General features: G+C 42.8%; 1 protein-coding gene, 6 non-coding genes and 1 pseudogene across 7 annotated transcripts; 6 read left to right on the plus strand and 2 right to left on the minus strand.

The window, feature by feature from the left end:
* Positions 1-114,055: 114,055 nt before the first annotated feature.
* Positions 114,056-416,819, minus strand: LOC124556488 (galactosylgalactosylxylosylprotein 3-beta-glucuronosyltransferase P-like). Its single transcript, XM_047130445.1, has 7 exons — positions 416,703-416,819; positions 320,584-320,790; positions 135,506-135,821; positions 130,490-130,647; positions 122,013-122,189; positions 121,645-121,758; positions 114,056-115,226 (listed from the first exon to the last, which is right to left on the minus strand). Exons 1-7 carry the CDS (start codon positions 416,736-416,738, stop codon positions 115,119-115,121), a joined length of 1,116 nt encoding a protein of 371 aa, XP_046986401.1. The 5' UTR covers positions 416,739-416,819; the 3' UTR covers positions 114,056-115,118.
* Trnas-cga lies at positions 200,104-200,178 on the minus strand. The gene has a single exon. It is a non-coding gene; the product is annotated as a tRNA-Ser (tRNA).
* Positions 202,052-202,126, plus strand: Trnas-cga. Its single transcript has one exon. It is a non-coding gene; the product is annotated as a tRNA-Ser (tRNA).
* Trnas-cga lies at positions 204,460-204,534 on the plus strand. Its single transcript has one exon. It is a non-coding gene; the product is annotated as a tRNA-Ser (tRNA).
* Positions 205,966-206,040, plus strand: Trnas-cga. Its single transcript has one exon. It is a non-coding gene; the product is annotated as a tRNA-Ser (tRNA).
* On the plus strand, positions 207,171-207,245 carry Trnas-cga. Its single transcript has one exon. It is a non-coding gene; the product is annotated as a tRNA-Ser (tRNA).
* Trnas-cga lies at positions 208,374-208,448 on the plus strand. The gene has a single exon. It is a non-coding gene; the product is annotated as a tRNA-Ser (tRNA).
* Positions 416,820-558,851: 142,032 nt separating the features above from the next.
* On the plus strand, positions 558,852-558,969 carry LOC124557609 (annotated as a pseudogene).
* The last annotated feature ends 17,747 nt before the right edge of the window (positions 558,970-576,716 follow it).

Here is a 576,716-nt window from a genome sequence, read left to right on the forward strand (position 1 = left end):
ATTTTTAAACTGCAGAAAAGGTTCGTAAGAATAATAATTACAAATAGTAAGCGGGCTCATTGTAAAGAACTGTTTAAAAAACTGGGTATGCTCTCTGCACAATGTGATTACAGCTACAAATCCGCTATGAATATCAGGGAAAACATTACTAAGTATTTCACTAGTAATTCTATACACTATAATGGAAGAAGAGCCAATTTGGAGTTGCATTTAACAAAGAAAGCCAAGCAAAAATCTCAAATCAACATTTTCTATCGGGGAATATAATTGTATAGTAAATTGCCAAAGGAGATAAAAACTGTTACTAAAATACATCTGCTTAAAAAGGCAGCTAGAAATGTTCCTCACAAATAATGCACAGTGCACAATCAAAGATTACTTAGATGATTCAGAGTACTGGTTAATAATAAAAGGAAATAACTACAACACCTTGTTATGTTTCAGTACTATAATGTTTCCATAATAAAATCGTGTATCAGGATATATAGTGCTTGATAGTAATGTGTTGTAAGTCTCCTGAGTTCAACATTTTCCTCATCATGGGGGGTTGCTGACTTAGTTTTTCTGGAGAACTGAGGGTGGACATAAATACGTGCTTGGGAAATGGGATCATGTTTACGGGCCTGGAGTCTGTTTTCCGAGCAGACAGTAGTTAGTGCAGTGGGCACAGCAGCAGATCACTGATCTGAAAGCACCAGCGGAAATCCTTGACGTGTGCAGTGATGAAGAGAAAAACTATGTTTATACCGAGCAACATTCTAAAACAGGGACCAGTCGAATGATGTATTGCAGTTCTTGGGCCACATAACCCATATTCGAGAGGATGGAATTTGCTCTATCCGGCCATCCTGATTTACATTTTCTGTAGTTTTCCTAAATCATTTCAGGCAAACGCCATAGCGTTTCCTTCATCAAGACCATGGCTGGCCGCCTGTTCTACCCTCATAAAGCATGCTTATATACTGTATGAGCTATTTATTTTCATTGTATTACAATGACAAACCCAGTATCGTTGTACGGTGAGTTCCGGCTCATGAAAATCAGTAAAACTAACCAACACATAAACCGACGGGTTTATTTCGTCAGTATCAGCATACCGTAGACTAACTAAATGCTTACTATGATCGAACCCAAAATTTGCCTCCAGGAGGAAAGTACCCAGAGAATTAAATCTGGATGAGCTATTTAAGGGAAATGAAAATCTGTACTGGTGGGAGCAGAAGGAGGAGTAAGAGGAAGAGGAGGAGGAGGAGGAGACAAGGGAGCGAATCGATGATACTAAAGCAACTGCATGAAAAACGGAGGAGACTTCCGTTCAGTCACTCGCTATTACCCGCAGCTGCGCTCGCATACCAATAGTTTGTTACGATGACTGATGGTGAGAAAGTAACCTGTTGTACGTGCAATAATGCCGGCTGCTCTAGCGCCTGTGGCTATTACAGTTGGCATAGCTAGATCACTACCCTCCCTGATCCCCGTTCCTCGCGCCGCTTGCAATGCCCCCAAGGCACGATGCGGTGGCATGCGCAGCATTGCTGCCAAGGGGTGCGTGCGGAGGAGCGTGGGCAGGAGCCCGCATCTAAGCCTTGTGCTACGGAAATAACTATACATCATATAATGTAGAGATTATCCAATAATTTTGTAGCGTAGTTCATGTTCACTCATGTAAAAATGATGTTCCATTCCCTCTTTCACACTCCTAGGCATCGATTTCTTTTTTAACTTTCGAAAGTAGATTATGTTCTTCCTCAAGGTCCAAGCTATCTCCATACCAAATTTTATTTAAATCGGTTTGGCAGTTTATTCGTGAAAATGTAACAGACAGAGTTACTTTTACACTTAATAGCATTAGCGTAGAAGTATGGATTAAACACATCGAGTATTGTATAAGCTGTATTGCATAGAATCTATCAATCATTAAAATCATTTTCAGAAGTATAATCCAATTAAAACGTCTTACAGTTAGCAGCTTTTTTAGTGAGTAAATACATTTCCCTGCGTTACGATAGCTTTTTTTCCGCAATGAGATCTTGACGAAATAAATCCTGTATGTTACCCTAAGCTACGCTTAAGTTACCTGTGAAAACCCCATGAAAATTCGTCTAGCACGTGTAGTTCTAGAGATTGGCGTGTTCAAACAGATAAACAGACAGACGCGACGATTTCAAATAAAACTTTAAATCGTGGTATTTTTTGTTTCCATGATCCGATTTTGATGAAAAAAAATCTATATATTGCCCCAACCTACGCTCAAGTTACTGTGGAAACCCCTTGAAAATTCGTCTAGTAGTTTTGGAGATTAGCGTGATCAGAGCAGACTAACAGACAAGATAGTTTTACAGTTTTATTATTACTGTATAGACGAGACTCTAGGGTAAATGGTAATTGGCTCTGAGCATCATGGGACTTAACATCTGAGGTCATCAGTCCCCTAGAACTTAGAACTACGTAAGCCTAACTAACCTAAGGACATCACACACATCCATGCCCGGGTCAGGATTCGGACCTGTGACCGTAGCGGTCGCGCGGTTCTTGACTGAAGCGCCTAGAACCACTCGGCCACAGCGACCGGCAGACTCTAGGGAAAGCGTCGTATAGAATATACACTACAATACCGGTACGTGTTTCATTCAGATACTGCACTGGTTAATCCCTTTACTGTGAGCTGGCATGGCGATTTCCAACTACGACACTATGGTAACTAAGCGAGAATAAACGCAGTTTATGACCTGTCATCCCCTATTCTTCCCAATCCTTTGAATTATGACCCTCTCCCCTCCATCTCTACCACGTCTCTAGGTCACTAGGGCTGCTATCTAGTGATTATTTAGGATCCAATTTATTATTCTTATCGCTATAATTTTTGACCCAATTAGGGCAGGCTGTTACCCCAATGATTACGAAAGGTATCTGTTGATGATCCAATTTGTTACACAATTTTTTATCCTCATCCCTACAATTTATGGCCCAATTTGGGTGGGCTGTTGTCCTAATGGTTGGGTAACCTGCATGGAGTGTGTTTACATAGGAGCGTTATCAGATAATTGATTACTCAGTTAGTATAATTTATTATGTGTGATTAATACTATCAGAACTACAGACTGTTTGTTTTAATAAGGGTAAACAAGACGTCGGATCTAGAGCACTTATATGCATAATTTTTTAAAAGTACACTCTTTCTACGTGACAATTACACTGCGGAAGTGTTGGGGTTCATTTTTTTTAACAAGGTGCACCTTGTTACATAACGTTACACTGTGGAGGTGTTGTGGTTCATAATTTTAAACAAAGTATACTAATGTTATGTAAAAATTACGCTGTGGAAGAGTTAGGGTTGATTTATTAAAAAAATCACTGTGGAGGTACTGCAATTCATATTTTCTTTAACAAACTACACACTTCCTACATAACAATTATACCATAGAGGTGTTGGAACTATTTTTTTTAACAAAGTTCACACTCTCTATGTAAAAATTACAATGTAGAGCTGTACACTTCATTTTTTTATTAAACAAATTACTATTGTAGCTCCTGGTTCTATGTTTAACAGTTACCGCGGAGTTTTTTTTATGCAGTGCAGTAGGAAGTATCCATTTGCTGTAATCAGTTACATATTACCTGGTTTATTTATTTTAACATTTATGAATGTTTGTAACACATCACAAGCCATGTGTGTATCGGTATTTAACTACAAACATGCTGCAGAGGCGGGCTCAGTTGCACAATACGTCACTGGCTGCAGGATGGAATGCATGTTGCAGTTCTCCGCATTCAGCCCGGTCACTACGGGCATTGTCATGCTGTTGTGACGCCCAGACCGCACCAAGGACAGACCCATCATATCTCCAAACTCCCACTACCCACCCCCCCAATCTCTCCTCAAGGAAAACCTCAGATGCCATTGGCCAGCACAGCCCACAAACAATGAATATTTATAAATGTTTCTATCGACCAACAAAATGTTTATAAAATTTCAATTTTCCGAATCTTCATTAAAGCTAGAGCTCAGTTCACGTTTGATGCGTTTTTATGTTACGCACTGGCTCATGTGGATTGTGGGAACCATGCGGGAACCACTTGTGATTGTGAGCTATCGCGATGTAAACCTGAGGCGATCGCGTGTTGCGTTGTGTCTGCCACTGCGCCATTCTGAATGTCGTCATGCATGTAGTGCACTTGCACATGAAGAGGGTGGGCGTTTTGTTTAAACCACAGTAAGGTCTATAGAATTTTCCGCACAAGTGTAGAGGTTACACCTAGCTGTCGCAAGGCATCAATTTTGCCTCTCGTTTTATGCACAGATGCAGACGGTTTTACAGCTGTACTAATATTATAATTTTTTCCATCCTCTGGTAAGCACTGGCGGCAAGATACCAAATGGGATCAGATGAACAACACAGATTTCTTACGTTCTCTGATGATTATGTACTGTAGCCGACTGTGAATTGTGTAGTAATTACCATCGTTTTAAGTTAGTTATAATTGTACATTGCTCTGTATCACATCCGCAGGCCAGAATTACTTCGGACAACAACATCTTCCTGTGAGGTGACAGCACAGTGCTGAATTACTTCAAGTGTACAGAACGATTTAGGTGTTTACTACACACATTGTCTATTTTTCCTACAGGGTGTTTCAAAAATGACCGGTATATTTGAAACGGCAATAAAAACTAAACGAGCAGCGATAGAAATACACCGTTTGTTGCAATATGCTTGGGACAACAGTACATTTTCAGGCGGACAAACTTTCGAAATTACAATAGTTACAATTTTCAACAACAGATGGCGCTGCAAGTGATGTGAAAGATATAGAAGACAACGCAGTCTGTGGGTGCGCCATTCTGTACGTCGTCTTTCTGCTGTAAGTGTGTGCTGTTCACAATGTGCAAGTGTGCTGTGGACAACATGGTTTATTCCTTAGAACAGAGGATTTTTCTGGTGTTCGAATTCCACCGCCTAGAACACAGTGTTGTTGCAACAAGACGATGTTTTCAACGGAGGTTTAATGTAACCAAAGGACCGAAAAGCGATACAATAAAGGATCTGTTTGAAAAATTTCAACGGACTGGGAACGTGACAGATGAACGTGCTGGAAAGGTAGGGCGACCGCGTACGGCAACTACAGAGGGCAACGCGCAGCTAGTGCAGCAGGTGATCCAACAGCGGCCTCGGGTTTCCGTTCGCCGTGTTGCAGCTGCGGTCCAAATGACGCCAACGTCCACGTATCGTCTCATGCGCCAGAGTTTACACCTCTATCCATACAAAATTCAAACGCGGCAACCCCTCAGCGCCGCTACCATTGCTGCACGAGAGACATTCGCTAACGATATAGTGCACAGGATTGATGACGGCGATATGCATGTGGGCAGCATTTGGTTTACTGACGAAGCTTATTTTTACCTGGACGGCTTCGTCAATAAACAGAACTGGCGCATATGGGGAACCGAAAAGCCCCATGTTGCAGTCCCATCGTCCCTGCATCCTCAAAAAGTACTGGTCTGGGCCGCCATTTCTTCCAAAGGAATCATTGGCCCATTTTTCAGATCCGAAACGATTACTGCATCTCGCTATCTGGACATTCTTCGTGAATTTGTGGCGGTGCAAACTGCCATAGACGACACTGCGAACACCTCGTGGTTTATGCAAGATGGTGCCCGGCCATATCGCACGGCCGACGTCTTTAATTTCCTGAATGAATATTTCGATGATCGTGTGATTGCTTTGGGCTATCCGAAACATACAGGAGGCGGCGTGGATTGGCCTCCCTATTCGCCAGACATGAACCCCTGTGACTTCTTTCTGTGGGGACACGTGAAAGACCAGGTGTACCGCCAGAATCCAGAAACAATTGAACAGCTGAAGCAGTACATCTCATCTGCATGTGAAGCCATTCCGCCAGACACGTTGTCAAAGGTTTCCGGTAATTTCATTCAGAGACTACGCCATATTATTGCTACGCATGGTGGATATGTGGAAAATATCATACTATAGAGTTCCCAGACCGCAGTGCCATCTGTTGTTGACAATTGTAACTACTGTAATTTCGAAAGTTTGTCTGCCTGAAAATGTACTGTTGTCCCAAGCATATTGCAACAAACGGTGTATTTCTGTCGCTGCTCGTTTAGTTTGTATTGCCGTTTCAAATATACCGGTCATTTTTGAAACACCCTGTACATGCTATTAGAAAGGGGCTCACTTTGATATCTACGTATGCATCTACATCCATACTCTGCAAACCACCGTGAAATGCATGGCAGAGGGCACGTCACGTCCTCTTGTACCAGTTATTAGGGTCTTATGCCGTTCCATTCTCGTATGGAGCGCAGGAAGAATGATTATCTGAATGTCTCTGTACTTGTTGTAATTATTCTTATCGTCTGGTCATGATCCCTATGTGTGCGATATGTAGGGGCTGTAGTATGGGGCTCACTCCAAAAGAAATGCACACTATTTTTTTTTTACATCCATCTTTTATTCTACATGTTTGAAAGTTTTACAGTGTGTAGATACATTCTTTAGGAACAATATTTTAATTTCTCCACATAATTTCCATCCCTTTCAACTGGCTTACGCCATCTTGGCACCAGCACCTGTATACCCGCATGGTAAAATTCTGGACCAACCTGTTGGAACCACTGTTTGGCGGTGTGCACAAGGGAGTGATCATCTTCAAGCCTTTTTCCACGAAGAGAGTCTTTCAGTTTCCCAAAGAGATGGTAGTCACATGGAGCCAGGTAGGGCTGTAAGGCGGATGTTTCAGTGTTGTCCATCCGAGTTTTGTGACCGCTTCCATGGTTTTTTGACTGACATGTGGGCATGCATTATCGTGCAACAGCAAAAGATCCTTCTTTTGCCGATGTGGTCGAACACGACTCAGTCGAACTTGAAGTTTCTTCAGTGTCGTCATATATGCATCAGAATTTATGGTGGCTCCACTTGGCATGATGTCCACAAGCAAGAGTCCTTCGGAGTCTAAAAACACCACAGCCATAACTTTTCCAGCAGAAGGTGTGGTTTTCAACTTTTTTTTTCTTGGTTGACTTTGCATGATGCCACTCCATTGATTGCCTCTTCGTCTCTGGTGAAAAATGATGGAGTCATGTTTCATCACCTGTCACAATTCTTCCAAGAAATTCATCCCCACCATTCTCGTACTGCTCCAAAAGTTCGCTGCATACCATTTTTCTTGTTTCTTTGTGAGCCACTATCAACATCCTGGGAACCCACCTAGCACAAACCTTTTTTAACGCCAACACTTTCAGTATTCTCCAAACACTTGCTTCCCCTATCCCAACGTAGCGTGACAATTCGTTCACTGTGATGCGTCTGTCAACAGTCACCAATTCGTTAACTCTCTGCACATTGTCTGGAGTGTGTGCAGTACGAGGTCTGCCGCTGCGAGGACAATCCTCAATATTGCCGTGCCCACTTTCATCACGTAACCTGCTTGCCCACCAACTAACTGTACTGCGATCGACAGCAGCATCTCAATACACCTTTTTCAACCTCTTGTGGATGTTTCCCACTGTCTGATTTTCACAGCGCAGGAATTCTATACAGCACGTTGCTTCTGACAAACGTCAAGTGTAGCAGCCATCTTGAAGACATGCTGTGACGGCGCCACTCAACGGGAACAGGTTGAACTAAGTTTGAAAACAAGTGGGAAGGATGTATCTACACACTGTAAAACTTTCACACATGCAGAATGAAAACTGTATTTTTACAAAAATAGTGTTTATTCCTTTTGGAGTGACACTCGTATATTTCGAGAGTAAGCATTTAAAGCTGATTTTTGAAACTTTGTTAACAGACTTTCTCGGGATGATAACAATAAATTTTTACTAGTATAACCATTTATTACGCAACAAGCACAGAGGACTACAAATTTCTCGTTATAGTTGACGTCTCTTACTCTTTAAGAGTCGAGCTAGTTCAGTTTCTTCAGCATCACTGCAACACTCTCCCATGGGTCAAACAAACATGTGACCATTAGCGCTGCCCTTCTCTCTATACGTTCAGTATCCCCTGCTAGTTCTGTTTGGTATGGGTCCCACAAACTTGAGCAATATTCTAGAATGGGTCGCACAAGTGCTTTGTAAGTAATTTTCTTTATAGCCTGATTGCACTTCCCCAGTATTCTACCAATATACCGAAGACTGTCACCTGCTTCGCCCACAACTGAGCCTACGTGATCATTCCATTTCATATCGCTACGAAGTGTTACATTAGGGTATTTGTATGGATTGGTCGATTCCATCTGTGACTCATTGACATTATATTTTTTTCGTTTTGTTTAGTGCACAGTCTTACAATTCTGAACATTTAAGGCAAATTACCAATCCTTCCACCACTTCTAAATCTTATTAAGTTCTGACTGAATATTCTTCTTCTTTCAAACATCACTTCATTATAGATAACTACATCATCTGCAAAAAGTCTGAGGTTACTGTTAATGTTGGCCGCAAGGTCATTAATAAGGGTCCCAATTCACTTCCATGGGGTACGCCAGAAGTTACTTCTACATCTAACTATGACTCTCCATCCAAGATAACATGCTGTGTCCTCTCTACCAAAAAGTTCTTAATCCACCCACAAATTTCACTTGATACCACGTATGATTCAACTTTCGAGAACAAGTGTAGGTGTGGTACTGAGTCAAATGCTTTTCGGAAATCAAGAACAACATGATCGATGTTTTCGGAATCCATGCTTGTTGGCATGAACTACGTCATTCTGTTCAAGACACCTCGTTATGGTTGAGCTCAGAATATGTTATAAGATTCTACAAAAAATCGATATCGCAGATATTGGACGGTAGTTTTGTGGATCACTTCTACTACCATTCCTGCAGACGGGTGTTGCCTCTGGTTTCTTCCAACTACTGGGCACGGTTTTTGTTCGAGGGATCTACAATACATATAGTTATAAGAGGGGCTGACTGAGCTGCAAATTCAGTTTTAACGATTTCAGCTGTTTCTCAACACCGTTGAAGATAACGGGGGTAGGATTGACAATAGAAAATTAGAGGTTCTGGGTGCAGCCAAATTCTGATGAAAACATCATACCGTAACTTGTATTTGTATGGAGTGTAGCCATGTATGGAAGTGAAACATGGACGATAAATAGTTTGGACAAGAAGAGAATAGAAGCTTTCGAAATGTGATGCTACAGAAAAATGCTGAAGATTAGTTGGGTAGATCACATAACTAATGAGGAGGTATTGAATAGAATTGGGGAGAAGAGGAGTTTGTGGCACAGCTTGACAAGAAGAAGGGAACGGTTGGTAGGACATGTTCTGAGGCATCAAGGGATCACAAATTTAGCATTGGAGGGCAGCGTGGAGGGTAAAAATCGTAGAGGGAGACCAAGAGATGAATACACTAAGCAGATTCAGAAGGATGTAGGTTGCAGTAAGTACTGGGAGATGAAGAAGCTTGCACAGGATAGAGTAGCATGGAGAGCTGCATCAAACCAGTCTCAGGACTGAAGACCACAACAACAACAACCGTAACTTCCTGAGAAGAGGTACCGCAGAACATAGATTGTCATGTTTCAGTGATTAGCTCTAGGACCAAGGCAACCGCATGTAGAAGAAACTGAAAAGATGTGAACGTGTGGCAAGTGGTATGTGCACGATTTTTCTTTTTTAGCCCCTTTTTTATCTGATCGTATAGCTTAATGTCCAGAACACCATATTTTGAGCCTGGAAGAGTGGGTTCGACAAGGCTGAGATGTGTGCATATTATTTGCGACCGTTTCTCTGGTGCACAGATTAGCCTGAAAGTTGTTCAGAGTGGTTTTTGACTTCCGCATATGTAAATTCGGGGTTGATCTCTACATTATAAAAGGAATTGTGTACGTTTTAAATATTTCGTTTCTCTTGGAGTCCTATCACGATGCAACAGTATCATTCCATTAGCCACAAAGTATAAGGGTAAATGGTGTGATTTATTTCCTATTCAGTGGATGTACTTATTTAATTGGATACCTTAGTTTAATAAATGAATTTGGCCCTGCAGTATCTATGTGAGATATGTAAATTATCACTTATCAAATTAAAAATCAAGGAGCGCGTGTGACTACGAAATCAAATAGTGATCACTATAAACGTACTTTATTACTGTCTTTATCTACTTGCATGTAATTAATGACATCTCACAAGAAAATGTATTTAGTGTTTGCTGAAACTAATAAACTAATATCTTGGTAAATCTGAGTAAAGAGTCTGGAATGGTAATTCAAAGGTGACGCATAACTGAACAAAACATTCACATCTGAGGAAGTCGTACCGTGATTGCCGTTTATTAGTACATAGAGACAGAAAATAAGACAGAAGTCGGAAATGAAGAAATGTTGAAATTCTAACTCAAAATAAGTTCTTGAAATGAAAATTGGAGTTACTTAACACCGCTACATAAACTACCCCTTACCCTTAGATGGAAGACAACCTCTCGTCCTGCTACAGTCTAGGTGAAGTCATGGTGAGGAAGCTCTTTTGGTGTTCAATAATTTTGATTGGAGCCGCGCGGCGTGGCCGCGTGGTTTGAGGCGCCATGTCACGGATTGCGCGGCCCTTCCCGCGGGAGGTTCGAGTCCTCCCTCGGGCATGGGTGTGTGTGTGTGTTGTTCTTAGCATAAGTTAGTTTAAGTAGTGTGTAAGTCTAGCGACCGATGACCTCAGCAGTTTGGTCACTTAGAAATTCACACACATTTTAACATTTTGATTGGAGGAATACTGACTCTTGTCAGTACCGACCACTAAGATCTTGTCTTATAATATGTTGACCTCTCTTTATTATTTGAATTTCAGAGGGTTAACCAGTTAAAAAACTTGTTAGACTTCAGGTTCCAAAATGTGTACGAGTTACTCACTCTCTCTGCCTTCCTTCATGCACTAACCAATATGGTTAGATGTATGTAAGTACATTCACTCTCTTCTTCCACTCCTAGATTGTTTATATGAACCAGTAGGAGCTGTGTTTACGTTGTTTTAACACACTATATTAGCTTGGCGTCACCTGGCCACTCTCTAAGATATTATCTTAATAGCCCGTGTTTCTCAGTGAAATTTGACTTCCTGCTAAGTTGTTCTACAAAAGTAGTTCTTCTGGGTCTTTGGCCGTTAGGCAGCAAGCATCTCGTGGACATGGCCTATGAGAACGAATTCTGTTGTCCTGCAGTTGGCCGGCCGGTGTGGCTGAGCGGTTCTAGGCGCTTCAGTCTGGAACCGCACGACCGCTACGGTCGCAGGTTCGAATTCTGCCTCGGGCATGGATGTGTGTGATGTCCTTAGGTTAGTTAGGTTTAAGTAGTTCTCAGTTATAGGGGACTGATGACCTCAGATGTTAAGTCCCATAGTGCTCAGAGCCATTGAACCAATTTGAATCCTGCAGTTGCAGTTTCCTCCCACTTTCCTACGATGTACTCTGCATTGTCTGTAGGTAGGTATACGGCGCCAAATGCGCCCTGGGCAGCTTTCTCTCTCTCTCTCTCTCTCTCTCTCCCAATCAACAAAACACTTTTCAGACTGGCCTCGCATTTTCCTTCACACAAGGAGACGAGTGGACGACTCTACGAGAGGCGCTCGGGTGGAATTCCAGAGGTTTTACGACTTACACCACATCGCGAGACTTTATCGACGTTCAGTTTGCTTTCTGAGTGGCCTCCCATTTAGCTACATTTGCAATTTAACATAGGAAATCAAAATTTAAGTAGTTATAGGTTGGCAATCACTAGTAATAATTAATATTTCATTATCTGGCAGGCATTAGTATATTTCAAGTTAATTTGGCTATCTCGTATGGGTTTTACACATTATACAGGAGGGTTTGGTTAAAACGGTCAGGTAACATTACTTTTCCTCCACTTTATAAATTCGTGCAGATGCAGATGCGCTGAAAACTTCTTAGAGAGTAATTGCATCAAAGAAATTTGTCCTAACGTGGATTTGGGATTGTGTGCTCATCATTGGCGCTGCTTGTTTGGTGAAGTATAGAATTTTTTTTGCCAACACGCACTCGCAAGCATAACTGCGGACTCGCATCATTTCCGCTACATACGCAACCGGTTTGAAAGAAATTTCCATTATTAAACTGTAAATTATTATTAATTTATCTCACAAAATCATGATTTCGGCTTTATAAACATTCTCAAGTGCAAGCTGAAAGGTCACAAAATGTTCAACATGCCTAAATGACAGAAGCAAGTTATATAACAATATAAAGACTGATCGGTTAGCTGCAAACATTGTTATTTTTATACAAATGTACATTTATACAGATAAAACGTTTTCGAAGACTGGTGCAATTTTATTTTAGTATTTAATATTTATTCAGAGAACGTCTAACAATTACGTTGACACATATACACTTTCGAGGCTTAATCGAGTCTGTAACGGCAGTACTAGAAAACGTGACATGAGAATGATGTGCAATCTCTAAATGGTGATTAATTATTAAAACAAATTACAGAAATGAATGATAAGCTACACAGATCGCTGTTAGCCCATAAACGCAAGTTCCCATGACGAAGTGAATACAGAAATAAAGCACTTTTTTGTCGCAGGGATATAACAGTGACGTTGCTTTGCGCCCAGTTTTCATCTGTCTCAGCACATATGTTTCTTATGGTGGAGGTGGAATATACAAGAATAGAGCCACTTGGTTTGCATTGGCCGAAATTTGTCTTTCGTCTGAAGTGTGAACTATAGCGCGAAACTTATTCCAGATATCACTCCTCCTCTAATGGAAAGCATTTGCAGTTGTGTACTTGGCACCAATTAATTTTCGTCTTACACCCTTCAGTCTCACAAAACACTGATCCCGACAACCGGTCATTTAGCCTTGTCTGTGATACTTTACAGCAGCAAGATCGTGTACTTATCTTCCTTCCGTATTACCATTAAGTCACGACTAGCCCACAAGTTTCAGTAAGAGGCAACGAGTCGACGAGCATGTCGCGACTGCAGCGCCACAGTACTGATTCGTTCTACTCGCAGCATTAAGCAGGAACGAAGGATTTGTGGAGTACGCAGTGTGAACATTAGACTCGAAGGGCTTCATTTCTGATCTCTAATTCATATGAACATGCACTACTGGCTATCCCAGGGAAGTTTACTAATAATTTGTAGGCAACGCACTATTACCTCCACATTTGCGATTGTTTATTTCTATAAATCTATATCTACTGTGACCATCCTGTACGTTCCACAACCTTACCATCTTACCCTTCTTCTTTCATCCTCATTTTCTATCTTTCATCTGGCTTGTTTGATTTTCGATTCACTTCCATCTCATAATTTTCTTTTCTAATACTTTTACTGTAGGTTCTCTATATTGTGTCGACCGTTTTTCGAAAACATAATCACATGTGTAATATGGTTCTCTTCTCGCACCTGAAAAATACAACCCAGAGCTGTCTTATCTGACACGTTATTTTCGTCAGTGGTTCACACTTACTTTTACTTTTCTGTTATTACTACAGCTGTTTTTGTTGTTTCTCATTTTGAAATGGTTCATGGTTTGCTCTGGACCTTTGTTCCGCTATCTATTCTCCTGCCTTGGTGTGTCAAGTTCCCTCTTTTATCGTCTTTTTTATCGTCTTTTATTACATTTTTCTTTTTGCCGTGCTCTTACCCCAAAAGCTCAGCTACCTGTCTTGTCAACAGTACTTGGAGATACAATAAAAATAGGAAATACTCATGTAAGCCAGCCGATGTGGCCGAGCGGTTCTAGGCGCTACAGTTTGGAAGCGCGTGACCGCTACGGTCGTAGGTTCGAATCCTGCCTCGGGCATGGATGTGTGTGATGTCCTTAGGTTAGTTAGGTTTAAGTAGGTCTAAGTTCTAGGGGACTGATGACCTCAGAAGTTAAGTCCCATAGTGCTCAGAGCCATTTGAACCATTTTTTTACTCACGTAAATTGTCATATTATTTTACTCATCAACTATATCCTTTCAGCACAGCATTCCTTCACGTCTGAAATCCTCACACGCACCTTAGCACGGCGTTCCTTCATGTCTCGTTCCCCAAAACCTCATTATTTCAGTGATACTTTGCGTTTTGCTTACATAAATCAGTAATTATCTAGCTCTCTGGCTTCTTTCTCAGTACTCATCACATCAGGAAAAAACATAAATAAAAAAAATCTTCAACAAATACGCACATCTTCATCAATCCCTACTACAGTCAACGATTTGTTCTGTGTTTCTTTCCTCGACATCTCTTTCCACCCTCTTCCCGACTTCTCCTGACGACTATTGGACTTGTTCCATGCGAAAAACTCCGTTAAATGAACTCATGACTCTCTTTTGTTTCCATGAGTGGATACGATTGGACATGAATACATGGATATAACCACACCCCATGACACGCATATCTGAACGTAGTGCGGGCTGTGTCAGTGTGATTGGAGGAGCGCAAAGGGGACGATGGTACTCACATTGAGCAGCTGGTGTTCGTTGTGCAAAGTCCCGTGACAACAGCGTCGTGAAAACGGTGTGATAAGTTGTTTGCTGAGAATTTTAATGGTGTCAAAGTGCGAGCAAAGAGCATCATGCAACGTTTAGTCGGAAAACGGCGTCAGACAGGATCTGTTTTGAACAAGTAAAAAAAAAAAAAAAAAAAATCCGAAACCAGCCCGCACACCAGAAAATGTGACTGCAGTTCACCAGAAAATGCTTTAGAGTCCTGCCGAATCAATAAGACGCCTGTCGCAAGGGATCAGCATATACGTCGGTCTTGCAGACGAATACTCCATCTGGACCTGCTCATGCATCCTTACGGAGTGTCTCTTGTTCATGTATCAAAACTACCAGATGCTCCTTAGCGCCTCCAGTTTTGTGAGTTGCTGTTTACTGAGATAACAGTGAATGCCTTGGACATGGATTTGATATGTCTGATGAAGCCTGGTTTCACCTGAGCGATTATGTCAACTCACAGATTCACAGGGTCTGGGCACAGGAGAATCCGCTTAACTTCCACGAAACACCATTGCATGATCCGAAGGTTGGAGCTTGGTGTGCAGTCTCTGCATCCCGCATTATTGATCCCATCTACTTTCATCAGATCCTGACTTCGGTGCGCTACGTTCGCTAGCATTTTGAAACCATTTGTGGCAGCAATAACGGAGGAGGAAAAGACCTACAGTTACTTACAAAGGGATGAAACAACTGCTCATACAGCAGAACGAACCTTGCAGCACATTTACACAATCTCCACGCGTGACACAGTTGGTAGCGGAGGTCAGTCTTGTCGCAGCCCTAGCTGGTCACCCAGGTCACCTGATCTGACACTGTGCGATTGCTTTGTGTGGGGAGCCCTCAAGTCTAAGCTGTATCGCAACAACCCTCATAGGCTTCAAGAACTGCAGCAGAACCTTTCGGATGAGATTTCAGCAATTCCAGTAGTCTAACTTCGATCCGCCTTCAGCAACTTGCTAACCAGGGCCCAAAAGTGTCAAGAGCTGCATGGTGACCACTTTCAACTTCTGCTACAGCCAGATTAATACTGTGTTTCCTTTTGTCTGTTGTGTTTCTCTGTACCCTGGGACTCTGTTCTCCGGGCCGCTTTTATTTGCCCCATCCTGTATCTTCTTATAACAGACCTGAGAATTGGTGCCTAGCCATTCCTTCAAAACATATTAATGCTCAGAATTTTGCATTTTCCATGTTATTTGCAGCTTCATAACGTTTCTAATTCTATGCCGTTGTGATGAAGTATTTTCGGTACACAGTATAGTCCGCAACATACTTAATAGAACTTTGTTGCTCAGATATGTGCTCTCTTGAATTGTCTTCGCAATCGTAGTAATACTTTATCACTTACAGTGAGCTTAATATGTTTTATTACTCCCATTTGATTTTCTTTCCTTGCTTTTTCGCCTATCCTCTCTAATGCTAATTTTACAGTTTCTTGGAGAAGCTTACATCCAACATATTGGTAATCTATAATCTTTCTTATTAAATCTACAGTTTATTAATTTGTCAAAACTAATCTTTGTGCCATCCCAGTAGCCTCATACTGTAAATTGTTGATCACGTCTTGAAAATTTACTTGATATATGCCTCATGACCTATGTTGGTGGCAGTACAAACGACGCATCTTTGAAATCTCTCTCATTATCTTCCGATGAGGGGTTCAAAGCTGGATGATACTGGGATATACAGACTGTCTTCATCTTCTTTTGTCTCATAAAGTACTCCCAATACTTTGATCGTCATTGTGGTCCGCTATCTGATAGGATCCTCCTTGCTGGTTCTACATCTACATCTACATGATTACTCTGCAATTCACATTTAAGTGCTTGGCAGAGGGTTCATCGAACCACAATCATACTATCTCTCTACCATTCCACTCCCGAACAGCGCGCGGGAAAAACGAACACCTAAACCTTTCTGTTCGAGCTCTGATTTCTCTTATTTTATTTTGATGATCATTCCTACCTATGTAGGTTGGGCTCAACAAAATATTTTCGCATTCGGAAGAGAAAGTTGGTGACTGAAATTTCGTTAATAGATCTCGCCGCGATGAAAAACGTCTTTGCTTTAATGACTTCCATCCCAACTCGCGTATCATATCTGCCACACTCTCTCCCCTATTACGTGATAATACAAAACGAGCTGCCCTTTTTTGCACCCTTTCGATGTTCTCTGTCAATCCCACCTGGTAAGGATCCCACACCGCGCAGCAATATTCTAACAGACGACGAACGAGTGTAGTGTAAGTTGTCTCTTTAGTGGACTTGTTGCATCTTCTAAGTGTCCTGCCAATGAAACGCAACCTTTGGCTCGCCTTCCCCACAATATTATCTATGTGGTCTTTCCAACTGATGTTATTCGTAATTTTTACATCCAGGTACTTAGTTGAATTGACAGCCTTGAGAATTGTACTATTTATCGAGTAATCGAATTCCAACGGATTTCTTTTGGAACTCATGTGGATCACCTCACACTTTTCGTTATTTAGCGACAACTGCCACCTGCCACACCATACAGCAATCTTTTCTAAATCGCTTTGCAACTGAAACTGGTCTTCGGATGACTTTACTAGACGGTAAATTACAGCATTATCTGCGAACAACCTAAGAGAACTGCTCAGATTGTCACCCAGGTCATTTATATAGATCAGGAAGAGCATAGGTCCCAGGACGCTTCCCTGGGGAACACCTGATATCACTTCAGTTTTACTCGATGATCTGCCGTCTATTATTACGAACTGCGACCTTCCTGACAGGAAATCACGAATCCAGTCGCACAACTGAGACGATACCCCATAGGCCCGCAGCTTGATTAAAAGTCGCTTGTGAGGAACGGTGTCAAAAGCTTTCCGGAAATATAGAAATACGGAATCAACTTGAGATCCCCTGTCGATAGCGGCCATTACTTCGTGCGAATAAAGAGCTAGCTGTGTTGCACAAGAACAATGTTTTCTGAAACCATGCTGATTACATATCAATAGATCGTTCCCTTCGAGGTGATTCATAATGTTTGAATACAGTATATGCTCCAAAACCCTACTGCAAACCGACGTCAATGATATAGGTCGGCAGTTCGATGGATTACTCCAACTACCCTTCTTAAACACTGGTGCGACCTGCGCAATTTTCCAATCTGTAGGTACAGATCTATCGGTGAGCGAGCGGTTGTATATGATTGCTGAGTAGGGAGCTATTGTATCAGCGTAATCTGAAAGGAACCTAATCCGTATACAATCTGGACCTGAAGACTTGCCCGTATCAAGCGAGTTGAGTTGCTTCGCAACACCTAAGGTATCTACTTCTAAGAAACTCATGCTAGCAACTGTTCGTGTTTCAAATTCTGGAATATTCCATTCGTCTTCCCTGGTGAAGGAATTTCGGAAAACTGCGTTCAATAACTCTGCTTTAGCGGCACAGTCGTCGTAACAGTACCATCGGCACTGCGCAGCGAAGGTATTGACTGCGTCTTGCCGCTTGTGTACTTTACATACGACCAGAATTTCTTCGGATTTTCTACCAAATTTCGAGACAATGTTTCGTTGTGGAACCTATTAAAGGTATCTCGCATGGAAGTCCGTGCCAAATTTCGCGCGTCGATGAAAGCTTTTTTCAGGGATCTACCAGTGATTTCTTCAGTGGCGTATATGTTACAAATTTGGAAGTGAGTTCAATAGTCACTAATAAGTACTGATACCCTCTACATGGTATCAACATTGACCCAAAAATATCTGTGGCCATAATGTCTCCTATTCCATTGGTATGATTACGAACATGGGAGCTTGGTGTGTAACAGTTGTATGTTTAGCCTTTTGACATGGTGCACAGTTGTTCAGTACCTTCCTCACGCGTCTCTCGATATTATTAAAAGTGCACTGACTCTCAACTTGCCACAGAGCTTGTAGAGTCAAAAATGAGTGGGACTTAGATGCATGTACCAAATTAGTTTATTAATAAATTCTTCCAGGTTACACAGTAACTAAATGCTCTCAGCTGGATTGGTACATCAGAACAAAATCCCATTCCAAATCAAGTAATATTGCCATTCGTTAGGCGCTGTGTGATCTCACCATCTCTCTTTAACCTCCCTTAAGATTGGTTCCTTATCCTTCTCCCTGCCAATATCGACAAGTGTTGCACCCATAAAATTTTCAAATGTTATTAGGTCTATAACTTTGCTTCCACCGTTTTTTCTCGAAGTTCAAGGCTTGTTGTGATAAACTTACAAAAAATTTAGGATTCAAAGTACTGACCATCGCTGGTCACTAATTTCTTCTTTTATGCAGCATGCGTCTTTTGAGGAGATCCATGAATCGAAAAAGGTGGTAGTCAGGTGAGGCAAAGTCTGGAAAACATGGGGGTGGGGTAGGACTTCCCATGTCAACGTTTCCAAGTATGTTTTGAAGGGTTTTGCTACATTGGCACGAATATTGTCATGCTGCAAAATCACATTTTCATGTCTATCGCTGCATTGTAGTTTTTCGTCTTAGTGTTCGGCCCAAACACATCAATTTCTTTGGATTATCTGCACTTTATTCCACTAATAGGTGTCTCAGCATATGTCTTACCCAGAATTTTATGAGCCACAGCCTCAGATTGCTTCATATTAAAGCAGAAAATCAAAACTTCCCGCAAACGATGAGAACTGGGCTTTTACGTTGACTACCCCTTCGAGAATAATTGTATCTTGCAATCATAAATTGACTAATATTTTGATGGTGTTATGTTTACAAATGCCTAAGCTTTTTGTTGACACTTACAATCTACCACCTTCACTATCACTTGCCACTACTCCCATCTGTTGCAAAACGGAGAAAGCAAAGTTTTAGACCTAATACTTTCTTCAAGTATAAAAGATGAAAATTTTTCTCTTTGATTTCATCGACATTCTCTTGCATCAATCCCGTAGGTGCCCATGATAATGCAACTGTGACAATGTTTTCCTTTCCTGGGATGTGGACCAAATAAAATTTTAACTCTTGAAGATAGATGGCCCAGCATGAAAGGCGACCATATATTAATTTTGACATCGACAAGAACTCCAATACTTTATGATTCCTGTATACTTTCGTTACTCATGCTGTCAAGAAGTATCTAAATTTTTCTGAATTCACATACAACAGCTAATGTTTTTAATTCCATCACCGAATAATTTTTTTCTGCTTTGCTCAAAACACGACTACCAAAGGTAATAGTTTCTTCATTATTTCTCCATCCTGTTCAACGTCTTTGGATAACTGAATGCTGAGAGCAGTCCTCAATGCTTCCATGGAAGTGCAGAATTCTTTGTTTAAGTCTCAATGAAACAGAAGTGACAACTTTAGTAATGCTTCTTTCTAACCTTGAAACTCGCATTATTCTGTCTCAGTCCACTTCCATGTTATATTTTCACTTGTCAAACCACACAGGGAAATATGACTGTTTCATTTATAAAATACTTATAAAAATTCGTGAATTCTAAAAATGTATATAGCCGTCACTTATTTCTTGGTTGTTAGTTCCTTCTATGGCTTCTAAGAGCCCTGTGCCTGGCTGCATTCCATTGTCAGACACCACGTACCCTAAGGAATGTACTTCTTTTCACCCAAACTCTGATTTTTGCAAATTAAAAGTAACTCCTTGGTCCTTAAGAGCTCTGAGTAACTGATATCAGATGACAATGTGTACTTCCATATATTTCCTGCTATAAATATATTGTCAATATACAATGTTACTTTATCCTTTAATGCTCCAGAGATCATGGATCCTTCTCCTCTACTGAAAGCAGCTGATGAAACATTTAATCCAACTGGTGATCTCTTGAACTGAAAACGTTGTCCATAACACAAAAATGCTGCGTACTATCGAAAAACCGGGTGCAGTTTTACTTGTCAATAGCTTGTACATCAGTGTATTGATGTGAGAATATGTACTCCCTGAAACCACTGCAACAATTCTTCAAGTGTCTCCCACCTGTCCATCTCCATCTCAGTTATGATTTTCATTTGTGATAAGTTAAGTACCAGCCTGATAGATCCATCTTTCTTTGTGATATATCACAATGGGTTATTGTGCAAACTAACTGATTGTTCTATCACGCCTTATCTCAACATTGCCTTAATTTCGTTCTACATCTTTTTCTTGAAGATGAGCAGCGGTTAGAGAGGCTTAACAAAGAATTTGCGGTGTTTTCCGGTGTTCCTTCACTTTAAATTGGTATACAAAGTCATGTACAGATTGTCCCTGATGAATGAAAAAATATTCATGCATTTGACTTCAGTACTTCCTCTTGCGTCTGCCGATTGGATGTGTCGTAGTTTGCCTCTGTCTCACTGTGGAGTGCTTCTGCCTCACCTTTATCTGTCTCCACGAGTCTTAATGTTATAAAACATGGTCCACCATCTCCATGTACATAACTGTCGATGCATAGGTTCACTTGTCTGTTTGAAACTTTTGCTATAACAAATCCTTCTAGCAGGTGTATGACCCTCTTGTTCATTTGCTACTGCCTTTGTCCCGCATTTTGTGCAGGGTCGGCATGGTTCAGTTCGGATTTGGCATGGTTAATTTCAAGGGTTGGCCGGATGCCCTTCTAGTCGTTATCCCAAACCAACGACAGAATTAGTGTACCCCAGCTGTCTGCATCTAGTGTAAACCATGAAATAGTGCGAACGTTTTTCAAATGTCTGTGAGGTGTGAAACTGAAGTGGGACGTGGGGACCAGTCCAGTATTCAGCTAATGGGATGTGGAAAACCGCCTAAAAACCACATCCAGGCTGGCTGGCACACCGACACTCGTCGTTAATCCGCCGGGCGGATTCTATCCAGGGCTGGCGCGCCTACCCGAGTCCAGGAAGCAGCGGATTAGCGCTCTCGGCTAACCTGGCGGGTCGAGCAGGTGTATGACCTTATCATACATATTTAGAAAGTTGAGTCCCCATATTGCATCTACTGTTTGTCCATGTACAGCCATAAAGTTCACATAGGAACTATGTGTTTGGTATGTAAAATAGTTGCCTAACACACACTGAGATGTTTTACCATACTAATCTAATTAAAATTGGGATACCCACAATGCTCAGTTTAATCGTCCTCTCTGAATAATATGCTCCTGAGTTCTTGGAAATCCATTCACAGCGCTCCAACTGTCGTTACACCTTAGAAAGTCCCCCCAGGAGTGGGTCTAATTTGTCAGTTCCGTGAATCATTTCTTTACCCTTCGTTCCATTTGTTATGTCTTGGGTTTTGGCTCATGTATTTTTCACTATTCCATCTCTCTCTTCTCACTGATTGTCTAAGTGTTTCTTCTATCTATTGTTCGATAGTGTGATCCCATGATCTGTGATCATTCCGCGCCGGCCGCTGGTGGCCGAACGGTTCTAGGCGCTTCAGTCAGTAACCGCGCGATCGCTACGGTCACAGGTTCGAATCCTGCCTCGGGCATGGATGTGTGTGATGTCCTTAGGTTAGTTAGGTTTAAGTAGTTCTAAGTTCTAGGGGACTGATGACCTGAGATGTTAAGTCCCATAGTGCTCAGAGCCATTTGAACCATTGATCATTCCGCCTTCTGAATCCGTTTTAATTTCTTCTTGCCTTGCTCTCCAATTTTGATTATCCTGTAACTGGTTCTCTGGTGGAGAGTGTTTGTATGGAGTGAACAAGTTCCCTCGCTTCTTCTCTACCATTATATCATAATTCTTGAAATAAGTAATGAAATCCTTGTGGATCTTGTATATTTCCTCCTTCTATCATGATCTCCCTCTGCATCGGATCTGGTAGCTTCATCAAAAAAATTCGAAGTAATTCTGCTGGTTCATGTGGCACATCGAAGAATCGATTTCTGTCGACCAACTCATGAAATATTGTAGTGTGTGCAGCCACCTCCATTCTGCGTAACTTTTGACCGTTGCTATTCACAATCTGACTTGATCCTGCTTCGCTTTAGATCAGTAGTCACTCCCCTGCAGTTAGTCTCATTCTTGTGGCTACATATTCCCTGAAGAGTGCGCAGACAAAATTTATGTCTAAAATATGTGGCCACAATCTTGGTAATGCGTTTCGGAACTGCTCGATCCAAATATTTGGATGTAATCGGTTCGATGCATCCGGAAACTGCGAACATTTCTGTACAGGCACAAACCGCTTCCTAATCTCTTCTTGAACTGCACCGTGCAGTAAAGTTCGACGGTTGTAGTTGAGCTTACTGGTAGTGATGAATGTGTCGGTACTACCCTAATGTGACATACCTTGTCCGTTAATTCTCTTAATTCTTCCTCTTCTTTATTTTCTCTGCTAAACTTCTGTTCATCTTGTTTTCTCTTCCATTACTGCCCCAGTCTCCATTGCTCTCTTTTTCTTTTATCAACGCGCCTAATGTTTCGCTGATTCTTCGGTTGATGCAAGTGTGTGTCTCTTTGAACTGCACTAATTCTCTACATCCTTCAATGTCACACAGCTTTAGTGGTACAGTCCTATCAGATGTTGATTCGTTGCTTGTTAATAACTGCTCGTCGATGGGGATTAACCCTAGGACTTACTTCACGACTTTGCCTAAGGTTTTCTTCTGTGAGTCGATGTTCTGTGTGTTGGTGTCAATTTCTTTCCTTAAATCGTTCACGGTTCCTTTTGTATTTTGGATCAATGTATCGTATTGAAATCTTGCACCTGCTCATTGACATTCTTCGTGAACTGTTACTGTACTTCAGTAACATGATAATCGATGTTTTTATTTAACTATTTAATCTGTTCCTCGCTTTTCTTCACGTGCACATTAGTTTTCTTTATTTACTGTTCCAGTTTGGTTTCTATCTTTTTATTTAGGCCCTTAAACTGCTGAGCAGTGGCCGCGGCCGCGCGGGTAGCTGCGTGGTGAGACGCCTTGCTACGGTTCGCGCGGCTTCTTCCCCCCCCCCCCCCCCCTCCCCTCGTTAACCTCCCCCCCCCCTCCCCTCGCCGTAGGAGGTTCGAGTCCACCCTCGGGCATGGATGTGTGTGTTGTCCATCGTAAGTTAGTGTAAGTTAGATTGATCCCCCTAGGAGCTTACCACTAATTTCCAAATTTGCTGAGCATACTCTTCGAATTGTCCAATTAAGAAACTTGACAGGTCGGATGCTGCCGATTGATGAGGTGAGGGCTCACAAGCTATATCATTGTGGGCTGTCACCTTAGATATTTCAGATATCTCTGCTACTCGTTCAATTTATACATTGTCTTCGCTTCTAAACTCGACTTCCGAAATTTCGTCGTTATTATGTCTGATTTGGTTTACTCTCTACATTCGCTACATTTTGTGACATCTCACCCTGTGACTGAATTTTACATATTTCACATCCCCTTGCTGTACCTCCATATCTCATTCACTGTCTACACTAACACCTATTAATCTCTTACTGGAAGGACAGCTCCCAGCCAGATGTGTGTGTTCCACTAACCCCGAAACACCGCCATTTGCGTCTTCAGTGGTGTCAAGTGAGAAGTCATTGGAGGGCAGGATGGAGGTCTGTAATGTCTTATGATGAAAACTGGTTCTGCCTCGGTGCCAATGATGGTCGTATGTTGGTCACACTGACTCAAAAATTGTACGTCAATCTGGTGAATCGACCTGTTGTACTACCATTCACAAACAGCGTTCTGGGGGTATTTATAACGGGATAACGCTCGCTAATGTATCACTGCCGCAACCCACCATGATCTACAGAGTGTCGACATATTGCCTTGGGCTGCTTAATCACCAGACCTGTCTCCAGTCGAGCGAATATGAGACATCATCGGACGACAACTCCAGCGTCATCCAAAAACAGCATTAACGGTCCTTGTACCCACTGAGGAAGTGCAACAGGTATGGAACTCCATCCTACAAGCTGACATCCGTCAATTGCACAACTCATTGGATGCACATTTCCGTGTTTGCATTCAACCTTCTCTGCGTTGTACCGGTTACAAATGTGCCATCATTTCATATTTACAATGTCTTATCTCGTGCTTACGTTAACCTGTGATCTTGCAATGGCAATCATTTAAAGAAGCTACCTAGACAAATGTATTCCTGAAATGTCATTACTCTACATTAATTGTTTTTCTGTGTCGCAATTTTTTCCGTTAGTATATTTAAACACCTAAACAAAGTGAATAATAAACGATTCTCTCTCTCTCTCTCTCTCTCTAGACCGTATTTCAAGACACCAAACCTCCAGCATGTTGAATGAAGTATGTAAAAACTGTTATTTGAAAAAAAAATCCAAAGTTATGATAAGGACTGAAGTGGAAAAGAAGGTTGACATTGTTGTTTCTCAATAGTAGCTTACTTTTCACAGTTAACAAAGTAAAAAACGCGTATTAACACTAGATAAAAAACCGTATGCCTTTTGTGACGCATACAACCAATTTAACTAATACAGCAAATTACTTTATTATTAACTGTGTAGTTCTCACCTTATTCATATATACAAATATTTGCTATGAATGAAAATAATGCGGTTTGTTATGTCAAAACTATTCTCTGATACTGAATTTATTACGCCACAATTACTATGACACTGGTTTTAAACACACAGCACGTAAGGAAAGAGCAGGTGTGCATTCAACACAAGCACCTATGTGTCTACGTAGAGGAATAGCATACCCATGTCATCCTGCAAGCAAATTTTACACAGGCGAGCATTTTGAAAGGCCTCATACTCACATGCTGTTCTGATGCTGCTGTTGAGGTAATAACTTCGTTATCCTTCTGAGGTTTTTAATGTATGTTTAATATAATCGGTATCATTTGCAGTAATTATTGCATCTTTGTTCTGACAAATATTGTCTACAAAATCCTTACGCTTCAGAAGGATCACAAACAAACATTTTGGAAACCACACAACTTCCTGAAACCATGGACTGTGCATTTCTTCCCAAAATTTCGAGCCTCCACCAAACGGAAATACATGGTTCTGTCCTCATTACTGGTATAAAAGAATCCAGCGTCACTTAGTATCTCTAGACGTTGCTTAACAGCAACGGTCAAGCACTCAATGATATTAGCTTCGTCTCATATCTTCAATTTTCATAGAGAACTAAACCAGTGTAAGTGATGCTGCACAATGCAGTTAGTTCAGGAGATGAATGGAGATGTGTGTTTACAAATATGATAGAAAAAAATTGAGGCATAACATTTATCTTATTACAGTCCGATTTTCATGGGTTCACCCACCCCTCCCTCCCCACGTTGCAGATCCAAGATTGTGACGCTTCCAGGCACATGATCTTGTCATCACTTCTGGTCATGCCTCCTATGTTCCTTCTACATGCAATACAGTTGTAAATCCATAGCCTAAATGCACTATTTGGTGTGTGTGTACACGTCACGGCTACTCCTGACATTATCTCGTACCTAAACCAGACGGACCCACCTCCGACCCCTATCCCAGACCAAATTCAGATGGAACTGACATGGACGGATCCACTCTGGACCATATCCCAGATTGCAATTAACTGAGATCTGTTCCTAACACTGTCACTCATTTGATGTCCAAACAACAACTGACAAGTGGTCTTAGGCTTTCCTGGCGAATCAACAGTTTCTACTGTTGTTGGGTATCCAGCCAGGTGCAGTCGTTTTCCTAACACGATATCGTGTTACGAAACTGACTGCACCACCTGGACACCCGACAACAGTACAAACAACAAATGACAAAATAGCTATTGGGTTAGGTGTTTACAAATGGATTGCATGTACGAGCAAATGTAGAAGGCGTGACGAGAGGGGACAGCAAGTCAGGTAACCTTCGTGAGCAGAGGTGGCACCAAGGGCAGGTGATCGAAAATGTCGCCATTTTGGATCTTTAAACTAAAAGGTGATCCAACGTCCGTTAACATTTGAAAATGCACTAATTCAGGGAATAGTGTAGGTAGAGGGATAAAAGCTGACACACGTACCTGAAATGACATGGTGTACTATTCAAACCAAAGAAGAGTGCAAAAGCAGGCCAACTGACCGCTCTGGACAGCAACATGTCAGTGATGCCGCATGTGAACCACGTACATAATGAGCTGTAGTGAGAGAGGAAGTCAGAGGTGCCAGAAATTGCAGCATGTTGACTTAACCAGAAAGGTAACTAGCCGGCCGCGGTGACCGAGCGGTTCTAGGCGCTTCAGTCCGGAACCGCGCGACTGCTACGGTCGCAGGTTCGAATCCTGCCTCGGGCATGGATGTGTGTGATGTCCTTAGGTTAGTTAGGTTTAAGTAGTTCTAAGTTCTAGGGGACTGATGACCTTAGAAGTTAAGACCCATCGTGCTCATAGCCATTTGAACCATTTTGATAAATACCTACCGAAATATAGGACTTTTATACAGGATCGAGCTCCAGCGCATGTTGCTGCACATGTGAAAGATGTCGTAAGTTTACTGCGACTGTTCAGCTTCATTAGGCATGCTAAAAGACAACATCAGGCGGCAGTTTCTCACCATACGTGCTAATATGCTTTACAGTACTGTTCACAACACTGTCCCTCGACTATAGGTATTGTTGATTAGTAACCGCCGACATCCTGAGTATTTGTTATGAAGAACATCATCTTTGGTGAAAATCTATTTTTATGCTAATTATTGCTTTTGTATCACATGATGAGCCATCTTTTGGTCATTTTGTACATTCTTTTGGTTTCAATAAAGCACCGTGTCATTTCAAGCACGTGTGTCAATTTTTAGCTCTCTATCCACATTATTCCGTTAAGCACTGAATTTTCAAATGTTAACGGACTTTTGGGTCACCCTCTATATAAGAAGCTTTGAAAGCAAGTCTCTCTAAAATAGTCGCTGTGTGCGTGTGGGGAGGTAAAGCCATGAAAGTAGGTCTGTGCTGAGGCAAACGTTATACAAGGAACTGTTAGTTTTGTACGATACTTGTGGCCTGTGCAAAATGGAAATATGACTGCATTCATCTGCTGACCTAACACCACTGTGCATTTCAACACATGCTATGCAAGACATCAGCACCTACAATGAGTTAGCTTTCCATAAATATAGAATATATGAGGCGAGACTAGAATCCTTCAATGGCAGATTATCTGCTATTATGTAATGTCCAGACGAACAAAGTGAAGCTGGATTCTTTTATACTGCTAACACGGATCAAAGCACGTGTTTTCATTGTGGTGGGGGCTTAAAAGATTGGAAAGAAATGCATAATCGATGGACTGAACAAGCTGTATGATTTTTCAAGCATTTCTTTTCTATTCTTGTGGAAGATAAGGATTTTGTAAATAATATTTGTCAGAAAAAAGTTGCAGTCATTAGTGAAAGTGGAAGGCTGATATTAAACTTCCTTCAAAACTCGAGAAATCTGACAAAATTGATTTCCCAAAGGCAGCATCAGAACAGCATGTGACTGTGAGAGTCTTGACAATGCTCGCTTGTGCAAGATTTGCTTGCAGGAAGATATGGGAATGCTACTTCTTCTTTTGATGAATGTTGAACGTGTGTGTCTGTGTGTGTTTTGTAAACTTATTTCAGCTGTAGTGAGAGCATTTCTGGCGTAATAAATTCAGTGTCGAAAAGCAGTTTTAACATTTAAGACAACATTATTTTCATTCATAGTGAATAATGTTTGTGTAGATGTATAAATTGGGAACTCCACAGTTAATAATATAACAATTTGCTGTATTGATTAAATCAGTTGCGTGCGTAAGACAGAAGATATCGAGTGACTACATACTTTCATACAACTTTTTGATACAGTATTAGTATACAGTTTTGACTTTGTTAAATGTTAAAAATAAGTTACTGTTGTGAAATAATATCCTCAGTCTTCTTTTTTTTTCAATCTCTATCATGACTTTACAATTTCCTCTAATAACTGTTTTTATGCGGTTTATTTAACATGCTGGAGGTTTGGTGCTATGAAATACAGTTTGGAGAGAGACAATCGCTTATTATACACTCTATTATAGAGCGTCATCTCCTCCTCATACACACATCAAAAAAAGTTTTGCGTCACCCCGGTTCCCAGAACTCCAGAGGACAGACGATGACTGTGGACATTGTATCACAGACACAGTCCCTTTGACTGTTCAGAGACGTCACTCAACCCGTTCAAAGATGTAAACTACCATGCATGAGCAACGCCTATTACACGGAGGGCGTCCGACAGCCGATCAGTTCCAGTCATTCCACCAGGAAGGAGATACACGGCTCGTGTTGTCTGTAGTTCAACAATGCCTAGCCGGCCAATACCGCAGTACGATCGCGTCCGCATTGTTACTTGGTTCCAGGAAGGGCTCTAAACAAGGGAAGTGTCCAGGCGTCTTGGAGTGAACCAAAGCGACGTTGTTCGGAAATGGAGGAGATACAGAGACAGGAACTGTCGATGCATGCCTCGCTCAGGCCGCCCAAGGGCTACTACTGCGGTGTATGACCGCTACCTACGGATTATGGCTCGGAGGAACCCTGCCAGCAACGCCACCATGTCAAATAATGCTTTTCGCGCAGCCACGGGACGTGGTGTTACGACTCAAGACTGTGCACACCATGCAGCGCTGTTCAGATGGGCCCAACGACATGCCGAATTGACCGCTGAGGATTTGCGTCATGTACGATATGTGAGTGCCATCCTCCGACCAATAGTGCAACCATATCGGCACCATAATGGGGAGGCATTCGTCTTCATGGACGACAATTCGCGCCCCCATCGTGCACATCTTGTGAATGACTTCCTTCAGGATAACAACATGGCTCGACAAGAGTGGCCAGCATGTTCTCCAGACATGAACCCTATCGCACATGCCAGGGATAGATTGAAAACGGCTGTTTATGGACGATGTGACCACCAACCACTTTGAGGAATCTACGCCGAATCGTCGTTGAGGAGTGGGGCAGTCTGAACCAACAGTGCCTATGCCACGACGAATACAGGCATGCATTAATGCAAGAGGACGTGCTACTGGGTATTAGAGGTACCCGTGTGTACAGCAATCTGGACCACCACCTCTGAAGGTCTCGCTGTATAGTAGTACAACATGCAATGTGTGGCTTTCATGAGCAATAAATAGGGCGGGAATGACGTTTATGTTGATCTCTATTCAGGTTTTATGTACAGGTTCCGGAACTCTCGGAACCGAGGTGATGCAAAACATTTTTTTGATGTGTGTATTATAACTTGACATCAAGTGTTGCTTGTGTTGTAAATTCCGTTTACTTCCTATGTATGCTGTTTCTTTCTTCGTAAGTGCACCTTTCATATGTATAAAAAAGGTCTCACAAATGTAGGAATTGCTAAGACTCTCCAAGAAATAAATTCTTAAGTCATATGGAAATTATCTACTATGGAATAAAACATTTCGTAACTCGTAAAACTGTTACATATTATTATATATATTTTGATACAGTACTTATACATTGATAATGTACGTTTTTCGGCTTTATTACCTGTTTGAGGATAAAACACCATCATAGGAAAACTGTCATTATTTTTTTCTACATCAACCCTATTGCAATATTTTCCGAATAACTGTTTTCTATCTGACTTAAATGCACCCTATACTGCGTTTAAATCAATAGGACTGACAATATACTTAGGTATTCCATCCGTTAATTCGGCTTGTATGGATTTAATGCTAATGGGAATAATAGTCACAGACTTCGTTACTGCACAAAGACGGGCACTTATACAATGATATAACTCTTCCTGATGTCCACCATGTTCATACAAATATCACACAACATTACTGAATAGTGCCTTGACATAAGATCACCACCAATTAAGATCTCTAAGACAAACCATAATTGTTGGGATAGACTGTGCACGTTCACAACACTTGAACGGTATAACTAATGCACTGCAGATAGTCTCTTTACATTAACTTTAATATTGGAGCACTGTAAATGTCAGTAATGGGTGCTTTCTTACTATAAATGGAGATGTCTGGAGGGTGGTGAGATGGGTCATACTCAGTGGTCATCAAACCCTCGATATATTTCATCATGCTATATAGATGGTCCCAGTCCATCCCAGCAAGGTGCAGTTGAGTACTACATTGAATGATCTCAGTTTCTATTGTTACTTCATAATCACCCTCTGTGTTTTTCCCATATTTACAGATAGCATTGAGACGCAGAGGTGAGCAGTAGCATTCTGAAACGACTTATCTGTGGCTCAATGTGTGGTGGTGACATTGGACATAATGGAAACTCAAAGTCTGGAAACAATTCTGCTTGCAAAGTTGATTTCACCTCCAATGTATCAGCTACAATATGCTATGCTGGTGTCTCCATGATTGACGTAGATGTTGGACATTGTAGAAACTCTAAGTCTGGAAACAATTCTGTGGTCTGCTCCAATACACCAGATAGTATATCTGCTGATTTCTCCTCCAATGCATCAGTGAGCCGTTGCACTGAGAGAGAAATAATAAATGTAAACCAAGAAAACACTTACACTCATATGCAATGAATAATAATTAACAATGAGAGAGGGGGGAATTGTTTGTACTTACATTCGACTGTGTGAAACAATTTATTTCCGTCTGTAAGCTGTAAATCTCTAAAGACGCTTCATGATGGTTAACCTTTCACTACTGTATGCTGAACACTAATGCTGAGTCCATTTGAATGTTAGTATAGCCCGGCGTATGGATGAGTGTTTGGGGTGTACAACTGGAGAACCACTGAAATTGGAACAACTATTTTGGACTGACAGTGTTCCAGGCTGCACCAATATTCCAAGATCTAGTATCATGGACGGCCATCTAGAGGTTGTGACTTCATAGCAGCAGCCATGTTGGTCTTCCATTTCGGATTGGGACGTCAGATGACAATGCTGCGGTTTGCCATCTTGGATTTTAAACTTAGTGACGACCTTGCACTTTGAAAAGTGTCAATCTTGGGTTCTACATACTTTGACTATGATGTCAGCAAAAACCCTTTTGAATGCAGAATGCCTAACAGCTGATGGGTTGGAAAGGGGGGGGGGGGGGAGGAGAATATGCTTGATAACAGCCATCTGCTGGATGAGCGAGACATCGTCACTTACTCTGAGCTAGATGCTCCTCAATATACAGTTTAACTGACGAAAAGCAAAATACGAATACGCAGTAATGACGCAGGCGAAAGGAAACACAAACGTCTAAAAAATGTGGGGTTGACAGGAAGAGCAAAATAGCTAAGAAAGAGTTACTAGAGAACAAATGTACACTCCTGGAAATTAAAATAAGAACACCGTGAATTCATTGTCCCAGGAAGGGGAAACTTTATTTACACATTCCTGGGGTCAGATACATCACATGATCACACTGACAGAACCACAGGCACATAGACACAGGCAACAGAGCATGCACAATGTCGGCACTAGTACAGTGTATATCCACCTTTCGCAGCAATGCAGGCTGCTATTCTCCCATGGAGACGATCGTACAGATGCTGGATGTAGTCCTGTGGAACGGCTTGCCATGCCATTTCCACCTGGCGCCTCAGTTGGACCAGCGTTCGTGCTGGACGTGCAGACCGCGTGAGACGACGCTTCATCCAGTCCCAAACATGCTCAATGGGGGACAGATCCGGAGATCTTGCTGGCCAGGGTAGTTGACTTACACCTTCTAGAGCACGTTGGGTGGCACGGGATACATGCGGACGTGCATTGACCTGTTGGAACAGCAAGTTCCCTTGCCGGTCTAGGAATGGTAGAACGATGGGTTCGATGACGGTTTGGATGTGCCGTGCACTATTCAGTGTCCCCTCGACGATCACCAGTGGTGTACGGCCAGTGTAGGAGATCGCTCCCCACACCATGATGCCGGGTGTTGGCCCTGTGTGCCTCGGTCGTATGCAGTCCTGATTGTGGCGCTCACCTGCACGGCGCCAAACACGCATACGACCATCATTGGCACCAAGGCAGAAGCGACTCTCATCGCTGAAGACGACACGTCTCCATTCGTCCCTCCATTCACGCCTGTCGCGACACCACTGGAGGCGGGCTGCACGATGTTGGTGCGTGAGAGGAAGACGGCCTAACGGTGTGCGGGACCGTAGCCCAGCTTCATGGAGACGGTTGCGAATGGTCCTCGCCGATACCCCAGGAGCAACAGTGTCCCTAATTTGCTGGGAAGTGGCGGTGCGGTCCCCTACGGCACTGCGTAGGATCCTACGGTCTTGGCGTGCATCCGTGCGTCGCTGCGGTCCGGTCCCAGGTCGACGGGCACGTGCACCTTCCGCCGACCACTGGCGACAACATCGATGTACTGTGGAGACCTCACGCCCCACGTGTTGAGCAATTCGGCGGTACGTCCACCCGGCCTCCCGCATGCCCACTATACGCCCTCGCTCAAAGTCCGTCAACTGCACATATGGTTCACGTCCACGCTGTCGCGGCATGCTACCAGTGTTAAAGACTGCGATGGAGCTCCGTATGCCACGTCAAACTGGCTGACACTGACGGCGGCGGTGCACAAATGCTGCGCAGCTAGCGCCATTCGACGGCCAACACCGCGGTTCCTGGTGTGTCCGCAGTGCCGTGCGTGTGATCATTGCTTGTACAGCCCTCTCGCAGTGTCCGGAGCAAGTATGGTGGGTCTGACACACCGGTGTCAATGTGTTCTTTTTTCCATTTCCAGGAGTGTAGTTTATAGAAGCATGTACGCGGAGGTACCCAAAAAAACAGGAATTATTTTTTAAAAACTATATATTTTCGAACTGTTTACAGAAGAGCCTTATCCTCTTCCAAATACTCTCCATTACAACTAACACGTTTGTTCCACCGGTGTTTCCACTGTTCCTAGCATTTTTTGTAGTCACCTTTAGAAATGGCTGACAGCTCCTCCCTCGTTTCTTTCTTGACTTCTTCAGTGTTGTCAAATCGGTGTCCTTTCATGCCCCTTTTCATGTGTGGAAATAAGAAAAAGTTGCATGGAGCCAGGTGAGGCGAGCATGGCCCGTGGGCCAGCGGAACCATGCCATTTTTAGCCAAAAACTATCTAACAGAGATGACTGTGTGTGCACGTGTGCTGTCATGGTAGAAGAACCAATCTCCTGTCTGCCACAAATGGGGTCATTTGTGACGAACACTGATGCAAAATCTTCTTAAAACTTCCAAATAAAAGGCCTGATTGACAGTCTGACCTGGCAGAACAAACTCTGAATATTTTCATCTACCCGGGAAGTTGATGGACGTCCAGAACGAATTTTGTCATCAATCGACATGTCACCATTTTCAAATCGAGCAAACCACTCGTACACTTGAGATTTTCCCATAGTGTCATCTTGGTAAGTTGTTTTCGACATTAAAACATTTTCAGCAGCGTTTTTACCGAGTATAAAAAAAAATTTCACACCTGCACGTTGTTCACTCAAACGAGCCATCGCAAACAACGAAACAAGAGCAAAACAGCGTTATTAAAAACAATCGCAGCAGATGAACAGAACAAACCAGGTCGACAACGTAAGCGGCACTGAATTGGCAATGAGTTGCGCTATACACGCCTATCGGCAGAAATGCGTACTATACAAGCTCCACCAAGAACAATGTTATTCCGATTTTTTTTGGAACCCCGTCGTATAAGTAGAGGAAAACTACATACCGCCTACAGGAAAATTAAAGACACCTTCGGAGAAATGAGAAGCAGTTGTATGAGTAGCAAGAGCTCAGACAGAAGGGCAGTACCAAGCAAAGAAGGAAAACTAGGACTAGGAATAGTAGGCCTATGTAAAAGGGCTATACAAGAGAAATGTGCTTGAAAGCAATATTGTAGCAAAGGAAGAGGAAGTAGATGAAGAACAGAGGGAGATGTGATACCGCGAAATGAATTTGACAAAGCACTGAAAGACCTAAGCCGAAACAGCGTAGACGACATTCCCTCAGGACTGCTGACATTCTTGGGAGAGCCAGGTATGACAAAACTATTCCACCTGGTGAGAAAACTGTATGAGACAGGCGAAATACACTTAGACTTCAAGAAGAATGAAATAATTCCATTTCTAAAGTAAGCAGTTGCAGACTGATGTGAATATTACCGACCTATTATGGGTGCAAAATACTGACATGCATTATTTACAGAATAATGGAAAAACTGGCAGAAGCTGACCTCGGCTAAAGATCATTTTGGGTTTCAGAGAAGTGTGGGAAAATGCGAGGCAATACTGATCCGAAAAAAATGGTTCAAATGGCTCTGAGCACTATGATGCGACTTAACTTCTGAGGTCATCAGTGCTGTATTTCTTAAATTGGTCTTGTGTGTTATAAATCAAGGGTGCCCGAATTAAACATATAAGAATATAAAATGTAATAAAATGAAAGGTAATGGAGACATTTATTGGCGGTTTGCTTGTACAAGTACGGTAACTCGAAATTTTTTTGTGTTTACTTGCAGCAGTTGGTACCGGGTATGCATTCACGTAACTGCTTAGTCCACGTAAACGCGTGTTAGTAGCCTTGCGTACGCCACAGCAGAAGGTGTTCTGTATGCTTCCTCTTGCGGAGCTAAAGTCTGTTACACTGGTTTCACGTCGTTTTCGGCGTGAGTATGGACTGACGAAGTTCCTACTTATGTGGCAATCAAGAAATGGCTTCAGGGGAACTGGAAGCTTGCTTTCACTGTAGGGCTACGACTCCATGCACTCAGTTCCGCAGGCTACTGTTGAATTAATCGGTACGTCTTTTTCTCTGTGTGGGTTTATCAAGAATCAAGTGTAACAAACACCAGTTCGTGACCTACAAGAGCTGCGTCTTCGCATTCGTGCATCTAACGCAAATGTACTTGCGATGTTGGAAAACACTTGGAGAGAAGTGTAATACAGATTATATGTCTGTCGCACTACTAATGGTGCGCATGCCGAGGTTTAAGAGGTGTGCAAAAAAACATTTTGAGTTACCTTACTTGTCGAAACATATCGTCAATAAATAACTGAATTACTTTTCATGTTAACACATTTTGTATTATTATATGTTTAAACAAGACAATATATATGTAATCCGGGTTAAACATATAATAATACAAAATGTATATATAGTGTTAATTTACATTTTGGACTTTGTAAACTGTGAAAAATAAGTCACTATTATAAATTAAGAATGTCTTTTTTTTCTACTTCAATTCATATCAACACTTTACAGCTTTTCGAAATAAGTTTTTATTCTTTATTCTACATGCTGGAGGTTTGGTGCAATGAAAAACAGTTAGAGAGAGGCAGTCGTTTATTATCCACTCTATTATACGGTGTCATCTCCCTCTTATATTCTAGCTTTGCATCTGACGTCTACATTAAAGCCCTGCAGCTACTGTTCAAAATTCCCATTACTTCCTCTCTATACTATATTCTTTTCTGAGTACGTCTGTTGTATGCATAAATCATTGCCTGTAAATGTATAAACTGCTATGACCCTCCAACAAATGAACTTTGCAGTCTCATGGGAAACCTCTATGATGAAATAAAACAGCTCGAAACATGTAAAAATATTACTCAATATTATATCGTATGTACTGTGTTTTGATAAATTGTTTATATAATTTTTTTCTGCTTTGTTAACTGTTAGAAAATAAAACATCACCATAAAATGACTGTCATTCTTATTTGTGCATGCATCCAACTGCAATATTTCTGAAAAATTATTTTATATAAAAATTTTTGAAACATTGTTCATGGAAACAGTGACATTCGAAAGGCACTATTAAAAATTTTAATTTAAAAACAGCCTTTTAATTAATAAACTCTGGACCACATAAAACAATTAATTTCTTCTAAAAGGTAACCAGTGTCGATCTGTTTGAGAACATCTTCTGACCAGTTACTCGCTGATGATTCTTGGAGATAGTGTCACAGAGTGGGAATCACTCCAGGAAGGTCTGAAGACGATCTCACACAGATGGAAACTGGTTACCTTTTAAAAGAAATTAACTGTTTTATGTAGTCAAGAATTTTTAATAAAAAATTTTAATTAATTTTTATGTGGATTAATGCACTCTGTACTGCATTCAGACCAATAGGTGTGACAATATGCTTAGGTATTCCGTCTGTAAATTCTGCTTGTATGGATTTAATAGCCATGGGAGAAATAGCAGCAGACTTCACTACTGCATGAATACGTGGATTTCTGCAATGGACTACCTCCTCCCCATGCATGCCATGCTCATGTACAAACTCAAAACATCATCTAATACTACCTTGACATACGATCACTAAAAAACCTGGTATTTTACCGTCCAGTTTGTACAAACGAGAAAGCGTTATAATATATCGTTAAGCTGATGAATTTAACGTGTGTTTGCAGCTTTTTTATTTATTTCAGTTGTGTTCTGTACGGGTATTTCTTTACTTACGTTACATGCCGAGAACGAGAGAGCTGCAATACCCCTACGGCAGCGTTTTCGTCACTACCGCCGGAAATGATGTGTTGGGCACTACTACAACCACAGCGCAGCCATCGGCAAGAAAAACATACTGCTAACGACTCCTGTGTACCTCTCAATCTCGTTATAAATTGGATACAATAATTGCATTTTAATGAAGGTTGAATGATAAATGTAATTTCAGATGCTCAAAAGTATCACGAATATCAAAATTGCGTTCCTCCTGATTCCGATGCAGCCCACACAATGTAAATTGCAGGTTCTGTAATTTCCTTTCGGTACAGTCATCTGATTATGCAACATGGTTATCACAACTGAGCAACCAGAATACTGCCCTGCATGGCAATAACTTGTAACACCAGAGCTCCGTAGATCTACTGAAATAAATTTTTCTGTTTTGTCTGTTCTACCTTCTATCGTTAAGGTGATGTAAATATTGTTTGATTGCATTAATAGCACAAAAGTGTTCTCTCTTTCCTTTGTAAAAACTTTGATCTATGGTTTGATTCTATGCAATGTAGTGTATCTATCATTTAAATTCGTTGTCTCATTTGGAGGGAGACAAAGCTTATTGTATATATATTTGGAATTTGGGTGAATAATTTTTTGTAGAAATGTCAGTATGTGCAAATGTTCTGTTTTATTTAATATATTTGGTTACTGTTATGTAAACTGCTGGCCTTCACTTAGGGTTCTTAGTTATTTCATATATAAAAGGTGTTGTGTTCCCCTCGGGAATGGAACTGAGTAGCGCGTGCAAATTGTGGTTGGCATAGGAAGAAGAGGTGGATGAAGAGTCAGTCGGGGACGAGCTACCAAACTGTCAACTACTCATGTAAAAGTTGTATATTGTGCTGGTGCCGAGAGAGGCTTTCCGTGCCGCTTTCCAATGCCTCGGATGGATGGATAAAGAACTGGAACTATTCTGGAATTGATATCTATCATTGCCACCAAGAAATGACAGTGTCCAGCAATTCTACCTGCAAATCCATCTACCAACATGCAATCGCCACCACACTGCGCAATCACTGAAAAGGAACCAAGGAATAGTAGAAATGTATGGCAAAGGATCAGCTCATTGGATGATTACCGAGTGCCCTTATCGAAAGAACATTAAAGCTCAGTGTTTTAGCAGAACTGAGTAACATAGTAAATAATGCTTGCTGAAAATAATTTTTCTATTAAAACTGCTTATTAAAATTTTGTTGCCAACTTCTAAAGTGAAAGTTCTCAAAACTGGGGCTTACAAAGTTTTGCTTAGTAAATGATCACAGTGCATTCTGTTGAAAATCAACTAAAGGTGAGCTATTGTCTTATATCCACATCAAGTTGTGTTCTACCGCAGTAAGAGTTGAGAACTAATACTGTTGAATGTTACATGATCATACTTGTTAAGGGCTTGTTTCTTTAGTGTATTGAAAGTGTGTTTAGTATGCTCTGCTACAGTGGTCAAAATTAAGGGGCCCCCTCCACAGAAAGTAGTTCAAATGCACCAAGTTACTTAATTATAGCAAGTTTCAATTACTCTTGCTATTCAAGTGAAATTCTGTACAATATTGGCCTCCTCTTGTGTATTAAAAGTGCATATTAATGGTGTAACAGGAGCAACAGTTTGCCTATTGTGCTCATGGTAGATAACGATTAATAGAAAGACCACTATCTATGAAAACAATAATTTCTTTTTTCAAAAGACAGTGAGAAGTAATCTGTTAGTGAATTGCATTTAATTTTCATTCTAAGCAGAAAGATGTTTAGTAGTGAAAGACTTAATCTGAGCACAGTAACTAAATTTGCTGTGAACCATATCCATATTTCATGTCAGATAGGAATATGTTTGAAAAGTAATATTGAACCTATGTCCAATTTACGATTCTACAGTTTATTGAGAACATTCAGTTTTACTAAGTCCTGAAGGTAATAGTGTGTTTCATTATCTGTTGTCCGTATGCAAATAGTTTTATTCTCCTATAACTATTAGCACTTTCTTTAATGTCAACATCTGCTAGTGACATAGTTCATTGCGCTCTCATAAGATAAAGTATAGGTTGTGTCTGTGCATTAAAGTTACTCACATCTATTTTTTTGAACAAGAATATTACTCATTCTTATGCCTAATTAGGCTGGCGACCGTTTTCTTTATTATCATTTGGACGCTGTGGATAAGTAAATTATTGTTTGTTACTGTTTGAATATTTACATAATTCTGACTTTCACATCCGATAAGCCACCTCCGTTAGGTACAACACGGTCAACATAACAAAATTTCTCTGAGGGTAACACTGCTCTGTTGCTTTATACCATAATTACTTTAACAAGATAGGTTTTTTTTTTCACGACCTGCCTCCAACTTTAAGGTTATGGTATAGTTGTAGCAGACGGAAGTGTTATAAACTCCAGATGTAAATCAATATCACGCTGCTACAAATATCTGAGAAAATCTTAGTAGAGATATGGCAGTCCTTAATACATGTAAACTCAAATTTGGCACAATAAGTGTCATTTATAAAAGTTTACCAGTCTCATTAGCATCAGAGACAACTAATGCCAATAACTCAACCACATAAATCATTCGGTAATCTTCTCAAAACTTTTTATTATTACTCGAAGTATTCTTGCTGTCTAAAACGTTTTCTAACCACCAATTAAGCGTAGTTTCCATTAATTGGTTAATGAACTAACCAGTTAGAAAACAAGGATTAACAGTTAAATTGTGTGACGAAAAGTTCTGCGTCTTTCTGGGAATTGAAGCCGTACCATATCGTTACTGTTGACATCGAATGAAGGGGCGTTCACATACCAAAATTACATTCCACTAGCACTTAGGTGTGCTCATGCTAAAGCTTGAAAAGACATAATGAAAATTTTTGTGCAGGATCAGGATTCTAATGGAGACACGCACCTTACTTGGAGACATTGACGAGTTTGGAATCTTGAGCAGCCTAGGAATTGATGGAACTGCATCATCGTGAGGGGATCACAGCCTGCGAAAGGGAAGAATTGAGTTCTAATCCCAATCCAGAACCAAAATACTCAACATCTCAAACTCAAATAAAAGATGAAATAAATGTCTTGTGACATTACATGGCGTCTGATTCATTAACTAAAATGAAGTTACAACTGAAAGAAAGGCTAGTGTTGACAAACTTAGCGTCTAGTCGGCAGCAAAGGGATACCACGTTTAATTTGAATTTGGAACGATGGTGCAATCTTACATTGTTCGCTTGGCTTAACCAGAGGTGAGTAGGATCAGTTTGTGCCTATTAAAAACAGTCGTTGAAGTGGGAATTGATCCCAGACCCTAAAACTTAAACCTACGAGTGATCCACCAGACCACCAAACTCCATATGTGGTTTCCTCATGATTTTGTCGTAACGTAGGCGGACCACACTGGCTGAGAATGGTGACTGTCTCAATTCCTGGAGTGGATTACAGACTGTTCAATACATTTATTTCCTTGTTCGACGAGTAGCCATTGATCAGCTGTCATAGCTACTCAAAGCATACATTCAATTCGATTTTGAAATCACTGAAATAAGATGATATAGTGGTCATCCACACAAACTGCCAACACTATGTGATGCAGAGGTTTCCACAGCTAGTGTTGCTTTCAACTTGAACTACCCTTCTACGCAGTCTGTTCTTGTGTCGACAGAACGAAAGAAAGTCTGAGTTATTGAACCAGAGTCTTCCGTAATTTAATAAAGCACACCTCCTCTGTCTGTTAACTGTATCTAACTGTCGGAAGCTCAGAGGTAACGTACTTCATTCTGTAACACGCCAGTTACAGCAAAACCTCGGAGAAAAGTTTCTGAGAAAGAGCTCTTGGCTTCCTGTCCTGATCAGTACAATTTCTGCTCCACCGTCATACAATAGCCGACGTTAGCCCATCGTTACGAATGGCGTCTTGACCCTATGACCTACAGCGGACGTTTCTGCAGTCACGATGGGAAGCATAAGATTATATAATACTGCAGTTCGTTTTTCAGCGTGAAATATTTTCGTTAAACAGAGTGTATACCATGCTGTAACAACGCCGTTGTAACCAGTGCTCACAGATTATGACGTGAGGAATACTAAGTATGTAATCTACAATGGTGGGAAAAACTGGTGCAGGAAAAGGAGGTAGGTGGTTCAAATGGTTCAAATGGCTTTAAGCACTATGGGACTTAATATCTGAGGTCATCAGTCCCCTATAACTTAGAACTACTTAAACCTAACTAATCTAAGGACATCACACACATCCATGCCCGAGGCAGGATTCGAACCTGCGACCGTATCGGTCGCGCGGTTCCAGACTGAAGCGCCTAGAACCGCTCGGTCACAAGGCCGGCGGAGGTAGGTGGGTTTGTGGCAATTTTGTTTGGTGTGCTGGTACGCAAGTTGCTATAAGTGTTTTTATCAACCTGTCCTTTTTTTGTATATTTGAGTTTCTAGTATTGTTCTTCCACTGACATCTTCAACGTTGCACATTTGAAGGTTATGAGTGGAATTTTTTATGGCAGGGCCAGCCACGGCGTGCCAAACTTTACGTATGCAGCGTGTGCTTGCTGTGCGCGGGCCAAGGGCTGGCCTTTTACTCAGCGTTGCTCAATCCTACTCGGAAGTACCCGGAACACCACATTTCATTTCGCATTGCGGCGCGGCATTTTTAGGTCGACACAACTCTCTAAGTTCGGCAGAATCGTGATGGCAGCGCTCGTTACCCTAAGCTATTTGTTCGTTGTATGAAGGACGTTCACAGGTCCAGTGGCTATTTCAACAAAAAGGGACAGACTAGCGATCTCTTGACACAATTCTTTGAAATGAATGGGAATGAAAGAAGAGAGGGATGAGAATTCTCAGTTCGCATAAGCGACGGTTACTGCACGTTTGCTGTGAAACGACATTACAGTAAAATGAAGAAAGAATTTAAAGATCTAGTTGAGAGTGGAAGACCAAGAAGCTTACAATGTTCGACAGACGGGATACACTGTTTTGTACATCAAGAAGCACTTTGTGCTAAATTTGCGGGCATGGAGCACGTGAAGAAATTGGTTTTACGAACCATTTCTGAAGTCGCACGCATTATTCCAATGTTCACTGCAATAGTTTTCAGTGAAACTGAACGAAGTGTATGAAGACTCCATGTATTACTGCAGGAGACATGCCTGGGACTATTTCACGAATTAAAACTCTCTACTGTTGAATTCATGACGGAAAAAGGAGTGCAGGAATGAAAATTAGAACATCTAGAATGGATTTCAGACTTCGAATTTTAAGTGGACTTGACTGCACGCTGCCGAAAGTAAGACATTGCAAGGTAACTTCTTTCTAATTTGATGAGGATTCATTTTTAAAAAATCGTGTTGCAATAGGGAAACAGTCTAACAAAGACAGTACAGTTCTCTAAGCTCGCATGGCGTTAAAGAAAACAGGAGGTTTGGAGAATTCATTACGGCCACAATGAATCACAAAAATAGTTTTATAAAAGTTTTGAGAATACTGTCAACCTTGAATCTGTTTTCGAACTGTTTTCGAGACCGTTTGCCAATTCAGTTGAAAGCGCACCTGTGCGTGTGCAGATGAAACTGATTAACGTGCAAGGTAATTCCGGTTTTAACGACAAACCTTTTTGCGGTGGAACGAAAAACCAGCCAAAGTTGCAAATTTCACTATTTGCATTCACTCGATGACCAGTTTCAGACTGGCACCCATTTTCAAATCATCGTAACGTAATCAAAAGTTGTATTTACGAGAATGCTAAAACCATGTGCAAGAGAACAGTTACAGCGCATACAGATGATTTGAAAATGGGTCCCGGCTCGAAACTGGTCATCGAGTGAATGGAAATAGTGAAATTTCCAACTTTGGTCGGTTTTTCGTTGCACTGATTAACAAAAGTTGCTGACCTGCTATTATTCCGGCATTCTGGAGGACCGTAAATCTTTTTACATTAAAACTACCCAGGATGTCTACATTGATTTCCTAAGGTACAGCTTCCAAGTCTCCATAGTACACTACTGGCCATTAAATTTGCTACACCAAGAAGAAATGCAGATGATAAACGGGTATTCATTGGACAAATATATTATACTAGAACTGACATGTGATTACATTTTCACGCAATTTGGGAACATAGATCCTGAGAAATCAGTACCCAGAACAACCACCTCTGGCCGTAATAACGGCCTTGATGCACCTGGGCAACGAGTCAAACAGAGATTGGATGGCGTGTACAGGTACAACTGCCCATGCAGCTTCAACACGATACCACAGTTCATCAAGTATAGTGACTGGCGTGTTGTGACGAGCCAGTTGCTCGGCCACCATTGACCAGACGTTTTCAATTGGTGAGAGATCTGGAGAATGTGCTGGCCAGGGCAGCAGTCGAACATTTTCTGCATCCAGAAAAGCCCGTACAGGACCTGCAACATGCGGTCGTGCATTATCCGGCTGAAATGTAGGGTTTCGCAGGGATCGAATGAATGGCAGAGCCACGAGTCGTAACACCTCTGAAATGTAACGTCCACTGTTCAAAGTGCCGTCAATGCGAACAAGAGGTGACCGAGACATGTAACCAATGGCACCCCATACCATCACGCCGGGTGATACGCCAGTATGGCGATGACGAATACACGCTTCCAATGTGCGTTCACCGCGGTGTCGCCAAACACGGATGCGACCATCATGATGCTGTAAGCAGAACCTGGATTCATCTACAAAAATTACGTTTCGCCATTCGTACACCCAGGTTTGTCGTTGAGTACACCATCGCAGGCGCTCCTGTCTGTGATGCAGCGTCAAGGGTAACCGCAGCCATGGTCTCCGAGCCGATAGTCCATGCTGCTGTAAACGTCATCGAACTGTTCGTGCAGATGGTTGTTGTCTTGCAGACGTCCCCATCTGTTGACTCAGGGACCGAGACGTGGCTGCACGATCCATTACAGGCATACGGATAAGATGCCTGTCATCTTGACTGCTAGTGATACGAGGCCGTTGGGATCCAGCACGGTGTGCCGTATTGCCCTCCTGAATCCATCTATTCCATTTCCTGCTAACGGTCATTGGATCTCGACCAACGCCAGCAGCAATGTCGCGATACGATAAACCGCAATCACGATAGGCTACAATCCGACCTTTATCAAAGTCGGAAACGTGATGGTACGCATTTCTCCTCCTTGGACGAGGCACCACAACAACGTTTCACCAGACAATGCCGGTCAACTGCTGTTTGTGTATGAGAAATCGGTTGGAAACTTTCCTCATGTCAGCACGTTGTAGGTGACGCCACCGGGGCCAACCTTGTGTGAATGCTCTGAAAAGCTAATGATTTGCATATCACAGCATCTTCTTCCTGTCGCTTAAATTTCGCGTCTGTAGCACGTCATCTTCGTGGTGTAGCAATTTTAATGGCCAGTAGTGTAAGTTTGCAAAAGTGCCAGAAGATTTCGATCGCCGTACTTGTGTGAAACTAAATAAGTCACGGAAACGTGGCAACATGAGTGCGAAACTATGTGAAATTCTCTGTGTCTGTCGTATGCTGACAGTTTGTACAAGATATTTTCAGCGCGCCAAAAATAATTAAATACTCCTGAAAATTTGTTTTGTTTGTGTTTTATATTGTTGAAAAATGTGAAATATAAAACCCAGCAGTATGCAGTGCGTCTGAACTGCCATTTAAATGCGGTGCGTTCGCTGTTTTCCCCTCTTCCACCTCCACGCGCTCAGCAGCGTAGCGTGGCAATGTGCACGGGCAAGGCGCTTTGTGCCTCCTACCCGGGTACGGCCCGCGAGCCGAAATTTAGGCCACCCCTGGTTTATGGCTTATATTGTTGTTTGTTGTTGTGTGTGAAATCTTATGGGACTCAACTGCTAAGGTTATCAGTCCCTAAGCTTACACACTACTTAACCTAAATTATCCTAAGGACAAACACATACACCCATGTCCGAGGGAGGACACGAACCTCCGCCGGGACCAGCCGCACAGTCCATGACTGCAGCGCTTATGGCTTATGAAACAGAGCGTTAAACAGAAATGAGTTTTATGACATTTTGTTCTCTTTGGACGCAACGGAGATGTGAGAGCAGTGGAGACAGCTCGAAAAATTTTGCAAGGTCTCGTTTCAAAATGGCTCTGAGCACTATGGGACTCAACTGCTATGGTCATAAGTCCCCTAGAACTTAGAACTACTTAAACCTACCTAACCTAAGGACAGCACACAACACCCAGCCATCACGAGGCAGAGAAAATCCCTGACCCCGCCGGGAATCGAACCCGGGAACCCGGGCGTGGGAAGCGAGAACGCTACCGCACGACCACGAGACGCGGGCAAGGTCTCGTTTATTTTGCCACAAAACTGTATAAACAGGCAACAGTAAAGTAGAAACAATGTAAAGAATACAGAATGTAAACAACTGCAATATGCATAACGGTAGATAAAAAATGTTCTTCGTCGTTTACAACTTAACGGATTCGCAGACACATTCCGATAAAGTGGTTAATGTGCTCAATATGTTGTGTGACCACTTCTGGCAGCAATACGGACCCAACAGCGACATGGCGTGCTGTGAGTGATTTCATCAATCTCATGTTGAGGCAATAACGCCCATTCATCCTGCAGAACTGCTCACAAGTCTTGAAGAGCGGTTGGTGGCTGCTGATGTGATGCAGTCTGTCTCCCTAGTGCACCCCAGATATGCTCTATGGGACTCAAATGGGGAGAGCGAGCAGGTCACGCCATGCGTGCAATACCTTCCGTTTCCAAGAAAACATTAACCATCCGTGCCCCATGATATCGAGCATTATCGTTCATCAGTACGAAGTCTAGTCTCACAGCATCTCGCAACAATGAGGTGCCAAGGTCTCTTCACGATACCTGACAGCACTTACAACTAGCCGATTCACCCGTAGAATTTCATGAAGAGGTGTTCTAGTGGTCAACATAATTTCTGTCCACACCATTAACGATCCTCCTCAATATCGGTCTCTTTCCACAATGTTTGTGTCCAGAAGTCGTGTTCCACGTTCCCTCCACATGCGAATCCGCCGATAATCACTCTTCAGGCCAAATTGGGACTGATTTGTAAAGAGAACATTGGTCTAATATTCGACCGTCCAGGTGGCTTGGCCGGCCGTTGTGAGCGAACTGTTCTAGGCGCTTCAGTCTGGAACCGCGCGGCCGCTACGGTCGCAGGTTCGAATCCTGCCTCGGGCATGGATGTGTGCGACGTCCTTAGGTTAGTCAGGCTTAAGTTTTTCTAAGTTCTAGGGGACTGATGACCTCAGATGTTAAGTTCAGAGTTGGTTCAAATGGCTCTGAGCACTATGGGACTTAACTTCTGTTGTCATCAGTGCCCTAGAACTTAGAACTACTTAAACCTAACTAACCTAAGGACATCACACATATCCATGCCCGAGGCAGGATTCGAACCTGCGACCGTAGCGGTCATATGGTTCCAGACTGTAGCGCCTAGAACCGCTCGGCCACTCCGGCCGGCAGATGTTAAGTCCCATAGTGCTCAGAGCCATTTGGATCCAGATGGCGTGTTGACGACACCACTCTAAACGTTTCCTTCTGTGAAGGAGGGTCAGAGGTATGCATACAGCATGTCTCCGACAATAAAGGCCACTCTACCGAAGCCTTCTGTACACCGTTTGCCTCGATACAACACGTCCAGTGTATGCTGCGAGGTCGGATGCCAGTTGCTGTGCTGTACTAAGGCGGTACCGTCGTGCCCTTACAGCCAAATAACGGTCCTATCTTTCTGACGTCATACGTGGTCGGCCATGCCCTGGTCTTCCTAATAAATTTTCGGTCACTATAAACTGTCTCCACATCCGCAAAACAACAAAACGATTCACATTAAGCTGTCGGGCTACATCAGTTTGCGCGACTGTCCTACTTTACATTCACCCTATGGTCCTCCACCGCAGAGAGTCTTCTCTCTGCCATACTGCACCGTCTGTGACTGTGTACACCGCGATTTTGGATGTGTGACAACCCGGTAAACACTACACCGTTTGATAGGTGCCCTGACATCATCGTTGGCGTGGTTGTCCGTTGACCGGACCGCCATTTTCAGTGCAGAACACTATTGTACGGACATCTGTTGACAGTTTGTATGATCATATCGTGAATTAGACACAGGACGGGGAAATAGCGGTTTGTTGCTTTAATTCTGGACAGCAGCGTATATACACTCTAGATTGTCAGCATATTCATATGGGAATTATCTAGGTGTAATTGTTGTAAGAAAGATAATAACTATTCATTCTAACGAAGTCTTCAGTGACAGCAATCCTTAAATGAAGAGTGTTGTTTCAGGCAGCGACACATAGCAACATCTGGGGATACGAATGCGACTGTATAGACGGGCAGATGGTGTTGGAATGTGAGGAGACTATCCGGCTGCTTCTGATTTATTAGGTCAAACTACTAAGATTCTCGAACAGCGCTCCTTGTCAGCCATATTGTAACTGGAACTTAATTTCTACCTTTGAAAATAACTGCTCAGTAGTGTGTGGACAGCGTCAACACCTTTCTGTCTCATGCACAACACAGCTCCATCAAATTCCACGTAATCACAGCAATACACACTGCGCTTAGATTTTTCTTTAGACGATTTAATTTCTTGGTAGCAGACAGTCACCTCATTTTCGACTATCACACCATCATATGCCTCACAGTCTGAAGTGACAAAAGTCATGGAATAGCGATTAGGGCATATACACATGGCAGTAGAATCGCGCACGCAAAGTATACAAGGGCAGGGCATAGGCGGAGCTGTCATTTGTACTCAGGTGATTCATGTGTCAAGTTTTCCGACGTGATTGTGGCAGCACGACGAGAATTAACAGATTTTGGACGCTGTATGTTAGTTGGAGCTAAACGCATGAGACGTTCCATTTCGAAAATCGTTAGGGAATTAAATATTCCGAGATCCACAGCGTAAGTGTTTACCGAGAATACCAAATTTCAATAATTACCTCTCACGACGGACAACGCAGTGGCCGACGCCCTTCACTTAACGGCCGAGGGCAGCGGCGTTTGATTTTTGCGGTTATTTCAAGCGTGTATGTACCCGTGGTCTAGGGGTAGCGTCTTCGATTCATAATCAAAACGTCTTCGATCCTGGGTTCGATCCCCGCCACTGCCTAAATTTTGATAAATAATCAGCATTGGCGGCCAAAGACTTCCGGCATAAGAAGTCAGCCTCATTCTGCCAACGGCTTTGTCAAAGAGGGCGGAGGAGCGGATAGAGGTTCAGGGCACTCTCTTGTCCTAGGGGTGGGAAATTGCCCCTAAAGGCGGAAGAATCAGCAATGATCAACGACATGAGGATGCAGAAGGCAATGGAAACCACTGCATTAAAAAGACACGTAACGTGTATCCACAGGACATGTGGGCTGTAATTGAAGAAGTGTCATGATGATCTCTCCATTGGCAAAAGATTCCGGAATAGTCCCCCATTCGGATCTCTGGGAGGGGACTGCCAAGGGGGAGGTTACCATGAGAAAAAGATTGAATAATCTACGAAAGGATAACGTTCTACGAGTCGGGGCGTGGAATGTCGGAAGCTTGAACGTGGTAGGGAAACTAGAAAATCTGAAAAGGGAAATGCAAAGGCTCAATCGAGACATAGTAGGGGTCAGTGAAGTGAAGTGGAAGGAAGACAAGGATTTCTGGCCAGATGAGTTTCGGGTAATATCAACAGCAGCAGAAAATGGTATAACAGGTCTAGGATTCGTTATAAATAGGAAGGTAGGGCAGAGGGTGTGTTACTGTGAACAGTTCAGTGACCGGGTTGTTCTAATCAGAATCGACAGCAGACCAACACCGACAACGATAGTTCAGGTATACATGCCGACGTCGCAAGCTGAAGATGAACAGATAGAGAAAGTGTATGAGGATATTGAAAGGGTAATGCAGTATGTAAAGGGGGGCGAAAATCTAATAGTCATGGGCGACTGGAATGCAGTTGTAGGGGAAGGAGTAGAAGAAAAGGTTACAGGAGAACATGGGCTTGGGACAAGGAATGAAAGAGGAGAAAGACTAATTGAGTTCTGTAAAGGGTTTCAGCTAGTAATAGCGAATACCCTGTTCAAGAATCACAAGAGGAGGAGATATACTTGGGAACGGCCGGGAGATACGGGAAGATTTCAATTAGATTAAATCATGGTCAGACTGAGATTCCGATATCAGATACTGGATTGTAAGGCGTACCCAGGAGCAGATATAGACTCAGATCACAATATAGTAGTGATGAAGAGTAGGCTGAAGTTCAAGACATTAGTCAGGAAGAATCAATACGCAAAGAAGTGGGATACGGAAGTACTAAGGAATGACGAGATACGTTTGAAGTTCTCTAACGCTATAGATACAGCAATAAGGAATAGCGCAGTAGGCAGTACAGTTGAAGAGGAATGGACATCTCTAAAAAGGGCCATCACAGAAGTTGGGAAGGAAAACATAGGTACAAAGAAGGTAGCTGCGAAGAAACCATGGGTAACAGAAGAAATACTTCAGTTGATTGATGAAAGGAGGAAGTACAAAAATGTTCCAGGAAAATCAGGAATACAGAAATACAAGTCGCTGAGGAATGAAATAAACAGGAAGTGCAGGGAAGCTAAGACGAAATGGCTGCAGGAAGAATGTGAAGAAATCGAAAAAGATACACTCCTGGAAATGGAAAAAAGAACACATTGACACCGGTGTGTCAGACCCACCATACTCGCTCCGGACACTGCGAGAGGGCTGTACAAGCAATGATCACACGCACGGCACAGCGGACACACCAGGGACCGCGGTGTTGGCCGTCGAATGGCGCTAGCTGCGCAGCATTTGTGCACCGCCGCCGTCAGTGTCAGCCAGTTTGCCGTGGCATACGGAGCTCCATCGCAGTCTTTAACACTGGTAGCATGCCGCGACAGCGTGGTCGTGAACCGTATGAGCAGTTGACGGACTTTGAGCGAGGGCGTATAGTGGGCATGCGGGAGGCCGGGTGGACGTACCGCCGAATTGCTCAACACGTGGGGCGTGAGGTCTCCACAGTACATCGATGTTGTCGCCAGTGGTCGGCGGAAGGTGCACATGCCCGTCGACCTGGGACCGGACCGCAGCGACGCACGGATGCACGCCAAGACCGTAGGATCCTACGCAGTGCCGTAGGGGACCGCACCGCCACTTCCCAGCAAATTAGGGACACTGTTGCTCCTGGGGTATCGACGAGGACCATTCGCAACCGTCTCCATGAAGCTGGGCTACGGTCCCGCACACCGTTAGGCCGTCTTCCGCTCACGCCCCAACATCGTGCAGCCCGCCTCCAGTGGTGTCGCGACAGGCGTGAACGGAGGGACGAATGGAGACGTGTCGTCTTCAGCGATGAGAGTCGCTTCTGCCTTCGTGCCAATGATGGTCGTATGCGTGTTTGGCGCCGTGCAGGTGAGCGCCACAATCAGGACTGCATACGACCGAGGCACACAGGGCCAACACCCGGCATCATGGTGTGGGGAGCGATCTCCTACACTGGCCGTACACCACTGGTGATCGTCGAGGGGACACTGAATAGTGCACAGTACATCCAAACCGTCATCGAACCCATCGTTCTACCATTCCTAGACCGGCAAGGGAACTTGCTGTTCCAACAGGACAATGCATGTCCGCATGTATCCCGTGCCACCCAACGTGCTCTAGAAGGTGTAAGTCAACTACCCTGGCCAGCAAGATCTCCGGATCTGTCCTCCATTGAGCATGTTTGGGACTGGATGAAGCGTCGTCTCACGCGGTCTGCACGTCCAGCACGAACGCTGGTCCAACTGAGGCGGCAGGTGGAAATGGCATGGCAAGCCGTTCCGCAGGACTACATCCAGCATCTCTACGATCGTCTCCATGGGAGAATAGCAGCCTGCATTGCTGCGAAAGGTGGATATACACCGTATTAGTGCCGACATTGTGCATGCTCTGTTGCCTGTGTCTATGTGCCTGTGGTTCTGTCAGTGTGATCATGTAATGTATCTGACCCCAGGAATGTGTCAATAAAGTTTCCCCTTCCTGGGACAATGTATTCACGGTGTTCTTATTTCAATTTCCAGGAGTGTATGATTGTCGGAAGGACAGTCTCAGCATACAGGAAAGTCAAAACAACCTTTGGTGACATTAAAAGCAACGGTGGTAACATTAAGAGTGCAACGGGAATTCCACTGTTAAATGCAGAGGAGAGAGGAGATAGGTGGAAAGAATACACTGAAAGCCTCTATGAGGGTGAAGATTTTTCTGATGTGATAGAAGAAGAAACAGGAGTAGATTTAGAAGAGATAGGGGATCCAGTATTAGAATCGGAATTTAAAAGAGCTTTGGAGGACTTACGGTAAAATAAGGCAGAAGGGATAGATCACATTCCATCAGAATTTCTAAAATCATTGGGGGAAGTGGCAACAAAACGACTTTTCACGTTGGTGTGTAGAATATATGAGTCTGGCGATATACCATCTGACTTTCGGAAAAGCATCATCCACACAATTCCGAAGACGGCAAGAGCTGACAAGTGCGAGAATTATCGCACAATCAGCTTAACAGCTCATGCATCGAAGCTGCTTACAAGAATAATATACAGAAGAATGGAAAAGAAAATTGAGAATGCGCTAGGTGACGATCAGTTTGGCTTTAGGAAAAGTAAAGGGACGAGAGAGGCAATTCTGACGTTACGGCTAATAATGGAAGCAAGGCTAAAGAAAAATCAAGACACTTTCATAGGATTTGTCGACCTGGAAAAAGCGTTCGACAATATAAAATGGTGCAAGCTGTTCGAGATTCTGAAAAAAGTAGGGGTAAGCTATAGGGAGAGACGGGTCATATACAATATGTACAACAACCAAGAGGGAATAATAAGAGTGGACGATCAAGAACGAAGTGCTCGTATTAATAAGGGTGTAAGACAAGGCTGTAGCCTTTCGCCCCTACTCTTCAATCTGTACATCGAGGAAGCAATGATGGAAATAAAAGAAAGGTTCAGGAGTGGAATTAAAATACAAGGTGAAAGGATATCAATGATACGATTCGCTGATGACATTGCTATCCTGAGTGAAAGTGAAGAAGAATTAAATGATCTGCTGAACGGAATGAACAGTCTAATGAGTACACAGTATGGTTTGAGAGTAAATCGGAGAAAGACGAAGGTAATGAGAAGTAGTAGAAATGAGAACAGCGAGAAACTTCACATCAGGATTGATGGTCACGAAGTCAATGAAGTTAAGGAATTCTGCTACCTAGGCAGTAAAATAACCAATGACGGACGGAGCAAGGAGGACATCAAAAGCAGACTCGCTATGGCAAAAAAGGCATTTCTGGCCGAGAGAAGTCTACTAATATCAAATACCGGCCTTAATTTGAGGAAGAAATTTCTGAGGATGTACGTCTGGAGTACAGCATTGTATGGTAGTGAAACATGGACTGTGGGAAAACCGGAACAGAAGAGAATCGAAGCATTTGATATGTGGTGCTATAGACGAATGTTGAAAATTAGGTGGACTGATAAGGTAAGGAATGAGGAGGTTCTACGCAGAATCGGAGAGGAAAGGAATATGTGGAAAAGACTGATAAGGAGAAGGGACAGGATGACAGGACATCTGCTAAGACATGAGGGAATGACTTCCATGGTACTAGAGGGAGCTGTAGAGGGCAAAAACTGTAGAGTAAGACAGAGATTGGAATACGTCAAGCAAATAATTGAGGACGTAGGTTGCAAGTGCTACTCTGAGATGAAGAGGTTAGCACAGGAAAGGAATTCGTGGCGGGCCGCATCAAACCAGTCAGTAGACTAATGACAAAAAAAAAAAAAAAAAAAAAAAAAAAACAAAAAAAAAAAAAAAGTTAGTACTGACAATTCTACGTTCTTCGTACGTCCCACATTGATTTTTTCGATTATTTCACGACTGTCTGTTAGCACTGACAATTCTACGCAATATGGGACATACGAAGAACGTATCAGTTAGGACAGTACGGCGAAATTTGGCGTTAATGTGCTTTGGCAGTAGAAGGCCGACACGGGTGCCTTTGTTAACATCACCTGCAGCGCCTCTCCTGAGCTCGTGGCCATATCTGTTAGACACTAGGCGACTGGAAAACCGTGGCCTGGCCAGATGAGTCCGATTTCAGTTGCGAAGAGCTGATGGTAAGGTTGGAATGTGAGGCAGGCCCCACCAAGCCATGGACCCAAATTATCAACAAGCCGCTGTGGAAGCTGGTGGTGCCTCCATAATGGTGTGGGCCGTATTTACATGGAATGGACGGGGTGCTGGTTGTAATCATCCACTTGGAGACCATTTGCAGCTATTCGTGGACTTCATGTTCCCAAATAACGATGGAGTTTTTATGACTGACAATGCGCCGTGTCACTGGGCCATAATCGTTCGTTGTTTGTTTGAAGAACTCTCAGGACATTCTGAGCGAATGAGCTGGCCTCCCAGATCGTCCAACATGAATCTGACCGAAAAGTTATGGGACATAATCGAGAGGTCAGTTCGTGCACAAAATCTAGCACTGGCAACACTTTCGCCATTATGGACGGCAATAGAAGCAGCATGGCTCAACATTTCTGCAGGGAACCTCGAACGACGTGTTGAGTCCATGCCACGTTAAGTTTCTGCACTAGGCCTGGCAAAAGAAGCTCCGACAAGATGTTATGAAGCATCCCATGATTTTTGTAAACTCAGTGTATTCCCCACTACACCGCCAATCCACAACATCCATAGCACATTTCTCGTGAATTAAGATCTCGTACAAAGAAACATAACTTTAAGCCTTGTTGTCTTTTCGCCATCGAAACAGACTTGACAATTCCGTATGGATCACAAATGTCTGTCTTACGAAACTGGCATACTACCGAAAATAATGAAGATGTAGTGAATCTCTGCACTCTTACCTTAAACGGAAACTTCTAGATCCTACGAGTCCAAAACGGTCCCTGTATTTATTTGTGGTCTACGTGTTTTCGACCCTCAGCGAAATAGGTACAATTTTACTGGCTTCGTGTAACACCCGTGGGTCTTTGTCCTTAAAAGCACTACTCTATAAAGGTCAAGTATCTCCCTCATTGTGAATATTAGAATAGTTCACTTGACATCACGGGAAACCCTCATATCAATTAGAGGCGACCGATGTAGCATCTTATCATTAATTGCTGTGTACAAATGCATGCTGCATGCGTGCGTTTAATTCACTGAAGTCCTTCCAGCTCGTTTCGTTGTTAAGTGAAATTAGTTTTCAAACACCAATAATAAACCGATCGGGAAGAATTCCTCCTCCAGAAAGTCGTTCCTATAGGCTTTTAGACGAAATTTTAAAAAGTAACTGGGTATTTCCAAAGCAATCAACTATGGCTACTCACACAGTAGTCTGAATCATGGTTGAATTGTTTTCTGTGGTATACGTCATCTGAGTAACTATTAGCCGAAAAATCTAGGATTATAACACGAAAGCATAAGTACTCAGTATTTTAATCTTTTCACTCTTCGTTATAAATGCATCAGAATCCCAATGTCATGACATTTTCTGCTATTTTCAGTTAATTCAATGGAGTCAACAGATGAAACAACAGAAAAAGATTCTAGACTAATCAGGACCGTGCATTACTGACTATCTGGTAGTTTTAGCGCATTTACTAACTCTATAATTGGGTAACATGCTCCGACGTGAATAGCTTTGTCCTCACAGTGATAAATCACCAGAAATGGCTCTAGATTTTTACCTAGAGCACCAGCTGCCGGTTATCAGCTTTTCTGACTGAGTGTACTCCTCTTACTCTGAAAATTACGTAAATTGCGAAGGTATTTCGTGTGCCGAACATCCAATGCTATATTCTTGCCAACTCATCATTCAAAAAATATTGAAAGTAAGTGACGTATAAATTTATAAGAACGAAAAATAATAAGAACAATGTAAAAAGTTTGGCACATTCCATCATTCAGCTAATGATTATCAATAGGTGTTTGTTCAGACTACAAGGTGAATAAAAAATGTCACATTTGGCGGTCGGAATACGATTCCTCATCCCATTTCAAGGAAAAAGTGTATCTAACAAAAGTTGTCCTGCCAATAGTTTTAACATAAAATGTGGTTTAAAAAACGAGGCTGTGACAACGCTGTAACTGGATGCACCGTGGCGAGGCATGGCAATGTTCGAATCGCATTCACGCCAAACTTTCTTTTTCAGTTATAGCATCGAATTGTATCCCATTTCAACCTCCCCAGTGCGGTCTCTTGTTTATTTCTTTCTGTTACAGTTACCTTTATTTCAACATTAACACATTACGTTAACTTCTTACGGACTTAAACGAACACTTTGCTTCGTCTATGACACAAATAAAGCCAACAGAAAATATTACTAGTACAGTTCAAGTGGTTCCAATGGCTGTAAGCACTATGGGACTTAACATCTGAGGTCATCAGTCCCATAGACTTAGAACTATTTAAACCTAACTAACGTAAGGACATCACACACATCAATCCCCGAGGCAGGATTCGAACCTGCGACCGTAGCAGCAGCGTGGTTCCGGACTGAAGCGCCTAGAACTGCTCGGCCACAGCGGCAGTGGTACAGTAACATCGTCTGTATCCAATGAGGTACAAAAAATACGATCTGTAGGCTACACTAGATTGCACATTATGCTAAACATAGTGGTTCCATTCTGTACGTTTGACGGCCAGGCTTATCTTCAAAGAGCCGGTACGTTCATGTACGAGTAACGTTCAATTTAGAGAAGACATTCAAAGCAACTACCTAGCATTTGCAAACACTTCGTCACTCGCTCGATCATATTTTGCTGAACACTACACACAAACTTTGCAAACATATAGCGTCGTAAGAGTGGAACTGTCAAACTGCTGTCGCGTTGTAATTAACATTTTATTTTCAACATCTTGACATCATTTACAATCTTATTAAAGTAGTGGCAGTTATAAAACAGTCCACTAACGACGTAATATGGACGTCACATCAATCTAGACGTGAATACAATACAGCTACTTTAACATTAATGACATTGACATCCATACCTGTTCTCACCAAAATTGTAATTTCAGGTACTTGAAAATGCTGATAAAGCCGAAATAAATAAAGATTACTTATGATAATCAGGTACTTGGTGCATCTGCTCTAATAATTATGTCGTTATCAGAGAATTATCTTAATTGTCTAAGCAGTGGCTGAATCTCTCAGGACGATTATGTCGACTATAGTGACCAATGTGTCAGTTGCTACAGACAGGCGGTACTCGTGAATTGTTTTCATTTTAGCAGAAGTGGATAGATTTGTAATTCACCAAATGGCACTTTTTTGAGATAATACAATCCATTTGCAAACATTAGTTTTGACATCTGTTTAGTAGGACCTTAACTTTGTTCTATCCTCAGACATTGTTTTGTGATGACGCTACCCCATGTAAAAAAGAACTTGAATCACAACCGGTTCACTGAAATTCAAAAGAATAAAAGAAATATTAAAGTGGACTGCCTATTTATTCAAAAAACTACTGGTCAGTAAAATTCAGAACAGTGAAATGAATATTGCAATGAACTGATAGTTAAACTGATTGCAACACATACGAGGGGCGCTGAATAAGTATTGCAACACAGTTTGTTTCTCTGCCAGTTTCGGTTGAAATCATACGAAATTTGCTGTGGGACACCGTAGACTATTCCTGTTTGAGCCCGTGTAGTTTCATGAAATTCCGATAGATGGCGGCGCTATACGTAGCCTTCGAAACGACGCCTGTATCGGAGGTGCGTTCCAAGCAGACAGCTGTGAGTCGCTGAGAGAGGCGTTTGGTATCATCGCAACAAGGTAGTGCAAACCTGCCCGGCCAGCCGCACACAGCTGTGACCCCTTCAGTGTTGGAGTGTGCGGACACTCTCATTCGAAGTGATCGGCAGATCACAATCAAACACCTCGTTACACGACTGGATATTTCTGTCGATAGTGCTGACACACTCGTCCGACAGTTGGGATACTCGGAGAAGTCTGCCCACTGGGTTCCTCACCACATAGTTCAAGACCATAAAGAGCAACAAAGGATCATCGGTGCGGAATTGCTTTCGCATCGCGACCATTTTTTGTCAAACATCGTCACAGGCGTTGAAACATGGGTGCATCCCTTCTAACCGGAAGCAAAACGGTAGCGCATGGAGTGGGGCCACATCACCTCTCCTCCGAAGAAAATGTTCGAAGTCGCACCCTCAGCAGGTAAAGTCATGGCGACCATCTTCTGGAACTCTGAAGGAGTTATTCCGTTTGCTGTCCTCCATCATGGTGCAACGATCAACTCTGAAGTGTATAGTGCAGCCCTCACTAAACTGAAGAAACGACTTCACCATGTTCGTCGTCACAAAAATGCAAACGAACTTCTTCTTCTCCGTGACATCGCAAGGCGCACACAAGTCTGCGCACCCGAGAGGAGCTCACAAAACGTCATTGGACTGTTCTTCCTCATCTACACTTCAGCCCGGACCTCACACCTCTCGACTTTCGTATGTTTAGCCCAATGAAGGATGCACTCCGCGGAAAGCAGTACGTGGATGATAGAGAGCAAGACATTGGCTCCGGCGTCGACCTGAAGAGTGATACAATGTGGCCATACAGGCCTTCCCAGTAATGTGCCTTAACGTCATCGCATTGATCGGAAAATATGTTGAGAAATAGGGTTATGTAGCCAAAAGAGTTGGGAATAACATAGTGCATTGGAATTCTGAATAAAACCAACCCACTTTCACAAAGAAACCAGTGTATCACATTATCTGTTGAACGCCCCTCGTAGAGCCTGAATAGTGCTTCCTATTTCAGTCAATAGCAGAGGCTACGATTTATTTGGGAAACATCTACTTACCACAACACTGATTTCTGCTGATCGAACAGTCCACAGGTGTACTGCCGGTTCACAGTGACCAGCGGGCACAATATTTCGGCGATCAGACATGTCGCCATCGTCAGGTGCGCAGACGAACTGAGCTCCTGAGGTCGCGTGGCCGGCTAACTCCTGCCTCCGCGAGCCGCTCCGTCCGCGGTCCGCGCCCGCGGCCACACGTCGGCGTCGGCGGACGCGGAGACGCTAGTGTCGGCGTCTGTGATGGCGTTGATGGAAGTTCTCTGTCCGCCCTGGTCGCCAGATCGTTTTGTCTGCTGAGAGCCTTCTTAATTAAACTCTGTGCTGGTTGATTTCTGTTGTCAGTTTAATACCATTTACAGCACAGTAATTGTTTTTTACGTCCGGCAAGGCAGATTATTTCAATCTGATGCTAACTTCAAGAGACATTCTTTGAAATTAAATTTGTGTGGTGTTTTACAAACAGTGGTAAAAGACTTAAATGATGTGGGAACCATATTTAATTGTGTCATTAATTATGCAAAATTCTTATTCGTGATGTAAAGTGTATTTAATGAAAAATCATGCTTATGAGGTAAAGGTTGTCTCAATGGAGGCATTGTTGAGCAGCATAAATTACAGTAATCACTTGTTTCAAATTGAACGGCATCTAAGATCTATCAGGATGCACCACTGTTAAAAAATTGTGGAAGTTTGTCAACAATGCTGGCCAGCATCTGGATAGCTTCCACTGTGAGGTTAGATAGGCGCAGTTAGCGAATTCATGTTCTTTCCCATTCTTATTTTACTTAGTGTTGTTACATCAATTTTCGGTATTTCATGATTTTATTTTTCAGTAGTTTTTAACGACTATTTTCGTTTGGAACCACGTGTGGCCAGGTGGGCCTTGTTATACCTGGTACTTTCCGATAAGCTTTTGAAGTACCGGTACTTGACACTCGATACTTTCGTTTGACTAACGTTTGCATGATGGTTCTGACATTCCATTATCTAAATTTTTGTATTAAAACAGAGTTTTACTTGTTCTATGAGTACACTTGGAGATACAGTCTCACGTAATTTCAAGTCAGTTTAATTATCAATCTATCTTCTTCCACCACTTTAAATCATTTCAGCGGTGCTTTCTAGCTGTCACAGTGGTTTTCGTTTGTAAATTTTCGTAATTAGTTGTGCCTCCTTTGTAATGAGTAGCATGTGGCAGCGGATGTTATTTTAGGTCGCTCATGGTGCCATGTAGCTTCTCCATTGGTCCTTTGTCAGCTTAAAGTTATTCAAATTCTAATTTAAATTGATTGCTAGAGAACTTTTCGCGTATTAGTATAAATTTAGCAATGATTTCTTTGTCACCCAGTACATGTGGTTGTAAGACCGATTTACATGCCGTGTGGCTAATAGATACTGAGTCGTAGCGTTTTATCCTTTTCTAATCTTTGTAGCTATTGTGAGAGATCGATTTCGAGAAATTTCTGTTGAATTTTGATGCGCTTTTTGTGGTATTTTCTTTGTGTAGCTGCCCATGTGGGACATATGTAGGCTACTACCCAATTGTGTGCCAGTACTGCGCAATTAGACCATTCTGCAGGTCAACCCATTTATTATAGAATGACTAGAGTTGTCATCTCCATTAAAATTTTTTAGGTAATCAAGCCACATAACGATCCTTTTCGTTATCTGCGATCGTGTGTCATCCCCATAAATGATGGGTAGCTGTATTGTACTAGATACGATGTATTCTTGTGCAGTGGATACAGAATGTGGAAACTGAAATGAAATGAAATGGTCGCATGCCATTGATGGCAGCGAGTTCCCACGCGGGGAAGTTCGGCCGCCGAGTTAACAATGTCTCCAGTGGGCGACTTGCGTGTCGATGATGACAACACAAAACCAGTCCCCGAGCGGAGAAAATCTCCGTCAGACTTACTGACCACGCAAAAGTGTGGAGACTATAACATTACGAATGAAACCAAATATGTGTAACCTACACTCGAATACATGAGAATTAATGAGGTTTCCTTTTTTACTTCAGAATTGCGATCGTGTTCCCATTTCCCGTAATTTATGGCTCGAATTGATTTAAGCCTAGAGACCACCCGTTGTTCTTATGAGATAAGGCCTATTAATCCGAACAGTTCGTTTGTAATTATGTACTGGAATAGCGGGAAGCAGTCTGGTATTTGCACAGTCCAACCAGTACGATGCACAAGATGGCGATATTGCCACAGAGCTCACATAGCCTCTTGCAGTTTGAAAACTGTCAAGTAGCACAATTGTCCATGTTAAACTCAATAAGTTACTTCTAACTTTGGAAGAAGGAGGCAAAGGCGTACCGGAGATAACAGGACTAATCCAGTGACAGTAGTATTAATTGATTACAGTGCCCTCTGTAAGTACATCCTTAGTCTATTAACCACTGTGAAATGCATGGCAGATTCTACTTCTCGTTGCACCTCATGCTCTTCCATTTAATTCGCGTCTGGAGGTCAGGAGTGTGTGAAGAATGACTGTTTACATCCTCTTGTGCGTGTGATAATTGGTCAAATCTTGTCTTTGCTGTCTCTGTGGGAGAAGACTGAAGAATACCTCTAGAGTCCTCACTTCTTATAGATTCTCGGAAAGTTGTAAGCACGAGGTAGTGCTGAAAAGCAATGCCTTCGAATTTTTTTATTCTGTTTTCAATATTGGTTGTGGTATTACATGTAATGCGTACTATTCGGTCGACTCTCCCGCTTCGCTGACGCAAGTTGTTACCCTTTGCCATTAGCGGGCTCCGAACTGTAGCGTGTAACACGGCGGTGTGTAACGTCACTACGTCGGAGTGAGAAAGAGCTTTCTCTAATCGAGTTTCGAATTCGAAAACTTGGTCTACACATGGAACACCCTCTCCAGCACAACAATGGCAGACCACACATGAATGCTGTGACATCTCAACAACCCGACACCTTGGATTCTCTGTCATGGATCATCCTTCATACATTCCCGACTTGACGCCATACCATTTTCATCTGTTTCCAAAACTCAAAGAAAACTTTCGAGGACCTCACTTTGCGAGTGATGAAGTGGTGCAAGCAGAGGTGAGGTTGTGACTCCGTAAAAAACGTCAAACGTTCTACGTAAGGTATCAACAAACTGGTCTCTCGTTGGGAGAAATCTGTTCGTCACCAGGTTGGGTATGTTGAGAAACAAGTACATAGACATGAAGAATAAAGATGTAGAATGTTAATAAAGTTTGTTTTATTTAAGAAGCTTTAAGAGTTTTCACATAAAAAAATTCGGAAGCATTGCTTTTCAGGATGCACTCATAGGTTCTTGCTGGATAATAATTAACTAACTACTAACTTACTAAATATCTTTCTTCTATTTTTTGAAGGATGTACTCTATCTCTCTGTTCTTTGGTCATTAAGCGTGCTGGAGATATTATGGCGTTGCGTATGCTATCGACTTTGTATCTGAGAACTGGGCAGAGATGTTGGCTTTCTAATACATGGAAAAAAATATAGCTCTTGAAAGCTTGGGAGTCTCTTTCAAGACTTCCTATACGTATCTGCGACATTCATTTTCAGATGTAACCACTACGAAGGATTATAGTACCTTGACTTCTTCTTCCGATCTTGGAACTAATTTACCGGGTTTAGCGTGGAGTACTGTGCAACTTGGCATTTTTCACACAAAGAAAAATAATTGTTTTACTATAGTGGGTTTCAATACAGGACTTCTAGGTTTGTAAGAGTAGCACATAACAAATAGAGTCACAGTGCTTCAGTGAAGTACAAAGCACTAACATAACAAGAGACGTATTTACGATTACGGAAACTTATTACTTTTCGTAATACGTATGTAAATAACAGGTATGAAGTTGACAGGTTCTCACTTTCGAAGAAAGAAAGGGCAATAATCGCTTCCGAAATTGCAATAAATGTATCAGTTGAAAATATAATGAACTGCTTTTTTATCTCGTATGCTAGAATGGCTATTGCAGTTTCGGGTCACGATATCGTGACAGCAGAAGCACATATCAGTGCCTTCAGTAGTCCAGAATATCAATTTCTGTCGGAGGCAGGCGCTGTGTGTTTTATTTGCTACTATTTTTACGGGATAAAAGACAATAGTTTCTACAATTTAGCTTCTAGGTGTTCGTTATGAAACATCTCATGTGGTGGTGCTCAAAGGATGTGGGTAAAGGTACGACGTAAACTTTCGAACGGACTGTCTTTACTTCGGTTATCGCTTTCTTTTTAGTTTACAGCAATATTATTTTCATGTACGCTTTACGTGTGAACCCCGAGGTATTTAAAGGTGGAACTTCTGCATAGGTGCATATAATTAATATGGTTACAGGATTTGAGTTTTAGCTTAGTACGTCTTTAAATATTGTGTAGGCTGACTTTTGAGATGCGATAGTAAATGTATTTACTCAGTGGTGGTGTGTAGATGGCTACTGGTTTTACAGTTTTCTTATTTTTTGTTTTGTTTTTTCTTTTGATCTGGAAAGCGTAATACATATCATGAAATATGCTATAATTAACCGTTTGGTCATCCAACGTCTTACTCCCTCGTAATCGACCCAAAACCGCTGCCGGGCTCGAAGCAAATTCAGGGGGTTTGCAGTACTACGGCAACTCTCTGGCGGACAGCGCGACCCATTGTACTCCGACCAAGGAAGAGTCGAGGCCTGTTCGTAGCACTGGGTAGCACGCTCACCAATGACATCACAGTATGCTGCAGCCGGCATGCAATCTCCCTGGCTAGAAACGATTTCAGATACCCCTTTAGGTCACACCACTCTATAGAGGACACTTCGCCCAGCTTTCTCACCTCCCCCACCGTTAACTTGTTATCCAAATCGCTAGAGTACGTCATTATGCCACCCAAAATATTACCAATATAGATATTTCAACTGCAATCATAATTTTGTTTGATTCACAAATTTGGAGGAACTTTTTGTCATCAGCATAACTACATTTTAGATTTTTGTCAATGCGAAATAAAGCTTAGGTTCAATGCTGACATTGTGACATTTGGTAGAGTGGCTAGGGTACTGCGATTATGGTATTACTGCAGCTGTAATGTTTGTAAGTATCACGTGTATTAATATAATTTCCCAGTACCCTGCGTATTGATGTTGTGGTGTTTCAAGGTGAGCCGAAGACTGTACAAAACTTTTGAAGCCTATTCGAGTAACAGTGGATACAGTTCTACAAATGGCAGTGAACATGACAATATAAGTTTTCTGTTCTGTGTGAGTTCCAGCATTGCAAAATCAGTGTACCAATGGCACAAACAGTTTCTGTAAGACAAGGACAGATTACAAGTTCTTTAACTTTTCACAGAATTCCAGTGCGGACAGGTGTACATAACAGTAAATATTGCATCACTTGTATTATCCGTTTTTAACTAATTCTGGTCAATAGATGAAAACCTTGGTATTTCAAGTCAAAGCTAAGTAAACTTTTTGCATTTTTAGCCAACAAATATGGAACGAGGCTGGATCAAGTAAAGACAATATTCGAGAGAACTAAATAACTAAACGTGGTTACAGTTGTTCCACAAATTACATACACGTACAGTCTCTCAACTGCTGAGTGGGACAGAAGTAGTATTTGTTACTGTCTTTCAGGTGACAAAACATCTTAATATTCTAACAAATACAAATCAAAAGTGCAAAATAAATTATTCGTAACAATATAGCTTGTAAGTTGTGATGTACATAATAAATCTTTACATTATTACATGAATATACAAAACAAGTTTCAAAGTAACGCTGTTCACACACTTCTGTTCAGACGATCTACAATTACAATGGTAGTCCTAGTGTCGCAGTTTACTTTACATATAAGTGATGATTGCAGCTTAAATGCTGTAAAAGCACGTTTCTTCTCACCTAGCGCAGCGGACATACTGCTGAGTAAGGAATGACTTTTAATAAATCTAATTTTACATCTCTTATTACCAAAAGTCTGAGTAGGCAGGAGGAGGCCAGATTCTAACACTAACTTCCAGTTTCTATGTGCTCTTACATTTCATTTCGTTGCATAAGTCCATCATTTCACTTATCGAGTCAGTTTTCCTCTCATAAGATCATGACGCAAGTGAGGCAATTGTATGTCTCTAAACAGTCTCTGGTTATTACACATATCCAGACATGAATCCACTAATGTACATTTTGAAACTTTCCAAGTTTCACTGAACATATCAATATTAAATTGTACTGTCTCATAACTGACAGAAAAATTTAAACTTTAAAATTATTTACCTCCTAGTAAATCAGTCTCTGGCTAATCAGTGTTGAAAAGATTAACCTACATATTTTCGTAATGCGGCTTTCAGTAATACATTTCAAGTTCATGAATACTTCATGTTTATATTACTCCTCTTTCTGTTAATATAAATTACATTTCTATACAATTATGGGCTAAGTCCTCTCGACTTCACATCTCTTTGTCTTTTTTGTCAAAAGTGATGTAGTTGTATGTTTTGTTTCGTTTTAGGCAATTTTCTCTTATCATGGGCAAAAGGAAACTTCAAAACTATATGCATGTTTTTACCTTGGTTATGAGTAATATTCTGAACAGTAAGCTCAGCATATTAATCATCGTAATTCCTATTTCAATTAATAAGCACACTAAACTAAACATTACAGCCTCTATAATGTGTTAAACATTCTATGGATGCAATGAGACCTTTTTATGTGCAATGGCATGTTTTAGTCAAATATATGTCAGGCGTAAATACTACCATCAGCATAAGGCATCAGATCATATACGTAGTACAAACAAGTAAAACCTTTCAAGCAAACCGCTAAATATATGTGAAATATTTCATCAGAATCACTCTTCAAATAACCTAAAACGCGGTACAGTTTTCAAATTATGGTGTTCACAGAGTTTCTACAGTTAAATTTTTTGCATATCAGCACACGAAAAATGTTCAGTCACTAATAATCACAACATGGTATGTATAAAATCCCTGTACTGGGTATTTTCAGTAAATTACTAAACAGGATCTCAACATTTTCAATGAACAAGCCTAGCCCCAATCTTCAGATTACATTTATCAAACATTTTGTGTCATGACAGTTATGTAAAATGCATATGGCATGTGAATATGACTACAAGTGCAAGTTTGAAATAATCAGAGATCCTTCACAGGTAAGTAAACACTAAATAATGGTTATCAACTTAGTCAGAGCTTCTGTATGGCTTCAATTGTGTAACATATTTGAGTCCAAAGAACGTTTTTGACTTTGGATCTATAAGCCTATAGGCATTAGGGTGCGGATTTTCAGATATTTCGAATGTTCCTACGTAGATGTCAAAGAACTTTTTGATTTCGCTATTCACAGATTTGGATTTTGTGTAGCTTTTTGTTAATACAAGATCCCCTATGTTGAACTGTGTATACTTTGCATCTCTATTGTGTCTCTGTTTTCTCTTATGATAATACTGTTTCATTGTTTTTCTGACAATTTTATCTTTTTCATAAGCTGAAATATCCTTACAAGGAGGAAATTGTTTAAGTTCTTTAATCAAATAAGGTGGCTTTTTGTCAAACAAAATTTCACAAAGTGAAAACCCTGTGGTGGAATGTTGCAAGCTCTTAATTATATCTTAAAAACTGTTAATGTATCCTGTCCAGTTGGCATCATCTTTGTTGCAATGGGTCCTACACAATCGCCCAATTTCTCTCATGTACCTTTCTGTGGGGTTATGTACCTTTCTGTGGGGTTACATTTTGGTGAATATGTTGAAATCAGTATGTGTTTTATGTTTAATCATTTGTGAACTCTTTCCATGTTTTCGAAACAAAGTATCTTCCATCATCCGACAAGATTCCTTTGGGTATGCCCACTGTATTGAAGTAATCTTTTGTGATTTTTTTTTTTTTTTTTTTTTTTTTTTTTGCAGTTCTCTTGCTGGTTGCCTTCTTCAAAAAGTAAAGTTTCACACACTTATAGAACAAATCTACCATCACAAATATGTACCGGAAACCACTTTTGGATTTTGAAAAATGGCTAGCCGAATTGATGTCTACTAAATCCATTTGTTTATTTGGGATAGCACTTTGCATGTAACCTCTGCTAATTTTGTTGCTCACCTTTACCCATTGACATCGCTCACAGTTAGCAAGGAAATTCCTGACCCTTCTAGAAATGTGAAAATATATGATTTCCTGAATTTTTTGAATACACTTCAACTGTCCATAATGTGCAAAACTTTCATGGTTATATCCTATTAATGTGTCTATATACAGGCCCGCCCAACAAACTTTCCACCTGTCGCTATTAGGGATATGCCTATAAAACAGTATGCCTTTATAGACATGGTAGTTTTATTGTAATTTCTCGTATCCCTTCCTCCCTAAATAGCTTTTGACAAGTTTCCAATGGTCATCGTGATTTTGAATGCACCTGAACTGATTACAAACTCGTTTAATTTATTTTTTATCCTTTACCTCTCTCAAATACATAATTTTGAAATTTGTGCCTAAATTAGCATTCTCATATCTTTCTTCGCCCCTCCCCCCCCCCCCCCCCCCACTACCCACTGATAATATAGACAGAGCTATTAGGTTCTCCTTTCTCTTAATGTGCTGAACTGTATAGTCGAATTGTAGGTAAACTGCCCACCTGGTAATGTTTCCAAGAAAAAGCTTACACTCATCAATGTATGACAAAGCTTTGCGGTCTGACTATACTTTTATCCTATGACCAAGCAAATAATTTCTGAACTTTTTAACCCCCATACTACTGCTAATAATTCTTTTTCTATAATCATGTAGTCTCTTTTATGCTTCTGCAATGTCCTGCTTGCAAATGCTATTCAGTGGTGTTCTCTTTTTCCACTAATTTCCTTTTCCTGAAATAGGTGCACTCCCAACCCTGTACCACAGCTATTCATGATGAGGCAAAAAGGTAAAGACAAATCAGGTACACGTAGAATCTTGCTATCACATAAATGGTTCAAATGGCTCTGAGCACTATGGGACTCAACTGCTGAGGTCATTAGTCCCCTAGAACTTAGAACTAGTTAAACCTAACTAACCTAAGGACATCACAAACATCCATGCCCGAGGCAGGATTCGAACCTGCGACCGTAGCGGTCTTGCGGTTCCAGACTGCAGCGCCTTTAACCGCACGGTGCTATCACATAACTGATTTTTATTTTCATTAAAGACTAACTGACGTTCACTAGTCCATTACAAAACTGTCCTTTTCTATAATAAATTATTCAAACTGGGTGCATTCAAAGCTTGTGTTCTTACATACTTTCTACAGAATCGCACTAGCCCATAGAAGACTCAAGTTTTTTTGTTGCTTGGTTTTGGAAACTTTTCTATGACTTCAGTTTTTTTTTGGGGTCAGGCAAAATTCCGTCTTCACTAATGCTGTGGCCCAAAAATTTCAATTGTCTCACCACAAACTTGCACTTTTCAAGTTTTAATCTCATATCCCCTAATCTCATTTTTCTCTCAATTTCCCTTAAAGTGGTAATGTGTTCTTCTCAATTTTTACTTGATAATGTCATCTACATATATAGTTAATTTCTCCGGAAGTTCCCTTCCCAATTCATAATCCAAACGCCTGATGAACTCTGACACAGAAAGGTTTAAACCAAATGGTACAACACAATGCTGAAAGCTTATCCCGTTATATAAAAATGCTGTATATGTTCTCGATTCCTTTTATAGCTCTATTTGGAGAAACCCAGATGTTAGATCTGAACTACTCATAAACTTCGCTTTTTCAAACTTATTGAGATATCCGTTGATGTTCTCTGAATGGTCACTCTACCTCTCAAGATAATTATTTAAATGCCTAGAGTCAAGGACGGTTTTTCTATCACGATCTCGTTTGGACACTACTACTAATGGGTTGTTGTACTGGCTGCTGTTCCTTTCTACTCCATTCCATCTTTGCATTTGTTCCAACTGCTTTTCTACTTCTTCGCTTTTACAAATTGGGATGGCATAAGGCTTAACAAAAAATGGCACATGAGCTTTTAATTTAAGTCTACAGTGATAACCTTTAACTGGTCCTGGTTTAACATTAAAAATATCTTTATATGCCCATAGAAAAATATTCTGGTACTTCTCTCTTTTTTGGGCTTTAAGTTTTTGCTTCAGACAGTTTTTGAGCTACAACTTCACTGTAAGACTTACTACTTATTTCATCATTACTACATTTCTCATCTTCCTCAAAATAACCGTTTTTTCCAGATCCTTCTACCCCCTGATCGGATTACTGTGGCCATTGTTTAACATTACAGTACTAGCTTCTCCACAGAGCACTCTTTTTGGAAAGATCTTCCTCAATTTCCCTAAAACTCATTCATTCCTCTCTGTCTCAAACTTGCAAACGTTCCAAAACTACATTACACGTAGATGACTTTTTATTAGAAGCAACATTCACTTCACTGCCTGAGTAGATATTTTGAGAAATATTCCTTAAAACTTCTTGCATTTGACTACCATTATCATAATGATCACTATCTACCTTCAATATTTCATCACTAATTAAGTCCTTTCTCTTATTTAACATGACATCATCATCATCTAAACCCACAATTGAACTCCTGTCATCATTTCCATCAAACTTTCATTTTTAATCTCCACATAAATCAATGCATCTACTTCGCCACACAGTGTTGTATTATCAACATCAGAAAAAAATCATCATTAGCATCATAATCACATAAATCTTCATCACATCCATTATTATCCTCAGTACAAGTATCATCATTAACACATCATCATTCAGGCAATCCCCTAAGTACATGACTCTTTGACTCTACACTTTCAACTTCAGCACCAACAGGTTCACTTAGCATACCTACATCAGAATTATCCGTTCATCTCACTAAACCATATCCATCAAAATTCATATCATTAGCATCATTACATGTCCCTTCATTACTGTTAATACATTCAGCAAACAAATTTGTCAAAATATCACTACTAAGCTCTATTTCAGGTTTTCTCTTAGCATTCTCTTCTTCTTTCATTTTATCCGAATATATTCCCAAAATTCTCCACTGAACTCTATTTTATACATTTTGTGTGGTTTGCTGGTATTTCCATTACAGCATGTCCTATTAAAACTATCTCTCTCTCTTCTGAAATTGTGTGTTAACTTGATTTCGATAGTTACTTCTCCTTGCGTCAAGCCAACAGGTCCCCCTTGGGACAAATCTTAGATTCAGGGGTGGTGCCTTTGCCTTCAATTTTCAGAGCTGCTATTACTAAAATTCCTGTCACGATTACTGTTGTACTGACTATTCCTTCGCTCATGACCTCTGTCTTCATTAAGCCTATCATTTCCTGTGTTACCTCTCCTGTCATCATTTGTACGCCCATCATTCCAGTAATGATCTCTTTGGTTGACATTATTATCCTGATAATGGTTCCTATTATTCTTTCTCCTATCTCTGTTTTCACTGTGATCATTACAAAAACTGCTATTTCGGTAATATTCATTATCTATTGGTCTATTTTCTCTCTTTCATTTCTCTCCGACGACATGTCTATCTTATCTATATGTCTTAAAAATTCCTCTATCGAATCGTCTGGGCCATAGACCAATTCACATTGCACTTTATGCGGTAAACGTCTCTTAAGAGAATCTGTCTGGATCATTTCGTCTAATGGGTTGTCCGTGTGTACTAATTTTTCAATTTCTTCTTCAGAAAAGGTTTTCGTATGTCCACTATCACCTCCCTAAGTAAGAGAGATACTTCGATTAATTTTGCACAGCATACAAACCATACTTACAGGTGTACGTAACTCTAGAATTTTCCAAATCTATTAAAAACTGTGGTAAAAATCGAGATAATTATCTATAAAATTTGAGCTTTTCTAAACATGAAGTTTAAAATGTAACAGCTCATTCCTTTTTTCATAAATTAAACAAATTATAGCGTTTCATACACCTGTAAGTATGGTCTGTAGGCTGTGCAAACTTCATCGAAGAATATCACTTACTTATGTAGAAAAGTGTACCTATAGCAACAAATGTAGCCAGTAGTAAGTGAAAAAATGACGAAATTTCACATGTAAATAATTTTATTTTGTTACGTTTTTGAACGTCCACTGCTTTGAGTGTGAATCCTGAATCTTTCCTGGTGATACTGACAAATTTTTAAGAATTTATTTGTAAAAGTGTAGGCAATGGAAATAAAAATGACCTGTGGTGCCTCTCCTGCTCCAAGTGGGCCCGTTTTACGTCCTACCCCCCTTAAGGCGACCACTCGACGTAAAGCGGGAATTCCAGGTTCGAGTCACGGCATAAATTTTCATTGTGGTCATTCCCTTAAACAGCTGATAGCAGATCGTATTCACAGCAGCGAATACATTTCATATCTTAATCGAGGAAGTCTGTATGTAGACTAGCTGCGCTTCGCCGTGTTACTCGCTGTTAAATAGTAATTTATAAAAAAAAAGTGTTCATGTTGGAGCTCACTATCCATGCATATGCGCCATCACAAAAGTTATCTTTTACAACTTTTGCGACGAGAGCCATCAAACCGAGCGACATCGGAAGAAAAGGCGATGGCAAAAGCTGACAGAACTCATGTTGCCCGCAACTCACTCGTTTACTTCGGAAAACCCTTTTATGCGACCGAGCAGAGAATTGCAAAAGTGTCAGGATACTGATTAAATAATTACACCACTGTTTGCGACAAGTTTAACATGGGAAAGATCGTAATTGTCTCAATGTGTATGGAGAGCCAGAAATTTATTGTAACACGTCTCTGAGAACAACATTCCGAGACTTATTGTTCTCTGCTTGTATGTAGAGATAGTTGAATATCCGGCGTTGTTCGGGTATGTATTTATTCTAATGTTCTATTAGTCCATCTACTCCTTTCCCCTCTCTCCGTCCATCTCCCCCATCCTCCTCTCTGGCCAACTCCTGCACTCTCCGCTCGCTGCCGATCCCCTCCTTCCCCCCCCCCCCCCCCTCTATCCATTTCGCCATTTCGTCCTCCTTCCTCTCGCTGTCCAACTCCTCCTCTCCCATTTCTCTGTCCATCTCCACCTCTCTCCTCTCCTCGTCCACTTCTTCACCCCCCCCCCAAAAAAAATCACTGTACGGCAAGTGAAAGAGAGAGAGAGAGAGAGAAATCGAGAGGGATTTAGGTGCGTATTATAAATCCATTCCCTCAGCAATTTCCTTCCTTCATGCCTCCTCTGTATTACCACAGATGACATGTGACTGTTCTCATTCGTACTAAGACTGCAGTAAACGATAGACACGTAATTGCTTCCACCTACCTGAGTGGAATGCTTAAGTCCTCAGTAATATTAACCAACTTGCAGTCTTCTATAGTTGTCCACCGAGCAGAAAACAGCACGTAGGTCGTGAACCCGTTATCATGAGGCTGTAATAAATTGTTAGGGAGGAACTGGTATTATATTGATAATTAAATTTTGAACAGGTTTGCTTAAAACTGGATGCCGCTCGTTTTTTATTTGTAGAATACGAGGAACTGCACAATTATAGTCCACTTTATGAATTACAAATAATTTCCATTTTTCACACTTTCACGAAAAATAAACAAAATAATGAATTGCGTGTTTGCCTAATTTCTATTAAACTAGTTTTCAATAACGTGTCCAAAAAAACAGAGACTGCTAATTAAGTTCTTAACCGATACCGACCGCGACAGACATGTCTGCCCACCGACACTGCCGATCTAGCTACATCTACATCTACGTCTACATTTATACTCCGCGAGCCACGCAACGGTGTGTGGCGGAGGGCACTTTACGTGCCACTGTCATTACCTCCCTTTCCTGCTCCAGTCGCGTATGGTTCGCGGGAAGAACGACTGCCGGAAAGCCTCCGTGCGCGCTCGAGTCTCTCTAATTTTACATTCGTCGGAAAGCCGAACCACCTCGCCCACTATCCAAGTTAGGCGAGACCCGAAGATCTCCGAAGTGCTCTGTCTGCCTTTTCGTTTAGCAGTTATATGTTATTCTGCTGGTAATTAACACTTTTGAAATAATGAAATGATAGCCTATTATTGAGAGGCGCACTTATATGAAATGCAAATAAATTCAGTGTTTAGCATTTCTAGTGTTAATATCAGAAGTTTATCATTTTGGCGCGCTACTTCCGAACACAGCAGCCAATTGCAGAAAAGGATCACCATTTAAGCGGTCTTTCTCACGATACCTGTACCGAATAAGCTCCGTGTCAGTGATACCTCACACCACATTATGTTACCCTCCCATTGCTGTTTTCACAACAGCACTTAGAAGGGCTTCTTGTAGCTAAAGGTGATGGCTGTAAAGCTAGTAATATTACAGCCGTCCACCTCCTCCAACCCCTACTCACTCTCCTTCTCCTTCTCTTTCCTTTCTCTGCCAATTTCCTCCTCTCCTCTCTCTCTGTTCATCTCCTCCCCTTCCCTTCCTCTGTCCATTTCCTGTCCCCCTCTCTCTGTCCATCTTCTCCTCCTCCCTATCTGTCCATCTCCTCCTTGCCCCTCTCTGTTTGTCCATCTCCTTCTCCCCCTTTTCTATCCGCGTTATCATTCCGACCCCAATAGTAGGCTGGTGGTTCCTGCCCCTACAGTATTTCTTTCAAAATCACGACTAATACACTACTGGCCATTAACATTGCTACACTACGAAGATGACGTGCTACAGACGCGAAATTTAACCGACAGGAAGAAGATGCTGTGATATGCAAATCATTTGCTTTTCAGAGCGTTCACACAAGGTTGGCACCGGTGGCGACACCTACAACGTGCTGACATGTGGAAAGTTTCCAACCGATTTCTCATACACAAACAGCAGTTGACCGGCGTTGCCTGGTGAAACGTTGTTGTGATGCCTCCCCGTGTAAGGAGTAGAAATGCGTACCATCACGTTTCCGACTTTGATAAAGGTCGGATTGTAGCCTATCGCGATTGCGGTTTATCGTATCCCGACATTGCTGCTAGCGTTGGTCGAGATCCAATGACTGCTACAGAATATGGAATCGGTGGGTTCAGGAGGGTAATACGGAACGCCTTGCTGGATCCCAACGGCCTCGTATCACTAGCAGTCGAGATGACAGGCATCTTATCCGCATGGCTGTAACGGATCGTGCAGCCACGTCTCGAGCCCTGAGTCAACAGATGGGGACGTTTGCAAGACAACAACCATCTGCTCGGACAGTTCGACGACGTTTGCAGCAGCATGGACTATCAGCTCGGAGACCATGGATGCGGTTACCCTTGACGCTGCATCACAGACAGGAGCGCCTGCGATTGTGTACTTAACGACGAATCTGGGTGCACGAATGGCAAAACGTCATTTTTTCGAATGAATCCAGGTTCTGTTTACAGCATCATGATATTCGCATCCGTGTTTGGCGACATCGCGGTGAACGCACATTGGAAGCGTGTATTCGTTATCGCCATACTGGCGTATCACCCGGCGTGATGGTATGGGGTCCCACTGGTTACACGTCTCGGTCACCCCTTTTTCGCATTGACGGCACTTTGAACAGTGGACGTTACATTTCAGATGTGTTACGACCCGTGACTCTACCCTTCATTCGATCCCTGCGAAACCCTACATTTCAGCAGGATAATGCACGACCACATGTTGCAGGTCCTGTACGGGCCTTTCTGGACACAGAAAATGTTCGACTGCTGCCCTGGCCAGCACATTCTCCAGATCTCTCACCAATTGAAAACGTCTTGTCAGTGGTGGTCGAGCAACTGGCTTGTCACAATACGCCAGTCGCTACTCTTGATGAACTGTGGTATCGTGTTGAAGCTGCATGGGCAGCTGTACCTGTACACGACATCCAAGCTCTGTTTGACTCAATGCCCAGGCGTATCAAGGCCGTTATTAAGGCCAGAGGTGGTTGTTCTGGGTACTGACTTCTCAGGATCTATGCACCCAAATTGCGTGAAAATGTAACCACATATCAGTTCTAGTATAATGTATTTTTTCAATGAATACCCGTTTATCATCTGCATTTCTTCTTGGTGTAACAATTTTAATGGCCAGTAGTGTATGTCTACCAAATTTGGATGAAATATCTCCATGGGTTTAGGATGAGCTTTTAACCCATGGCTTTGCCCGTGTATGCACATGTCAGATCTATTTCACGCATATTTAACATATTTCACGCGTGTTTGTGCACATATTTTACCCATACATCTAGCGAATTTCGCCCTACAGTTTATTTTCAAGCACCTCAATATTTATGACGTCATATCTCCTGAACTGTGTGTCGCATAATAATATAATTTTGCAGGTACATTTTGTGGTATATGTGGTTACTTTATGCGAAATGTGTTGCGAACAGAGTCAACAGTCCAGAAGTAATAAATTATAATGTCATGCATTCTGGGGCTGTTTCTCACACATCTCGCTCTTTACAGCGTCATGCCTCCAGAACTATGTGTTGTACAATGACATAATTTTCTAGGTACATTCTGCGAAATAGGTGGATCCTACCAGAGAAATGTGTTGCGAATAGAGTCAGTACTAAAGAAGCAATAAATTTAAATATAGCTCATGATGCGGCTGTTTATCACGCATCTCATTGTTTGTGACGTCATATCTCCTGAACTATAATGATGTAATTTTGCTGATACATTCAGCAGTGTATGTGAACATTGCCTGCAAAATATGTCACAGCTACAATTAGTAGTAAATGAATAATACATTAAACGTCATGATTCATGTGGCAGTTTCACAGGATGAACAACAAATATGTAGTAAGTGACAAACTTTTTCCATTTCATCATGAAAAAAGCGAGAAAAAGTCGAAGGGGTCGGAGAGATATAGTCATAAGCCGAAGTTTTTTCGAAATTGAGATATTCACGATATGACATTCTTAACGATGCCCTTGTCATCTTGAATTGAAGAAGTTCCGCCTTTTTCCAACAGGAGACAGGTGATGACGTAGTGTAGGTCTATGCTCTGCCACCTGGTGTCTTTTTCAGAAGATATGTAGTCACAAGCCACATCAAAATGGCTGAACGCTCACGTACATGGCAGTGACAGTAGTGTAATCGAGGATTCTGATCCTTTTGACAGTGATGGTAATTAGTCTTGGTGGCTATCAAGCAACAGTACTAGCTCAGAAGATGTTTCGGTAAGTATATATATTCGGTAAGTATATTTTTTACTGGTGATCATTGTTCATTGGCTTGTTACTTTTTTTCTCGTAACATTGTTCTCACAGTTGATCGTCGTCTTTTGTGTTAATGAGAAACCTTTAGAGCCTAATTTTAATGACCACTGATTGTGGTAATAATATAGTTTTCATGGATACAAACATGCAAGAATGTTTTTATTATAAATGCCATTTCAGTGGGATATAACGATATATGTGGCTTGTGAGTATACCTCACAGAAGTTCTATGACTATTTTCCTATTCATAGTACAGCTTGAAACAAGTAGAGAAAAATGAAGTGTCACCCCAGTAACAAAGCTCTTCAAGAAAAAGAAAGGGTAATATTGATGAGTGGAAAAAACATTAAGGCCAAACGTCGATGTAACACAGGTCAGCAGTATGTATCTCCTAAAACCACAAAGACTGCTCAGGCAGCATCTTTGGGAAGTCCCTGTAGTTGTTCAAATAAGTACTATACGAAACTACTCGGAAGAGAAGAAGATATTTTCCACTCGTTTTGGGGCATAGGAAACTTAAATGCCCATAATACTTACCTAATGTGTTGTATAAAAATGGTACCAAAAAAGCGAAGGTTTGTTTCACTTTTTTTAAACACGAATGGACCAATTGTCACAAATTTACTTTACCTTGTTCTGCTTCACATTTCTTTCTTTCACAGCTATCGAAAAAAGACTACAAAGCAAATTTCATCTAGAGCTGTGACATTTTCATACAATGTCGAAGTAAATGGAATGGAAGTCATGATTTCCAAGCAAGTTTTCCTCAGGGTTCATGGCTTATAGAACCACACAAGAAGAGTGAGGAATTTGCAACAGCAAATGAAGTTGGGTCGCTCAGTTCCAAAAGAAGATTTTTGTGTTCGAATTTAACATAGCGACACCTGCTCAGCATCTGATGCCTTTCTAACAGCAACGAGTAACTCAGAATTATGTGCAGAAGAAATTACACAAAGGAAAAAACAACATGAGTTGCATCTAAGAAAGGCTGATAGTGGGTAAAATATAACCGTGTCTTTAACTTCTGGCTAAAGAAACTGTGAAAGAGCACCACATAATAGCAATGGACATGCAACAAACGTTTCCCACGCCAAAACTAACAGTTGGCCTAGAATTTTACAAGAGAAAAATATAGACATATAGCTATGGTATTCACGATTGTGGGTCAAATGAGGGATACATGTTCCCGTGGAGTGAGAAGGGCGAAGGAAGGGATTCAGATGAAGCTGGGAACTGTTTATTAAAATACTTGGAGATGACAAACATTTAAGCCAAAAGTCTCCGCATAATCACAGATAACTGTAAGGGCCAGACAAAAAATTGGCCTCTTATTGCCCTGGAAAGGACTCTCAATGGCACCAAAAGATTTGAATCTGTGCAGCATTATTTCCCCATGGTAGGTCATGCTAGACTTCCTAGTGATCGTGATTTTGGTCGCATTGAAATTTACGCGAGAAACAGACATCCGATAGTATACACGCCAGATGAATGGACAGAAGTAGTCAAATCTGCTAGTCCAAAAAATTTCGTTGTGATGGAAATGCACAGACAAGACTTCAGATGCTTGGGCGATCTGAAGTCATTAATCTCGATACCCACTCGATTCAGATCTGGAGATCCCATTCGTTTTAGTGAAGCAACTCAATTTAAGTTTGGGTATAAAGATCCCTTCTCGCTAAGTGTGAAGCACTGCTACTCAGATACAGGAACCTTCACGTCAGTGGGTCTACATAGCGAGTGTAAATGAAGACCTGCTGAACCAGATCTATTTCAGCTGCCAATAAAATATATAAAGCCACTTCAAATTGATCAGAAAAAGATTTATGACATACTGTCTCTTATGGCATACATATCTGCAGCATATCAAAGCTTTTTTCGGTCATGTGCTGGAAATAATTTGAACGATGATGACACAGAACTTCCTTGATTTCACATTTACAGTGTAAAATAAATTACTAGACTCACTTATCTATTATGTATGTGTGTATGTGAAAGTGCAAAAATTGTTAAAAATTACTAGTTGTTGTATAATTTTCAAAATAAAATCTTAAAAACGTATTTTGCGTTGTAAATTATTTTCAGGGAGACACAGTCATAAGCCATTTCCGACCACATCATAATTAAAATGACTCTCAAATTTATATTACATAACAGAAAGAAGATAGTCTATTTTACACAAGGTTTGCAATGTATTAAAGTATAATTAAAAGCAAAAAGGAAGTGTCTGTTTGGTTTTGAACATTTTTATACTTCCATGAAACTTTAAAGTCGCTGTATCTCAAAACTAGTTGAATGTTGCTTATGACTATATCTCTCCGACCCCTTCAGTCTGTAATGGTTTGATATTATGTGTAAAGTTTGTTGCAAGTCGCTAAGTTCTCTCATTCTCAAATACTGGATGAATGAAATATGGGCGTTCACTTGCCCACCACCAACCACATCTTTGATAGATATATACAGGGTGTCTCAAAAATGTTACGATACACTTTTACAGTAGATGGGCCACGTTATATGATTGAGAATTGCACAGTAACCGATGGCCACAAGCGCAGTCGTATGCTACTACATCAGTGCTCTAGCCCCCATGCTCACCGGATTTATCGAGCCCTGATTTTTTCGTGTGGGAGCCATGAAATCTCTCACGTATCTCGATCCTGTGGAGTCTGAAATTGATATTGTCGCAAGAAACGTCTGCAAAGCTGCTATAACAAAAAACTCCCGGTGTGTTCGAGTGTGTCCAGCACTCGATGCTCCGTCAATGAGGGGCATAAATGGGGTCTGATGGTGCAAACTTCGAGCATCTGTTGTAAAATTAGAGCTGCATACATGTAGTATAGCATGTGTACTCAATATGCCCAATAAATGTTTCAAATGAACCACTCTCTTGTTTCCTTTCCTATCATCGACCTCTGCTACCACTTACCCCTGACGTTAGCAGCAATGGGTTGCTATGCAACTCCCAATCCTTATGAACTACCTAACTTTTATATATATATTTCGTCAGGCCTACTTTCTCTGGTGTTTCGGCACATATTTACAAATTCGTTTCTGTAATGTGCAACTGGAGTCTATCCAAATAGATTCTGCTCATCTCGTCCGTTTGATTCTTATTACGAGAGCTGTTCTGAAAGCAAGACCCGATCGGTCGTGAAATGGAAATCACTGCAACAATCAAAAATGTTACATTTGAGTAGTATAAGGGTCGTTATAGGACAATCCAAGTGAAAATCAAGTGCAAAATTTTCCACATATTTTTCACTTTAAATTTTAAAACATTTCTCGCAAAAGTTATCGCCTGCCTGAACCCGCATCTTTTTGTGTAAAAGATAGCGACCGCTTTCTTGCGGCCATTTTTTTGCGAAATCCTGGCGACTTTACGGCGGTCTTCTAAATGGTAACTTATTTGCAAAATGTTGGCGGCTTTTTGGCGAGCATTTTTTTGCGAAATCTTGGTGACTTTAAGTAATGGCGTCGGTTGGGGACAAACCCGCATGTTTTTGGCGAAAAGATGGCGAGCCCTTTTTGGCAATCATTTTTTCACGAGCACTTTTTCGGGAGCCACTTTTCCCGCAATGACTTCGTGACAGCCGCTTTTTTGTAATTGCTTTTTCTGCAACGGCCTTTTGGCAGACGCTTTTTCTGCAATGACTTTTTTGCGAGCGCTCTTTTCAGGCCGCAAATTTGCGACTTCCAATCGGTCCCAGCCAGTCGCCGGTCAGCAACAACTGGCGAGCTGTCTTATATGAAAATTGAATTGCATAACTGAAATATTTTATGTATGTGTGTATGTAATAAAATGGCTACGAAAGGAAATGAACTGAATAATTATACTATGCAAGAACTAGAATATGAAGCGGAAAAAATGGGCTTAAAAGGTTATTCAAAGTTTAGGAATCAGCAGCTTATTGACCTTACTAATAACGCTCAAGTGAATGAAAAACAACAACAAGAACCTATTCACCCACTGACTGAACCACAACTTATTCAGATGATTAACCAAATGTGTAAATTTTTAAAATTTGAACAATTATACGAATTGTATTCAACAAATGAAACACACGCTGCAGTAATTACTGATTATATCAAAAAAATAAATCCTTTCAAACGTTCCAAATGGAGAACTATATCAGTATGGGAAAAACTATCTGAAGATTTCATGAGAGACTCTCAAGACAAATGAGATTGGACTGAAATATGATGTAATCAAAATATGTCTGAAGATTTTATGAGAGAATTTCAAGCCAAATTAAACTGGCGTGCAACATGAGAGAATTCTAAGACATATTAGATTGGGTTCAAATATCATACAACAAAACACTGTCTGTAGTTTTCATTAGAGAATTCCAAAATAGGTTAGACTGGGATAAAATATCATAACATCAGGAAATGTCTGAAGATTTCATAAGAGAATTCAAAGATAGATTAGTCTGGTATGCAATAGCATGCAAGCAGAAACTGTCTGATTTTGTTAGAGTGTCAAGGCAAATTATACTGGGCTCATACATCAAAATTTCAAACGCTGTCTGAAGATTTCATGAGAGACTTTCAAGACAAATTACACTGGTTTCTAATATCATCACATCAAAAACTGTCTGAAAATTTCATGCGAGAATTCGCAGATTGATTAGACTGGGGATTTATGTCATTGCATCAAAAAATGTCTGAAGATTAGATGCGAGATTTCCAAGATAAATTATTCTGGAAGGTTGTATCGCTCTGTCAAACGCTGTCTGAAGATTTTATAATGGAATTTCAGCATAAAGTAAACTGGAAATTAATTTTAAAATTTCTAGTTCTGTCTGAATCGTTCAAACAAAAGATATTACGCCCATATGAAATACTGATTGAACAACCAGAAAGTGCTATTCCATATGCTTAACAAATGGAAATGGCCAATTTGTGCTAACAAAATGCAAACACCTATTTTATAAAGAATGCATTGACCGCCCGTTAGCAATGCAAAATAATCGTCCAGCGTGCAGAACAGTTATGAAGAGAAATATTGAATGAGTGAACATTTTTAATCGACCAAGATCTTTTAAAAAAATCATATGCTTAAAAGTTCTCAGTAAGTATTCTGTGCTTAAGATCATAAGTCAAATTTCTCTTACCATACATAATGATGTACGCCAAAGTGCCATCAGGAATACGTTCATTAAAATTCGCTGACAGTTTCGTGGCTGTATTTTGAGCAGTGACAACATTCTTGCACCTGCTCATATTGATAACATAAATTGGATATGAATTAATGAAAGTGTATGCACTAATTTTAGCGCCCTTACTGGATTCAGTTACTCTCATGAAATTTGTTAACGCTCTGTATGCCTTCAAACAAGTGCCTGGAAGATTAATGTTTCACCGTTCTTCGGGAAATTTCACGTTCCGGCCGTTCGTGAGATAAATATTTTGCAGCTTAACATGACCATACAATGACGAGGCTGCATCTTGGTTTCCTTTCCTGCTGTTCTGAAATACCAAAAATACAAAATACGACATGTCAAACCCCTTAGAATTATAGTAATTTTTTTACAAGCAGTTCAAAATTTCTTTTGCCGCTGATTCCCGCTATTTCCTGCGTTTGAAGGTCAAAAATTGAATAGGTATTTTAGACTGCTTAAGCATCTTTTCCTTCAATTCCATTTCATGGTTTGGTCCGTACTTTACAATAGGTACTTGAATTTCCATATTCGAAATTGTCACTTTACCACGCTGTGGCCGAGAATCTGGAATGTCAGTGCCATTATACTTCTTTGAAAACCACTATATAACGCGTCGCTAGCATTTGGACTTCCTAGAAACGTTATCGTTAAATCTCCTTCCCACATGATTTCTCAATAATCTTTAAAAAAGCCGCCCAGCAATTTCAGCTAGTAAAGTAATTCATTTTCTTTCCTTTGCAACTTTGCGGAAAAGTTTATGTTGGAATGACTGGACGATCAGTCAACACCAGGATCGAAGAACATAAGCGACATTGCAGGTTGGGGCTGGTGGAGAAATCGGCCATGGCAGAGCACGCACTAAGTGAGACCGACCACGTAATAAAATTCGCCGACAGGGAAGTTCTGGCTGTAGAGAAGCACTATCACACACGCTTGTTCAGAGAAGCTGTAGAAATACAAAAACACGCGAACAGTTTCAACAAGAAAGAGGAAAGCCTTAAGGGGCTCCAGAAAGGCTCAAAATCATGAAAAGTTCAATTTTTACTTTTTTGCGTTTTCTGAATCTGCAGACTATTACTTTTAATAGATATTAATTTATTCAGTTCTGAAGACTACAACTATTTTAAAATTTTTTTTGAAATGTGTTCTACATGGGCATGACCCACTATGGCGCTGTTAAACTGCTGTCAAATGGTGTTATTATTAACGTCCGTGTTCATCAGGTACATTTTAGTGATGTGAGATAAAGTATGTGTTGTGGATAACCTGTGATGGTTCAATATATATCGCTGGTGTGATTGTCGATTGTTTCATGTTTATTTACTCTGTCGTTATCTCGAAAATATTCGTAATTAATTCTGTTTCTTGAGTCTCTGTTTTGTTGAAGTATAATAATGAGTAAAAGTAAAGTTATTAGAAATCCTCTGAAGGCTTTTAAGAAAAGGAGAAATGTTGGAAAGCCAAAGGTATGTGTTATTACTGTAAACAATAAAGACGATAACCAAGTGAGTGAACCTAACCTCTCAAGTACACCTGCCCATAGCAGTCAAAGTAGGAAAGAAAATACTTCACAGAAGAAGCTTGGTTCAATGAGTGAAAACTATGAATGTTTTATGGGCGAATCGGATGTGAATGAAATATTTGATATGTCGGTTCTCAAAGGAATTTTTTCAAACTGTGTAAGATGTATTCATTGTAGTGAAGTTGGTCTGGAACTCTCCATAATAAAGCACGTAGGACTTGCTAGTGAAATACAACTGAAATGTGATAAGTGTTCATACATGACCACCTTTTGGAACAGTGTTGCAGTAACTGCAACTGAAGAAAATGGTAGCAAGATCTACGAACACAACAACGAGCGATGCTTGCTTTAGACAAGGAACGCCTTCGGGCTGCAGACAGGGCTGTAAAGAGTCTAGAAATACAAGCAAGAGTAAACAGGAGGAGGAACAAGAGGAAGCTGGAGGGGGAGTTTGCAGAGGATGAAGATAATCCATCCTATGGACCTGGAATGCACTAAAAAGTTAATCCAATCTTTGTCGCTCGATTCCCAAAACTTTTATTTTCTCATACTAATTACATGTTTTCTAAGGATCTTCCAAACATATTTGTCTCAAACTTTCAGTAAATGTTACACAGTACCTTCTGCATAATTTAACATAGCCTTTTTCCAAAAAACTGTATATTTTTGAATATATAAATAAAAAATTGCAAAAAATGTTGTGAATTTTCATTACAATTGAAAGAAAATCATCTTTAATAAATGAACTAAAATTTTATAAAATCCCTGTGTTAAGTTGTAGCCCATATTCCAATAAATAATCTGTAAAAAGTTCAACTTCCTACCTGAAATACTTTGTGAGGAAAGATGTAATTTATAAGCGTTATTTTAACATTGCAAGTATAGGGCGTTCCGGAGCCCCTTAAGGTAAACGGATCCTGGCTTCCCGTACTGCAGCGAACGACCGTCGCAGGTAGCAAGACGAGAACCGGACCGGAAATAACCGAGGAGAAACCCTCGGACGTTGGCGCGCCGGTTACATATTGTCTGCGGCCGCGAGCTCGGCTCCAGTTCACCACCGGCAATGGAGGGTGAAGCTTTGACAATGCCAGCCACTCGTGCTGGCGAAACGTCAGTAAAATCATTAGATGAACATTGGCCGAAGAATCAGAGACAGAAGCCAATAGGCAGTTTGTCTGTATATACTTCTCTAAATTATCTAGACTGTACTGACCTATGGGAATAGTCAACGTGTTAATGAACCATATTTCTCAAAGTACAGTCTGTAACATTTGGAGTTAAAAATGATGAGTAAAAACCAGCCAGTCATACTTTTGTAAACGCATTTCGTATAGGCACGTTCTGTCTTTTTTCTAAAGTCGAATACTTACTACTGAGTTCAAAACTTCTGTTCATTTATTATTACAATATATGATGACTGATTGGGGGCTAAAGATCAGAATTCGTGAAGAGAAACAGAAAAATAAACATGGTGAAGTTTTACCTAATTCTTATTCGATGTGCAACAATAGGCCCAAGTGGCTGTGGGAAAACAACGTTAATGGTTGACAATTATATTTTAGCGTCAGGATGGTTGAAATGGAAAAGAATTAACCACCTGTATGTTTAAAAGTTTAGATCATCCGTAATACCAAGAATTTATAAAAGCATGCAAAAAAAGTGAAGATAAACACAAAGAAAAATTATCTATTTTTATCAGCAACACTGATGAAATTATTCCACTAGATGGATGTAAAGATAACGTGGTTGTTGTTTTTGACGGCTTCATTCTTGAAAATCAAGATACAATCAGAGAATACTTTACCGGGGGACGACATAAGAACATTGGCTGCTTCTATTTAGCACAAACGCACTCAAAAGTTCCTAAGCAGTTGTTGAGAGATAACCTTAATTTTCTTAACATTTTTAGGCAAGATGACACAAATTTAAAGTACATCTACGACGAATTTCTGTGTGGAGGTTTGAAGTGGAACAACTTTAGAGAAATTTGTAGTAAATCTTGGAACGAGGATTTTGAGTTTGTAACTATCATTTTGACTCGGAAAGCGAATTCAGGCAAACACAGAGATAAAATAAAAACGTTTATCACATTTTAACAGATCAAGATCCATTAAAAAATTACACTGCTTTTATTCACCCAGCTACTGTGTGAGCTATCAAAACCTATGCACTTCACATAAACTTAATCACGTTTCTTTTTCAACACTTTTTCCACTACATAAACATCTGCGTATTTCATCTTTTGTAATTCCTGCTCATAGAAGCTTCCTTAAATTTCGTTACCAGTCATATCCTTCAGCTTATACGTAGGCGGATTTGCGTTGCTGACATCAACAACTTCAAATAATTCAGTAGACCAATTTGCTGTATAACTTTTCGCGAACAAACCCTTCATTTTGCTGATTCTCACTTTATCACCTGGCGCGTACTCAGCTGATTCTACTCGAGTTCAAGCGTTTTTTACCGTAGCAAATCGGTTACATCTACAGGTTTTATGCCTATTGAGCTATGCACATTGTTGTTGTATTTGTGTATTAACATTGACAGCAGGTCGACCCATCTGTAATTACGTTGAAGTGAAAACTATTTCCACATTTTTCCCTTGAGTGTTCTGTTAACTGCTCGACGACCGACACCTTAATCTCTGAAAAAGTAGAGTAGTGATTTATATTTTCAAGCTTCATCAACTCTCTAAAGTGTTTGTTGTAGAATTCTTTCCCATTATCTGACTGCAAGTTTTTCGGTTTCTTTTCTGCCAATACATATTTGAAAGCGCTAGTAACGTTTCCACCAGATTTATCTTTAACAGGAATCGTCCAAGCAAATTTTGAAAACACGTCAATCACAGTCAACAAATACCACATATTTTTATTGACTTTGAATATGTTCTTTAGGTTGCCAGAGCCCACCTCAACCACAAATCGTATATAACAAATACTATGACTGCTTTCCTTGGGAAGTTCTTTCTCACCGGTTTGTGTAGCTCGTTCACGATTTCTTCACGAATATTCACAGTCGACCACTTTACTTTTTTTTTTTTTTTTTTTTTACAAACTTGCTTTTCTTCCTCTTATATTCTGCATCATTGCCCTCGATACTGGCTCGACCATTCTTTGTGGAAACGTCTGAGGGTGAACTATAGCTGTAAATGGTTGGTTGGTTTGGGGAAGGAGACCAGACAGCGAGGTCATCGGTCTCATCGGATTAGGGAAGGACGGGGAAGGAAGTCGGCCGTGCCCTTTGAAAGGAACCATCCCGGCATTTGCCTGGAGCGATTTAGGGAAATCACGGAAAACCTAAATCAGGATGGCCGGACGCGGGATTGAACCGTCGTCCTCCCGAATGCGAGTCCAGTGTCTAACCACTGCGCCACCTCGCTCGGTATAGCTGTAAATCTTTTGCACCTCAAGCACTAAATATGCTTCTCGTCATTCATTTATAATTAACTTTGCATCTTCCTCTCTAGCGCATCAATCCTACCTTTCATGTTATTTATCTCTTTACTCATGTAATCATCGAAAAATTTCTCCAAGTAATTTTTGCTGTCGTATTCGATAAGGTCAGCTTTGCCTGCGTAGTTATTCAATAGTTTGAGAATACTTCTATATTCAGCTTTGCTCACATAATCACCGAAAAATTTCTCCAAGTCCTTTTTGCTGTAGTATTCGCTGAAGTCAGCTTTACTCGCATAGTTATTCAGTAGTGTGAGAATACATGTGTATTCAGGCATGATAACAAGATTATTTAATTGCTTTTCTAGATATCTTTCGATAACTACACCATGGCCATCTGTAGGGTCTTTTACATTTACTAATCTCTTACCTCTGAAGTCAATATAACCTTTAGTTATTTTTAAAAATGCTATTTAATTTCTTTCGAAATTGAGCAGCCTCACCTTCGATTTTTGAAGTTAATTTTCCCAAGTCATCTTTAGTAGCAGTCGATTCCTAGTTGTTTAGCCAAGTCATCTTCTCCTTGCTTTATCTTGTTCCCAAATATATCCATTTATTATATCGAGAATTTTATCAAACGACCATCTGTCTCTAAACAGCTTCAAGACCAGCAAACATGGTGGCCTCATATAAACTAATCAAAATTTTGAACCCTCTCTGTGTTGTAAAACAAGTCATCTCGGCCTAGATAGTTTGCTAAGGCTTGTGGAATATCGCCACCGAAACGAGACAAACACAATTTTTTTACTGACTTTCTTGAAGTAACATATCCAGTGAGTGCCTACGTGATCAGACGTGTCTAGGTTAACAATTCCTGCTTCAACTTTTGCTACTTTTGGCGGTAGTTCATCGATCATAAAGACGCCTCTAAAATTTGAAATTTCCAGTTTCTTTACTAATTTTTCTATATCAGATTTGGTTAGCGGATGGCTATACGTTTGCATAATTTCTTTGACTCCTTTTTTTAATGCATGATTTCATGGGCAAACTTGCACCCGCTTTTCTTCTCTCCATTTCTAGGTTATGTCTCTTCTGTTCTGCCAACTCAGCATCTTCCTACTGTTTTTTTAAGGGCAGCGCTCGTAATTGCTGCAGCACCACCGGCAACGATCCAATTGCGCCTAATGCAGCTAGAATCAACGTCAAGAAGCCACCTTCATGTTTACTCAGACCTGAACCTCTTTTTTTTTTATTACTGTTAAGATATTTAAGCAATTTTTTCACAGCAGGAATAGATAAAGTTAGGAGTGAACTACTGCCTTTTTTTTAGCTTTACTGACTTTCTGTTTCATCTGTGTTTCAGTAAGAAAATTATCAGGAAAGCCGTGATTTTTCAGTTCGTCGTTGGAGAGCTTTAGCTTAATAGCTTTGACTCTTGGCTTGCCGCTAGATGGTATATTAAAATCAACACTAAATTCTTTCATTTATTAACAGGAGAGAAAAAAAGTATAACGTCCAGCCATTAGCATCTACTAAACCCATGCCTAATTTTCTCTTTTCGCACATTATCCCTGCAACAGCATCTTCGCTGAAAATTTTCTCTTTTGTTGCCTTCTGCAATTATTTATCTGCTTGGTGCTATTTTCCAGATCTTTATGATTTCTGTATGCAATGTTATGTCTCTTACAAGTTCCATCTAAAGGGTTAAGTCCTACATCTCCACGTGCTAATCTTTCATCTAGTCTACTAAAAGGTTCCCAAAAGTTGTAGCCAGGCAGATGCATCTCGGACATTGACAATTATTTAATGCCCAATTGACTAGGCCTTTACTGTGCTTTTCTGACTTCCAGAACGTGCGAGGGAGATTATTCAGAAATCTAATCAAGTACGGAATTCCCTTTGGATTGTTCACTATAAAGTCGTTAAATTTACTGGTAAATATTTTCGTTATACCTACTTTTTCGTTATGATAACTATTATTTCCTGCATTATCTTCACTGTGAAACACCATCAGCCTATCGATTAAATCTCTGACATCATTTATCCAAACATACTCGACAGATTTTGCTGTATATCTTTTTACAAAGCCCATTCCTCCTTTGCTGCTGCTGCCGCCTGGTGACTTCTACATCGAATTACTACGTACTTTCCTTAACGACTGCCATAACGGCTTAATGATGCTGTTGTACTTTTGCCGCTGGTTGACTTAGATTTATTCGTATTTGGATCATTGTGGTGAAATATTGCATTAGTTTCCGCCAGCATAGTTGTATATGCTTCAAGGTCATCAGGCGTGTAGTCTTCGAGGTTTATTCGGGTTAGCACTTTCATCAATCCATCGCTAACAGTGTTACCTCTAACAGTAATAGTGTCATTGTGAAACGTTACTTCGCAATCGCCTATGTAGTGCTTTCCATGGCCAAATGTTAAGCTAAATACTGTATCACCGAGACCACCCAAGTACTTTGATACTTTCGGCCCAAGACAAGTTGTTGAGTAGTCCATAACAGCCTTCATCTTCTCCCAGTCTTCTTCCTCAATTTGCTGCAGCATAGGCTCAAGTCTCTTAAGGCAACATTCCGAGAGCAGCGGCAGCGACAGCGACAGTCGACAGACAGGCGACAGAGAGAAGTGTCGCCCGGCGACAGCGACACTACTGGTTTTTATTATGTCTTCTGTGAGCTCGTTCGCAGGGCGCGACAAGTGTCGCGCTGCATGTCATGCCTGAACCTGTCGCGCACGCGATGGCCGACACTGCTGCTCCCAGACCAGCAGTGGTTCAAATGGCTCTGAGCACTATGGGACTTAACATCTATGGTCATCAGTCCACTAGAACTTAGAACTACTTAAACCTAACTAACCTAAGGACATCACACAACACCCAGTCATCACGAGGCAGAGGAAATCCCTGACCCCGCCGGGAATCGAACCCGGGAACCCGGGCGTGGGAAGCGAGAACGCTACCGCACGACCACGAGCTGCGGACAGACCAGCAGTGTCGCGTGTCGCCGAGCGTAAATATGGATTTTAGACGCGAAGAGGGCGGAAAACTGATCAATTTGGTCTGTGTCAACCCTCAGCTATATGACGTCAAATTAGATGCATACAAAAATACACTTGCTAAGGACAATATATGGAAAGATGTAGGGAAGGAGCTCAATAAAAACAGTGAGTATTATTTATTTAACTACACATTTTATTTGCCAAGTACTCGCATTTATATAAGTACGCACAAGCGTGATATATAATAAAATTAATTTCGTAAATAAAAAATATATACATATCATTATGTATGTTTCTTGTAAATAGTATTCAAATTAACTAAGGAAGTTCAACAAAGATCAATTACCATTATTTACAGCATTATCTTGCCGTGGTACTCTGCCCTGTGTACTACAAGAAAACCGTTTAAGCTTGTCTCTCACCTTAAATCCAACACTGTTTGTAAGACCTCCGTTATGTGCCAGTTCTATCATACTTATTGACTGAGTCGGTGTTTCACATTGATGAAAGGGAATTGGTTGACTTTCAAGATACACATCTCGCAGAATATTATGTAGGCAACAAGCTGTTATAATCAGGTCTTCAACTGATTCTGGTAAAATTGCAATTGGTGTATAAAACACTCTAAATACTTGAGAAAATAACCCAAATGCATTTTCTACTACTCGACGAGCACGACACAACCGGTAGTTAAAAATTTCTTTTTCCCGATCCAATCGTGCAACTCCTCAAGAGTATGGCTTCATCACGTAATTACTAAGTGCAAATGTCTCATTGCCGATTATGAAGTGCGGCATTAAAATATCAGTGTTGGGAAGGCATTTAGATGTAGGGAAATTAAAACTGTTTGTGGCAATCCTTTTCCCCATCTCGGATTTTTGAAAAATACAGCTGCCAACTTCTTTGCCATAAGAACCAATATCTACAACAATGAATTTGTAATTAGCGTCAACTACATCTACATCTACATACATACTCCGCAATCCACCATACGGTGCGTGGCGGAGGGTACCTCGTACCACAACTAGCATCTTCTCTCCCTGTTCCACTCCCAAACAGAACGAGGGAAAAATGACTGCCTATATGACTCTGTATGAGCCCTAATCTCTCATATCTTATCTTTGTGGTCTTTCCGCGAAATATAAGTTGGCGGCAGTAAAATTGTACTGCAGTCAGCCTCAAATGCTGGTTCTCTAAATTTCCTCAGTAGCGATTCACGAGAAGAACGCCTCCTTCCTCCAGATAGTCCCACCCGAGTTCCTGAAGCATTTGCGTAACACTGCAAGCAGAACAATGGAAAAGTAATTTTTATAGTTGAAAAAAGAGATCCGCTGTTTTTTGGTGCTTTTTATGCGCACATGTTTGCCATCAATACTACCCACAGAGTTTGGTATATTACATTTCTGCCAGAAATCTTGCTCAACGTGCTTAAAAGTATTTTCATTTGGCGAGAGCAAGGCTATTGGCATCAGTTTTGTTCTCAATACGTTCAAAACTTTCCTAATGATCCGGGAGATATAGCCATCTGATATGTGATAGGCATATGACAATGACTTAAACGTTTCTCCTGTGGCCATGATTCTGTATAAAAGGGAAAAAAGAATTCCTTATCATTATTTATATAGTCAATATGTGTTTTGTAAATGTACACGACACACGTACGACACTGTGATTAGTATTTGAATGTTAACAGGTAAAATGCATTTCATAATTTTCGTTACAGGTAAGGATTGTAAAAGACGGTGGAAACACATTAAAAACTCCTCCTACAATAGATTCAAGCGCAACAATAAATCAGGAACAGGATCTTCTGCACCTTAGAACTCTAAATGGACAATATATACACAGTTGAGTTTTCTTAAGACGGTATCTTAGCATAGAACTGGTGGCACTAACGTGGTGAAAGACAGGGTAGACGGAGATGATACTGCTGAGCAATCTGGGGGTGAGAGTATTGTCACTTACAGGAAGGTGAATGAGGAAGGAGCTGCGAATGAAACTCTTACAGACTGCCAACCTACAACAAGTACTGAGGCTACTAATACTAAACGACGACACAAAAAATACGATACCATTCTCAATTACTTAAAAACGAGGGATGACAGTCGGCAGACATTGTTGAATAAAATAACACAAAAGCATGATATTGAAATACATTCATTTTGCAATCACGTCGGAGATGTTTTGGGCTCGCTACCACAAATTTACAAACTTAAAACGAAGCAAGAAATTTTTAACATCCTGATTAATTATCAAATGATGGCAACTGAAAATCCTGGTTCTTCTATTCAGCAGTTCAGTATCGAAGTGTCATTTAACTCTAGTTCATGGTACTCAAATTCCCCAAGTCAAAGTGCAAGCACTCCTGATTACATAATTTCAAAGCCTTCTATTTCCACCAATTCCGTTGCCATGTATGCTTACTCGTCTCAAGAGCCTACTGATTTGACACTACCACCTGTTCAAGAACTGCATAATTTCAGTGTAGGAGAAATTGAAGATATGATACAAGACGATTCAAATACAATATCACAACATTAAGAATAATTTTTCTTCAACTGTAATCACATCTCTTGTAGTTCTTGGTTGTAATTCTTCACAAATTAAATTCAAAATAAAGTGAAATTGTTTTTTATTTAATATGCAATAAGATCTAAAGTTTTCTTCATCACTTTGTAAATGTTTTTTTTTTAACGTGTAGAAAAACCTTCATTGCGTCGTTCCTTGAACATCGAGTTAACAGGGCGTCTCCTCTTTAAATATTGGTACCAAAACAATTTCATTAGTCGACATGTTTTCGCAGACAACCGTCGTGTTCGAATTCGAACGACACACTGTAGAGTCTGTCGCTGGGTGTGGTAACAACATGTCGCTGTCATGGGCGACACCTGTCTCTGTCGCCTGTCTCTGTCGAATGTCGCCCATCGCTGTCGCTGGGCTCGGAATGTTACCTTTACGCGTCCTTGGCGTGATCGGATCATCACAACAAATAAACTTCGTTCAAAAGATGATCCCTTAGGTATAGGCGGAATAGGAAACGTATTGTTATAATTCCCTTCGTAACGAAGTAGCTGTTTTTCAACCTCTCGATTTTTCGCTATAGCTCCAATAACTTCTTTCCCTAAAGCGTCCAGTTTATCGATAACAGGCTGGTGTTCTTTCTTATACTTGTCGTATTCTGTTATCGGTTTCATCTTCCACTCTTTGAATTGACTTTTCAGCTGTTCAGACTTCTTTCTGTTCTTCTTTGCTTCTTTAACAAGCTTTTGATCGTACTTTGCAAACATCTTTATTTAACGAGAAATTTTAAAAAGATGTAAGTTTATGTCTTACGTCTCACGTCTCGTGTTTTATATTTTACATCTGACGTCTGGCGTCTTACGTCTCACATTTTACCGGTACGTCTCACATCTCACGTCTCACGTCAATAGTAGTTTCATGTAAGGGACTGTCAGCTGCTGATTGACTGACACACAGTCCATAATTCACTACGCCACACTGAGCATGCAAACATGTCGTCGCTATTTTGCCCCTACATGCATCTTTATTATGGACGTTGCTCGCAGCGACGTCTCGTGTCTCACTGAGCATGCAAACATGTAGCCTCTATTGAGCCACTACGTCTCATGTCTCATGTTTACTATGATTTTTATGGTTGATAAACTATAAAAATTTAAAGGAATTCAATATCGTGAATGTTATAGCCATTGACATACTTGTAACCATTATACACAATAAGCATGCCTGTCGGCGTTGCATAATCCTCGTAATTCAGCACTTTGTTATATATCTATCTGGTAAAAGAATCTTACACTTGCCATCGAGCTCTAGAGATGTTTTACATCTATACTTCGTATTTACGCTGCTGGTGTTTGTAATTTTGTATAAATGTCCTTCTTCAAAGTCTCTAAGCCTTTTATGAGACATTCGCGCTTTCAAGTTATTGAGTTTCATCTTCAACTGATCTCGTTCCATTTTATTATACTAAATATATGTATTTTTTAGGGATTTATCGCTTTTAGTTGCGCCACAGTATTCTTTGAAGTCTTCATTATTGCCTTGAATGAATAAGATGTCTTTATGCAATTTATGCCAAATAATGACAGTTCTAATTTACCTGCTCTCACTAAAAGTTCGAGAATTCATTGTATTCGTAGAATATGCCGTCATTGGAGAAGTACAACATGCCGTTTATGTATCTAAATACAGAGTCTAAGGCTGAGAGCACGCCAGGAAAACTTTTACTGATAAAGCCATAGGCCTTTGCCCTAAAGCTGCATTCGTCTATTTCTGCAAAATATACATCATCATAAAAAATAAACGTTATGCCTGAATAAGTGTTCAACGCTCCGTGGATGATAGAGTTTTTCCGCAGGCCTATATCAGACACTTTTTTAGGATAGCCAGCATCTAGTGCTAAACTCGGCACTTGACTCATATTATTAACAATCAACACGACTTGACCTGATGGCCTCTGAGAAACAGCAGATATATTTTTGAAATTCTGCGGTAGAAATCTTAACCAGTCTGTGATTAGCAGAGGTTTAGTAGTAGCGCGCTCGTCATTATTATTAAGAGCGTTCATCCAAACCTATCTTACGTGGAAAATGTACAGGAATTCGTCCACAATAACAGAACTTCCAAACTGCTTGATTTTGCACAATTCAGGTTCTTTTTCAGGCACTACTGGCGTCGGCGGTTGAGTAGGCTCAGAAGCAGCAGCAGCAGCAACAACAGCAGCAGATCGTTTTCCGTATAAACTTCGAATACCGCGCATATCGCCTTCAGATAGCTGCATGATAGTGTTGCAGAACGCGTACGTCATTGATTCAGCGACATCTGAATGTGCGAAACCTAGCGTGTGGCCAATTTCGTGAACTAAGACAGCGAGCAAGTTTGTTTGTGAAGAAGGCGTATTATTGTCCATTTCCATGTACCAGTGTTCATCATGATCAACGTGAATGTCAATAGGGTAATCTACATGAGCCAGTACGCGACGTCTCCCGTCAAAACTGCGTTGACAGAATTGCAGCACTGAATTTAGTCTTCTGTGAGCTCCCCTCTTGTTCGAAATGACAATATTAGGATTTTTGTTGATATTCTCAAAAGTAAGTCCGCTGCGATAGTACAGTCGGCTCACAGCCGTGTTAGCGTGCGGAGCTGCTCCGCGCGCCGTCCGACGCTCCGCTCTCGGTAGTGTTTACTTCCGCGTCGCGGTGTTTGTGTCTATCGAGTCCGGTACAAACGTACTCCATGGCGCACTCGTACCGCCGTGCAACGATCAAAGTAACGTTTCAGGCCGAACATCCACGACCCAGAACTTTCGAAGTCGAACAGTTCATCCGAGAGGATCTACGTTTGAACCCCCAGGACGTAATCGGCATACACTTTTCCATCACTGGAAGTGTTGTCTATATCAAGATGTCGACGGAGGAAATTTGCACTGACATAATTCACCGTCATGCCACCGGACTGAAATTTAAACACTCTGATGGTTCAAATGGTTCTGAGCACTATGGGACTTAACTTCCGAGGTCATCAGTCCCCTAGAAGTTTTTTTTTTTTTTTTTTTTTTTTAATTTCTTTATTCCAAATTATTTCGTACATTGTAACCCACCACCTAATACATTAGTGGGTCTTAGATCTACATTACATTTAATTGATGTTAGCAGCATTGTTAACTTCTATTACTAGTGTTAGTGAACTTACTTGCCTAGAAGTTAGAACTAGTTAAACCTAACTAACCGAAGGACATCACACACATCCATGCCCGAGGCAGGATTCGAACCTGCGACCGTAGCGGTCTCGCGGTTCCAGACTGCAGCGCCTAGAACCGCACGGAAACTTCGGCCGGCACTCTGATGGACATATGGGTGCTGTGACAGTCACCCGTGCTGGATTCGGTCTCCGGACATTGCGGGTGTTTGAGCTCCCGTTCGAGGTGCCTCAGGATGTGGTTACTGCCGCTTTACAACCATATGGCACCGTCTTGGGTCACGTCGCGGAGAAGTGGCAAACATTTACCACCTACCCCGTAATAAATGGCGTCCGGCAAATAAAAATTGAGCTGACGAAACATGTCCCATCGAACCTGCTGATTGGCGGTGTGAGGGCCATCGTCATGTACGATGGACAGCCACGAACGTGCCCAGGATGTGGCCAGGAGGGACATGTACGTTCCGAATGCTTACACCGTCGTTTAATACAGACGCCGTTACGTGAAGAGACCCAGGCTTCGACGGTCACGTCCTTAGCCATCACCTACGCCAAGGTTGCACAGGACCCCGCCGTGCCACTCCCGATTGCGCCAACAGCATCGGCAACGCCACCCGCCGCAGCCCAACGCGCCGACGACACAAGCACGGCGTCGCCTGCAGTGCTCGCTTCAGGACCGTCCGGGTTGCAGACCGAACCCGATGTTCCTGTTGGAACCATGGACGTCGACCTCGGTGTCGTGCCGACGTCTGCCTTTGTCCAGACAGGTTCGGCGTCAGACGACGGGCGACCACATTCTGATTCAGAAGGCCACATCAGAAAACAGCGGTCGCCTCGCAAACACAGGAAACGACGACGAACGCCTTCCGATGACGCCCTTTCTCAGACGGGCCCGCGAGATGTCGACCTGATGTCTGACGGTGATCCAGTCACGCGATGTGGCAGCAACGGGCGCCCCTCCTGTGACGCCCACTCTCCCAGCCAGGGACATCTCCTCGCCGTTGTCAACGAATGATGACGGCGGTCTCCCTGCCACTCATGTTGCGGAATCCACCGTTCCGGAAGTACGTGACCGTCACATGTCCACGTCGTCAGCTTCCTGGGCCGAGGACGTCGAAGAAGAAGTGGAACAGACTGCCAGCGTGTCTGCACAGGAGTCCACCACGGCGACACTGGGGTTGGCGCCCCGCCAGTAATTATCACCACTGCGGCACCACCGGCGGGTCTCCACCTGCCGGCTACTTCTACCGCACATTCGGCAAATACTGAACATGGCCGTACACATCAATATCGTATGGCCACGATGAATCTTGCCACCATTCGTGCCCCCCACAAACTGGCCATGTTCAGAGACACTATTTACTCTGCGGGTGTTGATATAGCACTCTTACAAGAGGTGTTTGTGGCAGACTTCCTAGTTCCCACCGGATACAACACACCTGTTTCCCCCGCATCCGACACTGGTATTAGCGTCGCCATCCTGCTACGCGACGGATTCCCTGCAGAGGACGTCATCTACCTCCCCACTGCGCGAGGTATGGCCCTCACACTGTTCGGCGTGCGTATTATTAATAGCTACGCTCCGTCCTGAACTGGCCGCCGTCATGACCGACAAACTTTTTTTGCCGAAAGCGTCACACCCCTCTTCACAGGTCCGCAGGACGATTTGGTACTCGGTGGGGATTTTAACTCGACACAAGAACCCGCGGACCAACTCCCGCGGCATTCACCTTGTGCATCTCTCTCAGTGGTCATCGATCGTCTACGACTTGTTGACACTTGGAAGAAGCTCCACGGAATTCAACCGGGCTATACATTCTAAACCTCTCACTCGTCAAGCCGCATAGATCGCATCTACGTTACTCGCTCCCTTGCTGATGGCACACGTCAAGCGGAAGTCTGGCCTATGGCCTTTTCAGACCATGATGCGTACCTCTGTGACGTCACTCTCGCCCGACAGCGAGTGTGGCATAGTCGTGGTCTGTGGAAACTCAATGTCGCTCACCTGACCTCTTCAGACTGTCGCCGAATGGTCGAAGAAGCGTCGGCACGCTGCCGCCATCGTCGAGAAGCCTATGACTCCACCTTATCATGGTGGCTCTCCTGTGCAAAGCCGAACCTCAGGAAGACACTGATGAGTTATGGGAAGGAATTAAAGGCGCGGCCAACTAATAACCTGCACTTCTACTACACCATACTACGTGACTGTGCGACGATGCCTTTCTCGCCAGCCCGGCAGTCGATGGTCCATCGCACGAAGGCGCAGATCTCCTTGATCATGCGGCGTTACTTGGAAGGAACTGTAATCCGTTCTCGTGCTTCAAATCGTATCCCTCAAGAACGTCTGTCGATGTACCACCTCCTTCAGGAACGACAACGACGACGACGAGCTCTGATCCAAGTACTCACTGATGTGGAAGGGCACTGGCACGACACCCAACAAAGCATCGGTCGTGCTCTCCATGCTCATTTTGCCGGGCTATATGCAGCCGTACCGCATTCTGCAGCACTGATCACAGAAGTCGCTCAGCTTACCACGAACACTCTCCCAGAGGATGCAGTGCATGACCTCCAAGACGACGTAGCCACAGATAAAGTGGTAGATGCTATCAAGGCGGGTACCGATAACAGATCTCCTGGACCTGACGGTAGACCCATCGAATTTTATAAAACTTTTCACTATTTGTTGGCTTCCACGTGGACGGCAATCGCACAAGAGCTGATGTCACCGATGACAGTGGTCCCGAGCGTCTTTCCAGATGGCATTATTATCCCCGTCCATAAACCGCACGGGTTATCGAGGGTCCAGGACTATCGACCAATTACTTTGCTCAACAGCTACATGAAAATATTAAAATATTCACACGGCTATTGGCATCGCGACTCAAGAAGGTCGCACGTTACGTCACATCCTGCGACCAGACTTCCCTAGGAGGCGACAACAACATCCGTACGGCCCTTTGCCGTTACAGAGACATGATAGCATTGACGCATTATCAACGTCTCCCTGGCGCCTTGGCTTCACTGGACTTTAGCAAGGCTTTCGACCGTGTTGACCACTTCTATTTACGGACAGTTCTTCAGCATATGGAATTTCCTGGCGGTATTGTCACAGTGGTTATGCATCTGTTGAGTAGTGCAACCTCTAAAATCATGTACAATGGTCGCCCCACACCGCCCTTGGTCATCGCACGATCTGTACGGCAAGGCTGCCCTCTTTCCACGATTTTGTATGCTTTCGTCTTGGAACCCCTGCTCCAGGGCATGCGCCAACGTTTGGAAGGTATGGCTGTGTACGGCCACCGTTTTTGTTGTACAGCCTACGCAGACGACATAGTGCTATATCGGCGCAGTGAAGATGAAGTACGAGCGGCACTGACTTACGGCGAAGCGTCGGGGAGCTGCCTCAACGTGTCAAAATCCAAGGTCCTGCTCATTGGTGAGGGCTTGCCGGAGAGATGCGTTGCGCCCCTTAGTGTCGCCGCCACCATACGATGTCTTGGACTTGATTTCGCAGCAGATCTGCGCCGCTCAGCGACTATAAATGGTAGACGCTCGCTACAGACAATCAGAGCAAATCTCGCAGATCACCGGCTACGAGCTCTCGACGTTATCCAACGCGCGCAATACGTGAACACGTATCATGCTTCCCGTATTCCACACGTGGCTCAAGTACTACCAGTCCCAAGTCTCCTGGCCCGACGACTGTTGATGGCTTTCGGCTCCTTCGTCAGCTCGGGGATGTTATTCAAGATGCAGTATGAATCCCTTGCACTGCCACGAGATCGTGGCGGGGTGGGACTCATCCACGTGCCGACTCGTGTCAAGGCACTTTACGTCAGCTCCCAACTAAAACTTTGGCATAGTTGCCCGCAGAGCCTTACTAGCCTCCTGCTTCACAACTTTGCGCCGGCCTCCTTGTCCGCTTCAGTACTGGTATCGACCATTCCAACCCCGTTTTATTACATCCAACAATTTTTCCTGGAGTTCAGTTATGTCTACCGGTCCTTACCGCATACACGTTTGTACCTCACGAAAACAGTTTCCGAATTGTTACAGCAGTGCCGCCCGTCCAACCCCACCGAACGTAAGTATCCACAGTACGTGTGGCGACACATATGGAAGCGCCCCATGCGCGTTTTCTCGAATCAGACGTTCAATCAGCGTGGTATATCACCGTGAATGGCAAACAAGTTAACCGAGATCGTCTACATCGCATCCATCTCGCCGATTCATCCCTCTGCACCCACTGTGGAGTGGATGACACGGATGTCCACCGGTTCCACTGTGGCACAGCGTTCGACGTCTGGACACTTGCGCGGCGAATTTTGGCGTTTCTTACTCGACAGACACCAGCTCAGATCGACGTCCACTTGCTTTTGTACCCCGATAAGACTTTCTACCCCTCCGCCAAAACTCACTCTGTGAATTGGATCTGTGGCCACACGATCCGCTATCTTTTTACCTCTGGTGACAAGTCTACGCTAGGATATTGGACTTATCTCATCGAACGACACTGCGTCCTGATATGCAACCCACGCTATAAGCAATATTTTTCCAATTTCTTACGGAGCACATTCGATGACCCACCTCGTAGATGGAACGTCCAAGCCCTGAGAAGCTGAAAACTGTATTAACCGAACCGAACTGAATAGATCTGCTACCCAGAACCCACGCCTACGCAATGAGATGACACGTTTGGACGAGTTGGCCTACTGTAGGCGGAGACACTTCAGGCGCTCCTGTAAGTACTGGTCTTTAACTACAATTCGCACGACGACTTTATATATAAACTAAAATCAAATCAAATAAAATTTAAAAAAAAAAACTTTTCCTTATTTATTCCTCATAATTTCTTCTTAAAGGAAAATGAAATTTGATTTTGGCTTTGAGAAACGTTTTTTTTTTTGTTCCAAAAGATTACTTCTACGCCATCAAGACGAAGGAGACTGATTTTTGTTTACTGGAAGGAGAAACCAGTCTGATTGGAGTATTTGTTTTCTTTTGAAAAAAAAAAAAGCGGTCTGAGGCGGTAAAATTTCCAAAAAAAAAAAAAAAAAAAAAAAAAAAAAAAAGAGAGATAGCCGAGAGGTCAGCGCGGCAGTCTATCACGCCAAGGGACCCGGGTTCGATTCCCGGCTGGGTCGGAGATTTTTCTCCGCTCTGTAACTGAGTGTTGTGTTGTCCTCATTATCATATCATCATCATCATCAGTAGAAGGCAACGGGAAACCACCACTGGAATCACTTCCCTAGGCGCTCATGCGGTGGATCTCTCTGACGAGAGGTCTCAAAAGTAAGATCTGTGTGATCTTGCAACATTTCAAAACCTGTTTCAGCTGCCTGCAACATTTCTCTAGTCGAAAGATAGTCCCACTTGAAGATATGCGTAGTAAATCTCAAAACGTTATTTCCACGTCGCATCTTGGTTTCTCCATTAATTGCAAAGTTTTGTCAATCAGCTCGCCATTAGCTACTAGAATATATTTCCGCTGAAATAACATAAATGCCTCTTTGAACGCTTCGTCATTCAATTTAGAAAGCTGGTCTTCTTCTTCGGCAGCCAAAAACCCAAAGTTGTGCAAGTACTTCATTGAAGGGTAAAAAGGGTAAATGTAATGTATTGCGAATACATAGAAAGAAGGATCCTTTATTGTATGATTATATGATAGCGGAACAAACACTTGTAGCAGTTACTTCTGTAAAATATCTGGGAGTATGCGTGCGGAACGATTTGAAGTGGAATGATCATATAAAATTAATTGTTGGTAAGGCGGGTACCAGGTTGAGATTCATTGGGAGAGTCCTTAGAAAATGTAGTCCATCAACAAGGAGGTGGCTTGCAAAACACTCGTTCGACCTATACTTGAGTATTGCTCATCAGTGTGGGATCCGTACCAGATCGGGTTGACGGAGGAGATAGAGAAGATCCAAAGAAGAGCGGCGCGTTTCGTCACAGGGTTATTTGGTAACCGTGATAGCGTTACGGAGATGTTTAACAAACTCAAGTGGCAGACTCTGCAAGAGAGGCGCTCTGCATCGCGGTGTAGCTTGCTCGCCAGGTTTCGAGAGGGTGCGTTTCTGGATGAGGTATCGAATATATTGCTTCCCCCTACTTATACCTCCCGAGGAGATCACGAATGTAAAATTAGAGAGATTAGAGCGCGCACGGAGGCTTTCAGACAGTCGTTCTTCCCGCGAACCATACGCGACTGGAACAGGAAAGGGAGGTAATGACAGTGGCACGTAAAGTGCCCTCCGCCACACACCGTTGGGTGGCTTGCGGAGTATAAATGTAGATGTAGATGTACTATGTTCGTTTTATTTAAAGAAAAATATTATTATTGTTATTATTGCGCAATTCAATTTTTTCAGGGATGTAAGTATAGATTTGGTGAAGCTGTTCGAAAACTGAATTATATACTGAAATAAAAAAATAATTTGTGTATATAAAATGGAAGCAGTTATCGACATCATCAACAACAAACTTGTGTACAATGATAAGCAAATGTGCGTAATTTTGAATGAAAATAATCAGCCGTGGTTTAGGGAAAAATATGTTGCTGGAATTTTGGAGTACAAAGATATTGATAAAGCAGTTAGGAAAAATGTTGACCGTGATGACAAGCCGGACGTTGCCGAGCGTTTCTAGGCGCTTCAGTCTGGAACCGCGCGACCGCTACGGAAGCAGGTTCGAACCCTGCCTCGGGCATGGATGTGTGTGATGTCCTTAGGTTAGTTAGGTTTAAGTAGTTCTAAGTTCTAGGAGACTGATGACCTCAGATGTTAAGTCCCATAGTTCTCAGAGCCATTTGAACCATTTGAACCGTGATGACAAACCTCCGCCTCCGAGGCGGGTCTAACTTTTAATGAGAAAAATACTATGTTTATCAACGAAGCAGAACTTTATTCACTGATTTTGTCATCCAAGAAAGAAGAGGCTAGCCAGTTCAAAAAATGGGTGACACATGAAGTCTTACCATCCATAAGAAAACACAGCGAGTAGAGAATTAAAGAGATGTATCAAGACCAAATAACTCACTTGAATAATTTAAGCAGAATTCGCGGGGAAAACATTCAAAATTTAAACGGAACTTTACGTGAATTATTACCTCATGTTTTTCCTCAAACAGTCAATGAAAATTTGAGACACATGTTTGTACTCTTGAAATTATTTGAGATGATTGTGACTACACTTTCTATGTCATCAGAGTGCAGAGAAGAAATTTGCAAAAACATTTGTACGGAATCATGGACAGACAACCAAACAGTGAAGAAATGCTAAGGCCCGAGAACGATCCAAATTCGATAAATTTGTACCGAAGAATGAAGGAAAACTTGAGCATCGACTACCACATGAACTATTTCAATATCAAGGATGACTACACGCAAGAGGAACTGATTAATGATTTCAAATATCTCCATAAGGCTAAGTTGTCGGCATAGTTTTTGATGGATCGAGATCCATTAAAATTGTGGTTGCAAAAAGTGAAGGGCGGAGCACAGGAACAGCAGCGACTTGATGATAACCTTCATTGCTTTTATTTTGCTCGGAATGGTTCGTTTCGTTTGGTCTGGGTGGACGTCACATGACATCTGTTCAAGTTGATCGTTGATTCCTTCGCTCAGTTTTTTATTACAAAGGACAATCTGCCCTCTGACCGAACACGCTGAGCTACTGTTCGGGTTGCTTTGGTTGGCCAGTCCAGCCTGAGGCAAACCAGGGAGCACAATGAAGCGTTTTCAACTTGTGTATGTAGTTGGTGCGGCACCTACATTCACCAGCTTATTTTTCGCGTGAAATATATGGTTTTCGCCAGTTAGTTGCAGCTCGTTTGAAGACACTAAACGCAAACTTCAGTTCTCTTTAATTTTCCAGGGTCTGGGACGCCAGACCCTGTAATCGAATAACGAATAAAGCAAAACACATACCGTAGTAACTGACATCTGTTGACGGAAAAAGAAGAAGAGAACACAGTCAGCACCGGTGAAGGCTGCACATACACGTACTTCCTACTTCTTATCTGGTTATGCGGGGAGCTCCCTTCCGCCACAGATTGCAACACTCTAAATACTAGGTGTACCATGAAAACTGAATTGCGTAATTGAAATATAAAAAAAATATTTTGTATAATAAATAAATGGCTACGAAAGAAAATAATAATAGATAATAAGCGCCGCAACGGCGCTGCTGTTACTGAATTAAAAGCTCTCGCAAAACAGCTCAGGATCAAAGGTTTTTACAAAATGAAGAAAGAAGGACTCGGTGAAGCTATAGAGAGACCTTATACTTCAGCAAATGTTAGCAGATTGTTTAACTATGACAACTTTTCCAAAAACACTTTTCGTGAATTGAGAGAAATAGCAAGTGAAAATAGTCAAAGGATATTCTGTGGAGCGTTCAAAACAAAAGCTATTGAATTTGATAAATTTGGAGAAGGAGCGTTTGGAGAGAATTTGGTAGTTTCAGTTAGCTCCAGACTTATTCAAAACAGTGCCAAAGCATAAAGTTAGGAAAACAACAGAAATAATAGGCGATATTTCCCCTTTCAAGAAAAAACTGTTCAAGTCGTTGAAAGAGAAGAAGTTACCTTTCGAGATTATTCCAGGTAATCGTACAGTATTGTTAAAAAAATATAACGTTTGGCAGACAGCTTATACTATTAAAATCAAAGACTTGAGATTTTATCCCGTGAAACAGATGAAAGCTGTCAGGAAAGCTGGACACGCAGCCACTAAAGAGGTAAGAAAGTTAACTTATATCAAGCAAGGCGATCAAACAAAGGTAGTTGCTGAAAATAATCATTTTAATCACGCAATTTCGTCTAAAAGGAATTTAAAAGTCAATGCTTCACGGGTACTTGCACAGATTGAAAGTATATTAACATCTAATGAAAATGCACACATAAACGATACTACTTTTTACTTGGAGGTCTACAAAATGCCTAGAGGAAAAGGCGCAAATCATAAGAAAATGACAAATGTTGCTAATGATATCATTAGTAATAGAAGCATAAACAGAATAACCAAAACTGAGAGCCTGTGCGGTCCACGAGCAATAATCACAGCTCTTGCCTACGAAACTAGGAACATACTGGGGAGGAACTGACGAATAATCAAGTTCTCTACATTAGGAAAGGGAGATCTCTGGAGTAAGAATTAGCAAAGGAGTTGTGCGATAAAATAAACTTAGAAAAAATTATCAAGAAGCGTTCATCCTTGCCGATATCAACGATGCAGCAGAAGTTTTGAATGTTCAGATCAAGGTTGTTTCAGCTGCTGCATTTAACAAGGTAATTCATTCTTCAGGCGGGGAAAGATAGAAAACGATTTATTTGTACTTAAATAACGACCACTATGATGCGATCAACAACATGAAGGGTTTTAGTGGCAGCATATACTACTGTAAGAAGTGTGATGTTGCCTACAGTAACAAAGACAAACACTCTTGCAAAAAAAGATAAAGGAAATGTGTGCAATTTGTGTTTAAGACCAAAGCATGATAATACAGAAGCAAGCGATCAAGAATTTACTGTAAAAGTGCAACAGATTTTGTTTTGAAAAGGAATGCATGGATAACCACAAACGAGTTTGTGAAACAGTTTACAAGTGTAAAAAGATATGCAGTAGAAGCATCGGCAGACACAACTGCGGTTTCTCTGAATGCCGAAATTGTGATGAAAATGTAAAGATAAGTGAGTACGAATGCTACATGCAAAGGAGAAAAAGTCAGGGTGGTTACTGCGAGGATTATTGTACTTCCACGGAAGAGGCACTAAACGATTTAAAATACACTTACGCAGAAAGGTACTACTTTTTCGATTTCGAAGAAGAACAAGATACAGGAGTACATACGCCAAAGTTGGTCGCTGTGCACGACTTCAAAGGAAACAGATACGAATATAGAAATAACAATGAATTTTGTAAATTGTTGATATCACATAGTAACAGGAGGTATACGTTTACAGCGCACAATGCAAAGGCTTATGACGCGTACTTCATTTTGCTGTATTGTGTCAATAACGGTATTAAGATCAAAACCATTTGCCAAGGGACGAGGCTTATGGAGCCGAAAATACCCACCCTAAACCTCAGAACAACTGACACCATAAACTTTATCCAAGGCGGCCTCGCGTCGTTTCCAAAGACATTCGGCTTGAAAGAGTTGAAAAAAGGCTACATTCTGCACTTCTTCAATAAGCGCGAAAATCAAAATTACGTAGGGCAAATTCCACCGACCAAGTTCTGTGGTGTTGATACTATGAAACCTGAAGCTAGAAAAGCGTTCTTAGAATGGCACGCTCAAAGGGCGAAGGAAAACTACGCGTTTGACTTCTAGAAGGAACTAGCTTAATATTTCCATTCTGATGTCGACATATTGCGCCGTGGATGCATTGAATTTAGGCGAGATTTTCCTGGAAATAGCAAATATTGATCCAATTCAGTACATAACAATCGCTAGTGTATGTATGGCTATTTACACGTCACAATTCCTTGAGCATAACACGATTGCTATAGTCAAAGATCAAAAGAAGGAAATGTTCAGCTAAGACTCAATTGCGTGGTTAAACACCTTCCATAATGTACAACATGCATTGAACGGCGGGGAAGTTATAATATATGGTGCAAAAGTTGACGGCTACGACGCAAGCACGAAAACCGTGTATCTATATCACGGTTGCTTTTGGAACGGTTGTCCTAAATGTTATTCGCCAGGTACTGTCAACAATGTGAACAATGAATCAATGGATGATCTCATCCCAATGACGGCAGAGCGAACACAAGCGTTGAGGAATGCTGATAACCAGCATTTGTCGAGATGTGGAGCTGTAAGTGGAAAAATTCTAAGGCTTACCAAGAGAACGTAAATAAAGCAATAAATGTCATAGAAACACTGAATCCTAGAGACGTGTTTTTCGGTGGAAGAACAAACGCTAGTAAATTGAAGGCTTCAGGAAAGAAGCTCCGATACATAGACTGCTGCAGTCTATATCCAACAGTGATGTTTCACGACGATTATCCTGTTGGTCATCCCGTACAGATACTGAGTCCAAAAAATACGACGAAGAATGGTTTGGTTTTGTTAAATGCAAACGCCTCGAGGCTTGTATCATCCTGTGCTTCCAGTTAAACAGGAAAAGCTTTTGTTCGCTCTATGTGCGAAATGTGTAAAAGAAAAAACTCATATTTGTTGCAACCATAGTGACGATCAACGAGCATTTGTAGGAATTTGGACAACGATAGAGCTCAACAAGGCTATCGTAAAAGTTACAAAATATAGGAAATTTGCGAGGTGCGGCCTTTTTGATCGAGTAAATAATGAGTTGTTCAGAGATTACATTAAAAACTTCATGAAGATCAAACTGGAAACTAGTCCCTGGGAAGATGATTACAAGTCGAAAGAAGAATACCGTCGCGTTATCAAGGAAAAGCAAGATATCGAGCTCGACATTAACAATATTGAAGCCAACGCCGGTAAGCGAGCTGTTGCCAAAATATGCCTCAATTCTGTTTGGGGAAAATTCGGTCTGAGGCTGAACTTGCCACAAAAAGAATTTATAGACAACGTTAAACGATGGCACGAGCTACTACTCAACGACAAAATAGAGATAACTAATGTGATACCAATCAACGAGGAACTAATAGAGGTGACATATCGCTACGATGTCGAAGATAGCAGAAGTACTAACATATTTGTGGCCGCTTCCACCACCGCCAACGTTTGAATGAGGTTGTATGACATGCTCGATAGATTAGGCGATAAAGTTCTATATTACGACACAGACTCTATTATTTACATTGACGATGACACAAACACAGTGTAAACAGGTTACATGCTTGGTGAATGGACAGATGAATTTGCCAAAGACGATTTTGGCATTGAATGGATAAGCACTGTGCCAAAAAGCTATGCTTATCAAACACATAAAGGCAAACAGACTACCAAAATTAAAGGCTTCACTCTAAACTAGAATAATTCCGTAAAACTCAACATGAATACGATGACTGAATTAATACAGACTTCTGAAGATAAGGTTATCATGATTTCTATGATTACGAGAGATAAGAAGGCAAAAAATCTGGTGAATAAATTTATAGCAAAAGAGTTTAAATTTACCTAATATAAGCGTATGCTTCCAGAGGAAAAAAACCCGGCATAACTGATACACTTCCGTATGGTTATTAAAGAAAAACTTTTGTATATATAAATGGAAACAGTGATTACAGAATACATCGAGGATCCTGCTCGTCGGTACGAGCTCATACTCGATGACAATATAGAAATAATTAGCACGACGTTCATCAACGAGGGAATAATAAAGGTGTCATATAAGTATTGCTAAGGATAATTTTATAGGTGAAAGCCTATAAAATTTCAAACTTGTGGCTGCCAAAAAAGTACTCACAAAAAAGCGGCCACCAAAAAGTCGTTGCAGAAAAAGCAATAACAAAAAAGCGGCTACCACAAAGTCGTTGCAAAAAAAGTGTTCGCAAAAAGTGTTCGCAAAAAAGCGGTCGCCAAAAAGTGGCCGCCAAAAATTGTTCGCCTTATTTTGGCCAAAAAGATGCGGGTTTGGCCTCAACCGACGCCATTACCTTAAGTCGCCAAGATTTCGCAAAAAAGTGCTCGTCGAAAAGTTGCCAAAATTTTGCAGAAAAGACCGCTGTAAAGTCGCCAAGATCTTGCAAAGAAATGCCCGCCAAAAAGTAGTCGCCGTCTTTTGCCCAAAAAGGTGCGAATTTGTCCTCAAACGACGCCCTTACTTTAAGTCGTCAACATTTCGCAAAGAAAGCGACCGCCAAAAAGTGCTCGCTATCTTTTGCGCAAAAAGATGCTGTTTCAAGGAGGCGTCACCCTTACGTAAAGTCTCCAACATTTCCTAAAAAAGTGCCCGCCAAAAAGTGCTGGCCATCTTTTACCCAAAGAGATGCGCGTTTGTCCTCAAACGACGCACTTACGTAAAGTCGCCAAGATTTTGCAAAAAAGCGGTCGCCATCTTTTGCTTAAAAGGATGCGGGTTCAAGAAGGCAGCAACTTCTGCGCAAAATGTTTTAAAATTTAAAGTGAAAAAGATATGGAAAATTTTTCACTTGGTTTTCACTTGGATTGTCCTATACCGACCCTTATACTACTCATTTGCAACCGTTAGCTGCACCTTCCAGCTACTTCTCTACGTAGTCGCCGCTCCAACTTGAAGCATTTGTTGTAGCATTGTACCAACTTTTCAGTAGCCTCGTCATAGAAGGAAACCGCCTGTGTTTTCGGGCAGTTCTCTACGCTGATTTACACCTTGTTGTGTGCGCCAAAATTGTGACTTTGTACCCAGCAATTGATATGAGCAGAGATGAAACACCGAGGGAGCCATTTAAGGTCAGTACTGTGAGCGATCAGACATTCCTTTCTAAAATGCTTCGGGAGCATGTTCATTCTCCCTGCAGAGTGGGCGGAGAAATGTCATGAATAAGGAAACGTATGACAGTTATGTTATGTGGGCTGCATCATATCAGGCGAAATCTCTTACCAGGCCCTCATACTTGTCGGGAGACACTATTTTCGGGGCATCGTCAGGTGCTCACTGTGCGCTCGGGACTGAAAAAGAGCGAGGTGCCATGATCGCCGGGAATACTAGAGACACTGCCCAATACATTTGTGCAAAGCTTCAACGGATTTTCAGTGGGATTTCCATTTCCCCCCAATCGCACCTTGCTTTCCGAATGGCCCTCGTACAAACGAAGTGATTTTTAAATCGGAATTTTACATGATCATTCGATACAGTGGTCCCAAATTGATAAGCAATTATTTTAATTGATGTATGTTAACAGAAACAGTGAAACATGAAGAATAATCAATACGCCAGCAGCGAGTGGGCAGCGCTTCTGCATGGCTGTAGCAGTCAGCGTGGACCAGGGCAGTGCTCTCGCTGCTGGAGTGCTTAACGTTCTTCGTGTTTTACTCTCCATATTAACAAACATCGGTAAAACGAATATGACATAACCTAATTTTGCACCGCTCTGTCAAATAAGCACATAAAATTACACTTTAAAAATTATTTTGTTTGTAATGGGAAACTAACCGAAACTTTCCATCGACATGTGATGAGCTGTATTTCTTTGGGCTGACTCGATCTATACGTTGTAAAAACAAAATTGGAAATATCTGCTAAAACGCCAGAGAAAATTCGTCTGGCGACTCTTAGAAGAGTTAATTCAGGGTGTAAGCTGTCTCTATTCCAAATGTTATCCGGATCGCGTCCAGCCATCTCAGCGTGAAGAAGTGACATTCATACTAACACACACACAAACTTTCGCACTTATAATGCAGGTATATAAGATGTAAAATCAGCATACTCGTACTCGACAAATTTGGGAATTTCATAGACGCTAGAATCCACTACAACGGAAGTTGTTTTTCGGTTTTGTAATATTTGCATCGTCATTGTCCTTCATTTCTATTTTTAGTAGTTTGTTGAGGAGCTACACAGTGGCACGTAAAGTGCCCTCCGCCACACACCGTTGGGTGGCTTGCGGAGTATCAATGTAGATGTAGATGTAGAACTCACCATGTCTTGTTCAGATGTCAGGCTCCTCAGTTGTTGTGCTGCTACATCGCCATAGCATGAATATTCGTCCACGGCTTTCACATACACTTTTCATAAATTTCTTGCTAAGTTGACTCTGTTTCCCTACTTCGAAACTTAACGGTATCTTATTCTTTACAGTAATATGATCCGAGACTTTTTATCTAATACTGGACGCTCAGGGCACCACATCTCAAATGTTTATTGAGATAATCTTTAGAAGCGGTATTTCATACGGCTTTTCATTGTCTGTAGTCATCTTTATATTTAAGTGTGCTTCCTTTGGAGTTGACAGACATTATTGCACATAAATCGCTCACAGCATAGTCTCGACACAGTACACAGTGTAACATGTGGGGGCCCCAACTGCCTGTCGTCTGCTAAAAAGCGCAGGTATCAAAAGTGAAGAAGCATGAATCTTCAGCTGTTCGCATACAAAACTGCTTAAGACTGACTCTTTTTGGAACTGTCAACGTAGCTGAACAATTGGATAGCACGTATAGACCGAAAACTGCGGAACATAACAAAGAAGTTAGATATAATAGATATGTTTAGATGCATGACTGAAAGAACAGACACTGCTGACGATCCTCATCTGTACGAAGTATTTCGAAATTGATTCGCTGACTGCGAATTCCTTAACATCAACAGTATTAGGTAACGGTATAGATCAACTACCCAATAGTAACGCGATTGCTGTTAGTTGGTTGGTTGGTTGGTTGGTTTGGGGAAGGAGACCAGACAGCGTGGTCATCGGTCTCATCGGATTAGGGAAGGATTGGGAAGGAAGTCGGCCGTGCCCTTTCAGAGGAACCATCCCGGCATTTGCCTGGAGTGATTTAGGGAAATCACGGAAAACCTAAATCAGGATGGCCGGACGCGGGATTGAACCGTCGTCCTCCCGAATGCGAGTCCAGTTTCTAACCACTGCGCCACCCCGCTCGGTGCTGTTAGTCTAACAGAGTTTACAATAAGCAAAAACCTACGGAAGACGTTTACGGATTGTTCTAAATTGTTGAAGCTAATATTCACAATTTCCATGACGTCGGTAGAAGCAGAAAGATGCTTTTCAACGTTCAAAAGAATAAAATCATTCTAAAGCAAATATTTGAGCCAGAAGGATTGTCGGCCTTGGCTATGCTTTTCACTAAAAGCATTCTCGTGAATGGAATCGCAGACTGGAATCAGAGGGTGAGTGACAAGGTTGCACCAATAAAAAAACAGGAGAGCAATTTTTCAATACAAGTGAGTTAAGACTAAGTGTACTTTAATGTGTAATTTGTCTCTAATTTACACTCCTTTAAATGACAAGTGTTTTAGCTCTACTAGGAATGTAGCTCATTACGTAATACCCGGTATTGTAAGATTTTTTCTAGACAGTTAATAAACTGTAGCATGTCCTTTGACATAGCTAGTTTACTGTTATCGATATACCTCAAAATTTTCGCAGGATCGTAAACTGGATTTAAGAAACTGAATTTTGTGTCTATCATACACCATATCCACCTTAACGAATGTCGGGAAGCCAGGATCCGAGATAAACAATTTTCTCCCTTCCAAGTGAGTCATATAAAAATGAAACATTCAGTGCAACACTAAACTTCAGACACCACCAGCCGCCACAGGTGCTAACACGTCAAAGAAAAACGCTAGTTAGGCCTGCTTATGCACCAACCTACTTTATCTTTTTTTTAAATTAAATTGTAACTCTGATCGTAAATTACATATTTCACTATTCCAACATTTTACTTTTACAGAAGAAAGTATTAGAATAATTACTGTTTCCGGTAAATCAGAACACTGTAAACTTCGCTCATTAAATTGCAATATCTGACAGAAGTACACCCATTCATTTATAGTTTTATGTTGTACATTAAAAACAATGTTCCGAAATTTATATTGAGAAGTGGTATTCATAGCTATAATACTAGAAATAGAACATCTGTAGACATGCCACATCATAAACTATGTAAATCACAAAACTCCTACGTAGTCCTTGGACTAAGGATGTTTAACAGACTAAGCAAAGATATTCAAGAATTGCCTGTAAACATTTTTGAAGCCAGATTGTATAAGCTTTGAGTAAAGAAACCTTTTTACACTGTTGAATTATTTGAAGATGAAAGTGCTGCTTTGTAACAAGTGGTTTCTACTTTTACTCATTTTACGGAGACTTAAGTACATTGAGAAATGTAAGGTCTTGACTTCGTCTATGGCTGTAACGAGCTGAATGACAATAAAATTTTATTATTATTATTATTATGCTGCATAAGGAATCGTTATACCACTGTTGCTACTGCACAGTGCCAACTCAGTTTATGGAAGATATTTCGTGAGAATAAATTTCAGTTACATATAATTTTATCCTTGCCAAAACGAGTCCAGCAACAAGCTCTGTACATCACACGTGCACCTTGCGATGCGTCACAATCACATAGGCTGCATCTGGCGTCCGTTGCATCAAGAGCAAACTCTCAAACAGAAAATGTTTCGAGCTGGACTGCCACGAGCTCTTCCACAGGAGTGGTTTTGGAAGGTTTAGCTATTACTGGCTGTTCAGAAAGTGAAATTACTTGTCTTCTTTCTTCCATCAGACTTAAACATCATTCCGTCTGCATTCTGTAATGTTCACCACTGGACGATGAGCATAAAAGTTCTGTATCCTATATTTTTACCAGTTCATGTATATGACTTACATTTCTGAGAGACAGTCAAGTTTATTGCCATATTAAGTAAATAACTCGATCTCATTGGAAGCCAGCCACCGGTGGCCATGTTTTAAGAAAAGCTGTACATAAAATTCATACATGTCAGCAGATGACCTCAGTACAGATTTTCAAAGAGACAGCGGCAACTAACCAGTCTGTGAGGAGAAGTAAAACTTACCCTTTGTACACTGTAACTATAATAACACCCACACATACACAAAACCAGTCTATAGCACATCGTTCTATCAACTAGTATCCTGTAATTTGCCACTATTCAATCAGTATCCAGATAAGGTAGAATACAGTGAACCAGCTAACCAAAATGGGCATTTTTAGTCTTTCAATGAGCATGCAAGACTTCATAAAATCTGAAAAGTTGTGGCCTCCTCTGCCATGGCCCTAAGAGATGCACTTCAGTGGCTCTGCTGGCACCTAATGTCTTGGCAGATATTGGATGTAATTTCCTGGTGGGTAGATGTCTCTTAGGTTTCATACTGATTCCAATATCAATTTAATCACTCTAAACTGCTTGACTTCTGTGGCCATTTTTGGCAGTTGTGGCTGCTAATGATCATAACATAGCCACTGTCAATCATTGTGTACTGGTACGTTAAATCAATAGTCATATTAATGATGTTTTATCAAGGGAGTCCACGTGCATTTGGCACCTATTAATATTCTTCATATAATCTCTGTGATTGTAAATTGTCTCATAATAAGTGACCTAACACGAAAACTGATTGTAAATGAAGTACACATACATATACTTAAAACAAATCTCTACATATAAATCCCAACGAATTGTGTATGAAGTACTGGTGCTATTTATTGCAAATCTCTTTTGAGAGAACTCATGCTTATAATTATGAGACTTTGAATTTATTTATGTAATGTCTGCTTTAATAACTGTGGAGACAAAAAAATGTGTGTTGGTATTGCTATAGCATATATGATACGGAATGCAGCTTTGCCATAGTTCAGCAAGATTCATAAGCCTTCACACTGTTAAGCGTGACAGGGAGTATCTCTTAATGCTTATTTGATAATTCCTTCCCACTACCCTTACCCCTTTTCCTTTCTATGGACATTGTGAAAATTCTAATGCTGACTCTGAAGATAATGGGTTGAAGTATTTTTCAAGCAGGTACTCACACTAATTAATGGCATATTTCTTCTGCAGACCTCTTGTGTCACTCTATATTTGAAGCTAAAGTCACTATTTCTTACAAGATATGTGGTAGTATGTAGTTTATTGTTTGCATCACATTCTGTGGGGTGTTTGGATTTTTTTGGTTCATGGACACACAATTTCCATTAGGTGATTTGCATTTGCAATATATGAGGTTCTTAATCATTTTTATACTTATAAATAACATATTTTATATGCAACAAAGACCACTTTGGCATGGCACCTTTCCTTTCTCTTGATTGAAGTTAAAACAGTTATTACCATTGTGTATGATTATTACTGTTCAAGTGCTTTTTAGTGTCATCATAAGAAACTTAAGTTACAATAATTTGTAGTAAACTACAGTTGGATCCATTGTTTTACTTTTCTATGTGCATAATTTCAGTGGGTAATTGAAAACTTTTTTTTTTTTTTTCATTGAATTAACATGTTGAACTATCATTGTCAGTTTCTTTTCAGTGTGTCAGTGCTTTCTAATGAGAAATGCTTTAAATGCTTTCCAAAATAGTTCTCTTTGTTGTACTACCCAACCATGATATTATTACACTTGACTTCCCATGGCTGTTATCAGAAACATGTGGTGACATTACAGTAAAGAGGTTCTATGGTGACTAAGGAAAACACTCTCAGTACTTTCAGGTGAGTCGTGTATATACAGTACTACATAGTGGTTGAGTGAGTACTCATGAAATATTATCAGTCGTGAAGTGTGGTGTTATCCATAATCCAGAATACCCCTGAGAGTTGAAAACAGAGAAATATGCTGCGAAAGTGGAGAAACTGTAGAAATAAGGGAATCAGACTAACAAAACATTGCAACATTGTTGCTGAGTAAGTGCATTACTTGAGAGCAATCTGAACTTATGAAACTGGGCCAAATAAAACAGTGGTATTAATGGACGAAAAATGGCTGCATATGCATTATACCATGAAAAAGTACTGGCAGTCTGAAGAATATCTAGGTGTAATGACTAATAGCACTTCAGGTCAAAGAACTATTGCTGTTCATCCTGTAGGAGCAATGGGTTTCATAGAGGTAGCAGAGTTGATTTATGATTCGAAATTGGAATCCCAGGATTATCATGAAGATAAGAATGGGGATAATTATCACACGTGGTTAAAAGAGAAACTGATTCCTCACATCCCAGCTGATAGTACTGTTGTTCATTATAACACACCATATCATACTTTTCAGACAAATAAAACCTCCACTACTGCAACTCAAAAAAGGCATAATGGAATCGCTCATTCAGAACAAAATCAGTTTTGAACTATGCTTAACAAGAAGTGAGCTTCTACTCACTGTGCATTACAATAAGTCAAAGCCTGTTTTTAAAACAGATGCCATTGTAAAACATAAGGGATATGTTGTTTTGAGGCTTTCACTACATGACTGTGATTTAAACCTTATACAGCTAATCTGAAATACACTGAAATGAAAAATTGCAAATAAAACCTGTCTTCAATTAATATAATTCCCTCAAAATAAGTAAGCGAAGAGTCTTTAAGAGTACCCAACATGATTGGTTAAAAGCTTGTGAACATATTGGTGCAGAGAGGTGGTTAGTGAGAAAAGCAATACAGAATATAATAATCAATGTTGGTCTGGAGAGTGAAGATGAACGTGATGATGACAGTCACATGGAAACTGACATGGAGGATGAAACTGGAATGCAGTCCTGTGAAACAGATATTGCAGTTGAAGAACTTTGTGTCTACCTCCTGCCTGATGGACAATCCACATCATAACTCTGATCACCACACCTGGTGCAGTTTCCATCGCATAACTGTAGTTGTATTATTCTTTCTTCCTTCCACAATCCCAATCACACACTGACTTACAATAAGCTGACCAAAGTGCCCTCACTCCCAGGTACAATGATACTGTGGTCAACTAACGTAAGCTCAAAATCAGCTTCTGCAGCTATGTGATAAATGTGTACCTGACATGCATTGTATAAATAATACAGCATTTATGAAGTTGAGGAAACATAAACTCCAAGGGTATTTGGTAAAGTAATAGAATAACCAGTGAGTCAAAAGACTGCTTGTATTCTTAATGGACATCATCACAAAATAATTACAGGGCTCAGTACATTATTACATGAAAACATAATTTATCAATTTACAACCACATTGTATTCAAGGCATGTAAAATCCCTGCCAGTGTGACAATCCTATAGTGATAACATAGGTACTTACAACTAGGATATTACATGTTTGTTTATTGTTCAAAGTGAGTTGTATTGATAGTCTGAATGACACAGGTATTTTAGAATATCTACTTTAGGCAAATAAATATATTATTGCATTCTACAATGGCCTGGTCTCTGTGATTCAGGTATTGCATAACTACAGTCAAAATGCGTTTATGAGCACTTTATGTCTTTGACCTAGCACATTGTACATACATTACGGTCACTTGTTTTTTCTCTCTCTCTCTCTCTCTCTCTCTCTCTCTCTCTCTCTCTCTCTCTCTCTCTCTCTCTCTCTACACACACACACACACACACACACACACACAAGCGCAGATATATATACTTACACATGGAGGCACACACAAATGAATATTCTATTCCTTTCTTACTTTTTCTACTTTTAACAATGATGGAGCAATCGTTACAGCCATATGATAGCTTCTTGGTGTTCAAGCAGGTATGTATTAGTCCATATTTTTATAGATCACAGCTGCAAATTTCTTAAGCTAATTATTGGTTCCTAATTTATAAAATGGAAAGCACCTTGTTACAGCAATGATATGGGTAATACTTTTACAAATGAAGGAATACGTAGAAGGAGATTTCAAAAACGAGTATTTCTTTTGATTTAGAAGAAAGTTATAGGTTTACCATTAAGATGTAAACTTTTTAGGGTATGATAAAGTTATCATCTCAATAGCTGAAGATCAAAGGAAGAATTTACTGATAAGAAAATATTCATTACTAGTTTTAGTGTGAAAATTTTTCAGTATTTAAATGGAAGTATGAAATGTGACTTTCAATTAATGAAATCAGCAGAAAATACTTTCATATCACAGGTTCTGAATGTTATGATGGCACTTCAGTTACATTTATATCATCTGTGATTGAACTGCCCTACACAATTATTTTCTTGAGAAGTACCAAATTTGTATTATTGTATTTTTTCATGTCTAGAGCTGCTGATGCTTCATTCTTCTTAGTCTGAGTGTGCCACACCAGTACCTAAAACAATCACAAGAAATTATCGCATAAAAATTGTCTGGGTCAGTATTTTTTTTAATAATTTGTTTGTCAATATTCTGTAATCATCAACTGACTGAAATTGTTAGTAATTAAGGTAAAATGATATTGCATACTTTTTCTATGCCTGAAGTGTATATTTTAATATTCCTACAAAGTACAGCAAAATACACTGAAAAGCCAAAGAAATTGGTACACCTGCCGAATATCGCATAGGGCCCCCCCGAGCATGCAGTAGTGCTGCAACACAACGTGGCATGGACTCGACTAATGCCTGAAGTAGTGCTGGAGGGAAATGACACCATGAATCCTGCAGGGCTATCCATAAATCCGTAAGATTATGAGGGGATGGAGGTCTCTTCTGAACAGCAAGATGCAAGGCATCCCAGATATGCTCAGTAATGTTCATGTCTGGGGAGTTTGATGCCCAGCAGAATGCTGAACATGTGGGGTGTTGCATTATCCTGCTGGAATTGCCTAAGTCAGTCAGATTGCCCAATGGACATGAATGGATGCAGGTGATCAGACAGGATGCTTATGTATGTGTCACCTGTCAGAGTTGTATCTTGATGTATCAGGCATCTCTTATAACTCCGACTGCACATGTTCCACACCATTACAGAGCCTCCACCAGCTTGAACAGTCCCTTACTGACATGCAGGGTCCATGGATTAATGACGTTGTCTCCATACTCGTACACATCCATCTGCTCGATACTTTTTGAAACAAGACTCGTCAGAACAGGCAACATGTTTCCAGTCATCAACAGTCCAATGCTGGTGTGGACGGGCCCAGGTGAGGTGTAAAGCTTTGAGTTGTCCAGTCATCAAGGGTATATGAGTGGGCCTTCGACTCTGAAACCCCATATAAATTATGTTTTGTTGAATGGTCCACACGCCGACACTTTTTGATGGCCCAGCATTGAAATCTACAGAAGATTTGCACTTCTGGCATGTGGAACAATTCTCTTCAGTTGTCATTAGTCCCGTTGTTGTAGGATCTTTTCCGGCCACAGCAATGTTGGAGATTTGATGTTTTATCAGATTCCTGATATTCACGGCACACTTGTGAAATGCTCGTATGGAAAAAACACCACTTCATTGCTACCTTGGAGATGCTGTGTCCCATTGCTTGTGCACTGACTATAACACCACATTTAAACTCACTTAATCCTTGATAAACTGTCATTGTAGCAGCAGCAACCAATCTAACAACTGCGCCAAACACTTGTTTTCCTATATAGGCATTGCCGACTGCAGCGCCGTATTCTGCCTGTTTACATATCTCTGTATTTGAATGTGCATGCATATACCAGTTTCTTTGGTGCTTCAGAGTACTTTCCAATTTATCCTGGGTTTCTTAACATTCATTATGTACTAACAATGAAATGATTACAAATGATACTAACATCATATCTATTAAATGTTTACTGTAGTTAATAATGCAACACTAATAATTAAACATAAGCAGTACCATGCTTATATATGACAGAAATGAATTCAAGCAAGGATCTCTAATTCGATTACAAGGATAATAAGCTCATTCACAGTGCCACCTTCCATCTATCACTGTATGTACTAATGTATGTCACAGTTTTAAATTCCTCATTGTTATCAGTAATACAACATACACATACGTATGATGGAAATGGAGGGCAGTAGTCACACTAAATAATTCTCAGAAGGTGAGAGGAAAGAGGACACTGAAGTATAACAGAGTAACATGGCATGAAGTAGTTGTCAAAAAGGCAGAAATTGAAAAAAAAATAAAAAGAGAGAAATATGATGTGAAAATTAATAAGAAATTTATATAATTTTTTTGCCTCTATAAAAGGAACAGTACTGTTTTTAACAAAAATGGACAGATGCTCTGGATGTAAATACTTCTCACAGAATTAAACTGGATGTGTTATTTACAGATATTGAAAGCTAACTATATGTTTTCCCTTGATGGTGATAATCAAATGCTACCATGTCTGTAATGAAATAATTACTATTCTCCACATTATTCATAGACTCATTACATGTAGAATAAAATAGATATAAAACTGGAGAGATACAAACTTGTTGGGCAATGAATTGTAATTGTAGATAGTGAGACTTTTTTAGAAGTAGGGTGTTATACTACCTTATAAGAAACTATACAGTCACAAATGGAAGGAAAATTAACTAATGATCAAACTTACACAAACAGTCAAAATACCTTGCAGGGAAAAAGAAAGGAAAAAGAAAGCAAAGAAAATTTCAAATGATACAATGTAAACATTAATGAGAATGAGAGTATCAATTAAACGCAATAGAAGTATGATAGAATCTGCTGAAAACTGAACTAAACTATTCAGAGGTTTTCAGAAGGATGTGAGAGGACATAATTAATATTTTGTAACAGAAATAATTGAAAACAGTATGAATATGAGGTAAAGCAAAACTTATGCTGAATAGATGTTACATTTAAGCAATTAAGTTGACATAAGGCACACTTACTAAAAACGGAGAGAAAGTTGTACATACATTAAAAATATTTCTGTAAATATTTTTATAGTTCTCTATCTGAATAAAAAACACAGAGAATGAATAATGATAACGTAGTAGTAATGTCAAATGAAGTGTATAAAGCCTCCAAGAGATGAGGAAAGGAAAGGCATCTGGAAATAATGGCGTTTCAGCAGAAATAATTCAAGTGTGAGAAAAAAGTAATAGAAAAGAAATAAGCAAGCATTTTTACAGAAGATCTGTGGAGTAAGATAAGTTCCCCAAGATTTGAATGATACTGTAATTCACAGAATGATATTATGTAACATCTGAAGCTGCTGTATAATTTATTTTAAGTGTGGGACTGGTTTTGATCAGAAACCAGTTTCCAACACAAAGTTTTGTAACTGTGGATTTCTACATATATTTCATTACAAAATGTTATTTATAAATATTATATATTAAAACTAATGTCAAAATATCATATTTATAAACAACATTTTGTCATGCAAAGACAGTTGCTTATACGCAACACAAGCTGATGATAAAAATTTGTACTGGGAAATGGCCTCCAACCGTAACTGCTTCTACAATTAAAAAAAAATTATACAGCAGCTTCATGTGTTACTTAATGGCATTTCTATGATTACTCAAAGCTATGGAACTAAATCAAAGAAAACTATTTTTGAACATTGTAATTGTTCTACTTTCACAAGTATGTAGACAGTGCAGAGATAAAATTTTGGATCTGCTGCTCTAATTGCCATAATGTACAGATATTCACTAAAATTATCTCCAGCTCCATAGAAAGAAATTGGATTTGACTGAATTTGAAGTAAAATGAGGCTTTAGAAGCAGATGTAGCACAATGGAATATTTGCAAGTCATGAACAAAATTATAGAGTAGAATGTGAGTAACCACTTTTGCTGCAATTTATAGAATGAGGAAGCTTCTGATTTGTTTTAAACAAATCTGTACTATTAGCCCTCATGAAACCTATGTATATCAATGCTACAGATTCCATAAGACTCCGTTATAGTGGAATATTCAGAATTGAAAGGCATCAGAAAGGATGTTCCATAAGACCAAAAGTACTATCTGAAACTATGCATAATATTTTCATATCCATAAACCGAAAAAAGTAGGAGGAATACATGTTACAGGAGCATACTGTATATGAATCACCTTCACTTTGGTGAGGACATCATATGATTTCTCTACAGTACAAATAAACTTCCACAATTAATGGAGGAAATTAATAGACAAAGTTAAAAGTAGATCTTAGGCCCCATCACAATAAAGCTAAAATAATGTATAATCAATACATCAAAAAGAAATCAGTACAAATTAGCAAGGTCAAGGGGAAAAAGTACACTGGAAAGACAATGTTGATTTTGATCTGATGATGGCATATGCCACCTGGGGGATAGTAGCTGTACTGATAATGGTTTCAACATTGTCTGCCAATAAATAGTATAGTGGCATAGCTACCAGAGTGCCATTTGTGTTTTCCCTTTGATAGGAAATGCTCACAGCCAGAAGGTTTAGTGTGGTGCAAATGTATGAAGCAAAGAAGACACACTCATGATTCTTGCAGTCAACTAAGTGAGTCTGAAATGGGTCACATTGTGGCCTTCCAAGTGAAAGGATACCATACAGATTGTATGTACTGCGTAAGTTGTGCAATGATGCTTGTATCAGTGGTCATGTAAACACTCTCACACCCATAAATGAAGTTCTGGATGTCCACACAGTACAGATGCCCACCAAGATCATTGTATTGTAAGGGCAGCAGTGGCAGATTGTACAGTTACCATAGCACAGATAAGAGGGCTTATGAGCCCAGGTGTGTCAACACGAACTGTTGCCAACTGGTTATTAGCAGTGGAACTACAGGCAGGCACACCTATAGCCCACCTTCCATTCATGTCACACCATCAACGTGTGTGACTTGACTGGTGCCATCAGTGGATCACTTGGAAGATGGAATGGTGCACTGTGGTCCTCAGCAATAAGAGCAGATTCTGCCTGCATGCAAGTGATGGTCATTTGCACTTATGACATAGACCTGATGAGCACTGTCTCAGAGTGCATTCATCCAGACACATTGGCTGCATCTCAGGCCTTATGGTCTTTGGTGCAGTAAGGTACAACTCTCATTCACCTTTGGTGTTTCTGGAGGGGATGCTAACAAGTGCTCAGCATGTGCAGAATATTATTAGACCAGTCCTTTTTCCATTCTGGCAACAGGAAGGTGATGTGTTGTTCCAACAGAATAATACTCATCCTTATGCTGCCTGTGAAATTCAATGTGCTGTGTAAAACATGCAGCAACTTCCCTGGCCAGCATGATCTCCGGACTTGTCTCCTATTGACCACATGTGAGGTATGATGATGGCCAGCCGAAGTGGCCGTGCGGTTAAAGGCGCTGCAGTCTGGAACCGCAAGACCGCTACGGTCGCAGGTTCGAATCCTGCCTCGGGCATGGATGTTTGTGATGTCCTTAGGTTAGTTAGGTTTCACTAGTTCTAAGTTCTAGGGACTAATGACCTCAGCAGTTGAGTCCCATAGTGCTCAGAGCCATTTGAACCATTTTTGGGGTATGATGGGACAGGGACTCATGTGACTCATCGACTAACAACTCTTACAGAACTATGTAAACAGGTGGAGCAAGTGTGGCATAACATATCCCACGATAGTATTTGCCATCTGTATAATTGGCTGGATGCCAGAGTCAGTGCCTCCAATGCCACCCATGGAAGCTACACCATGAACAAATATGGGTGTTTCAACATGGGTTGATACTTGGTACATCAGAACTGCCTGTGGTATTGATCTTGAAATCTAATCATTTCATGTACACCATATTTTCTGTTGTGACTATAAATCTTGAGTCAACTGGAAGCCTCTAAAACAGTGTACCAATTTTTTTCCAGCAGTGTATAAAAAGTCCACGAGTTTTTGTATTTAGGGCAATTGAAGACAATGGTTGGTTGGACAGCAAAAGAAACACTCTAAAAGAGGTAAAATAGCATGGGGTGCTTTTGGTAAACAAACCAAATTTTCAAGATCAAGATACTGACATGTCTGAAGCACAGAGATTGCAGACAGTGTCTGTAACAAACATGGATGTTGGCAACATGATGTGGACTTTTAATGAGAAAAATATTCAAAAGATGAGTGTTGTTTGGTTATCAATGGAGTGATGTCTGTTGGGAATTACTGGGAGGTATCAACAGACAAATGAATATACCAGGGATTAGATTGAAGCACAAAATTTAATCATCATGATACTGAAAATGAAGTAGAGGTAGACAGGAGATAAGAAAAGATGAAGAAGACAACCTAAAAAAAGTGTATAGATGACATTAAGAAAAATACAGATGTAGCATGGAGGTGTAACTCTGAAGACCGCAATGCACTGAAATGTCTAGAGAAGGCTTTTATCTAGCAGTGAATGTCAAATGGCACCTACTACAAATGCTGCTGCTGCTGATAATAATAATAATAATAATAATAATAATAATAATGGTGATGACAGTTTTCTGTTGACCAAAACTGTCTATCTTCACATGGATACACTCACAGGCAACAGTTTTGTTAAATTGAAAAACAATTGTATAAGGAAGTAATTTAAAAATATCAAATTTTCTCTTTTAATAAAGTTTGGTATTTTAATAAACATCCCGGCCTCTGTTATTAAAATTTTAAAGTAGCAAATATAGAATGTACATAGCACACAGATTTTCTCTCTCCTTAAAATTTATGTAGTGATAGATGCCAAATTCTGGTCCAGTTTATTTTGTCATTGATATTCTATTTTTCCATAAAATAATATTCCCTTACATATTGGCTTATTTACATGGCCCATATGATCATATACAGACAATGTACTGTATGATTTTGGACTTAATGGGTTTAATGTTACCTTGGTGCAGTTGTTGGCTTTTAGTTCTATTTCATGGGGCTCAAATGGTGCCAGGCTTTTCAAAAAACCATCTTCTTCAAAGCCAGGCTTGTATGGCATGGAAGCTTTCGGTCTCTGTAAATATAAAGTTATGAAACTTTTACATAAATACATAAGGATTTCTTATAGTATAGATACATGCACCTGTTGAGCAGATAAGTAACAGTTCATACATTCTTCTCTTATTCTCAGGTTGTGATAACACTTGAAAAATCAAACTTCGACAAATACACTCAATAACTGCCTTGTTTACAAAAATAGTTACTACAAATAATTAATTACACTTCTGTACTTCTCTATTTAATACTGAAATGTTAGCAGTGGCTTACCTGCAGCAAGAATTCCACACTGACTGCAAACCCTGCCATATCTACAGGAAATTTGCGTCCAGCAACCCAACCATCATAGAAGCCCTTGAATCTGCCATCTGCAACCACAGGTGTGCTAAGACCATATTTTGTGCACAAACCTACAGGCCACATCGCTACTCTCTTAGTAGATCGCATCTGTAAGAAGTACAAGGCACTGATTACAGAAAATACTGTGCCCTAAAAAAGAATCATTAGATTAAAATTAGACACCTCTAGCACATACGAAGTGAAACTGTGAGATACAAGAAAAGGAATGGATGAGAAGGCGGCAAACAGAGAGATAGTGGGTGAAGAGGGGGTAAAGACATGATAAAAATGAGACTTTAGATAAATCACACTGCAGGTCAGACCCGCAATTTATTGGACAGTTTTGGCTGGGAAGTTTTAGACCACCCAGCCTATAGTCCTGATCTTGCACTGAGCGATTACCATCTGTTCCTCCACCTCAAACAACACCTCAAATGGCAGTGAACTCTTAGTTATCAGAGCAGGCGGCAAGTTTTTATGAAGAGGGTATTTTAAAATTGGTTGAGAGGTATGATACATGTTTCAACAAACTTGGCAACTATGTCAAAAAATAAAGTGAAGCATTTACTTTATGAAAATAAATTTACTTTTTTGAAATAACCTTTCATTGTGTACCTATGTTCAAATGGGCCTTACTTAAAAAACATGCCTCATACTTAGAAGGAGGTTTTTATTTGCTACTATCAGGCTTCATGAGGTTGTTAAAATATTTAAGGCATGCATATGCTTCACAAAATTCAAATAAAAAAATTTGGGCTGATTTTCTTGTAATGAGTACTAGACTGAGGAAACATGGTATTGTTCAAAATTTAAAATTGTAATTACCACCTTTTGGACTATCACACAATATTTACAATGTGAATGTCATCTCTGGAAACTGTAGCTGTTGTTGAAGTAGGTGTAATAGGATTTGCTGATGTTTAATTGCACATGGGGCCCTCTTTCCAATTTTTAATTAACCAGAAATTAAATACTATGTATGTGTATTGAATCATTTTCAACATATTCACTACAGTGACAGAGACATTACTTATAATGGGGCACTAGTTTTCCAGTTGCTTTGGCAAATAGGTCTATGGTCTGTTAATTGGTCCATCTCGTTATGGTGCCCAACAGCTTCTCATTTGAGGATCATCTCTAATGAGCGTGTCACTGATGTAATGGTAAATCCTAATCATCCTTACTCATTTGAAGGAGCATAGTATGTCTACCACTGGGTAAACGGTCAGTGTGGCTGCATATCATTTATTGTTGGGAAATCTATAAATTTTCTTTACAACCATTGGTAGGTACTTGCTATCATGAGGCATTATGCTGCTGCATGATAAGGTACTGTCCAACAACATGCTGCTGGAGGCATTCAAGATCACCTCCAGTTATTTAAGTGGAAGGTGCTTAACAGTTCGGACTGGTTTCAAGCTACTTCCATCATATTCTGAAGATAAAGAAGTAGTTGAGCAAATGTAATTTCATCTCAAATGAGGAGCCGCAGGAAATCGTGATGGCTTGGCTTGACTAGCAGCAGCCTTTTTTGAGAGGGGACTGGAAAGCTGGTAAACTATTACAGCAAATGTCTCAATGACCTTGGTGATTATACTTTAAAGCAGTAATTCTATGTACTACCTGTAAAAAAAATCATTTTAAAATTCATTGTTATGCCAAATTCTGAGCCTATCAGAAACTGACAAAGAACAGAAATAAAAGCATTGTCCACTTAATTACACTTTGAGTTTTACTTCCCATTGTGTTACACTACTCAGCTAAGCAGAAAGTTCAGTTTTGGAAATGTGGTATCTGATCTTTAAGCATTTTTAAGTACCAATGTTTGCATGGTACTCACTGCTGACAGAGTTCAAGTTTAGGTGTTGTACGTTAGTAAAAGTGTGACATCACCTATTATCTCAGACAAACCTTTAAAATGCCCCACACTGATGACTTTTCTTGTCAGTAGAACAGCACATATATTAAAGCAAATATTCAGTTCCACTGACGGAGCTTAGTGGAAACCTTTCTACATCTTTCTATTAACTGCAAAACACTCTTCTTTTTCTCATGCTTTTGTTTTGCATTGGTGCAGGATCAACATATTTATGAATGGATTTGGCATGGTTAATTTAATGGGTGGCCAAATGGCCTTCTTGTTGCCACCCCTTGCCCCTTTACCCCTTGGGATGGAATATGTGCACCCCAACTATCTGTGTGTAGTGTTAGTCAAGAGAAATTGAGCAAAAGTTTTCTGATTGTTTGTGGAATATGTAACTTTGACTGAAGTGGGATGAGGGTACCAGCACAGTATTCACCTAGCGGAATGTGGAAAACCACCTAAAAATCACATTCAGGCTGGCTGCCTTACTGACGTTCATAGTTAATACACCTGACGCATTTGGTCTGGGGCTGGCACATCTATCTACACTCCTGGAAATGGAAAAAAGAACACATTGACACCGGTGTGTCAGACCCACCATACTTGCTCCGGACACTGCGAGAGGGCTGTACAAGCAGTGATCACACGCACGGCACAGCGGACACACCAGGAACCGCGGTGTTGGCCGTTGAATGGCGCTAGCTGCGCAGCATTTGTGCACCGCCGCTGTCAGTGTCAGCCAGTTTGCCGTGGCATACGGAGCTCCATCGCAGTCTTTAACACTGGTAGCATGCCGCGACAGCGTGGACGTGAACCGTATGTGCAGTTGACGGACTTTGAGCGAGGGCGTATAGTGGGCATGCGGGAGGCCGGGTGGACGTACCGCCGAATTGCTCAACACGTGGGGCGTGAGGTCTCCACAGTACATCGATGTTGTCGCCAGTGGTCGGCGGAAGGTGCACGTGCCCGTCGACCTGGGACCGGACCGCAGCGACGCACGGATGCACGCCAAGACCGTAGGATCCTACACAGTGCCGTAGGGGACCGCACTGCCACTTCCCAGCAAATTAGGGACACTGTTGCTCCTGGGGTATCGGCGAGGACCATTCACAACCGTCTCCATGAAGCTGGGCTACGGTCCCGCACACCGTTAGGCCGTCTTCCGCTCACGCCCCAATATCGTGCAGCCCGCCTCCAGTGGTGTCGCGACAGGCGTGAATGGAGGGACGAATGGAGACGTGTTGTCTTCAGCGATGAGAGTCGCTTCTGCCTTGGTGCCAATGATGGTCGTATGCGTGTTTGGCGCCGTGCAGGTGAGCGCCACAATCAGGACTGCATACGACCGAGGCACACAGGGCCAACACCCGGCCTCATGGTGTGGGGAGCGATCTCCTACACTGGCCGTACACCACTGGTGATCGTCGAGGGGACACTGAATAGCGCACGGTACATCCAAACCGTCATCGAACCCATCGTTCTACCATTCCTAGACCGGCAAGGGAACTTGCTGTTCCAACAGGACAATGCACGTCCGCATGTATCCCGTGCCACCCAACGTGCTCTAGAAGGTGTAAGTCAACTACCCTGGCCAGCAAGATCTCCGGATCTGTCCCCCATTGAGCATGTTTGGGACTGGATGAAGCGTCGTCTCACGCGGTCTGCACGTCCAGCACGAATGCTGGTCCAACTGAGGCGCCAGGTGGAAATGGCATGGCAAGCCGTTCCACAGGACTACATCCAGCATCTCTACGATCGTCTCCATGGGAGAATAGCAGCCTGCATTGCTGCGAAAGGTGGATATACACTGTACTAGTGCCGACATTGTGCATGCTCTGTTGCCTGTGTCTATGTGCCTGTGGTTCTGTCAGTGTGATTATGTGATGTATCTGACCCCAGGAATGTGTCAATAAAGTTTCCCCTTCCTGGGACAATGAATTCACGGTGTTCTTATTTCAATTTCCAGGAGTGTATCTCAGAAGTGACACTTTAACATTCACAGATATCTTGGCAGGTTGCAAAAGACTCTGATGTTTCCATCAAAAATTGAACTTGGGGCCTCTTTGTCAGCAGAAAGTGATGCTAACCACAAAACTATTAAGGACTTGAAACCACATACAGATAGAGAGACTGGGTAGTATCTGCCTTCAAGTAGTGTCACAATAACTTCAATTATTGCCAATACAAACCTTTAAAATAAAAGGCAATACTCCTAACTTTTGTAAGAATAGGTTCCTTCTCCTGGGAAGGAAATGGGAAGGTTAAGTGACTCAGACAACAGGCTAGGCAATTACAGTACATTAAGAAGTGTTGTGCCAGATTCAGCTCAGAGATGATGGAAAGAACTGAGGTGAAGCCAAATTGGATTAAAAGAGGAACAGAAGTGAAATGAACAAAGACAAATGCAATTAAAGAACAAAAAGAAAAGCAAAAATGATAGGCAAAGGCAAAAAGAGAAAAAAGTGGGAGGTGTAGCTAATATGAGTGAAAGTGTAGGGAGAAGTAAATAAAAACAAAACAAAATAAGATCAAAATAGAACAAACCACATACAAGAAAGGAAGATTACGTTAACTGTTGTTAAGTGAAGGAGGGTAACAGGATGAGACGATACGGTGGAGAGTGACTTCTCACATCTAGAATTCAGAGATGTTAGTACTAGGTGTGAGGATTCAAATTCCTTGTGTGAAATAGCAGACACACACGTCTCTTGAATCATTCTGTAGTGTACACTCAATGTGTGGGTTCTGGACATCCCAAAGGTGGACCAGACTTCCGTGAACATTCATAAGTTCTGTTATATTGGTGGTGGTCATCATTATGTAGAAAGCTATTCAGTAAACACATGTGAACTTACAAAAAACATGGGTGTGTGTATTGTGTATTGAACCGGGGACCTAGAGATGGAGAGGCTTCGTCCTGCCATAGCCCTCAGTGGTTCACAGCCCCATAACAGGCCACAGCAGTGCACCCACCTCACCGCTGCCCCACACCAAACCCAGGGTTATATGGTTATTGTGTGGTTTGGCCCCCAATGGAACCCCTCCCCCCCCCCCCCCCCATCCCCCTTTGGGAACATCTCGCACCAGATGAGTGTATCCCCAATGTTTGCATGGTAGAATAATTATGGCGTATGCATATGTGGAGACAGTGTTTGCACAACAATCCCTGACGTAGTGTAACTGAGGTGGAATAGGGGAACCAGCCCGCATTTGCTGAGGCAGATAGAAAACCACCTTAGAAACCATCCACAGGCTGGCCAGCACACTGGACCTCGCCACAAATCCTCCGGGTGTATTTGTGCCGGGGACCGGCATGGCTTCCTGCTCGGAAAGCAGCACGTTACACCACACAGCTAGCTGGGTGGGCAACAACATGGGTAGTTTTACATTTAGCCCTTCTTTTAATATTGTGCAATATGCCAGTGGTGTTACTGTAGTGGCTGGTAACGGCCAAGAGTGGGGTTTATATAGTAAGTGGTAGGAAGAGTAGGAACACTGGAACAGAAACTCTGGAGCAGAAATGGTTGCCTGGGAATGTCCTAGTTTGACAGACATGGTGTGAAGGTTAGGAGGATAATGGAAGGTGGCAGTGTACGGAATGGGCAATGTGTTAAGGAAAACTATCTAATTTCAGGACTTGACTTGAGAAAGTCATAGCCCTGGTCAGATAATCTAATGAGGCCTGGGTTGTACTGAGCAATGAAAGCAATGCTTCTGATATTTGTGGAAGTCATAGCACTGCTAGTTTGACAAAATGAAGTGTAGACTGCTTGGGAGATTTCTTTCTGGACAAGAGTTGTTGCAGAGAACAACACATGGGAGAGATTATTAGAAAAGGTGCTGAAGTACTTGGTGTTGGAGCAGATACCATATCACATATAGCCTGAGTGTTTGAGAGAGAGCACAAGAGATGGAAGTGGCAGCATCTTTTGAAATGAAGAGACTGCCATTTATTGGTTGGTTTGATGGGAACCAAATTTGGATGCGAGTCCCAATGACATGGAGAGGGAAGTAACATGTTATGTCAAGAAAGATTAGGTGAATATCAGGCAAAAAAACATATTACACTGTAGTTGCAAACCCAGAAATTCTTTTTCACCAATAGGCCACATTGAATGAATAATAATGAGTCTGTACGAAGTCAGAGGTCAAAGATTTTTGGAACTGAGTACTGCTTCTTCTATGTGGCCTACTGAACAATCAAAATAGGATGGGGTGACCCAAGTTCTTGTGAACTCATTCCAATGTTTTGTTTGTGGTTCTGGCTCACTAACATGAAGAAATTATAGATACCAAATAGGACTGTAAACAGGTGTTTTGGGCCACTTTCAGTTCAAGATGTAGTGACTTACCAAATGAAAGTGCTGGCAGGTCGACAGACACACAAACAAACACAAACATACACACAAAATTCAAGCTTTCGCAACAAACTGTTGCCTCATCAGGAAAGAGGGAAGGAGAGGGAAAGACGAAAGGATGTGGGTTTTAAGGGAGAGGGTAAGGAGTCATTCCAATCCCGGGAGTGGAAAGACCCACCCTAGGGGGAAAAAAGGACGGGTATACACTCGCGCGCGCACACACACACATCCATCCACACATATACAGACACAAGCAGACATATTTAAAGACATATTTTCGGTCTTTAAACATGTCTGCTTGTGTCTGTATATGTGTGGATGGATGTGTGTGTGTGTGTGTGTGTGTGTGCGAGTGTATACCCGTCCTTTTTTCCCCCTAGGGTGGGTCTTTCCGCTCCCGGGATTGGAATGACTCCTTACCCTCTCCCTTAAAACCCACATCCTTTCGTCTTTCCCTCTCCTTCCCACTTTCCTGATGAGGCAACAGTTTGTTGCGAAAGCTTGAATTTTGTGTGTATGTTTGTGTTTGTTTGTGTGTCTGTCGACCTGCCAGCACTTTCATTTGGTAAGTCACTACATCTTTGTTTTTAGATATATTTTTCCTACGTGGAATGTTTCCCTCTATTATAACCATATATATATATATATATATATATATATATATATATATATATATATATATATATATATATATATATATAAAAACTAAGAGACAATGTTTCCAGGATTCTTTTTCTTGTGCTGTTGTCCCGCATCAGTGTAGGGTTAGTAGGGTTATGAGTGAATTTGGCATCGTTAGTATAAACTGTTTAATGGGTGGCTGGATACCCTTCCTGTTGCCACCTCGTTACCCCTGTAGGATGGATACAGGTATGCCCCAACTGTCTGTGTGCAGTGCTATTCATGTAAAAGAGAGTGGAGGATTCTGAAATGTTTGTGAATTGTGTAACTGAGAGGGACTGTAATACCATCCCAGTAGTCACCTAGCGAGATGCAGGAAACCACCTAACTGCCGCATCCAGGCTGGCCAGCATACCGACTCTTGTTGTCAGATTTCATCTGGGGCCAGTACAGCTCCCTGTCCCAGAAGTGATTTTTAATATGCACAACTATGTGGGCTGGGGTAACAAAGAGACTGTGCAATGTAATAATAAAAACGTTACACATATACTGACTAGAATACAAATCTTCACTTTATTTGTGGGGATGTGGCACTCTCTGAAATATGAAGAGCGTACAGAAATCAAATTAAACTGACCAGGTAAAAGACCATTAAATGTAATGGGACAAAACATTTAATTACATTTTCATTTATAACCAAGTATTAACAGCATGTATGAAAATCAAACAGAATAATGTTGGTCTGTGTGGTTTTGATATTGCATAATATGACTATGCCTTCATTTCATTTACTGTTAATTTTCTTTATAGATATGCATGCCACACCCCTGGTTCATTTTCACAGTACCAAGCTAGAAATTGTAATGCATCCACATCAACTAAGTATAAATTGATTTATCTGTTACGTAGATGGCTACTCATTGCATCGCTCACCATGCACATTGTACTGTCTTTCATTGTGTTCACAACACACTTCTCAAATGGTGACACTCTACAACTGACACATCCTCTTCATTTAGACACCATGTGATCATGCACACACCTTTCATTATGACCAAACTACAGCCTACCAACAAAATTGTGCTCTGTTATCATCTCTAATACTTGTGCCTTTACTCTCAAGGCGCATGTTATTAGCAGATTTGCATAGGGACTCGTGCAGTTATTATTAAGATGAGGTGTAAGACTGCAGGCATGGTGTAGTTTCTGAACACCCTTTGTAATTATTCTGATGAAGACAGTGTGGTAAATGAAAAGAGAACAAAAATATGCAAAACTGACCAAAAATATTTTGAAATGAAGAATAACAATTTATACACTTATTACATGTAAAAGAAATTAAATTAGCTAGCACTGGACTGATGTCTCTATGGTCTTGTTCAATAGAAAGTGTGAAAATTTAAGAAAGTATACATGGTATTTTTTTCAGAAGTAAGAATGTAGAACTTTTATGTAAGTTAGTGGAGTTATGAGATGATTTTAAGTTCATAAATAACTCTTAAACAACTGGAACTGCACACACATCATTCTCTACTACTTTCTGTGAAAAAGAATCTGTGATTTCTTACTTCTTCAAATAACTGAATGTCATAAGTGTTGTCATCATCAGCAAAATAAAAAACCCCTGTGGTTGCATTTGCTCTTATCCACTGCAGTCCCCTATTGCGATTTGAAACACCACGTGGTTTGGCTCCTTTCCGTTTCTTATACTCCTCTGGCATTGGTGCTGTGCAGAAAATAAATAGTAAATTAGAACAAATCAAAATTCAGGTAACATATGGCACACAGATGTGCATCACCATGAATAACCCATTGAATTAATTAGTGTATCAACAGAGTTGTTACTATGAAAAATAAGACAGTTGCAATGAAATTCTTCAAGACTGGAGTCAAGATTACAAAAAGTATGAGATTTATTATTTATGATTACATTAAGTTACCGTAACTACTTAACTCAACAATTGATTAAAATATTATATCTTGCGTCACTGACAATAGTGTGTTTCCTTCTTGTATTTTCTCATTGGAGATAGCATGTATAAATGTGAATGATACAGAATCTGAAAATTAGAGCATAATGCTAATGAAAATGAGATAAAATACTATTTGAAAAGGATTTGGTTTCTTCTTTCACATGTAATTAATTTAAAATAGTACCTTGCTTTCTCATGCTTTCAAACTTTGTATTGCCCCAACATTAGAGAAGCAGCTTTGTTTTAAAATCTTTGAGGTGAATATAACTATATACTAGACTAGGATTTATGCTCACATTTCTGATATATACCATTATTGCTCTGTCTGGGATGTGTAATAAATCATAACTTAGTGTTGATTTCCAATCTCTCACTTGCTCTTTCACAAAATTTGTAATCCAAAAACAGTCTACATAATTATTATTTGAGATGATATTGTTTGGAGAGAAAGGATATTGTAAAGAATGGTTATATTTTGTGTTCAAAACTGTTAGTAAGTAGTTAATGGAAATTTGTAGCAATTACCATGCATTTATACATATCGTTCCACTTACTGAGTAGCTACCTCAGCTGCAGTACAGAACTATATTTCTTTTCCTTTCATTATTTATAGTCAATTGTGCCCTCTGATGAATCACAGGTGGTGGGGTGGTTCGTGTCTCTCATTGATGCAGATAGCTGCACTGTAGGTGTCTGTGGATAGGCCAGAGAAATGTGTGGTGCCTGAAGAAGGGCAGCAGCCATTTCAGTTGTTGCAGGGGCAACTGTCTGGGTGGATCTACTTCTACAGCCTTACTATATTTAGTCAACATGAATTTGATACATTCGTACTGTGAAAGGATGAAAGAAAGGGGAGATTACAGCAATTATTTTTCCCAAGGGTATGCAGGTAAGTAGTATGACTTCTGATGATGATGATGGCATTCTCTACAGTTAAACATTACAGATGTAAAATGGTGCTCCATTTGGATCTCCAGACTTGGAGCACTCAGGAGAATGTTGTCATCAAGAAAAGGAAAACTGGCATTTATGGGTTGGAGTGCGGAATGTAAGATCCTTTAGTCAGATAGGTAGGTAAGAGAGTTTAAAAAAAGAGAAATGGTTACCTAGAAGTTAGACATAGTGGGAATTAGTAACATGTGGTGGCAGGAAGAGCAGGGCTTGTTTCAGGTAAGTTCAGGGTTATAAATACAAACTGGATTAGTGATAACACAGGAGTAGGTCTAATAATGAATAAGAATGTATCAGGATGTCTGTAAGCTAATATTAAGAACACTGTGAATGTATTGTTGAAGCTGAGGTAGACACAAAGCCAACATTCACCACAGTAACATAAGTTTATATGCATACTGGCTCTGCACATGATGAAGGGGTTGAAACAGTATAAGATGAGATAAAAGAAGTTACTTAAGTAGTAAAGGGAGACATAAATTTCATTGTGATGGGAGACTAGACCTTGATAGTAGGAAAACAAACAGAAGGAAAAATAGATGGGAGAAGAAATGAAAGGGGAAGCCACCTGGAAGAATTTGCACTGAGTACAATTTAATTAATGGTAATATTTGTTTTAGAAACCATGAAATAAGCTTCCATATTTGAGGAGACCAGCAGACACTGGACAGATTCTATGTATAAGGGACAGTCAAATGAAAATGAAACAGATGAAATGAAGTAAGTGAAATGTTTATTATTTCAAAAGTAATTGCTGTCACTCTTAATACATTTATCCCACTGTGAGACCAAGTGGTTAATACCTTCATGGAAAAATGTTTTTGATTGCCTACGGGACCATAGTTGTACCCATGTGTGCTCCTGTTTGACTGAAGCAAACTGACAGCCATGAATGTCTTTCTTCAGGGCTCCAAAAACATGAAATAGCATGGGGAGAGATTGTGAGTCTGTGAAGAATGTGTAAGGGCTTCCCAGCAAAACTTCTGCAACATACTCAATACAATTTTGGCAACACGTGGTCCTGCCCACAGGATGATCTGCTGCAAGATGTACTGCAGCAAAATGGCCACTTGAGGTATGGATGGTAGTTAGAATACCTATGAGTTCTCTGAGCATATAAGAAAGACTCTTTCCTACACGTTTCCTATGGTCCAGTTTGTAAACACCTGTGGTAACTGAAGGGCAATTTGAGGTTATGTTCCAACAGAGTGCTTCCCTAGTGCAGCTGCACTCACAGTGAGGGCTTACCTTCCAGGCTGTTATGTCAGTCTCTGACTAGATCCCTGATTAGCCAGCGTAGGTAGCAGTCCAAGAACCCTACAAAGGAAATGGCATGAGAGTGATCAAGTGAAAATGTGTGAAGCTCCCTGCAGCAGTCAACAGAGCCTGTTTAGGAGCCATCACACAAAGCGACGAGTTAGTTCGTAATGAATAATGTGCAATGTGAGGTGAGCTTAGGAGTAAGATGGAAGTTACTTAATTGTCCGACCATTTCTCTCCACTGAGAACTACTTACTGAGTTCTGTGATATTGTAAGTTACCAGTACAGTCATGAAGCTTAACGTCTTATTATATTCCTTATGCAACAGTGTGAAATAATATCAAAGGAAGTGAAAGAAATAAGTCACCGACAGGTGCTGCAATTAACTGATATCTTGATCTTACAGACGAACAAGTAGAGTCAACTTTCACAAAACTGCTCCCACAGGATCGACATTCATGTAATTGGCCACCAAGAATTCTTCTGGGTTGTATGGTCATGGTCCATGGAACTCTTCTATCCCTAACGTTTCGTCCAAAGGTGTGTTGGATATCTTCGGAGGTGGTTCTGGTTGTGCTGAGTCTTGCCGACTGACGAGTCGGACGTTTAAGAACGGCCTAAATACTGTGGGAACTGGGTGTGGTCTGGATTTCATGTGATAGCAGAGATAAACCTTGTCACGGATAAAATATAACTATCGATCATAGTACGTCAAAGATAAGAACTTTTCATCGACTCTATAGTGCCACTGTCCATATATCGTTGAGTTTCATAGCTGCTTCTTTTCTGTTAAAATTATCCTCATGTTTATATATTTCGATGTCTTCTGTATATAGCCGTGGATAATAGTTCGACATAGTACATAAAACTTCAGTTTCCGAACATTTCGCTACGTGATCACCCGACTGAAGAGCATGTTCCACCATGGCTAACTTGTCTGCTTTCCGTAGTGGGCAAAGACTTTTATGTTCCTTCAACCATGTATTCACACTTCTCTTTGTAGTTCCAATGCAGACCCTACCACATGTACACGGAATCTTGTATATACCAGATGCAGACAGAGGGGGATGTTTATCCTTAAAGGAATGAAGTGCTTGACCTATTTTCTGAGTTGGTCTGAACGTTGGTCGAACGTTATGTTTCCTCAAAATCTTTCCGATTTGATCCATTACTTTTTTGATGAAGGGAAGAAAAACCGTGTTCTTTCATCGTTGTGTCCTATCATTGTCCTTAGGCCTCCTGTTATTCCGTCGCAAAACTCTTATTTATTTCCTTACTAGAGTACCCATTCTTCCAAAAGCCTGCTTTCGATGTTTTAACTAGGCGTCCAGGTATTCCAGCATACAGATCCTTTTAGCTCTGTCCACTAGACTTTTAATTATACCACTTTTCTGTTGTGGATGATGACTGAAATCCTTATGCAAGTATCTATCAGTATGTGTAACCTTCCGAAAGACTTTATGTTTCAAGCTTCCATCAGTCTGTCTCGACAGCGAGCTAGGATATTTCATTGTCTTTCTCCATTTCCATGGTAAACTGGATTTTAGGATTTATACTATTTAAATAACAAGAGAATTGCTCTAAAGCTTTTTTGCCATGTGACCAAACCACAAATGTATCATCCATGGATCGATACCATCGACATGGTTTCTTATTCGCTTTTTCCAGAGCTAAATTGGCGATCGTAGGACTCAATGGGTTACTCTTGGCCACACCATCAACCTGCTCATAAGACTCATCCACCCACTGGAGAAGTGTGAATACACGGTTGAGGGAACATAGAAGTCTTTGCCCACTAGGGAAAACAGACAAGTCGGCAGTGGTGGAACATGCTTTTCAGTCGGGTGATCATGTAGTGAAATTTTCGGAAAATGAAGTTTTATGTACTATGACAAACTATTATCCACGGCTATACAGAGAAGCCATCGAAATATAAAAACATGGGGATAATTTTAACAGAAAAGAAGCAGCTATGGAACTCAGCGATATATGGACAGTGGCGCTACAGAATCGATGAGAAGTTTTTATCTTTGACGTACTATGATCGATGGTTATATTTTATCTGTGACAAGGTTTATCTCTGCTATCACGCGAAATCCAGACCATGCCCACTTTCCACAGTATTTGGGCCGTTCTTCGACGTCCGACTCGTCAGTCGGCAAGACTCAGCGCAACCAGTAGCACTTCCGAAGACGTCAAACGTAGCTTTGGACGAAACGTTAGGGATAGAAGAGTTCCATGGACAACTGCCATACAAACCGGAAGTATTCTCGGCAGCTGAAACATCTGGTCGTGAAAGCCTTCAATGTATGATTCACATCGTTGAAATTCGACTACTCGCGTAGACAGGAGTAACCTACAATTAGTGTCCCCTACAGTGAACAGAGCCTTCTACTCACCGACAAGGTGGTCGTAGGGGATGCCGGTCCTGGCGAGCAGCTCGGTGACGAGCGGAGTGGTTTGGGCCGCATCTTCGATGACGAGCCAGTGCAGCGCGGGCACGTGCATCAGAGTCTGCGCCATGCGCGTCAACTCGGGCAGCTGCTCGGGCCGGCGGTACGTGGGGGTGATCACGTACACGGTGCGCTGTGGGGGCGGGGGCGGCTGCGGCGGGGGTGGCGGCGAAGGGGACGGCGACGCGGCGGCGGCGGCGGAGGCGGAGGCCGCACCGAGCGCTGTCGACGGGCAGCCCAGTTCACGAGCCAGCTCGTGCACCTGCAACAAAGCCAACGTCAACAAACGCGGAACAACGCACGGCTGTTGGAAGGACTATCGGGATTGCTGTTGTTGTTGATGTTCTCGTTTTCAGTCCGAAGACTAATTTTAAGCAGCTCTCCACGCTCCTCTATCTTGTGCAAGTCTCTTAATTTCTGCATAGTTACTTCAGCCTACATCTATTTCAGCTTGCTCAGTGGATTGGAGCAATGATTTCTCTCTACAGTTTTTATCCTCCATACGTCCCTTTACAACGGAACTGACGATTCCTTGACGCTCCATGATGCGTCCTATCAACCGAGCCCTCCATTTAGTTAAGTTGTGCCAAAAGTTTCTTCTTTCTGCAGTTCGAGTTACTGCTTCCCCGTTAGCTAATCGATCTACACATCCAATTTTCAGCGTTCTGCTGTAGCATCACATTTCAAAATCTTACATTCTGTTTTAGTCTGAACTTCTTATGATCCATGTTTCACTTCTGTATAAGGCTACACTCCAGACGAACAACTTCAGAAAAAACTTCCTAACTCTTTAAATTTATATTTGATCTCAGTAAGTCGCTCTCTTTTTAGATAGGCCTTCCTTGCAGTTGCAATGTGCATTTTATATCCCCACTTCTTCGGCTATCGTCAGCTATTTTGCAGCAAAATAAAAAAAAATCTGCTACTTTTAATGTATTATTTCCTAATCTGATGTCCTCGTTATTATTTAATTTAATTCAACTAAATTCTATTATCCTTGTTTTACTTTTGTTGTTTTTCATCATGTAACCTATTTTCAACACGTTAGTCATTTTGTTCAACTGCTATTTCAATTCCTTTGCCGTCTGTGACAGAATTACAGTGCCACTGGCAAAGCTCAAATGTTTTATTTCTTTTCTCTGGGCTTTAATTCCTTTTCAAAACACGTCCTTGCTTTCCTTCGCAGCTTAATGAATGTATAGTACACATAGAATAACATCCACGATAAGCTACAACGTCGTCTCACTCTCTTCTTAACTTCTGCCTCCCTTTCATGTTCTTTGACTCTTGTACCTGCAGCCTGGTTCTTGTACAAGTTGGAGATATCTTTTCTTTCCCTGTAATTTTTTACCTACTGCGATCAGAATTTCAGAGAACGTATTCCAGTCAAAATTTTGGAAGTTTTATGTTAATCTACGAACATTATAAACGTATGAAACTTCCTGGCAGATTAAAACTGTGTGCCCGACCGAGACTCGAACACGGGACCTTTGCCTTTCGCGGGCAAGTGCTCTACCATCTGAGCTACGGAAGCACGACTCACGCCCGGTCTCACAGCTTTACTTCTGCCAGTATCTCGTCTCCCCAGGAGAGCTTCTGTAAAGTTTGGAAGCTGGGAGACGAGATACTGGCAGAAGTAAAGCTGTGAGACCGGGCGTGAATCGTGCTTCGGTAGCTCAGATGGTAGAGCACTTGCCCGCGAAAGACAAAGGTCCCGAGTTCGAGTCTCGGTCGGGCACACAGTTTTAATCTGCCAGGAAGATTCCTATCAGCGCACACTCCGCTGCAGAGTGAAAATCTCATTCTGGATTATAAACGTAGATTTTGCTTTCATCAATCTATCTTCTAAGATGAATGGTCGAGTGAGTATTTCTTCAGGCGTCCTACATTTATCCGGAACACAAACTGATCTTCCCCGTGGTCGGCTTCTTCATGTTGCTGTGTACATCTCAAATGCTTTGGGGAAACCACGAAAAACTAAACTGGGATGGGTGAACGGGTATTTGAAGGGCCGTTTACCAAATCTGATACCATTATCTTAACAATATTACTACTACGCTCGGTACGACACATTACTCGTCGGATCATAAACATCAGAAATCTATTCTCCTGTGTGGAGGAGCAGAAATACTCAATTCTGTATAGCTCCTAAGTGTTCAGAGACAGTACCAACACTATAAAGATAATTGGCAACAATGAAATAGACTAAGCTGTGATGTTTAAATTTCTTTTTCATTTTACACTTTACCAATTGGCTGCTCCATGTTGTTCTGGAAACAGCAGCGGCGTACTACGGTACTGTGCTGTGGGAATTTTAAGGTGTACCTGTACTGCTGACATGTACCGAAAAAAAGCTTCATAGCTAGCTCTCGTAGCATCCGCAATAAAATCGTTGATACCAATAATCTCTTCGAATATGCTTTTCTGTTATTTATGCAGCATTAGACCTACTCTTACAAGAGAACCTCCCCATCGCACCCCCCTCAGATTTAGTTATAAGTTGCCACAGTGGATAGGCCTTGAAAAACTGAACACAGATCAATCGAGAAAACAGGAAGAAGTTGTGTGGAACTGTGAAAAAAATAAGCAAAATATACAAACTGAGTAGTCCATGTGCAAGATAGGCAACATAAGGATAGTGCGAGCTCATGAGCGCTGTGGTCCCGTGGTTAGCGTGAGCAGCTCCGGAACGTGAGGTCCTTGGTTGAAGTATTCCCTCGAGTGAAAAGCTTAAATTTTTATTTTCAGACAATTATCAAAGTTCAGGCACTCGCACATAATCAACTTCGCTTTCCAGAATTCCAGGACATTTTCAGATTTGCTTGGACATATGCAGGATTTGACGGTCTACACACAGAAAAATTTGGAAACGTAAAAAACATATGTTTTGACAGAGCACAGGGAAAACTGTGCGGCTGTGAAACTGTTGCATTCATTTGTTGCAGTTTATGTGACAAACTCTTATGTTTTCATCACTTTTTTCGGAGTGATTATCACATCCACAAGAAAACCTAAATCGGGCAAGGTAGAAGAATCTTTTTACCCGTTCGCCAAGTGTACAAGTTAGGTGGGTCGACAACATATTCCTGTCATGTGACGCACATGCCGTCACCAGTGTCGTATAGAATATAGCAGACGTGTTTTCCTGTGGTGGAATCGGTTGATTGCGATCAAATGTTTTCGGTTCCCATTGGAGAGGCACGTCCTTTCGTCTACTAATCGCACGGTTTTGCGGTGCGGTCGCAAAACACAGACACTAAACTTATTATAGTGAACAGAGACGTCAATGAACGAACGGACAGATCATAGCTTTGCGAGAATAAAGAAAGTAAACTTCACACTCGAGGGAAGACTTGAACCAAGGATCTCTCTTTCCGGAGCTGCTCACTCTAACCACGTGACCACGGCGCTCCTGAGCTTATACTATCCTTGATGTTGCCTATCTTGCGCATCGACTACTCAGTGTGTATATTTTGCTTATTTTTTTCATAGTTCCACACAACTTCTTCCTGTTTTCTCGATTGATCTGTGTTCAGTTTTTTAAGGCCTATCCACTGTGCCAACTTATAACTAAATCTGAGGGAGGTGCGATGGGGAGGTTCCCTTGTTAGTAGCTTTGTGGTAAGAAGAATCGGTCGTTTTTGGAAAAATTATTATACGAAATGCATTTAAAAATGAACACGCAGAGCGGATTACGCGATTGATGGATCCTCCATATTACCGACGTCGGTGACGCAGTGATCATCACACCGGACTCACAATCAGGAGGACGAAGGTTCAAACCCCAAGTTTTTACGAAAGAGCGGTGGCCCTTTTTGTTGGTGCACTTTTTCCCTCAGGGCACTGCTGCCCACCAGCCTCACGACCTTGTTGCAGGAAGCCTCCCTCGAGTCCCCGGTGTCGTTACAAAACATCCCGGCACAGTTCTTCTACCTTGGGCGTTTCTACTTGGAACTCAGTTACACACGCGACGCTTTTCTGGCTTCACCTTTGGCGACTGCGAAGGAGATTTGCTGCGTTCTGCAACGGAGACAGTAACAGAACGTTGTGGAAACTATACAAGATAGAGAAAAATTGTGTCACGAAATTTTAACCCTGGATAGCTGATGCCAGTAGCAACTAAAATTACTAATCTTGTGCGGATCGACAACGCACCATTTTTAAACTACGGAAACTTGGCTCCACGCTCTCCAATTGGCCGTGGGATTGCCCTGTTGCCGTTCGCCGGTTGACGGACAGCGCTATGGTTGTCGGTTCACACTTACAAACGCCCCTCGCCCCGTCACTGCCCCAACGTGATACGCACACGTGTCGAATAGGTCTTGCTGTTTGTTTCCACCTCAGGTCAGAGGCATACACACGAAAGTTTCGCATTGGAGCACACACACGTCACCTGCAATTTAGTCATACAGTAAGCATGGCGGCACATTATTCGTTTAAAGGACAACGAGATATGGTTTTTGTTTACGGACTAGCCGACGGTAATGGGCATGAATCTGGACGGTTGTATGGAGATCGGTACCCAGCAAGGCGCCACCGACACCCGCAAACGTTTACAGCAGTTCACCGGCGACATGGCGACACAGGTTCGTTAGCGGGATATAATGGTAATGCTGGAAGACCTCGAACACGACAGGATGCTGCACTTGAAGAGACTGTTCTCGAGCGCTTCCAGGAAGCACCTACGGCAAGTACTCGATCGGTTAGACACGACATGGGGGTCACTCATCGGTTAGTCTGGGAGGTTTTGATGGATGACGGCCAGCATCCATTTAGTTTCCACCCTGTCCGAGACCTAAATCCTGTGGCGGTCTAAGAACACAGGCTAGGGTTTTGTCGGTGAATTCTGTGACGTGTTGCCCGAGATCCCGACTTCCCCGCCATTGTGTTGTTTACCGTTGACTGCACCTTCCATTGGGATGGCCTTTACAACACTCGAAATTTTCATTACTGGGCAAGGGGAAACACGTCACGTACGTCCACGGACACCAGGAACGATTTTCGCTCAACATTTGGGCAGGCATTGTGGGTGACCACCTCGACTTACCGGGGCAAATTACCTTCACTTCTTGCAAGAAACTCTACCCGGCCTTCTGGAAGATGTTCCCCTGGACATACGGCTACGCGTGTGGTTGCAGCATAATGCGGCACCCTCACATAACAGTCGTGCTGTGCGCGGATATTTAAATGAACTCTTCGACGGCCGGGTAATTGGCAGAGGTGCTCGTAGGAACATGGCCCCCTCGATCACCGAACTTCACGCCACCGGACTTTTTCCTGTGGGGATTCTTCAAGGTTCTATTTCACCCTCTCGGACGCCAACCACCTAGAAATGCAGAGGAATTAATGGATCGCAATGCCGCCAATCACATCAGGGCAATGCCAGGAATCTTTGAAAGAGTTCGGCAAAACACAGTTCGACGTTACCAAGCTTGTGTCGAGTCAGAGGGTCACCAGTTCGAGCATCTGCTTTAAGTAAACAGTATCCTAGCTACAAAAAGGGCTCTTTTCAGGGCCGACGCAATTTGTAAAATACTTTCTGCACGCGAACTAACAGCTGTTGACGGGTTTGTTCCCGGTACGTCTTATCATGAAATGACAATGGATGTATCGGGACCCCGGCGGATTCGCCCCCACGCCCCCAGAGTGAAGGCTGCGGCGCTACCACCGAGTGTGCGGGTCACCTTGGATACTTCGCGATCTCCGGCAGACAAAGCATTCGCGGTCCTGCGTTGTCCAGAACATCCGGCAACAGGGCAGTCCCATGGCCAATCGAAGCGCGTGGCACTAAGTTTCTATAGTTTAAAAATTGTGCGTTGTAGATCTACACAACATTAGTAGCTTTGGTTCCTACTGGCATCAGCTATCCAGGGTTAAAATTTCGTGACACAATTTTTCTCCACCCTGTATTACCCAGCACGCGCTGGGGTATTGTGTGACGTCCAGTCCATTTGTTATGTGACGGTAAATAGCAGACAGGTCACAGGAAAGTGTACATAAAATCCGTATGGCAGAGTACCCCAGTTGCGTGCAATGTAATGCGACTGATAGGGAAGAACACCGCCTTAGGTGCAGAAAGGCTTTTCTACTGCGGGTGACACCGGTACACGTCACTACTGTGGGTACCATCGGCACGTGTCATCACTCAACCTACTTTCCTTCCGGACGAGACGTACTATCCGAGGACTAAGCCCAACACCATCACGTGGATGTGAGGCTGTGCGGCCCATTACCTATTTAGTGAGGGCCCAAAGGATGTACTCGATTTTTGGAACTAAACGCACGTACGGCTTTGCGCGATAGTTAGGGATCTCAGATATAGACAATATTTTTCGAATTACCTGTGGAGTGCGCTACACAACCCACTGCACATGTGGATCATCCATGGCGAGAGACGATGGACATGCTGCAATGCAGATGACGTAGAACGAAAACGGTGACCCAATAGTAGGTAAGAGAAGATACGCTAGGATGATAATAGCAACACGAGGACCCTGTGTGCAACTATTAGTGGAGTTACTGCTGTTTATTTTCTTTCAGTCGGAAGACGGACCTCCTTTTTCTTTTCTCTCTTCAACGTACGATATGACGTCGTATATATCGACTAGATAAAAGGTTCCTGCTTCTGGACAGCGTTATGTTTGTTCAGTTCTTCCCGAATAACCCTTCCCCTCCTCCCCCACTTCTTCCCATCGGTTGGAAGGGGACAATGTGGCCGGGCATCGAGAGACGACCCCCGCCCACTCTGCTCCCCTCCCACCACCAAGTCACTTCGGACCATTCAGATTTAGGTTTCCCGTGATTTCCTTAAACCGCTTATGGCAAATGACGCCCGGGATGATTTCTTTGAAAGGGCACTGTCGATTTCCTTTCCTACTCCGAGCTTGTGCTCCGTCTCTAATCACCTCGTTTTTGACAAACGTTAAACACTTCTTTCCTATTCCATATACCTTTTGGTCTAGTGATTCGCGTCTGTAGGTAGTAATTTGCAAAGGTTATAAATAATAACAGGAGAAATCACAAGCTACGGTGGCTGTAGACTTTCTGTCTCGTTAAAATGCGGCTGAAGAACGAATGTAAGCTCAGAACGCATTCTCTTGCTCTTAGGGCAGAAATTTGCCCTTAAAAGCGAAAGAACGTCCCGAGGATTCAAAAGTTAAGAGAAACCACTGTGTGAAAGACCAAAAGGATGTAGCAATTCGACGTGCAATCTTCTAAAATATTCCACGATGACTTCATCAAGTACAACAGTATTATTTTGGCTTCAGAACGTCTGATGTCGTTATCGTACTAACGATGGAGCAGATATTCGAGCCCGTACCAGATTATTTTCACGATCATCACACATAAAGAAATCACTATGAAAATCAATTGGTAATCCTCTACAACATTTTGGCGCATATTCAAAAATGATATAGGTCGCAAATATGCTGAAAAAATGGTATCTAATGCACTTCTGCGATGGTTTCCTGCTGCAGGGGAACATTCGTACTGTTGGATGATTTGAATCAACTCCGTTTCCAACCATATTACTGAAGCTATAAATAATAATGTGGACTTCTTTCCACTTTTACTATGACATTTAAATTGTATATTTCTCACTGACGCGAACCTTCATTTCTATGTTACGTTCACTATAAGGCTTTATAAACTCAAATTTGGAGATGTCAGCTGCAACTGAGCGACCTGGCCTGTTAGGATAGTTCATTGGAAGAATTCTGGCTGCGAAAGCTAAACATCTACTTCGAGCTCTAACTTGGCACGATATATTTCTGTAAATCTCGTCTCTGACGTTTGATCACGAATCCAGAAGTTCAGTAAAAAACCCCTACTGAAGAAAATATGCTCCACTCTTGCTGTCTTGAATTAAACAACTTGTCTGAATTAGTAGCCATATTTTCAGACAAATTTAGTCTCTGCGTTGCACCGAATCAAGTACAGCTATATACTTTTATTTGTCAGCTAGCGTATGTGTTATCAAGTGCTTGGGAATTTCCGAACAACATAAAGCGAAGTATTTAGAATTCGTTTTGCTGAGCAGCGCACAGAATAAAAGGACCTTTTCGCGCGCTCGGGCTCGCGCACGTGTGTGTGTGTGTGTGTGTGTGTGTGTGTGTTGAGGTGGGGTGGGGGGTTGGAGGGGCTGCAGCGAGTGTAGGGAGGATGAGGAGAAACGATATATGTCTGGCACATCTATTGGCTATAAAGCTCCATGTTATTTGTTTGAAGTCAGATAACGACGAAAATTAAAAAGTTTGTTTTTGAGCAGAACGTGCAATATGAAGAAATATTTTCCTGTGTAGCAATGGAATTTAATTCAGATGGGTTATCGGTCCAGATTTTTTATCCTATCGTTAAGCTTTGAGGCACAAAAACAATCCAACTTATCCTTTTGTGACTTATTTTGCTTTTATCAAATCAGTTTAGGGACGTCCAGAAATCAACCAGTTGTAGAAAAACTGTGCACGGAAGAATGCACAGCATTAGGACACTCACTTTGGATGAAGCAAGGAAGAGCAATAATTATAACATGCAGATGAAAAAACACACCAATAACACTGATAAATTCACAGTTAACTGTGCATTTGGCAACATATTACATAATGAGACAGAAAATTTTAACCGGAAGGCAGAGTCGCCTGTGTGGTATTGTGTCAGGTAGTTGGTCTCATGTTCCATGGATCATTTGCATGATAAATCATTATGACGCGGAACGAGCAAATTTACATTCACATCGCAAATTATTTTGTAAATGCTGATCATTTAAAGCTGTCACGCATGCTTCAACCATATATAAAGGATGCAAATACAATTCTAGAGGTCACGGACGCATGTATAATGTACAGATAGTTGTACAAAGTAATTAGAAGAAGATTCATGTAGTGGTAAGTTAAAAATATTCTCTTTTGTATGTAAGTAAATAAAAAAGGTGTGTTTAACCACATAAAAATCATTAGTTTTCTGATAGTTTATAGCTGACAAGAATTTAGCAGTTTGTTCAAAAAATATATTTTATGTTACAGAAATTGTGCTAAAATAGAGTATGTTGTGATTAGAGTTGTGCTCTACTAAAACTACGGTTTGGTAGTTTTTGTGCGGTATATAAATGACTTACTAATGGCAGGATTACGGGTATTATTGGTGGCATTGCTAGGGAAACAAAGAAATGAATGTTTGAGAGAGAAACTGGGAGACGCTGACTACTCTTTGTTTGAAACTTCCTGGCAGATTAAAACTGTGTGCCGGACCAAGACTCGAACTCGAGACCTTTGCCTTTCGCGGGTAAGTGCTCTACCAACTGAGCAACCCAAGCACGGTCTGAGCTACCCAAGCACGAGTCACGCCCCGTCCTCACAGCTTTGCTTCCGCCAGTACCTCATCTCCTACCTTCCAAACTTCACAGAAACTTCACTGGCGGAAGTAAAGCTGTGAGTACCGGGCGTGAGTCGTGCTTGGGTAGCTCAATCGATAGAGCAATTGCCCGCGAAAGGCAAAGGTCCCGAGTTCGAGTCTTGGTCCGGTACACAGTTTTAATCTGCCAGGAAGTTTCATATCAGAGTGAAAATTTCATTCTAGAAACAACCCCCAGGCTGTGGCTAAGCCATGTCTCCGCAATATCCTTTCTTCCAGGAGTGCTAGTTTTGCAAGGTTCGCAGGAGAGCTTCTGTGAAGTTTGGAAGGTAGGAGATGGGGTACTGGCGGAAGTAAAGCTGAGGACGGGGCGTGAGTCGTGCTTGGGTAGCTCAGTCGGTAGAGCAATTGCCCGCGAAAGGCAAAGGTCCCGAGTTCGAGTCTCGGTCCGGCACACAGTTTTAATCTGCCAGGAAGTTTCATATCAGCGCATACTCCGCTGTAGAGTGAAAATTTCATTGTCTTTGATTGTTTGTTTTGGACACAATTAGAATCGCACACCGTTCAGGGGCCGCATGCACGTTCGAAGGACCATTGCATCATATGTCTTCAGGACACAGGCACTGTAATTTCGCATTTGGTAATGTTGTCACCATAGTTCGTTTACGTATTTACCGCACGCACGTCGAAAAGACACGAATGCCACATTAATCCCTTGTCTACACGTCAACAGCATCGGAGTCGTCATACGTTGCATATACGCTGTAGCGACGCCCTCAAACGCAAACTTTTTGATTGTCTCTTATGTACTTGATGAGTTTTGTATTTAAATGACGTAGGTATTCAAAAGGAACGAAAGAAAAAGAAAAAAATAATGACCGAAGCGAGACTCGAAACAGCGATCCAGCGATTACTAGTCTCTAGCGCTACCGATTTTTCCAACTTTCGTTCTATCTGTTTCTCCGACGATTCTGTGTGGATGTCACATGACATCTTTCAAATTCCATCGATAAGAACGTCACTAAGCATTTATTACAGAAGGTGGCAAGTCCCCTGACCGAACACGCTGAGCTACCGTGTCAGCCAACGATAGAGCCACTCAGCCCGCCGACAGCTGTCCAACCTTTATTGAATTGAAGTTGCTCACAGAACTTCAAAGGCGGTTTTCTTAAGAATTTTTAAGAGTCCCATTGAGCTGCTTTTGGAGATTGATGTCTCAGTTCTGAACTTAATATTCCATAAATACAAACAATTACGAAAATCCGATTCCCATGCAGCTCCTTGTGAGAGTTCACTTAACCCAATTCTCTACTCAAATTTTTCGAATGTTCGTCGTGTATAATTGCAGAAGGAAGAAAAATGGAGAGCAAGTCGTTGTGTCTTGCGGGAAGCTAAACATAGGTGATCATTTTTCGGAAGTTTTCAGTTTTATGAAGACGTAAGTTATGGTCCATAAGGATCGGCAGAGTTAAGTTTCAAATGCGGAGAGTTAACGTGGAGACGCTGCCGTTTACCCTGTATGGTGCGCGGAGATTTATTGGCTACTCTGGATTTCGAAGGTAAGTGTTGTTAACTAAGACTGCCCTGAATTACTTATCGGAAAGAGTCTTGTATTATGTAGTGGAACTAATTGCTATTCTATGTAGGTTTTAATCAGTGAAAGAGCTTGGCGGGTTTTTTAAAATGGAAATAAAACAAACTGTAATTTTTTAGGATTGCCTGACGTTTTTAGAACTGTTATCCTGAGACTTATGACTCTCCGAAGTTCTGAGGACGCTACTGGAAACCACCTGAGGGGGAAAAAAATTGAACTTGGTTCATGGTCTATTGTTTCCCTTCCAGTGATGGATTTGACTTGTTTTTGCATTGATTTTTCGTGGTGTGTGTCTGCCTGCAGGGATCATATCTGTCGTGTGTAATTATTTTAGTTCATCTCGTGGGTTAGATCGAGGCTGACTACGTTTATGTAAAATATTCATTAGGATAAGAATGAGTGAAAATGAGACTTTCTACTTACTATAGGAATGGCGATGATTATGGTTTTCGTGCACTTAATAGCGGGTCTATTAGCTCCTTTCAAATAGCAAAATCACATGCATCACACAGCGTTTGGACCATGCGGACGGCGGAAACAGATGTTTGTTTCGTGATAGTGATAAGAGGAGTAGAAGGTTTGTAATTGGAGCTCAAGAGAGAATTTGTACTCTGCTATTGTCCGAAATAAAGGCGGCGAGAATATGCACCTAAGCCGTCCGTGTGGCCGAGCGGTTCTAGGCGCTTCAGTCCGGAACCGCGCTGCTGCTACGGTCGCAGGTTCAAATCCTGCCTGGGGCATGGATGTGTATGATGTCCTTAGGTTAGTTAGGTTTAAGTAGTTCTAAGTCTAGGGGACTGACGACCTCAGATGTTAGGTCCCATAGTGCTCAGAGCCATTTGAACCATTTGAACAATATGCACCTAAGTTGTTCCATAGTCAGCATTCGGCCACATCTGGGATAAAGTGACTAATTTATTTCGTAATATATAAAAGTTATATCATTGTAAATAACAATACGAAAGTTCATACATCATCAGATCTCCCAGTTGCTTGCCTCAGTAGCATGTTATTATTTGCGAAAAATGAACACTAAAGTTAAATTCAGTCTGGCACGTAAAGATCTAAGAGTTTGTTCGCTCCTACAGACGACGTATTATAGCTACGTTTTGTGTGTGGAGGGCGTGGGAATTCGACTTTCCTCTGTATTAGTCACACAAATTCAAGTCCTGATAGTATTACAGAAACAAGGCAAATGATTAGAGAAAGCGAAGTAAAAACAAAAACCAAATTATGATGCCGATGTGCATCTTCACGTTTTCGCGGTGCCATGACTACTCCATTAAATTTCGAGTGTGCAGCCGCCTAAATTCAGCTTCTTCTAATATTTCGGCTGTATATCGTTCAGCCATCTTCAGAGTGAGCAGAAGGATTGACGCGCCACAACTCGCCCCGGTCCTTTCACGAGGCATTTCGCATGCGACCACAGATACACAGCAAAGTTTATCAGCAGCAGAGAAGTACAATGCGCTTGAATCATATCTGTGGCTGCGCAGTCGATTCACGATGGGATGTCGATGTATCACTCCGAGCTGCACTGGAGCGAGTCTTTGTACGTTTGTAACAGAAGACGCCGTATTCCATGAATTATCCAAGCTGCAGCCGCTATCTCTTTTAATTTAATTCTTCGTCAAGCGAATTTCAGGTGCTTCTTTCACCACCGAGTTTCAGGAAGATGATATAGAGATGAAATTTCTACTTTTTTTTTATCAGTACAGTGTTCCTCCACAGCCGATTTATTTGGCTGTAAGAGGCGGTTGTACCTGCGATTTCCGTACGTCTTTCATTGACTGTATGGATCTTCTGTCCAATGTATGAGAGGCCACATCGGACAGATCATTGAATGATACGGGCGACAGCTTCTGTAAGAACTTACGCAAGCATTTGTGTGGAATTGTTTAGGGGAGCGACAAAGTGTAAATCAGAATAGTTCATCAAGGTGACTGTAGTTTGTAGGTATGGGTGCGGGTGTGCTGACTACCAGCTAATTCACAGGTGGCTCCGCAGAGCTACCGTGTTTTATTGGTGTGGTGGGCAGCGCGAGCTGAATCCTGCAGTGGTACAGCGATGTGACTGGCAAGAGGCGCTCGCTTTCCTCAGCCGCAGCTGTCACCTGACGTGAAGAATAGCGGCGCCTGCTCCACTTACCTCTAAGCTGCATACATCACCGATTCTACAGCAAAAATTTCTCTACTATGAAGAATTTAGGCTTTCACAGTCGTTCAGTTTCCTGTGTCTCGCAGGACGATCGCTCAATTTCCTAGTTCCGTTTTTACTGCAGCTATTCCCTCGCATTTCTCTGGAGTTATTGGCAACTTTAGCTACTTAAATAGGGCTCGCCATGATTTTTGGTCACGACTGTCTAATGCGCTCACGTCCTACAAGCATCGTCCGTTTTGCAAATGTCAAATTTTGACCTTCTTAGACACGCTGTTAAAGAATATCATTAACTAGAAAAGAGCCGACATTTCACTAGATAAAGATAGAGGTACTGCAACTACATCAAAAGGACTTTAAAGTTTTTATCCCAACTCCGTTTTGCAATAACGAGTAGATCACATTTATACTTACAATTAGACTGCGAAACTTTCCTTCCGTAACTCATTTCAGAGCTCACAGGATAATCATTCTAATGCCATCGCCCCTGTCTTTCTGTTTAATACAAACATTTTTATTTCTCAATTTTTATACAATTTTCGGATAATATTGAAGATTATTTCTTTTTACTAGTTAATTCCTCGCTTCAGTGGATTCGAGCACAATCAAAGGTATGTACCAGTTTTCAAGCTGTGATACAGAGATAGCTTGCAATGACCGCCCTGTATGTCCAACTATCGTCAAATTCATTAATTTAAAGAAAGAAATGTCGGGAATATTTGCTGCTATAGCAACAAGTGCGTGTGTGTGCACCAATGCGACAGGGCATCAGCCTGGTTTGTCAGTGAATAGATTCGAATTAGGAAACGGTACGGGGAAGGTTCGGGAGGGAGTGGCTGACAGGTAAATGTGATATAAAACTCAATTCAATTTATTGCTATAAATTTCGGACCTGTTATCTGGTAACTCTAAGTATGTGTTTCATCTCCAAGAATCTAGATAATATACCAAAGCGATAAATCATGTTAATAACAACTGTATAACAAAGAAAAAATTGAATGTTGATATACAATTAAATAAAAACATAAAATAAAAGCAATAGAATTAAGTCATTACTGACTAATTTTCAGTTTAAATAACTACAGCTGTTCCTGGCTACCTCAGAAGAGTTCGAGGTCTGCCGACTAACTAGAACTTTACCTACGTCTAGGCTTACACTATTCTACATATGTAACTAGATGGTGAAATGCTCAAGTTTCGGCAAAGAATACTAGAGTTGGCAGAAATGAATCGAATTCTGGCAGCGGCAGAAATTATCTTCGCTGGTAAATGGCAGGGGAAGGTGAGGTGCGGTATAAAGTTGCTTATCATTAGACTCTGTTCCAACGTTCTGGTTTTTAACTCTGAAACCTCTGTGCTGCGTCTCGTGGAATGTGTGCTTGTGAGACATGACGGTGACCCACTCATAGTATGGGGACATTAATTTCGGCGGCGCCTTATTGCCAATAGAGAGCCTGACTATTTTTCGGCATCTGGTTTCACGCTCTTCTTTCATTAGAGCCCATTTCAATTATTGAAATGCTAGAGAGGTGAACTTCATACTCTGTAACATAATAGCTGCAATGTCCGGCGTTGGCCAGGAGTTTTAATATCTGCCACACAAAGTGATTCGCCCTGTACCTTTTTGATACTCACGGCGAATGCAAGCCTCATGGGAAACTGCAATCACTTTAAATCGACTCGACCTATCCGAACAGTTCACGTCGCGGTTCGGGAAATCTCGAGTTCTGTTTAATTTTTTGATCGGCCCGCGATCTAGTGACTTGTTGGTACTATATCCACGAACTGCCTTAGCATTTGTATGGAACTGTTGATTTAAATAATAAAAATAACAGTGAAACACGGACAAAAATGTCTTCTAGGGGATATGCCACATGTAACGACGGCAGCTAATCAATAAAATTTTGCAATCATGTTTATGCCAAATTCTCGAGATTTTGCTCGTCTCGCGCTCTAGTGACATGTGATGCTACTACCTCTAAGACGGACATTGAAGCTGTAATTTATTCGCGCAACAGGAGTTACAGACAGTTTATCAAAATATATTTCATGTTGTTAGACATTTCATTTTTCGTAACTTTTCTTCGTTGTTTCATCTGAATGTAGAAATTAGAAGTAAATCGGGCAAGTACTTCTCGATACTTGTATTAAAAATGTGTATATTAAAAACTATATAGCCTTTGTCTGTTCAAATATTCATTAGTGGATCGTGGAGAAATTTGAAGTAAATCGACCAAGAACTTTTACAGACTTTTGGTAACAACTTCTCCCCTTTATATACAGGATGATTATAATTAAAGTTAAACTTTCAAACCGCTGTAGAAATAACACCACTGGTCAGAATGACGTCAAATTGCAACGGAATATAATCGGAGAAGGGGGAAAACGTATGGAAGAAGAAAAATAAGTAGTTACAGATGTAGCAATAGGTGGCGCTGTAAGCATCAGAATTTAATTGTGATCGACTACAAATGAATCATACAATAATGCCTAAGGCTTACGTTTGACGTCAAACGAACTGTAGTACTCAGTGTGCATGGGTGTACAGGTGTGATACTGTTAGCTACGTAAGCCCATCCACCACGGCAAGGTCATACCACATCGGTTGGGAAAAATCGGTTTTTAATTCTCCCTAGGCCAAAAAGCACATAAAACGCATCAATCAAAATCAAATCGGATTATTAATTTCGGTGTGACTGGCGCAAAACATATTCAATATGCTGTCCACCGTTTTCTGCAACAAGTTGAAATCGAGAAACAGCATTTTCCGTAACTGATCGAAGTGTTTCCGGGGTCACGTTCAGAATGAGTTGTACAATGCATGCCTTCAACGCAGCTAAGTTTGCAATCGGAATACCGAACACAACATCTTTCAGATAGCCCCACTGCCAGAAGTCACACGGATTAAGATCAGGTGATTGGGACGGCCAGGCTGTAGGAAAATGGCGGCTGATAATTCTAGCATTTCCTAAATGGCGCTTCAGCAGCTGCTTAACTGGATTTGCAAAGGGCGTAGGTGCGCCATTTTGCATAAAAATGATCCCATCTACACATCCAGCTGTTTGAGAGCTGGAATAACGTGGTTGCACAAAAGACACTCATAGCGCTTACCAGTGACGATACAGGTAACAGGACCGGAAGCACCTGTCTCTTCGATAAAATATGGCCCTATGATAAATGATGCCGTAAACCAGCACCACACAGTGACCTTTTCAGGATGAAGTGGTACTGGCTGATTTACGTGTGGATTTTCCGTTGCCCATATTCGACAATTCTGTGTATTGACATATCCTGTCAGATGGAAGTGGGCTTCGTCTCTCCACAAAATCATCCGCAGCCAGAAATTCTAAAGCAAAGGTCTCTCTTGCTGGCAGCTCAACAGGAAGTAACTTGTGCACATGAGTAATTTTGAATGGATAGCAAAGAAGGATGTTTTGTAGGATTTTACGCACTGTTCGGGCGATTCTCCGTGTACGGCACGTTAGCACACCACCACTCGTCTCCTCCTGCACTGCTGTGGCCACTGCTTCCACTGACGTCGAATCAATTCGTTTCCTCCCTCTACCAGGTTGATCACCAAAAGAAACCGTCTTTTCGAATTTCCGAATCATTTTCTCCAGACCCACGTCAGTCATCGGACCAACGCCTTTTTTCAAATCCTTCAGTGTTCGGAACTTCTGCACAGTCGTCATTCTTGTAATACAGCGTTACTACCAGAGCGCGATCCTTCATTGAGATAGTGATGGCGAACGTCGCAGACGCGAAAGGAGGAAAAGCCGTGTACCCGGCGTGTTAATACCAACTTCAATGGGGCGTGCGCATGACAGATGCTTTCATTTGCGCATTCTAACACATACAGCGCCATCTATTGATCAATTTTCACACTTTTTTGTCTGCCATACGTTTTCCCGCTTTTCCGATAATATTCCGTTGCAATTTGGCGTCATTCTGACCAGTGGTGTTTTTTCTACAGCGTTTTGAAAGTTAAATTACAATCACCCTGTACTAGTACATACGTATCAGTTACAAGTCAGATAACGAAATCTTAGGTAAACAGTAATCTTCCTCTTCTCTTGAAGGTAAAATGTGCAAAATTCCATCAAGATTGGAAGAAACATATAGATTTGTATGAACTACAAACAAAGGGGCACTCTCCTTTGTAGATACTGACGGAAAAAAATCGCAACACCAAAAAGTAATTACTTTAGAGCAGTGGCTCCCAATAGGTGGTCCGCGGACCCCCAGGGGTCCGCGAGCTATGCCCGGGTGGGTCCGCAAGATGCTATTAGAATAAAAAATATATTAAATGTATTTCCTATGATAACAGATTTTTTGTTTTGGCCGCTTCCTGCATGAGCAGAGCTTTAGCGAACGCTAACTTCTGCGTCTAGCGTTCTCCTAGAGCCAACTGACACTAGAACACTCTAGCGCATCAGTACGCAAGGACTACAAGAAACTTGGAGATAAGGCAATGAAAAAGATCCTTCCATTTGCAACCACATATCGGTGTGAGCAAGCATTTTCTTCCATGTGTTTCATGAAAAACAAATATAGGAATCGGCTCGACACGCGGTCGGATTTCAGAGTGAAAGTGTCAAGTTTGGAACCTAATATTTCAGAAATAATGGACTCAAAGGTCAGATACAATTCATCTCATTAAGAAGTGAAAATTAAAACTAACTGTATACTGATGGAGTACTCTGTTGTAACTGTATTTTTTCAAATAAATAATACCTTGTATGAAATTAGTGTTTTCATATTTTCCACACTTGTCTACTCAATGCAATCTCAAGTACACTTGAAACACCAGTGCACACAGTTTTAATTTTTTCCTGTCATTTTCAGTTCATACTCAATTTTTATTTTTTTAAGGAGTTTGTTATACTGAACACTCCTTTCAGATTTGAGGACAAAGATTTTGAGCAATAATCAAAAATTGAATGATGGATAAATTGAAATAATTTTAAGCTCAATATTTTTTCAATAATGAATATGTCAATGTTTTTTCTAAGACACTTGATTTGGCTTTTTTAGGTACTTGATACTGCGATATGACAAGGTACCAATCATGCTCGATGAGGGGGTCCTCGAGAAAATTTTGTTGGGAAGCCCTGCTTTAGAGTAATGAAATTTCGGGAACACATCCGTCTAGGTAACATTTTCAAGCGATTAACATTCCAAGATCATAGATTAATATAGGTGCGAGATAAGTCATTGAAAATGCAAAATGCTGGTACATTAATAACCGGTGAACGCAACAGAACGTTGAATGCCAGCATGCAGACGTGCATGCATTGTGTTGTACAGGTGTCGGATGTCAGTTTGTGGGAAGGAGTTCCATGCCTGCACCACTTCGTCGATCAATACCGGAACGGTTAATGCTGTTTATGGTGACGCTGTGGTTGTCGTCCGATAATGCCCCATACGTGCTCGACTGGAGAAAGATCTGGTGATCGAGCAGGCCAAGCCAACATGTAGACATTCGGCAGAGCATTTTGGTCACAACAGCGGTATGTGGGCGAGCGTTATCCAGTTAGAAAACTCCACCTAGAATGCTGTTCATGAATGGCAGTATAACAGGTCGAATCACCAGATTGACGTACAAATTTGCAGTCACAGTGATTGGGATAACCACGACAGTGCTCCTGCTGTCATACAAAAGCGCGCCCCTTACCACAACCCCAGGTGTAGGTCCAGGGTGTCCAGCACACATACAGATTGGTTCCAGGCCCTTTAACTCGCCTCCTAACTAACACACGGTCATTACTGGCATCTATGCAGAACCAGCTTTCATCAGACAACACAACAGACCTCCACCCTGCTCTCCATTCAGCTCTAACTTGACACCAGTGAAGTCGCAAATGGCGGTGGTTTGGGATCAGTGGAATGCCACGCTATAGGGCGTCTGGCTCGGAGCTGTCTTTGAAGTAATCGATTTGTGGCAGTTCGTCGTGTCACTGTGGTGGCAACTGCTAGTCAAATTGTTGCTGCAGATGCATTAAGATGCGCTAGAGCTATACGCCGAACACGATGGCCTTCCCTCTCGGTACTGCTACGTGGCTGACCGGAGCCCGGTCTTCTTGCGAGCGCACCTTCTCGCAATCACCACTGCCTACAATCATGTCCAGTGACTACATTCCTGCCAAATCTTTCTGCAGTATTGCAAAAGTAACACACAGTTTGTCGTAGCCCTATTACACGACCTCGTTAAAAACCAGTAAGGTTGTGATAATGGCGCCTTTGTCGCCTTAAAGGCATTCTTAACTAACTTCAACCCACCACGTCCAGTATCAAAGGTTACTAAGTCTGCAGGCTGTTAGAGCGTGTATTTCAAACAAACCTGATGTACATTCTCATAGTGGCGCTACTACTGTCACTCTTGTGCGGCTGAGGTGAAATTTGAATAGACATCATCTTTCAGGTATAGAAACTTGCCTACCCACTTTCGTTTATGTCGCAAAATGCCTTCATGGTGTTGTAATTTTTTTTAAAAAATTTTGTCAGTGTGTATAGATAGCAGTTAGGCAAAGGTAGTTCATCTCAGCTAGGACTCTGTCCAGGCCAGCACTGCGTGTGATTCCCGTTTTGTCCCCAGTGTTCTCTGATTGAGTGTGACATTCATTTTGACGTTCAGGATAAGTGAAAGCAGTAGGTAATCTGACTCTGTTTACATTATTATTGACAGGGCTCTCATATATGCTAAATTAGAGCCCTCCAGTAGACCTTCGTCATTATTTATCATATATTTGAATCTAAGTTAGTGAGCTTCGTTGTAATTTTTTCTAGCTTTGTGGCATGGCCAACTGCAGAACGGTGCGTTCGAAATCCACGTTGTGCGGTGGCTAGTAAACTGCGAGATTCGAGTCACCATATCAGCCGGACAAGAATCATATGTTCCATCACCTTGCAAACACAGCTGGTGAGAGAGATGGGGCGGCAGCTATAAGGAAGGTGTTCGTCCTTCGGGCTTAGGTAAGGTTATGGCAGTGGCTTCAACCAGCCTCTGGGAAACGTGCCCTCTGCCCAGATGCAGTTGTACGTATTAAGCTGAAAGTGCTTGCCCGCAAGAGAAAGGTGCTGCAACTTCTGAATGTGAACAGCGTCTGGCCCTGGGACAGAGGATCGGGATGAAGTGAGAGCATGATCCAATTCCCTTATAGCAAAGGCGTCATTATAGTACTCACGATTCTGAAAAGAGAAGGATATCGCCCGAGCCTCCTCCGCTCGTTTCTGATGGAGGAAGGCGAGGTGATAGTGGAAAGAGCTCGGAATTCCCGCAAAATGGCGGCCCAAGATGTTGGAGATAGCAATATGGTCCACGATGACATTGTGTGCTACTGTCAGGCCGGAAATTGGGGAAGGAGAGATAGAGAAGATCCAAAGACGAGCGGCGCGTTTCGTCACAGGGTTATTTGGTAAGCGTGATAGCGTTACGGAGATGTTTGGCTAACTCCAGTGGCAGACTCTGCAAGAGAGGCGCTCTGCATCGCGGTGTAGCTTGCTGTCCAGGTTTCGGGAGGGTGCGTTTCTGGATGAGGTATCGAATATATTGCTTTCCCCTACTTATACCTCCTAAGGAGATCACGAATGTAAAATTAGAGAGATTCGAGCGCGCACGGAGGCTTTCCGGCAGTCGTTCTTCCCGCGAACCATACGCGACTGGAACAGGAAAGGGAGGGAATGACAGTGGCACGTAAAGTGCCCTCCGCCACACACCGTTGGATGGTTTGCGGAGTATAAATGTAGATGTAGATGTAGAATGGATCTTGGTCCTAAAGAGCCGTCAGAGGTCCGCAGCTCGTGGTCGTGCGGTAGCGTTCTCGCTTCCCGCGCCCGGGTTCCCGGGTTCGATTCCCGGCGGGGTCAGGGATTTTCTCTGCCTCGTGATGACTGGGTGTTGTGTGCTGTCCTTAAGTTAGTTAGGTTTAAGTAGTTCTAAGTTCTAGGGGACTGATGACCATAGATGTTAAGTCCCATAGTGCTCAGAGACATTTGAACCATTTGAAGCCGTCAGAGGTTTGCCCACACGACAGAGGAGTGAGTGCATCTGTTAAAAGAACTAGTGAATGAAATCCAGCTAGTTTTTTTACTATCCGGAATAACATGACGACACTGTGCACGCATCTGTTTGCAATTAATGCAGTTTGCCATTGTACGATGGTAGCTAAAAACGCGGAACGCACCTCTCCGGACGCGAACTGCGTCGCGGCATGCCTCAGTCCACCAAGGGACCGGGACACGGCGAAGTAAACACGAAGTGCGGGTAATGGAATATTCTCAAGTGGTTAGGATAACGTTTGTAAGATAGTCCACCTGGTCATCACAACTGGGGAGATTATGTTCGTCAAAGGCCGCCAGCGAGGAGTAAAGCTGCCTGTCGGCCTCAGTAAGCTACTGTTTTGGTGTGCACGCAGGTGGGGTAGGAGTCAGCAAATGCCTTGCACCCAGGAAATGGTCGCTTGCGTAGGTGCCAAAAAGAACGGAGCACTCGAGACGATGGGCAAACTGGACACTGCAGAAGGATAGCTCCAAATGGAAATAGGTGTGCGAGGAGTCGGAAAGGAATGTGGGTGCTCCTGTGTTAAGGCAGAAGAGGTTAAGTTGGTTAAGAAGATCAACGAAGAGGGCACCTCTCTGACAGGTTCTGGAAGAACCCGAAACGGGATGGTGCACATTAAAGTCACCGAAATGGATAAGTTAGCTGCCCAATAAGTGGAGGAAGTCTGCCCTGGTGACGTCGAATGATGGTGGGATATATATCGTACAAAGGGAAAACATCAGGTGAGGAAGGAAAAGGCGACCTGCAACAGCTTGAAGACGGGTAGTCAGGGAGATGGGTTGACTATGAGCGTATGAACGTCATCCCATATGAGCAACATGACACCCCCTTAAGATGGAATGCCGACCTCAGGGGGAAGGTCAGAATGGACCGGGAAGAAATGGGAAAGCTCAAAGCGGTCGTGAGGACGCAATTTTGTTTCCTGTAGGCCGAGTACAAGGGGGCGCTGCAATTCTATAAGCAGCCATAAATCCTCTTTGTTGGATCGAAGGCCGTTCCGTTGGAGGAGAGTCATGATGAGGAAAGAATGAAGGGGTGTCACCTTGGCAGCTACCGAGTGCCAGCCTGCGATGACTCGCTGCTACAGGGCATAGAGGCAGGAGGGTCCTGCTCCATGAGGTTTACAGAAGCATCAGCTACCTTGTGCCGTCGGTCTGCGGAGTCTAACGCAGAAAAATGGTTGGTGGTGCGCACCGGCGATACGGAGGCCGGCCGGGCGAAGGTATCACGTGGCGGCACCACTGAAGAGGATCTTCGAGTCGGTGAAGGAGAAGACCGTTTGCCTTCGTTACACTTCTTCGAACCCTTCTGGTTAGCAAAGGAAGACTCAGGTGTTGGCTGGCTAGAGGGATGTCGGGAGTCTTCACTGGAGTACTCCTTCTGTCCTTTCCAGCCTGCCAGTTGTATAGCTGGTGACTTCGCCCCTTGAGGCAATAGTTTGATGGCTTGTTGCACAGCTGGACGAGGGGACGGCGATGCTACCTTGACACTGGGCGATACCACAACCCCAGAGCTGAATTTGTGGTCGCATGTCTGTGTGGCCATGTTCTTGATGGAGCGAGACATAGCAAGAACAGTATTATGAGTGCCAGACGGTAGAACTCAAGGTTTTCTACTAGTCAACAACTTTCGAGCTACTGGGTAAGGAACTTTTTCTTTTACTCGGATTTCCTGGACAGCCCTCTCATCGAGATACATGGGACAATCTCGAGAGAAGGCGCCATGGACGCCATTGCGGTTGGTACGGTGGGGAGAAAGAGGCGGACAATCGCCCTCATGCACATCCCTACCACAGGTTACACATTTGGTCGTGTGTCGACAAGATAGTCGAGTGTGGTAGATGACACTGGTAGCAGCGCATGGGGTCGGAATGTATGGTTGGACTGTGATAACTTCATAGCCTGCTTTGATCTTGGACGGAGGCAAAGATGATAAAAAGAGTGCGTGCGGGCACTAAGGAGGAATTTACCGTTTTCATCACTCGATGGACGGTAATGACACCCTGATTAGAGAGTTATGTTTCGATTTCGGCCTCGATCAGACTGTCGAGCAGCCAAGTGTAAATAACACCACAGGAAGAATTCAGAGATCTATGGGCCTCGATACGAACAGGATAGTCATGGAGAAGTGAAGCGGCAAGCAGTTGCGCTTGAGGATCAGAAGTAGTCTCCAAAAGCAAAGTGTCATTCCATAAACGATAGCAGGATTTCACAGGCCCGACAAATGCATCAACACCTTTCTGAATAATAAACGGATTTAACGTTGCGAAGGACTGACCATCTTCAGCACGTGAAACCACGAGGAACTGTGGTCCAGCTGGAAAGGTCTTTGAATCGTTAGCGTATTGTGAAAATGACTGGCTCATTGCGAGAAAATCCCCCATGATTGCCAGTGTCTCTGATGGCGTCCTCCTTCCAACTGGGGGCCCCTTCACAAGGGGCGCACCCACATTAAGTGATTGTTCACATCTCAGGTCACACCTCCCGAAAACTTGACAGAGGAACCAACCGGCAGTTTGGGAAGGTAGCAGTTCAGGCAATCATTCCTTCCTGTGCATGGCCTGAACCAGGGGACACTTGCGAACCCAGAGCTGAGAATTACGCGTTACCAAGTAACCTGTAATGCGTCAGACGCGTGGGCCGGTCTTCAGGATCGCACAGGGAGGAAGAAGAAAACGAGGAACATCAAGCGTCGAAGCGAAGGAATGATAGGAGAAGGTAAACAAAGAAAGGAAAAGAGAACGAAAAACAGTGGGGAGACAGTTCTTGTGTCAACGACGTCCAATGCGGAACATCACAAATAGCACCCCAGACATGTTCCCCAGTGGAGGGGAAAAGGTATAGCAAGAGGACAGATATGCAGCATGGAAGGGAAAAGATGCTGCAAAGGCTGGGGCCCTGTAGTAGCCAAGCATGAACCCGCCAAAGAGTGACGAACCCGCTGGGGGTTATACGGAGAGTGTGATCACCACGGGCAGCAACACCTATTCACCAAACGATTATATTCGACAGTGTTCCTGGGTGCATTACGTACCCTCATACGGTTGGATCACGTACTGCAGCCAGGAACGCAGTAGAACATGATCCTTTCGGTGGTCCAGGTGTTACGGTGAATGGAGGCATAATGTGTCATGGGCGTAGTGACCTCCATATCTTTGAATACGGTACACTCACCGGTTAACGTTATAGTGACACTGTACTCCCTCCCGCTGTGAGTCTTTTCAGGGGTTCATTCGGCCATGACTTCATTTTTGTGGATTGCAACGAGCGACCGCATCGAACAGCGCATGTGGAGGAGCTGATGGAGCAAGAGAATATTCAGTGAATGGACCCGAATTATATCCCATCAATCACGCCTCGGATGTATTGGGGACACGTATAGCAGCAACGACCGTTCACCTCTTGTCAGCCGCGCTGGTGAAGCAATGGAGCTCCTTACCAACTTTCGACTAGGATGGGAGAACGTTGCATGCATTGCTGTCCGTGGCGATCAGCATGTTATTAAGAATCATGTCTCGCGTTTTGTGATGTCCAGGGGACCGTCATAAATCACAGTGACTGAAGTATGATTGTTGTCTTTGAATAAAAGTGTAATTCCTGTTCGTCTCATTGCGTATTTCTCTCCGTTACCTTCTGTAATACACTGCAGCAGTAGTTGCAATGTGTGGTCCAAGTTTCATCGAGCTACGTTACTTGGCAGTGATACCTAATTCAAAAGTTGCTTTCGTTCTTTGTTTCTTACACCAGTGTGGTTACTTGTTCTAAATATATTTTGGGCTGCCTATTTTATCAGCCTCACCCGCCGTCGTGAGACCTCACAGATTTAAAATTTGGTATTGAAAAAAGGTTACATGCCCGTTCAGCGACTTCACATACTGTAAAATGATCTATATATGATCTATATATTAATTTTTGTTAAATACAGCATGCAAGCCTGTTCTCAAATTGATAAGTTCATATGAATGGAATTTGTTTCCGTTACGTTGCTACATTTTGGGCAATAATGTAAGTCAAAAGTCAACTTAAAATGGAAATAGTTTAGTGTATATAGTTTTTTCAGCCAGTCGTGCTTTGTGTGTGTTATTCAAACTACTAAAGAGAACTGCCGTGACGTCATAATCGTCTGACTTCTGGAAGGGGCAAAACTATAACTGGCAAATATGACAATATTTTTAGATAAAGTGGGTGAGAAACAAGTGGGAAAAGTCCTTAATTGTGAAAGAAAAAATTAAACCATTGCATCTATCCATAAATGTGTTTTTGACACCTAGAAAACTGAGATATTTCAAGTGTGAATCGCTGGAATATATACCATATTCATCAGATTTGTCATCCTCTGCCTATTTCACTGTTCACAATATCAAAATTCGTCACTGGCAAACATTCAGGATCGAATTAAATGTCTATTGCAGGGTTTAATGTGTATTTCGGAGAGCTTTCAGATTCGTATCCCAAGGAGGGAATCTACTCACTGGAGAAACATTGGATTAATTGCGTTGATCTAAAAGGGGTTTAGACCTTAGACTAAAACTTTCAGTACTTCACTGTCAACTCAGAACTTTACTTCTTGTCCTCGTATTAAGCATTTTATACACGGTCTTGTATCACATGCTTGTTGCTTTTAATCTGTTTTTTTTGTCTTTAATTTATTGTTCCCTGGAGAGAGAGGGGGAGAGGGAGAGAGAGAAAGAGAGAGAGAGAGAGAGAGAGAGAGAGATAATACTGATCAGCTGACCTTATTTTGGAAGACTGAATGCTTATGTATTTGGGATATTCGTAAGGTTTCTTGAAATCTGAATCCTGCTGTAAATGTTTTGTGTAGAGAATATCAGCCTAACGACGGGACATTCATTAGCGACGGAGCTGTAGTTCAGATGGGCTAAGTGGAGCAGACCTCTTTTGCTGAAGGAACTTGCCTGTACCGATTTAAGACAACCGTGATAAATGTGAATGAGGACTAAAGGAAAAGGATTTGAATCCCGGTTTTCCGCAATATGAGTCCAGTGCTTTAATCTCTGCAGCACTTTGCTCGGTAATGTTAGACAGAGCTCAAAAGCTAATTAAGTATATGCCTACATGAATATTCAAAACCCCTGCACGTGAAAGTCGAATATAGAAGTTAGCACGGTAATAACCAGCCTCTGATGAGTTTCAGAGATGAAAAATAAACGGACGCCTGTCTGTTTCAGATGGGAGTTGCGCTTATCTACGCTAGTAGCACGTGTGTGACACACTAGCAATAGATGCACTGGTTTTTACATCGTCAAATATTTATTCAATCTTTCAGTGGCTCAGGTGACCATCATCTGATTTCAGTTTCTCGAACTTCTTTTATTTCTATCAGGATGGAAAGTAATGGAGCAGATTCGCTCTTTTTCACTTCTACTCCAATAGACACTAAAGGCTGCATGGGGACAATATGCTTATCAAATGTCAACGTTTGGGTAACATTCGATCAATCAGTACATGGTTGTTGACATGGTCCATTGCATTACTAATGATCAATGGCAGAGGGAATGATGTTTGAAATTCTGTGACCTTGTAGTGAGTATAGAAAGGAATCCGGCAAATATTTATTTTTGTTTTAGTTTTTCTGTGAATATTGTTAACACAATGAATGAAATTTTCTGAGGACTTCTTTTTTGTTTCGTAAGTGTACAGAGTTTCCGGGAGAGCATAAGGGAACAATTGACAGGAATGGGGGAAAGAAATACAGTAGAAGAAGAATGGGTAGCTTTGAGGGATGAAGTAGCGAAGGCAGCAGAGGATCAAGTAGGTAAAAAGACGAGGGCTAGTAGAAATCCTTGGGTAACAGAAGAAATATTGAATTTAATTGATGAAAGGAGAAAATATAAAAATACAGTAAATGTAGCAGGCAAAAAGGAATACAAACGTCTCAAAAATGAGATCGACAGGAAGTGCAAAATGGCTAAGCAGGGATGGTTGGAGGACAAATGTAAGGATGTAGAGGCCTATCTCACTAGGGGTAAGATAGATACTGCCTACAGGAAAATTAAAGAGACCTTTGGAGATAAGAGAACGACTTGTATGAATATCAAGAGCTCAGATGGAAACCCAGTTCTAAGCAAAGAAGGGAAAGCAGAAAGGTGGAAGGAGTATACAGAGGGTCTATACAAGGGCGATGTACTTGAGGACAATATTATGGAAATGGAAGAGGATGTAGATGAAGATGAAATGGGAGATATGATACTGCGTGAAGGTTTTGACAGAGCACTGAAAGACCTGAGTCGAAACAAGGCCCCCGGAGTAGACAACATTCCATTGCAACTACTGACGGCCTTGGGAGAGCCAGTCCTGACAAAACTCTACCATCTGGTGAGCAAGATGTATGAAACAGGCGAAATACCCTCAGACTTCAAGAAGAATATAATAATTCCAATCCCAAAGAAAGCAGGTGTTGACAGATGTGAAAATTACCGAACTATCAGTTTAATAAGTCACAGCTGCAAAATACTAACACGAATTCTTTACAGACGAATGGGAAAACTAGTAGAAGCCAACCTCGGGGAAGATCAGTTTGGATTCCGTAGAAACACTGGAACACGTGAGGCAATACTGACCTTACGACTTATCTTAGAAGAAAGATTAAGGAAAGGCAAACCTACGTTTCTAGCATTTGTAGACTTAGAGAAAGCTTTTGACAATGTTGACTGGAATACTCTCTTTCAAATTCTAAAGGTGGCAGGGGTAAAATACAGGGAGCGAAAGGCTATTTACAATTTGTACAGAAACCAGATGGCAGTTATAAGAGTTGAGGGATATGAAAGGGAAGCAGTGGTTAGGAAGGGAGTAAGACAGGGTTGTAGCCTCTCCCCGATGTTGTTCAATCTGTATATTGAGCAAGCAGTAAAGGAAACAAAAGAATAATTCGGAGTAGGTATTAAAATTCATGGAGAAGAAATAAAAACTTTGAGGTTCGCCGATGACATTGTAATTCTGTCAGAGACAGCAAAGGACTTGGAGGAGCAGTTGAATGGAATGGACAGTGTCTTGAAAGGAGGATATAAGATGAACATCAACAAAAGCAAAACAAGGATAATGGAATGTAGTCTAATTAAGTCGGGTGATGCTGAGGGAATTAGATTAGGAAATGAGGCACTTAAAGTAGTAAAGGAGTTTCGCTATTTGGGGAGCAAAATAACTGATGATGGTCGAAGTAGAGAGCATATAAAATGTAGGCTGGCAATGGCAAGGAAAGCGTTTCTGAAGAAGAGAAATTTGTTAACATCCAGTATTGATTTAAGTGTCAGGAAGTCATTTCTGAAAGTATTCGTATGGAGTGTAGCCATGTATGGAAGTGAAACATGGACAATAAATAGTTTGGACAAGAAGAGAATAGAAGCTTTCGAAATGTGGTGCTACAGAAGAATGCTGAAGATTAGATGGGTAGATCACATAATTAATGAGGAAGTATTGAATAGGATTGGGGAGAAGAGAAGTTTGTGGCACAACTTGACCAGAAGAAGGGATCGGTGGTAGGACATGTTCTGAGGCATCAAGGGATCACCAATTTAGTATTGGAGGGCAGCGTGGAGGGTAAAAATCGTAGAGGGAGACCAAGAGATGAATACACTAAGCAGATTCAGAAGGATGTAGGTTGCAGTAGGTACTGGGAGATGAAAAAGCTTGCACAGGATAGAGTAGCATGGAGAGCTGCATCAAACCAGTCTCAGGACTGAAGACCACAACAACAACAACAAGTTAAGTGTCGTCATTGGCAAAATTATCATTCCATATTCTTCATCACTGGAACAGGGTAGCTACAAATCTGATCCATTCGGTTTGGTCCTCTGCAATGGCTATGACTTCCGTCTACGTCTTGCCAATACCTTTGATTATTTTTCTAGACTGTTCTTCTCCTAGTATTTATCGCTCATCCATTCTCTCTCTTGACTTCAGGATTCCACAGGCTCGGTGAGAAAATGTCTAGCTCACCGCCATTTGCCTTCTTTTACTCTGACGTTGACTGGTCTGCTTTGAGCGAGTGAAGACGACATGTCGCTGAGAGATTTGGTCACCTCTCATCAGTGATGTTACGGAGCTATTAATTGATAATTGTTGGCAGTTTCCTCTATAGTTGCCTCGTTGCCGTCCGTTTCCCACAGCCATAGAAAAATATAAGCTTCGTGCCTGACAAAAAAAAGGGGGGGGGGGGGGGGAAGCACCCAGAAAGACAAGACGAAACGAGATGAAAATTGATAGATTATGATGGTATGTGATGTTATTCCCAATTAGAAAATCTAGTCGAATTTACAGAGAACTTAGCACTGTGAGCTCACTTATCTGTATGTCGTTGCATCCACTCTGGCGTGGATGACTGCACTGATTCAGTTGGGAATGTGCCAGAAGACTGTTGTATTCTCTCCTGAAGCAAGGTGGCCCACAACTGATATCCTGGATACTGGCACTGGCGCAGGGGGAGGGGTGGGGGGGGGGAGATGAGATCAGACCGGGACCCACGTAGGTGCTGCCGGGGACACATCTCGAGATCCTGATGGCCACGGAAGTTCCTCAACATCGCAGTCAGTTCATAGAGACACGTACCACAGGTGGACGAGCATTATCTTGTTGAAAAATTGCTCCACAATACTGTCTCAAGAGACGTAACACATGAGGACGCAGGATGTCCATGACGTACTGTTGTGCCGTCAGAGTTCCCTCAGACACTACCAGACGTGACCTGTAGTCATACACAATGGCTACGAACACCACAAGGGCAAGAGACACACCTCTGTGCCTCTCGAAATCATTGGACGCGTGAGACATCTCCCCGGGTGGCTACCACACTCGCCGATAATGGTCATCTAGGGTAGTACAGAATTGCGACTTATACCTGAATACAGTTCGACGCCATTCATCAGCGGCCGATAATTCGCAGTGACGGTATTGGTCCATATGAATCCGTTTCTGTTGTTTTTATGGCAGCCTGCGCGTGGGACGGTAATTCCATAGCCCGACCGCTGATAATATCTGAAAAATGATTCCGGATGACAGAGAATGTTTCAAGGTATCAACTACTTGCTGTCGGATGGCAGGCACAGATGTGAAGGGGTTACGATGTGCTTGGTGCACAGTGCGGTGATCTCCCCCGTGGTTGTCAGGCGTGGTCGACCAGAACCTTGACAACGGCTGTGCCTGCTTTCACGTTCGCACGCAGTCCAACATAGGGCCACTTTCACATCCGAATGTCCCATAAATCTGGGTACTGCACAATTTGACCAGCTGGCGAAACGGAGACCCACAATTAGGCAACTTTCAAGCTATGTCAGATGCTGATACTGTTGCCTGAAACGAGTACGCGGCATCTCCGTGTCCATAACAGAGAGTACCCAACACCCGATGGTGTTCACTCCCTTATTACCATATCAGGCCAGCTAACAACACTAAACACAAAGAACATAAAAGTACTCTGGTAGCTAGTCTACCTGTCACAGAGAATTGCAACTCTTAAATCATTTACATACCTGCCGATTGTGTATTCATGTACAAAGTTATAGTGAAATCCTACCGTGCTTTCTGACTGCCTCATATGTTTTTGTTAGGCGTTTACTTTTCATATGTGTACAATACCTTACGTTATTTGAAAATGGACGATTATTTTAGTTTGGACATAATCCGCTGCACTGTGATATATTTTTTATTCTCTGAACTTAATACAACAAGAAACGTAACATTACCACCGCATATCGTCCCATTGCCTCCGATGTTTGTTCGAATAATGAATCATCTGTGAGGCGACCCACTGACATCATATCTAGGAATCTGAAGACTTATAAATCTCACGTCAGTTTCTTTCTTGCTAACAGATGATTCCCTTTGTATGCACGCGTGAACACTTCCGAGCATCAACAACCGAGGCACTATGGAGCAATGTGTAATAAGAAGATACTGTACTTCAGTAACCTTCATTGCAACAGACGCGTAGCTTGATTTGAAGGACTTTCTATGAATGAAAGATATTAGAAAGACCACTAACCTGGCACGCGTCCCCCCCCCCCCCCTCTCTCTCTCTCTCTCTCTCTCTCTCTCTCTCCCACACACACACACACACACACACACATTATGATGTGTGATGGCCCAGGAAGTAAAATATTGCATAAATTTTACATAAATGGCAAATTGCTGAACTCTGTAAGAGATAGTTGGTTTGACAGGAGTATTTCTTTTATTGGCCCTATTTCGCATTCCAACTGCTTTTTTCAGATGAGCTGGAAACACAAGTAAAGTAGCAATGTATGTTCTGACCCAAATCCCTGATGCCACCGTCAGATTTCCTGGACTCGCAACATCAGCAGTATTTTTTCAAGGCATTCCCTGACCCCTTTCCCTCCCCCTCAACCATTGGCCAAAGGCATTCCGTCGACAACATAATTGTGCTGTTTGCCAATCGCTGTGGTAGTCGAGAGCACTGACATCTCAGTGAATAATGTGCAATCTCAGCTCCCCAACCGTCGATGAATTTTAATTTTTATAATTTGTTGCGTGAGCTTCATCATTAGTTCACTGTCTGTACGTAAACCCAGGCCTCATGTACGCAATTGACAATACTCTTGCATTGAGTGCAGAAGCCTTTAACAAGTTTATTTGTTGTGAACATCCATCAGAGAAATATATTCACAACTTTCTGCATCAAGAACAGAAATGTATGATAATGGATAAGCATATGACACTTTTCCCAGCAATCAAGATGAATATTGTTCAACAAATAATGGCAATGCAATGAAATGGGAACAAGATGCATTAGGGGAATGGGTCCTCCAATACAAAGTGTTGCATTTGTTGGAATTGTATAGCTTTTATAAAAAGTCTGCCCAGTCTCCCACTATGCAAGAAGCTGTTGTGCAGCAATGCAGGGATACTGTTCAACGTGCGCCCACCGAGACAATGAGTTGCTATTGCAGGAAATACCTCTCAGTAAGCACCTCTAGTTGTTATTATGTGTGTATATCGTTATACTGAGGGCTTTGTTATTATCACAGCATCAGCAGAACTACCGGACCAGGACATGGAGGTGTTCCGTGACCTTGTAATTGCCTGAGCCATAGTTACATCAGCAACACTCCACAAGTGGGTATTCACACCCTCCTACCTCAAGAAAAGATATTTTATTTGCACTGCCAAGTAATCAAGAGGAATAAACCATGACAACGAGTGGCAATTACTGTAACTGTCTGTGCAAGGAGCGGTTGCAAATTGACAATATATAGGGCATGGTCATAAACAGTCTGAGAAGCTTGTAAGTGTGTTATAGGGTAGTGTGTGCCGAGAAACGATTGCTATGAGAAACATTCAATACATTGCGCCGTTTCCGAGTTAATTAGCACTGAGGTTAGGCAATCAGGCCGCTGGGCGAGCAGATTCAAGCGACCCACCAGATGCAAATGGACGGCTGAGAACTATAGTGGTGTGAGTCAAAATAGATTCTCATTGAATAATGAAGGTTTTGCGTTTGAAAATATACAAAAATCAGTGAACCATGGAGAGTAATTTTACTGAAATTTTGGAAGCCTGACTCGTGCCATTGCGCGCCGTAACAGACTGGTTTTGCCGGCCGCGGTGGTCTAGCGGTTCTAGGCGCGCAGTCTGGAACCGCGCGACTGCTACGGTCGCAGGTTCGAATCCTGCCTCGGGCATGGATGTGTGTGATGTCCTTAGGTTAGTTAGGTTTAAGTAGTTCTAAGTTCTAGGGGACTGATGACCACAGTAGTTAAGTACCATAGTGCTCAGAGCCATTTGAACCATTTGAACAGACTGGTTTTATATTAGAGGCGGGACAGCTGGGTATCACAAAACTACCAAAAACTGACTTCAACAACTCTGTTTCTCAGCCATCCAATTACTGTGAGTTGCTCTTATAGCACAGATGATGTCACACGAGACTACTCATCCTTCGGCGCGGGTTCGATCTTTATTGCTGTCTCAAGTCCTATTTTTGTATTGATCTGTTATTCAGTTTTAGGAAGCCAAACGAAGGACAAGTTTGTCGATACCGTCTTTGGTGGACCACTTGAATTTGCGCGCGGGACTACCTGATTGGCTAACTTCAATGCTAATTAGCTCCGAAGCAGTACGATGTATCGATTTTTTTTACTTATAACTGTTTCTCAGTACAACCTACCCTGAACACTCTTACAAGCTTTTCGGGCTGTTTCTGAAAACCCTTTATACATCAATAAACATGCCCTATAAAACTGTTTCTAGTTTCAGCCCTATCAGTCAACAACAGGACACGCACACTTGCAGTTTATAAAGTACCTGTGAAGTACGAACCCGCGTGTCAGCAGTAGTACTTAGTTGAACTTGTGATGACTCACAAAAATTATAGAGACTGTACAGTTATTGCTTATCTGTAACTGCTAGCTCCTGGTGGTGGTAAAACACAGTTCAGCGCAGGCGCGCGAGCACACACACACACACACACACACACACACACACACACACACACAACGCAATCAATGTACGTCGAACCCACACTGCAGTAATACTTGTGACGATATAACACGAGAGTCACTGGCGCAGCAGAGCTGAGCAGCAGCGTCAGCTGGCAGGCACGTGGCTGGGCGCGATACCCAGTGCCCGCACGTGTCTGGCGCACGTTGCTTCTCGCTAACGACTGTCTCAGCAGGCAGCTGGGAACCCCAAATTCAGCAAGCGGCTGCACCGGGACACAGCACCTTTTGGCACAGAGAAATACACACATCAAGATAAGTTTTGCATCACCCCGGTTCCCGAAACTCCTGAAGATAAGCGTTGACTGTGGATATTGTATCACAGACACAGTCCCTTTGACTGTTCAGGGATGTCACTAAACTCGCCCAAAGATGTAAACAACCGTGCATGAGCAGCACCTATTAGACTGAGGGGGCCCGACAGCCGATCAGTTCCAGTCATTCCACCAGGAAGGAGGTGCACGGCTCGTGTTGTCTGTAGTTCAACCATGCCTAGACGGTCAATACCGCGGCTCGATCGCGTCCTCATTGTTACTTTGTGCCAGGATGGGCTCTCAACAATGGAAGTGTTCAGGCGTATCGGAGTGAACCAAAGCGATGTTGTTCGGACATGGAGGAAATACTGAGAGACAGGAACTGTCAATGACATGCCTCGCTCAGACTGCCCAAGGGCTACTACTGCAGTGGATGACCGCTGCCTATGGATTATGTCTCGGAGGAACCCTGACAGCAATGCCACCATGATGAATAACGCTTTCGTGCAGCCCCAGAACGTCGTTTTACGACTCAAACTGTGCGCAATAGGCTGCATGATGCACAACTTTACTCTCGACATCCATGCAGAGGTTCATTTTTGCAACCACGGCACCATGCAGCGCGGTACAGATGGGCCCAACAGCATGCCGAATGGACCGCTCAGGATTGGCATCACGTTCTCTTCACCAATGACAGCCGCGTATGCATTCAACCATTCAATCGTCGGAGACGTGTTTGCAGGCAACCTGGTCAGGCTGAACGTCTTAGACTCACTGTCCAGCGAGTGCAGCAAGGTGGAGGTTCCCTGATATTTTGGGGTGGCATTATGTGAGGCCGACGTACGCCTCTGGTGGTCATGGAAGGCGCCGTAACGGCTGTACATTAGACGAATGCCATCCTCCGACCGATAGTGTAACCATATCGTCGGCACATTGGCGAGGCATTCTTCATGGACGACAATTCGGACCCCCATCGTGCACATCTTGTGAATGACTTCCTTCAGGGTAACGACATCGCTCGACTAGAGTGGAATGTATGTTCTTCTGAGATGAACCCTATCGAACACGCCTGGGATAGATTCAAAACGGCTGTTTATGGGCGATGTGACCCACCAACTACTCTGAGAAATCTATGCCGAATCGCCATTGAGGAGGGACAATCTGGACCAACAGTGCCTTGATGAACTTGTGGATAGTATGCCACGACGAATACAGGCATGCATCAATGCAAGAGGACTTGCTATTGGGTACTAGAGGTACCAGTGTGTACAGCATTCTGGACCACCACCTCTGAAGATCTCGCTGTATGGTGGTACAATATGCAATGTGTGGCTTTCATGAGCAATAAAAAGGGTAGAAATGATGTTGATGTTTATGTTGATCTCTTTTCCAATTTTCTCTACAGGTTCCAGAACTCTTCGAACCGAGGTGATGCAAAATTTTTTTTTGATGTGTGTACTTCCCTGCCTTACAACTTAAGGAAGCCTGTGAGATCTGCGCCAGTGGTTCAAATGGTTCAAATGGCTCTGAGCACTATGGGACTCAACTGCTGAGGTCATTAGTCCCCTAGAACTTAGAACTAGTTAAACCTAACTAACCTAAAGACATCACAAACATCCATGCCCGAGGCAGGATTCGAACCTGCGACCGTAGCGGTCTTGCGGTTCCAGACTGCAGCGCCCTTAACCGCACGGCCACTTCGGCCGGCCGGCGCCAGTGGTATAAATTACGCGAACTAACGACAGCCAACCGCTTCTTTGGCCGAGATTTGCTTAGTGTTTACGGGCGGCAAATCGGAGCCAACAAACCGGTTGGCCCTTTTTTTTTTTGCGGGTCGGGCTGCTGGCGGTAACAACAAAGCACTGGTCATTGTTTGGCGTTGGGCCCCTCTCCAAGTGTGGACGCCGGGTCGAATGTTCGTTAGTTCAGCAGCGATTTGCTGTGTCTCCAGAAAGGGTGTGTAGTTAAGCTTTCAGGATTGCCCCAAGTTGGATTTAGTATGTTTTATTGGCCCGTTTCGTTCTTTATCTTACAAAGAGCATCATCAGAAACTCTGGAATTTACAGTGTAAGGTACAGTACGAAACGTACTGAATGGGACTTACGGCTGTTCTGAAAAACTTAATTTTGACAAAACTCCCTGCAGGCATGCTTGCTCTCGCTAAGGGCGTGTATTTATTGTGTTTAGAAATACTGGAGTATAGGATGGAATATGGAGAGAGCATTAAAGTTGATAGTTTTATCGTGAACGAGAATGTGTGTGAAGTGATTAGTGCCGCGCGAAGTAGCCGCACGGTTTGCCGCGCCATGTCACCGACTGCGCGGCCCTTCCCGCCGGAGGTTCGAGTCATCCCTCGGGCATGGGTGTGTGCGTGTTGTTCTTAGCATAAGTTAGTTTAAGTAGTGTGTAAGTCTAGGGACCGATGACCTAAGCAGTTTGGTCCCTCAGAAATCACACACATTTGATGTGATTAGTGTTTAACGTCCCGTCGACAACGAGGTCATTACATATGGACCACAAATTCGGATTAGGAAAGGATGAGGAAGGAAATCGCTCTTGCTCTTTCAGAGGAACAATTCCGGTATTTTGCTGAAGCGGTTTCGGGAAATCACGGAAAATCTATATCAGGATGGTCTGACGAGGGTTTTAACCGCCTTCCTCACGAATGCGAGTTCAGTGTGCTAACCACTGCACCATATCGCTCCGTGAGAGCGGGAATGTTTATTGGCCTCTACGAACTACGATTATAAAATAAACTGAAAAGACTAGACGTTTGGAGGGAAATAACTCAGCTATTTGAAAGTGTTATGCACGACGTGAAACAGAAAATGGTGTCTTTACTGACAGTTTTTCGCTATGAACGGAAAGGAGGAACAAACAAAACTGGAAGTGACTAATGACTTTCCGCTGCGTTTACGGATCTCCTAAAAGTGGTGTTATCTTTGAAAATTTTAAGACCTACACAGTTCAATAAGAATTCGAAGTCTGTAGCTTTAATTAGGAAATAATTATGAAATAGCCTCTATTTCAGTTCATCTCTAAAGGTGAGATATTAATGTTACCCCACCACATGGCCCCCTGCTTTTTAAGACAGAGGTTTTCCACCAGTGTCGTTTCTTCTTTTTCTAATGACCAGCTTCTTCGCCCGCATCTCGTGGTCGTGCGTTAGCGTTCTCGCTTCCCACGCCCGGGTTCCCGGGTTCGATTCCCGGCGGGGTCAGGGATTTTCTCTGCCTCGTGATGGCTGGGTGTTGTGTGATGTCCTTAGGTTAGTTAGGTTTAAGTAGTTCTAAGTTCTAGGGGACTGATGACCATAGATGTTAAGTCCCATAGTGCTCAGAGCCATTTGAACCATTTTTGAACCAGCTTCTTCCAGTAAAATAAATGCTGACATGCGACGACTGCTAAATTCTCTTCTTCCCTCATAATATCGGACGATGAAATTGTAGTTAAAACGCTGCTTGATAGCAACAAAAAAACGGGAGCAAATGGCCTCAAGCCAATCGTTTGGTGTGGATGAGAAGCCGAACGCTAGTGCATTGGCGACCAAAGTTCGGCCGCATCCAGTCTCCGTCGTTCATTGGCCTTCGCTGGCCTAGTGTTTACGTGACTTAAGCTGTGTGAACTGCATTCAACCTTCGATAGTTTTCAGTGAATTTTCTATAAAAGCTAACAGTAATAGTTAGTTGAACTTGTGATGTCTCGCAAAACTGCTAAGTACCGGTATGCAGCAGCAGAGATCTACTAATTACCTATAACTATCAGCATAAGGCGGTGGTACTGTAAATTTTTTTAAAGATCAGTAGCTGTATGACGTTAATACAGCATGTGTCCACCCTTAATGATACACTCATGTATCTGACTAATAGATTTGGATACTATAACAATGACGAGAACTATGCAATGCGAGAAGACAAGTGCACACACAGCGTTTTCGGTTTACGACATGGCTATTGAGGGGGAAATAAACTTGTAACGATGCGATATGTTCCTTTAATAATAGCTTTTGTTGCAACCTCCGTGCAACGCCACGCGGACGCCGCACCCATCCGGTGTAAATACGTTGCCTCCTGCTTTGCCTCTGACAGATGTACCGTAAGCTGGCTTCCGCACGCTCACGCACCCACGCACGCACACACACACACACACACACACACACACACACACACACACCTGAGATCCGATTCGCATAGGCTCTCTTTCTGCACTTTCTGCCAGTGTGAAAAAAATCGTTCCATGCAAACTGAGCAGACACCACTGCGTGAAAAATTTCACTAATGGGGAATGGTTTAAGTCAGTGTGATACAATGACTCTTCTTTTTTTTTTAGGATTTGTGGAGTAACATTATTCATGGGAACCAGATGTAATTCGGCAATATCTGTATTTGATAGCATTGTCAATAACAGTGCCCCAGACTGAGAACAACACATTTCTGCTGCTTTAATATAATACTTCTGCATAACACTTATATCTGTTTTGTTGCAGTTACTGTTAAGAATCTCCGTATAGTCTACAAAAAGAAAAGTTCAGTAAATATGGACCTTAAAATGCATATCTTAAGAGCTATGGGCACTTGTTCAGTAGAAGAGATGTGTTTCACAGTAGTGAAGATTAATAAATGCTCATAGGTCTTAAGGTATGCATTTTAGAGCCTATGTGTAGTAAATATACTTATCTTGTGTAGGCTCTGAGCACTATGGGACTTAACATCTGTGGTCATCAGTCCCCTAGAACTTAGAACTACTTAAACCTAACTAACCTAAGGACATCACACACACCCATGCCCGAGGCAGGATTCGAACCTGCGACCGTAGCAGTCCCGCGGTTCCGGACTGAGCGCCTGAACCGCTAGACCACCGCGGCCGGCTATCTTGTGTAGGTTCATACTACCACATCTGAAAGCATGTCGATGAATCCCTGGTTCAACCTGTATATCGAGGGCAAGGCCATAACGGATAGAGCATCATTCGGTCAGATTCAGAGACTGAGAAACGAGCGGAGGGGGGTGGGGGTGGGGGGGGGGGCGGGAAGGGGTGAGGGGGGGGGGGGGATCAGTCGCATCCTTTTCAAATGATCTATCCTAAAATTCGCATTCACAGAAAAACGTAAATCTAGTTGGCTCGATGATGATGGTATTTATTCCGTTATTTCCGATTATAAGACCAGTGCGTTGCGTAGCACGTCAGTAGAAAACATTGTGGTAAAGTGCTGTATTCTTTAGATTGGTAATGAAAGCCTTGTAGAAGGCGAATCTGAATACACATAATGAAGTGCTCGCTGACCAATTACTTTGCTTGCTGATGCTACATAGCGTGGTGCTCCGAAAGTTGTTAGTTAACTGCTGTCCAGACAGATTGCACAACTATTTTTCAAGAAAAGTAGAACGCGTCTGTATGATGACTGGTCTCCTAATATTTGAAACTATATTTTATTGTGAACTTGTAAATGAAATATGCAAAGTATGGTACGAATATATGTGAATTGGTTATGTTTACTGAATGGAACAACTGGAGAGCAACTGCTTTATGTCACTATACATTCATAATATATAAATAAATCAGGGTGGATTTGTATCTGGCACAACTGGGAATACGTGTTGTAACGATTATGAAAATCTCTCGTTGATGGATTATTCTAGTGGAAACAAGGACAGTTTTGGTGGCAGAACGTGCTATATGTGCCTTAGGGCTCGTTGTGATGTGCATGCATTCTGAACAATAGAAACGGATTTTAACATCGTACGTTCAATAAGATACTTCAGAATGATTTAAATCTCTCATTCACAATGTATAGCAACGGGAAAACAAAGACACAGAACTTCTGTAAAACTGTCATGGCAACGATCACAGGATTAACAAGTAAAGAGGACGAGTAACTTCACAAATGTGAGACCTTTCACTTCTGTTCTCTTACTGAGTTATTTGTTTAAAATAATATGTGTGTTTAGTTACACTTAGTGGATGTGTCAAGTAAACATTCTTCAGGTGACCTAGTGAGCTGTTTTTACCGGGCAGATGTTTTATTATGTTGGAGAAATTAAGATGTAATACTTTTAGTGAAGTATCGATAAGTGTGGGGTTCAGCGTAGTTATTTTCCTAATGAGTGAGTTAACAGATACGAGAGCAGACCATGGCGTGTAAATTGGGCCTACAAAGGTACGATGCACAGTAATATACTTCTGAAGACTACACAGTTTGTGATGGTGCAGTGTGAAAGAATTAAAGCTGCTTGACTAATATCCTTCAAAGAGTTTACATGAAACTGAACAGATACTTAGTGATAATATTAATTTTTTCACTGAAGTGGAGATAGTAATGACTGAATAAACGTTATGTGATGATGGATTTTGTGTGCCCTAAATCAATGCTAGGAGCAGTAACGATGTTAAGTTTTAATTATTAATCAGTGTAATGATTATGGTCTTGAGTAACATTTGCAGGATGATTTGCGAAGTAATGCTACGTACAGTATTTCATGTATGAGTACAGAAGCAAGTGAATAATATTAAACCGACCACTGAATTTTTTTGTAGCTAATAACAACCGTAGATTACAGTTCAGGCAATGTATTACGTCCCTTAAGATACAAATATTGTAAAATAGCCATAAGGCCACAACTGAAGTTACATTTACTGTCTTGTTAGTATATTGTACTAGTGTCAGACAATCTGAAGATTTTCTCTGAATAACTGATACTCTGTAGTCATGTTTAAATTGTCTTTAATGTTTTTAATAATCATGGATATTACTTTCACCATACAATTGTGTCATTTTAAGACAAATAATTCAGATGACTATTTACTGTTAATTATTCAATAAGTTATATTCAGAGATTACATTGTAAGTATGTGCGGTGTTTTTGATGACAGTGTAGTGGTTAGCAAAAGTAGATCAGTATTATAAGAAACACTGCTCATACAAAGTATTTAGTATCATAGTAACAGCCACAGACTACAGTAATAGCGCAATATAGTAGTTGTAGTTTAGTTGACTATTGGCCATCTGTTTCGGTGGTATCTGATTTGTTTCATTGTCTCCTTCCTCTCTTGTTTGTTATGTTATTTTGAATGTTTAAAAGTATGTGGTGAAAGAAAAATTTGTGTCTCTTTGAGGCAACAATTATTCAAGCAAATTTCTGCCGAGAGGGTAAATTCGTTCTCCACATTTAACGAACTCTGCCTTGAGGCAAAATCAACACTAGGTTTAAAGAGTAGAGCAGAGAGGTAAAAATGCAAATGCATTGGCGCACGTGTCTTCAAAGAAAATGGTGTCTGGAGATATCTTGAAATGAATTCAGAGTGGTACAAAGAATGCCAATATCGATGAAGTCAATATCCATGGCATTCAATGTAATAAGAAGGCAGACATGACGATGTGCGAGCCAAAGTTAGTAGCTTTCAAGCAGAGCTAAGGGGAAGATGCCAACGAACAGTTATGAATAGATTCCTGCATTACAGAAAAATTCAGATAAATTAAATTTTTAAAGAAAAGGAAAACTCTGTAACGTTTCCGAATATATAATATGAATGAAAATCGCGCGGCGTTTCGGATATTACTTCTTGTGGCACTGCAGGAATCATTGAGAGCAATCATTTGCTTTTCGAGGTGAGATAATTCTATGCCGCGGAGAAGGCAGTTCCCGATGTATGGTGGTCATCTGCAGCGCTGTGCAAACAACGTTGAGTGTTCACGATCGTTGAGTGTTAAGGAAATTAGCTTTGAGAGAACAACAAAACAAAATGTACTGGAAGATTAAAACAAGTAAACACATCGACGATTGGATAAGCTCAGTTGTTTCATCAATTAGGAAGAAAAAACTTAAATCAAAGGAAGCGAGTATCAAAATGAATAATCGAATCATGAAAGAGCTCAAATATTTTTTAGCGAGCTAAAAATTCCTTGCTGTGAAGCGAAAACTAACTGCCCGAATTCTTTTATACCATCCGGTGTGACTACCATACCGTATCTTCCTGCAGTTGACAACAAACAGGAAACGACCTTACCCTTGACAACAAACAGGAAACGGCCTTACGCACAATATATTAAATATTGTATGTGTTTAGATCAGCTTCCCTTATTCTGAACGTCAACCAATCCATTCCTGTTGCAGAGGTGAGTCGTTTTTGCTACTGGACCCATATCTTTGGAATACTTCTCATGTAGGAGTGTGCGAAATACACTCCTGGAAATTGAAATAAGAACACCGTGAATTCATTGTCCCAGGAAGGGGAAACTTTATTGACACATTCCTGGGGTCAGATACATCACATGATCACACTGACAGAACCACAGGCACATAGACACAGGCAACAGAGCATGCACAATGTCGGCACTAGTACAGTGTATATCCACCTTTCGCAGCAATGCAGGCTGCTATTCTCCCATGGAGACGATCGTAGAGATGCTGGATGTAGTCCTGTGGAACGGCTTGCCATGCCATTTCCACCTGGCGCCTCAGTTGGACCAGCGTTCGTGCTGGACGTGCAGACCGCGTGAGACGACGCTTCATCCAGTCCCAAACGTGCTCAATGGGGGACAGATCCGGAGATATTGCTGGCCAGGGTAGTTGACTTACACCTTCTAGAGCACGTTGGGTGGCACGGGATACATGCGGACGTGCATTGTCCTGTTGGAACAGCAAGTTCCCTTGCCGGTCTAGGAATGGTAGAACGATGGGTTCGATGACGGTTTGGATGTACCGTGCACTATTCAGTGTCCCCTCGACGATCACCAGTGGTGTACGGCCAGTGTAGGAGATCGCTCCACACACCATGATGCCGGGTGTTGGCCCTGTGTGCCTCGGTCGTATGCAGTCCTGATTGTGGCGCTCACCTGCACGGCGCCAAACACGCATACGACCATCATTGGCACCAAGGCAGAAGCGACTCTCATCGCTGAAGACGACACGTCTCCATTCGTCCCTCCATTCACGCCTGTCGCGACACCACTGGAGGCGGGCTGCACGATGTTGGGGCGTGAGCGGAAGACGGCCTAACGGTGTGCGTGACCGTAGCCCAGCTTCATGGAGACGGTTGCGAATGGTCCTCGCCGATACCCCAGGAGCAACAGTGTCCCTAATTTGCTGGGAAGTGGCGGTGCGGTCCCCTACGGCACTGCGTAGGATCCTACGATCTTGGCGTGCATCCGTGCGTCGCTGTGGTCCGGTCCCAGGTCGACGGGCACGTGCACCTTCCGCCGACCACTGCCGACAACATCGATGTACTGTGGAGACCTCACGCCCCACGTGTTGAGCAATTCGGCGGTACGTCCACCCGGCCTCCCGCATGCCCACTATACGCCCTCGCTCAAAGTCCGTCAACTGCACATACGGTTCACGTCCACGCTGTCGCGGCATGCTACCAGTGTTAAAGACTGCGATGGAGCTCCGTATGCCACGGCAAACTGGCTGACACTGACGGCGGCGGTGCACAAATTCTGCGCAGCTAGCGCCATTCGACGGCCAACACCGCGGTTCCTGGTGTGTCCGCTGTGCCGTGCGTGTGATCATTGCTTGTACAGCCCTCTCGCAGTGTCCGGAGCAAGTATGGTGGGTCTGACACACCGGTGTCAATGTGTTCTTTTTTCCATTTCCAGGAGTGTATGTCCAGTGTGAATTTGTTGCCGAGCTGATTACTGACACTGGGAGGCGGCTAAGCGCGTGTTGCCACGTGGTGGGTCGAGACTGGGGATCTGACAGCCATTATCAAACTCTCGATGTCCACATTTGTGACGAGATCTGACGTTACCTATTTCTTGACACCTGATTCGACAAGCGTCAACGTCAGAAGATTTCGAACACCTCAAAAATACAACGAGTTGAAATGCGAGCTATCTGGGCCTATAAAATTATAATATTGATCCTCTACAAAGCAATGATAAATATTTTTCTTTGCCCTTCTCCATCGAAGGCTCACTACTTACTTACTGGTAAGTCACGTCGTAATCCGCAGACGGATTGACTGGTGATTCATCGTTATTGTCGCCATCCCTTTTGGCGAAGAGATCATACTACCCTATTATGAGAGAAGTAATGTTGGAGGTTAACGTCTCTTCGAAGTCAAGTTCACTAGAAATGAAACATAAAATCAGTTGTACCCGATTGGGAAGGGAAAAGTGCAACCGTAAGAACCGTCATGGTATTCATCTGAAGTGATTTACGGAACCCAAGGAACTGGAATTTGGGTGGTCCAACAGACATATGAACCTTGCTCTCCTAAACAAGAGTCTAGATATTTTCGACATTCTCCTACTTGTTGTTTCCAGTAAAACAGATTTTGTTCAGGCGGAACTGCGTCTCATCGAGAATGCATGAACCATTAACAAACAAAATGTTTAGTATGTAAGAGAAAATAAATAATACACGATCAATATAAATCTTATGACAGTTTTTCAACAAACGAACAGTCCGCCCTTGGAAGCTGAGTGGTCAGCGCGACGGAATGTCATACCTCACGGCCCGGGTCAGATTCCCGGCTGGGTTGTAGATTTTCTCCGCTCAGGGACTGGGTGTTGTGTTGTCCTTAACATTATCATTTCATCCCCATCGACATGCAAGTCACCGAAGTGGCGTCAACTCGAAAGACTTGCACCAGGCGAACGGTCTACCTGACGGGAGGCCCTAGCCACACGGCATTTCCAACAAACGAACAAAGTCTTTCGGTATATTCTTCACCTTGTGGCACCAGCTTCATTATGGCTTCTTCATAGAACGCAGTTTCTGGCGTGCACTCATCTCTTCACAGCTAATTCCACTTTTTCATCCGAACTGAAGCCTCATTTTTTTTATTAGGCCGACGAGAAGAATGTTGGTCAGTGAATGGTCTGAACTACATTGCAGCCTCTGGAGCATCCTTGAAGCAAATTACATCGATAGAAAGAGCCGATAAAAGGGGTGCGGAACACTGGCACGGAGCAGTCTGACATTTGCAAAGGTCCGATTTAAGACGCCGGTATCCCTCAAGAGGACTGGGACCGATGACCGTTGCAGTCTGGTCCCTTTAATCCCACAAACCAACCAACCCTCAAGAGATCTTGCTCGCTTTGTGATGGACCACTGCTCAATGCGCCATATACTTGCACCCAATTAGAAGAAAGGGAACAAACGACTGTGCCTGCGGAGAAGAAGGTATTCAAGAGCACACTAACAAGGTATGACCTCTGCAGGCAAACGTGAGAAATTCTGAACATCAACAACTGAGTCAGTATGGAACATCGTACGATAAGGAGATTCTGTACAGTGAGTCATCCTGGCATCCTCTAAGTAGTACTGTTGTAGCAGTGTCCAGAAGGCACTGAGAAACACGTCGTCATTTCTATCAACTGTCTCCCCCTGTACTAATGGATTAGCGGCCCTACGGAAGTACTTATATATGCAGCCAAACATTCCGAAAGACAGGGGTGACGCGGTTCATCAAACAGCGATGGTTCGCATAGGATTTTGGTAACGCTTACTCGGACAACAAATATCCACTGTAGAAATGGATGTACGTGTATACGTATGTACGCACGAGGGGCGTGCAGTAAGTAATGCAAGTTATTACTTTTATGAAAGCAGGTTGGTTTTATTCAAGATTCCAGTACATCATATTATTCCCCACTCTTTTGGCTACAAAATCCTAGTTTTCAACATGATATCCGTTCAACGCAACGGCCTTACGCCACCGTACTGGGACGGCACGTGTGTCCGCGTGGTACCTCTCTACTGGTCGACATCAGAGTCAACGTCTCGCTGAATCAATAACCTTCTCCTCATCCACGTACTGCTTCCCGCGAAGTGTATTCTCTGCTGGGCCAACAGATAGTAGTCGGTAGGTACAAAATTGGGGCTGCAGGGTGTATGAGGAATAACAGTCCAATTAAGTTCTATGAGATCCTCTCGGGTGCACTGCGTTTTGTGAGCCCCTGAGTTGTCATGGAGAAGAAGCTCTCTTGCATGTTTGTGGCGACGAACAGGATGAAGTCGTTTCTTCAATTTCCTGAGGGTGGCACAATACATTTTAGAATTGATCGTTGCACCATGATGGAGGACGTTAAACAGAATAGCCCCTTCAGAGTCCCAGAAGACCATCGCCATGACTTTACCGGCTGAGGGTGCTGCTTCGAACTTTTTCTTTGGAGGAGAGGTGATGTGGCGTCACTCTCTGGATTGCCGTTTTGTTTCCGGTTCGAAGTAAAGAACCGTATTTTATAGCCTGTGACGATGATCGACAAGAAAACGGGCACGATTAGCTTCCTAATGCACAAGCAATTCCGCACAGATGATCCTCTGTTGCTCTTCGTAGTCTTCTTTTAGGTGGCGAGGAATCCAGCGGGCTCAGGCCTTTGAGCACTCCAACTGGTGGACGAGTGTGTCAGCATTATCAACAAAAACGTCCGGTTTAACAGCGAGATTTTTGATTGTGTGTGTCCACACGCTCCCACACCGCACGAGTCACAGCTGTGTGCGGCCGGCTCGCACGCGGGAGAGCAGACAGGTTTGCTCGACTTTGTTGTGATGATGGCAGACGCCTCGCCCAACGACTCACCGCGCTTTTGTTCACTGTCATGTCTCCGTAGACATTCTGCAAGAGCCTATGAATATTTGCGATGCTCTTGTTTTCTGCCAAAAGTAACTTAATGATAGCACTCTGCTTGGAAAGTACCTTCGTTACAGACGCCATTTTGAAGGCTCTGTATAGCGCCGCCATCTATCAGAACTTTATGAAACTATAGGGGCTGAAGAGGGAATACTCCATGACGTCCCACAACAAACATCGCATATTTTTTCAGCTGAAACTGGCCGAAAAAAAAAATGGTTGGCATTACTAATTAAACGCCCCTCGTATGTATGTTCCCCATCTCCTCGTAAACATCTGGACGTATTTCAACCAAACTTGGTACACTTGTCACTTACTGGCTGGATAGAATCGCTGTGGGGTAGACATCTACCAGTCTACCAAAAGGGTGGGGACGGGAGTGAAAAAACAGTGTATCCTACTATGTGCGAATAGCCATGTTTTATTCACTTAATTAGAGGGTGACAGCACTTAATGACTTGCAACAAACTTTACAAATAATTCCAAACCTTTACGAAATTTTTGTCTCGCTGGCAACCCCCACAAAATATTGAAAGAGAAAAAGTGTACCGCTTGCTACATTTTCACTGTTCATGCAGTGAAAGTGATGCATAAGGCATGACGTTTTAATATATTACTTCTTTACTATTAATTACATTCACGACATATTTTGCAGACAGTGTTCAAGCATACCAATGAATGTAAAAGGAAAATGATATCATTGTACGAAACATAGTTCAAGAGATATGACGTCAGAAACCATGAGATGCGCGAAAAATTGTCCCGTCATTCATGGCGTTAAAATTATTCCTTCTTTGCTACTAACTCTATTCGCAATACGTTTAGCAAGCTGTATCGACATACGACGCTGAATGAACCAGCAAAAATACATCGTTCAAAAAAGTTCAAATGTGTGTGAATTCCAAAGTGACCAAACGGCTCAGGTCATCGGTCCCTAGACTTACACACTACTTAAACTAACTTATGCTAAGAACAACACACACTCTCATGCCCGGGGGAGGACTCCAACCCCCGGCGGAGAGGCTGCGCAATCCGTGACAAATACATCGTTGTACACGTTGTACAACATATTGTTCAGTTGTATAATGTAAAATACTGAGATTCGTGAAAAGATGCAGCATTATGTACGGCCAGCCGGTGTGGCCGAGCGGTTCTAGGCGTGGCAGTCTGGAACCGCGCGACCGCTACGGTCGCAGGTTCGAATCCTGCCTCGGGCATGGATGTGTGTGATGTCCTTAGGTTAGTTAGGTTTAAATAGTTCTAAGTTCTAGGGGACTGATAATCTCAGAAGTTAAGTCCCATAGTGCTCAGAGCCATTTGAACCATTTTGAACCATTATGTACGACATTTTAATTTATTACTTCTTTACTATTAATTTCACTTATAATACATTTTCAGACAGTAGCCACACATACCAGTGGGTGTACCTGCAAAATTATAGGCTTATCATTGCACGACACATAGTTCAGGAGATACAACGCCAGTACCATTGAGCTGCGTGAAAATGAAACAGCAGGGTGAAATTCGCTGGAGATACAGGTTAAATATGTATACAGATACGTGTGAAATATGTTGAACAGATGAGAAATATACTAGACATGTGCGTAGATGGACAAAAGCACTGGTATAATTCTCCTGGAAGGATTTCAACCAAATTTGGTAGTCGTATTAGTTACGATCTGAAGAAATGCCGTTGGGGTAGGAACCTCCAGCCTCCTATTCTGGTGGATATGACAAAATGGAGAGATAAAAGGGGAAAAGAGGAGGTGGACAGACCGAGAAGGGGAATGGACACAGATAGAAGGGGAGGAGGAGGTGATCAGAAAGAGGGGGGAGGGGGGGGAGGGGGAGGGGGAGGAGGAGGAGGAGGAGGAGGAGGAGGAGGAGGAGGAGGAGGGGGAGAAGGAGGTGGTGGATAGAAAGAGAAGGAGCAGATGGATAGAGGGGGAAGGAACAGATGGACAGAGGGCGTGGGGCAGATGGACACAGAGAGGGGTAGGAGGCGATGGACAGAGAGAGAAGCAAGAAGAGGTGGATAAAGGGTGGATGTGGAGGAGGTGGACAGAGAGGGGGTGAACTGGGAGAGAGAGAGAGAGAGAGAGAGAGAGAGAGAGAGAGAGAGAGAGAGAGGAGGGGGGTGCAGGGAGGAGATGGACTGATAGAAGAATGCAGTAAATATATACCCGGGCAATGCTGGATTCTCAGCTAGTATCCTATACAAACAGGGAGCATAGGATATAAAATACTGACAGACTGCTGTCCACATAGAAGCAGACGAAATCAGAAGTTGACTGTTTGACACTGTCCTCTGAAGCACCCATAGAGACGCCAAGGTGCATATACGTAGGTTGGAACTTAAATAATGTCAACACTGCTGTGGAGACACCACGCAGTGGAATCTACTATTGTCGCTGATAGATCACGTTGTTGACATACCTACCTTACCTCCGAGCAAATGGACTCGCCCGTACCACGTCACCGGCGTGCGCACAATCGAGGAGGAACGGTTCAAATGGCTCTGAGCGCTATGGGACTTAACTTCTGAGATCATCAGTCCCCTAGAACTTAGATCTACTTAAACCTAACTAACCTAAGGACATCACACAAATTCATGACCGAGGCAGGATTCGAACCTGCGACCGTAGTGGTCGCGCGGTTCCAGACTGAAGCGCCTAGAACCGCTCGGCCACAACGGCCTGTCACAATCGAGGGAAACACAGTCACTTCTGAGCGAGCGGTCTAAGGTAACGATGTCACTATGTTTTCGAAACAGGAGCAACGGAGTTGGATCAAGACTGAATGTGCCAGAAACCGTGCAGCACGAGAGTGTCATCAAGGTCTTCAAGATGCGTGCGGGGAATCGGTATTGCCGTACAGAACAGTGGCACGTTGGATAAAAGCCTTCAACGAAGGTCGGCAGACTGTGGCAGACATGCATTGGGCAGGTCGTCCTAGCGTCTCTGAAGAAGAAGAGCATGCTGTTGCCGCGTTAGTGGACAGTGATCGACGCCATACGATTCGTGAGCTCGCCCACGAAACCGGATTAGTGCATACGACTGTGCTTCGCATCCTGAAAGAACGCATGGGCATGCGAAAAACCGCATCATGATGGGTTCCGCATCACTTGACGGAAATGCACCAATGGATGCGTTACGACGCTGCTCAGACGCACTTGGAGCGCTATGAGCGCGAAGAGAGGTTTTCTTACGCCATATCGTAACACTGGATGAGACATGGGCCACGTTGTACGAGCCAAAACTGAAACGAAAATCCAACGAATGGCGTAATTATGGGTCGCCGCGGAAGTCGAAAGTGCGTCAGAGCTCCAGTATGTTATGGTGATTCTGATGTACGAATGCGATGGTGTTATCCTAACGTATTACGTTCCTCCACGGCAGACCGTCAATGCACAGTATTACTGTTCGTGTTTGGAGCATCAACTGCGATCAGCTTTACGAAAGAAGCGGCGACACTTTCTGCGCAATCCACCCACCGTTTTGCACGCCAATGCACGGTCGCATACAACGCAAGCTGTGGCTGCTCTGTTCGGTCGATGGGACTGGGAAGTACTGTACCATCCACGATACTTCCCTGACTTAAGTCCTTGTGACTTTGATTTGGTTCCGAAGATGAAGGAACCACTTCGTGGCATTCGCTTCAGAACTGTTCCAGAGATTCGACAGGCCGTAGACCGCTCCATTCGCACCATAAACAGAACAGGCTCTGCTAACGGTATACTACGCCTTCCACATCCCTGGCAACGGGTTCTACACAACGGTGGTGACTACTTTGAAGGACAGTAACAGGTGCAAACACGTAACTCTTTTGTATCGGTTGTGAATAAATAGGTGCTACTATTTAAGTTCCAACACTCATACAGACCGATTTGCCATTTAGAGAAAGTAAGCATTACCTAACGAAAAAGATTGTGATAACGGTTTAGTTACACGGTAACGATTATTGAACTATGTGAAATAAAATCGTCATAACTTCTGAACGGTTTGCGTTAGAACGTTCAAACTGCACGATTAGCCGCGGGGCATGATGGGAATTAGTATGGTTTGTTTTAGCGACGAAGCCCACTTTTATTAGGATAGGTTCGTCAATAAGCAAAACTGGCGCATTTGGGGGACTGGAAAACCGCATTTTGCGATAGAGAAGTCTCTTCGCCCTCAACGGGTGACTATGGTGTGCAATGTCCAGTTCAAAAATAGTTCAAATGGCTCTGAGCACTATGGGACTTAACATCTATGGTCATAAGTCCCCTAGAACTTAGAACTACTTAAACCTAACTAACCTAAGGACAGCACACAACACCCAGTCATCACCAGGCAGAGAAAATCCCTGGCCCTGCCGAGAATCGAACCCGGGAACCCGGGCGCCGGAAGCGAAAACGCTACCACACGACCACGAGCTGCGGACTGCAATGTCCAGTCACGGAATAATTGGTGCGATATTCCTTGATGGTACGGTGAGTATCGATAGGCACGTGAGGGATTTGGAAGATGATTTCATCACCATTATCCAAAGCGACCCTGATTTGGAGAAGATGTGGTTCATGCAAGACAGAGCTCGACCCCACCGAAGCAGGAGAGTGTTTGATGTCCTGGAGGCGTACTTTGGGGACTGCATTCTGGCTCTTGGGTACCCAGAGGCCACTGGCATGGGCCTCGAATGGCCGCCATATTTTCCGGATCTGAACACGTGCGACTCCTTTTTGTGGGGCTATATTAATGACAAGGTGTACAGCAATAATCCCAAAACCACTGCTGAGTTGAAAACAGCCATTCCCGTCATCGACTGCATGATGCTCCGACACTTCAGCGGGTAATGCAGAATTTCGCTATTCTTCTGCGCCACATCGTCGCCAGTGATGGCACACGTATCGAACATGTCATAACATACATCTGAATATCTGTAGTGACGTTTGTATGTTGAATAAAGTGTGTACACGCTGGAGTTTTAACTAATTTACGTTTTTTATGTAGTTCAATAATTGTCACCCTGTGGGTTCACGTTCGGGCCTCATTTCTGTAGCAGTCACTTTTTTTCAACACCCAGTTAAAAAGTTATTTCTGTGGTGCGAAATTTTTTGTTCACTTTTGAAACTAATTTATATTAATTAGACTCATTAATCAAATATAACTTACACTTGAGTACAACACTTGCAGTTAATAATAAATAAATGGATTAGCTGCACTAGATGTGCAATAAACTCCACTCCACAGTTTTATCTCTGTAAAGTATATTACTTTTCAGTCAGACTGCCGTTACCATTTACAAAGATTGTTTTAACACGAATAATATTCTCCCAGCACAAGCTATAATTCAAAATAATTGATTAAAAGTAACTAATATTTATCTCAGGCTAACTGTCCCTAATGTTAGTTATTACTTTTAGACAACCAGAACATTGGCACACGGACCTTTATTGGGATGTTTCGATGCTTGTCATTATCAGATGATGCGCAGTGGCGAGTTGACCTTGTGAGACTTGTGGTTCAGCGCTTCTGTGCAGGAGGTTTGAAGGTGTCAGCCAGACAGGATTCCGCATCTCATGATTCCCACCAATTGTTGTAGTGCCTCACATCCAGCCTAGTAGCAAAGTTTCTCACAATAGTACGTTCAGCAAAGTTAGCTATGGGTACGCAAATCCTTAAATCTGAGTGGTAAGCTTGAACTCTATATCTCGCCATTCGACTTATTTGCTAGGAATTTTAGTTTTTGTTGTTTAAAACCCTCTTTTCCCACGTTAAAAACACTGCATTGCAAAGAATGTTCTCTTTCAAAGGAATCCTACTTAATTTTAAGTTATGTTTAATTTTATGAAACCTGCTCAGTTTTGTGCTTTGTTGAGTCATCAATTTACTGCGCGTCTTGGACAGTCTCCTAAACTGTACACTTCTGGTCACTAAAACTGCGACGCAATGAAGGTGGCACGCAACAAACGTAAACGTGATATGAAGTTTATCACATGCTTGGGTATGTAAATCATCACTATTTGAGTGCAGCCTCACAAATGAGATATGAGTAACGGCATCTATATTATGTGCGTAAAGAAAGATGACGCAGTGGGTTTCTCATTAAGAAATTGCATTTCAGTGTTGGTTTCCTGTGAGGTCATGTTTTGCATCGTGTGAGATGGACCAGCAGCAGTATCATGGACTATCGACGCAATGGTTTCCTGTTACGTGATATTGCTGCTCACTGTTGTCGGGATCACACGATTGCCATGTGGATATGGACTCTATGGGCTCAGGAGGACCCTGTTCGAAGTCGTGCAAAGTCTCAGCGGGCCCACGCGACTAGCGCCGTCGAAATCTCACATGTCGTTCGCTCGGCCGTGCTGGATCCTGCAGCCACGTCACGTACTTCGTGTCAGGGAATTGGCTTGTTAACAGCGGTTAAAGTATTCCACACGGACAGTACGGCGAAGTTTGGAGCAGCACGGACTGTCAGCACGGCGACCACTGATGCGACTTGTGTTGATGCGATCGCTGAGAGGAACGCCGACAGTGGTACGCCGAACAACAGCATTGGACACAGGAGCTGTACAATTTCACCTTTTCAGACGAGTCTCGGTTTTGCGTACAGCATTATAATGGACGTATTTGTTTGTGGAGGCTCTGAGGAGACTGAATTTTGCTCAAGTACATTCGTCATCACCATACTGGCCCAAAATCTGCACTGATGACAGGGATGCCATTGGGTGCATGACATGATGATCACCTCTGGTTCGCATGTCCAGTAGCCTGGATGGGAGCTGTTGCGTTTCTGACGTGTTGTGTGTGGCGCCTGCGCGACATCTCCGTGACGTTGTCTTTCAACAAATTAACGCAAGAGCGAATGTTACCCGCGCTGCCCTGCTATATACTGGGGTGACAAAAGTCATGGAACACCTCCTAACATCCATTTGGACCTCCTTTTTGCCGGCGTAGTGCAGCAGCTCGAAGTGGCAGCAGGGACTCAACAAGTGGTTTGAAGTGCCCTGCAGAAATAATGGGTCTTGCTGCCTCTATAGCCGTTCACAACTGCGAGGGTGTTGCCGGCGCAGGATTTTGTGTACGAACTGATCTCTCGATACATCGAGATATCGACATATCTCATAAATGTACGATGGGATTCAAGTCGAGTGCTCGGGGTGGCTAAATTGTCCAGAATGTTCTTCTAATCAATCGCGAAAAACTGTGGGACGGTGACATGACTCACTGTCAGCCATAAAAATTCCATCGTTATTTGGAAAAAATTAGCCCAACATAACTATTTTCAGTCAATGATCGGTTCAACTGGACCAGAGGACCCAGTCCATTCCATGTAAAGACAACCCGCACCATTGTGGACCCATCGCAGGCTTCCACAGTGCCTTATTGACAACTTGGGCCACGGCTTCGTGCGGTCTGCGTCACACTCTAACCCTACCGTCAACTGTTACCAACTGAAATCGTGACTCATCTGAGCAGGCCAAAGTTTTTCAGTCGTCTAGGGTCCAACCGATATGGGCACGGGCTCAGGAGAGGCGCTGCAAGCGACGTCGTGCTATTAGCGAAGGCACTCGCGTCAGTCGTCTGCTACCATAGCCCGTTAACACCAAATTTCACCGCACTTTGCTAACGGATACGTTCGTCGTCCATCCCACACTGATTTAAGCAGTTATTTCATGCACTGTTACTTGTCTATTAGGACCGACAACTCAACGCAAACGTCGCTGTTCTTGGTGGGTAAGTGAAGGCCGTCGGCCACTGCGTTGTCCGCGACGAGAGGTACTGCTTGAAATTTGGTAACCTCAGCACACTCTTGACATCGTGGATCTCGGAATATTGAACTCCCTAACGATTTCTGAAATGAAATGTCCCATGCGTTTAGCTCGGACTACTATTCCGCTTTCAAAATCCGTTAATTCGCGTCGTGCTGTCATAATCACGTCGGAAACCTTTTAACATGGATCACCTGAGTACAAATTACAGCTGCGCCAATGCAGTGCACTTTTCTACCTTATCTACGCGATACTACTGCCATCTGTATATATGCATATCGCTATCCCATGACTTCTGTCACCTCGATGCACTTCGATACTGCAGGTGTTTGACTGTTGCCCCTGCGAGCAAACTCTCTAGATCCCCAATACATTGAAAACATCTGGTCATGGTTTGCCGAGATAATGGTGAGCCATTACTTGCCGGCGACTATGAGTGATGGATTCTGGCATAGAGTAGAAGCAGCATGGGACGACGTATTGCATCTGTCATCCTGGCGCAGTTCGACTGGATGCGCAACCGGTTTGAAGCCATTGTTGCCGCCAGAGGTGGCAGCCCTGAGTACCAAATTTCACACTCTGTATATCCCAAGTCACCTACAAATTAATCTTATATTCTTCCTACTATACTACATAAGCACAGGAAGTAAAATTCTGTTATATACTATCCTTCTTGGTGTAGCAAATTTAATGGGCACCAATATATCATTTTCACAAACGCACAGAACAAAACTGTTTGGGTTGGGTCCTAGCACCTGCAATGGCCTTCCATAATTTACCTGCTGAGTTATTTTCTTGCATGACGCCTCCATTTTATTCCCATGTTTGTGAGTGTAGGTGGGTTGGATTTCCCTCTGGTCAGCACACAGCAAACTGTTAGTCATTGCAGGCCGGGGTGGCCGAGCGGTTCTAGGCGCTACAGTCTGGAACCGCGCGACCGCTACGGTCGCAGGTTCGAATACTGCCTCGGGCGTAGATGTGTATGATGTCCTTAGGTTAGTTAGGTTTAAGTAGTTCTAAGTTCTAGTGGCCTGATGACCTCAGAAGCTAAGTCTCATAGTGCTGAGAGCCATTTGAACCATTTTGTTAGTTATTATCCAGTAGTGGTAGTAAGTGTTGCTCAAAGGAATAGCAGCCACGCGGAGTGGCCGCGCGGTTTGAGGCACCATGTCACGGACTGCGCGGCCCCTCCCGCCGGAGGTTCGAGTCCTCCCTCGGGCGTGGGTGTGTGTGTTGTTCTTAGCATAAGTCCTCCCTCGGGCGTGGGTGTGTGTGTTGTTCTTAGCATAAGTCAGTTCAACGAGTGTGTAAGTCTAGGGACCGATGACCTCAGCAGTTTGGTCCCTTAGGAAGTCACATACATTTGAACATTTGGAAAGGAATAGCGGAACTTGGCAGTATGAGCCCACTTATCTTTATGACGCTGCATCCCCAGTGATCTGGGTGCACGCACTGATTCGGGAGTGAAGGGTCTCATGAATCAACTGTATCCTGTTATAAGCAGTCCTTGACATCCTACAGACTGGTACTACGATGCAGTTGGAGTCCGAGCTGGTCCTACATAGGTTCTATTGGGGGCAGGCCTGGGGATGTTGCTAGTAGCGGGAGCACCTCAACATCACTCAGACAATTCATAGAGACAGGTGTCAAGTGCCGACGAAGGTTGTCCTGTTGAAAAGTGGCTCCACAACACTGTCGCGTGAGACGCAACGTATGAGGAGCAGGACGTCCGCGACGTACGCTTGTGCCGTCAGAATTCCCTCAGTCACTACTAGCCCCGACCTGATAGCATAATCGATAGCTCCCAACGTAATGACACCAAGAAAATCACAGCTGTACTTCCCCAAAACGTTGGAGGCATGCGATATCTCCCCAGGTTGCTGTTACATTCTCCGACGATAGCCATCTAGGATAGTGCAGGACGCAATTCATCTATGAACACAATGCGACGCCATTCGTCAGCAGTCTATGCTTCCCAGTTACGGCACCACTCCAAAAGCAGCCGTTTATGTTGTGCTTTTAACGGCAACCTACACATAGGGTGGTAGTCGACCTGATGACCTGATACGGGTACCGCTGGCATCCGACCAATGATGCGAGATGACACAGAAAGATGCAGGAAGGCTATTATTCGTTCTCGGATGGTAAGTTCAGATGTGGATGGTTTACGATGTGCTTGTTGTTGTCAGACGTAGTCGACCGGAACCTTGAGGACGAATATGCCTGACCACACTTCCCTATGCAGACCAACATCAGGCGACTGTCACATCCGACTGTTCCATAAATCAGTATTTTGCACGATTCGACAAGCCGGCCAAATGGACGATCCATAATGTGTCCCATTTCAAACTCTGTCAGGTGCTGATAACGCTGAGTGCGCGGCATCTCCGTGACCTTTACAGTGATCACTCATCTGACTTTTTTTTTTTTGTTTTTCCACTTTTCATTCTCTGTCCTGAGGGGGCAGAGCGGGTTGTTTTCGGGCTTCTTGTCTCGTCTGACGCTGTTCACGCCCCTTACATACCCTACCAAGTCTGGTGGCAACAGTAAACACGAACAAAACGAATGCACTCTGGTGCGAATCTACCTGTTATCTAAATATTTACGTAACCGCCGAAGGTGTGTACGTGTGCAAATGTACATTGATATCCGACCATGTCTTCTAGGTGCTTCTCTTTTCTTATTAGGCGAAATTTGCGTTCGTAAAATTCTTATGCAGTCTAAGTTAAAGTCTCAGTTCTGCGAAAAGAAAATGTGATTATCAAAGTGCGAGAGAATAAAAAGAAGTTGAATTCCTTTTTATTGGGAACGGAGAAATGGCAGGATCGACGCAAGTCTATGGTAAAGACGAGGAAAGAGCGAAGTATGCAGTGTGTGTTTGCCCGCGGCGGCTTGATAGCACAAAGGAAACCGTGTGGCGGCGCTTGTGGCCCCGGAAGCTGCCTCTTCTGGCAACCTACCACTGGCCGCTCGCAGCCGTATCGACGTGACAACACCCGCCGTTTAAGGCCAAGGAACATACTAAGGCACACGCTCTCTGTGTCGTCATACTTCTGCTCCGCATGTAAGCTGCAGTACATCCAGGAATTTAGGTTTTTTAATGTTTTAAAGATTGAGCGCAAGTGACGTTAAGGCATTGTGCGGACATTTAAAAACCCGAGAGAGAGAGAGACGGAAATATGGTCATATGGCTCTAAGCACTATGGGACTTAACATCTGAGGTCATCAGTCCCGTACAGTTAGAACTACTTAAACCTAACTAACCTAAGGACATCACACACATCCATGCTCGAGGCAGGATTCAAACCTGCAACCGTAGCAGCAGCGCGGCTCCGGTCTGAAGCGCCTAGGACCACCCGGTCACAGCGGCCGACGAGAGAGAGAGAGAGAGAGAGAGAGAGAGAGAGAGAGAGATGGTGAGAGGGGGGGAGGGGGGGGGAGAGAGAAACCTAATTATGAATATATATGGTTCACCCATTCTGGGAATCGAGAATCTCAAAGATTTTAGCGTGTTATCTACATCCATCGATACGGCCAAGATGTTGGCTACAGCAGTTCCAAGGCCATATTAAAATCTCTACAGTAGTTCCTCAGACTGTCCCGGACATACAAAGAGAAGCGAGCTTGGACTTCAGTTTACATATGTGGAGAGAGATCATTCAATAAAATATATTTTACTTACGCATATTTTGTGTTTGCATGCAATAATGTTCATTTGTTATGCTCTAGACGGGTGATGAATACGACGTATGTTCACATGGAAAAACGATTTTTTATGTGATATAATTACAATTTAACAAGTTTCAGCTTTCTTACCTTATTTGTACTGTGAAATATAGCTTCTTGTTGAATTTCATGCTAGGGTCAACAGGAAGTATCCTACAGGTTTTGATGAGTGAGTTAGCGAATATCAAAATATGTGACATAATTGACTGTATCTTTTGATTGCATTGACTGACAAGCTTAATTTTTTACACCGCCAAAGGGATCACAGACTTTATTATGTGACATAAATTTGAACTTGATACGCCAACCTGTTCCAGAGAAAAAGGGGTCTTAAAAATGAAGAGAGTCAGAGGGATAAAAAATGACAAAAATGTTTCTTTCATGTGATATAATTAGAAATTAACAATTTCCGGAGTTTTTCCTTAACCTGTGCTGTGGAACGTTTCTTGTTGCCGAATTTCATGATTCTAGATCAGTGGGAAATACCCTACAGGCTTTAATGAGTGAGTTTTCGAGTATCTAATATGTGACATCAATGGCCGTATTTTTTGATTGCATTCATTTAGAAGTTTAAACTGTTTACACTGCCAAGGAACCATAGATCTCAGCATGTGGCATACAATTAAACTTGCTACACTAACCTGTCCCAGAGGAAAAGGGGTCTTAACAGACGGACGGACAAACAGACAAAAATGGCAAACAATATTTTTTCACGTTTTATAATTGCAAATTAATAATTTTCGGATTTTATCCTTTCTTTTACTGTGAAACCTTGCTCCCTGCCAAATTTCATGATTATAGGTCAACGGGAGGCATCCTGTAGGATCTGATGAGTGAGTTTTCAAATATCAAGATATATGACATAAATGGCCCTACATTTTGAATGAACTGACTTAGAAACTTAAAATTCTTACACTACCAGGGCACCGTAGACTTCAATATGTGACATAAAGTTGAACATGATACGTTTACAAGTTCCTGAGAAAAAGGGTTCTTAACGGTCGAACAGACAAACAGAAAAGCAGACAGACAAACGGACAAAAAGCGATCCTGTAAGGCTTCCGTTTTTACAGACTGAGCGACGGAACCATAAAAATTTCTATCTGCGTGAATGTAGTTACATTCTTGTACTGCACACGTACGCGGCCTATCCAGCATCCATATACTGATGAAGAATCCAAAAATGAAGCGGCGGAACATAAAGAGACAAAGTTTAATGGTCTGTTATCACGGTAGTGCTGCACAAAACTGCCCCTATTAAATAAGCGTCTCTGAATCAACTTGCGTCACTTGTACGCAGGTGCAGCATCAAGAGTGCACCGGTACTTAACATTTAGTGTTATGAAACAGAGATGATACACGGGATAGCTGAACTAGCTGTATGACTGTATGACAGCGAAGCATCATTTACGATACGAACTGCGATAGAGAACCCCTGGCCAGTCAGATGAAAACAGATAAATTCTCCTTTCGTGTTTCATAAACTGTAGGAACAAATTGCAAGTTCTGGATAGGTACCCAGGCGGTTCAGACATGCACTGCTGAGATCTACGACGCATGTCAAAAACTGATATTAGTTGTCATACAAACTAAATGAGCAGGACCACGAATGTGCATATAATAGCTGCAGTCCTGTGAGTGTAGTTTCTTACGGAACTGTGCGCAGAAGACTACATGGAAGTGTTATGTATACGTCGCAATGAGCCACTTGCGTTCTGCTCGTCACAAGAGGTAGTGTTCACTGTGGGCACGCCATCGTGTCATTGGAAGACCGCTCTCTTGATGGATCAGTACAGATTTAGCTCGCATAGTGACAGCTGTCGTATTTTCATTTGGCAAGAAACTGGAATCTGTCAGCATCCATCAATCATTCGGATGAGAGGAATGGCTTTCAACGAGTCAGTGTACTGTATGTGGATGAGGGAATTTATAGATGGACATGAAGACCTGCTGGCCTTCATGCGCGAATTACTCAGGTCTACAGAGATGCTTATCAACGTTTTTATAATGGTTGAATCACTGTTTTAATATTACTTGTTGTAGACGCTCAACCACGCAGATACGTCTCGTGTACAGATATTTTCACCGGGAATCAGTTCATCGCATAGATAAATAACTAGATCACTCGACCTGAATCCCACTGAAAATTGCTTGTGAAGGGTGTTGTTGTTCACTGCCTTCGAATCCAGACTCTGGACGCACTGAGAGCTTTCGCCAGGTGAAATGTGTTCTCTTTCTATGCAGTTCACACAAGTTGCGTTACGGTGAAAAGTCAGCGCCGGCATGCCAGTCAGGAACGACAGAGAAGAGATCAGCCAACCGACCACCCTCCAAGACGACAACGCGACAGCAGCGGCTCTAGGTGAATACGACCTAAGCGCCGCGCCCGACTGGTGGCAGCCCACCTCGATAGCAGCTACGTTAGCCCCTTCGTTAGCCGACGCATCGTAGCCTCTTCATTAGCAATCTCTACGTAGCTCAGTTAGAGATCAGCAGCCACTGCAGTTCAGTTGACAGACTTTGTTAGTGGCGGTCGCTAGGACCAGATGTATTACTTGTGTTTGTCGATTCTGAAGAAGACTGATTATTTAGTATTTCGCCCGTTGCTTGCGACACATCTGTGTAACTGCAAAAATGGTTCAAATGGCTCTGAGCACTATGGGACTTAACATCTGAGGTCATCAGTCATCTAGAACTTAGAACTACTTAAACCTAACTAACCTAAGGACATCACACACACCCATGCCCGAGGCAGGATTCGAACCTGCGACCGTAGCGGGCGCGCGGTTCCAGACTGTAGCGCCTAGAACCGCTCGGCCACTTCGGCCGGCTGTGTAACTGCACTTGTGGATGAGAATGTATAAAGGGTACAAGAGTTCTCAGATCAATGTTGAGTACACGTACTTGTCTTGCTGTAATAAAACTCGTTAGTACGAATTGTCCGACTCTTTGTCTAGCAAACCGAGTATGCAGGATTGCTAGACACAACATGGGGTGACTGAAAAGTTCAGTGAAGGATCTCAAAAAGTAAAGAAAACAAGAGTTACGAAGAAAACACGTTTACCGGCCTTCAGAGTAATCAGCATTCGTCACAACACACTTCTGACATCGGTTATAAAGTTACTGGAAACTGTCAGCAGGCCGGCCGGAGTGGCCGAGCGGTTAAAGGCGCTACAGTCTGGAACCGCACGACCGTTACGGTCGCAGGTTCGAATCCTGCCTCGGGCATGGATGTGTGTGATGTCCTTAGGTTGGTTAGGTTTAAGTAGTTCTAAGTTCTAGGGGACTTATGACCACAGCAGTTGAGTCCCATAGTGCTCAGAGCCATTTGAACCATTTGAAACTGTCAGCAAACGCTTCTTGCGGAATCGCTCGAAGCACCTTGGCCACGCATTGTTGGATAACCGCAACATCTGTGAATGTTTGTGAACAACAACGCGCACACTGTCTTTGCTTATCTTCAACTCTTTGGCTCTCATTCTCAAAGACAATAGTCGATCATTCAGAAGCATCCGTTGCACAGCCTTGGAGAGCCTGTAATGTTATATACTAGATCAAAATGTACTGACCGTATGTTTTTGGTTTTTCAGTCTACTTCATCATTACATAATCATTGAGATTGTCAGTTCTTCTAGAAACCCGAAAAAATATTATCAACGAATCACTTCGAGAAAATCTTAGCATTTATGCAATATTGATCGAGGCTGATTTATGTCTTATCATTTTGCCTCGGGATAATGAGTTTGTTTAACTGATAAGTTGTCTCTAAAGCTGCGCACCTGGTCTTACGTTGCATAAATGTGTGCTTCATTTACTACACAACCGTGAGGACTGTGTCAAAGGTTTTAGAGATGTAAAAACTACTGACTAACTTCACAATCACTTTAGAAGTATCATATCAGAGTCATCTAGGAGGTAAAGGTTGGAGACCTGAAACCTGAATCACAGTTTCATGAGAAATGTTGGATTTCTCTCACAAGGGACGTCTCTCAGCTCGAACAGAAATTTGATTTTTAAAAATTGAATCACACTTCTAACAAAACCTGTGACGCCTTGTGACTGGTGTGATTGTGTGCACAAAACTGCGCCTGCAGTCGTGGAGGAGGAGTAACACACCAGGCAATCAATAGTAGGGGGACAACCTTCGTGTGGCCCCAAAGTACCGTTATCCAAGATGGCTGCCGTAATGTCAGTTGATGACGTCATCCAACAGGGCGGCCGTGACGTCAGCTGATGACGTCATCCAAGATGGCGGTCATGACGTCAGCTGATGACGCGATTGACGTCATTCAAGATGGCTGCCATGATGTCAGCTGATGACGCGAGCATCGTTACCCAAGATGACAGGAAAGTGCCACGCCCCCCTGGTGGGAAGTTTGAATTTTGGAGGGAAGACAGGTCAAATGGGATACCTCCAATAACCTGAGAAAATGGTGGGAAAGAAAGGGCAGTGGGGCTACCTCCACTAACTTAAGAAAATGGCGGGAATGAAAGGGCATTTGGACTATGTCTAACCTGAGTCATCTGGCCGCCACCTCTTCCAAGGAATGGGCTGGATAGGATGAACATAAGTCTTTATTTTCAGTCTTTATTTTTAGTCTTTATTTTCAGTCTTTACTTAAACAATTAGAGGTAGTACTGCCATCAAATGTGTTCACTCCATGGTCCGGAGTCCAACTGACCTAGTACATAGTACTACCACCAGAGGGCACTGTTGTCCCTTCTGTGATGTAATCCAAGATGGCAGTCTGGTGGTGGAGAGGAAGGATCTCACAACATGAAATTCAAGGGTATATTGCTTATTTACAAAAAAATCTGTTTGTGGGGGTTGGACTAATCTTGCTCATCATTCTCTGCTGTATGGAAACATGTAGGTCTCATAAGAAGGCATTACATGGGAAAAACACGTTGCATAAACTAATGTTTGGCACTGTACTCTGGGTGTCTTAAACTAATGTTTGGCCCTTTGCCGGCACTTAACCTACTGTTCTGTTAAGTTGTTTTCCATGTCACCCCCATTTCCTTAAGCTATTATACCGCCTTTGATACGAAATAAAGTAATTAGTTATGTCCTCCCACAATTTTCTGGTAGACTTTTCGAATGTCACATGATTTTGAACGCCATTTCTGGTGCATTGTTCTTTGTCACCCCTTTAAACTGTTGTAATGCATTTTACATAAAAATTATGCAAATTAACCTAGTGTTCTGCACTTAACCTGCTGTTCTACTCCATGTCACCAACTCACACACACCCTCCCCTTAACTACTGCACTACCACCATGTTCATATAAAAAATTTATGCAAATTAATTACATCTATATTCTTCACATGTATGGGGTAGTTTTTTTTAATTCGCAGCATCATATTGGTCGGTGAAATCGATGGAATACAGTTTAAACAAAAGATCTCTAATAAAAAGCACATCCTGCCACTCGACGCCCGACGCCACTGCCGCCTCCATCGCCGCCGCTGCCTCTGGCTCCGACCCTACCCTGGTCGCGGCCGCCACAGCATCACTCTTGCATCCATGGGCCGCCCTCCCTCAGGCTAGCGGCTTAGGGCTGCAGCAACCAGGCTGCTTGCAGTGGCCCGATTCTGCAGCATCTCCTCCTCTGCCGTCACGTCTACGCCCATCACGTGAGGTACACCACACACCCCTGTCCACCTCACGACAGAACTCCAAGACACACTCATACTGGTCTCATACGTGAAACGCCTCTGGGCAGCACATGTGTTTACTGTTTCTGACGTCATTCCTCTGGATACTGACGTCACAGATCACGCTATAGAAATCTGTTCCAGAATAGCACAAGCTGCTTTCTCCCTAGTGATCCTAACAGGACAAATGATCTGTGTCTAGCTGTGCACGCATACCCAGTGTGGGCGACGAATCACCATGAAACATCCGCTTGGCGACTCACCGTCTGAAAGGTTCTCAATGTTACGCTGATGTCACATGGCTATGTAAAATACGAGCAAAGTCGACCTCTCGGAAATTGTATAGTGTCCCAGAAATAGTTAACGGTCGATTTCGTAGGAGCTTTTATGATGTCTCAACTTGTCTGCATGGAAATTTTTGTCCTAACAGAACCTGTTTACGAAAATAGCGCAGAATAACGCCGAATGCATTCCTTCTGATGGTCCTAACGGGGCACCCCATCCATCACGTGTTACCCTTCCTGGAAATCGTTAAGACCTGCTTTCAACAAACATCTCCGAAACACAAATATTCTTCCAGAATGAGATTTTCACTCTGCAGCGGAGTGTGCGCTGATATGAAACTTCCTGGCAGATTAAAACTGTGTGCCCGACCGAGACTCGAACTCGGGACCTTTGCCTTTCGCGGGCAAGTGCTCTACCAACTGAGCTACCGAAGCACGACTCACGCCCGGTACTCACAGCTTTACTTCTGCCAGTACCTCGTCTCCTACCTTCCAAACTTTACAGAAGCTCTCCTGCGAAACATGCAGAACTAGCACTCCTGAAAGAAAGGACATTGCGGAGACATGGCTTAGCCACAGCCTGGGGGATGTTTCCAGAATGAGATTTTCACTCTGCAGCGCAGTGTGCGCTGATATGAAACTTCCTGGCAGATTAAAACTGTGTGCCCGACCGAGACTCGAACTCGGGACCTTTGCCTTTCGCGGGCAAGTGCTCTACCAACTGAGCTATCGAAGCACGACTCACGCCCGGTACTCACAGCTTTACTTCTGCCAGTACCTCGTCTCCTACCTTCCAAACTTTACAGAAGCTCTCCTGCGAAACATGCAGAACTAGCACTCCTGAAAGAAAGTCCCGAGTTCGAGTCTCGGTCGGGCACACAGTTTTAATCTGCCAGGAAGTTTCATATCAGCGCACACTCCGCTGCAGAGTGAAAATCTCATTCTGGAAACATCCCCCAGGCTGTGGCTAAGCCATGTCTCCGCAATGTCCTTTCTTTCAGGAGTGCTAGTTCTGCATGTTTCGCAGGAGAGCTTCTGTAGAGTTTGGAAGGTAGGAGACGAGGTACTGGCAGAAGTAAAGCTGCGAGTACCGGGCGTGAGTCGTGCTTCGGTAGCTCAGTTGGTAGAGCACTTGCCCGCGAAAGGCAAAGGTCCCGAGTTCGAGTCTCGGTCGGGCACACAGTTTTAATCTGCCAGGAAGTTTCATATCAGCGCACACTCCGCTGCAGAGTGAAAATCTCATTCTGGAAACATCCCCCAGGCTGTGGCTAAGCCATGTCTCCGCAATGTCCTTTCTTTCAGGAGTGCTAGTTCTGCATGTTTCGCAGGAGAGCTTCTGTAAAGTTTGGAAGGTAGGAGACGAGGTACTGGCAGAAGTAAAGCTGTGAGTACCGGGCGTGAGTCGTGCTTCGGTAGCTCAGTTGGTAGAGCACTTGCCCGTGAAAGGCAAAAGACCCGAGTTCGAGTCTCGGTCGGGCACACAGTTTTAATCTGCCAGGAAGTTTCATATCAGCGCACACTCCGCTGCAGAGTGAAAATCTCATTCTGGAAACATCCCCCAGGCTGTGGCTAAGCCATGTCTCCGCAATGTCCTTTCTTTCAGGAGTGCTAGTTCTGCATGTTTCGCAGGAGAGCTTCTGTAAAGTTTGGAAGGTAGGAGACGAGGTACTGGCAGAAGTAAAGCTGTGAGTACCGGGCGTGAGTCGTGCTTCGGTAGCTCAGTTGGTTAGAGCACTTGCCCGCGAAAGGCAAAGGTCCCGAGTTCGAGTCTCGGTCGGGCACACAGTTTTAATCTGCCAGGAAGTTTCATATCAGCGCACACTCCGCTGCAGAGTGAAAATCTCATTCTGGAAACATCCCCCAGGCTGTGGCTAAGCCATGTCTCCGCAATGTCCTTTCTTTCAGGAGTGCTAGTTCTGCATGTTTCGCAGGAGAGCTTCTGTAAAGTTTGGAAGGTAGGAGACGAGGTACTGGCAGAAGTAAAGCTGTGAGTACCGGGCGTGAGTCGTGCTTCGGTAGCTCAGTTGGTAGAGCACTTGCCCGCGAAAGGCAAAAGTCCCGAGTTCGAGTCTCGGTCGGGCACACAGTTTTAATCTGCCAGGAAGTTTCATATCAGCGCACACTCCGCTGCAGAGTGAAAATCTCATTCTGGAAACATCCCCCAGGCTGTGGCTAAGCCATGTCTCCGCAATGTCCTTTCTTTCAGGAGTGCTAGTTCTACATGTTTCGCAGGAGAGCTTCTGTAAAGTTTGGAAGGTAGGAGACGAGGTACTGGCAGAAGTAAAGCTGTGAGTACCGGGCGTGAGTCGTGCTTCGGTAGCTCAGTTGGTAGAGCACTTGCCCGCGAAAGGCAAAAGTCCCGAGTTCGAGTCTCGATCGGGCACACAGTTTTAATCTACCAGGAAGTTTCATATCAGCGCACACTCCGCTGCAGAGTGAAAATCTCATTCTGGAAACATCCCCCAGGCTGTGGCTAAGCCATGTCTCCGCAATGTCCTTTCTTTCAGGAGTGCTAGTTCTGCATGTTTCGCAGGAGAGCTTCTGTAAAGTTTGGAAGGTAGGAGACGAGGTACTGGCAGAAGTAAAGCTGTGAGTACCAGGCGTGAGTCGTGCTTCGATAGCTCAGTTGGTAGAGCACTTGCCCGCGAAAGGCAAAGGTCCCGAGTTCGAGTCTCGGTCAGGCACACAGTTTTAATCTGCCAGGAAGTTTCATATCAGCGCACACTCCGCTGCAGAGTGAAAATCTCATTCTGGTAACATCCCCCAGGCTGTGGCTAAGCCATGTCTCCGCAATGTCCTTTCTTTCAGGAGTGCTAGTTCTGCATGTTTCGCAGGAGAGCTTCTGTAAAGTTTGGAAGGTAGGAGACGAGGTACTGGCAGAAGTAAAGCTGTGAGTACCGGGCGTGAGTCGTGCTTCGGTAGCTCAGTTGGTTAGAGCACTTGCCCGCGAAAGGCAAAGGTCCCGAGTTCGAGTCTCGGTCGGGCACACAGTTTTAATCTGCCAGGAAGTTTCATATCAGCGCACACTCCGCTGCAGAGTGAAAATCTCATTCTGGAAACATCCCCCAGGCTGTGGCTAAGCCATGTCTCCGCAATGTCCTTTCTTTCAGGAGTGCTAGTTCTGCATGTTTCGCAGGAGAGCTTCTGTAAAGTTTGGAAGGTAGGAGACGAGGTACTGGCAGAAGTAAAGCTGTGAGTACCGGGCGTGAGTCGTGCTTCGGTAGCTCAGTTGGTAGAGCACTTGCCCGCGAAAGGCAAAGATCCCGAGTTCGAGTCTCGGTCGGGCACACAGTTTTAATCTGCCAGGAAGTTTCATATCAGCGCACACTCCGCTGCAGAGTGAAAATCTCATTCTGGAAACATCCCCCAGGCTGTGGCTAAGCCATGTCTCCGCAATGTCCTTTCTTTCAGGAGTGCTAGTTCTGCATGTTTCGCAGGAGAGCTTCTGTAAAGTTTGGAAGGTAGGAGACGAGGTACTGGCAGAAGTAAAGTTGTGAGTACCGGGCGTGAGTCGTGCTTCGGTAGCTCAGTTGGTAGAGCACTTGCCCGCGAAAGGCAAAGGTCCCGAGTTCGAGTCTCGGTCGGGCACACAGTTTTAATCTGCCAGGAAGTTTCATATCAGCGCACACTCCGCTGCAGAGTGAAAATCTCATTCTGGAAACATCCCCCAGGCTGTGGCTAAGCCATGTCTCCGCAATGTCCTTTCTTTCAGGAGTGCTAGTTCTGCATGTTTCGCAGGAGAGCTTCTGTAAAGTTTGGAAGGTAGGAGACGAGGTACTGGCAGAAGTAAAGCTGTGAGTACCGGGCGTGAGTCGTGCTTCGGTAGCTCAGTTGGTAGAGCACTTGCCCGCGAAAGGCAAAGGTCCCGAGTTCGAGTCTCGGTCGGGCACACAGTTTTAATCTGCCAGGAAGTTTCATATCAGCGCACACTCCGCTGCAGAGTGAAAATCTCATTCTGGAAACATCCCCCAGGCTGTGGCTAAGCCATGTCTCCGCAATGTCCTTTCTTTCAGGAGTGCTAGTTCTGCATGTTTCGCAGGAGAGCTTCTGTAAAGTTTGGAAGGTAGGAGACGAGGTACTGGCAGAAGTAAAGCTGTGAGTACCGGGCGTGAGTCGTGCTTCGGTAGCTCAGTTGGTAGAGCACATGCCCGTGAAAGGCAAAGGTCCCGAGTTCGAGTCTCGGTCGGGCACACAGTTTTAATCTGCCAGGAAGTTTCATATCAGCGCACACTCCGCTGCAGAGTGAAAATCTCATTCTGGAAACATCCCCCAGGCTGTGGCTAAGCCATGTCTCCGCAATGTCCTTTCTTTCAGGAGTGCTAGTTCTGCATGTTTCGCAGGAGAGCTTCTGAAAAGTTTGGAAGGTAGGAGACGAGGTACTGGCAGAAGTAAAGCTGTGAGTACCGGGCGTAAGTCGTGCTTCGGTAGCTCAGTTGGTAGAGCACTTGCCCGCGAAAGGCGAAGGTCCCGAGTTCGAGTCTCGATCGGGCACACAGTTTTAATCTGCAGGAAGTTTCATATCAGCGCACACTCCGCTGCAGAGTGAAAATCTCATTCTGGAAACATCCCCCAGGCTGTGGCTAAGCCATGTCTCCGCAATGTCCTTTCTTTCAGGAGTGCTAGTTCTGCATGTTTCGCAGGAGAGCTTCTGTAAAGTTTGGAAGGTAGGAGACGAGGTACTGGCAGAAGTAAAGCTGTGAGTACCGGGCGTGAGTCGTGCTTCGGTAGCTCAGTTGGTAGAGCACTTGCCCGCGAAAGGCAAAGGTCCCGAGTTCGAGTCTCGGTCGGGCACACAGTTTTAATCTGCCAGGAAGTTTCATATCAGCGCACACTCCGCTGCAGAGTGAAAATCTCATTCTGGAAACATCCCCCAGGCTGTGGCTAAGCCATGTCTCCGCAATGTCCTTTCTTTCAGGAGTGCTAGTTCTGCATGTTTCGCAGGAGAGCTTCTGCAAAGTTTGGAAGGTAGGAGACGAGGTACTGGCAGAAGTAAAGCTGTGAGTACCGGGCGTGAGTCGTGCTTCGATAGCTCAGTTGGTAGAGCACTTGCCCGCGAAAGGCAAAGGTCCCGAGTTCGAGTCTCGGTCGGGCACACAGTTTTAATCTGCCAGGAAGTTTCATATCGGCGCACACTCCGCTGCAGAGTGAAAATCTCATTCTGGAAACATCCCCCAGGCTGTGGCTAAGCCATGTCTCCGCAATGTCCTTTCTTTCAGGAGTGCTAGTTCTGCATGTTTCGCAGGAGAGCTTCTGTAAAGTTTGGAAGGTAGGAGACGAGGTACTGGCAGAAGTAAAGCTGTGAGTACCGGGCGTGAGTCGTGCTTCGGTAGCTCAGTTGGTTAGAGCACTTGCCCGCGAAAGGCAAAGGTCCCCAGTTCGAGTCTCGGTCGGGCACACAGTTTTAATCTGCCAGGAAGTTTCATATCAGCGCACACTCCGCTGCAGAGTGAAAATCTCATTCTGGAAACATCCCCCAGGCTGTGGCTAAGCCATGTCTCCGCAATGTCCTTTCTTTCAGGAGTGCTAGTTCTGCATGTTTCGCAGGAGAGCTTCTGTAAAGTTTGGAAGGTAGGAGACGAGGTACTGGCAGAAGTAAAGCTGTGAGTACCGGGCGTGAGTCGTGCTTCGGTAGCTCAGTTGGTAGAGCACTTGCCCGCGAAAGGCAAAAGTCCCGAGTTCGAGTCTCGGTCGGGCACACAGTTTTAATCTGCCAGGAAGTTTCATATCAGCGCACACTCCGCTGCAGAGTGAAAATCTCATTCTGGAAACATCCCCCAGGCTGTGGCTAAGCCATGTCTCCGCAATGTCCTTTCTTTCAGGAGTGCTAGTTCTGCATGTTTCGCAGGAGAGCTTCTGTAAAGTTTGGAAGGTAGGAGACGAGGTACTGGCAGAAGTAAAGCTGTGAGTACCGGGCGTGAGTCGTGCTTCGGTAGCTCAGTTGGTAGAGCACTTACCCGCGAAAGGCAAAAGTCCCGAGTTCGAGTCTCGGTCGGGCACACAGTTTTAATCTGCCAGGAAGTTTCATATCAGCGCACACTCCGCTGCAGAGTGAAAATCTCATTCTGGAAACATCCCCCAGGCTGTGGCTAAGCCATGTCTCCGCAATGTCCTTTCTTTCAGGAGTGCTAGTTCTGCATGTTTCGCAGGAGAGCTTCTGTAAAGTTTGGAAGGTAGGAGACGAGGTACTGGCAGAAGTAAAGCTGTGAGTACCGGGCGTGAGTCGTGCTTCGGTAGCTCAGTTGGTAGAGCACTTGCCCGCGAAAGGCAAAAGTCCCGAGTTCGAGTCTCGATCGGGCACACAGTTTTAATCTACCAGGAAGTTTCATATCAGCGCACACTCCGCTGCAGAGTGAAAATCTCATTCTGGAAACATCCCCCAGGCTGTGGCTAAGCCATGTCTCCGCAATGTCCTTTCTTTCAGGAGTGCTAGTTCTGCATGTTTCGCAGGAGAGCTTCTGTAAAGTTTGGAAGGTAGGAGACGAGGTACTGGCAGAAGTAAAGCTGTGAGTACCAGGCGTGAGTCGTGCTTCGATAGCTCAGTTGGTAGAGCACTTGCCCGCGAAAGGCAAAGGTCCCGAGTTCGAGTCTCGGTCAGGCACACAGTTTTAATCTGCCAGGAAGTTTCATATCAGCGCACACTCCGCTGCAGAGTGAAAATCTCATTCTGGTAACATCCCCCAGGCTGTGGCTAAGCCATGTCTCCGCAATGTCCTTTCTTTCAGGAGTGCTAGTTCTGCATGTTTCGCAGGAGAGCTTCTGTAAAGTTTGGAAGGTAGGAGACGAGGTACTGGCAGAAGTAAAGCTGTGAGTACCGGGCGTGAGTCGTGCTTCGGTAGCTCAGTTGGTTAGAGCACTTGCCCGCGAAAGGCAAAGGTCCCGAGTTCGAGTCTCGGTCGGGCACACAGTTTTAATCTGCCAGGAAGTTTCATATCAGCGCACACTCCGCTGCAGAGTGAAAATCTCATTCTGGAAACATCCCCCAGGCTGTGGCTAAGCCATGTCTCCGCAATGTCCTTTCTTTCAGGAGTGCTAGTTCTGCATGTTTCGCAGGAGAGCTTCTGTAAAGTTTGGAAGGTAGGAGACGAGGTACTGGCAGAAGTAAAGCTGTGAGTACCGGGCGTGAGTCGTGCTTCGGTAGCTCAGTTGGTAGAGCACTTGCCCGCGAAAGGCAAAGATCCCGAGTTCGAGTCTCGGTCGGGCACACAGTTTTAATCTGCCAGGAAGTTTCATATCAGCGCACACTCCGCTGCAGAGTGAAAATCTCATTCTGGAAACATCCCCCAGGCTGTGGCTAAGCCATGTCTCCGCAATGTCCTTTCTTTCAGGAGTGCTAGTTCTGCATGTTTCGCAGGAGAGCTTCTGTAAAGTTTGGAAGGTAGGAGACGAGGTACTGGCAGAAGTAAAGTTGTGAGTGCCGGGCGTGAGTCGTGCTTCGGTAGCTCAGTTGGTAGAGCACTTGCCCGCGAAAGGCAAAGGTCCCGAGTTCGAGTCTCGGTCGGGCACACAGTTTTAATCTGCCAGGAAGTTTCATATCAGCGCACACTCCGCTGCAGAGTGAAAATCTCATTCTGGAAACATCCCCCAGGCTGTGGCTAAGCCATGTCTCCGCAATGTCCTTTCTTTCAGGAGTGCTAGTTCTGCATGTTTCGCAGGAGAGCTTCTGTAAAGTTTGGAAGGTAGGAGACGAGGTACTGGCAGAAGTAAAGCTGTGAGTACCGGGCGTGAGTCGTGCTTCGATAGCTCAGTTGGTAGAGCACTTGCCCGCGAAAGGCAAAGGTCCCGAGTTCGAGTCTCGGTCGGGCACACAGTTTTAATCTGCCAGGAAGTTTCATATCAGCGCACACTCCGCTGCAGAGTGAAAATCTCATTCTGGAAACATCCCCCAGGCTGTGGCTAAGCCATGTCTCCGCAATGTCCTTTCTTTCAGGAGTGCTAGTTCTGCATGTTTCGCAGGAGAGCTTCTGTAAAGTTTGGAAGGTAGGAGACGAGGTACTGGCAGAAGTAAAGCTGTGAGTACCGGGCGTGAGTCGTGCTTCGGTAGCTCAGTTGGTAGAGCACATGCCCGTGAAAGGCAAAGGTCCCGAGTTCGAGTCTCGGTCGGGCACACAGTTTTAATCTGCCAGGAAGTTTCATATCAGCGCACACTCCGCTGCAGAGTGAAAATCTCATTCTGGAAACATCCCCCAGGCTGTGGCTAAGCCATGTCTCCGCAATGTCCTTTCTTTCAGGAGTGCTAGTTCTGCATGTTTCGCAGGAGAGCTTCTGAAAAGTTTGGAAGGTAGGAGACGAGGTACTGGCAGAAGTAAAGCTGTGAGTACCGGGCGTAAGTCGTGCTTCGGTAGCTCAGTTGGTAGAGCACTTGCCCGCGAAAGGCGAAGGTCCCGAGTTCGAGTCTCGATCGGGCACACAGTTTTAATCTGCAGGAAGTTTCATATCAGCGCACACTCCGCTGCAGAGTGAAAATCTCATTCTGGAAACATCCCCCAGGCTGTGGCTAAGCCATGTCTCCGCAATGTCCTTTCTTTCAGGAGTGCTAGTTCTGCATGTTTCGCAGGAGAGCTTCTGTAAAGTTTGGAAGGTAGGAGACGAGGTACTGGCAGAAGTAAAGCTGTGAGTACCGGGCGTGAGTCGTGCTTCGGTAGCTCAGTTGGTAGAGCACTTGCCCGCGAAAGGCAAAGGTCCCGAGTTCGAGTCTCGGTCGGGCACACAGTTTTAATCTGCCAGGAAGTTTCATATCAGCGCACACTCCGCTGCAGAGTGAAAATCTCATTCTGGAAACATCCCCCAGGCTGTGGCTAAGCCATGTCTCCGCAATGTCCTTTCTTTCAGGAGTGCTAGTTCTGCATGTTTCGCAGGAGAGCTTCTGTAAAGTTTGGAAGGTAGGAGACGAGGTACTGGCAGAAGTAAAGCTGTGAGTACCGGGCGTGAGTCGTGCTTCGATAGCTCAGTTGGTAGAGCACTTGCCCGCGAAAGGCAAAGGTCCCGAGTTCGAGTCTCGGTCGGGCACACAGTTTTAATCTGCCAGGAAGTTTCATATCGGCGCACACTTCGCTGCAGAGTGAAAATCTCATTCTGGAAACATCCCCCAGGCTGTGGCTAAGCCATGTCTCCGCAATGTCCTTTCTTTCAGGAGTGCTAGTTCTGCATGTTTCGCAGGAGAGCTTCTGTAAAGTTTGGAAGGTAGGAGACGAGGTACTGGCAGAAGTAAAGCTGTGAGTACCGGGCGTGAGTCGTGCTTCGGTAGCTCAGTTGGTTAGAGCACTTGCCCGCGAAAGGCAAAGGTCCCCAGTTCGAGTCTCGGTCGGGCACACAGTTTTAATCTGCCAGGAAGTTTCATATCAGCGCACACTCCGCTGCAGAGTGAAAATCTCATTCTGGAAACATCCCCCAGGCTGTGGCTAAGCCATGTCTCCGCAATGTCCTTTCTTTCAGGAGTGCTAGTTCTGCATGTTTCGCAGGAGAGCTTCTGTAAAGTTTGGAAGGTAGGAGACGAGGTACTGGCAGAAGTAAAGCTGTGAGTACCGGGCGTGAGTCGTGCTTCGGTAGCTCAGTTGGTAGAGCACTTGCCCGCGAAAGGCAAAGGTCCCGAGTTCGAGTCTCGGTCGGGCACACAGTTTTAATCTGCCAGGAAGTTTCATATCAGCGCACACTCCGCTGCAGAGTGAAAATCTCATTCTGGAAACATCCCCCAGGCTGTGGCTAAGCCATGTCTCCGCAATGTCCTTTCTTTCAGGAGTGCTAGTTCTGCATGTTTCGCAGGAGAGCTTCTGTAAAGTTTGGAAGGTAGGAGACGAGGTACTGGCTGAAGTAAAGCTGTGAGTACCGGGCGTGAGTCGTGCTTCGGTAGCTCAGTTGGTAGAGCACTTGCCCGCGAAAGGCAAAGGTCCCGAGTTCGAGTCTCGGTCGGGCACACAGTTTTAATCTGCCAGGAAGTTTCATATCAGCGCACACTCCGCTGCAGAGTGAAAATCTCATTCTGGAAACATCCCCCAGGCTGTGGCTAAGCCATGTCTCCGCAATGTCCTTTCTTTCAGGAGTGCTAGTTCTGCATGTTTCGCAGGAGAGCTTCTGTAAAGTTTGGAAGGTAGGAGACGAGGTACTGGCAGTAGTAAAGCTGTGAGTACCGGGCGTGAGTCGTGCTTCGGTAGCTCAGTTGGTAGAGCACTTGCCCGCGAAAGGCAAAGGTCCCGAGTTCGAGTCTCGGTCGGGCACACAGTTTTAATCTTCCAGGAAGTTTCATATCAGCGCACACTCCGCTGCAGAGTGAAAATCTCATTCTGGAAACATCCCCCAGGCTGTGGCTAAGCCATGTCTCCGCAATGTCCTTCCTTTCAGGAGTGCTAGTTCTGCATGTTTTGCAGGAGAGCTTCTGTAAAGTTTGGAAGGTAGGAGACGAGGTACTGGCAGAAGTAAAGCTGTGAGTACCGGGCGTGAGTCGTGCTTCGGTAGCTCAGTTGGTAGAGCACATGCCCGCGAAAGGCAAAGGTCCCGAGTTCGAGTCTCGGTCGGGCACACAGTTTTAATCTGCCAGGAAGTTTCACAAATATTCTTACCGCTATGTAGAGGCTGCTACGTACTGGCACAAAGGATGTCTTGTGAAATGAATGGAGCATTATGATTGGTTCTTACTGAATTTACCCGCTGAATTACTGATGCTGCAGGTGTGGAAGCACCGTCTGCCTTTCCTTTTTTTCTTTCTGGAGATGAGACTTTCAGTGGCAAAAAACTATTTTGCACAGATCACCACATTGCACCGACAATTAAACTTTGAAAAGGGGCCTACAGATCGTCAAAAATGGAAAGACTCTTACTCAATTACACTGCTCTGCCACTGAGGACAGGAGCTTGAATATTACAGCGTGAAACCTATCTCCAATATATCACCGCATACTGTGTCGATGTAGTAAACATACAATTCGTATCCTGCGCCATGCAAAAATCGCTCCTTTTACATCATTCGTGTAGCTATCGACCACCACACACTCATACATACACCTTGAAGACAGACAGGACTGTATATAGTCCTCACAGCACTAGATATTTTCCCACAGCCGATGGTCAGAAGTGACCAGAGCACCCTCAGTGGACTGAAGTCACTATCAGATCCATTCTACAAATTTGGGCTCAGTTCGCCTCAGCGCAAACACGTTACTTTTCTACACCCATCTCCAGACTCTGGAATTACAAGAACACATGTATTTTTGCATGGTTTGCATACTATACCATTTTCACAGTACTTCTTGATATCAAGCCCACAGGTTGGTATCTGCTTCCTGGTTCACGCCAGATGAAAACCCGGCGAGAATCACTGTTCAGGCTATACCTGGTCTCGTATGTGAACATTCTGGGGTTGGATAGCACTGAAACACATGACTTCAATGTGAGAAATCAGTCGAAATGGAACACAGAGCCATCAGCTATTCCATTACTGTGACAGATGAGTAAATGTAGAGGTCGTCAATAACTTTCGGACAGCAGTTTGGAAACTCTCCACAACGCCGCCAAACTCTTCCAGTTTCCTTATGTTGTAACTGTCTTCTATTTAAAATCATCCAGTGTGTGTGGCGTGTTATGGTAGCCACACTACCAACATGATTTACACCATGTGATGTCTAGTTTTCTGTGAGAAGCAATGGATCAGAATGTGTTAATGTCAGTTTAGAACCTGACACAATCCTTGAAGCCTGGTGAAAAACAAAATGTATGGCAGTGTACAGAACGTGTCACTGGAGAAAAAAAAAAACAATGTGTCAAACAATGACACAGGGTCACAGAGAGCGTCTCTTGCGACTTTCAGTATAGTCCGTGGGATATGGTCATCCTCCTGTAGTACAGGTGATGAAACTTTAAACTGGTCTGTGCAGTGGATCAATACCTCTACATTTAATAGAATCATGACATGTGCTTGATGCCGGCATGCATGCGCTATTTGTTTTCGATACATGGGAGGAGAGAGATGCGGTAAAAATCTTATCGAGTTTTCTATCGGATGAAGTTAGTGGAGCACTTATGGTTCATAATTTTCCTCTGGTGGATGGAACAGAATAATGATGATAGAATGTTGTGGTGATAGACGTGAATGGGCCCTGAGGGACTTTGATCTGTAGTACCTGCTTCTAGTTTGGAGAAGCACCACAATGCAGTAGCAAAATCCACATCATTCCCCAAGTTCCTGTACTGTCTTTTATACTAGCTGGTGTTGCAGGCTCAGGCTTCGTTCCCATCAAATGGTCAAAACACAGTTCTATTGCAGTAACTCAGCTTAGCCTGTTTCTACACGGGTTGCAGAAGGTGGTAGATATAGCTTTCTCTGACTTCTACTCCGTTGCGACTTACATTTCAACAATCACGTGCACAAAGATGCAAGGAAGGTAACGCAGAGTCTGAGGGGTAGTTGCAAGATGCATAGAGGCTACGTAAAACCATGTTGAAATTTCACTGTAGCAGATAGGTTCGAGAAAGGTGGCTCGTTTTGAGATATGGGAGTGACAGAAATATGATTCACTAGTGGCTGTAATCATTAAAGGACTTCTCCATAGGATCCAACACAGGTATGTGATTGAATGGAAAGACTTCATTTCCATCGAAAGTGTAGCACTAGAGATCTGAAAAGCTAGTGTACATTTCTTACAACCTCTATCATCACACCATCTACTACTGTTTGTGATGCTTCTCAATCAATCATCGCCTATAACTCATATAGGTAAGAAATGGGGTTCGCTATAATTTCAACTACCTAGTTTCAACTACTTTTCAAGGTCATCCAACGACTCACTTCCACATCCGAAATACAGGCACATAGATTACTGAATGTAGAAAACGGATGTGAGCAGGTGGATAGCCTTAGAAAGTCGTTGAAACGAGGTAGTTGAAAGCATAGCGAACCACTTTTCTTATCTATATGAACACACTTGGTGGTGATACTGCCTCTAATTGTTTAGATAAAGACTGAAAATAAAGACTTATGTCCACTCTATCCAGTAGAGGCTGAGTGCTTTTTCAGCCGAGTCCTAGGAAGAGGTGGCGGTCAGATGACTTAGGTTAGTGGGGGTAGCACAAGTGCCCTTTTTTACCGCCATTTTCTTAGGTCAGTGGAGGTAGCCGTGGTATGTTGCATTGTCCTGATGGAATTTGAACTGACCACCATTTTCTGGGGGAGGGGATGAGAGGGTGGAGGGGGAGGGGATTTACCAGAGGTAAAGAGGTTAATTAATTGATGAATTTAATTAACTAGTCAATCAAATTGATAAGAGAGGGGCTATTCCAATAACTCAGACCTGAAAGTGTACCTGTAGCAGTGAGTGTGGAGGGGTGAGGGGGAGGGGTGGGGGAACAATAGGTTAAGTGCCAGCCAATCAAAAGGAAGGATCCTTTTAGCAGATCAATAGGTTAAGCACCTGTCACTCAAAGGAGAACAAAAGGTTAAGTATCTCTCAAAGGTTTGCCCCTGAGTGCATACCTGCCCCTGATGTAGGCAACCCTTACTAAGAAAATGCGCCACAACGAAGTTTCCCCTACTACTATCAGTTACGTCAGCAAGTAGTTGACAGTTGACACGTTTAGTGTTCAAAATGGTTCAAATGGCTCTGAGCACTATGGGACTTAACATCTACGGTCATCAGTCCCCTAGAACTTAGAACTACTTAAACCTAACTAACCTACGGACATCACACAACACCCAGTCATCACGAGGCAGAGAAAATCCCTGACCCCGCCGGGAATCGAACCCGGGAACCCGGGCGCGGGAAGCGAACGTTTAGTGTACGTGTGTCAGTATTGTCATACATATACAGCCAAAATCAACGAAACTATTAATGTTTGGTACGTTTCAAATGTTGTGGCATCCAAGTTAAGAAGACGACGGTGTAGGACAACTTGATGACACTTTGGCAATGTTTTTGGTGGGTTTGATTATTCAGAAACATGAATATTCATTTGACAGCTCAACTGAAGCTACATTGGATAGTGTAGTGGATGACGAAAACGACTGTATGGACGATAACGCGATTAATAGAGTTCAAGATTGTAGTGCTAGTGGCAACTGCGTAAACAGTACACCTTAAATAGAAGCTAACAGTTTTGGTGACTATGAACCTTCACCATAAAGGATATCCAGTACTGTCAGCATTTTAACAAAATTTTCGGAACAACGTCTTGAAAGTATTTATGATGATTATCATATACCACCGCCTAAAGTTGCTACCTACAGCTAATTACTGAAGAGACATCCATCTATATAAGGCACATCGAACATTAAAGTTATATTTGATTATGTGGAGAAAGGAGACGTAATTAAGATCCATTTCTAGGAAACAAGACAGTCAGAGAACCGGGAATAAGACAACTCATTCTATCCTAATTCGAAATAGCAAGGAATGAAGGAAAATGTGTCCATTACTGGCACCTTCAATTTTGGGTAATGCAAAAGCAAGAGAAATTGGGCACAAAAAGTTTAAATGTTCTGTAGCTTTCATAGCACGACTCAAGAACGGCCACCGAATGTGCCGTACACACATCACGGCTTTTTTGACAGCCAGAGATGTACAGGAAGACGAAGATATTCGCCAGTCTGGGGCCAGTTTTGTGGAAGAAGTAAACCAGAAAATTGCAAGATTCCAGATACAGCCACACGGCATTTGAAATACTGATCAAAGTAGATTTAAATGTGGAGGAGGAGGAGGAGGAGAACATTCTTTAACGTCCCGTCGACAACGAGGTCATTAGAGACGGAGCAGAAGCTCGGATTATGGAAGGATGTGGAAGGAAATCGGCCGTGCCATTTTAAAGGACCCATCCCAGCATTTGCCTGTGGGATGGACGCATGCGGCTTTGAACCGTCATCCTCTCGAATGCGAGTCCAGTGTGCTAACCACTCCGCCACCTCACTCGATGATTTAATTATGGACTAACGTCTGGTGCGACACAATCTGATAACGGGGAAAAATCAACAGTTGCCTTGGTTCAGTCTGCACAAATCATAGGTGTACAATAGATAGTGGACTTCTACTGAATGGACACATAACAAAATGGCCGTATATTTGTCCTTAGGAAAAGAACTTTCTGTCCAAAAGTTAAAAAGGTTACTGAAGACAATCTTGCGCCAAACATACATTTGGAGGCTAGCAAAAGCGGGAAAATGTCAGAAGACCTTTTAAAATCCCTTTTCTTGAATTTTCTTGGTTCAAATGGCTCTGAGCACTATGGGACTCAACTGCTGTGGTCATAAGTCCCCTAGAACTTAGAACTACTTAAACCTAACTAACCTAAGGACATCACACACATCCATGCCCGAGGCAGGATTCGAACCTGCGACCGTAGCGGTCGGGCAGTTCCAGACTGTAGCGCCTTTAACCGCTCGTCCACCCCGGCCGGCTTGAATGTTCTTCACGACAGTGTCGCAAATAACCTGAAGTATATACAACTTTGTCACTTTTCGAGTGTTCACAAGGGCACAAAAATAGCAAATTATTGATTTGTGGGTGAAGAGGGCATCATCATTTCACCAAAAGCAACAAAATAATTACAAAAATTGGGTTGTTTTAAAGTTCAGCCTTACGCAAACACAATTGAGTGATTTTTTTATTTTTATATTTACGCAGACATGTTTAGACACCTATGTGTCATCCTCTGTGGGTCAAATTTTTATTTCTTAAAATTACATCGTTAAATGAACTGCGATGTAATTTTAAGAAATAAAAATTTGACCCACAAAGGATGACACATACATGTCTATACATGTCTGCGTAAATATAAAAATAAAAAAATCACTCAATTGTGTTTGCGTAAGGCTGAACTTTAAAACAACCCAATTTTTAAATCGCAAACACGGAAAAACATCAAGAGGATGGCTCTGAGCACCATGGGACTTAACTACTTAGGTCATCAGTCCCCTAGAACTTAGAACTACTTAAACCTAACTAACCTCAGGACATCATCTACATCTACATGACTACTCTGCAATTCACATTTAAGTGCTTGGCAGAGGGTTCATCGAACCACAATCATACTATCTCTCTACCATTCCACTCCCGAACAGCGCGTGGGAAAAACGAACACCTAAACCTTTCTGTTTGAGCTCTGATTTCTCTTATTTTATTTTGATGATCATTCCTACCTATGTGGGTTGGACTCAACAAAATATTTTCGCATTCGGAAGAGAAAGTTGGTGACTGAAATTTCGTAAATAGATCTCGCCGCGATGAAAAACGTCTTTGCTTTAATGACTTCCATCCCAACTCGCGTATCATATCTGCTATACTCTCTCCCCTATTACGTGATAATACAAAACGAGCTGCCCTTTTTTGCACCCTTTCGATGTCCTCCGTCAGTCCCACCCGGTAAGGAACCCACACCGCGCAGCAATATTCTAACAGAGGACGAACGAGTGTAGTGTAAGCTGTCTGTTTAGTGGACTTGTTGCATCTTCTAAGTGTCCTGCCAATGAAACGCAACCTTTGGCTTGCCTTCCCCACAATATTGTCTATGTGGTCTTTCCAAATGAAGTTGTTCGTAATTTTAACACCCAGGTACATAGTTGAATTGACAGCCTTGAGAATTGTACTATTTATCGAGTAATCGAATTCCAACGGATTTCTTTTGGAACTCATGTGGATCACCGCACACTTTTCGTTATTTAGCGTCAACTGCCACCTGCCACACAATACAGCAATCTTTTCTAAATCGCTTTGCAACTGATACTGGTCTTACTAGACGGTAAATTACAGCATCATCTGCGAACAACCTAAGAGAACCGCTCAGATTGTCACCCAGGTCATTTATATACATCAGGAACAGCAGAGGTCCCAGGACGCTTCCCTGGGTAACACCTGATATCATTTCAGTTTTACTCGATGATTTGCCGTCTATTACTACGAACTGCGACCTTCCTGACAGGAAATCACGAATCCAGTCGCACAACTGAGACGATACCCCATAGGCCCGCAGCTTGATTATAAGTCGCTTGTGAGGAAAGGTGTCAAAAGCTTTCCGGAAATATAGAAATACGGAATCTAGTTGAGATCCCCTGTCGATAGTGGCCATTACTTCGTGCGAATAAAGAGCTAGTTGTGTTGCACAAGAACGATGTTTTCTGAAACCATGCTGATTACGTATCAATAGATCGTTCCCTTCACACACATCCATGTCCGAGGCAGGATTCGAACCTGCGACCGTAGCGGTCTCGCGGTTCCAGACTGTAGCGCCTAGAACTGCTCGGCCACTCCTGCCAGCAAACATCAAGAGGAGCTTCAAACATTAGTAAAAGCACGTACAGGCTTCGGATGTATATATCTTCCGGCAAAACAAAATATATGCAAGAAGGATAACAGACACTATAAGGACACTCTGCAGTGATTTTGACACTAAATTAGGAAAGATGATTTTCGTAATGAAAATGCATGCAGCTGCACATGTTGCTGAATTCAAGAATGTGATTGAAGCGGCATTTGATTTTGCAGCTCAAGAATGTGATTCTGAGGATTTTCCACGTACTTATTTCGCCAAATGTGCCTACGTGACTCTGAATATTGTTTCGCGCATTTTGTTGAGGAACATCATGTACGTTTTTAAAGTTCGATATTGGGAAATCTAAGAGGAACACAGTCGAATGCATTCACCTCCTAATCACAGCGTTTAGTGAAGCTCCTAAATACAATTGGAACACAGAATTCCTGTTAGAGCAGAGAGACTTCCCTTGTCAGACACGCAGTGGCGAGACGAGATCGACCAGGCGCCAAGCCGAGCAAAGCTAGATCAGCACAGGCGCGCCTTTCTCCTCGTGAAGTAGTCACCATTAGACGCGATTCAGATGCGATGTCCGTAAACACTCGCCGAGGGGTGAAGGCGCAAGCGGTGACGCGTCCAGGTAAAGGGGAGCGCCGGATGTCGATAAACTTGCTGGAATCACCTCCTCGCTAGAGTCGCTGCGCCTGCGGTTGCTGGCCTACACCCTCGCCGATGAGCGTGGCGTTCACGACCAACAGGGGCACAGAGCCAAAGCACCAGGAATTTGCAAGAAGTAGGGCTGGTAGTTATGGCAAAACAGAAGCACGAGGATAAAACCTCATAAGGAAGTACTTTTCGTAGTCGTAATCAACAATAATGTGCCAACGAAACTTCATTGTACTGAACTCTAGATAATCGCTATTCTCTAACGTAAGTCTCAATAGCTGAAAACGACCAAAGAAATAAATAAAAAACTGACAGACTTTTTCTGACCATCATTTTCCAAATATTACAAAAAATGGTTCAAATGGCTCTGAGCACTATGGGACTTAACATCTATGGTCATCAGTCCCCTATAACTTAGAACTACTTAAACCTAACTAACCTAAGGACATCACACAACACCCAGTCATCACGAGGCAGAGAAACAAATATTACACTTTATCTCTGTAACAATTTCATTCGTACTCCTATCTGCCTTTCCATTATTTGATGTTCCTGTTATCTCAATACTCTCATCAATCCTTCGAAGAACTGTTTTCTGGGTCTACCTTTGAACCTTACACACATAATTTTGCATTAACGATGTCTATCATCAATCTGTTAATAAGGGTGTATCAAAAAGGAATTTACGACTTTGAAAATTTGTACAAACTTATTCACGCGACTTAGAGACTTGGTCTTGGTGGCATCTTTCAGGAAAATAGATCACGTTTTGACTATTTGGTAAGACATCAGGGTTTTCCTAAATGTCCGATTTCCACGTAAGTGAATGGACCCAGATGCGACAGTTGCATAGCCGTCACGTTCAATGCCCTCGACATCTCTTGAATTTTTCTTTTGGGGAGTCACTAAGAGTATGTCGTTTGTTCCACCCGTACCATGTTCTCCATCAGAGCTCAGAATTATAATCTACCTCGCAACTGAACAAGTCGCGCCTGACATGCTGCAGCGAGTTTGGCAAGAAATCGGCTCCAGACGGGATGTGTGCCACATAACCAATGGAAGTTATTTAATCTGTTGAGGCCCCTAGTTAAAAACTTGATGAATTTTGTTACCAAATGGCACCAAAACCAGATCCATAAGTTAAGTGAATAAATCAGTATGATATTTCAGAATTGTTATGTCTTTTTTTGTACAAGCTAAAAAAAGTGCTCGAAATTTCACTGTATGGTCCAAAAGTTTTATCTTCCTCTTTTCTGTTACCTGGAGATCTTGCGTTTCTTCACTTACTTTCTATTAAGTTTGCTGATGTGGGTTTTTCTGTGTGCAGCTTGTTTCGGTGTCTTTTTCTGTATCCACACTTCCCCCACTTTTAGGTACAGTTCCTCTTTTTCAGTCATTTCCCAGCTTTCACTTTTTTAGAGCTGCACACTCCGGACTAGATATTAGGCGAACACCTTACTCCCATTGATGTTCATGTATTTGCTTGTTAATAAACTTCTCAGGTCCTGGAGAGCAAGGTTTGCTTTCATAGCGAATGGCTATAATTAAAGTGCAGCTGCTCCCGGAGGTCCGGGGGTAATTATCGTATGACAGCAAAATATGCTAATGTGATAATGCGGATCCGAGTTACGAGGGGAAAAATGTAAGTTCCGATTTTGGTCACCAGGTTCAAATCTGGCACTGTATGCTCTACTTCTCGCTGACTGAAAGGCCTGAGAAGAGGCCCAATATCACGAAATGGCTTCAAGAAGATGATAGTAAAATTCGAAAACACTGGCGAGCTTGGCGTGACACACGGAAATGGAAGGAGTCCTATCCCGATGGAAGTTCTTGATGAGGTTGCTGTTGCTGTAACTGATCATGGAGTGCGTGCCCTAGGTAGTGCTAGTGCTGGTGCAGGGTCACGAGAAATATCCATCTCATGGTCAATAGCACGGGAAGTTTTGCAGTCTGTATTGTAGTGGCACCCATACAAGATCGAGACGGTGCAACAACTGAAACCTCATCACCCGCAGCAACGTTCTGGATTTATTCTTCGGTTTCTGGCACAGATCGAAGTTGATGATATGTGGCTGGGAAATATTCTATGGAGTGACAAAGCACATTTTACCCTACAGGGTGCACTGAAGACACAGAACTGACGAAACTGGGGTACGGTTAAACTGCCTGTTGTGCACGAAGAGTCATCGTACTGACCGTATATTATTGTGTGGTGCGGATTCATAAGCATCTTTATTCCCTATCCGTTCTTCTTTGAAAAGGACCCACCCAGAGCGCCTTATAAAGCATGTGACTCCTGCTTTGCGAGAGCGTAACTGTGTGGAAACCACTGTCTTGATGCAAGATGTGGCAACAGCGCATATCACAACACAGTAAAAGATGTGCTTAATGGAACCTTCCACGAATGTGTCATGTCCAGAGGTTTTCCAGATGCGTGGTCTGCAATACCACCTGATCTTAATCCATGTGGGTTTTGGCTCTGGGGATATAGAAGAAACGCATTTGCCAGGGACGCGTTCGGTCTCTAGTCTAACTGGAGGCCACGTTGCTCAGATTCCAACGGGACAGTTGCGAGCAACTGTTGATCACGTCGCTTCATAGGTGTAGCATTTCGTCAACGTCTCCGGTGCTCATACTAAACACACTGTCTGAGCAGCGGTTTATAATACAATCAACATTAGACTTTTCTCAGTTGTTTAATATTTTCTGTCTACGTTCCATTCCTAATCCATTATATATGAAAATATTGTTTTCTGTTAAATTTAGGAATATCATAGTTTCTAATTTGCTCTGACTTGCTCACGTATTTTTTCTTCTATAAACAGATTTTTAAGAACGTTTATCTTCAATTCATCCAGTTACAGCGCAGCTGCTAGTATTTAGTGTTTCCCATTGCGATTCTTTTCTGAATCAGCAAATCATTGCAGTAGAATATTTATCCGATCATTTTAATTTATTTTGTTCTCTCTTTTAAGGTGTAAATCACGTCTTCAATAAATATGTTTAACAAGTGTGGTTAAAGGCGGATGGCCGGCCGAAGTGGCCGTGCGGTTCTAGGCGCTACAGTCTGGAACCGAGCGATCGCTACGGTTGCAGGTTCGAATTTTGCCTCGGGCATGGATGTGTGTGATGTCCTTAGCTTAGTTAGGTTTAAGTAGTTCTAAGTTCTAGGCGACTGATGACCTCAGAAGTTAAGTCGCACAGTGCTCAGAGCCATTTGAACCATTTAAAGGCGGATGCCTTACCGCTCTTTTTGTTCTGTTATTACCCACTTGGAGCCCTGCTTTTTATAAAATTAATAGACCATCCTGCTGTCTTTCCAATCGATTTTATGAAGTGCATAGATTAAGCATTCACTAATGAAACTTTGACACGCTTCCTCTATCTTGACGTGCCTTGGCGGCACAAGAGACATTGAACACGCTCCAGGAGCTGCTGCCAAATGAGAGAGACTAATGGTCAGCCTATTGTGTCTGATGCATCACGTTAATACATGCATTCTGCAAACGCACTATTAGACCAAAATTTTGCAGCTGTCGGAAGAAATCAGAGAGAGAGAGAGAGAGAGAGAGAGAGAGAGAGAGAGAGAGAGAGAGAAAGAGAGAGAATGGAACAAATGTCACATATTTTTAATATTGGTAAGGATATTTTATACTTGGCGACATCGAATAAATGTGACGTTTGATGTCATTCTCTACCAGGGACCCTCTGACAGGCACTTAAATGTGATTTGTTGAGTACCCAAGTAGATGCAGATTATGAGGCGGTAACTCATTCCCACGCATTGGCGAATGCGATGTGTCAGTGCCTGTGTTACTCTGAATTACGATACAAAGTTCCTTCGATGCAAGTCCGGAGGAACTTTGCATCGCAATTCAGAATAAAACAGCCGCTGCAATATCGTATTTATCTGCCAACATCGGGCAAGCGACTTTCAAGTAAAATGTCTCCCCTGTAGAGGAATATACAGAATGGATGTACGAGTACAGGTTGTTGACGCATGGTAGACGACATGTGGAAGTTTGGGTCTGGCCGTGAGTCGTGCTCTGATAGCCAAATGGTAAGGTGACAGCTCGTGATAGGCGGGAAATAGGAGTTCGATTCCTGGTCCGGCACAAGTTTTCACTGTTGTCAATCCATTATACAGCTGATGGTCGTCCATACTAGCAACTGCAAATACGTTTCTTGTATTGGCGAATGAGTAGGAGCTAAGTGACCACAGCGACCAAGAGAACGATAAGCGATATGTCAGCATTTCCTGCAGTACAACGACGTTATCATGTGTTTGGTGTGCATCATGATCAAAGAATGTCAGAGACTGAGGCTAAAATGTGTTAGTGAACAAAGTCAATGCCGAACAGGTCGTAACGTGTCTCATTTGTTTATTTCAATAAAATTCAGTTTCCTTACAGCTGTATATTTTGTTTTATGTTGATGTTGGGTTGGGTTGTTTGGGGGAGGAGACCAGACAGCGAGGTCATCGGTCTCATCGGATGAGGGAAGGATGGGGAAGGAAGTCGGCCGTGCCCTTTCAAAGGAACCATCCCGGCTTTTTTCTGGAGCGATTTAGGGAAATTACGGAAAACCTAAATCAGGATGGCCGGACGCAGGATTGAACCATCGTCCTCCCGAATGCTAGCCACTGTGCCACCTCGCTCCGTATATGTTGATGTCTATCTCGTGTATGAACAATCAGTTTCAAGAAAATGTTGTCTCATTTTCAGGTATCTGTTAGGTGTGTTTCATGAATCGAATGCCTGAACTACTGCTACTGTCGTTCCATCAAGGGGAGCGCCAGTAAGGCGTCTGCCACATGGTTTGATGATTCGAGTCAAACAGAGAGCAGATAGTGTTTGATAAGAATTATCGAACTGTGTCGCAGATGCATTAGAGGCGTCAACATTGATTAAAGAGAGTTACTGTAGGCTAGGCATTCTATTCATGAAGCATATCTAACAGATACCTGAAGATGGGACAATATAGTCTTGAAATAGACAGTACACACCTGACGCAGACATCAAAATAAATTACAGAATACACCTGTAAATAAATTTGCTTTCACTGGAATAAATAAATAAAAGCTGAAAGTAAAATTGATATACGTTACGTATCCGACTCGACGAGAAAGTCTCATCTGTGTTTTGTTGCAGTATAGGCTCCAAATTAAGTCTTGCACACATAGGTAGGGTCTGGGAGATGACGACGACAACGAGGAAACACACATCGTCGAGACATGTCACTGCTAGCAGCCAAGTAACTGTCGACAGAGCCGCTGATCCTGTACATTAGTGAGGTTTCGTGTCCCTGATGGTACAGTAGAGTTTTAGCAATGAAACTGAGCATCCAGCCTAGTGACTGTCCATTGCAGTCTAATCACTGATGTGTTTCCTACTATGTTGTCAGCTAAATTCCACGTGTGACTACGTGGTTGCTTTCGGCTTCTGGACACTTGCGGCAAGTAACCGAACATTGTTTTTTCTTCAGACGCAAGTGTTATGTTTATACCGGGTGATCAAAAAGTCAGTATAAATTTGAAAACTTAATATACCACGGAATAATGTAGATAGAGAGGTAAAAATTAACAACATGCTTGGAATGACATGGGATTTAATTAGAACAAAAAAAAACACCCCATATTGCTAGACGCGTGAAAGATCTCTTGCGCGCGTCGTTTGGTGATGATCGTGTGCTCAGCCGCCACTTCCGTCATGCTTGGCCTCCCAGGTCCCCAGACCTCTGTCCGTGCGATTATTGGCTTAGGGGTTACCTGAAGTAGCAAGTGTATCGTGATCGACCGACATCTCTAGGGATGCTGAAAGACAACATACGACGCCAATGCATCACCATAACTCCGGACATGCTTTACAGTGCTGTTCACAACATTATTCCTCGACTACAGCTATTGTTGAGGAATGATGGTGGACATATTTAGCATTTCTTGTAAAGAACATCATCTTTGCTTTGTCTTACTTCGTTATGCTAATTATTGCTATTTTGATCAGATGAAGCGCCATCTGTCGGACATTTTTTGAACGTTTGTATTTTTTTGATTCTAATAAAACCCCATGTCATTCTAAGCATGTGTGTCAATTTGTACCTCTCTATCTACATTATTCCGTGATTTATTCAGTTTTCAAATTTATACTGACTTTTTGATCACCCGGTATATCTGTAACCTGATCAGTTCGGCAGAGATCCCCGTTCTGGATATTCCTGCCCAAGATGAATGGTTGCGAAACTGATTAAATGTCTGGGGAACACATGGGATTCGATTGACAGCCAACAATGGAAATGTATAGGACAGCCACTTATCTGAATTAGCCCAGTTTATATCGAGTAGCCCCCATCGGGTTAACTTGTAACATTGTTTCTGAGTCTAATGTTGATATGTATTCTGCAGCGTTCTCCGATAACGAGAGAATGTTTGTAGTTAGAGTTGCTATCAGAGTTACAACTAAGCGTTTACCATCATCTGTGGCATCAAACTGTTATGGATTTTTGTCGTCTTGGTGATGTTTCCAGTTTTTCCATCTTGAGTCCGTCTAATATCTGCAGTCTAGCGGCCGCAGATGATTGGAAGGTCGTTTCGTCGGCAACGGTGTGGCTTCCGGATGTGAAGTGGCCTTATCTTTTTGATGTCGCGTTAAAGGTGCTTGAACTTAGGCACGAAGTTAGGCTTACGAGACACTGTGTAAAATTGTTTTGTAGGTGTAGTGCGGAGGAGTGAACAAGGAGAGTTAATTTGCAGAAGGAATGGCGAGGAGAGAAGCGCTTGTTCTCGGAAACATACGCAAAGCGGCTGGCAGCCGAAAATGCACAACAAAAGCGCAGCGCGGCAGAGACGCTCCAAATGGTCCGCAAATCGCCGGAGAATGAATAATAACTATTTCGTACTAAACAAACTATAAAATCTACTTCTTGTTTGTCAGTTTTCACCTCGGAAACCGCGTTGCGTTAGCATCCGTATGGAGTTTTGTCGTGTAGTATTATAAACTCAATTTAAAGTTTCACGTGGATTGGACGATTTTGTTTTGGTTTGAGGGTCTCTCGAAAGTACAGAAATGGCTTCAGTTTCAAATGGTGCAAGTCAGACACAGGGTACACCTAAGAAACATCGACATTTATGGTTGTAAATTGTTGTAGCTATGTAAGGAACCAGAGTTCTAAGCGCTAATAGAAAGCACGGAGCCGCGCGGGATTAGCCGAGCGGTCTTAAGCGCTGCAGTCATGGACTGTGCGGCTGGTCCCGGCAGAGGTTCGAGTCCTTCCTCGGGCATGGGTGTGTGTGTTTGTCCTTAGGATAATTTAGGTTAAATAGTGTGTAAGCTTAGGGACTGATGACCTTAGCAGTTAAATCCCATAAGATTTCACACACATTTGAACATTTTTTCAAAGCACGTTACCCGAAGTCATTATAGGTACTGGGAATTGTCTGAAGCCGCGGATAAATCCGGTTGACGTTTTAACCAAGGATCTAACGATGTTCAGAAATTATAGATTAAATTGAGTTCGAGGTGGCGTGTTAGTTGCTGTTACAAGTAATATACAGTATCTTGTAGTGAAATTCAGCTGTATAGTTGCTGTGAATTACTACGGGGTAGAGTTTATACCTGACAACTGGAATAATTTAATAATTGGTTCCTTTTACTGAAGCCCCGACTCAGGTGATACAGTTGCTGGAAGGTTCAAAGAGAACTTGAGTCTCATTTTGAGTGGGTAATCTACTCATTCAGTTATGCAGGGTGATTAGGAGGAATGGCCAATACCTACCAGGGATATGACAGGAACGCTCATTTGAAGGAAAACACTTTACATGGACGTATGCCGTATTCCGAATGGTTTCCAAGATAAAACAAATTTAATGTACATTTGTTTCTGGGCTATTGTCACGCACATATGCATCTTAACTACCCAAACACTTTGGCGTTTTATTCAAGCCCAGTCTACTTCGTCGCTTTCAACTTCTTTGCTCGGGATGTCTTTCTGCCATTTAACTACCCCTCTGAATGCGCAGCTGCCCATATTAAGTTGTGAGTGAAGTAGTGCGAGAGGTCGAGTGTGTATCGCAGAGAAGCATCAGTTAACTGCGTTTCTACACGAGCTGGATAAAAAGCCACACATCTACACTATTGAAGAATATGCAGATATGGTGTATGTTTTCGGCTTTTGCGCAGTGCTCCAGGTGCTATCGAAGAATATTAAAACAAAAAAAAAATGTGTGTGAAATCTTATGGGACTTAACTGCTGAGGTCATCAGTCCCTAAGCTTACACACTACTTAACCTAAATTATCCTAAGGACAAGCACACACACCCATGCCCGAGGGAGGACTCGAACCTCTGCCGTGACCAGCCGCACATTCCATGACTGCAGCGCCTGAGACCGCTCGGCTAATCCCGCTCGGCCGAAGAATATCGACGTGCACGATAATGATTAGAGGTGAATTTGTTAGAATACGTAATTTTTCAATTGATACTTTGTGAGACGCGTGTCGTTATGTTAACTAACTGGTGTACACATGTAAACTTGACAACATACTGAGTAATACAGAAAATAAATAACTTCTTCCTTTTCTTGTGCGTTTGTCTCTCACAGGCGCAAGGTCAGCATAGTTCTTAACGGCTAATGTCAGTCTGAGGGTTGTCCGGATGTCCCTAGTTTTGCTGTCCCGTTACCCTACAGACGGAATGTCTGTATCCCAACTGTCTGCGTGTAATGTTATTCATGTGAAAGTGAGCGAAAGTTTTCGAAATGTTTACGAATCATGTAACTGAGGTGGTACTTGTGTACCAGGCCTGTATTCACCTACTGGGATAAAGAAAACAAACTGAAGACTACAGCCAGGCCGCGCGGGGTAGGCGTGCGGTCTAGGGGCGCCTTGCCACGGTTCGCGCGGCTCCCCCCGTCGGAGGTTCGAGTCCTCCCTGGGGCATGGGTGTGTTTGTGTTGTCCTTAGCGTAAGTTAGTTTAAGTTAGATTAAGTAGCGAGTGAGCCTAGGGACCGATGACCTAAGCAGTTTAGTCCCATAGAACTTACCACCAATTTCCAATTTTACTACAGCCAGGCTGACCACCGCACCGACCCTCGTCTTTAATCCTTTGGGCGGATTCGTTCTGGGGTCAGCGAAACTCCCAGACCCGGAATAATGTCTTTAACGCACACGGCTATCTGGGCGAGTACAGAAAATAAAAAATAATTATATTAAACGTGTTCTATCTCGGAAACCATTCGGAATAGGGCACATGGCCATACGAAGTTTTTTGCTTCATATGATCGTTCCTGCAACTTCTCTACTGACCATTTCGCCTGGGATGCACTGTGGTTGATGGTGACTTCAATCTACCCTCAGTATGTTGTAGACAGTCGCCGGTGGTGTTACGGCGTAAACTCAAGCGCCGGCACGCCAGCCGGGAACGAGAGAGCAGAGAGGGCTGTGGCAAGACGTCAGCCAATTGCACGCTGACCGATCCCTCTCCAGGACGACAACGCAACAGCAGCGGCCTCTATGCGAAGAGGACATAAGTGCCGCGCCCGACTGGTCGCGGCCCAGTCGACGAGTAGCTTCAAGATTAGCGACCTGAATAGAAGCGTTAACTGTATTATTTAGCTTGCATTAGGGATTGTATATACTGACGAAGCTTGTTTATTTTACATGTCGCCCTTTGCTGGTGACATCTATGTAATTCCCAAGGTTAAGTATTGTCATTTACTTTTCGTAATAAAACTCATTAAAACGATTTGTTTGAACTATTTGTCTGGAGCTCCAAGAAAGCAGGTTTCCTAGACACCCCATATTCGACGACTAGGCAGGATTTAACAAGTGGTATGCGTAAAACACCATTCGAAACCACACTAAATGTTTGCTCTGAAAATTACTTCGAGCAATTAGTTCAGGAGCCTACACGAAGTGTAAATGCTGTGATAACATACTTGAACTCTTAGCAACAAATAATCATGAGCAAACAGGGAGCATCGTGACGGATACAGGAAATTGCGACCACAAGGTCATTGTTGCGAGATGAATACCGTAACATCCAAATCCACCAAAAATAAGCGCAATATAAAGTTATTTAAAAAGCACTTCAAATTCGCTTGACGCCTTCATAAGAGACAGTCTCCATCCCTTTCAAACTGACTATGTAAGAATATTGTGTGTATTGTGTATTAAACCGGGGACCTAGAAATGACGGAGAGGCTTCGTCCCGCCGTAGCCCTCAGTGATTCACAACCCAACAGGCCACAGCAGTCCACCCACCCCACCGCCGCCCCACTCCGAACCCAGGGTTATTGTGCGGTTCGGTCCCCGGTCGCGCTCCCCCCCCTCCCCCCCGAAGCAGACAGCCAGCACAGATTCAGGAAACATCGTTCTTATGAAGCATAACTGGCTCCTTAATCACACAAAGTTAGGAGTGCTGTTGACAGGAGATATGAAATTGATTCGATATTTTTAGATTTCCAGAAGGCTTCCGACACTGTTCCTTACAAGCAGTTTCTAATCAGATTGCTTGCCTCCGGTGTATCCTCGTAGTTGTGTGACTGGATTTCTGTCAGTAAGGTCGCAGTTCGTATTAATTGACAGAAAGTCATCGAGTAAAACAAGAAGTGATATCTGACGTTCCCTAAAGAAGTGTCATAGGCTCTCTGCTGTTCTAACCTATATAAATGACTTAGAAGAAAATTAGAGCAGCCCTCCTAGATTTTTTGGAGATGATGCTATTTCAATTGTAACGAACACATAGAAAATGTTGCCCAGAAGACGGTATAAAGACTGCTTTTTATTGGTAGAACACTTAGATAATGCAACAAGTCAAATAAGGAGCCTGCGTGCGTTACGCTTGTTCGTCTTCTTCTGAACTATGTCCGTGCGGTATGGGATCCCTACCAGATACGACTGACAAAGGAAATCTAAAAAGATAAAAGACGGACAGCCTGTTTTGTATCACGGCGAAAAAAGCAAGAGAGTGTCACGGATTTGATATGCAAATTGGTGTGGGGATTATTAAAACAATGGATTTTCTCGTTGTGGCGAGATCTTTCCAAGAAATTCCAATCACCAACTTTCTCCTCCTAAAGCGAAAATATTTTGTTCATTTTGGTCAATACCACCTACACAGGGGAAAACCACCATCATAATAAAACGAGAGTAACCGGAGCTGGCATGGAAAGATTTAAGTGTTCGTCTTCCCCATGTGCTATTCTCGAGTGGAACGATCTACAAATAGTCTGAAAGTGGTTAATGAATCCTCTGCAAAGCACTTAAGTGTGAATTGCAGAATTGTCACAGCTGTAGATGGAATCAAGGTTCTGTGGTAACAGCCTAGGACGGACTGGAAAAAAATCGTATCGAGAGTTATGTACTATTAAGTTTTTTTAGTGGTATATATCGCACACACAATCGAAATTTAAATCCCTTTTTGCAGTAATGATTTAGGTTTTCCGTAATTTCAATAAATAGCATAGGAAAATACTGTGGCACCTCCTTTCACAGTAAATTACCCGCGTAATCTTTGCTGCTGATCGGTTGCTACTAATCGTACACGAAGGACATACAATAGCGCCACCAGCTACGAGTAGGAGGCTACCACAAGGATCTGTTTTTGTACCTGTCGTGTTTAATATATGGACCACTGACATAAATAATTTATTCCCAGATAGGGTGAAATTTTAGCAATACGTAGACAATTTATGTAGAAAGCAAATCCTTAGAAGACTACAAGACGCAACTGACAGCTGTAATGTTCGTGTTCCACCAGTGACTCACAGAAAATGGACTTGATATTTGAACAGCTAAATAAAATGCAATATTGTTATCAACGCACAGAGTGAGTTTGCCTACGGTAATAACACCAGGCCCGGTCCACTTCCCTACGAAGACTGTAGTCAAATACGTGGAACTCTTCAACGACCATAAGCTAACCCGGTATACGCACACTAAACATATAGGTACGAAATGTGAAATGGCCGTCAACATAATCAGAGCTACGATTGGAATTGGGTGAGGCTTGAACGCTGGGCACAGCACTAACGCTTTACCATGCGATGGTAAGTCCAGTCATTGATCACAGGAATCTCTGATATGGATCTTCCCCTGACGGTTAAGTTACCAGAATTAATAAATGTCAATATAAAATGCTGAGATCAGGTATGGGAGCAATGCCCTTCATCTCTACCAATGTATTCTTGGTTGGAGCATATGAACCACCAATCCATGTGCGTCATTTGCACCTTTACGCCAAATTTCTACTGAAAAGGAACCAGTATGAATCACCCTATAATCTGCAGTCAATTGCCTGTAAAGCTCTGGGTCACTATAACTCTACCTGCATTAGTCCAAGCATACTTAGATACTTGCGAAATTTCAAGGAAGGTCATTATGGCACATCTATGTCTTCAGCCACATCTCAGAATAAATAATTTTAGAGCCCCATTCCCATTAAAATTGTCTCAGATGAACATAATAATTGGCACTACCTTTGAGCATGAGGTCCGCATTAATAATAAAATTTCGGTGCAGTTTTTAAGAGAGAATCTAGCGTCAGCCTGCATCTATAGTGACGGTTATAGAACCAGTGACTCTAACGGAAGCGCGTACTACATACGATGTCTAGAGAAGTCTACGCTGTTTAAATTGCCAACAGAGGGAATAGTCATGACCGCAGAATTTTTTGCTACAATAAAAGCACTACGTTTCTGCTCGCAGAATCTCTATATTTTCTACACAGTGACTCATTATCTGCTCTAAGAGTATTTAAAAATTGTAGTACCTGTTTGACTGAAAATCCCCTTGTTAACAAGTTTAACGAAGTTGTGAAATAGATGCGTGAAGAAGTCCAACCGTTAACTTCGCTTGGGTGAAATCACACTGAGGAATCACTGGTCACGAAGTCGAAGTCGACCGCTTAGCCAAAGAAGCTACTATGATACAGCACACTACCTGAACTGAAATCTCAAGTACGGAGTACCGACGACACGGAGACATGCTAGAAATCTGACAACGGGAATGGGTGGAAACAATTAGACAAAAAGGCAAGAAGTATGCAATGATTCACCCGTTGGTCCCATATTCTCAGAAATTCCATACAAAATCAATGATCAGTTGCCTCGTCTCTCTAATAGCCAGACTCACACTTGGCCACGAATGTTTCCTTGAACATCTTCAGAGGCTGCACATCGTAGAGACCTCGATCTGCTCTTGTGGAGAAGAAGAGAACGCAGATTACCTATTCCTTGGGTGCCCCAGACTGATGGACGGGCTACAATCCTTTTACAAGAACTTATGAAGCTTGTTCATCCGTTGCCAACCTGCGTGAACGCTTTGTTTAGCAATACAGAATCACAGACTTTACAAAATGAAGTACAGATTTACGGTTGCCCCAGACATCTACATGTAAGACCAACATATTACAGGTGATAGACTGTACAAAAGTGGTCTTTAACATTTGAATTTACGATGATTGTACTGTATTGGTCTATCTATAACTATGCACGATTATCTTCAATGTGTGCGCCCGAGCGCGCGCGCGCGCCGGTGTGTGTGTGTGTGTGTGTGTGTGTGTGTGTGTTGGCGCGCTCGCGTGCAAAAAGAATAAATAAATATTGTAACACCGTTGATCTATCAATACTTATATATTTTAAGGAAGAATAAGTTAACTGTACTCGTATGGTGTAAGCTAAAGACCTGTAATAATAATAATAATAATAATAATAACAATAGTAAAAGCACTTCGCAGTATAGCAGCATTTGTTACACACAGGAACTACAGTCTTGCGAAATGTTAGTACATTCGGAGACCCTTTAGGTATTTATTTCCCTTGTAAATCACTGGATTTGTATTCGGGAGGAACAGGTTTAAAATCGGCGTTCGATCGCACCAAATTGCGTTCTCCATGATCTCCTAACAGGAATGCTAGGATAGTTCTCTTAACAACATAGCTCCCTATTTCTTTGATTGCTGTTAAGTTAAACTAGTACTTTCTCGCAAAGGATTTCGTTGCTCACGTTAAAACCTAACCTTTAGTACTATATGCTGTCTACTCGAGTTTCCCTGTCTGTGTGCTTCCTACACGTTCTGGAAATGACTCCCCATACTAAGCAGTCGAGAGTTGATAAATTAATCGTTGCTATACCGGCATATCACTAGTAAAGGGTTGTGACAGGGTACAGTTTCTGATACCCAGACTGTAGGTACGCTATTGTTCTGGGCTCAATCCTAAATCTCTCCATAGTGCCTCATGAAGTTGGAAGTGACGATGTGTTGATGATCCGTAGGCCAGATGGGGACCATTAACTCAGCTGCACCGTTGCTGTCGTCTGTGTGTTAGCGATGGGTTTCATTCTCTCAATGGTCTCTGTGATCAAAACAGTCAGGCGGCTTAATCTACCCCATCGAGACTCCAAGCCAATAATGTCATACAATTTCAGTTACCATTAACTTCATTAGTTGTGTGTGTGTGTGTGTGTGTGTGTGTGTGTGTGTGTGTGTGTGTGTGTGTGTGCGCACGACGCTTCGAGCGAATGACTCGTGACTTCATATCCCTCTGTTTCCCGTGGACTGTTCTCACTGTGACATTTTATATCTGTTCACTGTCGGACGCCATCTTCTACCCTTATCATATGCTGTGTATCCGTGCTATAACTGCGTGGTAAATTAAATACACCACATCACTAGTTTCTATGTTTCAGAATCATTTCCTATTGGGAGCTGCCCGCGTGAACGATTTTATTTTCTGCTGATCGTCCTACATAGACAGTCACACAACGAAGGTTCCCTTTGGCAATGTGTTGAGCTTAAGGCAGCAAGGGGGCAAAGGAGTTAAAATCCACGCCTATTATCTCGACAGCGTTCATATTCGTGAACCTGTGGGTATCAGCGACTCCTCTTGAAGGCGTGAATAACCAATGCAGATATCGTCTTCCACTACTACTGCTACTACGCAGGTTGAGTATTCATAATGTGTTTGGATATAAGAGAAAACTTGGTGCCTATAAGGTTGCTGAGCAGTGGCTGATCACCAGAGCATGTGTTCAAGGGCGTATCAACTACGAAAAACCATACAAGATGGGGAGGCAATAACCTACAATCTGCCAGATAACTGAAACAGAAAATCCATCAACTAAACAGAGCATAAGTTCTCATTTGCACAGAATCCCAGAGTGAATTACTAAGATAATTTTGTAGGGAATCATTTAGCTCTTAACGCCAGAAGAATGAAATAAATATCCTGACCCACATTTCAATGCTATTAGCTATGCTGGTAGTAGATTTATATCATTCTGCTAATGTATGCAGACTACATGAGGAGGCATGAGCACTTATTTCCATTTGCAGAAACTCTGAATTATAACATGTTCAACAGAGTGCTACACGACATTATAAATGCCAGTTAAGTCGCTGGGATGAATTCTACCATTGCAGTGCTCGCCTGATAGTTCAACAGCCCTACGTTCGCATTTTGGGCCAGACAAGCTCATACACTCCTCATTTCTTACGGTTTTCGTGAATATTCTCGTTATGAATTTCAGTTTTAACGATCAGGTACTGAATGTCAGTGTAGGAAATCTTTGAAATAAGGACAGGAGTTCTCCAAGAGAATGAGTTGTCACCGATTCTGTTCAGTGTTGAACTTTGTTCTGAATGGACTGGCTCAAGAGTGGTGACAGTTGAATAACCCATGGCGACTGAATGTGTGCAGGTCGGATACAAAATTAAGCTAATACCACGGCAGGCTGTCTAGGCTTTGCCGATGATGTGGCAGTGCTACATGAGAATGAAGGAGATGCAAATATTGCACTGAAAAATGTTACTAAAACTGCAGTGGAAAATGGCAATATTTAGCTACAAAAAGTGAGCAAGGTATCGAATGCAGAGACCGACTGGATAGTTAACGGTCAGATAGTCGAGAATGTACTGAGCTTCCAGTACCTGGACGAGAACATGAGAGGTAAGTTCTACATCTACATCCATACTCCGCAAGCCACCTGACGGTGTGTGACGGAGGGTACCCTGAGTACCTCTATCGGTTTTCCCTTCTATTCCAGTCTCGTATTGTTCGTGGAAAGAAGGATTGTCGGTATGCTTCTGTGTGGGTTCTAATCTCTCTGATTTTATCCTCATGGTCTCTTCGCGAGATATACGTAGGAGGGAGCAATATACTGCTTGACTCTTCGGTGAAGGTATGTTCTCGAAACTTTAACGAAAGCCCGTACCGAGCTACTGAGCGTCTCTCCTGCAGAGTCTTCCACTGGAGTGTATCTATCATCTCCGTAACGCTTTCGCGATTACTAAATGATCCTGTAACGAAGCGCGCTGCTCTCCGTTGGATCTTCTCTCTCTCTTCTATCAACCCTATCTGGTACGGATCCCACACTGCTGAGCAGTATTCAAGCGATGGGCGAACTATTGTACTGTAACCTACTTCCTTTGTTTTCGGATCGCATTTCCTTAGGATTCTTCCAATGAATCTCAGTCTGGCATCTGCTTTACTGACGATCAACATTATATGATCATTCCATTTTAAATCACTCCTAATGCGTACTCCCAGATAATTTATGGAATTAACATGCTTCCAGTTGCTGACCTGCTATTTTGTAGCTAAATGATAAGGGATCTATCTTTCTATGTATTCGCAGCACATTACACTTGTCTACATTGAGATTCAATTGCCATTCCCTGCACCATGCGTCAATTCGCTGCAGATCCTCCTGCATTTCAGTACAATTTCCCATTGTTACAACCTCTCGATACACCACAGCATCATCCGCAAAAAGCCTCAGTGAACTTCCGATGTCATCCACAAGGTCATTTATGTATATTGTGAATAGCAACGGTCCTATGACACTCCCCTGCGGCACACCTGAAATCACTCTTACTTCGGAAGACTTCTCTCCATTGAGAATGACATGCTGCGTCCTGTTATCTAGGAACTCCTCAATCCAATCACACAATTGGTCTGATAGTCCATATGCTCTTACTTTGTTCATTAAACGACTGTGGGGAACTGTATCGAACGCCTTGCGGAAGTCAAGAAACACGGCATCTACCTGTGAACCCGTGTCTATGGCCCTCTGAGTCTCGTGGACGAATAGCGCGAGCTGGGTTTCACATGACCGTCTTTTTCGAAACCCATGCTGATTCCTACAGAGTAGATTTCTTGTCTCCAGAAAAGTCATTATACTCGAACACAATACGTGTTCCAAAATTCTACAACTGATCGACGTTAGAGATATAGGTCTATAGTTCTGCACATCTGTTCGACGTCCCTTCTTGAAAACGGGGATGACCTCTGCCCTTTTCCAATCCTTTGGAACGCTACGCTCTTCTAGAGACCTACGGTACACCGCTGCAAGAAGGGGGGCAAGTTCCTTCGCGTACTCTGTGTAAAATCGAACTAGTATCCCATCAGGTCCAGCGGCCTTTCCTCTTTTGAGCGATTTTAATTGTTTCTCTATCCCTCTGTCGTCTATTTCGATATCTACCATTTTGTCATGTGTGCGACAATCTAGAGAAGGAACTACAGTGCAGTCTTCCTCTGTGAAACAGCTTTGGAAAAAGATATTTAGTATTTCGGCCTTTAGTCTGTCATCCTCTGTTTCAGTACCATTTTGGTCACAGAGTGTCTGGACATTTGGTTTTGATCCACCTACCGCTTTGACATAAGACCAAAATTTCTTAGGATTTTCTGCCAAGTCAGTACATAGAACTTTACTTTCGAATTCATTGAACGCCTCTCGCATAGCCCTCTTCACACTACATTTCGCTTCGCGTAATTTTTGTTTGTCTGCAAGGCTTTGGCTATGTTTATGTTTGCTGTGAAGTTCCCTTTGCTTCCGCAGCAGTTTTCTAACTCGGTTGTTGTACCACGGTGGCTCTTTTCCATCTCTTATGATCTTGCTTGGCACATACTCATCTAACGCATATTGTACGATGGTTTTGAACTTTGTCCGCTGATTCTCAACACTATCTGTACTTGAGACAAAACTTTTGCGTTGAGCCGTCAGGTACTCTGTAATCTGCTTTTGTCACTTTTGCTAAACAGAAAAATCTTCCTACCTTTTTTAATATTTCTGTTTACGGCTGAAATCATTGATGCCGTAACCGCTTTATGATCGCTGATTCCCTGTTCTGCGTTAACTGTTTCAAATAGTTCGGGTCTGTTTGTCACCAGAAGGTCTAATATGTTATCGCCACGAGTCGGTTCTCTGTTTAACTGCTCAAGGTAGTTTTCAGATAAAGCACTTAAAAAAATTTCACTGGATTCTTTGTCCCTGCCACCCGTTATGAACGTTTGAGTCTCCCCGTCTATATCCGGCAAATTAAAATCTCCACCCAGAACTATACCATGGTGGGGGAATCTACTCGAAATATTTTCCAAATTATCCTTCAGTTATAGACAATCAAGAGTAAATAGACGGATCACAAATACTACGTAAACTACGATATGCTGCAAAGACAACCAAAGGCTTCGACGGCTCTGCGACGGTCTTGGCTGCAGATTGCTGGACCTGCGTTAAGGGTGGGGAATTGTAGGAGTCCTTTTGATAGATCAAGGGGGCACTACACAAAGGAAGCAGCTACTCGGTTAGCAGAGTACTTGTGGAGCGCACTTTGATGTACACTCACCACACGACATGCAGATAGAGAAATCAGACCACGCTTAGGGTAAAGACACTTCGACTGGCAAAATTTCAATTGTAGATCGCCGAAGTATTCGTAATAAAGCTCCGGAATTGAATGCCCCCCAGGAAAGTTTTCACTCTCAGATGTTTCTTAGGACCGAGAGTTCTCATTTGCACAGAATCTCAGAGTGAATGAATGAGTGAGTGGCTGAAACCTCAAGTAGAAAGCTCTGACAACAAGCAAACATTTGACAAAGAAGTGTATAATAAGCGTAAGTTGTTGTGTGGGTGCATCGTAAGAATATTTGATTTTCAGCCCGGAAGCTAATTTGTTAACTAATACATGTGTTAGGATCTTGTACAGTTGTCCGACAGAATAAAAGGCACGAAAACTCCCACCAACACAAAAATGCGGGACGGAGAGTAGCGAAAGCCTAATCATTATTCCGTTCTTGCCCTAAAATGTAAATAATTTTGAGCAAAGTAACAAAATTTCACAAAATCAAATCTTTCCTTTGTCAGGCAAGTTAAGCGCGTTATTATTATTACTATTATTACTGTTATCAAAGTTAGGATACGTAGGTCAAGATAGGAGCTGCATGAAAGTGTAGAAATAATTTTATGCATAACACGGAATAGATGTTTCAGATATACCGAACACATAATCAGGATGGGCGGTATCTTAATCAAGAAGAGAGTGAATGCTTCGTGCTTAATAAGAGACAGTTGGATGAAAAAAGGCGGGGAAGTTTGGGCAGCAACTTATATAAGTGAAAAGAAATCCATACACAGCAGTGTACAGTAAGTCTAGGAAAATGGTCGAAGTTCATAAGTGGACTGAAACCAAAATCAAAGTGAAGATCACAGAAGAAGAGATGGAGAATAATCAGGACCTCCCTCGGGCATGGGTGTGTGTGTTGGTGTTAGCATAATTTAGTTTAAGTATTGTGTAAGTCTAGGGACCGATGACCTAAGCAGTTTGGTCCCTTAAGAACTCACACACATCTGAACATTTGAATAATCAGGAGTAAGAGAATGGACGGGTGTTGCAAAAAAATTATTCGCTGAAGAAGTCACTCGTGATCCTACAGGGCCGAAAAAGTAATAAATAACTTTTACAATAGGTGCTTCAGTAACAATATGTGTATTCTTCTACGTAATTTTATTAAGGTGCGCGTTACGAGACGCAAAACTTACCGCTACATTTCCACAAACATAACAAAATTATTTTAGCATATTTATAAACGGCGTGAAACGTTGAAACAAAACGTGAGGGCTGGAGGCCTGCCCGCTCTGTAGAGCAGGATAGGCGGCGATCTGTGGCAGATCCGGCGACAAAATACTATGAAGCACTATGCTGGTGCCGGCATAAGTGTTTCGGAGCACAAAGTTCAGCTCACGTTGCTGCGTGGCCTGTACAGTACTTAAGACACCTGAAGCCATACACCTACGAAGAACTACCAAAAACTTGTCAAAACCATCCATTCAGAATCGCTGCCGCATTGCGTTACAAATGAGAATCAAGACACTATTGTTTAGATGGTCATTATGTTTTGGCACATTAGTGTACCTGGAGAATGTTGTGGTATGGTGAAAAGGAATTGCTTGGGAAATGTGTGACACTGCAGATAACGCCTGCGCAAGCAGACACGTTGTTTGTATAAGATGACCGCATTTAGAGTGTGTATCGACAGTAATGGTGTAAGAGAGACAATGAATGGTAAGGACAACTCCAAGATGGGAAACATAGTGAATGGAGTCATGAAAATTTGTGTATATTCGAACACAAACGGGAGCTTAGGGTTTAATATTGAAAGAGTAAGATTGAGGAAGAAAATTGAGCCTGCTCTTTTGAACAGAACCACTGCGTCATTCGTCTTATATAATTTAGGAGAACTATGGAAAACCAAAATTCGGTCTGAACGGAGATGTGGGCCTATCTGAGTTCAAACGCGAGTCCGCTGTATTCATTATTGCCTCATCTCGTCTGATCCTATTTAAAACAGACACGATCATGAGCTAATTATTTTTTAAAGACACGTCGTGCCTCATTCTTTCCCAGTGGTTTCCGATCTCTACTCAGCATATGTCTCCAGCCATCCCGATTTAAGTATCTCGTGATTTTCCTAAAATCACTTCAGGCAAATGCCGGGATGGTTCCTTGGAAAGGGCACGGTCGATTTCCTTCCTTACCCTTGAAGTATTTCCAGCTTGTACTCGGTCTGTAATGAACTCGATGTTGATTGGACGTTAAACCCTAATCTTCCTTCCTTACTTATTCAGCATATTTCAGAGGGAGGTACATTATCTTTTGACACTCGATCGACAATAGTGTCATTAGCGACTCGGCAAAAGCAACGATGGAGAAAGGGCCGCCCGGGTCCTTTTAGAAGAAGTTACACACACATTCCCACTTCATTGAGTAAAAGAAACTACTGGAAACCTAAAGTATATGGCGGTACTGTAATGGTAGTTTTTACACACTCTCTTTTCAATGAATATGAGAGTATAATTACGAGGGCTCTTCTTCGAAATAAGTAACTTCATTAAAATTAAATATCAAGTTCAATCAACTGTAAATGATAGAACAATTTTTAAATATATACACTGCCCAAAAAAGTGTAACTTTTTCGAAACCCGGTAATTGTCTCCCATTGCGAAGTGTAAGTATCAAATTTGGCTCAAAGGTGACTACAACCGTCCTCTGTAATTGTGCAAGAGCGTGGCGCCCTGGCACGTCACCCTCGGACTCGGGGTCGCTTTGAAGAGCACGGTATTGACACATGCGAAAAAAAGGTCACAGCTCAGGATTTCATGTGAGGTGTAGGGTGGGTTAATAATGTCACATTGACACAAAATTTCACCGCAATTCCGCCCAACGCCACCGTGAACATGTCATGCGATGGGAAGGTTGTCACACCTACTCTTATCCACATTTCACCTCTTCTTTTGACGCCTCTGCGATGGAGTACAGAACCGTGACGCCCAGCGTTGGAATTACTGGGTTTTCTTATGGGTGGCTGTGGGTTTTCGAAGGCTTTGCCTGCTCCCACGCTCTAGAAGAGCCGCGAGGCAGCACTCAGCTGAACGTGTGTTCAAGTCTCTGACAGGTACGTTTTTAACGCTTAGAGGGACCCTTTGCCATTTTATTCACGCATATGTCAATTTTGTACCCCTCCATGATCACACCAAGGGAGGGCGCGAAACAGGAGGACTGAAAAAGCGTAAACAGCCTTTTGGCTTCGGATCACGTTCAGATTTCGTCGAATGGTTTTGATGAAAAGCTTTCTAAAGCCAAGATCGCATAAATATTTCTTTATTTTCAACAACCGGTTTCGACAGACTTTGTTGTCATTGACAGGTATTCAAAATTTTCATAACAAAACGTGTTCATTGTGAGGTGGAACCTCGTGCCAAGCTTGCCATGTTAATGGATAAAATGTAGCATGTTATACAAAGATTTGTCACTAACTTGGCAACTTGGCGTGAAGTTACAACTCACAATGAACACGTTTCGTCACAAAAATTTTGAAGACCTGTAGATGACAGCAAAGTCTGTCGAAACAGGTTGTTGAAAATAAAGAAATATTATGCGATCTCGGCTTTAGAAAGTTTTTTACCAAGTAAAACAGATCTCTCCTTCTCAATGCTCAACATCTGAAAATTCAGTCGAATGGTTTTGAACGGTCCCTGGTGCTTCCACCCTGCATAAAACTTGCGGTCGCTCTGCGTTCCAAAGGAGTGAGACTGCTTTCAGTAGGGTTGCAGCTCCACGATTTCCTTATAGTAGAGCTGAATCGTCCGGGGTGTGTCAGCAGTGTTGAACGTTGTCAAGAACGTTGTCCTGCTGCTCATCGAACTGCGCTTTTTGACAGCGAACTGTGTGGGATTCAATGACCCAAGGGAAAGAATGGTTTCATTGACGCACTTTATTACACTATATGAGGCCTTTTCGTGTCGATTCTGAGCGGCAGTGTATCTGAAGCATTTTCCTCGGTGACCCAAAAAGGAAACCGCTTGATTTCAATGCAGGATGTCGCAGTTCTGACTTCTATCGCAGAGGCGTCAAAGTGTAAGGTGAAATGTGGATAAGAGGGGGCGTGACGACCTTCCCATCGTGTAACACGTCAACCATGGCACTGGGCAGAACTGTGGTGAAGTTTTGTGTCAATGGACAGCATTAAGCCACCTTACACTTCACATGAAATTCTGAGCTGTGGCCTCTTTTTCGCATGCTGTTCGAAGCGTCGCCCAGCCCGAGGGTGACGTCGTCGTCCGTCATGCTTCTGCGCCATTACAAAGGAAAGTTATGGAAACCTTTCAGCCAAATTTCAAACTTATCCGTTGCAATGAGACACAATTACGGGGTTTCGAAGAAGAGATGCTTTCTTTGCGTAATGTATTTCTTAATTTATGAAAGTCTGCGGCCGAAAGATGTCAATATGGATTGTTAAAACAATCGTATGCACTTGAATAAATGTATCCTTTCTTTATTGCACTTCCTCTTGATTAGCGCAAGTATGGTGCTGCGACATAGAGGAGTGTGCACATATAAATGTAAATTGACAGGTAAATGACACCTGAAGATGAACACGCGACTTCGAAACGCCTGATGCCAAATAAAGTAAAGGCCATATAACTGGTGAAAACTAGATTGTGATACAATACGAGATGAGAAACCGAGAAATATTGAGTAATAGTTAACACACAGGACTCTCAATGAGGACGGCGGCTAAAGTTAGCGGCCGGGCATCCAGATTTAGGTTTTCCTGGCTTTCCCTAAATGACCAAATGCAAATGCTGGAACGGTTAATTTGAAAAGAATACAACCGATATACTTCGCCAATCCAAGATTCTGCTGTCTCCAGTGATCTCGCCCATCCCCCTTTCAAATACGGGTTTGAATGTGGAAGACAACGAGATTGAATTAGGCGTATCAACTATGACGAACATAAAGGCTACACGAATGATTTTTGGAGATTTTGGAACACACAGGGTGTAAAAAAAAACTACGTATACAAAATTTTAGTGTTTAGCGGAGATAAAAATAAACACTTCCTTATGTGACAAAAGTATTATAGGTGCACCGTTTTCCTGCTAGAGATCCATGAAGGTTTTAATGCTAGTAGTATTAGGAGAGGGTGTTCAGATTGCGTTTGTGATGATTATTATTTTAGAGATGTTTCCAAAAATGTTATCCTTTTAGATTAAAGCACAACTGGAATCTACTTGGTAATAATTATCTAACACGCTCGAAACAACCAGGTGTTTTACGAGCAACGGCTGCAGCTTCAGCCAAACGGGCAAAAAGCTCTTCTGATGTGTATCAGTGTCTCGTACACCAAACGATTTATCTCCTTCACATAACAAGAAATCAACAGGTGTGTGGTCAGGAGAACATATTGGCCACTTCCTTCAGTCCAACAATTGGGGAAAACATAGTCCACACGTTTTCTGACATAAACTGTAAAATGTTCTGGAGCCCCGTCATGCTGGAACTATGGTCGTTGCCTGACATCTAGCAGGACTTTCTCTGAAATTTCCGATAGTGTTTCACGGAGACAGTTACGGCATTTCCTCCAAAAAAAATGGTTCAAATGGCTCTGAGCACTATGGGACTTAACTACTGTGGTCATCAGTCCCCTAGAACTTAGAACTACTTAAACCTAACTAACCTAAGAATTTCACACACATCCATGCCCGAGGCAGGATTCGAACCTGCGACCGTAGCAGTCGCGCGGTTCCGGACTGCGCGCCTAGAACCGCTAGACCACCGCGGCCGGCGCATTTCCTCCACCGAGAATGTTAGGCGGAGAATACGTCCCAGTCGAATAGTCGTGAGCAATACAATAATTACCACGCAGGCGACAGTTGTGTATTAATGGAAACGTAACACATTTTTAGCAACATCTCTAAAGAAATATTAATGACACGGCAGTCTGAACACAGTTCCTGAACAACACTAGCGTCAAAATTTTCATGGAACCCTAAGGGGTAAACAGTGCACTAGTGACCTTTCTCACACAAAAAGTGTTCCTTTTTACCCCCTTTAAACACACTAAGATTTTGTATACGTAGTTATAATACACACCGTCTACTATACTATAGGGGACTGCTGACCATAGATGTTAAGTCCCATAGTGCTCAGAGCCATTTGAGCCATACTATACTATATAGTATACTATATACTATTTATATAGTAGTATATATTACTATATACTATGTACTACATGCACACACCACACAATAGGTGGAAGATTATAAAAGAGAAACTCATTTTATTTGTTTATAACGCTAAAGCAGAAAATTTAAGTCTAGGTATATGAGTTTTAATTTCTATGTTGAGTGGACAGGAGTTAGGCATTTCGGAGTGGTAACGGGGAAAAAATTAAAAATTAAAAAATATACTCAAAGAACATTTGTTAGGTTTTATATCAAACTTCCCATGGGATAAATAGCACAGAACGTATTTTGTTACCGGTAATCTGTGTTGGTACACTGAAGAGTGCCTTTGGTAAACGTAACACGCACTTTTAGATATGCTGATGACTCTTGGATAAAACAATGAAAATAGAGTGGAAGCAACACATTTAGCCATGAAAGAGGCATTCGACCGACGTTACTCCAAATACTTTTCCACCAGTTACGGCAACCTGGATGATTATTCTAAGCAGCAGCCCTCGATCTCAGGGCGAGGTGCCATCAGAGAGCTTTAAAGTATCCGAATGATAAATGGTTACTACGCACTGTAGTTTTCAGTAGGTATAAGCAGTTACACCTCTACTCATCACGAAGGTAAGGAAATTTCGTGTTCAGCGCGCCGCTGACGGCGAGACAACTAGAGGCTGAATGGAAGCTCGGATTAGACAAGGGTGATGAAGAACAATGACCCTCGTTCTTTTCAGTGGAACAATTTCGACATTTGGGAAACCACGGAAAACCTAGAACAGGCCTTAACCGCTGCTTCACCTCGATCTGTGAAAGTGTTGTTAAGAAGCTAGTATGCAGTATAAATCGTTAAATACACTCCTGGAAATTGAAATAAGAACACCGTGAATTCATTGTCCCAGGAAGGGGAAACTTTATTGACACATTCCTGGGGTCAGATACATCACATGATCACACTGACAGAACCACAGGCACATAGACACAGGCAACAGAGCATGCACAATGTCGGCACTAGTACAGTGTATATCCACCTTTCGCAGCAATGCAGGCTGCTATTCTCCCATGGAGACGATCGTAGAGATGCTGGATGTAGTCCTGTGGAACGGCTTGCCATGCCATTTCCACCTGGCGCCTCAGTTGGACCAGCGTTCGTGCTGGACGTGCAGACCGCGTGAGACGACGCTTCATCCAGTCCCAAACATGCTCAATGGGGGACAGATCCGGAGATCTTGCTGGCCAGGGTAGTTGACTTACACCTTCTAGAGCACGTTGGGTGGCACGGGATACATGCGGACGTGCATTGTCCTGTTGGAACAGCAAGTTCCCTTGCCGGTCTAGGAATGGTAGAACGATGGGTTCGATGACGGTTTGGATGTACCGTGCACTATTCAGTGTCCCCTCGACGATCACCAGTGGTGTACGGCCAGTGTAGGAGATCGCTCCCCACACCATGGTGCCGGGTGTTGGCCCTGTGTGCCTCGGTCGTATGCAGTCCTGATTGTGGCGCTCACCTGCACGGCGCCAAACACACATACGACCATCATTGGCACCAAGGCAGAAGCGACTCTCATCGCTGAAGACGACACGTCTCCATTTGCCCCTCCATTCACGCCTGTCGCGACACCACTGGAGGCGGGCTGCACGATGTTGGGGCGTGAGCGGAAGACGGCCTAACGGTGTGCGGGACCGTAGCCCAGCTTCATGGAGACGGTTGCGAATGGTCCTCGCCGATACCCCAGGAGCAACAGTGTCCCTAATTTGCTGGGAAGTGGCGGTGCGGTCCCCTACGGCACTGCGTAGGATCCTACGGTCTTGGCGTGCATCTGTGCGTCGCTGCTGTCCGGTCCCAGGTCGACGGGCACGTGCACCTTCCGCCGACCACTGGCGACAACATCGATGTACTGTGGAGACCTCACGCCCCACGTGTTGAGCAATTCGGCGGTACGTCCACCCGGCCTCCCGCATGCCCACTATACGCCCTCGCTCAAAGTCCGTCAACTGCACATACGGTTCACGTCCACGCTGTCGCGGCATGCTACCAGTGTTAAAGACTGCGATGGAGCTCCGTATGCCACGGCAAACTGGCTGACACTGACGGCGGCGGTGCACAAATACTGCGCAGCTAGCGCCATTCGACGGCCAACACCGCGGTTCCTGGTGTGTCCGCTGTGCCGTGCGTGTGATCATTGCTTGTACAGCCCTCTCGCAGTGTCCGGAGCAAGTATGGTGGGTCTGACACACCGGTGTCAATGTGTTCTTTTTTCAATTTCCAGGAGTGTATATAAATAAATGTCTTAAAACTGTTTTATTGAAAATGGCACAAGGTAACAGTTCTGGTTGTAACTATATTTAATTTTACAGTGACCCCACACCCCTGCCCTCCAAAGAATGCTTCTCGCCTAAACTTTACATTCTCTGTTCCAGCTCCAGGCCCCCTCCCCGCCCCCCCCTCTCTCTCTCTCTCTCTCTCTCTCTCTGTCTGTCTCTCTCTCTCTATCCATCTATCTATCTATCTAGCTTCTGTTACTAACAGGCAGAAAAGGCAGAGAATCAGTGAAGTCAGGTGAAGGTATGTGAGCCGGTCGGGGTGGCCGAGCGGTTCTAGGCGCTACAGTCTGGAAGCGCGTGACCGCTACGGTCGCAGGTTCGAATCCTGCCTCGGGCTTGGATGTGTGTGATGTCCTTAGGTTAGTTAGGTTTCAGTAGTTCTAAGTTATAGATCCTCAGAAGTTAAATCCTATAGTGCTCAGAGCCATTTGAACCATTCTGACGGTATGTGATATGTGAGTCTGTTAAGTGGCCACAACTAAGATAAATCACTCCATTCAGAGCAGTAGCATTTCGCACTGTATCAGAGCCACAGCCTGCTAAGAACTGTTGCTAATTTCAACCAGGTAACTGAGAAGCTGTGTCCTTTCTGAAAATTTGCTGAAAATGTAGAATACAGAAATGAGAGGCCATTGAAACTAGGCGCCAGGAACTGTTTTGTTTGTAACTCAACTTCACTACGAAATAGAAGCAACTAGTAACGTAAACTTAAGAGAAAGACTCCGAATATCGAGGTCACAGTTTGGTGACGTTTTCATGACTTACTGTATGAAAATAGTTAAACAGAAGACACATGTATAGCATCCGACAGTTTCCAAGTGCAGTCGAGGATGTACAGTTAAATCATTGTCATTTTCTAAGAGGAATCCATGTCACCTTGGATGGTTTGTCAGATTTAATTCTAGAAATTGTCATTATGTTCTACGTTTTTGAAATTGGTAATAATTTTGAAATGAACTTAATCAAGGTACATATAAATGACTCAGTCATCACGATTTTATATGATAAATTCTCCGAATCATTCACCACGTCCTACATAGATACGATATCTGTGGAAAGCGGTTTCAATGGAGGCTATCCTCAGTAGGGACAAGCGCAGGGCTGATTGAACAGGGAATTAGTGAAACTGGATCCACAACTGCCGCGAGGTATCTGAGTGCAATGTATGTTCCCACCAGGATGAACCCAGTAACAAGTACTCGCTCGAGTTAATATCTAACTGCGTAAGTAAAGCACAAAGAGAAGTAATACAGATTGTTACCGAGGTATCTTGCGATAGATGAGGCCATATTCTGAAACTGGTGATTCTGTAATTTTGCATCTTGAAGTATGGATCTAACTTTGTCGCTCTTCGTCGCATCCACAGGATTCGGTTGCTGCTACTTAGCTGGGAAAACAATCTTGTCGAGCTGAGCTCATTGGACTGTGTCTTATAAACGCATGTAACTGTTATAGATGACAAACTCCTCCTCAGCAGTGGGTCACTGCCGGTATGGGCAGGAATTTCGCTGACGTCAACGTCAGCACATCCGTATCTCCAAGGGCATTCCAGGAACCGCATCCAGCAACATGCATGCACCTCGGTCGTCCAGGAATTCAGACACCGGGGCCCTCGTCTAATGCATAGCCAATGGCGCAATTTCGTGTGTACTACCACAGCGCTGGCTTAGTTGCTGCGTTCGCGCTTTCGTGGGAGCGAGAGTCGACTGTAGAGAATATGACACGCCTGGCTCCCCGCCCGGAGCCCCTACCCGCTCGACAGGTAAATGCATTCATTGCTCTTCTCCCGTCGCTGCACTGTAGAGAAACTGTGAACTGATGACGTCACACGTAATGTCACGTATACATTTGATGGCTGACTGCATTACCAAAACAGTTGTTGCACGATATTGTAAATAATATGTATGAACAAATTAATTTTTTTCGAATGATCTGACGACGTCACACGTGTCAGTCAACGTCCATAACTGCTCATGTAAAATGCAAAACGCCGTCATTTCATCACTGTCTGTACGGACATCTAGGTCCCATGCAATGAACCGACGAGACGCTTACTATGAGCGATGAAGAATTGTTATAAACATCTATCAAAGAAATGTACCCACAGTTTCCTGCATCAAGAATGGAAGTGCATGACAGCAGAGGACCGTATGACTTTGGTCAGGGGGAATATTGTTCAACAAATAAAGGCAATGTAGCAGAATGGCAAGAAGATGCATAACGTGATTGGGTTCACCAACACACCGTGCTGCATTTGTTGGAATTATAATCCTTCTTGGAATGACTATCCAGTCTCCCACCACACAAGAAGTGCAGGCAGTTGTGGTAAATATTCATCTTTCTACTACTATAATCTATATTATGTTTGTATGACGGTGTACTTAGGTTTTCTTTTTACAGCGCTGGTGGGGGTGTTTATAGCGGTAACAGTCAGGAGGAACAGTGTAACTAAATATATCCTACCAGAAACAATTTAATTTCAACCCACACACTCGCAGCTTTAACTTCAAACGTACGGCGTTGAGGACGGTGCATATCAGCCACGCAGCGTGATATTCAGCACTTAGGGCACGTCAGTATCGGAGCTACAACTTCAACGCGCCACATAGAATAACTTCCTAAATGCTTTAACTGCTCGTGCATAGATATGGGTAACTGGAAATTTTGTATCAAGATAATAGTAGCCTCGATGAACTGACAGTAGAGACAACGATCCATAAATAATTCACCCACTTGTGAGAGAAATGTCAAAGGGTAAGTATGTCAAGAAGTATATCAAGTAATATCGCTGATGTCGATGAAGATGGGAGCAAAGGCGTAACTAATAGTCCCTTTTCATTGCAGGTGACATGAAGTAATTACAGTGACAGCCACCTAATTTGGAATTAATGCTGTGCAGTGAAACCTACTGTTTGAACACCAGTGGCTGTAAGCGTGTCAGTGTTGGTATGATATCGAAACGGGATATTTACAAGGTGGAAGTATTTGAAAACCCTCGATTTAGTGCCACCAAAGCAATATTATATATGGATGAATTGCATCGACTATGCGATGCAGTTTTCCTACCAAGTATCTTCCCCACGTTACACGTGTCCCCACAACTCAGCTTACCTGGACCTAGTAACACTACACACACTTTAACTTACCCAAAGGACCAGACCAGTCACCTTCCATCTCTCTCTATGCCTCCCCAAAAAATGGTTCAAATGGCTCTGAGCACTATGGGACTCAACATCTGAGGTCATCAGTCCCCTGGGACTTAGAACTACTTAAACCTAACTAACCTAAGGACATTACAAACATCCATGCCCGAGGCAGGATTCGAACCTGCGACCTTAGCGGTCGCGCGGTTCCAGACTGTAGCGTCTAGAACCGCTCGGCCACCCCGGCCGGCTATGCCTCCCCAATGCAGGTCCTTCCCATGAAGTGTTAGTGAAGTGTCCTACAGTTTAGTGTTTACCTATTTGGTATTTTAAATGTCATCAGTAAAAAGCGTCCTTTCATGTATTTTAAGTTTCCTGTATATAGAAAATTTTATCCAGTGTTTGTGTATTTTAAACTGTTAGGAGTGAAGAACTGAGTACATTTCCGCTGCCAGCTCAATCTCGCCACTATGGAATGACAAAATGAATTTAAAATAAAGACAAAAAACGGATTTTGTCGTCTGTCCGAGTCATCCGGAATTGGTGTGGATTCATTTTCAGTTCATATCAAGGAAGTCATTCGACCATTCTACAGAAACACGAAACTTTGGAATGCTGACAATCGAATGGGAGGAGAACTACGCATTCGACAACTGTGATTAACCTTAATCAGTGTAGTGGAAGCCGTATTGGCCGTTAGAAATCATAACCGTATCAATTAACTGGTTCTACGGTCTAAATGTGAAGGTAGTGTTATAGATATTCATTTTACAAACATATCTGAGTATCTTGATAGTTATTTTCTGATTATTTCCGTCCACAGTCCTGATATATATTTTTCCGTCTGGAATCTTATTAAATGTATTTATTCACCAGATTGTGTTTTCAGCCTACTATGCCATTCTCAAGTGATAACTATAACAACATAAATTTCTCGAAGATCAATTCACCTTTAAGAATAAATTTTGTTCTCGTAGTGTTTTACGAAAACGAAATAGTCTTAAAAGGTTTATAGCTCTTTCTACTGTATTAGGAAGGGCGTCAATACATATCATCGCTTTTAAGAGAACATTGTTCTCGAGTTTGCATTTTCCATGTGTATAATAAGATAAGAGTCATCGTCATTTAAATAAAAGTACTTAGCACTTCACTAAAACTCCAACATTATGTCGAACCAGGTTCTAAACATGAAATAACTCAACGTATTATAAACAAATTATAAACGAATCCGTATTATCATACATCAGAGCCACCAACGATTCTACTGTCGACAGTAAAAACTTTGACCGTTTATCTATCATATGATGGCAAATCCTAAAATCCTAAAAGCAGCCAACATCCTAATCTTCTTAGTAATAATTAACTTTAATGTTTTCTGTTTGTGATGGATAATGTAGTGGTGTGTACTGAGCACATTTTGGAATGTGGATCAAGCGTTAGTCATGAGTTTCGACCGGTTGCCAAGGTCTGCGTATGTGGCAACATATACCAGTGACTATTACGTTCTCTCAATTATCAATAGTTGCAAACTTTCCAACAAAAGTGTAAGATTGTTTTTAGGATTTACTCTGAAACGACACATAAATGGCTCTGAGCACTATGGGACTTAACTACTGTGGTCATCAGTCCCCTAGAACTTAGAACTACTTAAACGTAACTAATCTAAGGACGTCACACACATCCATGCCCGAGGCAGGATTCGAAACTGCGACCGTAGCAGCCGCGCGGTTCCGGACTGCGCGCCTAGAACCGCTAGACCACCGCGGCCGGCGAAAACGACACATAAACGTTCAGAGATTTTACTGTTGACAGTAGGGACGTTGGTGGCTCTGATGTATACGTAACAAGATAGTACAATCTTTGGTAGGTGATTGGCAGTTGATTGTCGTTAGTAAACATAGCATTCAGAGTGTTATGTGCCATCATGAGACGTTATATGTTTGGAAATGGATGTTTTCTGCTTGCTACTTACTTCTGACTGTGCCTAATGGCTCTTCTTTCTACTGTACCTTATATTACATCACAATGTCGACATAGTTCCATTACATGTATGTTAATATGTGTAGCAATGAGAAGTAATGATTCGTGCTTTCCTCGTTTAATGTAGCTTGATAATGGGATAATGTAGTCCTGAAACATAGTGTGTTAAATAAATCACACATTTTCGACAACTGGTGTGAACTCAGCTGATCTTTTCGCGTTCCTTCATCGTTTTCCGTAAAGAAGAAACATATCTAATATATCTTGGTTTGTGAAATACATTTATTTCTCCAAACTAGCCAACACTCGACACACGCGACAGACACAGACAGAATGAAAACTACATATCCTCTCCGCTCCTTACACCGGTATCGCGGCGACGCAACACTTTCCCCCCTTATTCAAATAATGTATTTCCTTATTTGGGTATGAAATTATGGAATCCCGCATAAGATAGCAATAGGTTTCATTTTCAAAACAGATAAATCCTAAGTTATAAATAGTGTAACTTCGGTAAAACTAGTAATCGGGGTTTGGAGAGCGAAGCGCTGTTGAACTCGTCTCTCTTACAGGGGAACCTCCCCATCGCACCCCCCTCAGATTTAGTTATAAGTTGGCACAGTGGATAGGTCTTGAAAAACTGAACACAGATCAATCGAGAAAACAGGAAGAAGTTGTGTGGAACTATGAAAAAAATAAGCAAAATATACAAACTGAGTAGTCTATGCGCAAGGTAGGCACCATCAAGGACAATGTGAGCATAGGAGCGCCGTGGTCCCGTGGTTATTGTGAGCAGCTGCGAAACGAGAGGTCTTTGGTTCAAGTCTTCCTTCGAGTGAGAAGTTTACTTTCTTTATTTTCGCAAAGTTATGATCTGTCCGTTCGTTCATTAACGTCTCTGTTCACTGTAATAAGTTCAGTGTCTGTGTTTTGCGACCGCACCACAAAACCGTGCGATTAGTAGACGAAAGGACGTACCTCTCCAATGGGAACCGAAAACATTTGATCGCAAGGTCATAGGTCAAACGATTCCTCCACAGGAAAACACGTCTGATATATTCTATACGCAACTGGTGACGGCATGTGCGTCGCATGACAGGAATATGTCGACCCACCTAACTTGTACACTTGGCGAATGGGTAAAAAGATTCTTCTACCTTCTACCCAAAAAAAGTGATGAAAACATAAGAGTTTGTCACATAAACTGAAAATAAAAAATTAAACTTCTCGAGAAGACTTGATCCAAGAACCTTTAGGTCCGCAATTGCTCACGCTAACCACGGGACCACGGCGCTCCTGAGCTGATGTAACCCTTGATGTTGACTATCTTGCACATCGACTACTCAGTTTGTATATTTTGCTTATTTTTTTCATAGTTCCACACAACTTCTTCCTGTTTTCTCGATTGATCTGTGTTCAGTTTTTCAAGTCCTATCCACTGTGCCAATTTATAACTAAATCTGAGGGGGATGCGATGGGGAGGTTCCCTTGTTAGAAGTACGATACTAGCAGCAGAAACTACTGTAGGTCCTTCTGAAAAAAGCCACGGTTATACTGATTTCTCTGTATCTTAGAAGGTAGGTCAAAGAAAGGCAAACGGTAAAGTAAACCAAACAAAAATTTGCAAAAGATGGTTCAAATGGCTCTGAGCACTATGGGACTTAACATCTGAGGACATCAGCCCCCTAGAACTTAGAACCACTTAAACCTAACTAACCTAAGGACATCACACACGCCCATGCCCGAGGCAGGATTCGAACCAGCGACCGTCGCGGTCGCGCGATTCTAGACTGAAGCGCCTAGAACCACTCGGCCACATCGGCCGGCTAAAAATTTGCAGTAGGAATTAAAGTTCAGAAAGAAGAAATAAAAACTTCACGCTTTGCCGATGACATAGTAATTCTGTCAGAGACGGCAAAGACTTGGAGAGTAGTTAAACGGAATGGAAAGTGTCTTGAAAGGAGGATGTGATATGAACATCAACAAAAGCAAAACAATGATAATGGAATGTACTCGAATTAAATTAGGTGACGCTATGGGAATTAGATTAGGAAACGCGACACTTAAGGCAGTAAAGAGACACTTAAAGTACTAGATGATTTATTTGGGCAGCAAAATGATTGATGGGTGCAGTAGAGAGGGTATAAAATGTACACTGGCGATGGTAAGAAAAGCATTTCTGAAGAAAAGAAACTTGTTAACATCGAATATAGATTTCGGTGTTAGCAAGTCTTTTGTGAGAATACTTGTATGGCGTGTAGCCACCTATGCAAGTGAAACATCGGCGATAAACAGTTTAGACAAGAAGAGAATAGAAGCTTTTGAAATATGGTACTACATAAGAATGGTGAAGATTTGAATGGTAGCTCACGTAACTAATGAGAAGGTACTTAACAGGATTGCGGAGACAAGAAATTTGTGGCACAACTTGACCGAAAGAAGGACTCGGTTCATAGGACACATTTTGAGACACCAAGGGATCACCTATTTAGTACTGGAGGGAATCGTGTGGGGTGAAAATCACAAAGAGATACCAAGAGATGAATACAGTAAGCAGATTCAAAGGGATGTAGGTTGCAGTAATCATTCGTAAATTAAGAGGCTTGCACAGGATAGAGTAGCATGGATAGCCGCATCACACCAGTCTGACAACAACTACTCTCTATTGGTTGGCGACTCCATGGCGTGTTGTGTGCACCACGACCAATTAGTGGATAGAATTGGAAGGAAAATCAGCATTGGCCGTATTTTGTTTTATTGTCAGCAAAATCGATTTTCGGTCACTTAGTGACTATCCTCAGTGCTGTAATATACACTTAAAATTGGTAGGTACTGGTATCAAGCTATAACCACAAGCTCTAAGCCAATTTTAATTGTATATTACAGCACTGAGGATGGTCATTAAGCGACCGAAAATCGATTTTGCTGACAATAAAACAACAAAATACGGCCCATGCTCATTTTCCTTTCAATTCTAACTACTCTAATTAATGTACCGCAGCTAGGAAGAGAGACGATACCGGTATCTCGTTTTGTGAGGAATTTCTCACAACTCATCAGGGTCAAAACAGTATTATGATACCTTAAATGGTTCCGGAAATATAAAAGGCGGACTACTTAGATGAATCACTTTGTATACGAACAGCTGTATCAGCACACGTCATTATTGGTATTAGTTCCATAGGATATAAGTTTTACAATAAGTAAAGACCCTACCCCCTACTCCTTCTTAGAAATACGAAAATTTTAACGAATGTTTTAGGTTATAACTAATTAACGTAACATATGACATAGGAAATAACGAAAAGTTTATCTCTGACACAACATATTGGAACTTTGGTTGTCGCATCCTGCACGTTCGTGTAACGTTAGGCCCCTTGACATTGTTAGCAAGGTGACTAGAAGTAGCGACTCCGATGGTTTTTTATGATTCTTGTCGGAAGTCTACGGTAACAGATTTCAATTTTCGCTGGACTTGTCACGTAACTGTAGATCAAATTCAAAGATTTTGACGAGAACTTTCGCTATCTTCATCAGGAAAACCACTTATTGCAAAAAAAGACAGAGATATGAAAGCTGTAGAGCTGTCCCCTGCTAGTGGAGATTACGCCGGCGCCATCGATAATACGCCGGTGATAGCACCATTGTCCTCATCACAACGAAATTATGAAGCATGGCAATTCTGCAATATCTGGGTGTGAAATGCCCGCTTCCCTGCACTGATGTGTGAATAGCCCTTATCTCCGATAAAACTCTTAACGCACCATAGAATTTCGACGACCCCCTTTACAGCCGAATCCCAAAAATTTAAATCGGTGCCTGCATGGAAGAGACTGTGCGTACTCGTAAGGCTTCATTCGACAACCGCTGGTGTTTCCAGGTTCGTGTATCTGGTGTGGCACTTGCATTCGATATGTTTCAAATAGACTGTCACACTGGTCTTACAGTTCCAGATATTTTCAATATCCCGTATGTATGTGGCAGCAACAACACTTGTTAAAAAGTGTGGATGTGCATACGTGTGGAGAGATATGGCGAGAGAAGCTATATAGCATGGAACACTGTAGGCAAAAGATGATCCGTCTATTGAGACCAGTGAAATGCACTTCAACGCAAATACACTAGAATTTATTAAAATTAGTGAAAAACGATGGTGGAATCCCTTACCATATTAGGACAAATGTATGGAACGGAGGCAAGAACAGAATATATCTCCCCCCCCCCCCCCCGTCCCCACCCCCACCACCCCCGTTTAGTCGGCGTTAGGTCATTGTCATTAGTATTTTGTAAATTTCACCCACCACACTGCTTCATCTTTTTAGTCTGTGGGTTAGTCTAAACATAAAAAACCCTCGCCGATGCCCGGAGCGAGTTCTGGGCCGTGATTTCCATTTAAAACGCCAGCTTTCTCCTACCAAGGAGGCCGATAAAGATATTTTCGACGGTTGCAACGTGTCTCGGATTGAAACTATTGACGCTGTGCAGTTTTCTGGTAAACGTGAACAAATTGACAGACTATCTACACTCATCAAAAAAAGTTCTGTATCACCCGGTTCGCGGAACTCCTGAAGATAGGCGTTGACTGTGGATATTGGTTGGTTGGTTGTTTTGGGGAAGGAGACCAGACAGTGAGGTCATCGGTCTCATCGGATTAGGGAAGGACGGGGAAGGAAGTCGGCCGTGCCCTTTGAAAGGAACCATCCCGGCATTTGCCTGGAGCGATTTAGGGAAATCACGGAAAACCTAAATCAGGATGGCCGGACGCGGGATTGAACCGTCGTCCTCCCGAATGCGAGTCCAGTGTCTAACCACTGCGCCACCTCGCTCGGTCTGTGGATATTGTATCAAAGACATAGTCCCTTTGACTGTTCAAAGAACTCAATAAACCCGCCCAAAGATGTAAACCACCATGCATGAGCAGTGCCTATTAGACGGAGGGGGTCCGACAGACGATCAGTTCCAGTCATTCCATCAGGAAGGAGGTACACGGCTCGTGTAGTCTGTAGTTCAACCATGCCTAAACGGTCAATACTGCTATTCGATCGCGCCCGCATCCACAGGGGAAGTGTCCAGGCGTCTCGGAGTCCAAAGCGATGTTGTTCGGACATGGAGGACATACAGAGAGACAGGAACTATCGATGACATGCCTCGCTCAGGCCGGCCAAGGGCTACTACTGCAGTGGAGGACCGCTACCTACGGTTAAAATGGTTCAAATGGCTCTGAGCACTATGGGACTCAACTGCTGAGGTCATTAGTCCCCTAGAACTTAGAACTAGTTAAACCTAACTAACCTAAGGACATCACAAACATCCAGGCCCGAGGCAGGATTCGAACCTGCGACCGTAGCGGTCTTGCGGTTCCAGACTGCAGCGCCTTTAACCGCACGGCCACTTCGGCCGACGCGACTGTAACAGTCGTGCGGTTCCAGACTGAAGCGCCTAGAACCGCTCGGCTACCGCGGCCGGTGCTATCTCCGGATTATGACTCTGAGGAACCCTGACAGCAACGCCACCATGTTGAATAATGCTTTTCGTGCAACCACAGGACGTGGTGTTATGACTCAAACTGTGCACAACAGGCTGCATGATGCAAAACTTCACTCTCGACGTTCATGCCGAGGTCCATCTTTGGAATCACTACACCATGTAGCACGGCACATATGGGCCCAACAACATGCCGAATGGACCCCTCAGGATTGGCATCCCGTTCTCTTCACCGATGAGTGTCGCATATGCCTTCAACCAGACAATCGTTGGAGAAGTGTTTGGAGGCAACCCGGTCAGGCTGAACGCCTTAGACACACTGTCCAGCGAGTGCAGCAAGGTGGAGGTTCCCTGCTGTTTTGGAGTAGCATCATTTGGGACCAACGTACGCCACTGGTGGTCATGGAAGGCGCCGTAACGGCTGTACGATACATGAATGCCATCCTCCGACTGATAGTTCAACCATATCGGCTGCTTATTGGCGAGGCATTCGTCTTCATGGGTGACAATTTGCGCCCCCATCTCACACATCTTGTGAATGACTTCCTTCAGGATAACGACATCGCTCGACTAGAGTGGCCGGCGTGTTCTCCAGACATGAACCCTATCGAACATGCCTGGGATAGATTGAATAGGGCTGTTTATGGACGCCGTTACCCACCAATCACTCTGAGAGATGCCAAAATTTTTTTATGTGTGTAGTATGTAGTGATCTTTAAATAGCCATTACATAGCTGTATAGGCTAACGAATCGTATATTCATATACAGAACTTATAAACAAATGATTACGGTAGAAGAGTGGAAATGATCTATGGAACATGAATTACGTTACAGAACGACAACATTAAAAAAATAAACCCCAACCAACGTGTAGGTATACATAATGCATTGAAGATGGACTGACGTATACACTGATATGGTAAAACGGTTGTAAACGAATGAAAGTCTCCAGTCTGTATTTAAAAACTGAAAAGTAGAGTCCATCAACCCTAATGAAACGATGTCCTGTCTTGTTACGGAATTAGCAGACATATTTCTGTGTACCTGCAAGAAAATATAAAATTCACGGAAGGTGACAATTTTCATTGGGTCAATGTAGAATATATCTGAAGCACACACTGTTTCCAAGAGAAACAGTTACGAGAGAAACGCGAGTGTTACAACAATGCACGCACCGAGGAGAACAACGACCTGTACGGGTTGTCGACACGGAAGAAGCAGTGCGTGGAAGCCTCTTGTCAGATGCATGTGAAACAGGTGTCGCGCACAGTGCTGTGTGAAAAATCGAACAGAAACAGCAGCTAGTTCCCTATGCGTCGTAATGCCCTGCTGTCACGTCATGTTGAGGCAATATGGACTCCAGTGTCGTATGGTCGATCCTCGATTTCACGCCTAGGTAATGCTGCGACGCCACTATTTTTTGGCACTACGGAGTAATCTAACAGCACCGCCACGGCTGTTGTAAAAGTGCCGGAGGAACCAGCGAGCTAAGAGGTGACGAAAACACTTATTAGTCGACCACAATATAACTTCACCTTGGAGTGAGGGCGCTTAGGCCGGCTTATCGTGAGTTCTTATTGGGATGTTTTACGAGGGCTCCATGAACTACTTGATAGTGTATGCACAACTGTCTTGAAATTATTCACAATGCGTTTTCCGTAGTCTTAACTGTACGTGTTTACTCTAACGTCACGGCGTGTTTCCAATAATGGCCACGGAAGGTCAAATGTAGTTATATCGTGGTCGAGTAGTACGTCAGATGCAGCAGTACATCCAGCTTGTTTCCACGTCGCTGGCCAGGCGCCAGCGTTCGCAGTACGGACGACGCAGGAGGAAGGTGGCCCCACAACTGCAACGGCAGGCAAGTTGCCGCACCTTCTGGACGCCGACTTTCTTAGGTGAACTTAGTTGGAGAATGTACAAATACCCAACATCTTTACCCGAAGGCGAAGCAGTCAGGCAGCACCTACTACGAACGAGGCCTAGGCCAGGTGAGGGGGCGACTGGTTTTGCGAGACTTTGACTCCACTACCGACGAGCTGACATCTGGTTCTAATTCCCTCCCATTGCCCTTGTGCCTTCCAGCTGGCCGGCCACCTTCGGGGTAGCTCTAGCTCCAGCTGAACTTACGCCCTGGAGGGCAGCCATTCGTGACGGGGGAGTACAGCTGCCCAAATATCTGTACTTGTGCAGGCAAACTGACGTTGGACGCCTTCACACGCAAGAGCAGACACCACTGCTGGGGCTGTCTTCTTCTTTAAGAATCACGACGGGCTCCGCGTCTGCAGGCGCAACCTGCCCTGAGCTGCGGAGTCGCATCCGTACAGTGCATGAGCTGCCGTGAACGACGTGTGTCAGCATCCTGGCCCACCGCCCGTCGGCCGCTGGCCTCTTGTGGCTTCAGCATCACCAACTTTGTTGCTATGAGCATGCGCCGAGGGCGTGTTATTACTACGGGACGACACTACCAGTGTTGTAGCTTGTTTTCTACTGAAGTGCGTGACTATTAATGATGTTTTCTTGAGTCACCGCCTGATAAGACCCTGATGCCTACACCCGTCCCAACTCACTCCTGCTAGGACACTGGACTCGCATTTGGGAGGACGACGTATCAAAACCGCGTCCAGCCATCCTGATTAAAATTTTCCGTGATTTCCCTAAATTGCTTCAGGCAAAGCCTGGATGGTTTCTTTGAAAGGGCACGGCCGATTTCCTTCCCTATCCTTCCCTAATCCGATGGGAGCGAGGACCTCGCTGTTTGGTCCCCTCCTCCAAACCAATAACCAACCTAACCTCAGTCCTACTACTGTAAAGACCACACACCATGATCCTCTACAGTAATTTTCTCGATGAAGCCTGAGTCACCATCATGGGAACCTTCAATAGCTGCAATAGTCATATTTTGACCGTTGATGGTATAGTCGTGATTAACCACCAAAAAAGGTTTCAAGTGAACTTACGGGCGGGCATAGTCAATAATTAGCTACTAGGCTACATAAACTTCCTTTTGCATAACTGCACCACTACTGCGTTTCCGAGAAGTAAACTCCTTATGTTGTCCGAATATATCCCAATGGATCTTGGTGCACGTATGTGGTTCCAAACGATGGAACGCTTGTTCACTATGAACATCTTGCCTGCGAACAGGAAGATGATGTATGGGATAAGGAAGTCTTGTTTCTTCGCCAACTCGTCCAAAAGTCCTCCAGAGACACGAATTCTCGTTGCCTGTGACATTGTTTACAAACAATATTGCATTTGTGTGGACGTGTACGGCATTGTGCGACGACGTTATCATATCATATAGAAGCTGGCGGACCTCGAAAAAGAATTGTGCATGTAGCACATTGTGAAAGTTGTGCAGATAAATAATATTTCAAAAAGTCTTGATAATATTTATACTCGTCAGGAGACACACGATAAATTGAAAATTTTAACCTCTTCACTCGTAAATTTTGACCAAATCGCTTAAGGGCCGTTCCTATGTGAAATTCATCCTTTCGTTCCCCACCTTATGACAGTACAGCACTCTGAACCGAGCGCACCCGCCAGTTTCAGAGGAATGGGGCGTGGTCGCTCGAACGCGTATGACAGGGACCACACCGCAGACAAGAGGAGCAACCTTTGCTCGGGATCAGACGGCAGAAACCATCTCACGCCTGTCCACAGTGATGCGCCGACAGAAATGCCTGTCGAAGTAGAAGTGAAGGGGTAGTCGGACTGCACCTAAAGTATGTGGCCAGTCACTTCGCAAGCGTGCGGAGTGAAGGTGGCTGCGTAATGGTTGATTTGAAACCCCAGTCATAATAAAAGGTACATTATACGCTAAAGCTAAATAAGAGATATGCATATCAGATTAAAACAATCTTCAAGATAAAACAAATGAGTCAACGCCGATTATTTTAGTAAAATTAGTTAGCACACACAGAGTGATGAAGACATACTTCTTGTCGCAAATGTAGAAAAGTTATTGCTTTTATTGTATTAACTACACAGAGCTGAGTGATGATTCAAAAGAAGGCTAATACAACATAAAACACCAATCCAGTGTTAAAAATTGTCAGCATTTATTTGTAAATAATTTTGTTAAAAATATCGTAAATGCAAATTACGAATAAGGAACTCACTACAGTACGAGTAATTAGATCTTATGACAAATCGATGGAAGTGCCACAGCCTCTGCTGTACCTCAAATTCAATCGAAAATTCAGCCCTGCGCAATATCAAAAAACACTATCGGAATTGCAATCGCTTAAAATTGCACCCAAAAGTAGCGTCCGCTCCCAATAACACTAAGCGCATAAAATCTGGTGATCTGCCGGTCATTAACATGTGAGAATGTAATAACTTTATACTAATTTTAAGCAAGCTATCATTGTGTGAACAATGTGGGAGAAGTATGACAGCAGAAAATTGATAAACAAATAACGAAGTGCGCACTTAGAAGACGTGTCATTTCAAAAGCACCACTCACATGTAAACTAAGAAACTTTTAAATGACGGCACAGAGCGTGGTTTCGATGGCTCGGAAAACGGTTGCCGCGCCTGTAAACAGTCGACGGGATGGCTTATTGAGTGACTATCAGGGTCAATACCCCCCTCCCAAACTAAAGAAAACAACAGCAAACATAAAATGAAATAAATAGAAAAGCAGGCCAAGGAGAGAACTTACAAATAAGAACATCCCACCAAAATGAAAATAAATTTTGTTCCACCAGAATAAAAGTAAGTTAATACCAGGTGTTAAAAGGGCAGTAAGTTGTCCGTGTTCTCGCATATGCGGGGAAAATGAAAGATGAGAGAAAAAAAAAAAAAGGAAAGGTATTTGCTGCCCAGAGTCGCAATCTCCTCTGCTAGCACGTGTCGTAACGTACGATGTATGTTAAGTGAGACGTGTTCGGAGATGAGCGGTGTAACTGTCGAGCTGTTGGACTTCGAGCAGTACTGACAGGGATGGGACTTCGTAAAGTTCCGACAGTCGCTGGACTGAGAATCATATCAGGTAATGGGGACTTTGATGTTATGCTGACAATGTCGGAATCTAAAATTATATGACTAAGTTCATACTTCGATTATTTGCTCAGAAGCGGGAATATGATAGTAAATTAAACACGTGTTGAGAGTGCAATAAATACAATGGATTTTTATAAATTGCTTAACTCAGAAACAATCCCTGACACTTTATCTTGTTGATATGTATCGCTGTTCTGACATTATTAATTTTCCGGTGGGCATAAAGAATAACCAAAAACCACGTCTTCGGAGCCTCTAGACACCCATAAGCATTAGAGCCGCATGTAATTCAGACTTAGTAGGAGGAGGGTAGACGGCGGGCCCATCACCTCCCGCCTCCCCCCCCCCCCCTCTCCCCTCTCCCACCTTTGTACAATCCCTGAAATTACGAACAGGGTATCCCAAATCTTTCAAGTCAAAATTATACATATGGTATAGGATCCTAATTCATTTCCGTAAGACACGAACCTAATGGAAGGAAATGGATATATACACTCCTGGAAATGGAAAAAAGAACACATTGACACCGGTGTGTCAGACCCACCATACTTGCTCCGGACACTGCGAGAGGGCTGTACAAGCAATGATCACACGCACGGCACAGCGGACACACCAGGAACCGCGGTGTTGGCCGTCGAATGGCGCTAGCTGCGCAGCATTTGTGCACCGCCGCCGTCAGTGTCAGCCAGTTTGCCGTGGCATACGGAGCTCCATCGCAGTCTTTAACACTAGTAGCATGCCGCGACAGCGTGGACGTGAACCGTATGTGCAGTTGACGGACTTTGAGCGAGGGCGTATAGTGGGCATGCGGGAGGCCGGGTGGACGTACCGCCGAATTGCTCAACACGTGGGGCGTGAGGTCTCCACAGTACATCGATGTTGTCGCCAGTGGTCGGCGGAAGGTGCACGTGCCCGTCGACCTGGGACCGGACAGCAGCGACGCACGGATGCACGCCAAGACCGTAGGATCCTACGCAGTGCTGTAGGGGACCGCACCGCCACTTCCCAGCAAATTAGGGACACTGTTGCTCCTGGGGTATCGGCGAGGACCATTCGCAACCGTCTCCATGAAGCTGGGCTACGGTCCCGCACACCGTTAGGCCGTCTTCCGCTCACGCCCCAACATCGTGCAGCCCGCCTCCAGTGGTGTCGCGACAGGCGTGAATGGAGGGACGAATGGAGACGTGTCGTCTTCAGCGATGAGAGTCGCTTCTGCCTTGGTGCCAATGATGGTCGTATGCGTGTTTGGCGCCATGCAGGTGAGCGCCACAATCAGGACTGCATACGACCGAGGCACACAGGGCCAACAGCCGGCATCATGGTGTGGGAAGCGATCTCCTACACTGGCCGTACACCACTGGTGATCGTCGAGGGGACACTGAATAGTGCACGGTACATCCAAACCGTCATCGAACCCATCGTTCTACCATTCCTAGACCGGCAAGGGAACTTGCTGTTCCAACAGGACAATGCACGTCCGCATGTATCCCGTGCCACCCAACGTGCTCTAGAAGGTGTAAGTCAACTACCCTGGCCAGCAAGATCTCCGGATCTGTCCCCCATTGAGCATGTTTGGGACTGGATGAAGCGTCGTCTCACGCGGTCTCCACGTCCAGCACGAACGCTGGTCCAACTGAGGCGCCAGGTGGAAATGGCATGGCAAGCCGTTCCACAGGACTACATCCAGCATCTCTACGATCGTCTCCATGGGAGAATAGCAGCCTGCATTGCTGCGAAAGGTGGATATACACTGTACCAGTGCCGACATTGTGCATGCTCTGTTGCCTGTGTCTATGTGCCTGTGGTTCTGTCAGTGTGATCATGTGATGTATCTGACCCCAGGAATGTGTCAATAAAATTTCCCCTTCCTGGGACAATGAATTCACGGTGTTCTTATTTCAATTTCCAGGAGTGTAGATATGAATTGGAATAAAGATATATTACAGGAACAATTTAGGCTCATAGAAAATGTTCAAAGTGACGACCGCCAATCTAAATGCATGCATTACAAAATAATCCACTCACGGAAATGAACGAATGAACTCGGGGTTCAAACTCATTTGGCTTTCTATCTTGCACAAATTGTTTATCATACCACTGTAAATGAGGCTATTTATAAAGTTTTCACACTTCCAAAAGCTATTTGTCGAATGCTTACTGATGAACTCCCAAATTATCCAACTTAATCTTCTGAAATTCTAATTTGCGAATAATTCGGTGCTGAGAATCTTGGTCAGTTCTCTTGCAGTTAGGATGACGCTTATTGTGAATATGTTCTCTAGTATTTCTTCGGCTTTCTGGGAAACTGCATCCTGCTGAACCACGCATTAAATGCATAACTTTGTACTTTTGTGAGGAGTTTCTCCATCTGCGACAACCAGCTAGAAATTGTAAACTCCGCCACAAACGACTGTGTATTTCGTCCAATACAACCCGTCAAATGTCGATGAGGCAAGCATTTATTTGTTATGAAAAATAAGCAGTTTACAAACATACGCTTCAAATACAAGACTCGTACCACCTGAAATGATTATTACCGGCTACTGGTTCACCGTCTCAAAATACTCAGTTAAGACTTCCGTCTCCATAATTTTTACGATAAAAGTTTGGGAGGATAGTGTGCGAACTAGCCATTTAAAATAGACACTTTATGCGTAAGGCGTAACTAGAATGTAAAATTTTCGCTTTAGGATGCAAATTCTACGCGTAATTTCTTCCAGTACTCAATATGGAAGAGAATTCATCTTACGCTAACCTGTTATGAAGGAAAATAAGTGTCGTTTAGTTGGAGGAAATCAGAAACTCCGAGTACTACATTAAACACTACTATCTCGGCTTTCACGAGATTCTCAAGTGGCACTGAGTACGAGTAGCTACCCTGTCTGAATATTTCCCTGGGCAGAGTTGAGCATTACCGATGTATGGCTAAGCTAAATTAAAAAAAAACCAGTGGTGAGAACAACATGCATATTGAAGAAATCACTGCAATAGCGTCGTTTCATTTGTGATGTCTTTCGGATGCAAGAATTTAAATATACGACGACAGAAGTAAAGTAGCGCCCCACTAAATAATTCGAATTCCTTACCTAGCGAATGTTTCGCACTAATTGAGCATTAGCACTACTAGAAGGAAAAAAATGATGTGTGAGAGGGATGTAACATATTTTTCGTAAGTGTGGAAATTTCTTATGGTACAATTAAGAAGTTATGCTTTGCCATGTGAACTTTAGAGTTGAATATAAAATACCACAACAACGACTAATAACACAGGGAAGTGGGAAATATTTTCAAATCTTTCTTCAGGTTTCATATTTTAAGAGCATGAGAGTGTGTGGATAACGGTTATTATTGTCCACAGTTTATGACAAAAAGTCAGATGTGACGGTAATATCACATTTACTTTCACGAAGAATGCTTAGTATGTCTTTGAGCAACAAAGCAATCTAAAAAATCAGGAGTGAATTACCTTCTTAAAATATTGTGTTCGTAAATATTTCATTTAAAATCTCATCCAGAGTGTTCCTAATATAAAAGTGAGTGGTGAGTATAAAGAACGCTGTTAAAGGAAGGAGCTCATAATTCCAGATTGGATACAACCAAATAAAAGTTTCCAGGCTGAGTTAAGCCTTCTCAAATCACTATTAATCACACTTTTTATTACGCTCCCAATATTTCTTTGGACGCCGTTGATTTGTCTTCTTCATATATTAATAAAAATAATGTTTTTCTCAACATAATGAAATTGTTAAATGCGCTATTGAGAATGACGGATGCTTCAGTGGTCGTGTTAGGTAGCTGTTACGAAAGCAGATAACTTCTTAACAGTTTTAACAGAAGTCAAAGCCTTGTGGAGTATCAAAGGTCGAACGATACCGAATGAAGCGTAAGGAGACTAATGAGGTAAGTGTTCTTCGAATTAAAATTAAATTTCCTAGCAAACTGACGAAAAGTACGAGAAGATAGTGGACACTTAGTAAACAGACCAAAACCACGATCCAAATAATGACTGACACTGCTGCAGGATTTCCATGTCTATTATAATGAACGAAATTAAGACAAATTCAATAACCGCTCAATGGTGGGTTTGGTACTTGGTAATGGAACGAAAAATGACGTAGAAACCGAGTTTGGTCTTCGAAAATTATTTGCCTCCTTTCAATTATAGCGCATCCCTGAAATGGCTGTTCTGGACAAAAAGGATAGCGCAGTAGAAAATAGACTAGTGAAGGGGAGAATGTCACGATGTCGCACATTAAACTCCAATGGCAGAAGCCACAAGAAGCGCTCAGCATCACGAAGAAGCTTACTGTTGAAATTCCGAGAGCGTACCTTCCGAGAAGATTCGGGTAATTTATTACGTCGTCCCACATACATCTCGTGAAATGGCCATCACGGGAATAACAGAGAACCTAGCGTTCATAAGGAGCTTGCAGAGGGTGATTTTCCCCGCGCAACATCCTCGAATGGTACAGGAAATGGTCCAAACGATAGAAGTACCTTTTACTACACACCATAGGTAGACTGTGGTGTATAGAGGAAGATAAAATTACTTCAAAGTGTTTTGAGGGGTAGAAACTACAAAAATATCAATAATTGCAATCTTCTAGAGCAGACCTAAGAAAACTAAAATAAAGAAATCAGTAAACAGAATCAAGCGTGTCTAATCACTTGCACGTGAAGTAGTTTCCCGTTTAATTAGAGACACCATGGCGCCACTTGAAATGTACTCTACGGCGGGGAGGAAGCGAAATTCCCTTAAGGTCACGTTAAAGGTCTCGAAAGAGAGGAAGCCAGACGATACTTTGATGCAGAGGTCAGCTCACATGGCGAGACAAATGGTTCAAATGGCTCTAAGCACAATGGGACTTAACATCTGAGGTCATAAGTCCCCTACATTTAGAACTACGTAAACATAACTAACCTAAGAACATCATTCACATCCATGCCCGAGGCAAGATTCGAACCTGCGACCGCAGCAGCAGCGCGGTTCCGAACTGAAGCGCCTAGAACCGCTCTGCCACAGGGGCCGGCGAGACAAATGTTGTCCTGGTGTTTGCGCAGGAGTTTGTGTAGTGCACGGGGGCCAGATTAACATTATAGCTGTTGTTGTTGTTGTTGTTGTTGTTGTGGTCTTCAGTCCAGAGATTGGTTTGATGCTGCTCTCCATGCTACTCTGTCCTGTGCAAGCTTCTTCATCTCCCAGTACCTACTGCAACCTTCTGAATCTACATAGTGTATTCATCTCTTTGTCTCCCTGTATGATTTTTACCCTTCATGCTGCCCTCCAATGCTAAATTGGTGATCCCTTGATGCCTCAGAATATGTTCTACCAAGCGATCCCTTCTTCTAGTCAAGTTGTGCCACAAATTTCTCTTCTCCCCAATTCTGTTCAATACCTCCTCATTAGTTATGTGATCTACCCATCTAATCTTCAGAATTCTTCTTTAGCACCACATTTCGAAAGCTTCTATTCGCTTCTTGTCTAAACTATTTATCGTACACATTATAGCTATGTACTGAGAAATCCACCCAGGTCCGCAGTCGTGGTCGTCAACGTATGCTGATGAGGAGTCGCTTGACTCGGAGCTAACCGGTTCAAATGCTACCACTGGAAGAAAATTATCACTGCCAGCAGCTGGCCGAAAAGAAGAAGAAGTGAGGTGACTGCGAAATTTTCTGATTACCTGGTCTTTCATCGATGTCTTCCTATATACTCTTAACCCCCGTAAAATGTCTCACGGGGGAAGACAAGTGGCACTGTTGATGGTGATGAGACAATCGAATGAGAACATTGAAGCTCTTCTCGACGAGTAGGCTATGTGGCGTCAACGGGATTTACCCTCTCCTATCTCTTTCTATAACTCAAACTAAACAATACATTCTGATCGCAGGTATTATAATTATTTCACTACTGAATTACTCATCGAACACACCAGCTGCCGAAATGACGTCCTGCTCTGAATCGGGAAGTGAACAGTATGAAAAAGAATACGATAAATTGCTTAGCTGAGGTCAATGGCTTCATTTCTCTCTTTTGCTTCGCGTTTTCTTCTTTGTCTTTAGATATCAGTTAAGGGATTCATTTCCAGAATGCCGAAAAGGGATGGTCAACGAATTTTGGTAAGATTGCAGTCTTTGTACCAATGACGTTTATGTAGTATCAAATCAAGAAATCGAAACTATTTCCTCAGTCGCCTCTGTTTAGTCGCACACTTGCTTCTTTCGTTGATTTTATTTTTCTCACCTATTTCCGTGACAACCATGTTATCGTGAACGGCGAATCCATTTAGGGCAAAAGTTTTCACTTATGACTCTTATGTGACTCATACCGCTCTGGTCCTATCTAAGGATGCATTACAGACCCAACATAGAGAGTAGTATATGTGGCGCTAAGATATGGGCTGGTTTACCTTTATTGTACTGTAATACAGTAAATAAATATTGAATGAGAATTCTTGTTGATGTTGTTGCTATTGTTGTCGTTGCTGTGGTGGTGGTATGGTGGTCGTGGTGGTGGTCGTTAGTAAGCAGACTGGTTCGACGCAGCTCTCAATGCTATTCTATCCTGCACAAGTCTCTTCATCTCTGCATAACTACTATAACTTACATCCATTTGTATCTGCTTACTATGATGAAGACTTGGTTTCCCTCTACAATTTTTACCCCCTCATCCTTCGCTTTGCTGGTAGTTATATTATTGCTGAATGCCTAAGGATGTGTGTTATCAAACTACCCCAATCGAAAGTAAGATAATCGAAAATGTATGGTGAAAGAGAGAAAAACGAATTGTGTTCTGCTTAAAATGGAACTACGAAAATGCGTTCATTGTTAAAGCACAAACGGACAGAGGTAGTGAGATTTCCTAAAAAAAAAAAATTTCAAGGCACTAATATACTGCTTAATACGATTTGTTTGCATTATTGTACAAATTTATGATAAAATATTATTTATAGGACAGAAATTCAACTAATGTGGTAGATGCAATGTGAACTCTAAAGAACTGATTTTCTAAACAAAGTCTGAATAATTCAGTATGTATAGACTACTAGTCTGTTTGCACTGGCAACGTCGGGTGATCGATGCTCCTTTGTTAGAAAAAGAGGGTGTTCTAAATGGAAAAGAGAACGTTGTGATATTAACTACGAGAAAACGAAGATGATAAAGTCCTTACAGAATGCTTGGAGGCGAATGAATCGACTAACACATTAAGAGCTGCGCTCGGCGATAGCAGCCCGCCGAATTGAAGGCACCATATTTTTTCTGAATGAGCTTGTTGACAACTGAATCGATAGCGTAGATTATAAAGGAGCATACCTGCGTCTCAAAACCAGAAGCTTTGACCGTATCTCATTACTCTGTTACATGTGACCCGTTAGTATTTGCTTATACTTTCGGTACAAGAGACAAAATAATTTTGTGTTCGCTGGAATCTTAAAATACGGTCATAACTCACCGTATGGCCTCAAATATACGGACTCTGTTAGACAGATAAGGGTAGTAATAGCAGAGAGGTGTTTAAGAAATAACGAAATGAGAGACAGAAAAGGCAAAAAAAAAAAAAAAGATGCAAATGGTTTGAAGCTAGCTGAATGTTTATGATGATAGTAAATGACAAGATGTTCAAGAGATTATAGCAGTGAAAGTAAGTAAGAAGAAGATAATTAGATATGAGCATCCTCTTTCTTTTATCTGTAGACCAATTGAGACCATGACCTAAAGACTATAACGGATAATGCGAAGACGTTCTAGTCCGTGATTTAAATGCTTTTACCGTCGATATTCTAAGATTACTACGAGTCTGTGTCAACTGTATAAGTGCTAAACTCGAAAATACGATAGTACGTAAATACCTCTCTGCTATCCAAAAGGACGAAAATATCCAATTAAGTTACTTTTCTTTCAATTTATTCATCCATATGGATGTAATTTTAATACATTTCTCTTGGACGTGAAATGAATGGTTCTTACATAAAGCAGATGAGTTTAAAGGCTAGATGTCTTCTGTGGTTACAATTATCGACACAAAATTGGTGTGGAGTAAACTTCCAGTCCCGCATATACTGGTGGATTCGCAATTAATGCGATAATCATCTACAAACATTTACATTTCAATCTTTTAGTCAAAAGTTAGAGGAAGGTTTTCTTAAAACTGGCATTGGTAAATGTTGTTAATGTGCCAAATAGTCAGAATATTCGGAAGGCAGAAAGTTGAATCGTAGAAATGTTGTGACGTCCACAGAAGGCTGTTAAATGATTCGACTGTCAAATGGCAGTGAACAGAACGGTACATATTCAAGGCAACCATTGAATGCACTGCTAAGAGCGAACAGGCAGCCAGACTGTCAAAGAAACCGTCATTTTGTAGTCAGAATAAAAACTGTTCCACGTATTAGTTTATTTGATGTAGAGCACGACTTGTTTTCAGTATTTTTCCCGTGAAGAACTCAAAGAAAGACTAATTTTCTGCCAATCTTATAATCAAAACGCGAACTTTACCCTATATATTTTCAAAAAATAAAAAAGTATAATCCAAAACTTAAAATATCCCAATGCATGTTCTAAAGATAGAATAACGGTGGCAATGTGGAAACTCGCTGATCTACACTTAAAATAGGACGAGCCAACTTTTTTCATCACTTTGGAGATAAGGCTTAAAATGTACATTAATCTATCTACTTCATAAAAAGGGAGACAAAATAGACTCGAAAAATTATAATGAAATATCGTTCCTCATAGTAACTTAAAACATCCTATTTAATGCCGCGTTAAGCATAATACAAAATGAGCATTACGAACAGATAGGGGGATATGAGAGGTTTCCGAGAAGCAAGCTCATACATCAAGCTAATCCTCACCATCAACTCAATACTCAGACATTACACAACGACGAAATCAGATTATGTCCTCACATTGGTAGTCTTCCAAAAGGCTTACAAATCTATACAGAAATCAGTATAGTTCGTCACACGTCCAAGTTTCAAGGAATATAATAAATTGGAAAAGTTAATTAAACAGTCAATCGCAAATATTAAATATAAAGTCAAGTGTTTCGATAAAATAACACGACCACTCGAAATTAAAGACGGACCGTGGGCTGTCATGGGCACTCTGTAACAGTTTAACTGTGACATAGGAAAATATAATTCGGAAATAAATAATCAACTCAAACTGGGGACCAAAAAGTAAGGCGTCGGTATTAAATGCCTAGCTTCGCTCACGTTCTGTCTATTTTATCCAAGGTCATAAATTTAGCCTTTATTCCAATACTTCCTTTTTTTTTTGGGGGGGGGGGGGAGAGGGATATCAGGGGGAATGAGATCGCCAAATCACTTTATCCTGACCAGAATGTATGACCAAGATTTTGGAAGCATCTGAATAGCTGAAAACTAGTTTTTGAAAAATTAACAATTCGTAATTTTATTACTTTACCAATGTAATTCAAATAAATGGCTGAACTTAGGATGCAAATTACCCTAGAACCCGGTAGTTTGAGATGACATACCAAATCTGCATGCAAGTAAAATATTAAAAAATAATATCAATAAACCCCGTACTTCGTATGTGGGTGAATGCATTGGAAGACTGAAAACAGAGAAAATAGAATGAATGGAGAGAAAAAGATACAAACCTCCTTAAAAAATTCTGTAGTTAAAAGCTGAAGGAAATGATTACTATATATTAATAAACAACAAAGAACGTAACAGAACTGTCCCTACGATTCTCTTTATTGTTATACAACTCATGATCAAACTGTGTTCTGTTAATTTCTAGATGCTGTATTTCCTACTAGACGTAAATTGTAGCATGCTCATCGGAACGAATGTTACCTAATATATGCGGGATGTCTGTTTAGATGTAAGAGAGTGCTTGACGGCGTTGATATTTTCAGCTTAAATAAATAAAGACACTCAAATTTTCTCCGAATAGTTAATCTGTATTTTTCGTACATGTGAAAATAATACCAGAACACGGATTAACCAAAATACGTTGGAATATTTGCGCAACTACTACATATATAGATGGGCTAACGACACTCGAGAAGACCCGCAAAATATGGTTATGCCGGATGATCAGATTGAAAATATTCAGTAAGGAAATCAAATACTTTTAGGGTTTTAAAGATAAGGGAAAATGTAGAAAAGAGTCCTTCTGAAACATAAATATGAGATGAAAGCACCGTAGAAAGACGCTAACGCTGCGACGCTTTTCTACTGCCTGCTCTGTGTCTTTTTTTTTTTGTGTAAAGTCTTTGAACAGCACAAGATGTTAACGTACGGGTTGGGCAAAAACGATAGCACATTTGTACGCACGAATTGGCTTTCAACGCGTAGTCAGCTATGGCGGTTCTATACGAAGGCACCGCACACATCACAGGCAGGTAATCCATTTTGTGCGTGCTGGCTTGATAAATAAATAATCTGACCGCAGAGTGTGTGTTTTTTTACTCTATCGTGGCTGAGCAGCAGTGCGTCGCTGGGAGCCAAGATGCGAGATTATACGAACAGCGTATTTTATTTCGTAATGCCAGTTGACATATCACCCTTTTCTTCATTATTAAAAAAGAAAAAAAAATGTTCAAATATGTGTGAAATCTTATGGGACTTAACTGCTAAGGTCATCAGTCCCTAAGCTTACACACTACTGAACCTAAATTATCCTAAGGGCAAACACATACACCCATGCCCAAGGGAGGACTCGAACCTCCGCCGGAACCAGCTTCACAGTCCATGACTGCAGCGCCTAAGACCGCTCGGCTAATCCCGCGCGGCTTTCTTCATTATTATTTAGACTCGTCTGACCAGTAATGTTTATGGAACCAGCAAATCTTGTTATGGGACACGGGACAAGATTAATATCAATAAAGCGTATTTTCACATTTGATACCTATGTGTTCACACTGCAAAGTATTACACAGGGTGAAGCAAATTTCTCGCACTTGGATGCACAGCACGATTCCTTGAGTAGTAACAGTACAAAAATGTCTTCTACAAAATTTAGTCCCGCACATTTTTTCGGTAAATAATGGACGTAGAAGAATTGGAACACTCTAATCACAGATAGAACTATTTTCATTCAGTGCTCTGTAGCTGTGCTGCTCAGTTAGGGCACATTTGTACGCACGAGCTGGATTTCAACGCGTAGTCAGCTATGGCGGTTCTATACGAGGGCACCGCACACATCACAGGCAGGTTATCTAAGAATGCTTAAGTTCGAGAGTTCGATTTCGGGCGTAGATTTTTTTTTTTAATTTTGATTTGCTCAATAATGCTGTGGAATACACTTTTCTTTAAACGATACATATCCTAGAGTTACAGTTTTTTAATCTTGAATATAACAATTATTCATCAGAATTATCAGGAAAAGCAATGATCTGTTAAAATTAATTACCTGTCAGAGAGCAGAAATAACGACAAAACTTATCAACGCGCAGATGTTAGGCTTACATACTAGAATAGTGGCCATTTTACTTATGGATGAAAAACTTGATTAGTCTTTGAGCGATAATGACGATTATGATGATGATGATAATAGTAACAGCGTTTGGTAATTACTTAGGCTTACTGGTGGTGCAATACCGTAAAGAAAAGTACTGGACATTATAGTCGGTATTGATCGATTTAACTAATGGCAGGAAGGTATGGCGGAAACTGGTTTCGAATGTAACTGATGAAGTCGTGCGAAACAATCTAATAATTCTGGCCACAAGCGTAACGATCCATGCCGACCGACCACCGTGTCATCCATCAGCCAATGGCGTCATGTGGACACAGAATGGAAGGGTGGGAATCGGCGCACCGCACTCCCGACCGTTGTCGGGTGAGTTCACCTGGTACCGCTATTACTCGTCACACAACTCCTCAACAGGCATCACGAGGCTGTGTGCACCCTGTTCCAGTCCACCCATCAAGGAACAAATTCTTTGGAATACCAGGACTCGAGTCCGGGTCCTCGCATGACAGTCACCTATGGTAAACACTCACTTACGGAGGCGGACGCAAAACCGTATACTTGTATGTAATTTACACGGTTGCAACGGAACTATCCAGGAGAAAAGAGTAGGGATAGGCCAAGAACGAGAAGCTTTGAGTCGCCTTTATCTTTTACTTTGGCGAAGAAGTACAACTGAAGGCCACGGGAACAATAAACAATGCTGACAGTGGGTTGGGAAGCATGGAAGGGTGTAGCGCTTGGAGTACAAGACAGTAAACATTTTAAGGCAAAGTGTGCCTCTAACTCTGGAATAATAAAAAAATGTGTTTTCAGGAACTAAATAACAGCATCTGTTTTGTACAAGACCTGCTGTAGTTACTGTATACGATTAAGAAGCCAGATACCATATCATTGTCTAGAAATTAAAAACAAATCCCCTGACCAGGAATTGAAAAACATAACGTAACTATTTCAACACAAGACTCTATCAACTGCACTAACTGGGCAAGCATAGCAACACAGTATGGAACGAAAATATTAGTCCTACAAGCGATTACAGTGTTGCCAAACTGCCCTTCTTCTACACGAATTTTCTACCGAAAAAACGTGTGGTACGAAATTTTCTTTGACATTTTTGCTACCGTATGTTAGTATGCAAGGAATCACGCTGGGGCGTCCGAGTGCGCGAAGTTTGTTTCACGCTGTATAGTCGCGCTAACATTCATTCTTACGTGATGATATGACTACAAAACTGGTTATTGAAATCAGAATATTTGGAACTGTGAGAAGTACCGACGTTGGAATGGCCCTCGAATTCTCCTGACTGAAACATAGTCGCGCATGTTTGGACACAGACAATTCAGGATTGCCAGCTGCGTTAGGAACGTACTGTAGGGAGTTCTCGGAATCATGTGTTTTTCGTGTGGAGACCATTAAGCGACTTCAGCGTATTTGTAGGTCCCTCGACTCCTTCACCCGTCAAAGACTTGAAACACAAGATGTCCCATTTAATATTAAAAATAAAAGAAAATATATTTTTTGGGGAGGGGGAAGGGGAGAGGACGCCAAATGATACAGTCATGTCCGCTTTCCATGACGTACAACAATTCTGAGCAATGCGGATCTGTGATTCTCAAACAAGCTGGAAAAAAAACGTGTGATTTATTTTCAGGTTTTCATTTTAAATATTTATTCTTTTATTTTTATGAATGTTACGTAATAATGTGTCATAAAATGCTATCAAATAAGATTATTTTTTCCATGTTTCGATGTATCTTTTAATGATAAAAAAACATTGTGCACTGCACGCTCATTCTTATATTAAATCTATACATATTATTTTAATATAACAAAGCCAAATACTGGAGTATTGCTTGTCACACGCAAAGTTCAAGCTTACTAAATATGTAAGATGGCTATTTAATTTATGGCGAAAACTCGAGTAAGCAGCCAGTTCAAAAAATTATTCGTTATAAAATCATTGTCAGTTTTGAGGACAGGCCGACAATTTAAAAAAAAAATGATTGTACATAAAAACCTGAGTCACCATCTAGCGTATTATCACGTGCGTATCTCAATACTGATGTGCAGTTCTCTATCAAAAATTTAAGAATTTATAAGTATGGTGTATTAAACGCAGTGCATGTTGTTTACTGTGCATTATGTGAAAAGAAAATTTGGGGAACGAGAAATTCTGATTTAATTATTGCTTTGCCGCACTTCTACAAAAGAAGCTCAGTGTGTAGACTGTGAAAGGTGTGCCTTTCGTGTGAGTCTTCTATTAAAAAATCGCCTTCCACTGTCTGTGACACACACTGAAATTCCTATCGCCAGAGATACAGAATTTTTTTATATACAATCTGTTAAGTCAGAATGTGGTCGGTATTAGACGCAGGTGGTAAGAGATATCGCCTTAGTTCTTTCACAACTCAATAGAGGAAACCTTTGCCTAAAGCGTATTTAGAGGGGTGTGAATGCATGGTCTCACGGCGATATGAGTTAATAAAATCTCCTCTGGTTTCCAGCCACGTCAGGTGGTCAAAATCCCACAAGCTTTCGACCGACCTCTCCTCGGCACATTCTCAAGTGCTAAATGACTACAGTGTAGCTTTTTTTTCTTTATTATTATTTGAGTTTCCCACAACGGGGGAAGGCTGGCTACGGATAAAAACATCCCTTAATCCAAAGGTCACATAAATTCTATTTAAGATGGTTAAAATATAAAAAAGTTGACAACAACAGATTATTTTGTAAGAAATACATATGTGGACGATACTGACGGTTGTTACATAAAAACAAGAGACAGTTAACGAGGATTTAGTAAAGTACATGTGGATGGAATATACTGATGGTTTTTAAAACTCCTTTGACGATTTTAAATTACATTTAAAATATAATCACTGATGAATGTGAGCCCCACCATGGTGTAATGGTGATACTTGGTGACACATGAAAAAGTTATGATGATGAAGGTGTGATGATGAGTATGGGAATGAGACTCTGTAGAAAGTAGGTAGCGACTAGATATCAGGAAGGTGGATGAAGGGGGAGGAGAAAATGGGTCGATGGTGTGACGTGGAGCACTGTGATTAGGGTTCGAAAGTTATGTATATCATGGGACGGATTTCATCGTTAGGGAGTGGGATTTGGTTAAAATTCCGTCGGGAGACGATGGATGAGGCATGGAGGTGCATGGAATACGGATATAATGGCGCAGGATGCGTGGATTGGTGGGAAACTGGGTGCTGGGACGGCGTTTTGCGATAAATGTATCAGATCCGTAGGTGCTCGATGAAGAGAAGAAGGTATGGCAAATAGATGAATTGGTTCAAATGGTTCAAATGGCTCAGAGCACTATGGGACTTAACAGCTATGGTCATCAGTCCCCTAGAACTTAGAACTACTTAAACCTAACTAACCTAAGGACATCACACAACACCCAGTCATCACGAGGCAGAGAAAATCCCTGACCCCGCCGGGAATCGAACCCGGGAACACGGGCGTGGGAGATGAATTGGTACAGGATGCGAGGTGGGTAAGGTAGAGGGATGCACAATGCGAGGCGGGGTGGATGCCTTTGCAGGATTTCAAGGGAATTATAGTCCGTCTGCTTAGCTGGGTGGTAACGTGCTTGCCTCCCATGCATTGGGCCCGGGTTCGATTCCCGGCTGGGTTGGAGATTTTCCTCCACTCGGGGATTGGGTGTTGTGTTATCTTCATCATCGGCCGCAAGTCACCCAATGTGGCGCCGATTAAATAAGACGTGCACTTGGCAGCCGAAACCGAATGGGATATCCCGGCCAACAACGCCATACAATCATTTCATTTTTTTCAAGTGACTTAAAGAATTTAGGCGAAGTAAAAATGAAGGCAACGTTGGCGTAGGTTAGGATGGTGCGGATGAGGGATTTATAGGTGAGGATAATGGAAGAAGGATGTAGACCCTAAGTGCGACAGTGTTGGATGGTACGGAGATGTGCGTTCCATGTTAGTTTCCTATCAACAGTTAGTCGTAAATACTTTACTGTGTTGATGAGAGGGATGGGTTGGTTGTAGATGTAGAGATGGAAATCTGGACGACGAAAATGTCGAGGGGTGCGACCAAAGATGGTGGCTTAATTTTTATCTGGATTTACTTGAAATTTATACGTATTACACCATTCGACTAGAAGATTCAGGTGGCGTTCGGGGGGGAGTCTTGGGGAAGTTGAAGGGTGTAATGAGGGGCTAGGTAGGCGGTGTCGTCAGCATGTTGCAGGATGTACGTTGGGGGTGGCGGTTCGAGAATGTCTGCCGTGTACAGGATGTAAAGGAGGGGTGAAAGTACAGAGCCATGAGGCACACTTGTAGCGGGGTAAAAGATGCTGGAGCAGACGTGGTTGATTGTGAAATACATTGAAGTGCCAAAGAAACTGGTACAGGTATGCGTATTCACATACAGAGATATGTGAAGAGGCAGAATATGGCGCTGCGGTCGGCAACGCCTGTCTAAGACAAAAAGTGTCTGGCGCAGTTGTCAGATCGCTTACTGCTGCTGCAACGGCAGGTTATCAAGATCTAAGTGAGTTTGAACGTGGTGTTATAGTCGACGTACGAGCTATGGGACACAGCATCTCTGAGGGAGCGATGAAGTGGGGATTTTCCCGTACGGTCATTTCACGAGTGTACCGTGAATATAAAGAATCCGGTAAAACACCAAACCTCCGACACCGCTGCGGCCGGAAAAAGATCCTACAAGAACGGGACCATCGACGACTGAAGAGAATCGTTCAACGAGACAGAAGTGCAACACTTCCGCAAAATTGCTGCAGGTTTCAGTATTGGACCATCAACAAATGTCAGTGTGCAAACAATTCAAAGAAACATCATCGATATGGGCTTTCGAAGCCGAAGGCCCATTCGTGTACCCTTGATGACGGCATGATACAAATCTCGGCTGGGCCCGTCAACACCGACATTGGACAGCTGATGATTGGAAACATGTTGCCTGGTCGGACGAGCCTCGTTTCAAACTGTATCGTGCGGATGGACGTGTACGGCTATGGAAACAACCTCATGGATCTATGGACCCTGCATGTCAGCGTGGGACTGTTCAAGCAGGTGGAGGCTCTGTAATGGCGTTGGGCATGTGCTGCTGGAGTGATATGAGACGCCTGAAACGCCTAGATATGACTTTGACAGGCGACACGTACGTGAGCATCCTGTCTGATCACCTGCATCCATTCATGTCCGTTGTTCATTCCGGCGGACTTTGGCAATTCCAGCAGGACAATGCGACACTTCACACGTTTAGAGTTGCTGCAGAGCGGGCTCCAGGAACACTCTTCTGAGTTTAAACACTTCCGCTGGCCACAAAACTCCCCAGACATGAACACTGTTAAGCATATCTGGGAAGCCTTGCAACGTGCTGTTAAGAAGAAATCTCCAGCCCCTCGTACTCTTACGGATTTATGGACAGCCCTGCAGGATTCATGGCGTCTATTCCCTCCAGCAGTACTTCAGACATTAGTCGAGTCCATGCCACGTCGTGCTGCGGCAGTTCTGCGTACTCACGGGGGTCCCACACTATATTAGGCAGGTGTACTAGTCTCTTTGTTTCTTCAGTGTGTGTAGGACTGTGTTAAAAGAAGGATGTTATAAAGCGGACATACCGCGTCGCAGTTTTATAGTCGCGCTGCTCGCTATGACATCACTGGTGCTCTCTCCCTCGCCAGACATTATGTTTTCGTTCCGCATCTGTCGCGCTCCCTTCGGCCTCGTAATGGCTGGCTTCCACGCTGTTGGGAGCTGCAGACCGCCGTCCTTGTTGATGGTGTTTTCACACACTTTTGTTTCTACCGCTTCTTTTACGGCGCTATCACAAAATAGCTTCATCCTCATAATGACGATGTTTCATCGAAAAGAATTCGGTGTCGATTTTCTAAAGAGTGTTCTGCTACAGCTGATTTTTCAGGATAGCGTAGGCATAAGCACCCCAGTGTTCCGTCCAGCGTCGCTCCACAGTGCGTGCTGTTTCGTCAACGCAGCAGCAGTCAGGGGCTGAACGCTGATGAGATTTTTTCTCTCTCTAGGAGCAGGCTAATCTTTCCCGACACTGTGCCACGGAAAGGCGTTTTTACTGCGTGTCTCATCAGAAATAGCCTGTGATACCTGGCGGTGACTGCAGCAAGTAGGACGCGGTCATGGCGGGGCTGAAGAGGGCACGACGGACGCTGGACGAAAACATTACATCTGGCGGGGAAGAGATCACCAGTGACGTCGCAGCCAGCTGTGCAGCTACATAACGATGAAGGCACGGCATTTACCACTTGGCAATTGGCGAGGAGAGCTTGGTCGAAACCTCTTGGGAGTTTAAACACCTGAAGCGGCTGGAAGCCCGACAAGATTTTACATATTTGAGGGTATTTATCAAGACTGTGTTTCGGCAATTTGCACTTGTTTACCGACGGTTTAAATGCACAGAATATGTTACATATTTATCAGATATGTTTGACGTCGACTGCCAACCGTTGGTTCATAGACAAAAATGAAGACTGGGTACTGCAGGAGAACAATGGCCCGAAGCACTGCAGCAGGTTTGCACCGACTGGAAAAAGGAGGAAGGTGTGCAGGTACGGGATTGGCCCTTACAGTCGCGAGAAGCTAATCCTACTGAAAATGTATGGTCTTACGTGAAAAATAAGTTGCAAGGAAATACATCTTCACTTTGAAACAGTTTTCAACGCACATTTGACGAATTTGGACGTCTCTTTCTCGTGACTATGCGGGAAATTTCGTTTCAAGCATACCTCGGAGATGCCAAACAATTATGCATACTGCCCGCTACGGTCGCAGGTTCGAATCCTGCCTCGGGCATGGATGTGTGTGATGTCCTTAGGTTAGTTAGGTTTAAGTAGTTCTAAGTTCTAGGGGACTGATGACCATAGATGTTAAGTCCCATAGTGCTCAGAACCAACCATGAAACATGTATGATGCAAAAAGCAGCACAGAGAGTGCAACGAAGCCCTCACCAAACACCAAACGGAATAAAATACGTTCACGAGGAATTCCGATTAACCACGAAGGTTACTGCTGTAAAAATATCTGAGTTAAAATACAAACTTACCCACTGCACAATATCATATGGAAATCTGACTGGACGTACAGAACAATTAGAAAAAGAAAATGCCATACTCAGAGAGGAAAATAGAAAGAAGACAGCCTGCTCATTTACTATTCTGGCAGCTACTGTTCCAATCGCTCAGAAGGCCGCCACAAAATCAAAGATTGAAAGCTCACAAGCCAAGCAATGTTGCACGCTATTAATCAAATTTAAGGACAAGACAGAGTAAAGAAAATACAGATGCGTTTCAAGGAGCCAATTGATCCAAAAAAATAGAAGATCGGAAACAAGAAAATGAAGACAGCAAAAAAGTCCTCATAACTGAAACGGTAGAGGAAAATAGAAAGCTGACACAGAAGTCTGAGCTACATAAAGAAATCACACCGCTTGCCAATCAAAAGGAAACACATTGATGTAAGCATCCATATCAAGCGAAATTTTCAGCATGTGTTTGCGGCGACGAGAGATGCACATGATTAGCATTTCAGCGCCGGTGCACGTCGCAGGCGCCAGAAGCTTCACCTGTAAGCGCTATGTAAAGGGGAACAGACACCTGTGTGGACATACTGAAATTGTTCTTTCGTGCAGGTTTTTTGCGTAAGCAGCTTCAGTATGCCTCGCAGAAGACAGCGGAGCATCTTTCGAGCACGTTTCGGAGATCGACCGAGGAAGAATAGTTGCCTATAGATATTATGGATTGTCCTTCAGAGTAACCGCTGATCCTGTCGGTCGGAACCAAGCAACTGTGATGCGGATCTGTAACTGCTGGATGCAGGAGGAAATGACGGACCGACAGAACAGATTGCACCCACCTCAGTGCATCACTCCATTTGGAGACAAGCATGCTATGTGCATTGCAGTCATGGATCACTCTGCCACATCACGAACCACATCACAACAAATTTGGTCTGTTGCGCAACCGTGCGTACCATTCGATGTCGCTTGCAGCAGGGTGGACTATTCGCAAGGCCGCCATTGCTATTCGTACACTTACCACTGAGTCAACGCCACAGCCGTCTGAGCCGGCAATTGTGCGATGAACGACGGACGTGGACAACCGAATGGAACGACATTGTTTGTACCGGCGAATCCCGACTGTGCCTGCACCACCACGATGTTCGGACTAGTCTGGAGGCAGTGCCGAAAGACCGTTGAACTGTTGCCTCATTCATCACCATACTGGTTCCGTACCCGGTATTATGGTTTGGGGTGGTATTGGATTCCACTCCCACACTCCCAAAGTACGTACTGCCGGTACACTAACCAGCTAGCGTTACACCTCTGAAGTGTTGGAGCCTGTTGTCCTACAATACCTTCGGAGCATGCCTACGCCGTATTGGAACAGGATAAAGCGCGACCACACATGGCACGCAGTGCTCAAGACTTCTTCGTCGCCCTTCGGATTGCATTCATACAGTGGTCTCCACGTCCTTCCGGTCTCCTACCTATCAGAACCGTCTGGTCGATGACTGCGAAACGACTGGCCCAGGATACACCACTCGCTGCTACACCAGATCAACTTTGGCAATATGTGGAAGAAGTATGGACTGCCATACCACAACAACACATCCAGAGCGTCTTTGATTCAATGCCGAGGCGTATAGCTGCTGTTATAGCTATCAATGGTACCAACACTAAATACTGATTTCATATTTTCCTCAATTCACATTGAGCTATGAAACTTCCTGGCAGATTAAAACTGTGTGCCCGACCGAGAATCGAACTCGGGACCTTTGCCTTTCGCGGGCAAGTGCTCTACCATCTGAGCTACCGAAGCACGACTCACGCCCGGTACTCACAGCTTTACTTCTGCCAGTATCTCGTCTCCCACCTTCCAAACTTTACAGAAGCTCTCCTGCGATGGTAGAGCACTTGCCCGCGAAAGGCAAAGGTCCCGAGTTCGAGTCTCGGTCGGGCACACAGTTTTAATCTGCCAGGAAGTTTCTTATCAGCGCACACTCCGCTGCAGAGTGAAAATCTCATTCTGGACACATTGAGCTATATTTGCAGTTATGCAATATTTATAAAACGTGATATCTCCCAAATCAATTTGGCTACATCTCTGGTCCTTCTTCATGTTGCATTTTGGATGGCCAGCAGTGTTATTCACATTGAGCTATATTTGCAGTTATGCAATATTTATAAAACGTGATATCTCCCAAATCAATTTGACTACATCTCTGGTTCTTCTTCATGTTGCATTTTGGATGGCCAGCAGTGTATATGCGAGACACCTAGGGAACGGAGGCAGAAAGTGATTGTGTATGATGACCCAGTTACCACGCCAAAAAGTGCCGAAAATGAATCAATGAACACACTGCGTGCACCGCGATCTCAGTGTGGACATTTTTATTGCTCCAGTATTGCTCCAAGATGACCAGAATCGACAGTCTTATGCTGTCATCAGCTGATGTTATGGGACTTGCTATAAAACTGCCATGTTACATTACATGAAGTCAAATCATAAAAGGCACTCCCAACGTATACATGTCTTGATAAAAATCCAGTTTATAAAATGCACACAGTTGATGAAATGCATTGTATTGAACAGGTGCCGAATGTCAGTCGTGGGATGGAGATCAATGCCTGTTGCACTTGGACAGTCAATACTGGGACGGTAAATGCCAGTTACGGATGACGATGGAGTTCTCGCCCGATGATGTCCCATATGCACTCGATTGGAAACAGATCTGGTGATCGAGCAGGCAAAAGCAACAACTCAACACCTGTAGACCATGCTGGATATTACAAAAGCGGTATGTTGATGAATGTTATCCTATTGGAAATCAGCCCCTGAAATGCTGTTCATGAATAGCGGCACAACAGGTCGAATCACCAGACTGGCGTACAACTTTACAGACAGGGTGTGTGGGATAACCACGAGGGTGCTCCTGCTGTCAAACGAAATCGCACCCCAAACAATAATTCTAGGTGTAGGTCCGGTGTGTCTAGCACACAGGCAAGTTGGTTGCAGGCTATCAACTGGCCTCCTCCTAACCAACACACGGTTATCACTGGCACCGAGGCAGAACCAGCTTTCACCAGAAAACTGAACAGACCTCCACCCTGGCCTGCAATGAGTTCACGCTTGACACCACTGATTCGCAGACGGCGGTGGTTTGGGGTCAGTGGAATGCACGCTACAGGGCGTCTGGCTCGCAGGTGTCCTTGAAGTAACCAATTTGTAATAGTTCGTTGTGTCACTGTGGTGCCGTGGATGCAATGCGGTGCGTCAGAGCCATACACCGAACACGATGCTCTTAAAAAAAATAATAAAAAAAGTCGAAATGTGTGTGAAATCTTATGGGACTTAACTGCTAAGGTCATCAGTCCATAAGCTTACACACTACTTAACCTAAATTATCCTAAGGACAAACACACACACCCACGCCCGAGGGAGGACTCGAACCTCCGCCGGGACCAGCCGCACAGTCCATGACTGCAGCGCCTGAGACCGCTCGGCTAATCCCGCGCGGCGATGGTCTTCCCTCTCGGTAGTCCCACGTGGGTGTTCGGATCGGAGCCCGGTCTTCTTGCGAATGTATATTCCCGTGAAAACCGCTGCCAGCAGTCATGTACAGAGGCTACATTCCTATCAAATCTTTCTGCAGTATCTCGGAAGAAACATCCAGCTTCTTTTAGCCCTATTACCCAACCCTGTTCAAAGTCAGTGAGGTGCTGATAATGGCTTCTTTCTCGTGTCAAAGGCGTTCTTGACTAATATAAGCTCACCATGTCCAGTCTCAAAGGTAACTAACGCTCACGTCCGTTACAGCGTATATTTAAAGCAAACCTGATTTTCGTCCTGATAGTGGTGCTAATAACGTCACGCTTACGCGGCTCAGAAGTAGAAAGACGCCTACCAACTTCCGTTTCTGTCGCGCATCCCATTCTTGGTGTTGCGATTTGTTTTTGGCAGTATGTTAGCTCATGCGCAACATTTGGTCTGTTCTTGTAAGCAGAGAACAACCTAAACGAAGATAGCAAATAACCTAAAAAAAAAACTCTCAAAGTTCGTGACATGGCTGTACGATCCTGTACGTCGCGTGCGGCCACTGAGATCCTGGTTGGCATTGAGTATGTCCCTTCAGAACCCAGCGATTCCACATTCGCCTGATAGTCAAGAGATCCAGACCACCGCGAGCAGCAGTATAGCGGATTTCTAGACGTGCTGGTAGTTGTTTCTTCTTCTTTCAAGAGGTATAACACGACCAATTTCAATGGTGAGCCGTGTATTTCGATGGGGTGTATTTCAAAAATGGTTCAAATGGCTCTAAGCACTATGGGACTTAACATCTGAGGTCATAAGTCCCCTAGACTTAGAACTACTTAAACCTAATTAACCTAAGGACATCACACACATCCATGCCTGAGGCAGGATTCGAACCTGCGACCGTAGCAGCAGCGTGGTTGCGGACTGAAGGGTCTAGAACCGCTTGGCTACAGCGGCCGGCGAAATGTAATTAATACACAGAACTTGAGTAGTATGTAGTAGAGTAACAGAATGTTGGACTGTCACGACACAAGAATTCAGAAAAAGCTGATACGGAAAAAAATCAACCGTAGTATTAGCCAACGTTAGTAAAGGCGTGGCTGAAGTTTTCTGTCTTCTATTCATGATGATACGAGAAAGCACAATATTTATATGGTTAGTACGAATCCGGATGAATGAAAATGTTATTCAAGTCATCGAAGATGTAATATCCCTTCTCCAGCTTAAATGCACTTTTGATCACAACATATATACAGAAAATTTACCAATCGTAATCCATTCTCTACCACACTCGTTCGATGGAGCTGTTTGTAAGTATGAAACCAAAATTTCTCGACTATCTCCACTTATCGTCTATCCTCAGTTTTGTGAAGATCGTAATTTGGTTGAGAAAATAGCAGAGTCGTTCTTAAAACTTTACTACTGAGTTTTGTTGAGCAGATACACGACAAGAATATACCATTAGAAAAGATGTCATTTCCGCGAAATGGTGAATAGGTAATGACTTATAACTGAATGAGGTCACGCACCATCTTCTGAATATTGCTGCCAAGCTTATTTTACCCAGCGGACAAAGTAACACAAACCCAGAAAATATTTGTAAGACTGACGCGGAATTGACTACTGTTAATGAACAGGAGAACTGCTCATCACAGACAGTGTTGGAAACCGGTATTCTGATGCATCAATCAGTTGCTGTCGCAATTGGCAAAGCTCACATCCACCACAACACACTGTGTTTTCGGTCAGGAGGGGACAATCAGCAGAGGCAGTGCAATCTCCTTGCCACCTCAGTCTTCTAATCTCTCACCCTGTGAATTTCACCTAAGGGGCAAACTGAAGGGTCGCGTGTGCTCAAATAATCCTCATACTCTGGAAGAGCTACAGCAGAACACTGAAAACGCTACAGCGGCTATCCCTCAGGCGGGCTGCGACGCGTGTCTCACAGTTTGATAAATTGAGCACAGTGATGCATCGACGTCAATGTTGGTCATTTCCAGCATCTTCTGTGAAGTTCGTTAACAAGCGCCAATTCTGCATCAGTCTTACAGTACATGTTTTAGGGTCTTTTTATTTTGCCCACTCTGTGTAAACAAGTAGCGGGAACCACACAGTTATTTGTTAACCGGACAGCAAGATTCACTACAGACAGTGAAAACGACGAATCCCCACCTCCTCTTTGAATGGGTTATACTGACTTGTGTAGTGCCTGTCTGTCCGCTAAATATCTGCTGTCATGCCTGCGTGCTAAGGACCACCAACGCCGGAGCAACAACAGCGTGTTGGGTGCGGTTTCTTGTACAGATGCATCGCTGTTTCCCAAAACCCCACCCAAAACGATAAGTTTTCCATAGTAATTATTCCGTGTGTTAATGCCACTGCACAGCAGTTTTTAGGATTAATCCTAGATCATTATACGGTATGGCACACCCCAGACTAGAACTGCGCTCTACCAAAGCTACGATTCGGTAGTTTTGGTACAGTACATATAAGCCATAGTAAATTGCACGATTACCGGTAGCATTGGTAGGGGAAGAAATATAAATGAATGTGTGAGAGAGGAACTGGGAGCCGAAGACTTCTCTTTGTTTTTGTTTGTTTTTCACATAATTAGAACCGCACATCGTTCAATGTTTGTCCACTATGTATTTTATATCCTTACAAAATATAAACTGCATTTTATAAGTAAAAAAAAGGAAAAAAAGCAGCTCTCCTAACTTCTGAGCTTTTATCTAACCAAAACAATTGCGTTTGATGCAAATACAGTTTATACGGACAGACACGTAAAGACAATATAATTATTCCACAGTGAAATTTTCATTTTGCCGCTGGGTATGCACTGCTTTGCTCGCGAAAGGCGAAGGTCCCGAGTTTGACTCTCAGTCCGGCACACAGTTCAATCTGCCAAGAAGTTTTATGTAATTATTGTTTTTATTTTGTACTCAATAGAAAGTTGTCCATCACGATGAAAGGCAAGAGTTTCCTGTTATAATTCATAAGGGCTAAAGTTGTTTAGAAATAACAGAAGCATGTTTTATACAACCTCGACGAAGTGCTGAAATGATGTATGATATGTTTTTGTTTTGCATTTTTTTAAATTTTACTCTTTTTGAGGAAATTGCTTTTTTTAGTGCTATACGACAAATCTGTCTCGTTTCTTGTTTTTACTACTACATCCTCTGTATCATGTTACAGATCAACAATTTTCAAATAAAACCTGAACTAAACAATACCAGTTCCAATTTTGCTATGAATACTGTTTATTTTTAAGTAACAGGTGCGAGGACAAGTACGTCGAGCAAAAATATTACGTAGGTTACGCTGTCCTTGAGATATCCACACTCAATTTCTAGATGGTTCACCGCTTCCAGTTCCTAGGGGCATCTAGTAAGACGCTGATCGTATACGCACATGAAGCGACTGAAACGAAATACGCCCGACAGGTATGTAACACACCTAAAGTACAAGTAACGCAGTTACGATCTTGATTGACCAAAGCTACTACGAAAAGTGCCGTAGTCCACACTTACTGTGGTAGCCTATGGTAGTTTTACAACTCTACCCCAGACGTTTGCCATGAATTTTGTTTCGGGTTCTTTATATCATTATGGACGTTATCCTAAATTTGTATCTGTATAAAGAAAAGTTCCATTCAACTTACCAAATGGAAGTTCTGGTAAGCAGTTCTGTACTTCCTTACGATCATTCAGCGGCAATACCTTTCTGTAGACAACAACATTGACAACGAATAATCTAAAAGTGCTGGTGATCCTATGTGACAAATCTTTTATATATACTGCGAATATAAGCAGTACTGTTACAATTCTTTCTCGCACACCCCTGGTTAATTCCGTTTCTTGTGACATTCGCCGTCTAGAATTACGCAATACGTTCTGTTAGTAAAAATAACTGGATGGAAATTACGATCACCCCTACACTTGCATCTAATAATGGTAAATAATGGTGAGGTATCGAGAGTAAAAAAATCGAGTTGCCTTTCTTTATATCACTTTGATTCTGTGTCTGTAGGGACTTTTAAATTGTTCGTACCATTTCGACGAGCCATTCAGGACGTATACGACTTGTTTTTCATACTTTCAATCAAAGGCCTACTATGTCACTTATAGGGAGCCTGTACTGTTTTAAATCTTATTGTACTGTCAGATCCCTCTGGAGCTTTAAACGGGAAGTCGAATTAGCGGGTAAGTGGCCTAGCAGCGATGAACAGCGGCGCATTCGCACGACAGCCGACAGTCACATGGTTTTGCGACTGGATTCGTATACAGGTTCGTAGCATTTTATTGCTTATCACAACAAAGTGTTCTGTGGCTTTGTTTACCGTTTAGCACCGGTCAATTGTTATCAGCACATTGATTTCCAAAAACGAACTCTATTATGTACTCGTATATCCATATCTACAAATATATTCCACAAGCCACTATAGAGTGAATGGCGGAGCTTACATAGTACCAATAGTATCAATATTCTTTCATATTCCACTGATCGAGGGAAAAATGACTGTCGACGTGGCACTGTACATGCCCAAATCTCTGTTATCTGAATCCCTTGATACCTCCGAGAGATATGCGACTGTGGCAATGTAATGATGACAGCCTTCTTCGAATACAGGTTCTCTAAATTTACTAAACCGGTTATCGTGAGAACTACGTCGGCCTTCTTCAAAGGTTTCCCAGCTGAGTTCCGTGACCATTTCTGTTGCAGTTTCGTTGAGCTGTGCAGACTTGTTATGATCCTAACAGAGCACTTATGAAATTAATTCGATAGCTGCAATCATGCCTACATGACAATGACTCCAACTACTTTAACAATACTCTACAATTGGTCGCACTATTGTGTATGTGATTTCCTTCATAATTGTGTTGCATTTTCAATAACGCGTCCAAAAAATCTTAGTCTTCTATGCGCCTTCCCCGATACTTTTTCCTTGCGTTATCTACCCACTTTAAACCACTTATCTTTAAATACTTCTGGGATGCTGTGTGTCCAAGATGTTCTCCACTGATCATGCAACCAGATACTCCTCTTACTCATCCACCACTGTCACTTACTACCTCCTTTTTGGTTCAGTTTTTCTGAAAGGGAGGAAATTTCCATTAACGAGTTTGCTTGGCTTCATTATCGCTTTCTGTGATACGGGACGCAAATAACTCTTCCCCTTGGTGACAGATTTTCTAAAACAAGAAAGCCTTTCACCCGTTGGCCGGAATCTCGTTGGGTTTTCCGGTGTGCAATCATCGATCCTGGCGAGTGCGTGGTATGCCTTCTTGCAGTCTGTCTTGCCAAAGGAGTTCTCTTTGCCGTGTCTCTCAAATACGGCGCGCAATCCAAATCTGACTTTCAATCATCAGGTTACAGCAGCAGGTAAAATTCTGGTTTTGAGAAATTCTTGTCAGAGGAATGTGCAAGTATTATGCAATCACGCTTCGAAAGTATTGAGCGAGATGTTGTAGTAGTTCAGGTATTAGACTTCTTTTCGGAAGGGGCAATATTCAAAGCCAATCCAAGCCATTATGATTTAGTTCTTCCATGGTTTAACCAATGAAATAAAAGAAATTTAAAAAATGGTACCTTTAATTATTTCATGCCGATTTCTTTTTCCGATCTTTTGGTCCGTCTCTAATGACATCGATGTCGACGGAATATTAAATTCTGACATTCGTTTCCATTTTACTTACAACACATTAATCAATAATATTGTCTGCTACAGGTTTCCCATCACAAAACGAGCAAATTCGCTATAGCACTTGTGGACGTCAAAATCTGAGTGGTTCAACGCTTCTACACTCGTTAAATAACTGCGCCAAAAACGTCTTATTGCATAACTTGTGGATCTGCAAGAAAAGCTCATATTACAAAGTAAAGTTTCGTATACGGGCCAAATGCTAGAAACGATCGGATCACTGACGAATCCTTGTCACTCTCACAACCGGGAATATCGGTAGTAATCTATAGATGTACCTCGTAATAACTGTGGCACTTTTTCGTCAAGTTAGACACCATAGTCTAGGCAACTGGAAGCATAAAATAACAGTGCACTACATGACGATATAAAGCTAGCAAGTGATTTAACTGTGAGACACAGAGTCACTGGCAGCGAAATTTAGATTCGCAGTCCATTTGTTATTATTCACTTTTCACTTCTTATGCGTCCAAATGGCTGGTTCCAATGGCTCTGAGCACTATGGGACTTAACATCTGTGGTCATCAGTCCCCTAGAACTTAGAACTACTTAAACCTAACTAACCTAAGGACATCACACACATCCATGCCCGAGGCAGGATTCGAACCTGCGACCGTAACAGTCCCGCGGTTCCGGACTGAGCGCCTAGAACCGCTAGACCACCGCGGCCGGCTACGTCCAAAACTGTTTGCTAATACGAGATACGCAAAGTTATACACTAACGGTCCAGAGCCCACGTTAAATTTCTTATAACTGGCTGAATAACTCAGTTCAAAGCTGACGGCATGCTACATCTAATAGGGGCGCGCTTAGTAAAGCACAACGGTGTTTAAAGCCACTTTCGGGTAGGTGAGAGCTTTATTATTTTTGTGACTGACAAGAAGTTGTTTGCTTTTCAGATGCCAATTTAAAGTGAAGCTGAATGGATGAAGTTGCTGTACATGATAGATTTCCGTAGACTGGGACGAAATTTAAATTCCGACTTGCAAAGGGTAACTCAGTGCACCGTACCTACAAACTCATACTTTTATTTACATTGTCTATCTGCAATTCCAGCGCTGTCGGCAGTGTGTTAAAATTATACACAATCATAAACAACTACACGAAGCGTAATAATAAATGATAACAACTAATCAGTATCTCGAAAAATTGTTAAACGGAGTGCCACACCCACTTACAAGAGCCACCTCCCTTGTATATGCAGTAGTGCATACCACCGAAGGTAATGGAACTTACAAACATCCCGACAAGAGAGAGAGAGAGAGAGAGAGAGAGAGAGAGAGAGAGAAGGAAAGAAAGAAAGAGAGAGAGAGAGAGAGAGAGAGAGAGCGACCGCGCGCGCGCGGGTAGGGAGAGGGGAGGGGAGAGAGAGTGAGAGACAAGCTTTGTGTTTATTTAAATCTCACCCTAACCTTACGTTCAGATCAGCATCTCTTTTCCCGCGAGACCCCGCTGAACACGAAGTGCTCGGTAGACGCCGCGTGACATTGGCACGTGATTGGGCCGGTGATGCTGGCTAGCCAGCAACAGCTCGCAGCGCCGGCGCCGGCTCTGGAAATAACTCGGCGCTCTCGCGTTCCTCCCATGCACCGCTCTCAACCTGCGTCCTCTCGCTTTCCCACTAAACCGATTCCCATCCTTAACTCCAAATATCTCCAGCCAATTTTCTGGTGAAATCCAGCCCCGCTGCTCAATACCACACAGCTGCTGGGAGGACTACCACAGGGTTGACAACCATCGGATGTTTGAGTCTCTTTTAATCGTCCACTGGACGGAATTTTGTTTCTGGTTACTTTGAGACTGTCCTCACACTATATTAATTGAAAATGAAATGTAGTTATTACTCGCATTATCCGAAATTTTTGGGATATAATAACAATTATCTGAAACGTTAGCAACAGTCGGGTCGAGATGATGGAATGGTTAATATATTAGAATTATATTCCTGAGAAGAGGGTGCAAATGCTTGTCCAGTGATCCTTTAGGACAAAATGGCGTAGTTAATTGGCTAGGACCTTTTTATTTTACCATTTCGGCATTCGCCTAAAGGGAATTAAGCAAACTTTTGCCAAACGCAAATAAGGGTGGCAGAACCGGGATTTGAACGCAAGCAGAGATCAGTCTGGACGCTGTCCTAGCTGGCCACCCAAGTCACATGACCTGTCAGTGTACGATTACTTTGTCTCGGGAGCCCTCAGGTTTCAGGTATATCGCAACAGCCCTCAAAGTCTTCAACAAATGCAGTACATTTCGGATGACACTGCGGCAATTCCAGGAGTCCAGCTTCAATCGCCGGCCGGGGTGGCCGTGCGGTTCTAGGCGCTACAGTCTGGAGCCGAGCGACCGCTACGGTCGCAGGTTCGAATCCTTCCTTGGCCATGGGTGTGTGTGTTGTCCTTAGGTTAGTTAGGTTAAATTAGTTCTAAGTTCTAGGTGACTGATGACCTCAGAAGTTAAGTCGCATAGTGCTCAGAGCCATTTGAACCATTTGAACCAGCTTCAATCTGCCTTCAGCAACTTGCTGACCAGGGCCCAATAGTGCCAACAGACGAATAGTGGCCATTTTCAACATACGCTATAGTCAGGTTAGTACTGCATTTCCTTTCCTCTGCTGCGTTCCTTTGTACCCTGGAACTCTGTTCTCCTGGCCACTTTTATTTGCCCCACCCTATAAGCATGACTTGGCTACCGCTTTTCAAAGCTTCATGAGTGTTTAGGCCGACGTATTTAATACGATTTTCGTTACATTCCGATGAAAAACTGATAAAGGTGCACAAAGAGAAACACGTGTCAAGAAATATATGACACTGAAACTTCCAGACAGATAAAAACTGAGGACGGTTCGTAAGTTGTGCTTGGCTAGCTCAGCAGGTAGAGCACGTGCCCGAGAAAAACGTCCCTCATTAGAATTCCAATTCAACACACAATTTTAATTCACCAGAAAGTTTCAAATAAGCGCACACTCCGCTGCATAGTGAAAATGCATTCTGGAATACATGACATTGTTTGAGCAACGAGATAAACTGCGTGGACGGGGAGCTAGTTGCGACAGTGCGTCCCTTATTGCCTTCGTAGTTTGCATTAGTTGACTAAGCTAGCTGGTCCATGACCGCGTCCACAAAACGCTAAGGCAATAATTAAAGTCTGTCTAAATGGCTTGCAAAACGTTATATAACCTAGATTACTCTAATATTGCAAAAATCTCAGTTATAATAATGAATAGCCGGTCAATCGGAGCATATGCAAAATTTCTCTCGTCCTTCATTACGTATTATCACACGTCGTGAACTATGTGTCGTACAGTGACATAATTTTGTAGGTCGCGAATATAGTTTGTGGTAAAGAGGTAATAAATTAAAACGTCGTGCCTGACGTGCCAGTTTTACTGAATGAATAGCGAAAATGTAACAAGCGATACTTTTTTAGTTTAGTGATTTTGTGCGGGTTGTCAGCGAGAGAAAGTTTAATTAAGATTTGAAATTACGTGTAAATGTTGTTGCAAGTCATTAAGTGCTCTCACTCTCAAATAATGAGTTAATAGCGTCTGGGTATTGGTGCGACGTGAATTACACTCCTGTTTCACTCCCACCTCCACCCCTTTCATAGGTAAATTGTCCTTACACGCGCAGCGATTCACTCCCGACACTAAGTGATATGTGTACCAAGTTAAGTTGGAATCGGTCCTCTGGATTAGGAGGGGATGTGGAACATACATATATACACACACACACATTTTTATAATATGTGTGGATTAAGTTCATCTTTAGATCGGAACTTACTGTATTGTTCAGCGAGTTATTCTTAATATTATTTTTATTTTGAGATAATGAAGTAATGAAAATGTAAAATGTCATTAAATTAAAGCTAAGAGATTGATATTGTAAATCCTTGTTAATAACAACACCGTTAGAAAACCAATATTGTAAGTTAATCAAGTGCATTATTACATACGTCAGTAAATACTAGTACGACAATACATATTTTTAACTTGTTTTAGTCATGAGACTCTGCTGTATTTCTTCTGCGGTTAAAGTTGACTTTAGATATGTCATAAGACATCTGTTTGCCCACTAAATGAATTACACAGATGTCTTCCATTGAAAGCATATCTCGTGATACAATCTTAAAAAAAAAAAAAAATTCAGGGATGCTGTTGCAAGATTTTGTAATGCCAGTACTAAGTACACAAAACCTTCGAAGAGTTTATACACTCATTGCCGGAAAAAGGTCACCTCAGAGAGTGGTTGGAATCTTCTGAAATTTGATAAATGATCTAATGTAAGTATGCAATAATTAACTACAAAGCAACAGCAAATTACTTGTTTACATTGTTTGTGGCAGAAATTTAACACAATATAAGGGAAGCTATAGTACCATTTTAGATTTCCTCCTTCTTAAGTACAAAGTACATTCTAAATTCTTGATGGGGCTAACGATATTTGCTACAGTTCTACTTCTGCGTGCGCTGTGAGGTCACTGGGGGTGCTACAATACACGCTCTGCTGGCGTGAGGAGGGGGGGGGGGGGCGACGGAAGTGTTGAAACTTTGAGAACGCGTTCTCGTGACTTCCTAGTCGTACGTGACTGCGCTGGGAAATGACTTCTGGCACACGTGGCCTGCAGTTAGTACAGGGCTGTAATCGTCTCTCTTATCACTGGTAGAAGTAATTGCATGCTACATGTGATGGCCGACACGTCAGTAGGTGAGTGGTTTGGTACGCCACAGAGATGTCAGGGTTGAGGCACTTGCCTCATATCTGCAAGTAGATGCTTTATCCTCGTCAACGCCTAAACACAACCTAATTGCTCCCTGAAAACAATCTTGTCTGAATCTATTGCAGTGTGGTGTGGCCTGCACCGAAACTACTACGAAAGAACGTCTGGATAGATGGGTAGGTATTAACGCAAACACGTTAACAGGCATTGGAACACCAAACATAATTCTGGAAGGCGCCTGAGGCTGGTATTGGTAGGCACCTGTGAATGGTTAATAAGAAATAAAGCGGTTTCCAGAATGAATTTTCACTCTGCAGCGGAGTGTTTAAATCTTCCACGAATTTTCAGTAAAGCAGTTGGTTTTGGTTGAAGTCGTCAGTGAATCTGACGGTTTCCATTCGTATAAAACGACGAAAGTACTCGGAGCCCAGTCGTCGCACGTAAGTGACTTCGTTATTAAATCGGTCCTAGACGCTCGAATAATCTAGTCTGAATGGACTACATGATGGACGGTATGACCAATCACCCTCGCGTTGTCGAATAAGATTGCTTCTCTCAATCTCTGTCAACTGGTCTACAGCTCGTCGCATACTCCAAGAGAATTTCTGTGCAGTAGCCGCAGTTGGAGTTTTCTAACCAGGCGTCAGCAAGTTCGCTATCACTGGAGGCGAGGCCGAGTAAGTATTCACATTACAAGTCCAGTTGGCAGACTGACTGCCTGCAGTGTTAGGCACGAAGCTGACCACTCTTCCTAGTGTCACTGTTTTATCCTTACAGAGAGTGTTGGTTGGTAGTAGAACTCTAACAGTTTCAACTGACCCACTAGACATCCAACTGAAATGCTTAAGAATTATTGCAGATAATGAATATCGATTTAACAAAGAGAGACAGGCATTATGATGCAGCTAACAATCATTTAAGAGTGCTGAATTATTACACATCAAAAGTCATAAAATTCTTGAACATTTATTCGATTCGAGGTAAGAATCAAAGATACGTAAACTCACTGATTATGGCAACGAATTTGTGATGCGAAACTGGATATTGCTTCTCAGAGCCTGCTTAATACTTCATGGCGTGGTAGTTTCCACAGATAATGGGATACACTCAAGCCTTAATAACAAGTTAGTTTTTTACGAGGCAGTAGGAGAAGCATGAAGAAGGAAAGAAGTAAGAGCAGAAGAATAAGGCGAAGAAGAGGAAGCAGATGGACGACAAGAAGAAAGAGGAAGGAGAGAGAAGCAGGTTAAGGAGAGGAAATCAGAAGAAATAAGCCTGAAAGCTTTTACTGCCTATTCATGTGGGATCTGCGTGCAACTGGGCACCGAGGTTCATTTAAATGTATATGTGTTTACCTTGAGATGCAAAAATTTTGCTAAGTCTGTATTCTTCATTCGTAACAGTAACTGTGTTGTATGGCTCCGACCACGGTGGTACGAGAGTAGGAATAAAGCAAAGCTAGATTACGTGTCTTCACCAATTCGGTAAAATGGCAGAAGAAGAGATCTAGCTTGTTTGCGGTTGCGGCAGTGCTACGACACACAGTTACCAGAGGATGCTACGCACGGAATGGAATGATTATGAGAGATTGTTTCATACTATTCCAGAGTTAAGTGCCATGTTGTAACATTGACCTGTTGATAGAAGACGATAGAATTTCATTCGATTTTCCAACTGGCAGAGGCGTTCAATACCAGGCATACCTCAGTCTTAGACAGCTGCACAATACATGGACTAACAGAAAAGTGTTTGCACATACGCTAACATATGTTTCAATAACAGCCGATCAAAGTTACTGTACTGACTCAAACATTTATCATCGCTGATATCCAGTTGTGGTAACGAAGACTGACGTCTCCTATCACTGATATCGGCTACATACTTCATCTTATATCCTACATAAGACTAAACAGATACTTGTAATATATAGTCGAACCTGTCACAAAAAAGCGTAAAACTATGAATATATTTGCAGTGCGATTATTTTTTGCCAGTCATTTGAATAGCAAACACGAAGTTTCATTTATCCCTTACGTGTTGGGAGATAGTAGTGTCTAATGCCACCTATGCGCTGTCCACTTATTTAATGTTTCTATGTAAACAATATTCAATTCTCTATTAAATATGTATTTGCTGTTCATTCTATATTTATGTTACGTTGAAACGTCTTGGAATTTTTTCTGTTTATTTTCTTGTCAGTATATAGTAGTTGTTTGTTTAGAAAGATACTGGGAAAGACCACAGTAAAGCTTCGCACATATTTTCAGAAGAGAGTGCCTCAGTGGGTAGGTTTCATCCCTCTCAACTGATTTATGCCATCTTGGAACCAGCGCCTGTATACCCGCACGGTAAAATTCTGGACCAATCTGTTGGAGCCACTGTTTGGCAGCGTGCACAAGGGAGTCATCATCTTCAAACCTTGTTCCACGAAGAGAGTATTTCAGTTTCCCAAAGAGATGATAGTCACATGGAGCCAAGTCAGGACTGTAAGGCGGGTGTTTCAGTGTTGTCCATCCGAGTTTTGTGATCACTTCCATGGTTTTTTGACTGACATGTGGCCGTGCATTGTCGTGCAACAGCAAAACATCCTGCTTTTGCCGATGTGGTCGAACACGACTCAGTCGAGCTTGAAGCTTCTTCAGCGTCGTCACATATGCATCAAAATTTATGGTGGTTCCTCTTGGCATGATATCCACAAGCAAGAGTCCTTCGGAATCGAAAAACACAGTAGCTATAACTTATTCAGCAGAAGGTGTGGTTTTGAATTTTTCTTCTTGGGTGAATTTGCATGGTGCCACTCCATTGATTGCCTCTTCGTCTCTGGTGAAAAATGATAGAGCCATATTTCATCACCTGGCACAATTCTTCCAAGAAATTCATCTCCACCATTCTCGTACTGTTCCAAAAGTTCGCTGCATACCGTTTTTCTTGTTTCTTAGCGAGCCACTGTCGACATCCTGGGAACCCACCTGGCACAAACCTTTTATAACGCCAACACTTTCAGTATTCTGCAAACACTTCCTTGCCCTATCCCAACGTAGCGTGACAATTCGTTCACTGTGATGCGTCTGTCAGCAGTCACCAATTCGTTGACTCTCTGCACATTGTCTGGAGTGTGTGCAGTACGAGGTCTGCCGCTGCGAGGACAATCCTCAATATTGCCGTGCCCACTTTCATCACGTAACCTGCTTGCCCACCAACTAACTGTACTGCGATCGACAGCAGCATCTCAATACACCTTTTTCAACCTCTTGTGGATGTTTCCCACTGTCTGATTTTCACAGCACAGGAATTCTATGACAGCACGTTGCTTCTGACAAACGTCAAGTGTAGCAGCCATCTTGAAGACATGCTGTGACGGCGCCACTCACGGGAACAGGTTGAACTAAGTTTGACAAGAAGCGGTAAGAATGTATCGACACACTAAAACTTTCAGATATGCAGAATGAAAACTGTAATTTTACAAAAATAGTGTGCATTTCTTTTCGAGTGACCCTCGTAGTTATTAAATTGGAGTTGCGGCCTGAAGAGATAGATTTAAAAGGATCTTTTCACACAGAACACTGTCGTGGTTACCACACGCAAAGAATCTGGAATGACCCTGACGGTGCCGAATGAAATGCCTCAGCTACATGTGATTGGGTGCAGACAGGTCCCCGTCTGCTACTACAGTTTTATAAGGATTTCGTGAGATCCCGACTACGTGAAGGGTGCACAGTTAATGTGAGACATACTAACTCAAGTATTGTTGACCCTATCCACCGCGAGGGGATCAGACTGGCTGTAGAACCACACATACAGCCTCCCTCACCCCCCCCCCCCCCCTCCCTCCAGCGCCTCCATGCCGTTAGGACTGCTGCTAAGTTCACGGATCACATATAATTCTCTCAGTACTAGGACATTCTCTTTGATCTTACGATACGATGACATTTTACATTATTTAGGAAGTATTCTCATAGCTTTCAGTGCTGTTTTTCTAAGTAATTTTACTCCTATATTGTTCTCGTAAGCGCAGCAGTCACAAAATACAGTTAACCAGGAACAGAGACATACATAAATAGGAGAAAATACACTGTTTACGTGAAAAAATAAGAGAATTTTCCAAGATATTTGCAGGAAAAGGGAGCAGACGAATGCGGAGCGAGATGGTGTCGCGGAACATTCTTTCCGACTGTTCGGGATCACGGAACCCTCATTAATTTTTGCCGACGGAAGCTCCGAGTAAAATGTGAAAGTGCTGCTGGATTGGAAGCTGTTCGCACGGTGTTTACGACAGTTTCACGTTACTACAAACTCGAAACAGACGAAAGAATTAATATAAGTGAATGGTTCATCTATTACAAAAAGGGAAAAAGTTGAACACTCTATTTAAGGTTAGAAAGAGAACATGTCAATAAACTACTCTAAATGTTTGTTTTGTGAATATAAAATGTCAAAAGAAATAGTTCACGTATAAAATTGAACAAAGTCACGTAGGTTTGCGAAAATGTACAGCGAAACACCGAAGAAGCTAAAACAACTTTTTAAAAACATGGTGACCTATTTTAGAACGAAGATGGAGAATAAAGTAGGAGAACTGTCTTCTACTAAATGTCTCGAAACGTGAAATCACTAGCGAACGAACTGCTTGCTGTGAATGAGCTGGGGACGATCAGGACAAAATTGTTGAATATAGTAACGAAGTCTCATACGAATGAAACCTATGCAAATCTTAAAAATAACTGCCTGAATGACGATCGTAGCTTTTACCATTTTAGAAAATCTGTTTTAGTGTTAGGCATAGAGCGATTGTGACTGCACAATAAAAATTGAGCTTTTGCCCGTTTAGTATGGTGTGTAGAGCTGCGCCACACGTGTACGACGCGGTTTTCAGAGGCTGCACATCTAACACTAAAAGATAAAAGACTTTTATAAATATCGGTATCACCATTTTGAAGTATTCAAAATTTGCATACGAAAGCAAGATCAAGTCTAACTTCCAGTCAGTGTCCCTGTCGTTAAAGTTGGACTGGACAAGGATGGGGCTATTGTCGAACAACCATCACAGCTTTCGTCTCAGGTTGTTTAGGAGAATCCCGGAAAACATTACCCACGATAGCTGGATTTAAGCAAAAATGTGTCCATTGTCTGAATAGCCGAGCCAGCTCGCTCTGTAATAAGTGTGAGGTCTACAAACGCAATGCCAATCAACTTATCTGGAGATTTACTGAGTTAACTGAAGATTTCTGAGATTTGTTCCTCGACTCTACATGTAGCAGTGCATTCCTTTTAATAATGTTTACATTGTATTCCTAAATATTAGTGGGGATTCACAGCCGTGCTCACAAGATTTACTACGGCTGTATTAGTGTGTGAACAGTCACAGTCGTGCTCAAATGTTTTGTTACGGCTGCTCAGAAACAACAAGCATTCTTAAGGGATCAGTTGAGTTAAGTACCGGATAGGTACACGAAATGATTGAGGGAAGAAAATAAATCTGAAATTCTTGTCTTCAGACCTGTATTTGAACACATCCCCTTCAATCTATCAATGGGGACTTTTACTTTACAGCTTTGTAAAGATAGTTGATTATCAGAATCACGTGCATGTGCTGAAGGAGGAAGGCAGTGAATCAGAGAAAATGGGTTTCTGCAGGAATTCAACTCTAATAGTCAGGAACGACGCTCAATAACTACGCGTCAAGAAGAGTTAAAAATAGTTTTCTCTATGTCTCGAAAAATTCTATTAATATGGCCCATTCTTTGCAGCCGCTACTACAGGGCGCATTAATACTTGTTTCTGAATAGGTGTAGTCTGAAAATCTCTGTTGTCAAGGTGCTGTAACCGTTTTCTGGAGGAACGGCATTCACGTCCGCAACTGATCATGCAGAATTAGGCTTTCTATGATTTTACTAGACCACTTTCCTGAGTGGTTTGTTTTGGGAGCATCATTGTCCAGCTTCAGCTTGTGTACCAGCTCTAATGGCCTCATACTAAAGTAGACATTAAACAGTAAAATTCATTTTTTAAAAATCTGATTAGTACATGAATGAAAGACTGTACTGTTTATCCGTAGAGTACGTATTTGAGAGGCAAATTTATTTCCTTTGCAAGTAGCGAGTCATTTTAGCGAAAAACACTGGTGCACATAAACTAATATAATTATTTGCGATACTGATCTGCTAGCCCCTTGTTGGCTCTTAAGTACATTTTCCAGTACTTAATATTTTTCTCACGACCTGACACATGAGAAGATAAACTATGTATAATGTAATACAATGGCGTAACGTCTCTGCCCCGTATTCGATACACATTCAGCTTACCACCCGTCATGCACGTTGGCACATAATGAGCACATAAATAAAAGTACTCACGGTCTAATTTGGGATGATTTGTTATCCATCCGATGAGTGCCAATCGGCCTGCACATGTCAACAAAAAGTAACTGAATTACGAGGAAATAAAATGTGACGACGTAAAGCAAAACTGATAACTACACTTACAGTTTGTTTCAATATTATTACTGTTTCTTTTTTCCTCGTTACCTTGTGGTTACTAGCTAATAAAACATACGAATCAAATATTCAACTAAACAGTGGAATGTGCGAGTACATTGAAAGCAAATTCTGTAGCTCTTTAAATCTACGTGCCGGACCCAGCTTTAACACAGACGTCAAGTTTCCAAACGCTGTCACAGCACGTCTCGCGATCCCGAGTAGAAGGCTGTAAAGGCCATTCGTGTAGAAAAGTACTAGAGAGCTCTCCACGAAAGGAAAAAGAGATAATGCTGCTTTCATCTTCCAGAGCTCATACAACCTTATTATTGTTTAATTATACTTTTAGAAGTTTCTTGTTGCATTCGCGGCTTTCACGAGAAAAAAGTTATCTTTCACTTTACTCTCATGGATATTGTTTTTCGTCGGCGAGCCATCTGTGTCTGCAGCGAAAGTCGACCATTTTTCTAATCTTATCTACTCCTCTCTTCCAACCGACTAGTCACCTACGCCGAACGACCCAAAAACCAGAGCATATTCATGCATCAGATTCTAATTTTATTTAATCATCTCTTTTTCTGCGTATATACTCTGATATGTGCCAAAATAACTTAAGTCTAATGCAGGGATGATGTTTTACAGTTGTATTTTTCAGTTGAGCGGAAGCATCGTTTCGAACAAGCTCGTCGTTAAGACGCCAAATGTCACATAGCTTATAGAAATGACGGATTGCTCTGCCACTACAACTCGTATCGTATGTACTGTTACATTTATCATGCGTATTTCTCAGACTAGTTTTTTAAGATCAAACTCAGCTTATGGTTTACTTGTTTGAACAGATTTGAATATGTTCGAAATTTCAAATATTAAAGTCGACAATGGAATGCACGTTGAAAGGAATTTCTGCAGCTCTTTAAAACTGTGGACCGCGCCAGGTATTAACACAAAAATCACGTTTCCAAACCGAGTGCGCCAGCATTGAGCTATCAAGGCACTCTCGCGACACCGAGCAGAGGATCGGGCAGTCATTCATATAAAAAAGTACCAGAGAACTGAATTGGTAATTACTGTAAAGACACATGCGTCAACAGACTGAAATAAAAATTTAAAAGAAATATTCAGATGTTGCTGATACATCACCACTTGACATTAAGTAAAGCTCTTATAACATCTCTTCTAATGATTAATTTTATTAAGTTTCATCCTTTCACGTGCGTTTGCTCTATGCGTATACATAAAACTGAACAGATAAGTAACTAGTAGAACATTTCGTGCTTTTTTGGTGATGAGAGGCAGATGGGGAAAGGAGGAGAAGGAGAAGCAAGAAGAAATGTAGATCCTCCGTCTGTAAATAAACTCCTAAAAAACAGTGACTAGTACAAAATAGATGAAAAAAGAAAGCGCTGTAGATACAGAATTTGACTGAAAAGAGTTTTGTTGACAGCCTAAAATCACTAAAACTGAATAAATAGCTAGGGCCCGATGGTATCCCAGTCAGGGGTTACACTAAATATGAAGTTGAGTTAGCTCCTCACTTAACCATAATACACCGCACATCGCTTGAACAAAAAACTATGCCCACGTGTTGAACGAAAGGACAAATTACACCGATCTGCAAGAAGGGTAGCAGAAACAAACACTGCGGCTCAGTATAAATAACGTCAATCTGCTGCATAATCTTAAACTTATTCTGAGCTCAAACGTAATGAGCAATTTCGAACGAAATGACCTACTGCAAGCCAACGTGCCTGGATTCCGAAAGCATCGCTCATGCGACAGAAAACTCGTTCTATTCTCAGATGACATTCTGAAAGCCATGTTTCATGGTGCCAAGAAAATGCAGTTTCCTGACGTCAGGAATTCATTTGACTTAGTGCCACACCAACACTATCTAGACTGATATGTGTGGACAATCAAATGAAATTTGTAACTAGATAGAGGATTTATTAGTGTAGAGGACGCAGCTTGTAATGTTGTATAGAAAGTTGTCGAAACAAATAAATTTTTTTAACACCCTTGCAGCTCATATTGTTAATCAATGATCGCCGGACAGTTCTGAAATAACCTCACCCTTTCTGCAGATAATGTAGTTAACTATAATCAAGTGCCATCTCAATAAAGTTGCAGAAATATTATCAGATTTTGATAATATTTAAAAGTGCTATAAGACTGAGGACTAATCTTTTGGAGAAAAGAGAAGCAACTGTATGAATGCCAAGAGCTCAAACAGAAAATCAGAACTAAGCATAAAAGGGAAAGATGAAAGATGGAAGGCATATACAAGGGAGATGGACTTCAAGACAATAGTATGGAAAGAGAAGAGGACGTAGATGAAGATGAGATAGGAGATACGATACTGCGAGAACAACGTGACAGAGCACTGGAAGACCTAGGTCGAAACGAGGCTCCTGGAGTAGGCGACATTCTGTCAGAACAACTGATAGCCTTGGGAGAGTCAGCCATGATAAAAGTATTGCATTTGGTGTGCAAGATATACGAGACCCTCAGACTTCAAGAAGACTGTAATAATTCTAATTCCAAAGAAAGCAATTGCTGACAGGTAAGAATATGACCGAACTATCAGTTTAATAAGTCGTGGTTGTAAAATACTAATACTAATTATTTATAGAACAATGGTAAAACGGGTAGAAGCCGCCTTCTGGGAAAATCAGTCTGTATTCCGGAGAAATCTAGGAACACGCGAGGCAATACTGCTTCTGCGACTTCTCTTAGAAGACATGTTAAGAAAAGGCAAGCGTATTTTTATAGTATTCGTAGAATCACAGAAAGCTTTTGACATTGTTAACTGGAGGGCTGTCTTTGAGATTCGAAAGATAGTAGGGGTCAAATACGGGAAGCGATAGGCTTTTTACGACTTGTGGAGGAACTAGACGGCAGTTGTTAAGTGTCGAAGGACATGAAAGAGAAGCAGTAGTTGAAAAGGGCTTGAGACAGGAATGTAGCATGTTCCCTATATTATTGAATCTGCACATTGAGCAAACAGTTGTTGTTGTTGTTGTTGTTGTTGGAAACCAAAGAAGAATTTAGAATAGGAACTGAAGTTCAGAGAGAAGAAATAAAAAGTTTGAGGTTTGTCGACGACATTGTAATTCTGTCAGGGACAGCAAAGAATAGTTGAACGGAAAGAACAGCGTCTTGAAAGAAGGATATAAGATGAACATCAACAAACGCAAAACAAGGATTACGGAATGAAGTCGAATTAAATAAGATACTGAGGGAATTAAATTAGGAAACGAGGCACTTAAAGCAGTATACAGGCTTTGCTATTTTGGCAGCAGAATAACTCATGATGGGCGAAGTAGAGAAGGAGTATAAAGCGTTGACTGACAAGGCAGGAATAGCGTTTCTGAAGAAGAGGAGAGAAATTTGTTAAAATCGAATATAGATGTAAGTGTTAGGACGTCTTTTCTGACGTTATTTGCCTGGAGTGTAGCCATGTATGGAAGTGAAACATTGACGATAAACAATTTAGAAAAGAAGACATCAAAAGTTTTTGAAATGCGGTGCTACAGACGACTGCTGAAGATTAGATGAATAAATTAAGTACTTAATGAGGAGGTACGAACAGAATTAATGAGAAAAAAAATCTGTGGCACAACATGAACGCCAGCCGCTGTGACCGAGCGGTACGAGGCTCTTCAGTCCGGAACCGCGCTGCTGCTACGGTCGCAGGTTCGAATCCTGCCTCGGGCATGGATGTATGTGATGTCCTTAGGTTGGTTAGGTTTAAGTAGTTCTAAGTCTAGGGGGCTGATGACCTCAGATCTTAAGTCCCATAGTGCTTAGCGCCACAACCTGGACAGAAGAAGGGATCGGTTGATAGGACACTTGCTGGGACATCAAGGGATCACGAAGTTAGTGTTGGAGGGAAGCGTGGGGGGTAAAAATCCTAGAGGTAGATCAGAGGCGAATACAGTAAGCAAATTCAGAAGGATGTATATTGCATTAGTAATTTGGAGACGGAGAGGCTTTTACAGGATAGAGTAGCATGGAGAGCTGCATCAAGCCAGTCTTCAGACTGAAGACCACAACAACAACAACAACAACAACAACAACAACCAAAACATGACTGCAATATCAAGGACTCACAATCAGAGCAAGTCAGTTAACACAAATAGACTGCGAAATTCGTGCTATTAGTCGTGGAGCACGGTCTGTTTATTAGTAACACAGACACAGTCAGAGATGCGTCCAACTGCGTTCCATACCACTCGCGCTAAGGCTGCAATCACCTATGCTCCTCCTGTGGCGTTATCCGGAAATGTTAAAAAAACTGGACTGCCCGACGCTGGAATATAGACGCCAACTATCTGGCAACATTTAGTTTCAAGAACCAGACGTACGTGAAGAATTTGGGGACATACTACAGAACCATACGTGTCACTCCCATACGGTCAGCGAAGACGAGATTAAACTGATTACAGCCTGTAGAGAAGTATTTAATTAGTCATTTATCCCATACTTTACACGTGAATGGGAAGGGAGAAACCGTAATATGTGATAATTGGTAAGTACCCTCTTTCAAGTACTTCATAGTGCTTTGTTGCTGTAGATTTAGATAATGGGTATTTTAGAACAGTGGAGACAGAGTTTGGGAGATCATTCCTGAATAGATAAGGAACAAATAAAGTCAAGGGAAAATACCTTTGACCATGCTTGGTTTCCTTGCAGAGACTATTTTGTTAATACTAACGCAGTTCGTTGTGTATGGATGAGATGTTGTCGTCCTATTTCCCTTAAGTTAACACTGTTCGTAGTCCCTCCAATATGTCTCAGAGGCAAAGCGTGTCTGCAGGCAACATGGGGACATACTTTCTCCGTTCCTGGAAGAAGCGCTATTGGGGCTATCAAGATTCATTCGTGTCCGCCTCAGTATCTGTTTGCTGCCTCCCTCACCGATAATTCATATGAAGTGCATCTCACATCTAGCCTACGGGTGACATACGAAGTTGAGGCCACTAAGTTCTTGGGACTAAAGGGAGATGTAAAGCCGTCTTGTCAGCGACATTTTCACGATCTACTACGCAGACGGAATGCAGTTGCCTCTATATCAGAATAAAATCTGACGCTCCTGACTATAAAAAACGAGAAATTCTTTACTTATCGTACCTTCATTAAATGATTCGTGAAGCATAATGATTTGGGACAGCTTAGATTAGTTAAAACGGTCAATTTAACGGTAAAATAACTTACAGCAAATTCTTTTGTTAACACGTTAAGCGAGCCGTCAGTCCCGTGAACTAACGTGGACTCTTGGTTTAGGCGGCGTCAGTCGCCCGGGCCTGACGGCGTGCTTTTGCTTTGACCAAGTCAGTACGTGCACATTGACAGCGCACTTTTTCTTTGCACGACATCAGTGCGTGGGAACGGCAGTAACTAGGTTAAAGAACAGATGTGATTTTAGTGACATTTATTAAAACATTTAGTAGATAGAGGGGGTTCCGATTTGTACGTATTACAAAAAGTAACGATTTATTTAGTTAATTTTCTAGCTGCATTACGCCGAATATTTCTGTGTTTGTATTGTAACATTCAGAATAATATCTACACACTTTATGCGCCTTCCCTTCCTTTTTGTCCACCCGGTATTTGCTTCTTCATGTATCGACATTGTTTGGAGTTTCTTTATGTGATTGTACGCAGTCATCTGATCAGAAAGGTGAATAGCAGTTTTTCCCTCAATTCATTCAGCAACAATTTTTTTCTTTTTATAAAACCCTTCTTCTAGTTATCACGTTTTCTATTTCACTCGAACACGTCAGGTGGTCGCCAGCGCGCTCGGAATGCTGTTTCAACGGAATTCCCGATAAAATTGGCTCCGCTCTCAATGTGTTAATTCAAAAAACGCATGTAGGTACACAGAGTGACTTCGATGTGTGCGGAAAATCAGTGGACACACAAACAATACTGAAAGGAATAGGAAAAGTTACGTATCAATTTTTCTCAAAGTCATCTCTATAAAGTAAAACCTTTAACGTTATTTATTGACTAAACCGTTGACTAAACTAAACAATCGATGACGAATTTTCGTGTGCAAATTATCTACTTTTTGCAGAAACATGGTAACGATAAAATGAACACTAGAAAAACTATGATACCATAACTAATGATTTTTTACCCGCGTCTAGGGATGACAAATGGAAGAGTTAAGCAGTTACTTGTAGACGGTTTTTAAAGTCTTTATCGGACTGTTTACTGCACAAAATGGCTGCACAAACATAGATGCTCAGTTGAAATTATTAATTGTATGCTACTGTTCTTACGATATCCTGTTTATATGTTCTAAGGGCATAACAATAATCTTAAGATGTTATCTTTTCCGTGACGTAACTGATTTATTCTAATTTATACGCAATTTCAAATATGACTATAAGAATAAGTATACTTTTCTTTGTTAACTTTTCTTACAGTTAACCACTAATAAATACACTCCAAAAGTTCTGCACATATATTTCATCCACTAGTTGATGTACATGGAAATCAAAGCGAAGTTTCTGCTTCGATGCACGCATTACATGTGTCATACTTTGGAAAATACTGGGTGATACGGATGCCCCTACCGCTGTTGTTTTACGCAACCCGTGATGTTATAGATGGGCTTCACACACCATTCACGAGATTTTCATATTCGCTCGCTCGCCACGCGCACAGAAAAAAAAATGAGCAGGGCTTTTTTTGTAGGAGATTTAAAGCAGTTAAATTTTGTACTGGAATACGTTATTGTCAGAGGCCGTAGTTTTCGAATTATTCAAGAAAAAAAGTGACCTTCAAACGCATCCCCACTGCCACAGCCGCCACCAATCAGGATTTTTGGTGCGGTGTTCATGGTACTCCCGCCTGCTACTGTACAAAGATTAGCGAATGCTTGAATTATTTCCCACATTCGACCCTACGTTTCCGTACCTCAGTCCGTAAATATGGAACCCTTATAGGATCACTCTGTGGCCCCTATGCCTGTCTGTCTGTCTGTCAGACCTTTTCTCTCAGGGGCAGGTTGACGTATCAAGTTGAAATTTGTCTCATATAATAAGGTCTATAGTTACTTGGCGGCGTAGAAAATTTAAGCTTCTGAAGTCAATGCAATCAAAAGGAAACGGCTACTTACGTCAAGTATTTGATACTCGCAAACTCACTCATCAAAACCCGTAGGGTACTTTCCCTTTACATAGAATCGTAAAATTTGGCAACGAGCAAGCTTTCACAGTAAAGGTGGAAGAAAAAATCCGAAAATTGTTAATTTGTAATTATGTAACACAAAAAACACTTATCTCATTTGTTGGCCGAATGTGTGTATGTACGACTGTTAAGATTCATTTTTCACAGGGAAAGGACATATCAAGTTGACGTGTATGTCGCACACTAAGGTCTATGTTTCCTTGGTGTTGTAAAAAAAACTGAAGCGTCTGAGTCATTGCAATCAAAAGATACGGCCATGTATGTAACATCCAGAATGAAATTTTCACTCTGCAGCGGAGTGTGCGATGATATGAAACTTCCTGGCAGATTAAAATTGTGTGCCGGACCGAGACTCGAACTCGGGACCTTTGCCTTTCGCGGTTAAGTGCTCTACCAACAGAGCTACCCAAGCACGACTCACGACCCTCCTTCACAGCTTCAATTCTGCCAGTACCTCACAGAAGCTCTTCTGCGAATCTTGCAGTCTGCGCCTGCCATCCGAGAACAGGTAATGGACTACTTGGAACATTCCATGTTACCCCGCATTGTTGATCGGACATCAGCAGCCGACAGAGACTTACTGTCCCTTGCTTAGGCTGCCGTTAAAAGGTTCGCAGAAGAGCTTCTGTGAGATACTGGCAGAATTGAAGCTGTGAAGGTGGGTCGTGGGTCGTGAGTCGTGCTTGGGTAGCTATGTTGGTAGAGCACTTGCCTGCGAAAGGCAAAGGTCACGAGTTCGAGTCTCGGTCCGGTACGCAGTTTTAATCTGCCAGGAAGTTTCATATACGTAACATATTTTGAGACTCGCGATCTGAGGCGTCTTGTCACGGTCCGCGCGGCTCCCCCGTTGGAGGTTCCAATCCACCCTCGGGCATGGGTGTGATTGTTGTCCATAGCGTAAGCTTAGGGACTGATGACCTAAGCTGTCTGGTCCCATAAGACCTTACCAGAAATATACAATTTACAATTCACAGTGCAGGTAAAAGGAAGAAATCAGAAAATTGTGATTAAATCACACAAAAAATATTTCTTTTGTCATTTGTTATCCGACTTCAAAAATTAAAATATCCTCGTCCAGGGAACGACATCTTGCCAGAGTGTCTCGATTCCCGGGATGGATGAACCGTCTGAATACATAATTAAGTCTGTACGAAACCCTCAGAGTGCAAGTTCTATTAGCACCTGGTCAGTATTGTTATTTGCTCTTCATTGACTGGTCTTATTACGCCACCAGCGTAGCGCTTAAAAATTGTAAAACTGACGTTTGTAAAGTTTACCTAAATTTTTTAAAATGTTAACTGCATAAAATAAACAGTTACCTCGTTGTATTCGTCAGGACTTCTGACTACGAACCAGCTGTGCTTGTAGGGGCTAAGTTGGGATCAAACTGTCAATATGATTAGTTTCAGCGTAACCTTCAGAAAAGTCTTTTTTCTGTCATTAAACTAACGGGCAAATTTAAATTAATAATGTTACCGAAGTAGCCGAGTACGCTGGTGGCTTAACAGCCCAATCAATAGACACCGAAAAACGTCGAATATCTGGAATATTTCGTCTAGTCGGAAATATTTGTACAGTGTTAGGAGGAGTGCTTCGAATCACATACTAGAAATCCTGACTGGTAAGGGATGAGTGTGGGGCGGAGGTGCGTTTGTGGCTACTTTTGTACGTTTTTCTCGAATAACTCGAAAAGCGGTGCCACCAGTGATAACGTGTCCCAGTACAAAATTTAACTACATTAAATTTCCGACAAAAAGTCTCTAGACTAACAGTTTGCGCGAAGCAAGCCAAAGAATATGAAAATCTCGCGCGTGGTTTATGAAGGCCAGTTATAACATAGCAGTCTGCATAAAACGACATCGTTAGGGGGCGTTGAATCTCACTGTATAATAATTCAATAACACTAAGTCTATGCTACACAGTTCGTCTGTGTATGTGTCCGCTGTCCACTTAATGTATTGTCACAAACTTATTTAGTACGTTACTGATTTCTTAAGAAAAACTTAATAAAGAAGGTAAAGGAGACAGAGTGATAAATTTAATTTGAACAGCTATGGTTACATTCCTACTTTCAGGATGGTTCAAACTTCACAAACGTAATTTCCTTAGACATGTGGCAGCACACCAGATAAATAATATAAAACTGCATTTACGCCATGAGCTGGGTATTGCCAGCATTGTTTATGACCGTATCGGAAGACATTAGATAATGGAATGTAGGTAAGTATGACTTATCTCTATGTTTTCTGAAAATATACGCCGGCTGGAGTGGCCGCGCGGTTAAAGGCGCTTCCGTCTGGAACCGCACGACCGCTACGGTCGCAGGTTCGAATCCTGCCTCGGGCATGGATGTGTGTGACGTCCTTAGGTTAGTTAGGTTTAAGTAGTTCTAAGTTCTAGGGGACTTATGACCACAGCAGTTGAGTCCCATAGTGCTCAGAGCCATTTGAACCATTGAAAATATACATAAATGAACGAGCACCGCTGGTCGGTTTTTTCCAGGAAAAGTGGCACCTATATTGATTAAACGAAGGGACAGTTTTTCTTTTCCAAGGTATAACATATCACCCTAACAAGTAACACAGACGTCTGTAAACGTGGGAGGTATTGGTCGTCTGCTAAAGTGAATGCTTGACAAAAGCTTGAAGTGTATGAATGTATCAAACATCTGGACTGTGCGGGTCGAGCAACAAATTTCACGCATGCTTATCGATCTACTTTCTCTCTCTCTCTCTCTCAAAAAAAAAAAGTGAAGCACCCAGAAATTATTATGAGATGTCAGTGTAACTTCGTACACGTATACATCACCGACGGGTGTGTAATGATTACAGATGCAATTACCTGTAACTGATAGAGCGGCCACCAGAGTGCATTAGTGTTGTTCGTGGTTAGTGTTAGGAGTGGTTGGGTATATAAGAGGCGCGGACGGCGTGAGATGTGTGTTGACCACTGGAGGACACGGAGATGCCGCGTACTCATATGACCACAGCGTTGTCAGCACCTAACAGAGTTTGAAAGGGACCATGTGGTGGATCTCCGTTTGGCCGGCTGGTCGAATCGTGCAATATCCAAATTTGAGGGACACTCGGAAATGACAGTGGCTCCATAATGGACTGCATGGGAACGTCAGCGCATGCATACTCGTTACCTAATAAGTTCCGGCCGACCATGTTTGACCGCCACAAGGGAAAATCGAAGTCTCGTGCACTAAGCATATCGCAACCTCTTCACGTCTGCGCCTGCCACCCGTGAACAGCTAATGGACTACCTGGAACATTCTATGTTACCCCGCATTGTTGATCTGACATCAGCAGCCGACAGAGAATTACTGTCCCTTGCTTAGGCTGCCGTTAAAACCACAACACAAACGACTGCGTTTGGAGTGGTGCCGTGATTGAGGAGCATGGACTGCTGGCGAATGGTATCGTATTGTGTTCAACCGTGAATAGCTGTTCTGCACAATCCCAGATGACCATCATCAGCGAGTAAGGTGGTGACGTGGATGATCTGGAGAGGCGTTGGCGACGTTACCCCTGGGGTCAAGTTGTGGGAATCATTGGATTTGACTTTAGGTCACTGCTGGTAGTGACTGGGGTAGCTCTGACGACATACCTGTACGTCACGAACATCCTGCGTCCTCATGTGTTACCCCTCATGAGACAGTATCGTGATGCCATTTTACAGTAGGACGATGCTTGTCCACATACGGCACGTGTGTCTATTAACTGTCTGTGTGATGCTGAGGTACTCCCGTGGCCAGCAAGATCCACAGATTGGTCCCCGATAGAACATGTGTGGGACCAGCCCGGACGTCAACTCAGTACCCTGAATACCAAGGACCAACTACAGCAGTTGTGAGACAGATTGACTCAGGAGTGCATACAACGGCTTTAAGGCACCGTCCACAAGCAAGTACCTGCAAGTGTACTGATAAATGGGTTCACGCTGCAACGTTCTTCTTAAATTTGACTCGGTTTTGCAATCACTGCAGTAACATCACGTACCCTGTCAACCCGTGAAGTTTCATTTGGTTGTGTCCTGCCCTTCTGGGTGCTTCGCTTTCTATATCCGGCAATGTACGTCAGACTACACACACACACACACACACACACACACACACACACACACACACACACACACAAAATGGCAATTATTAAGCTAAAATGGTAATTATTAGGATAAAATATCTATAATATGTGACAACATTTTTTTCAAACTTGTTCGATTCCTCTTTCCTTTAGATTACTTCAGCTTTTTGAAAGAAGCATTAAATTTTTTTAGATGCACTTCCAGTAAAAATGACATGTCATGACACGACATGACATTGCCCCATTTTTGTGAGTGTGTTAACCCTTGCCAGAGTTCATATTAACGATGCAATCTTATGAACAACAAAGTCTAGCTGTAAGAAATATTTTTCGGAGGAAGCGGTATAAAACTCGCATAGTACCAACATACAGTCTAATTTTCTTCGCAAGTACATTTATACAGGGTTTAATTTGCTTCTCTTCAGTGTATGAGCAAGAAACTAAATGACCCGGTACCGGCACTGCTCGGAAGGGTCATGGCTTCCTTTAACTGCAACCAGCTATTTCATTAATAAAAAGACATCGCAGTTCAACATACTGTCAAAAGTAAATCAAGATACAAACATTTTTGAGCACGTCGTCTTAATTGGACTTGGCGATTTGGCTGAAGGCGTACGCAAAACAGTTTGAGGACGATGCATTTGAGTGAAGTTCAGTCACATCAGCTTAGAAACTGTATCTCTTTTCACCTTTTCATCAATTACCATAATTAAGCGTAGGCTGATTGGACTATAAGAAAGTTCGCTCTATCAACATATTCTCATATATCGATCTACAGAAAGCCCTTCTTCTTCCTGCGTAACAGGGCACCTCTGTGAAAACGACCATTAGACTATAAAGAAGTCTAAGTGAGAACAATGATTTAGCCATTGTTACCAACATACAAGCAAAAATTATAGAAAGTGCTTGTAAACATATAATAATAGCTGAACGCTAGGAAAATGTGAAAATGTCATTGATGTGTCCAACAGATTCCACTGGAAGACGCTACAAGACGCACTATGCACCGCAGAGAGTTGTATCATTAAAATTCAGTCTGAAGGTTCCAGTTAGACTTAAACATATTACCTCCTACCACATGCATCTTATCTGAGAACCAAGAGGGTAAAAGTAGAGAACTTCGAATTTATACAGAGAAGTATCCACATGTTTTTCTCACACAATCCATACACGAATAGAACAGGAAGGGGAGAAACTGATTCTGATGCAATGTTTACCGTCCGTCGCCCATCATACCATGGCTTGAGCAGAACACACACAGATGTGGACGTTAGGGTATTTGTCGTACGCCACGCGAGCGAGCTGACACTGGACTCGTACTACGGAGGATCGTCTGTCGTTCCAGGTATACGTTTGCTTAAATCGCTTCACGAAAATATGGGGATAGTTATTTTGAAAAGGACATCTCCGATTTCTTTCCTCGATCTTTCCCAATCGGAATTACTCAGTACCTGGCCACTTCATCGTTGACGCGTCGTTAAACACTAATTTTCTTTCTTCCATCGTTCCATCCGCTACAGAATCATAACTAATCTGGGGAATGGAGCACAATTACTCTCCATATGCGTTACAAATTTTCTGGAGAACCGAACAAACAACCGCTTCTGTTTAGTTTCAAACGGCGTTTCAGGTTCAAACGGATGGAAGACTGATTTTGATGAGAAAATATTCGTGCTCCATATTCAACAGCCTAAAATATAAAACATATCGCTTAATGACGGGGGAATGTTTATACTCAATGATAAATTTAAAACCACTAAGCTATAATTTCTTTCGCTTTAATGCGTGCTTATGTTTCCACAATTAATTTTTCATAGCTATGCACTTACTGAAATGGCATCCGAGGGCGCGCTCTGTTACAGCAGGAACGTTATCTGAAATTCTGAATTACCTGCACACACATGCTCGGACATTTTAATAAATGAAAGCTGTTTTGCACCACAGCAGACCGGAATTTAATTTCATTATGAGAAAATAATTAATTAATAGCGTGGTCCCGTAGCAGTAGGGCACAGATAACCGACATCGGCACCAAATAATTTTTTACTCAGTCACAAAGCTTTGTGCGAGGCCACCAAACACGTTTGTACAGTAAATAGAAAATCGCCGCACATGGTAATATAAAACAGGTAAGGTTAATATTTTCATATTTCTGGGTCAAGATATAAACTTACGTTGGTATTAATTATTGAAAACTGAGATGCATGCTGGAAGAAAAGGCAAACCTGGAGTCTTTTGGAGTTTAAGAGCAACATTTGGTGGTTAAGTAATCTCAAAAGTACGTTACTGTGTGTGCCATACTCTTTAACATAGTTTAACATTTTTACTGTAAACTAGCACCTTTTACAGATACTACCGTACGCTTTAAAATCATGTGTTTCATCTAACTTTTGGATAGTTTATGACTTTAGAAATTATGCCTTAGGGAAGATTATGTGCTGGCAGGCCAGACAACAGAATACGTTCCCCGGTAATTTCATCAGCATGCGGAGTAGACGCCTTGATTCGTTATATTGTACCTTTAGACATACCGTAGAAAAATATTGTGTTATGGGACAAATACCTCGGTAGGAATAGTGAGAGCAGTTTATATTCACAATACAGGTCGTCTATTAAGCGTATGTGGTCGGATTAGATAATACACTGCCTTCGGTAGGACAAATCAGGCGCGGATCCAGGGTTCGGTTGAGGGGGTTGGATGGGGGAGGAGGCATACTTTCTCAGTGTCTCCATACTGCCCACCCACACACACCAAATGCAGCTTGCCGCCATCACAACTGGTAAAATGCCTGTGATTTTAATAATAATAATTTGTTTGCATCAGTGCTTGGTAAATCACTTTAGAATAACCTCCAAGAAAATGCAGTTCTGAGAAATGTAGCATTTTAAAAGCATACGTGTGAAAATTTGAGAGGTTCGTGTGTGATTTTATTCATTTAAGAACTATGATAGTTCAAATTCTCACAGCTTTCTCAATGCCATAATTTACACAATATAACATCGATGCGCGCACTCGCCATTATCGATATTTCACAAAGTACTAAAAAAGCTGGTCCGCAAACTACGGTTATGTAAGTGTATACATGAAAATTTCAACCATTTCCACCTATTTTCCGGTAGTCAGTCACGAAACGTGTCTCGTTTGTAGTTGACAACGGGCACAGTTAGATTACAAATGAGTGCATTTGCCGAGAAGACCTCAAGTTCATCCTCGTGGGCATGTCCTCACATATGGAGATGTTAGGTGTCCTGCGTTAAACGTAGCTTGTAATTTCTAGAATCCCTTGTCATTTTCGAGAGTCTTAGCTTTCTTGCTACTTTATTCTTCGAATGTAAGCTGTGAAATTTGGCAATTCACACACGCAAAAATATAGCCGCATGTAATAAAATGATTCGGGAGGGAGGGAGGGGGAGTTCAAGAATTCCATGACTGTCTTACCTGGATGCACGCCTGGTACAAGTAATGGTGCTTAACTATTGATCGTCAAACTATAGGGAAACTTCTCCGCGGTGTGGTACGGAGTGATATCATGTGGTCCTCAATAGTGAGGCCCTTGAAATCAGAACCTCCCGTGGCATACGAGCTCTTGAATATTGACGCCATTTCAACGGATTTTGAGTGCAGTGTCTAGTTCGCAGAAGCTGAGAGAGGAGGGACCCGGTGAAAGAGTGTAACGTCCCCATCCGACCCAAGTACCACCAACTGTGCCCTTTCCAACTGCGAGGCTGCGGAGTGATTTAAAATTTAATCCAGCACTTTGACACAAGGTGTCACAATCACGAACAGCATAGCACCACCTTTCCTCCTTCCCTGTCCGCAGCTCGTGGTCGTGCGGTGGCGTTCTCGCTTCCCACGCCCGGGTTCCCGGGTTCGATTTCCGGCGGGGTCAGGGATTTTCTCTGCCTCGTGATGACTGGGTGTTGTGTGATGTCCTTAGGTTAGTTAGGTTTAAGTAGTTCTAAGTTCTAGGGGACTGATGACCATAGATGTTAAGTCCCATAGTGCTCAGAGCCATTTGATCCATTTTGAACCTCCTTCCCCAGGCAAATAATGGCGACAAACGTTTGCTTACTCACTAGTATTAGAATCGAGCACCTCCTGACAAGCTGCGTAAGCGACCTCGGCTACTGGACAGAACTGTTACTTAAATGCATTACGCTACTTGCTACGTTGCTCGTCTTCCTTCCGCCGTCAGCAGCACTACAACTGCGTGACTCGTCAGTCATCAGCGCTAAAATGATACGGTACTGTTAACAGACAACACTCACAATGCGAAGGGAAGGAGGGGCTTTGGGGCCCGAACAGTTGCTCGGTGCCTCTTGCCTCGTTCCAAAATTTACTTTAAGCAATTTAGGCTACCACTGGAAACATAAATGCAGATGGTCGGACGAGGATTTAAGCCAGAGCCCTTCGAATGTGAGTCAAGTGCTTGACCACTACGTTACTTCTCTCGCATCCTCGTACACCTGCAGAAAGGTACCAGCTCAATACACTGACGCGCAGATTCCAACGCTAATGCACAGCACAACATGAAAATAGTAGCAGTACACGTGTCCGTCATCCGTCCATAACTCCCATAGCGTCGCTCCCTCTCTACGTTTCACAACGGATACACAACAGTAGTTTAGTGTTTGTGGAAATAGAAGATTCGTGTTGGATTGCTGATTCTACATCAGTCTTACACGACAGAGCTATTGTAGTGTGCTATAAAGAACACAACCATGCTACACTATAGGTGTGTACATGTGTACTTAATCCATACAGCCAAATACATCAGTCGAAAACGAAAATTTCCATTTTACGCTCTGGGAAAAAATAGTGTGAGATCTGAGGTCGAAAAGATGTCCACTATAGAAACTGCGAGCTTATCAAACGCCGTGTGGTACTACACAGCCCTACAAGCAGTCATAAAGCTAGGAATTCTACACTTCAGTTGGGATGGCTGTACACTGCTGCGACAAACTGAAGAGAGACTTGTCTGGTTCTAAGCTGGCCCTGAGTTGCACTTTACTCAATCAGCCCTTAAGAAACATATGTTGTTCAACTTAAGTTATGCCAGTCTAACTAAAGGCCAGAAATCATGGAAGAAATGCAAGAAATCCAGTAACAAGGTCAGCTCTGAACTTCTGAGCGCAAAGTTCCATTAGAGTTGAATAGCTGTTTTTTTACAGTTTTTCATTCTTCATCCTCTTTGAAGAGCATTGATGTGGTTTTATTTGTTATTTTTATTGAGATTCAACAGTATTTTCTTAGTCGTTCTTTTTAAACGTCATATCTTTAATTTGCAGTATCAGCTTTACATAAGTGGAAAATGAAATAGTTTCTTGTGAATGTTTTCTACCTGTATTTCGTGACTCGTTGGATATCTTGGATTTAATTGCATGAGAATATAATTTCAGATCGTTGAATTTTAAATGTAGCATCTTCACTGCTGGGAAAAAATGCAACACCCTCAAGGACAAGGTCATTTTGTTGAAAAGTGAGGTGACAAGTACAGGAGTATATGATGATAAATCCAGACCGAATGAAACACAAATGTCGCAGTGAAAAAGTGCCCAAACAGTCGCTTCAACATAGTGTACAGTCCTCTGGCGGCAAAGCATATATGTATTCTCGTATGCGAACAATCATAAAAGTGCCGCATGGCATCCTGCGATAGACTGTCCCAAGCATCTTGCGTATTAGTTGCAATGCGCAGTGGTTCTTGCAGGCCCTGTAGAACGAGTAATTTCTCGCTTCATCATGTCCCAAATACGTTCAATTGACGAGAGATCTGCTGCTCTTGTTGGTCGTGGCAGCTGTACCGCGTGATCAAAAAGTCAGTATAAACTTGAAAATTTAAACCACGGAATAATGTAGATAGAGAGGTAAAAACTGAGAAACATGTTTGGAATGACATGGGGTTTTATTAGAACCAAAAAAAACAAGGTATTGGGTATTGCTAGACGCGTGAAAGATCTCTTGCGCGCGTCGTTTGGTGATGATCGTGTGCTCAGCCGCCACTTTCGTCATGCTTGTCCTCCCAGGTCCCCAGACCTCAGCCCGTGCGATTATTGGCTTTCGGGTTACCTGAAGTCGCAAGTGTATCGTGATCGACTGACATCTCTAGGGATGATGAAAGACAACATCCGACGCCAATGCCTCACCATACTACGGACATGCTTCACAGTGCTGTTAACAACATTATTCCACGACTACAGCTATTGTTGAGGAATGATGGTGGACATATTGAGCATTTCCTGCAAAGAACGTCATCTTTGCTTTGTCTTGCTTTCTTATGCTAATTATTGCTATTCTGATCAGATGAAGCGCCATGTGTCGGACATTTTTTGAACGTTTGTATTTTTTTTGGTTCTAATAAAATTCCATGTCATTCCAAGCATGTGTGTCAAAAATGGTTCAAATGGCTCTGAGCACTATGGGACTTAACATCTGAGGTCATCAGTCCCCTAGAACTTAGAACTACTTAAACCTAACTAACCTAAGGACAACACACTCATCCATGCCCGAGGCAGGATTCGAACCTGCGACCGTAGCAGTCGCGCGGCTCCGGACTGAGCGCCTACAACCGCGAGACCACCGCGGCCGGCAAGCATGTGTGTCAATTTGTGCCTCTCTATCTACATTATTGTGTGATTTATTCAGTTTTCAAATTTATACTGACTTTTTGATCACTCTGACTTTTTGGCAAATGGTTCAAATGGCTCTGAGCACTATGGGACTTAACTTCTGAGGTCATCAGTCCCCTAGAACTTAGAACTACTTAAACCTAACTAACCTAAGGACATCACACACATCCATGCCCGAGGCAGGATTCGAACCTGCGACCGTAGCGGTCGCGCGGTTCCAGACTGTAGCGCCTAGAACCGCTCGGCCACCCTGGCCGGCCTGACATTTTGATCACCCGGTACATCTCAAAGGGCATGTTACGTTGCAGCAGCCACATGTGGACGTACGTTCTCATGCTGAAGCAGCACATCAGCTTCATGTCGAAAATTGGCAGTAGCACGAGGATAGCAACCTGTCCAACGTATCAGGTGCTGGTTGCTTTACCCTGCAGTAACATCAGATGTGGTCACGGGCTGTAAGTACCGTGTAACCTGGGATGGGACCTGTGTATCCTGGACGAATGCACCCTGGAATAGGAGCTCACCTGGTCTACGCCATACACGTGTACGCACTGAAGACAACACAGCGCCATCTCACCCTCCGGTCCACTCTTTCACGATACCAGAGTAGCCATGCTTGACGGTGTCGTGGTATCCCGGTCAGAGGTGCAAGTGATGTCAATTCTGCTATAAGTACACGGTTCCTGATGACACGGCATGTGCAACATGTCCCGGATTTCGTCCCTGGATGATGTTAGGCCGGTCTCTGGTGCTCGCACAGTTCGTCGATGTTGATATGTGTCTGCACTACGCAGACATCGAGGACCTGGTCTAGAAGTGTGAGAATGTTCTACAGACCACTGTTGAAAGCAGCGATACACCACTGCTTATTGTGTCCAACATGTGCAGCAGTCCGTGGATATGTTTATCCAGCTTCCTCCAGGCCCACAAAGCGACCCCGTTGTAAATGCTGATGCTGTTCAACAGGAGTACGTACTCGTCGGTAGGGCATGGTGGTACGCTGGAATGAATGTTGCATACACTTTTCACCTCTAAACTCAGCACAGTTACTGTCGGCAGATCCAAAACAGAGGGTGCACAGATAGGCCGCCTGAGCGCCATCTGATCGCGGATTAACGTGAAAAATGTATCACGAACACGACTGTTTGGTATGCATATACCATATCCTGGTGCCACTGAACACAGTTTTGAGGCTGTTGCATTTTTTTCCGGCAGTTTCTATTTATAATAACAGAATAAAAGATGTACTTTGCGTATTCTGTTGAAAAATGATAACCGTTTCGGTATCATAGTAATCTACCTTAAAAGTCAATCGCTAGAGACAAAACAAGAATGAGATTTTGACTTCCAGCGGAGTGTGCGCTGATATGAAACTTCATGGCAGATTAAAACTGTGTGCCGGACCGAGACTCGAACTCGGGACCTTTGCCCTTAGCGGGCAAGTGCTCTACCAACTTTTTTTTTTTTTAAATCTCATTTTGTTCGTCTTCGTTCTTTGTATCTGCTCGGGGCGGACGTCACAAAACACCCGTTTCAGTTCGTCGTTAATCCATTAACTCAGTTTTTTTTTAAATTTTATTACAAAGGGCAGCTAACCCTCTGGCCGAACACGCTGAGTTACCGTGCCGGCCCAACTGAGCTACCCAAGCACGACTCACGCACCGGCCTCACAGCTTTACTTCTGCCAGTACCTCGTCTCCTACCTTCCAAACTTTACAGAAGCTCTCCTGTAAAGGTCCCGAGTTCGAGCCTCGGTCCGGCACACAGTTTTACTCTGCCAGGAAGTTTCAGAGATAAAACAAGTTTTGTACGTTGTTGTGGTCTAACAGTCCAAAGACTGGTTCGATGCAGCTGTCCACGCTGCTGTATTCTGTGCAAGCCTTTTCACCTCCAAATAACTACTGCAACCGACATACTTCTGAAGCTGCTTACTGTATTCATCACTTGGGCTCCCTCTACGATTTTTATGTCCCAAACTTCCTTCTAATACCAAGTTCGTGATCCCTCGATTTTTCAGTTTGTGTCTTATCAACCGATCCCTTCTAGTCAGATTGTGCCACAAATTTCTTTTCTCATTAGTCCTATTCAGTACTTCTCACTAGTTACTTGATCTATCCATCTAATCTTCATCATTATTTCATAGCACTACATTTCAAAACCTTCTATTCTCTTCATGTCTTAACTGTTTATCGTCCGCGTTTCTCTTCCATACATGGCTACACTCCAGGCAAATAACTTGAGAAAAGACTTCCTGAGACTAAAATCTATGCTCGATGTTAACGTATTTCTCTTCTTCAGAAACGCTTCTCTTGCCTATGTCAGTCTACATGCTATATTCTCTCAACTTCGCCTACCATGAGTTATTTTGCGGCCCAAATAGCAAAACTTAAGTGTCTCATTTCCTACTCTAATGCCCTCAGCATCACCTGATTTAATTCGACTAACATTCCGTTATCCATATCTCTATCTAGCTGAAGTTTTGAATAGATACTGTCAATGTTGTTTCTTGGGGCACCGCAGACTCACCAAATAAAATAAAATAAAAAAAATAAAAAAAAAAGTTCAAATGTGTGTGAAATCTTGTGGGACTTAACTGCTAAGGTCATCAGTCCCTAAGCTTACACACTACTTAACCTAAATCATCCTAAGGACAAACACACACACACACACACACACACACACGCCAGAGGGAGGACTCGAACCTCCGCCGGGACCAGCCGCACAGTCCATGACTGCAGCGCCTAAGACCGCTCGGCTAATCCCGCGCGGCTCACCAAATAAGTTACATAAAAAATGTCAATTGCAAGATCCCCTCGCTTCCAAACTGATACTGTTATTACTCAGCTTAGCCGCGAGTCCGTAGAGGGTGGTACATGTGATGTACAGTATGACTGGTCAGCATTTCCACCCGCAATTTGCGAGTGAAGTCGGACCTTCCTTGATCCACCTTGGTGGGTCGTGTCGTCGGATTTCCTCCTACCTGTGCGCGGTGCAGCTCTTCTAAATGTCGTCCCGTGCAGATTCTTCATTGGCGCATTAGATGTCTCTGTCGGTGGAAGCTAATTACCTGAAATTGCTGTCGGTCAACTTTGGGGTATCTATTTATCGAAATTAACATTCAGAATGCCGTAATATCACTTTTATTCCTATTAGATTAACACTGAAACACTCATGTCACAAATTACTCGTAACCGAGAGCATGGCTACCATCGAACAAGAACGGGTGTGAATTTTAACGAGTCATAATTATGATAAATAGTTTTAAACATCCAGAGGCTCCTCCTAGTATTCATGTTGTCTTAAATGACTTTAATTATTAAATATGAAGAAACAAAATCGGAGACTTTGGCGCCAAGATGGCGGTACTTCCCGTCATGTATATTTCCCAAGCTAACGCTTGTTGCTACGGTCCAGCGCCGAGCCCCACCCCACTACGCGCGACATATGGTCGCTTCGTCACCTAGCCAGCAAGCGTGGGAAATGCTCTCCGATTCATGGCCGGCTACGGACTACAGCACTTCCTAACTATCATGAATATATCAATAAGAGACAATAATTTATTAAAACTGGTAAAAATATCTTCCTCACATAAGAGGCACCTTACACAATGTCGGAATCTTGCACCCTCTAGGATAAATTTGTGCGATTGAAACAGAGGGATTTAAAATTTGGTGTAGTGGCGGTACTCACCAGCTGGGCCGGCAGGCGGTGCGGCGCCTGGCGCAGTCTGTCGATCGCGGCGCGCACCACCTCCTCGCTGGACGCGGCAGCGGACGCCTCAGGCCCCGCCAGCGGGGACTGCAGCCACGTGGTCGACACGTGGTACTGCGCGACCACCAGGCACGCGGCCAGGCCCATCAGCAGCCACATCTTGTGCGACACCCGCATCGCCACAGCCTGCCACAACGAAACACACCACTGTCACCCGCGCACGTTATCGAGTTGGCTGATTAGACCTGGAGACAATGTTGACTGGAATACACTCTGAAATTCTCAAGGTAAAATACAGGGAGCGAAAGGTTATTTACAAGCTATACGGAAACCAGACTGCAGTTATAAGAGTCGAAGGGTACGAAAAAAAAGCAGTAGTCGAGAAAGAAATGAGGCAGGGGTGTAACATCTCCCCGATGTTGTTCGATCTGTACGTGGAGCGAGCAATGACGGAAATCGAGGAGATATTTGGAAAGGCAATTAAAGTTCGGGGAGAAGAAATAAAAACTTTGTGATTTGTCGATGACACTGTAAATCCATCACAGATGGCAAACGACTTACAAGCGCATTTGAACGGAATGGATAACGTTTTGAAGAGAGCTTACAAGGTAAGTGACATCGAAAGTGAAACAAAGGTAATGGAATGTACGGTAATTTAATCGAGTGGTGTTCATAGAATTACATTAGGAACTGAGACACTAAAATTAGTAGACGAGTTTTGCTATTTAGGCAGCAAAATAACTGGTGATCGAACGATCAAGGATACAAAGTGCAAACTGACAATTGAAAGAAAAGCGTTTCTGAAAATGAGAAAATGCATAGAAATTTAAGTGTCACAAAGTTTTATCTGAAGGAATTTGTGTGGAGTGTAGCGTTATGTAGAAGTGAAATGTGAACGAAAAGCAGTTGTGACAAGAAGAAAATTACAGCTTCTGCAATGTGGTACTACAGAAGAGTGCTGAAGATTAGATGGGTTGATGGAATACCTAATGAAGACGTGCTTAATAGAACTGGGAGAAAAAATAAATTTCTAAGCTTATCTGATTACAAGAAGGGATCCGCTGATTTGACGCATTCTGAGGAATCCAGAAATCATCAGTTTGGTAATGGAGGGAAGTGCGTATGTGTGTGTGAGTGTGGGGACCTTAAAACTATACAGGGTGTTACAAAAAGGTACGGCCATACTTTCAGGAAACATTCCTCACACACAAAGAAAGAAAATATGTTATGTGGACATGTGTCCGGAAACGCTTACTTTCCATGTTAGAGCTCATTTTATTACTTCTGTTCAAATCACATTAATCATGGAATGGAAACACACAGCAACAGAACGTACCAGTGTGACTTCAAACACTTTGTTACAGGAAATGTTCAAAATGTCCTCCGTTAGAGAGGATACATGCATCCACCCTCCGTCGCATGGAATCCCTGATGCGCTGATGCAGCCCTGGAGAATGGCGTATTGTATCACAGCCGTCCACAATACGAGCACGAAGAGTCTCTATATTTGGTACCGGGGTTGCGTAGACAAGAGCTTTCAACTGCCCCCATACATGAAAGTCGAGAGGGTTGAGGTCAGGAGAGCGTGGAGGCCATGGAATTGGTCCGCCTCTACCAATCCATCGGTCACCGAATCTGTTGTTGAGAAGCGTACGAACACTTTGACTGAAATGTGCAAGAGCTCCATCGTGCATGAACCACATGTTGTGTCGTACTTGTAAAGGCACATGTTCTAGCAGCACAGGTAGAGTATCCCGTATGATATCATGATAACGTGCTCCATTGAGCGTAGGTGGAAGAACATGGGGTCCAATCAAGACATCACCAACAATGCCTGCCCAAACGTTCACAGAAAATCTGTGTTGATGACGTGATTGCACAATTGCGTGCGGATTCCCGTCAGCCCACACATGTTATTGTGAAAATTTACAATTTGATCACGTTGGATTCAAGCCTCATCCGTAAAGAGAACGTTTGCACTGAAATGAGGATTGACACATTGTTGGATGAACCATTCGCAGAAGTGTACACGTGGAGGCCAATCAGCTGCTGATAGTGCCTGCACACGCTGTACATGGTACGGAAACAACTGGTTCTCCCGTAGCGCTCTCCATACAGTGACGTGGTCAACGTTACCTTGTACAGCAGCAACTTCTCTGACGCTGACCGCTGACATTCGGGCTATCATCAACTGCACGAAGAATTGACTCGTCCATTGCAGGTGTCCTCGTCGTTCTAGGTCTTCCCCAGTCGCGAGTCATAGGCTGGAATGTTCCGTGCTCCCTAAGATGCCGATCAATTGCTTCGAACGTCTTCCTGTCGGGACACCTTCGTTCTGGAAATCTGTCTCGATACAAACGTACCGCGCCACGGCTATTGCCCCGTGCTAATCCATACACCAAATGGGCATCTGCCAACTCCGCATTTGTAAACATTGCACTGACTGCAAAACCACGTTCGTGATGAACACTAACCTGTTGATGCTACGTACTGATATGCTTGATGCTAGTTCAAATGGTTCAAATGGCTCTGAGCACTATGGGACTTAACATCTGTGGTCATCAGTCCCCTAGAACTTAGAACTACTTAAACCTAACTAACCTGAGGACATCACACACGTCCATGCCCGAGGCAGGATTCGAACCAGCGACCGGAGCGGTCACGCGGTTCCAGACTGAAGCGCCTAGAACCGCACGGCCACACACGCCGGCTAGAGTGTAACAGTTCTTTCTATGTCCTGTCCAGGTTTCATCGAGCGGTATTACTTGGCAGTGACATCATGCAAAAGTTACTTCGTCCATAAGTTTTGCACACCAGTGTATACTGAGCGAGGTGGCTCAGTGGTTAGCACACTGGACTCGCATTCGGGAGGACGACGGTTCAGTCCCGCGTCTAGCCATCCTCATTTGGGTTTTCCGCGATTTCCCTAAATCGCTTCAGACAAATACCGGGATGGTTCCTCTGACAGGGCACGGCCGACTTCCTTCCTTATCCTTCCCTAATCCGATGAGACCGATGACCTCGCTGTTTGGTCTCTACCCCCAAATCAACCCAACCCAGCACCAGTGTATATTCACAATTTCCAGTACAGTGTGCGTTTTAAAATGAGATATAAATAACTTAATTTGTCAATAAATTTTTATGTTGTGAAATTCAATAGCAGAGTTCTCTTTCCTGTACCTTACAGGGCCATACTGCAGTCTTGATGCCAGTGCCACAAATGTTTCAAATAAAAAGTGTTTTTGTTTAATACTGTGTTGCGGGCCCTCTTATAATCGTAATAGACGTAAACATAAACATTTTATGGGCTCATTCGGCTTAATTTTTAAATGAACAGCTGATACGGCTAAGTCAGCATGCACCTCTCAAACCATGCACGCCATGGCCTCAAATTCCTTGTGGCGCCGCTTCAGCTGGTAATATCGCTAAGACTTTGATATGAATGATTAAAGTCATTTTGACACTTTGCTCTGAGTTCGATTCTCTGGAAGGTGATTTCTTCCATAACTCATTTCATCCAGGCCAGATCTCATAAAATTTTTACTTCCTGTCACCAGATGAGGATTCTTCAGCTCCTGAACCTGGGGAAAAGCATTTACAGACAACTTTATTAGCCAGCGAGGTATTGCGAAGAAGTGTTTATTGGAGTTAGAAATATTTAAAATTAGCTGTTTTGTTCATTCCTTTTGTTACCTCGCACTTGCCTAGCAATATGTTTGCCTGTAGGTTATGTTATTTTTAAAAAGGAAATGCTGATATTGCATAGGTATGAATATCATCTTCTTGTTCTCTCGTTTATAAACAAATAGTTCTTCATGGTGATGTTAGTAAATCGTGTTGAATACCATAATGATACCAATCCTTTTCACTTCAATTTCATCAATTCATCAAATCATACATTGTACAGTAAAATTTTATACAGACTCTTTTACATCGGCAAATTACTCTAGCTGATGTGGGGTGCTTCAGTCACTATGAAGGTGACAGCGATCCAATGTTATGAACATTTATAAATATCACAACAGTCTCTGATTGCAAATACTTGTTTACTCAATTACCGGTTTCAATGACTATTTTCAGATTGATCATAAAAGATAAAATACTCTTATTTATGAAAAAGTGTATGTGCTAGAAGACTATCAACTATTACAAGCAATATCATAAAATACATGGTCTGGAATGTCAGCAAACACACTAGTCTTCTAGAAGGTAACAGAGAAGGAAATAAAATATATAGTCATAAATGGCATCGCCACATCTACTAAAATTATGATAAAATGGGTAAACACTAATAATTTTTAACGTCGGGTCGTCGCTAGCGTACATTGTTTACAACTGGGGCGCAAACGGCTGAGAGGCCTGATCGCTAGATGTCACTGGAAGAAGCCAGTTTGCAACGGTGTGATACAAAGTCAGAAATATGATCATAGATATTCTGCATAAAACCAAATCGGATACATTAAAATGCCTTAAGAAATAGCTGGTGCGTTCGAAGAAAAATATTTGTTAAAGTATAAAAGGTAGCTCCAAGTAACTGTCTGTGAATTAATATGCGGTGCAATGAAGTTAATTGACAGCAGCATATCACAGATTAAAAAGTCACAGGCTCAGCAGGAATACCAGGAACATATCTAAGAAACCAAACCGCCCGCTGTGCCTGTGACTTTCTTACCCTTTGAAATGCTGCTGTAAGTTAACTTTATTGTACCGTATATTAATTCATACACACTTATTTACAGCTACCTTCTATAATTCAAACAAATATTTTTCTTTGGACCAATGTTAAAAAAACTCTAGCTTTTTCTTAGAGTGCAATTAGATGTATCCGATTTCGTTTTATGTAGAATGTCTAATATCATATTTTTAAATTTGTATCATGCAGTTGCAAACTGCCTTTGTCCAGCGACATCTAGCGGTCAGGCCCCGTAGGTGTACACACGGTACGGTACGTTTGCGACCACCCGACATTACAGGTCATGGGTGTTTACCATTTTACTCTGTGTGACGATGCAGTTTATGGCTACATGCATTTTATTTGCTTACTCTGTTAACTTAATGAAGACAGGTCCTGACTACCTACTTTATGATACTGATTGTAATAGTTGATAGCCTACTATTGAGTACAAGTTTTCATAAATATGCACGTTTTCTCTTCTTAGATCAACATGAAGATGATCATAATGACTTAAACCGGTAATTGAATAAACAGATATTTGCGATCAGAGTCTGTTGCGGCATTTACAAAATTTCATTACTGCAGTTATTATTTTTACAGATTAATTACAAAAAAAATTTGTCTGGTAGGTTCTGCACTACAGGTTCTGCCTACGAGGTCTGTTGATCCTAAATTCGGCTCTGACTAAAACCTATGGACGCCAAGCATGGCAGTGGATTTTCACATGACTTTTCATGTTAATATACTGTTCTATAAAAACGACCTGCTCCTATAATTTGAAGTGTGCTAACATAGAAGAAGAGATGAAAGGAATGGAGGTTAGGGGTCAACGATAACGTTACAGACAGAGACCAGATTGGACAAGAATGGGGAAGAAAATCGATTGTGTTATTTTCAAAGAGAAAATTCCTCCATGCACTGTAATCGATTAGAAGAAACCACTGAAAACGTAAGTCAAGATGTCATAACAGGATTTGAGTCCAGCTCTTCCTAGAAGCTGCTGCAGTGTCCCAACTACGTCGAAATTACGTCACGGGGAAAGAGCGAGTCAGAACCGTTTATTCGTTGTTAGTCTAGCATAACAACCAATCGCATTATGTTTTTAGTTGACTTGTCCACTCTCAGTACGAATTTTAGGCTGTTTCCCAATTCACACCATATAAATGCAATGCATCTTCAGTTAAAACACAAATACAAAATAACTGTCACAGAATTCGCAGACAGGTTGTGAACATGGATACTTTTCCTTAGGGTCACGAAAACGAAATGGTCATCGTAAGGACTGAAGCAGCACAACGGAAGTCAAAGCAATCTTCGGTGAAATTATAAGTAAAGGCGTCAAAATCAAGAGTGCAGGATGAATTACACCGTTAAACGCAGAGGAGTGAGCGGGTAGGTGGAAAGATTCCATTGAAAGCCTTACGAGCGGGAGGAACTGTCTAACGACCTGGTGAAAACAGAAATGGTAGTCAATGGGCTCTGAGCACTATGGGACTTAACATCTATGGTCATCAGTCCCCTTGAACTTAGAACTACTTAAACCTAACTAACCTAAGGACATCACACACATCCATGCCCGAATCAGGATTTGAACCTGCGACCGTAGCGGTCACGCGGTTCCAGACTGAAGCGCCTAGAACCGCACGGCCACACCGGCCGGCCGAAGAAATGGTAGTCGATTTGGGGAACATACAAAAGTAGCAATGAAGGAAATACGAGTAAAATATAGTTTTATGAGAAGAGTTAAGACTCTAGGTGAAAGGATATCAATGATAAGATTCGCTGATGATATTACTATCCTTAGTGAACGTGAGAATAAATGCAGAGTCTGTTAAGTGGAATTAACTATCTTATCAGCACAGGTTCTGGACTGAGGATAAACCGAAGAGACACTTAAGTAATGAAGAGTTGCAGAACTGAGATTACTGATGAAATTAATATCAAAATTGGTGACCACAAAGTGGACGAAGTGAAGGAATTCTGCTACCTTAGGGAAAAATAACACAGAACTGACAAACCAAAGGATGACTTAAAAAGTGGTCTAATACGAGCAAGAAGTGAATTCCTGGCCGAAAAGAGTCTACCAGTACGAAATATTGATTTTAATTTGAGGGGGAAGTTTGTGAGTCAGGAGAATAGCACTGTATGGAAGTGAATCATGGACTGTGGAGAAACCGAAGAAGAAGAGCATTGAAACATCCTAGATGTGGTGCTATACAAAGATGATGAAAATCAGGTGGAGTGATAAGAAGTGAGGAGGTTTTCCACAATATCGGCAAGTAAACGGACATTTGGAAACCACTGCCAAAAAGAAGGGACAGGATGATAGGACATGAGAGACATCAGCGAATGAATTCCATGGTTCTAAAGGGACCTGTAGATGTTAAAACTCTAGGGGAAGACAGAGACTAGAACATATCCAACAAAGAATTGAAGATTGAGAATGCAAGTGCTACTCTAAGATTTGGAGGCTGGCGCAGGAGAGTAATTCTTGGCGGCTCGCACCGAACTAGTCAGAAAACCAATGAAAGAAAAGATACTAAATTTTGTGTCGGTAGTATGAACAGCTGAACATAGACTTAAAATAAGAGGAACTGCCCAGTCATGGTTGGGCTACGGCTCTTCATTAGAGGCCCGTGTCACGGAGGGACTGGCACTGAAGATTTCTTATATGACATTTGTAAGCTCTACCACGTATCCTGAAAATCGTTGGAAAATAAATTCGCAACGTGCAGAATGTTTTTCAAATATTCTAACCTGAAAGGATGCCGCCTGAAAACAAACTCTGTTCATTTTAGATGGTTCTTTTCCCTTTCACAACGAGAAATTATTTGCCTATGAAAGCAATATCTCAATTTCGGTGTCAAAAAAATGGTTCAAATGGCTCTGAGCACTATGGGACTCAACATCTCAGGTCATAAGTCCCCTAGAACTTAGAACTACTTAAACCTAACTAACCTAAGGACATCACACACACCCATGCCCGAGGCAGGATTCGAACCTGCGACCGTAGCAGTCCCGCGGTTCCGGACTGCAGCGCCAGAACCGCTAGACCACCGCGGCCGGCATTTCGGTGTCACTGAGGTGTCGCCCTTTCTGTCTCTACAGTTTTGGAGGAAAAATAACACTCTCACATATTTACTGGTACAGAGAATCAGCTAGCGTTGCAGAGAGATTTACAGAGACATCACTGAGATGTATGCATGATGCTACCACAGCGGAACATATAATATTTCTGTGATATAATGCCACATTTTACAGCACGTGAACTAAGTGATTTCCGATAATCTAAACTTTTCATCACTATTTCTTATAAAACTGCTCTAGAAAGTTCTGGACAAGGTTCAGGAAGTTTATCGAATGTGTTTAAGGTAGAAGATAGGGCATCTATTATGGAAATACTACTAGCACGACGAAGCTGTTATGGTGACTAGGGATGGTCGCGCCACACGTGCCATAACACTAATTTTATACGACTTAATAGTCGTGATTTTCTGCATATTCATTACATTTACCGTAAACGTAGAAGAAAGTATGACGAAATACGTTTGCAACAAGGTCAAAATTCCAATTATTGACAAAGTGAGGAAGCAAACATCCACCATGCTTTAGATTTTGTATTTTCTGCCCTTAAATGTCTTTCACGGTGACTTTTCGTATCGCATCAGAGTCTGTCCCATTGAAACCAAATAATGACACTTCACAGCATGTGTGCTGATAACATCTGATGTAACATTAGACACTTTTTGTTTTCAAACCAATAGCTGATACTCTAAAACTGGGATGATTTAGCAGATACCCTGTTACGGTTAAGGCACTTGAGAAAGAGAAAAGAGACGTATCCAATAGCTGACGTCTGTTTTCAGTTCAGTCTGTGGTGAATCTGATTCGTTCATTTCCTCGTTTCGAGTATTACTCAACGCAACTCTCTTCTCCTCACCCGAGATTAATTTTGTTTTAACTTTTAGAGATAATCCTTAGCCACTTAGTCACAGTATGCAGAACTGTCTCGGAAATAGGTAGCTCTTAATTTTTTATTTGATTCAACAGAATCTGAACTATAAGTCATAATAGTATTTCAATATTTTCAGTAAATCTTACTGGAAAGATAGTAACATTTTTTTTTAGCAAACAGTATGAGCGCAGACAGTGTCATTAGAGACGGCGCACTATCTGTGACATGAAAGCAAGAAGGAGTAAGCAGTACGTTTGAGAAAATATCCCAGGGTTTGAAGAATTATGTAAGGAGGTCACGAATAACGATATAAGAACGGAAAGATAGAGATGAACATCTTCCATGTTAGCCGTTACTTAAGGTCAGCTATTACTTTTAGTCTTGCTGTCAGTTACATGGTTTGGAATTGAATTAAAGATCACTGGCATAAGAACAGAAGGTAACCTTCCCAAACTTTTCTTTCAAAGAACCATCCGGGAATCCGTATGAGAAGATCTCCAGAAGCCTCGACAACTGAAACTGTAGGGCCACATTTGATCAAGAGCGCACATACAATGTCTCAATCATTACGTTGTTACCGGTGGCAAAGCCAGATGAGATGTGTGTCGAATAACATCACCTCCCAAAGTTGTGACTATAATCAGTATCATAGCAGCCAGAGTTCTCGTGAGACGAGTGGTAATTCATGTTAACACCCTCAGCCGTGTGTTTAAATCTGTTTATTCAAATGCGACCGGTTTCGGTGAAACACTGCACCATCATGAGGCCCATCTATTGGCAAAAATTTGACCTCTCTTTGCCAATAGAGGGACCCGATGATGATGTAGTGTCACCGAATCAGGTCGCACTTGAATAAACAGAGTTAATCACTCGGCTGGAGATGTTATCATTGATTGTTATATACTGTCCAGCCGTTGTCTGACTCTCCATCCGAAATAGAAGATGGATATACGAAAGTGAGACGAGTGGAATCAAAACTAGCAAATGATATAGCGACGAGGATTGTGGAATCGTATTATAGAGCAGGCGGGTTCAAATCACCTTCAGGCCATCGCAGTCTAAGTTTGATTTCGATTTCCTGGGTCACTTAAGGTGAATTTCATTTAGACAACAGCTGATTTCATTTCAGCTCCTAGTCAAATTGACTTAGTGTCCCATTTCTACATATTTTGATATCGACGGAACGGTAACCTTATTTTCACAGATCACCGGAAGTTCTTCATCTTTCATTAATACACAGTTTTAAATATGGTCTGGTAAATGAAAGAAGTAGGGCGTATAGCCAACAAAATGTTTTGGTTTCGGAGTGGGTTTCCTGGTGGATACATGCTATAAACAGTGCACTATCATTAACCCACTATAGATTGCCAATAATGACATCCACGGTTAACGCTCAAAGATTTCTAAAGCGCCTTTATCGACTTTGGTTAAGGCAACTAACAAATAATTCAGCTAGACAGGACAATCTTAAAGAGGTACTCGACTACAATTTCATGTTTCTTTCACTTTCGTTAGTAATGGTGACTGACTACCTGTAACTATCCTCTAAAGACGACAGTAAACAAACTTTAATTTTAGAATAGCTTTCACGGGCTTTTATCCGCTAATAATTGTTTTCTGAATAAAGACAAGTCGTTGCAGGATCTACTGATAACGGAACTGAAGTAATAAATGATTATCGTATAGTTTAGTTTGTGGTTCGGAGAAGGACTGCTGAATTTGTTCTACGTTGACTGCAGTACGTTTAGGAATATACAAATATACAGGTGTCAATTGACGGTGATTGAGCGCCTTTTGTTAGTCATCTACAACCACGGTCAAATGCTTAGCAAGACAGTTCAGGGCGTAATTACAAACAGTTGATTCCCACATCTGGAAATGAGCCACAGCTAGCTATAATCCCTTACATACACATAAGTGAAAATACGGTTAATCGTACAGTTGTGCCGATGATTTCTTTTGGAAAAAATATTCCTACGCCAATCTATACAATGCTAAGCCGGCTGGCTTACGAAACAACGTATTTCGAAACGCTAGAAGGATCACTGAAAGGATTACACGGAGCACAGAAAGAGATAGCAATTTCTTTTTCGCCCTGAGCTCCAAGTTAGCGCAAGCATAAACTGAGAGGAAAGGGGTGTGCTAAACTGATTAAGGCAGTGGACTGTGGGATTGGGCCGGGGCACCTGATAATTTACATATGAAAGTGGATGACGCTTTATTAGCCGTAAGAAGAGGAGGAATATAAGAACTAACAGGGACTGTGCAGCTTTTTTGTAAGGCAATGTCGGAGTTGTACATTGTGCTAACTTTTTTATTTTCATTTATTTTTTTAGTGCTAGAAGTAGGACGACATCCTATGTACGATGTCTTGTTCTTTCGTGGCTACCAGATAAATATACATAACAATAAAAAACGATGGAACTAAAATAACATTCTTGTCTTTTGCATTTCTAACTTGGGATAGTGGCTTCCAAGCTGAGTATGCAAAGTGATCATCACAACTAACGGAGCAAATAGCTTGCTTGCTAAGAGGTTTGAATGCATTGCGATGCTCACCGTTAGCTTTGATTAAAAATGGCCTCTAGTACTTCACTAACCTGTCTGCTCGAATTTAGCGTTGAGATAGACGTTTCACCTCAACCACGAATCCACCACATCGTTCTTATGCCAGGCAACAGTGTAACACTAAACTTAAAACGGCAGACACTCGAAGCAGAGGGACAGAAGAGAATAACTCACTGTTAAAACCAAATATCCCTTAAGTAGATCTACAAGGGATGTACAAAAACATGGAAACACCAAAAAACACAACACATTGCCATCCCGCAGGAAACCCGTTGGCATTAAAAACAGCTTCCAGTCGTCTCGCAATGGATAAATACAGGTCCTGTATGATGTTATATAGGTTATATCGTCTTGTTTTCAAGGGAATCTTATAACATTCTAACGTCAAAATAGTGACAAGTCAAGGGAACGATGATGGAGGTGGATACCAATCTCGCACCTTTCTCCCCAAAGTAGACTACAAATGCTTAATAACATTTATGTCAGTTAACTGTGGTAGCTAGGGGAAACGGACAACTCATCGACGTGCTCAGAAAACCAGTCCTGGGCGATGCCAGCTGTGTGAACTGGGCCTTGTCGACTTGAGTCACAGCATCACCACTGGGACGGCTTTGAACAGCCAAAGAGGTCACATAATAATTGGTAGTAATGCAGCCTTGCACAGAAACCATGGGGCCGATGGAATACCACGGTATCGCCGCCCAAATCATCACTGAACCCCGCCGTTTTCCAATCTTTGGACGTAAACTATGCTAGAAGTTGGAAACAACGTGAAACAAGACTCATCCGACCAAATGGCACTCTTCCGTTGCTCCATAGCCCACGTTTTAGGGTTTCGGCGCCATGTTTTCCTGTTACGGGCATTTAAGTCACTGATGAGTCGTTTTGAAACTCGAACTCGCCCTGAAATTCCCTACTTATGGAGCTGTCTTCGTATTTTGGTGATGACAGAGTTAGCGAGTACGACATTCAGTTTTGGAGTAACATTTGCAGCTGTCGTGCTTTTATCTTTCGTCACAATCCTCTTCAATGACTGAACGAGGTAGCGCAGTGGCTAGCAGACTGACCTCGTATTCGGGAGGACGACTATTCAAACCCGCGTCCGGCCATCCTGATTTAGGTTTTCCGTGATTTCCCTAAAACGTTTCAGGAAAGTACCGGGATGGTTCCTGCGAAACGGCACGGCCGACTTCCTTCCCTATCCTTCCCTAATCCGAAGGGACCGATGACCTCGTTGTTTGATCCTCTCTCCCGAATCAACCAACCAACCAACCAACGAACCTCTACAATGACTGTCTGTTACAACCATTTAACACAAATTTTCATCTGCATTGGGAGTTAGTGGATGTTGTTTTTCCACCTTCCCTGTTAAGGTATAAGTATTGGACACGATGCCACTTGAAACACCTAACACGTCGGCTTACTTGTTTAAGGAAGCTCACATCATACGGACACCAACAATTTGCCCACTTTAGAAGTCACTTAGATCGACATAATGCACTTTCAGCTACACAGAACGCTGTTCTGACTACAACTGACACTTGCAACGTACTGAGGGCGTTACACAGATGCCGTTCGTGGTCAAATATAACAACACAACCTGCAGGACAGGCTAGCATCCGCATTTATGTTGAAGCATGCACTTCTCACGATGTTTGATTATATTTGACCAAACTTTGTATCTACGCAAATCCTGAAAAAAAATATCAGTATGTTTCGATTAAGTTTATACACTATCCGTTCAAAAGTATCGGTGCACCATTATGTGATTAGATTAGATTAGATTAGTACTTATTCCATAGATCATGAGTACGACACTTCGTAATGATGTGAAACGTATCAGGTGATGTGGAATTGACCATTAAATGTCACGAGAGCAGTGATTTCATGCGTGGAGTACTCACTGGATGTCACCTGAGTAACAAATCCATCACGGACGTTTCAACCCTCCTAAAGCCGCCCACTTCGATTGTTGGTGACGTAAGTATGAAGTAGAATCACGAAGGAACAACCGCAGCTAAACCAGGACCAGGCAGACCTCGTTTACTGGCGGACTAGTACCATTGAGAACCGAGGAGCACAGTTGGAAGAAATAGCATGGTCGAGCTGTTACTCATAAGCCACACATTTCTGTAGTCAGTGGTAGGCGACGCTGGAGGTGTGAAGTGCGACACCACTTGACATCGGTTAACTGGGAACGAGTGATATGGATTGATGGTTCACGCTACACCCTGTGGCAGTCTGATCTGGATCACGTTATTTACCATCATATGTAGCGGTAATAGTGAATTACAGAGGAGGTGGTGTTACTGTATGGGGGGTGTTTTTCATAGTTAGGGCACAATCCCCTTACTGCGTTTAAGGAAACGTTAAATATCGAAGGGTATGAACACATGTTACATCTTTGTGTACTGTGTATAGTACAGGAACAGTACGGAGACGATGATCGTATATGAATGACAATGCACCTTGTTCTAAAGCTGCTTTTTATAAGGAATATTGTTTGTGGACAATAACATTGTTGAAATAGACTGGCCTGTTCAGAGTGTTGACCTGAACCCAAAGTAACAACTTTGGGGTACGTTATAACGTCGACTTTGCTCCAGACCAAAGCGGGAAGAATGGGATGCCATTCCTCCACAGTGTAGCGGCACTACCGTTAACATAGGGAAAAGTTAGAAGGGCAACATTTCTAAGTGCACGAGTTACACCCAGGCACGGACCTGTTGACAGAAAGTTACGCTACCAGCGGTTGCGGAGTAGAATGGAGACCACAGGGCCGTAGACCCTCTGAAAAGAGTAAATGCAGCGGTTTGCATGGTGTAAGTTGCAGGTAGAAGGGGCCCACTGGCCCAACCCAGGTGTTATGAGAACATGACTCGGAGTGGCGCGTTAGCAAAACGGAGGCGCACAGCCGCGTATAAATAGGTTCCGGTTTACTAACAAGGCACTCAAGTGTGACAGCTCTCCCGGAGGGCAGGGCGCGCCACACCACTGTCTCCACGCAGCAGCAGATGGGGCACCAGCCTTCCAGTCCCTAGCAGGTCGCTGGTTCCACCGTCTGAAGCCAACGCGGGGTCCGCAGCCAGCCAGTGGCGGGCCACGCCTCAGCTCGCTACTGCGGGCAGTCGTGTTGGCTCCCAACATACGCCGGATGCATCCTGAGGCGAGGGCCACAGATTCGTACACCAGATCGCTGGCGCTTGTTGTCGCTGCGATCTTAGCCACGCCGGTGAGGAAGCACGCGGCGGACCACCTTGTAGCTCCTGCGAGTGGTGCTGAGACAACAGGGAAGGAGACTGCTGAGTCAGCATCGTCACAACTCCGCGGCCGTACAAGGCCGACACACGGCAGTGTGCTGCATGGATCGCTGAGGCAGCCATTCCATGCCAAGCCATTTCGCAGACAGCGAAGTTGTGTCCTCAGCATTGTGGGACCTGGTGATGCAGACCAAGAGGAATGGGGACACTGTAATTCGAAATAATAAATCAATTGGGAAACTCGAACTAGTTTTAATATGGCGCATTATGATAGTTTCAATCCTCATCCAGCATTACTCTACAACAGTCATAAGTGCCACTCGCAAAGTTCAAGCCATGATAAAGGCGAAGGGTGAACACATGCCACATTAATGTCCACTAACAGCCGTCCGGATACTTTCGAGCAGATAGTGTATTTTGACGATTCATTTGTGAGCATTAATTGTGATGAGAGAAGAGAAAATCCAACTCCAACAAGACACTTGGACTGCAGTTTCACTGAGTATGCAAGGGGTCATCAGATAGATTTCTATATCACTTACGAAAAAAGAAGCTGCAATCATTAGACTTGTTGAAAGTGCCAGCAAATGAAGCAGGCGAAAGTTAATAGAAACGCCATAAAATGAGATTTACAGGCAGTGCAAAACTAGTTAAGCAGTAATGGCAAGAAGACAAATGCAAGGCTTTAGAATCATGTATCACTAAGAGAAAGGTAGATACCATCTACAGGAAAATTAAAGAGGCCTTAGGAGAAATGAAGACCAGCTATATGAACATCAAGAGCTCAGATCGAAAACCACTCCTAAGCAAAGAAGGGAAAGCTGGAAGGTCGGAGGCGTATATATCTCCATACAAGAGAGATAAGGTTGAAGGCAATATTATAAGCATGGAAGAGGACGTTGCTGAGGATGAGATTGGAGATTTGATACTGCGAGAAGAATTTGACAGAACCCTGAAAGATCTACGTCGAATCAAGGCCCATGGAATAGACGACATTCTGTCAGAACGACTGATAGCCTTGGGAGAGTCAGTCATGACAAAACTATTGCATCTGGTGTGCAAGATGTATGAGACAGGCGAACTACCCTCAGACTTCAAGAAGAATGTAATAATTCTAACTCCAAAGAAAGCAGTTGCTGACAACTGTGAATATTACCGAACTATCAGTTTAATAAATCATGGCTGCAAAGTACTAACACGAATTTTTTACAGAAAAATGGAAAAACTTGTAAAAGCCCAACTCGGGGAAGATCAATTTGGATTCCTGAGAAATTCAGGGACACGCGAGGCAGTACTGATAGTGTGGCTTATCTTAGAAGATAGGTTAAAGAAAGACAAACCTACATTTATAGCTTTTCTAGATTTAGAAAAAGCTTTTCACATTGTTGACTGGAGTACACTCTTTGAAACTGAGAATGTGGCAGGGTTTAAACACGGGGAGCGAAAGGCTGTTGACAACTTGTACAGAAACCAAACGGCAGTTATAAGAGTCGAGAGACATGAAAGGGAATTAGTGGTTGAAAAGGGAGTCAGACAGAGTTGTAGCCTATCCCTAATTTTATTTAATCTGAACAAGCAGCAAGCAATAAAGGAAACCAAAGAAAAATTTGGAGCAGGAGTTAAAGTCCAGGGAGAAGAAATAAATGCCGATGACACTGTAATTCTGTCCAAGACAGCAAAGGACTTGGAAGAGCAGTTGAACGAAATGGACAGCGTCTTGAAATAAGGACATAAGATGAACATCAACAAACGCAAATCAAGGGTAGTGGAATGTAGTCGAATTAAATCAGATGATGCTGAGGGAATTAAATCAGGAAACGAGGCACTTAAGAGGAGTACATAGGTTTTGCTATTTGGACAGAAAAATAACTAATGATGGGCGAAATAGAGAAGGTATATATAGTGTAGACTGGCTATGGCCAGAAAAGCGTTTCTGAAGAAGAGAAATGACATTGAATATAGATTTAAGTGTTAGAACATCTTTTCTGGAGTTATTTACCTGGAGTGTAGCCGTGTATGGAAGTGAAACATGAACGATAAACAGTTTAGACCAGATGAGAGCAGAGGCTTTTGAAATGTGGCGCAACAGAAGAATGCGGAAAGTTATGTGGGTAGATCGAGTAACTAATGAGGAGGTACTGAATAGAATCGAGGAGACAAGAAATTTGTGGCACAACTTGAGTAAAAGAAGGAAGCGGTTGATTGGACACATTCTGAGACATCGAAGTGTTACCAATCTAGTATCGGAGGAAGGATGTAGGCTGTAGTAGCAGGGGAAACTGCATCAAACCAGTCTTCGGACTGAAGACTACAACAACAGTAGTGCTAGCCCTTCTCTGCATATTCACTCTTCATCCTTCAATGCGATACATTTTATCCCAACGATGGATGACTTGGTGGACAGCTTGATTGTGGAATTCTGCAATTTGGCTGTTGAGGAAACGTTCTATCTCGAAAATGACATGGCAGTCGTTCTGGAAATGCCTGCCATGCTATGGCTTCTTCATCCTAATGAAGAGGAAAAAGGCACCGGCTGCCTGGTTCGGAGAATACGGGGGATGAGGAGAAATGTGATAGCCAAAAGAAGCAGCATATCTCGCTGCACTCTGTGCGCAATGAGCTGTGGCCTTTTCATTAAGCAAAAACGCAGCCTTTGGCTTCGTCTCGACAGTCTGCCGTAAACTCGTCAGGAAGCTTTGGTAGTATGCATCTCTCACGGTTCGTCCCATATAAGCATAATTTTTAGCACCAAAAATTAACATTCCTAGAAAAAACTCAATATCACCTTCCCAGTGTTTGTTAGGTATTCGCCTTTTACCGCTATGGCGAATATACGTGTTACCGCTGCTTGCTAGGTCCGCTGCAAACACATATTGAAAGTCATTCTTACCTGGCAAGTTGATATTTTCACAGGGCTACATAATTTTAATTTAATCGGTATAATGTGCAGTAGTGACGAAAATTTCTTATGTATATCTATTTTTAAAAGCGTGGACATGGTGAAAATGTCTGATCGCGGCAAACTGTGATTGCCGTTTCACTTAGCCAGGCAATGACAAAAATTTCGATAAATACCGACAGCTACTTCTCTTTATCTCGACTTTATGTTTCTACAAATTCCAAACACTTATCTCGAATGTTTTTATGTTCTTCCGCAAGGCTAAGAATTCTAAACGAAAAGGTTCTTTCTAAATAAGTTGGGTACCAGTTTCACAGTAATACAATCGTCCACTATTTTGTTGGTATAATCATAACGGCGGAAGTTTCTCAGCCACTTACGGTGATCACATACGTCATAAAAATATACAATTTGCTCAGATTTTCACACGAATAACATCACGTTGCAGTTTTCATTGGATAGTAGTAGAAAAAGTAAGTGTTTAAATGTGGAAACAAGTTTCTCGTGTGACCGGTAAGTTAACTGTAAAACAGCAGAGAAATGAACTTCACTTGCCGAAATCTCCAAAAGACAGGAACTAACTAGTGAGGAAATTTCTATTTGGCACGTTCGCCATCCGCAAGCGTGAGGTAGACCATTAACATCACGGCTTTAGAGAACTCCCTCAGTAAACAGGTAGCTACGACATTGCTGTGCCTTTGTTTTTAAGAAGAACAATGCAAAGCGGCGGCTACAGCCGTTATGAAATACGTAAAATGAACTTACAGTTGTGAATACGAACAACCAACAGCCTTGTAAGCGAATGACGACCATGAAAATTTACGCGAGCCGTCGCCTTAACCGCTTTGGCTCTCCATGCACTGCTCACGGCCGGACCCAGAGTTCTATTCGTCGTCTTTCCTGCGTCACAACCTATAGTCTTTCTGATATTATGTAATTCCCATACAGGGGAGGGCATTCTTAATTTAAAGTCGCTACCTGGTATTGGTGGATAAATACGACACTGTCGTAATTCCCTGAAACAGCTGATGGTTTTTCGTATTCGCAACTGCGAATACATTTCATGTAAACACGTACTGCCGACGAGGCGTTATTCTAAGGAATACAAAAACAGTAACACTAAGAATCACGCACGAAACAACTTATTGTTGAACTTTCATTTCAGCGGTATATTCACTTATAGAAACCGATCTATCGTTTTTTGGGCATTAATGTTTCTGTGATATTTGGAGACCGTTCCCTGTATTTATGCGTCTAACGTATTGCGCCCTTCCGAGAACAACAGTTTCTAAATCACAACATGAAGCCAATGTTAATGTGACTTGACGTTCGGTTGAAGGCTGAACACCAATAGTGCCCTATCGAAACAAGTTACAGGCGGCGGTCGGCTGTAAACGACAACGCGCGCTACTGAATTATCCGAAAACCGACATTACATATTGACGCACAGTTTAAACGAGGTATTATTAAAGCGTAATAGAGCAGGCGCGCCTGCCCATAAATACTTCCCCGAGCGTGTGAATGCAATCGTTAACTCCTTTTCCTGCTGCCAACCGAAACATTATGAGGCGCGGCATAATTCAGTTTGCGCGGCGCGGTCGCTCGTAATCAGCGGTGTTAAACACGGCCACCGTCTCGCTCTGCCTGCCGTTAGAAACAACAGCATTACGAACTCTCCCGTCACTGTCACTTCCAGCCCTCCTCAAAAGCGTCTGCTGGCCGGAGTGGCGGTGTCTGTGAGAACTAATCAAAGGCTTTCAAATTAGGACTGGCCCAGCAAGTCTAGAGAAAACACAAGGTCATTCGAAAAGAAGCTATAAAAGATAGAAATGCACTACTCAAAAGAATTAGGGGAAGAAGCGTTTCAGCTTCCGGTATATAAATCTAGTTTGATACAGGTGGTATCTGTGATCGTATTACATAGCCTGAGATCTTCGCTTTCAATGTATGTAATAACTAAAATCATTCGCCATCATCGACTGTGTTATGCATTACAAGGTAGTGTATACCGTTGTCCCAGTGTTTTCTAGTGATATACACATATGGCGTTTCTCATTTGTGGACGTTGTATTCAACCAAGCGCATGCAATGCGATATTTTAATGCAGTGCAAGTTGCAAGGCAGTTGAACCAAGAAGGATGGACTTTCCGTCTTGTTGCTGTAGACGTCAGTAGCTCTCTATGTCATCCATAGATTCCATACATGCTACAGAGAAGTAGGTCAGAACACAAGGCGAGTTGGACGAGGTCGCCGACGCGAAGACTGGTATCTGACCATCTCTGACTTGCGGCGTCGTTCGTATACCGCCAGAGCACTGCAAGACGTTCTCAGAAGGGCCACAGGAGCCGCTGTGTGCGATAAGAGTGTGAGGAACAGGTTACGAGAAAATACCTTGCGACTCAGGCGTCTATTCTAGTACCCCACTTGACAAGACAGGATCCCAGTCCTCTTGTTGTGTACATAATTTGTGAAAGATGAAGGTATAAAACGTGAAATGCATTTGCAGTTGTGAATACGAACAACCATCAGCTGCATGATGGCCAATACGAATTTCCCGCTTTACGCGAGCGGTCGCCTTAACTGTTTTGGCTATCCGTGTAGGACTCACGGCCATACCCAAACTTCCATATGTCGTCGTTGCCGAGTCAGAGCATGCACTCGTACACACATTATGGAATTCTTGTGCAGGGGAGGGCATTTTAACTGGAAGTCGCTGCCTGCTGTCGACAGATAAATACGATATCGCAGTGACTATGTTGTGAAGAAAAACGGTGCAGTGTTCCCTCAGACATGCATGTATGTCCGAAGGAACTTTGCATCGTTCTTCTTAACAACAGAAACACTGCGATAATGTATCTTAAAGATATAATTTGGTAACATACCCAGTCCTGAATTATTGCTCAATGGAGTGTGGCAGGAGGCCTGAGTCGTGTTCCGCTAATTATTTTGAGGAGTGCATATCGTTAGAAGATGGAGGATGATACAGTTTTATGCAAACAACATCTCACAGCTCGCCTTCAGTTCTGCTGTTACCATGCCAACTGGCAACTTCGTGACTGAAAAAAATATGTTATTCACAGACGATTCCAGATGGCAGTACATGGAACAGATCTTGTTCGACCGTGTGGTGGCTGCTGCACACGGTGGTGGCCCTTTATTCCTTCTCATACACGATAATACCAGGGCCCATATGACGTGCCTCACCAGGGGTGTCTTACGAAGCCTGGAAGTTGAAGTAATGGAATGCCCAGCGGGGAATCTCGACCTAAACCACATCGAGCATGTGTAGGACATTGACAGACTTGTGCGTAGTCCTGTTCCTCCAGAGATTCTCCAAGAACTCTCAAGGGCTCTCATTGAAGAATTGGAAAGGATACCACAGAAACTTATACAGAACATGCGACGTAGGTGTCAGGCGGTGACAGATGTACTGAAAGTCCAATGAAAAGAACCCAGGACGATGGGATGATTGATTATTTCCACTTTGCTTTCGACATATGTTAAACATTTCAGTTATTGTTATGTGACTGAATGAGGATGTAGTGTTGTTCTGTTGTGTTCTTAATCTGTGAAAGATAAAGGTATAATTTGGTGATGTACCCATTCCTTGGCTATTTCTCAATGACGTATGGCAGACGCACGAAGTCATGTTCCCTTAATTCTTTTGAGCAGTGTATATCGTTAGAGGTTGGAGGATGATTCATTTTTACGCAATTAACACAGCTGATGCAGAAGTAAGAAATAGCTTGTTTCTTCCCATACAAAAACTAATTGATTTCTAATTATTGAAATTAGAGTATCAACAGCTTAACGTCGTACATACCCAGGAAGGAGATGTGTAGGTCGGGTAAACATTCTATTTTCATGTATTCCCGCCGATGGAAATTGCTTGAGGTGCGAATTATTACCGACAGTGAACATGAGAATAGTGTGGCCCACGTTTTCTCTGCGTGACCGTTCAATCCTGTGCTTTCAGCCATACAGCCGGTATGTCGATTCTATGTTATTTCGACGACGGATCCAGTGGTCTTCTTTAGCTGCTGCGAGCTATGCTGTAACGAGATCGCGGTGCATGGACGTCCATCAGGTTTTTATCTGTTGTTGGTGCCGGGTTCGACTTCTGGCGTTTCCTACGCCATTTTATGCTCATCTGATTCTCAGAGTCTCTACTGCCATTCAATGAAACATATATTTTATGTGTTTTTCATTTGTTGTGGACAAGATGGACGGCGAGATCTTAATAAATTTAGTTCCGGACCCCAAGCTTTGTTTCAACTGAAATATCCGTCACGGTTTTTTATGATTCCCGACATCTTTATTTCAACAGACTCCTTAATGAAACTTGGTGATTATACCACGATACTAGTCTCGTAGTATTTTATTTCATGATTATATTAGAGACAATGCTCGTCTACAGCTGATTTGCTTGATTGCTTTAGTCAGGTGTATCGTTAGTACATCGTGTCGACTGTCTAATACAGGCATGGGTAACCTTTGGTGACCCGCAGGCCTGATTTACATACTTACTGAAGCTCGTGGGCCACCTCGTCACGCTCCTAGCGCATGAAGTCAAGACTATAGTCTCCGTGACATTAATCTTTATGGAGTAACGCACTTGTTCATTTAACGTCAAACCTCAATGTGAAGGGAAGGCTGAGCGCAGGCAAACATGAAGAGGATCATTCGATTCATCCGGCTTTGTAGCACAGCTAAGTACGTAGTTCCTAAAACAGTTTTCTTCGTGAATATAAAAAACCAATACATTGTGTGTACAGCAATGGCACAAAATTATTAACCACGACGAGTCTGTTTTTTCTTTAATGGTTACCTTAGGAGTCTCAAACTATAAAATTCTAACATTAAGCCGATTAACTTTATCAGAAGGGCGTTACGGCAAAAGGCAAAGGTCCTTTGGAAATGTGCAGAGCGCGACCCTTCCTTTGTAATCATCAGGATGAATGCCTGTAGCGGTCTGCTGCATACATTCAACAGACGGTATTTAAGAGAAGATCATACCTTTGGTTGGGAACTTCAGTTCATTACGTGCCCGTTTTGTGAATCTTTCGGGATTTATTTCGAATATTATTTTGATACAGTCATTTTCATACGACGTGCATAGACGACCCACATTTCACAGCTGGTATATGTAACCGTCTCATACAGATTCTTTATGCCACTGAAACTAATTTGCTACGAGGCGGCTCTTTTTTCGATTAGTGACGAAATACACGTTGCAGACAAACAGCTCGTTCAAATTTTGAAAATTAGAGCACATGGAAAGAGTATTCATGCGCAGTCGTCGCTATAATTCTACAAAGCATCAGAACCACTGCATCACGGCGGCGAACTTCTACGTGCACAGTCCAAAACTTCGAGATTGTATTTTTTAGGCAACTAAAATATATTTATATCTTATGGGCCTCATGCAAAATAAACTTCTGGAAACTTATTCTTTTTCAATAACTCTTTGGAGGGTCGATGCTAACTTAGCAAACAAACTGTTACACGTTGTTCAAATACTTTTTTTTTCAAGTCGTGAACCGATTATATCAAATATGTTACTGGCGAGTTAATTATTTGAATAAGTTATATACTACAGGAGCATTTATCACTAAGCATATACAACTGTAGCCAATTATCTATAATTACTGTTTACAGAGCAATTTACGAGGCATTTACAGAAAATGATTTTGACTACACAATTTTACTTCAGCTCGGTGAAATATCCTGTCTCCCGAGAAAGGTTCTTCATTTTACACCTCGTCTTCGTCCCAGTTTAGCACATCAAAGTAACATTAGTATACTTGTTAACGTGTATGAGTATTAGCAGTCACAAACGTAGCGATATTGCATTTTAGCGCATTAGATATTTTGCTCTACAGAAACTAGTTCGTGATCACCATCATTTAAAAAACATAAATACTGTATGTGTGTAATTTACTGTTGAAATTAAAAATGTGGTGTGTGTGTGTGTGTGTGTGTGTGTGTGTGTGTGTGTGTGTGTGTGTGTGTGTAATTTATTGTCAGAAACAGAAATATGTAGTCATTTCTGGCTTTCGAGGTGTCAATGTATCTAAGCTGTTACGATGTTTTCGTCTTGGACCAGACAGTTCATCAAGTTGTTGCCTAACACCAACATCAAATTGTACAGGCGTTTCATCATGTTAGACCAACGTACCGTTGGTAGTAATTAAAAATGTAACAAATACAGTGTAGATACGTATGCCAAGAATTCATCTCCGAAAAGAAGGGAAACAATAACATCCTGGAAGATAAAAATTTTGTGGCGAACTGAGACTCGAATCTCTGCCTTTACAAGCAATACCGTTTCTCCCAGGAGTGATAGTCCTTGCGAGGTATGCACGAGAACTTGCGTGAAGTTTGCAGGGCAGAAGAAGCATTGACTGAAGTGAAGCCGTGAGGGTGGGTGGTGAGTCCTCCGTGAAGACATCTGACGGTAGAGCACTTTCCCGCCAAAGGCAAACATCTCACCATGCAGTCCCGGTCCGGCACACATTTTTAATCTGCTACGAAATTTAGAATCAGCACGCACCCCGCTACAGAGTGAAATCATTCTGGAAACGAAAAGAGTAGTTTAAATAGCATTTTGACGAGGAGAGAGTATGAAATACACCGTGGCCTGATTAGAAGACCCATTCACATCGTTCGTTACAGTGGTTTAGAAGTACTGCAGAAAAACGGACTCAGGATTGTAAAATGACTATTAGAATCCTGCTTTTCTGAGTACGAGTATAGTTTGTTAACGATGTTCCACCTCGCTAGTTTTCGTTTCTGCAGACAATCGGTAGACAGGCAGCGTGTCGATATCTTTGAGCGTGGCTTTATGAGCAGCTTAATTACTCTGAGCAAACAGCCAGTGACAAAACCACGGAGATAATGAACAAGCCGACAGGAAGTGGGATAGCGGGTTACATAATACCTCTATCGATGGTGGAGTTATACCACAACGCTATCATCTCCCCAATAGCCCGTTTTGTGAGCCACGTATGGGCATACTGGCTCTGCTTCGAACGTCACAACAGGACTGTGCGTCTAAGGCAGAGAGGCGTGCTCGTGAGAATATTAAGGGCGTTACGGATCACTCAAGTGGATTCACTGTATACGCTTCACAGGACAAATCCGATTAACACCAGCGTTAGGTACCAGATAGACGTGTATTATCTTAAAAAGGAAGTCTATAAATGACGCAAAAGATAACATGAACGAGTATCATTCCAGTTGGAACATTATATACCTGACTGAGATAATGAGATTCCATGAATTTAAGAATGGATTCTTTCCTTCTAAACACCCTGCGAAGGATAAAGATGCTATTCAATAAACCTAGACAACGGCAAGGTACACTTCTCTAGAGTACATGGTCCGTTTCCGACATACCTAGAACGATTCAAATGCAATCTGCGACCAATGTGCCAGTGTGGAGCAACTGTGCCCTCAGAACACATTCTTCTGGAATGTAACGTGTGTTGCTATGACAGGCTTGTAATTCCACCTACCTCATATCTATACTTGATATTACCAGATCGGATCGAAACAAACAGAATCGCCGAGAAGATCTCTGCAGACATGCTACAGGAGTATTAAAGTGAAGTCGGCCGGAGTGGCCGAGCGGTTCTAGGCGCTACAGTCTGGAACCGCGCGACTGCTACGGTCGCAGGTTCGAATCCTGCCTCGGGGGTCCGCAGCTCGTGGTCGTGCGGTAGCGTTCTCGCTTCCCGCGCCCGGCTTCCCGGGTTCGATTCCCGGCGGGGTCAGGGATTTTCTCTGCCTCGTGATGACTGGGTGTTGTGTGATGTCCTTAGGTTAGTTAGGTTTTAAGTATTTCTAAGCTCTAGGGGACTGATGACCATAGATGTTAAGTCCCATAGTGCTCAGAGCCATTTGAGCCATAAAAGTGAACGCAGTAGAAGACCTGAAATAATGTCGGATTACGTAATTAGCAAGGTAGTTTCGTCTGATGGTATGGTGAAACGAATATGGTCACTGGAATGTCGACAGTGGACGTATGATTTCCGGATATCATTTCGCAACCATCGCACCTCTTCATTGCTCGAGAGTGTGGTTATACCTAGAACGCAGATCTTTGCTACACTAGGACCGTTGCGATCGCTCACCTTGTAGATAGCATGATATACAGCAAATAAAGTATTATCTAGATTCTAAGTAGTAGTTACCCTATACATAAGCTCTTCGTTTTATCATAAAACCTAGCTGTCAGAATTAATCATTGTCACGTTAACTGCCATTAACTGTAATATCTTGCTCTCTGACAGTCATGACAGGGTGTCTCTACCTTCATTCGACTTTCGTCCTTAAAGTTTTAGTTTGAGTATATAAAACAGTTTTCAATAAAATATTTTTACTTTTGTTATAAAAAGGTGTATTAGCACTTTATGCTAACAAAAACATTACATTCAATTAAATTAGTTTCAAAAAATAATTAACTGCAGAGTTTAACCTCAATTTAGATAGAAAATTGCGTAAAGAAGACGAACTCGCGGTTAATCAACACTTACAGACGGTGCATTGAAATAAACTACTGTAAAAATTCGTAATTTTATAAAAATAAGACGATACGTCACCTACGAGAAACTATTCACGCCGAGTACCTTTATGAACATTCAAATTCTGAAATGGGTCAACAGTTAGATATTAACCTGTATTTAAAGTCTATGAAATCAAGATCGTGTATTTTAAGAGTTTCAAAACAAAAATACATAGTGTAGGGCTAAACAATTTGAATTAATTGAAACAAAACTGATTTTAAATGTTATCGATAGAACCTGGAATTCATTCGAAAGAAGCAAAATATTCTTATTTCTGTTACTTTCATCAGTTCTCTTCGTCTTCACAGCTCAAACAACTTTCGAAAGCTTAAGAGAGAGGGCAGATTATTACGCGGCACTTATTGCGATAAATAAACCCATATTCGATATACAGGGTGAAAATTAATACAACCGACAAACTGCAGGGACGGATTCCTGACAGGTGATGGAGGAAAAAAGGTCCTATGAACATGTCTCCGGCAATTGACGGTGTGCGTGTTACGACAAAAAATCGTCCCGCAACACAATACAGAGCTGCATCGCATCCACATCACGACAAATGTTCAAATTGACCTCCACGGGATGCAATGCAGATTGATGATGCCAGTCCCGGTAAAGATAAAGAAGACAGTTGACAGAAATTCCATAATTGTGATGACCTGGTGCAAAATGCACTGCTGATATCCTTGCACTCGTTGCAGATGATAGGGATAGTAGCGGATGTCATGCAGGATACACATACTCTTTCTTTGGCTTACACCATTTTGACGGGACATGTGCCTGGAGCTTGTACTAGAGTTTGTCCCAACATCCTGTAGAACCCGGTTCTCCAAACTGGTGTTCGCACAGACCGCCGCTTCCCTGCACGTTCGTCTTTTTGAGAGGGCCCATGATCACACAAACGTCCAACGAGGGTCTGAAATGTTGTGTTATGTGGTTGCTGTCTGTGAGGGTACTTGTTTTGGTATGCCGTGCTGCCTCTCGACCGATTCCATCTGCTTGACCGTACACAAACACCACCTCGGCTTGTTGCCGACGTGAATACCGGAGCATTCTACTGCTTACAGTGCGCTGCGTCAATCACACAGCCTGCAACACACAGGGAACACACGGAACGTGGTCAGAGGAACTTCCATTCGTCAGCGCCATCTACTGTGGCAACGATGCGTTTCCGGACACATGTTCATGGGATCGTTTTTCCTCCGTTTCCATTCAGTAACAGTTTATCGGTCTTATTAATGTTCACCCTGTATTACACGCTCCTGAAATTTCCTTAAAGTTCTTTGCCTACCCATAAAATAGACTTGGAAGCTGTTGTGTGTAGTTTTTTTTGCGTGCCAGACGAAACAGATATTTCCTGATGGTTCAATTTATTATGAGACATCAAGCACATCTGTAGTAATAATAAAACTATAAAACCGTCGCGTCTGTGTGTTTGTCTGTTTGAACACGCTATTCTTCAAAACAACTAGAAGAATTTTCATAGGAAACGGGGCAACTTACAGACTTTATTTCACCAAATCGGATCACGGAAAAAAAGATATCGTAATTTAAAATTTTATCTAAACCGTCGTGTCTGGCTGAACACGCTAATCTCCAAAACTCGTAGAAGAATTTTCATGGCATTTTCACAGGTAACTTGAGCATAGCTTGGGGCCGCGTCTAGGCATTATTTCATCAAAACTGGAACACGAAAGGAAATGATATCGTAATTTAAAGTTTTATCTAAGATCGTTTGCTCATCTTAGTATTTGGGATACTTCTTTCGACAATTTTTATTTATATTTTTTGCTAGGAAAGAGGAGTTTATTATGTTTGCTTTTTGATTTGGGTTCCAGCTCACTGGATTTTGATAAATTATGTTCACGAATAAAAATGCATGGAAAATTATTCTTTCTGAATACACCAGAATGGATAAAGGAGTGAGGACTACGTCGTCTCAAGAGTCCAATGAAGATCGTAGGTGATACTAGCTGCAGCTCGAGAACATCAGGCTTCAACTCACTCCCTGTAAGCTTCTTCTGAAAGTAAGGCGTGACGTAATTCTGGCCCAGAGCATCACGCATTATGTCGCTTCTCAGAACCCTTCATTCACAGAGACGTATAGTTGCTTCTCTCGAACACAGCATCGCAGAAGCAGACATTTCAATGGGAAGCAGTGTAGGTGAGTGAGTTTTTATATCCTGAATACCCTAACAATTGGCCATTTAGCTTTAAATGTGTAAAGAGTCAAATTCCACGCGTCTGAAGTCTCGGGCACAGCTGTAAATAAATGCACAGGCGATGCCGGGTTTCTCAGCAAGTTTTAGGAATAAGCTATGTAGCTGTTGCATGATGAATAGCCTCATACATTTTGTTGGTCGTTTATCCATTAATCCCCTACGTTCTGTGCACCACAAAACATTGTTTCAGTGATTGTGTATTGGAATTTGAAAATGAGTAATTTAAATTTTCGTGCAGCCTAAACTAAATCACTTATCAACAATAACGGTTTGATCAAGACTACCTTTTAGCAATCTTTATACTTTCTTTTTAGGTGCACGTAACAAAATTTGCTTCATAAATAAAGAATACTATTCCAAGAGATAAAACCGTATAAAAAGCTGTCGATAGCTAACACAGGCTTGCTACACAGGTAGTGTCTGTAAGGAGTCCATACCGCGCTTATTCTCGCAACATTGCTATCATTTATATAAAACCATTTATTGGAACTGGTCTTAAGATCCACCTACATAACTTGCGCTAATGCTTTGCAACTGATTTTTTCATCTTCTGTTTATGTCCTTTTACACGTTCTTCACTTTGGCTAAGTTTCATCAGATTTAACAAATAATTTTTGATTGCCTTCTTTCTGATTTTTCTCGATTAGTTTAAAACAATGAATGAAGCATCTTGGGTGTTGTGTGCTGTCCTTAGGTTAGTTAGGTTTAAGTTCTAAGTTCTAGGGGACTGATGACCATAGATGTTAAGTCCCATAGTGCTCAGAGCCATTTGAACCAATGAAGCATCTTGGCAGCAAATGTTAGAATCCTCGGAAAAATGCAAATATGTGATCAGAAGTTTTCCCTTTCTCGGATGTCTGGTCGGGTCGCGTTGTAATTACTCCACGATATTTCGCCAAACCGACTTGTTGCCATCTTCCGACCATCAATTGAGCTGTAGCCGACCATAGTACAAAACAAGGTCTTTGTATTGTATTGTATGGAACTGGGGACCTAGAAACGACGGAGACGCTTCGTCCCCGCCGTAGCCCTCAGTGGTTCACAAACCAACAGGTTACAGCAGTTCACTCACCCCACCGGCGCCCCACACCGAACTCAGGGTTATTGTGCGGTTCGGCCCCCAGTGGACCCTCCCCCTGGGAATGTCTCACACCAGACGGGTGTAACCCCAATGTTTGCGTGGTAGAGTAATTATGGTGTACGCTTATGTGGAGAACGTGTCTGCGCAGAATCGCCGACATAACTGAGACGGAATTAGGGGAACCAGCCCGCGCCGAGGCAGATGGAAAACCGCCTTAAAACCATCCACAGGCTGGCCAGCACACCGGAACTCGACACTAATCCGCCGAGCGGATTAGTGCCGGGGACCGGTACGCTTTCCCGGCCGGAAAGCAGTGCGTTAGACCGCACGGCTAATAGGGCCGGCAAAAACTAGTCCTACTATGGACTACAACAACAACAAAATATTTAGACAATCTTCCCCCTTCTGGGACTGCGTTATTAAAGAGGCCACCGAAATCAAGGTTCAAGATGGTCTAATCAACAAAGAAAACCGCCTACTGTTGAGTCAGGCGTAGAACCCCGCACTCAGACTAGAAAAGGAAAAGCGTTCCTGTGCAGAGATGTCCGCACGTGACAGCTATAGCGCGGACACTAGATACCAGATTTCGAAGCCTAGTGGCGGTAGCCCCACAACCGCCACCATCCAGAGCGGCGGCCGCACAGATTACAATAGGAGCCGAGTGGTGGAGGGGGCAACGGCCAGAAGGTATACGGCACGGACAGGAGTGGACCAGCAATCAGAGACCACCTGCAGATGGCAACAAGTCTGGTTGGTTGGTTGTTTTGGGGAAGGAGACCAGACAGCGAGGTCATCGGTCTCATCGGATTAGTGAAGGACGAGGAAGGAAGTCGGCCGTGCCCTTTGAATGGAACCATCCCGGCATTTGCCTGGAGCGATTTAGGGAAATCACGGAAAACCTAAATCAGGATGGCCGGACGCGGGATTGAACCGTCGTCCTCCCGAATGAGAGTCCAGTGTCTAACCACTGCGCCACCTCGCTCGGTGCAACAAGTCTGTCTGCCGATATAGCGTGGAGTAATTACGACGAGACGCGGTCGGACAGCCGAGAATCCTAAAAAATGAGAATTTGACTGCTGCAAAGTAATTTGAGACTATAGCTTTAATCACTGAGCTCCATCCTATGGTTACACAACGACCTTAAAAACCACAGTCAATTGCATTCATTTGAATTATTGTCTCAGTTCGCTCAATAGGAAAAGTTACAAATATTCAACACCAGTCAGATATATCTACACAAAAAATATCCGCGAAGAAAAACTGTTTTTTTTTAAAGCCTGTTGTTTATTATTTAATAACAGACTGCAGAAATTCCGAAATACGTGGCAGCAGCTTTCATGTTTTCTTTCACAACCGGTTATTAAAAATATAAAAAGGATTATAAGCGGGAACAAGAGGTGCGGTAGGTTGTCAGTGGTGTCGGTTCACAAAGCTGTTCCAGGCAGTGCGCTGACCTGCTGCGGATCGGCAGTCTTCTGCGAACGTGGCCGCACTAACACCTGTCCGCTGCATGCACAATATACAAATATTATAGCTGCTCAGGATCTCTCAATTATTACGCAACAGGTGTCCGTGAGATGGTTCATACTGTTACTTGACATCAACATCTGTTGACATCGCATGCTAACGCACTTTGAATTGGTTATATCTTTTTCGTGAGAGCCTGATTCATCACCAAAACCGTTAATCCCATGTGTCTGGATGAAAGCTCAAACTCTCACTCACGGTGTAAGGCAATATGACATTTGACTCGTCTCACTGGTGGCTTCTTATTCTTGTAACTGGAGAAAGATTATGCCAATATTGATATCTCCCTTCTCGATCCATTTCGTTTCCATAATCGTTAAAAAGGCCAGTACGCTACATTACACGTAATACCCCCCCCCCCCCCCCCCATAACGGCACGAGGATTTCCCACATCAGCCGGTCGCGGTGGCCGAGCGGTTCTAGGCGCTTCAGTCTGGAACCGCGCGACTGCTACGGTCGCAGGTTCGAATCCTGCCTTGGGCATGGGTGTGTGTGATGTCCTTAGGTTAGTTAGGTTTAAGTAGTTCTAAGTTCTAGGGGACTGATGACCTCAGATGTTAAGTCCCATAGTGCTCAGAGCCATTTGAACCATTTCCCACATCGTTCCCTTACACTCGCACACTAAACACAGAATCATAGTCTCCATTTTATTTTAAGGACGAACAGCGTTAGTCAAATGTGTCAATTCCGCTGAAACGTAATTTGTGTTTTCAGAGTTTTTGAAGCTAATTAGTGAAATAAAATCCTTCAGAAAACGTTTGTTTGCATGACCATCTTCCGCAACAGCTGTTAAAAATCAATATAATTCTTTCGCATGTGCTTCAGAAGAAACCTCACTCGCATTCAGGATTAGCAGATACTTAATACACGGTGGAATTGAGCCGACTCATATTCCAATTATCATAATTGAGAGTCGTCCGAAAGGAAAGAAACAAGAAAAGGAAGGAGAGAGGAATGAAGACGAGAGTTTTCACGATGTCCTTAGGGACGATGCACAACCTAGGATTGGGGAAGGCAATCGGACACACTCTCTCCAAAAAAACCAACTCAAAACTTTCGTTAAGCGATCTAGTGGAACTATAAGATAACTAAATATGAATGGTAAGGGAAATGAACTACGAGTACAGATTACTGACAGGTTTCCAGTTAACGTTAGAAAATGAATGAATCTCGACACTGCAGTCTGAGTCAAACAGTTGAGCATGGTCTGAATAATACGAAAATTTAAAAAGATACGATATACTTACAACTTTAAATAACCGTAAAAGACTATCCTCATAATGTCGAATTTTACTGTTTATAAACAAATGAAGTTTTATCTGATTCGAATGAACACATGATATGGTGACGAAATTAGTGCATTAGATCCAAGTCTTAGTTGTATTTGCACTTTCATTGTGAGCAGACTGTTGTCTCTTTAATCGTTCAGATCTTCAAGTAAACGAGACAGAGATCACCGTTTCGGCAACTCTGATTACACGCAAAGAGTAATTTAAAGGTTTAGGCGACTGTTCCGAGGAATAGAAAATATTTGTCGTAGGCTGATACAGGGTCTACTAAGAGTAACGATTGTATAACATACCGATAACTGACCTGAAGAGAACGACAGAGTCCTTGGATATCTTTCGCTCAACTTACACGTATATCAGGCTCTGAAGTTTCCCAAAAAATCGTATGCTGGAGGCTCAGAGCAGCTTTTTGTATGCCAGAGGTCTGGCAGTGTTTTAACTAGTCAATGGATGCCGAGACCGACCCGTTTATTGCGAAGTCAATGACATCGACAGTGGTCAATGAATGAATGGGAAACGTGCTCTTTGTCGATGAATCTGACTTCAGATTCACATGATTATCGTGACGCATTAGTATGGATGAAAAGTGGTAACTGGTGGACACACGAACACCAAGGACACGTGCAAAGTTTTGTGGTTGTGTGGAGAGCGTCAAATAATTGTTAATGATAAGAAGAGTACTGATAACGCCCAGTGTTACAGAGATAAAGTTCTGGAAGTACGTGTGCGATCTTTTAAAATATGCAGTCACTTCAGAATGCCTCTTCGAGGTCGACACTGCCCATCAGCATCACCTGGCCAAGCCACAGTAAAAATGGTTCAAATGGCTCTGAGCACTATGGGACTTAACTTCTGAGGTCATCAGTCCCCTAGAACTTAGAACTACTTAAACCTAACTAACCTAAAGACATCACAAACATCCATGCCCGAGGCAGGATTCGAACCTGCGACCGTAGCGGTCGCACGGTTCTAGACTGTAGCGCCTAGAACCGCTCGGCCACCCCGGCCGGCAAGCCACAGCAAGAACAGTTTAGAGCCTCAAATAAAAAATTACCATTGATAAAAATACTTATAACAGCATGTTGGAAGACACGCCAGACAGAATCTTCACGAGCTTTGCACTAACATAGGTTTTTCAGGTAAATTTTACTCTTCACATAACAGCGATATGAGAGAAGGTCACTACACCTTTGCCTACGCAATTATGTCAGGAGAAATGCTGCTTAAAAAAATAATAGGAAGAATATGTTCGATATCTGATCTGTGCATTTACATTGGGCCAAATTTACCGTTAGACCATAGAAACATACAACACCACAGAAGCTCAAGTGGAAAGCAACACTTCATGCAGAAGTATCGGCATCCCACCGTGTTGTCAGTTCGTGCAGTTGGCCGTTACGTGATTTTATTCCGTTGATTACAGAGTCAAGTCGAAAATACACATCGTGTAGCCAAGGCTACTCAGTAACTTTGAATACCGGTGCAGATGAACAACGAACTGTAGGTTTTGAACAGGCTGTCATCAATCTACAGGGAATCAGAATTCTCGTCTAGCCTGCAGCACCTTTCTTTATGCAAAAATCACTGTACAGCTTCATATTATGTAGTCTGGTGGTCTATTGGAATTATTTTAGCTTTGTGTACAGAAGATCCGGGTTCTACTCACAATTCAGGCAACGATTTTTAACAAACACGAATAGACCCTGTTCACCTCTGGTAACGCTAGTTGAACAGCATAGGGTTGCAGGATGGTTACAAATATACATGACGTCCCTTCGCTATCCACTGGACGAGAGTCGGTGCAGGATGGGCCACGATAGAAGCGGATGTCGTGGGAAGTGGGAACTCTGTTACAAGTAAGCTTCCTTACACGAGAAATTTTATTTTACTAATGAACCAGTCGTCATATAAGGACAAAGGGTACTTATTTCGTATTGTATTTGAACTAGATGTGTTGAAAATATTGCTGCTGAAATGGGGTTCGAACTCGGATCTCCGCTTTCACCGGATTTGTCCTGTTTGTGTTTGGGACGATATAGTTCCATTGTTTAGTTGTTTCCCCAAGATCCTATTTCAAGTTCCAGTATGCCAGTCCTAGTGACTAGCGAAAAATAATTCGATAATTAACGTCTATTAGTACGTAGTCAACAACGATGATACGTGCAGGATTCGAATCGCAGTCAATACAAAACTTTTTGTCGCGTTATTTCCAGTTCAGACGTGTCTACAGGTCACTACTGCTGAAATAAAGCGATATTTAACGTTTGTTCGTTGCTAGAAAAGAACGTCGATAGGAGCCGCGTTCAAATGCCGGTAGGGCGACTCTTTTTTCATCTCGTCATTTAAGTTACTTCATCTTTCGATTTCGATATCTAACATCTAACAATTTGATTAAATGGTGGGTTTGAATCCCTGTCCAACACTAAAGTTATTACCACGTCATTTCATGTCTAAACATGCGCGTACTTGGTTACGTCTGACTGACACCATATTTGCCGGCCGGTGTGGCCGTACGGTTCTAGGCGCTTCAGTCTGGAACCGCGTGCATGGGCATGGATGTGTGTGATGGGCATGGATGTGTGTGATGTCATTAGGCTGGATATGTTTAAGTAGTTCTAAGTTCTAGGGGACTGATGACCACGGATGTTGAGTCCCATAGTGCTCAGAGACAATGATACGATATTTAAGATCTTTCGTGGTTGGTTAACAGCGGCAGCGGTTAGACTGAAATCCTGATCCGGGTCCTGTACAAAAATTTTCTTCATGTAATTTCAAGCTGAAACCTGCTTTTTGAAAAGTCATTTCGTGAAATTAATTTGAGTTTAGACGAGATAAAGATCATATTATTTCCAATAACGAGTTACCTGATGTTTGCATTATCGATATATTATTTGGCATCTGAACTGATAGCTATATAGAACATTTTTCTAGTGACAACTTGTAGCAACCATTTCGTATAATCAAACGACTCTACCGAAAAGGGCTTATAGATTCTGTACGACAGTTACATTTTATGGGTTGCATACAAATCAGGCGGAACGCAATTCAGGTCGTTCGTATACTTTTGAGGCCAACAGTGAAGCTAGCGGAGGTGTGCAAAGCAAACACTATTCACTCATTGTCACGAGTTTAATTCAAGTAGGTGCTTTATTATTACCGGTGAAAGCAGTGATGTTGTTCAAGATGTCATCATACCGAAGATAAACAGAATGAGAAGATGGAGGCATATTATTGACAACTTTACAGCTTATATAGCGTTGTGGAAGATGAGAAACATGAAAGGTACACATGATATCAAAATATAAAAGTCCAACTTCATTTTATAATTATTCGTTTGCCTCTCACTTTCTATCGGACTGACACTTTAACATGCCACTACTGTTCTGTTTTTCGTTTAATCATCTAATATGCCACAAAAGACGCTGAAATATATCTCACAATTACACAGGTCGTCACTGTGACACGTAATGACCAGGTTACTAATTTCGTTACGGAAATGACATGCCTATGTCATTCATTCGCTGTATCAAATATAACTCTACGGTATTTGAATTTTCAAGAAGTGCTATGAGAATTATTGTGAACCAACACGTTGAATTAACTGATGTTAATAAGTAACAGTGATGACTTTATTTTTCTACACAAGAAGAAGCGATGGACTATCTAAGGAATCGACAGCTATATCTATACACTGAAGTATTGGAAGTAGTCATATCACAAATACCTTGAGAGAACGCTACCAAACTAATAGTTCAGGATTTCCATGTCTATGAATTATGATGGTTGAAATTTCTGCCTTATGCGAGGTTATTTTCAGTACAGAAAAAAAACCGTTCCTACGGAGAACGACTACTGTGGAAACATGATGGCGACTGGGTACGTTTAATGTTGCTGAAAGTTTTCAAGTGCACAACGCAACACGTCATGCCCAGAGAACGTGCACGTGCAACTTATCGCCAACATTCAGACGTTGAGAAACGTCGAACAATGGGAATGACAGGCATGGGAGCACCATATCGACAGAAAGCGTAGACGGTTGGCTGCAGCACAATTACGGCAAAATGAGAGGTGACGAGATGGACTGAGGACAACAGTGTGGCAAGAGGAGGCAGCACGTGTGGTTCAAATGGCTCTGAGCACTATGGGACTTAACATCTGAGGTCATCAATCCCCTAGAACTTAGAACTACTTAAACCTAACTAACCTAAGGACATATTACGCTGGTGCAACCTATTCTTCAGTACTGCTCGAGTGTTTGGGATCCGTACCAGGTCGAATTGAAGGAATACATCGAAGCAACACAGAGGCGGGATGCTAGATTTGTTACCGGTATGTTCGAACAACACATAAGCGTTGCGGGGATACTTTGGGAACTCAAATGGGAATCCCTGCAGGGAAGCCGACGTTCTTTTTGAGAAACACTATTAAGACAATTTAGAGAACCAGCATTTGAAGCTCGCTGCCGAAGGATTCTACTGCCGCCAACGTGCATTGTGCGTAAGGACCACTAAGAGAACATGCGAAAAATTAGGACTTATGTGGAGGCATACAGACAGTCGTTTTTCCCTCGTTCAGTTTGCGAGTGGAACAGGAGGCGAAATGATAAGTATTGGTACAGGGCCGGCCATGTGTGGCCGAGCGGTTCTAGGCGCTTCAGTCTGGAGCCGCGCGACCGCACCGCTCGCAGGTTCGAATCCTGCCTCGGGCATGGATGTGTGTGATGTCCTTAGGTTAGTTAGGTTTAAGTAGTTCTAAGTTCAAGGGGACTGATGACCTCAGATGTTAAGTCCCATAGTGCTCAGAGCCATTTGAACCATTTTTAGTGGTACAGGATACCCTCTGCCACGAACCATACAATGGCTTGCGGAGTATCTATGTAGGTGCAGATGTCTGTAGATGTAGATATATCTTTAGAACGTAGCAGTTGGGGTCGTGCGGAAGAGGGTATTTGTGCGGGCGGATGTTTGGAGGAGGAATTCAGGAGAATGAAGAGGGATTCCGTTCCGGATCAAGCCTTAGGATGTGAGTGAACAGTGTAAGTAGGCTGTTTAGGTTTTTATGTTGGTAACGCCACGTAGCGCTCTGTATGAAAATCACTGTGCTGTGTGCAGTCTGTGGCTGGCTGGACTCATTGTTGGAATATTCGCTTGTGTAGAGTTGGGCAGTTGGATGTGAACAGAGCATAGCGTTGGGCAGTTGGAGGTGAGCCGCCAGCAGTGGTGGATGTGGGGAGAGACATGGAAGAGTTATGAGAGCGGACGATCTGGACGTGTGTACGTCAGAAAAAGGAAATTTGTAAGACTGGATGTTATGAACTGATATATATATATATATATACGAGGGCCGTTCAGAAAGTAACCTCCGGTTGATTTAAAAAAATACACCAAGTTAAATAAAAATATTTTAATATATACATCTTACAACTACATCTTTGCACTAGTTTTCTACATAGTCTCCATAGCGATTGAGGCACTTATCGTATCTCTTCACAAGCTTTTCAATTCCTTCTGCATAAAAATCACCCGCTTGTGCCTGGAGCCAGCCTGTGACCGCATCTTTGAGCTCTTCGTCGTCATCAAACCGCTGTGACCCGAGCCATTTCTTCAAATGCATGAAGAGGTGATAATCACTTGGCGCCAGGTCTGGGCTGTAAGGTGGATGGTTGATAACGTCCCACTTGAAGGACTCAAGAAGAGCCGTTGTTCTGCGAGCAGAGTGAGGACGGGCGTTATCGTGCAAAAAAACGATACCGGAAGTCAGCATACCACGGCGTTTGTTCTGTATAGCCCGTCGTAACTTTTTTATTGTTTCACAGTACACGTCTTGATTAATGGTCGTACCACGTTCCATGAATTCAACCAACAACACCCCTTTGGCAACCCAAAACACCGTTGCCATTAGTTTTCTGGCAGAAAAATCTTGCGAGGCTTTTCTTGGTTTGGTAGGCGAATTTGAATGTGCCCACATCTTTGATTGTTCTTTTGTCTCAGGGTTCACGTACTTAATCCAGGTTTCGTCACCGGTCACGATTCTGTTTAACAATGGTTCTCCTTCGTCCTCATAACGTGACAGAAAGTCTAATGCAGAGGCCATTCTTTGAGTTTTGTGGTGGTCGGTAAGAATTTTGGGCACCCATCGTGCACAGAACTCACGGTAACCCAATCTTGCTGTCACTATCTCGTACAAGAGAGTCTTAGAAATCTGTGGAAAACCAGTAGACAACTCTGACATTGAGAAACGTCGATTTTCACGAACTTTTGCATCAACTGAACGAGTTCGTCAGTCACCAATGATGGTCTACCACTCCTCTCTTCATCATGAACGTTTTCTCGTCCACTTTTAAATAAACGTACCCATTCACGGACAACTCCTTCACTCATAACTCTTGGTCCGTACACGGCACAAAGCTCACGATGAATAGCTGCTGCAGAATATCCTTTGGCTGTAAAAAACCTTATGACAGCACGCACTTCACATTTGGCGGGGTTTTCTATTGCAGCACACATTTCAAACTGCCACAAAAACTAAACTAGCGCAGGTACGACGTTCACACGACCACAGCTTGATGCCGACTGACCTGTTGAGTGCGTGAACGCACAGATGGCGTCGCTACTCCCCCCACAACCCGCACTGTGACCAATCGGAGGTTACTTTCTGAACCGCCCTCGTATATATATATATATATATATATATATATATATATATATATATATATATAATGCCTTTGAACACTATTAAGGTAAATACATTGTTTGTTCTCTATCAAAATCTTTTTGCTAACTATGCCTATCAGTAGTTAGTGCCTCCAGCAGTTAGAATCTTTCATTTAGCTGGCAGTACTGGCGCTCGCTGTATTGCAGTAGTTCGAGCAACGAAGATTTTTGTGAGGTAAGTGATTCGTGAAAGGTAAAGGTTATTGTTAGTCAGAGCCATTCTTTTGTAGGGATTATTGAAAGTCAGATTGCGTTGGGCTGAAAGAAAAATATTGTGTGTCAGTTTAGTGATGATCAGAATAAGTAAAGAGAGAAATGTCTGAGTACGTTCAGTTTTGCTCAGCCGTTTGAAAATCAAATAACGCAAGAGGTTTATCAGCACAGTCATTTCATAATTTTTCAAAGGGGACGTTTCAACAGGAATGGAGAAGAAGTGAGCCCTGACCGGGAGAGGTGGGGATGGGTTCTGTTTATATCTGCAGGGCCGGTATTTGTCAGGGCGGCTTTCATGGTCGGGTAAGGGAAAGGGATTAATATTTCGTTAGGAGATATGGAGATTATGGTGGTGCAGCGTGACGGGTGGTGGGCGTGGCGGAGGGGGGGGGGCCAAGGGGGGGGCAAGGGGGGGGGGGGAGCGGGCCAGAGGAGCGGCAGACGAGGAGCAGTGAGCAGGAGTAAACTAGGGGGGTGAGTAGTATCGAGTTTCGGGGTAACGGAAGATATTCGTAGGTGTTCAACATGGAAGAAGAGGGAGGAGAATTCTAAAAGTTGGCAGAGGATGCGGGTGGGAGAGAGTAAGGCGGATTCGAAACGCTAGGAGGAGTGCATGGCGTTCAAAGATCTGTAGGGGGTGATTAAAGGAGGAAGGAGTGGAAATCCATACCACATTTGCAAAGCACAGGATGGGTCGGATCAGGGATTTGTAGTAGTGGAGGATTGTGGTAGGGTGGAATCGCCGTGTTCGCCGGTTAGTAGTTTTAGTAATTTTAGTCTATATCGGGCTTTCTGTTGAATGGTTAGCAGATGGGGCTTCCATGTTAGTCGGTTCAAATGGCTCTGAGCGCTATGGGACTTAACTTCTGAGGTCATCAGTGCCCTAGAATTTAGAACTACTTAAACCTAACTAACCAAAGGACATCACACACATCCATGCCCGAGGCAGGATTCTAACCTGCGACCGTAGCGGTCGCTCAGTTCCAGACTGTAGCGCCTAGAACCGCTCGGCCACCCAGGCCGGCCCACGTTAGTCGGCGATCAAGTGTTAGTCAAAGGTGTTTTAGTGAGTTAGCTGGATAGAATGGTCGTAAATGGTAAGGTAAAAGTCGTGGGGACGGTAGCTGCAGGTAGTTCGCCTATAATTATTGCCTGGGGTTTGGTAGGGCTGGTTTTGAAGAGCCATTGGTTCCACCAGGAGGTGAGCTGATTGAGATGGGGCTGGAGTGAACGTTGGGATTTCTGGAGGGTAGGGTAGACGGCGGGAAACGCATTAGCATCGGCATACTGGAGGCAATGAACTGAGAGAGGGGCTAAGGCATATCGGCGGTGTAGAGTACATACAGGAAAGGAGAAAGGACGGAATCTTGGAGCACCCTTCGGTTTCATGATAGCTTTACCTTTCCTCTAAGTATTAAGTAGGGAGAGCGTTGTAACAAATGACCTTGCCCATCACTTAACTGCCAATGACTGTGAAATGTGTCACGAATACGCTTCGTTACACGAATGTTAAAAGTGTGAAAGAATCCATCCTGTTGGAATACCATATATGTACACCCATAAAGCATTCTAACTAATTCTGCTAAAACCTCACATGTGTATAAGACGGCGGGGTGAAATATTTTCGATTTGCTAAGAGGTGGCGTTGATTTCAATGTAATTTTTTAATTTAGGACATGTTGGCCAATGAAACAAGTAAAGTTTCAACTTGACCCGCAGAACAATTTGATTTATATGCCTTTTAATGTAGACATGTTGTGTGTTTGGTTCAAATTGTTCAAATGGCTCTGAGCACTATGGGACTTAACATCTATGGTCATCAGTCCCCTAGAACTTAGAACTACTTAAACCTAACTAACCTAAGGACATCACACAACACCCAGTCATCACGAGGCAGAGAAAATCCCTGACCCCGCCGGGAATCGAACCCGGGAATGTTGTGTGTTTAAGAGATGCTGTGTACACAACTCAAGAAGTACACAGCAATACCGTGGGATGGTCCAATAGATAGGCACATCACTCGCCAGATGCCTTCTCAGTTCAGAGTGGCCATCTCCAGATGGTGCTCGCCAAATGGGACTGTCTTCTACTTCCGCCCCACGGCCATCGTGTCGATCCATCTGGTGATAGTGCCGGCCACCAGAGAGAGCGCTGTCAATCGTGGACTCATTTTTTTCTCCTTGGTACCAGCGTGGATGCAGATCCTTCACAAAAGAAGACGCGCTGCCGCGACTATGTCAGTTCCTGCGGTTCGCAGAGGTTCTGAACGCAGTTACACAGGGCTTGCGAGTTTCGGCAGTACCGTTCAGAAGGCTACACTTCTGACATAGCGGTCACTATTTAACTACGAGTTAACGCTAGTTAACTACGAGTGTCTGCATAATACTTTCAGTCTTAGTGACTAAACCATAAACTGCCAAGACTCAGTAAAGTTACGTAGATCTCATTGTAACATGTATAGGACTTGAAGTGCCATGCATCAAACTGTTATTAAAGTTAAGTACCAGTTTGTAACATACTCTTAAAAGTTTATTTATTATTTCTTTAAGTGTTGCCAAACTACTGTTCTAGAGCGACTCTGTCAATCAAGTGTATAATTACATATTACTAGCATGCATAGTGTCACCTTATATAGGACCGTATTAGGAAATAATCTTTTCTGCTACCGTGAAAGTTTGAGAGTAACATTGCGTTACAAAATCCGAACAAATGGATAACGTGGGCACCATGCCGCTGAGAAATCATGTTTTGTGTTTACCGCTAGCGAAATTTCATCCAAAGTTGATGAAGTTTTACAAGATGTCCGCTAGTTCAGTTTCAGTAGTAAGAAACATATTAATGACGTTAAATGTGTAAATACATACCTTGAAAATGATCCAAGCACAGCTGAAAATACTGACAAAATGCAGTACTTTTTTAAAAGTATTTAACTGATTTTCTTCTGTCGACTTATTGCTGCAAACGGAACACAGTGAATGACGCATACTTTCCAAGGGACAGCAACAAAATCATTGAAAACTAAGTGAGGGTCTTCCTAGTCAATGTACTCGATGAAAGTGGTGGTTTAGGAATACAACAAATGATTGAAGTACGAACTGGTGGAAACTTCAGGCTCATCACCATCTTCATCTACATATACATAAAGTCATGGGCCAGCGATATGCACATATAGAGATGATGGCAATGACGCTTACGCAACATATAAAATGGCAGTGCATTGGCGGAGCTGTCATTTGTACTCAGATGATTCATGTGGAAAGGTGTCCAACGTGATTGTGTCCGCACGACGGCCGGCCGGAATGGCCGTGCGTTTCTAGGCGCTGCAGTCTGGAACCGGGCGACCGCTACGGTCGCAGGTTCGAATTCTGCCTCGGGCATGGATGTGTGTGATGTCCTGATGTTAGTTAGGTTTAAGTAGTTCTAAGTTGTAGGCGACTGATGACGTCAGAAGTTAAGTCGCATAGTGCTCAGAGCCATTTTGTCCGCACGACGGGAATTAACAGACTATGCACGCGGAATGGTAGCGGGAGTTAGCGCATGGGATATCAAATTTCGGAAATCGTTAGGGAATTCAATATTCCGATATCCACAGTGTGAAGAGCGCGCCGAGAACACAAAATTTCAGTCATTACCTCTTACCACGGGCAACGTGGTGCCCAATAGTCCTCACTTAACGACCGAGAACAGAGGAGTTTGCATAGAGTTGTCACTGTGGCGAAATTTGGCTTTAATTGACTATGGAAGCAGACAACGCGAGTGCCTTTGCTAACAGAACGACATCGCCTGTAGCGCCTCTCCTGTGCTTGTGACCATGTTGGTTAGATCCTAAACGACTTGGAAACCGTGGCGTTGTCAGACGGGTCTCTATTTCACTTGGTAAGAGCCGACAGTAGGCTTCGAGTGTGAAGCAGATCATAGGACGCCATGGACCCATGTTGTCAACGGGGCACTGTGAAAGCTGTTGGTGGCTCCGTAATGGTGTGGACTGTGATTACATGGAATGGACTGGGTCTCCTGGTCCAACTGAACCGATCATTGACTGGAACTGTTTATGTTCGACTACTTGGAAACCATTTGCAGTCATTCGTGGATGTCCCCAAACAACGTGGGAATTTTTATGTATCACAACGCACCATGTCACTGGGCTACACTTGTTTGAAAAACTTTCTGAACAGTTCGAGATAATTATTTGGCCACCTAGATCGCCCGAAACGGTACATAATCGAGAGATCAGTACGTGAACAAAATCCTGCACTGGCAACACTTTCGTAGTTATGGACTGCTGTAGAGGCAGCATGGCTGACTATTTACTATTTCCACAGGGGACTTCCAACGACTTGTTGAGTCCACGCCATGTCGAGTTGCTGCACTACGCAGGGCAAAAGGAGGTTCGACACGATATTAGGAGGTATCCCACGACTTTTGTCACCAGAATGTATACTCCATAAGTCACATTACAGTTCATAGTTGAGGGTAGTTCGTATCATTAGTAGCGGTTTTCTGTCCTTTGCTATTCGGGTACTGAGCGAGGGAAAAATAAGTGTGTCTTTGGCCTAATACCCTTTAACTTATAAGTAATGTAACTTATATACCATCGTTGGAGACTGTAATAAAAGTGTTACTTAGATCATGCACGTTTCTCTTTATTTCAAAGCATCTTCAGTCGTCACTGTAACAATGTGGTTTTTTCTTACAAATGTGTTTGCCAAGTTCGTAACCAGATCTCCAGATTTAAAATACTGCTATTAACCAGTAATAAATTACAATTGCTTCTCACGATTTTTTGTTTCCTACTTGATTCCTAATGTTCTTCTACACATAGGTGCTCGAGTTTAGTACACTGCACTTCACTGAAATTGATTATACACTGACGGAAAAAAATCACACCACCAAGGAGTTATGCGACGTAAAAGATAATTGGTAGGCCTGTTTCTACATCTGAATCATGATACCTATTCAAATTTCGTTCCAGTTTCATATGAGTGGCACTGATAGCGCCACTATGAGGATCCACAGAGGGTTGCTTCAGATACACGTTCTAACAGTCGTGAACGTTAGTTACCTTTGAGACTGGACGTGGTGAAATGATGTTTATCAAGAATGCCTTTAAGGCGACAAAGACGCTATTATCAATACCTCACTTAGTTTGGACAGGGTTGTGCAATACTGCAGAAGGACTGGACAGGAATATAGCCACTGTATGTTTGCCGGCAGCTGTGGTCAAGAGAATGCACGGTCGCAAGAAGACCGGGCTCCGGACGGCCACGTGGCACTACCGAGAGGGATGGCCATCGTGGTCGGAGTATGGTTCTGTTGCGTCATACTGCTTGTGCAGCAGCAATCTGAAGACAAGTTCGCACCCCTGTAGCACAACGAACAGTTACAAATCGCTTAATTCAAGGACAATTCCTAGCTGGACGCCCAGTAGCGTGCAGCAGACAACCGCCACCGCTATTTGCGACTTCAGTGGCCTCAAGCGAGAGTTTATTGGTTCAAAATGGTTCAAATGGCTCTGAGCACTATGGGACTTAGCTTCCGAGGTCATCAGTCCCCTAGGACCTAACTAACCTAAGGACATCACACACATCCATGCCCGAGGCAGGATTTGAACCTGCGACCGTAGCGGTCGCGTGGTTCCGGACTGTAGCGCCTAGAACCGCTCGGCCACTCCGGCCGGCGGCTTATTGGAGGACAGGGTGGAGGTCTGTTGTGTTTTCTGATGAAAGCTGATTTTGCCTCGGTGCCAGTGTCGCCCGTGTGTTGGTTAGAAGGTCAGTGGAGAGCCTGCAACCAACCTGTCTGGTTGCTGAATCTACATCTGGAGTTATGGTCTGGGGAGCGATTTTGTGCGACAGCTGGAGCACTCTCATGGTTATCCCACGCAGCCTAACTGCAAATTTGTACGTTAATCTGGTGAATCTCCCTGTTGTGCAGTCATTCATGAACAGCATTCCAGGGGGTGTTTTCCAACATAATAAAGCTCACCCACATTCTGCTATTGTAACCCTACATGCTCATTAGAGTGTCGGCACGTTGCCTTGGCCTACTCAGTTTCCAGATCTATCTCCAGTCAAGCACATATGGGACATCAACAGACGATAACTCCAGCGTCATCCACAACCAGCATTAACCGCCCCTGTATTGACCGATCAAATGCAACAGGCATAGAGCTCCATCCCACAAACTAACATCAGGCACCTGTAAAATACAATGCGTACACGTTTGGATGCTTGCAGTCAACATTCTGGTGGTTACACCGATTATTAACATACAATTATTTCGCATTTGCAGTGGCTTATGTCGCACTTACATTAATGTTAACCAGATACGTTACCTTTAAAAATGTGTTACCAAAATTTCATTACTCTACAAAAAAATGGTTCAAATGGCTCTGAGCACTATGGGACTTAACATCTATGGTCATCAGTCCCCTAGAACTTAGAACTACGTAAACCTAACTAACCTAAGGACATCACACAACACCCAGCCATCACGAGGCAGAGAAAATCCCTGACCCCGCCGGGAATCGAACCCGGGAACCCGGGCGTGGAAAGCGAGAACGCTACCGCACGACCACGAGATGCGGGCTCATTACTCTACACTAATTATTTTTTAGTGTTGCGATGTTTCCGACGGTGCATTTTAGTTTGATGATGTTCAGATTAACTTACACACCGTGTAGTTTATTTTTAATGTAGCTGGATGCTATCGTCTTTTGTAATTGTTGCATCTGTTGCTGAAGCGTCTGCTGTTTATGTTTTTCGACTTCGCGCACGTGCTTGGGCTTGTGTTTGAGTGTGTCTGCGTCTCTCTCTCTCTCTCTCTCTCTCTCTCTCTCTCGGTGTGTGTGTGTGTGTGTGTGTGTGTGTGTGTGTGTGTGTGTGTGTTGGTGAGGAAGGGAGAGGGATTAGGGGGCTGGGTAATACGTCTTAAGTAGAGTGAATGAGTGAGTGAGCAAAATAGATTAGGAATACAAATGCTGGAGCAGTAGTCTAGAATTGGTTGAACTAGTGTCTGGCATGGTATTTCCTTTACAGATGCATTGCATCTTCCCAGAACCCTTCCAACAATTCTAAGTCCTCCATTTGGTCCGATTAATACTGGTTTAACATGTTCATGCATTTCATATTGCTTACTAGTATTATCATTGAATATTTAAACTCCATCAACCTTGTATCCGGCTACTATTTGGTTCATTACCATTGTTATATACATTATCTTGTATTTATTCACATTTAAAGAGAGAAAATGGAAACTATGTGTGTTTCCTCACCATCTTTCAACGGTGATACTTTGCTGTGGACAAAACTATTGTCAGCAAATAATTTGATAGTATTACTTACCCTATCTGATAAATAGTTGATGTCTGTTAAGGACATGAGATGTACTACTACGCTTCGTTGGGGCACACCCGATGTTACTTCCGTTTCTGTTGAATACTGGCCGTCCAGTATTGCGTACTGAGGTTTTTAGTCAGATAGTCATCGTGTTGATTTCATACCTGCAAAGATAATCCGTATATTATCATCTTGGTTGGCAGTCAACGATTTTGTACTCTATCGGAAACCTTTCGGAAATTTAAGAAGACGGAATCTACCTATTCACCTGAATCAACCGTTTGGAAGCTATCGTTTATGAATAAGGAAGCTGTGTCTCACACAAGTGGGTTTTACTGAATTCGTGCTGATTATCACAGGAAAGTTTCTTTCCTTCCAGGAAGATAATAATATTGCAACTTAGAATGTGTTCTGAGAAACTGCAACCGATGGTCGTCAGCGTAACTAGCTCGTAATTCCACGCATCCGTTCTTTTACCCGTTTTGTGAACGTGACTGACCCACGGTCTATTACAGTGAAATGGGATTATTTGCTGCTCATGAGAATCTAGATAGATACGGGCTATGAAGTGGGTTAATTTCGCAGGGTATTCAGTATAACATCTAAGTTGAATCCCTTTAGCGGCTTGTCCCTTGTTCGCTTTGAGCACAATTAGCTGTTTTTCGATACCAGAGTGCTTCTCTAATTTTCTCATTTGTGAGCTTGTGAGGGCAGTCAAACACTGGCACGGTTGTATTATCACGAGCATATACATTTTTAACGCGGAATTTAATATCCCTGCTTTCTGTTTATGTCTCCTGTTTCAACACCAGACTGATCCAAAGACGAGAGAAGTTTTGTATCTGTTCACTCACGTGACATATGACCAGAAGTATCTAGGATTTTATATCTTTCGCCACTGACTGGAAAGGATTATAGGATTCTCATTTAACCCTTTTTACGGATGCACGAGTTGCTATTAAGTTTTCGCGATTAGTTTCCCATGCGTTTTCTTTTGTAACAACAGTGTAGTGGTTTCAGTTTTCGCACCATTCTTCAAGAGATATCGTTAAACCAAGGCGCATCTTAGCAGTCTCTTATTACTTTACTTCGTATGTATTTGTTTAGACTGCGGTTTATAATGTGTACCAGTTTTAACTATACTGTGTTTGTAAAAACAGAACTATATGTTCTCTGTTGTCCTCCAAGTAGGTTGTTAGAGATTTGCTATGAGTTCGACCAAGCTTAAGTGTCTTGCAAGCGCTCTCGATGATCTTTTTTGCCATTGGTAATCATCTATCCCGATAATCGCTAATCTCTTTGATTTACATTCTTCTGACTTCCAAATATACTTACGTTTACAGAAATGTGTATCTCGCAAACCACTTTGCTGCAATAAAGAGGTCAAGGTATTCAAACTGTGTATTTTACAGAATTTCCACGGTTGCATTTTAGGAGTTGAACTAATTACATGAAAGACGTCGAGGAAAGTGCATTACAGGATTCTCATTTAACCAGTCTACGTCGAAAATAAGTGCGGTTCTTAATCTAGAGAACGGTTTTCTACTTCCATGCCGAGAAATTATTCTCACCTCATATGGTGTGTGGTGGCACCTCTTTCGTCTTCTCAGTTTCTTCTGATCGTAATAACATGAGCATAACGTTTCGCTACAGAAGCACTCGCCACAGTCATCAACCAAGTACGGACTGATACCTGACTCTTCGTAATATGACGGTGGAAGCCAATGGCGGTTAACTTATCATGACGTTTTCCAGGAGGACAGGGTGTATTGTACCTGTCCCTCACGCTCATCTGCTGATAATAAGAATGACTCCTCTTGAAGAGCACTAAGGGAGTTCTTGAAGTGAACGACCGATCCAATTAGTCAATTACCATCAATAGCCACATATCCTTATTCAGTGAGCAGCTGAGGAGCTATCTCGAATTTAACAAAGGAAGTTGGCGCAAAGCCCAGCTATCAGAAAATTTACATCCCACATCTCCTCTCATTGTCATTCAGATTTCAGCGATGAAAATTTATTCAAGAATTAGAAACTCCTAAAGTCGAACGTCACCACACAAGCGTGCATTAGTAACTTAAATTACGGCCGTGGGTTACACGTTACTCTTTACTGAAAAGAATATCAATTTGCTTAATGAAATTTAAGCAAGAAGAAAAACCATAACAAATTTTTTTACATATTTATGTATTTTCACATTACCGGCTCAAATATATTTGTTTCGTTTACAGCTATGAAATAGTCATAGTGTATTCCTTGCTATTTTGAATGTTGAGCTAATGCCCGGGACAACAGTTAAATTCATAAGTACTAAATTTTTTTTTCATTTTACTATGCCTACGCTAAGTTTTCATTTGACTGTCTTGACTACATGCCAGATAGGCTTATGTTATTGTTACTTGACTTTCATACTAGGTTGCCACACAGAATGCTTGCTGATGATTGACGTGTAAATAGCCATTCAGTGAACGAAAAGCGTGTCCATCTTAATATGAGATATGCAGAATCGAAGTCGGGGAAGGGACGATAAATTAACAAATTAGTGAGTGACTGTCAGCAGAACCTCTGAATTCATGTGTCCTTAAATTAACAGTCACTCAGTTTCAATATGGAAAATATAAAGCAATTTCTTTTATGTGGGACGAATTGTATTCAGTTAAAAATTTGCATATTTAAAAAATGTAGTATATCTCAGAAATTTAAGACAATGATCTGCATCAGCGTTTATATACACGTATCTTAACGAATTGGACGCTTTGTAGGGTACCTTGACACGACAGATCTCCTTGGCTGCTTTGCGTCATCCACTGCTGTATCCGGCCGCATGTCAGCAGAGGGAATGCTAATATTTGAAGGGACTAGACCGCTTGCTGTAATAAACCAACACAATGCTTTGAAGACGCGTGTGTGCGCAAACGCTGTGAACGCGTTTTGCGGGAAGCGCTGGCGAACGGACACAAAAGCTGTGGCTTGGCGTATAGCTCACCACCCTCCATCCCACCCCCTTCCGCTCGGCACTTTAGTGCAGATGTCAAACATCAGTTTGAAACGTGCCATTTTTGTCATAAATTCCTGAAAAAATTACCTCACTCAGTATCGTGGATCCATTCACCGGAAAGATATTCGCTCATGTGGTGATACACTTGTTTTACTACTCTGCACAGAAAGGTACGGACGCGAAAAATTTAAGCAATACTCGTGTGACAGGAACAATTTTCGAATTTTCGTTTTACCGTGCTTATGTGAAATGTTCCACTTGTACACGTTTTTGTTTTATGTTTGCCGACTGTCAGTTCACGTATATAGCTGCAGTTGCTCGTGACCTACCGAAACGCCGAGCGGTTCTAAGCGCTTCAGCCCGGAACCGCGCGTCTGCTACGGTCGCTGGTTCGAATCCTGTCTCTGGCATGGATGTGTGTGATGTCCTTAGGTTAGTTAGGTTTAAGTAGTTCTAAGTTATGGGGTACTGATGACCTCAGATGTTAAGACCCATAGTGCTCAGAGCCATTTGAACCTACCGAAACCAATAAAATTTCACTTCGAAAACGATTACGAACATTATCGTTTCAGAAATGTTGTCACTACTACACCTAAAATAACAACACGCGTATAAAGAAAATACGTTGTTCAACGTTCTACGTATTTCCCCAACCTCACGCCACCCAGTGCTCAAAACAGAATAAAAAAAGACATGTAAAGGAAATGATACAGGTTATTTTAGCTGAATAGAACTTGTTTATTGTCCACTTGTAATAATCTGTAGATTAACTAGGTTGATGTACATAATAAACGTTTTCCGTATCGTAGGTTCTGTAGTGAAGTCGATTTGCTCCTTGAGGATATATTTGCTCCATCATGACGCCGCATCAGCTTAACAGCATGGAACGTTATGAAGGTCTGAGAGTCCTGTACACTCTCTTTCGTGTAGCGTTATGATTTTCTGTGGAAGTATCCTGCAAAAATAGAAGTACAGCCGAAGCCTGATTTGTTAAAGAATAATATTGGCTGTAGCCACCCCATAATATAGCATTTTTTAAATTTTAGTTCCAGCCTCTTTTTTCAGTATTTCGTTACACATTCGGTGCTAATATTATCGTTGGTAGAATACTCTATCACATTCTGTCAAAGACGAATAATTGACATTTTGATTAAGAAACAATAATACCACAGTGTTGGGATCAGCGCAAACGACACTGGAAACTTAAAACACAACAGGAGCCAAATACCTGCTTTGCCTCAATTGTAGCCTCCTAAACGCTGCGTTACTGTGCTGCTCGATAAGTTTTTAATCATTTCGCTTTGAGAGGAGAAAGTGCCAGAAGGTTTTCGAGAAACAATAATGTTTATTAAAGCCAAATGCTTACGTTTTCGACTGAAAAGTCATTTTAAATAGCCCGTGGAGACGTCTTGGCCAAACTCTGCGTCAGAATAAGCTGGGAGTTACGCTGATTACTGATTACGGCAAGCAAGTCGTCTCTGTTGGCGTGAATCGCTTGTATAGTCATTAACTTTCACGGAATGTGTTCCAATGAGGAGACTCAAGCCCTTCATGGGATTAAAGGAACTAAAGTATTCGCAGACGGCTTCACAACTGAAACAGACAATCTACGCTAGTGTCACTATGAGACTTGACATAGTATTTCTCATAAACATATCAGTCCAGCCTCACCTATGGTAAATACTAAGTGTATCTCTGAAGATGAAAAAATGCGTTACAGTTTACGGGCAGCCGACTTATGTGACACATAATGACTCTGCCTCTGCATGTAAACCAGAACATGTGATAACCAGCACGTTTTGAACGAAATGAATACTCGCTCTCCAGGAAATGTAATCTTGTCCCTTCCACAACTTTATGAATCATATCACAGACCACAGGTACTGCGACTTTATTACAATGTGGACGTAGGTCATTCGATAGATATTATTCCTAGAACGATATTCTCTAACTATGTTTCAAAAACTAAGTTCTTCTTTTGTTTTTCCTCTACGAACAGCCATCGAAGAAAATGAACCATTCGACGTACTTTAACACTCCTTTAATTTTACCTCTGTCAGGTGGTTGTATGGTTATTACAGCACACTAGAAGCCCTCATCATTCTGGGACCCTTAGTCTCACATTTAAAAAGAAATGCGTGTCCTGCAGCACCAGATCTGGACTGGAATGCACGGCCAAATGCCGCATCATTCACTTTGGAAGGACGGCGGATCAAATCCCCGTCTGGCCATCCAGATTTAGATTTCCTGTGATTTCTTTAAATTTCTTAAAGCAAATTCCTTTGGAAGGGCACGACCGATTTCTTCCGGATACCTCCCCACTCCGAGGTTGGCTCCGTCTCTAATGACCTCGTCGTTGACGGGACGTTAAGCTCTAGACTTCCTTTTTTCCTTTAAGATAAAATCATTCAATCGCCAGAGCACTTGAGACTTACCCTCACATTACAGTGGGATCTGGAAAAACTTTGACAGTAGGAGACGAAATGTAAAATTTCGAACAGTGATTGAGAAATAATTTTGTGAGTTTGAACATAGAGCAGGAACAAGTCTAAGTACAATATCAGCCGTGAGGAAGATAGGTTTCCTACAAATTAAAGGAACTATCAGCACCCAAAGTGAACAGCTTTTTAACTAAGGAAAACTGAAGCAGGAAGAAATATGCCGTTTGATAAGAGTAAATGTGGGGCAACTAAAACTTTAATGTTTGTGGTAAAGCTGGTTGCAATATGTATTCAGCAATGAAGAGAATGTCGCATAATGAGAAAACTGAGATTACAAGATTTTATATAATAATAATAATAACAATAACAATAATATCATAGAATGAAAAATCAGAAAAAAGAGGATGACACATCTTGAGAAACATATCGCATACGTATGAGTTAATTCACTAAGATAACATACTAATAAAATCAAAAAATCAGATAGAAGTCAGTATTATGCTAGCAGGGCATATTTCACATGTAGTTCATCCAGAATTGGGATTCTCATAGCCCATTATTGTCTGAAACTGTATCCGCGTTGAGTTGCTGTTGTTATTATTGTTGTTGTTGTTGTTGTTGTTGGTGGTGGTGGTGGTGGTGGTGGTGATCTTATCAGTCTGAATATGGTTTGATGCAGCCCTTAAGCAAGTATTATCAAATTCGTGTGACTACTACTACCTACATCCGTTTGAACACATTGTGGCCCGCTCTAGGACCTCACGTATCCTTCCATTACCAAATTAACTACACTGCCTCACAATAACAGTGAAGTAACCAGAAGGGGAGGAGGAAGCGAAATGAAACTTCAAGGTTTGAGAGGATATGTGATGTTATATCACCCAGTGCAAAATGAAGCCAAGTTTACAAAGAACTTGGCAGTACTAGCCCACTTACCAGTATGACGTTGCGGCCCCAGTGCACTGATTCGGTTAGGAAGGATGTTACAAAGCCGTTGTATCATTTGCTGAGACATTCTGGTCCACAACTGTTGTAACTCGTCCTTGATATCACGGATATGGACAATGGTATGGAGCTGACGTCCGAAGTGGTTCGACAATTGTTTTATCGGGGACGGATCTAGGGATCCCGCTGTTACGGATCAGCATCACACAGACAGTTCACACAGACACGTGTCATGTGTGCATGGGCTCTATCCTGCTAAGACTACCACATTACAGCTAACACGTGGGAGTGGAGGATGCCCGTGACGTACTGCTCTGCCGTCAGAGTTCCCTCGGTCATTTCTAGGTGTGACCTTAACTCATACCCAATGGCTTCCTAGCCATGACGCCAGAAGTAATACTGCTATGCCTCCTCAAAACATTGGAAGACTGGAAGCTATTCATCGCTGAACACAATGCGACGCTACACATCAGCAGCCAATGTTTCCCGGTCACTGCACAACTCCAGACGACGCCATTTGCGTTGTGGTGTTAACGGCAGCCTACGCATGGGACAGTAATTCCCTAGTATGGCTGCCGATGGTTCCCGACCAGTGGTGCGGAATGACACAGCATGGTGCAGGGAGTCCATTACTTGTTCTCTGATGGCAGCAGCCGATGTGAAGAGGTTGCAATGGTGCACAGTACGGCGACCCTCCCTTGTGGTGTTCAGACGTGGTCGACAAGAACCTTGACGACGACTACGCCTACCCTCACGTTCCCATACGGTATAACACTGAGCTACTGTAACAGACAAATGCCCAAAAATGTGGACATTGCACGGTACGACTATATGACCAAATGGAGACGCACGATCAGGCCCCTTTGAGACTCTGTCCGGCACTAATGATGGTGTCTAATGCGAGTGCGTTATATCTCCGTGTCCTTCACAGTGGTCACTCAACATCTGATGCTGTCCGCAATCTTTATATACCCAACTACCCCTCGTAACAACATTAATGAATCATGGTGACCTTTCTACCTGCCACAAATTGTCGCGACATTAATCAGCTAAAACCCTTCGATGGCGAGTACGCCTACGAAGCTACACTGACATCCGACCATGTCTTCTTGATGCTCCAAATTTTTTGTCAGGCCGTGTATTTCTGGACGGTTTCTCACATCTGACTATGTGACTACCTGGCTGGTACCCAAGTCCCGCCTCAGTTACACATTTCAAACATTTAGGTTCAAAATGGTTCAAATGGCTCTGAGCACTATGGGACTGAACATCTGAGGTCATCAGTCCCCTAGAACTTAGAACTACTTAAACCTAACTAACCTAAGGACATCACACACATCCATGCCCGAGGCAGGATTCGAACTTGCGACCGTCGCGGTCGCGCGGTTCCAGACCGAAGCGCCTAGAACCGCTCGGCCACACCGGCCGGCAAACATTTAGGAAACGTACGTACACTTTCATAGGGGGGAGGGGGGGGGGCTGCCAGCCACCTTCTACCACTAAGATTTCCAAACCCAATAATGAACATAACGACCAGTGGATATGCGTGGTCAAGGCCTCAAGGCCAAGAGAGAGAAGAGATGTGTGTTTCCTGAAGCCTCAGAACGTGTCCTACTAGCCTACCTTTCTTTTAGTCAAGTTCAGCCATAAAGGTGGTTTCTCTCCAGTTCGATTCTGTATTTCTTCATTAGTTACTCGATCTACAAATCCTATCTTCTGTTTTCTACTGTACGACCACACTTATAAAGCTTCCTTTCTCTTCTTGGCTTCACTAATGTGTGAACAGTAAGAAATATAACAATTGATGTGAACCAATAAAATTGTCTTTCAAAGTCCAAACGTCAGCATCTCATGGACTACTGACTGGCGTTGCTGCCTCTGGACCACGGGGTCCCGGGTTCGATTACCGGCCGAATCAGGGATTCACTCCGCCCGGGGACTGGGTGTTTGTGTTGTCATCATTTCATCATCATTCAGAAAAGTGGCGAGTTTGGGCAGTGAAAGGATTGCGAATTTGTATGGGCACTGATAATCACGCAGATGAGTGCCCCACAAACCAAATATCATCATCATCATCATCAAAGTCGAAGTTACGTTTTCGTGGAATACACGTTTTCGTGAAAAATATGTTCCCGTTAAATATGTGTTCACGCGCGGCTATTATGGAATTCTGTTTCCGTCCAGCCGGCCGGATTGGCCGAGCGGTTCTAGTCTGGAACCGCGCGACCGCTACGGTCGCAGGTTCCAATCCTGCCTCGGGTATGGATGTGTGTGTGATGTTCTTAGGTTAGTTAGGTTTAAGTAGTTCTAAGTTCTAGGGGACTCATGACCTCAGAAGTTAAGTCCCATAGTGCTCAGAGCCATTTGAACCATTTTTTTTTTTTTGTTTCCGTCCAATTGTTGCAACGGTGAAAAATGAAATGCGATTCAGATTTTGTTCGAAGTCATTATATCTTAATTCGTATCACTGAGACAGAGCCCTCCTATGAGGTAGCGCCGAGCAATAAAAATTTTTGACGTTGCATGATACGGCGCCCGAGTTTACTCGGCATATCTGATTAAACAGATGAAGATGAACAAGCAGTGGGGCTGCAGTTGAAGGCTGCTTCGGTCAATAGGTTTTGCTGACTACAAACACAGGCAAACTGTGGAAAACATGTGCCGCCTTGTGAAGGTACATAGGGACTAAACACTTTTACAATAACGGTTTGGAAAACGCGGCATCATGTAAACGCACTTGCTGCGTTGTAAAAAAATGTCGTATCACTCAGCGTTTTTACTTTGACAGCATTTGCTGTGGAACGACGCGTATCCTGAAAATTGCAGCTATCTGTTTACGTAGACTGATGAGATCCGGACAGGGTAATGTCATTACGTTAGAACTGAGAGTGCGTCCTTTCCGCTTCAGCGATAATGATTGGCGTTTCGGTTAAAGCTGCTTCGCTACGTTAAACATAAATTTAGATAAATCAGATGCAATTTAGAATAAATTGCTTAAACGGTTCTTGATACTAACGGAATTTCCTTTTTCTGTAAACTGATTTTACATAATTCTATTGCGTTAATTTTTTTTGTTTAGAGAAAAAAATGCATGAACTGTCTTGTGAAGCGTTTGAAATTTAGGTACAATTTCATAACGCCTACATTGCTGAACACAATGAAAATATACTTTTAAATGTTTTTTTCAGATTGAAAAGTATTACATCAATTGATTTTAACATAATCACAGAGCATAAAACAGAATTTGCTACCGAATATTTATTTAGGGGGATTCCGTGTGACTTCTGTTGCGAGCGTATTCTCTTAGACAAAATTCTTCATCACTACGTGCTGGCGTTCAAAGGCGGAGTTTACTTCCCTGCTGCCTCATTTTTTTTTTAATATATTGCCCCGTTTGTTGAAACTATCACTTAGCACGTGTTTAAGAAAGTCACAGTACGGAAGCATTAGTCAAAGCCAACTAGAAAGGTGTGTTTATTTATAGTTTGTTTATCTCCCTCAGATTCAGAGGTTCAAAATGGCTCTGAGCACTATGGGACTCAACTGCTGAGGTCATTAGTCCCCTAGAACTTAGAACTAGTTAAACCTAACTAACCTACGGACATCACAAACATCCATGCCCGAGGCAGGATTCGAACCTGCGACCGCAGCGGTCTTGCGGTTCCAGACTGCAGCGCCTTTAACCGCACGGCCACTTCGACCGGCCAGACTCAGAGGAAGCAGCTGAGCTGAAACTACTCGGTATGTGGGTACAAGCATGGTAGATTGCGACTGAAAATTCCTCCCTGGTTCAACCAAAAGTGTAATATATTAAACAGAAATTTGAAAGTTTGTTAGAAAAAAATGGTGGATTATATTATGTGTAAAATTGCCAAGGTTTTGGAAGGGGAAGTAGACGCTGGTGAAACTGAAAACGTGTGTGCCAGTGAAATTCCTTTTATCAAATATGCAGCCTATCATAATGTGAAGTTGAAAGGTCCTTCTCCGGGTATTGTGCGTCGTTTCGAGACAACCGACATCGGTCTTCGATGGAAAACTTGAAGAAAGTTTTCGTGGTTCTCTGTGACAGCGAGTTGTTTCCGTCCAACACTGCGTCAGCATGATAGGTAAGTGATTTTTTAACATAAGTATTTACAGTTTTGTAATACTCAAACAAAATATTTTTGCATTTCTTACTAATACATTTTATATTTTCCCTACATAAAAAATAAAAATCTTAAAAGTTTTTAGCACGCGAGAATCCATTCCCTAGTCATCAATGTAAGTCGCTTCTCCCTGATGTCCTTGGCTGCATCTGCTTATAATTTGTTGCCACAAGCTATACGCAACAGAAAGACGCTCGTACAATCACGTGCTTAGCTCTCTCTGCATCTCAAAGGTCTCCAGTCGAAGTTCGTCTATAGACGATATTTCGAGGCTCTCCAACGAAGCTTACCACCTTACCTCTCGATCATTGTCCACCTCAAATTGTCGCCCTCCTCTCCGATGTATACACGCGGACTGAAGCGACACGATTTTGCAAGTCGTATTTTTATACAGCATTACTGTGTTAACTCTACACTCTAATTCAACGTCAATTGTTTTATTTTTTTACGGAGATATTTCAGTTTTTGTGACATTTGCCGTTCTCAGTGGATACCAGTGTATCGCGAAATATTTTCACTTCGCGACTTTAGAAACGTATTAAAGCTACAAATGTAGAAATATCTGACGTAGAACTTCCCGATCTATAGTAATGATGAAAAGCTCACGGATTTCCAGCCCGGTGGCAGTGCTGAAATACCGCGCCAATAGATTATGGGTATGACACTCTTGGAAACGTGGTGGCATTTCAACACTGCCGCCTAGCTGGAAACACGAGAGCATTTCATCAGTAGAAATATTTGTTTGATGCTACAGTCCAGTTGCATCACAACGTTCGACAAATCTGTAATTGAGAACTACGTGAAGAGCATTCCTGCCAACAACATCGATCTGACTGAAACAAATAACCTACGTAACCCAATTGTAGCCTTTCTTTCCTCGCATTTATCCCGTCCTATGGGGTCCACTGTGTGATCTGACAAATTTATGAAACAAAATTGGAGTAGCGTTCAGAATTTACACCTGATCCTGAATTTGGATGAAGGAAAAAGTTGGACTTTGCTCTGTAAGTGAGAGCTGTAGTCGTAGAGAAAGTACTCCGATTACACAGAGTATAAGAAGCGGAATCAGGCTACGCTTTCATTTAGAACCACTTTCACAATCAAGTCCATAGGGAAAACGAAAATTCTGAATAGTGATGTGAACTCCGGAAAGCCTACTGTGAACAGTCTTCATACGTTACGTTTTACTGTCGACTGAAGACAGTACGAGAGCCGCACATGTAATTTACGCCGAAGAAGAGGGAGATGACCTACATGTAAGTGTATGTAGGCCATTATTATTAGAGTAATTCATAAGAAAATATCAAATGGATGAATTCTAATCTCTCACTCTGAATACTAAACATTTATTCTTATTGTTATCAGGCAAAGAGGAACTGATGTCAGAATTTATTTATCACGCTGTTGACATGCTATCCTGAAGTTTCAATTTTCTAGTTCCAGTATAAAGACGAGGGCACTCAGAGTTCCTTTCGTAGCGAGACACGATATAGCGAAATCAACATACACCTTCACAATAAGCCGCTCCCCTACATAAATAAACAAGAGAATAATTGGTATTGTAATCTTTTTTCAATTAGAAATTCTGATTTATGTGAATTTCTTCAATGATTATAGACAAATCCAGCTACCGGCCAACACCTTTCTTTAAATGACAAGAATTGATCAAATTCACTTATATTATTTGAGTATAATCTCAGAATTCAACAAGAAGATGTGAGTTGTGGCTTTGTAATCACTTGAGATAATAATCAAAGGAAGTGGTGCTGTAGTTTGAACACATTATTCGCTTTCGGGATCTACGAGCTTCAAATTCCGAGCTGACTATCCGGATTCGAGTATTCCGTGGTTTTCCTAAACCGATTAAGGCGAATCAGAGGATGGTTCCTTTGGAAAGGCCAAGGTCGATTTTCTCTCCGTCCTTCTCCTATCCGAGCCCATGCTGCTTTCCTAATGACATAGCCGCCGAAGGAACATTAACCCTGATATTCCTCCCTTATTGCAATGTCACACAAATAGCATAGGTGGTTGTTTAATTTATGGAACTCATTAGCAAGTTGCGAATGTGATTGTACATTGGCTCAAATGGCTCTGAGCAGTATGGGACTTAAAAAAAAATGGTTCAAATGGCTCTGAGCACTATGGGACTTAACTTCTGTGGTCATCAGTCCCCTAGAACTTAGAACTACTTAAACCTAACTAACCTAAGGACATCACACACATCCATGCCCGAGGCAGGATTCGAACCTGCGACCGTAGCAGTCGCGCGGTTCCGGACTGAGCGCCTTAACCGCGAGACCACCGCGGCCGGCTATGGGACTTAACATCTGAGGTCATCAGTCCCCTAGAACTTAAACCTAACTAACCTAAGGACATCACACACATCTATGCCCGAGGCATGATTCGAACCTGCGACCGTAGGCCGGCCTGAGTGGCCGAGCGGTTCTAGGCGCTACAGTCGCAGATTCGAATCCTGCCTCGGGCATGGATGTGTGTGATGTCCTTAGGTTAGTTAGGTTTAAGTAGTTCTAAGTTCTAGGGGACTGATGACCTCAGAAGTTGTCCCATAGTGCTCAGAGCCATTTGAACCTTTTTTTTTGCGACCGTAGCGGCAGAGTGGTTCCAGACTGAAGCGCCTAGAACCGCTCGGCCACACCGGCCGGCATACATTGGCTATACGATTTATTAGTAACATACGAAAATATGTGCCGGACCGGGACTCGAACCTGGATCTCCCGCTTTACGCGAGCGGCTGCCTTAACCGCTTTAGCTACCCGTGCGCAACTCACGGTCAGACCCAGACATCCATGTATGCTAGTATCTATGTCACGTAGTGCTGGCATATAAATAGTATGATTCACGCACTGGGAGAGAGATTGTTTTTGTTCGACAGACTGCCTTGCTTTGGCATGAAATACATCGAACTATACAGACACTGCGAAATAAGTCCGCCCGCGGTAACTGAGTGGTCAGCGCGACAGAATGTCAGTCTTACGGGCCCGGGTTCGATTCCCGGCTGAGTCGGAGATTTTCTCCATCGGGAACTGGGTGTTCTGTTGTCCTACTACGCCGAAGTGGCCTCAAATCGAAAGACTTGCACACGACGAACGGTCTACCCGACGGGAGGCCCTAGTCACACATTTTTTTACTGTGAAATACAAACACCGCTCTAAGTTGTTTAATTTGTTTGCTTGTTTCCTCCTTTTCTCTTTAGATTTTAAGTGATCTGAAAAGATGTTCTAGCTTAGCTGGGCAGGGCCATTAACTGAAGTCACACCGCTTCGGAAGCACATATCTAGAAAGAGGACGCTGGTAAGGAGTGTCGCTTACCGACAGAAGTGCCTATTAATTAATGTTGTTCTTCAAAACTAGAGCGAAACCGTTATAGCAGATGAAAGGTTTCTGCCGCTGCATAGCGCGTCACTCATATCTCTAAGCAGAAGACGGGGGCAGTGTATGCAAGGTTTTTTTACCTACCTTGCCGTCGCGGAAGCCGGTATCAGAGAACAGGGAAATTGAGTTAGCGTGCCCTGCAGCAGAATGCCAAGAGAGAAATCCACGGTAGCGGCAGAGAGTCTTTTCTGTCTGCTCGGCGGTTATAATTCATGCGAGGGCCCGAACGGAAGAGACTTCTCATGAAATTTTAAGTTGTATTGTAGACACGACAGGAACAAAAGGAGACCGCTGGCCAGGGCCGCTGCTACTGCAGACAAAGCTTCTGCTGCAGGTCAAATCGCGCTGCAGCTGGACACTGAAAACAATTTGCCGCAGACGGAAAGGCGGAAGAAAAGCGCTGTCTTTAATCCAGGCGCAACTCGTAGTCTTGCTTTCTGTTTGGATGAGGCATTTATGTGACAGCTAAGTACGTGTCAGCGTTGGACAGAGATACTTTCAGTGAAACAGAGGCCTGGTTCACTTGAGGGCGTTTTTCTTACAGTATTTTGGAAAATAGCTGTAACTGCTAATTCATAAACCCAAGTACAACGTTTACGCCGAGTTCAAGTTCAAAAATTAAGAAATGTTTCTATAGACCGAACGAGGTGATACAGAAGTAAGAGGTACTGAGGTTTCTGCAGGAGCCGGAATTAAATATCCTGTAACCTAGATGCAGGTTTTTGTTATACTACTAATGCCAGTTTCCACTTCAGTTCGTTCTTGACAAATAAGTGAACAGCGTACCTCAAGATATACAGAGTTATTCGGTAAGTTGTTCACCTCAAATATTTTCGGAACCGTTTAAGAAATCGTAGCTCTGTTTTCGCAGACATGAACTGTAACGATGTTCGCAGTAAACGACACGTAGTCGCTTTTCATAGCTATATTAGTTGTAGAAATATCGGTACCAACTTCACTTTTTCTGACGGAACTACAGGAATTTCTGCTCCTAGTATCCTTTTCCTAAAAGAGTCGAATTCAACGGCATTTCACTCTTCTAGATCCGGTTATTTGTTTCAGAGTAATTTCAATACTTAGAACTTCGATTTGTCTGTTTTAAACAGAAAACTCATTGCTGCTTATGTAGAAGTTCGTGATTTCATACCCAAATAAGAAAACACGCCATGTAAATAAGAGTAAACTGTGTTGCGTCAGCCGCCCCCCCCCCCCTGTCGCTATAAATGGGGCGCAGGGAATAAGTACTTTTCATAGACGCCTGTCAAGCGCTAGAATCCTGGGCATCACAATAGTGAAATGGCTTGAACCCCACCAAGAACAAGACCATGATAATCACAATATGTCGCAGACCATCGATCCTGAAGGTCTCACTTGTCGGAGAACTGATCAAAATGTGTTCAAATATGTATGAATTCCTAAGGGACCAAACTGCTGAAGTCATCGGTCCCTAGACTTACACGCTACTTAAACTAACTTAAATTAACTTTTGCTGAGAACAATACACACGCACCCATGTCCGAGGGAGGGCTCGAACCTCCAACGGGAGTGGCTGCCCATTCCGTGACGTGGAGCATCAAACAGTAGTTCCCGCAACCGATCCACTGGACTGACAGAGCGAAATATTTTGACAGGCAACATATGTGGCAGCAAAATAAACGAAAAGTTATAAATAGGACACCACAGCGGCTTGGGACACTGTACCTAGTCCTTAATGCAGAGACTGAGCTTTCTATTAAGTCTGCCCGGGTTCCCGGGTTCGATTCCCGGCGGGGTCAGGGATTTTCTCTGCTTCGTGATGACTGGGTGTTGTGTGATGTCCTTAGGTTAGTTAGGTTTAAGTAGTTCTAAGTTCTAGGGGACGGATGACCATAGATGTTGAGTCCCATAGTGCTCAGAGCCATTTTCTATTAAGTCTGGGCTCACTATCTACAGGACATTCCGTTATTGACTACGGCAGCGTTGTTTTGGTTAACGCTGCTAAGGCCATATGCAGGGGCCCCATACCCTGCTGTACGTACTGCGCGCTGGCCATCTTACAGAACTCTGTTTAACACGAAGCCATCGAAGAGCTTGAAGTCTTAGAAAAATTTAAGCGAAAAGCTGTAAAATTCTACAAGCATACAACAGGACCAACAAACCCATTTATCCGCCAACTGCGAGACCTAATGACAAACAAGATAGAAGTAAGCGGTCTGTGTTCATATTAAGCAGATAAAAGGACCACACCTAAAGTAAATTACCAAACAGTAGTTCCCGCAACCACATGAAACATAAATAAAGAGATGTCCCCCAAACCTATACTCAATCGACACTAGTTGTAAATGTCAGAAAGATAAACACTGAATTTTACTCCTTTCAAAGAAATAAGAAAGCAACCGTGCAGCTTTCATTCTGTATGTGTTAAGGTTTGTCGATGCTGGTAAGTATCAAAAAGTGAATGTGTTTCAAAACCAAGCTGGATATGCCACTTCCTTACGGAGAATTCAGAGGAATCGCGATGAGAACAGTTGAGCCGTATGCACAAAGGTATCCAGAGAGACGATCTCCAACAAGAATAATAGTTTATAGAATGTGTAGTAAATTGTTATTAGAAGTGCACAGGAATACTATGGAGAGAGTAAGGAGCAAGCCTGTGTTAGCTCTAGTGAAACTGCGAATACCCTGGAGTAAGTCAGCCCAGAGCTGTTCGCGTGTTGCTCACAAAGAGCTTCCATCTGTATCAAGTGTCACTTCACCAGCAGATTAAGCACCGGGACTGCAGAAAACGCGTCGAATTCTGTCGCTCGGTTCTGATGCGACATCAGAACAATATGTTCACACTTCAAGGAAGACTTCTTACCGACGTAGCTACCTTTACAAATCATGGAAATGTAAGAAATCTGCGTTATTAAGCTGCGGGGAATCCGCACTTGATGAGGCCGGTTCAGTATCAATGGTGATGAAGTGTGAACGTTTGATCGAGAACTACTGGAGACAGTGTGCGATTGGTTTTTATTTCATTGAAGAAAGTTTAAAAGGTAAAAGATACACAAAATGTGGTACCGGTTCAACTAGAGGAAATGACACTTTAAATACGTAGATGCATGTGGTACCAGCACTATGTGTGTTCGGCTCACTGCGTGTTGAGGATAGGAAAGCTCTCACGCAGCACTTTCCTTGTCGCTGGATAAAACTTGAAGGCGCTATCAATTGGCCTGCACGTTCGCCTGTTTTAACACCAGCGAAGTTTTTTCACCGGGGTTTACTCAAAGCCGAAGTTTATGCATAAGTTCCGACGACACAAGAGGGTTTAAAACATCGCATCGTTGCAGTATATGTAGTTATATCGATGGAATCTTTTCAGCCTGCCCAGAATTCCTTGCACCAACGACTGCAAACTTATATTGCAGTAGACGGTGTGCATTTCTAACACTGTACGACATAAATGGAATTTTTGGCAACAGTTTATAACCACATACTTTTGCGATTTTTCTTATTGTTATTGCTGATGTAATTTTGCAATGTAGATGTGTATATTGACATCAAATTCACGACGGGAAGTTATTATTTACCCATCTTTATACCGCAATTCCCTGTTTCACAAATACATTCATTTTTTGAAATGTACCGTTATTTCCAGCTCTGGCAGGAACAAAACCAAAAATGTTAACGTAATGAACTGGTGAATCGTCCTTAGAAGCCACGTCCGCTGTCTACCAGTTGGCGTGTCGGTCCAATCACATGTAGCCAAATGTTATTAGTACCAGTTTTAAATTAAGCTTTTCCCCACTATTCCGCTTTTGTAAGTAGACTCTCCTAGTTGCGTCAAACTGGATCGCCCATCAGAACAACAACAACAACATGAAATTCCACGTAAGACAGCAATCGCTTTCATAATAAAACCAGGGAAACCTTAAGTTCTAAATACTGTTATTTAACCGAAATTTCTAATCAGATTTTGAAAAGTGAAACGCCGTTTAATTCGTCTGTTTTAGAACTACGATGCCAGCATCGCAAGTAACTACACTTCCATTTAAAAAAGCGAAGTTGATACCAATATCTCTGTAACTAATTTAGATACGAAACAGGACTATACGTCATTTAGGGAGATCTTTCATGATTCATTAGGGTGAAAAAAGAAATGTGGTATTTTAAACAGCGTGAGGGAACAACTTGGCTGAATAATCCTCAATAACGTGATGTTTGTGAATTAAACAGAAGCAATATTTCAGTAATATTGTAGCAATGTGACAGTTTCACTAACATAATGCGGTACTTGATCTACTGGGCTAGGAAAATCGATCGGCAAAACCCAGGACTCGGATTCGGGAGTAGTGTCGTTCAAATCCCCGCCCGACCATCCACATGTAGGTTGTCAGTGGTTCCTCAAACCATTTCAAGCAAACACTGGACCGGTTTCAGATTAAAAAAAATGGCTCCCGATTTCCTTTCCCGCCCATATCCTATTGTAGCTCAGGTTTTGCGTGTAATGACTTCCTCGTCGACGGGACACTGTACTAAATTTCCTCAATTCTTAAAACGACGATAGCAAAATAAATTGTGATAGCAAAATACGGCAACCGGTTGCTGCGTTTGGTTGCAAAAAAATGGTTCATGTGGCTCTGAGCACTATGGGACTTAACTTCTGAGGTCATCAGTGCCCTAGAACTTAGAACTACTTAAACCTAACTAACCTAAGGACATCACACACATCCATGCCCGAGGCAGGATTCGAATTTGCGACCGTAATGGTCGCGCGGTTCCAGACTGTAGCGCCTAGAACCGCTAGGCCACAGAGGCCGGCGTTTGGTTGCAACTCGTATGTCATGTGCTCCGAGCGGTTTGATAGAATTGCATCCGAATTGCACATCGAAAAACTAAGAAGCAGAAATTTTATTCTTAATAGAAGTGATCACGTGCATACGTTATCAGGAATTTTCAAACTAGTAAAAGCTTCGTTCTGGTACTATTCATTACGAGTGACTTTAATACACGATCTCAACTTTTATTTCTTGAGATTACATTAAATCAGAGTACTTAAAACTGGGGACACATTTTAATGTGTGTATGTTGATTGTCACAAAAATATCTCTCATTAAGATAAAGGCATAAAATAAACATAAATTCGAAATTACCATTAAGAAATATTGGTAACTCCAACACATGACATCGAAGAACATAAATAAAACGCACTGTAGTTTTTCAAGGAATTTTCATTAAGTAATTTCAGCAATTTCGTCGTTAATAACAGATTATTCTTCAATATATCGTGACAAGCGAAAACCGAAGAAAGTGCGGGGTTTAAACCAAGATCACTGGCTTATCTCAAACGAGTCAAAGTAATAAATTTGATCTTATGACTACTTTACAAGGGGCGGTACACACATTCATTTCACTTGTGCTTTCCTCTTATTTTTCTGAACAAAAGTCAACCGGTTTTTCTACTATAGGAACAGCACCTCGAAGGGAATGTTCATGACGGAAGACTCTCTCTTACCCTGCCGTAGGAGTATACGAATATACGAGAAGTTAAATGTTCCAAAATGAAGTAAATAGTATGAATGGGTGTGAAATCAATGAAATGCAGTGATATGAGGTGATATCCGTGTAATCTGTTCTGAAATGCTGTGTCTGCAATTTAATGAAACTGTCACAACAACAAAAATTGTATCAGGCATGCAACATGGAACACAGATCTTCTATTTATCGCAAGCAGTCACATTAAACAATCAGGCCATCCGTGTACAATGTCAGAAGTTTTCAGTGTTACTGCCGAGCGATTTAGTCGAAATGGCGCGACGTTTGGCTGACAGTCCTGTTATCTTCTGGCTTAGTGTCGAAATCGATTATAGCAAATGTCAGAATGAGTCCCTTTCAGGAAGACGCGGCCGATCAGCTTCGCAGCCTTCCACTATCCGAACTCAGTAACCTTGTTCTCTACGAACACAGTGGGTGACAGCGTTGTTAGACGCATGAAATCCAATAGATGCGCCTCCATGCTGACCTAGAAATGTGCAGTGCTCTTGTAATTACCTTGTTTGGCTACAAACAGGTATTCTACAGTCAAACGTCCATATAATTAAACCTTCGGGCCCCTGTGAATTTTGCCGCAAACCACTTTTTTATCGCACTATTTTACTCATTTTGTTTTCAAGTACCTTCAGCATGAACTATCGATGCTACAAAAGCACTGAATCAGGGCTATAGCAGCATCGGTGTTTTCATGCTAAAGTAACTGATATTTCAAAACAGAATGGGTAAAATTGTGATCTCCAGCAGAAACCGTTGGGAGTCAATGGGTTAACAGATACAGTGACGTTTTCAACTTACCCTCTCTATTCGACGTAAATTACAAGCTGAGTAGGGGAACATCTTTAGTTTCGAATGAGTATTTCAAGTATGAGTTTCTATCTCAACGCTTAACCAATAGTTATAAGTTAAGAATAGTCCATGAATAACTGGACTGCCATCTCTTTCTTATTTCCTTTATTATCAAGTCTGACAGCTAGTCGAGACAAAAATTATGGGAAACGGTTTTCTTAATAACTGTTTATAAGATCCTCTCATGAACTGAATTCATCTCTTGTATCGATTTGAGCTGTTCTACCCGCCGCTCTTCACATGCTCTATAGAAAGAAACTTGGGTGAAGTTGTTAGGCTTGCAACATGTTCCACTCACGATACTCTCCTCCTGTAGGTACTGACCTGTTGTACTGATAGGGAAAAAATTAAATTGGTTCAAATGGCTCTGAGCACTATGGGACTAACTAACCTAAGGACATCACACACCTCCATGCCCGAGGCAGGATTCGAACCTGCGACCGTAGCAGTCTCGCGGTTCCGGACTAAAGCGCCTAGAACTGGGAAAAAATTAAAGGACATCAAGGTGTAACGTACCGTTGACGGCGAGGTGATTGATGAGGGTTGCTACTTGTTTCAGCATTGTAAATATAGTTGTAAACAGATATTAAATCAACTGATTGACCCTCTCAGACGAATATACGAGGGCTTGCTGGAAAGTAAAACCTCCGAATTTTTTATGCGAAAACTCTTAAAGCTTTCTAAATACACTGAAGAGCCAAAGAAATTGGTAGACCTGCCTATTCCGTGTAGGGCCCCGCGAGCACGCAGACGTGCCGCTACACGACGTGGCATGGACTTGACTATTGTCTGAAGTAGTGCTGGAGGGAATTGACGGCATGAAGCCTGTAGGGCTGTCCATAAATCAGTAAGAATACGACAGGGGTGGAGATTTTTTCTGAACAGAACGTTGCAAGCCATCCCAGATATGCTCAATGATGTTCATGTCTGCGGAGTTTGGTGGCCAGCATGAGTGTTTAAACCCAGAAGTGTGTTCCTGGAGCCACTCTGTAGCAATTCTGGACGTGTGGAGTGTCGCATTGTCCTGCTGGAATTGTAAGTCCGTCGAAATGCACAATGGACGTGAATGGAAGCAGATGGATCAGACAGGATGCTTACGTACGTGTCACTTATCAGAGTCGTATCTAGACGTATCAGGGGTCACATATCATTCCAACTGCACGCTCCCAACACCGTTACAGAGCCTTCACCAACTTGAACTATCCCCTGCTGACATGCAGGGTCCATGGATTCATGAGGTTGTTTCCATACCAGTACACGTCCATCCGCTCGATAAAACTTGAATGAAACTCGACTGATCAGGCAAAATGTTTCCAGTCATCAACAGTGCAATATCGGTGTTGACGGGCCCGGACGAGGCGTAAAGCTTTGTGTCGTGCAGTCATCAAGGGTACACGAGTGGGCCTTCGGCTCTTAAAGTTCATATCGATGCTGTTTCGTTGAATGGTTTGTACGCTGACACTTGTTGATGGCCCAAAATTGAAATCTGCAGCAATTTGCCGAAAGATTGCACTACTGTCACGTTGAACGATTCTCTTCAGTCGTCGTTGGTCCCGTTCTTGCAGGAACTTTTCCCGGCCACAGCGATGTCGGAGATTTGATATTTTGCCGGGTTCTTGATATTCACGGTACACTCGTGAAATGGTCGTAAGGGAAAATCCCCACTTCATCGCTACCTCGGAGATGCTGTGTCCCATCGCTCTTGCCGCGACTATAACACCACTTTCAAACTCACTTAAATCTTGATAACCTGCCATTGCAGCAGCAGTAACCGATGTAACAACTGCGCCAGACACTTGTCGTTTTATATAGGCGTTACCGATCGAAGTGCCGTACTCTGCCTGTTTAAATATCTCTGTATTTGAATACGCGTGCCCATATCTGTTTCTTTGGCGCTTCAGTTTAAAACTAACATTATTAACATCCTACATCTTTATTCTTCATATCTACATACTTGCAGCCCTATGCCGTTAGAGGACTCGGGACTGCAGCGTGTAACATGACGGTTTTTAACATAACTGTGTCAGTGCGTGAGCAACAGCGATCTGTAATCGAATTACGAATTCGAAGAGTTCGTCCACACATGGAGCACCTCTCCTTCAGCACGATCATGCCAGACCACGCCCGAGAGCAGCACCATCTGCAACAATCAGTCGCCTTTTGTTCGCTGTCGCCGGCCGTTGTGGCCATGCGGTTCTAGGCGCTACAGTCTGGAACCGCGCGACCTCTACGGTCGCAGGTTCGAATCCTGCCTGGGGCATGGATGTGTGTGATGTCCTTAGGTTAGTTAGGTTTAAGTAGTTCTAGGTTCTAAGGGACTGATGACCTCAGATGTTAAGTCCCATAGTGCTCAGAGCCATTTGAACCATTTGTTCGCTGTCATCGATCATCCTCCATAAATTCCCGACGTGGCTCATTCGATTTTCATCTGTTTCAAAACCTAAAGAACACCTTCTAGGATTTCACTTTGATGGTGATGATGCAGTGTGATCTGAGGAGAAGCCGTTGCTCCGTCAGGAAAGTCGAACATTCTACAGTGACAGTATCAACAAACTGGTATCTCTTTGGGAGAAACGTGTTCGGCGCCAGGACGAATATGTTGAGAAATAAATATATAGACATGAGGAATAAGGATGTTGAACGATAGTTACATTTGTTTTCTTTGAAAAGCTTTAAGAGTTTTGATGTAAAAAATTAGGAGGAATTGCTTTTCAGAACGCCTTCGTATCTTCCCAGCATGGTATGATTCAAACAGTGATGTAAAACTCTTAAACGACGCGTCGGGAATAATGTTTGTTTGAGAGAAATTACTCATTTTAACTAACACCACAAATATTTTCGTAGGAGATGTTTAACTGATGTGGATTTTCATTGCCTGAATCCTGATACAGCGGCTCACGAAGTTACTTTATGTAGTGACCAAAACGATTGAAAAAAACTTAATTTATATTTTATTAATATAAGAATTGGGAATTATCGTACGAAACTAGTGGCAGAAAGGATGGATGACTAGTGCTTAAGGATCCCTTGAGAATAACGAGGTCAGTAGAGACGGGACGGAAATTCGGATTCAGGAAGAATGAGATGGAAGTCAAACATACCCTTCCGAAGCATTTTTCCATGAATTAGCCCTAGGAGCTTTGTGGAAATCACAGAAAAGTAAATCCTGATGGCCAGCTGTGAACCACCGTCCACTCGAATACGAGTCCAGTGCCTTACCACCATACCAGCTCGTTCAGTGTTGCTAGCAAAGGTGATTTTATTAACAAAAGAGGGCTTGCAGGATGCTAGTACTTCGTACATGTTGCCATTATAACTCAGCTGAGGTAGTACTGGCTCAGGTGCAGTCATTTACTATGGAGAGGAACAGTATACTTAAAATTGTGGATATCGAAAGACATACGAGGAAATCTACAGCATTGCTACATCCGCGTGGATCGTTTGCGTAAGACGCGCAGGAAAATTGGAGGCATATAATTAACACAGTGAAATTGACAGCCTTTCATAATCTATCAGCTTCTTACTTGCTACGTAAGTATTAATTACTATTTATTATGGCTTTGTCAAAAAATTACGTCCTCAGTTGCATTTTAAATTATTAATAAAACAACTGATATTTGAAATTTTAACAAAGCAATTTTTTTTCATTAAATACATTGCCTTCTATTTATATGATTCGTGAAAATGCATAAGCAGGTTGCGAAACAAATCAAATTAAGGTTTTTTTTTTTGTAAATCACTAAGTGAATTATTTGTTATATAGTTCACGTTACATATTTTCACAGTTTTAAAATGTTTTCCCTGCAAACTAGATTATTTTTGTGTACCTCCTTTTACGACAGCAACTATCATACATACATCTGTAAAGAAGGCATGAATCTACTGAAATTTATTCCTCATAATGTCCAACTCTTTGCTGCTTCCCTTAGTCCTTTTTATGACATTCCGTTCTCCATACCTGGCAGATTTGCTGTATCATCTATTACTTCCTCCTTTGTTTCCTTCAATGATAGTTTTCTGAAAATACTCATTTCATAGAAAGTATTCAAGCAACTTTGCTTTCCTCTTGTTAATATACTTTAAGAAACTTCTTGTTTTCTTCAGCCTTTCAAACGTTTCATCATTCCTAACACCGTTCCCCATTTTAATTTCTTCCTTTCTTCTCCACAGAAAAGGTTTCCAAATATTCTCCCCATTCGTATTTATTTTCTATATTCCTGAATCATACGTAACTGCAATCAAATCAATGTAGTTAACATATCTCCTTTTACGTAATTTGTTGTAGCTCGTGTTGGTAGTAATTCTTGTATTTTGTAGAAGACTTCCTTTCTACATGCTATTATTTTCCTTTTATTTCACCGATACAGCTTTTATTTGCCGCAAGCGCGCGTCCTGCATCAGCGAAGAACTTCCCTCGCTCATGTTTCTTCCCGTCTAGTGTAATATTTATCGGTTATGTTTCGTTACTACTTTTGGTATTTATGTCTTGAAATTATTCATATGCACCGCAAAATTTTCTCGTCTCTCTCTCTCTCTCTCTCTCTCTCTCTCTCTCTCTCTCTCTCTCACACACACACACACACACACACACACACACATACCCCACATATGTTATTCAGATCCTCAATAAGTGTGTCATCATACATATTAAAGAGCGGTAGTGTACTCAACAGTGAGGTCTGAGGTATTTTTGATCGCTGTGTACTTAGTTTCTTATGATTCCGTACCTCAGTCGATAAGAACGGAACCCTTATAATACCGTCCGTCGATGTGTTTGTCCAACTATTAATACCCCTTTTTCTCAGATACAGATAGTAATATCAAATTGAATTTAATGTCTACGATCCCTTGGCGTTGTGAAACATTGAAGCTTCAGAGTCAGCGCAATCAAAAGGTACAGCCATTACTAGCTGTGATTAATTCTGCGTTGCAACATTTCGATACTCACGAACCCACTCATCAAAATATGTGGGGTACTTCCCGATGACGTAGACACATGAAATTTCATAGGAAGCAAGGTTTCAGAGTTCAAGCAAATGAAAAAATAAAAAAAATTCTTTTGCTTATGCCTTTATCCCGAGGTTTCACAGAGTCGGATTGGGCAAGGTTAATGTTAAGGGATGGCCGGATGACCTTCCTGCCGCCACCCCGTAAGCAGCAGGTTGGAAGTAGTGTACCCCAGTTGTCTGCATCGGGTGGAACTCATGGAATAGGGTGAACGTATTCAGATGTCTGCGAGTCGTGTAACTGAGGCGGAACGTGGGAACCAGCCTGATATTCACCTAGTGGGATGTGGAAAACCGCCTATAAACCACATCCAGGCTGGCTGGCACACCAGTCCTCGGCGGTAATCCGCCGGGCGGATTCGATCCGGGGCCGGCGCGCCTACCCGGGTCCAGGAAGCAGCACGTTAGCGCTTTCGCCTAACCAGGCGGTAATTTGTAATTATATCACATCAAAAATATATTTTTGCCATTTGTAGCCTGTCTGTTCGTCTGTCTGTCTGTCTGTTGCGACCCCTTATTCTGAGAAACGGCTAGAGGTACCAACTCGAATTTATGTCAGGTACTAAGGTCAGCGGCCCCTCGGCGGTGTAAAAAATTTAACCTTCAAGTCAATTCAATCAAAAGGTGTGGCCGCCTGTAACGAAGCCTTTTTCGCAGGAATAGGCAAGCGTATCAATTTGAAATTTATATCAAATACTGAGATCAATGGTCCCTAGGCGGTTTAAAAAATTTAAGCTTCTAAGTCAATGTAATCAAAGGATACCCTCACATGTGCCACTTATAATGACGGTCGCTAACTCACTCATCAACCCCTGTACAAGGTGATCAGAAACAGTTTGAAAAGCCTTTTGAGGGTATTTCAGGGTAGGTTGTGTTGAGAAATAGTTGTTAGCAAAACTGTTCGACACGCTGCGCCGTTTGCGAGTTAACTACCTCTGAAGTTAGCCAATCAGGCCGTCGCGCTCTCAATTTCAAGCGGCCCCCCACATACAATAAGTGTCAGTTGTTCTCATAGCGTATATAATAGCGCACGAGACTGTTTAATATCTGGCTCGGGTTCGATCCTCATAAACGGCGAATGTTCAATTTTTGTATCGCTCTCTTTTTCGGTTTTAGGAAACCAAACGAAGAACACGTTTGGCCATACCGTCTCTGGCGGGCTACTTCAATTTGCGAGCATAACGTCTTGACTGACTAACTTCAATGATTAATAATTTGGGAACTGGGTAACGTACAGATATTTTTCTTAACAATTATTTCTCAGTGTAACCTACCCTGAAATACCTTGGCCAGCTTTTCAGACTGTTTCTGACCACCCTGTATATGAATTGTCCATACAGGGCGAACATTAATAAGACCGACAAACTGTAGGGACGGATTTCTGACTGGAAATGGAGGAAAAAATTTCCTATGAACATGGGTCTGGAAATAGATCGTTGCCACCGTAGGTAGCGCTGACAAACGGAAGTTCTTCTTTCATTCACCAGCGCCGTCTACCGTGAGAACGATGCATTTCGGGACATATGTTCATAGGACAATTTTTCCTCCATTCCCAGTCAGGAATCCGTCCCTGCCTTGCAATCACAGTTGGTCCATTACCATCAGGGGACAGCGGCTGGTACGTACTTTTCAATGACAATAAACGTTACCACAGCCGTGACAGCACGTCTTCGTACAAAGCATCTGCCCAACGACTGAAATTCACGATATCCAGTTTCATGGGACTATACGGTAAGTTCCTTGATTTGAAAAAAGCGTATGGGGTCTGAAGATGGCAAAATGAATTGCCGAAACCTGTTGATTTCAGAGTAAGATAAAATATCTTAAAGTGTACGAATGTTGGTAAAGTTATTGACATTGAAAAATCCCTGCTGTTTGTCGATTTTATTAAAGTTCACACTCTATACATGTCGGGCCTGGTGGTCTAGTGGTTGTCATACACAGTGCAACAATACTCCTAAAGTATGTTATTGTGTAGTCCTAGCTGATCATCTATTCGTGAGAGTTTTCTCAATCAGTGGGATTAAACTTACGATAGAAACACGCAAAACATAAATATTTCTCACATCATCGTAAGAATGAAATCTCGCCGCATTGACATGCATTCCGGCACATTGTTCGTAGAAAACATATCTGATTCACGTTGCTAAAAACAAATCTATCGAATGTCAGTTTGGATGTTTACTAGTCATATAAAAGCATATCTTGTAAGACAGGCGTAGAAAAAATATGGTAAAGCGTGTGCCTGAAAACTGAGCCGCGGGATCGAATCTCGGCCGGACGATCGATATTTTGAGTCTTCGTTTTAACCTAGACTTCGCCTCTCAACGATGTTGGAAGTCTTCAGAAACAAGACGTGGTTCTGATTCCATTTTAAACTGTAGGCTCCCTTTTCCTTACTGGATAACTAGGGTACACTAGGGCCACATAGTTGACCTAAAAGGCATCCAATAGAAAGAACTGCACCAGGTCGCTGAGCCACACGAAATAATTATTATCTGTAAACAGAATTAAGTTTGTATGGAACCCTCAGTGCACGAGCCCTGATTGCACTTGCCCTGTTGTTAATATGAGTAAAAAATACAAGCAGGCACTGACATGTAAAGTCCACGAATTTCCGTGTGTGTTAGTGGATATTAAATACTGTTCGATTGCTGAGAGCATTGTTCCAGATACTAGTTATATTAATTATGTTTAAAGTCTACATCAAAGGCGATTAATGGCACTAACGCGTTAAGAAATGAAGAAAGAAAATTGAAGAGACAGTTCTCGAATCCATACACAGATTTACTATATACACTGACGGAAAAAATCTCAACACAAAGGAATAATTCATGTAGATTAATGAAATTTCGGGTATGCATTTGTCTAGGTAACATATTTAAGTGTTTAACATTGTGAGATCACAGGTTTATGTAAGGGCGAGGTGAGGCATTGCAAATGTGAAATGCTGGTACATTAATAACCGGTGTAGCTGCCAGAATGTTGAAAGCAAGCATGCAAACATGAATGCATTGTGTTGTACAGGTGCCGGATGTCAGTTTGTGGGACAGAGTTCCATGCCTATTGCACTTTATCGGTGAATATAGCTGGTGTGGATGACGCCGCAGTTGTCCGACGATGTCCTATACGTTCTCGACTGGAGATAGATCGGGGGATCGAGCAAGTCAAGGCGACGTGTCAACAGTCTGTAGAGCGTGTTCGGTTACGAAAGCGGTATGTGGGAAGCGTTATCCTGTGGGAAAACACTCCTTAGAACGCTGTTCAGAACGTCTGCACAATAGGTCGAATCACCAGACTGACGTACAAATTTGCAGTCAGGGAGCGTGGGATAACCTCGAGAGTGCCCTCAACTGGCCTCTTTCTAAGCAGCAAACGGCCATCACTGGCACCAAGACAGAACCAGCTTTCATTAGAAAACACAAGAGTCCTCCACGCTGCCCTCTAATTAGCTCTCGCTTGACACTACTGAAGTCGCAAATGGTAGTGGTCTGGTGTCAATGGAATAAATCTACAGGGCGTCTGGCTCCGGGCTGTCCTTGAGTTAACCAATTTGTAGCAGTTCGTTGTGTCACTGTGTCGCCAAATGCTGACGAAATTGTTTCTGTAGGTGCAGTACGACGCGCGAGAGCCACCCGTCGGAAACGATTGTCTCCCCTCTCGGTAATTCCCCGTAGCCGTCCAGAAACCAGTCTTCTTGCGGCTGTACATTCTCGTGACCACCGCTGCCAGCAGTCATGTATAGTGGCTACATTTCTGCCAAGTCTCACTGTAGTATCGCAGAAGGAACATGCAGCTTCTCGAAGCCATATTACACGATCTCTTTCAAACTCGGTGAGTTGTTTATAATGGCTTCTTCGTCACCTTAAAGGCATTCTTGGCAAACATCAGTTCATCACGTCCAATGTCAAAGGTAACTAACGCTCACTACAGTTAGAGCATGTATTTAAAGGAAGTCTGATTTGAACTCTCATAGTGGCGGTACTAGCGTCACTTTCGTGAGACTGGCTCGAAATTTGAACAGACATTATCTTTCAGGTGTAGAAACACGCCTCCAACTATCATTTACGTCGCACAACTCTTTCTTGGTGCTACGATTTCTTTTTCCGTTACTGTAGATTTAAAATAATTATGATCGGTCAAACACGTTGCCTTGTAATTTTTATTGGAATAATTCAAAGTTCTTTTCACTATTACCATTGGCATGGCCACAATTTTTGATAATTCAGCCCCTTTGCAGACTGTGTGCAAGTAGTTTATTATTTATACAGCGTGCTCTACATGTGATCGCTTCTCTTTCCTGGCGTTATTTATCTTTCGCGGGATTCACGCATGATGGAAGTTCATTATGAATTCAGCCGTTATAATTTTTCGACATTCTATTCCGTACCAGTCGTCGTATTGTCATTTAACCTAAGGTGAGAAAGAATCACATACGCTCCTACAGGCATGAACAAATGGCTGGTCTCTGATGAGCATCTAGATTAGAGATAGCTTCCATGTTGTAGAGATAGCGATCCTATCGCTTTGCCGAGTCGTACGTTTGACGTGGTACATACATTATGTCATTAGAACTCGTAATAACCGTCCACGTGACAGGCGCAGGATGGGCGAGATACGATATTCTGGTCTTTGATCGGGGCAGAAGAGAAAAGCCTTAACGTGCCTCCGTAGCTAGTAAGCTCACACACTCTCGTGCATAGACCCTCGACTTGAAGTTAGTAAGTTCGAATAACGGGGTGTATCAAGTTTTTCATTATCAGTATTTGGCCGCCAACGTGAGCAGACGTGCCACCATACAGATTTTCATTACCACAGCGTCAATATACTCGACTGAGTCCCGTAACCTCTCACGGATTGTGAACATGTGACACTTCTGGTAGTGACCCACCCATCGGGTATCTCGACAGCCAGCATGGACCTGTTCGAGAGGAGTAGACTAGGTGCTGGTGTCAGGTGTTATCCTTCTTATCTTTCTCGCTGACACCAACAGCACTAATACAAAAATCTACACCCACTCATCTCAGTCAACCATACTTAACATATTTAAGTTACTTCTCGAAGGAAACGTGCCATTTTTGACGAAGGAAGAAAATATTTCCGTTTAGCTGGCTGGACCTAACCTCCGGGTATGAGTAAGTAGGCTTTCTCCCTGCAGAATGCTGATGCAACACGAACAAAGCATCACTATTTTGATATTCCAGTACACAGCTGGCCATTAAAACTGTAGCACCACGAAGGATAGCAAATAACGGAATTTTACTTATTGTACAAACAGTGTATTTTAGCTTCAACTATATGTGGGTTTCGGGCAACCTGCAACACCTTCAGAAATCATTGCTGCGGTTTTTAGTTTCTATCACTCGCTATACGCAAACTATTAGTCCTGCAGAAAAAAATGAACACGACATTTTTGTAGGAAATTTAATCTAGTTAAATTTTGTACTGGGATACGTCTTCGCTGGAGGCCACGGTTTTCGAGTTATTCAAGAAAAACGTACAAAAGAACCTTCAAACGCGTTTTTCTTCAATAACTCTAAAGCCGTGGCCTCCAGCGGAAACGTATCTCAGTACAAAATTTAATTACATTAAATTTACTACAAAAATGTCCTGTTCATTTTTTCTGTAGGACTAGTAGTTTACGCATAGAGAATGAGGGACTATGAAAATCTGTCGCGAGATTTTTGAAGGCATTGCGGGTTGCATAAAACCCATCGGTAGGGGCAGTTGGACCACCCTACAGAATATTTAGTAGGAAGAATATATGTTTAGATTTGTTTGTGATTTATGGTTATACATGGTGCGAAAATAGTAAGCTGAGTTCCAACCTCTGGCAGCAAAAATGGCTCTAACCCAACTGGGCATCGAGTCGAACTGACCTCGGACAACAGGTACGTTTACGTCATTCCATAGTGGTTCAGATCTGTTTCAGAATGCGTCAATCGTAGTGCCTGGCGAGTGGTGGCGTGCCGCTCTCCCGGGAGCTCATGACCAGATGTTTTCAGTGGGTGATAGAGCTGGAGAACTTGTTGGACAGGGCAACAGTCGCAGCGCTCTTTATCTAGGTAGGTCAGGACAGCATGAGAAACGTGCTATCTGGCGATGTCTTGTTGGAAAGTAACGTCACGGACACATCGAACGAAAGGCACAGTCATCGGCGTCAGAATGTCAGAAATGAAACGGCTCCTGTCTAAATTACCAGCTATGTGAACCAGAGGTGTTCGTGTTGTGTACCCAGTGGCATCCTGTATCGTAGCGCCAGGTGTTAGGACCGTATGACGATGACTATTGCAATCCGGCAACGTTCGTTCTGCTCGAAGTCTCCCCAGATGGATTCGTCCATCGTGATGCTGTAGGCAGAACTGCGATTCATCTGAAAAGACGAAGTGGCAGTGTCCAATGCAGTTGTTGGGCGCGCCTCTCTGCTGCTGCCTCAAGGGTAGCGGCAACAATGGTCGCTGTGCTGACCACGGAACACCAAACTACAAGAAATGCACCGCTCATGTTAAGGTACGAAATCAGAGAACGCCAGTAGCAACCCTAGTGGCCTGGCAGTAAACTTCGAATATGGGAAAATGCGGCGTCAAAAGCAATGTTCTTCCTCTGCGAAATACAGATATTAGATGATAATAGTTCCAGTGGGTTTTAGTGGGTGGGCCGGGAAATATTTCTGTCACCTTGAAAAAAAAAATATGTTCGAGAAAAATTATTCAAAAACTAAGATTAGCTCCTCGTAGCTGTGGTTTAGAGTCATGTGAAAAAATTGTAAGTGGCCCTTTGACTGTAAAATTATTTATTTATCAAACCAAATATCGCAAATTCAACCAAGTGGTCATTATAATCTGGATATAATTGCGCTTTAGCAAATGACAAGACATAAAAGTCATCTCTTTCGCATGACACACAAACTGCTTTCATCGCATTGTTTTCTTGATTACAATCTCATGGGTGAACTGCACTCTTTAAACTGCGCTGTAGGTATGTTGCTGGTATTCTGCTTACTTTTAGCTCGCATCCATAATATGATTCCGTATTTGTTTTTGTTTCATATAAAACAGAAGCTGGTTTCGTCGCATGCTATTCTGTGCATATATATATATATATTTGTTCCTGCTTACGAATCCGTGTGCGAAGTGCTCGATTCACATCCATTGTAAGTATATTGGTTGTATTCTATTTTATTTTTGATCTCAGTTTTTCACACTTCCTCGTATATAATGGACACAAAAAAAAGGTTCAAATGTTTGTGAAATGTTATGGGATTTAACTGCAAAGGTCATCAAAAAAATGGTTCAAATGGCTCTGAGCACTATGGGACTTAACAGCTATGGTTATCAGTCCCCCACGACTTAGAACTACTTAAACCTAACTATCTAAGGACAGCACACAACACCCAGTCATCACGAGGCAGAGAAAATCCCTGACCCCGCCGGGAATCGAACTCGGGTGTGGGAAGCGAGAACGCTACCGCACGACCACGAACTGTGGACGCTAAGGTCATCAGTCCATAAGCTTACACACTACTTAACCTAAATTATTCTAAGGACAACACATACAACCATGCCCGAGGAAGGACTCGAACCTCCGCCGGGACCAGCTGCACAGTCCATGACTAATGGAGACATTAGAAGTTTTATTGGAGTGGAAGACTAATTCTAGTACATTGATTTTTGGTGAAACATATTGTTTGAAGTACCTGTTAGCGTGTGAAGACATTTGCGAAATTAATGTTGCATTTTTAGCGTTTGCAAGGAAGAATGTACTAGTCACTAAGGCCGCAAAGCATACTCAGTGGCAAGAAGCAACACCATTCAAAGCATATTCATTCCGTCGCAAGAAGTAATAAAGAGTTTGTCCGCCTCGGTAGGTGCTGGGACCGCGCTGCAGATTGCTAACCGAAGGGGCCCAGATTCGATTCCCGGGCAGGTCGGAGGTTTTCTCCTCTCGGGCACTGGGTGTTGTGTTGTACTTATCTTCATATCATCATAACTGACACGAAAATCGTCTGCATGGCGTCAGATGACAAGTATATGCCTATTTAACTTCGCAACAGGGTACGGCTTGACCATAATGAATGTCGCAACACGTCGTCATATTGTCTTTCTACTGTTGTACGCTCGTACCGAAAGCCAATAAATCACAAAAAAAGATGTAGTGAAGTCGAATATCGATTCTGTCAAAAGCTGCTAACACGAAGTTTTCCATTAAATGAGAGGAAAAACGGATGTGGACGAAAATAAAGTAGAATGCGGGCAGTATACTTGCAATGCAGTTAAACTGACCAGATCACACGCGGATTCGTAAACAGGAACAGATTTACCTGAGTCTTTAGAACACCATGCGACGAAACCAGCTTCTGTTTTATGTGAAAAAGAAAAACAAATATGGAATGATTTACCACACACAGTATCACGAATGTGACCAAAATTCAAACAGAGTACAAGCAGCGTATTTACAATGTAATTCAAAGAGTGCAAGACATACAAGAAGTCGTAATTAGGAACACAATGCAATGAAGCCAGCTTCTGTTTATTACGAAACGGAAACAACTATGGAAAATTTTAAATCACCCAATAAGAAAACGGTATGAAGGAGGATTGTTGAAAGTGTGGCGCTCCAAGTGGCCTGGCAGCGAACCGAGGTCGTAGTGCTGGAAGTCCGTATATGAGTTTCACCCCCGGGTTCTGCCAGTCCGTGGTGCTTTGGACGTCCTCGCAATATACCTGTGGATCCTTGTTTTGCTGTGAACAAGCACATTTCCTGACTAACGGTATGTGATATGGCTGCATAAACCTAAAAGGCTGAGCGAACAATGGGCCTGTCCCCTCGGGCACTAGTGGCACAGTGCAGCTGAGATCCTGCATGGAGCTGAATACGCCCCTCCTCAACCCATCGATTCCATATGTGCATGAAACTAGTGGGATCCTGACCACAAGTACGAGCAGGAATATCGTGGAACTTTAAACCACAGTCTCGATAGGACAAGATACTGCCACTTAAGAATTACAATAAATGCTAATAAACGTTTCTACTTCTTAAATGAAGAAAAATATAATCTAACTGGCAAATGCGATTTGGGAACGAGAAAAGGCCACTGCTTAATTTTTGCTTATATGCAGATTGTAGCTTTACTCCTACCTTCTTTGTGCGGTAGCGCTGAAATGTTATTCATTGGAATGACCAAGTATGTAGAACACTGTATGCCAATCTGATGTTTGGTGCATGCCGCTTCCATAGTGTTGCAATTGTTTTGGTTCCCTGAGTACTTTAATTAATTCACAAGAGGACGTGGCCGTACTCCCGGAAGAATTTTAGTGAGTTCTCCACATGGGGCTCTTACAGGAAAGAATTCCATACAACATTACTAGCTCTCCGGGTTTGGAACATGAGAAACTCTGTCTCTAAAGTCCGGGAGTCGTTAGCATCTTCATCAAACATGGTTCAAATGGCTCTGAGCACTATGGGACTTAAGATATGAGGTCATCAGTCCCTTAGAACTTAGAACTACTTAAACCTGACTAACCTAAGGACATCACACACATCCATGCCCGAGGCAGGATTCGAACCTGCGACCGTAGCAGTCGCGCGGTTCCGGACTGAAGCGCCTAGAACCGCTCGGCCACATCTTCATCAGTCATCACTAGAACATAACGCGTGAATACTTCGGTTTGAATAAAAAATCCCCGGTGGCATAGTAAACTGCCGTGATCAACAACTTATCAGCAGTTCGATAGGTTGGAGCTGCCGTATGGTTCATAATCCGCAGATAGTAAGGAATGACTTAATGAAAAGTCAGAGGCTGGAGGCGATATTCTCACATCTAAATAGTCACGTTGGCAGGAAAGGTCTAAAAATGGTTCAAATGGCTCTGAGCACCATGGGACTTAACTTTTGAGGTCATCAGTCCCCTAGAACTTAGAACTACTTAAATCCAACTAGCCTAAGGTCATCACACACATCCATGGCCGAAGCAGGGTTCGAACCTGCGACCATAGAGGTCCCGCAGTTCCAGACTGTAGCGCCTAGAAGCGCTCGGCCACACTGGCCGGCCAGGAAAGGTCTCTTGGCTCGTCTGCTAATATTCTTACAAGGAGTCGGTACACGGATAAGCTGGCAAATATTTGCAATCAGCTGTCTGTTGATCTTCAGTTGCTCAATGGAACTCTGTAACTATGCATCATTCCACAATCCCATGATTGCATCCCATCATATCCCATATGCATCAAATCCCATGAGAATTTATCTAGCAGTTTTGGAGATTAGTGTGTTCAAACAGAGACACACGCGTTTTACAATTGTATTATTAGTACAAATAAAAAAAATTAAACTTAGTTACACACTGAAGAGGTGAGTGTCGGAAAAGAAACGGGAATTTTGTATAATTGTGCTGCGCAAGAACCAGGTGGAGCTGGTTTACCGTTGGCTTCCTCTGGCTTTTGAAGTGTTGAGTCGTGCGGATGGCTGTGATGAACTCTTGTGCAGTGTAGTGTTACGTTGTAAACGAGTATGTAATCAAAGAAATGTAAGGGTTAAAATCCATTGTCTCTACCTTGCATACTCTTCTCCAGTAGTACCAAAGGGAACCCCTGGTTTAACGTCTGTTACCTAACGGATCATTACCAACGAATCATTATCAACAGCACACATACTTTAACTGCGCGAAACAAAGTGAAATGATTTTGGATTCAGCCCACAGGATTAGGCAAGATCTGATTTGTTTGAAATCGTATAACTTTCTTCCTTGGACTCAGTGCTATAGCTTTAGCGATTTCGCTTAATCTTTGAAAGAGTATTAAAAATGTCTAGACTCATTTATCATAATGTTGAGATAGTGCTGCTTCTCTATGAATATACCTGTTTATGGGACGTGAAAACTTCGTAGAAAAGAAATAAAAATCTCCAGGGATCCAATGTTTATATGCGTAGATTGCTCGAAGTGTACAACCGATGTGGAAGCAACAACTTCAGAAGCGAATATAACTATTACTGTTGATACAGTAAGGTAGCAAGGCATCATTATGTAAAAACTGATGAGAAAGGGGGACATATGGGAGATCATCTCTAAAAAAAAAAAATCATCCATTTGTACTAGTGCTTCATAAAACGTTACGCATTTCTTGGTACGATGTACGTTACGGGTAGCAAAAGAAAAAAAAAATGGTTCAAATGGCTCTGAGCGTTATGGTGCTTAACATCTGAGGTCATCAGTCCCCTAGAACGTAGAACTACTTAAACCTAACTAACCTAAGGACATCACACACATCCATGCCCGAGGCAGGATTCGAACCTGCGACCGTAGCGGTCGCGTGGTTCCAGACTGAAGCGCCTAGAACTGCTCATCCACAACGGCCGGCTACGGATAGCAAAATTCAAGAAGAGTCGGGGGGAAATTAAAACTATAGACGCTTTGTATCTCACACATGAAGGGAAGCAACACCGGATGTAGAAGTTCGCAATTTGGTTCCTTCGCTTCACGGAACTTGGTTAATGGTGTTGAGTGAGCGGCTGCAGCAGCGAGACGGACAGTCACCTGTTGCGAATCGACTGCTTGCAACTTTTTCTCAGCTAGAGCCAGAGAATAAAAACGATGCAGCATCTGCTATATGTAATATCTCTTCGCACATTTTCCTTCCTTTGTCTTACGTTACACTGTATCAGCGAGCGAGGTGGTCGAGCTAATCATTAATGTTGCTCATTCTTAATTACTGTCTTCCGAGGCATACATAATAACGCTACTCATTTCCTGGGATATTTTGATTACTTGTACATAAAATCGGATAGTTGACATCTTGTCTATTGATGAGAACTTGAGCTCCACTACTGCGTGATGTTCCTTTTTACAGCAAGAAGGGAAGGAAAAGGTCGCATCGTAATCAGTAGTGGAGGAAGGGCATTTTACTTGGGAAGTTCCAGTTCGTTGTTATCTTGAGGCCTTTGACTAAACATAGCATATTACAGAAGACACTTTAATCTTTCGGATTGTAATAAGACATCACAAGCCTAGAGCAAGTCGAAATCGTGGAATGCAAACTCATACGTGGATGTAAATGAAATAAATCGGACTGTGCAAGCTGAAGAAACGAAATGTGTTTGAATCGGTTTGATTGATTCAGAGCGACGTGAGGCAGAGATCTGTTTTCTTTGATACTTAAATTTTCAGCGGCCAAGACTAAAAAGAATCCTAGAATCATTAATCCTTTCAAGCGCCGTAGTTACCGATGTTAACCACTTATTTTACGACTCCTGGTGACTGCATGGGGCAGCAGATCTTGTTGTGTGTCACACAGTTAGTTGAAGGTGTTCTCCCTAAATGGCGTGGGACTGGTTGTCAGGCATTTTGCCTTCCTATTGTCTGTATATTACAGTTTATTTGTTGGCAGCCCGCAGTTTGCGTGTTTTAGGTGGACTACATTTTGAAGATCAAATTTGGCACATATATACTACTTTTATTTTCAAGTAATTATTTTCATATGTAACTTTAGTTCGTGATAATGAACTTCAGCGCATTAGTTATGTGAAACAACTTTATTTGTTTCATATTTTTGTTACTTTAATCTTGGTTAGCGCTGCTGACTACCCGCAACTGGGATACAACTCTCATCCCGTATGTCTCGAAAGTGTGTTAGTGACTATGAAATTCTTTTTGAGGACCATCCATCAGGCCGGCCAGAGTGGCCGAGTGGTTCTAGGCGCTACAGTCTGGAACCGCAGGACCGCTACGGTCGCAGGCTCGAATCCTGCCTCGGGCATGGATGGTTCAAAAATGGTTCAAATGGCTCTGAGCACTATGGGACTCAACTGCTACGGTCATCAGTCCCCTAGAACTTAGAACTACTTAAACCTAACTAATCTAAGGACAGCACACAACACCCAGCCATCACGAGGCAGAGAAAATCCCTGACCCCGCCGGGAATCGAACCCGGGAACCCGGGCGTGGGAAGCGAGAACGCTACCGCACGACCACGCCAAAACAGATCACATTTAGATGTGCAGTATGCAGCAAGTGTGGTGTTCCCGTTAGAAAAAAAATGGTTCAAATGGCTCGGAGCACTATGGGACTTAACTGCTGTGGTCATCAGTCCCCTAGAACTTAGAACTACTTAAACCTAACTAACATAAGGACAACACAAACATCCATGCCCGAGGCAGGATTCGAACCTGCTACCGTAGCGGTCTTGCGGTTCCAGACTGCAGCGCCTTTAACCGCACGGCCACTTCGGCCGGCTGTTCCCGTTAGAACAATGTGGATGTGTTCAACATGTAAAGTTTGTCTTTGTTGAAGATTAGGCAAAGCTTGCTTTGAGACATTTCATTCTCAATAATAATGTGCATGTGAGCTGGTTGTGTAAACAATTTCCCAAGAAATTTGTTTCATTTTGTCTCTCAATATTTGTCAACAAATAAATAACTAGCGAGTATTATGGGCGGTGCTTACAGAGGTAACCAAAACTTAAAATGTAAGCAAAATATTGTAAAATTGTACTAAAATAAATTGTTTTGTTTGTAAAGAAATTTTATAATTTTCACAAATCCCATGTTTCGTTTAAAAGATGTTTCTACCCCTCAAGGAGTTAAGAGAATATTCTGAATCCAAGCCTTCACGGAAAGGGCAGAAACTTAATGGTTGTGAAGAAGTTCCGGGTTGGCGCTCGCTAAGGCGAGTCCCAAATATTAGTGAGATAAGGAGTCCTGCGCCAGGTTTGTCGAGACAAGGCTTATCAGTACCGCTGTAACACGCAGGGTTTGCGCACGCTAGGTCAGGCAGTGGATGACAATGTGGGCTAAGGGCAACACACTCATCAAAGACACGTCGAGATGTAATTTTCATTTTTTTTAAAAATGTAAACAAAATTAAAACAACTATATGCTCAGACCCACAGTCCTGCGCATCCCTAAACAATCGTTGATAGCCTGTGTCTCACGGTGTCACTCGACGACAGTACTGGCAGGCCGCTACTGTCTGTTCTCGAGACCAGAGCGGTTACTTCCCAGACAAGTAGCTCTTAACATTTCTTCACGAGACTGATGGGTTCCCTTGTCCGTCCCTTCCATAACACACTAATCGCTCAGCTAGAGAGGTGAACTTTCATGGAAGGAAGCTTGAAAATGGTTCAAATGGCTCTGAGCACTATGGGACTTAACGGCTGTGGTCATCAGTCCCCTAGAACTTAGAACTACTTAAACCTAACTAACCTAAGGACATCACACACATCCATGCCCGAGGCAGGATTCGAACCTGCGACCGTAGCAGTCGCGCGGTTCCGGACTGCGCGCCTAGAACCGCGAGACCACCGCGGCCGGCGAAGGAAGCTTGACAAGACTGTTTCTCCGTTAGAGTAATTAATTAAATATTAAATTATTAAAGAACCTGAAGCCTTAGGGAAAACTTTTAAGGCTTCTGGTCTCAGGAACAACTGGCTCTTTGAGTCTGTAGCTGCAGTTTTTGTCAGGGTTTGTAACCAATGGCCATTCAGGGAGATTGGCTGGAAAGAAGTTTGATACGGAATACCATGGTTTAATATACTGCACTCGCCGTCTGTTTAATCGGAAGTAGCATTTGTTGTGTTTCTACTCAGAAATCGATAACATTAATATTCCTGTAGTTGAAACCGTTCAGAATGTTTCCGGCTATGTATGCTTCATAGCTTCTGAATATCTTTAAAATCTGTCTTTCTTTAAGTTTAGTCTTTAGGTTTAAGGTCTTAATTAAACTGTCTGACTCTGTTGTTATCAAAAATACTTTAAACGGTTGTAAAAGCAAGAGAAATTAAGATAAACTGCAAAATGGCAAGTACAAATGCTGTACTATGTGAACAGAAGGTCCCATGAAATTCGTGTCATAGTTTCAGCGTGGTATTGAAATAAATGTGAAGTTATTACTTTAACTTCTTTGAGAGTCGGCTATAGCCACGATTCCTGTGTAACAGAAATAAATTGTGAGTGTATACCGCTGGAATTAAATTATGCACCTGCTGTGTCCTCCAGAGATACAGCACACAACTGTCGGCCAGAATCCAGAGACGCGCAATATACGAGTAGTTATTGTCGGACGCTATAGGGGCGCACACAGCACTGACTTTCGTCATGCAAATCGTTCCCAACGGACTGCAATCCACCAAATGCAGATATAAGCGGACGCGCGGTTCCACTCATACAGTGTGTATAACAGGTAGATCAACAGTATCAACACCGCGCCTCAAGACAGTATCGGAATTTACGTTCGCCGCCCAGGACAACCCAATTGAGAAGTCTATTCATTATTTTAGAAATCGTTCGCTGGATTCAAGACTAAACTAATGTTCGAGGTTCGTACAGTGGAAGTTAACTTTTAACAATATATTCACACATCATCAAAATGGGTCTGGGCACTATGGGACTTAACATCTGAGGTTATCAGTCCTCTAGAAAAATGGTTCAAATGGCTCTGAGCACTATGGGACTTAACATCTATGGTCATCAGTCCCCTAGAACTTAGAACTACTTAAACCTAACTAACCTAAGGACATCACACACATCCATACCCGAGGCAGGATTCGAACCTCCGACCGTAGCGGTCGCGCGGTTTCAGACTGAGGCGCCTAGAACCGCTCGGCCACACCGGCCGGCACACAACATCTTCACATTAAACATACGCAATGTACATTTCCTCTTAATTCGCTGAAGTGACAAAAGTCATAAGATGCCTCATAATATCGTGTCGGACCTCCTTTTTCCGGGCGTAGTGCAATTCGACACAGCATGGACTCAAGTCGTTGGAAGTCCCTTAAAGAGAAGCTAAGCAATGCTGCCTCTATAGCCGTCCAAACTTGCGAAGGTGTTGCCAACACACGATTTTGTGCTCGAACTGAAAACATATATTTTGGGATTCATGTCGGGCGATCTCAGTGGCCCAGTCATTCGCTCGAATTATCCAGAACGTCGTTTCAACGAATCTGAAATCAATCCATAAGAACCCCATCATTGTTTGGGAACATTAACTACATGAGCGGCTGCAAATGGTCTCAAAGCCAATGATTATTTCGCTTGACCAGAGGACCCAGTCCATTTCATGTAAACGGCCTGCACCAGCTTGCGCAGTGCCTTGCCGGTAACTTGGATCCATGGCTTCGTGGAGTCTGTGCCACACTCGAAACCTACTACCATCTCTTACCAACTGAAATCGCAACTCATCTGACCAGGTCATGGTTTTCCAATGGTTTAGAGTCCAACTGATCTGATCGCTAGCCCGGGAGAGGCCCTGTAGGTGATTTCGTGCTGTTAGCAAAGGCACTCGCTTCGGTCGTCTAGTGCAATAGCCAATTAACGCCAAATTTCGCCGCACTGACCCAACGGATACGTTCGTTGTACGTCCCCCACTGCTTTCTGCTGTTATTTAATGCAATGTTACTTGTCTGTTCTCACTGACCACTCTACGAAAATGCCTCTGCTCTCGGTCTTTAAATGATGGCCGGCAGCTACTAAGTTGTCTCTGGTGAGAGGTAATGCCAGAAATTTGGTATTCGGCGCACACTTGAGACTGTGGATCTCGGAATACTGAATTCCCTAACTATTTCCGAAATGGAATGTTCCATGCATCTAGCTCGAACTACAATTCCGCGTTCAAAGTCTGTTAACTCCCGTCGTGCGGACTTAATAACGTCGCAAACTTTTTCACATGAATCACCTGAGTACAAGTGACCGATGCGCCAGTGAACTGCCCTTTTGTACCTCGTGAATGCGATGCTACCGCCAAGTGCATATCGCCATCCCAAAACTTCATCACATTTTGCTGGCTCTTTCAGTATTCGACTGCCACCCTCCCGTGGTCATCCACTATACGAGAAGTGTTCCTGCAACGATGAACTGTGCGTCTCGCGTGCCTCAAGGATGGTAAATCGTGTTCACGCCCAAAGATGTCTGAGGCCTTCTCATTCTGTCGATTCTTTCATCCTGGGTGAAAATGATCACGAGATCATTGTCCCAGGATTCATTCCGAGTGTTATGTTTTTCACTTTCTTAGCGCATCACGGTGCTCGGAGGTTTGTTCCGTTGTTCGTAGTCGAGGCCTAGAGACCAAATCAATGGCGTGGAGACGGTTGCTTACCGTCTTGCAGCCTTCCCGGTTCCCTACAAAAAGCAGCGCGCAGTTCTGCTGCAGTGACCTCTGAGTACCTACGAGCCATAATTTGTACGTAGAGGTTATCAACTAAAGTTACTGACTACATGTGACCACAAAAAGGCAGATCTTTAATGTTTCGTGTCTTACGGTAACGAATGTATTTTCCGAATGACGTCACTGTAGTATACGCCAGTACGGCGGGCAACTTCTGGTGGAAACAACCCTTCTCGTCGTGAAGTGACGACGCGCAATCGGTCTGAGCTTGAAATGACCCTTCGAAGCGCCTTGACAGGCTGAATATTATACGCAAGACGCATCGTCCTATTCGCGGTTACTGAAGGAGGTGCCGCAGTGGCTAGCACACCCGACTCACGTTCGGGAGGGCGACGGTTCAGATTGCCGGGCGCCTATTCAGATTTAAATGTTCCGTGATTTGCATAAACCGCTCCAGGCAAATGCCTGGATGGTTCCTTTGACAACAGAACGCCCACTTTCCTCCCTCATCTTTTCGTAATCCCAGCTTGTATTCCGTCTTTAATAACGGCGCTGTTGACGAAACACTAAACGCTAAATCTTCACGACTGGAGACACAGTAGGCTCATTACAACTGCACTCAGAATATGAGTTCACTTTTAGTCCCATTACACAGGCTGTATACAACGATTTCTTATGGCCAAAGAAGTTCTGAGGAAGATGTTTAAAAAGATAACCTACGCGTGTCATAGGGGTGGTACTAAACTTCTTTCAAGCAGTTTTGATGGCGACTTAAAATCTTATGGTCGGGCTTTCATTGCGTCGTCTTAATTGAAATGATAATCTTTTCTGAACTCAAACTCCGTCCGAATAGTCCGTGAAGGCCCAACGGTACCGACCGACTGCTGTGTTATCCTCAGCGCATAGCCGTCACTGGATGCGGATATGGAGCATGCGATCAGCCCACCCCTGTCCCGGCCGTTGTCAGTGATCGTGACCGGAAATCCATTATGAATGACAGTGTAGATTTTGCAGCAGATGCTGAATGATTAGAATGCAAATCATGGTTTCTGTTTCATTTTCTAAATGAGAAAAAAGTTACCTTTTGCGTTCTGAGAGTTATCACAATCACACATTCTGAGTTGTCTAATAGACTAGTATGTCAAAACGCACTGCGGTTTAATGACGTTTTGTTAGTAACAGTCAAGATTCGGCGTTTAGTTTAGAAAATATCTTCCAAAAAGTCGCAGATCACTCACTCTCATCATCGTGAGTAGGGACATTTCAATCGACCATTTACTGTCTTTGAATCGGTTAATTAATTTTAGAGATTATATTCATTTCAAACAAAGCTGTATCGAAGTATTAACATTCTCGTTTCTAAATGTGCAATAGCGCTACGTTTTGGAATAACTGGTTAGTCATAGCTTCTTAAACATGGCAAGCAGTGAAAGTATACCCGTTCTTCGTAACATTTCTAGTTAAATGACAGGGCTTCCAAATATTTGAATTTCGAACCTTCGTGAAGCTTCGAGCTCTGCTAGAGCGGCTTTCGAAACCCAGTCGTCGTCGTTACGGTACGACAAATCGAAATATAAGAACAGGCACTTTTTGAGTTCCTGAAATTGACTAAAAGAGAGGATCTGTTGATAGGATCTGTCTTGAACTTTTTTTATGCATTTTGAGTGTTCCAAAAGCCACGCTAAACTTTTTCAGTACTTTTTGCATTTCATTATCAAAGTCATAATTCATAACAAAAGCAGTTTCCTGACCTAATATTCTATCATTAACAGTTTTGTTCGAAATACATATTTCTCTTTAAGTCACTGTTCTAGTCTTATGAATTAATTAAGTTTATGAATTATGAAGGAGGATTGTAGAACGTGCGGCGCTCCAAGTGGCCTGGCAGCGAACCGAGGTCGTAATGCTGGAAGTCCGTATATGAGTTTCACCCCCGGGTTATGAATTAATTAAGTTTGCCTATTTTTAGCTCCAAATATTGGTCAGGTCATCAACATAAGTGAGTGAATTTAGCAGTGAGGAGTCATTTATTTGTATGCCTTTATTAATAATAAAACATTTGAGCAACCCACCATTACCTATCGGTTCTGAGTGTTAATTTTCCAGCAGTATCTATCACGCCTCTAAGCACTATGGGACTTAATATCTGATGTCATCAGTCCCCTAGAACTTAGAACTACTTAAGCCTAACTAACCTAAGGACATCACACACATCCATGCCCGAGGCAGGATTCGAACCTGCGACCGTAGCGGGTGCGCAGTTCCAGACTGAAGCGCCTAGAACCGCTCGGCTACAGCGGCCGGCTATTTCCATTAGTACTTTCAGCTTCTAATATAAGCACAAGCTGACTGTAGCATAGCTACCAACTGGCTATCCCAGACGTACATGCCTTTCCAGCAGAGACAGACAAAACGTGGGACCCAACTTAGTGATTAGGGGGGGGGGGGGGGAGTCTGTGGTAAGCGAGGTGATGCAACACATTTCCGGCAGTATGCCTTGGTGGCAGATCCTAAACTTCGGGGTTGGCGGTTGAGCGGGCGGGTAATCAACTGTACATACATACATTAATCCTTGTTCCACAGATCATGAATACGATATTTCGTAATGAGGTGGAACGTGTCACTTTAACATGAGTTTTCTTTACACAAAATAATTAATTTTTTTTACAGTTACTACTTCATATATAAGAATTTATCTATTGAGTAGAAAGAGTTGTCATTCAGAAATTCTTTTAATTTGCTTTTAAATGTTGGTTGGCTATGTCAGACTTTTAATACTATTTGGCAAATGGCCAAAGATTTTTGTAGCAACATAATTCACCCCTTTCTGTGTCAAAGTGAGATTTAATCCAGAGTAGTAGATATCATCCTTTCTTCTAGTGTTGTGGCACTTCGCTGTTACTTATTGAATTGGGATGGGTTAGTAATGACAAATTTCATAAGTGAATATATGTATTGCGAAGGCACTGTGAATATCTCGAGTTCCTTAAATAAATGTCTGCAAGGTGATCTTGGGTGGCCTCTAGCTATTATTCTGATTGCACGCTTTTGTGCAATGAATACTTTCTCTCTTAATGACGAAGACTGTAGCAAACGAAACTTCATTGCCTATAGTTCCTAAATTTGTCTCAGGTAAATGAGAATTTGGATGGATCTATGTAGACGACTTAAGCAACAATAAAGGTCGAGTGGAAACAGATTTTTATAAAATTAGATTCTGAATATGGAATTTAAAACGTATTTCTTATAAATAACGTATTAACTCACTCAGTTCACTGGAACTGAGTCAAACAGAAAGCGTATCAGACATGTAAGACGTTATACCAAAATTACGAAAATTTAGTAGAGGAAGGAGTTAATTTATTCGACTCGAGCTTCGTATGCCTAGATTCTCTTACAATTAAGATCACTTCGAGTGAACTAGTAATTTTGAACGTTGTGAAAAACGTACAAAACTTTTCAGAAACAATGTATGTTTACAAGCGAAGGTCATGCTTTCACACGTAGTGTGCATAACAGCAATTGGTATTCACGATTTTCTGAATCGCTTTGATTTTCCGAGTCCTAGGAAGTAAGTCATAAAACATGCACAAGGACCTGAGACAACGTTACCACAAGTAATAAAGCGGTAGGTAAGAGCTATAGCTGATTAAGTGTTATTGTTGAATTGGATACTGCTATTGCCTCCATATCTGTTATGTTATTTCCTAGGAATGCAGAAACAAACAACAACTAATAAATAAGAGCACCGCACCATAAAAAGTATTTGTGTCATCTCGCGTGATTAGAAGTCTGACACCGACGTCTTTGTATATGTAGTCTTCAATGACGACTGCTATTAATAAAATGAATCAATTATGAATAACAGCGACATTCAATGAACGGGCATGAAGTAGAAAAGTATTACACACTTTAACAAAACCTGTGGGAAAAAGTGTGCATTATTCTTTGCAATCCGTTGTAAATGAATTCGGGTGGAAATGAAAATATTAAGAGATAAACCTCAGATTTTGGAATCTATCTTGAAATGTTTACTTCTGACATATTCCTTGTATTCGTATTACGAATACGTTGGCAGATTTCAGAGCAGTCCGTTTTGCAAAGAAATAATCTGCAACAGCGTGCCTTCCGACATACATTTTCAGGACAATTTTGTCATTTCTTGAGGGAAATCATTTTCCGGCGTAGACTGTTTTATACTGAAATAATGACTGTATTTCATCATTTAGCGATTAGCTAATTTCGCCCCCTTGGTCCTTATCAGGCATATAGCATGATATATTCCATATATCTTCATGGAGGAAGCAATATGTGATGGCGTCCCTAAAATGGATTCCGCACATACACAGTTAGAGCGTGCACAACAATTTCGGACGTGAAATATATCATGCTACATGCATTATAATTTTTTCTGCCATGTAGCTTAAAAATACTCAAAAGTGGGTGAGGCGATATTAACTAATAGTTAAATCATAAGAAACTGCTTATTTAAAAATAAAATAACCTCCATGGAAAAGTGACTTCTCTCAAGGAAATTACAACGGCTGTGGACCCGTATATACAAAAGACTAATTTTGTCATTAAACGTACTCAGGCGTTATCAGAATTATAGCACATGTTTTATTCCTTGGATGTAATCAACCTGTTATTCCAAAATTTATGAAACTGATCGGAAGATGCGTATGAACATAGAGTTCCGTCGGAGCATTTGTCTACTCGAAGCTCATTGTCTACCTTTCTTTTCAGTAAACCAACTTTAATGCCCAATTCTTTTATTATTCCCCTTCAGAAGAATTGCGTTATGGTTTCCTTGTAAGAATTTGTGACACGTTTCTCAAGCGCAGCTATTAAAATAAAAACTGACTCTCGCAGTCTTCACTATGGGTAACATCTACGCAATAATTAACGTACAGTGTACTTTTGTGAACAAAATACTAACGTGCACCTGAACTACCCAGCTTCAAGACTGGGGTTAAATGTGTGCTATACTCTGTACAATCCATATTCAACAAGCTACCGACAAAAAATGAAACAGACAAAACGCAGCTTTTCAGACATATCTCGAATACATATTTTTTGATGCATTCTTTACATTACTATCCGGAATATTTTACATTAATTCAGGAAATTCCATTTAAATCGATTTTGCAGACCAATAACCTACAGTAATACATATTCTCGACTATTTGTCTGGGACAGTTATATGCTTAAATGATCATATGACGAGGACGTAAGTTTGCTGTACAACGTGATCCTTTGATACTGATTAGGTTTACTAACGAACCTGATGAAAACACTTTGTGTATTTGCTCGTTACACCTAAAACTCAAGTACAAAGATAATTAATTAATTAACAGCTCTGATTATTCGTCGGCATGAGAAAACGGTGTGTTTCTGTTACGGAACATTTGTTTTATCAATTACTTCAATTCTGCTGGTGGTTCGTAGAGGATGACAATAACAGTAGAAACGTTATTTTGTTCTGAAACAATTTTTATTTATGGTGATGAAACAGTAATTCTTGTTACACGTTTCTCTGTCGACATAAGCAGTTTCGATGACCAATCAACTTTACCGAAACCGGCTGCTGATAAAATATATTACTACTCTTTCATTATTACAAACTTCCACAGTACTAGAGTCCTTTTGTGTTACATGTTTAAAAGAAAATATTTTGTCAGTAACTAGTTTGAATAGTTATGTGAGAAGTGAGCCTCGTAACAATAGATAAAATTAAGTTTAAATGCGAACTTTTATTTCACATTTATATTTTTCTTCATCCTTTAATCGAAGACTTCCACAAAACTATGAGCCATGTTCTGTAATAGCGTGTTATTTTTCTCTGCTAGATAGTGCCACAGCTTACTTGAAAGTCGTAACACAACACATAAATATCATCTTAATCTACACTGGAATATTTGTCCAGGAAAACATATGATAACACTTTACTTCGTGAACGATTTGAGATATCGAAACGAGGTTTTCGCCAAATAACAGTAGGCTGAGGGCCAGGTAATTTTGGGTTAAAGTGCACTTACGGCGTCCGCAGATGCTGCGTTGCGTACCGATGTTGGTAATAATTTGTATAATCAAGGATGAGAACTGAATACGACGAATAGCGAGTCAACTGTCGGTAGACAGTCTGAATCCCCGTTCGTAACTGTCTTTGGTTTCTAAATAAACTTGGCTGGTGTTTCGTTCTATTAGGTTAGAATTACTCGCATCGAGGGATAGGTTAGAATTTACTCACATCCACTGAAATTTCGGAAAAATCGGGGAAGCGATATAGAAGTAGGTTATCGGTATGACCGATAGTTTCAAAATTCTGGTGACAACTGGACATAACATTATGGTATACGTGATTCTTTGATACTGGATAGGTTTACTAACGAAACTAATGGAAACACTTTGTGTAATTTTTCATTACACCTAAAACTATACTGGGCTGTGTACTCAAGTATAAATACGTTAATTAATTAACAGCTCGGGGTATTCGTCGGTTCAAGAATTACGGTGCGTTCCTTTCCCAAAAAAATTATCATTTACCGCATTATTGTTGGTGATTAGTAGAGAATGACAATAGTAACACAAACATTGTTTTTTGTTCTGAAACAATTTTTGTTTATAGTAATGAAACAGTAATTTTAGTTACATGTTTCACTGTCGACATAAACGGTTTCGATGATTAATCAGCTTCACCGAAAGCGATTACTGATAAAATACCGTACTGCTGTTTCAGTGTTACAAACCTCTACAGTAGTAGGGCCCGTTTGTGTTAAAAGGTTAAAAGACAGTATTTTGTCATAAGCTAGTTTGAATAATTTTAGGTCAACATTATATGAGAAGTGAGTATTGTAACAGTAGAAACATTAAGTTTAAATGCGAACTTTTATTCTCATTTTCTTTTTAGTCCAAAACCTTCACAAAATTATGAGTCATGTTCTAAAATAGTGTTCTGTTTTTCTCTGCTAGACAGTGCCACAGCTTATTTGAAAGTCGTAACACAGAACATACATCCACCTGATGGTGGTTTAAACCTTCGAAACGCGTTGTGGAAATAAATTAACGACGACTGGTAACAGCAAACTTGTTTCATTCGAGATAAGTCGAGCGTCATTAATGATTGTGGCCGTCAATTGTCAACGAGTGACGAGCTCAGAAGCAAGAAACTGGCTTGAGAGAAGATGAGATCGTCGTATAAATTCGAGAAATTTATAATTTGTTATTTCTAAGTCCGATTTAAATTTGAAATATATTCGTGACACTACATTAGATGAATTTCGTTGAGGTGTCTTCGTGAGGATCGTCACCGCATTTCTCCCGTAGAACGTGTGAAATTGTACAGTAATTTGGCTGTCTTCGGCGGTGCAGTGGAGGCGACACTGAAGTGTGAAGGGCGCGCGAAGTCTCACCTTCGGAGCGTGCGCGCCGTCGGCTGCCGCGGGCATTGCCGGCTGCTGCTGGCGCTGCGGGCTGAGCTGGTGGTCCGGCGGCGACTGGCGCTCCGCGGCCGCCGTCAAGCGCTGAGTCCGGCTCGCGCCCGCGCACTGCGGCGCCGATACGGCGCGCACACCACGCCACGCCACGCTGCCCCTCACTTAACTCCCGTGTGGACCGCCGCGAAATCCAGAGCGAGTACGGCCGTACACTTGGCGCGTACTTTTCCGATTACCCTCTGACGCTGGCCGTCGACGAGGGTGAATGCAATATTACGACGCTATTACCCGTTGGCCTACATCACAACACGACCAGTAGGTTTGTATACTGACTCCGTTCCTAATTAAGTGCAAGTTTTGTACGTAGTGTTAAATGTAGCATAAATCACCTAAGATTTGCAGCGCTTTTATTTCGTGAACGATGTGAGATATCGAAACGAGGTTTTTGGAAAATACACTACTGGCCATTAAAATTGCTACACCACGAAGATGACGTGCTACAGACGCGAAATTTAACCTACAGGAAGAAGATGCTGTGATATGCAAATGATCAGCTTTTCTGAGCATTCACACAAGGTTAGCGCCGGTGACGACACCTACAACGTGCTGACATGAGGAAAGCTTCCAACTGATTTCTCATCCACAAACAGCATTTGACCGGCGTTGCCTGGTGAAACGTTGTTGTGATGCCTCGTGTAAAGAGGAGAAATGCGTACCATCACGTTTCCGACTTTGATAAAGGTCGGATTGTAGCCTATCGCTAATGCGGTTTATCGTATCGCGACATTGCTGCTCGCGTTGGTCAATATCAAATGACTGTTAGCAGAATATGGAATCGATGGGTTCAGGAGAAACGCCGAGCTGGATCCCAACGGCGTCGTATCACTAGCAGTCGAGATGAAAGGCATCTTATCCGCATGGCTGTAACGGATCGTGCAGCCACGTCTCGATCCCTGAGTCAACAGATGGTGACGTTTGCAAGACAACAACCATCTGCACGAACAGTTCGATGACGTTGCAGCAGAATGGACTATAAGCTCGGAGACCATGGCTGCGATTACCCTTGACGCTGCATCACAGACAGGAGCGCCTGCGATGGTGTACTCAACGACGAACCTGTGTGCACGAGTGGCAAAACGTCATTTTTTCGGATGAATCCAGGTTCGGTTTACAGCATCATGATGGTCGCATCCGTGTTTGGCGACATCGCGGTGAACGCAAATTAGCGTATCACCCGGCGTGATTGTATGGTGTGCCATTGGTTACACGTCTCCGTCACCTCTTGTTCGCACTGACGGCACTTAGAACAGTGGACGTTACATTTCAGATGTGTTGCGACTCGTGGCTCTACCCTTCATTAGATCCCTGTGAAACCCTACATTTCAGCAGGATAATGCACGACCGCATGTTGCTGGTCCTGTACGGGCCTTTCTGGATACACAAAATGTTCGATTGCTGCCCTGGCCAGCGCTTTCTCCAGATCTCTCACCAACTGAAAACGTCTGGTCAATGGTGGCCGAGCAACTGGCTTGTCACAATACGCCAGTCACTACTCTTGATGAACTGTGGTATCGTGTTGAAGCTGCATGGGCGAAATGGATCTACTTACTCCTGGGTACAACTCTAGCGACTTACTGCACTGCCAACTCGCTCCGTTATAAAGTGATGAGGATAATCTAATCAGGATGCCAGGGCGTGAATCGGACGTGAGGCGCATTCGAATGAGCAGCTTTGGTGTCTAAAAAAACTTCGCTGGTGTTTCGTTCTATCAGGTTACTCACATCGAGGGATAGGTTAGAATTTACTCACATCCACTGAAGTTTCGGAAAAATCGGGGAAGCGATACACAAGTAGGTTATCGGTATGACCGATCTCTTACGGCAATTGTGCTTTCACGTTGAGATTCGTTGTCTTCGCTAACGCACAAGCAAACTGTCATATTCCAACCTAACCTTAGCCTCGGGCCGGCCGGTGTGACCAAGCGGTTCTAGGCGCTTCAATCTGGAATCGTGCGACCGCTACAGTCGCAGGTTCGAATCCTGCCTCGGGCATGGATGTGTGTGATGTCCTTAGGTTAGTTAGGTTTAAGTAGTTCTAAGTTCTAGGGGACTGATGACCTCAGATGTTAAGTCCCATAGTGCTCAGAGCCAATTGAACCTTACCCTCGGGCTACGCTACAGGTCAGTGTATCAGCCCATCAAATTTTCTTCTGACTCTTCATATCGAAACCAAATGTAATAGAGTGATATCTTCCTACCGAAAGAAATAATTGATTCAGCGCTTCTCACTGGCTACCGCATACTATCGCCCAATTGGCTACGAATTTCCAATATCACCACGCGACGCAAGAGCCGCCGACACTGTGTCTTTAACCCAGTTTTGTTGCATGGGTAATACGCTTAACATTTGTATCAGCCGTTAACAAAATAAAAGAGGTGCAAGTTTTAGATGCTCCAACATGTAAATCCACCTTACGATTCCTAAGCACTGCGAATACTCAAGGAGATCGGTTCATCTTTACACTGAATGGTGGTCATTGGAATCCAGAACCGTTCATCACCAAGAAACTATTGTTGCTTCTTTAGAGATGCTGAAGGAGTTCAAAAAGGCTCTCTTAATACTTAAATTCGATTACTGTGTGCAGATGAGAGAAAGCGAGTTATTTCATGCTCCGCGCGTTCTTTACGTATCGCATCTACGTTAACAGGTTTGCAAACAGTGACGCTTCTAGTATGTCTACTAAATATCGTGCTGTGGTTGAGACGCTTGGCTCGTATTCGTTAGGTGTAAGGTTCGAATCCGCAGCCAGCCATCGAATTCAGTTTGTCGCTAAATCACTGCCTGTGAATGTCGGGACTAATTCTGAGATAAAATCGTGGCCGCCTCCTTCAACCGTTACTGTCTAACTGAAATGGTGCTCCGTCTATACACCACATGACACATTTTTACGGGCCGCACGTGATGTACATGAGGGAAAAAAGATGCAGAACAGAAGAATAAGATTAAAATTGTAATGTAGATGAAGATGTTATGAGTTCTGAAGTACCGCTTTTTGGTATGGAAGTTTGGTAATAATTGTAGTGAACAGAATATGCACCAACTCACCGAATTTCACTGACGAAATCTTACCGAGTTATCCATTGAGTAAAAGCCCCTTCCTGATGCGACGATTCGATCAGTGTCATATTTGTCATCTTCACTAATTCCGAAGAACTGGAAACTTAAAATGTCTCACCAGAAACAAGCTGATTAAGCGAGAATATTGCGCCGATACAATAAAAAACACTGAAAAGCCAAGAGAATTCGGATTCTACGCTATCAACCATAAAATGCTCCAACATGCTTTAAATTCTCAGATACTTGCGTATGCTTATAATTCGTAATGATTTTAAGCATGTCAACAGATCTATGCTTCGCGCTGCTCTTTAAGTTTCTAAATCGCACTTGTCAAAATGGTTCAAATGGCTCTGAGCACTATGGGACTTACCAGCTATGGTCATCAGTCCCCTAGAACTTAGAACTACTTAAACCTAACTAACCTAAGGACATCACACAACACCCAGGCATCACGAGGCAGAGGAAATCCCTGACCCCGCCGGGAATCGAACCCGAGAGCCCGGGCGCGGGAAGCGAGAACGCTACCGCACGACCACGAGCTGCGGCCTCGCACTTGTCAAATAAATGTGCTGTCCGAATATGTTATTTACATAAAAACGACAATCTCCGTCGAATTCAGGGATATATGGACAAAAAGAGCTGCTTAATAAGATGTTTTTTGTTCCAAGCCAAGAGGGTCTTCCTAAGATCTGACCTACACTGAGTGAGGAAATACATATTTTGCTAGATGCGAAACGGATCTACTTACTCCTGCGTACAACTCTAGCGACTTACTGCACTGCCAACTCGCTCCGTTATAAAGTGATGAGGATAATCTAATCAGGATGCCGGGGCGTGAATCGGACGTGAGGCGCATTCGAATGTGCTCTTTGTCTGCTCCACATCACGAGTTTTGCGACGACGTTCGCTGATTAACATCTAGTCGGTATCGAACTCATTAACATAGGGACTATCTCTGCTCGAATTTAAATGCTTTTCCGACTGTTCGACTGGACTCTTATATGACTTACCTCAAGAAAGCGGCAGGTTCCTTATAGTTCGATTAAAATTAATTGATAGCTGTGTCTGCCACTTACCGCTACAGTGTTACCACGTCGGCTGTTGGTTACCGCTCGGTTATGGGCGACACACAAACATAGCGGGTCATTTAACAACTGCTGTTAATGTGTAACGCGGAGCAATGCTGGAAATGGCCTCCACGAGGTACGACGGAAATGGGAGCTGCTCTGTCGCAACCGCTTTTAAGTGACCAATAACTGAACTGTGGCAGACGACGCGTTTTGCAGCCTTGAGTTTAATGTCCGAAGTAAACCAAAACCTCGTGACGTGCAACGTGTCCGAGAAAACGGCGGTCAACAAACTACGGCAGAACTAACATCACGGCGATCAAAGCTAATCTCTATGAGCAAACATAAAACAGCAAAAATTCTGTTTCAATACTAAAACAGAACTGTAATTTTTCACTATCGTTGTTTACCTCAAACTATCCTCACGTTGGCGACACGAGCTGCCGCGTTACCAACCGGTCAGCAGTCCTCGTTGGCACTTGGTTTCAGATTATAGGAGACAAAGGTAGTTTTCAAACGAAAAAAGAGTGGTAGGAAGGAAAATAAGAGCAAATAAAAAAGTCAGTACGATGATAAAAATGACGAGACAGAGAATCAGAAGCAAAAAAATACATTTATACCAATTAACCGATTAAATTTAGGAATAAAAAGGATATTCGCTAGGTTTGACCAGATTCGAACCGACGACTTTATATACGTCGGATCTGTACGTTGTACACTACGATACCCTACAACTCACGGGTAAGTAGATATTATTATGACTGTGGTGACCAAGTCACAACCATAAATTGCAGGCTTCAAAAATTCGGTTTCACGCAACGTCGTGCTTAGGTTTTCTAACATAAGCCGACCTCTGCGATTATGATAACTGTATATATGACACTGAATCGCGCCTTGTGCGGGAGTATCCAGTAGTGTTTGGTTAGTGTTGTGTATGATACGTGTGTATTTCATTAGTAACGTTATGTGTGTGTGTGTGTGTGTGTGTGTGTGTGTGTGTGTGTGTGTGTGTGTGTGTGTGTGTGAAGTTTACCCTGTTGTTATCACGTGTGATAAAATACGAAATAAAAGTACCTGACCAATGTTTCGGCATTCAAACACAAGGAATTGGAAGTGAACTGACCAATTGTTGTGGCAGTTTGGCAACAACGAACGGTTCGGATGTGACGCTGGGCGTTCTTATTGGAGCAAACCATCTCCAACACGTGAAATGGCAATATCAAGTGGTTATAATCGGACTATAGGTTCAGTCAGTTGCATGGCAATCGGAACAGTTATAACCAATCGCTCAGCCTGTGTGTTGGGTCGACGCGTGTGTCTCAGTTTACAGAAACTATGGAATAAGTAGTGATAAATCTCTATTTTCTAAACTGCTATAGCCGCACAAACGTTAGGGTCACAGAACAGAGCAACACTATCTCAGTGTTACACTAAAAGAAACTAGAAAATTATAACTGTCACTCCCCTATTGTAAATACAGTATAATGGTTGCTCTTGAGCTGGGAATAAAACTATTACTATCCACGTCTCTGATTACTGATGAAATGAAGTCTCGAAGCAATAAAGGGTATTAGACATAGGGAAGGGTATTAAACGTCGTTAGGATTTTCTTCCAAATTCTGTGATTCTTATTCTGTTGGGTTGTAGACAGGAATTATACGCGACAATGAAAACCTTAAATAATCAAAATTTTACAGCCGGCTGCTGTGTAGTTTCTTAAGAAATTAGGAACATTTTGCTGTTGTTAGATGGAAGATAAGACAGTGGTTTCTCACTACACGCAGTCCTGGTAGAACGAAAGATGGCGAAACAGGATTTCGAAGTACCGAGAACTGTATTTTCGTGATAAAACCTACGACCTACTGACGAATGAGATATAGTAGACCTTATCTTGCAGATTGATGATAAGAAGTACTGCTTCAGTCGTCACCACTCTACAGAAACACTTGATTTATTCTTATAATTCTTATTGCTGACTGATTCATCTTTATTGCAGTATCTGCATACACGTCTTCGCAGATGAAAAATTTTCGCTGATTTGGGGAATAAATAAATAGTAACCGTGACGTAAGATGTTTAGACTTGTTAGAATCAAGCGAACGTGGGAGAATCACACCTGAATCAAAAGTCAATCCGGCCATCCTATTTTCAGTTTTTCAGTTTTTCCGTTGTTTTCGTAGCTCTCCTCTGATAGACACCTGAACGCAATTTTGTCCGCCTGAGCAAGTCTTCAGTCGTCAATGGTGCCAACGCCGTCGGGTCGTTACAGTCTACCGTCCTCTTTTCCTCCTTTTTTCGGGGAGCTGTGTTTCGAGGCCACGTATCTCGCCTTAGGCTAAATTCAGAAATGATTTCAAAACAACAGAAAGGATTGTGCTCTGGAGTACCGTCCTTTCTAAAGTAATAACACTAATCACTCGTGATCTATAGGTGTCATTTTAGTTCTATTTTTCTTCAGTGAATATCGTTGCTCTTTAGAACGCTAGGTGGTGATATTAAAATTTTGTCGTGTAATGTGTCACATGTGTCCTCCGGAAACCATCTTACGGTATGTGGCGGAGGTTTCATTGTATGCCATACTCAGTTTACCACATTTCTATTATACCTGCAAATAGTGGCGTGGAAGATTGTCACTAATCTCCTATCATCGCCCGAATTGTTCTAATTTCCGCCTCATCATCATTACATCATTTATAAGCTTTTAGAACGAATGCTTGTTGATTCGTATTGGTAAGTGGGATAAGGTTCAAAATGGTTCAAATGGCTCTGAGCACTATGGGAGTTAACATCTGTGGTCATCAGTCCCCTAGAACTTATAATTACTTAAACTTAACTAACCTAAGGACATCACACACATCCATGCCCGAGGCATGATTCGAACCTGCGACCGTAGCGGTCACGCGGTTCCAGTCTGAAGCGCCTAGAACCGCACGGCCAATGGGATAAGGGATCTATTAATTCTGATAGTAGGCCTCTATGTGATGTACAGCTCCTTTCTAATAGTACCTCACAATGGACTTTGTCGATCATTTCTGTGATGCTCTCGAGCTTACTAAGCAAACCCTTGACGAAGTGCACGACGTCTGTCCATCTCTTCAGTTAATGAGACTTGATAAAGGTCCCAGACACACGAACAGTACTCAAGAATGAGTCGACCGATAATTTCGTAAGCGACTTCCTGCCAGGGAATTTCTCCTTGGTCGGAGAACTGGAACCGGGTCAAGTCAGTCTCGTGATCCCAGTTGAGGGGCTGCTTGAATGAAAAGTATTGGCACCAAGGTCTTCAGATCCGATAACGGCCAGGAGAGCTGTGTGCTAACCCCACGCCTCCCCACACAGCACCCAAATGAAGCAACTGCCTGTTGATGACAATAGACGGTCGGTCCCAACTGGCCAGTCTGGGCGAGGATGGGGTCTTTCCGTTTTCTTTTTTTCCTTTGTAGATGAATTCCAATTGACCACATGTTCCTGAGGCTTTAAAAAATTAAATGCATTAAATATATCGTTAAAAAAAATGAAATGATCGTGACTCATTGTTGGCCGCGAGGCCCTATCCGGGGAAGTTCGGCCGACGAGTGCAAGTCTTATTTCACTCGACGCCACACTGGACGTCTTGCATGCCGGTGATGGGGGTGAAATGATGATGAGGACAACACAACACCCAGTCCACGAGGGGAATCGAGCCCGGGCCCGCTGCTTGGGAGGCAAGCGCGTTACCACTCAACTAAGGAGGCATACTAAATATATCGGCCGGCCCGAGTGGCCGAGCGGTTCTAGGCGCTACACTCTGGACCCGCGCGACCGCCACGGTCGCAGGTTCGAATTCTGCCTCGGACATGGATGTGTGTGATGTACTTCGGTTAGTTAGGTTTAATTAGTTCTAAGTTCTAGGCGACTGATAACCTCAGAAGTTAAGTCGTATAGTGCTCAGAGCCATTTGAACCATCTGAGCCAAATATATCGATGGTTACCAATAGGTTGAGTCTATTGAGACAATAATGTGCTAGCCGACGACGGCAGACATGACTCGTAGATAGACGTTTGCGAAAAGAAGTAGTTTCGAAAAAGTACGGCTTATCAAACGCATTTGGTGAACATTATAAATAACTGCTGCAATGGACTTGAGAGACATTATGACGATGAAAAACAAATGACGACTGGACGCAACCACATTCTCGAAGAACATATTACTGTTATCAATACTCAGCATAAGCGGTACAATTTGAACATTCGTGGTCGAGTGGTAATATCAAATTGCCAGTCTCTGCACAGAATATGTTACTACAAGATAAACGATACACAGAGTATCCAGGAAAGACTATCGATGAGACAAAGAGAATAATGTGTTCCGATGATCCATCATCACTTTTTTTCCACAACCCGTCGTATGTATGCGTGATAGGCATCACAAGAAGCTTATGTTCCGGATTGTTTATTTCCTAGCACTAAACATACTCATACTCTGTTGGCTGTAGTTTCATACGTTTCCGTCTATGCAAGAGTTACTCTCCAGACACAATATACAAATACTGTATATACAAGAACTGTGTTATAAAGTGCAGATGTTATTCTACGACAAGTTTTTGTTCAGTGCCCTGATTCTTCTCTAATTCTCTTCACGCGCTGTTCGAGGCACGTGTGATAGGCTTTGAGAACTATACCGTTCTATCAAATAACGTAATCATAGATATACTGTACCTCTGTGGTCGACAAATAGTACAAAATTATCTGCAACATTATACGGGCTGAACGTATTCATTTCACGCCGAATCACCGCTGTACGTTGGGATTTATGTGATCCGACCCCATATTAATAATTTTACTTCTGATGTTTGCTACATAGAAAATCATATGCACGTTTAGTGGCAACGACACTTCCATTGAGTAGAAGGGATATCTTTCCCACTTACGAAGTGTTTCAAGAGAAGGAAAGTGCCCCAATTTCTAGTGAGAATACGGTACCACTAATGCGCAGTTTACTTCGTACCTGATGCTTAATTTACAAATTCTTCTTAATCATTTTACCAACTAATATAAACAACCAACGATTTTCTAGAGAAACTAAGACCGACGCATAAACAGCAAAAGCTGTGTAATTTTATAATACACACACACACGCGCGCGCGCGCACTAGTTCAAACGTAGTCCAAAGAAAATAAGATAGAGAGAGGAGGAAGGGAAACGAGAGGGAGGGAAGGAGGGCGGGATGTAGAGGGGGAGGGGGAGGGGGAGGGGGAGGGGGAGGGGAAAGAGAGAGAGAGAGAGAGAGAGAGAGAGAGAGAGAGATGTCTGACAGTTAACGATAACGTACTTATTTACTATGGAGGTAGCCAAACACGTACTCTTGCACTTCATTATTAAAGGATTCCTTTTACTTTGTGAAGTGGAGTGTAGTTCTGAGGCAAACAGTTGGTCTCTCTGCCTGTGTGGGATAATTTACGGAAGCCTCCAGTGACATGTTGTTTTCTAGATTTTCCAATTATATAAAAATATCTTAGTTGTAAACAGTCTTCGGTGATTCTTTTGTTTCTCAAAGCATTCACTGTAACCGATAGACATTTCAAGATTTTATTATTCAAACCTTGCTCTATTATCATTCTGATGTCAATACCTGGACAAAACTTTTCATCTTCCTTCGTAGAACTGTAGCACTAGCAAGCTACGGACGCTACAAAAATACACAATTAATTTGTAAACGATAATTAACCTACATAAGAAACACTTTTCTCTGCTAACGTCCGTAGCCGCGGCTGGTAATTTCTAGTGACGCGGGAGTAGTGAATTTGGCAGTAACAAAATTCCATCATCGCACTGTCTCTATGAAGGTATGAAAGATGTGTGTGATACATCTATGTCGGAGACATTCCCCCTGGCTTATGTCCCCCTGCATATGTCGCAGTATTTGTCTCTGAAACTGGCGGAACAGTCGTCACTTTTCGACAAGAACAGTCCGTTTTTGCCAGCATTGACTCCATATATTTATTTTCATAGTCTATAGCGGTCTCTTACACTACATTTCACAAGCATTAATCTGTACACCAGTCGGAACTGTAGTTGGAAGCGATGAGATTTAAACCCCCAATCCCATTAGGAGTTTCATCTACAGGGTGTTCCAGGAGAATTTGTCAATATTCAAGAGCGTGACAGGAACGATCATTCGAAGCAAAACTGTCTCGTAAACATGGGCTCTAAAATGCACGCCTTAATAGCTGTGTGCAATACTGTGAAAAAATCTCTTCTACTGCAAGCTCTTTGGTTTTCGTATTTTGATAGCTGGTAGTATGGACCAAAACAGGAAAAATGTATAGTATACATGGGCGCTAAAGTGCTTACCTTACGAGCTACAAGCACTTGTTCATCTTCACTACTGTGAAACATATCTCTTATACTGACAAGGGAACCTCCCCATCGCACCCCCCTCAGATTTAGTTATAAGTTGGCACAGTGGATAGGCCTTGATAAACTGAACACAGATCAATTGAGAAAATAGGAAGAAGTTGTGTGGAACTGTGAAAAAATAAGCAAAATATACAAACTGAGTAGTCCATGGGCGACATAGGCAACATCATAGAGGCCGTCAGCTCATGAGCGCCGTGGTCCCGTGGTAGCGTGAGCAGCTGGAGAAGGAGAGGTCCTTGGTTCAAGTCTTCCCACGAGTGAAAACTTTACTTTCTTCATTTTTGCATGGTTATTATCTGTCCGTTCGTTCATTGACGTCTCTGTTCACTGTAATAAGTTTAGTGTTTGTGTTTTGCGACCGCATCGCAAAACCGTGCGATTAGTAGACGAAAGGACGTGCCTCTCCAATGGGAACCGAAAACTTTTGATCGCAAGGTCATAGGTCAACCGATTCCTCCACAGGAAAACACATATGATATATTCTATACGACACTGGTGACGGCATGTGCGTCACATGACATGAATAAGTTGTCGATCCACCTAACTTGTACACTTGGCAAATGGGTAAAAAGATTCTTCTACCTTGCCCGATTTAGATTTTCTTGTGAATGTGATAATCACTCCCAAAAAAGTGACGAAAACATAAGAGTTTGTCACATAAACTGAAAATAAAAAATTAAACTTTTCACTCGATGGAAGATTAGAACCAAGGACCTTTCGTTCCGCAGCTGCTCACGTTACCACAAGACCACGGCGCTCCTGCGTTTCCAATGTCCTTGTGTTGCCTATCTTCCCATGAACTACTCAGTTTGTATATTTTGCTTATTTTTTCACAGTTCCACATAACTTCTTCCTGTTTTCTCAACTGATCTGTGTTCAGTTTTTCAAGGCCTATCCACTGTGCGAACTTATAACTAAATCTGAGGGGGGTGCGATGGGGAGGTTCCCTTGTGAGCAAGTGTTCATAGTTCTTATGTTTTAGAGCCAATGTTCACTAGATATTTTTGCTTCGAATAATTCTTCCTGTAATATCCCTTAATACTGACCACTCCTCCTGGGATATCGGGCATATTTTTGAAGTTTTCCCTAAATCCATTCCAACATGCGCCTGGTTGATTCCTCCAAAAACATAACGACTGATTTCTTTCCCGAATAGGCTCTAGTTGACCAAGTTCTCCGTCTCAAAAAACGTCGATCTCGATGGAATTTTAGCATCTAACATTTCTCCCATCAGTCTATTATTGTTCTGGTCGTTATTCCAAAGCCTGGTTTGATGCAGATCTCTACGATAGTCTGTCCTGGGCGAGCCTCTTTATCTGCGAATAACGACCGCGACCTACATTCATTTGAATCTGCTCACAGTATTCACCCCCTGATCTTCCTCTACAAATTTACCCTCCATACTTTCGTTCAGCACCAAACGGACAGTTCCTTAATGCTTCAAAATGTGCCCTGTCAATCAATCCCTTCCTTCAGTCATTTTGTGTTATTAATTTATTTTCTCCCCAATTCGATTCAGTTTCTTCTCATTAGTTACACGATCTACCCATCAAATTTTCAGTATTCCTACATAGCACTAAATTTCAAAAGCTTTTATCCTGTTCTTGTCTGAAATGCTTATCGTCCATGTTTTATATCCGTAGAAGGCTACACTTTCTGAATAAACTTCCTAACACTTACATCTATATTCGGTGTTTATTAATTCCTCTTTTTCAGAATACCTTTCCCATTACAGCCTGATGACTTTTTATATCCTCTTGACTTAGGCCATCGTCAGTTATTTTGTTACCTAATTTCCTAATCCATTTCCCACGGAATCGCCAGATTTAATTCACCTACATTTCATTACTCTTATTTTACTTTGATTTATTGATGCTCATCTTATAACCTCCATTCCGTTGAACTGCTCATATCTGTGACAAAATTACAATGTTGTCGACAAACTGCAAATTGTTCTTTGTTCTTCATGAACTTTAATTCCTTCTCCAAAATTTTTCTTTGGTTTCCTTTGCTGCTTGCTCAATGTACAGAGTGAATAACATCAGAGATGGGCTATAATACTGTCTCACTCCCTTATCAGTTGCTACTTTTCTTTCATATCCTTCATTTCTTGTAACTGCAGTCTCTTTTCTGCACACGTTGTAAATAGCCTTGCATTCTCCGTGTTTTATTCTTGCTACCTACAGAATTTCAAAGAGTGTATTCCAGTCTATGTTGACAAAAGTTGTCTCTTAGTCTCACAAACGCTATAAATCAACATTTGGATTTCCTTAACCTATCTTCTAAAACAGATCATAGGGCCAATACAACTTCACTTGTTTATACATTTTTCTGGATCCCAAAACTGATCTTTCCGACGTCGGATTCTACCAGTATTTCCATTTTTCTGTAAATAATTTATGTCAATATGATACAACCATGACTTTTTAACTGACAGTTGGGTAATATTCACTTCTGTCTGTATGCGCCTATTTTGGAACTGGAGTTATTACATTGTCTTGAAGCTCGATGGTATTTCGTCTGTCATAATTCTTGCACATCAGGTGGAATTGTTTTATCACAGCTTGCTGTCCCAGGAATCTCAATAACTGTGAAGGAATGTAGTCCACTCCAGGGGCATTGTCGTGGCTTAGGTCTTGCAGTGCTCTGTCAAATTATTCTCGAATTATCATATCTCCCATCCCATCTTTATCTACTTTCTATTGCCTTTCTACAATATATTACTTCAATCTTTCAGCTTCTCCTGCTTTTATTAGTACTGGCTTGCCATCTCAGCTATCTCAGCTCTTTTCAAAGGTTTCTTTAATCTACTTATAGGTGGCATCTATTTTCCCTCTAGTTATGCATGTTACTACAGTCCTTTATTCATTACTGCTTAGCAATTTTGCATTTTCTCTACATCTCGCTTTTTGGAAGTCTCTATTCCCTTTCGCCTGCTTCATTTTTATGTTTTCTCCTTTCATTAATTAAGTTAAATATACTATATTGTCCAAGAATTTCTTCTAGGTGTTGTCTTTTTACTTATTTGGTCCTGTGCTGCCCTCACTATTTCACTTTTCAATGCTAGCAATTCACGTCTTACTGTATTCCCTTCTACTGGTTCAATGAAACGTTGCCTAATGTTTCCTCTGAAACTGTCAATGATGTCTCGTTCTTTCAATTTATCCTGGTGCCATCCTCCCTCTTTCTTACGTTTCGCGTTTCCTTACGTTTTGATTTACAGTTCATAACCAATATGTTGTCGTCAGAGTCCAAATATGTCCCTGGAAATGTCTTACAATTTAAAATCTGGTTTTTAAATCTCTGCCTTACCATTATCTATCTGAAGCCTTCCAGCGGCTCCAGTCTCTCCCTCCTACATAGCTCCTCTTACATGCTTTTATTAAAACAAGGGCTACCAACGACTGCTCTGCGGAAAATTTTACCGGGTGGATTCCTCTTTTGTGTCTTTCCACCAGTCCATATTCTCCGACTTTTCCTACTATTGAATTCCAGCCCCCGCATAACAATTAAATTTTTCTCTCCCTTAACTATTTGATGCTTTCTTTTATCTCATCTTTTGTCGATCTTATAATCATCTGCGGAGCTAACTGTGATATAAGCTACTACTGCGGTGGCTTCTATAATGCGTTCACTGTGTTGTTTATAAGAGCTCACACGCATTCCTATTCTCATATTCATCAACAGATCTATTCCTGCATTGCTCTTGTTCGATTCTGTGTTGATAAACCTGTACTGGCCTGACTTGAAGTCCTGTTCTTGGCACAAGTGCACTTTGCTCAGCCCACCATATCTATCACAAGCCTAACCATTTCCCTTTACTAAATTTACTAGGCTACCTACACGATTATCAGATTTGTTTCTCTTGGTGACAACATTATTCTGAATAGTCCTCGCCTGGAGACCCAAAAGGTGACTGTTTTACCTCTGGAATGTTTCACGCAGGACTGTGCCATCATATATAAGCGACACAGTATAGTGCATGCCCTCGTAAAAAATAAAAGCTATAATTCCCCTTCCTTTCAGCCATTCTTAGTACCAACAAAGAGAAAACCATGATGTCTAACGTTACAAGGCCAAGTCAGTAATGCAAACCAGTACCCCTGTAACCGTCGGAAAAGCTGCTGTCCTCCTTTAGAAACCAGACGTCTGTCTGGCCTCTCCGAAGATGTAGTTTCACCTAACTATGGCTATTTGTATCAATGTGTCACTCAAGTCACACCACCTCGGCTAAATCCATGCTTCATGGGGGAGGGGTCTTCCACCACTATCTCATCTACAGGGGTGGACAAAATCACAGAAACACAAAAAACACAACACATTAGCGTGTCTAATACGGCGCAGGTAAACCTTTGGTATTCAAAATAGCTTCCACTCGTCTCGGAATGTATAAAAACTGATGTTGCATGGTTTTCAAGGGAATCATATGCCATTGTTCCCGCAAAATAATGACAAGATTGGGTAATGATAATAGAGGTGGACATCGATCACACACTCTTGCCTCCAAAGTAGAACATAAAGACACAATAATATTGAGACCTGATGACTGTGGTGGTGAGGGGAGATGCTTCAATTCAGCTCGTGCTAGCCCTGGACGATGCGAGCTGTGTGAACTGGGGCCCAGTGGTCTTGGAACACAGCATCACCATTGGGAAACAAACATTGTACATGGACCTCATCAATCAAAACTGTCACATAATCCTTGACATTGATGCAGCCTTGCAGAGTACCGATGGGTCTCATTATATGGCCGTCCTATTCATCACAGAACCCCTGCCATGTTTCACTCATTGGGCGTAAACTTGGCCCGAAGTTGGAAACAGGGTCAAACAAGACTCTTCCGCCCAAATGATTTTCTTTCAATGCTCTATAGTCCAGACTTTATGACTTCCGCACCACTTTTTGCCGTCACGAGAATTTGCGTCACTGACGAGTGGTTTTGGAGTTCCAGCTCCCTCTGGAATTCCCTGCTTGTGGAGCTCCCGTCGTGTTCTTTTGGTGCTGGCAGGGTTATTGAGTGCGACATTCAGTTACTTTTGCAGCTGTTGTCCTATTTCTTTTCGTCACAATCCTCTTTCGTGGCCATCTGTCACTGTCACTCAATACACGTTTTCGCCTGCGTTGTGAGTTAGTGGATGTTTTTCCGCTTTCCCTGTGTAAGGTATGAACCTTGTAAGGAAGGAAGATTAAGTTTAACGTCCCGTCGACAACGAGATCATTAGAGAAGTAGCATAATCTCTGGTGGTGCCAAGGACGGGGAAGGAAATCGGTGGCGGCCTTTTAAACGAACCATCCCCGTATTTGCCTCGAGCGATTTAGCGAAATCACGGAAAACTTAAATCCTTATGGCCGGACGCGGGTTTGAGCCGTCGAAACCTGAACGCGAGTCCAATGTGGTAACCACTGCGCCATCTCGCTCGGTATAAGTCTTCGATACGATGCCTCTTGAAACACCAAACTTTTCGGTTACCTTGGTTAAGGAAGCAGACACCATAAGAGCACCAACGATTTGGCTAAGTTCGAATTCACTTACCTCCGACATAATGCACCCACAACTACATAGAACACCGTTCTGTCTTCGAATGGCAGTTTGCAGTGTATTGAGGACATTAGAGAGGTATCGTTGGTAGTCAGATACAATGGCGCAACGTGCATGTTTGGCTAGCGTCTGCGTTTATGCTCAAGCATGCATTTCTCGCTGTGTTTCCATAGTTTGTCCGACGCATGTATATCGAAGAATCACGCATTACATAAAAACATCTCTCAACTCAAGGAGGAAATTAATTACGAGCGTAAATAAGAAATAGACGTTCGATTGCGGTGGTTGAACTACTTCTGCGAACTCGCAGCTAGTGACGTTTTCTCGACAGTACCGTAAAACTACGTGACAAGCACCGAACTATATGACACCCACGATTTTGGACATAGAGAGCTCTGTAGCGTCTGTGATGGTCAGGCTAAAGTTTCGGAAAAAAAATCCGGGAGGTTGCTACGCCTGTCTGGAAGAGAAGGAACAGATTCGATGTGTAATCTGCCTTAACTGCACGTATCTACATATTTAAAAAACAATCCACCTTGAGCTATTCTTGTGTTAACGTGATTGATGTATCCTCCTCTGACTTCACTGTATCCAGTTTCCCGAGAATTCTGTAAAGTTTTTATATTCATCTCAATAATGTTGTTGTTGTTATTGTGGTCTTCAGTCCTGAGACTAGTTTGATGCAGCTCTCCATGCTACTCTATCCTGTGCAAGCTTCTTCATCTCCCAGTACCTACTGCAACCTACATCCTTCTGAATCTGCTTGGTGTATTCATCTCTTGGTCTCCCTCTGCGATTTCTACCCTCCACGCTGCCCTCCAATACTAAATTGGTGATCCCTTGATGCCTCAGAACATGTCCTACCAACCGATCCCTTCTTCTAGTCAAGTTGTGCCACAAACTTCTCTTCTCCCCAATCCTATTCAACACCTCCTCGCCGGCCGAAGTGGCCGTGCGGTTAAAGGCGCTGCAGTCTGGAACCGCAAGACCGCTACGGTCGCAGGTTCGAATCCTGCCTCGGGCATGGATGTGTGTGATGTCCTTAGGTTAGTTAGGTTTAACTAGTTCTAAGTTCTAGGGGACTAATGACCTCAGCAGTTGTGTCCCATAGTGCTCAGAGCCATTTGAACCAACACCTCCTCATTAGTTATGTGATCTACCCATCTAATCTTTAGCATTCTTCTGTAGCACCACATTTCGAAAGCTTCTATTCTCTTCTTGTCTAAACTATTTATCGTCCATGTCTCGCTTCCATACATGGCTACACTCGATACAAATACTTTCAGAAACGACTTCCTAACACTTAAATCAATACTCGATGTTAACAAATTTCCCTTCTTCAGAAACGCTTTCCTTCCCATTGCCAGTCTACATTTTATATCCTCTCTACTTCGACCACCATCAGTTATTTTGCTCCCCAAATAGCAAAGCTCCTTTACTACTTTAAGTGTCTCATTTCCTAATCTAATTCCCTCAGCATCACCCGACTTAATTCGACTACATTCCATTATCCTCGTTTTGCTGTTGTTGATGTTCATCTTATATCCTCCCTTCAAGACACCATCCATTCCGTTCAACTGCTCTTCCAAGTCCTTTGCTGTCTCTGACAGAATTACAATGTCATCGGCGAACCTCAAAGTTTTTATTTCTTCTCCATGGATTTTAATACCTACTCCGAATTTTTCTTTTGTTTCCTTCACTGCTTGCTCAATATACAGATTGAATAACATCGGGGAGAGGCTACAACCCTGTCTCACTCCCTTCCCAACCACGGCTTCCCTTTCATGCCCCTCAACTCTTATAACTGCCATTTGGTTTCTATACAAATTGTAAATAGCCTTTCGCTCCCTATATTTTACGCCTGCCACTTTCGGAATTTGAAAGAGAGCATTCCAGTCAACATTGTCAAAAGCTTTCTCTAAGTGTACAAATGCTAGAAACGTAGGTTTGCCTTTCGTTAATCTTTCTTCTAAGATAAGCCGTAGGGTCAGTATTGCCTCACGTGTTCCAATATTTCTACGAAATCCAAACTGATCTTCCCCAAGGTCGGCTTCTATTAATTTCTCCATTCGTCTGTAAAGAATTCGCGTTAGTATTTTGCAGCCGTGACTTATTAAACTGATAGTTCGGTAATTTTCACATCTGTCAACAGCTGCCTTCTTTGGGATTGGGATTATTATATTATTCTTGAAGTCTGAGGGTATTTCGCCTGTCTCATACATCTTGCTCACCAGATGGTAGAGTTTTGTCAGGACTGGCTCTCCCAAGGCCGTCAGTAGTTCTAATGGAATGGTGTCTACTCCCGGGGTCTTGTTTCGACTCAGGTCTTTCAGTGCTCTGTCGAACTCTTCACGCAGTATCATATCTTCCATTTCATCTTCATCTGCATCCTCTTCCATTTCCATAATATTGTCCTCAAGTACATCGCCCTTGTATAGACCCTCTACATACTCCTTCCACCTTCCCGCTTTCCCTTATTTGCTTAGAACTGGGTTTCCATCTGAGCTCTTGATATTCATATCTAAATAATATCAAGTACAAAATGCACCCTTTGGCATCTGAATAGTTTGTACATTAAGATTCTGATTCCGTTAAATTGAAAAATTAGAAGTTATGTGTCCAACAATGTAGCATGAGATTATTCCAAATATGTGACATTTTGGTGACGTATTTTCGACTTGACGGAATCAACAATGTTGTGTCCACTGCCGTTTTCACCCCGTTAGTCACCACTCACGACATGATGCCAACTAAGAGAATTATCTCCACGTTTTTTTGAAATACTGTGGGAAATTATACCCTCGCCTCGGGCTTTCCGCTCCCGGAGAGACAGGAGAAGTACCAATATCACCCATGACCAAAGTAGGACAATCCTCCTGATGTGTAGTATAAGGAACACCAAATTGTTAGCCGAATCGGTCCACTACGAGAAGTTGCACAAGGTGGTTTTGATGCGACCTAAAGCAATGAATTTCCTTGTTCAATTCCCTTTCTTCAAGTATTTGTGGGCGTTTTTTCTATTCTCACAAGAAACAATAAATTTGTTTTTAAACTTTCTTACCAAAAGTTTATTTTTTGAAAAAAATTGCGATTCGTAGCAATTAGAATGTGTAGATTCCAATAAAGGCGCTACAATTATTTGACACATCCACTATTGATGATTTTTCTATGTAAAATGAGAACCGTCCCATTGTTGGGCAAATACACTTCCAGCAATGTGCCACATGAAAGAAATTCGCTATTCTCTCCTGTAAGACACTGATATTGTGAAAAGACGGAATTCGAAGAATGAGATGTGTAGCTACGTTGTGTATAATACACAGCCTTCCACGTTAGAAAACCTCAGAAGTGTCACAAAGATGGGGAGTTTTACGGTATGTTGCACTATTCAATTAATTCACTGACCTGTGCCGTTGTTTACCTTCCTACCACATAAATGAGTCAGGGATAACGAAAGAGAATAGAAACACCTCTGACTTACACTTCACTTTCTTGTTGGGGATGCCTCTGTCTGGAGCGGCAATGGCTAATGAAGCCGCGAGAGATAATGCAGTGCAACTCCCGCAGGAAGACCTTCTCGTATTCGCTGTACTCGGATTTTACAAGCGAAGCGGCTAGCTAGAAGGGAAAGCGCCTTCAGTGTCCTTTCCCAGGAACGCCTCAGCGCTGAACCATAGTTCACAGGCACGCAGCAATGTGACGCTGCGCAAAGACAAAAGACGCCGATAAACGGCGCAGCCACGCGGGGCTTTGTGTCGCCAGCTGCGGCGCATTCAGCACAAAGTATTTCTGGGCCTCATTCTGACACTCCGTAGACGAAGTTTCACGATTCTGACGTAATCGATTGGCGTCTCCTGTAACCTCGATATTTTTATCTTGCGTCTTACTTTCCTTCACTCGTGTTTTCAATAATGAGCTGGTTTCCAAGCGCCCGCAGTTCCTCTGTAACGGCAAGAACAACATAGCGAAAACATTTTCTTTATAGACATTTATAATGAAACAGACTCTGCGATCACAAGTAGGGTGCGCGTGACAGAAGATTAAGGTTTCGCCCACCACCGTACTTCCGGGGTAGTATTGGTGTTTCGTAAAAAGGCTATTGCGGGTTCGAGTTTCTACTCTAGATAAATGTGGGTTTAAAACCTGCCGTTACCGTGTGTGCATTCTAAATGCGTTAAAATATATCAAACGATTACATACTCGTAAGATCTGAAATTCATTTGTCGAAGAGTAGCTCTTGTGAAAATGTCACAGAGAGTGCTTACAACAGAATACGAGCTGTAAGCTCATGGCATGAGAAAATCGGGCTGTTACTTCATTGTTCACTCCAAATACTCAATCTACTATCCAAAATTGCTCTACAAACTGTTTCACTATAATAGTAGGTGATACTTAATGATACTTAATAATAATAATTTTTTTCACGTCATGTAACGAAATGGACGTCAAGAGAATCAGCATTAGCCGTGGATCGCTTAAAATACGACGACCCAATAAAGTCACAAAATAAAATAATTTTTAAAGGCAAGTACCTATAATGATGAAAATACTATGTCTCCCATCAACTTCAAGATTTCAGAGTCATTCATTAGTCGTAAAATTTTCCAAAATCTTTCGGTGGTAAGATCGGTTTATTAGGATAAAAAAATTTCATCCTTCAACAATGTTTTTGACAAACTAGCATGTATACAAGAGTAAATCTTATACTTCAACATAGTATTAAATACGGGTTTTGTCAATACAAAGGACCCGACGATAGTGACTAAAGGCTCCAAAGAGAAATTTATTCTGAAATATAGGATATTATCATCTCAGAAAGAAAAGGTTTTTAAACCTTCAGAAGAAAGCTAACGAGCACATTATCACAGAGTGTCACTTATGGAGACCTATGTCACTTATCTGAGTACATGAATGGTTAATACAATAACCATGCGATATTTTCTTTCCTTCAACAAAGTAATCAGAAATTAGATTGAAATTTTGGGTGAAATTATATGTACTAAACGTACTAGATAACCTACATAAACTGCTGGAATGAGAATTTTCACTCTGCTGCGGAGTGTGCGCAAATATAAAACTTCCTAGTAGATTAAAATTGTGCGCTGGACCAAAACTCGAACTCGGGACCTTTGCCTTTCGCGAACTCTACTGTTAGAGCGCTTGCCCGTGAAAGATCCCGAGTTCGAATCTCGGCCACGTACACAGTTTTAATCGGTCAGGAAGTTATTTAAACTGCTATTTGCCAGCGTTCTCTATCATGTGCTACTTAACCTGAAATATGAACGTTTTATTTTGGTTCAGTAGGTGGCCAACTGTAACAAAGTACATCTACATCTACATTTATACTCCGCAAGCCACCCAACGGTGTGTGGCGAAAGGCACTTTACGTGCCACTGTCATTACCTCCCTTTCCTGATCCAGTCGCGTATGGTTTACGGAAAGAATGACTGCCAGAAAGCCTCCGTGCGCGCTCGAATCTCTCTAATTTTACATTCGTGATTTCCTCGGCAGGTATAAGTAGGGGGAAGCAATAGATTCGATACCTCATCCAGAAACGCACCCTCGCGAAACCTGGACAGCAAGCTACACCGCGATGCAGAGCGCCTCTCTTGCAGAGTCTGCCACTTGAGTGTGCTAAACATCTCTGTAACGCAATCACGCTTACCAAATAACCCTGTGACGAAACGCGCCGCTCTTCTTTGGATCTTCTCTATCTCCTCTGTCAACCCGACCTGGTACGGATCCCACACTGATGAGCAATACTCAAGTATAGGTCGAACGAGCGTTTTGTAAGCCACTTCCTTTGTTGATGGACTGCATTTTCTAAGGACTCTCCCAATGAATCCCAACCTGGCACCCACCTTACCAACAATTAATTTTGTATGATCATTCCACTTCAAATCGTTCCGCATGCATACTCCCAGATATTTTACAGAAGTAAGTGTTACCAGTGTTTGTTCCGCTATCATATAATCATACAATAAAGGATCCTTCTTTCTATGTATTAACAATACATTACATTTATCCATGTTAAGGGTCAGTTGCCACTCCCTGCACCAAGTGCCTATCCGCTGCAGATCTTCCTACATTTCGCTGCAATTTTCTAATGCTGCAACTTCTCTGTATACTACAGCACCATCCGCGAAAAGCCGCATGGAACTTCTGACACTATCTACTAGGTCATTTCCCATCGACATCGGATTTCTCCTAGGGCTTAGGATCGACTGACTCGTGTGCAACGGCTGTTCACATGAAACCCTTCTCCGCGTCAGCCCTCCAGGGCCTCGCTGGAGTATTTGCTACTACCACCAAGATCTGCACCGACGGCGGCTCCAGGCAAGCTCACGCCCAGACCCTTCTGCGCCCACCGCCGTGACCCTCCTAGTCGTCAGGGCTTCGCGGCCGGCCGCAAGGACCGGCCATGACTGCCAGACTGACGGCCGAGTATAGGCACGAATTCTCAGAAGAACACCGTCGCAAGACAGACTCACCAGATATCTAATTTTAGCTCAAACTCGTTTTTCATTTATTTTTACTGTGAAAAACTGTTGGGGTACACCATCTGATCAAAAGTATCTGGACACCTATTTGGCGACATTAATATGAGGCGTGTCTACCCTTCGCCTTTATGATGGCTTGGGCACTACTGGGGGCACTTTCAAAGAGGTGTTTTAATGTCTGTGAAGGAATGGCAACCCATTCTTCCTCAAGAGCTGAAACCAGAAATGGTACTGTTGTTGGACGCTGGGGTCTGGAGCCAAGTCGACATTCAAACTCATCCCAAAGATGTTCCCTTGGGTTCAGGTGGGGACTCTGGACAGGCCAGTTGAGTTCAGGAATGTCATTGTCCACAAGCCATTGCCTCACAGATGTTTCTTTATGACAGTTTTCATTGTCGTCTCCAGATGTTCCACTACTGTACCTAGTACACAATGCTGTCCCCCTGCCCGTCAGTACATGAGGTATGGTTTAGCTGTGGTTGTTTCTTCGCGTTTCCACTTCACAATCACATCACTAACTTGGACAAATGTGCCTGATTGATTTGTTACTCAGGTGACATCCAATGACTGGTTCAGCATTCGAAATCATTGAACTGTCCTGACCGACCCATTCTGCTTCTATTACTACTCTTCTGTCTTCACAGTACTTCTGGTCTCCTTTTATAATGGTCGGTCCGCCTCTCGTGGCATCTGGTGTCACGATACTTTTGATCCAATAATGTGTATATTGTAAATAAGTACAAAATTTTTCTGGTTTAACATGAGGTATTTCCTCAGACTGGCGAATTGCTTGGATGTAAATGTAGTGAAAACTAAGTAACATTGAAACAGTTAATGCATTCCCTCGATAACTGGCTTCAAAGAAGAGAAAGACGAAATTTCGAAAACGAGCCAATTTCTGTTTCTCAAGAGTGTCTGATAGACTCTTTTGTTCACTGATTTACGAAAATCTGTATCTAACGAGTTATGGGCGGGAATGAACCGGTCCAAAAAACTTTCTTCTTCCACTGTCACATTCCCTCTAAAATCATTGACACTCAAAATTTATTTCTTTTAGCTTAATTTTCTATAAAATCATTTCCGCTCCCACTGAAGTCCGCCAGCTACCCGTACGCAACAATACAGCGAAGGGTGCTACTGAACTCTGGTATTTATCGCTTAGAGCATCCAGTATTCCTCGAAACGATTTAATTCAGATTCCGGATCAGACTGTAGTCGCAACTCAGAATAAATTGTTTCCCCTTTTATTTTCTGTATGAATTATTTTTGTTAGACCTTTCATCGTATAAATGCAGTTAATGCCACATTTGACAGTCGAGGACGGTGACCATAATGCTGGAACCGCGCGACCGCTGCGGTCGCAGGTTCGAATCCTGTGTCGGGCATGGATGTGTGTGATGCCCTTAGGTTAGTTAGGTTTAAGTAGTTCTACGTTCTAGGGGACTGATGACCTCATAAGTTAAGTCCCATAATGCTCAGAGCCATTTGAACCACTTGACCATAATGCATGTTGTCAAGACTAATACTTACCTTCGAGCATATGAGTTACTCATATATTCATTTTGGAATACGTATTTTAGAAATGTAAGAATATTTTAATGGGAAATGTGATTATATGGAAAATAAGGCGTTTTAATATTATTTACTTTTATTACCACTTCATGAAGCAGACAACGGCGAATCGGAGAATATAGGCAGAAACTACCCATTCTGAAATCGCATAACTCCTGAAGTTTTATTTTACCTGTTCCTTTCTTTGTCTTGCTCACAATGGGGCTTGTTCTAGTCCAATGAAACCTTCCGTTCCTGCGTAAACTACAAGCTGCTATTTGCCTCGGTAACTGTGGAGTTATTACTTTTTTTCTTTTAGGAACTGGCTTCTGGATCTTCGCTCGCGCAGTGACCAAACCAGTGGTGAAACAGTCTTCATTATTTTCTGACTTACACGAAATTGACTTCCATGTTTCTCAGTGGTGTTATATATCTCTGTTAAAGTTTGAAGCCAACGTAGATTATGAATTATATCCTAATCCACATACAACTCCTCAAGAATTGCAGTGCGCCATAACACAAGAAAGGGGATATAAATAACTACAGATGAATTTCATTGCTGCCAATTATTTGCTAAAATCTCTTTCAAAAATCATACTTCAAGCTTTTTAAGCCCAAACGGACCATTTAACTGGCGAATATCAGACAGATTTATGAACGGTAGCTGATGTATACCGTTCCACATACTGGAAGAGTTTAAAAATTATTAACAGCTAGAAAATAAAATTCCACCGCGAAATATCTGAAACTTTCGATATAAAATCATGGGTCCAACATGGAGACGCACTATCCCCCTTACTGTTCAAGCCTGTACTACAAAAAGAAATTAGGACACAAGAAAAAGAAGTGAAAGCAGTAACCATTGGCAGACTACGTGAAACTAAAATTCATTTACGACGTTTAGCTTGTGCATAAGATCTAGTGATCTTTTCAAACAACAGAAAAGAGGCGATTAATTTTCTTGGAAAGCTCCACGAAATGGCAGCTAAAAGTGTACTTATGGTTTCTTATGAAAAACCTCAATACCTATATGGACAATCCATGTTTACAAATTTCGGGAACATGTCTCAACTATCCAAATTTAAATACCTAGAAGAAATCATTCAACACCCTGGATTAAACAGTGAAGCAAACATAGAGAGAATCATTAAGCAAAAATCTTGTAGAATTTAATGGAATAGGTACGACAAAAAATCTCAGTAATCAAACCTGAAGCGTTATGTGCATCAGAAAATGTAATCACTGGATTTGGATCATTAACTAAAGATGTAAAAAACGAAGACAATACAGGAAGATCACCCAGGAGTAGGAGTTTCAAATTTATGTTGAGAACTCAAACATCAGTCCGCCAAAATAGTTCGATGCAACTCAAAAATTCACGAGAAAACCCACTTTGAACTTTTCCGAGTAGCTTTAATTCCTAAAATTAAGGTAACTTCAACAAAGGGGCGACGCCACTCCCTAGACAGTGTCGGACAATGGTAATTGGGTAATCAGTGGGTCGCTGGTTCGATTGTTTCTCTGGCCCCTTTTTGGGTTTTATTCTTTTCGCTTAGACCGAATACCTACATCATTTGAAGATAAAATTAATCAAATATATCCTAATTAACACATATCATATCTTAAAAATGAAAACAAACGGTTTCGACCGCAAAAATATTTATTTTGTGGTAACCGGTTTCGATCAGTTTTTGAGCATCTTCAGTCCATGTACCGTGATGGTAGGCAGTGGCGGTGAACGGAGCAGGTGTTATCAATCCACGAACTGCTCAAAGCAGTTGAGACTGGCGAAGTGATAACACTTTCTCCGTTTACGGCCATCGCCTATCATCATTGTACGAAGACTGAAGATATCAAAAACTGACCGAAACCGGTTGCCACAAAATAAGCAATAGAGACTGTTTCTGTTCATTTTTAAAACGCTTTTGCGAGATCACTGGTCTCCACAAGAAATGTTCTCAAAAATTACACATCGAATCACCATTTTCATGAAAAATACACGTCTTCTTATTTCTAATTACATATCACACATACTCCAAATATAAATTAGTAACTATCGGTATTATATGAAATATTGTTAATAATTATTGCTTAAATTAAGAAAACATTACAAACTGATTAACAATCTTCTATAAAATATCGGTAGTTAAGACTTTATATTTGCAATTGAACCTGTAATTTTGTGTGTGGTATGTAATTAGAAAGAAGAATAGGTGCGTTTCTCATAAAAATGATAATTATATATGTGTTAATTAGCTTATATTCGATGAACTTTATATTTAAGTGATGCAGGTCCTCTAACTGAACGAAAGAATAAAACGTAAAAAGAGATCAATTGGAACCAGCGACCCACTGTGTACCTAATTATCCTTCTTCAACGCTACCAAGTGACCCACAGGACTCGTAGTAGAAATCGCCTTATTTTTAGCGAATTAAGAGCCTGGGAAAGTTTAAAAATCGATGTTCTAGAGAATTTTTGAGAGTTGGCTCGAACTACTTTGGACGATTGATATTTGAGTCCTAGACCTCTCGTGGCATAAATATAAAAAAAATTACAGAAATCCGATTGCCGGGTAGATACCTTGTAAGACAAATATTTAGCCCTGTTTGTGTTGAGGGAATCTGGATGAGACGGAAGTCTAACGAGGTGTGTCGAAAATTGGAGGAAATCTCTGACGCTTTCAGTAAAAGATGGTTAAATGTTTATGGCCACATTCTCAGATTGAATGATAGTAAACTGACCAACACGATCCTCTACTTTGTTCTCACAATGAAACTATTTCGCACCTGAAACTGAAAAGGTCTTCAGGAAATGGGTATTAAAAACAAAATTCTACAGGACACAGCTACATTGAAAACTTTAACTGATATGCCTCAGTTTAAATCTAAGCCAAGTTTTACATCTGGGAGGACATGGACAAGAAACCGTTAGAGAAACCACAATGAGAAGACGAAGAGATTTTGGGAGAAGCAGAAAGCAATCACATCAGCGAAATAAGTTGAATCTCTCTCCATAGGTGGGCATAACGACGTAAAAAGGTGCACATGCGTAAAATCTTTACCATTAGCTCCCCTTTACAAGGAAGCGACGCTCTCTGAGACTATGAAGCCAACCCTGCTGGTTTTTACTTGTCGGACTCTACTATTTGTCCAACCGAGGCCTTCTACAGAGCGATACTGTTTCTGTTTGATACTAATTGATTATCACCTAACTTTGTGAATCATTCATTCGTGTCATACACAAAAAGTACACATAGTTGCACTTTGCCAGATTATAAGCTCGACTGCACAGCCGCACGACATTCATGTCGTCAACATTTAATGCAGAGTGATAAGACAAATCAGTCAACAAAAATTAACTGATAAAATTCGATGGCAGCTCTTGTAAGATGTTCGGCAGCTGCTACAGTCAAAGTGTACGGACATTCACGTTAACACGAGGACACAATAGGCGGAGAGACAACTGTAGTAGACAACAAATGGATAGACGAGGCGCGCACTCGGTAGGGATGGGAAAAACCGATCGGTTGAAAACGATACCGATATTTGTAGTTCTCAATAACCGCTATTTATCGGTATTTGTTTGGTCTCGGTTATAACAGGTGTTCTTTTATTTTTACTAATAACCGAGTAAAAAAAAAAATTTATTAGCAACAGCAGGAGTGCTAAAATTTTTCGTTTTTAAATAAACCCTTTTTAACAAAGGAGTAACTTTTATTCGTAAAATTTGCATTGGTTCTCAATACTGCGTTATTATACAAAATGGGGAAAGCGATTAATTTTATTTTAAAGACACTGCCGACAGAAACGAACAATAAACACATGGCGTAAGAATTGGTACAGCTCCGCTAAGACAATAACATCCCTCTTGCCGTGTACATTCAGTGTTAATGACTCGCCCCTATTTAGATTGTGTGGGTCAACGAGAGTGGGGTGAGCGTGACTGAATGAGTGTCGTTTTATAGGTTTCCTCCTCACTGCGTGACTACAATTTTAGGCATTGTTTCCACATTCGTTTCCTTTGAAATGTGTAAGGGCGCTTATAACCTCGGCGGTGAGCGCCCGTAAGCTACAAATACACACACATACACTGCCCCCACCTGGTCTACACCGTAATGTCATTATCGCACATCAGTTGTTTTTAAGAATGGCACCAACGCTAGTCTGGACATATTTCTACGACGTAATGTTGCAGTAAAGCTTCATTTGCTTTAAAAGATTAAAGATTTGTCTACCATTTCTATGAAATAACAAAAAGAGGAAGGAAATTATGGTAACAGCAATAAATTAGAAACTTAACAATTCAGTTATAATATACAATAAAATAGAAAGTAGCTGACCTGCTGTCTGTGTCCCCATAATATCTCTTTATCTGTTTGTGGCTCTTGAAAACGGACAAACTAACAGGAAAAACAGAGTTCTTCAACCTCAGTTTTTACCTCGCTATTCGTAATGCCTAAATGTGGTATGATCACCGATTGCACATGATTTTTCAGCTGAGTTTCAAAAAACTAGAATCAACAGGAAAACGCTAGTAATTTTTTGTAGTGTTCAACCACTCATCACTTTTCGCGAAAAGCAGCGAACAGTGGACGGACTAAATTTTCATTTATTTGCCTATTTGATTTGATAGTTCGATTTATACATCTGGAAATTGAGAGAGTCAAACTTTTTCAACCTTTGTTCGATTTCTACGTGTATTACTGGAAATAATAGAAACAAAAAATAGAAAATCGGTTACTTCAGAAACCCGTCATTTTGAGAGGTTTTAACAGTCAGGTTAAACTGGCGTGAAAAAAAAAAAAAGAACGATATAATTGAAAACCCGTTGTTTCAGCGATAACTGCCATCCATAGCGATTGGTTCCGGCAAAGTACGTGTCATCAGCTGAGGCAGTGTGTTGGAGCAGCTAACCACTGCAAGCCCGCACGTTATCTAGCAGGCGGTCACTCTGGCATCCGCGTCTCACGTCACTTTATCGCTTAAGACTACTTGTAGTGAGCAACGAACGTGCTACTTTGACTTTTGAAAACTGGGATAAGATATGCTAGTCTGATGTTTACTAATGTGCATGGATCTGCGAGTGTGTCTTGGTATCAGCTGCACGAGACTACGGGTCATTTATGCACGATCGAGGCGGCGGGTATATAGCGTGGGACACGTTCATATATTGACTTCAATCTCTGGCGTTCGTGGAAAAACACTGTTACTCACCAAATGGTACTTTTTGTGGACAATGACGCCCTTGAACTTTGCGTTCCTTTTCTTACACAAATAATCTGCAACATACAGAACTCAATTTTGTCCATCTGGACAACGCAGAAAGACTGCATCCCAGCGCTGTTGAGCATTTCTTGCAGTCCACGCTATGGTACGTCCCGTCTCTGAGAGTAGTCTCCACATGAGCATTGAAAGCCATATTGACTGTAACGTAATTGACCATATCAAAAGGATATCACCACCGTTTTATGAAGCCTGTATGTCGGATCGTCGGTGTATGAAAATCGAAAGGTGTACGCTCACAATATTCGATGGATGAGCATAATTCAGTGATGGCACAACGCCTGCCTTTTTTCCTCCATTGTAAATATTATTTACATACTTTAACTATATGTCTTTATAGATATCATGCTAAGATGGTTCAAATGGCTCTGAGCACTATGGGAGATAACATCTGAGGTCATCAGTCCCCTAGACTTAGAACTACTTAAACCTAACTAACCTAAGGACATTACACACATCCATGCTCGAGGCAGGATTCGAACCTGCGACCGTAGCAGCAGCGCGGTTCCGGACTGAAGCGCCTAGAACCGCTCGGTCACATCGGCCGGCTATCATGCTAAGATGATCGGTCAGAATAATGTACTGCTAACGTATATATTTTCATTACAGTACTAATTTCGTGAAACGGGAAAAGAGGTGACTAGTAAGAGGGAGTGGGAGGATGATGTGTCGGCAGGAGAGAACGCAAACCAATTTAATAGGGCGGAGTATTTGCAGCACTTTAGCAACTGTAATTTCTGCTACATCTTCAACTGTGAAAGTGTTGCTGACAGGTATTATATTGGCTTGCTGTCTCAAACAAACCTCCATGATGTAACGAGAATTCACGTGAAACATAAAGAACGATAATTTCTCCTTGGTTTCGCAGTAACGACTTTTCTCATGAACATTTGCAGCATCCAAATAATCAGAACTACTACTCTCGAAGTAAATATTTCGCGATAACAGTTACCAAAGGTCAATCGAAAACACACACACACACACACACACACACACACATATATATATATATATATATATATATATATATATATATATATGCAAACACGCAAAACACACGTTTACTCTTTATTTCTCTCTCTTCCTCGCCCTTTTGTCTCTCTCTCTCTCTCTCTCTCTCTGCTTCGCAAGCGCGCACCCCCATCTATTTCCTCCCCCTCGTTCTCTCGTGCGGTTTCCAGCGACTTTCTATGAAAGGTCCCGGTACAGACGTCTACATGAAGCGAACTGCAGACAGCGTCCGCAAAGTTGTGCTGTACGGCAGACGAAGACGGCGTCTAGGGCCTTACTCTAAGATTGTTCCGCTTCTCCACGGGCCCACTTTGATGTAGACGCCTGCTCGCACAGGATTCCAGCTGGAATGTAGCCCTTTGCTTTGCAGCGAGGTGTGAAACGCGACCGCTGCAGATTGACGCAATTCGGGAAGCGATTATTTAACAGCTGCAATGAACTACTTGGTAAGCAGGTTTGAGTCCCGCTTCTGGAATGGTTGTAAGTTTTAAATGTACCATTACTCTGTGCGCCTAATCTAGTAATGAAAGCAAACGAGAAGAAATGGAACTGAAACTGTGTAGATAAGGTAACAGATATGCTGAAAGAATCATTTACATATCCTGACACGTAGAATTCTAATTCTCTGGCTAAACTGCCAAACGCCGAATAAAAAAAGTGCCGTTATATGAATTATTTTTCTACGGACTACTGTAGTACGTGTCAACTTTCTCGTACTTAGTCTATAGGAATCAAGTTTTGCATTCACACAGGAAGTCGACATAAGTGTATTGAGGGGATATGACTTTTGTTGACGATGGAAATTGCCTCCTAATAGAACAAAAAAATTTATTCACGTAATTAGGTGAAAGTTTTCTTTCTTCTTTGAAGACAACATTGTCGAAAAATCAGTGGAAACTGTCGCAACCATCCTGTACAGAGTGATACAAGAAGCGATCAAAAAGTTTCCGTTCGAGGTCGTTGCTGCAGCGTATACGCAGCTTAGCGCTACTCCGTGGCGGGTATATAAACACCGATATGTAGGCATTGTTGCATTCGTATCTTCCCGACGTGCATGTGGTAAATCCAGAAACTTGAACTGTGGTGACATTATTACCAAATGCGTACTAACAGGACCAATGTGCTGTTATTTCTTTCTTTGTTACCGAAGGAAAATCACCGGTAGATATCCATCGGAGGATGAAGAATGTATGTGGGTAGCATGTCTGTTGAAGACCATCACCATGAAAAACTGCGACAAATAGTGCTGCTGCTTCATGGTACACGTCCCCATATCGCAAATGTCGTAACGCAGAAGCTACGCCAACTCAAGTAGGAGACCCTCGAGTATCTGCACTGTAGTCCTGATCTCTCTCCATGCGATTATCACGCTTTCGTCCCTTAAAAAAGGCTTTGAAAGGATCGACGATTCCTGTCGCACGAGGATGTGCAGCAGACATTCACGGACTTCTTCACTCAGCAGGGTGTTTTACCCAACGGCTATCTTCAACCAGTTGCATTGTTGGGATGATTGCCTCAGTACTCATGGCGATTGTTCCAGATTGGCATACCGATGCTGGACTGTATGTTCTTCCAACGGAACTTTTTGATCCGCCCTTATATAAGGACAGAAGACAGGCCAGTGTGGTTTCAGGGTATGTTGATCCCAGACAGATATACTGGGAGAAGTTAAAGGCAATAATTCATCTACATCCTACTAAGCAATTCAATATGGCAGATCCTTGAGCGGTGTTGGACACTCTACTCATTATCGTTCTGGATGCTCCCGATGGCGAAAGGAAATACAATCTAAGAAAAATGAAACCACACACGAAGGAATTTTTCGAATGGGACGGAGGCTGCTAGATTTGACGTACATGTACAGACAGACAAATTATTACATTTTCAGAGAAATTGGATGATTTATTCAAGAGAAAGAGCTTCATAAATTCAGCAAGTCTGTAACACGTTGGTGCATCTCTGGCAAGCAGTTATTGGGCTTGGTACTGATTGACAGAGTTTCTGAGGGATATCGTGCCAAATCCTGTCCAATTGGCGCATTAGATCGTCAAAATAGCGAGATAATTGGAGGGCCCTGTCCATAATGATCCAAACGTTCTTAATTGAGAAGAGATATGGCGACCTTGCTGGCCAACGTAGGGTTTGACAAGTATGAATTCATACAGTAGAAACTCTCACCGTGTGCGGGCGGACATTATCTTGCTGAAATGTAAGCGCAGGATAGCTTGCCATGAAGGGAAACAGAACCGGGTGTAGAATATCGTTGAAAGGGGTCCTGCTATTAAATGAAATAACACCCTAGACCATCACTCCTGGTTACTGGGCCGTATTGCAGGCGATAATCAGATTGGTACCCCACCGCTGTCTGGGACGTCTCCAGACACCTCTTCGCCCTGGAACCTCTTTGCATGGACTAGAAATGGATCGGTCGGGGTGGCCGAGCGGTTCTAGGCGCAACAGTCTGGAATCGCGCGACCGCTACTGTCGCAGGTTCGAATCCTGCCTCGGGCATGGATGTGTGCGATGTCTTAGGTTAGTTAGGTTTAAGTAGTTATAAGTTCCAGGGGACTGTTGACCTTAGAAGTTAAGTCCCATAGTGCTCAGAGCCATCTATTTGACTAGAAATGTCTTCAGTGACGATCCCAGTTTCGAACTGAGCCCCGATGAAAAGCGGAGACAGGTCTGGAGACGCCCCGAACAACGGTGGGATAAAAGTACTACTACTACTACTACTACTACTACTACATGAAGGTGGGTCTTAAATCGTGCCATGATAGCTCAGCCATAAGGGCACTGCCCGCGAAATACAAATAGTTGAACTGGAACTCAGTCTAGCAAACAGATTTGAATCTCTTGAGGAAAGTCACTGTCCTGCGTAGGTTGGTTTTATTTTTGAAATAAACACTATAGTTCATGCTGTTTCGCCTCCTTGGGCATTTTAAAGTTATCTGGTAGTGGAAACAATGACAAAAGTTACAGCAGTTTCAAGAATGGAGAATTAAGTCAGAAATTTACTTAGTGAATTTTAGACTCCTCCGTCACAGTGAAAAACTATAATCACATATCTTATCTTCAACACATTAATGTGAAAGAAGCACCATCTAATCGTATCACTGATAAAGGTTACTTGTGAACTTGATAGTAACGTGGACGTGCGCAACCTGCACATGAGGAGCAGTCAAACGAAAATCGAACACTCGCCATAAAGAGACCATGGATTGGATCCATTCGAAGGTGACCACCACACATGGAGAAGAGACGATCAATTCCTGTTTCGTAGAACGCGGTCGGCCGATGACGGATCCACAACCGCTCCCGCTCTTGTGCTTCCTCGTCCGACTGAAGCCAATGTCCACGCATGTCTTTATTCAGGTCGCCAAAGGTGTGAAAACAACACGTTGAAAGATTGGGGCTGTACGGAGGATAGTGCAGTGTTTCCCTTCCAAATCGCTGAAGTGTAGCCTTCGTCCGATTGTCAGTGTGGGGCCGGGCGTTATCGTCTGACAGGATGATACTTTCCGAGAGCATTCCGACAACCCGAAGGCAAACGGGAAAGCGAAAAATGGAAACATCCCACATGTACTTTGCTAAAGATATCCAAAACTGTTCACACAAGTTCTGGTAACATGATGACCTTCTTGTTCGACTGCAGGGGTCCTCTGCTCGTTGAGCTCCTCGAGCGTGGATCCACAACCAATGCGCAGCGGTATAAAAACATTCTTCAGAAACTGCGACGCGCAATGAAGTCGAAAGCGCCAGGAATGCTAAAGGACGGAATTGTACTGTTGTACGATAACGCCCGCCCCCATACTGCCAATCTGACGTAGGCTACGCTTCAGCGATTTGGTTGGAAAATATTGTAACATCCTCCATAAAGGCCGATCATTCACCGTGTGATTTTCACATTTTTGGCGACCTGAAGAAAGACATGCGTTGACGTCCGTTTCAGTCGGACGAGGACGTGCAAGAGTGGGTGCGATTGTGGATCCGCCAGCAACCGACCACAATCTACGAAACAGGAATTGGTCGTTTCGCCTCTCAGTGGGTAAATGTCTTAACGGGTGTAATGATTACTTTAGAAAGGAACCATTTCGTGGTCCCTTTGTGGCGGGTGTTCGATTTTCATTTGACTGGTCGTTATATATCACAAGTTAGAACAATACACATGAAAATACGAATTACATTTGGTATTACCGTCAAAAGACGTTACAACTTACTTACAAAGATGTGAATTTCGTGTGTAAAATGATATAATGCAACCCTTATGCGGGTCTGCCCAAGTTTCATCTTGTGAGGTGTCAGGGCGAGCCGGGCGGTGTGGCCGAGCGGTTCTAGGCGCTTCAGTCTGGAACCGCGCGACCGCTACGGTCGCAGGTTCGAATCCTGCCTCGGGCATGGATGTGTGTGATGTCCTTAGGTTTAAGTAGTTCTAAGTTCTAGGGGACTGATGACCTCTTTTGTTAAGTCCCATAGTGCTCAGAGCCATTTTTGTCAGGGCGATAGCTATGGTTTCTTGCGTATATGTCACTGCGGTCTCAGTCCACTGGTGTATGTTACTGGGAGGACGTAGAGCGGGCACTTGGCTTGGCACATGCCGCCTTGTCGAAGTGTGCCTCGATCCGACCCCCACCGCCAGTGTTAACTGCCTTGGCCAACAACGTGTTACCTGCAGGGGTCGTCTGCGACCAGCGGATAGACAGGTTACAGTACACCTAGTCACTACCCATTTCAGTACTGATCAACGAAAATCACGCTGACAGCAGCTATACTCTCGAGAGTCACCTGATCGCTGTATTGTAAGGAAACCAATGCACGACACGCTCAACTCTGCTCACCGTACGTCACTAGACGCAGACATTAGAGTGGACGCTCGAAGACCGCCACTGGACCCGGAAATCATGCAAAAAAGATACCTGGACAGAAGTGTAATACACTGTCAGTCGAAAGAGTTTTAGAGTGGATTAATAAAACAAAATAGAGAAAAGTTGAGACGGTGTCAGTACTTAACGTATTTTCCATAGTCTCCCCCCCCCCCTCCCCCCACCACTCGAATACAACGCATAGAACGTTCAAACAATCATGTGAAACTGTCAGAAAAGTCCTTCTTCGGGATGTTGTTCAACTCGCGCGTCGCATTGGCTTGAATGTTTATCATGTCGTCAAGGCGTTGATCCGTCTTGTTACTTTCTACACTTTCTCGTTTTATGGTAGGTTCGTAATGATAACACCAAATCTTGTCTCCCGGGATGATTTTTTCCAGGAAAGATTTGTCCGCGTTCTGCATTACAATCATGTTGCTGCAGGCGTCCACACGTGGCTGTTTTTGTTCAGCATTCAAGGTGTAAGAGACCGCTACGGTCGCAGGTTCGAATCCTGCCTCGGGCATGGATGTGTGTGATGTACTTAAGTTAATTAGGTTTAAGTAGTTCTAAGTTCTAGGGGACTGATGATCTCAGATGTTGAGCCCATAGTGCTCAGAGCCATTTGAACCATTTTTTCAAGGTGTGCAGGACAAACTTTGCACACAGTTTCCTGTTCTTCAAAACAATCTGAAGAATGTCTTGAACACTTGATTTAGAGATATTTCTCCATTGCTATTTGCGACACAACGTTGACACACTACGGCAGCACGCCCACTACTAATAACTGTCTGCTCACAACTGTCTGGCTGAATGCTCATCTAGCCGGCCGAAGTGGCCGTGCGGTTAAAGGCGCTGCAGTCTGGAACCGCAAGACCGCTACGGTCGCAGGTTCGAATCCTGCCTCGGGCATGGATGTTTGTGATGTCCTTAGGTTAGTTAGGTTTAACTAGTTCTAAGTTCTAGGGGACTAATGACCTCAGCAGTTGAGTCCCATAGTGCTCAGAGCCATTTGAACAATTTTTTGAATGCTCATCTGTTATTTACAGTTGTTATTTCAAAATGCCACCGCAGCTCATGCGCTGACGTTGCTTGTAAGCCACAATTAGAGTTAGCCTCGGCACTTTTTGGATGGATAGTTTAGTATCCACTGGTACATATCGATGGCCACATGAGGGGACGCATCTCGATTGCCAAAGGGGCGTCGTTCAGGCAGGTGCTGGAGGTAGTCTGTATTCATGTGCGTGGAATAAAGTGGCGCTACTGAATATCTGTCATCATTTTACTGGTGAACGTTATAGAAACCTACTGCTCAATCATGCCGACCGCGGTTGTCTCGTGGTTCTAGGCGCTCAGTCCGGAACCGCGCGACTGCTACGGTCGCAGGTTCGAATCCTGCCTCGGGCATGGATGTGTGTGATGTCCTTAGGTTAGTTAGGTTTAAGTCGTTCTAAGTTCTAGGGGACTGATGACCACAGATGTTAAGTCCCATAGTGCTCAGAGCCATTTGAACCATTTTTTTTGCTCAATCGTATCTATCCTTTGCGGTCATACAGCCATACATACATCCACATAAATACTCCTCATGCCACCGTACCATCCATACTGACTTCTAGTCATTCCTTTTCCCGTTCTACTCACATATGGAGTGAGGGAAAAATGGCTGTCTATATGTTTCCGTAAGAGACTTTATTTCCTTCATCTTTTCTTCGTGGTACTTATTCGAGATGTGGGTTGGTGGTAGTATAACTGATCTGCACTCCGTTTAGATGTTTACATGTTTTACTTCTTTAGGACGCTCTTAACAGTAATTTGATGAATAGTATGTTCGCTATTCACATGGAGAATGGCATTTTGTGAAACGAGAACAGAATTCATGTTCTACTTGAGCGATATGTTCTTGCTCTTGAAAGAGTTTCACACCAAGCGATCTCCTTTTCTTGCAATATTTCCAATCATATCGATACAAAGACTCTACGTGACAGAGATACATCAAAAATACGGAAATTTGGTGCCGGTCATAACTGAAGAGTGGACCATATCAGAGCTCATGGACGAACAAACATTTGTAGTCTGGCTACCGAAATAAGTCATACTTTTAGCATAAAATCCTATTTCACACAGAATCCCATTTGTGACTAATAATGTCCACAGAAATAAACAGAAAGCGAACCAGTACAAACCTGAAAATTGAATCAATTCTGGCTTTCATCGCGTTGGTTCTGTGTTGAGCTCTGCTCCAATGATACAGCTTTTTAACGATCGTCAATTCGGTGTGTGTGTTGGGGAGGGGGTAGCCCATTAACGAGGCGACGCTTTTCATGTCATGAGACTAAGACCATTACGTTTATTTCTGGTCCACATATATCGCAGTATCCGCAATAGTTCTAATGCAGTCGTGTTCGATGTCAATGATACGTTTGTGATGGACCTAAAATACGTGAGGCTGGAAGCTGTTTTTGTACCTGCTATCAATGTTAACAACGGCAGCAGCGATTTCCAGCTAACTACGTTCATGCCAAAGTAAACAGATATATTTATGAAAGATCTTGACACGGCAGGTTAAAATTGTATGCCGAACGTTATTTCAACGTGGAAACTTGTCTTACAGTTTTAATATTTGGAATATTCCTTACGAACTTCACTGCAAACCGAAAGGTATATTCTATATTTACTGATTTTTATACAATATGGGTTTCAATGGCGGTAATAATTACTATTATAATGATGGAAATAGCTATATCAATGTTGATAAGTACAGGATAATGGCGAAAAATGGGCAGTGTTGTTTGTTTGTTTGTTTGTTTTTGGGGGAGGAGACCAGACAGCGAGGTCATCGGTCTCATCGGATTAGGTAAGGAAGAGGAAGGAAGTCGGCCGTGCCCTTTTCAAATGAACCATCCCGGCATTTGGCTGGAGCGATTTAGGGAAATCACGGAAAACCTAAATCAGGATGGCCGGACGCGGGATTGAATCGTCGTCCTCCCGAATGCGAGTGCAGCGTGCTAACCACTGCGCCACCTCGCTCGGTAATGGGCAGTGTGTGCTGCCATTGCAAACAATGTAAAGTTTAATGTTCAAGTCATGGAACAATAGAAGTCATATCATCAAATACTGTGAATAACATTCTACTGCATGACGTTAGAGCACGTACTCGCATTAGCTTCAGCGGTACTATCTACAGCTGAAGTGATCGCTGTCGGAGGGGATGTGCCTCGAGAATTCAAACCGAACTTTGTGCTGAAAAAAAAAAGAAAAAAAGTCTCTGAGAACTATGGGACTTGACATCTGAGGTCATCAGTCCCCTAGACTCAGAACTACTTAAACCTAACTAACCTAATGACATCACACACATCCATACCCGAGGCAGGTTTCGAACATGCGACCGTAGCAGTAGCGCGGTTCCGGACTGAAGCGCCTAGAACCGCTCGGTCACAGCAGCCGGCTGTGCTGAAGAGTAGGATTATTGAAAAAATTGGAATTATGTCGAATAAAGATTGTAATTTTCTAGGTGCTACTCTGAAGTGTCATCTCCCTGCTGCAGTACAGATTCCAGATCACGCGAGATATCCGACGTCAGCCTGAAACTGGTAGGTCAGGGGTCACGCCCTCGCAGCTGGGCCGTTATCTGTCACTAATTCCAAGAGATAATCAGCGGATATCTTTCCCAGCTAAGGTTAGCAGCTGCGTCAAGATAACGTCTTTCAGACTAACTCCAGGTATCCAGGAACTTTCCTAAAACAATGTCAATCCGTTTAACAGGACAACAACTATGACAAGGAAAGCAATAACGGGGAGAAATTAACTCTATTATATCTTTATGGTATACAGAGTGTGGTACATAAGTGACATAGGCTCTGAGGAATTAGAAACACACGCTTACATTTAAATGTTGACATTCTATAGCCACGACGTTCGTGTAAAGAAATGTGAATATGTAGCTCAGTATTATTACAGATAGGAAAATTTGCCATTCATTGGCTTTTCTGTTCACTTCAGGGAATGTGGAGCTGTTATTCGGAAGGTAGTGAGCGCTTAAAAACTTCTGCACAAAAGGAAACGAAAAAGTTGATTCTGGAAGCTTTAACATAAAGTATGCATGGTGTGAAGGAAAAGCGAAAATATCTGACAAGGGAATCTCCCCATCGCACCCCACTCAGATTTAGTTATAAGTTGGCACAGTGGATAGGCCTTGAAAAACTGAACACAGATCAATCGAGAAAACAGGAAGAAGTTGTGTGGAAGTATGAAAAAAATAAGCAAAATATACAAACTGAGTAGTCGATGCGCAAGACAGGCAACATCAAGGATAGTCTGAGCTCAGGAGCGCCGTGGTCCCGTGGTTAGCGTGGGCAGCTGCGGATTGAGAGGTCCTTGGTTCAAGTCTTCCCTCGAGTGGAAAGTTTATTTTCGCAAAGTTATGATGTGTCTGTTCGTTAATTGACGTATCTGTTCACTGTAATAAGTTTAGTGTCTGTGTTTTTGCGACCGCACCGCAAAACCGTGCGATTAGTAGACGAAAGGACGTGCCTCTCCAATGGGAACCGAAAACATTTGATCGCAAGGTCATAGGTCAACCGATTCCTCCACAGGAAAACACGTCTGATATATTCTATATGACACTGGTGACGGCTTGTGCGTCACATGACAGATAATAATTGTCTGAAAATAAAAAATTAATCTTTTCACTCGAGGGAAGACTTGAACCAAGGATCTCCCGTTCCGGAGCTGCTCACGCTAACCACGCGACCACGGCGCTCCTGAGCTCACATTATCCTTGATGTTGCATATATTGAGCATGGACTACTCAGTTTGTATATTTTGCTTATTTTTTTCATACTTCCATACAACTTCTTCCTGTTTTCTCGGTTGATCTGTGTTCAGTTTTTCAAGGCCTATCCACTGTGCCAACTTATAACTAAATCTGAGGGGGGTGCGATGGGGAGGTTCCCTTGTGAGAATAGGCGTATATAGTGTATTCATAAATTAGCGATAGCTTAAAGAGAACGCCGTGAAAGCGTTGCAGACAAGATTGCGGGATACACCTGGGCTGCACACTCGGGCTAACGTTGGTAGTTACGGAATCTTCGAATGACTATGTAAATTCATCTACATCTATAGTCCGCAAGCGACCTTACGGTGTGTGTCGGAGGGTCTTTCCGTACCGCAATCACTTTCCACCTTTCCTGTTCCAGTCTGGAATGGTTCAAGGGAAGAACGATTGTTGGTAAGCCTTCGTGTGTGTTCGAATCTCTCTAAGTTTATCTTCTTGGTCTTGTTCGGAATATACGTTGGAGAAAGCAAAATATTGTTTGATTTTTCTATTAATGTACGCTCTCGCAACTTGAGCGGTACACAACACGGTGATACAGAACCCGTCTCTGGCAACGTTTGCCACTGCAGTTGGCTGTGCATCTCCGTGGCGCTTTCGCGCTTGATAAATGAAACCTGTAACGAAACGAGTTGCTCTTCTTTGGATCTCCTCCTGTTCCTCTGTCTGGTACGCATGACAGGCTGACGAGATGTATTCAAGTATTGGTCAAAGAGAGATTTTTAAGCTATCCCTTTTATTGATGGTCTGCACCCTCTGCAGATCCTTCTAATGACTCTACCTGGCATCTTCCCAATCAGCGATTAATTTCATGTGGCCGTTTAATTTTAAATATCTCCATAAGGATACTCTTCAACAAGGTGTCGCACACATTACTAATGAGGGCAATTTTGTACTTGTTAAAAGAACACATGGCCGTCTGACCTTTCATGAGCTTTTCAGTTCGTCAGTGGGCTAAATTTCACGGCCTAATGTTACAATATTTCAAAACCAACTGACAAAAACTGCTGTTATTAATCACGAGCAACTCACTGTTGTTGAAAAATTGTCTGAGCCTGTAGAAAGTGACTCTTACTATCAATTACATTAAGAACAATTAACGAACATATGGTTCATTTGACCGAGTAACAGAAATGTCGTATAATATTTCTATGTAATCCTTGACAAACGTTCCTTTACAAAAGAAAACCCAGGTTTATTGCCCCAGCTGAATTCTCATACCACTGAAAAGGTGAGTGAAATAGATATTATTTCAGTAGCACTGAGAAACAGCTGAAATCGTTAAAACTGAACAAAACTACAAGGCCTGATGGAATCCCTATCTGATTCTCTACCCAGATTGCATCGGAGTTACCTCCTCTGTTAAGTATAATCTACAGTAGATCTCTGGAAGAAAAAGTTGTGCCTAGTAGTTGGAAGAAAACATAGGTCATGAATGTGTACAAGAAGGATAGTAGAAGTAATCCACAAAACTACCGTCCAATATCCTCGACATCCAGTTCTTGTAGAATCTTAGAACATATTCTGAGCTCAAACATAATGAGGTACCCCTCCATGCCAACCAGCAACGAAAACATCGTGTACTTTTCTCACAAGATATACAGAAAGCCATGGATCTAGGCAATCAGATAAATGCAGTATTTCTCCATTTCCGAAATGTATTTGACTCAGAAGTATGATCATATAGAGTGTCAGACGAAATGTGTAACTGGATTGAGGATTTATTTAAAGGGGAGGGCGCAGCATGTTATCTTGGATGGAGAGTATCGACAGATGTAGAAGTAAGTTCAGGTGTATCCCAAGGAAGCGTGTTGGATCCCTTGCTTCTCATGCTGTATACTAATGATTTTTCGGGAGATAATAATAATAACCTCAAACTTTTCGTGGATCATATTGTTATCTACAACGAAATACAGTCAGAACGAAGCTGTGCAATGATTGGCAACTTCCTTTAAATGTTCAAAAATATAAAATTGTGCATTTCACAAAAAAGGGACATAGCACCCACTAAAGAAAATGTTAATAAGTCACGCTTATGTAAGTACACTACTGGCCATTAAAATTACTACACCAATAAGAAATGCAGATGATAAACGGGTATTCACTGGACAAATATATTATACTACAACTGACATGTGATTATATTTTCACGCAATTTGGGTGCATAGATCCTGAGAAATCAGTACCCAGAACAACCACCTCTGGCCGTAATAACGGCCTTGATACGCCTGGGCATTGAGTCAATCAGAGCTTGGATGGCGTGTACAGGTACAGCTGCCCATGCAGTTTCAACACGATACCACAGTTAATCAAGAGTAGTGATTGGTATATTGTGACGAGCCAGTTGCTCGTCCACCATTGACCAGACTTTTTCAATTGGTGAGAGATCTGGAGAATATGCTGGCCAGGGCAGCAGTCGAACATTTTCTGTATCCACAAAGGCCCGTACAGGACCTGCAACATGCGGTCGTGCATTATCCTGCTGAAATGTAGGGTTTCGCAGGGATCTAATGAAGGGTAGAGCCACGGGTAGTAACACATCCGAAACGTAACGTCCACTGTTCAATGTGCCATCAATGCGAGAAAGAGGTGACCGAGGCGTGTAACCAATGGCACCCCGTACCATCATGCCGGGTGATACGCCAGTATGGCGATGACGAATACACGCTTCCAATGTGCGTTCACCGCGATGTCGCCAAACACGGATGCGACCATCATGATGCTGGAAACAGAACCTGGATTCATCCGAAAAATGACGTTTTGCCATTAGTGCACCCAGGTTCGTCGTTGAGTACAACATCGCAGGCGCTTCTGTCTGTGATGCAGCGTCAAGGGTAACCGCAGCCATGGTCTCCGAGCTGATAGTACATGCTGCTGCAAACGTCGTCGAACTGTTCGTGCAGATAATGGTTGTCTTGCAAACGTCCCCATCTGTTGACTCAGGAATCGAGACGTGGCTGCACGATCCGTTACAGCCATGCGGATAAGATGCCTGGCATCTCGACTGCTAGCGATACGAGGCCGTTGAGATCCAGCACGGAGTTCCGTATTACCCTCCCGAACCCTCCGATTCCATATTCTGCTAACAGTCATTGGATCTCGACCAGCGCGAGCAGCAAATCCTGATAGGCTACAATCCTTCCTTAATCAAAGTCGGAAGCGTGATGGTACGCATTTCTCGTCCTTGCACGAGGCATCACAACAACGTTTCACCAGGCAACGCCGGTCAACTGCTGTTTGTGTATGAGAAATCGGTTGGAAACTTTCCTCATGTCAGCACGTTGTAGGTGTCGCCAACGGCGCCAACCTTGTGTGAATGCTCTGAAAAGCTAATCATTTGCATATCACAGCATCTTCTTCCTGTCGGTTAAATTTCGTGTCTGTAGCACGTCATCTTCGTGGTGTAGCAATTTTAATGGCCAGTAGTGTACTTAGGTGTAACACTAAGTAGGGACATGAAATGTAACGATCACATAGGCTCACAAGAGGAGGCCACGACGTTTGGAACGCGGATTTACTGTAAACTTCGTACACTCGTAGTACTCCTTGAGGACAACAAAATGTGTAAGCAGTAGTCCGTACTTCTCAAGCGTTACTGAGAAAATCGCAAGATAATTTCGGGTGTCAAATATATATCTGTTCGTGGCCATTTTACCCATGAAGCGGCTGCAGCCGAGTGGTGGCGGCACAGTAGCTCAGCACGAACAACGAAAGTCAGCCGGCACGATAGCTCAGCGTGTTCGGTCAGAGGGTTTGGCTACCGTTTGTAACAAAAAACTGAGTGAACAAATCAACGATCAACCTGAACAGGCGTCATCGGATGTCCGCCACGAACAAATCCAACGAACAATCTAGAACAAAAAGAGACAAAAATAAAGCGTGTTCGGTCAGTGCGTTAGCTTTCCTTTCTAATAGAAGAACTGAGTGAGCGGACCATCGAACAAACTGAACGGGTATCATCGGACGTCTGCCCTGAACAAATTCAACGAATAATATAGAACAAATTCTTTTTTAAAGAAAAGTGGTTGGCGTTCAAGCCGCTGGATTGCTGGATCGTGTTCCGTTCGTCAGTTTTCTTTATTTATTTTCAACACAGCCATTTTCTTTATTATTTGTATTACAATTGACATAATGGGGAAAATACGTGTAATCGGATGAACTTTTATTAAATTTACAATGTTATTTGGCAGTCTACTAATTTTTATTATCACAAATAATGTAATATTCACAACTATCAACTAGTAAACGGCCAAATGCATTTGGACAAGAGGATGAGTGAACTGTCGGAAGTTGGGATCTTAGCTACATCGCACAGGAAGCGCTCCACTTCCAAGGCCTTTGGTCGAGTGTAGTCATTGCAGAAGGTGACTCGTAGTGCTGATTTTCGAAAACAATCGGTCATGGTTCTAGTACACGTAAGTGACGGCCGCTGAAAGTAAACAGCGAGCGAGTGCGCACCGCAGGCGGAAACAACACGTCCGCATTGGGCGGCTGCGAAAGCCGGATTGTGACACGACGACGACAATTATCTCCTCAGCTGCTATATATGGCTCTTCTTGTTCTTGGACTGTTCACTGTATCTATTTTGCTTTTTTTCCCCACAGTTCAGTACATCTTCTTCCTGTTTTAATGCTTTATCCGTGTTGAGTTTTTGACGGGCTGTTCACTGGGCCCTCTTCCTACGCCTAAATCTGAAGGGAGTGCAGTTGGGACTTTCCCTTGTGAGGTTTCCTTTGAATAGGACGTACAAAGTGTGTAGGTGTAACTGGTAATAACGGATGATAGGTTTCAGTGATTGGTGTCAAGTCTGTGAGAAATGTAAGGAAATCCGAAACTGTTCAATATCGGATAAATAATGGAGGAAATTAATCAGCTCAAATAGGATTCAAGTGGGAACATAGAAACGGATAAGGAAGAAGTTCGAGGATTTGAAGGGAGTATTATAAATTTGGTTGAGTGGAGATCCAGGTGACATTAGCATAAGAGAGGACAGTTTGGATTACAGCTCTGTAGCTCTGGAATACGGTAGAGTGATGCAATCCACACGTTAGGTCGGTGAAGCGAACATTGTTTATTTGGAAGTACATGGCTGTGGAGTTTCGATAGAAGAGCGTAACGCAATTCACAGTCTTAGAACTTTTCAGATCAAGTGACACACACATATTGGCAGTTTTCTGGTTACTGCGTTGGTGCGGTAGATGGTGAGTTAGGTACAGGAGCTAGTCGTTGGAGAAGAAGCTAAGGCGTATGCCACACTGATTGACAGGGCCCTAAGACAATGAAACGGGTTACATGAAATTATATCAATAAAGGAACGGTTCAATATACAGCCTTCCAAACTTTACATATAAAAAGAGTATTTGCCTTATAAAGAATGTAGATTAGTACGATTATTAAATTACTAGTGAATACATACCTGATTTAAAATTTATGCTAGTTGTCTCTGAAAGATCGCGCAGTATTACACATGCAAAATCTTGAGAAAACGACAGGTGATAACATCGTGTGTCACACATGTGGAAGCTTTCAGTGTGAATGTGCTTGTACTGAAAATTACCGAACCAGCAGAATTTCGGCTTCAGTAACAACAACCATGTTCCTTTTATTAATATCTGCATTAATGCATACTTTTATTTGTACTATATGACACATGGATAATCGTGAAAGCCTGCATGCAATAACGAGCCACAGTAACAATACTCTACACCTCTAGATTTGAGCTGTCAGTCCGAGAATATAATGTTTAATATAGTGAGTGCAAGCATCGCCTGCAGGGGGAGCATCGAACGTTAGAAATTAAAATCGTAGCGCAGCCACAAGTTAAATGTAAATTGAGGCTTCTCCACACCTTTGCAAGACGTAATATGAAATCTGGAAATACGAGTATACAAATGTGAACATTAGGTATAGTATGACGGACTGTAATAACTATCTATCCTTGGACGCTGTCGTCAGAGGTTTCCCACCATGAACGAAAAATGGTTCAAATGGCTCTGAGAACTATGGGACTTAACATCTGAGGTCATCAGTCCCCTAGAACTTAGAACTACTTAAACCTAACTAACTAAGGACATCACACTCATCCATGCAGGATTCGAGCCTGCGACCGTAGCGGTCGCGCGGTTCCAGACTGAAGCGCCGAGAACCGCTCGACCACACCGGCCGGCCCATCAAGAACGAAATGAAACTTCCTGGCAGATTAAAACTTCTTGAATAGCTCAGTTGGTAGAGCACATACCCGCGAAAGGGAAAGGTCCCGAGTTCGAGTCTCGGTCCGCCACACAGTTTTAATCTGCCAGGAAGTTTCATATCAGCGCACACTCCGCTGCAGAGTGAAAATCTCATTCATGAACGAAAATGTTTGTTTTCTTCTATAAGCGTGTGTGACGGCAAGGTCACTTTCAGTCCCTACATGTCGACTGGAATCGGAGTGATATCTACCTTTACAATTCTAATTGGAAGTGAAAATTTTTTACATAGAAAGCAATGCTAAAAGTTCATAGTTTGATATTCCGGGTGACCTAGTAGATAGTGTCGGAAGTCCCATGCGGCTTTTCGCGGATGATGCTGTAGTATACAGAGAAGTTGCAGCATTAGAAAATTGTAGCGAAATGCAGGAAGAGCTGCAGCGGATAGGCACTTGGTGCAGGGAGTGGCAACTGACCCTTAACATAGACAAATGTAATGTATTGCGAATACATAGAAAGAAGGATCCTTTATTGTATGATTATATGATAGCGGAACAAACACTGGTAGCAGTTACTTCTGTAAAATATCAGGGAGTATGCGTGCGGAACGATTTGAAGTGGAATGATCATATAAAATGAATTGTTGGTAAGGTGGGTACCAGGTTGAGATTCATTGGGAGAGTCCTTAGGAAATGTAGTCCATCAACAAAGGAGGTGGCTTACAAAACACTCGTTCGACCTATACTTGAGTATTGCTCATCAGTGTGGGATCCGTACCAGATCGGGTTGACGGAGGAGATAGAGAAGATCCAAAGAAGAGCGGCGCGTTTAGTCACAGGGTTATTTGGTAACCGTGATAGCGTTACGGAGATGTTTAACAAACTCAAGTGGCAGACTCTGCAAGAGAGGCGCTCTGCATCGCGGTGTAACTTGCTGTCCAGGTTTTGAGAGGGAGCGTTTCTGGATGAGGTATCGAATATATTGCTTCCCCCTACTTATACCTCCAGAGGAGATCACGAATGTAAAATTAGAGAGATCAGAGCGCGCACGGAGGCTTTCAGACAGTCGTTCTTCCCGCGAACCATACGCGACTGGAACAGGAAAGGGAGGTAATGACAGTGGCACGTAAAGTGCCCACCGCCACACACCGTTGGGTAGCTTGCGGAGTATATATGTAGATGTAGATGTAGAACCAACATTAGGACATAGTGAACGACTCACAAACACATCAAGAATATATAAATATATGCGAAATAATATGACACTACGTACTACTTGTGATTCGATAGACGATATTTCTACCAATTCTTCTGACTATTTACTGTCCAGCACAAAATTGTAGGCAAAAAAAGTCGAGCGCGCTGTGTTTTAGGTTCCCCGTTCGGATCCCACAGCTAGCACACAAACAATTTGCGGATAGCAACACATTCTGTTTTCATACAGTTTTTTACTTGCGTTTTTAATTTTGTAACCCAGTCCAGCGCTCTGTAGCTCTGAGGAAGTCGAAAACGTAGCAATTTTCGTATAACTAACTGAAATAGTAAATGAATGTAGTATCTCCGCCGGCCGGAGTGTCCAAGCGGTTCTAGGCGCTACAGTCTGGAATCGCGCGACCGCTACGGTCGCAGCTTCGAATCCTGTCCCGGGCATGGATGTGTGTGATGTCCTTAGTTAGGTGTAAGTAGTTCTAAGTTCTAGGGGACTGATGACCTCAGAAGTTAAGTCCCATATTGCTCAGAGCCATTTGAACCATTTTTTTGTAGTATCTCCAATGAACAGGACCTTTTAATTAGAAAAATAAGCCTAGACGTTTGATGCAGAGTAATTATCTTCCCTTAAAATATGATATGTTACCAAAACGTTATCGTTTTGCACCTTTTAAAAACCTTTTACACACCTTTGTGAAGTTCATCGTGGCTATAATGTCATAGTTGTCTTAGTCTATTAACACCACTTGAAGCATTGACAATCGCTTAAACTTTCTGTAATCAGCTACAATATTGACTTCGAATACAATTTCACAGAAACGGATAGATTACTTAGGATAAAATCATAGAATAAACTGAAAGTCATCGATTCATTATTAAATTATGTTTTTAGAAACAATGCAGCATAGTTTACGGCACGAAGAAATCTAATGATTCTGTAACAAGACAGTAGGAACTTAGCGTTCCCATAGAGACAGAACAAGAGGCGCACTTTGTGGAATGAGTTTGTGCGCCAGACGCCGCGCCGGTGGTGGGCGAGCTTCACCGATAGAGCAGAAAGCCTGACACCTGAGGAACGACAGAAAACTCTGATCGACAAGCACAATGGAACTTTACCACTCAAATGTGCTATCTGCAACCATATATATACTGACTACGCTATGGTGGGACAGTAGCTTCGTGTTACAATTGAATCATTTACGCACAGGTAGTTTGGGAGGTTGACTTATTATACATATACAAATAAGAATCTATAATAAGGCCCATGTATTAATTTCTTTTGTTTCATGTAAGCACCATAATGTATTTTGGAAACGTTAAAAGGAATCATAGCGCTTTACGTCATTTATCTGTGCCTTCATAATATTATTACAATTATTACTATTTACATTCTACTTCTCTTATAGATTTTCCCTTTTTATGGGATCCTGAGTTCGTTTTCTTCGAAAGACGGTTAAATTTTCCCTAATTTGTGGACTGGACGATTATTATACCTGCAAAGAAAAAGTCCGATTACGAACTGTTGCCACTGTGTGTGAAACATGCTATTGTGTGAAATGTTTTCAATCACATTGTACCACAATTAATGCTCCGAGCGCAAACTTTGGGAAACAGCTCCAGATCATCCTACTACGTCCATTTAATTTTAATGTTACACGGGACATTCATATAGGGAACGCTCGACACACACCCGCATCTTTCCATACAAGTGCGCGTTATGTACCCTGTGTCTACACCTCTCATAACCTTCCTCCACTGCTGCACAACCCAATAACACCACGATTTGAAGCAGAGTCTTGCATTCTTCCTCGTGATCAAGAAGCATGATAAACAAAAAACTGAATCCTGTCTCGTTTCGAGGTATATCTGCATCTGATGTGCTACTAAAATCTTCTAAATGGTAGGCAACAAAGACTAGAAATTACTTCCTGCAGAACCTGCTGAAGTTGGACAGTCTATGGTTTTTAACGGCGTTGCCTTAACAGATGGTGGTCGAGTTTAGTGCTACACTGACGTTTTTAGTAACATAATAACATCGGAACGTTTGAGATGTGGTCTACAGAACGATGCTGGAAACTAAATGCATTGATAAGATACGACATAAGGAGAACTGGCGAGTAAAGGTATACGTGTTAAAAACTAACTAGATGAAAGGACTGGATCATATGATATATCTTAAGGCGTCAGAGAATGGTGGGAGATGGGTAAAGTGGCCACTCGAAAAGAAAACGAATTTTCACGAAAACATGGTTATTGATAGAAGTATGCCGCTTACACATTTTGAAAATACATTTGGTAATGTATCATACCAAATAGTTTTAAGCGAGAAAGGTAATACGTAGGGAGTATATGCATTTTTTTCTGAAGGCCTACATAGTGGCCACATTTCCATACCTAGAGAGGTACTGTGTCCAGACCTGACCACATTTTCGTATAGGTTATTAGAATAAAAATGATATGGTGTTTTGTTCCACTATGCCAGCTGAAATGCTAATATCCATAAATTCGCTTTTCCATTTCGAAAATATAGTTAAGGGTTTTTTTGTTCTTCTTCTTCACTGGCCGCACACCTTAAGCTTCACATCGTGTTTTTACCACCTACTGCGTCTCTACTCTTTTTAGAAGTCACCTTTCCAGCGTTTTGCGTGGAATATTAAATTCTTTTACTGCTACGGAAAAGGATTCTTTTCATTCTTCACCGTCTCAGTCTCAGTTTACAACGAAAGTGGATCCCATGCTTGTTACTCTGATTTCCGGATATAATTTCTGGGCATATTGATGCCCTAGTAGCTAAAACAATACCAAGCGGCTGCAGCAAACCGTTTTAAATGGGATTTTTGTGCAACGCCTAATATAACAGAACAGATATGGTGTTAAATATAATTAATTAATTAATTAAAAATCGTAGCAAACGGATATATAATGCCGGATGCTACGTTGTATACTGAAGGATTTAGAAGTCAATCGGTAGTGTTATGCGTGATACATGGAAGTACTAACTCTCATCGGGGTAAAAAGATTAAAAGTAAACTGTTGGTAAAAGTGGCCACCCTGTCCAGTTTTCCCGCCTAGTAGTGTGACCACTTTTCCCGATCGGGCGCCATGTCGGCGTTAGTGGTTCCCAGATGAAACTGCTAAACCGAGAAAAAAACAAGAACCTACATTTGTAAGCCAAAAGACGTTGTTTAAACATTGCTAGTGTAAAAAAACGTATTACTCTACTTTTTTATTTTGCGCTTTTCCTCATTACAGAGGCTTATCTACAACATAATAATTTACTCGGATATTACTATACAATGAATAAACGTTCTTAAACTATATTTTAAAAATATTCCTCCAGGTGTTTCGATCTTGTGTGTCCTCTTCCTCTGCGCCCATTCTCGTCATTGTGTGCTGTACATTTTGGAGCCAGGTTTTCATAGGTCGTCCTCACTCTACGTTCAAATGAGGTAACAAGAATAATATAAATGAGTTACCTTACATCAGAGTCTCAAAAGAAGAAAACTTTTACTAACAAATAACGGAACAAGTTTCCTCACTGCAACTCACTGTCAACAATTATTGTGTGTACTACAACTAGTAAACCACTTCTCGGTAGGCAGCAGCACTGTTCAGGGGAAAAGATTTGCAGTGGCTATTTTTCCCGTTCTGCCCACTTTACCCCACTTTCGCCTGCTAGAAAGAGCTATTGAAGGCGAACAATAAATAAAATAAATAATCGAAGACTTTGGGTGGAGATTGTACACTGAAAACAAGAGATTAGCACAAGAGAGTAAATGGTGTAAAACCAGACAGAAGAGTGATGGCAAGAAAACCATACGTGCAGATTCAGTTAAATAAATGCTGTGAACTCTCTCTAACCGAATTCTAGAACGTGTGTGGTTCTTTAAAGTCGGACCATCTGAACTTACTGAGTTATCTCCGTTTAGGCAGTGTGAAAGAAAGCAAGTGTATAAATTCGACATTTTCTTCCTTATAATTCATATATAGGTGAAAAAGTGACTAATTGCAATGCTAAGGCAGTATTTGTCAAGGTGTATTAATGGGTGCCTCTAATTTGGCTATAAAGTGTTTCTTTACGGTTTGACAAGTTACAAGAAAATCGATCAACAGACAGGTGCTTGGGCTCCGCTAGAAAATTTCGTTCACGATTTCTGACACCAAAGAAGCGATACTGATGCTGCAAATGTATGAACTTACGAAATAAATTCAATTAGTGGTGGTTACCTACAAAGAAGGGTCATTTTAAGTCAACACACCTCTTTACAAATGGCTCTGAGCACTATGGTACCTAACATCTGAGGTCATCAGTCACCTAGAACTTAGAACTACTTAAACCTAACTAACCTAAGGACATCACACACATCCATGCCCGAGGCAGGATTCGAACCTGCGAACGTAGCGGTTGCTAGGTTCCAGACTGAAGCGCCTACAACCGCTCGGCCACTGCGGCTGGCACCTCTTTACACTCTCTAAACGTTTCTCTGAATTGGTTTCCTATGGGTCTGCGCTGAACGTCCTTCGTTTCTGTCTTTTAGTGGACCACAATGACATGTCTATAGTAAACTGCACTTCTACTGCTACGGAGTTCAATAATTATGATGAACCTCTTCACAGCCCGACCTTGCACAGAGCGCATTCAGTGCGGCTATAGGAGACCTTTGGCTACCCTGTGCAGATGGATGACAAAATTTTAGATAGAGCTGTATTTAAAAGAAAGACGTCGAGATTAGCTATCCAGATAAAACGGTTTACATTTTACTAAGTGGATCAGAAGCAGTACTGTTATTTTGTAATCCGCGGCTGTGAAGGATCCGCATGAGGGAAGGTCTGGGCGCCAAGTCTAGCAGGTTACGTACCATTATAGAGGCAAATTATTGCTCCCATTCCACTTCAGCCATTGCAATTATACTATGAAAACAATTCATTATGACAACCAGAAAACTGAGGAAATCTGCAAGATTACCTTAACAGGTTTCTAATGAATTAGCTGTACATTCTACGTCATTAAACACAAGAAGAAAAAAAATCTGTTACCTGAGGAAAATATTGGTTGTCAGCGTCCATCTGGCATCAGAGGTCACTGGCACCTTGCCCTGCGGGAGCGAGGGTCCTAACAACGACTAATAAGCGTGTTACACTCCAATCACTAAAAATGTAAACCAGCCAGCCATATCGCACGTGCATTTAACGCATGTTTAAACATGGAACAGAATTAGCTTTGCGAGCGGAGACAGCTCGACAGCACAGCCGCCGGCGTTTAACAACGTTGCAAAGTTCACCACTAGTACAGGCGGAAACACAAAACGGGTAACGTGCACAGTCGTTAACGGTAAGATCTTACAAATTTGAACTTCAGTTAGCGGGAAGAAGCGAAGTAATTTTTAAAAACAAGCACAGTTACCTACTGGTACATAACGACTGCAGACTTTTGTTGGACTCGAACGATAAACACCGACTAATCAGTCTCGAGTCTCCACCAGTTAACTGATTACCGGAACTTCATGGTCACGTAACACAAAGAAAGGAAATATACTCTTATCCACACGGTACAGAAGCACTACGGTTCACACGAAACACTTCAGATATTCAAAGGCGTTCACAAAGTTGAACGATATCACATCTGCTCTCAAAGCAGCTTTCAGAAGGCACACACAGAGCGTATCTTCCAATACCAGTTTTTCCTTTAGGCATAACCACCCTGGAAATCTTTAGAACAGTTGATGAATCCGTTTAACGTTGAACGTCTGTCTCAACTGAGCCAGCATGTTACGTATTTAGGTGTTAGTTATCTGAGTGTTTCCATGTAGATATCTTGCTATCTTCTCTTCATAAGCTTTTTTATCGTTATCTGTAAATCATGGACACACATTAACAGATAACTAAAAGTAAACGCTGTGAGGAATCTTTCCATTAATGATTTCGATTTAAAGGGACGTGAGATACTAATGAAAGGGGCTTACTCGCATGATATTGCAGCCATAATGATGAGGATACGCATTTCAGAAGAAATGCGATAGAGTATATAACAATTTGTCCATTTTATTTGGACTGTTGAGCTCCGTGGCCGTGGATAATATTTTACTATAAAAATACAGCGACCAGCCACTTTTTTAAATGCGTTTTTTTATGCCAGTATGCATTTCGGGTTTGCACCCATCTTCAGCTGGCAAATTACATGTATCTTCAGTTTCTACAGTGGTACAATCTCGACAGCAGTTTGGATGCTGCAGCTGGCCTGTGCAAAAGCAACGATTCCAATCATTTACTTCAATTTCGCGAGTTTAAAGTTACGCACTATCAGTTGTTCATTTTACTTACATTCTCCTCTCCTTGTTTAATATACAACATAAAAATCTTAATTCTATCTTTGTTGTATTGTAAATGTATGAATTACTGGTTTGTACAAATTTGTTATGTTAGTTTATTATCTTCAATACTGCCTAAGTAACAAAAAAAATACTTAGTATACATCGTACTTAGAATACTTCTATCACCCAAGTCAATGTTTAGTAAACAGTAGCTTAGCTAGAACCTCAAAACTTTCGTAAAATATAACTCTGTCCATAGATAAACTGCTTGCGTGTAAAAAAAAAACTGTCAGTCGACAACATGGCGGATAACGCAGTGCGCCTGTGTAAAATACGTGACAAAAAGTGTTTGTGCTGTTACAAAAAAGAAGCCAAGAAAAAACAAGGAGAGGAGAATGTAAGTAAAATGAACAACTGATAGTGCGTAACTTTAAACTCGCGAAGTTGAAGTAAATGATTGGAATCGTTGCTTTTGCACAGGCCAGCTGCAGCATCCAAACTGCTGTCGATATTGTACCACTGTAGAAACTGAAGATACATGTAATTTGCCAGCTGAAGATGGGTGTAAACCCGAAATGCATATTGGAATAAATAAAACGCATTAAAAAAAGTGGCTGGTAGCTGTATTTTTATAGTAAAATATCATAATGCGATAGAGGACTTAACATTTTGCAGACATCGAAGATATTGTAGACTCAGGGATAACTGCCATGAACAAGCATTGGCGATGAAATAAAACATTCTATGTTGAGGAAACCATGCTCAGCGTAGCAAGACGATAGCAAACGCTAACTTGGGTAACTTGATGATGCTTGCAGAGGAACTCAGTGACTTTATCAACGTGCTATTGGTCTCTCTCAATAAGCGAAAGTCACAAAGTACTGAAGAATCTTATGGTTTAAAAAAGTCATTTCTGTCATAGCAATGGCACTTCAAATAGATTTTAATGTTTCATAAAAATCGGTGTGAACCAGAATCTAACACATGGAGCACCCTCTCCTTCAGCATGACAATGCCAGACCACACACGAGCTCTGCCACATCTGCAACAACCTGACGCCTTGGGTTCACTCTCATCGATCATCCTCCATACAGTTCTGAATTGGCCTCATTGGATTTTCATCTGTTTCCAAAGAGAACACCTGTGAGAACTTCTCTTTGACAGTGATGAAGCGAAGGGGACATTGTGGCTCAGTCATCAAAGTCAAAAATTCTACAATGAAGGTGTCAACAGACTTGTGTCTTGTTGTGAGTTATGTGTTCGTCGTCAGGGTGAGTATGTTGAGAAAAAAATATGTGGATATGAAGAAGAAAGATGCAGAATGTTAATAACGTTGTTTTAATTAAAAAGCTTTAAGAGTTCTCAAAAATTCAGAGCGTTACTTTTCAGTGCGCTCTCATACATTAGCATACATTACCGTAATACAACCCTTTTAAATATCCCTCTTGCAAATACACAGAATTGGATGCAACCAATGCCACTTAACAGTAAATCAGATTTGCAATGGAGATAACCAACACTTACAATGCTGGTTTCAGCACATTCACTAGAAGATGAGTCAGATTCCGATCACAGATAAACCTCAAACAGCAACGATCTTGTAGCCTAAATAGACATAACCATTTCTAACATTTAAACAGTAGATGGGGCAGTTGTGACAAATTTTGTAACAAAACTATCTTTAATGTTTATCTTTTACAGTTGAGTCACAATCACCCTTCTTTGCTTTGTAGGTGCTGAAACGGGAGACTTCAGACGACGAAAGTCATCATTGTTGGTCAGCCGTAAAAGATAACCATATGTTCTCATGTACTTTTGTTTCGTTCTTTTTGAGCTCTACAATCTGTTACTTTGTAGCTTGACGTAGCTCTTACGTATTACGTAGCTTATATCAAGAGAGCAGACTGGAAAACATTTTTACTTAATTTTAGCTGATGAAGCCGCGCGGGATTAGCCGAGTGGTCTCAGGCGCTGCAGTCATGGACTGTGCGGCTGGTCCCGGCGGAGGTTCGAGTCCTCCCTCGGGCATGGGTGTGTGTGTTTGTTCTTAGGATAATTTAGATTAAGTAGTGTGTAAGCTTAGGGACTGATGACCTTAGCAGTTAAGTCCCATAAGATTTCACACAACATTTGAACAACAATAAGCTGATGAAATTTAAATGGCTGAACAGAATGTCATAGAACCATTCCGACCAGTTTAAAAAAAAAAGACATTAAAATCATTAAAATCGGGCCTTTGGGAGCTACGATGCCACAGACAGATAACAGATACACCCGTTAAACCTGTAACACTCCTGTGTTTGCGTTGGGGGTTAAAAATCAAGGCAGTGTGTGATAATGCATTGCAGACAATTTCCAACAATGGGAACTTTAAATTGTTGATACTAAATATTTTATAATAATTCACGTAGCAGAGTTCTTATGATACATCTGTGGATAGTGTACACTGATTAGCCGACTCATTATGACCACTGCCCACAGCGAGATTTCAATGCCTCTTGGTGGTGTGGAGGCACGTGACGCAGTAAGGAAAGAATGTAAGCAGAAGAAACACGAATGGGCGGTCATCAAAGCGAAGATACGTGCCGAAAATGAGGAAATCCACTGATATAAGCGGTTTTGACAAAGGGCACATTGTTGTGGCGCAGCGGATGGAAATGAGAATCTCTGAAACGGAGAAAAAAAAAATTGTTCAAATGGCTCTGAGCACTATGGGATTTAACATCTGAGGTCATCAGTCCCCTAGAACTTAGAATTACTTAAACCTGACTAACCTAAGGACATCACACACATCCATGCCCGAGGCAGGATTGGAACCTGCGACCGTAGCTGTCCCGCGGTTCCGGACAGAAACGCCTAGAACCGCTCGGCCACCGCGGCCGGCGAAACGGAGAAGCTGATCACCTGTTGGCGTGCTGCTGTCGTGAGGAGCTATGGAACTTCGTTGAAGGATAGTATAGTAAAGAGTCGGCCGTACGGTATTGGACGACCATGTCTTATCATAAAACGTAGAAGTCGGAGGAGCCCCCGCTTCGCAATACAGGACAGGCAGCGATCTGTAGCAGATCAGACGACAGAGAACAAGGCTGGTGCAGTCACAAGTGTTTCGGAGTACACCGTTCAAAGGCCACTGTTGAACCTGGAGTTCCACATCATACGACCCCAACGTGTTCCTATGTTAATCAAACATCGTCAGTTTCAATTGCAGTGGGCACAGCATCACTGAGTTTTCACGGTGGATCAATAGAAACGTGTCGTCTGTCGAATAAATCGAATTTCTTGTTACACCAGGTCAACGATTGCGACCTTACACGCCGTAATCCAGGCGAATGACTGCACGAAACATGCACTGCGCCACAGATGCAGGCCGGCGACGGCAGAATTATGCTGTGTGGTACATTGAATTGGGCTTCCATGGGATGTGTGGTGGTTCAAATGGCTGTGAGCACTATGCGACTTAACTTCTGAGGTCATCAGTCGCCTAGAACTTAGAACTAATTAAACCTAACTAGCCTAAGGACATCACACACATCCATGCCCGAGGCAGGATTCGAACCTGCGACCGTAGCGGACGCTCGGTTCCAGACTGTAGTGCCTAGAACCGCACGGCCACTCCGGCCGGCTGTGTGGTGGTAATCGAAGGCACCATGACGGCAGTAAACAACGTGAACTTTATTGCGGGTAATATGCATAGCTTCATGAAGTCTCCCCCTAAAGGGATGACATCTTCCAGGATGATAACTGTCCCTGTTACCTGGTCATAATTGTACTACAGTACTTTGAGGGACATTATAGATTGATGACTTGGCCAGAAAATGTGCCTGATCTGTACCGAATGGGACATACATTGGGCGCCAGCTGCGTGCCCGTAAACCATCTTCCCGTAATTTGCGGAAACTACTTATGTGTAGACATCTGGCGCAACAAGCGAGGGGTATACAGAAAGTAAGTTCTGATCGGTAGCGAAATGGAAACCATTGTGAAAATAAAAAATGTTTTATTTTCTATAGTTAACTTCATCTTACAATTACTTCTCTACAGAGTCGCCGCTCCCACTTTGACATTTGTCGTAGCGTTGTACCTACTTTCCAATACCCTCGTCATAGAAAGCAGCCTCCTGTGCTTTTCCGCCAGTTCTCTACGCTCGTGTACAGCTTGTTGTCTGTGCCAAATCGCTGTCTTCATAGCCAGCCGTTCGTATGAGCAGAGATGAAACTCAGAACGAGCCGGTTACGGGCTGTGTTGTGGGTGATCAAATATTCCCACGCTGCAGGAGCTTCTCCACTGCCGCTGCAGAGTGCGGCCGAGAATTGTCATGAAGAACGAAACACGTGGCAGTTATGTTATGTGGACTGCATGACATCAGGTGAAATCTCTCACCAGGCCCTCATACTTGGCGGGAGACACTATTTTCTAGGCAGCTTTACGTGCTCACTGTGCGCTCAAAGCCGGCCGGGGTGGACGAGTGGTTCTAGGCGCTACAGTCAGGAAATGCGCGCCCGCTACGGTCGCAGGTTCGAATCCTGCCTCGGGCATGGATGTTTGTGATGTTCTTAGGTAAGTTAGGTTTAAGTAGTTCTAAGTTCTAGGGGACTGATGACCTCAGAAGTTAAGTCCCATAGTGCTCAGAGCCATTTTTTTTTGTGCGCTCAAAATTGAAAAGAGCGACGATCCGCGATTGACACACTACCAAACACATCTGTGCAAAACTTCATCGAATTCTCACAGTGGTTTCTATTTCACGACCGATCGGAAGTTACTTTCCTAATAGACCTCGTACTTCTGGAATCCTGTGACGGACTTGTAGAATCTCTGTTGTATTGTGATTGATAAGTGGGACAACAAGCTATTAAACAGGTGGTCATACTGTTTTGGCTCATCGGTGTATATTTCGCTAAAAATGGAACGGTTCCTTGTTTCTTTCCTGTAGTCGTCATAAAAATTCGAAGTGTCCATTCGACGACGAAAGTGAAAATTTTCCGTACACCAGACACACCTGATGAAAGAAAAATTAATGCATTCAGGCTTTTCACAGAAATTGCTAGTTTTATTTATACAGAAGTGGAATGAAGTAAGAAATGGTCGTGGCCGTTGTTCTACATATTGTGTTGTGCACCAGGCATACTTGATCAAATTCGTAAAATGTGGTGATGTATACTGACAAAGCAGAAATGACTGTAGTTTTACAATACTATTCCGTAGATAAATATTAGATTGCAAAGAGTAATCGGAAATTATACTGTCCGACAATTTTCTGGGAAATACTTCACTGTACTATTTCCGGGTGGAATCCAAGATATATTAACAGTCTTATCGTCGCCCTCCTATAAGAGGTGGCGTTACGTTCAGGCCAGGAGTCCAACAAAAGCCATCAATTATTTTCTGCAAATGGTAAGAAGCCGTTTCGGATGTAACGTTGAAAATTAATCTCTCTCATCCTTCCAGATCTTGCTGAGTCGATTATAACACTTTGGCAAGTAAACAGTCCTTCTTTTAAATTTTTGGTCCTAATTTGTCTTGATGTTCCTGAATACAGAGATAAACCTGTGGAAACACTAATTCAGTGATAAGAATCTCTGGCATTATTGTATAAGAAAGTATCATTGAATTCATCGACTGCACAGGCGACTCTTTCTTTTATTCTCTCTAAATAATAAAGTGGAGTATGCATGAAACCTGTGTGACTGCCTTTATACGCACCTTTTATGGAATAAGAAGAAGCTTCGTCTTCACATCAGCTACGTATTTCTCTGTAGTATTACCTATTAATGATACCTGCTCTATACATTTACTTGAGGTAAACTTCGTAAACATACTTGACCTCTTAGCAACAAATAGACGTAAGATAGTAACGAGCATGAAAACGGATTGAGGGATTAGTGAACACAGGGTTGTCACGGCGAGATTGAATATTGTAACTCCAAAATCTTCCAAAAATAAACGAAAAGTATACCTATTCAAAAAAGTATATAGAATTCACTTGACGTGTTCCTGAAAGACAATCTCCACTCATTCCAAATTAACAATGTGAGTGTAGACCAGATGTGGCTTGAATTTAAAGAAATAGTATCGACAGCAGTTCAGATTTATTTCAAGTAAATTATGAAACGACGGAGCTGATCCCCTTTGGCTAATAAAACTGGTCAGAATACTGTTGCATAAACAACTAAAAAAGCATGCCAATCTTAAACGAAAGCAAAATATTCAGCACTGGCTATCTTTTACAGAATCTCGAAATTTAGCTCGGACTTAAATGAGAGATGCTTATAATAGTTTCCACAATGAAACTTTGTATCGAAACTTGGCAGATAACTCAAAGAGAATCTGGTCGTATGGAAAACATGCTAGCAGCAAGACACAATCAACGCCTTATCTGCGCGCTAGTAATGGAAATACTATCGATGACAGCGTTGCCAAATCATAGTTACTAAACACAGCCTTCCGAAATTCCTTCACCAAAAAAGACAAAGCAAACATTCCAGAATTCGAATCAAGAAAAGCTGCCAGCATGATTCACTTAGAAGTAGATACCTTCGGAGTAGTGAAGCAACTTAAATCACTTAATAAAAGCAAGTCTTACGGTCCAGACTGTATGCCAATTAGGTTCCTTTCAAAGTATGCTGATGCAATATCTCCATACTTAACAATTATATACATCCGCTAGCTCGACGAAAAATCTGTATCCAAAGACAGGAAAATTGCACAGGTCACACCAATATTCAAGAAAGGCAGTAGGTGTAATCCACTAAATTTCAGGTCCATATAATTAACTTCGATATGCAGCAGGATTTTGGAACATGTATTGTGTTCGAACACTATGAATTACCTCGAAGAGAACGGTCAATTGACACACAATCAACACGGATTTAGAAAACATCGTTCCTGTGAAACACAACTAGCTCTCTACTCACACCAAGTGCTGAGAGCTACTAACAGGGGATTTCAAACTGATTCCGTATTTCTAGATTTCCAGAAGGCTTTTGGCACTGTACCTCACAAGCTTGTACTCAGACTGCGTGTTTATGGAATATCGTCTGAGTTATGTGACTGGATTCGTGATTTCCTGTCAGAGAGTTCACAGTTTGTAGTCATCGAGTAAATCATAAGTGCTTCTGGCGTTCCCCATGGTAGTGATATAGGCCCTCTGCTGTTTCTTGTCTACATAAACGATGTAGGAAACAATCTGAGCAGATATCTTCGATTGTTTGCTGATGATGCTGTCGTTTATCGTCTAGTAAAGTCATCAGAAGATCAAAACAAACTGCAAAACTATTTAGAAAAGATATCTACGCGGTGCGAAAATTGGGATTGACCCTAAATGATGAAAGGTGTGAGGTAATTCACATGAGTGCTAAAAGGAATGTTAAACTTCGGTTGCACGATAAGTCAATCAAATCTAAAGGGCATAGATACAACTAAATACCTAGGAATTATAATTACGAACAACTGAAATTGGAAAGAACACGTAGAAAATAATGTGGGGAAGGCGAACTAAAGACTGCGTTTTATTGGCAGAAAGCTTAGAAGATGCAACAGACCTACTGAAGAGAGAGGCTGCACTATGCTTGTCCGTCCTCTTTTGGAGTACTGCTGCGCGGTGTAAGATCCTTACCAGATAGGATTAATGGAGTTTATCGAGAAAGTACAAAGAAAAGCAGCACGTTTTGTGTTATCGAGAAATAGGGGGGAGAGTGTCACTGACATGATACAGGATTTGGGGTGGACATCATTAAAACAAAGGTGTTTTTTGTTGCGGTTTAATCTTCTCACGAAATTTCAGTCACCAATTTTCTCTTCCGAATGCGAAAATAACTTGACGACGACATAAGTAGGGAGAAACCATCAACATAATAAAATAAAGGAAATCAGAGCTTGCATGGAAAGATATAGGTGTTCGTTTTTCCCGCGAGCTATCCCAGATTGGAATAATAGAGAATTACTGTGAAGGAGGTTCGATGAACTCTCTGCCAGAAACTTAAATGTGATTTGCAGAATACCCATGTAGACGTAGATGTAATTTTGCAACTTCCGTTTCCGTATAACTTCCAGACCGTGTTTAACCTGGCCAAAGAAGCATGGAAATCAGTAATGTCCATCGCCCATGAAATTCAGAGTTCCTATTTCCGTAGATCTTTCTTAGTAACAGTGCACTGGGTACCACGAGCAGTTCTAAATCTTTCGAATAGTTTCTCTTTCACACTTTCGCGAGTTTGAGTTTGGCACATATTCTGTGCTTCGAGTAAACTATCTTCCATTTATACAATTCATGTTCAGATTTTATGAAACGATACCTGCTTAAATTTAAACATTTTCTCCTTCCTTTGTTTAACCAAAAAATTACAGGCTTTGCTTTGCCACTGAAAGCTATTACTGTACATGTTTTCTTTGGGCCTGGAAGGTACTCTGTTTTTGTAGAGAACTTTGAACAACAATAAACGTTCGAACCGCAATTCACAGAACCGTCAAAGTTATTTCCTGTTTCTTCTAATGGTGACACAATTTCTAATGTCGTCATCACTGAAATGAATGTCGAAGAAATAAACTAATAAATAACACTTCTTTAGGTGTCCAGGAGAAGTAGGTAATTTCGTTATTTCATCATTGCAAGCTTGAAAACATTTCACGTTACTCTGATCTTCTGAAACCGGCACAAAGACAGATGATATACCAAGAAACCACACAGAAAATATATTCAGTTTTATCTCCATTGTTAAGCCTCCTATCTTTACAGCAAGGGCCGGCCACTGTGGCCGAGCCGTTCAAGGCGTTTCAGTCTGGAACCGCGCTGCTGCTACGGTCGCAGGTTCGAATCCTGCCTCGGGCATGGATGTGTGTGATGTCCTTAGGTTAGTTAGGTTTAAGTAGTTCTAAGTCTAGGGAACTGATGACCTCAGATGTTAAGGCCCATAATGCTGAGAGCCATTTCAATCATTTTTAGAGCAAGTCTCAGCTCATCTGAGAGTTTTCTGAATAAGCATATGTGTACAATCTCAGCACAGTGCCACCTGATGTCACACGTATGTGATTACGAAGGAAGAGCAGGGATGGGAGGGGAGCCACATGTGTGAGATGTAAGGGAAGCTTTGTTAAGATGTGTATATATGCTCAGTTAGCAGGATCTCAGATGTGTTGAGACCAGTTCTAAATGTAGGATGCTTAACCAGAAGTGATGACATGATTAAAGTTGCTGACATCTGTAACTGTATACCGAAAAATCTACAACCATGTCATATTTTGCCAGGTTGCTGTAAATGCCTATAGCCTTTTGTCCTGCTTCTTCACATGCATTTAGTTTTTGTAGGTTGGGAAACTAAGATCCAAGACTATATTTGTGTAGCACACGGTGGACAACATGAAACTGACGACGAACGTTCCTATACGTCTGACACGAAATAGGATACCCTAGTTTTATTTATATATTTATCCGAGTCCAAAGAACATTAAAATACAATAAAATAACAAACTACAATCTGTTATTAATTGCACAGACTTCCATACTTTATGAGTCCAATGTTCAGCAACCATGATGGCATGGTTATTGGCTGCAAGCCGGCCGGAATGGCCGTGCGGTTTTAGGCGCTACAGTCTGGAACCGAAAGACCGCTACGGCCGCAGGTTCGAATCCTGCCTCGGGCATGGATGTGTGTGATGTCCTTAGGTTAGTTAGGTTTAATTAGTTCTAAGTTCTAGGCGACTGATGACCTCATAAACTAAGTCCCATAGTGCTCAGAGCCATATTCGCTGCAAACAAGTCTTCCATGTCACAGGGTTCGCACAGGTTGCTGCAGACCAACAAGTTTTCAGAGTCCTGCCTTGCCCTGCATTCACAACATTCATCATCACTAATACCCTACTTCTTCAAATTATTCTTGCACCCTGCCACCCCTGTTCTCCACCTGTTGAGGGTTTTCGATGTTCCATACTGGAGATGGTAGCTGATGGCAGCTTCTCCTTTGCTATCCATAATCCTCCAGGAGACTTTGTTCTCCACAGCTCAGATCGGTGGGAAATAGTACGGTTGCAAGTAGAAACTAATTCTGATTTCAGTCGTGATAGTTACACTAGTTAATGAATAGAGAACTGCTCTAAGCAGAACAAGCTACAAATGGGCACCGCTTACTTGGACACAGCATTGGTCACTGTTTGTCAAAATACACTCCTGGAAATGGAAAAAAGAACACATTGACACCGGTGTGTCAGACCCACCATACTTGCTCCGGACACTGCGAGAGGGCTGTACAAGCAATGATCACACGCACGGCACAGCGGACACACCAGGAACCGCGGTGTTGGCCGTCGAATGGCGCTAGCTGCGCAGCATTTGTGCACCGCCGCCGTCAGTGTCAGCCAGTTTGCCGTGGCATACGGAGCTCCATCGCAGTCTTTAACACTGGTAGCATGCCGCGACAGCGTGGGCGTGAACCGTATGTGCAGTTGACGGACTTTGAGCGAGGGCGTATAGTGGGCATGCGGGAGGCCGGGTGGACGTACCGCCGAATTGCTCAACACGTGGGGCGTGAGGTCTCCACAGTACATCGATGTTGTCGCCAGCGGTCGGTGGAAGGTGCACGTGCCCGTCGACCTGGGACCGGACCGCAGCGACGCACGGATGCACGCCAAGACCGTAGGATCCTACGCAGTCCGTAGGGGACCCCACCGCCACTTCCCAGCAAATTAGGGACACTGTTGCTCCTGGGGTATCGGCGAGGACCATTCGCAACCGTCTCCATGAAGCTGGGCTACGGTCCCGCACACCGTTAGGCCGTCTTCCGCTCACGCCCCAACATCGTGCAGCCCGCCTCCAGTGGTGTCGCGACAGGCGTGAATGGAGGGACGAATGGAGACGTGTCGTCTTCAGCGATGAGAGTCGCTTCTGCCTTGGTGCCAATGATGGTCGTACGCGTGTTTGGCGCCGTGCAGGTGAGCGCCACAATCAGGACTGAATACGACCGAGGCACACAGGGCCAACACCCGGCATCATGGTGTGTGGAGCGATCTCCTACACTGGCCGTACACCACTGGTGATCGTCGAGGGGACACTGAATAGTGTACGGTACATCCAAACCGTCATCGAATCCATCGTTCTACCATTCCTAGACCGGCAAGGGAACTTGCTGTTCCAACAGGACAATGCACGTCCGCATGTATCCCGTGCCACCCAACGTGCTCTAGAAGGTGTACGTCAACTACCCTGGCCAGCAAGATCTCCGGATCTGTCCCCCATTGAGCATGTTTGGGACTGGATGAAGCGTCGTCTCACGCGGTCTGCACGTCCAGCACGAACGCTGGTCCAACTGAGGCGCCAGGTGGAAATGGCATGGCAAGCCGTTCCACAGGACTACATCCAGCATCTCTACGATCGTCTCCATGGGAGAATAGCAGCCTGCATTGCTGCGAAAGGTGGATATACACTGTACTAGTGCCGACATTGTGCATGCTCTGTTGCCTGTGTCTCTGTGCCTGTGGTTCTGTCAGTGTGATCATGTGATGTATCTGACCCCAGGAATGTGTCAATAAAGTTTCCCCTTCCTGGGACAATGAATTCACGGTGTTCTTATTTCAATTTCCAGGAGTGTATAAACGCTTTGCTGTATTGATCAAGTCGTCACGAAATGCCGTGGAATGCATTTTGAACCAATATTTGGTGACTCTGTAGCTGAAATGATCTAGAATAACAGCATTATTCTTCAAAAATCATATATGGATCTGAGAGTGGTCTGCAGCACAGGAATAGCCATTTTATCGGACTTGAGCTCCCAGTTTTGAACGACTTGAAAAGTGGAAAGCCGTTCGGATCGTCTATTGTCATTTATTTATGATTAATAATGTGACTGGAAGGGTGTGGAGGTAGTTCAGATGGAGTAAGACATTACAGCGATTGTATGTGCTGAATTCAGTTCTCAGTATTAACTTTCTTTAATCTGACATGATGATGGTTATGTCAATTGCTTTTCCGGGTGAGCTTTGAATGTGAACAGTGCTGTGGATATGAGCCAGACGACACACAGAGAGGCTTGACAAAACGACCCCCAGTGAGGCGAGAAACGTGGCCCTTTGCAGAACTGTGTTCATAAGACGGGCAGGTGTAGGTCACCTGCGCTAGCCTTCATGCTAGTATTGGCCTATTGTGCAGTTTACTGCACGTCTCCACTTTGGACAGTCGAGATGCAAGCATTTATTCTGGACGAGGGAAAGCTCAGATCTTGTTAATAAAAATGCTTTCAGCTGATAAATATTTTCCAGCACTCGAAAAAAAGAAAAAAAAACTTGGCAAACAATTCTGCCATACTACAAGTTTAGAAGGTGCCGCAGAGTTGGCATCTAACCTCGAGTACAGTATTGTAGTGTTCCCCAGGACGTGTAATCCGAGGCTAGCTGGTGGCTGAGAGGACACCGAGTGGCGAAATGGAAGTGACGTTTGGAGGACGCAACATGTAATTAGAAGTTTTTTTTTTTAGAAAAGATAGCAGGAAACTGAGATCATTGGTTTTCTGACGTTTCGCCTCTTCTTGGTGGTGTATTTTGTTGGAGAAACAATTGCATCACTGGCGGATTGATGTAATTTTAAAGATTGCTGGAGGTCGAGCTCTTGTTGGCAGAAAGAAGGGAGCAGTCAATTCTTTACTGACGTGGAAAGAAAGACTTCGTTTCTGTGCTTCGCGCTGCACAAATCGGTTCCTCGTAGGCTGCGCTCTCAACTGAAGGAGCCGACTGGGGTCCAGTGTTTGAGTCCTCGGCAGAGCCATGCTAATGTGGAACTTCTTGGCAGTGAGACATGGTGTTATCACACTGCTCGTACTACGCTGAAGATAACTGTGAGCAAAGATACCAGCTCTGGCATGTTAGGATAAACGAGAGTTTGAATTTCTGATTCATGATACGTTTCACTGTCCCACATACGTCAGTGCATCCTCAGATCTATGTGTTTCTCTGGTTCTCTGTTCAGATAAAAAGTCACTGTAATCGTTATGTAGATGGGCTGAGAAAAATTTCATAAAGTCAGCTGCGAGATTAGAAAGCAACTTCGACCGATAGTTCCAGTTTTGTAATTCGAATGGTTGGTTCTCCGATTGTAACTTCAGAAATTGCATAACTGCTTTGGGATGCTTTACGGTTCTAATGCTTTTTGTAATAAACTAAAGAGTTTTTTGAAACTTATATTTATTGATATATTTAATAATTTTCAATGATAAAAACCAAATGGACCACCTCAAGATTCACTGCTAAGGCCACAATATTTCATAGCGTTAACCAATCCGTTGCGTACGTTAATTCCAGCCTGTATCACGATTAATTCTGAGTCGGTTAAATCCATTTACACACACTCGCGGTTTTGCAAATTAAGCGTGTCTGTTCAGGCGTAGCCAATCACTTATACATTGATGCTTGAGTTAACGTCTTATGTTGTAATTTTTGGCATCTGTATCGCTCAGTTCCGACATATCTACTCTGGTCGATATCGAGGTCGTATGGCTGTTTTCTGAGAACTGAACATCCACAACAATCTAAGTTCGAGGTCTATAGTTAATGAAAATATAGTGTCAACTTCCTTAAAATGACCGTTATTGCCCGATGATATTATTGAGAACAATATCCCTATGCATATATTCCCCCGCCTCCATCCTATCCGACCGCTACGGTCGCAGGTTCGAATCCTGCCTCGGGCATGGGTGTGTGTGATGTCCTTAGGTTAGTTAGGTTTAAGTAGTTCTAAGTTCTATGGGACTGATGACCTCAGAAGTTAAGTCCCATAGTGCTCAGAGCCATTTGCACCATTGGAACCATCCTATCCGTTTGACGCAGTGTGTTAAATATGAATAAAAATAAATATTTTTTGGAAGACAAATAAATAGTACCTGAGCTCTACCGCCTGTCTCTGTTTGCATGCTGTAAGTAGTACATAAGAACTCAGGTTTTTGTTCGCCACCATAAACTGATTAGTCTCACCACTTCCCTGTCGAGTGGGCTTCGTAACCTAAGCAAATGTAATAATTAAAACTCTTCCCATAATCGATATACTCAGTTTAGTCTCAAGAGTCAAACTGATTTCGACGGATCTATTACTAATAACGAGGACAGCAGATAGCAGAAACCGTTTACAGAAAGTGGTAAGTCATATGCAACAATCATCGACAGATGAAATATTATATAAGAAAATACTCTGCAGCCATTTGATGCAGTTACGAGCAAAAAACTCTATAATATATTTACACTTAGTGAACTCTAATCACAAGTAGCAATAACTGCAGTGAAAGTCAGCAGCAACCCAAAGATGAATTTGACCTTCTCTCAACTTTGGTTGCCTGCATTTATGTAAGTAATACGAAAGATTGTACGCTACATTTTTTTCTGTATTTTAAGAACATCAAAATGATATAATCAATAGGAGTAAAATGAAAATAAAATACTTGTTATAAATGTATCTGTTTGAAAACAGATTCCATTTAACGTCAAGCATTAACTACTAAAAAACGTCAAGCACTAACCACCAAAACTAATGTGAAAAACGCATGTCAGCTATTTAATGTCTGACGTAATATTGCCCGCAGTTCGCCTTTCTTGTACTTTCTAAATGGAGGTACATACAAATTTGGTCAAGCTTTATCCGTCAGGCGATAGTTATCTGAAAATAGTTGGCGGCTTTTGCACATCGATAACAGGGGAAATGGATAATTCATCATGGACAAGTGGAAATATACCCTGATCAGCTAGAACATTATGACCACCTACCTAACAGTCGGTATGTCGCACGGGTAACAGCGATGACGCGTCTTGGCGCGGTAGCAATGAAGCCTTGGGAGGTCGCTAGAGGCAGTTGGCACTACGTCTGCGAGCTCTGACGTCACGTTCAATCACATCCCAGATGTGTCCGATCGGGTTCATACCCGGCGAGATGGGGAGTCAGCACATCAATTGAAACTCGCAACTGTGTTTCTCGAACCACTCCATCCCTCTCCTGGCCTTGGCACCCTACATTATCTTGTTGAAAAATGTCACTGCTGTTGGGAAACATGATCGTCATGAAGGGGCGTACATAGTCTGCAACCAGTGTACGATACTCCTTGGCCGTCATGGTGCCTTGCACGAACTCTACCGGACCGTTGGAAGCACATGTGAATGTTCGCTAGAGCATAACGGAGCTGCCGCCAGCTTGTCCCCGTCCCGCAGTAGAGGTGTCAAGCAGCTGTCCCCATGGAAGATGACGGATTCGCGCCCTCCCGTCGGCATGATGAAGAAGGTGCGGGATTCATCAGAACATGCAACGCTCTGCCACTGCGCCAACGACCAGTGACTATGGCCAAGTGCCTATTTCAGTCGTAGTTGCCGATGTCGTGGTGTTAACATTGGCAAATGCATGGGTCGTCGACTGCAGAAAAAATGGTTCAAATGGCTCTGAGCACTATGGGACTTAACATCTGTGGTCATCAGTCCCCTAGAACTTAGAACTACTTAAACCTAACTAACCTAAGGACATCACACACACCCATGCCCAAGGCAGGATTCGAACCTGCGACCGTAGCAGTCGCGCGGCTCCGGACTGAGCGCCTAGAACCGCTAGACCACCGCGGTCGGCGTCGACTGCAGAGGTCCAATGTTAACAGTGTGTGGTGTACTGTGTGTTCAGACACACTTTTACTCTGTCTAGCACTGAAGTCTGATGTTCGTTCCGCCATAGTCCACCGCCTGTCCTGTTTTACCAGTCTGCCCAGCCTACAACGTCAGACATCTGTAATGATGGGTGGCCGCACAACCCCACGAGTCTGAACGTGGTTTCACCTCGGTTTCGTGTTGAAGACACGCACCACAGCACTCCTCGAACACCCAATAAATCGTACATTTTTCGAAACGCTCTCACCGAGACTCCGGGCCATCACATTCTGCCCTAGGTCAGACTCAGATACATCACGGGCCTTCCCCGTTCTACACACGGACAGCACGCTCACTGAAACTGCATGCACCGTGCGCGTGTCTGACTAGCAGTCATTCCTTGCCAGGCGACTATGCTATCGCCTAGACGGGTTCATATCTACAGGGTGTCCCAGCTATCTTGTCCACCCAAAATATCTCTGGAACAATATCAGCTATTGGAAAACGACTTTCACTGGTGTCAATGTAGGGCTGGGGCCCATGAATGTACATATTTGGAAACATTCTAAAACGAAAGCATATGTGTTTTTTTAACACAAACTTATGTTTTTTTAAATGGACCTCCTATATTTTGTCTTCAGAAATCCATAGCATGACAAAGCACATACACAATGGCGTTAATTGCATCGCAATATTCCCATTACATCCCGAGATATTGAGACGCGAAGTTGACGCTTGAAACACCCGACATGCGCCGCTAGCGTACGTCCTGAGGCTCAGGCGTGAACCCCATTCTGCCCGTAATCGCGATGTGATTGACAAGTAAGTGTCCCTCTTGATAAGTATGGATGCGTGATTACACATGTCAGTCACATCGCGATTACGGGCAGCATGGGGTTCACGCCTGAGCCTCAGGACGTGCGCTAGCAGCGCATGTCGGGTGTTTCAAGCGTCAACTTCGCGTCTCAATATCTCGGGATGTAATGGGAATATTGCGATGCAATCAACGCCATTGTGTATGTGCTGTGTCATGCTATGGATTGCTGAAGACAAAATATAGGAGGTCCATTTAAAAAAACATAAGTTTGTGTTAAAAAACACATATGCTTTCGTTTTAGAATGTTTACAAATATGTACATTCATGGGCCCCAGCCCTACATTCATACCGGTGAAAGTGGTTTTCCAATAGCTGTTATTGTTCCAGAGATATTTTGGGTGGACAAGATAGCTGGGACACCCTGTATAGAAGGTCATTGGTCATAAAGTTCTTGCTGACCAATGTATCTGTGCTTTCTGAATCGTAGTTCAAATATAACAACTGAAGTTATCACTTGCGGCAGATATATTCACATCGCGGACCCACCACATATGAGATAACTGTAGAACATCCAAAACCGTACCAGCTATCTAGGAAGCGAAAATGTTCTTACACTTTCTCAGTTTACACTTCAAATAGAATGATTTGTTTTTATATTAAGAGTATCACTTCTATTTGTATGCGCTAAGTCTTCTTTAATAAAAGGCCGCGCGGCGTAGCCGTGCGGTCTATGGGGTCTTGTCACGGTTCGCGCGGCTCCCCCCGTCGGAGGTTCGAGTCCTCCCTCGGGCATGGATGTGTGTGTGTGTGTGTGTGTGTGTGTGTGTGTGTGTGTGTGTGTGCGTGTTGACCGTAGTGTTAGTTAATTTAAGATAGATTAAGTAGTGCGTAAGCCTAGGAACCGATGACCTCAGCAGTTTGGACGCATAGTCCTTACCACATATTTCAAAAAAAAATTTCTTTAATAAAAACGCTCAGAAGTTACGTTAGAGCTACATTTACGTACGGGCTCGGCAAGCCACCGTATGGTACATGGCAGAGGGTGCCTTGTCGTCTGAATCGCTTCGATTTCTTCCTCTATAATCGGTCTGATGGGGAGTCCAAATACTCGAGAACTTCTCAAGAATGTATTGCACTAGTTTTTTTATACACGATCTCCTTTATATATCATCTACACATTCTTAAAATTCTTCTAATAAACCGAAGTCTACCATTTGCATTCCCTACTAGCAACCTTAGGTGCTCGTCCGATTTGATACTGCTTTGCAACGGTACGCCTAAATATTTAATCGTTGTGACTGTGCCAAGCAGTAAACTACCAGTGCTGTATTCGAACAGCACAGATTTGTTATTTCTAATAATCTGCATTAACTTACATTTTTCTCCATTCAGAGCAATATGTCTTTCAATACAGAAAATAGAAATTCTGTCTAAGTTATCCTGTATGCTCCTACAGTCACACAATGACGACTCTTTCCCGTACACTACAGCGTCATCGGCAAACAAATAGATGACAGGAGCTACCCTATCACAAATCCCTGGGGCACTCCTAACGACACCCTTGTCTCTGATGAACACCTGCCGTCCAGGACAACGTATACGGGGAGACCAGACAGCGAGGTCATCGGTCTCATCGGGTTAGGGAAGGACGGGGAAGGAAGTCGGCCGTGCCCTTTCAAAGGAACCATCCCGGCATTTGCCTGGAGCGATTTAGGGAAATCACGGAAAACCTAAATCAGGATGGCCGGACGCGGGATTGAACCGTCGTCCTCCCGAATGCGAGTCCATTGTCTAACCACTGCGCCACCTCGCTCGGTCCAACGTATACGTATAGGGTACTATCACTTAAGGAGCGGAAACCTAAAGAAAGACGTGAGGTTAAGAATGCACAAACTGTAACATGGACTCCGGATCTGTCGCAAATGTGAATTCCATGTAAGCTTAAAGTGATGGCTTCGTTAACTGTAAATCATGGGCTCAGAATAAGTAAATGGGAGACAAAACATACGCCTCCCATTCTGTACAGCGTAAGCTACAGATTCCATAAGGCAACAATCACTGATTCCTATAAGGCTAAACGAAGACATTCGTAAAGTGGAGGCCCCAGATTCCGTAACGAGGGAATGAAAGACTTCACTAACAGTGAATTGATGCCTCTGTAAGAAGCAAACACGAGATTCTACGTACATCAAAAAAAGTTTTGTATCCCCTCGGTTCCAAGAGTTCCGGAACCTGTACAGAAAATTGGAATAGAGATCAACATAAACATCATTTCCGCCTTTTATAATGCTTATGAAAACCACACATTGCATGTTGTACCACCATACAGCGAGACCTTCAGAGGTGGTGGTCCAGATTGCTGTACACACCGGTACCTCTAAAACCCAGCAGCACGTCCTCTTACATTGATGCATGCCTGTATTCGTCGTGGCATATTATCCACAAGTTCATCAAGGCACTGTTGGTCCAGATTGTCCCACTCCTCAACGGAGATTCGGCGTAGATCCCTTAGAGTGGTTGATGGGTCACGTCGTCCATAAACAGCCCTTTTCAATGTACCCCAGGGATGTTCGAAAGGGTTCATGTCTGGAGAACATGCTGACCACTGTAGTCGAAAGATGTCGTTATCCTGAAGGAAGTCATTCACAAGATGTGCAGGATGGGGGCGTGAATTGTCGTCAATGAAGACGAATGCCTCGCCAGTATGCTGCCAATATGGTTGCACTATCGGTCAGAGGGTGGCATTCACGTATCGTACTGCCGTTACGATGCCTTCCATGACCACCAGTGGCGTTCGTCGGCCCCACATAATGCCACCCCAAAACAGCAGGGAACTTCCACATTGCTGCACTCACTGGGCAGTGGTCAACATGACCGGGTTGCCTCCAAACTCGTCTCCGACGATTGTCTGGTTGAAGGTATATGCGACAATCATCGGTGAAGAGAACGTGATGCCAATCCTGAGCCGTCCATTCGGCATGTTTGGCCCATCTGTACCGCGCTGCATGGTGTCGTGGTTGCAAAGATGGACCTCGCCATGGACATTGGGAATGAAGTTGCGCATCATGCAGCCTTTTGCGCACAGTTTTAGTCATCAAACGACGTCCTGTGTCTGCACGAAGAGCATTATTCAACATGGTCGCGTTGCTGTCAGGGTTCCTCCGAGCCATTATCCATGGGTAGCGGTCATCCACTGCAGTGGTAGCCCTTGGGTGGCCTGAGCGAGGCATGTCATCGACAGTTCCTGTCTCTCTGTATCTCCTTCATGTCCGAACAACATCGCTTTGGTTCAATCCGAGACGCCTGCCGGCCGTCGTGGCCAAGCGGTTAAAGGCGCTACAGTCTGGAACCGCGCGGCCGCTACGGTCGCAGGTTCGAATCCTGCCTCGGGAATGGATGTGTGTTATGTGCTTAGGTTAGTTAGGTTTAAGTAGTTCTAAGTTCTAGGGGACTGATGACCTTAGAAGTTAAGTCCCATAGTGCTCAGAGCCATTTGAACCATTTTGAACCGAGACGCCTGGACATTTTCCTTGTTGAGAGCCCTTTCTGGCACAAAGTAACAATGCGGACGCGATCGACTCGCGGTATTGGCCGTCTAGGCATGGTTGAACTACAGACAATACGAGCCGTGTACCTCCTTCCTGGTGGAATGACCGGAACTGATCGGCTGTCGGACCCCCTCCGTCTAATAGGCGCTGCTCATGCATGGTTGTTTGCATCTTTGGGCGGGTTTAGTGACCTCTGTGAACAGTCAGAGGGACTGTGTCTATGATACAACATCCACAGTCAACGTGTATATTCAGGAGTTCCGGGAACCAGGGTTAGCAGAAATTTTTTTGATATATGTACAATGCATAAATTTCAATTTTTTTAAAATCTATACTGGTGACTGCATGTTGCACAAACAGCCAATTCCGTGAAGCGTAATACAGCAATCCGATAAAAATCAGATACTATGACCAATCAATTTGAGAGTTATCAATGCGCGATTACACAAATTCTAGAATCCTTCAGTCCTACCCAAGAGTTATTTCGATTCGTCTCGGGAATTTTTTATTATTCTAAAAATTACTATATGTAGAGTATATACCATGATTACTAGTTCTTGAAAAAAAAATCGACAGAATGTAAATAAAATAACCCCATCCATTACTGCACGATACAGTTCACAAGTAAATAGGTAACATTCGTGACCTATCGCCGCGTAGTGCGTGACTGTCGTAGCACTGGTGACCGTTGAAGTTCGCATGGCCACTTATCGATTCCTCCTTAAAATCAGACAGGGTGCGATATTTGATACGTAGGATATCAGTACAGACAAATGAAAGAATTGAAAATATTTTGACTTAGGATAGTATTCACGGATTATAAACTGCCGCGCACTCATACGACTTGTTTTGTTATGAGGTTTTCATTAACTGTCTTTCCATTTTTCTTCCTTTCTTTAATTATTGATCTATTTTATATTAGGCAAGAAATATATAATTCTTTTTGATATATTCATGTCTTATATGATACCTATGGGAACAAGTCTTCTCAGCATGTAAGTACTTTCTTTTTTGTTAGCCGTGTTCGCTATTCATTTGTAATGTAATTTATATTTACAGAAACGCTTGACATATACATCCCCCATATCCCCCAACAGCCAAACCATCAGGAGAATAGTACACAAAATAGCAGCTATTACATTAAAATTTCATCATAAAATAACATATACAGTGTCTTAAAAAAGTGTGACATATTCCTATATGAGTTAGTATTGGCCAAAACTAGTTTCTGTTATATATGTTCGGCAACCAATACCTATCGAGATATGGGACAATGTTCTGTCAATCCAATCTGTCACGTAGAAGTTGAAACAATGGGCAGTGCTGCATGTGATTACCACGCATCCTGACACATCTTCAGCCCTTCTTCGCAGCGAATCACGCGCTATTTCAAATACACCTGGCTCCATTCGGACTGCCTCGCTTGCTTTGGTCACACGATCCTGTAACGTCTGCAAATTTTTGATGGGTAGGGCACACACAGACGCTTGCCAGAAATTAAAAGGATTCAGGCCCACTGAACCGCGAGGCCATGCTACTGGACTTCCTCGACCAATTCATAGACCATGAAACGTTGCCGTGAAGTACTGTCGCACAATATATAGGAAATTGGATATTACGTCTTCGTGTGTAAACTACAGTCGTTTCCCTTCTGCAAGGGAAACGTCCTCCATTAGCGCTGATAATTCACTGCGCAGAAATCGGTGATACACAGCAAAAAAATGGTTCAAATGGCTCTGAGTACTATGGGACTTAACTTCTCAGGTCAACAGTCCCCTAGAACTTAGAACTACTTAAACCTAACTAACCTAAGGACATCACACACATCCATGCCCGAGGCAGGATTCGAACCTGCGACCGTAGCGGTAGTGCGGTTCCAGACTAAAGCGCCTAGAACCGCTCGGCCACACCGGCCGGCGGTGGTACACAGTACAAGTTAATATGTTTGGTAAAGTTTAAGACACTATGAGTCTGTTACCGGCGGTTCCTGTCCGTACATTGATACTGAATCGAACCTTAAGTCTCACTTCCATGATTGCTGGAGGATTCATATGTGTCCACACGTGCGTATTGTGGTAATTTACCAAGCCATCCTTGGTGAATCCTGCCTCATATGTAAATAAAATGCACGCTGTGCACTGCGGATTTTCAACAACCTGCCTCTCGACAGATTTCGGTTTCCGGTCATATCATTATCAAAACTTATCTTCTAATTTTGGCCAATACTATCTCCTGTAGAAATAGATGACACTTTTTTGTATGTCTGTATGTATACAAGCCTGAAGATAAGCAGAACATGCGCGAAACACTTAGCGTTATGTTAAGTTAAACAGAAGATAAATAAAAATGTGACTAGTAGCAGTAGAACACAAACAATTATTTCACGCAGTCACGGTTTCTGCACTTAGCCACTATAATTACAATTAATTAGGCTTAAACTATCTTTCCCTCTTAAATCGCTCTGCGCTGATGCGAACAGATACTTGAAAGTTGCAACTGACTCCAGTGAAGGATCATGAGGCATTGTTCGAGCCGAAACAGCAAATGTGTTTCACTAAATTCATCCGCTCAGGAAAGCACGTGTGATATTATACATCGGAGGGAAAGCACTTAAGTTGTCCGGGTATTGCCGGCCAGGGTGACCGAGCGGTTCTGGGCGCTACAGTCTGGAACCGCGCGACTGCTACGGTCGCAGGTTCGAATCCTGCCTCGGGCATGGATGTGTGTGATGTCCTTAGGTTAGTTGGGTTTAAGTAGTTCTACGTTCTAGGGGACTGATGACATCAGAAGTTAAGTCCCATAGCGCTCAGAGCCATTTTTGTCCGGGTATTCGAGGAGTGCCTTTTGCAGTCGTATTTCTTTCCTCTGCGTAGAAAAATATGTGAGGAATAAAAAGGGTCGGAGTAATATGTAACAGCCCAATAAAATAATTTCTACATCTACATCTACATTTATACTCCGCAAGCCACCCAACGGTGTGTGGCGGAGGGCACTTTACGTGCCACGGTCATTACCTCTCTTTTCTGTTCCAGTCGCATATGGTTCGCGGGAAGAACGACTGTCTGAAAGCCTCCGTGCGCGCTCGAATCTCTCTAATTTTACATTCGTGATCTCTTCGGGAGGTATAAGTAGGGGGAAGCAATATATTCGATACCTCATCCAGAAACGCACCCTCTCGAAACCTGGACAGCAAGCTACACCGCGATGCAGAGCGCCTCTGTCGCAGAGTCTGCCACTTGAGTTTGCTAAACATCTCCGTAACGCTATCACGGTTACCAAATAACCCTGAGACGAAACGCGCCGCTCTTCTTTGGATCTTCTCTATCTCCTCCGTCAAGCCGATCTGGTGCGGATCCCACACTGATGAGCAATACTCAAGCATAGGTCGAACGAGTGTTTTGTAAGCCACCTCCTTTGTTGATGGACTACATTTTCTAAGGACTCTCCCAATGAATCTCAGCCTGGCACCCGCCTTACCAACAATTAATTTTATATGATCGTTCCACTTCAAATCGTTCCGCACGCATACTCCCAGATACTTTACAGATGTAACTGCTACCAGTGTTTGTTCCGCTATCATATAATCATACAATAAAGGATCCTTCTTTCTATGTATTCGCAATACATTACATTTGTCTACGTTAAGGGTCAGTTGCCACTCCCTGCACCAAGGTCCTATCCGCTGCAGATCTTGCTGCATTTCACTGCAATTTTATAATGCTGCAACTTCTCTGTATACTACAGCATCATCAGCGAAAAGCCACATGGAACTTCCGACACTATCTACTAGGTCATTTATATATTTTGTGAAAAGCAGTGGTCCCATAACACTCCCCTGTGGCACGCCAGAGGTTACTTTAACGTCTGTAGACGTCTCCCCATTGATAACAACATGCTGTGTTCCGTTTGCTAAAAACTCTTCAATCCAGCCACACAGCTGGTCTGATATACCGTAGGCTATTACTTTGTTTATCAGGCGACAGTGCGGAACTGTATCGAACGCCTTCAGGAAGTCAAGGAAAATAGCATCTACCTGGTAGCCTGTATCTTATATTTTCGGCGTCTCATGAACAAATAAAGCGAGTTGGGTCTCACACGATCGCTGTTTCCGGAATCCATGTTGATTCCTACATAGTAGATTCTGGGTTTCCAAAAACGACATGATACGCGAGCAAAAAACGTGTTCTAAAATTCTACAACAGATCGACGTCAGAGATATAGGTCTATAGTTTTGCGCATCTGCTCGACGACCCTTCTTGAAGACTGGGACTACCTGTGCTCTTTTCCAATCATTTGGAACCTTCCGTTCCTCTAAAGACTTGCGGTACACGGCTGTTAGAAGGGGGGCAAGTTCTTTCGCGTACTCTGTGTACAATCGAATTGGTATCCCGTCAGGTCCAGTGGACTTTCCTCTGTTGAGTGATTCCTGTTGCTTTTCTATTCCTTGGACACTTATTTCGATGTCAGCCATTTTTTCGTTTGTGCGAGGATTTAGAGAAGGAACTGCAGTGCGGTTTTCCTCTGTGAAACAGCTTTGGAAAAAGGTATTTAGTATTTCAGCTTTACGCGTGTCATCCTCTGTTTGAATGCCATCATGATCCCAGAGTGTCTGGATATGCTGTTTGGAGCCACTTACTGATTTAACGTAAGACCAGAACTTCCTAGGATTTTCTGTCAAGTCGGTACATAGAATTTTACTGTCGAATTCACTGAACGCTTCACGCATAGCCCTCCTTACGCTAACTTTGACATCGTTTAGCTTCTGTTTGTCTGAGTGTTTTGGCTGCGTTTAAACTTGGAGTGAAGCTCTCTTTGCTTTCGCAGTAGTTTCCTAACTTTGTTGTTGAACCACGGTGGGTTTTTCCCGTCCCTCACAGTTTTACTCGGCACGTACCTGTCTAAAATGCATTTTACGATTGCCTTGAACTTTTTCCATAAACACTCAACATTGTCAGTGTCGGAACAGAAATTTTCGTTTTGATCTGTTAGGTAGTCTGAAATCTGCCTTCTATTACTCTTGCTAAACAGATAAACCTTTCTCCCTTTTTTTATATTCCTATCAACTTCCATATTCAGGGATGCTGCAACGGCCTTGTGATCACTGATTCCCTGTTCTGCACTTACAGAGTCGAAAAGTTCGGGTCTGTTTGTTATCAGTAGGTCCAAGATGTTATCTCCACGAGTCGGTTCTCTGTTTAATTGCTCGAGGTAATTTTCGGATAGTGCACTCAGTATATCGTCACTCGATGCTCTGTCCCTACCATCCGTCCTTATCGACGATAAGCGGCGGAACAGTAAGCTCTCAGCTGTACGACAGTTACAATAATGAAGGACTTACTGAGCAGTGTGGGTAGGGTTAATGTTTATACCTGTTTCAGATTTAGAGGTGAAAAATTTCGTCTCTAGGAGGGGGAACACTTTAGCGTAATTGGACATCTGTTCCCTGTTTTCCAAGTCAGAATCGGCACTGGTCCACACCTGTTACCGATCAACTCATGGGCGTTTCAGTCTGACGTCTACTTGGGTACTTACAGAATCTAGGCGCGTCAGTCTGGAACCGCGCGACCGTTACGATCGCAGGTTCGAATCCTGCCTCAGGCATGGAAGTGTGTGATGTCCTTACGTTAGTTAGGTTTACGTAGTTCTAAGGTCTAGAGGACTGATGACCTCAGCTGTTAAGTCCCATAGTGCCCAGAGCCATTTGAACCATTTTTTGAACTTCCAGAATGTACCGCAGTCGCTGCAGGAACACGCTCTGGTCGGTCGGACAGTGAGGCGCAACTGGAAACAAATCAACGTGAAGACCACTAAAAACGTAATCCTACCTGCAAAGTAAATCGACGTTTATGGAAAATGTAGTATACAAGCGTGCAGAAACAATAAACAAGCAGCTGTCAAAGCAACAAACGATGGAGTCCTGAAATGGTAAATATTATTCCACAGACCGTAGCACATTACCCAGAACTATAAAGACGCGGCATTTGAAATCATAGCTTGGTGTAATTCATCTGTCAACTGTAAACGTTAAAATAATAAACCCAAACATTGGTGAACCGGCACATTCTGATGCCTGAATTTACCATCAACTGGAATCATGTAGGATATGTGAGTAACATTTGAGTCTACATGACAGACATATAACAATCATCGAGGATACAATGATTTCATTCCGTCTGCCCCCTATGTAGTTGAGAGTAGCTGATTTAAATTATTGTGATATAGGACTAATTGTGAAGGCTAATTGACTGACTAAATGTCCCACGAAAAAAAAAAGCCGGCCGAAGTGGCCGTGCGGTTAAAGGCGCTGCAGTCTGGAACCGCAAGACCGCTACGGTCGCAAGTTCGAATCCTGCCTCGGGCATGGATGTTTGTGATGTCCTTAGGTTAGTTAGGTTTAAGTAGTTCTAAGTTATAGGGGACTAATGACCTCAGCAGTTGAGTCCCATAGTGCTCAGAGCCATTTGAACCATTTTTTTGTCCCACGAAAAAGTTGTAATTAAATTTCTCACGGAAACGTTGTAGCTTACCATCAGTCTCTTTCTGAATTAAAGGAATGTAGGCATTTCTACTAGTAGAGTGAGCAATTGAGGAACGACTGAGCTGGCATATTAGGTAAGGGACTGGACTGGACGAATAGGTCTCAACTATCTGTCCAGTCATTTAGATTTATGTTTCTTGTGCTTTCCTCAAAGAAATTGTAACGAATACTGAGATGGTTACTATGAAAGGAGCCTCAGCAGATTAAAAAGAACTACAGAAACATCATTTACGTTCTAACATATGAGAAGCTTGAACTGTGTGAGTCAGATGTGTCTAGTACTTCCAAAAGTGCTCTCAGCGCAGCAAAATTCTGGAGAGGAAGACTCGCATAAACATATCAAATATGCTTCACATTTTTCAGGTGGAGTGATCGTGCTGGTATCCCCATGGCTTGAACTGTTTGCTGTCAAAGTTAGTTATCCATGCGACCCGAGTGGTCCAGTGGTGGTGTTATGAGCCGTCGCCTATCCCACCACCACGGAAACGTAAATGTTATTCCTAAAAACCCGCGAAATCACAGTTCTACGTAGGAACACAGAAAAGACTACGCTTGCACATGAAGGTACAGAGACGACTTCAGAAAGTATTTAACACATTATTATGGCAGGCCAAGTAACATTTATTAAATACTGCACTCCCCTTCGCCGTGACACAGACACATGACACTAAATTTCAACATAGTCACCAAATCTCTGTAAAAAATAGTCGCAACGTTCTACCAGTCATTCAGTTCATCGACAATAGAAATCCGTTTCTTGGTCACGTAGTCATTCGGGAACCGCTGGGAGAACGTCCCCACTGTTGGAAAACCTGTAATTTCTACGAATCAGCTACTCTATTGTCTGAACATTTTTTCTGCGGTCGATGTCGATGGATTACCTTCCCGATCAATATCACCCACACCAGAGTTGTCTTGGTCAAATTGTTGGCACCATATCAGTATGGCTCGACGCGCCATTGCAGTTGGTCAGCCGGCCGGAGTGGCCAAGCGGTTCTAGGCGCTTCAGTCTGGAACCGCGCGACCGCTACCGTCGCAGGTTCGAATCCTGCCTCGGGCATGGATGTGTGTGATGCCCTTAGGTTAGTTAGGTTTAAGTAGTTCTAGGTTCTAGGGGACTGATGACCTCAGATGTTAAGTCCCATAGTGCTCAGAGCTTTTTTTTTTTGCTGTTGGTCAACACTCCACCAGAATTTCACGGTGAATATCTGTATGCAGTTTACACGTTTTACCCAAAACATCGTACTGACTGCGTGTTTCAGCTTTGGACTACGTTTCAATTGTCGCGCCATTTCACTCCCACACTGTAATGCACCTATTAACAGTATCGCAGCAGAAATGTATCTGCTGGAAATCCAAAACATGTACTTTCTTTGGACAATCCACCATTCTTGCGCAAAGACCTTAGCCTGAGATGACATGCGTAATATACATATTAAGTTCTTTCGTACCGCTCAAATAGAGCCACTTTCTCGTCCAAATAAATTCTTCAAAGTTATTTGATAGCTGATAACAGCTTCCGACTTTTCTGGAAACTAAAACATTGTCAAATTAGAAGCAATACCAGGGCTCATTTCTGAAGATGACGATACTAAATATTCGGTAGTCTCTCATCTAAACAGCTGCCTTTGGGACAGTTCTTGTTAAATTTGTGATGAGCTTGTGATTAAGAAAAATCAGGAAAACATTGCAGATTTCGTGAGGGGAGTGTACCTCTCACATTTTGGAAATAAAACGCAATGATCAGCATAAATCAAGGGAGATGAGTAGATTACACTGAATATTTGTTGAAGATCTCAAAAAATTGTCGCATTCCGAAAAACAAGCCTTCAGATTTACTATTAGAGTTATGTGTAGGTGGCTTAGAATCCACTCTAATAATTATTACTTAGGTAACATTAATGTTACTGGTTATAACTGGAATTCTGCCAGGAGGGCGGGAAAGGGGGGGGGGTTGGTCCACTTCTTCCTGCTCCTAAACCACGACTAGTTTTTGATGGCGCTATCCTGGATATTTGCAGTGACAGCCAGTGTGACGCAGATGAATAATCTCATGATGTTTCATTGTAATTTAGACAGTTTAAAGCAAAGCAGTCTTCACAAACCGAACTAAATGATTTAGTTACGAATATGAGCCTAACGTAACGGCTTGTTTTCATACTTAAAGAAAAGAAATTGTTGGAAATAGGAGAATGCTTATGCATCTAGCAGCGGAGAGCAGACATTTTCTCAAGATTTCAAAGAAGAAACTTATTTAATGTAGTGCTCAGATACAGTCAGTTTAATGAATGAATTTGGAACTGCATATGAAAAGGAGGAATGGAGACTGTTTATAGATTTTTATCAAAGTAATTTAAAGGCTGTTTTATTACACCTATGCATCAGTGCCTGCACCAAGTGTGTAAATATGAAGAAAATTTACGGTAGCCTTGGTGTAGTTTTAAATAGAGGTATCTAGGCACTCATGGGTGCAATAGTAGTGGTGATTTAAATGTGTCATGTGTGTTTATTGACAAGCAAAAGTGTCTATTAAGTACCCCTGTTCTTTCTGTGAATGAGAAAGTAGGTAAAGGAATCTTCATTGATCGAGAATATACTGGTATTGAAGCCTGGAAAAAGAATGTTTTGCCCAAGAGTCTCGTGAATCCGAAATAAAGCTTTACATTAAGCCGCTCCTGTTGAAACAGTCTGTGAAAGCCTTACCAAAGGTTGTGAGTGTTTCAAGTATTTCTGCAAGTAGTTTTCTTACCTGTCAGAATCAGTATTGAAATAAGGCTGCCCGCATCTCGTGGTCGTGCGGTAGCGTTCTCGCTTCCCACGCCCGGGTTCCCGGGTTCGATTCCCGGCGGGGTCAGGGATTTTCTCTGCCTCGTGATGGCTGGGTGTTGTGTGATGTCCTTAGGTTAGTTAGGTTTAAGTAGTTCTAAGTTCTAGGGGACTGATGACCATAGATGTTAAGTCCCATAGTGCTCAGAGCCATTTGAATCATTTTTGAAATAAGGCTGTTTATTGGACCTGATATTCTCAAAATGATGATCGACTCCAATTTTTAATCAGAAATGGCTGTGAGTGAAACGTAGGGGTGGGTATCTTTCAGTGAGGTTGTCGTCTTGCTTTCTTTTCCTCAGTGAACTTGGTTGATGTCAGTGATAAGTTCAAATGGTTCAAATGGCTCTGAGCACTATGGGACTTAACATCTGTGGTCATCAGTCCCCTAGAACTTAGAACTACTTAAACCTAACTAACCTAAGGACATCACACAACACCCAGTCATCACGAGGCAGAGAAAATCTCTGACCCCGTCGGGAATCCAAACCCGAGAATCCTGGCGCGGGATGCGAGAACGCCACCGCACGACCACGAGCTGCGGACAAAGTGATAAGTAAGGTGAGCGTTTTCCTCATGTCATGAGACTGATGGAAAGATAGTCTCAGGTCCGCTGGAGAGCCAGTGTCGTGGGAGACTAGTGTTGGTCACTTCACTGAAACGTACAACAAGTAGTTCATCGGAGGAAAAGCTCCGATGGATGCTTTAACGGAAAAAGTGAAAATAAATATAGGCCAATTTACACATAATTCCTATGTAATAATGAGATATTTTCATCTCTATATTCCAATAAAAGCTTTATTCATATTGAAATATTAAATTACTTTTCACTCCAAATACATTCGTTTCTCTCATTTTATAGTTTATTGTAATTATACCGTAAGTGATAGAGAAAAGGTGCTTTCAAATATGGATTCAGTGTCCAAGAAACTGTAAACTGAGCTACTGTTTAAGAGGAAATAGTAAGTGTGTAAATCAGAGTTCGTTTGAGAATATGAAGGCCAGTCTCATTAAATTCAGGTAGGGATCACACCGCAGGTCAGCTGACATTGCAGCCTGGTTAAATATCCGAAAATTTATCAATTAAGAAAGTGTCTGTGCTGAGTGTGGTCTCGGATGTGATAATGAGGGGAGTTATGAAGATGCTGGCGATAACTTCATCGACATAGCTGTAACTGCTCGACAATACTTAGTGACTTTGGAACGAACTAGACATTTAATAGCACGTTATTGTGATGATGTGGAATGGTACCGTACTCAAACACCATTCTGAAGCATATTTTAGCAAAATGTTGTAACACAACAGTCACATATCGCTTTGCAGTTTTATTTCAGCTCTGTAACGAAAACATGATAATTAAAAGGTATTTCACAATGTTCCAGTTTCCACGGAAATCGTCGTATTTCCTGAAATGCTTACTGTTGACAGTTGCTGGCGCTAATCCGCTTGCCACTTGCACGTTGCCGCGGGTCCCCGCTGCTTTCACCTAAGAATGGTTGAGGGTGAAATTCACCTTTCTGTCTGCACATCTAATAGGAGTCGTCTACTGAAGCATCCCTGGCATGAGAAACTCCGTTGCTTCCCTCCAAAACTGCGGACTGTCCAATCAAAATTAATATCCCAACCACAAGTGCGTACGATGCTGATCAGTGAGGAGACACTGTTCTAGCTCAGTAATAACCTTATGAATCGTAATGATGCTTCTTGCAAGGTTTGAGTGGAAAATTTAAGCTGCTTTCCCCTGTTTTTTCGTAGAAAAGGGAACAAGTTCGTTCGTCAAATTGCCAGCAGCATTCAGTCTCTCCTCGAAACTGAGCCTCGGGATTGCAGGGAGTTCAGGAGAGAAATTGGACTGGAAGGAACTCGCTTCTCAGCTCTCGTCTGATGCTGACTGATGCACTGTCGCTGTACTTGAGGAACGTAAGTTTCGCTCAGGCAGTAGCGAAATCCTTCTTCTGGGCAGCTCGCATTTAACTCATTCGGTTACACATCTTGAACGCTCAATTATCTACGAGGGGCGTTCAGTAAGTAGTGCAATACATTTTTTCGGCCGATTTCGGTTGCAAAAATGCGACGTTTGTTTTGGAACATCGTGGAATTTTCCCGCTTCAGCCCCTACAGTTTCATGAAATTCAGATAGGTAGGCTTCAAAATGGCGTCTGTAACGGAGATGCGTACCAAGTAGACAGGTGTCAATGAGCTTCTTCTGGAGGAACCAGAGTATCGCACATATTTATAGGCACTTGCTGAATATATATCTGCAGATCTGCCAATGAACATACGCACTGTCAGTTGTTGGGCGAGGCGTCTGTCTTCATCGCAACGAGGTCGCGCAAATCTGTCGCCGGCCGGTCGCACACAGCTGTGACTCCTGCAGTGTTGGAACGTACGGACACTCTCATTCGAGGTGATCGACGAGTGACAATCAAACACATCGCTGCTGAACTGGACGTCTCTGTTGGTAGCGGTGATACACTCTTGCACCAGTTGAGGGATCTATGCCCGCTGGGTTCCTCGCCACCTAACAGAAGGCTATAAAGAGCAACGAAGCACCATGTGCGCGCAATTGCTTGTGCGTTACGAGACTGATCGCGACAATTTTTCTCGAACATCGTCACACACGATGACATATGGGTTCATCACTGCAAACCAGAAAGAAAACGGCAATCCACGGAGCGGCACTATACTACCTTTCCTCCGAAGAAAATGTTCAAAGCCTCACCCTCAGCCGATAAAGTCATGGCGATGGTTTTCTGGGACTCTGAAGGGGTTATTCTTTTTGATGTGCTCTCTTATGGTACAACGATCAGCTCTCAAGCGTATTGAGCTACCCTCAGAAAATTAAAGAACCAACTTTGCGTGTTCGTCGCCACAAAAATACAAACGAACTTCTTCTCCATGACAACGCAAGGCCTCACACAAGTCTGTGCATCCGAGAGGAGCTCACAAAACTTCACTGGACTTCTCTTCCTCATCCACCCAACACCCCGGATTTCGTACATTCCGCCTTCCATCTGTTTGACCCAAACAAGGACACACTTCGCAGGAAGCAGTACGTGGATGATGGGGAGGTGACTGATGCAGCAAGACATTGGCTCGGCCGTCGACCATTAGTATGGTACAATGCGGGCATACAGGCCCTCCCAGTTAGGTGGTGTAAGAACGCCGCATTGAACGGAGATTATGTTTAAAAACAGGCTTTTGTAGCCAAAAGAGGGGGAATAATGTAGTGTATTGGAATCCTGAATAAAACCAACCTGCTTTCAGAAAAAAATATGTGGCTTTTCGTATTAAACACCCCTCGTATATTGAATATTTGTCTCGTTTATCTTGTTTGGCGAGCTGTCCAGATGCGGAAGCCTTGTTCATATCTGCATCTTGCAGTGTTCCAGTTAAACGCAAGTCTCATGGACTTTAAAGTCGTTTTATTTTAATTTGCAGCAATTTTCAGACATAACTCTGTATTATTCATTGTTTATTGTTCACTTGATTAGGTAAATAAAAATTTTGTATTCTCGATCTGACTTATATTTTGAGATCCCTGACGTCCTACAACTTTCTTATGATTAGGCGACCCTTATATAACAAATATAACCAGTTGCATTTCTAGCATGTTTGCTTCACTGTGACGAGTTTCTGTGCTGTGCAGTGGCCAAGCACTGTTTTCAAAAATACAAGAATTGAAGTGGTAGTGTCAATCGCTCAGGTATCTCATATCAGGAGTGTTTGGTACACAAGCTATTGAGCCTCATTTCTGCCTCTTCACGGGGTTTCCTTGTGTCACTTTTCATGTTAATTGCATCATGCGCTCCACGTAGAAATATTTTGCATACTTCATATTTGATTTCCGCAGACAGTAAATCAGCTAATTACACCCCGATATACGTCTTATTTACAACAAGATGCATGTAATTTTCAGTGTGTAAGCTACAGGGTGTTTCAAAAATGACCGGTATATTTGAAACGGCAATAAAAACTAAACGAGCAGCGATAGAAATACACCGTTTGTTGCAATATGCTTGGGACAACAGTACATTTTCAGGCGGACAAACTTTCAAAATTACAGTAGTTACAATTTTCAACAACAGATGGCGCTGCAAGTGATGTGAAAGATATAGAAGACAACGCAGTCTGTGGGTGCGCCATTCTGTAGGTCGTCTTTCTGCTGTAAGCGTGTGCTGTTCACAACGTGCAAGTGTGCTGTAGACAACATGGTTTATTCCTTAGAACAGAGGATTTTTCTGGTGTTGGAATTCCACCGCCTAGAACACAGTGTTGTTGCAACAAGACGAAGTTTTCAACGGAGGTTTAATGTAACCAAAGGACCGAAAAGCGATACAATAAAGGATCTGTTTGAAAAATTTCAACGGACTGGGAACGTGACGGATGAACGTGCCGGAAAGGTAGGGCGACCGCGTACGGCAACCACAGAGGGCAACGCGCAGCTAGTGCAGCAGGTGATCCAACAGCGGCCTCGGGTTTCCGTTCGCCGTGTTGCAGCTGCGGTCCAAATGACGCCAACGTCCACGTATCGTCTCATGCGCCAGAGTTTACACCTCTATCCATACAAAATTCAAACGCGGCAACCCCTCAGCGCCGCTACCATTGCTGCACGAGAGACATTCGCTAACGATATAGTGCACAGGATTGATGACGGCGATATGCATGTGGGCAGCATTTGGTTTACTGACGAAGCTTATTTTTACCTGGACGGCTTCGTCAATAAACAGAACTGGCGCATATGGGGAACCGAAAAGCCCCATGTTGCAGTCCCATCGTCCCTGCATCCTCAAAAAGTACTGGTCTGGGCCGCCATTTCTTCCAAAGGAATCATTGGCCCATTTTTCAGATCCGAAACGATTACTGCATCACGCTATCTGGACATTCTTCGTGAATTTGTGGCGATACAAACTGCCTTAGACGACACTGCGAACACCTCGTGGTTTATGCAAGATGGTGCCCGGCCACATCGCACGGCCGACGTCTTTAATTTCCTGAATGAATATTTCGATGATCGTGTGATTGCTTTGGGCTATCCGAAACATACAGGAGGCGGCGTGGATTGGCCTCCCTATTCGCCAGACATGAACCCCTGTGACTTCTTTCTGTGGGGACACTTGAAAGACCAGGTGTACCGCCAGAATCCAGAAACAATTGAACAGCTGAAGCAGTACATCTCATCTGCATGTGAAGCCATTCCGTCAGACGCGTTGTCAAGGGTTTCGGGTAATTTCATTCAGAGACTACGCCATATTATTGCTGCGCATGGTGGATATGTGGAAAATATCGTACTATAGAGATTCCCAGACCGCAGCGCCATCTGTTGTTGAAAATTGTAACTACTGTAATTTCGAAAGTTTGTCTGCCTGAAAATGTACTGTTGTCCCAAGCATATTGCAACAAACGGTGTATTTCTATCGCTGCTTTTATTGCCGTTTCAAATATACCGGTCATTTTTGAAACACCCTGTATGTCACACAAAATTAAAACTGACATGTTTGTGAAGAGGGTATCTGAGTCTGGACGGTTATAGTCTAAAATTTTTGTAGGTTACACGAACAGCCGATAAGGAACAGCAGCCGTTAGCCATTGGATTCGAGTCAGGGTCGCATATTTCCATCCTGGAAAGTAGCACGCGTTACGCGCGGCGGCCAATTCAGAGCAGCAAAGAGACTACCGATAATCGATATATGAGGATACATGAAGCAGAACAGGACGGCTATCCCCATGGAATATATCATGTCCACCCACCCTTGCTCATTGCAGTGCACTGACCCGCAAGGCGATTATGGTGATCGTTGGTAACGTATTTAATTTTGCTTCTACGTCTGCACACGCTCACCGAAGGCGACCGTCCGTGTTCCTCTACAACAGACGGCTAATAAACCTGTAATAAAAAGCTAGACAGGCTGTTTAGCTGTTTATAAAAAGCTGAAGTACTAGTATTCCGGTGTTTCTTCCATTTTCGCTTACTTTAAATGGCTCTGAGCACTATGGGACTCAACTGCTGTGGTCATAAGTCCCCTAGAACTTAGAACTACTTAAACCTAACTAACCTAAGGACATCACAAACATCCATGCCCGAGGCAGGATTCGAACCTGCGACCGTAGCGGTCGTCCGGTTCCAGACTGTAGCGCCTTTAACCGCTCGGCCACTCCTCGCTTACTTTATTCGTGTATAATTGCGTCTCCTTTTATTTTAGATCAGAAATTAGAAATTTTACATGTTTTATAGAAATAGTTTAATATAAATAATGGCTTAGCTACCTTCGTAGTTGACTCAATTGGAAAGGTCCCAAGAATATAGTGTTCCAAACTTTCAAATGTGTTATAACAGGCAATCGAGCTTGTCTTTGAAAGTAGCGTTTAAGGCGTCCGGTAAATGTACGCTGCTGGATAACTGCATAGTTGCGTTGTAGGTTCCGTTAACATCAGACGCTAATATCTCACATGTACGTATAAATAATATTCATTTGTTGTTTTGTGACCACAAAATGCTGTAAAGAGCTCCATCTTTAGTCACTACTTGCAGGTGATCTTCATTAGGTTGATTACACAACCGCAGAAAAATAAAGCTAGAGTCTGCGTATCATCACGCGATCAAGAACTGTCTCTACGCCGCGTTTGCTAACAGAGTATACCCATCGCGGACAGCAATGAGTCATCTACAAACTTTTTTCATACTTAACACGATTATTTTCTGAACACTGCAGCTTGTACGTCTCGAAGGATCGGAAGTGCCGCAATCGTCGGCAGAACACGTCCACTGAGGGAAACTACACATGTTTTACAAAGTTCAGTTTGGCGAATACGAAAGACATCACATTCACGCGAAGTCTTCACTCACCGGGCGAGGTGGCGCAGTTGTTAGTACACTGGACTCGCATTCGGAAGACGGTTCAAACCCACGTCCGGCCGTCCTGATTTAGGTTTTCCGTGATTTCCCTACAATCGCTTGAGGCAAACGCTGGGATGGTTCCTTTGATAGGGCACGGCCGATTTCCTTCCACGTCCTTCCCTAATCCGAGCTTGTACTTCGTCTCTAATGACCTCGTTGTCGACGGAACGTTAAACACCGATCTCCTCCTCCTAAGTCTTCACTCTGCGATGTCTCAGCAACGCGGAAAATTCTATGCCGACGGCCGTTGCCTTTGAAACTTAGGTCAGAGGGCGATGTACCACAGAAGTTACGCACATAATCAGTTCACTGCGCCGACAGAAGATCGTTCCCCTGTGAGAAGTCTCGCTTCAGAAGTATGCGGAGTTGTTCATACATACGAAGGCGCTCTGAACAGTAAGGTCTCCGAATTTTTTTTTCTGCTCTCAATATCGGTTGAGGTGTTGCATGTCATGCACGTTACTTGGTCGACTTTCCTGCTTCACCGAAGTAAGTTGCAGCCCTCTGCCGCTAGACGGCTCCTAATTGCAGCGAGTAATCTGGCGTTACGTGAGTAACAGCGTGCTGTAATGGATTTCCGAATTCGAAGAGTACATCCACACATGGAGCACCCTATGCTTCAGCATCACAAAGGCCAATCACACATGAGCGCCTCGACATCTGCAACAATCCGACACCTTTGGTTCACTGTCATCGATCGTCCTCCATACAGTCCCGACTTGGCCCCATTTGATTTTCATCTGTTTCCAGAACTTAATGGACACCTTCGAGGACCTCACCTTGATGAAGAGGTGCAAGCAGAGGTGAAGCTGTGACTCCGACCACGAAGTCAAACATTCTGCAGTGAGGATTTCAACGGACTGATCTCTCGTTGCAAGAAATGTGTTCGTCGCTAGGATGACCCTGTTGAGAAATAAATATGTAGACATACAGAATGAAGCTGTAAAATGTTGATACAGTTTGTTTTATTTAAAAAGCTGTAAGAGTTTTCACATGAAAAATTCGGAGCTACTACTTTTCAGCATGTGACATCCTCCGAGACAAAGACTCCAACTACGTGTAGATTAATGTTGCAGTATATTTTGTGAGGAGTGAAATGTTCCTTGAATCCCCCACACATGCCCTGAACAGGGAGTTATTTAAGAAAGTTATCCAGCACCACCACCGCTGATCCCAATAACAACATTCAGTCGGACTGTACAACGAATCGTAATCATAGGATCGCTCTATGCATGCATCTGTCTAAGACTGTACGGACTAAGGTAAGCTAAACTTCTGTGTCCTGGCCCAAGACGCGCCCATCGGGCCCGTCCGACAGCCGTGTCATCCTCTCCAAAGAGCGTCATCGGACGCTGTATGGAGGGGCTCGTGGTCAGCACACCGCTCTCCCGGTCGAAGTCGGTTTCTGAGCCTTGGAACCGCTAATTATCGATGGAGCAGCTGAGTGCACCCCGTATCAGTCCTCCCACCGAGGAAAAGTCCCTGGCAGTACCAGGAATCGAAAGTGGGTCCCCCGCATGGCAGTCAGCTGCGTTGACCGCTCAGCTACGGAAGCGGACATGAGGAGTAATCATACATTTTAATTATCAGCTGTGCCTATGCAGCTTCGTGATAGTCTTAGTTATTATCTAAAAATTGACCCTCCTATGCGACACATTTTGGGTGGTACAGCGAAGACTTTGATTGTAGAACTTTGTATTATGGCTTGTCAAAAAAACATTCCACGTAGGAGATCACCTCTTCGTCATTATGGAAATAGCTGCCATAAAATGTTTTCTTAATCCGAGGAAAGAGGAAGATGTTGCTGGGTGCCATTTCAGGAGGATATGGCAGGAGGGGGGCAGGGTGGGGAGGCCAAATCTGGTTGCCCAGAGAAGCAGAAGTGTGACTGTGTTACGCACAGAATGTGCTGGGGCGTGGTTGTGAAACAGGAAGCCGCTCTTGGCCAGCTTCCCGCGGCGCTTATTATTGACAGCCTCCCGTAACCTTGTTAGGAGATTTCAGTAGTATGTTTCTGTGACGGTTCCTCTCCTTACGAGCAGAATCTCTTAGCACCGGATCATGATAATACCAAAGAACACTGAGCATTGCCTTAACTTTTTCGCGGTGGTGAATCTACGTGTTCCACAATTTTCTTTGCTTCTTTGCCTCAGGGTCATGTTGATTTGGCTGTGCACTAGAACGCTCATTCAAAAGATCGTATTTACTAGCGTGAGCAACGCAGCTGCGAACACTGTCCACGTAAACACCGGCATCGCAGGCGCACTGCGCCAGACAGTGACCAGTATACCGTACGGAGAACCAGTAAGAGAAGCCAAAGTGGTTGTATTCCAGACACAAGTGCAATACTAAACAACAAGAAAAACCGAGAGAACAGACCAGTCGGCATGACAAGTCTGATACGGCGCGTAAAGATTAGCTCCAAACTCTTAGTGCTCCGTGCAGCCAGGTTTTTACGATGGCCTACGGCAGTGTGTGTCGCTGATGCCGTTTCCTGCACCTCCTTGCAGTACGGGCATTCAGCTTCCCTTCGCTGTAACTCGCAAATGTCAGCGCTGTCTGTTGTATCGCAGGGTGACCATGGAATACGTGATAAACCCAGAACTTGTCCACGGTGACTAGAGGCGGCTAAATTAGTCATCTGGAGTGGCCTGACAGCTGCGACATTTCCTCTGCTGCCTTTTCAGTGCTTTTTGAATGGTTGTGAACAATCCCGGAAACCATCAATCAGTAACTTTTGTCATGGTGAAAATGTCATTCGAGGGTTCAAAACTGATCCAGAACTGATTTTTTCCTTTTTCCACTATCGTCTCGATTGTGATACGCCGATCTTCGAGCACCAGGGCTTAAACTATACCTTTCCTGAAGAGATCCGTGCACGTCAGTAAGACTGACACGGTTCTGAACGAAACAGGATTCTTTGCTCTACACTGAGGTGATAAAGGTCGCGGGACATCTCCTAATATTGTGCCGGACATCCTTTTGCTCGGTGTAGTGCAGCACCTCGACGTGAAATGAGCTCAACAAGTCGATGAAAGTCCCCTGCAGAAATACTGAGCAAAGCCGCTCCTTCATCCGTCCATAATTGCGAAAGTGTTCGCGGTGCAAGATTTTGTGTACCAACTGACCTCTCAACTATGTCGAATAAATGTTCAGTATGATTCATGCTGGACAATCTTGGTAGCCAAATCATTCGTTCGAATTGTCCGGTATGTTCTTCAACCAAATCGCGAACAATTGTGGTCCGGTGACATGGCGCATTGTCATCCAGAAAATTTCCTTCGTTGTTTGGGAACATGACGTCCATGAATGGCTGAAAATGTTCTCCAGGTACTCGAAAACAACCGTTTCCAGTCAATGGACGGTTCGGCTGGACCAGAGCACCCAGTCAATTACATATAAAAACAGCGTACACTACTGTGGAGCCACCACCAGCTTGCACAGTGCCTTGTTGACAACCTGGGCCCATGCCTTCGTGGAGTCTGCGCTACGCTCGAACCCTATCATCAGCTGTAACCAACTGAAATCGGAACTCATCAGACCAAGTCTCGGTTTTCCAGTTGTCTAGGGTCCAACCGACTTGGTCACGATCTCAGGAGAGGCGCTGCAGGTGTTGTCGTGCTGTTAGCAAAGGCATTTGAGTCGCTCGTCTGCTGCCATAGCCAATGAACGCCAGATTTTCTTGCGCTGTCCTAACGGACACGTTTGTCGTACGTCCCACATTGATTTCTGCATTTATTTCATCCAGTGTTGTTTGTCTGTCAGCAGTGACAACTCGACGCAAATGCCGCTGCTTTCGTTCGTTAAGTGCAGGCCATCGGCCACTGCGTTGTTCGTGGTGAGAGGTAATGCCTGAAATGTAGTATTCTCGACACACTCTTGACACTAAATGGAACGTGCCATGCGTCTAGTTCTGTCTACAATTCCGCGTTCGAAGTCTGTTAATTCCCATCATCTGAGTACAAAAGACAGCTTCGCCAATGCACTGTCCTTTTATACCTTGTGTATGCGACACTATCGACATCTGTATACATGAAGAGGAAGTCAATAACCAACTAAGTGCCAAAAAAACTGTTTTTTCTTGACTTAGACCCGAAAAACCAAGCAACAACGTGAAAAGCACTAGGATCATTTGCAGTATATCACACAAGCCCAGAAAGATACCATGAGCGGTATGTGCCAGCCCTTTGGTGAGGCTAAATAGGTCTAAGTGCCACAATGCTTTGTAACTGTTTGCAGCGCGTGACAGAGATTTTGCACAGATTGAAGAACGTAAGAAGATGGAAGAGTGTCAGAGTGTGACGTACCTAAGGACCTTGTAAAACGTACGGAGAATGCGTGAAAACAATCCATTTGTAGTTACTACGCTCCAGCCTGAGGACTTTTTCATTTTTAAAAAGCAGTCGATACACATATTAACGCCTCGAAAATAAAGATGTTCAAATGTAGTTGGATTCAAGAGAAAAAAATTGCACTTGGTGTCGTCAAGACGAGAACAGTGTTTAACGAAGCTTAAGACTAGAGTACCTACAAAATTTTCAAGAAACGGATCACCAGTGATGTAATAAAGAACTTTACTTCACCGTCACAACACTGTAAAAACAACCTGTCAGCCGAAAAGAAAAAGAATGTGCAAAAGACGCTGCCATATTTGAAAACAGCTAGAGAACATTTTTCGAGCAGTTAATCAGTTCAAATTGCTTTGTGCTCCATATAATAAAAAATAAAAAGAAGGATTAAAAATAATTTAATCCCAGAAGAGTGTATCCGTGGATGGTATCTGTTCATTATTAAAAAACTGATAAATGCTTGAGATTTCTTTCATTGGCTCATCCTCGTTTTGCTGAACCCTGTATCGCAATTAGATCGTCCTGCGTTTTTCAGAATAAAATATTTAACTTCTTTGATAAAAGGGAGGGAACTTAAAAATATTTAGCAGTAGCTGTGTGACTCTTACTGCAGACAATACATAAAAAATGTAGTTGAGGTTTTTTTCATTAAAATATTTTTCTCAAAAAGAAAAGCTGAATAACTTGGACTCAGTCTTTTGGTACTGAGCCCGTTTTCGATTTCCATTCTACATATGTGCGTATCGCTATTCCTTAACTTTTGTCACGTCAGTGTAGAATACTTGCAATCAACTCCAGTCAGCCCGATCTTCCTCATAATTTCACGAAAGACAATCGCGCACAATGCAGCTGATTCTATTATGTCGTTCCACTGAATATAGCTGTAGCGAAGTCTAAGGCGCTTTTCTCACTAAGGTTATGCAATACGATACATGAAGAGACACACGATATGACACAGATGGAGCACGCTTTGATGGAGCGCGTAGAAACCTAGATGAGGCGACCTAACTAGTTCACACTGGAACGACACAAAAAAAAAGGTTCAAATGGCTCTGAGCACTATGGGACTTAACTTCTGAGGTCATCAGTCCCCTCGAACTTCGAACTACTTAAACCTAACTAACCTAAGGACACAACACACAGCCATGGCCGAGGCAGGATTCGAACCTGCGACCGCACCGGTCTCGCGGTTCCAGATTGTAGCGCCTAGAACCGCACGGCCACTCTGGCCGGCCTCAGAAATACAACATCGATACGATACTCTGTCGTGTCGGCAACACGGAGTGCTTGTTGCTCCACGTAACTGTTTTATATGATAGACAGGGAAGGAAATGTAAGTCATCAGCTGTGTCTAAAAAATTGTTTTACGTTGATAAGCTATGCTACATCTGCCACAGTAGTTAGTTTCTCAGTAAAACTTTTATTTTTGTTGTAGAAAGGAAAAAAACACTGTTTTGGAATTCGTGCGAATTCTCCACTATGCAGTCTTTCCCATTCGATTTTGAGGAAACTATACGACAAAAAATGAGATTTTGGAATCTTGCAGTTTGATGTTACAGGCTGATAATGAACTTCACTGCAAACACAGCATTGCATTCACCTATACTTAACAAACTTACACGCAGAGTTCTGATACTTCGCGAAGGGAAAATGCCTGCGGCCGCGGAGGATATGGAAAACCCACTTACACACACAGCTCTCGAACAGTACTTCGCGAAGCAAAAGATGCCTGCGGGTGCAGAGGAGAGGAAAATCCTTTCCAATTAGGGGGCTGAATCTGCCCTTCGGGGTCTGCCAGCTATTCATGCTATACGTCGTTACGTTACTAATTAAATGGAGTTGTAATGATGAACAGTGCGACGGAGATTACGAAAAAACGGTTGAGTAGTATCGCAGGCATTAAACTCTAAAATGCTGCGAAGGTAAAATGGAAGAGAGACGAGAGGATGGCCGACGAGGCAAGCTTACATAACTGAAAAGTCGGTCTGAATATGACATTAGCAATATCAGGGCAGAATTTACACTCGGGTTGCAAGGGAATCAAATGGTCTCGCAAATCTCAGTTTTATGAATCATAGTAATACAGATTCTCTAGCTCTTTAAAAGAATAAAGAAAACATCAGTAATTCATTTTATTCCTTTTCCTTCTGTTGTAGGAACACAACTAATCTGAAGTAGCTTTCTTCAGTGGTCTCTTACGCGGCCCGACAACTGCCATGAGAGACGCGATAAAAGCGTGGCGCGTATCAGAGAGATTAATTCACGTCTCTCCAGCTGCAGTAGCCGTAGGATGAGCGCAGCGCGCGCCCACGTGTCGCTTGTTTTCTTGTGAAAGCAGCTTCGATCACACGCGACACAAATAGGTCGGCCATATTGGACAGAAATAGATCAGAAAGCCCGCAGTAAACCTCTCCATTGGCATTCCTCATATTCTTCGACCGCAGAAAACAGGCAAACCTGCTTCAAGCTGGGTATTCTCGTTTAACTATGGAACACTAACATTTCAGGCAAATCTTTCATTACTAGCAAAGAGCCATTTTGACTCATCAACGTCATTCTGATAAAAACATTATTTTCACCAAAATTTACGTTGTCGCTGTAGACGTTAATCCATTTAATAACACACATTATTACATCTGCCGTGGTAAAAATTGAAACTAATTAAAGAAAAAAAAGGAGAGGTGCTTCATTGACATTTATCAATTTTTCCTTACATGTATTTCAAATCCTAAAGAGAAACATCAAGCTCTGTTCAGTACAACAACACTACATAAAGGATACACGACGGATGAAGAAAACTGCTTATTTCGCTAAAGCAACCTACATATGTTTAATCTATAGATAACTCGGGGACTTCTAAAATGATTGTGAAAGAAAAACATCATTGGCTGAAGTATTAAATTAACTAACTCTTAGTGGTTTAACGAGAAGTAATTTCCATCTGAGTCACTTAAGTAAGAGATAGTGTTGTAGGTTAAAATGATTCGAAATCGAAGAAAGAAAATAGGGTTCAACAAGCAGTCAATAGTGAAGTTTTAGATGTGGTACTCGCTCAGAGGAGGTAAAATCAGCTGTGGTGTTATTGCAAGAACCATTCCAGAAAGTTTGTGAAATAATTTACGGAAAAATCTTAGAAAACCAAAACCAGAATCCAGAATGAGATTTTCACTCTGCAGCGGAGTGTGCGCTGATATGAAACTTCCTGGCAGATTAAAACTGTGTGCCCGACCGAGACTCGAACTCGGGACCTTTGCCTTTCGCGGGCAAGTGCTCTACCATCTGAGCTACTGAAGCACGACTCACGCCCGGTACTCACAGCTTTACTTCTGCCAGTATCTCGTCTCCTACCTTCCAAACTTTACAGAAGCTCCCCTGCGAACCTTGCAGGACTAGCACTCCTGAAAGAAAGGATATTGCGGAGACATGGCTTAGCCACAGCATGGAGGAGGTTTCCAGAATGAGATTTTCACTCTGCAGCGGAGTGTGCGCAGGAGAGCTTCTGTAAAGTTTGGAAGGTAGGAGACGAGATACTGGCAGAAGCAAAGCTGTGAGTAGCGGGCGTTAGTCGTGCTCCGGTAGCTCAGATGGTAGAGCACTTGCCCGCGAAAGGCAAAGTCCCGAGTTCGAGTCTCGGTCGGGCACACAGTTTTAATCTGCCAGGAAGTTTCAAAACCAGAATGTTGAGAAGGGAACTTAAAACGCGCTCAACGAATTTATGAGTCGCGTCGTATGCACTGACCACCCTCACTTGGTGTATATCGCCTTGAGTTATGGAACAATGTTTACAAATCACGTTTTACTTAAGTCATACTTTCAGAGATCACCCTGCTTGGGACAAATATGCTGTTGTTCCCATCTGAAAACTGTTCCTGCAAATAAATTCGTTAATTACGAATACAATTAATTAGGCGAGGCAATTCCAAAAAAATGGTTCAAATGGCTCTGAGCACTATGGGACTCAACTGCTGAGGTCATAAGTCCCCTAGAACTTAGAACTACTTAAACCTAACTAACCTAAGGACAACACACACATCCATGCCCGAGGCAGGATTCGAACCTGCGACCGTAGCGGTCGCGCTGTTCCAGACTGTAGCGCCAAAACCGCTCGGCCACCAGCGGGCGGCAAGAGGCAATTCCAAATTCCAGAACAAACATAGTTACAACGATTGATAAAATCATACAACATACGAAAACCAGAAAGGATTTTTCGAGAAATTCGAGCGAAGACATTCATGTACATCATAAAAGAATTGTATCCATCGTCCGTAATCCATCAAGTACCATTATGATCATGCTGAGTATGAAATCTAACACTATTTCAAAACCATGTAGAAGAGGAAACAGGAAGGGCCGAGTGAGCCATTTTTTTTTTATACAAGTCATAGATTCAAATCATTACCAATCTGACAGTGCGGAATCTCATATCTTACGTTCACGCGGCAAAGTCGACTAGTTATCGCTATGCAAAACGTAGATTGAATGAAATTAATCAGCAGCATAACCGACGTTCTTATACGCAATCAGTGGACCTTTGGTTGGCTTTGCAAACAATGGATTAACTGTCTGCCATAAACGAAGAGGGAGAAAAGTTATCCAGACGCTAATAACAATTTTAATCTTCGTAAGTGCTTTTTCGTAGTTCTGCTACAAAATCTTTTGAACATAATATTGTAAGAGTGCATTCTGAAACTGTCAGATATACGGGTTGTTTGTTTTAACTTGGAAAAACTAAATATCTCGAAAAATACGCATAGTACGAAAAAACCTTTCAGAGGAAGAGTTAACATTTTCAAGCGGGAAATCTGCCTTTGCCAAAACTAGCCAGCCCCTAATGCCTCCCTCCGTAGGTGTGTCAACTTTCATATTCTAATTGCAACCCTTATTTTTACTGCAGATTAGGATTCTACTCCAAAAAATACCAAGGTTTTACCAAAACCATTTCTTATATTCGTAAGATAGCTAGAAGGATCGCTGACATAAATTAAAAATTAGTGTCAGTGGTTTTGATAAACACCCGAAATTGCTGATACAGAACCAAGCTCCAGAGTCCAATTGCATCCCTATTACATTTTACAAATAATTTATGGTTGAGTTAGTCTCTCTTTTAACCAAAATGTACAAGAGATCCAGCGTAAAATATTGTGCCCAGTAATTGTTAGAAACCACAGGTCACTTACATGTACAAGAAGGTTAAAGGAAGTGATCCACAAAACCGTAAATTTGTTGTAGAATCTGAGAACATATTCTGAGCTCAAACGTAATGTGGTATCTCGAAAAGAATGACCTCCTCAGCGTAAACTACCATGGATTACGAAAACGTTAGTCACGCTTTTTCACATAAAATCCTCAAGCCATGTATTCAGGTGCTCAGGTAATGCAGTATTTCTTGACTTCCGAAAAGCTTTGGACTCGATATTACACCAATGACTACTGACGGGGGTACGATCGTATGGGGTATAGGATTTCTTTGTAGGCTGCACGCAGCATGATTTATTAGATGGCGACTCATCGATAGATGTTCAAGTAATTTCAGCAATGTCCCAGGGAAACGTGTTGACACCCTTGCTATTGATGTGTCCTGTTAGGCGATATTAATAGCAAACTCACAATCAGATATTTTGAAGATGATTGAGTAGTTTATAATAAATTACTGTGAAATAAGAACCTGCAGAAACATTCAGTCAGATCTTGGTAGGTTTTCTAAGTGGTGCAAAGACTTGACTTGTAACTTGCTTTATTTGGTCATAAATATAGAATTGTGACAACAATATCAGTGAGCTACAATTTGAATCAGACAACAGACAACTCATACAAATAGCTAGGTTAACTACGTGTTGGGGTAGAAATTAGAATGATCACATAGCATCAGTCACAGGAAAAACAAGTGGCTGATTTTGGTTCGTTGAAAGGAGGCTGGGAAAATAAAATCAGTCAACAAAGGATAAAGCTTACGAAATTCTCGTGTACCTAAGCTTAAAATACTATTCAACTGCTATCACATACGGCTAACAAGATATAATAATCGTATGAAAACAAGGCAGCGCTAATGGTCATAGTTGCGTATGACCCACCACAGAACGTGAGCAACCGGATCTGGCAGGCGGCTGAAGACAGAGGTCAACTGTACGACAACGTTCTAACTACGAAGTTCTAACAGCTGAAATTAAGAGAAGAATCTGGAAATTCTGTTGTAGTTATTCAACTCGAAAGAAGTGGCGATCACATCTGTGACGTTAGCTGTTCCTGCTTTTGCCTGATCGTATCAAAAAAGTCTTAATGAAAGCGATATAGAAATGACCTACTTTTGTAACACGAGGAAAAGGCTGTGACTTTATTCAAAGAGCTTCTGTGGATTAATTTAGAGCAATTAGTCAAAATCAGGGAATATATATATATATATATATATATATATATATATATATATATATATATATAGGATAATTAACAAAAATCAAAGGAAATATGTATGGTATATGGACTTTGGAAATAAGTATTTGGGAGGATAAAGTGAGGTAATTGGGAGAAGCTCAGAAAAAAGTCCAATTATTTTTTCCTCTCGCGCAGCTTCAGCGACGCGTCAACGCTGTCGATAAAGAAAAACTGACAGAAGGTCTCGGTTGGAAGACAAAAGCGTTTGTTTCATTGTAAAGGAAATTCTGGTCACGTCCTTGCGTGCAGTGTACGGACAGCGGCTAGACTACGTCGCAACGCGCGGTAAATAAGTAATATAGTTTGCTAGCGCCCGGAACACATGAGGCGAAACTTCATCTGAAGGATACTGTGACCCAAATTGGCCGGCACGTGAAAAGAATATTGTCTCGCCATCTCTTTGTTGGTCTTTCGGGCCACTATAGACTTCTCAGCATAACCGATCACCTTCATCTCAATGCAGAAACTAACGCCCCGCTTTATCAGAACCCCAAATCGACGGCGAATTGCTTATGCTGTGTCCATCTACACAAACGTCGAGATATTCATTAAGCTCTCAGATCGACACAGTAACTGTCGTATGACAATGTTGCCTGGGAATTTCCTAATAGGTTCGACCACTTAACCCGGAAAGATTGCTTTTATTGGCTACTACTGGGCACTTTTACTTCAAGAAGTGAGTTCTTAGTCTTAAGTGCAATTATTTGGAGTATGCGAGTTCGTGTAGTGACGTAGTATTACGTTTATCTTGTTCAAGACGAAGGGAGTGGGCTAAACTCTGTACCAGGGCTTAGGCTACTCTTCTCGAATAGCACCAAGGGAGTATCTCAGAACACCGTTCCCATCCGATGCACGGATGATCATCACCCGTGAAACGCGACACAACTCAACTAACCACTGCAGAATGGTGTAGTATTTCCTCAGGTCAGTGGTAGGTTGTCAGGACGCTGAATGCCTGAAGATCTTACCTGCTATCACATGTAGTAAAAACAGCAGAGTACGGTAGAGTTGGTGTTACGGTATGGGGGTGTTTTTCGTGGTTGGTTTATGAGGAAACGCTAGATGCGGAAGGATATGAACACATGTTACAACACTGTGCCCAGCGTACACTAGAGGAACATTCGGGAACGATGATCGTTTGGATCGTTTGTATCACCATGACAATGAAACCTGTCATAAAGCAGCATCTGTAAGGCAATGGTTTGTGGACAATAACATCCCTGAAATGAATCTTACTTACCAGAGTCTCATCATGAACTAAATGGAACACCTTTCGGACGAGTTAAAGCGAAGACCTCGCTAGAGATCCCAGCTTCCACCATCACAATCATGTCGGGTTTCGACTCTTGAGGAGGAATGGGCTGCCATTCCTCCGCAGAAGCTCAGATGTCTCATTGGAAGTGTCCCTAGCAGAGTTCAAGCTGTTATAAAGACGAGGGGTGGACACACCACATATCAATGCCCAATAATGTGTGCCCTCGTACCTTTGAACAGATAGTGTACATCTTCCACTGTCTCTGTTTTGCCAAGTAAAGGCCACATTGATATGTCGAAAAATAAATAACGAAGCTGATAATACAGCCCGGCAGTTTACCAGTTCATGCCGAAATCCAAACAAAGATACGTTTAAGCCTTTAACACCCTGATAAGGTACTGGTGGTCAATTGTATAATCAGGAGTCAGTGATGGTAGGCACGAGGATCTTCACACCAACGCAAATGAAATGAAATGATCGTATGGCATATATTGGCCGGGATATCCCCTTCGGGGTTCGGCCGCCGTATTCTACATCTACACCTACGTGGTTTCTCTGCTATTCACAGTAAAGAGCCTGGCAGAGGGTTCAATGAACCACCTTCACGCTGTCTCTCTACCGTTCCGCTCTCAAACGGCACACAGGAAAAACGAGCACTTAAATTTTTCTGTGCCAGCCTGGTTTTTCTTATTTTATCGTGATGATCATTTTTCCCTATGTAGGTGGGTGCCAACAGAATGTTTTCGCAATCGGAGGAGAAAACTGGTGATGAAATTTCATGAGAAGATCTCGTCGCAACGAAAAACGCCTTTGTTTTAATTATTGCCACCCCAATTCACGTATCATGTCTGTGACACTGTCTCCCCTACTTCGCGATAATACAAAACGAGCTGTCCTTCTTTGTACTTTTTCGATGTCATCCGTCAGTTCCACCTGATGCGGATCCCACACCGCACAGCAATACTCCAGAATAGGGCGGACAAGCGTAGTGTAAGCAGTCTCTTTAGTAGACCTGTTGCACCTTCCTAAGTGTTCTGTCAATGAATCGCAGTCTTTGGTTTGCTCTACCCACAATATTATCTATGTGATCGTTCCAATTTAGGTTATTTGTAATTGCAATCCCTAAGTTTTTAGGTGAATTTACAGCCTTCAGATTTGTGTGACTCATCGCGTAACCGAAATTTAGCTGATTTCTTTTAGTACTCATGTGAATGACTTCACACTTTTCTTTATTCAGTGTTAATTGCCACTTTTCGCACCATACAGATATTTTATCTAAATCATTTTGCAAGTCGTTTTGATCATCTGATGACTTTACAAGACGGTAAATGACAGCACCATCTGCAAACAATCTAAGACAGCTACTCAGATTGTCTCCTATGTCGTTAATATAGATCAGGAACAATAGAGGGCCTATAATACTTCGTTAGTGAACGCTGGCTATTACTTTTGTTTTACTCGATGACTTTCCGTCTATTACTAAAAACTGAGACCTTTCTGATAGGAAATCACGAATCCAGTCGCACAACTGAGGCGATACTCCGTAGGCACGCAGTGTGGTTAGAAGACGCTTGTGAGGAACGGTGTCGAAAGCTTTCTGGAAATCTAAAAATATGGAATCAATTTGACATCCTCTCTCGATAGCACTTATTACTTCATGAGTATAAAGAGCTAGTTGTGTTTCATAAGAACGATATTTTCTGAATCCGTGCTGACTATGGGTCAATAAATCGTTTTCTTCGAGGTACTTCATAATGTTCGAATACAGTATATGTTCCAAAACCCTACTGAAAATCGACGTTAGTGATATAGGCCTATAATTCAGCGTATTACTCCTACTTCCCTTTTTTGGTATTGATGTGAGTTGAGCAATTTTCCAGTCTTTACGTACCGATCTTTGTGTTAGCGAGTGGTTGTATATAACTGCTAAATATGGAGTTATTTTATCAGCATACTCTGAGAGGAACCTGACTGGTATAGTCTGGACCGGAGGCCTTGCCTTTATTAAGTGATTTAAGCTGCTTTGTTACACCGAGGATATCTACTTCCATGTTTCTCATCTTGGCAGTTGTTCATGAATGGAATTCAGGATTATTTACTTCGTCTTCTTTGGTGAAGGAGTTTCGGAAAACCGTGTTTAATAACTCTGCAGGTCTTTTTAGTTGACGCCTCTTCGGCGACTTGCGTGTCAATGATGATGAAAATGAAGACGAAGGACACACAACACCCAGTCTCATGCCGGAAATTGAACCCGGGCCCCATTGCGTGGTAGGCAGAGAAACTACGCTGCGCTACGGAGGCGAACACACCAACGGAAACGATTATTAGACGGCTCGAGAAATCCAACATTTTGTTCTGGCGTATACTAGGGTCGGCGGTAATTCAATACATTTTATAAGTGGCCATTCATAAGCCCCCCTCCCCCCCCCCCTCCCCCCACCCCGGGAGTCAAAAGTGGTAGGCGGAATGCTAGAATGTGACCATATCATTCGAATGCAGTTGCTCGACGGATTGACTAAACATGCCTGGGAGTCGACTGGAAGGCTAATCGCGTCTAGGTCAGGACTTCTCAATACAGTTTCAGAGCCGGAAACTCTTCAGGACTGGAAAACTGTCCTTCAGGAATTTATCAATACTTTTACTAAATACGTAACGTGCAGGTGTGGATTAGGTCTGGCCGTGTGCGATGATATTTCCATATTCTGGAACAATAGTTTCTCCGGAATTTCCTTCATTTGAGACGTTCCAAAAAAATGCGAAAAGACACTAATGCACTGAGTCGTCTAAACAATAACAGGGCACATGGTCAACATAATCTGTCAGGTTATGTTGTATCTGAATTATATTTGATTATATGGCGAGGAAACTTATAGAAGAATGTATCTCGCGGAGTCTAGAAATAATTATCGGAAACTACAAAATATTTATTAGTTGTAGACTTGGGAGAAAATTTGAATGTGGAAATCCTCAGAAGCTCTGATACCGGGGGTCAGTCCAAATCCGCAGTAAACAGATGTAAATACATATACCCTATAACGCAGGACTAAAGAAATTCTTAAAGAAACCGCTAAATCCTATCTTGTTGAATATTAAAATGTGGAAAAAGACAGAGACAAATATGTTCAAGTCCTTTGTGGGGAGCACCATCACTTATGGATAAGTATGTAAACATTTATAACAAGCTGCCTAGAATATGGACATTAAAGGTAATGCTGTAGAGTCTGTGAGCTCAGATTAGAATGAAAGAAATTAAGGGAAAATGGAAATTGAACAAAGAAAATCCCTTGTGATTGTACAGGAGAAGCAAAGAACATGGTATGTTCATATGAGGATTTCATCAGAAGACTGGTTGCCGCAGAGCACGGGGTCATGGATCGCAGTGAAGACATAAAGAACACTATGTAGAGCAATGAAGAATGGATGGAAAGAATACAAGTTGTTATGGAAAAAGAAGCTTATAAGGCGAAGGGGGACAAAAAAGGAGAATGACGCTTAGAGTGCGACAAATGGCCATTGTTAATCTTTGTGTTTCAGGGTACCTTACCTTAATCGCTAAAAACGGAGCCCTTAAAGAATCACTTTGTCGTCCGTCTGTCTGTCTGTCAGTCTGTCCGACTGTTGAGACCTATTTTTTCTCAAGAACTGGTATAAGTAACAAGGTGAGGTACTAAGGCCAACGATCTCTTGGCGTTGTACAAAATGTAAGGTAGTAAATCAGTTCAGTCAAAGGTTAAAGCCGTCTGTAAAGACCACTTTTCCTGAGGAACGGTTACAGGTATCAAGGTGAAACTTGGCCGCATATGTTACATATTATGATTCTCATAAACTCACTCATCAAAACATCCAGATGAAATACTTGTGTACGTGTCTGGCCGGGTGGTCTAGCGGCGCTGGTACAGTAGCTAAGCGTGTTCAGTCAGAAGACTGGCTACCTTCTGTAATAAATAAAAAAATAATGAGTGAAGTGTTCAACGATAAACTTGAAGGGATGTCATGTGACGCCCGCCCAGACAGAAAAAGGAAAAAATGGGGGGAAGGGCAATAAAGCGCGTGCCTGGAAACCGAAAGGTCGCAGGATCGAATCTGTCCACTGGGACAGAATATCTATACCCCAAGGGTTTGCGTGTAGTGTTACTCATGTAGAAGAGAGCGAAAGTTTTTCGAAAAGTTTGTGAATTGAGGCAGAAGTATGGTACCAGCCCGCTATTCACTTAGTGGGATGTGGGAAACCGCCTAATAACCACATCCAGGCTGGCCTGCACACTGGCCCTCATCGTTAATCCGCCGGGCTGATTCGATCCGGGGCCGGTGCACCTCCCCATCCCGGAAGTGGCGCTTTAACATGCACGGCTACCTGAACGGATGACAAATGGCCTTTTTTGCCAGAAATAATTTACCTGCTGGACGATAGATAAGTAAGGTTAGGTGGAATAGAAAAATGTGTAGAGATTAATGTCACATTTGGCCGGCTCCTCTGCTTCGTTAGAACACTAACGTGGTTCATGATGAATGAAGCCCATTCCAATCCGTGCACTCTTACTTAAAGTTTCCCCGTTTCAAAAATTACTCTAACGCAGAATGTGTCAGCGAGGCTTGTGGTTCATCAAGAATATTTTTTTCTGAAAGATATCTAATATTATTTCTTTTTATGTATAATTTTATATATTTCCTTCTCTATTTTCAGCTCTATCTCTCTCTCTGTCTGTCTGTTTTTGTTAGTTTATATTAATTTTTAATTTTCTATATTTATACCACAGTGCTGGATGTCTTATGGTATTGAGGTACCACGTAGTGCGTCTACGTTATTTCCCTTTTTATTGTGAGTACTTCTGTGGAGGATTGTTAGTTTTTTATTTTTTTATTTTTAAACATAATAGCCCCTTCTTATGTTGACCGTGCTTAACCCAGTGAGTATAAATCGCAGTGAGTATAAATCGTTGTAAACGCGTCATACCGAGCGAGCTGGCGTATTCGGGAGAACAGCGGTTCAGATCCACGTTCGCTCAAACGGACTGTGGTTCGCCGTAATTTCCTTGAAAAAGTACGCTGTCGATTTCGTTCCGCTATTGTGCTACGTCTCTAATGACATCGTCGTCGACGATACGTTACATTTTGCTCTCTTTTTTTAGTTGACGTGTTTCTGTATGGAGGGAACGTTCTCACTCGTGAGGAGAATGAAAAACGACGGATTTTATGATCATCTCATCATCTCATTATGTCATCCAATTGTGGCTTATTAAGGCTGCAAAGCTGTAGACTTTTCACTATTGATCCCCGTGAAATGATCTGATACGCATGATACTGAAAGAAGCACAATATATATAAGGTTAATCGCAGTGGTGACAACTACTGAATAGCAGAAGAGAGACTTTGCTGGCGGAAGCGGTTAAATTTGTTGACTGGCAACCCATGGGCGGCTATAGAGCTCTATTGCGGGCGGAACGGTGATCTCGGCGGACGCGCGTTAATGGCTATCTTCGGCACAATGGCGTGATTCCGCGGAGCTGTTCCGTGATACCGGTTTTCCACATTGCCAGGCGCCAAACACAGCTGCCTCGTTACTGCCTACAACAACGAGAGCAGCAACAACTACACTCCAGACAACAAAACCAATTACAAATACTTATATAGCTTCTTGTTTAGTTATTCAGAGTGGGGTAGCTAAGACAAGCCTCCCCATATTTATCTAGAATGAACAAATATATCGAGTTGAGGTTTTAGACAAGTTATAACGGACAATATGGCGAATTTCTCGACGTTTGAAAGTAATTTTTATCGTCTATAGTCGCCGAATTACGATACCGACTTGGTTTTTTCTAATGGAACTATGTACTTTCTTCTGTAAAGTTTGAAAGAAGCTTTTAAGATAACTTCAGCGGTATAATCATGTATGGGACTTTATCAAGTAGTATCAAGACAACAGCGCCGCAAACCACTGTTCTGCCGTGAGGAGAAGAGTTCTGCAAACGTCTGATCTGTTACACAATTGTAAGGAAACACTTAACTCAGGTATGATTCTTGTGTTTTCCTGTGCGCTTTAAGCCCATCAGTTTGTACTGTGCTTTTGTAGCAATTAGATAGCGTGCTCGTAAGGCTATTGAGACATTTAAAATGCACGAGTATACGACAGTCGAAAAAGTGAACATCATTTATGGTGAATATTCGCCAAACTACATCCAGATCATATCAAGAACGATCTGTCTTTGCAAACACTATAAAAAAGTTTTAGAAACTGGAAGTGTGAAGAATAAAATAGGCCAAGGAAAAAGAAAAGCAACTAATGATAGAAATGAAACTAATATTTTATCAGCAGTAACATACAATCCAAATGTCACTAAGAGGCATCTCGGAAGTACAGAGGGATCAACCAAACGAATGCTCTGCGAACACTAGATTCCACAGCATTTCATTCTCTTCACATTTTGCTGTATCTATAGCTTCATGGCAATGACTTCGAAAACTGGTTACATTTCTCCATATGTTATTTAAGAAAAGTGCAAAGCGATGTGGCCTATCTATGCAAACTTTTGTTTAGGGAAGAAGCATAGTTTACAAACCATAGGCAATTCAATCTTCCCAATATGTGCTAATTATCAGTGGTCAATCCACGCAGCCTAAAAGAAATTGACAGAAACAAATTTCAAAACCCGCATCTTTGGTCACCGTTTTATTTATAAGAACTTAAATACACTCAAGTATCTCGAATTCCAAATATATGCTGCTACCGCAGTTATTGGAAGACATACCACCAGGCGCAACGGCACTCAGTGTGGTACTAACATGAGGGATGCCCCTCCCACTCCACACATGTAATGAGAGATCCTCTTAAGAGAACATTTGGAGAGTACTAGAACGGTCGTTCAGTGAAAGTAAAATGGTCAACACACTCACCAATCTCAACACATCTATATTTAACGTGTGGCGAAAGTTAGAACTAGAGGTCCATTACGAAATACCGATGACTCTAGAAGGCGTGCGTTGCCTTATGACACGGGTCTATGTTGGTATTAACTCCAGGTGAAATAAATTAAAAGTAACGTGTTGTTTCTCCAGAATTACTTTGTAGCGTGTAGTAATGCTCAAAGTCAACATTTTGAGTAGTAGGTATGACAACCATAATAATAAACACACGAAGCATACCTGGTTGATGCTTTTGCTTACATTTGGTATGATAGGACAAAAGTTTTTGGAACCTCTTCTCCTTACAGTGGGACAGTGCCTTGCGGTGCTCTTATCTTGATACTATTTGACCAGGTCCTATGCATGTTATGTCACTGAAGTTCTCGTAGAAGCTTCTTTCAAGTTTCACAGAAAAAAGTTGTAAGGCGTCCGGATTTCATGGACCTTACGTGAGCTTGATCCATAATGACAGGACGATACAGTATGAGACCCTCAGAAAATAATAATTATACTATATCAACAAAAGGCAATTGCAGTTAGTCTCATGTACCGAAAACTAACAAAACAATCTCTACCACTATATGGACTGGCGTGAACAAACAACTTAACGTGAAATGAATTTTGGAGACGAACCGAGCAGGTGGTTAATAATGTTGTAAAACTCCCATTCAGCAAGAAAGGATAAGGCCAGAATAATAAATTATTCCTTTTAATGTAAATAAAGCTGGGACCGAAGGCAAGTGGCTGCACGTTATTAACAGGGCTAGGCTGCGACCCAACAAGAAAAATAAAAATGTTTATTCACCTCTTGCGAGATGGTGATCAGCTGAAGGCATACTTAGTGACGCAGATGCGACACGGTGGGGAGATCCCCATTATATAAAAGTATTTTGAGACCTAAAATCTCTATCCTTCTCTCTCATCTCATGACGGACAGCCCAAGTGTGTGGATATACTCGAGGGCGTTGAGTGTTTTGCTTTCTGCGAAGTGAGGACGATTCGCTTCACATATCGTGACGACAGATAGCAAAGCGGTAGTTAGTTATTCCTGCGGGAATATTTCTGATCAAAGAAATTGTGCGCGTTGCTCCAACCCATACCGAGTGTGCAATAGCCATTATTTCGACTACGGAAAGATTAAAGTTCTACGGAACGCAGGAAATTTGCCACTGAGTGAATTCAGTGAAGGCCAGAGAAGGGAATTAGCGTTTCAGATCCAGCGCAGAGACAACTCCACTGTAGATGTCACTTCGTAAAGTACCATCGCTTATTAGGCCATAGTAAATGTTGAGTCTAGATTTTGCTCACTCCAACATACGTACACTTTGACCATTGAATATCAAAAGCTAGGCAGAGCACTGTATTGACACTGGGCACTGTAAGGTGTACGATAACGTCAAAATTTTAGTCTCGACTTCATCTTTGTGGGACTCAGTAGGAAGGAAGGAAGGAATTGAAACACATTTGGCGACGAATTTAATTGATAGAGATAGCCACTTCAGCTTGGAAAAATCATGGAATCCGGCAATTTCTGTAATAAAATCACAAAGACGTCGCGACGGTGCAGCTCTTAGTGATACATCGATATCACCGTTGTATGCCATAGATCTATTTCCATGCATATGCCATACATCTTTGCCGCCGATTAACGTCTCTGGCGTCTTGTGTATCTGTGGCCGCATGCGCAGTGGTGCCGTCCATGGGTTTAAAAGGATGGAGTAGGTGCTGGAGCGTCCCCAATAAACTCTTCCAAGCATTGGTCTGCTTTCGACCACCTTACTAGGAACCGCTCCACCCCACAGTAGCCTCTCCTCCTTGATGACCATCCCTTTCCTGACTACCTCAGTAAGGCCAACCACTTTGCCTCCCACCTATCTGATGTCTTTTCCGTTCCAGATAATCCCCAATTTGATTATTCTCTCTTCCCCGACATCATCGGATGTACGGATACCTCCGCTCCTAGCTTTCAGTACTTGGACCACACACCATCTGAACTTAACGCTCCAATCACTATACCAGACATCAGCCTCACTCTCTGCACTAAACGCAACACTGCTCCCAGCCACGACTGCGTTACCTACCGCCATCTCAAGCACTGCCCTCCCTCCTTCTTTGCAGCCCTTCCGGCCTCTACAACGTAATTCTTGCCACGGGCTTCTGTCCAGATCTGAGGAAAACCTCCAAACCCAACAAGCCTCCATGTGATGCCTCTTCCTATCGCCGTATATGTCTCACCTCGGTGTTCAGCAACCTCTTGGAATCCATCCTTTCCCGGCGCATCCATCACCACCTCTACTGATACCACCTTTTCCCCAACACCCACTGTTGCTTTCGACCTTCCTTCTCTGCCGATGACCAATTCCTACACCTCACTCATCTCCTTTCCCTCCAGCTTAACTCATGTTGCTCCGCCATTTTTGTCTCCCTCGACCACGAAAAGGCCTACAACCATGTATGGCATCCTGGTCTCCTGTTTAAACTTCAGACCTATGCCCTTCCTATCAGCTATGTCGGTCTGATTGCCTCCTTCCTCTCCTGCCACCCCTCCAACTTTACCATCCATAATGCTGATTCCCGCACCCTCTACCCCTCTGCTGGTGTGTCCCAGGGCTCTGTCCTCTCCCCCTGTACACGGCAGATATGCCCCAACCCCCCCCCCCCCCCCCCCCAAACCAGTCTATCTCCTGCAGTATGCTGATGACACCACTTTCCTTGCACTTGCTCCTACCCTTCAATGGTCCCAACTCCTTCTCCAGAATCACCTTGACCTTTTTGCCACATGGTGTAACCAGTGGCTGCTTAAAATCAATCCTTCCAAGACCCAGGCAATCCTCATAGGTTGTATCACTCGCTCCTTCTGCCTCCTGGATTTTTCCCTTACCATCTGCACCGATCTTGTCCACCTCGCCCCCACCCTCGCCTACCTTGGACTTACCACTGACTGTCACTTCACCTGGATACCACATCTCAGCTCTATCCAATCCAAACCCACAACTGCCTCCGTCTCCTTAAATTCCTCTCTGGCTGGACATGGGGGTTGAACCCCTCTACCATCATCCACACATACAAATCCTTAATCCCTCCCATACTCTGTTATGCCAGTCCCACATGGGTATCTGTCCTCCCAAATCCTTGAGCGCCATGCACTCCACCATGCCTTCCATATATGCCTCCCATCATCCATGTGCATCCTCTATGACCAGATTCCTTTTCCCCATCTACTCCTTTTCCTCAAATGTATCCGTGTCCTCTACACCTCCCGCCGACTTGATCCCCCTCATCCCCTGGTTGCTCCTCTCGGACCCCTGCCCTCTGCCACGCCTTCAGCGTTGTGTCCCCCCTACCCTCCACCTCTACACCCTTCATCTCCTTTACCAAGGTGGCTTCCATCAACTCCCCTCCCAGATAATGCCCCATCTCCCTCCTATCAACTCTGATCCTCACCTACCCATCCTCCCTCTGTCCTTTCCCCGGGCTCCCTCTCCCCCCCCCCCCCTTCCATCGTGTTTTATCCCAGCCTACCCTCTCTCTCACTCGCTTCTCTCCCCTGAGTCCTTTTGCTTTCCCCTCCACTGCCTTCCCAAATCCTTTCTGCATCCACCCTCCCCCTTTTCTCTATGTCCTCTCCCTCCATCAGCTCTCCCCTTTTCCTCCCCTCCCCTTTTTTTCTCCTTCTCATTGGTCCAGGTCCTACCCCCACCCCCATCTGCCGCCGTGTCGTCTCTATACTGCTGTTTAAAATGAATGTTCACTGTTGTGCATCCCCTGTCAGTGTTGTGAACAGCCACTATAATGTCGATAGTTGTGTTTTTTATCTCGTGCAAACAGAAACCAGACTGTCACCGTGTTTTTTTAATTGTGCCTATCTACTTACTGTATTCTTCATCCGCATCGTCAACGTCGTGTTTTTATATTTTAAATTCCAGAACTTTCCACCATTTTACAGTTTTTTAGAATGTCAGCGTTTTATCACCTGTTTTTATGGTTTGTTTATATTCTCATAATGTTTTTCAATTTTTCTGTAGGCTGTAGAGCGGCCTATTATGCTGCTGCCAGTCCATCCCACCCCCTACCTTCGGGGAGGGGGGGAATCGAAATGTAATAAAGAAAAAAAAAGAAGATGGAGCGTCAGTCACCTCGTCTCACTCTGAAGATGGCTAGACGGTATTCAGCCGTAATATTAGAAAAAGAAGTCAAATTTACAAAGGTTCCTCTCTCGGAATCATTGTTTCTCATTGGAAAAAGTTTCGGTAAAGAGATTTCAGTTTTGTTTTGACATGTTTTGACCTCGACATACATTTTATTCAATAACGAATTTTATGAACAGATTGACGGTTTCGCCATGGGTAGTCCCTTGTCGCCTTTGGTAGCCAGTGTTTTTATGGAGGACTTCGAGGAGAAGGTGCTGGAATCTGCTAGCTTGAAGCCCGTAGTGTTTTGGAGGTATTTTGACAAGGTTTGTAGAGTGGCCCCGTGGTGAAGACAAGTTAAAAGAATTTTTAGATCATCTGAATTCCATACACGGAAAAATTCAGTTCACGATGGAAATCGAAAAAGATGGATGCCTTCCATTTTTGGATGTGTTGGTACAGCGCAAAGATGATGGCACTTTGGAACACGCAGTATAACGAAAACTGATCCATACGTTTTTATATTTACTCGCAAATAGCTGCCACCATCCTTCACAGACGATGAGTGTACTCAGATTTCTAGTACAAAGAGCACATGTCATTGCTGACGAGAGCAGTCTGGAGGACGAGCTTCTACATCTGAGAAGAGTTGTTGAAGCCAACAGGAATTCTCCACAGTAGATATGTAAGGCGCTACAAATCAAACCAACTGTGGGTATAAGAAAAGCAGAAGAAGACAAGGAAAGTTTTAAATCGATGGCTTTTCTACCATACGTGGGAAGCCTATCGTTAAAAATAGGATGGTTCCTCAGTAAGCATAAAGTGAAAGTGATTTTTCGCCATCCACCAAAGACAGCAGCACTCCTCGGCTCTGTTAAAATTGACTGGGTGCTTCGGAAGACTGGGGTTTGCAAGATCCCCTGTGAATGCGGCCCTTCATACATCGGACAGACGACACGTACTGTGCCAGAGAGATACACAGGGCACTGCAGGTACACCCAGCTCTTACAACCTAATAAATTTGCGGTGCCAGAGCACTGTATTGACACTGGGCACTCTATGGTGTACGATAACGTCAAAATTTTAGCCTCGACTTCATCTTTCTGGGACACAATAGCAAAGGAAGCAACTGAAATTCGGTTCGTGACGAACTTAATCAATAGATAATTGCTTCAGATTGGGCAAACCATGGAATCCGGTAATTTTTGCAATAAAATCACAAAGACGTCGCGACGGTGCAGCTCTCAGTGATACGTCGATATCACCGTGTGGATCGACTGCGCAGCCATAGATCTATTTCCATGCATATGCCATACCCCTTTGTCACCGTTTAACGTCTCTGGCGCATTGTGTGTCTGTGGCCGCATGCGCAGTGGTGCGGTCCTCGGGTTTAAAAGAACGGAGCAAGTTCTGGGGCACATCTAGAGGGTTGCATCCCCTCCTTCGAAAGAGTCAGATCGGAAAGCCTGGGCTACTCTCAAGGTGGAATCTCCGTCTTCGAAGATTCTGTCGGCCTGTCTGTCTGTCTGCCCGCGCGCCGGTCGTCGCTGTAGCTGTTCGTCCGTCCGTCGCCGCCGTCGCCGCCGTCGCCGCCGCCGCTGCCTGCTGTCCGTCCGTCTGTTCGTCGCCGTCCATCGCCGCCGCTGCCGCCGCCGCCGCCTGCTGCCCGTACGTCCGTCCGTCGCCGTTCGTCCACCATGAGTCTTCCCACCTCCACTGTCATCTACACCTCCCCCTCCCCCTCTCCCACAGTCACTTCCTGGAGTGCCGCCCCTGGCCTTCCTCCTTACACCTCACCTCCCCTTCCCCCACTCACCCATCTCCCTATCTCCTCCCCTGCTGTATACCCCCACATCTACACCCTTCCTCCAGCCTCCACACCCTCAACAGCTCCCACTACTACCCCCACCCTCACATACACCTCTGTTGCCGCCTCTGCTGCCACCCTCAGGTGGTCAGCTTCCTCTCTCTCACCCACCCCGTCACTTCGTCATCTGTGTCTCCCGCACGCATCGCGTCGTGCCGAGCCACTGTCGCCGCCACCGAACCGGCTGCTTCTCCCGGCACCTCCACTACGCCACAGGGATCTGCCACCTGCCACCTCCCTCTCCTCCCCGTCCCTCTCCCCTCCTCCCAACCTCCAGTCTCCAAAAAATCCTAAAAGCCCGTCATTACCGACTCTGCTCCCGCCACTTCCCAAAAAAAGTCAACACCACCTCCCCCTCCTCGTGTCGTCTCCATGGACACCACCCCTCCTCCACCCACCCATACCCTGGCCCACACCCTCCACACCTTTGTCCTGTGAACTCCCAATCCTAAGTTCCTCAACGCTCATACCCTCACCATGGAGATTCGAAAGTATTTACCTGGTGCTTCCATCTCCCAAGTCATTCCTCGCAGGGACGCAGTCCTTATCGAGTACCCATCCCCATCCTTTCACACGGACCTCTTCCGTAAACTCTTACGAGTTGTTTGGCCCCCACGTATCTCTGACACCCTTCCTTTCCTCTTCCACTCCTCGTCAGCCCCAGTCTCCCCATCGCCCCCCCCCCCCCCCACACCTACAGTGCTGTGATCACCGAGCTGAGCCCGGTGATCATGGAGTATGAAGTGTTGGCGGAACTGAACTCCCACCTGGACCCGGAAATCCCCTCTGCCTACCATATCCACAATGCCTCTGGTCCCACCTACCTCATGCGGGTCTACTCTGAGTCCGCCCCATCCATCGACCATCTCCTCACCCAGGGTGCCCTGATATACCACCGTCACCACTCTGTTGAATCCTCCAAATCCCCTCCCCAATCCTACCATTGCCTGTGGTGCCTGATGTACAATGACCACCTGACTCCCAACTGCAAAAAACCCCTCACCTGTACCCATGGCAAGGCCTCACACTTTCTTAAGAACTGCCCCAACCTCGCTGCTCCTCCTTCCTGTAACACCTGCAATGGCCCCCATCCCACCTACTCCCACAAGTGTAAAGCCAAACCCCGTCCAGCCACCCCTGAGCTCACAGTCCCTGTTCGTCCTGTTGATCCCCCTGTCCATCCCAACAATTCCCTCCGTCCATCCCACCCTAGTTTAAGCCTCTTCCCTTCTCTCTCTTCCCCCCTCTCTTCCCGCCTTGGCGTGGCACGAGTATTGCATTGTGTTCCAGAACATTCACTCCTTCTGCTCCAACAAATACCTACTCATGCACACCCTCTTCCACCACCAGGTCGACACCTTCCTCTTGAACGAAACCTTTCTCCACCCCCCCCCCCCCCATTCTATCCGCACCTCTCCCTATATCCTCCACCGCACTGACACTCCTGGTCCTCTTGTGCAGGGTGGAGCCGCGATTGGCCACCATAAGCATATCCCTGTCTGGCCACAGCCTCTCCTCAATGACCCCACTGAACACCTTATCCTCAGCGTCTTCTTCCCCTCCCTCACCATTACCTGTGCCACCATCTATGTCCGCTCAACTGCTCCCCTTCGTTATAACCTCATCTCACACATTGATCACACTTTCTCCACCTATGTGATTGCTGCCAACCTCAACATCCATAGCCGCACTCCTGCTGCCCTTCAGCCTTGGCATCAGTTCCTCTCCACGATCCAAGGTGACCTTGTTCCCCTTCCCCAGCACACCCGACCCAAAAGTGACACCACCCCAGATGTTGTCATTGCCTCTGCCAACCTCCTTGGGCGTATTGCCGTCGCCGTCCTTGACCCCACAGGTAGCGATCACCTCCCTGTCCTTCTCACCATAACGTCTGCTCACCGCCCCCTTCGGCTCCGCACCCTGCACCCCCTCCCAAGGTCGTCCATGAATACCACCATGCCAACAGGAATGCCTACCGGACTCCATCTCCACCCAGGTCAAAGCCACCCTCTTAGTTATCGCCATCCTGACGACATCATCCACGCCTCATCCGTCCTTCAGAAGGTAATTACTGACGCTGTGGAGGCCCATGTTCCTACTAAAACCATCCATCCCCACTGTCCCACTCTCCCTCCATGGGCTGTCCTCCTACTCCGTGAATCCCGCCACCTCTGTCACTCCTTCCTTCGCACTCGTGACAGGGACACACTCCAATGCCACCGGCAAATACAGCGACACGTATGGAACCTTATTACAGCAACGAAACGCCGAGACTGGCGGCAGACCTGCACAAGACTCAAAGCCAACCTCCCTATCAACTCCTCCAAGTACTGGTCCGCTTTCCATCGCCTTACTGGTTCCCCTTCCGCTCCCCACTATCCCCTTCTCCATAACGATTGCCCCCTTCCTGACAACCTCAGTAAGGCCAACCACTTTGCTTCCCACCTTTCCGAGGTCTTCTCCATCCCAGATGATCCCCACTTTGATATTCTCTTTTCCCCACCATCATGGAATGTGCCAATACATCGGTCACTCCACTTGCTCCTAGTCTCCAGTACTTGGGGCAGTTCCCCCCCTCCGACATAAACACTCCCATCACAGCACAATATATTAAACTTATCCTCTGGTCCAATTACAACACGGCCCCTGGTCACGACTGTGTCACCTACTGCCACCTTCGAGAATGCCCTTATTCCTTCCTGACTGTCCTCTATAACGTCATCCTCTCTACTGGCTTCTACCCTGACCTGTGGAAGACCTCCTGTGTCCCCTTATTCCTCAAACCCAACAAACCCCCTACTGCCGCCTCTTCCTATTGTTCCATCTGCCTCACCTCCATCTTCAGTAAGGTCTTCGAATCCATCCTCTCCCACCGTATCCATCAGCACCTTACTCAACACCACCTCCTCCCCATTACCCAGTGTGTCTTTCGACCCTTCTTCTCCACTGAAGACCAACTCCTTAACCTCGTTCACCTTCTGTCCCTCCAGCTCAACTCCCGTCGCTCTGCCATTTTTGTTTCCCTTGACCTCCAAAATGCCTATGACCGTGTATGGCATCCTGGTCTCCTCTTTTAACTCCAAACCTACGCCCTGCCTATCAATTTTGTCCGTCTGGTCGCCTCCTTCCTCTCGCAGCGTCCTTCCTATGTCACCCTCCGTAACACCAACTCCCGTATCTTTTATCCCACTGCTGGCGTCCCCCAGGGCTCTGTCCTCTCGCCTCTACTTTATCTCTTGTATGCGGCTGATATGCCCAAGCCACCCCCACCAGTTCACCTTCTCCAGTATGCTGATGACACCGCCTTCCTGGCTCTCTATCCTATCCTTCAACAGTCCCAACGTACCCTCCAAACCCACCTTAACCAGTTCACCACTTGGTGTAACCAGTGGTTCCTCCATCTCAACCCCTCCAAAACCCAGGCAATCATCATAGGCTGCACCACTCGCTCCTTTTGTCTCCAAGATTTCTACCTCACCCTTTATGGTTGTCCTATCCAGCTCACCCCCACCCTGAGATACCTTGGCCTCACCCTCGACTGACACCTCACTTGGACCCCTCATCTCTAGACCATCCAGCAGAAAGCCCATTCCTGCCTCCACCTTCTGAAACTCCTGTCTGGCTGGACATGGGGATTGCATCCTTCTACCATCCTCTACACCTACAAATTCCTCATCCGTCCTATCCTCTGTTATGCCAGCACTGCCTGGATCTCTGCCCCCACCCGCATTTACAAGGCCCTCCAAATCCTTGAACGCCATGTGCTCTGCCTTGCCTTCCGTATCCACCTTCCTTCCCCCACATGGCTCCTGTATGAACTGATCCCCTTCCCCCACCTCCTTCTGTTCCTCCAACATGTCTGCATCCTTTACATTGTGTGCAAGCTTGATCACCCCCACCCTCTGGTTTCCTCCTTCCTCTCCACACCCCGCCCATTGCCAAGCCTCTATCGCTGTATCCCTCCCTCTCTCCTCCTCCACACCCTCCATCTCCTTCATCAGGGCAATTTGCAGCGCCTCCCCGTCCTGGATAATGAACTTTGCATTGACATCCACCCTTCCTTCCAACTATAGCCCGGCCTTGTTTCCCCCCTCCCCACGGTCCCCTTTTTCCTCTCTCGTCCTTCTCCCAGAGTGGATTTTCCTCCTTCCCCCCTCCCCTGAGACCCTGCACCCCATCCTTGCCTCTTTCCTTCCCACATCCCTCCCTACCTGGCCCCCTTCAGCGCGCCCCCCACCCATCTCCCCCTCTTTTCCCCTCCCTCCCTCCCTCCCTTCTTCTAGTCTCCCTCATCTCCTTGCACCTGGCAGATCCTCCGTTTTGATCATCATCAGTGTGCCACGTCAGTGTTGTGTTTAATGCTGTTTCTCCTGTGCGTCAAGAGGTGTGATTTTAATTGTGTGCCCCCTTTGGGGTCGCTGTTAGTGTTTGTTCTGTGCTACGCCATCCGTCGATACTTTTACGCTCCGGTCATACTGTGCCTTGTGTTCTTTTAATTGTCCCAGTGTGTGGTTTTTTGTGTATGCTACTTTTTTACTGTTTTTATCTCCATCTTACAGTCGCCTCTTTATTGTCTATTGCCTTCCATGATGTTCCCCCTTTTTCTGTCTATGTTCACCATATTCTCTCCTTTGTATAGTTTTAAATGTCTTCTATTGGTTGTTCTATGTCTTTCGGCTGAAGAGCAGCGCATATGCTGCTGCCAGCCCACCCCGATGGGGAATTGAAATACAATAAAGGAAAAAAAAATTCTGGGGCATTAGTCACCCTGGATCACTCTGAAGATGGCTGGACGGCATTCAGCGGAAATATTAGAAGAATAAGTCGAATTTATGCGGCTGCACGCCCGAACTTTCATGGATTACCCATATTCAGAAGTATCCTGCAGCTCCACATTTCTAAAGCTGCTCTCCCATAAAATTGATTTTTTGTGGTAATAATCGGTAACAACTATTGAATGTATAATGTTACATATCCTTTACTATCAAAATTTTCGTAGATGTATCGAAGGTAAATATCCTACGTTGAACTAACTATTCTAGTGTTGTGAACGTTTATCAGTATTTATTCATAAATTCTTGACATTTACTATATCTCTTCTTAAGTAGACGCATTTTTCATCATTTCAGCACAACACAAAGAACTTGATAGTTACACTGACCAATCTCGACAACAGCTGAAACTATTATTTACCAAGGAACATCGCCAAACAGCCGTACGTTTTGATAAGTTATTTTATTTTCTCAACCAGATTCGGTGTTTCAATACGCCATCTTCAGGCACCGTATGCAGTTCATGTACAAACACTCAACCGTGTCGATACTGGCACACTGGACCCATCAGTATCCGGAGAACGTGAACTCTTTATTTGAATGTTGCCAAGTCTTCGAAGGAAGCACATGACTAACCAATTTACGATATCCAGATATGGATGGTTCCAGTGTGCCAATATCGATACATTTCAGCCTGTATACATGAAGCACATATGGGACCTGAAGATGGCATATTGGGTTTCCAAAACTGGTTGTCTAAATAAAATAAAATAACTTCGCAAAACATCGGTTGCTTGGTGATTTTCCTTGTTAAATATTTGACTAGCAGCTGTCCGGCGTCCACAATGGATCAACAGGGACAAAAACTATTATGGCACTTTTAGCGCCTAAAATTTCAATATGTATTACGTACACAGCTTCCAGGTCCTTGTAGAACAGGATGTAGTTCAAACGGGTTTTATTATGACTGCCTTAATTGAAATTACTTTTCAGGCATAGTTTACATAATGTTTTCTGGACATAATCATTTATAGAAAGATTTATGCAGTTAGTAATGAAGGTTGCAAATTTTGACACTACAAAAGCTATTTGCTCCCCATGATTGTATAACTGTCGATTGAATGATCGATAGTAAGATTGGAAATGTTAAAAATGAAAACAGAAATTTCGGTTACATAAAAACTAAAGCATAATCAATGGTTACACAGCCAAAACAATTGACTATTTAGACAGACAAATACACAAAAGCAAGACAACGAATGGCAACACCATGAAAGAAGAGAAAATATTCGGTAGTATCCCATACCCTGGGCCCCATAACACAAAAAATAGCTAACCATTAAAAAAAAAGTAACAGTTTCATTCTCAAATAATAATAAATTAAGAAACTTACTCATCCATAACGTAAAATCAAATACGCAAACATACAACAACAGTGGAGTGTACAAAGTATCATGCCCCAGCTGTCCTGCCTACTATGTAGGGAAAACAAGCAGAAACTTAAAAACCCGGTGTCAAGAACATGTAAATGATTTCAGGCTCAAACACTTTGAAAAATCCGTCATTGCACAACATATGTTGGAAACGAAACATGTCATCATCAATCTAGAAAACAATTTGGTAATATTACACAATGAAGCCAATGGTAAGACCCTGAATCTGTCAGAACAACTGGAGATATACGTCAACAAAATCAAAACACCAGAATCGATGTTAAATGAACAAACAGATTTCGCAAGCCACAGCTATTTCAGTAATTTTAAAGATCTGTTCTAAAGTTATTTCTTGCATATGTCAATTGTTTCCTGTATATGTCAATTGTTTAATAATTATATCTTTAGCACTATGAAAAATTCATCTTTGATAACACCATGTACAAAAACACCTGTGAAGTGTTTACAAACATGTGTTTGCGAATGTGCCTCTTGAATGAAGTGATCTGTTTGAAAGCGATGGAGGAAAAACCTTATGCTGTTGGTAAAACGTTAAAAAAGCTTTTCTTTGATTATTTGAAAAGTTCACACTACTCATCTTTTCCACTATTTCGCACATATTTTCGCGTCTGACTTACGAAATCCGTAACCTAACATCAAGCCTTTTCGTGACAGGAATATGCATTTCATCTCAATCAAGAGAACAAATAACGCATGTATTAAGACGAATTACACCTGAAGAAGGACCCACAGGGTCCGAAATGCATCGTGTACTGAATAAAACATGAAAAATTGTGACTGAAGACTTTTTAAATTCATAACTCGAGGAAAAATAAATTTGTGCTGTCAGAAAAATACTGTTTTGTTGAATAAATATATGCAAAACTATCTTTAGATGTGGAATATATAATTTAAGTGTAAAAATTAACTCAAGGTAGGCCGAAATTTATACGGAATCGAACATTTCAATTGGATTGCATAAGTTCTGACGAGGCTATATTCATTACAAAGGACATAGCGATGAATTCTTTCGTATTCCTATCCTCGACAGTTTTTGGATAAGCATATGTTTTACACACTATTTCTAATGAACAGCGAAATGTCGAGTGCGAAAACACATACGGTCTGTAGTGGAATCTAAGACATGTACCTGATTTTCTTTGCGTAAGTGAAGCAAGCTTCACCGGAAATAAGAATGTAATGCTTGCTTTAAAAACAAAAAATAAATAAAAATAAGATAGTGTATCCGAAAGAATCGAGAACTAACCATTCGGTCGTCAGTCGTGCGTATTATAACCACAACAATGAGGCTTATGCGCTTCTGAAATCCAGGAAGAGTGTGTAGGAAACAGTGGACAATTTAAACTATGCGTATTGGATTTGAAGAAATTTATCGCAGACCTCTTGGCTGAACCGTGAATAATGAGAGAGCACGGACGCTAGCTCCGCTGGCCCAACAGAGGGGGACGGGAGGCGGCACGTGACGCTTTTACCAATACGTCAAACGGCCCTGAATTTTTCACGACCAGTGCGCTCGGGACTATTGCTTTCGTTCCTCTTTTGTTTCTGCCAGCGAAGGAGAAAAATGCCTTAGGCCCGCTATTGCCAGTAGCACATTTTCTTCACTCGTGTTCAAATCACCCTTCGCCTCTTGCATTCAGAACAGCTGAGAGTAGCTTTTAGAAGCAACGAATCTCATTCAACAAATTTACTATCTACAGCTCACTCCCTGTGACGGTATTCTACTGCTGTGAAACATGCACTTTAGAGTATACAACAAGTTTTAGTAAAGTAACGGACAAAGCTAACAAAAGGACTGCTTTTAACGTTTAGGAACACATTCGTGTCGTCTGGACCACAAGGGTAACTTGTGTTTGAAACACTATCTATAGCGAGCAGTGTCAACACGTCGTACTTGCCCCGTCACTCGGAAATCACTACATCAACTATGAATCATGGCTGTCGTGACTGGTAACTGTCGTGAATATTTTCATGATCGTCAAAGGTACTTGTGGAGCTCACTTGTTTTCCGCTGGATAACATGTCCTTTCCTTAGCATGTAGTTTCAAAGGCGTCTGTCAAGGGTACAGAAATAGCCCATCCCAGTATTTACTTGATTTTCCCACCATACTCCCCGGACTTAAGTCCTTGTGACTTTGATTTGATTCCGAAGATGAAGGAACCACTTCGTGTCATTCGCATCGGAACTGTTCTAGAGATTCGACAGGCAGTAGACCGCTCTATTCGCACCATCTATAGTACAGGCTCTGCTAACGGTATACTACGCCTTCCACATCTCTGGGAACGGGTTGTACACAACGCTGGTGACTGCTTTGAAGGACAGCAACAGGTGCAATAATGTATCTCTTTTGTATCGGTTGTGAATAAATAGTTGCCACTATTTCAGTTCCAATCCTCGTACATCTCCCTATTTCAAGTGGTACTTCATCTAGAAGAGCCGATAGTATTTCGGTAAAGAATTCTGCTTGTGTTTAGCCCGTTAAGGTTTTTGCAGTGATGTACAGACCAATTACATAGTCTCTAAAAATCTCACATCAAACGTTCATACTCCACTGCCTCAGTCAATACCTTTTCTCAGCGGCCCAAGTATGCATGTTTCTTACATTAAGCTTTCCGTATTTTAAAATTTTATTTTTGTGGGGGTGCACAGCCTCAAAGTGTTTTGAGAATGAAAACATGTTCCAGAGTAAGCTTCATTCCTTTTACTATCAGTGCACTCGGCCAGTTGCAAACTTAGGTCATTTTCCGGCACGTATTTTAAACTTACAGCTTCATTTTACGTTGTAATACATCGTTGATACATGTGGACAGGAATACATCTTACAGAAGTAAGACGTATTCCTATATGTGCTTCAAAATGACCCATTTTGAAATTGGGCGATAGCACAGAGATGTTTACCCTCCTTACGACCCTTTCATGGGTGTGGCAGCTCATTGTTAAGAAATTTTCCTACACGCAGGAGCTAGTGGCGTAGTGCACGGATGGAGGCAGGCGAAAGAGCGACCGACCGAGCGAGCTGCAGCGGGAGTTTCCTGACCAGCAACCTCATGAGCCGACACTCTACCACTGGCAACGAGGCAAAGTTTTTCCTTATATGCGAAGGTTAAAATTTGTCCCAAATATCTATGTTTGCTGATGTAGAAGACACCGTCTTGTGAAACGGGAAGAAATTGGAACACTCTTTTCCATTCAACAAACATACTAGGATTGAGGTTTTACTATGAACGCACAAGAAAAGTAATAGAACGCTCGTAAAACACGGAAAACGCCGAAGTATAGTGTGGAGTTTGTCCATTCACGTTCACACTGCTTTCTCATATCGGGCAATGGCGTAAAACTGAGTACCGCCTGCGGAACGTAAAATCTTGACGGTATGCTTTCTAAGAGCAATAACAAATCAGCAACTTTATTACCTCACAGGCAGGGGCAGCAACCGTGCATAACAGTTTTATGTACTGCTCTATGCTTCCATCTCTAAAATGCAAGATTGATGCGCTCCAGCTGGTAAAAAATGGCCGGGCACTTTATTGTAGCAAAATCGAGAAATATTTATTCATTTCTCGTAGTCCACTTTCTTGATAACAACAATGGACCGTTACATACAGAATTACATGTATGTGAATCAACATTATACTCTATTTATTTTGTTTCTACTCGGAACTCTGAATTAAGTCTCTAGCGTCTATCACACAATTTTCACTATCTTTGTTACTTTCTGCTACTATCACTCTAACATTTAGATGGCTACCTATAGCTACTCAACATATAATTTTTATACGGCATCTTTTTCCACTCTCAAACGGATGTTCCTTCATTGTGACAGAAAAAGAGCCAAAGGTTTTCATTATTTCACATTACCTTCACTAATTTTACTCCCGTCTTTTTACCAACTGTTATATGTACTGATACAAAAGCATGTACTACTACTTCATAATAACAAACAATACAACTATCACGAGTATAAAAAGAGTCCATATTACTACTACCACTTTGATTTTTCTACGGTATCTTCTACTGTTGAAAATTATTTTACTACTCCTCTAATACTAAACTTTCTACTACGACGACTTGGTAAAGCTAGGGCCACTGGGCCTAGGAGAAAATATAAATAGAATATTTTCTTGGGTAGCTTCACTATTTCTCTTTAGTATAGTCTGTGTCGGACACACACACACACACACACACACACACACACACACACACACACACACACACACTTTACTACTGTCGGAATTTGTGTAGTTTCTCATTACGTTCCGCACTATATCGGCCCGCCTGTCCGGTACAGGAATATTTTGCTGCCTCCAGAAAGCATGACGACGAACCAGCGAGCATCATGTGTGTTTCTCTGATTTTAGTCGTTCTTCTCAGATGTGCTTATGGCCATCTCCATGCACTCTTCCATTACAGGACAAAGCGACCGTAGAGCTATCAGACTACGTTCCCTTTCCCAAGGGTCGACTACAAGCCTTACTCGTCTCTGCTGTGGTGTCTTTGGCTACAGTTGCGCCTTGCTTTTCCTGAGGCTCCATCAGCTACAATACTTAAGGTATCAAAGTCCTCTTTTATTCTAAGTATGTCGTAAGGATTTCTACCTGTTCAAGCCTGCCTAGCATTCCTTGCTATAACTTCAACTAGGGAACATTCCCACAATACATGATCTGGTGTGAAGATATCACCAGTCACAGCTGATCGTTGCCCTGTTACCAGTTTTTTCAGTTATGTAGGATATGGTCCATGCCTGCGAAGGTAGTGAACAAGACCCGTTGTTCCCTCAAAATGTGTTATCTAAAGCCTTTCCTTTACTTTAGCAAGAAAGTGAAACGTTCTCTTTCCTGGCAGAAGAATTCTATCTCTGTCGCCATACTGCAAATATTAAATTATTATTTATCACTAACGCATTAGTTGCTAGTTCCCCAAGAACTTCATGTATTTTTTCATATAGTTTTTTCTTCAGCCAATATACGGCAGCCATTTTTTCGCATTTGTATGTCCAGGGGAAATACGCCCGTTAATACAGTTAGGACATCTGTAGGTGTGGTGTTGAAGACTCCGCAGTATTGTAGCAGAATTCCTTGTTTTAATTTTCTCATTGCTGGGGATGGTTGCACCAGTCGGAAAATGTGCACCGAAACGCTGGCACCACATCCCACAGTTGCAATTAATATAGGCTCGTGGTATCGTCTATTACGTTCCGGGACAGACGAAACCTCCTTTGACCCATAATAATAATTGTATTCATTATACAACACCCATTATACAACACGTATTCTGTGTGGACGCCGAATGTCTAACTTTTGTCCAAGTACACAGCGAAATACCTGATGACCGTATGACTTAAAATTACTTCTTGATTTATTTTATTCTATGGATCCCTAATAAGTTTTCCTTCAAGTAACATATTTGCCGATTTTTCTGATGCTACCATGTGTGGCACCTACGTTCACCACTCATGCGGTATTCCAAAGAGTTTTCACAATTATTGTCTAGCGTATCTCGACTATCGGTGTGCACTAAAAGTTACAGATCATTAGTATATGCTACAATTCCTAACTGTTGTATAATCCATCCAGAAGTGGGTCTAAGTTAACGTCCCAGAATTCGGGACTCCAAACAGAGCCGTTGGTAATTGTTGATGTGGGACTTAACAGCGTCACGTATCCGTCTCTGTATTAATTCTATAGCATTACTGGGCAGCCAGTTTCACTTAATCTTATGAAAAATGAAGGATACCATAAATTATCAATTGTCACGGATTTGTCTATGATTATACCTATTACATATTTTGTGTCTGCAATGTGTACTAATTTTCTCGCCTCATTAATTATGTCCTCCGTACAGCTACACTACCTGAATCCATAATAGGTGCTACCCCGTTACAATCCTGAGGCATTTTCATTTATTGATTAACACTTTTCCAAAAACTAAAAGTTTAGTTAGTACGTTTATGAGACATATATGCTGGTATGATTTGCGGAGTGTAAGATTATTACCTTCTCCTTTTTATCTTCTCCGTTTTTCGGTGTTCCGGCATTTTGGGGAAAGCTCGATCATGCATTCATTAAGTAATGTGCTCGTATAAGGAACTATATAGGGACATACTGATTGCACTACCTTCCCCCGGAATGCCATCGTGACCAGGAACTTCGTTCTCTTCCTCTCTCAGTTTTTCGTGATTTCTGTGTCATCCTTCCCGTCGTCATACAACAAATCAAACACGTAACAACAAAAATACTGAAAATTGTTTCATGCTGACTCCTGAGAAAAATATATCACACAGAAAAAATGGCGTAATGACTTCGAATTCGTAATACGTGTAGACAATGGACCAGGAATTACTGATTAAAATTGCAAAGAGATGGCGTACATGTATATCCAGCAGCGCCTTCTGATGCCCGCATCTCGTGGTCGTGCGGTAGCGTTCTCGCTTCCCACATCCGGGTTCCCGGGTTCGATTCCCGGCGGGGTCAGGGATTTTCGCTGCCTCGTGATGGCTGGGTGTTGTGTGCTGTCCTTAGGTTAGTTAGGTTTAAGTAGTTCTAAGTTCTAGGGGACTGATGACCATAGATGTTAAGTCCCATAGTGCTCAGAGCCATCTGCTATCCGACGACAAGTTCAGTATTATGCCAAGCTTAGGCTATAAAGGAAAGAGGGAGAAAATAAGCACAGGCTTAAAAGGGCGCCATATCAGCTCGTGAGTTTTTCAAGGGGCCAGTTTAATCGTTTTCCAAGAAACGGTTTTGTCATACCGTGAAATTTTGATTTGTACTCGACATGCTGCTGCGACAGTGATGCTTGTATGTTAAACCAGGAGACAGAAGAGAGCTCACTGAACATACGCAGTATGATCACAGTAGGGGAAGATAACATCACATAACTCCACATCTTCCACTTTAGCTCAATGGTAGTACATCCTTGTCCACATAGTTCCCTCGATGTAAAAGCGCTGCATCGGGTGTGGACCTATGTACCATCCACTGCGCATATACCACTGATTCAACTTTTACAGATTAGAAATGACAAACTCCTCGGATAGCAACATCCACTTTGAAGCCGTTGCTGCAATATGTTTTCTGTATATCGAAGGCTTTTAAAAACGATGACTATCACTGTTCCACTGGCCTGCACGTTAGCCTCAGTTGTCGCCCATCGATCATGTCTGTGACGTGGTAGTTCGGCAATGGATTCATAATTGTGTACTTGTATGCGAACCGTGTGCATGGAGATCCACCAGGGAAATCTGCTCGCCCTCTCTGATTCCTTAATGTGGAATCACAGTTGGCAACGGAATAGCACGTTTCCCTCCAACGCCGATAGTGGTCGCGCAGTATGTGGCGGACAGAATCGTGCACGGCCGTTGGGCAGCGCCTCCAGCCGCTATGTATTACGAGCGGCCTCTACAACCATACAGTGGGGACATTCAGCTCCCGTTGAAACTCACTCACATGCTGATATTGGGATCTTTGACATTGATCGACCATACTGGAACTTGCTGTTGTGGTCTCCTGTAAACTGACCTTCCCGGTCACAAAATAGCGTGTGTTGCTGGGAAAGTAAGTCCACCATCTCACCGCAAGATTCGTCTGCTACCTTTTCTCCGCTTAAAATTTTTCGAGTCTACGTTTTGCAGTCGTTTGTGTAATCTACATGTCAGCCTGAAACTTGAGTAGTAAAATGTTACAAATGTAATTGCAATTCATCATTTATACGCGGTCGCCATTGGAATGACAACACCATTAAGGCGGCACGCAACAGCCTTCAAATTGGCACGAAATGTACTACATGCTTATATGTGCAAATGATTATAATTTCAGAGTAATCACGCAAAGTAGGTGGGAGTAATGCCATTTACTCCCGCGTGTAGGGAAAATTATGGACCTGGTTTCCATACGGAAATCGAATTTGAATGTTGGATGTTCGTGAGAAGACTGGGTTTTCCTCGTGTAAGAAGTCCATCAGGAAGTGTTGGAATTCGACAGAAGCAATATCGTGGCCTGTGTAGACTGCAGTTTATCGTTCTGCGATACATTTTCTCACGTTGGAAGAATCTTAAAACTATAATGCGAATATGGAGTCGCTAGGTTTAGGAGGGTCATATTTAACGCCATACAGGATACAACGGCCCTATGCAATGGGTGCTCAAGAGCACAGACATACTGTTTGATGAGCCATGCTGATCGTACAGCCACATGCCACACCCTGAGTCAGGAAATGGTCTTATATTCAGCCAGACTAATATTCACGTGGACACTGACGAGTGAATCACTACCCACTAATAACACAGCATCTATTGTCGCCGCTTGTCTTGACATGATAATGCGAGACAGCCGCGTCGACAATGTACGACCAAAGCAACACTGCACACAGGAATGAATGGCAGTATGTAGTCTTTTCAGACGAGATCTGGTTCTGCGTACATCATCACGATAGACATATCCACATTCGGTGGTTCCGAGAGGAACGAACATTGCCAGAGTGCATTTGTCATCATCATACAGGCCCAGGACCTGGCGCGATGGTATGGCGTGGCATTGTGTGCACAACACGATCACTTTTGATTCGCATAGACGCTAATTCAGACAGCAGCCTCTACATTTATGATGTGTTAAGATCGATGACCTTTCCCTATACTGGAGGTCTCCGTGAAGTTATATTTCAACAAGATAACGTCAGAGAACGTGTTGCCCGTGCTGTCTAGACATTCCTTGATGCAGAAGGCGTTAGATTTTTGCCCTCGCCAGAAACTATTCCAGGTGCGTCACCGACTGGAAACATCTCGTCATGGGCTGGCAAGAGACTAGCACGCAACTAATCGCTTGGCACTAGATTTGGTGAACCCTGTCACAGAGGTGAAGCACCATAAAATGACCCATATACGTCATCCAAGCTCAGTTCGACTCAATACCCACCTCAGTTAGAGCCGTTGTTCCTGCTCCAGATCTGCGTACTAAATTTCACACCATGTGTACCCCAATCATAATGTATTCTACTTACTACACTGTGTATGCACAAATCCTTTTCGGTATTATAGTTTCAATGGCCAGCAGTGTCTTATGTTGTTATGCTGATTCTGGCAAAACACCTATTGACTGCAAAGGCAGTGACGGTCAGTTCGATTGCACACGTTAGTACTAGGTAGTGTTGTAAAGTAATGCCTCCGAATTTTTTATGCGAAAACTCTGAAATCTTTTTAAATAAAACAAACTTTATTAAAATTCTACTTTTTATTTTTCATGTCTACATACACACCCTGACGACGAAAGTATTTCTTCCAATAAGAGAGCAGTTTGTTGACACCGTCACTGTAAAATGTTCGACTTTGTTGACGACGCCACAAACTCACCTCCGCTTGCACCGCTGAAGTCATCGACGGTGTTTTTTTAAGTGTTGGAAACAGATGACAATCGGATGGGTCCAAGATGGGACTGTATGGAGGAAGATCGATGACAGTGAACTCAAGGAGTCGGACTGTTGCAGATATCGTAGCGCCCGTGGGTGGTCCGGTATTGTCATGCTGAAAGAGACGATCTCCACGAATTCGAAACTCGATTACAGTACGCGGTTTCTCACGCACTAACATAGTTATGTCACACACTACAATTTGGAGCCCTCTATCTGCAGAGGGCTGCAGAGAATAAAGATGTAGATTGTTAATGACGTTTGTATTACTTAAGAGTATTCGCATAAAAAAAATAAATTGTCAGAGAATTTGATTCAGCTTAGCTTTTGTTTACTTTTACCGTCCATCGTGTTTTATGGTATAAACAGGATGTGACCAGCTCCTTAGAAGAGCAGAAATCTTTTCCTTACGCATTGTGCTATTGTTACTATCGCCACAATTGCCGTCAAATTCCTCTAAGACAGTTTAGCGTCAGAGCGTTATTACGTCTATATAGTTTTACTTTATTTACTGATTGTAAGAATGTATCGGACGTAGTTAGTTCTAGAAAACTACATCTGATCACTGGTGTGTTACAGCACACGAGTAATATCCTAAGAACTAAAAGAGTTTGATAAATGGCGCGAAATTACATTTCTATTAAGCTCTTTCCCACAAAATATTTGTCAATCAACTATGTATATTTGACTCATCTAAGTAGATTGGATCATCCTTTTTAAACATCAGGTGTGTGTTAGACACTGTGCCCACCATCAGTCACGATTACCTGATATGAAACTCACCCGTAATAGGAAGTTATTCAGATATTTTACAATACATGGTCATTTTCTCTTGAAGATTGGAAGGGAAGGTTATTTTAAATTTTGTGCGAAATGTAAGCAGCTTTGTGGAATGATGTAAGTCGTTAAGAAGACGATTCCACTGAGGCATTTGGAATGTCGGTGTTAAAAAGAAAGCGTTTCACGTTCTTACCGAAAGGGGGTACTTAAGGACAGTCGGAGCGTGCAGGTGGCAATTACTACAGCAACAACGTCGTCACATCCGGGAAAGTGAAGTAATGGCAAAATAACAGGCTGACAAGTCTCCGTACTCGGAATACAATACACCGCAGTAAAATTTCATATCGTTTCCCGCACAAAAACACAGGAGGAGCATCATCCTACAACTGCTCAGAGGGTTCTTTAGCGTAATTCAAATTGTGCATTTAGTGAACCAGGAAACAGTAGAATAAATCTGGTTCGTATAACTTTGATCTTGGAATCTTCTTTGATGCAAAATTCCAATGGGAGTAACGCAGTATTTGCGCAAATTCGGGAACGGATTTTTACATCTCCATATAACAGACCATACATACGTTTGCAAATCAAAAATATTTTTCAGATAATCGAACCATAATGAAAGACTGAAGTAGGCTGGAAATTTCCGTCACACAGAGGAACACTTATTCCTGTTTTATATGTTAACATGACTGCATTATATTCATGAACATGGGCTGGCATTACAAATCCTTTACAGTAACTTTTAGTTCTATGGCTTCCTACTGTGAAATACTGTTGTCAGGAATGAAAACCAGATATGAAAATTAGGCTCATGCTGATCAAAGGAATGTGAAAAACTTTGAATTTTATTTTAATTTCAAATCTTCAGATCCCAGCATATATTGTTATTGCTCAATGCTATTCAGCGATATTCACAAATAATTTGAAGACCACAGATAATGTGGTGTCACCGCCAGACACCACACTTGCTTGGTGGTAGCCTTTAAATCGGCCGCGGTCCGTTAGTATACGTCGGACCCGCGTGTCGCCACTATCAGAGATTGCAGACCGAGCGCCGCCACACGGCAGGTCTAGAGAGACTTCCTAGCACTCGCCCCAGTTGTACAACCGACTTTGCTAGCGATGGTTCACTGACAAAATACGCTCTCATTTGCCGAGACGATAGTTAGCATAGCCTTCAGCTACGTCATTTGCTACGACCTAGCAAGACGCCATTATCAGTTGCTATTGATATTGTAAAGAATGTACAGACAAGAGCTACGTTCAACATTAATGGATTAAAGTTAAGTATTCCACCAGCTACATCCTTTTTTTCTAGTCTAACTTCCTTGTCCTGTTCCAGACCTCACGCCAGCCTGCGTGAGCTAAAACGCGTGCCTTTTGGCTTCCTCTTACATTAGTGGGTTGGCCCTATTGCCAATCCACAACAGATTTCATTTTCATTTCCAATTTTCGTTGGTTAAAATCGACTTTCATTGTGATCAGCATGACGATAGAAGAGCATACGGAGAAACAAATTATGATGTAATCTTCTGTTCATACATGTACTGCAGCTGTCTGAATATGAACTGTTTCAGCTCATAATCAGTCATGGTGTTAGAGAATATAATTATTAATTTTTGAATTTGCTTAATGTCTGATAACTACTGAATAAATCCTTGTCGTTCCATACAATCACTATACCTTCAATTTGCCATTGCAGTATATACTAGATCAGATAATTTCTCAGTGTGCGCTAAGCCATTAGACAATGTTTCAGTCGTTACACTGATTGCATTAAAAAGTTGTTAATAAATGAATGTAGTAGCTCTATACAAACTCTGTTCAGATTTGTATTACCTGAATGTGCTGGTGTATGCTGTCGCCAGCACGCCAGGCGGCAAAGATAGTAGGCACTGGAGCATATGAGAGAGGCCAATGACAGACTCGCAAGAAATGTACCGCCAGCGCCCTCTCAGCCGCAAATATTTAGATCTCCGCCGCGGACCGAAGGACCCAGTCAGTCACACATACATACACATGTATACTGTGATCGAATTTGTACCATGATATCCTGAGATAAAATGATTTGTATAGCGGTTGGTTGGTTGGTTTGCGGAAGGAGACCAGACAGCGTGGTCATCGGTCTCATCGGATTAGGGAAGGATGGGGAAGGAAGTCGGCCGTGCCCTTTCAGAGGAACCATCCCGGCATTTGCCTGGAGTGATTTAGGGAAATCACGGGAAACCTAAATCAGGACGGCCGGACGCGGGATTGAACCGTCGTCCTCCCGAATGCGAGTCCAGTGTCTAACCACTGCGCCACCTCGCTCGGTTTGTATAACAGTTCTCCAGTTTGTAAATCATCCATAGGTCCTAAACGCCTGTGTGAAGCAGAGGTGGCACACATTAAGTCACAAACTGGGAAATTTGGAATTATTATCATATGTGGTATTACTGGAGTACTAGATGTGAACTCATGTAAAGGGATTATGATTCTGTCAAAATAGAAATTAATGTTTCATTGGTATTGTTGAAGGCCAGATTCAGTAGGACGTAACGAAGGAGTTTTTCTTACCCTTACTGTAATTTTGAGGCATGGTAATTGCGCGGAAGCCATGTAAACATCCTCATAGAGGTACACAGAAACTTGCTAAAAAGTTATAATTTATCTTTTGAGAAACGGTAAATGTGCATTGCATTCCTGTTTGCCTGGGATAATTACAGCACAGTATCTCTAAAAGCGCCTGTATATGTAGATTATGACGCATTCACGTTCTGTCAGCCTAAAAAATTGTCCGCAGGATCGTCTCCTGCAGGGTTATAGCAGCTGAGTGAAATGCTTGCGTAACAACATTGTGGTACTTACGGTTTTCAGCTGTCCACGGCGGAAAAGTGACACTTGGACTCCATATCACCTCGGCGCCGACCAAGTCTGCAATCAGAAGGCGTTTTGTTCCATTACTCGTTTACAGATAATGCGCGCAGCCGTCTAAGTGTGGCACGAAGGCCCCAAATACAATTAAAATGTATCAAATTATGATGCGCGTTCCAGAAGTTCTTCACAGGCTGCGCGGCGAAGGTCTTTCTGATATTGACTCATGAGCCGCAGGACGATTGTGGCAGCAACACGATGCGTTCCAAGATGCTGTGTCAGGGTTTCATGACATGATCCAATCCACACAATACAAGGCTTAGAAGTGGTTGGGAATTCTTTGACACATATGCTGTACTGTGCATACGCAAGCGCAGCACTTGTAACCCGGTTACAGTTTCTAAGTATAAGTTACTTACCAAGATTAGTTTCTGAATTTTCTCGAGGTCTAAACTTAACAAAATTTTCTTTGACAAGACAAATACACTGAGGTGACAAATGTCATACTATGGCGATACGAACTTACGAGGTCAGCTCAAAAAATTCCGGAACAATCGTAATTTCGCGCCAATGGTGTGTGCGGGATTGTGTGCTAAATGCGGTTGGCATCCCTGCACATGCCTGTGATTAATGTGTAACTGCCGGAAGTTTCATTGTTGAATGTCTATTAGTTATTGTTCAGTGCTGTATTGAGTAGGACGTTGTGTCCCACTGTCTGGGAATTTCGAGATTGCAGAGTTAGAGAAGCAACGCGTCTGCATTAAAATTTTGCGTGAAACTCAAGAAAACTTAACCAGAGACTCACTAGATGATGCAGGAAGCCTACGGTGACGAGTGCTTATGCTGCAGTCGGTATTACGGATGGTTCATACGGTTCAAAAATGGCCTTACGGGAGCTAAACATGTCCCTTGTTCAGGGTGCCCTTCGACGTCCACCAACGGTGCTCATGTCAGTAACGACAACGAAACTGTGCTGCCAATCGAAGACAGATTGACCGAGAGATTACAGAAGAAAGTAACACTTCACTTGGATCATGTCATGAAACCCTGACACAGCATCTTGGAACGCATCGTGTTGCTGCCACAATCGTCCCGAGGCTCATGAGTCAATACCAGAAAGACCTTCGCCGCGCAGCCTGTGAAGAACTTCTGGAACGCGCAAATGAAAGCGAGATGTTCCTTAAGAGAACCATAACTGGTGTTGAGACATGGGTTATGATATTGAGACCAAGGTTCAGTCTCCACAATGGGTCGGGAAAGGTTCTCCAAGACCAAAAAATGCTAGTCAGGTTATGTCAACTGTCAAAGACATAGTGACAGTTTTCTTTCACTTTGAAGGATTAGTTAATCATGAATTCGTGCCACAGGGACAAACTGTTAATCGATGGTGCTATGGACGCCTGTGAGAAAATGTGAGAAGGAACGGTCTGGAATGTGGCGAGGCAATTCATGGCTCCTGCATCACGACAACGCACCCGCACATTCATCCCTGTTGGTGCGTGACTGTTGCACAAAAAACGAAACCGCTGTGCTGCTTCATCCTCCATACTCTCCAAATCTGACCCCTGTGTAGCTTTTTTTTTATTTCCAAAGTTGGAAACTTCGTTGGAAGGACGAATATTTGCAACGATAGACGAGACAAAAGAAAATTACCAGACGGCACTTCGCGCGATATAACAAGAGCCGTAACAGAACTGCTTCCTAAAGTGGCGTTGGGAGCGGTGTATCAATTGTGGAGGAGAGCATTTCGAAGGAGACCATGCACAATAAGTAAAAGGTAAACGTAGAAGAATTTTGTGGACAAAGTTCCGGAATATTTTGAACAGCCGGTGGTAGTATCGCGTGCAGAAGGTATAAAAGGGTTGTGCGTTCGCGGAGCTGTCATTTCTACGCAGGTGATTCATGTGAAAAGGTTTTCAACGTGACTATGGCCGCACGACGGTAATTAATAGACTTTGGACGCGGAATGCTAGTTGGAGCTAAACGCATGGGACATTCCATTTAGAAAGTCGTTAGGGAATTCAGAATTCCGAGATCCATAGTGTCAAGAGTGTGACGAGAAAACCAAATTTCGCGCATTACCTCTCACCACGGATAAGGCAGAGACCGACGGCTTTAGCTTAACGACCGACAGCAGCGCCGCATGTGTAGAGTTGTCAATGCTAACAGACAAGCAACCCTAAGTAAAATAACCGCAGAAATCAATGTGGGATGTACGAAGAACGTATCCGTTAGGCCAGCACGGCGAAATTTCGCTTTAATGTGCTATAGCAGCAGACGAATGACGACAACGCCTTTACCAACAGCACGATGGGCTCGTGACCTTATCCGTTGGACCCCGGATGACTTGAAAACCGTGGCGTGGTTGGATGAATCCCAAGTTCAGTTAGTACGAGCTGATGGTAGGCTTCGAGTGTGGTGCAGACACAAGTTATCAACAAGGCACTGTGCATTCTGGTGATTGCTCCATAATTGTGTGAGCTGTGTTACTTGGAATGGACCAGTTCCTGCAGTCCAACTGAACAGATCATTGGCGGGAAATGTTTATCTTCCTTTGCAACCATTCATGGACTTCATGTTCACAAACAACGCTGTCATGTCACCGGGACACAAATGTTTCCGACTGGTTCGAAGAGCAATCTGGACATTTGGAGCGAATGATTTGGCCACCCAGGTTGCCCGACATGAATCGAACATTTATGGGACATAATCGAGTGGTCAGCTCGTGCACAACATCCTGCACAGGCAACATTTTGACAATTGTGGACGGCTTTAGAGGCAGCAAGGCTCCATATTTCTGCATGGGACTTCCAACGACTTATGGAGTCCGTGTCACGTCGAGTTGCTACACCACGCCGAGTAAAAGGAAGTCCGACCACGATATTAGGAAATATCTCATTACTTTTGTCACTTCAGTGTACGCAGCTTATTTCAGCATCAACAGACGCATGACAGCCGTGTGCTGCCATCAGAACCAAGGTCGAAGGAAAAGGGAAAATGGAAGGAGCGGAGGCAGGAACAGAAGGAAAGAAAATGTAATTTAACGTCCCGTCGACAGCAACGTAGTTAAAGGTGTGGCACAAGCGCGGACTGCGGAACGACGGGGAAGAAAATCGTCCGTATCCGCTTCAAGAGAAACATCCCGGCACTTGCTTCGATACTTGTGCAAACCACGGAAAACCTACATGACGATGGCAGCATAGTGTTCTGTACATTTTGAATGAGTGTTCAGTTTCTTAAGCACTGTGCCATTTCATTCAATCGAAGGAGGAAAATGAAGGCTAGTGGTTAACGTTTCGTCTAGTTGTGACCAGCAGCGACATATTCAGATGAAGCATGTAACCCATGAAAGAGCCGTATATATGGCATTACTCGTCACAGCGAAACATTTCGGTTTCAGCGTACTATACGTTAATAGGAGATGCGTGCGTATGTCATTAAATGGCAATATAATAGTGCTCTCATGCTGCTAAGATGGTTTCAAATTATTATCCCAAGTGTTATCATTAAAACACATGGTGCACTGCATTTCAGGTCTCCTTAACTGACATAAAACAGGAACATCGCATACGCTTGTACACTGGAGAAACGATCAGATTTATCAGAGTACAGCAGTAGCAGAAAACATCTAGCACTTTTCATATGGTTTGAATGACTAAGAGTAATACTACGAAATGGAGCCAACACGCGATCACTAGCGACTGAGAGAGACATTTCGTGGAAGGTTCCTACGAGGTTGAAGAGGATCTGGTATGGAAACTGCACACAAGAGCCGGTGGTATCAAACCTTAGAGCACTGCTGTAGTATTTGGAGGCATTCTGAAGTCAATATAAAATAAAACGACGAATGAATTCAAAGGCGTGATGCTACCTAGGACGGTAATAGGTTTGTATATTCCATACGATGTGTAATGGCTTGTTAAATACAGAGGACTGGAATTCAAAGTAGTGTGTGCAACAATTTTATTGCCCACGATAGATGACTTGAGTGGGTATCGTGAGAATAAGTTAAAAGAGAGTAGAACGCATACTGAGTCATAAAAATAAATAAATTTGTCCTCTCTATGTACGAATGGATCAGGAATGATCGTGGCTAATATTATTACGATGTACCTTCCACCTAGCACTGTGTAGTATCTTGCGTAGTACATATGCAAATCTAGATAGCGTTGTAGTGAATTTGGGAACAAAACTTTCCAAATAAATTAATGAGGCAGTAAGTCACTCTTCAAAGTAATGTTTACTGAAATCCCGAAAACTACGCTGCCAAACATCTTTCAAAGATTGTTAACAGCTGCTGTCTGTATTTTCCGACAAGACACTTCGTGAGTTCTGTAGGTTATTACGCAACAGACTGACATTTGTATTTTACTTTCTCTTGGAATTCTTGTTTAACCATGGAGCTTTTACGTAAGATAACATAAACGATAAGCTGTCGTATGCCACCTAAATATCTTATTATTGACTGACATTTTAATTCGATTATCTGTTTATCATAATAAAAAATATAACTTAGAATAATTTATTGAACTAGAAGACTAAATTTCCGTGCCTCATTGCGATATTCTATAAATACCGGAGGTTTTTCGTAAATTGTTAACCATCAGCATGTAAAGTTTTATTTCTCTTTTAGTTCAGTAAGAAGTAGCGGACTAGGCTTTAGGGAAAAACATATCGATCCATAATTTTTCGCATCATATTTCTGTGGCTGCACACGGAATATCTACAATATTTTTCTTCATCGCGGGAAGAATTCCCTTCCACCAACCAGGAATTATTGCCTCCAGTACAGATATTGCAGCAATGGGAGAAAACGTGTTGCTCATTACGACCCCAAATAACAAGAAATTAATGTTAGATAGTTTTGAAAGTGCTGTTGAACTCAAGATGATTAGAGACGGAGAACCAGCTCATTTGGACATCACGAACGAAGGAAATCACCGAGGCACATTTGAAGTTACAGTCCCAAATTCAAATTAACGTATTCGGATGGTAAGCCAAATGTCGGTCTTGTCTGTAGCTTATACGCTTCTCCTGATAAGTCGTGGTCAAAACGGTGTCCTCTTTTAATAAAGAAATTTCTTGAAGAAAGATGTTTTTGTTGTTGGTGCTGCTAACTGAAGATGAAAATATAATAAGTAACATACAGGACAATAGAGCGATACCATCTATCTTAACCTATTGAAATATCAAAATTTACCATAAGGTGAGTTGTAGTACGAAGGACCGGTTGTTGTTTTGAATGTACAGTTAAGAACCAAAGAAAGTGGTACACCTGCCTAATATCGTATAGGGCCCCCGCGAGTACGCAGAAGTGCCGCAACACAACGTGGCATGGACTCGACTAATGTCTAAAGTAGTACTCGATGGAACTGCCACCACGAATCCCGCAGAGCTATCGATAAATCCGTAAGAGTACAAGGGGGTGGAGATCTCTTCTGAACAGCACGTTGCAAGGCATCATAGATATGCTCAATAATGTTCATGTCTGGGGAGTTTGGTCGCCAGCGGTAGTGTTTAAACCCAGAAGAGTGTTCTTGGAACTACTCGGTAGCAATTCTGGACGCGTGGGGTGTCACACTGTCCTGCTGGAATTTTCCAAGTCCGTCTGAATGCACAATGGACATGAATGGATGCAGGTGATCAGACAGGATGCTTACGAACTTGTCACCTGTCATAGTCGTATCTAGACGTATCAGGGGACCCAAAGCAGTCCATCTGCACACGCCCCACACCATTATAGATCCTCCCCACCAGCTTCAACAGTCCCCTGCTGACATGCAGGGTCCATGGATTCATGAGATTATCTCCATGCCCGTACACGTCCATCCGCTCCATACAATTTGAAACGAGACTCGTCCGAACAGGCAACATGTTTCCAGTTATCAACAGTCCAATGTCGATGTTGACGGGCCTAGGGCGAGGCGTAAAGCTTTGCGTCGTGCTGTCACCAAGGGTGCACGAGTGGGCCTTCGGCTCCGGAAGCCCATATCGATGATGTTTCGTTGAATGTTTCGCACGCTGATACTTGTCGGTGGCCCAGCAATGAAATCTGCAGGAATTTGCGGAAGAGTTGCACTTCCGTCACGTTTAACGATTCTCTTCATTCGTCGTTGGTCCCGTTCTTGCAGGATCTTTTCCCAGCCGCAGCGATGTCAGAGATTTAATGTTTTACCGGATTCCTGATATTGACGGTACACTCGTGAATGATCGTACGGGAAAATCCCCAAGCTACCTCGGAGATGCAGTGTCCCATCGCTAGCGAGCCGACTGTAACACCACGTTCAAACTCGCTTAAATCTTGATAACCTGCCAATAGCAGCAGTAACCGATCTAATAACTGCGCCCGACACTTGTTGTCTTATACAGCCGTTGCCGGCCCCAGCGCCGTATTCTGCCTGTTTACATATCTCTCTATTAGAATACACATGCTTATATCAGTTTCTTTGGCGCTTCAGTGTAAATCCTCAATCTTTTAAGATGTAATACTTTCTAAGACATATGCTCTGTTTCCTTGGCGTAGTTTTCGTTCTTATACAAACACGTGAGTGCACACTCAGGTGACGAATGTCGTGGGATACCTTCTATTATAGTGTCGGACCTCCTTTCGCACATTGTGGTGCAGCAACTTGATATGGCGTGCACTTAACAAGTCACTGCAGCCAGAAAACGTACCAAAAAAATTCCACACAATAAAATGCTGAAACCAAAGGATTTATGACGTTTTTAAGGAGAGTAATCTAAAGTGGACTGCAGATACTAAGCCATGCTGCCTTTACAGCCATCCATAATTGCGGAAGTGTTGCCGGTGCAGGATTTTGTGCGCTAACTGACCTCTTGATTATGTCCCACAAATGTCAGATCGGATTCATGCTGAACTATCTGGGTGGGCAGATCATTCGGTCGAATTGTCCAGAATGTTCTTAAAATCAATCGAGAACAATTGTGGCCCGGTGATATGGCGCATTTTCACCCATAAAAATTCCATTGTTCTTTGTGAATATGAAGTACATGAATGGCTGCATATGCTCTCCAAGTAGCCGAACGCAACCAATTCCAGTCAATAATGGTTCAGTTGGACCAGAGGACCCAGTCCATTCCATGTAAACACAGGACACACCATTATGGAGAGACTATCAGCTTACTGAGTGTCTTGTTCACAACTAGGGTCCATGGCTTCGTGGGGTCTGCGTCATACTCGAACCCTACCATCAGTTCTTACCAACTGGAATCGGGGCTCATCTGACCAGGCCACGATTTTCCAGTCGTCTAGGGTCCTACTGACATGATCACGAGTCCAGGAGAGGCGGTGCAGGCCATTTCGAGCGGCTGGCAAAGGCATTCGCGTCGTACGTCTGCTGCCATAGTCCGTGAAAGCCAGATTTCCTTGCGCTGTCCTAACGTATGTTCCACATTGATTTCTGCGTTTATTTCACGCAGTGTTATTTTTCTGTTAGCACTGACAACTCTACGCAAACGCCGCTGCTCTTGGTCGTTAAGTGAAGGCCATTGCGCTGCCCTTGGTGAGAGCTAATGCCCGAAATCTGGTATTCTCGGCACACTATTCGCGCTGTGGATCTCGGAATATTGAATTCCATAGCGATTTTGTCCCATGCGTCAAGCTCCAAGTATCATTCCGTGTTTACAGTCTGTTAATTCCCGACGTGCGTCCATAACCACATCAGAAACCTTTCCTCATGAGTAACCTGAGTAGAAATGACAGCTCCGCCGATGCACTGCCCTTTTGTGCCAGGTGTTCGCAGCACTACCCCCATTTCTCTATTTACATATTACTATCCCATGACTTTTGTCGCCTCAGTGTACACTGAGAACTAAACTAATCTACTAATATTCTGTGCAACGGCCTTGCCGCAGTGGGTACAGCGGTTCCCGCCAGATCACCGAAGTTAAGCGCTGTAGGGCGTGGTCGGCACTTGGATGGGTGACCACCCAGGCCGCCATGTGCTGTTGCCATTTTCGGGGTGCAATCAGCCTCGTGATGCCCACTGAGGAGCTACTCGACCGACTAGTAGCGGCTCCGGTCAAAGAAAACCATCATGCCGACCGGGAGAACGGTGTGCTGACCACACGCCCCTCCTATCCGCATCGTCATCTGAGGATGACACGGCGGTCGGATGGTCCCGATGGGCCACTTGTGGCCTGAAGACGGAGTGCTTTAATATTCTGTAGCCACAATTTCATTTAGCAATGGCCTGTTTAAAAATTCACTCGTGGCACCAAGGATGGAGCGAGCGCTGACATGTTGATACAAAGTTATGAATATGTCACCCAGAAAATTGCAGTTCTTTGGTGCCATCGGCGTGACGTGAATCAAAGCCACTGAGTACGTTTTTGCACATGTTTGCCAGTTGCGAGCAATGTTGAGGGACACAGAAAATCTGCGAGAAGCAGTAAGGACTGAGGCTGAATTAGTGGTGGGTGACGTCAGAATGGTAGGGTATGTGAAAGCAACTATAGCCGGTCAGAATGCTTTTGTTGTAACGCTGGGCACAGGGAATGATTTCAAGCCAACTTTTGTCTTATCTAATGAGGTTAAGAACGTCAGTGGAGCAATGAAGCAGCAAAATGTCCAGTTTGTGTCTGTTTGCATTTTGCGGTTTCGGTTTGATGAGCCAGAAAAAGTACCAACAATATTCCATGCAATAAAATGCTGATCATGGAAGAATGTATGACGTTTTAAGGAGAGTAATCTAAAGTGGACGGCAGTTCTGCTATCTCATTTGAATGATAAGCCAAGCGGTTACTACTAGCTTAAACATGGATCCTCATCTGCACCTGCTCTTTCAAAAGAATATATTTGAGTTTTCACGATAGAAAGCTTATCCAAACCAGAACATTACGGCCAAACCTGTGGAATCGGTAACACTCCCGAGTCTGAAGTGAAATGATTGTATTGCTGTTGTATGTAAAAATCAAGTTTATCAAACTGCCAAATTATTAATTAAATATGAAAGTCAGTAAAAGTTAAGATTGAAATTGTGTGGATTTTGCTGTTGAGCATAAATTTTTGACTAACACATTTAATTAAAAATGTACTGAAACTTCAGTTTGTTATTCTGAAAACGGCCCATTTAAAAATTTCTTACTGCATAGGAATATTTTTGCAGTAAGAGACCACATTTAATCACTTCTTTTTATGGAAGAAATCTGAATCGTTTTGTGACCATTGTAAGTCAACAACTAAAGGTTAAACAATTCATGAAGGCGAATGAGAAATCTATACTTTTTTGTTTATCGTGCCCTTGGTTGTAATTTGTGAGCTCATACTAGGATGTGTATGAGCTATTTTTATAACTGGTTTAACTTTTCAAATTGAACAAAGGAACCTGGTATAAATTTTCTATGTAAAGGTGGAAGTAGTGTATTATAATTGCATAAATAAAAATAGAACAACTTATAAAAAACAGAATCTTAGAAAAGTAGTATCTCACAAACAGTACATAATAGCAGCCGGTAGCACACATTCTTCTTTTGTCTGCATTGTGTGGAATAATCGGTACTGTGTTTGAACCTGTTCCGGCAGTTACATTTATGGTTAACAGATATGAGATAGTTCTTTATTCGCCGTTCAGCGAAGACAAATGCTCTCATTAGTTACGAAACGTTAAGGAAAGTGTTGTGAACCATTCCCAATAACAAGAAGAGAGTCTTGTCATGGATATGACAACGTAATATCTAGTTTCAAAATCAATGCAGGAAGCTTTATATCAGTCAACTGGTAACTAAGGTCGAACCGTTGCCTCTCTTTCTTCATTTCCGTCGCTATTACTTACTTTTCCAAATGTATAAATTTGTGTCAGCAGAAAGTTGCGTATCGTCGCAGAGCAGTGATTTTGTTTCATTATGTTACCAACAAAGCAATCTAGACAGAGTTTTTGTTTAGCTTCAATTACCGGTTTCGACCGGATCTGCAGATTGCATAGTTCGGCCACAGTTAACTAAAAACTATATTCGGACTGTTTTGTTTGTACAATGTATCTTGCAATGAATTTCGCAAGCCATAAACACGTGCTGAAAACTTAACACTGAAATTTCAACAACCCACCGTGCAGTTAAAAGAAGTGTAATGAAGAGGGCTTATTATGCTACATAACCAAGATTGAGAGGTGTTAGATGTTTTGTGTAGCTTTTACTGCAGGCAAAGGTGTATTTTCTTTAAAAGGACTTGGAAAAGCTGCTTTACTCGTTAAGATGTTCGAAAGTCCGCAATTGGTATTGGCTCTTTTAATGTTGTCTAAGCGCCCTTACCGTCATTTCTTTTAAGCACAACTTGACATTGAGTATCGTTCTCGGCAAACTTGAAGACGGCTCTTTAGCTAAAAGATCTGTGTCTTAAGTGACTGTAATTGCGGAGTTAAAAAAAGCAATATTAATTATAAGAACATAGATAAATGTTTTTAACAACGCACTTGTTTTGCAACCTACCCTGAAATGATAAAGGTAAACATTGTCCCTTGTAGGCTTTCATGCGATTTTTATTTAATTGTGCGATTATCTAATTTCGGTTACGTGTCATTGTCAAGCACCTGTAAAGCCAACATGGAAAAGCACTACATTGTCCGCATACGTCGCCATGTATAAATAACACTTTACACACCGCACATTAAGATAAAACAGTAATGTTTTATCTTAATGTTAGGCGTATAAAATTATTTATACATGGCGATGTACGCAGACAGTGTAGTGCTTTCCAAGGTTGGTTTTACAGGTGCCTGACAACGACACATAGTCGAAATTAGCTAATCGCATGATTAAGTAAAAATCGCATTACAGCCTACTACGGACCATGTTTACGTTTATTAAACACCTGGAGGCTGTGAATCCCCACAAATACAGAATTTCAACTCTGAACTAAGGAATTTATAAATGTACACAGTGGTGAGTGTATTTTAGAGCTTAATAGAAGAGAGCAGGTTAGTAGCGGTCTGTAAAGAAACACGTTCTTCAGTTATTTCGGCTGGCTAATACAGTAACATATTTGTTGCTGCGTGATAAACTTCTTGAGTCGAAAGTTCTTCACACCAACAGGGCAAGTTTCGAGAACCATGTACAGCTTTATGCTGGAAGCAGTTTGATACACCGAAACAGAGGTAGCGTCGAGTTTGCTCACATGAAGTGTAGTTTGGTCACTATTTATAACAGCGTATATTTGTGCCACACAAAACAATGTCATTTGCAAACACAAGAGTTTAACAAATGACACTGTCATTTGTGAGAAAGTGTTTCCGGTATCAGTTGCGGTACTATGCTGATAGATCTTGACAAAACACCGAACATCTGTAACGATTGGTAACTGTCTTTTAACGGAGAGAAATGTGAAACAGTGATCTTGTAAAACTGAAAATGTGAGAGCATTTGTGTACACAGCTAATACGTTGCACCTGAAGCTATCTCTGGTTTCAAATGTATGGGAATAACAATCTGAGAAGCAGTGTAGTGGAACGGCAGCTTAAGTTCAGTCGTGGGTAAAGAAAAGACAGGCTTCGTTTCACTATACCACACTAGGAAAGTAAACTTTGTCCGCTATAGTATGGACCTTTCTCGGAATAGTGTAAACGCTTAGTAATTTCAGCTTGAAAACGTATACCGTGGTTCAGAGTCCACATTATACTGTAGATCCACGTGAAACTGACTGAGGAAGTTCAAATGAAGACAAGGGCATACTACCTCAAATAGGACCACGAAGTAAAGAACTATGGAATTTCAAAGTACGCTTAGGGTAGCTGACAGCTTTACCTAAAGGCTGCACTGCTTTAACCTGAAGACACTTGGGAAAAAAAACTTTAAACACGAAAACCTATTGAGAAAATACAAGAAATCTGAATAAAAGATTAACCGGTAGTAACATTATTCGAAACCTCATGCAAAATATCATCGCCGATAGAAAAGTCCGAAGAGTCATTATTCCCACTCTCCATCCGCGCAGTTAGTCACTGCATCTTATCGTTTGTAGCCCCTGACTAGAAGAAAATCTAATCTTTCTGCCCCTAAGGCTGTTGTTTTATAATTATTTCCTTGTGACCAGTTTCTCGATGTACGAGAATCAGTTCTTCGTCACTTCCCAACTGACGTCAACTGCTTCATACACTGGTGTCGAGGCCGGCCGGTGTGGCCGTGCGGTTCTAGGCGCTTCAGTATGGAACCGCGTGACCGCTACGATCGCAGGTTCGAATCCTGCCTCGGGCATGGATGTGTGTGCTGTCCTTAGGTTAGTTAGGTTTAATTAGTTCTAAGTTTTAAGGGACTGATGACCACAGATGTTAAGTCCCATAGTGCTCAGAGCCATTTGAACCATTTGAACCACTGGTGTCGAAAATTAAATCAACAATTGGAAATTTTACAAGGTTGCGTTTTACTACAACATGCATAACAGTAGACATAAATGTTGTTCGGTTTTTCTAACTTACATCCATATTCAGACACCAAGTTAATGTGGTGAATTTGGAGTGTGACCACCTCTGGCAGCAATACATGCCTGACAACGACGGGGCATGCTGTGAATCATGTCATGAATTTCATGTTGAGGCAATATCGCCTATTCTTCCTGCAGAGCTGCGCGCAAGTCTTGGAGAGTAGTTGGTGGATGCTGACGCGATGAAACCCGTGTCACTAATGTGTCCCAGACGTGCTCTATGGGATTCAAATTGGGAGAGCGAGCAGGCCACGCCATGGGTGCAAATTCTTCCGTGCTATATGAGGTCGAGCATTATCGTTCATCAGTACCAAGTCTGGGCCCACAGCATCCCGCAACAACCCTTCGTGAGGTCCCAAGATCTCGTCACGATAGATGACAGCAGTTAAACCTTGCCGATTCAGTCGTACAATTTCATGAAGAGCTGTTCGAGTTGTCAACATAATCCCTGCTCACACCCCTAGGGACCCACCTCGACATCGATCTCTTTCCACAATGTTTGGGTCCCGAAATTGTATTCAACGTTCCCTCCAGATGTGCATCGGCCCATTTTTCGACTATCCAGGTGGCATGTTGAAGGCTTCACTCTAGACGTTCCCTTCTGTGAAGACACGTCAGAGGTACACATACAGCAGGTCTCTGACAAAGGTCACTCTGATGAAGCCTTCAGTACACCAACTGCCTCCATACAACACGTCCAGTGGATGCTGCCAGGTCAGATGCCAGCTGCCGCGCAGTAGTAAGACGGTACTGTTTTGCCCTTACGAGGGGCGTTTGAGAAGACCGTGCAAAGTCCGAGAGACGGAACCACCGGCAAGTATCGAGGTCATGTTTAGTTAGTAGCATCTTTGGAAAGAAGGCACACCAATTTTCAGCCATATTGGCCTATTTCTCTGTGTTTGGCATTCGTGTGAATCAAGGAAGTCGAGTGATTGTCAAAAAATGGACGAAAAAGAATTTCGTGTGGTGATTAAACATTACTTTATGAAAGGCAAAACGCCTCAGGAGACTAAAGAGAAGCTTGCTAAACATTACGGTGACTCTGAACTTTGGATCAGAACAGTTTATAAGTGGTTTCCAAATTTTCGGAGTGGCGATATGGGCACAAGTTATGCTGAACGTTCTGGACGGCCTGTGGAAGTTACGACTCCAGAAATCATTGACAAAATCCGTGATATGGTGAAGGAAGACAGAAGAGTTAAGGTGCGTGAGATTGCTAGTGCTGTGGGCATTTGGAATGAACGGATACATAATTATTTTACATAAACATTTGGACATGAGAAAGCTATCCGCAAGGTAGGTTCCGCGATTGCTCACGCTTGACCAAAAACGGAATCATGTGAAGTGTTGCAAGGATGGTTTGCAGCTGTTCAGGAAGAAGCCACAGGACTTTAAGCGTCGTTTCGTCACTGTGGATGAAACATGGATACATTACTATACTCCTGAGACCAAACAACAATCTAAACAATGTGTTACCAAGGGAGAATCTGCATCAAAAAAGGCGAGGACTATTCCTTCGGCCGGAAAGATTATGGCGACTGTCTTTTGTGAGTCGATAGGGATAATCCTCATCGACCATCTGGAAAAGGGTAAAACTATTACACGTGAATATTATTCATCGTTATTGGACAGTTTGAAAACCGAGCTACAAGAAAAACGCCGGCGAATGGACCGCAAAAAAGGCCCTTTCCATCACGACAATTCACCAGTACACACCTCAGCAGTTGTGGTCGCAAAATTAATGGAAATAGGATTCCTAATTTTTTCACATCCCCCCTATTCTCCAGACTTGGCTCTCTCGGACTACTATTTCTTCCCCAATTTGAAGAAATGGCTGGCGGGACAAAGATTTTATTCAAACGAGGTGATTGCAGCAACTAATAGCTATTTTGTAGACTTGGATAATTCGTAAGGGATCAACAAATTAGAACAGCGTTGGACGAAATGTATAAGTCGCTAAGGAGACTATGTCGAAAAATAAAAAAGGTTTCCCTCAAACACGCAAGTAGTTTTTATTTTGCACGGACATTTCAAACGCCCCTCGTACAGCCAGATAACGGTCCTCTCTTTCTGCTGTCAATTGGTCGGCCTTGCCCTGACCTTCGGGATACAGTTTCGGTTACTGTAAACTGTCGCCACATCCAAAAATAACAGAACGATTTATGATAAACCATCGGGTCACATCAGTTTGCGAATGTACTGCTTTCATTCTTCCTATGGTCTTCCACCGCAGAGAGTCTGGTAAGGGTCTTCTCTGTGCCATACTGCACCGTCTATAACTGTGTACACAGCGATTGTTGATGTGAGACTACCCAGCAAACAACACCCCATTTGACAGATGCCCTGGCGTTATCATTGGCGTGGTTCTCCGTTGAACTGGAATACCATCTTCCGTGCAGAACACGATCGTACAGACATCTGTTGACAATTTGAATGATTAAATCATGAATTATAGACAGGACGGGGAAATAGCGGTTTGTTGCTTGATTTTTGAACATTAATGTATTTGCCTACTGACTCCGATCAAGGCTCTCAATGATGGTTGTCTCAGACGAGAATGACGTTTCTCTCATTACCTTTTCATGCTTTTAACTGAGTGACTATTTACTTTCTGTCGCACGCATTCATTTCAACGATTCTCGAGCTATTACTCAAGCAGTATTAGATACGCTTTGTTGAAAAAAATTATTTAGGAATTTCGTCTACCACAGTACTCTTCTCCCCCTAGATATGGGTCGTTTAATCCCCTTAACGTTACATCCCACCATCCGCCCTAGCTATGCACTGTTTTCCTTTATCCTGGCTGCCCATCAGCATCGTTCATGATAAAAGAAACATTTATTCGTGCTCTATATAAGTTCTAATGTGACTATCGCTTTTCCCTTTTGCAACCATCTCAGCATATCTTCTGGTTTCATCGTCCCCTTTCTTTCGATGGTTTCACTTATAAGGTACCTGAAACATATCCGCAATACGCATTACGAAAATTTTAGACGTACTTACGAACTCACCACATTATAAAGAATCCGAAACTATTTCCAACAAATATATTGACTTTTTTGTTTTCCGTTTGCTTTTTAATGCCCAGACTGAAAGTGATTTCAACTTTGCTACTGTAATTCTGAAGTATTTTTTAGCGTGTGACGTGAAAGTAAATTCCAGAAGATTAACAGAATTGGCACTAAGGAATCAAGAAACAGGCAAAATTTATGTATAACTTACGAAAGGAATGTGGGATGCTAAATTTTTGTATGTTGTTCTGAAAATAATGATTTTTATTTATGCTGCATGCTCGTTACGACTTCCGTATCGGTGGACGCTTTCGTGGCGACTACATTGTTCTACACACGAATGCAATAACTGTCCTGTTGCTGACGTAACAGGAAGTGGCGGTTATTCAATTGCCTTGCACGGGAAGCGTGGGTAACTGACGAGGCAGCCAATCGTGCCTAATTCCTGGCCGCTATTGAGACGAGAGAACAGTTACAGACAGCCAAGCCAAAACAGCCCCACTTTATTTACAGACAGATCGCGTGACGAGTACGTTGCTTCTCAAATTACATTTCGATGACGTTACTACTTCATTGTGTTAGTGGAAGCAGCGTAGTAGGTTATATGAGTGGGCATAAAAATAAGACGAGTAAGATATATAGTTTCAGTATTGCTGTATAAAGAACAGGACGTATCAAAAATATGATTCCCTATTTTTTAACTATATCGTAGATCTCTCGAACAAAAAACCTTGTCCAGTAGTTGGAAGAAAGCACATGTCACATCCATTTACAAGAAGGGTAGTGGAAGTAATCCACAAAACTAAAGTCCAATATTCTTGACATCGATTTGTTGCAGAATGTTGAACAAATTTAGAGCTCAAAGATAATGAGAAATGTCGAACAGAAAGACCTTGCCATGCCAACTAGCAAGTATTCCGAAAAAAATCTAAGATGTGAAATCCATCTCGCACTTTCCTCACATTACATACTTTATATTTTTATTCTCTTATCTGAAACATACATATTGCAGACAGTTATGACTGCAATACGCTTGCCCAAAAGTTGACCACTTACAATGAATTTTCTGTTCCTTGATGAAGCCCATCATCTGTGCAGGAGGCTGGACACGGTCGGCGTTGAAGGGTATGATGAACAGTCTGGTCTTCTGCACAGTCACACTGAATATAATCTTGATCAGTGTAGCCCCATCTTTCCAAATCAACCTTTGATACTCCACATCTCAGTGTATTCAGGGACTTTCGAGTCGTCCACTTCTCGTCATAGCCGGGACGTAAAGTTTCATACACTTTTTTCAGCGTAGGGGAATTATGCCGCACCCCTCTATAGCTGCAACCTAGCATTTTCAGCAGTGATTCTAAGTGCAGTTCATGTTCTAAGGAAAGTCCTCCCTGACTTCAGTCGTTGCGGGTGCTGCTCCTGCTCGTACAGAGGATGGGCTCTCTGCTGATCCACTGTCTTTATTTTCTCATTCGCAGCTATTTTTCTTCGAGCAGAAGATGGTGCCATTCCTGTAAAGTGGTAAAGCCAGCAGTGGATTTCAAGGAGCTTGTTATGGCTCTGCAGGTGTCAGCGGGAGCTGTGTTCATCTGTTTGGCATGTGTTGGATTATACAAGTGTGTGTGTATGTGAAACTTCCTGGCAGATTAAAACTGTGTGCCGGACCGAGACTCGAACTCGGGACCTTTGCCTTTCGCGGGCAAGTGCTCTACCAACTGAGCTACCCGAGCACGACTCACGACCCGTCCTCACAGCTTTACTTCTGCCAGTACCTGCCAAGTTTCGCAGGAGAGCTTCTGTAAAGTTTGGAAGGTAGGAGACGAGGTACTGGCAGAAGTAAAGCTGTGAGGACGGGTCGTGAGTCGTGCTCGGGTAGCTCAGTTGGTAGAGCACTTGCCCGCGAAAGGCAAAAGTCCCGATTTCGAGTCTCGGTCCGGCACACAGTTTTCTGCCAGGAAGTTTCATATCAGCGCACACTCCGCTGTAGAGTGAAAATTTCATTCTAGAAAATCCCCCAGGCTGTGGCTAGCCATGTCTCCGCAATATCCTTTCTTTCAGGAGTGCCAGCTCTGCAAGTTTCGCAGGAGAGCTTCTGTAAAGCTTGGAAGGTAGGAGACGAGGTACTGGCAGAAGTAAAGCTGTGAGGACGGGTCGTGAGTCGTGCTCGGGTAGCTCAGTTGGTAGAGCACTTGCCTGCGAAAGGCAAAGGTCCCGAGTTCGAGTCTCGGTCCGGCACACAGTTTTAATCTGTCAGGAAGTTTCATATCAGCACACACTCCGCTGTAGAGTGAAAATTTCATTCTAGTCTGTGTATGTGTCTGCAGCTTACGAGCGCAGCTATCAGCGCCATTATACACATTAAAAGAAACGAATGTGGGTGAAATGACTAAAATCGTTGTCACCCAGTAGAAGGAAAAGCCGGCCGTGGTGGTCTCGCGGTTCTAGGCGCTCAGTCCGGAACCGGGCGACTGCTACGGTCGCAGGTTCGAATCCTGCCTCGGGCATGGATGTGTGTGATGTCCTTAGGTTAGTTAGGTTTAAGTAGTTCTAAGTTCTAGGGGACTGATGACCACAGATGTTAAGTCCCATAGTGCTCAGAGCCATTTGAACCATTTTTTTTTTTTTTTGAGAAGGAAACCTATAAAATAATACTCATTCACTCACCCTCACCTCACTCGCTCTAGATTACAGTCATTTAAATTATACTAAACAGGGCATGCATACTCTCCCCCAGAACAACGTAGTGCCATGTCAGAAGTGCTTATAGTTTTACGTTGACTACCCCCTATCCTCACCCACCCTGTGATCCTGGCAGTTTCTGAAGAAGATTTTTCCTACTGGAAACTTTTGACTTGCATTTCGCGCCGTGCTTCCTGAAAGTAAGAGATCTATCAAGTATCACACCTAGATATTTTGGTGTCTCACAGTTTTCATGTTCGACATTTGACCGTTTTATCTTTAATCTGCGACTAGTTTCCTTGTTTCTCAAACGAAAAGCACACACTTGTGTCTTTGAGGGATTAGGTTTAAGGTGGTTTGTGTTGTAGTAGATGGAATCTTGTTTAGCGCATTCGTAAGGGTGTTCTCCACTGATTCAAAATCTGTGCTCTCGGTAGATAGAGAAAGGATAAAAGAAGCTCCTGCTATGGTTTCGTCATTCTCGTATAAATTCAAAAGAATTAGAGTCAGCACACTTTCCTGTGGGAAGCTGTTTTTCTGTAATCTCCATCGGCTACTCTGTTCTTGGGAGTCGACGAAGAGCCTGCTATTCTGCAATAGAGTGGCGATGAGACTATTTACGCCAAAATCTTTGAACAGGTTGTAGGCCTTGACTAGTAGCAGGCGGTAACTGACAGACATGACATATTGAAAGCTTTGGATTAAATCACTCAGGTAGATGCAGTATTTTTTCCAAAAAATATTTGACTCACTACCACATCTACGTTTATTTCAAAAGTACTACAATATGGCGGATCAAGCAAAATTTGTGACTGGATTGAGGATATTTTGGTACAGAGGGCGCAGCAAGTTATCTTGGATGGATATTCAACGACAGATATAAAAGTGCTTCATTAGTGTCGCAGGAAAGAGTATTGCGACCCTTGTTGTTCCTGTTGTATGTTAATGGCCTTGTGGACGATATTAATAATAACCTCAGATTGTTTGCAGATGATGCAGTTACCTTTAATGAAGTACTGTCTGAAGGAAGTAGCATTAATATTCTGTCGGATCTTGGATAATATTTCAAAGTGGTGTCAAAATTTGTAACTTACTTTAAATGTTCAGAAATGTAAAATTGTGCACTGCACATGAAAAAAATAATAAAGAAATGTAGTATCCTACGACTATAACATCAATGAGTGAAATTTGGAATTGGCGAACTCATACAAATACCTGGATGTAGCACTTTGTAGGGATATGAAATAGAACCATCACCTAGGCTCAGTCGTGGATAAAGCAGGAGGTAGACTTTGGTTTATTGGTAGAATACTGGGGAAATGTAATCAGTCTACTAAGGAGATTGCTTACAGACCACTCGTGTGATCCATCCTAGAGTATTGCTCAACTGTGTGAGATCCCTAACAAATAGGACTGACGGAGGATATTGAACGTATACAGAATGGTCACAGATTGTTTGACACATGGGAGAATGTCACAGAGGTGTAGAAAGAATTGAACTGGCAGACTCTTGAAGACAGACGTTAACTATCCCAAGAAAGCCTACTTACAAAGTTTCTAGAACTAGCTTTAAATGAAGACTCTAGGAGTATACTACAACCCTCTTCGTATCACTCCCATAGGGATCGTAAGGACAAGCTTAAATTAATTACAGCACGCATGGAGACATTTAAACAATCATTCTTCCCGCTTTCCATAGATGAATGGAACGGAGAAAACCCAAATAACTGGCACAATGGTCATGCACTTCACAGTGGTTTGAAGAATTTAGATGTAGATGTAGTGCCGCTTAGAGGTCCACAAATTTTGTCATGCACCAGTCAATATTCTAAATGTAGCGATATCACCATGCGTGCTGAACTAACTCATACCATAATTCAGAGAATAAGTGTTAAAAAAGGAACAGAAGACAAAAGATTTTATGTGGAGACTCGCAGTGAATCCCCTTTCAAACTTGTGGTGAGAACGCTGTTTCACAAGACTGCATGGAATCCCATGCCCTCCATAGTGATCACTCAACACCTGACACTGTTCACACTCCTTACATACACTGGCAGGGATGGTAACAACAATAACCACTAACAACACTAATGCACTTGCTGGCCATTATACATGTCACAGTTTCTTACAACTCTAATCATTTACATACCCCTCGATGACATGTACGTGCACAAAGCTACATCGATATCTGATCATGTTTTCAGGGTGTTTCACTTTCTGTAGACAGGCAGTATTTTAACGAATGGCTCTTAACTAGAAGACATTCTTAATCTGAATAAAATTACTGCGCTGGAGGAAGTACTTTCAACTTTAATTTAATTATGTAAGGTTTGTTGGTAATATTCATTTATGTTGTGACTGTTAAAAATGGAGTTCAAGAAATAAGAGACACCTTTCTTAAATGAGGAAGTGTTATCAAAGTGAAAATAGTTTTTAGGACAAATTTTTAATAATTGAATTCTGCATATTACTTACTGCAAATGTCCTGAGAGTGCCGATTAGCAGACAGGCGACAACCAGAGTATATCAGGCAGACATGTACATGACCAGACCGATCGGCTAATCCCGCGCTGTTGAGTGAGCTACACAACGACTCTTTCGTGTAATGATGTGAGGTCGATGTATCTTCGTGCGTTTCCCACCCCCATTTACATCCAAACTGTGGAGTTTCCCTTCAATGACATCCCTACTCTCGTATTTGTTGAGAGAACTCAGAATGCCACATTTCCAGTGTCATAAATCCACTGCGTAGCCATTCCTACATAGACAGGGAGATATACTCTTCCAGATGCAAAACGCCCATGAAAACACGCCCACTGTTTTCAACGCACTGTCGAAGACGTTCGTCAAACACCTCTGACCAGCGTGTTAAATATCTAGGAGGCAGAACACGGGGCTATATATGCCGTAAGTGAGGCTAATGACACACTCGTCCTAGCAGCTGGCAAAGGCAATATGACGGTGGTTGGTTCAAATGGCTCTGAGCACTATGGAACTCAACAGCTGAGGTCATTAGTCCCCTAGAACTTAGAACTAGTTAAACCTAACTACCCTAAGGACATCACAAACATCCATGCCCGAGGCAGGATTCGAACCTGCGACCGTAGCGGTCTTGCGGTTCCAGACTGCAGCGCCTTTAACCGCACGGCCACTTCGGCCGGCTATGACGGTGGTGTTGCAGTAAAATGACTACTGCGACTACAGGATCCAGCATTCAAGCAAACTAAGAAAAATCCTACTCCGCGGTGACCAGGAAGACCGTCTCAGTCCTCAACAACTCAGGACTGGACAATGGTACGGGCTGAAAGCTGTACCGCAGAGCATCGATACCGTCGTGGCTGTATGACCTCCCGAAAATACACGAAGAGGAAATTTCACTACATCCTACAGTGAACACTACAAATTCGTAACATATGACATAGCGAAACACCTGGCACAGCAGCTGAAACATTTCGTGGGTCACTGTTCACACCATGTCAAAAACTGTACAGTCTGTGAAGGTGCTTCAAGAGATACGTCTGGACAAGGGTGATCTCCTTGTCAGATTCGACGTCACGTCTCTCTTCACATAGGAATCACTAGAAGGTTCCATGGAATTACTAGAGTGTCACTGCGAGAGCGACACGATGAAACTGTTGCTTACCATTACTTACTTCCATTGTGGTAAAGCTGTATGAACAAATAGACGGAATTGGCATGAGATTACCTTTAGCGCTAGGCATCGCCAGACTATATATGGAACTCTTCGTGGAAACAGCTCTAGAAACCACGCACATGACACAATAATGTTCTGCACATATTCGAACGACACATTCGTGGTTTGGCTGTGTGGTATGTAAAACCTACAACCTATTCGTACAAGAATTCCTGTGTATCTCTTAACAGCACACATGAGGACGCCAGATCCACCATGGATGCGGAAGAAAAGGGTTACCTACCGTTCCTAGACATTCCGAGAAAGAAGAATCCTGACAGTACCCTGGTAAATTCCATCTACAGGAAGACGAAACGCATGAACGTGAAACTAAACGCCGATATATGGTGTCATCCGGTAGCACATTTGTTCCAAGCAGCCTAGTACGCAGAACGTGAGCTATATGCAACAAGGAAAGTCTGCCTACTAAGTCGTAGCGTCTTCGCGAAGCCTTTCGCTGGAACGGCTACTCAAAGACACAAGTAATACGCGCTCTCCAGTGGAGCGAGAAAAAAAAATCCGGTAGCATAAACATGGCGCCTAGCGTTCCTTCCGTACGCAGGACGACCACAGACAACATTTTCAGAAAAGTGGGGAAGCTAGCTAAACTTTTTATGCAATACTAGCAATATAAATTGTTGATTGAAAAAGTCAGCAAACACCAAGTAGGGACTAAGGCCGTCAGTGAAGTTCCAAAGGGGTACACGTAAATGGTGTAAACATTTTGTACTGTGTCAGATCTTTGTATTTTGCTTCATTTGTCATCAAATTATCGTGAAAAATTATAAAATGAAGACTTTTGGACCCGGACAGTCGGCAATGCTGGAAGTGATAATGCGTGCGCGATGCACAAAGCACCTAAGTTTTACTGTTTGTTTTCCAAGTCCTTTTGTTTATATAGCACTTTTCCACAAAATTAAGAACACTGAAGTAGTACTTATCACCATCAATGAACCGTTTTTCGAACTTATCCGTAAAAATATGTAATACTCAATCGCTCTTATCCCAATCAGAATCGTTCTCATCATCACTAGAACTGCATAGGTACCCGAGTTCTTTTTCTTATTCGGAGTCTTCCGCAAAAATATAATTAAAAATGGTTACGAAAATATATCAAAAAACGATTCATAACTTTATGATGTAAAAATATGGACCTAATGGTTGATCTGGTTGAATGACAACAATCGTGTATTGAAGTCAGTGTTTGGTTTCCATCGAAATAGACGCATTCATATAGATTATTAACTTCTTGCCATCTCTTGATTACAGATGACTGAAGTGACTGTGTTGTTATATTAGCACTTCTCCATATACGGGACGTACATGCAGCTCTTTCGATTTGCTTTGACTTACTTCTAGCAGGGTGGAAATTTTGAGGCATCAACAGGATGTGATTTCGAAACTATCATTGCTACTTTTGAAATGGTACGATTTCGAAAAAGTCGCTAATCTTACATCAGTAATGAAACTGAGAGTATGGAAGACGTGCAGATGACACAAAAAGCTTTCTAGGGTCTCAGAAACTTCACATTCCATAGATAAATGGCTTAAAAGTTTTGAATGCTACTTGATATATTTCAGAATTCTTCAATATAGTCAAGAGCCTCTATTCCCTTTTCTATAGTATGTGGGTTTAAAATCGTATCCTGTGAATGCGTGCAAATCAGTGAGTGAGATACAAAAATGTCCAAATGTGTGTGAAATCTTATGGTACTTAACTGCTATAGTCATCAGTCCCTAAGCTTGCACACTACTTAACCTAAATTATCCTAAGGACAAACACACACACCCATGCCCGAGGGAGGACTCAAACCTCCGCCGGGACCATCCACACAGTCCACGGCTGCAGCGCCATAGACCGATCGGCTAATCCCGCGCGGTTGAGTGAGCTACACAACGACTCTTTCGTGTAATGATGTGAGGTCGATGTATCTTCGTGCGTCTCCCACCCCCATTTACATCCAAACTGTGGAGTTTCTCTTCATGTTGGCTGTGTTGCTTAACGTGATCATAAAATGGCAGTATCATTATTACGGATCAAAATATTAGAGTCAGTATTACTATTACCGGCGAGATACACAAACTTAATATCTCATTCTTCGTTTGCACTTTATTCATAATGATAAATAATTCGTTTTTACAATGTGTCCTTCAGATACGTGATATTCACTGCATTTGTGATAAACGATTTTCAGTCAACCGCGCGACTGCTACGGTCGCAGGTTCGAATCCTGCCTCGGGCATGGATGTGTGTGATGTCCTTAGGTTAGTTAGGTTTAACTAGTTCTAAGTTCTAGGGGACTGATGACCTAAGATGTTAAGTCCCATAGTGCTCAGAGCCATTTGAACCATTTTTTGATTTTCACTCGTTGCCTACCAAGGGATGGTACTTCTTCGCACTTCCAATGACTGATGAAATTTTCACAAACGCCTACTTGAAACTGATGTTCTTCAGTTTTGTGCTGAAGTTTGAAAGACGATTTCGATCGGCTCTGCTAATATGGTAGATGGTAGTCTCGCAATTCAGCTGTGTTGCGATGACAGTGCTCCATATCTTTTATGGAATGTATTTTGTGGCAATCAAAAAGGACAGTGATATCGTTTGCTGAGTATGATGTTACGAGTTCAAAAATATATTGTGAAATGGTTCCGAAAGTCTGTTGCACATTTTCATGCAATGATACTATTAATAGCAGTATTGCATTGTAAACATGAAACGACAAAATGATGTTAATAGTATACGTTTGTTTATTATCACAAGTATTTTAAACAATCAAACTTGAAAAAAAAAGGGCTGCATAGATAAGAAACTTATGTGCGACGAGCATCACGCATCATGCTTGCATTTTCACTTGCTGGCTGCCCGGGTCCCAAATAATTTCTGTTCTTTTTTTATAATGATATGATGACAAACAAAGCAAAAGGCTAAAGTTTCGAACAATACAAAATGGTTGCACCATTTATATTTTCTGACACCTTTGGATCGTTGTTGACGGCCTTAGTCCCAACTAGGCGTTTGCTGACTTTTTCGATCAATAATTTATGTTGCGTATATAGCATAAAAAGATTAGACTGTATAAGATAATTTCTAGACATACATTTTACATCACGTTTGAAAGTCGTTGGCGTTGCATGTCCCAGAATCTAAACTCTTTGATAATGACAACAACATATTAAACAGGAAGTAGCTTAAAACAGTGCACTGTTTGGTCACGGCCTCCTGTACTAGAAACGACGAGCTTGAGAAACGAAATGATGGATGCGAATAGTCGGAACAACACAGCAGGAAGAGATTAGGCTTCGCACTCTCGTTTTACATTTCTCTCGATCCACAGGTTTATGGGAAATTCAGAATTCATATGAAAGTTAAAAAAAGATGTCTGCATTTTACGGCGGTTCTATGAGAAACGCGAAGCGTTTTGAAAATGTGCTTTCGCGTTGCCTCGTGTTAATCCCGATAAAGCCAAGATCCTTTCTGACAGTGAATAATTCATGGTGAGCGCTCGCTGGCAGCGACAATAACGAAATTCCCTTCTCTGCCACCGTGTCGCTGGCGCACGACACATCGCTTTACCAGTTTGCATACACAATGAATTTGAACACTTGACCATTAATGATATCCCATTCATCTCGGAGCCCAGGACGTGATGAACAATGTTCTTCATACCTACATATTTAGACACTGAAATGGAACCAGATCGAGATTTGAACTGCACACTGTTGATTCATGTCGCGCTATAATAATTCCAGTTATTTGCAGTTTTAATGAGCCGAAGTATCAGTACTATTTATGGCGCGCCATTATCTTTTTGTAGTTTTGTTCACTGTGGTTCAACTCTTGTGTCGCGGTGACCAAAATGCTTGGGGAGCGGTCTTGTCTTCTGCATATTTACATGGCACGATT

Source organism: Schistocerca americana, chromosome X (genome assembly GCF_021461395.2).
Source record: "Schistocerca americana isolate TAMUIC-IGC-003095 chromosome X, iqSchAmer2.1, whole genome shotgun sequence".
Classification (NCBI taxonomy): Eukaryota; Metazoa; Arthropoda; class Insecta; order Orthoptera; family Acrididae; genus Schistocerca; species Schistocerca americana.

Coding starts and splice junctions, on each gene's coding strand:
- LOC124556488 (XM_047130445.1), bottom strand. CDS start 416,738: ATGCCCGCGGCAGCCGACGGCGCGCACGCTCCGAAG. Junction 122,190..130,489: donor ACATTCAGTTATTTGAAGAA/GTAAGAAATCAC, acceptor TACTTCTTACAG/ATGCGATCTACTAAGAGAGT. Junction 121,759..122,012: donor GTGTGGAATTCTTGCTGCAG/GTAAGCCACTGC, acceptor TTATATTTACAG/AGACCGAAAGCTTCCATGCC.